At 43.4% G+C, this 576,716-nt stretch overlaps 4 protein-coding genes, 2 long non-coding RNA genes and 1 other non-coding gene across 38 annotated transcripts; 2 read left to right on the forward strand and 5 right to left on the reverse strand.

Moving 5' to 3' along the window:
* Positions 1-36,430: 36,430 nt before the first annotated feature.
* On the reverse strand, positions 36,431-318,518 carry DOCK9 (dedicator of cytokinesis 9). 30 transcript variants are annotated; one of them, XM_047720289.1, is made up of 58 exons: positions 213,208-213,471; positions 191,525-191,641; positions 169,792-169,881; positions 165,866-165,948; positions 163,798-163,867; positions 161,856-161,951; positions 160,752-160,886; positions 154,883-155,057; positions 153,892-153,959; positions 142,234-142,308; positions 141,203-141,343; positions 140,462-140,665; positions 139,753-139,875; positions 135,895-135,977; positions 135,155-135,277; positions 127,455-127,534; positions 127,188-127,375; positions 126,987-127,052; positions 125,583-125,675; positions 124,393-124,516; positions 123,768-123,889; positions 122,602-122,688; positions 122,117-122,206; positions 120,262-120,377; positions 119,921-119,990; positions 118,955-119,080; positions 118,305-118,376; positions 110,176-110,322; positions 109,877-109,960; positions 109,093-109,204; positions 108,726-108,767; positions 105,582-105,760; positions 105,020-105,133; positions 102,978-103,092; positions 98,293-98,426; positions 95,914-96,028; positions 92,429-92,495; positions 90,871-90,918; positions 88,167-88,303; positions 80,514-80,629; positions 73,696-73,833; positions 73,400-73,582; positions 71,488-71,601; positions 71,175-71,390; positions 69,616-69,673; positions 68,616-68,693; positions 66,920-67,026; positions 55,813-55,935; positions 54,973-55,086; positions 54,732-54,737; positions 54,235-54,270; positions 53,210-53,356; positions 48,791-49,001; positions 43,481-43,671; positions 39,984-40,084; positions 39,710-39,848; positions 38,777-38,784; positions 37,634-37,721 (listed from the first exon to the last, which is right to left on the reverse strand). In XM_047720289.1, coding segments are annotated over exons 1-58 (6,324 nt in total). In that variant the 5' UTR covers positions 213,334-213,471; the 3' UTR covers positions 37,634-37,720. The 30 variants fall into 30 exon arrangements, with proteins under 30 accessions (XP_047576251.1, XP_047576248.1, XP_047576243.1 ...); XM_047720295.1 differs by lacking the exons at positions 38,777-38,784; positions 213,208-213,471 and adding an exon at positions 318,071-318,518 and having other exon boundaries at positions 36,431-37,721; XM_047720292.1 differs by lacking the exons at positions 38,777-38,784; positions 213,208-213,471 and adding an exon at positions 251,160-251,336 and having other exon boundaries at positions 36,431-37,721.
* Positions 318,519-342,235: 23,717 nt separating this feature from the next.
* LOC125094782 (uncharacterized) lies at positions 342,236-379,167 on the reverse strand. The gene is made up of 9 exons (XR_007125690.1): positions 379,114-379,167; positions 372,819-372,986; positions 369,006-369,203; positions 357,797-357,975; positions 357,151-357,153; positions 352,477-352,879; positions 346,805-346,894; positions 342,754-343,267; positions 342,236-342,580 (listed from the first exon to the last, which is right to left on the reverse strand). It is a non-coding gene; the product is annotated as an uncharacterized LOC125094782 (long non-coding RNA).
* An 11,124-nt stretch (positions 379,168-390,291) lies between these two features.
* On the reverse strand, positions 390,292-397,982 carry LOC125094783 (uncharacterized). The gene is made up of 3 exons (XR_007125691.1): positions 397,882-397,982; positions 396,385-396,480; positions 390,292-391,756 (listed from the first exon to the last, which is right to left on the reverse strand). It is a non-coding gene; the product is annotated as an uncharacterized LOC125094783 (long non-coding RNA).
* Positions 397,983-399,339: 1,357 nt separating this feature from the next.
* On the forward strand, positions 399,340-575,087 carry UBAC2 (UBA domain containing 2). 2 transcript variants are annotated; one of them, XM_047720313.1, is made up of 9 exons: positions 399,340-399,635; positions 428,974-429,101; positions 431,287-431,406; positions 431,948-432,057; positions 507,518-507,641; positions 512,805-512,852; positions 532,668-532,910; positions 560,596-560,718; positions 573,838-575,087. In XM_047720313.1, the coding sequence occupies exons 1-9, from the start codon at positions 399,605-399,607 to the stop codon at positions 573,943-573,945; spliced, it is 1,035 nt and encodes a 344-aa protein (XP_047576269.1). In that variant the 5' UTR covers positions 399,340-399,604; the 3' UTR covers positions 573,946-575,087. The 2 variants fall into 2 exon arrangements, with proteins under 2 accessions (XP_047576269.1, XP_047576268.1); XM_047720312.1 differs by lacking the exon at positions 512,805-512,852 and having other exon boundaries at positions 399,450-399,635.
* On the reverse strand, positions 436,388-442,343 carry GPR18 (G protein-coupled receptor 18). Its single transcript, XM_047720309.1, has 2 exons — positions 442,096-442,343; positions 436,388-438,455 (listed from the first exon to the last, which is right to left on the reverse strand). The coding sequence occupies exons 1-2, from the start codon at positions 442,243-442,245 to the stop codon at positions 437,427-437,429; spliced, it is 1,179 nt and encodes a 392-aa protein (XP_047576265.1). The 5' UTR covers positions 442,246-442,343; the 3' UTR covers positions 436,388-437,426.
* LOC125096639 (U6 spliceosomal RNA) lies at positions 454,861-454,964 on the forward strand. The gene has a single exon (XR_007126307.1). It is a non-coding gene; the product is annotated as a U6 spliceosomal RNA (small nuclear RNA).
* GPR183 (G protein-coupled receptor 183) lies at positions 483,314-498,353 on the reverse strand. Of its 2 annotated transcripts, XM_047720310.1 has the most exons (3): positions 498,255-498,353; positions 490,090-490,237; positions 483,314-484,981 (listed from the first exon to the last, which is right to left on the reverse strand). In XM_047720310.1, the coding sequence occupies exon 3, from the start codon at positions 484,961-484,963 to the stop codon at positions 483,881-483,883; it is 1,083 nt and encodes a 360-aa protein (XP_047576266.1). In that variant the 5' UTR covers positions 484,964-484,981; positions 490,090-490,237; positions 498,255-498,353; the 3' UTR covers positions 483,314-483,880. The 2 variants fall into 2 exon arrangements, with proteins under 2 accessions (XP_047576266.1, XP_047576267.1); XM_047720311.1 differs by lacking the exon at positions 490,090-490,237 and having other exon boundaries at positions 498,255-498,345.
* Positions 575,088-576,716: the final 1,629 nt, after the last annotated feature.

Below are 576,716 nucleotides of genomic sequence, written 5' to 3' on the forward strand. Positions count from 1 at the left end.
TAAAATTATTCAGAATCTCAAGATGGTGACAGCAGAGCATTCAATGAAACACAGGGCTCTTCTGAGCTCAGGGCCCTGGGTGACCGCACAGGTTGTGTGACCGTTAAGCCAGCTCTGGTTTCATTGGCTGTCCTGAAGCCAATGTTTAGGGCCAATGGTTCAGTTTAAGTTCTTTGAAGTCCTTTCATACTCTCCCTGTCCCAGCTCCGCTAACACCGCTGTGAGTAACACACTGAAAATCCTTCAAGCTCTGGAGTCAGACACACCTGATTTGGCATCTCACTTTTGTTGTTGTTGTTGTTTTTAAGATTTATTTATAATTTGAGAGAAATGAGAGAGAGCATGGGGAGGGTGGGGGGGTGGGGGAGCTGGCAGAGGGAGAGAGAATCCTGAAGCAGATTCCCTCCCCACTGTGGAGCCCAACCTGAGGCTCAATCCCATGACCCTGAGATCAGGACCTGAGCCGAAATCAAGAGTCAGACGCTTAACCCCTTGAGCCCTCCAAGTGCCCCAGCATCTGTTTTGGTGCTTAGTGTGTGTGTTGGTGGGCAGCCCCAAGTGAGAAGATGCAGATAATGACACTTAGGTTACAATGATGTTGTGGGCATGAAAGCATAATATAGAAAATGTCTAGTCCTCCAGGAGTCCTGCTGAACAAGGAAGGGTTCAAAAAATGGGAGCGATTTCTATTACGAAGAGAGAGAATAGTTTGCATAAGCGTGTTGATGACCTGCTCCCACAGTGTTTAAGATATGGGACAAGCAGGCCCAGAAACCAAGGTCTGGATCCAGCTTCCTCAAGCAACAGCTGCGTGAACTTGGTGAGTCAAGTATGATTCCTTATCTGTACAACTGCAATATTACCTAGCTCATCAAGTCACAGAGAAGTTTTGTTGAGATATTATATATGGAAGCATCAAGGTCATCGAATGTCAGTTGCTACTCAGTAAACTGTTCCATTTGCCAAGTGGCCGTAGGTGGGAATCATTAAAAAGAAGCTTCCTTACTCCCCACAACCTTGCCCTTGGTCCCTGATGAGTATTATCCGTTGTGTCCTTCTAGCTTCTCAAGGTTCAAAACGCATACATTCTGACCTGTCACTTTTTTCTCAAATGGATGGTAGACTTGATTTTGTCTTCCAATATATCCCGTGCTCACCACTGGTTCCTCTGCCATATCGGCCCACGTGTCTTTTGGTGAATACACGCCATTCATTTACAGTTCTCGAAAGGTTCATGGGAACCATGTTCCCCCCACCCCCAAATATTCTTCTGGAAAGAGAATTGTGTCACTTCAGTGGGAACAATATAAAACCATACAACATACTTTCCCTTCCATTCAAGAGTCTGTGACTAGACAAGAAAAACAGCTTCTGTTAACTTAATGTGTTCCTGATCTCTGAAAACAAGATTTTCCAGAACAAACATTAGAGTAGTCTATTTACGTTAGGGATTCTACTCTCTGAATATCCTACGCATAAGCCACCAGACCAACACAGTGGGCCAGAAACTCAAAGAATACATTTTACTCTTGGCTTTATTGAACTGGTATGTCCAAAGGAAAACAGCAGTTCTCTGTACGGAAGTTTTCTTATCTGTAAAACAGACCAAATAATTTCTCATCGTCTGGGAGACTGTGTCCTAAGATCGCAGTGTGTTCCTGTCAGTGAGAACGGAGTGGGTCAGCCGAGATTAGATATGCATTAACTCTCCCTGCATCAGCCTATTAGCGAGGCATGTTTGCTCTCCACATTTAAGTGCACTGGGAAATTCTCTTTTGAATCACAGCAACTGTTTCTCTAAACCTAGTAACCGAGAAGAGCTAACATCCTTCCTGGAGATAAGAAAGTCACTTCCACATTATCACCAAAATCAAGTGGGCAATTGTTTTTGATAGCTTTTTTTTTTCTGAATGTAAAAGTAATAAATTTGCACTATGAATTTTTTTTTTGGAAAATTCTCAAAAGTATATAGAAAAAAAAAACCCTAGAGATAGCTAGTGTTAATATTTTGTGGCACTTCTCAGACTTTTCCTTTACACTTAAGTTAATAAACTTACAAACACTGAACAATATCATACATATTTTATAACCTATTTTCACTCAGCCTTATGGACATTTTTCCATGTCACTAAGTCATCTTAAAGTGATTTTAACGTCTGCAAGTATTTCGCTGTGAATAGCTACCATAGTGAAGTTATTCCCTTTGGGGGTATGGGTTTTAGGTTGGTTTCTTGTCTGGGGCTATTTTAACAGCATGACAATAAACATTCTAGTACAGAAATATTTGTGTGTGTCTCCAGGGATTTCTCTAGTATAGAACTTGGACTTCTTGATCAAAGGGTATGAAGGCAATTTTAGGCTCTTTATACACATTGTCAAGTTGCCTTCTGGAAACACTTTTCTCTCCCCAGCAGTGTAAGAAAGTAACTAGCCACATGTATTGAATAAGAAAAAAGAAATCTCATAAACATAAGGAGAATACTCAATGTCATTACTATCTTAGAGGATCTGTTCCCAAGATTGCTATGAGCCCCTACTGACAAAAATGGCCCACTAAGTGTTTTATAGGCCGCTGGCTACCGTGCGCAGGCGCACATCCACTCCCCTGAGGAGGAACCGCTCTGGAGCCAGGTGGGAATCATGCTGGCATCTGCCCGCTTCCTTCTAATCCAGATCCCATCCTCTGATATCTGATCTTGCGCCAATCTACTGCTCTCCCCTTGCACTGAAGACGCAGCCCATATAGTATTTTATAAATGATTTGTGCAAAGCACGTGCCCTCAGATCCGGCTCTCGGGCTGGCAGCGGGATTGCTGGTGAACTAGTCATTGGACATTGTTTGCTGTAATGATCCGTGAGTCAGATTGAGGAAGGGAAGCCATGGAGGCGAGGGCCTCAGGAGGAATTCATGCAGACCCTTCAGGCCCCTGAGCATGTTTTTATATAAGAGAGGGGCAGATGGACCACGCACTGGGCTGGAAGGGAAGCAAGGAAGCCAGGCCTGGTTACTTCGTTACTCTAACCCTCAGTGTTTTCTGTCCATACACAGAGAAAATTATCTTTCTGGGTTATTGTACAGAGGAGAGGTAGTCTCTGTTCAGTGTGTGGCATACAGGGAGGGCTGTGTAGCTACTTTTCTCTCTGATCTATATTCATAACTATATCTATATATATTTCCAGAATATAGTTTTATAACTGGACATCTGTATACACTACAAAGCAATCACCACCACAAGTCTAGTGACCACCCATCACCATACCGTTGACCCTCTTCCTCCATTTTGCCCACCCTTCATCCCCTTCCCCTCTGGTAACCATCACTCTGTTCTCTGTATCTCTGAACTTGTTTTGTTTTATTTTGTTTGTTCACTTGTTCTGGATTTTTTTAGATTCCACATAGGAGTGAGATCATACAATATTTGTCTTCATCTGTCTGACATATTTTTCTTCACATAATACCCTCGAGGTCAATCCATGTTGTCGCAAATGGTCAAGAGTTTCTTCTTTTTTGATGGCTGAATAATATTCCATTGTATATATTGTAAATATTCTTTATCTCTTCATCTTTCAATGGGCTCTTAGGTTGTTTCCATATCTTGGTTACAGTAGGTAATGTTGCAATGAACATCAGGGTGCATACATCTTTTGGAATGTGTTTTCATTTTCTTTGGGTGAATACCCAGAAGTGGAATAGTTGGGTCAAATGGTAGTTTTATTCTGAATTTTTTGAGGATTTTCCATACTGTTTACCATGGTGGATACACCAATTTATATTCCCACCAACAATGCACGAGGGTTTCCTTTTCTTCACATCCTCTCCAAAATTTGTTTTTTCTTGTCTTTTTGATACTAGCCAATCTGAGAGTTGTGAGATAATATCTCATTGTGGTTTTGATTTGTATTTCTCTAATAATTAGTGATGCTGGCCTGTTCATGGGCCTATTGGCCATGTATATGGAATATTTGGACCATAGCTACTGTATTATTTATTTATTTATTTATGTTTTATTTTAATCACCATGTGTTTATCACAAGTGTACCCCTTAAGCCCTTCACCTATTTCACCCATCCCCCACACCTCCTCTCTGGGTTTGTTCCCTATGGTTAAGAGACTGTTTCTTGGTTTGTCTCTCTCTTTTCCCTTTGCTTGTTTGTTTTGTGTCTTAAATTCCACATGTAAGTGAAATCATGGTATTTGTCTTTGACTGACTTATTTTGTTTAGCATTATACCTTCTAGCTCTATCCAGGTTGTTGCAAATGGCAAGATTTCATTTGTTTTGATAGCTGGATAATATCTCATTGTATATACACCACATCTTCTTTATCCATTCATCTGTGGATGGACACTTGGGCTGCCTCCATATCTTGTCTATTGTAAATAATGCTGCTATGAACATAGGGGTGCATGTATCCCTTTGAATTCATGTTTTTGTATTCTTTGGGTAAATACCCAGTAATGTGAGTGCTGGATCATAAGATAGTTCTATTTTTAACTTTTTGAGGAAACTCCATACTGTTTTCCATAGTGACTGCACCATTTGGCATTCCCCACAGCAGTGCAAGAGGGCTCCTTCTTCTCTACATCCTTCCCAACACCTGTTGTTTCTTGTGTTTTTTATTTTAGCCATTCTGACAGTTTTGATTTGCATTTCTCTGCTGATAAGTGATGATAAGCATATTTTCATTTATCTGTTGGTCATCCAGATGTCTTCTTTGGAGAAATGTCTGTTCACGTCTTATGTCCAGTTTTTAACTGGATTTTGTGGGGGGGGGGGGTTGGCGTTGAGCTACATAAGTTCTTTATATATTTTGGATACTAACCCTCTATCAGATATGTCACTTGCAAATATTGTCTCCCATTCAGTAGGTTGTTTTTAGTTTTGTTGAATGTTTCCTTTGCCGTGCAGAAGTGTTTTATTTTGATGTGGTCCCAACAGTTTATTTTCTGCTTTTGTTTCCCTTGCCTTGGGAGACATACCTAGAAAAAAGTTGCTACAACTGATATCAAAGAAATTAGTGCTTGTGTTCTCTTCTAGGATTTTTATGGTTTCAGGTCTCATATTTAGATCTGTAATCCATCTTGAATTTATTTTTGTCTATGATGTAAGAAAGTGGTCCAGTTTCATTCTTTTGTATGTTTGCTGTCCAGTTTTTCCAGCTTCATTTGTTGAAGAGACTGTCTTTTTCCATTGGACATTCTTTCCTGCTTTGTCAAAGATTAATGACCATATAATTGTGGGTATATTTCTGGATTTTCTATTCTTTTCTATTGAACTATATGTCCATTTTTTTTGTTCCAGTACCATATTGCTTTGATTACTACAGCTTTGTAATATAACTTGAAGTCTGGTATTGTGAAGCCTCCTGCTTTGCTTTGCTTTTTCAAGATAGCTTTGGCTATTAGGAGTCTTTTGTGGTTCCACACAAATTTTAGGGTTGTTTGTTCTAGTTCTGTAAAAAATGCTTTGGTATTTTGATAGAGACTGCATTAAATGTGTAGACTGCTTTGGGTAGTATCGACATTTTAACAATATTTGTTCTTCCAATCCGTGAGCATGGAATTTCTTTCCATTTCTTTGTATCATCTCCTTTCTTTCATCAGTGATTTTCATACAGGTCTCAACCTCTTTGGTTAGGTTTATTCCTAGGTATCTTATTATTTTCGGTGCAATTGTAAATGAAATTATTTTCTTAATTTCTTTTCCTGCTGCTTCATTATTGGAGTATAGAAATGCAACAAATTTCTGTAGATTGCTATTGTATCCTGTGACTTTGCTGAATTCTTCTATCAGTTCTAACAGTTGTCTGGTGGAATCTTTCAGGTTTTCTATAACAGTATCATGTTATTGCAAATAGTTAAAGTTTTACTTCTTCCTTACTGATTTGGATGTCTTTTATTTCTTTCTGTTGTCTGATTGCTGTGGCTAGGACCTCCCATGCAATGTTGAATAAAAGTGGTGAGAGTGGACATCCTTGTTTTGTTCCTGACCCTATGGAAAGGGTTCTCAGTTTTCACCCATTGAGGATGATGTTAGCTGTGGGTGTTTCATATATGACCTTTATTATGTTGAGGTGTATTCCCTCTACACCTACTTTGTTGATGGTTTTTATTATGAATGGATTATTTACTTCAGCAAATGTTCTTTCTGCATCTATTGAAATGATCATATGGTTCTTATCATTTATCTTATTGCTGTGATGTATCATATTGATTGATTTGCAAATATTGAACCATTCTTCCATCCCAGGAATAAATCCCACTTGATCATGGTGAATGATTTTTAAAAATGTATTGTTGGATTCAGTTTGCTAACATTTTGTTGAGGGCTTTTGCATCTATGTTCATCAGAGATATTGTCCTGCAGTTTTCTTTTTTCAAGGGGTCTTTATCTGGTTTTGGTATCAGGGTGATACTGGCCCCATAGAATGAATTTGGAAGTTATCCTTCCTTTTTTAATTTTTGGAATAGTTTGAGAAGAGGTATTAACTCTTCTTCAAATGTTTGCTGGAATTCACCTGTGAGGCCATCTCATCCTGGACTTCTTTTGCTGGGAATTTTTTGATAACTGACTAAATTTCTTTGCTGGTAATCCATCTTTTCAAATTTTCTATTTTTTAAATTGTCATTTTATTACTTGTTTTATGGTAGTTTCTGAAGATTTTCTCTGATCCTTTCTTATTTTTCTCTCTTTCATGGTTTGCTAACTTTCTTTAATGATATATTTAGATTTCTTTGTCTTTATTCTTTGCAAATCTCTTAGTGGTTCTTGATATATGATTACCGTTAGCTTTTTATATAACCTCTCCTGCATATAGCAGTCTATATTAAGTTGATGGTCTTTTAAATTTGAACTTATTCTTTACTCCTCTATTCCCACATTTTAGGTAAATGTCATATTTTATTTTATTTTTTTTTAAGATTTTATTTATTTATTTGACAGACAGAGATCACAAGTAGGCAGAGGCAGGCAGAGAGAGAGAGGAAGGGAAGCAGGCTCCTGGCTGAGCAGAAAGCCCGATGCGGGGCTCGATCCCAGGACCCCAGGATCATGACCTGAGCCGAAGGCAGAGGCTTTAACCCACTGAGCCACTCAGGTGCCCCGGTAAATGTCATATTTTAAATCCTTTTATCTTGTGAGTTCCTTGACTTATTTTTTACAGAAATATTATTTTTACTGCTTTTGTGTTTTCTACCTTTATATTGTCACTTTTGGTCTCTATTCCATTCAAAGAGTTCCCCTTAATATTTCTTGCAGGGCTGGTTTAGTGGTGAAGAACCCCTTTAGTTTTTGTTTTCTGGGAAACTCCTTATCTCCCTTTCTATTATGAATGATAGCCTTGCTGAAAAGAGTATTCTTGGCTGCAGATTTTTGCCATTCAGGGCTTTGAAAATATCATGCCACTCCTCTCTGGCTTGGAAAGTTTCTGCTGAAAAATGCCCTGCCACCCTTATGGGTTTTCCCTTATATGTTATTGTCTTCTTTTTGTCTTGCTGCTTTTGATATTTTTTTCTTTATCACTATATTCTGCACATTTATTTATTTAGAGAGAGAGATAGTGTGAGCAGGGGGAGGGGCAATGGGGAAGAGAGAGAGAGAGAGGGAGAGAATCCCAAGCAGGCTACATGTTCAGCATGGAGCTTGAAACATGGGGCTTGATCCCAGAACTCTGAGATCATGATCTGAGCCAAAATCAAGAGTCAGACACTCAACTGACTGAGCCATATAGTTTGCCAATTTAATTACAATATGTCTTGGTGTGGATCTACTTTTGTTGATTTTGATGGGGGTTCTCTGTGTCTCCTAGATCTGGATATATTTCCTTCTCCAGATTCAGGAAGTTTTCAGCTATTATTTCTTCAAATAAATTTTTGCCCCCTTTTCTTTCTTCCTGCCTTCCTCCATCCTTTTCTCCCTCCCTCCCTCTCTTTCTTCTTCTTCTGGGACTCCTATAATGTGAATATTATTATGTTTAATGGAGTCACTGACTTCTTTAAGTTTATTGTTACTTTGCATAATTATTCTTTATTTTTTTTGGTTCAGCTTGATTACCTTCCATCACTCTGTCTTCTAGATCATTAATTCATTCCTCTGTTTCTTCCAGCCTGCTGTTCTTTCTGTCAAGTATGTTTCTCGTTTCATTTACTGAGCCCTTTTTCTCTTCTATGTTATTCCTTAGCTCTTTGTTAGTGGTCTCACTCATGTCCTCCACCCTTTTCTCAGGTCCAATGAGTATCCTTATGATCACTGCTTTAAATTTTCTATCAGGCATGTTATTTAGATCTCTTTCACTTGGAGCTCTGGCTATAGTCTTGTCTTGTTCTTTCATTTGGGACAAATTCCTCTATCTTCTTATTTTCCCTAAGTCTCTGTGCCCATTTCTCCATCTTAGGAAAGTCAGCAACATCTCCTGGTCTTGAGGGCAATGGCTTTATGAAGACAAGGTCCTGCAATGCCCTGCAGTGTAGTCTCCCATTCCCCAGGGCACATGATGCTCAGAAGTGTCTCCAGTTGTGCTGTTCGTGCTCTGCTGTTGTGTCTTGGCCACTTTACGCTTCATGACTGTCATCTGAGGAGCTTTCTTTGCCTGTTGTGGGCAGTGTTTGGTCCTTGGCCTGAAGTGGTGTGTTTTAACTAAATGTGCTCTGGTCTGCTATGAAATGAGACCATTGCTGCCACCACCAGAACCAAGGCCTCTCAAAACTCCCAGGACAGAAAATGCAGTGGCGTCAGGGATTTGGGATGGTCCTCTGGGGGAGGGGCTCAATCCACTGGAACTGAAACAACTGTAACTGGGAAGGGCAGTTCTTTTGGAGCTCAGTGGAGGATGGAGATTGGTGTTAGCAAGTCAATAATGAGTGTTGATGATGTGCTGGTTCCCACAGGTGGCTCTGTGTTTATGCTGAAGGGCAGGGGAGGGAAATGGTACTGTCCATTTCTTTTGTTCCTGGAGGGGGTCTCTCCATGAACACTACATCTCCAAGGTATGTTCCAAGATGAGCAACTAACCTCCCAACTGTGTGTCCTAGGCACTTTTCAGACTGCTGTTTCTCTGCTCTGTGTCTACAGGCCGTTTACCTTGCATTTTCTCCAAGAGAAGCTACAATGTCTTCTGAGCTCTGCCAGAGCCAAGCACACTGACCTTTAAAACTCCAGGCTGTAAGCCCCACTGGTTGAAAGAACTCTTGAAATTCAGACCCTCTCCCTTTCCAAACCAACTGCTATGAGGATTCCTCTTTCCTGAAAATATCATGATATTGAAAATATCATGATATCCCCTGTGTGTTAGCTTCTTTTTGCCTGTGTCTGTGACCACTGCTCCCTCCCCATGGCAGTGGTAATGATCCTTTTCTCTCCCAAGCTGTGTCTCTGTACCTCCAACCTTCTTCCACGTGGCCTCTTTTCTAACTTTAGTTATGGAGTTTGTTCTGCCAGTCTTCAGATCAATTTCTGGGGTATTTGGGATGAAAAGGTAGTTGTCTAGCTGTAATCACGGGATGAAGTGAGCCTAGGGTCTTCCTACTCCACTGCTATATTCCCCTCCTCAATTATAGCTACTGGGTGGTGGTTGTTGATATTGTTGTCATTGTACTTATTTAAGTAATCTCTACACCCCACATGGGGCTTGATCTCACAACCCCGAGGTCAAGAGTTGCATGCTCTTCTGTCTGAACCAGCCAGATGCCCTTATAGCTACTGTTTTTAATCATTATTATTAGTCAAGTGACTCTGGAATGTCCAGAAATCCAGTGTAGAATCTAGAATCTATATTGAATTCAGCAACAGCTCTCAGAGGAATTGAACTTCTTCCTGCCCTTTTGCCAACTGCATTTCATCAAATATTAGATACCAACTACTGCAGGAGATAGGCATGGATCAGACAAAGAAATAAACTATAGTTAAACTAAGACCTAAGGCTTTCTAATCATTGGCTATATGAGGCAGATATGTGAGCAGATGGAAATCCAACCACATCAATAGTCATATTAATGGGATTTGACTAATTAGACCAGAGATTATCAAGTTGAATAAAAAAGCAAGATCCTGCTATATGTTGTTTAGAAGAGACACATTTTTGGGGTGCGTGGGTGGTTTAGTTGGTTAACTGACTCTTGGTCTTAGCTCAGGTCTTAATCTCAGGGTCATGAGTTCAAGCCCTACATTGGCCTCCATGCTGGGCATGGAGCTCACTTAAAAAAAAAAAAAAGGTGGGTGCGGGGGAAGACACATTTCAGATTAAAATCACAAATAGGTTCAAAGGAAAAGAATGGAAAAATATATGACATGGAAAATGAAAAAATATATAAGAAAGCTGGAGTGGCTATATAAATATCAGACAAAATAAAATACTAGTAGAGATAAAAAGGGATATTTTGTTGCATAGAAGAATCAATAAATTAGAAACATATAATAAGTATAAATGTATACACACGTAATAACAGAGTTCTAAATTGTATGAAGGAAAAATAATAAAACAGAATCGGATAGGTAATTCAACAAGTATTGCTGAAAACCTCAATGTCCCACAGTCAATCATCTGTAGAAGAAAGTTAGTAAAGATGTAGAAGACTGGAACAACACTATCAACCAGCTGACCTAGTTGATATCTAAATAACACTCCACCCAACAAAATCAAAATACTCAAAAGCCCATGGAAACAATGTACTGAACTCCATGGAATGCAGCTAAACCACTTCTTTGAGAAAAATGGATAGCTGTGAATTTCTGTATTAAAAAAGTGAAAATATTTCAAATCAGTAACTTAAACTTCTCCCTTAAGAAACTAGAAATAGAAGAGCAAACTGAATCCAAAGCAAGGAAAAGGAAGGAATTAATAAAGACTAGAGTGGAGGAGGGCACCTGGGTGGCTCAGTAGGGTAAGCAATTATTTTGGCTCAGTCATGATCCTGGAGTCCCAGGATGGAGACCCGCATTTGGCTCCCTGCTCAGCAGGGAGTCTGTTTCTCTCTCTGACTGCCCCCCCCAACTCATGTTCTTTCTCATTCTCTCTCTCTCAAAAAAAAAAAAAAAAAGAAAAAAGAAAAAGAAAAAAAAAAGAAAAGGAGACTAGAGTGGGAGAAAAATGAAAGAGAATAGAAAAACAATAGAGAAAATCAATGAAACCAAAAGTTGGTTCTTTGAAAAGAGCAATAAAATGAATGAATCTTTAGCTGATGGAGGGAGAGAGGGAAAGAGGAAGAAAAAGAAATTCAAAGCACTAACATCAAGAATAAAGGAGAGAGCCACCACTACTGACCTTGCAGAAATTAATAGGATTACAAGGAAATCATATGAGAATCCAAATTAGTAATAGATAACCTAAATGAAAAGGACAAATTCCTGGAAAACACAAACTACTGAAACTGATTCAGGAAGAAATATAAAGTCTGAATAGACCTATAACAAATAAAGAGATTGAACTAGTAATCAAAAACTTCATCTGAAGGAAAGCCTATGCCCAGGGGATCTCATGGGTGAATCTGCCAAACGTTTAAAAAAAGAGGGAAAAGATCCCAAACCTTTACAAACTCTTGGGAAAACAAACAAACAAACAAAAAACAGAAGAGGAGGAAGCACTTACCAACTCATTCTATGAGGCCAGCATTTCCCAAACACCAAAACTAGATAGACATCACAGGAAAAGGCCAATATCCCTTATGGAAATGGAAATGGAAGCAATTTCTTCACAAAGTACTAACAAATGGAATCTTACAACATATGAAAAAGATTATACATCATGACTAAGTGGGATTTATCCCAAGAATGCAAGATTTAACATAACAAAAATCAATGAAATACCTCATATTCATAAAGGACAAAACCACAGTATCATTTCAAGAGACACAGAAAAAGCATTCAACAAAACCCAACACTTTCTCATGCTAAAAACACGAAACAAACCAGGAACAGAAGTGAACTTCTTCAACTTGATCAAGGCAGCTTGTCCCTAAGATCAGAAACAATGGCCACTCTTGCTACTTCTATTCAACATTGTATCCAACAATTCCACTACTAGATAAACCACAAGAGAACTGAAAACACAAAAATCTGTATACAAATATTTATAACAGCATTATTGATAATAGCCAACAAGTGAAACAACTCCAGTGTCCATCACCTGGTAAATGGAGGAACAAAATGTGGTCTATCCATGCGACAGAATATTATTCTGAATATTATTATTCAGAATATTAACATTCTGAATAATATTATCCATGTGATAGAATATTATTCTGAATATTACTTAGCCACAGAAAGGAACGAAGTACTGATCCATGCTACAACATGGATGAGACTTAAAAGCATTATGCTAAGTGAATGAAGTCAGACACAGAAGATCATGTATGTATGAATCCATTCATAGAAACGTCCAGAAGAGTCAAATCCACAGAGATAGAAAACAGATGAATGGCTGCCAGGAGCAGGGAATGGAGGAGTGGGGAGTTACCATTAAGCGCTACAGGGTTTCTTCTTGAAGTCACAGAAATGTTCTGAAATTATGCAGTGGCGATATTGTACAATGAAGAATTCCCATGGGGGCCATGTCTCTGTCCTGTTCTTGGCCTAGCAGATGGAGACCAGGACAGAAAATGTCATACCCCAAACAGACATGGTAAAGGCAGAGCAAGGTTTCTAAACGTGCACTGGTCTAAACAGTCTTTGAAAATTTCTTAGGGAGGAAATGTGTCTTCCCAACCTCTCTGTGTGCGGTCGTCAGTTTCTGACAGTCCACCATGGGGACGGGTGCTGCGGCAAGTGGTTTCATAGACAACCTCCCCCTCCCCAACGAGCTGCCCGGGGGATAGGAGTCAGCATCTCCACCCGCCAAGGGCACACAGAGGACAAAAACTGTTAAAACAGCCAGTGGAGACCCCTCTAAAGACCACACTGTCCTCTCCCACTCCACATTTATTGAGGCAAAATTTATACCAATGTGTATATGTGTGTACACACATCTGTGTATATACGTATGTGATTATGAGCACATACGACAGGCTAGCTTTGAGGGAACTCTGGCCTAGGCTTCCAGAATAACCATGCCGAAGAAACATGCACTGTATGAACATCTGTTTTAGTCATTCCTTAGCACAGAGGAGTTGAGCACTTAACTTCTTGAACAAATAGCTGATCTTGGGAGCATGAATGCAATGCTTGAAGCCTGAAGTTTTCTTGAGGTGCTCTTTATTCAGCGAGTTGAATGAGAGTCCTCTTGCTTTTAAGACAGACTCCCCTGGTCTAGGAGCCCAGTGAATACTCTGCAATATGTAGCCTTCAATTCCGTTTTGCTGACTTCCGAAACTTCTGTCCTACTACTTACAGATTTGTTCCATTTGCTGTAGCATTTTTGCTGGCTCGGTTCAAGACCTTCTAATATTTGAGCAACAAAATATTTCAAATGGAAAGAGGCTTTAGATTTCAATTTATTTTTCTTAAAGACTTTAAGCAATCTCTACAACCAATGTGGGGCTAGAACTCTCAAGCCTGAGATCAAGAGTCACGCATTCCACCAACTAAGCCAGCCAGGCACCCCTACATGTCACTTTCAAGCATGCAGGAGTATTTCTTCACTGGATATTGAGTTGACTGGGTGAGTGATCTCTAGAAACCTAAAAGGACCACAGAGGGATCAGTGAGTGTGAAACTAACACACACTCTGGAATAGAAAGTGTTTTACTTTTTGAATGACCACAGTATCTTTTGGCTATTTATTAAAACAACTAAGCTATTCCGTGAAATGACTCAGGAAAGATGATTTAAATATCACGATGAATCCAGCTTCTTCTCTAAGGTCCCACCTCTGCTTGGCGGCTTGGAGCTGGTCATGTCTCCCTCTTCCCCATGCACCACCCTAACAAAACCTTCTGGGGCTTCTCCATGGCCACAGGATAAATTCCAAACTCCAGTGTGGCCTGTAAGATCCTTCACTCTCCAGGGCCAGCTTTATGTCCTGCACTGGTCCTTGTCACCTCAGATTCTACACACAACCATGTTTTCTAGATCCTTATAAAGGCATGGGCTGCTCCCTCTGCCTGAAATACCCTCCCCTACTTGGAAATGTCTGTCTCTGTTAAGTTGGCCCGACCATCCCTGGTGCTGCGGACACAGCTCTGGTTTAGACACTGACGACATGGTATTGCCACAAGAGGGTCCCCAAAACACAGCACAGGGTGTGGCCACCTGGATGCATTAGGCTAACAAGCAAGAGGACTCGGGTTAATTTCTGATGTAACTGTGTGGTCAACCTGTGACTGCTCCCCTGTGGGTGGTTTCATCTCAGGATGACCCTGGTTGTTTGCTTCTACTAGTTTCCTCGTTTCCTTTGTGATAGGCTGATAAGAAGGAAGACATGCCAGAAGAGACTAGACTGGCTTCAGGAGCACTTCCTCTGGCCTTGATCAGAGTATCATGCTTCCCCAAATTACCCAAAACGGCGCAAACTTGTCCCGTTAGTTACCACGCACTAGCCCTAGGGCGCGCATCTCATAGTGGCCCCAGACACGGTGTCACCGGAATAGAATGACTAAAGGTAAAAAGAGCTCATATCCAGTCACAGATTCGATGTCTCTGATGCCCGTCTCCCGCCGAAGTTTGCACTGGCCTCCCAGTAAGGAGGGTGCGGTAGCCCCTGGGTAGATGTGCAGTTACGGAAGAGCTGTCCTCAGGAGTTGGGAGACTCAGACTCTTGGCCCTTAGGCCAGGAGCTGGGTGCTGGGAGGTAGGTGGCGGCTGGATCTGGGGGTGGATTCGGTGATGAGGTGTCCCCCCGCTGAAGAAGCAGCCCTGCAGGGACTGGGGCCCAACCACGGGCCGATGCTTCGGACACCAGCTCTACCCATGCACTTTCACCTGCCGCCCCTGGCCCTGACGCACATGGTCCCCAGGAAGCTTGCGGCTGAGACGCCATGGTTCAGAGGCCATAAGGAGACGCTCTCGTCCTTCTGTGGTTTCAGGACCATTTGCGTTTTCCTTCAGTAGCTGTTTGACTCAATGATTGAAAATCGAGTTTCTTTTCCACGAGCAACTAACAAGCAAAGGTGAGCAAACATCCCGGTCTTTGGTTACAGATGCTTTTGTCTGAGCCCCTCTCTTGCCCCTAGTTTATGTTCTCCCCCATCTTCCACTTTCGACCTTACGATCTCCTGAAATTATTTGCGGGACCATGTGAAACTAAAGCAGTTGGTTAAACACACTGGAGGCTTAATCTGAAGATGAGAAGTCCTGTCTCTTCCTGCCTTATCTCTCAGGCCACCCACGGGCCAGTTTGCTGCCCGGCCCAGCTCGGTGAACACTGGAGAGGACCTGGAGTTTGGTCCTGATCTGCCAGCAAATCACTGCACCCTTTGAGCCTCCCTGCCTGTCCTGCCACTCACAGGGAGGTGGGGAAGGACAAGAAGATAAGCACGAGGCCCCGAGCACCCGGGCTCGGCTTAGTCAGGCAACTATTGGCTTGCCGCAAGGCTAGCCCTGCATGTTCTGCTCGCCCAAAAGGCCGGGTGCAGTGGCATTTGCACCCTCAAAGGGATGCTGGTGGGTGACATGACTGCAGTGGGGGTGACAGGGAGGGGACGCTGGTTCTCCAGGACAAGGATGAGCGTGAGCCATCCGGGTGGGACAAGCACCAGAGCCTTCCCCAAGAGGCAAAAGGGTTAAAATTCATCTAAATCAGCAGAATGCATCCCTTTCTTTACAAGGGGACTTTGCTCCCTTTATCTGTGGTCCTGGGAGTGTGTGAGGGCTTTTAAACGGGATTGGATGAGCCGCAGATGAGTCAGTGCACATCGGGACAATGGCAGAAGTCCAATGCTAACCCAAGGCACCGGCGTTTGAGCCCCTGCCCAGGACGGGGAACCGGTGAGATGGAAAGCCACCGACAGAACAAGCAAAGAGGGCCATCTGCGAAAGGCCACTGCACAATGGGATGCCCATGGATTTGAACATGCACTATTAGCTTTTACTGCTCTGGAAGAAGAACGAGAGGCCACGTCAGCAGTTGGACAAACGACTACTGTCACAAGCGACAGAAACTCTTGGGTTTGAAAGTCACATATATAACCACTATGGGGAAACCTCCAGAGAGAGGGCTGACAGAGGGTAGCTCAATGCCATTATCTAAGGAAGTGGAAGAGAGGGAAGCGGGGGCGCACGCGCACGTGTGTGTGTGAGAGAGATACTGAGAAAACAGAAGGATAGTCCAAAACACTTAAAATTGATTTTTTTTTTTTTTTTTAAGAAATAGGAAAGAGGGGTGCCAGGGTGGTTCAGTCAGGTAAGCATCTGCCTTTGGCTCAGGTCATGACCCCAGGGTCTTGGGATCGAGACCCTCATCAGGCTTCCTGCTGAATAGGGAGCCTGTTTCTCCCTCTGCCCCTCCACCTGCTTGTGCTCTCTCTAGCTCTCTCTTTCTCAAATAAATAAATAAAATCTTAAAAAACAAAAAAGAAATAGGAAAGAGTAGAAGGTCCAAGCATAGAAGCTAAACTTCTTTAAAAGCACCTTTTTTTTTAAATATTTGATTCTGGAAACATCTGAACTGAAGAACTAAAAATAGAGTGGTTTTAGGCTCACAGCAAAATGGAGGGGAAAGTACAGAGAGTTCGCACCGCACAGACTTCCTCCCCACCCCCACGCAGGGCAGCCTCCCTGACTGTGGGCATCCTGTCCTGGAGTATGACATTTGTCATACTCTATGAACCAACAATGACATGTCATTATCATCCAAAGTCCAGAGGTGACATTGGGTTCGGTCTTGGTGATCTATGTTCTTCGGGCTCTGACCAGGTATAATGATGTGTACCCACCATGACAGTATCATCCAGAACGTCTCACCAACCCCAAAATCCTCTGTGCTCCCCCTCTTCATCCCTCTGCCTCTCAGCCCCACAGCAACCACTGATCTCTTTATTATCTGCACAGACTTGCCTTTTCCAGGAGGTCATGGAGTTGGAATGATACTGTACGCTGACTTTTCAGGCTGGCTTCTTTGCTTCTCACTACGTATTTGAATTCCTTCCATGCCTTTTTGTGCTACGTGAACCTTTTACCAAGTGGTAAACAAAATTAAATTTGAAACGAATGATCTCTACAAACTGAAAACAAAACGATACAAGAATTATTCAGTCCTTTTTTTTTTTCAATAGTGCGGGTATTGTTATTCAGAGGTTGTCAGATATATAATAATGTGGAATAAAGCAAATAGGTAATTAGTGACATTCTAATTCTACCATTTTTTAAAAAGTAAACTGTACCCCAACATGGGGCTTGAGCTCATGACCCTGAGGTCAAGAGTCCCAGGCTCTACTGACTGAGCCAGCCAGGTGTCCCTGATTCTACCATTCTTGATGATCTGAAAACCAGGACTGTCAGTGTGGAAGAAAGGGGATAGAAATGGAACAGAAGAGGGTACATGAGTACCTACAGTTCCCAATATGAGTTGAAAGCAGCATTAGGAGCTCCTGGGCTAGGAAGTATTTCATAGATGTGTACGTCCTAGCTCTTCCACTGTAAAGGACTAAAACCAATGACCAACCCAGAACAAGGATCATCTCTAGTGTCCAGACTGTGCTTTGTAGATTTCTTTTCTTTTATTGTTTGGTAAATTTCTAACCAAAACAAACAAACAAAATAAAACAAAACAAACAAACAAACAAACAAAAAACCCTGAGGGCTTCCTGGAGAATGGGCTGATCCTGGGATATCTTAGATTAATCTGGGATATCTGATGATGTCAAACAGCAAGGAAGATATTAAAGACTTGTGAGTCACGATAACAGGGCTCAGGAGCAGCCTGGAGAACCCCCCACTGGCCAAGATGGGCCCATCTGAATAGCAAAAAGAATAATTATTGCAATGTGAAACACCAAATATATTTAACACTGGGCATTCATAACGACCCTGAAAAGAAAAATACACTAGCCATTGTAGGAGGATGCAAGTGAATAAAATCATTATTTTGAAAGCCGGTAATCACAGGAAGACGGTTCAGTGTCCCGCCCTCTTTTCCTACACGAACTGTACTGAGTGCCGCCCAAATGGCAGATGAGGGGAAGTTTTTCTTAGAAGAACCCCAGTTAGTCAATGAAGACAGAACGTCACTGTTTTGCAACCTCGAACCAATGAATGGAATTGAGTATCATAACAGCCCCACCAGATGTTAATTACCTGCCTCTGGATAGAGCAATACACAACCCCGCATGAAACAGTCTAGCAAAAAAATAAAAAATTAAAAAATTCCAGATGTAAGTGTGATCCAAGCCTCTAGATGTCATGACCCATAGGCAGGCAGTACGGAGGACAGAAGAACATGTTAAGGGAGACTTTCAGGCTATATTCTGCAAAATCCAGCAGCAAACTCCATAGGACGAATGGCCCACTTTTCACCAGCAACTAGACTTTCGGGAACTAAAAGGTAGGGTGGAAACTTATTGTTGAAAAAGGCTCAAAAGGAGCATCTGCTTCTCAAAATGATGAAGGAAACCAGTTTCGTAAGGATGACATGAATGAGACAATTGGAAAGAACACTGACGGATATGACTTAGTATTGTATTTGATGATATAAAGGGACACTTCTTAATGCTAAGGTATACTAAGGGCATCTTTATCTTTCGGAGATACGTCCTGCCGTGTCCGGAGATGCGGTGAGTCAGCATCTGGGATGTGCTTCTAAATGACACAGAGGTGACAGGCCCCCGGCCGGCTCAGTCGGTAGAGCACACAACTGTCGATCGCGGGGTCCTAAGTTCAGGCCCCACGCTGGGTGTAGGGCCTACTTAATTAAAAACTAAATGACCCAGGCGGGGAAGTGGATGAGAAGGGAAGACCAGCCGTGAGCTGACCATTGCTGACGCTGGGGGGCCGGGTTCGTGGTAGGGGCGGGGCATTGTACTATTTCGTCTCCTTTGTCTATGCTTGAAATTCTCCATAATAGAAAAGTAACAAATAAACAGATGCAAGTCAAGTGTAGGAAAACCAGAGGCCCCAAAGGAGAAGGTGCCTTTGCCTTTCTGCCGAAGTCCTCTCGGCTCCCTCCCTGAAGCAGCCTCCTGACCAGCAGCGTGGGCCTGGGGCCTGGAGCACGGCTCAGGGAGGCTCTGCTTTGGCCACACAGCAGGATGGGGATGAGCGTGGACTCCGGGGCCAAGTGCAGAGCTTCAGACAGTGGCCCTGCCCTGGCCTAGCAATGTGCCCCTGCACTGCCCAGGCCTCCCCTCCTGCTCTCCGTCCCTCATCCGTGAAGAGGGGCTGGCAAGAGCCCCAGAGCGGCGGCCACATAAGCACTAGAGACCCGTTGGCTTCCCCCCTTTATGTGTCCTCTGACGGCTTCGTCGGTTCCAGCGCGGTGCTAGGCCGGTTGAATGGACGGCTGCCAACCGAGGAGCCCAGACCGCCATGTGGTGCTGCCTCTGCTTTGCAGGGCGTGGGCCACACCGGCTAACAGCACCCTCACTACGGAAGGCTGGCCCACAGAGGGGGCTGTGGCAGAGCCAGGCCATCCAAGGCCGATGTCACTTCAAAGGCAAAAGTGCAGAGCCCTGCGAGGTCACCTGAGAGCTCACCGGGCACAGTGGGGACAGAGAAGAACTCCATAGGTTTCCAGCATGTGTCAGGGCAGTGCAGGGACAGGATGGAAAGGGACCTTTCCCAAGGGCCTACTATGGGTTCAAGCATTACTGGATCCTTGCAACAGTTCCTGAGGTTGGCAGGGCAGAGAGCGGGGGTCGGTCGCCTACCCAAAGTTACGCCGTTAGGAATGGAAGAGCTGGTCTTTGAACCCACAGACCTGCATGTCTCCAAAGCCGTCTAGAGAGCTGATTAGCTTTTAAGAGACTCTCCCCAGCCCTGGGAAAGCGAAAATATAGCAATGTGTATAAAACCCCATTTTCAGACTCACACCTCGCTTTTCTATGACGGTGACATCCACTGGGCTGAGGGACACTTCTGGCTAGGAGCACTCTGACTTGGCAAGCGTTGAGTTTCAGATTCAAATCTATTTCTGGGTGGAGCTGCCAAGCAGACGGGTGAACGGAGAGCCTGGGGATGGGAGACATAAGCACGGAAGTCATCATGTCAGCGACAGAAGTCATCACGTAGCGAGCACCGAGGACACCGGTCAAGATTGCCAAGGGGACAAGTGAAGGCAAACTGAAGAAGTGATGTGCTCTGAGCAGAAGCTGGGGAGCGGCAAAGGCACCGAGGAGGAGGGAGCGTGAGGCAACAGAGGGATGTATCCTGGAAGCCCAGCGAAGGTGGTGAGTCAAGGAGTGGCCGTTGTATCCAAAGCTGCTGGTGGTCAGGCAAGGTGAGGACTGAGCTTGGCCATGGGATTAGGCAACATGAAAGGAACAGGAGGACTCAACTAGAGCAGCTTTGGTGGGGCTCTAGTAACCTGTGCCTTGAGCCCAAAGCACCCCTCAGTGGCAGCTCTGACCTTGGCAGAAGGACAGAGCGGTTAGGAGCATCTCCAGGGAGCTTTGCAAAAGGGTTCATTTCTGCTTGAGGAGAATAGACCCAAGGTCCCAGAAGCATGGTCAGAAGTGGGGTACCTCCCCGAGAGGGCCCTCACGACAAACAGGCCCAGATTCTTGGTGCTATCGCTAGGTCTAAGGGTCTGTTCCCACCACACCCATCGCTCCTTTCCTAAATGGGTACAGCCTCGGTGGTGCTGCGGAAAGTGAAGGGACCTGCATCACAGCCATCCCCACCCTCCACCAGCCAGAGGGAGAGGCCTCCTGTTGGCACCATGGTCTCGAGAGGCCCAGGCAGTGACCCCAGGGGAGTGCATGGGGCCCAGGACAGGCAACTGCATGAGAACAACTTGGGAAGAACAAGTGCCCAGTCCCTCTCTTTCCAGCAGAATCTAAAGGAAGGGGCTCTCAACAGAGACTGGGGAGGGAGGTGGACCCCTAGGCTCCATGACACCTGGCACCGCCTCCCCATACCATGTCCCAGAGACCAAGCCCTTGCAGTGGGCTAGGCAGCCGTACACAAGTGTCTCCTGGACTCAGTTCTCAAATGACTTCTCTCGCTCCCTGCCCTCAGTCCTCCTCCCTTTGAGAATCACCTGTGGGGAGCAAAATCACAGGTCACCCTGTTTCTCAGAGACTGGCTGATCAGATTGTCTTGGCGTGGGGTTTTCAAATGATGCGTGTTAGTTTGTATGCATTTGGAATTTCAACCAGTAACATAAGGGGCAAATGGGGACAGATGGTAACCTGCCTTCCTGTGGTGACCCTTTCACGATATATACAGATATCGAATCATTGTATTGTGCACCTGACACAGATACAATGTTCTATGCCAATTATACCTCAGTAATATAAATGGGAAGGGGCAAGAAAGTTCAGAATGGTGCAGTGGGGTTTTTTTGTTTGTTTTTTGTTTGTTTGTTTGTTTTAAATGGAGCTGGATAGTGATGAGAAGCCCTTTCTCAAAGTCCACTCTGCCTTTGGGGAGATTTCACCAAGGAAAAAGGAATATTGGGCAAGTAAATGTGTAGTGGCTTAGAACCAGGTTTCCTATAAGACTGGGGTTGCTGACAATTTGCAGGACAGAACGACTCTGGAGTGGGAATTGGTCACGCCATGTGCTCACGATGCGATGTCCACACTTCAGCCCTGTGGGGGCAGCTGCTGCCTTGAGGCTCCCCAGGTGGGAAGAAGCAGAGCCGGTACCAAGACCAAGCTGCTCACTTTTCCTTTAAAGGAAACAAGCTCTAAGACCGGGAGAGGTTGATAAGCTGGTAATTCCAGAGGCTCCTACACGGTGTTTATCTGGTGCGAAAATTTCTATGGTAAAGGCAAGCCAAAGTTCGAGGGTCAAGAAATAATGAGAGAGTCAAAGACACAGAGAAAATACTGGAATGAAGTCCGTTGAAATGTTGGTGACAGTTATCTGGAAGGGACGCGACAGGGAGGACAATAGAGATTTTAATTCTCATTTATGTTTTTCACTATTGTATACATTTCTACTAGGAGCTATTGGATTCATCTAGAAGATGAGATTAGGAAGACGCCACAGGGATAAAGGAATCGGCTCTAAGCTCAATGAATCTAGAAGGTGTAAAATGTTTAGAATCGCAGGGAATTCCAAGTTTAGAACCTGGGTGGTTTTTGTTCATGTTTGGAACCTGCACACTGAAACTGAACAATCATTTTAAATATTGTATAATGTTTACTTTAAAAGAGTACAATAAGTGAAATAGTAGCATCTTACACAGTTTTCTTCTTCCTATTTTTGTAAGTGTTCCACTTTTTCTCTTGGCTGCCAGGATCCTCAGAGCCAAATTTTGGGTTTAGTCCAGATGACATATTATAATACATAACCATTTCCTCCCTCCATTTCTTAGTTTCAATTACTTTACACTTGCTTAGATGATTCTGTTTTATCTGTCTTTATATCAAGCCCACTCCAGTTCTTTTGGGGAGTGGATGGGGGTATAATAATAATGAATGATCTTGGGGCGCCTGGGTCGCTCAGTCATTAAGCATCTGCCTTTGGCTCAGGTCATGATCCCGGGGTCCTGGGATTGAGTCTTGCATGGGTGGCGGGGGGCGTGCTGTGCCAGCTCAGCGGGGAGCCTGCTTCTCCCTCTGCCCCTCCCCCACGCTTGTGAATTCATGCTGTCTCTCTCTGTCTGAAATAAATAAATAAAATATTTAAAAAAAATAATGAATGTTCTTATTTGAGAGAAAGCCTCTGTGACATCATGAAGAACAGGAGTTTTTCTCATTTACAGACGATGGGGCTGATTCTCAGAGACAGTGGTGTAATTCCATGCTTGAGCCCCTTGAACTAGAACCTAACTTTTCAGACTCCATATGCAGTGCTTCCTCCACTGCCAAGTTAAGTAGTAGGGCTTGAGGATGACTCTTCATGACCACTCGTCAGGGAAGGTGACAGGAAAAGCCTATTGCCTCCCATGCTGGCTCATTCCCCATCTGGAAGGGGTGGAAGGTGGGTGGCCAGGGCTCATGGCCACGTCAATGTTGATCCGCTCCTAGGAAGCCTGTTGTTAAGAACCAGTCCCACAAGACTGCCAAAGAAAATGGGGACAATTAATATTTCTCAATCTTGGTTTCAAAGCAAGGGCTAGTTCCTCCAAAGATGGGCTGTCCTCATTTGCCCTGGTTTGGTGACATTTTTGTTCAAACTGTTGTTTTCCCATATCTCTCCACATGGCTGGGGAGGGCCTCTGCTCTCTTCCCTCATTGTTGCGCAGCTTGCTGGGTTAGTCTCCTTGGACTTGCAGAGGCTGAAGCAATAGAAACTTATTTCCTAGAGGTGGGAAGCCTGAGATCAAGAGGTCTGCCGGGGTAGATTCTTCTGAGGCCTCCCTCCTTGGCTCATAGATGGCCGTCTTCTTCCCCTACCATCTTTCCTCCATGCATGTCTGTGTTCTAACCTCTTCTTGTAAGGATGTCCCTAATATTGGATCAGGGCTCACCCTAATGACCTTGTTTTGACTTCATTACCTCTATCTCCAAATAAGGTCCTATTCTGAAGTACTGGAGGTGAGAACTTTAACATATGAATTTGGGGGGGTGGGCGCCACTTAGCCCCTGTGCTTACCCTCCCATCTCCTGGTTTGGGCGACGGCCTCTGAGGAGGGTGGCCCTGGGCATCCCCACTCTTCCTGCGCCAGCAGCTGACCCTGCTCCCGGGTCAGACCCATCTCAGCTAGGATCCCAGCGCCACCACTTGCCATGTGACTTTGACAGTTTTCCTCCATCTCTCCAAGGTTGGGATTCATCCTATGAAACCACCTCCTACCTAACTGGGTTGTTATGAAGAATAACAATGTCTGGAGAGTCTGCCCCGTGGGAGGGGCTGAATGAAAGGAGGCTGTGACTGACGACTGAGCGAACTGCCAGCTTACACAACGAGACCCAGGCCTGTCCCACCCCTGAGCTGATGGGTCAGTCTCCCCGAGAACCAAGTCTGCCTGTGACCATCTCTGGGCCTCCTCACCCAGTAATAAATCCTCCCCCACTGGGTGTCTTTCACAGCTCAGCTCTGTGTCTAAGGTCCAAAGAAAGAAAGTTTTTTCTCAACCTCTCTGGTGCCTGGTGACTTTGACGTCCTAATGGTGGGTTTAGGTCTTGATTTGGGGTGATGTGGCTCTAATTTTTAAGGTTTAACAATTGAGCCTCTTTCTCCATTTTTTGTCATGGTTCCCTTAACAAATCACAGGTGTGATGGATGATTTTATGTATTGACTGGGCCATGTGATGCCCAGATATTTGGCTAGACATTATCCTGGGTGTGTCTATGAGGGTGTTTTTGAAAGATTAACACTGAAATCAGGGCACCCAGGTGGCTCAGTTGGTTAAGGGTCTGACTCTTGGTTTCAACTCTGGTCATGATCTCAGGGTCGTAAGATGGAGCCCTGTGTCAGGCTCCCTGTTCAGTGGAGAGTCTGCTTGGGATTCTCTCTCCCTCTCCCTCTGCCCTTCCCCCCATTTATTGCTTTGTCTCTCTCTTAAATAACTAATAAAATCTTTTTTAAAAAAAATTTATTTTTTTATTTCATCTATATATTTTTTTCAATTTGAATTAATATCCTCCCAAATTCACAAAAATGAGTGAGTTTTTAAAATATAAGAAAAAAGTATTCCCCATTCGTTCATTTCTGTAATGATATGTAACTTTTTTCATGTATTCAGACCACATTAGTTTATTTAAATTCAATTAGCCAACATACAGTACATCATTAGATTCAGATGTACTGTTCAATACTTCAACAGTAGCACATAACACCCAGTGCTCATCACATCATGTGCCCTCCTTGATGCCCATCACCCAGTTACCCCATCCCCCAATACCTCCCCTTACTAAAGCATTTAAATCAATAGACTCAGTAAAGCAGGATGTTTTCCCTAATGTGGGTGGGGCTCATCTAATCAGTTGAAGGCCAACTAGTACAAAATACTGACCCTCCCCTGAATAAGAGAGAATTCTTCCTGCCTGATAGCCTTTTGAACTGGGACATCAGCCTTTTTCCTGCCTTTGGACTCAAAATGAAACATTTGCCCTTCCTGGGTCTCAAGCCTACTGACCTTTAGAGCAGGACTACACCATCAGCTCTCCCGGATCTCTTGCTTGCCAGCTCACTTTGCTGATCCTGGGACTTGCCAGCTTCCATAATTGTGCGAGCCAGTTCCTTAAAATAAATCTATATATGTATTTATATGTCTAGACCTGTATCTGTATGTATGTATATCTTTATGTACATAATACACACACACACACACACACACACTCTCTCTCTCTCTCTTACTTCTGTTTCTCCAGAGAACCCTAACACACTAGGTAAATTCCCAGTGATTACCACTAGCATTCCTGTAGGTGTCGCCAACCCATCCCAACCAGTGGGTCCACATTCCAGCAAATTCTAATTGACACTGACTTCAAGGAACTATTGTAACCATTGCTCTTACTGCCTCCAAACACGAGGGAGGTGCTTCTTTTCAGCATGGATGGTCTCCCACAATGTGCATATCACTTTCACCTGGGGCAGGGGTGAGGTGGCTTCACCTCTGGACTGTGTCCCTGCAGAAGGAGGTAGAGAGAGTGAAAAATGAATTTGCTCAAGTCACATGCAGACAAGGACAAGCCAGCTCCAGACTTTGGAGCCAAGCCTCTTGCTCAATGTCTGTGCCACATGACAAGCCGCAGACCTTTGCTGGACACGAGACCCATCTGTGGGAAGTTTCCTCATCCATCAAGAGCATGGGCTTGGCTGATCTGGAAGGAGCTCCCCTCTCTAGTCACTGTGTGTCCTGCTCTCCACATCTGGCCAAGGGTAGCAGCTGATGGCTGCCGGGTGAAGGAGGTGACCCCAAGCCTATCAGAGCTGCTCCTCTACATGGACCAGAGAGAAAGCAGGACAGAGGACAGGTCTCGTGTGGTCTAAAGGATCAGTTCCTAGAGTGCGTTCTGTGGGACATTGGTCCTGGGAGTGCCTCAATTCATTTGGGGAAATTCTCCTCAGTCAAGACCTGTCTTGGACGCAAAGTCCATAAAAGAGGCCCTGAGAAGCACTGTAATGAGAATCTGCTTAACTCTAAGAGAGACATTTCCCGAGAGCTTTGGAGGAGCCAGGGGTGGTGAGTGGCAAAGTGATGGATCCTCAGGGCCACCCAGAGTGTTGGGAACTATTATGCCCCCATTTTAAGGATGAGGAAAATTGAGGCAAACAAAAGTTAAGCCACTTTCTCAAGGCCAAAGAGCTGAATTTAGACACAATTCACCTCTAGTGGCTTTATTTCCTTGCCTTTTCCTATTTGCTCGAGTTCAAAAACACCAAAACCAAAACCAAACCAAACAAAAAAACCCATCAAGCTATACCAGACTATAAATCCAACGTGATTGTAATTGGAGCATTTGCCAGAAAACTTTCAAATGCCACCACTCACTCGAGAAAGAGGCTAGGTTGTAAGGGACACAAAATGAGATGGCCCTTCCCTGGCACTGTTTTTTGCACAGCGATCTGATGGTGCCTGAATTTAAGGTGCGTGTTGCCTTTGCCCCAGCGACTTTCCTCAGATCTCATCCTGCAGAGATAGATACACATGTGCAAAAATGAAATCACAAACGTGTCTTCTCTCTCTAAAACCTTGACGCCTTTCCCTCCTCTCTCTTAGGGGATGGCCCTGAGGAAACAGAAGCAGCCACAAAAGGACACCGAGGCTCACCTCCACCCCACCAGCCAGGGCCTCCTTCCAGTCCTGCCTCTGCCGCCAGCCCCGCCTCCATGCCTGGGACCCCTCCCTCCTCTCTCTGAGGGCGTCCCTCTTTATCGACATCCCTCCTCTCTACTGGACTATTTTCATGGCACATAAACACATTGTTCTTGTGCCCTGAAAGCCCCCCAAGCCCTCGTGGGCCCCACATCTGGTGTTCTAGCTATTACCCAATTCCTCTGCTTCCTTTCATGCAAAACATGCAGTAAGTGCTCATATTTACTCTCTCATTTCTCTCCTCTACCTTTCTCGAATCTACTCCAATCAGCTGGTCTGTACTCCTCCCTCAAGGCGCAATCACCTCCACTCTGCCGAATCCCATGGCCAGTTCTCGGGCCTCACTTGATGCTCGCGGGACCCCGCCTATCGTACCCTCCTTCCCGGAAGGGGTTGGGACCCCACTCTCTCGGTCCTCCTAGGACCCTGGCGGCCCCGTCACGGTCTGTGCCGTCAGCTCATCCTCAGTTCCGGGACTCTTCACGCTGGAGGGCCCCAAGGCTCAGTCCTTGCGCTTCTCTGTCTACACTCACTGACTGGATGGTCTTATCCAGCCTTCATGGTGTTAACTATTGTCTAGACAGTGATGTCTCCTCCGCCAGGACTCCCCCCACCCCGAATTCAAATGCCATGGCCCACTGCGTCCCTGCAAACCTCACTTATAAAAACCTCTCACAGGTGGCATGTCCTCAGCAGAACCCCTCAGTCTTCCCACTTGGCCCCTCCGGTCACCCCACAGTTGAGGCCTAACACTCTGGAGTCCCCCTTGGTCCCCCTCCTTCTCTCTTGACCCCCAGTCTGTCAGCAAGCGCCATCAGCTCTCCTCCCCTGGACCCTCAGAATCCACTTGCCTCTCATCTCCTGTCCTGCTCCCACCCAGTCATGCCCCCATGAGGGCTCCCTAGGTCGAGGCTCCAGCCTTCTAAGGGTCTGCCTGTTTTCAACCACCTCTTCTTCACAGAGCAGCTGTAGGGATCTGCAGAAAATGTCTAAGTTTGGTCATCATCGAGTCTCTATCCAAAGTTTCCCAGCGGCTTCCTATTTTAGCGTAAAATGCAGTCTTCCTGAGGCCACCTGGGCCCTGTAGCACCCAGCTCTTGTCCCTTCCTCTCCTCCTTCCCCTTGGCTCACCCTGCCACAGCCCCAGGGCCTCTATGCTGCTCCATGAATAGGCCGCACACACTCCTGTCCCTCCTGTCCCCAGCGCCCGGTGACTCTCTGTCCCCTCAATGCTGGCCTCTCGCTCAGGTCTCTCAACTAGGCCTTGGTCAGAGAGGCCTCTGCTGGCCGCCATAGACTGAAGAGTCACCCCCGGCCCCGCACTCCCTTCTCTATGTCCCCTGCTTCATTTCACACTCACGGCTCCAACAAGCCCAGTGAGTGCCTGGTCATTGTTTGTCTCCCTTCTCTAGAACACGGGCTCTGAGGTGGAACTTTGTTTCCATCATGGCTGAATCCTTAGAGCCTAAAACAGTGCCTGGCGAAGCAGGAGCCCCCCTCCCTTGTGCCCCCCCCCCACAAGCTGAGTAAATGAAGGATTTGTTCCTTTAATATTGCTTATAAACCCAGAAGTTTCAGAGGAGTGGACTGATCAAGAAAATTGTTGTAGGACCTGCTCATTGGAACATTATTTAGGTGTTTTTGTTTTTGTTTTCCTTAAGATTTAGAATTAGTTTAATTGCTTTGGAGGCTTATTTAAGACGTGGGAGATGAAAACAGGTTAGCAACGACATGAATGAGCAGGTCTCACTAACACAGAATTACATACGGCGATCCACACGGCCATGCGTAGAGAAAGACGCAGAGAGAAGGCTTCTTTCTTTGGATGAACGGCTGCAGGTTTGTCTTGGTACATTTCTGTGCCGTTTGAGTTTTCTACTGGGCGCAGCTGTTCTCCTTATACTTGGGAATAAAAAGTGTCCGGGGGTCCAGCTGGAGGTTAGAGGGGAGGTCTGCACAGGGGAAGGGCAAATGGTCCCCACCACAATGAGGTGGTTATGTTTGAACCATGGGGGGCTGCATGGATTCTGCTGTTCAGGCCTGTGCTGGAGTTTCCTAGAACAGATGTTGTCTGTCTACTGGGGTGACATCCCTGGGCAGAGGAGATGGGGTCATTTCCAAGGACTGAAATGGCAGTCTATGCAGATACCAGCAAGGCCTCCCAAAGCAAACTGGGGACCCCAGGAAGAGAAAACGTCTTTCCAGAACATCACTGTCTCTGGAGATAGGACTCATGTAATTCTCTGGTTAGTTTTGCGTGAGCACTAGTTAGAACAATACCAGGTGGACTAGTGTCCCATTGCTGCTGTAACAAGTCACTGCAAACTTAGAGACTTAGAACAACACAGATTTATTATCTCATACTTCTGGAGTTCAGACGTCCAAATCTGTTCATCGGGCTAATGTCAAGGCCTTGGCAGGTTCCTTCCAGAGTCTCCTTGTCTTTTGCAGTTTCTAGAGGCTGTCCACATTCCTTGGCCCGGGGATCTTCCTCCATCTCACAAGGCCATTAAACCCATGTCTGCAGCTGTCACCTAACACCTTCTCCCCTCTCACTCCCACTGCGCGCCTCTTGTAAGACCCGCTGACTACGTTGGCCACTGGACAAGCCAGGACAGCATCCCCATGGGGCTATTACTCCAGCCTCCCACACCAAGTAACGGAGAGGCTGTGGATTCCCATGAACAGTGAGCAGCACACAGTATTAAAGTACTAACAATCTAGCCTCTGACCCCATCGGTTGCTAAGGTGGAATGGAAGTGACAGGCACTGTGGTCGGGGGGATCGTGTGGACGACAGGGCGGGTTCTCAGGCTCTGTCCCCAGGCCGGCAATACCCAGGAACTTGCTAGGGCAGATGGCACCGACACGGCTGCAAACTGCACGAGTGCCAAGGGAATGACAAACGTGACCTCCAAATTCTGTGCCTCCAGACTTGGCGCACGGGTTATGACAGACACGTGAATCAGGACATGCATGTGGTCCCTGTGCATATAGGAAGATGACCAAAAACTGAGTCAGGAGAAGCTATCGTCATTGTTTTCCTACCACTGTGAGGCCCACTTGCTTTGCATGCGATCAAGCTTCACTGCAACATGTGATGGGCGTTTGAGGCCACAACTCTAAGCAGAGTCTGGTCCTGGAGCTCGAGTGCCACACACACACTCTGCTGATAGCCAGCTGTGCTCTTGGCTCAGACAATCCACTACAGGTAAGACGGGCTATCCTGGCAGAGGGAGCGTTTGGCCGGGTGGAGACAGGACGGCGCTTCGGGGACTCCCCACACTGCCCTTTAATTCCTGGCAACCATGAACCTGCTTGTTCTCCATTTCTCTAATTTTGTCAATTCTAGAATATCACATAAATGGAATCCTATGGCATGTAACCTTCAGAATTGGCTCTTTTCACTCGGCTTAATTCCCGAGATTCACAGGTTACCCGTCATGGGTGTCCGGGTCTCGTTCTGTGTTCCTGCTGGGGAGCCCTCCCTGCCCGGACGCACCACCACCCAGTCCCCTGCCTGCTGAGGGCATCCTGGTTGTTCCCAGTGTTGGGCTCTCATATAAAGCAGCTATAAACATTTGTGCACGGGTTTTTGTGTAAATGTAAGGTTTCATTTCTCAGGGACAAATGCCCAAGAGCACTTTAGAGCTGAAACTGAAGAGCAATTTATGAGGGATCCAGTTTCTCCATACGCACACCAGCACCTGGTGGTGTCACTGTGCCTGAGTTTAGTCATTCTGACAGGTGCGCGGTAATTTCTCATCGCGACTCTGATCAGTTACCCTAATAGCTAATTCTGCTGATCATCTTTTCATGGGCTTATTTGCCCCCTGCATGTCTTCTCCAGGGAAATATTCAAGTCTCTTCCCCATGTTTTCACTGGATTTTTTTTTTTTTTTTTTTACTTTTGAGTTTTGAGCGTTCTTTGTATGTTCTAGGTGCTGACCTTCGTTAGATACATTTTAGTTTGCAAGTATTTTCTCCCAGTCTGTATTTTCATCCTCTTAACAGAATTCTCTCAGAGCAAAAGTTTTTACTTTTGATGAGCTTCAATTTATCAGTTTGTCCTTTTATGGATCGTGGCTTTGCTATCAAGTCTAGGCTGCCCACTGGTGCCCCCGGCACTCCAGGGGTGGGACTGTCCCTAGGCCAGCCCAGAAGACAGTTCTGGCTCCTTTCAGGCCTTTGCTGACACAAACTCAGCGAAGGTGTTGAGCCTCGCTCCCTGTTCTGCCATCGCTGGTGGAGTGTGGGTGGGGCTGCAGTCTTTTCTATGGCGTTGGCTGGTGTAGGGCCGCCATTGCTTGAAAAATTTGTCTTGGTAGGAGCTTGGCTCAGTCAGTTAAGCGTCCAACTCTTGATTTTGGCTCCAGTCGTGATCTCAGGGTCCTCAGATCAAGCCCTGTGTCAGGCTCCATGCTCAGTGCAGAGTCAGCTTCAAATTCTCTCCCTCTTCCTCTGCCCCTCCCCCAACTCCTGTGTGCACACACTCTAAATAAAATCTTCAAAACAACTTGTCTTGGTAGGCTGCCCTTTCCTTCTTCCTTTGGCTAGACAGAGCAGACTTCTATTGTTCTTTTTTTCCTTTTTAAATTGTGGTTAATTATGCATAGTGTGGAAGTTACCATTTTAACCGTTTTATATCCTACGGTTCTGTGGCCACCCTCCGTCTCCGCAACATCTTTATCTTACCTGACAGAAACACAGTACCAGCAACACTAATCCCCCTCTTCCTTCCAGGCCATGGCAACTCCCAGTCTACTTTCTGTCTCCACAGATTTGACCATTCTAGACACCTCATGTTAGTGGGATCCTCCAGTATCTGTCCTTTTGTCTGGCTTATTTCACTGAACACAATGTCCTCAAGCCTCGTCCCTGCTCTTGCATGTGTCATTATTTCCTTCCTTTTTAAGGCTGAATAATGTTGTTGTACATCACATTTTTTTTTAAGATTTTATTTATTTATTTGACAGAGAGATCACAAGCAGGCAGAGAGGCAGGCAGAGAGAGAGGAGGAAGCAGGCTCCCTGCTGAGCAGAGAGCCCAATGCGGGGCTCGATCCCAGGACTCCAAGACCATGACCCGAGCCGAAGGCAGCGGCTTAACCCACTGAGCCACCCAGGCGCCCCTGTACATCACATATTGTTTATTCATCCGTCCATCTGTGGATAGTTGAGTTGCTTCCACCTGTTGTGAAGATCACTGCTCTGGCCATGGATGGACCAACATCTGTTCAAGTCCCTACTTTCGATTCTTTTGGGCATATCTCAAAAAGTGGGATTGCGGGATATATGTGGTAATTCTATGTTTAATTTTTGAGGAACCACCATACTGCTTTCCATAACAGGTGCACAATTTCACATTCCCACCAGCAATGCAAACGGGTTCCAATTTCTTCACATCTTCAACAATTTTTTTTTTTTTTTTTGGTATAATAGCTATGATGATGCGTGCAAAGTGGTGTTGGTCTTTTTTTTTTTTTTTTTTTTTGTCTCTGCCTGTAGGTGTTTCCACATTGCTGTTTTCTTTGGCTCCAAGTATGAGATGTAGGAGGCAAAACAAAACTGGAGAACTTAACACTGTATTATTCTTTGAGTCCCAAGGTCCCGAGCTGGTCTGCTGCTTTCCTCACTGTAACTTTCAGAGTCTTACGGTCTTCCTTTTTTTTTTTTTTTTAAAGATTTTATTTATTTGACAGGGAGAGATCACAAGTAGTGAGAGAGGCAGACAGAGAGAGAGAGGGGTAAGCAGGCTCCAGGCTGAGTAGAGAGCCCAATTCGGGGCTTGATCCCAGGACCCCAAGACCACAACCTGAGCCGAAGGCAGAGGCTTAACCCACTGAGCCACCCAGGTGCCTCTGTGGTCTTCTTTTAAATGTATTTAACAACTAAGATTTTTAGTTGTATTTAGAGGAAGGAATAGGAAAAGTCTATGTACTTCATATAGTAGATATACCATATCAAGAGAACCCTGAATCTTTAAATACACAGGTCTTCTCTCCATCTCTTTTTTTCTTAAAATTTACTGACGAAACCAGGTTATTTGTCCTAAAAGCTTTCCACAGAATTGGATTTTACTGCATTTCCTTTGTTATCACTTAACATGTTCCTCTGTGCCTGGTATGTCCTGGGGATACTGATGGTTAGACTAGAGACTTTATCAGATCCAGGGAGAGTTTTTGGCAAGACTCCATCATGGGGGGTGTGCACGTGATACCTTTTTTGTCTTTTTTTGGTGACATTACTCCTTCAGTAGTTACCAGTTTTCCTTTTTAATTTTTTTCTAGTATCGTGATAAGCTCATGAATTTGATATTTCCAATCCACTGCTATTAGTATTCTTGTTGATGTCCACCACAGGTCTAGCTACTAGTTTGAGGGAGCTTCTGTATATTCTTTTGACGGAGGCCCAGGTGTTTTTGTCAGTCCTTTGGATGTTTGGTATGAAAAGATGCTCCAGACTCATCTTGGGCTATTTTTGCCCTAAATCTGGAACCAGTCATCCTTTGGGGAGCTCTGCCTCCTTCTTGTAGGAAAGGTGTTTAGAGGCCACAATTTGGGCTCTGAGGGGCGCTTACCAGGTACTGGCTTGTTCATTGTTTTTAGACCTTTTCTGTAAACCAAGCTAGGAAATAAGTGTATTATAAGTGTGCATTTAAGATATATATACACACATATATGTATATATATGTGTGTGTGTATATATATGTGTATATATATATACATGTATCATGAATTCAAGTTGGCATTTTCACATCAAACACAGAATGAAAGAGTTTTAATTTAACCTCTTTGGTCTTAAAGATGCAACTTGTTTCCTCTTATGCCAAAAGCTTGGTTCCCCAGGATATCAGCAAAATTACTCACTTACTTTCTCCAGTAATAAACATACAAGAGTCTCAGAATAACAGTACAATCTCACAAAAACAATACACCACTTCCACAAACACAATAATTACTGAAAATGATTTTTAGTCATTCATTTGTTGCCACTTTTTTTTTTTACTGGTTTATTTATTTATTTATTATTTTACTATTTCTTATTATTATGTTTCATTAGCCAACATTTGGTATTATCATTAGTTTTTGATGTAGTTGCCACTATTTTTAGCCTTTGGGTATTTGCCACCAGGAATGTGCAGTGAAATTCCTGTATCGTAAAGTCATTTGAAATAATTCCTTTGTGTTTATGCCACCAATCTGATATACAGTTATGTTCATTCATTTCATTTTGCTTTTAATTTTTAAGGAATTAAAAATTATTTTAATAATTATGTAAATATTCACATGGTTCTAGAGTCCAATCCATAAAGCAAATTATACTTGGATAGGTCTATCTTCTAACCCTATCCCCTATATATCACTCTCTCTCTTCTCCTACAGGTAATAATTGCAAGCTTTTTTTTTTGGTTTGTCTTTCCATCTAAAAAAACAGAAACAAAATCTACCTATGTATATATCTTTCACTTCTTAAATAATGGGGAGCATATAATTCACTTTTCCCTGTGTTGTGGTTTTTACTTATTTTGAGAATCATTCCATAGTAGTGTACGGAGATATTCTTAATTCCTTTTTATAGCTACATAGTACTCTATTGTGTGAATGTATCATAATTTATGCAAGTGATGCCCAGTTGATGGAAATTAAATGCTTTTATCAGTGGAGTTTCTATACTGAGTAACTCTGTCACATTGTTAAGCAAGTCCTTTGCTTATTTGCTTAACTTGAAAGGAGGGACCTTTCAAGTTACGTCCCCATTCTCCACAGCCTTCTCCGTGCAAGGGGCTGGCTCTATGGATGTATAGTTCCTAGAGCTGTTAGGTCCCAGGAAGCAAATATTCCTGATAAGCTACTAACTAGAGATTTTGTGTGTGTGTGTGTGTGTGTTTTTTCAAGATTTTATTTACTCATTTGGTGGGGGCGGGGACAGAGAGAGATAAAGTGTACACAAGACAGGGGTGAGGCAGAGGAGGAGGGAGAAGTAGACTCCCCGTTGAGCAGGGAGCCCCATGACAGCAGGGCTCCATCCTCGGACCCTGAGGTCATGACCTGAACAGACCGAGCCCCCCAGAAGTCACCGAGCTAGTTTTAATTCCGAAGTTACTTCAAAAAATTTTCCTGAGGGAGAAGAAGGAGTTTACCAGGGACAGAGTTTCTATTTGGGATGAGGGAGAAGTTCTATGGACGGATGGTGGTAATGGCGACACACATTGTACATAATGATACTGTACGTAATGCCACTGAACTGTGCACTTAAAAATAATTAAAATGTTAAATTTTATGTGTATATTTCACCTCAATGAAAAAAGATCTATGGGAAACAGTAAAAAAGCCACTAAAAATAGCAATAAAGATTGTTGAATGTCAAAAAAATGTTCCCAGTACTTTACTGTGTAACTTTATACCGAAATAAAACTTTCATACATAAAGTAAATGAGATTTTTAATTGGTACAAATGTGCTTTTTTGCAGGGTCAGTTGTAGATGTCTACAGTGGGGAGATGGCTCCTTTCTCCACTGCTGTAAGACATGAGGGCCGGTCACCTTCCAAGCTGAGTCGTATCTGACATGGCATCTGTACAAATTGCTCTCCGACTTCAATGAAGAGACAGCAAGTTAGCACTTTCCAGACTTATATTTATCTTGCCACACAGTGATTTGGGAATTTTATGGTTTCTAAATGAGGCATTTACGACCAGGAAATCCAGCTCAGTGACAAAGGAGACAAACTGTTATATCCAATTCCTGCTGATGTTAGAGTCGAGGTTTATCACAGTGCGCTGGGGAGGTCAGAGACTTGGGGCAAACCTACGTAGGTAATTTTCTTAAGCCCTAAATCTGGATCCACTAATTGATGGGCTGTCGACTCTGGTGAGTTACCAACACGCCTCACCCTGTCTTCTTCATGACCTTGTATCCACCTTTAAAACACGGCCTTTCCACTGACCGAGAATGTTCAAGATGGGCATCACCTTTTTTCCCCTCGACTGGTTATGTAAAAAGCAGCCTTTAAAACCCTTCAAGTAGGAAAAGCAGCTATTTTATTTCTTGTGGAAAGACTCCTCCTCCTTCCACCACCACAAGTATATGGGGCTGGTGACCATGAACTCACCTGCCAGGCGCTGGGTACCCGAGAGGCAGGCCCAGCCCCTGCAGCGAGAGCTGCCACTTGACTTGGTTTTCTTTGGGACAATGTGGGTCACGGAGAGTGTGTGGACACTCGGCTGCCAATGCGTTGCTGGGATCGAAGACCACCTTGTTTCCAAGTTACTCATCTCAAAATAAGTGAGGAAGCTGATGGAACTCTTGATAGAGCTGAAGAGGAAAAGCCAGAGGCAAGGGGGTGTCTACGCATATTGAGCAACGACTAGAAGAATTCAGAGCCAGACTGTGGCACAACAGTGCATTTAGGCAAATCCTCTGGCAGATCTGATGCCTAGACCTGCCTCTTGAAATCTGCATCATGGAAACACACACAGGGGCAGACAAATTGGTGTAACGATTCCCCAGGTACCCAACATCAGCTTCGACAATTACCAACACTTGTCAATCTTGCTTCATCCACCCACACTCTTTCTTTCTTCTCAAGTATTTGAAAGCAAATTTCATAAACCATATTATTTCACCCCCAAGGACTCCAATATCCTGCCCCTCCTGGGACTGTCAAATAATAAATACCCAATATTCACTACCGGAAAATGAGCAATGTTATTTTTAATACAGATGTGGTACAGAGTGTTTAATTACAGCAGGGCAGAGATTCTAGTTAAATAAAATTAAAAACCTTTATTTTTCCAAATATAAAATTACTAAATTAATGTCTCAAAAGAAAATATAACATGGTGAAAGCTTTAAAATTACACTACTATTCACCACAGGATTTATGATTTACTGATGACACACTCCGACACTTTGGCAAAAGGATGAAATTTTTTTTAAACAGTTTATAAACCTAACGTAGCAAAGACTGTGTACATCTCCATATTGCACTTCTTTATGTACAAGGATAAAACAGAAAGGTCAAGTGTGTTGCATATGCGAAGAGCGGAACAAGTTTGTCACAACTGAACTTAATGCAGAAGCTGATGTGAGGAGATTAAAAATGTAGAAATGTCGTATGTGTATGTACAGAATGCGGAGACTGTATGGACAGAGTATGTACATAACTATATACTGTACTACTTTTAAATTTTTAGCATAGTTTTGTGTATTAATAGAGGCCTTTGGTTCTAAACTGCTTGACTAGTTTTAAGCTCACACAGTTTCCTAAGCTTCCATATTCTTTTAAATGCAAGTAGGTGAGTATAAAAGCACTAACCCTCCTTGGCTCACTGGTACAAAAGTTACAACGGTCCGTTCCCTTAGGTCATCAAAAACTAGTCACAAAAATAGTTCTCGTATTCAACCCGAATGTGCCACAGGAAAAAAAAAATATGTTCAAGATTTTCCAGTTTTGCCTAGAGGTGGACGTTACTCCAGCCTCCATTTCAGCGCTACTGTCCCTGCTAAGTACATTCCAGAACACTTGTTTACTCCAGGCCATTTATTTTAATACTACTTTGTAAGGAAGAATAAAATTTCACTCCAGCTTAAGAGAGTCCACCAACACCTCTGTTAAGACAGAATGAAAACTTTGAATATTGCCAGCAAGATTTAAAAAAATATGTGTACCCTCCTATGACTCCTCTAGAAAATCAGCCACGAAATAACACAGTTCTTGATTTCCTTTCTCTCCCATTCCCCTTCACGTCTCCTTGCGCTCGGTCATCCCCATGTTTTGCATGAGCCCAGTGATTAGCTTTGGAGATCATCCTGAGTTTGCAAATGACAAAGCAAATCCCCACAGGTGACCCATGAGGCAAAGTCACACAACTGAGGACGAGCTGGTCATCCCGTGAACCATGGTGCTTGTTGGAGTTCCACTGATGGCATTGAAGATGTGAAGGGAATTCGGTAAGACGCTCGTCTTCTCCTCCAGCGGGCAAATCTTGAGGCACAGAAACACAACATTACCCAGGTGTCATGCCCCTAACGACATTTCTCAATGACAACATTTATTCATTCCCTGATGGTCACTGCTCCCCTGAATGATGGCGCTTTGTGGAGGCACTGTATCAGCTCAACTAGCAAATGGCCTTTGTCAGATCAGGATCACACAGAGAAAGTCAAGCACGACAGGTTTTGTTTCCTTTACAAATCAGTGAATGGAGCCTTCTAGACTCACCTTCTTGACTTGCCAGATTATAAGGCGGTGAAGCCTGTCTTACACATACTTGGCAGGGACACAACCTAGTCCTGTCCCTTGGAAAAGTCTTTTTAAAAAATGAATCCTGAGCATCTGTTTCTCTACTGGCTCCTTTTCTCGGGGCTTTATGGACTTCCATCCGGGGAAGGAGTGAGCAGCTGCCCGTCTGACCCGGAACAAGTCTCTCTTCACATTCGGTAACGCAGGGGAGAATTCTAAGGGCAAGACTTGACCTACCGCCAGGCGGCAACTGAGAAGAACATACATATTCGGAGGCTCCCCTGGAAAAATCCCAAAGCAAGTCTACTCCAGGTCATAACCCTTTTTTGCTTGAGGGTTCAAAAGAGTATACTCTTCCTAGTTGTTGAGATAATGGAAAGTTCAAGGTGCAGTTTCTTAGAGTACAGCCCTGTGTTAAATGTCCAAATAACATGGGAGTTTACTTCAACATTATCAGTCCATATGTTTTTCCTACTTTCATCTCTTCTGGTGCCAAATGCTGACACCAACTGATCAAACTCTGTTACACAGGAATCTGCAAGCTCTGTGGAAAAGACCTCGAGCTTTCTCCAAAAACTTGCTTCCACGAGACCATCCCTTTCTGCTTAATTATTCATACATTTCTTTCTTTCATCATTTCCATTTTTTTCTACTTTCCTAAAGGTCCAGAAGAGGGTGGCTCCTTTTGCACACACACTGTCCTTATGCCAATGTCTACAGTTGTTCAAACACAGTCCTAACTTTATGTAAGGCAGTCTACTGAGGTTCAGAAAAATAGAATTGAAAAATGACATTACCATCCCATCTGATTGTGTCAGCATGGAGGAGGGAAAAAAGCACACAAGTGAGAGCTTAGACATTTACATTAGTTTCCCAAGACAGAAATGTCCTAACTAGACTATCACATGATATGTTAACTGACACAAGTGGGCCTGGCTTCCATTTGCAAGACTGAGAGACCATTATGAGGGAACAGACAAAAGTCGTTACATACGATGGAGGTGCTAACGTTGCTTATTAAGACTGGCACCATGACTCGGAGGTCATCGCTGTGGTTGATGGAAAATGGACCTCTGAGAAAGCAATGCTGTGGCAGCTGCTCTCTGAATTCAGTCGTCTGCCCAGCCAGCTGTCCCCTCTGACTACTGAGCCCACGTAAGTAATCCTACTGGAAGGAACCCCTACAGGACGGTGATAGGAGCAACGTAACTGGGAAGGATGCCCATCATGACAGGAGCAGCCGTGAAGAATCCACTGGGGCACCCAGGTCAGCTGTAAATAGCCAAAAACTGAACAACTCTATTTTTTGAAGTGGCAAAAGTCATTTAATGCACAGAATATTCCTTAAACTGGGCCGGTAAATCCTGGTCTTTCAAAGGATTGGGTCAATGAAAAAATTTCTAGGAACACTACGGGTATTTCTCGCGAGAGCTTTGTTTTGTTTTAAACGAGGTTAGTGTGGGGAGGGACAGAGCTTTGAACCATGGCCAACTCTGAGTGAGACAAAAGGGAGGTGGGCGCTGTCCTCCTCTGGTCGTATTGGCTGGTATCAGGTGGGTGAATTTTAGCTGTTCCCCCAAGTAACCTGTGTTCAGAAAGTAGCTGCAGATAGCATGCTACATTCTTCTTCAAATATCAAATTTCTAGAAGGTTTAGGCCATCACAGGGTGTATCCGAGACCCCAACTAATGTGTGCTTGCTCAAAATGAGAACCCCAGCATGGCCCCTACCTGCTCATGCATGATTTCAGAAAGCTCTTTTGCCATCTCCCTGTAGTTGGCCTTCATTTCTTCCTGGTACTCTAATTGGTCTTCTTTGATCAGACGCTCATTTATTGCTAAGGCTTGACCACAAGCTTCCACAAATTGCCTAAAATGGTGTGAGAGAGGGAAATAAAGATAAGTTGAGGACAAAGAGTGAGTCTAACTGGTAGTATCTTTTTCTTGAATGAGCACAGAAATGACTGATATTTGATGAGAGAAAGACATTTCCAGTGCGCTTTACCTGAAAACTTCTTTAAGCAGCTTTACTTTGTTGTCTGGGTATCTTTTTGTGTTTGTGTCATCTAAGAAAGCTCGGGCATATGCTAGTGGGCCTGCGTTGACCTGGATAAAGAACAAATATTTAAAATGATGTTATAATAAAAATGACCATCATCACTGATTTGGTTTCAGTCGACAGGTTCTAAAAATGCCATTTGAGTTAGTCATGATCCGTGTCCTCCAGGAACGGACAGTCCAACGAGGAAACCATGGACAAAGCTTATGTTGTTCTATGTCATTTGATTTTATCAACTCAGACATCATCAGGGCACTTGAGATGATGGCTCATTTTATGAAGGAAGAAGCCAAGTTTGGAAAACGGAACCATCTGTTCAAGGTTGAACATCCAATAAATAAAAGATCAGAGCCCAAGTCTTCCAACTGGTATTTGTGCTACTCTACATTGAACTAACGTCCATCTGGTGAGTTTAGTGAAAAGCCAAAGAATATAGTATATTTTTGGTTTTTAAAAACCAACCATTCGCCTCCTTGAACTGTGTAGACGGCCATGAGCAAACTGCCTTGCTACCTTCAAATGAAGTAACCATGTGAAATGGGCTGAATGCCAAAGATTAGGGGCCTCTAACAACAGGGGGAGTGAACCAGAACCCTGCATCTCTCAATCAGCCAAGAAAAGTTCTCTGAAGTTGGGCAGGTTAGGATACATGAGAATGTGGAGAGCAGGAAGGTTAATTAGACCCACTGAGTGGGAAGAAGAAAGTCCCAGGCCTCTGAGACAGTGTGAGAAACAACCTGACCATGTGATTACTGCATCATTTTTCCTGGGAGGTGTGGTGGGCTCAGAAGGTAAGTTAAGTAGGGCGGGCTGTCTGTCTGCTCTGTCACTGTTGACGAAGGAGCTGGGCTGCAGTTCTGATCCATGGTGGACAGGACTTGCACAGCAACGGCAGGAGAACCAGAGACAGGGAGACAGAGGGCCACAGTGGTGGGAAGTGGGCCCTCAGAGACAGGAGCAACTAGCTAACCCTTAAAGGCAACCGCAGGTGTCATCTGCAGGCAACTGCAGGTGTTGTGTGGGGAACTACATTAATGACCTGGGCAATGACCAATTATCCAAAATGACACAATCTACTCAATTTTAAGGATACGTAAAGAAGAAAGTTGATAAGACTTCCTAAGGTCTAACGAAGCAAGATCTTGGAGAATAGAGTCGCACAAGCCACTTGATAGCTCTATCTTACAGAAGAGCAACCCCAGCAAGGCTCTTGGTGAAAGAATTACAGAAATACAAAAATAAAACGGTAAAGTTAATTTCCTCCAGCTGCAACTTTGTTGTTATCTTGGTGGGTACACATGTACAAAAATCTCCTCATCATGGGGTAATCATCTTTGCTTTTTAAGATGACTGGGTGTTTATATATATTTTTAAGAATTATTTGTTTGACAGAGAGCGTGCATATGCGTATGTGCGGGGGCGGGGGAGGACAGAGAAAGGAGAGAGAAATTCACACTCCTCATGGAGTGCAGAGTCTGCAGTGGGGCTTGATCTCAAGATCCTGAGATCAGACCTGAACCAAAGCCAAGAGTCAGACGCTCAGTCAGCTGCGCCCCCCAGGCACCCTGATGATTGGGTATTTATAAAGCTCTGAGGCTACTGTCAAATGGCAGGGCACATTTTGCCCTTTAGGAAGCTCAACCTGTCCAGGCACACCCTTTACTGGCGCCCACACCCCTCTGCTGGTGTTCTGATAGAGGCTGGATGTTCCCGGGCTATGTTACTGAGTGAGCGGTTTTGTTTTTTAACTGCAGAAAATTGTGATCTCTGACCCCATTATGTAATCACTCATATTGCTGGAATATTTATCAAATTCACCTGATAACTTATTTTGGCACTTAAGTCTTTTTTTTTTTTAAAGATTTTATTTATTTATTTGACAGAGAGAAATCACAAGTAAGCAGAGAGGCAGGCAGAGAGAGAGGAGGAAGCAGGCTCCCCGCTGAGCAGAAAGCCCGATGTGGGGCTCGAACCCAGGACCCGGGATCATGACCTGAGCCGAAGGCAGCGGCTTAACCCACTGAGCCACCCAGGCGCCCCAGCACTTAAGTCTTTCAGGTCATAAGGGAAGAGATTCAAACATCTGTAATTACTTCTGTGGTGAAGGGTATTTAGAAAACGTTAGGCAACAACCCAGTGTGGATTTGATAAAAAGGTGACAAGAACTCATTCCAAAAAATGAACCAAAACCCCCCTAAAGCTTAGCTACTACAATCCAAATGCAACTTTCATAAATGTACCCCTTTTCCCCCCAAAGATTTTATTTATTTACTTGAGAGAGAGGGAGAGAGAGCATGAAGAGGGGAGAGGGTCAGAGGGAGAAGCAGACTCCCCACTGAGTAGGGAGCCCAATGTGGGACTCAATCCTGGAACTCCAGGATCATGACCTGAGCTGAAGGGAGTCGCTTAACCAACTGAGCCACCCAGGCGCCCAAATGCACCCTTTCTGAAAGAGAAAAGAATTAGCTATGAGGATATGTGTGTGTGTATATGTGTGTGTGTGTGTGTAATATATGCTAGAATTATTTATATATACTTAAAATCAATAAAGTCAAGAAGCATACTAATCACTGTAAAGAGGTGATTTAACATTTACCAATTTCCTAGGAAAACACGTAAGTAAGATACCCTTTAAAAACCAGTAATTTTGAAGTATTATATACAAACCTAAAGGTATATATGAGAGTATAGCTTGTTAAATTTTCACAGCTGAACATATGTGTATAATCAGTACTTAGAACAAAAATGATCTTTTCCATAAATGGTGCACATTGCTGGACAGCTATATGGAAAAAAATGTATCTTGCCCTTATCTGTTACCACATACAAAAATCCATTCTGGATGGATTGCAAATCAATATAGGAATGCCAAACAAAAGAAGTAAATATAGAACATTTTCGAGACAGACTTAAGAACCAAGTTCTTACAGAGGACACAAAAATGCTACCACTTAAGGAAAAAGTAATTAATTGAGTTATATTAAAATAAAGAATTTCTGTAAATCAGAAATTAAGAGAGTGAAACTTAAGGTACTTTTCCAGATTATAAATTCATAGAAACCAAAAAACAACAGTTTTATAAGGAAACCTACAGCTTCTTTATATTTAGAAGAGTCTTAATGCTTCTGGTTAGGCCACTCGAATTCCCCAAACTGAAAAAACTGAAAAAAATGGGGGGAAAAAAAAGGTTCATATGGAGAGCTGTCTCAGGGCCCTAGCAGACAGCTCAGGGGGCACTATCTCTACAAGTGGGGTTAGGTGGGGGCCCTAGCTTACCACCCCCGTCTGGTATCAGGAGAAACTGCACAGACCCTGAAGGTAAGTGGGATCACCAGGTAAGCAGAGGAGCTACACTCAACCTGGCTGGACTTGAAATTGACCAAGGTCCAGATGAGCCTTGGCACCTGCTGCCCTGGGTTTGCTGTGTCCAGCGCTCGGCTCACCTGAACGCTCACGCTGCCCTGCAGTTTGAGCTGCAATTTGATCATGTCCACCTCAGCTGAGGAGCACAGCTGCCGGAACTCGGCCACCTTCTTGCTCATCTCGTCAATGGCCACTTCGATGGGGTTCAGGTCGGTGTGGTGCTGGTACATGACGGGGATCCGCTTCTTCACGTAAGGGAAGCAGTGTATTGCTGTGGAGGAATGGGTCCCAGAATCATTCTGCAGCTCGCACCATCTTTACAGTTACTGAGGTAGAAATACTCAGTAGTCTCATGTTAGAGGTAAGGAACCCAAAGCTTGCCCAAGGCCGAGGGCAGGATTTTGTGGGACCAGAATACTATTTTCCTTTATCACCGCATATGTTTAATGATGGGCTGGATCTTGTGACATCAAAAGAGCTGGGTCCTTGTTAAGCTTTAATGTGAGAAGTGTGTGTTTGAAGAAATCACTTTATCATTCCCTGCTCAATTTTCTTAACCATAAATGCTTTCCCTTCCTTGGAAGCTGTGAGATCTGAAAGAGCTAGTATGTAAAAGATGGCTTGGAAGATATAAAGAACAGTACACCATTCTGAGATCTCACAGAACAGATTTTAAGCCCAGAAAATCGCTCCATAAACATATCCTTGAGAACATTCATTTCTCTATAGAACTTTGAATCCCATGCTTGAGTTTGCACAAATCAGAGAAATCCACAAAAAAGACCAAGTGAGACTATATTTCCCAGCAAAGAATTTTAGGAACCAGAATCTCACAAATTACTGAAGTCACACTATGATAAAGATATTCTGAAACATAAATGAATAAAAAACAGAGATAAAAACATTTACTATTTCTTATAGTTTTTTTGCTACATGAAAGCCAATCAGTATTGTTTTCATTTATCATAACAAGCTATCAGAACGTATGAACACCAAACAGTTTAAAAATGAAGAGAAAAACAGCCAGTTTCTAATTTGGGTCTGTTTCAATTTCTAACTTGTTGCTTTACGTGATGTATAAATATCTATAGTACCTTTATTTAATATATGTTTATGAATAGACATGAATATATATGCTTAAAAGCTTAGTTTAGTTTTTAATGAGCAAAGGTAAGATAGGAGCGTTATGTTTGGACCACTGCTCTTTACTAAGTGGCTGGGAGAGTTTACGTAGAAAGGACAAAATGAGAAAACAGGGCCAGCGCTGTGGAGCACAGAGTTCAGATAGACCATCTGGAGTCTAGAAAAGCCGGAGGTGTTCAGCCTGCCGTAGCCTCAACTGTCACAGTCTTACAGGCCTATTCCAGTCCCTAAATGTTTGTGTTTTTTTTAACCAATCCAAGTCCAAAGGTCTTGTCTCCTATTTCCTTTGCATTCCTTGTAGATAGTTTTGAGTGGCAGCCACTGGGATTGATAAACCCCCCTTGAACCTAACACTTCTCTGGTAGTGTGACAAGAACCGGGTGTTGCCACTTTCCGCCAGGGAGCACGGAGATGTGGACAGAAAGTGCTTTACAGATGAGCGCAACTGCAGTGAGTTTGTACCAAGTCCCATGGAAGTGTTTCAGGAGGCTAACGGCCATGTCAAATCACAGAATTTCTGAGGGCTGTGTTGTGAAAACGGCACTGCTTAAGAGAAAAAAATGAATTCCAAGGATATTTGTGAGCTGTCCGTGGACTATATGGATTTCACTCAGCGTGAAAGTCCTGAGTCTTGCGATGATAACTGGAAACGTAGAGGAGCAAAGCAGAGTATAACACAGAAAACGCAGCGCCTGTGCCTGAGCCCAGCAGGCCTGTGTAGCTAGGTCTCCCCCTGCCCTCCTTGCTGGCCCCATCTTCCCACTCTCCCTCAGAGTCATTCAGTTCCAGCCACACCGGCCTGCTGGTTGTCCCCTGAATGTGCTGCATACAAGCACCCGCGCCATTGGCCTTGGCCCTGACAGCTCCTTCTCTCTCCAGACGTTTGCATGATCTACCCCCTCACCTCCTTCAAGTCTGGACTGAGTGTCGCCTCCTCAGTTTACGCCATTTAAACTGCCACCCTCCCCAGTCAACCTTGCATGTCTGATCTCCTTTTGCGTTTGTCTAGAACACACAGTCACTTCCAGTACAGGAATGTTTACTGCTTGTTGTCTGTCTCCTCCTCCTGGAAGGTAAACTGCAGAGATCTCTGTTTTGTCACTATGGCAGGCTGGAACACTGCCAGCGCCCCATACATTTGTTGAATTAATGAGTGTGTTACTGCCCAAGTGGCTAAATGAAAGAACGAAGTGGCCTGGAAGGTGGCAAATTCGAGGACTGACTGGGTGGGAGGATGGGGAAGAGGTGGCTGAGAGGGGTGGGTGCCTGTACAGTCTGGTGAGACTGAGTAGGACATGAAGAGCCAGACAATACCTCTGCCCCTCCTGGGATTCTTGACAGGATTTGGAAGACTCCGGAATAGTGAGTGACTGGGAAGAATGTCCACAGCAGGAGTTCTGTAGGAGGGGATCAAGCTGGGAGGCAGGCTCACAAAGGTACAGCAAAGGGGCCTGCAGGGTGATCACTAGGTTTTGCAAATGATCCCGCAATTCCAGCAGATTGACCAATCCAGGGAAGTGAGCCTCTGCCGGGTTCAGAGGGCAGGGAGGGCCAGGGCTCCCCTACAACTTGGATGGTCAAAGGTTGGTTTGAAGCAAAGCAATGGAATTAAGAACCTAAAGGAATAATAACATAAGGGAAAACTCTCAAGTTCAAAGTCTTCAGAATATACTGGTGTATCTTTAACTGAAAGTTGATATAGAGCTTACGTGCTAAAGATTTTATTTTTATCTTTATTTAGAGAGAGCGAGCTTGAGCAAGCTGGGGGAAAGGCAGAGGGAGAAGGAGACTCCCAAGAAGACTCCCTGCTGGGTGTGAAGCCCGACTTAGGGCTCGATCTCATGACCCTGAGATCACAACCTGAGCCAAAATCAAGAGTTAGACACTCAACTGACTGAGCCGCCCAGGCGCCCCTAGCTTATGTGTTTTTAGTGTTTAGTACCATTTAGTACCATTTTTTCCCTAACCCATTCTTTAAATCTTTATGATGCCCGACCATGCTTGTGATATTTTGAGATCTTTCAGGATAAAAACTATACTTTTTGGGGTGTTTTGTTGTACTGTCATCCCCTGTGGCGCAGCAGCAGCCTCAAAAGGCAAGGGGCTCAAAGGCAGCTAAGATCCAGCACAATCCAGCAAAACAGAGTACATTCTTCGCCCCCCCCCCCCCCACCCGGTATAATTTACAAAGTTCTTTAACACAAGATGGATAGCGTAACCCTCATTTTACAGATGAGGGAACTGAGGCACGGGGAGCGGGTAAGTGACTTGCCCACGATCCCACGGCTGAGCACCGACCCGGATCTGCAGGCCCCCCGGCGCGGGCTCTATTCCGCCCACACGTTCTCATCCTCACAGCTGAGCCGACAACCCAGGGGGCTCCTTCACCTCTCTCTGCAGTGCTCAGACTCTGTGTCTCCTCCGTCCTGGCAGGCAGGGAGCTTGGCTCTTGTTCAGCGACTCAAAAATATTTCTGTGACCAGATGGTCAACTGTAACCCTGAAGGGAATCTGGCCAGGAAGCACCCTATGGTGATAACTGTTTATAGATCAGTAACGCTACCTGAGCGGACTCATGCGAATAAAAAAATCCTCACCCTGACTCATCAGGGAAATTGGCGTATCTGAAGCAGCAGCGCGCAGTTTGCGCCAGAATCCCCTAGCGGGGGCGGGGCTTATTCAACACGGCCCACACCCAGAGTTTCGGATTCAGTGGGGCTGGGCGGGGCCCGAGAATCTGCATGTCTCGGAAGTTCCTGGGTGATGCTGATGCTGCGGGTCCGGGGCCAGTGTGATAAGCGCTGACTTAGTCAGGACAGCTGGAGAGATAAACAGCCGAAGCCAGCAAAATGGCTCCCCCAAGAAACGGAGCTGTCCTAAGAAGAAGAAATCTCCAATTGTGTCCATTAGGAAACATTCACTTCCAGCTGGGGAGGGGTTACCCCTGTCGAGGACTGCGCTGTTTGTGTTTTACAGGTTGTCTTTACTGTAAAAGCAGGAGTAGGGGCTCTTTAAGAAAGGAGGCTTTCTGTTTTTTATTTTAACTTTTATCTCAGTTCCTTCCTAGGAAGGGTAGAAGATTCCCCAATACACTGTTCTGAGCTATTTCACGATGAGTCATCGTCTTTCTATGGTAATAGCTTTACTGAGATACAAATTCACCCACTCCAAGTGTCCAAATCAGTGGACAGAGCAGAGGCCCATGTGAAATGCGGCATCTTAACGGTGCTCTCTGCACTCGGCATCACAGGGTTCGGTCTTAGTGACCCGCCGGACCACCCTGCAACATAGACTTCAGGACAAGCGACAGGGACCTTCCTGGTTGAGCTTAATGACCGCTCTTTGAAACACTGGGTGTAGACATACCTGGCTTTCTGAGCAGGCCTCCTCACTGATTTTTTCTGTTTTTTTTTTTTTTAGAGTCAAGAAAGTATTTTCTTTTAGGTTATCCCTGTTATGCTGCTGACCCTAACCCACAAGTGGGTGGGTCAGGCTCCCCCAAAGAAGGTAAAAATGATGCCCAAGATGATTCTACACCGCCAGGAACTGGGAAATGATGCAAAACACATTTCTGAAGTTGGGTTCTCGATGGCTACACAGTGTCCAAGAATCTATGAAAACTCAGTCACAGCCCAGCGGAGAGCCTAGGAAGACAGTGAGCTTCCTGGCAGTGGAGGTATTCAAGCTGAGGTTGGCCAGCCACTCTCAGAGATGAAGTGGAAGGGCTCCAGATTCATATCCCACTTATTCACTCAGCCTACAATCCCCGAGTAGGTTCATGCTGGGACCTGTGTGATAAAGATACACAAGGGGTCCCTTCCTGTGAGGGAGACACGGAACTGTGTGCAGGGGCTCTTGGGACCCTGGGCCTAGAGAGGTCTAGAGCGGGGTCCACATGGGTTTCAAAAGGAGTCTGTAAATCACCTCAAGTCCTGTGCATATTCACTCGGAGGAGATAAGGTCCATTATTTTCACCAGATTCTTAAAAGGGTCAGTGACTTGACTCTGTATATGAACTTCTGCTCTAGTCAAAGAAGGAGGTGCTAACAGGTAAGTAGAAAAGTGTCAGGAGTCCTCCAAAGTAAGCACGAGATAAATATTAAACTGAAATGGACACGGGAAAGTTAACGAAGCTCGAAGGGCCCTTCATTCTAGAAGCTTCTGGATCCCTTGTGAAGAGCTCTTCATCTTGGTGTCCAGGCTCATGTCTGGACACGATTCTTCAAGGAAGAAGCCGGGGAACCGTACCTGTCAGGATGGTGCGCCGTTTGCACTGCTCCTCCACCCCGCCCTGCCTCTTCCCTGTCTGAGTGAAGGGCATCTCGAACATGAAGCGGCGAATGTTATGGGACCTCTCAAACTCCGTCTTCCTTTCCTGCAATTCTTTCTCATCGAAGAATGGAATCACATGAGTCACCTGGATGTATGCGTACTTGGAATCCAGATCCTTAGGGTTGACCTTTAAATGAATAAACAAAATGGGAGATTGGTACTACTTGAAAGACTCCTTCCAAGCATCCCAAAGCTTGTCTTTCCACTTTTTATTAATAGAAGATTTGGAGGGGCGCCTGGGGGGCTCAGTCGGTGAAATGTCCGACTCTTGATTTTGGCTCAGGTCATGATCTCAGGGTTGCAGGATTGAGCCCTCCCACACCACCCCCTCACCCCATCCCTTGGCTGGGCTCCACTCCACACTACTCAGCAGGAAATCTGCTTGTCCCTGTCCCTCTGCCCCTTCCTGCGCTCACACACGCACACACGTGCTCTCAAGTAAATACATAAATAAAATCTTTTAAAATAAAGAAATAAAAGATCTGGAAAAATTTAGAAAAGCTGGAATAGTACAACAAACAGCCACACACCCACCACTTAGAACAACTGCTCATGCTTTGTTCCAAACACACACACGCATACACACAGGCGGACAGATACTTACACATACACACGTAGACATTTTGTTTTAGCTGAACCATTTCAAAGTAAGTGGTATCCATGATGCCACTTCAGCCAGCATCTCCTAAACATGAGGACATTCTCCCCCATGACCATAATATATTATACCTAGTAAAATTAACTTAACCCATAATATCACTCAGTACGCACCCCGTTAAAGTTCCTCAAATGTGGCTCTTTGTGTTTGAAGCAGAATCTAGTCGATGATCGTATTTAATCTAGAATTCTCCACCTCTTTTTCATGACACTGAATTTTTTTAAGACATCATGCTAGTGAATGACTTCCCTGCATGGATTTTTCTGCTGGGTTCCTGAACTGTGGTTTTACATGTGTTTATTTTAGTAATAATGTTTAACACCTAGAGCCTCAAATTATAATTAATCTGTAGAGAGATTAGATGTAAACAGATGTGGATGAATTACTTTAACACACATACAGACTAATCTGAGACTCATCTAACTATAAGTTTAGCTCCTGTTTGACTCTGCACATAAATGCTTTTAGAACTGCATTGCTAACGTCTGGGACGCACCAGAACATGAAAGACAGGCATTTCCATACAAGCACAACAGGTAATTTATTAGGGAGACAAATCAATTTTGCACATATGAATCGTATTTAAGCTTGCAGAGCAATAAAAAGGGGTCTGGCAGAAATGACTGCAGAGAATTTGGAGACAGTTCTGGAACTGGGGCCAACAAACGAATGAGGTTTTGTGGGTCTCAAGTTACCAGGCACCACTGTCCTCTCAACGGGGATGTGTGTGAAGAAAAATGAGAAATAGGTGCAAATGTGCCTAAAACTTTGGAATTTAAGAAAATCAAAAAGTCACGAGTTATTACTTCTATTTTAGAAACAGCCATCTGGCCAATTCCTGTAACTATACTCAAACCTAGAAATGTAACTCTCCTCAGCAGAACCAATTTAAAAGCAATGGAAACCACGTGCTTGCCTATTTTTTCAGGGGTATTTCCCTAGACTTCATTTCCAAAGTTGTAGGTCCATGTCAATATCAGCAGGAAGAGCAGAGGATTGGTGTCTGGGGGCAGAAGAACACATGAGAACCCTGAGATGAGGTTACAGTGTTAAAGCCACAGTTTGACCTGGACAAAGATTTCGGTTTCAGAGGCAAAAAAGGCAATCAGATATGAGTAATTTGGTCTAAGAAAAAAGGAGGTCTTCATAAGATCGTGTTGAGGTTTCTGGTTAAAAACAGACCAACAGTGTGTGTTTATCCCTTTCCTTCGTGCAACTCTGTTCAAATGCAGTACAGAATTAACCTGTGAGGAGCAAGGAAGGAGGAGAGAAGACAGCAGTGGATGAGAGCATTTACTGAATTTCTAGAAGGCACTTGCACAGAGGTGTGCTACCTAACCTGGCGGAGTCCCTGTTTTCCCATGCAGGTGGGACAAAGAAGAGTCCTGAGGAAAACAGCACTCAGTCACGATAGAAGTTCTAGTCTAAGTTCCCACACAGAGGGGTAACCAGTGAGTCAGAGCCCCTCTCAGAAGCCTGCTGCTATGGACTAACCCTCTATCCTCCCACCAAATTCTCAGAGTGAAATCTTAACCTTCAATGCGATGGTACTGACAGGTGGGAGGTGATTAGGTCATGAGGGTGATGCCCCCAGGAGTGGGATTCATGCCTTTATATTTAGGGCCCCCAAAGAGCTTCCTCACCCCTTCTACCATGTGAGGACACAGTGAGAGGAGACGGTTGTCTGTGAACCAGGAAGAAGCAGCTCACCAGGCACAGAATCTGCTGGTGCATTTTCTTGGACTTCCCAACCACAGCAACTATGAGTAATTTTTGTTGTTTATAAGCTGCCCAGTCTCTGGTGTTTGTTACAGATGCCTGAATGGACTGATGTCTAGAAAGACCAGCAATAGGATTAGGGTGACTGGGGGAGGAGTAAGGTGGAAATCAAGACGAGTGGCCAAAGTCTATTTGGAGTGGCCAAACTCCAGGTTCCCTTCCCTCTTCCCCTCCCAAGACAGAAGAGGGCTGCCCCTTGGAGAAACTGGTCTGAGAAAAGTCTAAGTGGGTTTACCAGTCTCAGCAGAAAGCAGGGGCAAAGGTACAGAGCAGAACACAGGGCGAGCAGGTCAAAGCTTGCAGACCGAACATGGGACCTTCAACCCTTGCTCAGGTCCTGCATCCGGAATCCAGAATTACCTGTTTCCTTGTCCCTCATCTACCAGTTGGGCAGGAAACTGGAAGATGTTTCCCTGGAGAAAAAAAGGGCCTCAAGGAAACAGATTTCAGAGACTAGGATTTCCAAAGCAGGGCTCAGGATGGAAAATGAACTAGGGATTCCCCAAAGGGGTGAATTTAGAAGGATGTAGAGCTTATCACTGCTGGAAACTGAGCAGGAAGACATTTTTGTTTGCTTAATATTTAATATTTATTTATTTACATTATTTTAATTTTATTTCTTTTAAAGATTTATTTATTTTAGAGACAGGGAGTACATGTGTACATGCATGAGCTGGGGGCGGGGGGCAGAGGGAGAAAATCTTCAAGTCGACTCCCCACTGAGCACAAAGGCCCACACAGGGCTTGATCTCATGACCCATGAGATCATCATCGGAACCAAAACCAGGAGTCAGATGTCTAACCAACTGAGCTAACCAGGTGCCCCAATTTTTATTATTTTTAAACTGAAGTGTAACTGACACACAATATTACATTAGTTTCAGGTGTACAACATGGTGATTCAACATTTCTATACGTTAAGCCGTGCTCCCCACAAATGCAGCTACCATCTGTCATCACGTGACACTATTACAGTAGCACTGACCACGTTCCTAGTGCTGTGCTTCTAACCGGAAGCCCACATCTCCTACTCCCCTTCAGCCATTTTGCCCATCACTCAGCCCCCTTCCCTCCTGGCAACCACTGGTTTGTTCTCTGTATTTATAGTCGGATTCTGCTTTGTGTTTGTTTATTCATTTGTTTGGCTTTTCATTTAGCAGGAGGACATTTTTGAGGCAAAAAACAGGAGATCTATCTCGGCCTGAATTTCAGGAAACGAAGGGATACCCAACTTCCTGGAGATGTCCCGAAGACAGTGGAACACATAAAAATACAGAGAAACGTATAATTTCAGAAAAGGTCTTCCTAAGAGCAATACAGCAGAGGACACCCGCTTTAAACAGAAATCCTAGATCTCATTCCTACAAACACGCTGGCTAGTTAGTTCCTTCCTTGGTCTGTCCATCATCATGATGAAAGTGGTATATCCTTTCAGACGTCACTTTGTAAAAGGTATTTTTTGTTTTTAAATATTTTATTTATTTATTTGTCAGAGAGGGAGAGAGAGAGAGTGCGCGAGCACTAGCAGGGGGAGCGGTAGGCAGAGGGAGATGCAGACTCCCCACCGAGCAAGGAGCCTGATGTGGGATTCAATCCTAGCACCCTAGGATCATAATCAGAGCCAAAGGCAGATGCTTACCTGACTGAGACACCTAGGCATCCTATAAAAAAATAATCTTTTAAAATAATGAAATCTTTACTTAATGAAGGACATCAGAAATCACAGAAAGGTGTCAAGAAGAAAAAAATTACACATTATTCAAGGCCAACCATTCTTAATTTTTCCTGTTTCTCCCCCACTATACACATTTATGAATACATGTGACCAATCACGCATCATCAATCCATCAATAATACAGTATTATATTGCTATAAAATATTCCCAAACATGGCCATACCTTGCCAGAATCCTGTATCATTTTGACATTTTCAGAACCAAATTTATCTGAGTAAAGTTTAAGGAGTCTCTGGGAAATTTCTGACAGAGGCGTGAGTTTGGGTTCTTTGTAAATATACTCTTTTCCATCTTCATCTTCAAAGAATCCCTGTGACATAAAGCACAATTAGAGCTAGTCCCAACTATAAGCCCTAGGTTTACCACCCAGGAAGGATGCTTGTGTTATATGGGTTAAAAAAAAAAAGAAAAAAAAAAAAAAAAAGCAGGGTGGGGAGGATGAGTCTAAAACAAAATCCTACTTCAACAGGCTTTCTGAAGAGGAAAGGAAAATGATAATAATGTGAAGTCGGGCTGCAGAGATAAAGGAAAACACAGAACTGCAAACTCATTCAAGAATGCTGTCATTAAGTGTTGAGTGAAATGGAGGATCAGGGATTCAAGACTGTTTTCTTGGTATCGAATGATGGATTCAAGCCTGTTTCACATTCCCAAGAAGCAGAGCTCACTAATGAGTGGTTCAGCAGCCTGCTCCGGGCGGGCCTCGGAAACGCACATACTCTCCCCTCACTGGCCTCCCCCATTTACACAGGACTTTTCGGCATAAACAAAAACATTCCAGTCTGGAGCAGGTTCCGCAAAAGTTATCTGAAGGGTGTGTAAGTTCTGTTTTGCTTTATTTATGAGAAAAATATGAAAGGGCTGGGGAATGATAATCAGAAAACAGTTTCGCTCTCACTGGTTGGCATGTGGTTCAGCACCCATCATGTCTGAATACAAAAAGGCTTAGAATTGCATGGGAAGTGAAAAAGGTTGAAAATTTTAAAGTCCAGATTGGGGTTAATACTTGAAAGAAATGAAAAAAAAAAAAAGTTTCTCATCTAAAATAAAAGAGAAAATGGTGCAAAATACATAGTATATGAAAAAAAATGCAGGCTAAATGAGACAAATAACACCCACATCAAACTAGAAGTTTAGATGCAGTAATTTCACTACATTACTTGCTTTTTAAGCATTTACTATAATTACCTCCACATCTGTTTCACTGTCTGTGAACTGGTATTGCTATAAAGTTATAAAAGACAATAACAGGGTAAATTGAAGGTTATATAATGCTCATAGAAAACCACACACCCTAAATAAATTATAATAACTTAATGCCATTTAATCATGTTAGAGGCTTGGTGGTTAAACTTGCCGTTAAATTTAAATGAACCCTTTTCCACAGGGTTTCTGAATTATGACAAGGGTAAATAAACTTGTGGAGATATTATACTACAAAAGATAGAGATGCACAGGGAACACAGGAAACTGGAAAAGTCTTAATTTTCATTTTAAAACATGCAGTATAGATGTATAAGGAAACAGGTGATTTATTTCTGTAAATGGAATAAAATGTTATTATTTTTTTTTTTTGGAGTTTGTAATGACCGGACAGATATACATACAGACTGGAAAAGGAAACTTGCAAACCACACTGAGGTACCAAAGTTGTGCTAAAAATGTCTTATGGAGGGAGAACTTACCGCTGCCTTAAGAAAGTAATAAAGAAAAGACAGGAAGAAAAAAAAAAAAAGCAGAGAGTTTACTGCCAAGGAAGATAAGAATCATACTAAACATGACAAATTCATCAAATCAGCATTTATAGAAAATAGAAAATTTATAAAATATAACTTCATAGAATTAAAAAGCAAAAACAAAAACAAAAACAAACAAACAAAAAAAAACAAGGACTTAGGAGGGCTGCAGAACAGAGAGGAGGCTTACCTGTCCAAAGAAGGCCACTCGGAAGTATGTCCCCAGGAGCCTGCGGCCCGAATGCATGACCTCGGTCACTTTGCTGTAGGCCCGGTGTAGTGTGTCATACAGATGGGCCAGCCTCTGAAAAGGAGAACAAAACCCATTTCCTCCCACTTGCAACTAGCAGAATCAGATTTAAAACAATTAAACGAAATCACAGAGGTAAAAATTCCTTGGACTTGAGCAAAAGAAACAAAATGCAAAAAAAAAAAAAAATCAGGAGGGTCTCGAGTGCATAATTGGTAATGACCACTTTTCAGTTATAGTATTTTCCACCCAAAGAGCTATTTTGCATATTGAGGATCCATTAAATCTCCACGTTGCAGGAAGCAACCTCTGTTTTCAAGTTAACATCAAATGTCAGAGATGGTAAATTAGTCCTACAAATTACGATTTTAGTCTTTGCTTTTCCTACTTTCTTTGATAAGCTACGAGAAGCTGGACCACCTCCCCAGCCCAGGAATGGTGGCAGGGACAATAGCTTCCCGCGTGGAGGGAGCAAGGAGGAACTCTGAGGAAGAAGGAACCTGGTGATTGTAAAACTCGGTTCTTGGCAATCTTTCAAAACTGGGGTGCCACAATTGCCAATCCTTGTTTTCTGAGATTTGGGGTCTGTACGGAGGCAGGGCCCGTGTGGGCCACGTATAGTGGCTCGGCAGGTGGTGACCTCCAGCGTCACACGGAGGGTCAGAGACCACAGGTCACCTCTGACCATGGCCTGCTTGTTCTCTTTGCATGTAAGAAGGTTTGCGTGTATGTGTCACCCCATTGTCCTCTCAAACAGGAAAAAACAAACCACTCTGATACCTCGAAATCTCTTCGTTTCTCGTAAATGGGGATGATGAGTTTATAGATGTCAGCGATGAGCTCATAGCGTTCAGCCTTCCAGAGTCCATCTGCACACTGCTCTAGAAGCTCCATGAGCACATCCTGATCAAGAAAGAAGGCCACGGGCCAGAGAAGAGTGTTACAGGAAACATAACATTGTATTCTTTGCAGAATGCTTAACCAGTTAAGATGGCTAGGAGGAAAATTTCAAAATACATTACTTCTAAACACTAACTTCCACACTTGTAATAAATAGCTCATCACTACATTCTTTTTTAATGATCCACTTTCCAAACATTTATAAGTGGAAATGAAGGGTCACATTATATGCCTGTGTAGTAGTTATATACGATGGGAAAAAATGGATACTGATAGCTTCACACAGGCTCTCAATCTGTGTTTGGTTCTCTTCTTAAAATTATAATTTAGAGAATTTTTTTTTCCCCCTGGGGCACCTGGGTGATTCAGTCGGTTGGGGTCTGACTCTAAATTTTGGCTTGGATCATGATCTGCAGATTGTGGGATCGAGCCCTCCGTTGGGCTCCACGCTTGGCAGGGAGCCTGCTTGAGATTCTCTCTCTTGCTCTCCTCTCCTTTCTGCTCTCTTTCTAAAGTAAATAAATCTTTAAAAAAAAAAAAAAGAAAAAAATTTTAATTTTTTCCTTTCTGAGAAACAATGACAATGCTGAGACATGAAATTACTAAGTGTGACTTCAAGCCAAGCCAAGCATCTCGGAACAGTTTGGTGATGGCACATGGAAGGCGTGATGCCAGCCTCACCAACAACCTTTCCTTGGAAGTTTCTATCTGCTGAAGTTTGGGTAGTCACCCGCCTCTTATAAAAGTCCTTGGGAGGACTTGGGAGGACCTCTGGGAGGAGCTAACACTTCCCATAACTCAGGGGTTAGGGCATATGGCTCAGGTATAAACTAATTAGCATGAATCTACTCCCTGGCCTCAGTCATTGTTTCATCATCTGTGGAATGTGAACTGAACGGGCCCATCAGGGTGAATTTTAGGATCTTGTCCCAGAATACTGGGAAGGAAGTGTTCTCACTGGCCTAGACTCAACAGATAGCAAGGAGCCTGACTGGGGCCGACAACCATCTCAGAGCCAGCCAGGGGCCCATGTGCCTTACTAACAGAGTGGAGCTCCCCCTCCTTCCCAGAGCAGCTACATCAAGGATAACTCTGTTAAACATTCACACTTATTGCTGTCTGTCTTTCTGGGATTTCCTAATGGAAGCCAATTTACTCAACCTTTATTGTTGAAGCCCATTTATGTGGGATTTCATCAATGTCATTGAGCACATTTTAATGTGCTTCTTTGTCATCTCTATAGCTTTGGTGAAGTGTTTATTCAAATCTTTGGCTCACTTTTCCACAGGGTTGTTTATTGAGTTTTGAGAGTTCTTTACGTATTTTGCATAAAAGTCCATTTTCAGGCACATGGTTTGTAATTTTCTCCCAGTCTGTGGTTTGTGACTGAATTTTCTTAACAGGGTCTTTTGAAGAGCAGAAGTTTTTGATTCTGATGAAGTTTATCAAGTTTTTATTTTCTGGGTTGTGTTTTACATATTAAGAAAAATCTTTAATACAAGTCCATAAAGATTTTCTCCTTATGTTTTCTTCCAGGAGTTTTACATTTAAGTCTATGATCCATGGAGTAATTTCTGAATATAGTGTAAAGTATGAGTCAAATTTTTTTTAAATGAATGTCCAATTATTCCAATACCATTTGATGAATGCTATCCTTTCTCCACTGAACTGCCTTTGAATCCTTGTCAAAAATCAGCTGAACCTACAATTAATCACAGGAGGGTTCCTGCGGGTGGGGGGGGGGGAGATGGGGTAACTGGGTGATGGACATTAAGGAAGGCACGTGATGTAATGAGAACTGGGTATTATATAAGACTGATGATCACCGAATCACTGAACTCTACCTCTGAAACTAATAATACACTATGTGTTAATTAAGTGAATTTAAATTAAAAATAGAAAAAAGAAAAAAAAGACAAGAAAAGTGTTAAAAAATGATCTTCTCTAGGTATCAGATATACTATGTGTTCTGTATTATCTGAATGACTAGGGAAGAAAATCGACCGAACCATATGTGTGTGGGTCTATTTCTGGCTTCTCTATTTTGTTCCGTTGATAAGAGATGTCTAACCTGTGCCAATACCACCCTGTCTGGATTCAGCTTTGCAGAAGGGTGTCTCCACAGTGACACTAATAATATCTAGAGCCACACAACTCTTTGTCCTGTGGTCTGTCCCATGTACTATAGAATGTTTAGCAGCACCCTTATCTTCTACGACAAGACACCACTATCGGTACCTTCTCCTCTCCCCTCTTCCCCAAACTATGACATTAAAAACCATTTCCAAACATTACCAAAAGTTCCCCATGGGATGGGGGCAAAATCATCTCAATGAGAACCAACGCTTTATAATAACCTTGAAAGTCAGATAGTATGACTTTTCGAACTTTTTCAAAACTGTTTTGGCTAGTCTAGTTCCTTTGCTTTTCCATATAAATTTCAGAATTCATTTTGTCAATTTCTACCAAAACTCCAGATGGGAGTGTGATCAGAACTGCTCTGAATCTGTAAATCAGTTTTAATAATAGAATGAATTATATTAACTGGTTTTCTAATGTTGAATTTTTAAGTAGGCTAAACACCCAGGATGGAGCCCAATGCGGAGCTTGAACTCATGTCCCTGAGATCAAGACCTGAGGTGAGATCAAGAGTCAGATGCTTAACCAGCTGAGCCACCCAGGCGCCCCAACAGTAAACATTTCTAAAGCAGTTGGGAATCAATTTACCAGAAAATACTGTCTGACTTAAAAAAAAAAAAGGTCTTTAAAGTAAGGCATTTAACTCTTCTGTCATGTTTACAACATACAAATCATAAAATCATCATCAGTATGACTACACTCTGAGCCAAAGCTTATAAAGAGGTATACCAGTTGTCTTATACTTTTATTGCTGGTCTTTTAAGTGTAAACACTAAACATTACATAGTAACTACCATAACAGCTATAGACAAAGAAGAAATCAGAAAAGGTTCTAATACCATCTCTTTTCCTCATGCATGTATATTATTATAAAGATGTACATCTTTCTTAGTTTTGTCTCAAATCTTTTCCAATAAGAGAATCTGCCCAGGCTAAGCATGACGAATGTTTATGATTATTCTACCTGTCCGCTAATTATAAAAAGCTAGATAAAACCTGTATAATGTCAGTATCAATATACTTACCTTTCCATATCAGTAAAAATGGGGATATAATGAAGGTCTAATCTAATTTGGTGGTCAGGGGGATTAAATAAAATTTTACCCACCAAAATGCTCTGAAAACTATAAATATCTGTGTTAGGTTAAATTCACAGGCCAGTTAAGCAAATCTCTCCTATTTCAATCTTTGCTTTCTACTTCGCAGTGATTTTTTAAAAATGGTATCTTACTTCCACTGGGCTATGTAATATCCCACAGTGCTAACACATATTCAGTAGTTGGGAATTTCTTGGAGGAATGAATTAGTCTGCATATTCCTTGGTAATATAACAGTATTATTCATAGATGCCCTTTGCTGTTAGGAAGTGAGCTAACAGCCTTGCACTGCTTGCACACCTTAGGTCAAAGACATTGTTACTGGGTATTTTCTGAGCGTCTTCTCTCTCAGTGTTGCTGAGGGATTATGAGTAGAGGTGGAAGACTTCTGGAAGGGTCAATTCCCCATCAGGGATGAGAATATTATACACCTAAGACATTCTTCTGATAATGGAGGTCAAATGAAACTTTACCCATTTTAAAACTATCCTTAGGTTTAATTTACAGACTATTCATTTGACCCCTTTTCTTGATACTGGGCTTTGTTCAAAGAGAAATGTAAACTTTCTGTAAAAACTTATAACTGGTTCCATTAGTATAGGATAATCCACATTACAGGTGTGAATACATGATGATGATGCCCTGTTTGTGGATGGGACCACAGAGACCTACAGATTCTTAATTCCATGTTCTAGTACTTACAGCACAATAAGCATCTGGAGTCGTTTTAACGTAATCTCACAGAAAACAGAAAATTCCTCTCAAAGACTTATGAAACTAGGAGTAGTCACTACCGCATTGTTAACCTGATTCTTTCCTTCATTCACTCACACATTTTACCAAGCATCTACTATGTGCAAGGCACTGTGCTTGACAATGGGGTTATAAAGCAAATTTATATAAATAAAATTAAGTTTCTGTATTTTATAAAAATGGTTCTATAGATTTTTCTATAAACGTGGAAGGCAGATTTTAGATGGTTTATTAGGCTATGTCACATAAAGGACATTTGTTTTGAGGAGGCAGCCTTCAAAGACACACAGGTTATCCTTCAGAGCAGCTAGAACTGATGTCCTAGAGACTTAGGACCACCAACTGGAAGACGTAAGGTACATGTCAAGATACCAAGGTCGAGGAAAACAGTGATTTCAAATACATGCCCAAACTGCAAGTCACAAGGGTAGATGCTCTGAACTGAGAGCAGTAGGGGTTTATTTATTTAACAGTAGTCAGTGTGTCTCTGGGTGAATCCTGGGGAGGCCAATGATCAGTGAATAAAGCACTTCCTGCTCTCAAAGAGTCCAGTATGAAGACTGATCCATAAAAAGATTACAAAAAATGTGGTAAGTGCTGATAAAGAAACATGCAGGCAATCAGGGATACAGACAGGAATGGTATCCACCTAGTGCTGTGGGAAAGGAGAGACGCAGAGTGTTCTAGACAGTGGTGACTGAGTCTTACAAATGATTAGGAGTTAGTAAGGTGAAGGTAAAAGGTGGCCGTAGGAAGAAAGAGAGGGGAGACATTCCAGGGAGAGGGACTGACATGGGCAAAAGATACGGGCGGGGAGGGCAGCATGGTGGGTGAGAAATTTACAAGTAGACTGAGGGGTTATTCAGAGTATAAAATCTGAATTAGGGAGTGGCAAGGGATGAAGCTGCAGGGTGGTGGTGTGGAAAGGATTTAAATAGACTAACCAGCTATACTCAAGTGTTTTATGTCAAAAAGAAATTAATTAAATGTAGATAATTTTGAGATATGAAAATACATATAGGCATATGTCTACTACCACAATGATGAAGTATTCTATAAGGAAGATGTTACTTGATTTTGAAATGATCTTCTATTTATGTAAGGTATCTTTACAGCAGCCTTTCAGGTATATTTTAAGTGGCCCTAGATTTTGGGACTTAATAAATATATATTAAATAGACTTTATAGGCCAAATGCCCCAAACCGGGAGTCTAGGATTTGAATACTATTCTTACTCTTGTTCAGTCAAACCTGAAACGTGTGGAAAGTTTAATAACAATGAAACGTGAATTCAAGTAACATATCAATACCATAGGCAACTGAGTTAATTATGGAAAAATCGGTCATATGTGGTTCAGAAAGATGGGCTCTGACCAGGGAAACTCCTCCAGAATGGCTGGAAAATGAGAAAATTGATAAAGCCAATAGAGCTTAGTAAATAATTGAAATAAGTATTGCAATTTGATGGCAATCAGGAATTAGGAAATAACACATCATCAACTTTTTTATGCTACTTGACATTATTTTTACCTTTTTCTCTGATTCAGGAGGCAGACCTATAGCTTATCAGTCTGATCATCAGTTATTAATATAAAGAATGATAATATATACTACAAAAAGCAATGTCTATGTAGATTTACTAAAAAACATACTAAGGGGCGCCTGGGTGGCTTAGTCAGTTAAGTGTCAGACTCTTGGTTTTCGCTCAAGTCATGATCTTATTGATGGTGGGATGGAGCCCTGCACTGGGCTCTGTGCTCAGCAGGGAGTCTGCTTGAAGATCCTTTCCCTCTGCCCCTCCCCACCACCTCTCAAATACACAAATCTCTGGGGGAAAAAAAAAATATCCAAACTAAAAATAGCTTCTATAAGAAAACATAAGGCCTTTCATAAAAGTAGAGTATGGATTCCTGAACACCAAAGTTTAACTTAGTAAGGTAAATTATTCAGGCTAATGTCAACTCTATATACACCTAGACATTTGGAGCTGGTACATCAAGTAATAATTCTTTGAACAGAAATAACCAGTAAGAAAGAAAGAAAGAAAGAAAGAAAGAAAGAAAGAAAGAAAGAAAGAACCAATAATCAAAAAGAGTTCAGCTTGAGGGACCATGTGTGAACACAAAATTATAGAGTCATAGGAACTATGATATCATAGTAACTAAACTCTGGGGCATATATGAATGATACTCTTGGCAGAAATCCCATGTATTAATTTACTTAGAATTTCCAGCAATCACTGCACCTGAAAACCAGAGCTAATCCAGACAATGGTCAGAGAGTGATGACCTTGAACGTTTGTTATATAGAAAGCTTGATGGTTTTATCACCTTGCTTAAAATTTAAATGCCAAGATATATTTTCTAAATTGCCAATACATGCCAAGAACTGTAAGTAATTACTGGCTGGGGAAGAAAAAAAAACAAACCCTCAATGAACTAATCCACAAAGCTCACATTTTACATTACTAGATTGATCCTAAAAAGATCTCAGGTGTACCAAGCTCATGAGCCACTGAGACCACTGTTTAAAATGTCAGCAGCCAGTTTAATTTTTAAGTGTGCCCCAGCCATGCGACTGAGGTCACTAAGCACCTGTCTGTGGAAATAGCACACTAATGTTGTATGTGGGGGTGTGTGTTCACAAAAATGCCTATGTATGTGCAGGAGATTTAAACATTTTTATTTATATGCCAATTTTTCCATCTAGCATTGATTAATTTAATCTAACCTTACTTATGAAGCTAGATGTTGTCCCTATTATCTGCCATTTAGAAATAACAGAAACACAGATGCCTGGGTGGCTTAGTTGGTTAAATGTCTGCCTTTGACTCAGGTCATAATCCCAGGGTCCTAGGATCGAGTCCCACATCTGGCTCCTTGCTCAGCAGGGAGCCTGATTCTGCTTCTGCCTGCCATTCCCCCTGCTTGTGCTCACTTTAAAATAAATAAATAAGATCTTTAAAAAAAATAATAATGTAAACGTAAACGCTTGGGGAACGGTATACTTTACGGCTTAATTCACATATCCACCACATTATTATTTTTCAAGAGCGAGTAGAGAACCTTTTTGCAGCAAAATAATCATTTGAGATGCTTGTTAACATACAGATTCCCAGGCACCACACTCAACCAACCTGGGGGACTGGCAGAGCAGGAAGACTGGAAATATCTATCTGTAACAGGAATCTAAGTAATTTCTAACTAAGCATATGAAAATTTGAGGATTACTGAACCAGGTGTCACCTTCTGAGGCAGACACATCACTTATATATCCCCAAGCCAGCACACGGCACACAGCTAGCTTAGGGGATGAATCAATGTACGTAAATATAGAAATTTCCAGGTCACAAAGTCAGACAACTTCCAATTCAGACTATAAGGGACCATGGTTTTGGTGCTTCTCCTCAATGCGAAGAAAGCATTGGACGCAGTACGGTGTGCCAGGGCAGAGACCATATCGCACTCGCATTTCTATCTCCAGCACCTAGTTCAGTGCCAAGGAAGCTCAGTAAATATTTGCAACATGAAGAGGGCCAGTATGTCCTGGTATGAGCCAAGGGGAGACCATTTAGAGTAGCTCCATGGGCAAAGTTCACTAGTCACTATTGCAATGACCTGCATGACTACAAAAATGTCTACATGGATGTCGATTTTGGGGTTACAAAGAAATTTTAGCAAGTGGGCAAGTAGTGAGGATGAACTGTATTTTCTATTTCTCCTTCTAGGGTCCCTCTTGGCCCACCCTTCCTAGCTGTGTGTGCTGGGAGGTTGATGTATCAGGGCTGCTGGCCTAAAGGGTGGGCTCCCTGTCCTCTGACTCCTGGCTGAGTTCAGCCAGTGAAAGGCCCAGCAGGAGCCTGGAGGGCAGGCGGAGAGTGAGGACAGGGTGGCTATGCACATGCCCCTTCCTGCCAGGGTACGGGACTGAGCTCTCCCCTACATCTTCAGGTGGCCCCCCTGTGGAGCTGCTCTCTCTCCCCTCTCCTAGCCCAGGGTGAGAGGTAGTACCCCAGCTCTTACTAACCTCAAGGGTACTGTAGTATTACTTGTCAGTTTCCCTACACCCTGTCCAAGCTTTCAAAATAGTCCCTTTATTAGCCTTTCTTCAATGTCCCTAGTGTGCTGCCCATTTCTACACAGGATTCTAAAGGAGGGATCTCAAAACTTCCATTCTATGTTGAGTTTTGACACCACAAGGGACTCAGAATTCTTCAGTCTGCACAGGCTCCAACTTGCGTAACAGAACTGTAAACAGGGATGGGATGTTTCTTTTTATCTAATCAAAAGCAGCCAGGAGGGAGTCTGCTCTTTAGATCAGGGTCAGGGAAGACAAACCGCGATCAATGAAAACCCATCTGAGGTCTGCTGCTAGGAGAAGTGTGTGTTCTTATGCAGCTCCACGAAAATCATGTTAGGAGAGCACAAGGCATTTAAGTACATCTAATAATGCAGATTAAAAGGGCAATGATTTTTATCAGGCTATGTGTTATACACCTAGTCCCATCAGCTTCCTCCAGAACTCCTTCTGGGAGAGAGATGTTCAACTTCCCTTTCTCTTGAAACATCCTGACAGCCAAAGCAAAAATGTAGGTGGCAATTTCTGGTGCCTGGCTTCTGGAATAAGCTCCTCTTTCAACTCCCCGCTAGTTTCAATCTTGCCAGACAGGGGTTGCTTAGGATTTGATAACCCCACCATGTCACATACTAATGGTTACAGGTCATTGCATACTACGGACCTTGTTAAACATTTACCAACTTTATGCTTCAAGGACAAGGTGGAAAATCCATATTCTGGAAATCACTGATAAAGTTGCCCTCTCACATGTTTAGTTATCCCTCAGGCTGGGTGCCATTCACAAATTTCCTCAATAAAGCCTGACTTGATTTCCTAGGCTGATGCCCAGGCTGCCGTGATCACTCCAGCTTATTACTTAATCAGATGAGCAAACCTGAACTGCATCTTCTGAGGAAGGACAGGATACTGAGAACTGTTTACTTTCAAATCTTTAGTTGTTCTTGGCACCACGACTTTCCTTATCAAATTCTAAATAAAATCCTGTACTCCGGAGGTCTGTCTAGGTGCTGGGTTGGACATGAGTGGTTTCTGCAAGGAGACAATACATTCGAGCCTCTTCTCAGAGAAAAACCCAGTTATGCTTGCCTTGAAGGAAAACTTCAAGGTCAAGAGTATGCAAGCCTTATGGTCTCAGTGATGGGTTTTAAACTTCAGAGCAAAAATTAAAAATTACTATCTGCCCAGGCGTTTCAAGGTAGAGAGAGAGCTGAACTGTTAATGCCACTTCATAATTAACTGGTCGTCCCCCCATCTTTGAGACTTCAGAAATCTTCATCTATCATGGTTAAAATTACTTTAATATTTAAATGTGAAGTGCACTCAATATATTATCCTTCTTTCTCATGTTCACTTTTTAATTTAGGAGGGCATTTGAGACTAGACAATTTATGACAGTGGTTTTTAAACTAGGGCGGCTTGAGAATATATATATGCACATATATATATATATATATTTAAATGATTGAATATTCCCTAAAAACTACTGAGAACTTTCGTGTATATGGGTGTTATGTCTCAATATTTATAATATTAGGAATGGCAACTGGGAAATGCTACAGGTTTACTAATTTAATTAAGATAATAATGAACCTATTACATGTTAATGAAAAAATAACATTTTTTTGATGAAAAAACATTTTCAAAAAAAATTAGGGAAAAGAGTAGCATTGTTTTAAATTTTTGCAGCTTTCTTTAATGTCTGACATCATAGGAGAAAATGACATTCTCATATCTGCTTCTGCACTCAATCTGTTCGACATGCTGTTTTGGATGATATAAACAAAGGAAGTCCAGCCCTCCACAGACATCCGGTTGGAAAAGGAGGGACCTCAAAGACTTCCTGAAAGGGTCTCGGGGATCCCCAGGCTTCCTGGACCACACTTTGAACTGATTCAGGGACTGGTTAATGTCATGGAGGGTGTATGCTCGTGGCCCTACTTATTGGCAAGAACGTGATTAAAAGTCACAATATTAATTGTAGGACCTCCACATCATAAAAACAAGTACAACAGAGGCAGAGGTATTTACTTCTTTCTCTGTTCTTTCTCTCCACACGAAGAAACAGACAATATTATTTTTATTTAAAAGACAGGCAGGATCGACAAGCTGCCCCTTGACTGTTCCATTCTGCTCTGAGCTGAGGAGATGCAGGCACACATGGAAAGCCCCTCTGAAAGACAGTGACCAAAGAGGAAATTCAGGGAACAGAGCCAGAAAGTTGGCATTTGTTCCAACTCCTAGCTTTATTTTAAAACTTCCTCGTTCCAGATAAGTGGCTGCAAGGTGATCCTGTTTCCACAAGAAAGTAACAGGAACTGTCACCGTGATCTAACTCGGAACCTTCTGATCTCTGCTAGGGGTGGGACCGGGAGTTCTCCTTCACCGCCGGTGAGAAAAATCTGGACTAAGGCCTGCCAGTGGAGGGAGCCAGGCGGGCAGCTCTGAGGCCCTGGGCCCGGTCTGACTGCTCAGGGCTTTGCATGTCTGCCGACACAGGAGAGAAGTCAGTGTGGGGGACACCGATTTAAAAGTCTGAGGGGCCGGTCAGTTCAGCTGGTTAGAGTGTGATGCTAAAAGATTAAAACAGTAATAAAACCCATGAGCTGGAGAAATTAATGGCTGGAAGAATGAGAAACCTTATGGTCAAAATGCTGGACCTTTTCCCACACGTGTTTGAGCTCTTGGCCTCACTTCCCTCCTCACGAGCTCCTCAAACTCTCTTTCCAGAGCAAAGGAGGAATTCCTAGAAAGGGGGCTGGCGGAGCTTTTGCAGCTGTTTCGGCCGCCTGGAGCATGAGCTTAGTGAGAGCGAAGTGGGCAGCAGCTGCTGCTGAGAGAAAACCATCGTGTGAGGGTTAGGCAGAGCACAGCCACCCCCGAGACACTGGCGGACTGAAGACCCCCACAGGCAAGGCGCTCACCTCGTTGAAATGGACATCCTGCATCCCGACGTCTTCCATCATGGAGGCCTCCTCGTCTATGTTTGGGGTGATCACCCTGAACGCTGTGCATCCTTGTCTAAACATGCCTAGAACGGACACAGCAGGGGAGAGAGCCAGTCAGTAACCCGTAAGTGGGATGACCTTGAGGGTTCTTCCAGCCCGCCATGCTTCTGTGTTTGAAGGAGACAAGGGACTCTGAAGTCTCTCATGTCTCAGGCCACCGTTCTCACAGGGACCCACTGTGTGCTTTTCTTCATTTGCCTCCTCGTACCCAGCCTTCTCCTCCCTCAGTTCTTTCCTCATCCTTTTAATTTGTTACCCGCCTTTATTGAAATGTATGCAACCTTTAAATAACCTGTAAATAAACTGTAATAGGGACTGGGTCCAAATCAGTAGTTTAAAAAATAGCAATAATTTGAGTGGGTAGGTGACCCGTGCTCAGATACCAAGAAAAATAAAGCCAAAGCCAATCAAAGAGAAACACATGCCTCCAACAGAACTGTTTCCTTCAAGGCGTCACGTCCCCCACTGTGGCTGAGGGTAACCCGGAGCTCAGATGAGAACTCGCTCTTCTCCTTCACAAAGCAATCTGCTAGCAGGTCACTCAACAGCCGCAGCCATGAGCTGAGAGGCTGTTTTAGCTGGTTCCCTACCTGCTGCCTGAGGGGTGAGGATGGGTCTCCTGTCCTCCTCACCACCAGAGACCAGGAGCACGGGCAGTATGAATACTGCAGGCGTCCAAGCACTCTGATTCTCTAGGGGAAATGCTGTGAGGTTGGTGCTGGGATAAATAATCTGGATAAGGATAAACCCCTGGGGCGCCTGAGTGGCTCAGTCAGTTAAGTGTCTGCCTCTGGCTCAGGTTGTGATCCTGGGGTCCTGGGATCGAGTCCCACATCAGACTCCCTGCTCCATGGGGAGTCTGCTTCTCCCTCTACCTGGATTCCCCCTGCTTGTGCTCCCTCTCTCTTTCTGTCAAATAAATAAATAAAAATCTTTAAAAAAAAAAAAAAAGGATAACCCCCCCCCCTAAAGCAATAATGGCCCATTTGGGGCCTTCACTAATCTTGCAGTCACTGGGGGAAAAGTCCTATGTCAGTCGGACACTGTCAGCTGGGCAAAAATGGTCAAGTACAGAAGGTCTTGAAACATCTTGCTACTCTATTCTGAGACCACTGTTTACAATAAAGCAAAACGAAACTCAAAACTTGAATTGAGACCTCCCATATTTTGGGAAAAAGAAGAACACAGAGTATTTTGAAAGCATGTCTTGAAAGAGTAGATTTGTGAAGGCACAGATTTTTCTAGCTCCCCGATGGTTAACGTTTCCAAGCCTTGAGACAAAAGACTCCCCCATGATAAGTATTAATCTAGGAGCTTGAGGATACGTTAACATACAAAAAAGCAAAATTACGGAAGCCAACCACCCAGGCTTCTGGCTAGAGAGCACATTTAAAATAGACACCTCAGCTCCAGCAGGGTAACTACAAGGGCAGCCCAAGTGCTTCCCCTCCGTGCACAGGGACAGACCGCCATGGAACTGGAGAGGAAAAGAAGGAAGGGAAGGAGAGCCAAGACTATCCATGCAGAGTTGCAAGGGAAAATCCCCACACCGCTAAGTGTCAGGTCATGGGGCAGCTGGGGCTCTGGGGGCTGGGCCCACCCTCAGGCTCACCTCCCCGGCGCCTCCTCTGACTGGTGCTGTGGCTGGAGGGGAAGAGGGGCAGCTCCGGACGGAGGGCTATGTCTGCTTCTAAACACGAGGAAATGTATTACCTGACAAAAGGTCTCAACAGGAAATCATGCTAGTAGCAAGAGAATATGGAAACCCTCTTTAATTTCTTTTTCTCTGGGGTTCTGATGTAGGACAAGCCTCGGTTCCCTTCAATTTCATCCCAAATAGCCAGCTGTACTGGAAATACAGAAATTCCCCGGCTGTGGCATCTGACTTTATACCATTTCTCACTCTGTAAATGCACTTCATGGAAGCCAGATCTGGTACTGCTGTGCTCCGCGACATGAGCACACATCATGAGCAGCTTTTCTAAAAACCTCGGTGTTCTTGATTTTGAAATGGAAACGAGCAAGTGGTAATTAACCAAAAGAAACCATGAAAGGATTCGTGGTCTGCTCAATCGGGAACAAACATATAAAAGAACAGCACTCACATGCCCCTGCCCTCTCCTTCCCTGGGGAGGCAAGGTTTCTGGCCAGCGAGGCCGCCTACCCAAATAATAAAGCCAAGTGGGCTGTGGTTCTAAAATAAAAAAAAAAGTTGTCCGATAATCTCCTGTTAAAACTGTCATTTGACTGATAAAACTGTTACGGGGGAACTAAGGGAAGATAAATCTTCTGTCGGCTCAACACAAGCCATTCAAGGACACCCAGATGCAAAGCTCATTAACTAGTCTTTGCAAGATAGATCCATTAGTTAAAGGTTATACAATAATATGCCACCTAGTTTTATTTTTTATATTGGCGGCTCTGCTATGCCCACCAAGCCAAGCCAATGTCTTACCAGTGAATAAAACAATGAACACAGTGCACATACACACACACACACACAAATCCATCCCCCTCCCCCACTTCCAGATCTTTCTGAATGGCTCTCACTCGTCTTTGCTGCTCTGTATAGTTTTATATTCATTTCACAAAACACAGGACTCCTTCCTCACCTTTCCGTGTGAGATACTCTGCCACCAGCGCTGTGACGTGAACATAACACATGGCCGCCTAAAATAAAAGACACACACTTCAGAATGACCACGTACAGAGCGCGTCTGTGTGCTTCCGGACAGAGCTCCAGTGAGTGTGTGGACTTGTATTAGATCTCAAGGAAACCAGGGTTCCTGATAGCTGCTGTCTTACCTTTCAGAAAAACTGGAACAATTCATATAAACTGAAATTTTGAAGTAAATTGTAAATGGAGACAAATGGTAATAAGTTTGGTAAGTCTCATTTCTGTTTAGAATAACAAAATTTTAATGTAAGAGATAAAAAAGCATTTTTTTTCTTACTCTAGTGAAGATTTCCGTATCACTTCTCTTAAGGTACAAAGAGGACCATTTGAAGAAAAGGCATGTATCTTTCTAGATTCTGAGAGATTTGTTCAAATGTCAGTAGCTAACAGTTTTCTCTCAACTTAAAAAAAGATGTAGCAACTGCTTCCCAACACAGAACTCTAAACCAAAATTATGACTTAATGTCAATTAGATAATATTCTAAACACCTTAAAATGAAAGACAAAATAAATTCTTTTTTTCTTTTTATGAAGTTGCCACAGTTTTGTGTAAAAAACAGTTGTTGGAAATGAACCTGATTCTGATGCCTGAGCCCCTGATTCTTTGTCAGAATGATAGAAAAATTACTACTAGTAGTAAAATGGAATTCACTTTTATTATGCTAATATGTAGTTCAGATTAAATTTATGGTCAAATAGAATGGACTTCTTAAATAATCAATATGTAAAAACTGTTACCTAAAATTTTCAGATGTAGAATCTAACTGTACTAATTTAGGCAATTACAGTAGCTTAAAAGTAAAAAATTACGCTTCTTTGGTAATACTGTTGACCATACCTAAATGCTTTAGGCCCAAATTGTAAACACAATTTTCAGAGGAACACAGAGCCTTCCACATAGCCTACTGCTTTCCTTAATATCTTCCCCTTTCACAGGTGATGTCACGAAGCACAGAGAGGTGAAAAACGGGCTCAATGTCACAGACTGATTAAGTGTTGGATTTGGTCTGTGTCCGGGGCCCACATACCCGAGCCCCCGCCCACACCCTGCCTCCTTATGGAAACACGCTCTGTACACGGGCAGCGCTCTGAGGATTACACATTCGCAGATGACAACGGACTACCTCCAAAAGGAAAAAGCGATATCCTATCATTACTGTAATAACAGGAACATTAAATTCCATCATCAAAGAGCTGAATTTTAGAACTAGAGAGGAGTTTTGATGCAGAAACTAAGCGTGCTTGAATCAGCGCACATTTATGTGACTGTGGACGGTTTCTAAGGGCTTTCAGACAATCCTCTCCTGTGACAGAAACATTCCCTTACAGGTTATAAACGGTTGAGATGCTTAGAGACGTGAAGTAACCCCAAGCCTAACGCTGATGAAGTATCCCTTCTTTTGATTAGTGGGAAATTTTTCTTAAAATTGGCTTCTTTTACTAAATGAGACACAGTTTTCCCCAAAACCCAGCTGGAGAGGCTTGCTGGGCTACCTCAGACAGATCCCCATTCTTGACATGGATCCTGGCCATGCTGTCCAGCCATGTCTTCCTGAGCTCGGGAGTGCTGGCGTAGGACTTGGCCAGACTGTACTGAAGGTCCACCAGCATCTCAGGGTCATTCTCGTGCTCCTTCATCTGGGCGGTGGCCATCAGAACCGTGCGTATCCTTTTGGTCAAGTCCTTCACGTCCGAGGAGAAGGTAGTGTGCTAAAACAAGGGTGGGAGAAGGACACATGGCTTTCAGCTGTGCTCTGCCTTGTCTGCATGTGTCCTAGATGATGAGGCAGGCTTGGAGGCCACCCACCTTGATGAGCCTGTCACTGTTGGCACAGTTGTTGATGATGGACAGGGACTGCTGGAATCTGGTTCCCCCGATCCCAACAACATCTGCTATCAGCTGACTGACGGAAATAATGACCTTAGGGACACACAAATACGAGAAAATCATTTCACCTTCAAATGACTCCCCAGACTTGGCTCCTGTCTTCAGGACAGGGCAAAGTTTTGAGCACAGATCATTCCAGTGTGGGAAACATTGTCTGAGTCACCTTTTCCCCTTCCAAGAATCATTTCAGGTGATTTTGCTATCGTTGAGTATTTTGTCTGCATAGCAAAATGCTCATTGAGAGAGTGCAGAGGCATGAGAATCAGATAAAGCCTCTAGCCCTTGGATAGTCACTTACTTTCTCTAATAAACAGGGAGACCTTATCATTTAACCTCCTTGGTTACTGGTCTGAATGTGTATGCACTAAATCTTCAATAAGTGGATGGTCCTTTGCATTTTTTATTAAAACATATACACGTTAACTATGCAATGGCAGTGGGGGGAATCTGTCTTTACTGGGGTTTGGGTCGTGCTCTGTGTTTACCCAGTCACTCAAGCTAACACATGGCTTCCATCTTTCTTCCTTCCTTTTCCTTCACCAACCCCAGGAGCCATCCATCACTAAGCACTGTCAAGTCATTCTCTCCTTCTTCTAACCTCACCATACCTGGTCCAAGACACCATCCTCTCGGGCCTGGATTTGACCATGGTTTCCCCAAAGTCTCTGCAGCTAAGGCCTTGATTCCCTTGATCCATTCTCAGCACTAGTCCAGGTGATCCCTCCAGATATGCATGACATCTTCTCAGTTGTTCTCACCCACATTCTTTTACTTCACTGTAAGGACCTTCTCCAGTTCCCCGACAGGCCCTTCCCCTTGTGCATCCATCGCCTGGAACATGCTCAGCCTCTAGACCTGCTATCTCCTATTCATCTTTCACAGCTTCTAGAAGCCTCCTTGTCCCAGCCACTACACTGGACTACACTACACTCCACTCCACTGCCCTCCCCTCCTCGGGGCACTTGAGTTCCTCTATTACAGCACTGGGGACAGTGTATGGAGAAGAGCTTCGGGCTCTGTCTTCCAGCAGACTACACACCCCATGAGGGCCAGGAGAGGGTTGTGCTTTGTTCATGGTTGTACCCGTGAATCCTAGCACATAGTTTGCAAACAGCAACTATTTGTTTAAAAGAGAAATAAATACGGAGATGGAGAGGACACTCCTACATGAGTTCAAGGAAGAAGAGAGCCTACAAAAATACATAAGACTGTTCCATATCTTGCATGGCTCCCAGCGTAGAGGATTTGGGACATTTTAACTCTGGAGAGATGGCAGGTGTGTCAGTAGATGGAAGACAGAAAAGAACCACTTTAGGGACCTCTGGGTGGCTCGGTCAGTTAAACGTCTGCTTTCTGCTCAGGTCGTGATCTCTAGGTCCTGGGATTGGGCCCCGCTTTGGGCTCTCTGCTCAGTGGGGAGTCTGCTTCTCCCTCTACCTCTGTGCTCTCTCTCACACACACGCTCTCTCTCAAATAAATAAAGAGAATCTTTAAAAAAATTTAAAAAAGAATTACTTTGGACTTTCTGTGTTTTACCTAAGATATTTGCTGTGAGTCACGCTCACTCACACAGACTCTAGCAGATGATGACTCAACGGAATTTCAGTCAGTCCAATATTGAGTCAAACAGAAATGCACTTTGGGCCCAAATCTTAGCATGTGGAGAATGAAATAAACCAGACCAGTAAATGTGACTTTCCAGTCCTCCATCTCAAGGCCAGACCTTGCCTTACTTACGCTGAGGTAAACCGGTAAATATGGCGAAGCCTTGCTGCTAACACAGAATCCCACAGAACACACCACCAGCGCCGGCGAGCGAACCCGCGCGCACCTGCAAGTGTGTGCGGACGAAGGACTTCTTTCCAGTGTAGTCGAAGTTGTTCCTCATGAGGAAGTACAGCAGCTGGGAGGCTTCCGTTCTGATGGAGCTCAGCTTCGAGTTGCAGCACTTGAGGACCTCATAGCACAGAGCGGCACACATGTCGGCCCTCCCTTCGTAGAACGTCGAGGGGAACTAGGCGAACACCAAAGAGCATGGGCAGGTGGACATCAGTGCTCCCCCAACTCCAGGGGCAAAGCACACAAGGATGGTCATCAGCGAGGGCTTCCCCCGAGGAAGCCTCTTACCTTATAGATGAATGACCTTAAGGCAGTGAAGACATTTTTTAAAGCTGTTTCAGACTGATGTTTTTGAAGAAAGCACAGGTAGACGTCGAAAACCTTTTTCATGAGAGGATTATGGCCGTGATCAGCCAGGAGTTGGTTCTGAAAACACACAAGGACAGCTTGGTTAGTGAGACACGCCAGACACCCCTACGAGGCTGCATCCAGTTTTCAGACTCAAAGGTTCAATGTCCCAGGTACTAAGACAACTTGTAATTTAAACAAACTCTACCATGAATCTCCAGGAAGGCAGAGAACCCTCAGGGAGTACAAATAAGCCTATAACTAAATTCTGTGGAGACTTGGCTTTTTCTTTTTCTTTTCTAAAGAGTTTATTTATTTTATTTATTTAAGAGAGAGACGAAAGCAAGCATGAGGGAGGGGAGGGGCAGAGGGGGAGGGAGAGACAAGCTGAGCATGTGGCCCAACTTGACGCTCGATCCCACGACCCAGAGATCATGACCTGAGCCAAAAATCTAGAGTTGGATGCTTACCTGACTGAGCCACCCAGGGACCGCTTGCTTCTTCCTATCCAGGAAGGGACTAATCATAAAACGGCCTAGCAAACTGTAGCATGGCTTGAAGGGCTAGTGGTCCTCAGTACTGATTTGGCTTCTGTGTATTTACTTATTTTTACTGTATACCAGCAACCAGTACAGAGGCAGTCTTTGTGATAGCTTAATTCCAACAAAGAAGTGCCCTTACAGGCATCAGCTGATTAACAAGCTGGAAAAAATACTGAAGTGAGGTATAGGAAGTGAGATCCTCCAAAAGTAAGTTTGTGGGGCACCTGGGTGGCTCAGTCGGTCGGTTAAATGTCTGCCTTCAGTTCAGGTCATGGTCCCAGGGTCCTGGGATCGAGCTGCGCGTCAGGCTCCCGGCTCAGCAGGAAGTCTGCTTCTCCCTCTGCTCCTCCCCCTGCTCCTGCTCACGCTCTCTCTCAAATAAATGAAATGTTTAAAAAAATTAAAAAACAAAATTAAATTTGTTTTTTTTCAGGCTTCTCAGGCACCTGTTAAACCATGAGTAACCAGACAAGCTTGGTAAGGTGGGAAACCCAGAAGCTTTGATCAGGCCCCATTTATCACGTGCACGGATCTGCACAGGTAAACTGAGTCTTATTTTCTCGTCTATAAAATGGCGACCTTGGACCTGACCTTGCACAGCTACTGTGAACACGTGAGTCAAGTACAAAAAGCATCTGATGCATTCGTGGGTCTGGCTCAGTAAGTGGTGGCTAGCAGGACTTTCACGTCACGGGTTTTACTCGACAAAGCAAAAAAGACTACTTCTCACCATTCTGCAAGACTTTCTCGCAAATGCAGTAAATTCATACTAACTGAATGCCTGTGAACCTGAATGGCTAAAACTCTCACGGACTGCCTAACACACAAGTAGACAGATGTGTTGCTGAGTCAGAGGCCAGCATGTAGCCATTGTGTTTAAACACGCATTGACACTAAAGGGCTACATCATCAAGGACACACAGAGGTGTGTGTGCGAGAGCGAGGGCGCACGTCTGCATTCTGCACGAAGCAAAAATGATTATAATAAAAAAAACCATCAGGAGGCCAGTATCCCAAACCAATCTTACCATTGTGCCAAATGACCGGAGATAGCTTATGGCCAAGTAATTGTTAAACAGCAAAGTACAGCTAGAGTATTAGTTTTAAGATCTACCTCATCTTACTTTTGGAGAAAAATTTTACTCAAGGGGTAAGTTTTGTTTTCTTAGGTCCAGTGACTCACAGCTGGTAGGACACCTGTAATTCACAGGGATCTTTATAACATGAAACACTGAGGCACAGTATTGAATTCCATCATGTGAAAGAGAGCCATTTAATGAGCAGAAAATGGGACTTAATTAACGGAATATGATATAATTCTCAACCATGAGCAGCTGTTCACCAACTGGCAGGGAGAGCGGGGAAGGCTGTTTCCAGTGTTTTGGAACTGCTTGCATGTGAACATTACTTTTGTTGTCTATGAACATTACTTCTCCCAGGGGGCACTGTTCTCCCTAATTATGGCCGGATTAAGGTTTGCACAGATCTGGATGAGCTTTCCTTCTCTCAGCACTATCTGCCGGAGACATGCAGATGAGACGGTGTGTACAAAAATTCCAGGAGCCCTGTTCTTGCTGTTGGAACTGGCCTGTCTCCAAGTTCTTACCCCAAGAGTTAAATTTTTCCTGCCTCACTCTTCCTGGTCAAGGCTTCGCTTCCCATTTTCAGGATTTAGACTTCTTGGGTTCTGATCCCAAAACCCACTTGCAAGAATGCAGTTAAAAGTCACTCACACTAAGATATAAGTAACCCCTCATTTCAAGGGGTAAAGGATCTCTTACCCCAGACATACCCCATTGTACCAGCTGCCTTCTGTAATCTTCTAGTCAATTTTCTTCTCTTCCCCTCTCTGCTCTCTTTCATTTATTAAAAAGTTATATACACTAAATATAAAAAATACATAAAAAATAAAATATATTTTAAAAATTCTGAACATTCAGAAAGGTTCATGGCGGGAGAAGGAAGAAGCAAAAACAAAACCACCCTTCACTTCACTCAGAAGTCACCAAGGTAACACCAGAGTGTATCTCATTTCTACTTTTTTATCCCTGTAGACCTGTAGTGAGGATAGGAAAATTTTATTCGGGGAAGTAAATGAGACATTAGAACAATATGAAAGGCACAGCTTCTCTCTAGCAACAAGGTGGAGAATAGGTTATAAATCCATCTCAGAAGTGTCTGATGTGCAGGCAGGTTTGATTGTTGTAACACATTCTCCTGAGGGAAATGAGCCTTTCAGAGAATGAAGACACAACATCAGTAATGTTTAAACATCTAGGAATAGGATAACAATGAACTTAAATCCTGGGCACCAAAATGAGATGTCTAGAACTGTGCTATTTAAGACAGATCTACCTCTCCTGGGCAGAAGGCATTTAGTTTTACTTGGACATCGCTTCAAGAATCCACCTTAGAGAAGGACTGTTTCAGCTGCAAATGCTTACCAGTCACTAAGGTAACCTCATTTCATGTGTTTCTGCAGACCAGGCTCATGGTCTACATGAGCACAAACTCCCTAGAAGAACCCAATTATCCAAGTGCTTTTCTCTGTCACGTACGGATTCTCACCAGGCAGCTCAAATCAAGAAAAGGCACAAGGTGGGATTGCTAAAAATACATTCTCAGGTTAAACGTGTAAACACATTTAAAAAGATGATCAACTATGCAAAGGCCAGAGTTGACTTGGGATTGTGTTAATCACGGGCATTGTAAAATAGCCAGAACCGTATTTTTCTGCACATAACTACCTTGGTTTATAAAACACACCTTTTTATGCATTAAATGCGAGAACATATGCGAAAGCATCCAGCATTGGACCAGCATCTGGGAAGTGCTTGTTAATATTCTCCCCTTTTTTCTGTACGGGATCGTTCAACTACCCTGACGTCCCTCAGCTTACCTCTTCTGTCTGTCCTCTCCTCTGTCCCACCTCCCCACCACACCTGGCTTAGTGGATGGAGAACAAGGGCTTTAGCAGGCCAGGTGTGCAGTGATCCTGGGCAAATTTTCTGCCCTGTCTTGGCCTCAGTCTCCTCATCTGTAAAATGGGGTACAAGAATATCCACCAGCCCAGGCTGTTATGAAGATTAATGCTTGAGGCATGAAAGGCACTCAATAACCAGCAGGGCTGAAATCTTTTCAAACATTTTCTCTCATTAAAAATGTGTTTTCGGGCGCCTGGGTGGCTCAGTGGGTTAAGCCGCTGCCTTCGGCTCAGGTCATGATCTCAGGGTCCTGGGATCGAGTCCCGCATCGGGCTCTCTGCTCGGCGGAGAACCTGCTTCCTCCTCTCTCTCTCTCTGCCTGCCTCTCTGCCTACTTGTGATCTCTCTCTGTGAAATAAATAAATAAAATCTTTAAAAAAAAAATGTGTTTTCTTGGCTACCTTTGGCAATTTACTAGATGTGGTCAACTCAGAGACTTGATGACGATGGGGCTTTTATCCGTGGAAGATGATTTTTCTCGAATTACATCCACTAACTCAATGTAAAAATTTAATTTTTCTGATATGCTCCAAATGATGCCTCACCTGAGTAAATGATTTGCAGAGGAAGATCCCAGTGGCTGCTGTGCCAGGGCCCCTCATGAACCTGTAATCTAGGCCAGGTAAGCCTGCCTCCAGGCGTGACATCTGTTCCACTGTAACGCCCGTGCATCTTCCCACTTCTGCATGGGGGCACTGGGCTTTACATGCTTTTGCTCACAGGCATATGGACTTTGACAGAGAATCACCTCAGCATTCAAGCTCTACCTTCCCCCTGGGTCTCAGGAGTTAGACCCTTTCTTACAGGACCAGGAAGGCATGCACACAGGGTAGATATCTTTGGGTACTTCGTATCTGTCCATCACACAGCAGGCATAATCACCATGTTCTAGAAAAGGGAATCAGGGTTTCCAGATGTCAAGCAGGCTTGACACCCGAGGCTTAGAATCTGGCTCCTAGTGGAGCTGGGAGGTAAAGTCCCATCTACACCCGGAAAGTGGCAGGTCCTTTCAAAGGTCATCTTTAAACTTCCAATAGACCTGACCACAGGAGGCAGATCCTATTCTTTCTAATCTTCAAATGAGAAATCTTAGGTCCAGAGACATGAAGCAATCTCCTCAAAGACCTTCAAGACAACAAATGTCACAAATCAGGGACCATCAGGTGTTGTTTCTCAAGAGACAGAGCCTGTGGCGTGGCCAGACACTGGGAACCTAGGAACCTTGATGAACAGGTTGCTTCTTTAATACGAAGCAAGCATTTTTCAGGGGGCTAAGTGAGAACCGTAGGCTGCACAGTAAAGAGACTGTCACTATTCTCACAGACCCGACAGACTACATCTGTGGTGCACCTGTCCTCCCGCCTGGCCAGTGTGCCAGGCTCCGCCTGCCGAGTAGCAGCAGGGTCTCAGGGGCACGGGCACGGTGGAGTGAAGCAGAGGGTAGAACTTACAGTTTCTGTAAGTTTCTGTTCTGAATTGTTCTGTTCTTATAGAACTGAACAGTTCTGATCTGAACTTACAGATTCTCAGCTGGCAGTGATAAAGGTACACACGGCAGTCACATTTAAAAAGTCATTGCCGAGGCGCGCCTGGGTGGCTCAGTGGGTTAAAGCCTCTTCCTTCGGCTCAGGTCATGATCCCTGATCCCATGGAGCCCTGCATCGGGCTCTCTGCTCAGTGGGGAGCTTGCTTCCTCCTCTCTCTGCCTGCCTCTCTGCCTACTTGTGATCTCTGTCTGTCAAATAAATAAATAAAATCTTAAAAAAAAAAAAAGTTATTGCCGAGGAGCGCCTGGGTGGCTGGGTTAAGCCTCTGCCTTTGGCTCAGGTCATGATCTCAAGGTCCTGGGATCGAGCCCCGCCTTGGGCTTTCTGCCCAGCAGGGACCCTGCTTACCACCCCCACTCTCTGCCTGCCTCTCTGCCTTCTTGTGATCTCTCTCTGTCAAATAAATAAATAAAATCTTAATTTAAAAAAAACTCTCATTGCCGATTGCAACACATTTTTTAACTAAAAACGTGGAAAAGAAAATGGAAAGAGGTTCCAGACATGGTTCTGGAACATGCTGGAGAACATGGTTTGCTGTGTTCAGGGCACAGCAAACTGAGGGCACAGCAAACCATGTTCTCCAGCCATGGCATTCAGGTCACCCCCAGACTTTCTGCGTTAGCCAGTCTGGGTCAGGGCCTAAGAATATGTACTTCAAACAAGCTCTCTGGGTCTGCAGCTGCTGCCAGCCAGGGGACGTGCTCTGAGAGCCATGAGAGTGGAGGCTCCGTGGACTAGGACACGGCTATCCCCACGCTCATTCAGTTAGGGTCTGTGTTTCATTTCTTCAATGGGTTCCCAGCAATGACTTTTTGTGGGGATGTGAGTAGCATGGCTGCTGAGAAGAATAAAGGTAGAGTATACAATCAAGTGACATGATATCAGGGTAACTCATTTTTATCCAAATTAAAAAAAAATGCACCTTATGAGAATCAAAGATAAGTAAAGCAGAAAATGACTTTGGTTATCTTTTCCAAATATCCTTGGAAACACACTGTTTCAATAATCATCATGTATCAACTCTAATTCAATTTCCTTCTTCCATGCTGGAAATGGAAGCAATCAATTAGTAAGCCTGGGAAGTGTTAGGTCCCTAGAATCAAGTGAATGCCTTATGAGACCATTTCCACTTACTTGAACAGTACTTGCTGAAACCTAAAAATAAGACCAAAACAATCTTTTCTTTTCTATCCTTGAAATGCTTCTATCACTGAAGTTACTAACAGATTTTTTTAAAATTGTAAGAGGTGAATGTGTTTGTAGTTACTGCTTTTCTACATATAAGTAGCTAATTTTAACTGCTGCTACATTTGGATATTCTCAGATAGTCGAGGCAGAAATGTCTGATGAGGTTCCCATTATTAATCAGCCTTGAGGGCACAGCAAACCATGTTCTCCAGGTGGATGCTTTCCTCTGGCCGAGAGGCAACCACCTTCTGGGACTGTTTCCATCATTTGCAGCACACCTTGACCAGCTGAACTTTATTTTATTTCAAGGAATTCAAGTCATTAACCATGAAATGGTTTCACTAAGGAATTTTGAGGATGTGTGGTTTCTTTACAGGGGCAAAAACACTTGCTGAAATTAAAAAATACAACACAGGAAGTTCTTGCTGGTTCAACTAAACAAGCAGAATGAATTTAAAAGGTAAAGCTCTGACCGGGCCCAGCAATTCAGTACGAACCTTAAATGCCAGTGTAAACAGAGAGAGTGTGTCCAGGGCCGTGAGGCACACCTCGGTAGCGATGTTGGCTTCCAGCAGCGACTGGTGGAGAACATCTGCGTCAGAGTGGCCGTAGCCTGTGTGGATTACAACACAAGGTTACAGCCCAGCAACCACAGACAGAGAGGCTGGCGGCACAGTGTAGTCGCAGTCAACTTTTGATTATTTACGGAAGGCTTTTCTGGGGTCTTGTTTCCCTTTTTCAGTGGTTGGGGGGTACATAATGAATAATGTGTCCGTTCAATTAGAACAATTCTGGAAGGGTAACAAGAGCAGCAAACATTTACTGTGTGCAGGCTATGTGCCAGCCGTAATTCTATGAACTTTCAGTGTTTTCGCTCATTTAATCCCGTAGCAGCCCTATGAAGCATGTACATTCTTAAACCCTTTTTGCAGAGAAGGAAACTGAGGCATAGAAAGGTTGGACAGCTTGTCTTAGGTCCCACAGTTAGTAAACAGCAGAACCAGGAAGGCACCTAGACGGGAGCCAATCCATTGAGCCAGCGGGCTGAGCTCTTAGGATGGGAGGAGCTGGTGAAGGAAGCAGAGATTTCCCAAGCTTCCCGTGCAGACAGAAGCAGTGGCCCAGCACGGGTTTTTTAAGAAAACGAGTCAGAGTCAGGCTGCCGGGCCCTGAATCCAGCTCAGCGACTTGCTAGTTGTGTGACCTTGGGCAAGTTATTTGACCTCTTTATGCATCAGTTCCCTGATCTGTAGAATGGGGATAGTAATAGCATCTGCCTCAAAGGGTTGTGGTGAGCATGCAATTGGTTAAGATCTGGAAAGTTCTTAGAATAGCGGCTGGCACATGGTGGATGGCCGTGTAAAAAGTGAATCGATAACGTAAAGATCTAAACGATCAGCCAGAATAATGAACGATAACCAAGAGTTGACTGCACTGCTAACAGTATTCTACTTGCTTTATCAAAAAGCACGAAAGCCAGTACATGTCTGAAAGGAATGTTTAAGAAAAGGAAAGGACCTGAAGAATCATAATTTAAGTACAAGCTGATATCTTCTATATGTGGCTGTAAAAACCAATTTAGTACGGACATAAATGTAGCTTGACATACAATTTGAGATATTAAATTATGAAATGATATGCATTAGCAGAAATACATGTAGGGATGCAGAGATGTTACAGTACTGATCTAGAGGACAAAGAAAGATGGCAATATAATGAAACATCATACAATGTCCTACTCCAAGGAGCAAACACAAATCAATACTTACTATGTAGATAATTTTCTTTATACTCCAAAGAGCAGGACATTTTCTATACAGATCAGGAAAATGAAGTAGAGAAAACCTAGAGGATTTTCTTGAGGCCAGTAATGGGGGGGGGAACCCAAAGAAACCTAGAAACTACACTCCAAATTCCTTATCCAGGTCACTGTGTCACAGTACGTATTATGAGGACAAAATAACTAGCATGATGTTATTCTTACTTTGATAAACATCAGAGTTACAAAGTGATTTTTAGAAGACTATGAAAGAAGTTTTCCAAGCTGCTGCATTGCTCTTAAAATAGGCTAAAAACACCATCACGTGCTTTCACCCAGTGTTGCTCTACAAGGGCAGTTCTGAAGGTTTGTGTCTGTGAACTGCATGATTTTCACACTGCAACAGAGTCAGTGTGCCTTGAGAGGGGCTCTGTAACACCCGGCGCCATGCTAGTTCTGTGTTTGCGTCTCTAGTAAGAGGTCTCCCGAGACAGAGAGATGGATGCACTTTGGTACGAATTTCACTGCACTGCCGTCGTAAGCCAGGGCATCCCCTCGTTCGGCATGGTTTGTTTGGTAAGATCAGAGATGGTGAAAGAGGAAAACAGATTGTTAATTATGGCTAAGTGATCACAAACCCAGGGCGCGGGTGTGTGGGGGAATATAGCACCTTTTATTAGACCAACCAAAATTATCGCAGGTCAAAAAGACCCTTTGGAGGCTGCTGAAGTTTTATGGCCAGGGGAAATCACATAAGGAACTTGTTTTGGTGATGATTTTAATATTTTTCTTGGCAAAGAACTGACGTTTTCTTTTTCCGGAAAGGTAACGTATGCAGGTGTGATCATTATAGACACAATTGCCTACACCCTGAAGAATTTCCTCACCATTTAATTTCAACTGGAAGGTCTGGACCCATTCAGGACTGGAACCTGGCAATGTGTTGTTTTAAAACACAAAATCAATGGCCACGCTAATGAAGTTTTTATGTAATTATGTATATATGTATGGAAATATGACAATGACAAAATTTCTCCAAGCTCTTAGACTCTAAGTGTCGACATTGTGTATCTCATTTCCTTAAGGATCACAGTCAGATTCATAGAGAAATCTGTCTGCCTGTGTCTGAATCATCGAAGAATCAAAGAAATGATCCAGTTGAGCCACAACTGGCTATAATTTTGCTTCTCCTTAAACTCCTGTCTCAAAAAAGTCAGCAATATTCCTAAGCCAGTGTTAGTAAAGTCCCTAAAAATAAATGGCAGGGTGGAGAGGTTGTCTAAGTGGTACAGACGCATGGACAGTTCACCGAGGGATACTCCCATGGAAACTGCCTGTCTCAATGCCTGGAACTAAGTTGTGCACGAGGCAAGGCTTTAGTCCTTGGTCACCATGTTATAGGCCAACCCAGGAAAATGAAACTGACTTGGTACATCCAAAAAGGAGTCTTAAGAGAAAATGCAATTTCTTCAAGTATCTGTCAGCAACTCTTTGAAGCTGATTAAGCAGATTCTCACCAGGGCAAGTAAGGAATGCTGTGTTAACCCTACTAATTTCCCCTACGGAACCGTGGTGCCTTGAGGCACAGGGCACTGACTGACTACCTTCAGCTAGGCTGATCAGAGAGAGGAGGACTTCCTCGATGTGCCATCTTTGGCACACACATCATGGATTGCTTTAGCGTTGTTGGGATTCACTGCTCATATTGACACAATTTTCATTCTGTTATAACTCTGATAAATGATTTATTCTAAAATCCCCAAGTCTTCTAAACACACAGAGGCAAAGGATGAGACTTTTTTCCCCTCTAATGTCATCTGTTATGTTAGTCTTAATGAACCTTACTCTGTTTATAATAAACTCCTGTTACTAGAACAGCTTGACTGAGTAACGCTGACCACATCTGTAAACAGTCTCTCACTCCCCACTGCCACACCATCAGAGGGGATGTGGTGGGAGGGACAAAAACACTTGCCTTTTCCAAATGGGTTTGAAGTCAGATACATATTCTAACAGGAGGCACTTCCTTTTCAACAGATGCCTTTACCCTTATTTTTATTATTTTTTTTCCTCTGGCCCACATAATCTGAATCCAGAAAAATAATACATTTTGTGAGAAATGTGAGAAAAAAGTAAATGCTACTGAATGATATGAAATCTTCTTGCTAAAAGAAGGCCCCAAACACGGAAGACCTAGTCCCCTAGATATATTAATTCACGGTCGTCAGCCTTTACTAACTGCATATACTTTTGCAAATTATCATACTGATCAAACTCTACGTTATTATCTATTTGTTCATCTCCATCCCACTTTTATTGCTAAAAATATTTTCTTCACAAATGAGCGAAGAGTAGACCGTAGAATAAGGAATAATATTCCAAGGCAAAAATGATGTGATTTGCTTTCTGTCCTCTGACTCATACAAAAACCTTAATATGCTCAAAAATGATTTGTGGAATGAGTCTGTGATCTCAGAGTTTATACCTGAGGAAATGGTGATGCCATCTGCTTTCTCTTCTCTGAAGAAAACCTCAATCTAATGTTTAGCTGTGTCTGGAAATAGTACCTCGCATGGGATATATAGCCCAGACTGTGGAAACACTTGGTTTAAGCATGCATTGTAATTTAAAGTCATTTTTAAGGTTATTAAGAATGTAAACATGTCCTGACTTTAAAGAGGCATCGTGCCAGACTTTCTCAGTTCTAAAACCCCATCAATTGCAAGAAGTACCAATGATTGACTGTCATATTGGATGGAATATGCAAGGCACATGTGTGAGGTAGGTCAGTTATAACTCGAGTTATAGCCTGATAATTGAAATGCTAGGAAACATGCAAAAATGTATTTCTAAATCAAGGAAACCTGCTTCAGAATTTTAAAAAAAAGGGACTTCATAAACATTTCATTACTGTCTTGAGTATATACTTTTAAAGCATTGAAGTCGATTTTTTACCCATTTTAAGAGATATATTGTCATGCTTAAAACCTGCAAAACAGTAATTTTACTTCAAAGAATACATGTGTTCTCTGCATTTTTCCTGTTAATTCAGTATTATACACAGTACGGGAATTTAATGATCACTGATACTCATTGTCTTGCTTGCACTTCATAGATAGCAAAGAATTTCAGAGTTAGATGTGGTCTTATAAACCATCTCATCTAACTTCACCTCCCAATGTGACGTTTAGGAGACCTGAACAATATCCCCCGGGGGTCCTCACCCAGGCTGTTTCAACATCTCCAACTCCCAGTGCCCACACTAGCTAATGGGCAATTCAGTTAGAAAACGCTTTTCCATAATTACCTGAAATCGCATTCTCTGCAACTTAATCCAGTGACCTTGAACTCTCTCTTATACCGAATTATACAAAATGCAGGTTTTCTTTAAGTGTTTCTACCTCTTGTCTGGCTTTTCGCTCTACCGTACCAGCAGAAAATAGGAATTATCATGCAAATGAATTTAATATATTCCTAGAGCAATATATAACAGCAAAGTAAATGCAAAGTGTTATTTTATGTGTTTTGCACATGTATCGCTTACTTACAAACATGTCTGACTTAGCTTCCCTCCCAACAGCATGGTTTATGTAAAATATTCTACAGGTAGCTCTCACTTTCAATTTTCCATTTGACACAAATAGCTTCTGTTGATACACAACAGGATGCACTTTACAATAAAAAGGTCAATGTCTTAAAGTTGTAAACATTTACTTTTCACATGCCTGGGTTAATGACCCAAACATAATGAACCTCTATCTTCTGAGTGTTTTTGAATAGTGAAGGCTATTTGGACACAGTGGGACTTATCATTTTCATTATTTCCTATCAAAATCCAAGAGTAAATGTAAGACCCCGCCTTAGTCACATGTAAGGTGCACATGGTGTCTTTTTCCCTGTCCTACTAAGGGGGGCTTGAAACTTGGAAGCCACCGGATTAAATTTCTGGCAGTCCTCTGCTGCCCCCAGCAGGTCAAGCTGAGACCTGACAAAGCCTTTCCTCTGAAACTAAGACAAAACAAAAAATGCAGGTGGTATATATAGGGAGGGGGCCCTCTTCCTATTTTTTTTCTTTTCTAAAATAAATTCTCAAATAAATTTTAGATTCCGGCATCCTGCAAATCTCTCACATGCTGGATTTATGTCATATTGGTTGGTCCAACAGAAGGTACTGTATTCATTGTTCAAGAGGACTTTTTTAATAAAGACATATATGACTACAAATTTCCCATAAAATACCTCGGTACCGGTGTAAAGAAATCACGTATGTATACATACATATATATGCTCACACATATACACATGTATACATACAGTATGTCCTGCCTTCTCTGTGGCTTCTGGGCACACGGACAATCTGGAGCTCAAAAAGGCTGAAGCCATCCAGATACATCATCAGACTTAGAGACATAAATGGAGACTGAGTTCCAGGAGAAGATGCAAGGACTGTGAGACACCAGAACCAATTTGGGATGAGCAGACAGGAGGAGGCTAAAAGAAATCAGCTACACACTGTTTCTCGGGAAGGCAGAAGGAGAAACGCTGATTGAGGATGGTGTCACTGAAAACTGACTAGAGCAAAAACTCCAGGATGAAAGAGGAGAGAGGCAGGAAGGACAGGCTCTCTGTGGGTAGCCGGAAGAGAGAATGGGAGTCAACCATGTTCGCAATATGCTGCTTGGCTGCAAAACACAGCCAGCTGTCTCTCTCCTCCAGTTCAAGCCACCATCGTAAAATCTGTTTGCAGCGGGAAGAGTGGCTGTCTGTCTTGGTGGATTAAGGTTATACACTCATGTGTTGATCACTCATTTCACTTTTGTTTATTTTCTATTTCCTACATGATTATCTTTGGAGTGGGGGACTCGGTCTACTGATTTTTTTTTTAAGTGCTTTAAAGTTTAGGTATTTATTCTAACTGACAGAGAGGTAATGCCTGTGTTATAAACTGTCTGGGCAGGGGCAGTGTGTCAAGTCCTGCAGAACCATGAGAATTTAATTTCTGTTTGCTTAATAGGAAATGAAAACTAAAAACAACAAAACTTCTTTTGTTTGTGTCAACCCCTTGCCTGCAGAACTAGAAGAAGCCCTAACAGACAAGATGTGGAAAAATCCAGTATTGGAGCCCGAGATGTGTCATGAACGTACATTCGTGTGTGGCAGGCAAATGTCATACTGATCTAAATTAAGCTTAGAATTTTATAAAGAGGGTCTATACCCATTAGGTTGAACGTTGGGGTGGAAGAGTAGACAGCTGCTGTATTTTGATGCCACAGCCTTCTTACTCGGAACTACTATCATTTTAAAGCATTTGGGAATATTGTCTTTACTCCCAGCCTATATAAAGAAAGAGGTAGGAAGATCACAGTGAGTGGAATTCTTATGATTAGAAATGATGAGAAGATATTAATAGCTATACATTAAAGGCATCACTTGGCATGAGAACAAGTAATTGTATATGTAAAACAGTAACTAGCTATGTTATGCTTGGAGAAAAGATGAAACAATTCAGAAAACACAACACTAATAGAAATGGTACCTATTATAAATGACGGCATTTGTTATTAAAATGCTGCATGGCTGATATCTTTTAGGTTTCCTGTTTTGAGAAAACTTTTAAGGAGATGTAACACTTAAGTTTCTAGAAACAGTACATGATGTCATATCTCCTCTGGTGATATGAAAAAAAGTAAATTAAAAATATGCTCCCACTTTTTGGTAGAATCTCTACTGTGAAGTTAGAAAGCCCCAAAGTTAGGAAGGCAAGATGAACAAAAAGGTCTCGGTTTGCAAGTGAAGCGGCCTCATAAGCAGACTTCAACCTGATTAAATCTTACCATTGTCTACAGAAATTCCAAGCACACTTGATATCTTTCTCACACTGAAAACACAGAAAAAGTCACTTTGTTATTGGCTTTTCCACACCCTCACAAATTGAATCATGGGCTTTATGTTTTCACAGCAGTTTAAGGAGTAACATACATTCAAAGCTGGAATGTCAGAATGTGGACACTTGATCAATTACACGCATGGCGTCGGAAGAACGAAAGGAACCTGTCCCAGATGTCCCCAGGACTTGCGCACGGAAAATCCAAATATTCAATCAAAGGTATCAGAGAATGTTTGGCTGTCAAAATGTTTGCGTTAAAAATACTGAAGGGAGGGGGTTGGGACAAAGGATCCAGGCTTTTAGTCTGGTGCCGTAGCTGACCACGTTCCACATTGTGTCACTCTCCTCCAAAGAAGGGAATTTCGCCATGAGCTCTTCATCCCACTTGCTCTGAGCTGGAAGAAAAGTCAGGTTGGTGATGTGGTGTGGTGCGGCCTGGGGCTCTCCCCTCTGAGATGTCACATGAGATGGCTGGCTGTTACGATGGTATGTCATGGGACTTACTGTGGTTAAAAGTGAGAGAGTTATCCAGGCTGCCCAGCTGCTGCAATCTGGCATGCATCATTCCTGTTCTGTTACGGGAAACAGGCAATGTCTGAGATTTTCGATCATGAACTATGGGTCCCAACCCCTCCTGGTTCCTGCAACATGAGTGAAATGGGATAGAAGCAAAAGTTAGACTTGTTACACCGCAGCGAGACGAGCGGGGTTAGTGAGGCCAGGACACAGCACAAGGGGACCGGCCACACGCCGACCAGAGCAGCGTGGCCTGAGACGCACACACAGGCGGCAGCTCTTAACTGAGTTCATAGCAAAGCACCTGATGACGACAACGAAGCAAAAAGCAAGCTACAGCAGGGATCTTCCCAGTTTGGGGATGGACTTTAGAGATGCTGCTTTTTAAAAGTCAGAGCATCAGTCCGACGTGGCGCCAAAGGTTAGCGTTTGGACAACTGCCAAACACCATGAATATTTTCAGATTATACACGTTATTAAAGAGCAAAAAAAAAATTTTGTTTTTAAAGAAAACAATGCATTGGAAGAAACAGAGAACAAACATGCAATGAGAGGGATTATATGAGGCTGTTTAAACACCTTTATTCTTACCCAGGCAGGAAGGAGAGCCACACACTTTGTTAAACTTGTCAGCAGTCAAGTAAAGAAAATAGAAAAGTGATCTGGGTTAGCAATCATACAGCTAACTTCCTACTGTGTACCATCACCAGAGCAGATGAAAAATGAGACCCGTGCTGGAATGACACCTGTCCCCCGGCCCGTAGCCAACCGTCTCCCTCATTGTGTTATTGTGTGGAGGAGAACAGGAGTTCTAGAACATGCATGGACTGTCATCGGGCAACATGCTGCTGGGTGATTTCAGAGGGACACAATGAGAAGACGCGTATTCCTCAGCCGGGACTGCCACGGAGGGCACACACCGACAGCGTTCAGACTCCGCTCGGGATCTTTGTCACATGGAGCAGAAACCACAGGAATTTTCTATGAAGCAGGGCACATCTTTCCACAACACACCTAACAAGCAACACCACCTTCCACTCCTGCCCTCCTATGCCCATCCGTTTTTAGGATAGCCCAAGAAAGCACACTTTTACATGCAAATATATACAGGGTGCTTATAAAGTCGGAAGATTTTTTTTTTTAAATTAAATTTATAGCCATTAAAAAAAAATAAGTTCACAGTTAGACAAGACCCAATTCTAAAATATTTTGTTGGGCAGAAACCTTCAGCTTCCCACATGCACCATGTTCAGCTCTGTGGCACGTCACCCTAATTTGCACAACGCTCTCCAAATGCCATCTTGTGCTGTGGGTGACAGTTACGGTGAGAAGGCTGGGAAGCTTGCCGGGCACAGTGCCTTCCAGTTACAAATATACCACGTCCCCATGTCCACGGGGCAGAGTCAAAGGGAGTAAAGTCCGGCTGCGAGGTGTTACCGTATAAGGTCACCTTGTATATACTTGCATTTGGTACTCAAAAGTGCAAATGTATAATTGACAGTTACGATAAAAAATAACAGTTAAAATGAGAGCACTTCAAGTGCCACTGCGTTTCAGTTAAAAATAAATACGAATAGGATGAAAGTGTAAAATATACTCTCTAAATTTACTCTTTAAAAAAAACCCCATAAACTCTTATTGAACATGAAACACAATTCTGCAAATGTCTCAAATATCCCAAGAAAAGAACAGTTAACATAAAAAGTAAAAATCTCCACATTCAAATAATCTTAAAAATCTCTCTCCTGTTTCATTGCTGTAAAACAGAATTATAGAGGAAAAAATTCAATCACTACTAAATTTTAAAGTTGTTCTAAAATATAAATGTGTTTACTTATAAATAAACAATAACAATGGAAAAATAGGATACTTAGACCAACCCTGTAAATACATTATCACGGGACACACAACACGGACAAAACAGATACAGACGCGCTGAGCAGCCACAGAGCAGGAGTGGGAACGTGGTAAGGACAAGATGTGCTCTGAAGAAATGCCTCCAAGAAAGAGAGGCTTGGGTGCCCCTCGCAATGAGGTTCCGGCTCCCCTCGAACTCAGCATGGATCTGAGAGTATGTTGTGGGGCAGGGCCGTGAGGATGTACGAAACTCAATCAAGAGTTCCGGTCAGATAAGAGCAGGGCATGGACAGCTTATCTGGACTGAGGAGAAAAGGCTCCGTTGCAGAGACGGTTTTTAAGGAAATTTGAACAAATCTGAGATGGACTGAAAGCATTCTTTCATGAAGAAGAAAGGAAAAATGGTTATGTGAGAAATTATTATCTTTGTAGCTGGGAGAAGGAATGATAAAAAGTGACCTTTGAAAGTCAAACAGGGGAAGCAAAACCACTGGAGGAGGAGAAAAGAGTGAGAAGACACACCTGGGGGAGCTGGGAGAAGAGAAAGCGGACGGGAAGGAACAGAACACAGGGGCGTATTTGGAAGGAAGCACACCAGTGAAGCAGCAGGCCACGGAGGGAAATCCTTCCAAGAGATATGCAAGAGGCAAAATGAGACAGAAGGAGTGTGGGAATGCAGGCGAAAGATGCCATCAGATTTGACGGTAGCAGTCCAAAGACATCGCGGCTGTTTATGAGAATTCCAACTGCCAATCATCACGGATGACAATTTCCACACATTCAGAGCCAAGTAATACAGAGAATGATACACATTCAAGCCAAACCCCTACAGTACCTGGCTATATATCGCTTCCCCATGTACTGGAACTGGTGTAAGCAGACTCTGCAGACAGGATGAAATGTTATTAGGGAAACAGGAAAATAAAATGGTTTCCAATACATTGCTTTATTTCAACCCATCAGCAACAACACATTCAATAAACTCTTACATCTACCAGTAGCCTCTTACTTCTGGTATTCAGAATTCTTAGGAGGGTCTTTCTCACCCAGAGAAAATCACTAACCTAGAGGGGAGGTATCATGCTGGGCTGTCGGTACTGTGCTAGGCAGTGAAGCCACCGGGAGGCCTGGGACAAACGGGACTGCCCCTTGACTCAGTCTGCCTCAGCACAGGCACTGGGGAAAGCACAGGGCTGGGGCACTCTCCCCGCTGCTTATTTGTCCTCATTCAATCCGGAAAAGGAGCTCCCTCTTTTGGCTTTTCTAAATGGACTGGTCCCTTACAGACTTCAAATGTCTAATATTTGGGTTGGTTTTAAAGACAATTTAAAGACAATGTTGATTTTTTTAAAAAATCATGTATTTAATAAGAAGTTGTTACAATAATGTCCAGTAAGTTCTTCTGGTGAGGAATCTCATCCATCTCTCCCACTTGTAACTTAGCGGAGAGAATGATCATGACTAGGAACCAAGACCGTAATTCAAAATGCAAAAAGCTCTGATCACAGGTTTTCGCCTGAGTTTAGGAAAATATATTTGACAGCAAAATCACGACCCCAATTACCAGATATAAAGCTATTTACAGTTATAATTTATCCAGTTGTTATGAACAATCATAGTACTGTAGAAATAATAATGTGTTTGATTGTGGGGTGTCCAAGACCTTGCTGGGATGTTACAGAACATATTCTCTATGTAAATTTTCTAAAAATCTAAAAAAAAAATCTAAAAAATTTTGGATTTGGAAAATCATTTGGCCCCAGCGATTTTTTTTTTAAAGTAGGCTCCATGCCCAGGGTGGAGCCCAATGCAGGGCTTGAACTCATAACCCTGAGATCAAGACCTGAGCTGAGATCAAGAGTTGGATGCTTAACTGACTGGGCCACCCAGGTGTCCCTGGCCCTAGCAAATTTTACAGGGGATTGTGGATTCGTAGTGGGTTTGTTTGTTTGTTTAAAGCAAAGAGCTTAAAGGAATGATTGAAGAGTTACAAGGAGGTAATATAGATAAAATGTAAGATTTCACTTACATTTAAAAATTATAGCTATTTTTATCTCAGTATTTATATCTGTTTAAGCTACATTAGACTCACCTTTGAAACATAGCATTCACCCAATTCAGCTAATAAATTGTGTCATTTTATTCAGATAGTTTGTACACATAAGCAGTTAGCTCTCATCTATAACAACCACATATCTAATAATTTAGGGTTCGTCACTGGCCACTGAGTCATGTGCTCCCGAGAGCAAGTGTTGGGGTCAGGTCCAGGAGAAAGAGCTTAAAAACGGTGGATGTGAATATACTACATTCCTAGTTCAACCCCATAGCATTGTTCACACCTCTTAATTAGCCAAGAAAAATCAAGAGGCAGAGAGCAAAGCAAAACTACTCACTCAGATATTGTAAAAAAATCCATAAGTTCAGACGTTGAAGCCTTGTTCCAATACGTAAACAAAGCATCTAGAAAGTAAACATTAATTTGGTCAGAATCATGATGTGCATTATATACAGCAGGGGATGGGGAAAAGATTTTGGAGAATAAACCCTCAAAGCCTTTTATAGCTGATCAAAGAACCAACCATAGTGACCAGTCTTTATTGGTAACAGACACAATGTGCATATTCAATTTCAAGAAGCGGCATTTGAACACCTGAACTTTAATTTCATCATGCATCACCTAACACTAGATAGTACAATTTTAACTTACATATAATGTGCTCTTAAGTGGCTCAGAGATTTCAGAGAATATAAGTAGGCAAATAATCTCAAGTTAGGCTCTCTCTCTGCCTCATACAGAATCACTCTCCAGGAAGGAATCTGTTGAAAATTCTTGCATGTACCTAAGTCCTCTCTTCTTAACACACACATGCAGAAATGGATACGTACATACTGCACACACTGTTTTTCCTTTGAGTTTTATTTCAGTAATATAGCTTGCATCTCTTCCAATCTTCTCCAAGATGCCTGATACTCCTCTCCATGAATGCGGTATAACCGAGTTAGCCAGTCCCTTACTGACAGACATTTACTTGTTTTCCCCCCTAATGCTCTGCTCCATTAAATTATGCTTTGAAGACTATCCTTTTATATGGATGTTTGCACACTTGTCCAACTACATCTATAGGACAAATATTCTCAGAAGTGAAACAGCCACGTCAAATGTTATGGACAGATATTGCCAAATAGTCTTCCAAACAGGCAATGTATGCAACTTCCTGTTTCCCAGCGTGATGATGTGGTGCTATATCCAAGAGGAAGTCACCCGCACATCTGCTCTGCGTCAAGATGACCGGCCATATTTTCAGTAAAGGCAAATCCTACAAGTCCATTTACAGGAATCATTCTGTGTGTGTGACCCTTAACCTTTTAGACTTGCCCAAGAGTGCTACCACCAGATAGTTAAACATTTTTGCGTTCTTATATTTTATACTGAGGTTGAAAACCCGGTGAAGAGATTTCTCTCAGAGAGAAATTCCACTGAATTCGAGGGCCTGAGGAGAGTGAAAGCGTCTGCAGTGATGCCAATGGCTCGTGAAGGTGCTCGGCCATGGACACTTCACTGCACGCTTGTCCAGAATGGTGAGGGGCAGGGGAAGCCATGAGCTCTACATGGAGAATCTGTTATGAGTGAGCCCTGTGCTAGGTAGTCTCATGATTGCACACTTGTCATATCTTAATTGCCACCATGATCAGAGACAGTGTTCTAATTTATAGATAAGCTAATAAAGGCTCAGAGAAATCAAGCAGTTCTCCCCATCATCAGGCTAAAGAATATGGTGGAATGGGGACTTCAATCAAGTACACCTGATTTTAAAAGCCACGTTTAGTTTATTAGACCAGTAACATGGGTGGGTCAGTGGGCTTCCACCTTTCAGGAATTCTGAGTTTAGATTCCAGAGGAACAGACTCGGGTTACTTGAGACTGGCCATCCTCATGGGGTGAGCACCCAAGGAGCCGAGTGAGTATGAGAGGACCTCTCCGGGCCAACTTGCAGACATCTGTGGTCACCCTAGCACGAATCAGACAGAGCCGGCTGACCAGCCAAGGAGCACCAAGCTGCCTTTCCTTGCTCTTGGCTATTGGCTGAGGCTGAGGTTACTGACCTGGGGGGTTGGAGGGGAAGACAATTAACCTCTATGAGAGAGGGAGGGGCCCAAGCATAGAAGGTGCTCCTTGAATGTGGGAAAAGGGAAAGAGTAGCTACACAGTTACACAGTTGACTTTGGTTGTCTGTCCGCTAAACTACTCTGAAGGCATTTTCTCTCCCACCCCATACCATACACAAGAATCAAGTCCAGGTAAATACTAAGATTTAAATGTGAAAATTTGAGTAATACTATTTTAAAGAGGATAAAGAAGAGTATCTTCATTACTCTGGGGATAGGTGAAGACTTTTTAAACATGACACACACAAAAATTCAAATTATAAAAGGAAGGAAATTGATACCTTGAAGGTATTTTTTTTTTTTTTTAAGAGAGGCTCTAAAACTGTTTTGAAGAGGTCACTGCATTTTTAAATCGTGTGTATGGCCTTCCAAAGGGCTGCCTTTAAAGGATAACTTTAACTAGGATGCAAAATTTCTGGAATATTAGTCTCTAAAAAGGTAGTTATGTTCTAGTTATAGATCTTATTTATTATTTGAAACTTAAAATATTTTAAGGAAAACTTTCAGCAAAGGAAAAACAGAATTACAAAGCTGGCTAAAACTTACCACCATGATGTAAAGTTCAGAACTTTTGACATTAAGGGCAGAATTCCAACTTTATAACCCTAATACCTGAGTAAGTGCCCAGTGCTTTGCTATCTGGTCATCATTCGAGGAAAGTTATTTTCTGTTTGTTGTGTTTTTAAAAGCTACTTTAAAGTAACAAATTGACAGAATAAAAAAATAACCGAGTCCTGAAGCATTTTAGGGACAGGTACGTGGTTCCTACCATCTGGGTACTAAGGTCTGGCTATTAAGGCTGCAGAAATGGAAGCTTAATACAAAAGAAACATTCTTCTCAGGCAGATATGGAAGCTTAATATAAAAGAAACATTATTCTCACAGAAATGCCTTCCATTGGATGTTTAAGGCCTATACTGACCGCCACTACACAAAGGCAGCACGAGAGGCCTTCAGCATTTTGTTTTCAGAAGACTTTGCCTTGACTCAGTACACTTCACAGGACACTTTCTGATATGTTGCAGCAAGTCAGACAAGATTTCTGATCAAGGAAGAAACAAGACATTGTACCATGGCATGATTTCAAATGATTGCTTATATCACAAAACTGGGGTTGAAGTGTCTTATCATGGATGTTTACATGCTTTATTCTATTAAAAAATGTGATTGTTGAACCCTTTATGAGAAACTTAATCTACTAGGATATCACTAACTCCATCAGAAAACTAAAAAATCACATCTCACTTCCAGTTAAAGCCAGGAATGTCACACATACCCTAAATGGAAGAAATGCTCAGATCCCCCAACATTACATATTCCAATTCAAGAGCCTGACTAATAAAATTATGCAAGTTGCCAGTAACTTTGTTTGGACAAGTGAAATTGTTTTTTTAGAGAAAAAAAAAATCAAAGGCTACCTCATTTATCTGCTTCTGTCTTCTTGGATTATGAGGGTAGGTCCGAGTTTAATAAAAAAAAATTTTTTTTTAATGGCCTATGCACATTTTAGAACTCACTTTTTAGAACAATTAGTAAAAACCCTTTTTCCAAATTAAGACTTTTATTTCTGCTACATTTAGTAAATTAACATGTATTTCAAATGAGGAAGATAAGCTTTTTAAGCCCTTCTATCCTTTCAAGCAATTGCAAGTTTTAAAAAAGAAACCAAATACTGAAACAAAGTAAAACAGACATCTTCACTTTCACCTACCATCAGACATGCTTTTTAAGATGTAGAGGAAACACATCAGCAGGCTCTTAATCTCGGACTGGTCAAGTTTGTCACAACGAATCACAGAATTTCCCAAAGTGCCACTTTGTTGGTGCTAAAAAAAGGAAATACAGGTGATTTTTTTTTAATCCATTATTCCAGGTAAAACAAAATTAGGTTCATTTTTCTCCCTTGGAAGAAAGATTCTTAGAATTGAGTCAAATCACGCAAACTGGAAGGTGTAACTCATGGGTCGACAAACCACAGGCACACCTTCACCAAATACACACACGAGCGCCTAGTCCACAGAAGCTCTGTCGGCTTCCTTCGCTTGCTATCCTAAGAGACAAGCCAGCAGGCACAGACCTTTCAAACTGGGTAACCACAGCTGGAGCTATCAGCTCAGTTCTAAAATGCCAAGTACGATCTCATGCAAAAAAGGGATGTGGGCTAGGATCAAAGAGAAATGATGAGTCGGAAGACACTGCAGAACTGACCATATCCTCAGGAGAAGGCCAGTGTCTGAAAGAGGAAATAAAATCCACGCTCCTGTTGTGTGCCCCACAAAAGCCTGCGGTGGAGTCCCTGTCATTCAGCTGACATCGTGGGGCACCACTGGGGGGAAAACGACAGGCGGGTACCCAACAGGAACAGAAAGGGACACCTCAGCAGAGCTTGTTCAAAGACCCTAAACCGATGAGACCATTCCCTCAGCGGCTTAGTTCAACACCGCAAACCTCAGAAAGTGCAGGGCGCAGGGTGAGAGCAGTTTTGCCACTAGATAGCACGTTTACATGTTCAAGGGGTTCAAATTTAAAAAAAAAAAAAAGTACAAGAACAAGAATCTCATCTCCTGATTAAAAAAGTCACGGGAGATTTTGAAATCGTCAAAGTTGTATTGCCAATTGGAAAGCAGGATTTTTTTTATGTTTTTGGCAAATACCAAAGCAGAAAGACCAATTAAAAAAAAAATCTTTCATTCAAGGTATTGGGGGCAGCAACTGAAAAAAGTGTATGATAAACAGGTTTAATTAATAATATACATGAGTTTTTTTTTTAAAGATTTTATTTATTTGACAGACAGAGATCACAAGTAGACAGAGAGGCAGGAAGAGAGAGAGAGGGAAGCAGGCTCCCTGCTGAGCAGAGATTCCGATGTGGGACTCGATCCCAGGACCCTGAGATCATGACCTGAGCCGAAGGCAGCGGCTTAACCCACTGAGCCACCCAGGCGCCCCATGAGTGTTTTACTATAGAAGAAATACAGGTGCAGTTAGTGGCAAAACCATAGGGTGGGATGCATCATTTTGCCCACCCACTTCGCCAGGGCTGCTGGGAGAACCCAGTGCTTCTTGCTCCGGGAGGGAAGGTGCAGCATGCAAAGTCTCCTCTGGCAAAGGTGGGATTGTTAGAAGGGAAAAATCCACAGTGACCCGGTTTTTCCTGGCTGACTGGCAGCTCTCTTCCTCCTCTCCAGCACTGCGTATGACGCAAGCAGAATGCCTCCTGAGCAGCTTCTCGCTCTACACATGAAGGCAAGTCACGGTCAAGGGGAAAGTTCAACACGTCATGACACACACCCACACGGAAACGCTCCCACCTCTACCAAAACCGCACGGAAGGATAATCGTGTCACTGTCAGCCACAGAAAGGCAAGTACGATGACCAACCTGCCGCTGAAGGACATTCTGCACGTTTCGGAGAACTAGAAATACATCCCTAAGTGGTTCACCTGTTGATTGGTATGTGTGCTTGCCTTGAACTTGAAGTAACTCAGGAAAACAGTGGCCAAGGCAACACTAATCTATCATTGTTCCAGGTTTAAATTCAAGCTTTAGCCATTCCCACAAAGCTCCAAATAGTCTGACCCTTGATTATTTCAAGAAAAAAATGTTAAATATAAGGAGGATGTGTTGTGTTGGAGGTACCAGTGTGAGCTGGTTTCAAATAAAGTCTCATCCCTGAATCACCTAGATGATCAATTAATCTTTCTGGAGCAAGCTCTGGACCCAACACCCATTTGCATGGATAACTGTATACATGGTATTCTCTGGAGTACAGACGATGGGGATTCTAAATGAGAGGCATTTTGATGTCCCTACTTGTCCCACCTGCCCAAACTATTTGCTCAAGGTCCTCCACTGTAAACACTGCCCTGATGTAAAATCTTGGAAACAAGAATGGGGGAGATTTCAGGAAATGGGCCCCATCCTTAGACAATACTCTGATCATAACTCTGATAATAACTCCAGGTTAACTGAGTTATTTAAAAAAAAAAAAATAGTTACCCTTAACGAACAACAGAACACGAAGCATGGTTTACTTCAGGCTAACTCCATTAGTTGTAAGAAACACTTAAGTTGTATGAAAAGAAATTACCTTATCCAGGGAATTGCTTTTCTCGCTATTCCTTTCTGGAAGGCTATTTCCCGAATCTGTGCTTATGAGGGATCCTCTTGAATCAGCATTTCTCACACTATTGATGTTCGGAGTTGACGTTGTATATGGAGAAGCTAAACAGAAATCAAGCGAAGACCAAAGACTTGGTGAGATACGACAAAATGAAGATCCGTACGGAACTTTAAGGGAAATTGCTTCTATGGCACTTGTTTTTGTTGTTGTTAAGAAATGGGCTCAAGAGTTTCACTCAACCACCTTGCCTTTAAAGAAGGGCCATAATCCGAAACATTCAGACACAACCGTGAATTCACTTATGTGAGGCCACCTTGGATTTCTCAGACGAAAGGAACACACACCGTTTCAGAATGCGATAAAGATGTTAAAAAATTAAAAAGATAAATCCAGCTACAACTATCAAATCAAAAAATGAAACCCTGCAATGAGCCACAGTATTCAAACTGTATGCTGAGGTGCCCTAGGAAACTCACGGGGCCTCTCAGTACATTTTATATTTTCAAGAAAAACACGATGGTGCTTAACATTTGCCAAAACTGCAGTTTCAATGTGAGATCATGCTACGTTCCTCTCGATGACGTCGTATCTTTGTGAAGCTAGGTCTTTGGGGGCTGCTATGATAAAAAGCAGGTACTGGGTGAAAATCACTGTGGAACGGGAAATGAAGATGGTGGTGAGAAATCAGATTCCAAATTTGAGCCGCTGGGCAATGCCTAACAGGTGCACACATCCCATTGGTAATGGGTGTGGTTATTAAAAATAATTTTTCTTTAAATTTATGTGTATTTTTCTTGAATGCCGATGAAGTTGTTCAGATAGATGAACTTCCTAGGTTATGTGGCTCCAAGTACCTAAGAAACAGAACTGTTGGTTGTTTACTCTGGCCTGGAGACTCAATGAACAAATTACTGTGACCATAAGTGTGCTGTGAACGGAGAATGCTTGGGAATCTCTGCTACAAAGAGTTACAAGCAGAAAAGAAACTTAAAAATAAAATGTGTGACATCTGTGAAAAAGCAGCACTGTAAGTCAGGAATCAGCCCCCACCTCAGAACTACGGAAATTTTTTTTTTAAAAATAAGGTTTATTTATTTATTTATTTGACAGAGATCACAAGTAGGTGGAGAAGAAGGCAAGAGAGAGAGAGGGGGGGAAGCAGGCTCCCCACTGAGCAGAAAGCCCCATGCGGGGCTGGATCCCAGGACCCTGAGATGATGACCTGAGCTGAAGGCAGAGACTCAACCCACTGAGCCACCCAGGCACCCCAGAACTATGGAATTTTTCAAAGTAAAAGTAGTAGACTGACTTCCTGCTTTGGTAAGATTTCAGTATATTACATGATTTAAAATGACCATCAAACTTGTACCTTCCATGCTGAACCACAAGGCTTGCCTCCAGCTGAAAGGCCGGGCTGGCTGCTGCACGCTGTCTGAAGCGTCTTTGGTGCTGGGCTCCAGCAAGCTGGAAGCAGGGCCTCCCACACCCATACAGAAGACGCCGTTCCCCAACACCTCAGAACAGGCCACCATTTTCATATGTTAGGATGCAAATCAGCTGCCACGGACTGAGACATTTCTTTCTCTTTAAAAGATTATTTATTTACTTACTTACTTATTCATTTAGTGAGTTGTGGGGAGGGGCAGAGGGAGACAAAGAATCCCAAGCAGAAGCCCCCCTTGCTGAGCACAGACCCCAATGTGGGGCTTGATCTCAACACCTGGAGATCACGTCCTGACCCAAAATCAAGAGCTGGATGATCAACCCACTGAGCCACCCACGCACCCCTGAAACACTTCTAAGTTAATCCCTCCCTCTACCTAACACTCAGGTTTATCCACCACCAACATCCCAGAAACTGAATCAGCATATTAAAATTAAGAAAAGCAGCATGAGGGGAATTTGAAAATGGAAGTAATGGCTGGAACGTGTAAACCACTGGCCCCAGGATGCCTCATTCCAGAAGAGAAACTGTGTGATGGATTGTCATGGGGAACAGGTAAAAACCTATGCAAAAACTATGAGCCTCTTTCTATACTTAGAGATAAAACACACTTTATGACCAAAGTATAATTATAGTCCTCCTAATATAACCAGACTTCATATTTAATGTAAAACATAATGATCATGAAAAAGAGGTCCTCAGTGAAGTAAAATTAGACCTTAAATTGACAGGGTTTTAGGCTCAGTTCCAGAAATAGAATTCTAATCTAAGGCAAACAGATGGAAATGCAGTAAATCAAAATCAACATGTTTAGTAGAACTGGGTTCCCATTGTGTGTGTGTGTGTGTGTGTGTGTGTGTGTGTGTTTGTACTTAATGTCTCAGGCCAGTGCATTTTAAAAATCTTAAACAACATTTAAGTAAAATGAAAAGAAGTTCAGTTCACCTCTGTCTTCTTTGTATAGACAGCCCAATGCAAAATACTGAGCAGGTGGAAAAGAGAATCCTGGGCTTAAGAATGTGTGCTTTTTAAAAAAACAAACATAATCTTGGAGTAGATTTATCTAGGCAGCAAATCAGTTCTAGAAATCTTCATGCACCATGTTCCAAAAGCATTTAAAAACAATGCTGAAGGTACGTTCTGAGAAAACGAGATTTCTACTAAATAGAGATACAAGGAGAAAGTCTGCTCTTGAAGGATAAGCACCAGGACTCAAGTTAACTGGAAACTCCTCAGTGAATAAAAGAAGAGTTGCTCAAGCTACCAGAAAACTAGCAAACCCAACTCAAAGGTGGGGGCTTTTCTGGAAGGCATTCCTAAAAGGGAACAAGGATTTAAGTCTTTCAATGGGGGTAAGAGAGAAAAAGCTGGAGGATAGACAAGGTCTGTTAGGGTGAATTCCTATGGAAAGTGGATTCAGATCTTGAAATTTAAGAGAGTGAAAAGGGATTAAATCAGTCTCAAATACTTTTCATAACTTCGTCACGAACACAGAGCAACTGAAGGTCATTAATGCCATTCAAGTCTCGGTAATGATACCCAGCGGCTCATCTTTACGTTCTCAAGGCAACCCACACCCTGACAAGGTGATGCAGAATTGGAAAATAAAGTCAGAGTCAAAGTATTGCCTCATTCTAGTTTGATCATTTCCAGAGTCTTGAATCCTACAGAGTACTAGTGAGGGAGTTATGATTTCTACACATTCCTGGGCCCCAAGAGTCATGAAATTGGCTACTGAGAGTAGCATAACACTGAAATGCACAACACTGAAGAATTGTGCTTGTTATAATGGCAGTCAGATACTGTCACCATGCCGGGCACTGTGCACATCGTATGAGCTTTCTACTCCTTGCCCTGACTCTGTTTTGGAGATGTGGACACTGAGGGTGACGAGAAGAGACATGCTGCTCAGGGCAGTCAGTAACTGATGGGAGTCTGGATCCCAAACCACCCCTGTCTGACCTTAAAGCCAGTGTTGTGAGCTCTGAGCTCTGCAGACAATATCTTCCCATGAGAGTCCCTTTCCCGCCCTGGAGCAGTGGCTGGGTGTGTGGGCAGAGCAGGGCAAAGAGGACAGGACGAGGGCCCCAGGAGAAAGGCAAATACAAACACCACAAGCCAGTCTCTGCTCTGAGCATTCTGCACGCATTAACTCACTTAACCTTTACGATATCTAATGAGACTACCATGGCTTTGAAAATTATATGTAAGCATAAGTATGATTAAAGACTGGTATTGTAGGATAAATCTGGACACTGGTGTGAGGTTTCTGATTCTACATTCTGCTCACTTTCATCACCTACGTGAAACAGCACCTTGACATCAAGAAAAACAAGGAGGTAAGGACACAATCAGAATAAATAATACTCCTGCAAATTAAAAGGCTAAGAGCCCTTTATTCTGCCCCGTGACCTAAGTCCACCCACTGGGTGTCCCAAGCAACTTGGCATAGCCAGATGCTTCATTTATTCGAAATGTAGTAAAAGACAGAAATAAAGACAGAATAAATCTGTGAGTGTTTGTGACAATTCTGTGAAGACACATCTACTTTCTTTTTGTACCACTATCTTTATGAAGCAGTTGGCACAGGCGCTCAATTAGTCAGAATATTAATAAGTACATTTCTCAGGCATTTTCTTCCAAGCAATACTCAATCTGAATCTTGATTTTTGCCATCTGTTTTCTTCCCCACGGGGGTTGCTCTTACATTATGTCAGAGAGAAAAATATTCTAGGGAAGAAGATTTTAGAGAACCGATTTTAGAACTGTACTCCTGCCACAGACCACCATCTCCTCAGCAATTACTCGATCACATTTCATCAAAATCACCATCACCACAAGTAAATCCTACCCACATCCCCCCACATGCTCCTGCAAAGACATTCCTTTCCTAAAAACTCCTTTCCTGAAAATCCAATTTGGACGTTTAAAATGAAAAATTAATGTGAGCATAACAAAAAGCAAACAGCACAAACGCGTGATTATGCATATGGAATCTTCAATGCATGAGAATTTGCGGGGGGAGGTCTGTATTTCAGGGTTGAGTCGAGGGTTTCCATCATTAAATATGAAAAGCAGGAAAAGACCATGCAAGGCAGAAGCGCAGGCTCCGAGGGCCTCCTGTGAGAGTTGGCGTGGCTCCCACGCTGCAAGAGGGAGGCAGCGCAGAATCGGAGCAGAGGGAGGCGAGCGGAGCGCCGAGCCTTACCGATGCCGGAGATGGCTCCAAAGAGGTCTTTGTGCAGGCTGTTGTCCAGCACGAGGCCAGGCTTCTGCGGCGTCACCAGTGGGTTCGTGGCTGGCAGCGAGTCCTCCTTCATGGTCTGTCCAAGGGGAGAGAGAGAAGAGATAACCGAAGATGACTTTCAAAGAGTCAGCAGCTGTCCTCGGAAGGGTCGGGGACGTGTGGGCACAGGACCCAAGAGCCTGGCCGGTCAGATGTGCTGCGTGGGGGATGCGGGAGCTCAGCGAGCAGGACAGAGGGCCTGGGTCAGGGAGTGGACAGGGTGCAAGTGTGTGGGCAGAGCACTCTGGGTCCATAAAGTCACTGTCTGTTGCCCCAGAAGGTCTAGCATGTTCCCCTTCCACAGCGCAGATGTCCAATATTTCCTCAGACTGTTTTTTCCCTCAGACAAAGCCTCCCATGCTCTTTCTAAATGGAACACTGGTTTTTCTCTCACATCAGAAATCCTCCCAAATGAGCAGCAGTGACTTACAACAGCAGCACGGAAAAGCTGTCCAAGCTTGCAGCTTCGTGTGCACTCTCAGGCAGTGGAGAAATTGTTAATTTTGAAGTTCTGTCATAAAAGGGGCTTTTCTTTGGTGATTTTCTCAGGATTGAAGATGTACAAAGAGGTAGCATTATACCCTGAATTCTTTAGTCAGATCAGAAAAGCAGACAGGTTCAGAGAGCACACTTGTGAAATACAATGTTGTATGGGGTGAGATGAGTGTCCTTCAGAACTACAAAACACATTTTACACATAAGGCGCTTCTCAGTGTGACATTATTTAGGACATGTGTTCAGAGGTGGAGAGATAGCATTAAAAAACAGGACAATGCATCCCTGTGGGGCCAAAGGGACAGAAACGCAACATGAAAATTTCCCAAGCGCATGCAACAATCACGGTGTGGAAAGACTAACAACCGAGCTCATTTCTGGGTCCAGAACAAAAGGGAAAGAAGGAAATTACTACACCGGTAGCACGTGTGCAAATGAATGGCCGATGGTCTCCATCCCAAACATATTGAGATCATTTCTGGGATCATCCTTCAGGCAACTTAATTTCCAATACATCTTCCAGTGACTACATGAAGATGATATAAATTATAGTGGTCAGTTTCTGAAGGTGGGGCCGTACGTCACTCCTGTTGGCCTCCCTGACATCAAGTCTGACTTTCTAATTTTACAGACACAGAGAAACTTTAGCCCAATGATGTGGATCTTCCAAGGCTGAGTAGCATGTTACCATGAGAACGAGCTGGCATTGAGCTCTCAGAGTCCACAGGTTAAAACTATGCTCTCCTTTTTAACCTCCTCTCTCTGTAAATCTTTGCTGAATTCAGAGATGGTCCTTATGTCTTACAAGGTATGGTCCAACAGAAAAGCATGGTTTTAATAATGATTTTTATCCCAAGAGTTGAAGGTTTACTGATTGGCCCCATCTTAGCCAGAAATGATATTAATCAAGAGTACTATGGATTATTATGGTTTTAGTGGCAAAAGAAACAAATAAACAAAAAAGGATGGGTGTGTTCTGGGTTAAATAGTATCCCCCCGCCGCCAATTCATGTCCACTGAGAACCTCAAAATGTGACCTTATTTGGAAATGGGATCTTTGGAGATGTGATGAAGACAAGGCAAAATGAAGTCCTCCTGGATTAGGAGCCCTGCGTCCAATCACTGGTGATCTTCTAAGAAAAGGAGACGACTTCAGAGATGATACAGACACAGGCGAGGAAGAAGGCCGTGTAAAGACAGAGGCCAAGACTGTCATGATGCAGCCACGAGCCAAAGAATGCAAGGATCTGGGGCAAGCACCGGAAGCTAGGAGAGAGGCACGGGACAAACTTTGCACACAGAGCCTCCAGAAGGAACCAACCCTGTGGATACCTTGACTGTGGACTTCTGTCCTCCCGACTATGAGAGAATGAACATCTGTTGGTTTTGGCCACCCCATTTGTGTTGCTCGGTGACAGCAGCCGCAGGAAACACATGCAGGCTGCGGCCAGGTGTGTATGCTTACGTACACTGCCGGGGTTCACGGGGAAGGGCGACACGTCCCTCACGTTGATCCGCTGGACATTCTCAATCAGCAGACCGAACAGAGGCAGGTAGAGAGTGGCTATCCTTGCTTGATGACTCTGAAAAAACCCACATGGCCAAGTTTATCCCATGGCTCTGAGCCTTTAATGATGGACTGAGTGGGCACTGGGCCAACTCCTGTATTTGGATCCTTCCTATAAAGACGGCTATTAGCGGGCACCTGGGTGGCTATCAGTTGAGGGTGTGCTTTCAGCTCAGGTCATGATCCCAGGGTCCTGGGATCGAGCCCCGAGTCAGGCTCAGTGGGGAGCCTGCTTCTCCCTCTCCCTCTGCTGCTCCCCTGCTTTTGTCCCTCTCTTTCTGACAAAAAAATAAATAAAATCTTTAAAAATAAATAAATAAATACCGCTACTAGATTTTAGTGTGTAAACAGAGAAGATTCTCAGTGTTGCTACCACTAAATTTTCTGACGGGTTACTTTCTTTATATTACTTAAAATAAAGGACATTTATCAATCCATATTTCCTTCCATTGGAGTCCACTCACCCTTGAAGCATATCTGTCATCAAAAGAATGCTTTATCAGCAGGTTCTTGAGCACGCTGATGGCAATCAGCCGGACCTCCCTAAACTCCTGGAGGGCGGTCCCCACCTCCCTCAGTAACAGGCCCACCAAGAAGTGGTTTCTGCAGAACTCGTCCGTTAATGAATAGTCAAGCTGGAGATCTGAAATGAGGATAGAAACTGCTTTAGTTACAGAGGCCATCATGCACTTTGAATAAATCAAAAGCCAAAACCACCCTCTGCATTCAGCCCACCCTGTGCGTCAAGAGATGATTAGACTTAGCTTCAAGTGTAATTCAAAGGTCAATTATCTAAAATATTGCTCCACGTCTTACCACATCAGACTCTTAAATTTAAATACAGATAACTGCACCAGATTTTGATTTTAAAAGACACGACATCTTGCATAAATATTAAGTTAGTGAATAGTTTTAGTACCGATTTTTAGAATATACAACAACATGCTACATTACAAATGAAATTATGTTATTGACAAGAAGGTAAAAAATAAAGTTACTAAAAAAATAAAGTTACTGTCTAACTGACACTCTAGAGAAGTAATCTGTACATAACAAGCATGTAATTAACAAAGAATAGATATACATGGTCTATTAAAATTTTTTTTTACTACTTGAGTTCATTAATCCCTCTTCTGGTCATGAAAGGCTATACATTCCCATTAAAACCCAACGTGCTTAAAATGAACAAGTTAGCATATAACCTCTATTCTGCTGTCCCTGAATGAAGAACTTACTTAACACAATTTAAAAAAATATACTCAATACTTCTGCACCTCTAAAAGCAAGTTAAAAAAACGAACATAAACTAACACTGAAATACTGAAAGCACCACACTAAACCAGTAAATCATCAGCAAGCTGAACGATCAAATGGAAAGCTCTTCCAGAGAACAGCTTGAAGGAAACACAAAATCTACTGAAGGAGGGTAAGTAAAAGTGGCTACGCATCCCTCCAAAGCTGAAATATGCCTGTCAGTAAGCCGTGGCTGGGATCTGAAGTCATACTGAATCCATTACTAGAGGAAAATCTACAGAGGCCTTCTTTGACTTTGATTCCCCATTAGTTACTTCCCAACCTACCCCAAATACTGCCCCAAGTCCTATGCAGAAGCAAGGGAAAATATTCATCCTTCCAGAACAATCATGTCCACTGAATGGTTTTTTTTTTTTTTAAGATTTTATTTATTTATTTGACAGAGAGAAATCACAAGTAGGCAGAGAGGCAGGCAGAGAGAGAGGAGGAAGCAGGCTCCCTGCTGAGCAGAAAGCCCGATGTGGGGCTCAAACCCAGGACCTGGGATCATGACCTGAGCCGAAGGCAGCGGCTTAACCCACTGAGCCACCCAGGCGCCCCCACTGAATGGTTTTTTAAACTTTCTTTACCCTAAGGACAGCGCACAGCTTGAATTCACACAAAACCCTTAGGAAGATACCGTCGGCTTAACTGTGCACGCGCGTGCATGCAGAGAAGGGGTAACGGGAAGAAGGGAGAGGAGGGGAATGCTACAAACACGGACTCCTAACAGTGCCATAAGGACATTATCCGTAGGTCACCCACAGCCACCTGCCGAGGGCAGGCCCCCTTGGCACCAAATACCCTGACGGTCGACTGAGAGCGTGTATGAGTCTCCTGGGCACCTGAAGGATTTCACGTCCCTCCGTTCTGCAGGACAAACAACAGGGCCCTAGGGAGTGTAGGGCAAGGCAGGCATCAGCTCACATTCGCTGCCCAGCCACGAGGTATAAAGGACGACCCCCAGTACCCTGAGAGGAGGAAGCAAGAGGGTCACAGTCTCCAAGTACGGGTGGGTTAGTGACTGCAAGGTGAGGGGAGTGAGACAAGGTTTAGAGCGCCGCTGGGGTCCTGGAGGGGGCAGGAGGAGACGCAGCAGGCTCCATGGAAGAGGCGCTGATTCTCTGGGGAGGAAGGGGACGATTCCCCCAGAGGGGTGCTGTGTGAGGCGGAGGAGAGTCAGGGGTGGGCACGCCATGACGGAGATGCTGGGAGCCAGAAGGGATGTCTGAAGTGTGGGCAACAGCGGGGAGTAAGACGAGACAGGTGGGATTCGGGATGCCAAATACCCAGTCATTCCCTTGACCCAGGACGCTCAATCCCTAGCTTTCATCTCATTATCACCCCCAAGTTACCTTGGCAGTGAGGCTTTTCCTGGCTACCCTCCCCCACGTGCCCTGCTGCTCATATCATACCCCTACTTGCCCCACTTTAGTTTTCTCTCCTCAGACCTCATCGCTAACACTGCACAGACTTCACTCAGGGAAAACAGCCTGGGATTTTCATCCTTGTCGTCCACGACTGTCTCCCAAAGTCCCGTATGCCCAGACTCGGTTGGTGCCAGGTAAATAGGTGTTGAATGCACGAATGCCAACTCCAGGGCCCCAATCCCCCTTCTGGCTCTTTAAAAGGCAGTCCAAGTCACTCCTGGAGAAAGACATTTGTGTCTCTGAACCAATGCTTCTGTGTGTTTCTCTCTGAGTTTCAGACGCCATTGATTTAGGGTGTCATTAATAGTTTGGTGGCGTCCTTCTGCTTTTTCTATCAGTATAAATAATCAATCCCCGTGTATGCACACAGCACTAACCTCGGTAGTATTAACTGACAGACCCGACACACTAATTTGATTCGTATGACTTAGTGAAGACAAGGAAATCTCTACGCATTTGCTCTCTTCAAACTTTAAGATACAGAACAGTTAAAGACTCAACATGCAAACATAAAATGCACGTGAAAAGCCGTGTTGCTTCTGATTAGGTTACTGCCACCACTATAGACAAGGACCATGAAAATGGTGGAATAATACATTTTTGGAGTAAAGGAGGGCATTCTGTTTGTTGTGCCTTTTAAAGGGATATCCTAGAGGACATAGAGATCCCAGGAGCAAAACCCGGCTCCCTCCCAGGGGTGTTAACAGCAGTATCTTAGCTACAGTGAGAACAAATTCACTGGTTTATCGCAAATTTAAAAACGAATCCGAGTACATGGCAAATGCCTAAACGAAGAGCATATGTAAGCATTTCAGCAATGACTTGCATTCTTTTTCTTTTAAAGGAGGAAAATGCAAGAAAGCAAGCATCACACCCCACACCTACCTACAGGAGTGTCATTTGACTCCACAGTTGGTGAAAGAAAAGCTAATTCATAAGAAAAAAGGAAGAGTGAAACAAATAAAAATAAACTACAGTAAGTAAAATGGATTTCTATTTAAGCAAAGGAATTTTTCAATGAAAAAGAGTCACACTGACATGACCTGTAGTCTAGTAAGTTTGCTGACAAGTTAAGTTCCTATACCGCATTTTAGCAGTAGTTTTTTATATGAAAATTTAACAAGAAAAAAATGAATTCATCAACAAAAAAAATCAGAAAATTCTAATGTCATATCTCAATCAATTCTCTTTTATTAAAAATGAATGGCTTTTTGTGAAAAGACCCAGATTGACATATGTGAAGATAGATTACCTTGGTATCTCTGAATCCTGCCTTTCCCAAATGGCATTGGTAAATTCAAAGGTATATAATGTTCGTGATTGCACACCACACGGAGAAATTCAAACTTGTATTCAAAGAGGGTCTGCAGGAAACGACAGTTAGTGAAAGTTAAATGCCTCACTGACTATTTTATACAGCATCCTAAAAACCTATTAGAAATCATACAACCAGTTGTTAGCGTCGACCCTCCTACAACTGCATGTTCTGTACTACGTCAGATTTTCAGAATGGCTGTAGGCACTTGTTTGAAAACTGGAAACACATTTCATCAAACAATGTCCTCCACTGACTCTTAGAACATTTATTATTTATGTTCCTCCTACTTCAAAAAGAATTTCAGGCAGCTTGTAATTATAGACACAGACTTAATACAATAAAAAAAAATGAGTAAGGCAGAGCTTTAAAATAGACACGCTAGGGAGGAGATAGATAATTCTATCAGAGAAAGCCTACATGGTTACTTCTATCTCCATGTTAAACAAACCATGATTCGCAACACATTTACTTTTAATTTTGTAGTTGAGAAATCTTCTCAGTTATTTATGAGAAAATCAGTTAGTATGCTTATTTTACATTCAGAACTACTGTATCCCTAATGTCTTACACATTAACGCAAGTACTAGCAAGTATCTCCAAAAGAGGGGACAAGAATGCCTCTGGGATAGAAAGAAACCGTGACATGAGCCCGGAGAAACAGCTGGGTTTCTGGATGTCAATCAGGAAGACAAAAACCAGTGTGCAACACACACGCTACCTTCGGGTCTCCAGGAGCAAAGCAGCTGATGTAGTTGTTGATCTGCTTAAAGACAAACCCCCTGTCCATGAAGGTGAAACATCTCTGCAGAGAAACAAGCCACAAAGGGGAATATTTAGGCCCCAGTCTTTTTTTCTTTTTTTTAAGTTGGGTTGAAATCAGCATTTACTGTTCATAAATTTATCCTATAGCATAAAAATGCACCATTGGCATTGATTGGGCACCAACTGTATACTAGTCACTGCTACAATGAACATTTCGCCACTTGACTTACACCCTGCATGCCCTGAGGTCCCTACCTTGATGAACACAGCAAGGCTGTGATTTGCATTTTTAGACGCCTCCGGATTATCTCGAAATTTCTGAGTTATGTGCGGCATCAGCATATTCACAACAGTTTCCACAGCGTGATGATAGGACGCGGGAAATCTCTGGTTTCGTAATAACTAAAAAGAATTTAGAACAAACCTGTGTTATTTTTAAAGTGGTGACCCTCTGGGGGGTGGGGAGGGAAATTTCATTCCCAAAGTCCATTTTTGAAAAAACCCAGAGCTCCAATCTTATTTATCTAAAATGAGACAAGAGAAATGATTTTTTTCTTCTTTCAAAATACTGTACAGGTATTCTGATACCTGATGTAAGTGGTGTGCATTAGACCTGAGACCCCAAACTTCAGCCCGAAAAAGATGTTCTCGGAGGTACTTGTAAAAATGTGGAGATGTGGGGCGCCTGGGTGGCTCAGTGGGTTAAGCCGCTGCCTTCGGCTCAGGTCATGATCTCAGGGTCCTGGGATCGAGCCCCGCATCGGGCTCTCTGCTCGGCGGGGAGCCTGCTTCCCTCTCTCTCTCTCTCTCTCTCTCTCTGCCTGCCTCTCTGTCTACTTGTGATCTCTCTCTGTCAAATAAATAAATAAAATCTTTAAAAAAAAAATGTGGAGATGTCCCTCTTCTCCCAGAGATTCTCATCAGAGCTGCATTTTTACTGGATACTTCTGGTGGCCTCAATGCCTGTACCTCTCAGAGAACTCTTTAGAAAACAGTGGCTCAGGTTTAAGCTTCAAGAATTCAAACGGAAAGTAAACAGATCTGAGACTGTATGTCACCGGCTCAAACTGCTTAAAAACAGTCCTCTTCAGGGGTGCCCAGGTGGCTCAATCGGTTAAGCTTAGGTCCTGATCCCGGGGTCCTGGGATAGAGCCCTGCATTGGGCTCCCTGCTCCGCAGGGAGTCTGCTTGTCCCTCTCCCTCTGCTCTTCCCTCTGCTCTCTCTAAAATAAATAAATAAAATACTTAAAAAGGAAACAGTCAAATTTACTTTATATAATAATTTCTCCCCATCAGGAATGCTTACCTATGAAATTATACAGATCTCAAAGTTAGCTGTCATGGACAGTGTATCTTCCACACATCAGGCACTGCACTGGTACATGTTTTTATGTGCTTTTCCATTAAATTCTTATAAGGTTTGACCCTCATTTCACAGGTAGTTGGAGAGCTCAGGTAAATGTGTCTTTAGTCAAGAACTAACAAGTAGGGGCGCCTGGGTGGCTCAGTGGGTTAAAGCCTCTGCCTTCGGCTCAGGTCATGATCCCAGGGTCCTGGGATCGAGCCCTGCATCGGGCTCTCTGCTCAGCGGGGAGCCTGCTTCCTCCTCTCTGTCTCTGCCTGCCTCTCTGCCTACTTGTCTGTCAAGTAAGTAAATAAAATCTTAAAAAAAATAAAAAACAAAATTAAATTAAAAAACAAACAAACAAACAAACAAACAAAAACCTAACAAGTAACAAAGATTCAAACCCAGATCCACCCCGAGTCCAAGGCCTGTGTTCTTTCTGCTCTTGAGACACTTGGCTGCCCCACCCATGTGCCCAATAAATGAGAAAAATTACTGACTCCTGAAACGTGAAGGGAGCTGAATTACATGCTCCATGACATTTATCCACTCATGCATGTGATTCTAACAGACACAACAGGGGGCTATATTCGCCCACATTTTACAAATGAGAAAACTGAAGCTTAGAGAGATTCACTAAGTACTGACTTTCCTTCTCCCTTTCAGGGGTGAAACCCCTGGGTTTCACAGGTGCATGCTGCTGCCCAGCTAGAGACTACATTTCCCAGCCTAACCTGAGGCCAGAGAAAGGCCATGTGACTGAGTTCTGGCCAATGGGCTTTAAGAGGAATACCATGCTTTTCCCAGCCTTGTCCATGGGATGATTGCCTTCCAAGTCTTCACCACTGCCTGGAACGTGGCGCAGGGGGTGAGCCAGCTTTTCAACCATGTGGATGAGGGTGACACCTGGGCTGGATAACTGGAGAGGAGCTTGAGTACTCGAATGACCCTGGGGAACAAGCCCCCCACTCTCAGAGCTATCTACTGGCTTATAATTTTCCAAAAGAGAGAAATGAACCTTTTGTCTTACTTAAACCATTATTTTGATCTGTTTTACAACAGCCAAACCCATATCCCAGTATCAAGAAACAGTATTTTCTAAAACTAGAACTGAAATCTAGTGATTTCTACATGCATTATTTCATGCATCAAATACCAGAACCTATTATGAATTTTGAAATGCCAGCTTTACAATAATCTCAATTCTTAAACCAATAATAAAACAATCTTTGCAAACTTACAAAATCAAGAACCCAGTGAAGGAAGGATCAAGTAATAATAATAATAAGTGTTTGAAGTTTCCCCACTTCCAAAAACAGAACTGTAAAATTAGAAATGCCAAAGGGATTTTGTTCTATATATGCAACCCATAACTCTATATCCTGAGGGGTCAGCCTAAATAGATGATCGCTTCCTGGACCCCAGGTCAGGCCACCTCTCAGACCACCAGGCATGCCTGCCTGCTACCCAAGCTGGCTACTCCTGAAAAAAGGTCTCTCCAGAAATACCTGACGCCTCCAGAATTAGTCGATGGCTGCTTAAACCATGAAAGTGGATGGTTGGGGTTGGCACCACTTAACCTATTAGTCACTATTATCAAAACTAAAAGTGGGACAACCAGATACTTTAAGACTCCTGATGTGATGCAACAGCACCAGTTATGAAGTATTCTTGCCCCAAAGCAAACCAAACCTAAATCGAACTGAGCTTCAACATCATACAAGTTTACGGGAACCACGGGGGACAGAGGACCATGCCACGTAACACTGTGAGGTTATGATGTGGGAAATTCTGCAGGACAAATGGTCCCCCCATTTCAACAAATAAACTGCATTAAAAAACAAATAAATGGAGAAGGAACAGTTTGAAAATCCAGGAAACTTCAGAGACACATCAACCACATGCAATGTGCAGACTGTGTTTAGGTCCTGACTCGGACCAGGCGATGGTAAAAGGGCATTTCTGAAACAGCTGGGGAAACTGAATACAGACAGGGTGTCCGATGGTAACGAAGAAATGCCACTGACTTTGTTGAGAGTCATTATGGTATGGTGCTTCCATCTCTTTCAAAGGCTTTATCTGTTAGAGGGCACACTCAAGATTTTATAGATGAAATGACAAAATCTTCAGTGATTGCTTTTAAAATGCTCTAAAAACTGTGATGGTGGACATAATGAAGTCGTAAGGGCAGCATGCCAGTAACTGCAGAAGATGAGTGACAGAGCTTCAAACATAGGGTTCATTCAACTTCTCTCTTTCCTTTTATGTTTATTTAAAAAATTCTACAATAATTAGTTTTCATTAGAAAGAAAGAAAACGTCGTGAAGAACAGTGGATAATTAACACACCAACGGAGCAACGAAGCTGCTCTGTGATCAGACGTCAGCTCAGTGCCTTAAAGACTGAAATCACAAACACGTTATCAGGAGCCCTAATCTGGCAACAAAACAGTGAGGTAAGAAGCCTCTAAAGGTGATAAAGACCACAATAATTAGATGTTGTTATGGAGACTACTATCCACTGAATTGAAAGAAAATGATCCATGATAATGGGCAGCTGTCCAGGGTGGTGAGTACAGACACGCCAGCTCGAAGGAGAGGACACTGAGACTATGTTACAGCTCCCTAAGATATAATAAATAAGCCTATTAGCTAATAAACTTCATTTTCCTGGCCTTACCTGGGTTATGAGCCCTTTCTCCTGCTTCATGCTCATGTCTTCTCCCCAAATGTGGAAGCTCCCCACCAACCTCCACATTGATTTCTCACTTTGGAGCTTACACAGACCCCTTCCACTCTGTTCTCTAACTGTGCCCAGCTGAATGTCTTTTCCCCCCCGGGATGGCATCAGCTTCGGGGCTGGCGATGCACCATCTATGCCATTTGCATCACTTCTCCGTGCTCTGTGTATTGCCAGTGACTATTCCAAACAGGTGCTCGGGGATGGAAGTATGGACGCTCCCGTTCCGCCATCACGCATTTATAGTGGGGGGGGGGGGAGTCCGTTTAAACGGGCAGTCCGTTTAAAACATGAACCATACCATCCTTTCCCTACTTTTCATTTGAGCACTCTTTCCTTGCTCAATTAAGTCAGGAAATGGTTGATGGCTAACCTAACTAAGGTTATATATTCATCCCATCCTAGGCCACATTTTCCAGCTTGCGAGACGTACACCTGTGCAATGCTAGCAATTTGGCTTGACTCAAGGTGGGAGGAGAGGAAATTCCAAAAGAGTCTGCTGAAATTATAGCTGCTAAATATAAGTGATAGAAAAGGAACACTTAAAATGTGTTGAGCATAGAGGCTGAGTGGGGTTCAGAGTTGGGAACTCCTTAGTAGGCCTTGACAAGGTCAGTTTTATATTTTCCTCAAAAACTGCTTATTGTAAATTCCAAGCACATGTCACCTATGGAACACTTGGGTCTGGCACGGTCATATGTAATCAATCCAAACTTCCAGGTCCATCTGCAGTAGTAAGGAAATTGCTTATTTTAGATGCTAGTTCAAAGGGACGCTGTGATTTACAGCCTTCCTCGGCAAATGGCACAAAGTGTAGTTGGACTGGCTGGGACATGTGGCCATGTTCAAGAGTGTAGCATTAGAAACAGACCTACCAGCATGCACCTGCTTCAAGGGCATCTCCTTCTACATAAATATGCAGTAGACAGAATGACCCCATTACCAGCAAGAGTGTTCACCCAAGGCCCCAGCTCTACATAAACTGGCCTCCAAGTGTTGGTCTATGCTAAAAAAGTCTTGGAAAGGGCACTTTCATCTGCACTGAGAGCATTATATGGATCTTACATGAGCCTGTGGCCCAGGTGCCCCTACTATACAGATATGTGCCTGGCCATGGCATTTTAAGAAAGACTCACCAATGAGGAAAAAAATCAAGGTCAAGATTATAAACACATTGCATGTACTAATAATCCTCAGTCTAAAAGTATAAAAACTCTCAGGGAATTTGATCATGATTTTGGAAATCACAAATGGCACAGGAATGGTGAATATGAACTTGTTCTCTCAATTCAGGACCCTGGGATAAGGGACGAGGACATATACTTCCTAAGATGTGAATAAAGACAGACCTAAAAATAACTGACCCAAACACGTAAAACTCATTACTCCTAAGATATGAGGCAAAATGAATAAAATCTTCAAAATATGTGAGAAGATCAATAATGTGATTCGGGGAAGGCGTGGCACGGTGTCGGGTGACACGGAAGAAGTCAGAGGGTAGCCCTCTAAAAGTGAAATGTTAAATTCTCCAAAGTGGTAAGTAGGTATTTTGAATCTCTTTTTATAGTAAGTTATCTTATGGCTAAGTTTTCTCCTTTTGGATGCTAGAGTGTTTCTTTTTATGCTGGATAACAATTTCTAAATAAACCACTTCCAAAAGCTCTCTGAACATTCTTTCAGGACCAAGATGTAATTAACGTACAGAAAAGGTTGTGCTGGGTAGCATTTGAGCAGTCTGTTCTAAAAAGTTCGAAAAACTAAGTGTTAGAAGGCCCAGGAATGCTGGAGAGTTAAGTTATAAGGCTGGAAAGGGCGGATCACCTGGGAGCAGCCGGTTGTGACTCTAGCATGACCTCGAGGTTCTGCTCTGCTGTGTGACCCCGGGCAGGGCACCTCACGGGTCTGTACCCATCTCGACCTCTGCGGCACAGGGGCAGAGCTGGACCAGAAGGGAGCTTTCAGGTCCCTACCATCCCTATATTTTTATGGTTTAATTTAGCATCTTGAGAAAAAAACACAGGCAGTTAAATTGCTCTATTTAAATTTTCTATCATGGTTCCCGGAAAGAGATGTTATTGATACTTATACTTCCTTTTTTTTTTTTTTAAGATTTTATTTATTTTGGCAGAGTGAGAGAGAGAGAGAGAGAGCAAGTGCACAAGTATTGGGAGTGGCAGGCAGAGGGAGCAGCGGATTCCCAGCTGAGCAGGAAGCCTAATGAGGGACTTGATCCCAGGACCTTGAGATCATGACCGGAGCTGAAGGCAGACAGTTAGCTGACTGAGCCACTGAGGAGCCCGATACTTAGACTTCTGTGGGTGTTTTGAAAGTGTTCATTACCTCTGACCATTGCTCCTGTGGTCTAGTCATGCACTTTCCCACCTAAACTCTGTGAGGGCACAAACCATGCCTCATTTAACTTTGCAACCCTTGAGCCTGCATATAAATAAAAGGCTCTCAATGAATACTTTCTGAACAAACAGTTATATTTTTAAATATATTCAAGTCACCAATCTTTCTGGAGTGATTACATTTATTTAGAGCCAAAAACAATGAAAAACCCATTGGGGCCTTGTTACGGACTAAATTGTGTCTCCTTAAAATTCGTATGTTGAAGTCCTAACCCACAGTCTCAGAATATGAACATATTTGGAGACAAAGTCTTTAAAGAGGTAATCGGGTTAAAACAAGGCCATGAAGGTGAGCCTCAGTCCACCAAGACTGGTGTCCTTACAAGAGGAAAAGATTTGGACACAGACAATGCCGGAGGGAAGACAATGCACAGACCCGGGGAGAAGAGAGCCATCTACCAGCCAAGAAGAGAGGCCTTGAAACCAACCCTAAAGACACCTTGATCTCAGACTTCTAGCCTCCAGAATTGTGTGGAAATAAATCACAATCGTTGAGGCCAAACAGGCGGTGCTACTTGCTGTGGTAGCCCAAGCGAACCAAGGCAAGCCCACAGCCTATCTTGCGTATGACACTTGTAACATGAAAGTACTACATCCAAGTGACCTGCACGCATGCGTGTGCGTGTGTGTGTGTGTGCACCCACACACTTAGCTGCATACTGCCAAGTGGATAATCTGCTAGGTTTCTCACTTGGCAGGCTATTCGGGCATGATTTAGATGGCGTGTTACTCTGTGGAAAGCAGGGCCCACCTCCATCTGGCATCTGCCTGTGCACTAAAACCAGAATTAAAAGAAGAAAAAAAAGAAAAGAAAAAGGAAACCACCTGGTCAGGCACCCACTCGACTACAGGAAGTATGGCTTTCAGTTCTGAGCTGCCAACCTTCTAACCTTCTGCCCGACAAAACCCAGCAGCCTTTCCCAAGGCTTTCTCCCAGAGTCTGATCTGGGAGATCTGGGAGGCCCGGTGCAGGGAGCCTGGACCTTCACCCTCTCTCCCCGTGGCTCCCCTGTCCTCCCTTGATTCGTTGTGAAAGACTGCTGGGTACCATGACCTGCTCCCTGCACTCGGGCCTCCTGCTCTCCACGAGACTCAAGACCCTGCACAACACAATGCAGAGAGCATTCAGGGTTGTGATGGCAACTCCAAGAGTATACACATCTCAAAAGGGGCTTTGTCTCTTGACCGCCGTGTTTGCCTCATTAGAATCTTACAAAAATGTATCTACACTGAACCCCAGACGGCCAGCAGTAGCCAGTCACACCCAGACAGGAATAGGTCCAGAGAGGACTGAAGGGACAGGCTACAGGTATCCCTAGGATGCCTTCAGCATGGGGACCCACAGTGTCACACACACCCAGGCCCCTCAGCAAGGAGCTATTTCAGAGTCCCTTCACTGCTTCCAGAGTACGTGAAGTAACATCAGACACTCTCGTCTAAGGCCCTGAGAAAGGTCTACAATGTTCAAGACTCGGTAATTACATTTAAATTAAACGCTTAAACTGTTACTCTCATTTCAACAGACTTGAAGACTTCCAAGCTATACAAAGGAGAAGACAGAGTTTTCTTTGGACTTAGTAACACATGCTTCGGGACAGTGGGCTTTGGAGCCAGACTGTTCTCAACACCCAGCCCCCTCCATTCACTAGCAGTGCAGCCTCGGCAAGGAACTCACTCTGGGCTCAGTTTCTTCCTCTATAAAATGCGGGGTAGTACTTTATGACAGTCCTGTGGCTTTAGTACTTGGAATAAAATGCTTTCATACTTGGAAAGCACCTAGAACTGTGCTGGAACTGGCAACAGAAAGCGTTCATGAATGTGAGCGACAGAGCACCGAAAAGACTTTCCCCTAAGAGCCACCACCCCAGCCCTGATAGGAAGTGACATACCTTAACTTTGGAGTTCTCTATCAAATGCTGAGCCATGGATTTTATCAAAATGTCAAAGAAAAACCATGAATACTGAAAGAAAAAAAAAAAAAGGATCCAGGTGAGATACACAATAATCAGGAGGCGAGGTGTTTACTCTCTTAGGCTGACAATGTTACAGACACGAAAGGGGTGACCCCAAAGCAGGGCTCAACCACTGGGCAAAACATCATCGGACCAGAGGTACATGCAAGGCAGCTGTTCTCCCGCCTCCCACTTAGAAGCTCGGCGCACACGCTCGGCACGGCACAAGCCAACAAGCGGCACCGCTGGATTACATCCGGGATTTTCCTCTTGACTGAGCCTCCCCTGCCGATGCCGCCTTTATAATCGCCACCTCCATGTCCTTCACTCATTCGCATGTAATGAATGACTTCTTAAAACTTAAGAGCCCGTGATATTTTAAATACAGTAATACTCTGCAGGTCTGATAGAAGCACAAGTATAAGCAGCAAAGTTGGTCCCGAAGAACTAACTCTTTACCCCTTTGCCGGAGGTGGCGGCGGTCTGTAAACGCGCACAGAAGGGTGAGCAGATTGGGCTACGGCGTTCGGATTTTCCCTCACCGATTTCCATGCCGGAGAGCCGCACTGCTCAGCCCTACAATATACCTTGAGTAGTTTGTTGCTGGTGAGAAAGTCAGCAGAGGGCTTGAGAATTGTGGTCATGGCTTTCGTCAGCTCTTCATGCACTGTCTTGTATTCGGAGGCGATGTACGGCTCAGCCTTGTAAGCATACTTTGAAGAAAAGGGAAAGATATTTTAATGTCCCGGTTATCTAAGATGGGCTGAAAGCAGGAGAGGCTCCAAGGGATGGCGGTGAGGGACTGAGGTACAAGTGCGGGGTGGGAGAGGAAGGTCTAGAAACAGAAGGGGGTAAGGGGGACACAAAGAGGGGGCCCAGGATAATTTCAGGGAACCCATCACAATACAGGAACCACCTGGCTCAGGTCAGTGGTCCTCCAGCCCACAACTCCACCTCCCAAGGACTTCAAGGAATGTGTCACCCGACATTGGGTGACTTGATTCCATAGCTATAATTTATAGAGGTGTCTAAGACTAAACACCACATGTGTAACTTTTCAGAATGGCAACCGCCACTCTGTCTATGGAATAGTGTTACATAAATGAAGAACCCGTTGATATTCCTCCTAGTGATATCTCTTGCTGTCCCACATAGTTCTCTAATTTATCGTGGCCAGCGCTAACCTTTTCGTCTCAGGAGAAACAGTTCTACTGCAAATTTTAGTTGTGAAAAATAAAAATAAAAATAATAGGGCTGTACCAAAGGCCTACCAGGAGCGACTTAAAAGTCTTCTTTAAAATTCCATGTCATTATTATTTGCAAAACCCATTATAAGAAATACGCTGAAAAACAAAATTAAGTAAATAAATGAATGGCTGCCTCTCTTTGGATTTCCTCTCGTTCAGGTACAAGGCACTGGCTACAGGTATGGAAGAGAAAGCAGAGGTATTAAGTTTCATCCCAAAATAACTAGATTAAAAAAAAAATGAGTCCTTAGAAGGAAAATTGGAGAGCCACAGATTTACATGACTGGGACCGTTTATTTTACATACCTTAACATATGACCTCAAGTGGCTCTCCAATCCTTCCTCATGGCACTGGGCAACCACATGAATAATGACCCTACACACCACAGAAATGAACAAAGCAATGAGTAGTAATGTGGGAATGAGAACATTTCATTATTACATAGTAGCTGCAGAACAACGATGATGCTACTGGCACCACAGGCAACAAGGAAACGAGGAATTAGATGGGGGTCCCTACACATGGGATCAAAAGAAACTTCTTAAATATAATGGTCAACACATACTAGCATCCCAGATATGTATGACCGTGCTCCAGATGTGGACAGACTGAAAGGGAAGGAGGCATCCGCCTACCCGCCTCTTACCGTGTCACGTTGACGGCGACTTCCTCCTGGGTGGCTCTGGTGAGGACGCGAAACAGCTGGTTTAGGATGGTCGGCAAGAAGGCGATCATCACGTGACCTTCCATCGCATGCAGGCTCTGCGGACATGCAACGGCCCTTGTGTGACCTTAAGACAACCAACCCTGCACACACTCACTTGCTCTCTCTCTCTCTCAAATAAAGGAAAAAACTTTTTTTTTTTTTTTTTTAAAAGAGCCTAACCCCAAGCAATTTCCAATCAGTTCCAAACAAGGATGGAAGAAGTCTATCTGAACCGTGGAAGGCAGTGGTGGGCAGAATAGGGGACAAAGATGTCCACATCCTAATCTAGAACCTGTGAATATGTTACATGGCAAAAGGGAATTAAGGCTGGCCTCAAGGTAGGGGGACTGTCCTGGATTATTCAGGTGGACCCAACGTCATCACAAGGGTCCTTAAAGTCAGAAGAGGGAGGCAGAAGGGGAGAGCCAGGGGAGACGTGCCGAAGGAAAGAATGGTCAGAGATGGAACGCTGTTGGCTTTGAGATGGAGGAAGAGGTCACTAGCTATGGAATGAGGGCAACCTTCAGAAGCTGGGAAAGGACAAGGAAACAGAGTCACTCCCAGAGTTTTCAGAAAGGAACTCAGCCATGTTAATAACACCTTGATTTGGGCCCAGTGAGGCCTGTGTCAGACTTCGGACGTACGGAAGTGTAAGAAAATAAATTCGTGTTGTTTGGAGCCCCTGAGTTTATGCTAATTTGTTATAGCAGCAACAGAAAACTAATTCAAAGATTCTTCTTAAACTCCTAAGGCTCTCTGTGAGATACCTGAAAAAAAACTTGGCCAAGCAGTGATTTCAGAACTCTTCATTCCATGTTCCTTGCTGAAGTCAAACAAACTCATATTCCATTTCTCACATTTTTTTTTCTTAAAGATTTATTTATTTGAGAGAGAGCGCGAGCGTGCGGGGGGAAGGTGGAGCGAGAGGGAGCATCTCAAGTCCACTCCCCGCTGGGCATGGGGGCTGATGTAAGGCTTAATCCCAGAGCCCCAAGATCGTGACCTGACCTGAAATCAAGAGCTGACCACTTAACCGAATGAGCCACCCAGGCGCCCCCATTTCTCACATTTCTTATGTTTTGTCCTCATGCCCAGGGCGCTCTTTTAGCTGCTCTCCTTTTAAAAAAACATTCCCATGGAACCATATTCTGGATAATGCTCCCCTACATAAACCCCACCTTGCTCTCGCTGTTCCAGGATGCTGGGAGACCCCGACCCCGGCACAACACTGGGGTCGGGTATGTGCATTCTTTTGGTTCTTCCGGTTGGGTTTTTTTGGGGGGGGGTTCCCCCACTTAGCACACATTCTCCAAGGTTACATTATCACCTACAGTGAACTAGAAATTACTTAACAGTGGGACTAAAGCCACTGCTTCTTATGTGCCTGTTACTGTGCTCTGTACTGGGGAGCATTCAACTGATAGCCTGTGCTAGTGAGTGATTTTCTATGCAGAGAACAATGTGTTTTGGGTTGGGCCTAAAAACAGTATATGTGGGATGAGGATGAAGGCAGGAGTTGTCCTATTTCTTTGCTTCTTCTTCTTTTTTTTTTTTTAAATTAAGTTTTTAATTTTAATTCCAGTAGAGTTAACATACAGTGTTCTAGAGTTGTCCTATTTCTGAGTCCACTTCTTGCCACCATGTAAAACCACACAGACTATCAACGTGAGAGTATCTAGCTGAGAGCATCCTTCCAAGGTTCGCAAGTGGTTCAGAACAATATTCGCCACCAAAGTGAAAACGCAACCTACCCCAAACTCATTAAAAAGGGATTACTAAGAAAGTGACCTGATACCTTAAGGTATTTTACAAGTTCACTCCCTAAGGCTTGGGCTCCAGATTCAGTTTTCTGGCAGTACTGGAAAAAATTATGTAAATGCTGATCCTGGGGGAGGAAAAAAAAGGAGAGAAAGAAAGCAAGCCTGTTAGCATGGTGCTGTGGAAACAGGAGTATCTGCTTCTTGCCGCGTGCATGTTTTATTTAAACTATGAAACTGATCATATAAAAATGAAAATATCAAAGAAATAAAAATAAAAATAAATTTTAAAAAAGATTTCAAAGATCCTCCAACAAAAGAAGAAAACTGTTGAGAAATGTTACTTATATTATTCATTTATATCAGTACAGAAGAGCACCTTATAGTGCACTTTCTTCAATGAAGGACCTCTAGAGTAAAAATATATCCATATGACATTATCATTAGGATTTCGTTTTACCAAAAAATAGTGTAAACTCATTCATTTAGCCATCACTGCCAACACTACTGGAATAACACATACCTGAGTATACACTGTGGAAACCAGATGAGTTGAAACTTTCAGCAGTGGCTTGCTTCCATCTACCCATTTAATTTCCGGACCATAATGCTGAAAAGATAGGGAAGGGGAAAAAAACCCATCCCAACAAATCAGCGACCTTGGCTTCAAACACCATGTTCACGGACGGGTCTGAAGAGGAGTCACAGGCCCAAACAGTATCAGTGACTCAAGAGTTACGGCTGGCTAACAGCAGAGATGCAACTAGTGCTCATTTCCCCCGACTTTCTTCCCCCAAAGACACTGCCCTCCTTCCTGGATTTTCCAAGTTATCTTTTGCTTAGTTGTGGCTGTCGAATTACTGTCCATTTGAGAGGGAAAGAATCCTATTTCACCAATGACTCAGCCAACCCAGAGCTCAGGACCATGAAAGTGGTGGCAGAAGATGGCACATCCAGCATATAGGACAGCAGAAGAAGTCCTAACGTGGGTAAAGGGCCAATCGTCTATGTGTGCTTATTTTGATTTCTGAAACCTCCATTTTTTTCTTGTTCGGACTAGCAATTTTAACTGAAGTTTACATGATTTCCCCTGATTTCGGAATATTTTGATGATTTGTCCATAACATGGACCCAAATTTGGCACTACTTAAATGCGGAAAAACATTAAAAGCCATTTAAAATGAAATGAAAACTTACCTAAGCTTGTTATAAAACTGAAGTCTATAAAACTTAAGATGGCTTAAAAAATGCAAAACCAACTAACCAATTAGAGAAATCTAAGAAAATCCAGGCTTTTCTGAATCAGAAATGTATCAGAACGGGCTACCCTGACTTCCTCTAAGCTAGAGACAATTCCTAATACTTGGTGTGACTCTCAGAACACATCCCTGTTTGAGCATGGCCAGTTTGCAGTGAAAAACTCTTACGTCATCCAGCGTCTCCACATCTCCATTGCCCTGCTGAGATGCTGCTAGTTCAGGGCTTCTACAATGCCCAAACCGTAATTCTAAATTTGTGCTCTCGAGAGCACTGCCTTCCACCGGCCTATGTTTACTTGAAAATGAGTAACTAAAACCAAAATGTTGGGACCAGCAAAAACACTGTGTGCTTTTTTGTGTTACTGTTGCTTTCGTTGATTTTTCATGTTTTCTGAAAGTAGTGGGATAAATAAATCTTAAAGTCCTATACCCGGCCCATCCCAAGCTCCTGGTAGCCAAGGTAGCCAGACGGGAGATTGGCTGAGACGGGAACCTGCTGTTCACTGGTTACCACTCTTCCATCCTTCAGGAGGGGAAGCCAGGAATATCCAACTGTTGAAACAAAGCACAAAAAACTTCACTGTAGGTATTCGAAAACGTATGAAGGAAAGTCAGTGCTACTCAGCTGCCGGATCTTTAAGGCCCTGAACTAGTCTCTGCAGAACATTGTCTACAATGTACTTTGGCCTCTTTGGGATTACAATTCTAAAATGATCTTTTAAAACAATTTATATAAGCTACCTTCACAAACTTCATCAAAAACTCCGGAAAGGGGAGCCCCTGGGTGACTCAGTAAGCGTCTGACATCCGCTCCGGTCAAGATCTACAGGTCCTGGGAGGAAGTCCTGTACTGGGCTCCGTGCTCAGCGGGGAGCCTGCTTGTCCCTCCCCCTCCCCCAACTCTCTCTCTTCCCTCTGGCTCTCAAATTAATAAAATCCTAAAAAAAAAATAAAAATAAAAATTCCTCAAGAGGATGAGGGCTCAGAATCAAAATAAAACTTGAGAACCTAATACATAAGTTATGAATGATCAAGGTAATGATGAAATCCCAAACCTTGTGTTTCGACACCATCCCTCTTCTTTGTGCTGCCTTTACTTGAATTATCACAGCTGACATGGAAGAATGTGAACAGCAAGTGGTGCTTTTCGTGCAGCTGGGTAGGCAGTTCTATTTTAATCTGCAAGGAAGACAAAATAACTACCTTTTTAATATCTTAAAATGAAAATTCTTGATGAAAGCAGCCACACATGGCACCCAAAGCACAAGCGTCGGTTTGGTTTCCAAACTGATACTAACATTTGCAGTTAAAGAAGTGAGAGAACAGAAACTGTGCTAAAGAAATGGATCCACAATACACTGTTACAGGCTGAATGTGTGCCCCCCCAATTTATATGTTGAAATCCTAACCCCCCCTGCAAGGTGATGGTATTTGGAGGTGGGGTCTTTGGGGTGATTAGGCCATGAGTGGGATGAATGCTCTTACAAGAGATCCAACAGAGGACCCCCCCCAACTGTCCACCATTTGAGGGTACAGTTGAGAAGTCTGTGACCAGGAGGGAGATGGCCCTCACCCGGCCATGCTCGCATCCTGACCTACAACTTCATCCTCCAGGACCGTGAGTGCAAACATCCACTGTTTACCATGCACCCAGTCTGTGGTATTTCGTTACAGTAGCCCGAGCAGACAAAAACATTCACCAACCAGAAACGGAAGGAAGAGTTAGTATTTCAACTCTAGAAAGAACTGGAAACCATGACATCAACCACTGCACTAGCTTAACACAGCAACGGCACAATGAAAAACCAGGATAGAACATTTCAAAGAAAGATTCATAGGGTATTTTCAATGAGCTACCCTATCATTCTACCATAAAGAAACCTACCCCATCATTCTATCATAAAGAAACCCAATAATGAGAAAGAAAGATTCTCAGGTCTGACAAACATAACTACACTTAAGTATGAATCTGTAAGAAAATATGTCAGAATATTAATTGTGGTAGTAACAGCAGAGATTTTGACTTTTTCTTTTCTATTATCTGCATTTTCCAAGTTTTTAGAGTGAATGTTATGTTTGTAATTAGAAAAGATGATGTAAAATAAATGCTCCAATCTTTAGTTCTAGCACTGTAATTTCAGTATAGTATGCACTTTCTCTTGGTTTTTACTTTACTAAGCAAAGAACTTAGAGTTTTCCTTAAGACTGGTTAACTGGATTTTCCCTTGAAAACCTCCTCGCTTACCTCATCATAAAATTCGGGGTTTTGGTGATGGTGTAAAACTGCAGCAAAAGCACTTCTTGTGAACACGGGCCCGCCAGGTCTGCCATAAATGCACTAAAGTAAGAGTTAGCGAAGAAAGACACCAGTATTTAATGAACACAGTCAGAAATTAAACTCTGGTGTGTTGTAGATTTCTTCCACCTAGGAGGCTCCAGAGCCTTCAGCCCCCTTTCTCCTGGGTCCAACCCACCCTCCAGTCCAACCGCCAGTACCACCTCCCTCCCCCCAGCACACACACCTGTCCTGTGGTAACCTGTCCACAGGTCCCTTTCACAGCTCCACACCTGCACTCATACAATCCCTCTGTCTGAATGACCTTCCCTTCTGCGGGCACCGAACTCCCATGTGTCCATCAAGAAATGATTAATTCCATCCTCTGTGTCCCCTCAGCATTTTTTGTACTAATTATTCAGTTTGGACAACAAACCATTTCTATGTGCCAGGAGCTTTTTCTCCATGACTACCTTTCCCCCTAAGCCGTGAATTTCTTGAGGGCAAAAACTATTATTATATTCTTCTTTGCATCTTTGTCTCCTTCCCTTCTTGGAAAGTCATTTCCACATAGTCATAGTAAAGAACATGGAGCCAGACTACCCGGGTTTGCACAGTGCTTCCACTAATGGATCGCCGAAAGCAACTTATTTAAATTCTGTGCTTTAGTCTCATCTAAAAAATACTGTTAGGAGAATTAAAGGAGTTTAATACCTATAAGGCTCTAAGTTCAGAGACTGCACTATAATAAGCATTCAGTAAACACCACCAAAGATTTATTACTATTATTATTACTATAATAATAAATATCAATCTATTTTTATTATTATTTCTGTTACCAATCTTACTAATATAATTCTTAGCACCCACACAAAGCCGGGCTCATAGTAAGACATGATATGTTTACTGAACTGAACATACATAAGAAACCTTCATCCCTAAAGAGTGTAATTAAATAGAAACAATCAATGAGGAGCAAGAACACAATTACTCCACAGTCTATAAAGTTCAGCCAATGTGGTTAAATATTGTGAACTCACAATATTTTTATGTCTGTTGATTATAATGTGCTAAATTCCTTTAGTTGTACAATACCATGCAGGTCCATTTTTAAAATGGAAAAATGGGGGCGCCTGGGTGGCTCAGTGGGTTAAGCCTCTGCTTTCGGCTCAGGTCATGGTCTCAGGGTCCTGGGATCGAGCCCCGCATTGGGCTCTCTGCTTAGTAGGGAGCCTGTTTCCCCCTCTCTCTCTGTCTGCCTCTCTGCCTACCTGTGATCTTTCTCTCTCTCTGTCAAATAAATAAATAAAATCTTTAAAAATAAAATAAAATAAAATAAAATGGAAAAATGCAAACATACATAAAAAAACAAACCTTCAGAGGCTGAGAGTCTTCCTCATCTGAATCTTTGAATTCAACGCAAATAGCAATATTTCTGGCCTGCAGCAATATTTAAAGAAAAAAGGAAAAAGAAAATGAAACAAAAAGCCAGAATATGTATTTATAAGAGAACAGGAGAAGCCAAAACCCGAGAGAGTTTGATACCAAAACGGAAACCTCGACCTTTGCACTCACCTTGGCGAAAGACTTTTGACTGTCGTATTTCAAGTACTTTGGATAAACATAAAGGTGATTGTTGTAGATGGTGTAAGGCTGAGTGTGTTTGGGTATGCAGGGCACAAACTCTTCTACTTCAAATGTCACTGGAGTTTTACTACAGGTTTCAAATTGCTTCATGGGGATATAAGATGAATTGACATAATCTGGAAAATTAAAAACAAACAAATTGAAGTAAAAGTCAAGCAACATTTTCTCTGGTTGTTACAGAGAACTTACACTTACTAGGAAAGTCTGAGGCAACATTATCGATCGTAATGTCTAGATTGCCCAAAATCACTGGGAGCTTTGCCATCTTCTCAGGTCTAGGAGCAAAAGAAGAGAAAAACCACATGTCTGTAAGTTAGGTTAGCTCTAAAACCTAAATCCCAGGGCAGCACTTCCCAGAGAAATATAACATGAGCCACAAAAGTAATTTTAAACCTTCTAGAAGCCACATCTTAAAAGGTAAAAAGAAACAGGTAAAATTAGTTTTAAGAAAAACAATGAATTCTGGTACACTGAAAAGAAATTTTAAAAATTTTAAAATAAATAAATTTTAAAAAAAAGAAGATATTTTATTTGACCCAATTTATCCCAAGTGTTACTATTTCAATAGATAATCAGTATAAGACGTTATTCTAATTCTCTCAATCCAGAATGTTCTACACTCACAGCTCGTCTCAGTTTGGAGCTGCTGTATTTCTCATGTTCAGTAGTCCGCTGTGGCCAGTGGCTCCCATGTTAGGCTGCACAAATCTAGGTAAGAATATGGGCAAGATCTACCATCTCTGTGAACCACTCCATCCTCACCCCCATTCTTGGCTCGAGTTGTGACAATACAGAGCTGGAAGCTGTCTTAGGCTCCCGTGTCCAATGAAACGCGGGACACAAAGTAGGTGCACAGGGAAATGGCTGGTGTTTGTATCTGGTCTAATAGTCCAGTCCCAGAAAGCCCTCTGTGACACTCCTGACAAGAACTCCTACCGCATCAACCTTTCCCAGTTGGAAGGAGACTTCGACACAGCCATTGTGACACCTAGGCTGCTCTTCCTCACTTCGCCTCTCTGGAACTTCCCCTCTCCAAGGGACCTGATTACACTTCGCCATGTAACACCTTTCAACCATCTACAAACAGCAACCACACCTTGCTGACATATGCCATTTTCCAGCTCTTTTGGGCCTTCCTCCAGTGTCATTTCCCCCTAGAAGAATGTTCCATTTATATCAAGGTGCCCAAACTGCACACAGTAGGCCTAGGAAGGTCTGACCAGGTAGGGATTGAGCAGCTGTCTGGTTTTGAATAATACATGCTTCTACTCATGTAGCCAAATCCTATTATTTTGTGGTAGTCACACCACCCTGGTGATGTACATTACATTTAAATCACCTAAAATCCCTGAATCTTTTTCCATATGCTTTACTATCATGCTATCTTTCTCCATCCTGAATTCATATAATTATGTTTTTTGGGAACTCAGAACAGGATTTGATTTTTTGCCTTGAGGAAATTGCACTCTTTTACATTTGAGCCATTTCTAGTTGATCAAACCCTCCTAAGTCCAGATTCTAACATCTCAAGTATTAGGTATTCCTAATAGCTTGATGTCATGAAGGCATTTCATCAGCAAGTTACATTCTCAAAAAGTCACTGAGGATGACACGGCACAGAATACGGCCAAGAACAGGTTCCTTCTCAAGCCTCTAGAAGCTCACCACTAGCCTACTCATCACCCGTCCTGGCATCTGGTTATTCCAGCAGTGGAACTGTCCACTCATGCATGCTACACTTCTCTGACTGGTTCCCAGGACGTCAGCATAATACGTACTTGTCAGAGGCTTTGCACTCCTCTGTGGTATCAGTTCCACAACCCAATTAGAAAGAGAAGAGCAGAAATGTGGTTAGGACGACTAGTGCAACATGACATGGCTTATTCCTAGAAAACAGAATGCTGCCTCGTGGTTCTTCGTAAGCCACCTGTTTAATGATGTCTTTTTAAACGCTGCCAGAAAACATCAAAGCTCACTGGCCTACAGATTCTGCATTTCGTTTTATTCCTATTTTTGAAAAGTTCCTATCCTAGCTCCTGTTACCTGATAAGCAGCCTTGCAGGTAACATGTCTTGTCTATCCTGGGATATTGTTCACCTGCACCAGGACTTCCTAACAGTCTTAAATTCTTTCCTTTATTTTTTTTTTAATGATTTATTTATTTATTTTAGAGAGGAGAAAGCATGTGCATGAGCAGAGGGGCAGAGAGAGAGGGAGAGAGAACCCCAAGCAGACGCTTCGCCGAACGCAGAGCCTGATGCAGGGCTTGACCTCACAGCCCTGAGATCATGACCTGAGCGAAAACCAAGAGCTGAATGCTTAACTGACTGCACCACCCAGGTGCCCCCCACAGTCTTAAATTCTTATCCTTATGACCACAGACCATGCTGAGCTCATTCATCTTTGCCTACTGCCAGCTCCAACTTCCAGAATCACTTTCTCCTAGTGTTTCTCTCCTTTCCGCTTGTCTTTTGTTTGTATCTGAGTTTAAATGAGCAATTCCTTGAAATCCTGAGAGAGATCACGATCAGGAAGGGAAGTCAACAATCTTCCCACACATTCCGACTTCAGTTAAAATGAGTTCTGGCCAAAAGATGTCCAGGGATAGCCCGGCATCACCCCTACAGCTTGCCCCTGTGCCCACTGTGTGATTTGTTCAAAAACACAATATTCTTTGCTACTCGCAGGAAGACTGTGCCTTTGACAATCAACTTCCTGGGAGCTGTCGCGGGTCTCCCACCCACTGCATGCTCCCCAGATGATACACTGTCGGAGCCCCTCTCAGCTTCACACAAAGCTGCTCAAGGGACACCAACCCTGAGACCCATGGGTTTCTGTGCAGTGTTAAATTTTCCCGACATATACTGCCTTGCTCCACCTCTTCCTCCAAACAACTCAACGCTGCCCACATACCACAACACACGGCGTCCCACAAATCTCAGAGATACCGCTGAAGCTGTAACTGCGTCCGAGTCACAAGTACTCTGTTTATTACAAAGAATATTCCAAATATGAGTATTCAGGGATGTCATCTTTCTCACCCCTTCCCAGTTACTTCCGCCCATAAATGGGTCGGTACCTTCTTCACCACTCTTTCTATCCCTCTGACATCATCCTCATATGAACTTGTGAGAACTGGATTGCTAAGCAACAAATTTCAATTCAACAATCTTTGCTGGAACTCTCTGTATAATGTGTTATTTCCTTCTCTGTCTGACTATACTTATTCCTCATTTGGTTTCTTCCCTCTGCTGAGAGCTTCTGCTTCTGGCTGCTAGTTCTACAGAGGCATTATGTCCACGCATTTCCAAGAAAGCACAGATCTGAGCTTAGTTCCACACCACACGGCACATGGGCTTTGTGGAAGCTTAGTTTTTTAAATATAATGTTCAACTTACTTCAGAAGTTTAGGGGTTTTATGGAACGTGGCTTATCAGACATCAAAACCTACAAACAACAGAAATTCTACTGGCTTTTTTACATGCATTTGCAAAGTGGTGGTGGTGGGTGTGTGGGTGTTACACAAAGCGGATTCTCTTGTGACTGGGATTAGATTTTGTTTAAATCTGTAAAGTATATATATATTCCATGTAAAACTTAAAATACTTGAGCAGGAAAACCCATCCTAAAACTTCATTTAAAAAATGTATACAGTAGACACATGTAGGGTATCTGGAATTTGGGAACTTTTGTATACATATGAAGTTAGGAATGAGGCTCACTCTCGCTCTTAGGAAAAGAAAAGGTTTTTTCTCTTCCCATTGCCCATACAACTGCTCAACAATCCCCAGAGGCAGGGAGAGTATTACAAACCAGCAGTCATCCCATGCCAACAGGCTGGGTGTCCTCACCTTTGTTTCTGCTGCCTGGTTCCCCCTTCTCTACTGTCTGTCCTGACCCATTAAAGTGACTGACCGGCAATACAGGCGTGCTTGGGTCTCCTGTAGTCCCTAAAAGCTTTGGAGTCACTTAAAAAATGTATATGCCATTGAAAGAAATTTGAGATATTTTTGTTGAAAAGAAATCACTGAACTGACGTCTATGAGATAGTTCAATAACCATTCACCAAGTGCTTACGGTGGTACAACACATGCTCAACTGAGCACCATAGACAGAACACAAACACGGTATGATGATTCCCGTCCTCAACAAGACATGTTAAGAAGCACTTCCATCCAGGGTGTGCAAACCTCCATGGGAAGGCCAGTGTCTAGTGTACTGAGAAGGAAAGGGATGAGGTGAGTCTTCTCGGTGAGAGAAATCACCCTGCCATCCGTTTTCCTTTATTCCCCCCACAGCTGTAGGATTACAAGGGCTATGAGGGTTCCCCCTTAAAAAGAAGAGGAGATTCAAGCTGAGAAGGCGCATGACCTGCCCCAGGTCTCCCAACATGGACATGAGTTACAGATACAGACTGGACTCCAAAAGAGGAGTAGGGGTCCCTCGGAGAGCCAAAGTGGAAGAGAACATGATTTAGGCAGAGGGCAAAGTGTGGTGGGGTGAAAGTGCCCAGTCGCTTAAGAGAAAGGCAAGTAGCCCCACCTGGCTTGAGCACAGTGTCACCAGAGGGAAATGGAGGTCGGAACATCAAATCTGGACACAAAGCACACAAAGGTACAGATGAAGACATATATGAAGTCTCATGCACAAACCCGAATAACATTATTAACTAAACTACCCAACATGGTAGTATTGACTAAGGGTTACACTTAGGCAGCTCTTCTTGCCCACAGCCCTGTCTCTGTGCTTTAATAAAAACACCTTTTCGCACCAGAAAAAAAAAAAAAAAGTTTACATTTAAAAAGGAACATTCTATTTTTATACTTTACCTTCATGCCTTCAGATTTCCTGCAGAAGTTAGAAAAGGCACCACCATGAGCAAGTCAATTATAAAATACCAAGTGTTTCTTCTTAGACAAATATTTCTGGAAGCATATATGTCAGCAATACCATTTATCTGACAGAATCATTTTCTTACTAAATCTTGGAACACAGCCCTTGGTAATTACTGTGAGGGGAAGGGAGAAGTGGCTTATAAGATTTGACAGCTGTTTTCTAAAGACTGGGGCAGCTTGAGAAAATTTTTCCCATCCATTATTAAATGACACTTTGAGACAATCATGGGAACAGAAACAATAGCTTTGTACCCAAGCTAGTGCCCAGGCCAGTGACACAGGATTATTCTTTGTAAAAATAAATAAATAAATAGGAAAGGAAAAGAGCAATACTAGGATTTAAAAAAAAAAAAAAAAAAAAAAAGAGGAAAAAGAAAAAGGAAACCTCCGGTTCCCTAATTCCACTGTGGAAACCAGAGGGAATGGACATGGGCATTTCTCCGGATTCTTGCTGTGAAGGAAAGACAAAGCCCCCCCATGACAGCTGCACCTTCGGATGCTGATAGCATCACACCCCTATTTGCCAGTTTCTGAGTCTCTCACTGGCCATGCTCCTCCCACAAGAGCCTTCCTCGTGAGCACGCCCATGAAGGCCCGGAGTGCAGGGGAGAACACTGCCGGGCTCTGAACCAGGGAAGGCCTATGCTGTTTGCTGCCTGGCCATGGCCTCTTGGTTCAGATCATTCTTTCATTAAAGACCCCATAGGGTCCTACTCCTGGGCCTCCATTGAGGACCAGAACTGTGAGCTGGGACTACCACCAAAGCACCACCACCGGCCAGAGCCATCTCAAGCTAGTCAGTGTAAGATGTAACTTCTGATAGGGCTTCTAACCTCCATCACACATAAGAAACTCCATTGTTTGTTTGTCAGAATATGAAAATAAAAGTTAAAAAAAAAAGCCCAAGTAAAACCACGGAAAGCCATAAGGTAGAAGAGAAAAGCCACCTATAGGGCGCCTGGGTGGCTCAGTGGGTTAAAGCCTCTGCCTTCGGCTCAGGTCATGATCTCAGAGTCCTGGGATTGAGCCCCACATCGGGCTCTCTGCTCAGCAGGGAGCCTGCTTCCTCCTCTCTCTCTGCCTGCCTCTCTGCCTACTTGTAATCTCTGTCTGTCAAATAAATAAATAAAATCTTAAAAAAAAAAAAAAGCCACCTATACAGCCACCCCTCAGAGACAACCATGACTGCCATTTTGGTGTATATCCCTCTCTTTCCATCTGGCTGGCTATTTGCCTATCCATTTCTTCATTTATACACAAAAAGAAATATGTAAAATATTTTCTTCTCAAAAATGAGGTCACAGATACACTTTCACTTCCTTAACAATATAGTGTGTACACCTTCCTAAGTGATTACATTTGGACCAATGTCGTGATTATTAAGAACTGCATGATAGTCCAGTGCAAGAAAACTGTCATCTATTTAACTAAAGGTGACTAAAGTTTTCAAAAAGCGAAACAAAGTAAGATGACTTTTTGTTCTACAAGCAAGGGAGAAACGTGACAATAATTACTATTTGATGACATGTTGTATATGATAACACTCACTATTAGTAAGTAATCATTTTTAAGAAATGCTAATTATGGTTCTATTTAGAATTTTGAAAAATCAGAAGAGAAGTAAGAATAAGGCAAAAATGACTTCTAACAGCCAGTCCTGAGTTCTAAGCAAAGTGACATTTTTACTTTGACACGTGGGTTTTTTTCCCCCCAAATAAAAAACTAAGATGGTAAAGGTGCTATGGTACAGAATAACTAGAGGCTGGCTCTTGGCCATTCTTTTCATTTCATTATTTTTTAATACCCTCAGTTCTTTCTCATTCACAGAATTTTCCCAGAAAATGTCTGAAGTTTTTATGTCCCTAGCAAAGGAAATGTCCTTAGCAAAGGAAATCAGTTTTGTGAGTTTCAAAGTGAACCCATTATGATGGAACACTAAACAGCGCCGTGACAGAAGATTCTCAGCCGGGCTGCGCCAGCCACTGCTTGGCCTCTCTTCTCCACCTTGCTGTGGGCTGAACGGCATCCCCAAACACATCTGCTAAAGTCCTAATCCCTGGTACCTATGGATGCAGGGTCTTTCCAGATGTAATCAAGAGAAGATGAAGTCGCTGCGGTTGGCCCTAATCCAGCATGACACGTTCCTTTAGAAGAAGGACACACCAGAAACGCACAGGAAGGCGTCCATGGGGAGCCTGAGGCAGTCACTGGACGGATGCCGTCACAAGCCGAGGAATGCCTGGGGTCATCAGAGATGAAGGAACCAAGGAAGGATCCTCCCCCCACACAGATTTTGGAGCAAGTGCAGCCCTGCCAATGTCTTGGTTTTGGAGTTCTAGCCTCCAGAACTGCGAGGGAAGACATTTCCGTGGGTTTAAGCCACCCAGTCTGTGGCACTTTGTTTTGGCAGCTCTAGGAAACGCACACGCTCATGGGTATAGGTAAAGCACTCAAACAATGCTTGTAATCAGGAAGCACTATGTAGGGTACTGTCCTTCCCTTCCATCGCCCACTCAGGTAATGGTACCTGAGTCGCTCCATTGTGCAGGTCGGAAACCTGGGGGTTATTTATCTGAGACCGCTACCTGTCCACTGCTCTCTCCTTCCACCCTTCACCCAATCGGAAACCCCAGACAGAGGAATGGTGGGTCCCCTGATGTGACCCCAATTAGTCCCCTTCTCCCTCTGCCACTTATCCTAGCTTTGCCAAGTCCTTTCCCATCTCCTGCCAGTGGTCCCTCCACTGTCTCCTTCCTCTGAAGGCTCATCTCTATCCTCACACCACCCTCCACAGCACCACCAAAAACATCATTTGAAGAATTCAAATTAACCAGGATGCCCTTCAATTTTAAATCTCTTCTTCCTTCCCAAGAACACGAGGCAAAGTTCCATGCTCCCCCAACTGGCCCTATGACGTTCGAGCGGGGCCCACGCCCCATCCCCACCAAACACCTTCTGTCCCTCAGGTGTGCAAATAACAAGAAAGGCTTTGAGACTCACTTCCGGAAGTCTGCCAGTAACTTGAGCATGTCATCATTGGAGAGCTTATTGCTATCTTGCCTGTAAAGAGCAGAGAATCTCGCATTTTTGTCAAGGTTTCCAGATGCATCCTTAAACAATGTCCTGAAATAGCCAAACAACATTTCTAAAGTGAGTTTCCAAAAGGCCAAAATAAATCCACAACTTAACTTTGGTTTCCACATGAAGGCCAATTATTATTCCACTGGCTGTATGTAGCTAACAGAAATCTCATTATCTAAAAACACAGAAGACATTTATGAGGATGAACACAACTAACTCAATTTACATAGAAAACATTTCCAGCATATGGCTTGTGCTTAGGGAACAACATACACAGTGAAATGCTTCAGAAGCAGAGCTCACAATTAAGGATGATCTGCAGGGACCACCCCTCCCCCCCGCTGCCCCGCCACAACAGCCCACTCCCTTCCCTCTGCCCGGGCCGCTGCCCATGTGGAGGGACATGTGGAGGGACCTCGGGACATGTGGAGGGAGCCCGGGATACCGGTCCCCACACAGCTCTCCTCCAGCCAGCACCTTTCCTCTCTGCGACTCCACTAAGGGATTGTTCAGATAGGGAGGGGGCTTTTGTATTTTTCAGTTTTACACATTTAAATCCTCTTTGTCTCTTAACAATAAACAGAATAGACCTATCAATCTATATACCTCTCTTCATATATCTGTATCTATATCAAACGTATAGAAGATGTTGTCCTTACCTTGCTGCCCACGCAAATGGCATTCTGTACTGGCCTAGTCTTTGGCATGCCTGCTTGGCATTCTTCAGCACTTTCTGAGCAACCTTGAAGACATCAGAATCAAGCCATGAGACGCTGCATCCCACTGCCAGGACTGTGGTCTAAAGAGCCATCATCCCATGTTCATTAAACAAGCTCTTATCAGAGTACCAGATGCTTGGAAAAGTACAGTGACGGCTAATGAATATGGCTGGATTTATACGAGGTCCAGAGCATTCTGTTTAATGCAGTCATTAGCAGTGATTTTCAAAGAATGAGGACTGTTTCTAAAATGTTATGTCTTTTCTAAAATGTTTTTATGGGCCACAAGCATACCATTTCATAGGCTTTCGTAGTTCTTTATGAAGAATTATGGCTACTTATAAGTCCACTGGGTTATTAACAATTGCTAATACTTGGTATTCACACCAAGATATATCATGTTAATTAAAGTTGAAATGAGAACTCTGATGTGCACTGGCCTGCGCAAATTCCCACAATCTGGGGGGATAGATACTCATTATATAAGACATTACAGGTGCTAACTTAAGTGAGGCCAGAGTTTTTCATTGCTAGAGTCTCAGTTTCTAAGTATAAATTACTGCTATTTTCATTTCATAAGGATCAGTTTTCATTTGTTGTGGGCTGACTTATTAACTCTGTGGTGCACGGTGAAGCAGATTCGCTTTGGCCTAAGACGTATGCATGGCAGGCCAACGAATCAACTCCACCCCTGCTGCGCAAGCTCAAGCAGATGACCTTCCCCCACGTCTGCTCGTCTTGGACACTGCACAGCTGCCAACGCAAAGTCTGACTCGGTCACGGTGGCACGTTCGAGGGCCTTTTACAGCACTGATCCACACCACAGTCAAAGCAGTCGTGGGAGTCAAGATCTAGAGCCTGTGAACCAAGGTGTGCACTGCGGAGCTGCAGCCTTGGCATGACCAGGGAGCTTGCCAGGAATGCAGAGTCTCGGGCCCCACCGCAGATCTGCCAGGTCAGAACCTGCATTCTGAGCAGACCCCCGGGATCCATGCGCACCAGCTCTGACGAGTGCTCATCTTCTAGATGAGAAGGAGAAAGAGCGGTTTGTCTCGAAGTCAAACTGAAACCTGCTGTGGGACCCCAGGCCATTAAACCTCTCTGGGCTCCACTTTCCCCACCTCAAGACATAAGGGCATGAGCCATAATACTTTTCATTACCCCTTCCAGTTACCAGACATCATGATTCCACCACAACTGTGTGGTGGGAATCGTCGCCCTCGCGAGTGAATTAGAAACGTGTCTTGATTGAAACACGCCCGTAGCTCACCCAGCTCCTCCCCTTCTTCCAGTTGGGCATGTTCTTGTGGGGATCTGGGGTACACAGCCATAGGTAAAACGGCCTACCTTCCTGGAGGGGTAATTTCACTCAAACATTTTCGGATAGAAACTATCATTTTTAGGTTCTAATAATACAGACTATGCTGTGAGGTAAAATGTAATATTTGCATAAAATTTAAAGCTAAAACATAGGCTTCAAGTAAGTTTCACTGTTCCCTGCAGCAAACAGGGTCTGAGCTCACAGACTTACTGGGGGTGCAAATGGAACATGAGGTATGCAAAAGACTGAAAAACTCATTTCTGCCCTCTAGGGTTTTCTTCCTCCCTCCCTCCCTCCCTTTCCTACCCTCCCTCCTTTCCCTCCCTTCCTCCCTCTCTTCCTTCCTTTCTTTCTTTCTTTTTCTTCCTTCTTCTTTTTTAATCTATTCATGGCGGACACCTACGGAGACTTTCCATAAAAGTTTCCTCCTCCAAGACAAAATTTAATCTAAATGATGTTCCAGACCATCTTGGAAAACAGGAAGAAGTAATTTTGATACACATTAGAAAGCCATCCCTCAGTAATATCTCTGCCAAAACTTTTATTCTGATAAAAAATGGCTGATATAAAACAGATATAAAATGGTTGATATAAAATCTATTCTGATATAAAATGTTAATCTCTGCCTCAATACTTCGGAGGTGTGAATGTGAGCTTGGCTGAGCTTTCCGTTCCATAAGTAAAGAAGGAAGAGCAGACTCACACAGATGCTCAACGGACACTGGGAAGCGTGAGTAGAGCATAAAGTTGACCCAAAGGGAAATGTGATTTTGCAGGAACATGAGCTGCCAAATTTCAAACTGTGCACGTGGCAGGCAGAAGAGCAAAGATGGTGCACGTAGGCCCTGGAAATGAGTTACATACACAGGGGCGTAGACCTTACTTTGGCCTTCACTGGTTATTAACCAAAACACAGCATGGAGGACATTAGGGGAAGGAAGGGAAAAATGAAGCGGGGGAAGTCAAAGGGAGAGACGAACCACGAGAGACCGGGGACTCTGGGAAACAAACTGAGGGTTTCAGAAGGTATAGGGGGTGAGGGGATGGGTGAGTCCGGTCGTGGATATCAAGGAGGGCAGGGGTGGCATGGAGTTCTACGCAAACACTGAATCATGGAACAAGACATCAAAAACTAATGATGTACTGTAACATAATAAAAAAACAAACAAACAAACACAGGAGCTAAAAGAGCTTCTCATGCAAGGTTTTACAAACTTGATTTAAAAAATAAAATAGCTTCTTTCCAGGGACTAAACTTTACTCAGCTTTCATCAGCCAGAAAGGCATGCTGTGGGAAGCAGTGCGCCCGGGAAGCTGGGCTTTCCCTGGCTGAGGGTGACAAGTGATAATGGTGTCCAGCGCATGTCACTGATCCGCAGCCTCGCCAGTGATGTCTCATATGTTATCTGCACAGTCCCAGAACTGTTCCTGAGAGCGACCTGAGCGGGGAACAGTATCATCCTTCAAGTACAGATGGCTCACCAGAGCCCAGAGAGGTGACACAACTTCTCCAAAGCAGCCAGCCTTGTTAGCACTCAGGACCCAGGTCTCTGACTCCTAGAACCTGCTCTTTAACAACGCCCTCCATCCTGGGGACACCCCTGTGCTGTGTGGGGGGCTGCAGACAGGAAGAGGGGAAGCTCTGAAGCAGCTTGATCATTGTCCTTCAGAGCCAGGGGAGTGTCCCCTCCTGCTGCGGACCAGTCCTTGACAACAGAGCAGGGTCATCTCTCAGATGGACCATTTGTAAAAATTAATGTCAGACCAGCACAGATGGCACTCAAATGCTCACTCTACCAGGTAGCTCGATGTGCTAGAAGGTGAGAGGCAAATGCCTTTGGTCACAAGAGCTGTGGGACACTAAGCATGTAAGTAAACCTTGGTAAACCCCAGTTTTCTGATGCCTGAAAGGAGATCTGGGACTAGATAACCTCTGAGATTCAAGTCTGCATGTGTCCACAGTGAGGCACTCCCCAACTAAGAAGCATACACCAAAGAAAGGAAAAACACCAAAAACACATCTTGCGTGTTTCCCTTCCCTCTTCTATGGGAGTCGCACCACCTCTGCCACCATAACCTGTCCCATGGGACCATACAGGGGACTGAAGCACTGACCTTACTGGCCAGACCACCTGCGCCAGACCCTTCCCATGTGCAGCCTCCATGTACATTTCAGCATAAACGGACCCAAAGGGAATTCCAGAATCCAAGAGACACATCAACAACTTTGGCAATTATTTTAGGATGTCTGGGCAACTGAAACATTTTATATACATACGGGACTACTTTTCACTGAAAACTGGACACACCAGGTTAGGTGGAATAGTAAATCTATGTAAGTAAACCTATGTAAGTAAGTACATCTTCCAGAATATAAATACAGCCCAACTCTGATTTCTTTAAGCATTTCTGTTTTGACAGACAGACCTTTTTTCTAATTGCTCTTCATCATCACAAAGTGTAAAAGTCAGCCGTACCTTGGAAGAGTCTGAACTTTTCATGTATGGCTCGGCGCCGTGTGTGATGCTGCCCTGGAGCACTTTCTCAATTCTAGCCACGAGGAATATATCAGGGTGAGGACATGTGACTGAGAATATCCCCTAGGGAACAAATGATTTTCTTTAGTGGGTCCAAGTCACAGCCACGTTAAACAAAGCCCCTGAACGTTAAACCTGCTAAAGCAGCAAAGAGTGCGGACACAGTACAGCCCCTTAGGGACACCCGGTGCTTGTCACTAGGTCATCGTCCTACCAAAGAGGCGATTTGGCAGGACGCCTGAGGGGCTCGGTCAGTGAAGCATCTGTCTTGGGCTCAGGTCATGATCCCGGGGTCCTGGGATCGAGGACCGCATCAGGCTCCCTGCTGCGAGAGGGGGCCTGCTGCTCCCTCTCCCTCTGCCTGCTGCTCCCCTTGCTTGTGCTCTCCCCCGACCCAGTAAAAAAAAAAAAAAATTAAATTAAAAAAAGGCAATATGGCGGGGTGGGGGGAGCAACTAGCAGAAAGTTTAGAAAAAAAGAAATGACAAGTCAAATGCCATTTCTTGTCCTCTCAGCTAATCATATACGCAGTCAATAAACTCCATAGTCTCGTTCGACCCAGCTGTGCACTGCAGCGTCTTGCCACGCATTCACACAGCACGTGCGAAGGAAGTCGAAGCAGGACCACTGCTGGGCACGAGTCCCCCACCTGCTTCGGATACTGCATGGAGGCTTCATGAAGGATGTCCTGAAGGGTAGGCGAGCTCTGCCTGCCACCGTTCATCACAGCCGGGCACGTGGGGGCCAGCATCTGCCTCACGGAGAAATGGTTCAGGTCCACGTGGAAATCGGCAGAAATCTTTCGGTTGTATTTTATGTCAAACAGGGACAGAGTAACAAAGAAGGGCTCTACCTGAACGAAACAAAACCATCCAGACCATCACTATGGCTCCAACTATCGGGGGAAAAGAGCGTTGCTATCGAAGAAGAAATTATTCAACCTATTTGTAAGGATTGCTATAAATCACTGTCAAAGAGAAAGTCTCTGTCCCTATCTTTTGTCACAAACATCCCGTCTCTGAGGCTGAACAACCCCCGGCATCCTGACCTAAACACTGCATTTCTCCATCAGGAACTAGGATTTTCGGTCCAGACCACACTGCAATCGGCACATTGGTGACCTCTGAACAGTTTTGTAAATTATTTTTTAAAAGGCAAAATTACAGGGGCACCTGGGTGGCTCAGTGGGTTAAAGCCTCTGCCTTTGGCTTGGGTCATGATCCCAGGGTCCTAGGATCAAGCCCTGCATCGGGCTCTCTGCTTAGCGGGAAGCCTGCTTCCCTTCCTCTCTCTCTGCCTGCCTCTCTGCCTACTTGTGATCTCTGTCTGTCAAATAAATAAATAAAAATCTTTAAGAAATAAAAAAAATTTTTTTAAAAGGGAAAATTACATTTGTGGTGGGTCCTTCTTCATTTTCTGCAACACAGCATTGTAAATTGAAAGATAAATCATTGCACTTGACAAGAATTCTCTTCCCAAACTTCTCTTCAAATGGCTTCACTTCGGGTTCGGCTGATGTGAAGTCAAGCTTCTTTAAAAGAAAATGTACAAAAATATGCTCACATTAAAAAAAAAAAACTCCTAATAAACACATCCTAAGGAAATGCTGTAAAATATGGAAAAGATATATATATATATATATATATATATATATATATATACTCATTTAATCACAACAGTGTTACTGTTTTGTAAGTTTATATAGCTTATAATAATGATTAGATAAATGATGGTATGCCTACTCAATGGGTTATTATACAGAGCTTAGAAATTATGGTTATGAACAACTTAGGTGTCCATCAACAAATAAATAAACAAAATCTGGTATATTGCCCATACTGTGGAGTATTAGTCAGACCTAAAAAGGAAGGAAATTCTGACACACACTACAATATGGATGGACCCTGAAAAACACCACGCTCAATAATCCAGACATGAAGACTGCAAACAAAAGGGGGGAAAATACAGCAGAACCATCATGCCCTAGGGGCAGCTCTGGAGGTCCTTACCACGCCGGGTTCGGACTTTTGGGGGCACAGATGTGGCTCGTATGTGCCTTGGATGAGTCAGGAAACACCACTGCCTGCAGGGAATCTGCAATGATGCTTATTATTTTCTGACCGTAATTTTATGGGGTAAATTATATGTTCTTTGTGGACTCGAGGACATCCTGGATAGATCGCTCAGTTTTCAATAATCTACTAAATATGAAACACTCGCAGTCATTGTGGTATGGTGATGAGATTATGGTTGTTTTTTATTTTTCCTTTTCCCCTGAATTTTCTATATTGTTGTTATGTTGCTTATAAATCCAAAGTAAACAAACATGCAAACCCATAAATAAATGAAACATATCATCTGTCAAATATTTTCTTTCCCTGGCTTAGTTTTCAAATGTGAACATTAAAAAATAGTTCGTACCTGGGCATCTGGGTCCAAGTAAAAAAGTTTAACTCTGCTTTCACTTTTCAGTTTGATTTCTGCTTCTCTGGTACTCTGATAACAAGAGAAACAAAAAATTTAAAAATCACATTTAAAAAAACCCTCCTCTTACAGAGGTGTTTGAACATATCTGTCCCATCGGGAAGAGTGAGGCCACCAGACAACTCCACTCTCATTCTGGAGAGTCAACAGCACATCAAGGAACAGGGACAGACTATCAAGTGGGCAGCACACGAGAAGACCTGATCCTAGAGGGTCAAAAACAATCAAAGAAAGCGGAAGAGAATAATTAAGCATAACTATCACGAAAGGCTCCGTAAAGCAAAGGAAGAGGAGACAGTCTCTAAATAAAGGGGTGGCTCTGAAGCACAAAATTTAGGAAAACACGAGCATTTGGGGCTGAATGAAAAGGCTGCACAGCACAGACAGACAAAGAATGGAAATGAGCCCAGATGGCAGAAAGAATTTTGGGTCCAGCGAAGACTGAGATATAAGCCCAGAAGGGAGTATGTTTTGAATGGTGGGATAGAGAAACTGACAGATCTTGAATGACTGCCATCGGTGTCTATGGCAGGCAGGAGGGGGCACTGCTGATCCATTCAATAAAGACTTACTGAGAACCTCTTATGTGTCAGGCACTAGGGACACAAATATGAATGCAACACAGCACCTATACCCAAGGAATATTAGCAAAGAAGATTATAAACAGGCGATAAGAATGGCAGAGATAGCATCCGGCACAGTGAGTGCTAACCTGGCCCAGGGGATGGCAGTGAGGGAAGAGTTTCCAGAAGAAGGCCCACCTTGAAATCCAAGAACATCTGGCAGGAAAGAAGGGAGTTGTGGGAGGAGGTTCCTGCAGGTACAAAGCTACAGTCTCCCCTGAGCAATGGTTAAGTCATTTATTACGACTGAATGCTGGGGCATGACGGGAAAAGTAAAGAGAAATGAATCTGGGATTTGTAGGTTGGGGACTGTAGATCTTCTTCAGAAACCACAAAATCCAAATGCACTATTTTTAAGCAAAGGAATAAAATAACCAGATTCTGCATTTTAAAAGAACCCCTTGGGCAGGACTGAGGCAGTGGGTTATAAGGGTTAAGGCCAAGAGGCCCAAATGGGCTCTTTATCACAGCTGCCTCCCCCCACCACACAGCAGAGCCCACCTATAACAAAGCCTAGTCCTCACGTAGATCGGTAAGTCAGGAGGAAGGGGTTTGTGGAGGTGACCGAGCACGGAAATAAATGCCTGTGGACAGAGAAATGGCACATAAGCATGAGGCAGGGAGGAAGGCTGAAATTACAGACTTGGAGAACATCAGTCTAGAGGTGGGGACAGAGAAGCCTCAGAGTGGCTGAAATTCCCTGGGGGAGAATTTGAAGGGGTTTGAAGACAGAAGCCCTGGGGCCCCGACACTGAAGGGATGGTGAGAAGAGAAGCCACAGAGGAAGTGGGACAAAGGGAGGCAGAGACAGGAGCTGGAGAAGTGGAATTTGGGAACAGAAAGACATTTCGAAGACATTCACAAGATGGAAGTCATTGCCAACCACATTATTTTTCATACTCGGTGCCTCTAAATCTGTGTCCTGTTCCTATTACCCTCAATCTCCATGGTTAAGTCCACAGATTCGGAATAGGATGCCTCACTTACCTGTTCTATCCCCACAGACCGACTCACATCTCAGCATGTGATGCGGCAGTGACAGTCACTGCGGCATCAGTGGGGAGGGTGGGGAGGGTGTCCTGTCCTCTCTGCTGGTGGCTGAACTTGATCTATTAATTATATTGCTGGATCTCAGCTCATGAGAAACTGAGCAGCTTCCTAAAATTCTCAGTCATGAAGCTGTCACAAGAGGTTGGTTCTCAGCAATGACCCAAACTCTACCACGACCAGATCTGAAAACCACCTGTCTCTGTCTAGCAAAATGAAAGGACCACCAGAATACCAACTAAGAAACTGTGTCCTAGTTCTAGCTCACTTGTCACCTACCTATGTGAACATGAGCAAGCCGCTTAACCTCTCTGAACTCCACTTCCATTTCTAAGTAAAAATGTTGAATAAGATGACGGATAGAGTCTCTTCGCACAGCAAAGTTTATCTTGATCTTCTCAGTGGGAGCTTTACGGCTTCTAGAGGTGAGCATTCCTACATTCCCACAAATCGTTCGATATGAGCTGACGCAGGCTCTCTCCACACACGGGACAGGACAACTTTTTTTTTTTTTTTTTTTTAAGATTTTATTTATTTTTTGACAGAGAGAGATCACAAGTAGGGAGAGAGGCAGGCAGAGAGAGAGGAAAGGAAGCAGTCTCCCCGCTGAGCAGAGAGCCCGATGTGGGACTCGATCCCAGGACCCTGAGATCATGACCTGAGCCGAAGGCAGCGGCTTAACCCACTGAGCCACCCAGGCGCCCCCAGGACAACTTTTTGACTCCATCTTGCCAATCACTGCTCCTAACTTTTCACATCAAAAGAGCCGAACATGTGCGTGCAGAATATATTTAGCTGAACCCAAAGAATTTGCTATACTTTGTATACAACCCATGATGTTTCCTACCAAAAATGTCAGTACTAGGTGCTGCAAGCCACCACCACCAGTCACACATTCTACTTCTGAATTCCTGCTCGAGTCTTCAACAAAGACAGATCCTGTGATCTCAGACACTACAAAAGAGTGATGGATTCTTAAACGCAGACACAGTTCCTAGAGGGTTTCTCAAAGATGCTTGTTGTCAAAGCTGACTGTATCTGAGATCAGAAATGAACACAGCACAGATGACTGCTATGAGGTCCGTACAATAGAGGACAACCAGGGATGCAGACATATTAAAAGGAAAAAAAAAAAAACAAAAACTAGCCAAAATAGACTCAAAGCATCCTGATGTTGCCACTAATATCCAAGGGACAGATTCTTCACTAGAGAAGCCATTTAATGGGAAAGAAGGGACAACGTCAGAAGCAAAAATGACCTAAAAGCCTATCATCTACCTTAGATACATTGACAGCTCCACTATGTCACTGATTAAAAGTAAACTCAAAGCTCCTTAAAAGTTCCTCCCATTCCTCCCAAGGCTTACAACAAATGCATTAAACAGAGGGGACGCCTGATAAATAGTGTTTGAAGGAATCACCAAGTAAAACATAGGCAGAAAGAAAATGTGGCTCAGGAAAGGCAGGGCTTTGCCCCAGAGCCAGGGAGTAACAATTATCTGGAAGGGTCACAATGATAAAAAGCAAATATATATTCATAAGAGCCAGTATCTCCATGCTAATATCCCAAATGCACATGTAAAACTTGTACAACCTCGGGGGGCGGGTCCTAGTATGATCCTTGTTTAGAAAAGGAGACACCGATGGGGCGCCTGGGTGGTGGCTCAGTAGTTGAGCCTCTGCCTTTGGCTCCGGTCGTGGTCTCAGGGTCCTGGGATCGAGCCCCGCATTGGGCTCTCTGCTCAGTGGGGAGCCTGCTTCCCCCTCTTTCTCTGCCTGCCTCTCTGCCTACTTGTGATCTCTGTCAAATAAATAAATAAAATCTTAAAAAAAAAAAAAGAAAGAAAGACAGAAGAGGAGAAACTGAGCCACAAGGGATAAATACTTTGCTTAATAATTCAACACAATAGGGGCACCTGGGTGGCTCAGGGGGTTAAGGCCTCTGCCTTCGGCTCAGGTCATGATTCCAGGGTCCTGGGATCGAGCTCCGCATCAGACTCTCTGCTCGGCAGGGAGCCTGCTTCCCACCCCCCTCTGCCTGCCTTTCTGCCTACTTGTGATCTCTGTCTGTCAAATAAAGAAATAAAATCTTAAATTAAAAAAAAAAAGAATTCAACACAATTAGAAAAAATTTTTTTTAAAAAGATGGAGGAAGAGATCTACAAGCCAATAAAACACCCAAGATTGCCTGCAAACCACAAGATCTTTTTATCTTTGACAGATTTGATAGGGACAAATCTGAGAGGGACAAACAGCCACAACTTGATCCTGTACTTCTAGCCTCGGGAACTGTGGGACAATAAATTTTTGTTGTATAAGCAAAAAAAAAAAAAAAAAGAGTTCAACACAATAAATGGAAGCCTGACTTCTGAGTCTGTGTGGTGTCAACGCAGACTCTTCAACTATTCGACAAGGAAAAAGAATAGATAAAGTATATGAACAGGCAAGTCAGAGAGGAAGAAACACAAACATCTGAAAATTGAAAAATCTCACTCTTAAGCAGCAAAACACAATTGAAAGCAGTGAAATACCATTTTCACTCTCCTGGGGAGGACATAGAAAAAATGGGAATGTGAACTGTTATAACATTCTGGGAAGCAACCTGGCAATATTTAAAGCATTAAAAACACAATAGCCTCTGACCTAGAGTTCCCATTTCGCAGACCATCCCTATTGAAATAAGAAAACAAGTATTTAAGCTGATGATATGCCATGTTGTGGAGAGCCTGGGTGGCTCAGTCGCTTAAGTGTCTGACTTCAGCTCAGGTCATGATCTCAGGGTCCTGGGATGGAGTCCCTTGTCAGGTTCCCTGCTCAGTGGGGAATCTGCTGGTCTCTCTCCCCTAACCCTGCCCCCTGCTCATGCTCTCTCTCTCAAATAAATACATAAAATCTTTTTAAAAATGTGTCATGTTGGGCGCCTGGGTGGCTCAGTGGGTTAAGCCGCTGCCTTCGGCTCAGGTCATGATCTCAGGGTCCTGGGATCGAGTCCCACGTCGGGCTCTCTGCTCAGCAGGGAGCCTGCTTCCCTCTCTCTCTCTCTCTGTCTGCCTCTCCGTCTACTTGTGATCTCTCTCTGTCAAATAAATAAATAAAATCTTTAAAAAAAAAATGTGTCATGTTGTTTATTATGCACTGTTTATAGAGGCTTAAAAAGGAAAATAACCCAAAATGTTCATGAATATGAAGGAGGTAAATAAAGTTCAAAATATCCACATTTAGAATATTATACAGCTATGAACACCGAGTAAACTTGTCCTTTATGGCCCCCAAGGGGCATCTTTACAAGATTTTTAAGTGACAGAACAAGTTTCAGAGTAATGTATATACCATGAGCACATTTTTTTTAAAAAACTAAAACTACCATATATGTGTGTGTATTTCCATGAGCAATCAGTTTGATGCAACAGGAATTACTACAGATTAGTAACACTTGTGTTCTCCAGGATGTGGGGATGGACCATGAAGGGAAAGAGTAACCCTATACAACTTTGGATATTTTTACTTATCATAGCAAACACCTTTATTTTTACTTAAATTTTAGTAAAGATAATAAAATAAACTCCTGTAATGAGTACTTTCGCAATCTAAGGGCCCACAAAGTATAGCCGTAAAAAAACATTATCCCACAGTCTACTTGTTCAGCACTTCTTGAAGTGACAGAAACCAGCTCTGCTCTTAAAATAATCCGTGGTCAGTCCAATGTTGTGGAGGTAGGAAGAATGGGGCTGGCTTTTCCCCAGACCCTGTTGCTGCTGTCCTGCTCACAACCCATCTAATTAGTATGGGTTCAGAAGAAAGGAAAACATGAAGAAAATGGACAATGACAGAGCCGTTTTCTGTGAAAACTGGTACTTGCTCAGAAGTCAAAGAGAATGACTCATCTAAAACAAAGGCTATTCCCCTCACTCCTGTGAACCCTAAGTTTAACCACTTCAGCCCACCCTCACAATGTTTTCTTCCTTGTCTAAGAAGCAGTTATGGGGGCACCTGGGTGGCTTAGTTGGTTAAGTGTCCAACTCTTGATCTCAGCTCAGGTCATGATCTCAGGATCATGAAATCGAGCCCCTTGTCAGACTCCGTACTCAGCGTGGAGTCTGCTTGTCCCTCTCCCTCTGCTCCCTGCCCTCACTCACACCCCTCTCTCAAATAAATAAATAAATAAATAAATAAATAAATAAATAAATAAATAAATAAAATCTTTTTTAAAAAAGCAGCAGCAGCAGCAGCAGCAGCAATTATGGACCATGCATTCAAGGGGTTTCCAGAAGGACTGCTGTAGGCTTGCATACTCTGTGTCTTAAATTCATCTCTGAGCAAGCAAAACAATTAAAATCCAATGACCATGGCCAGCAGCATCTTATTTTGAAGACGAGTTATCAAAAAAACACTGGGTTAACTGTTGGTTCAGTTAAAAGAATGGGTTGGAACAAGAAGACTTAGCAAATTCCTTGGAGGCCAGAATCTATATTTAAAGAGCTGTCAGGATTTGTTTCTACTACTTCCAAGATATCTAACTCCCCACAGCCATCACCTCTTCCTCTGCCTCACAAAGCAATAATAAAGCATCTAGAATAAAGAGGCCCGGGGTGCCTAGGTGGCTCAGTCAGTTAAGCATCAGACCCTTGGTTTCAGCTCAGGTCATGGTCTCAGGGTTGTGAGATGGAGCCCCATGTCAGGCTGCACACTCAGTACAGAATCGGCTTGGAGATTCTCTTCCTCTGGCCCTCCCCTCCAATTGCACTTGCTCTCTCTCTTTCTCTCTCTCTCTCAAAATAATCTTTTTAAAAAATTAGAAAGAAAAAAAAAAAAAAAAGAATAAGGAGGCCCAAGAGAGGGAATGCCTCCCGACCTCACAAGCACAAGCCCCAGCCAATGGCTTTGTGTCATGATACAAGGACATCGCTGCCTGGATTAGGATACGGGGAAGGAAGCGTCTATTCCAGACGTGGCTTAAAAAAGTCAGAGAAGGGTGCCTGGGTGGCTCAGTGGGTTAAGCTGCTGCCTTCGGCTCAGGTCATGATCTCAGGGTCCTGAGATCGAGTCCCGCATCGGGCTCTCTGCTCAGCAGGGAGCCTGCTTCCCTTCCCCTCTCTCTGCCTGCCTCTCTGCCTACTTGTGATCTCTCTCTCTGTCAGATAAATAAATAAAACCTTTAAAAAAAAAAAAAAGTCAGAGAAGGTATCTGCGAAACTGGCTGGCTGCCTCACCCTCATGCAACCTCAGTGAGACTATGAAGTTGGAGAACTAGGACTCCATCCTGTGTTCAGCTGTGGACGACTGACCTCGAAAGAGAAGTTCACTCACTAAAAAGAAGTTACCAGCTAAGTGAACACGAGCAATTTCGCATTAACAGTAAACAGAGCTCTTCTTTCAGAGCCACGTGGGAGGCCAAGGGAAGGTGAGTTGCTGTGCTCTGAGTACCAAACAGCACAAAAAGAGAAAAGCTGTGAAGCTGGGAGCACGAGGGTTTTCTTCCGACTTTCCTTAGGAGGTGATGTATACGTGCCGAAGACAGGTATAAAGATATAAAGATAACCACAGAAAGAAATTACCAGATAAGTAGCCACTGGATTTACAACATGATTATATTACCCTTGACTATATAGGGAAGAAACCAATTAGGTAACTTTACAGTTTGTGTATTTAATAAAAATGTTGATAAGACTATGTGCTCTGAGGTGTGCCTGGGTGGCTCAGTTGGTTAAGCAGCTGCCTTCGGCCCGGGTCACAATCCCAGGGTCCCGAGCTCCTTGCTCGGTGGGCGCCTGCTTCTCCCTCTCCCTCTGCCTGCCGCTCCCCCTGCTTGTTCTCTGTCAGATGAATAAATAAAACCTTAAAAAAAAAAAAAAAGACTACATGCTCTGATACTACAAATGCTGTTACATTTACAACGAACATGTATTCGGTTCCATATTAGACAATAGGAGGAAAAGAACAAGTTTCAGGGCAGATACACTGGGTCTTCAATAAGAAAACAATAAAGATGTTCAGTACCAAATGTACAAGCCACACAAGGGCCAAGAATACACAACATATTCTGAAAACCTAAGCCCATATCGCCCTTGCCATATGTCAAGGGCCCCACCATTATATTCCAAAATGAGACCTCAGTTATTTTTGTACTAAAACAACTTCCTGTCATTCATATCCTGTTTGTTCTGTCTGGGTCACAGTGGAAGACAAAAGCCGGGGCAACAGGATGAATGAAGCAGAAAGAAGAGCTGTGCAGAGAGGAGCCCGCCATTCACTCCCACCGCCAACACGCCCTGCCCGCCGCCACGGCTCGAGTCCTTTCTCTGCTGCTTACTTCTCATCTCCCGCTGGACCCTTCCCTACCCCTCTATTCCCAGTGCTGACCTCTTTGCCTCTTCATCCCGATTAAACTGCCCTCCCTTGCATAGGTGTGCACACAGGCTCTCCTTCCCCTCCCTTCCCCCTCTACGTCAACTTCGGATTCTGCAACTATGGAACCGTTCCTCCTAAGATCAAGAGGACCCGTTATTAGTCAACTCCCTGCTTCCTTAACAGGCACAAAAGGCCCCCACCCTGAAACACTGGAGAGGGTTATAAACTAGGCTACAATTATCCTTATGCTGGGGGCACAGTCAGGCCAGGGCTCCCCCCGCTGCCCCCCAACACCACTACCACACCCACATGAGCATCACGAGCGGGATAGCAGCATGTGGACTGTGTGACGCCATGTCCTCAGTGTCTTTATTCTTTTAATTTCTCCCTTTGAAAAGTTACATGCTGCCCTTTATCTACCTTCTTAAATAGAAGTTGTTTGTTTTTTTTTTAAACACTTAAGAGCTAAGGGGAAAAATAACAGTGAAGCCCCTGATAATACTTTTTTCGGGCTTTGACCATGACCACAGTGAGAAATACGTTTATATCACAACCCAATACATACACACATACCACATTATGTACGTTTTTAAAAATATTATCTATCGCTGGGCTCCCTGGCTGGCTCAGCTGGTAGAGCATTTGACTCTTGATCTTGGGGTTGTGAATCTGAGCCCCCACTGGGCACAAAGATTACCTAATTAAAAAAATTTTTTTAATAGTACCTGTCATTATTGAGGGCAGCGTAGTTAATTTTTTTTTTTAAAGATTTTATTTATTTATTTGTTAGAGAGAGAGAGAGCATGAGCACAGGCAGACAGAGTGGTAGGCAGAGGGAGAAGCAGGCTCCCCACTGAGCAAGGAGCCCGATGTGGGACTCGATCCCAGGACGCTGGGATCATGACCTGAGCCGAAGGCAGCCCTTAACCAACTGAGCCACCCAGGTGTCCCAGCGTAGTTAATGTTTTAAATTCAGTTCTATTCCATTTGTATTTAAAATATCTGGCGCACATAATGTTGAGCTAAAGAAGCCTGACGCGTACTGTACAATCCACTAATAAGAAGAACTAGAACAGTCACAACTAATCCACAGTGACAGAGGTGAAAGCAATGGGGTAGCAGCTGGGACAGGTGGGCAAGACCGTCGGCTGAGGTGCCAGAAATGTGCTGTGTGGGCCTGGTGGTGGTTATGCAGGTGCAGAAATGTGAAATCCACTGAGCGATACAACTCGTGCTCCTTGTAAGTTCTACTTCAATAAAAAAGAAGAAGAAAACAAAATAAAAAGAGATGGGGGCTGAAACCAATTAAACGGATTTAACCAACTGATTCTGTTTTGTGGTTATGCACAGTCTGAAAATAGTCCCAAATACATATGTAGGTATGTTACCTCTATATTCTCTCATATATACTTTACAAACTTTCCTAGGTCCTAGGACTGAGAAATACTGAATTATTATGCTGACCAGGCCCAGGTAGGAAGTGAGAGAAGAAAGGAGGGCACAACTCCTGCATGTCTTCACGGGGAAAAGAAAAGTATAGATTTTTAATCAACATTAGTCTTCTCCTAGGTGTCCACTGTGTTCAACCAGTAAGTGTAGGAAGTTACTTTTCGAATTCTGGATTGCAGTACATATGTTGGCTGCTTCAAAAAACAAGTCCAAACACTTTGGAGAAATTATGAGCCCCCAAACATCCAGAAACAAAAAAGCAAATCTCCATGCAAAATATGACACACAGAAGTTCACAGCACAAAAACACATACACACAGGCCAAAACCCTTCCCAGCTGAGTAGGAGGTTACAATGGTGGCGCTAAAATTAGCTTTAATAGGCAGGTGCTAAAAAGATACTTCGGTAACAGTCAAGTCTTGAAGAAAAACAATACTCTCAAGTCCTAGCCAGGGAGGGAGATTTTACATTTTAGAATAGCCATGTTGTCTTAAAGGAAAGGTCAATGCTGAATGCGAGTCTATTTATAATCGTATATAGATAAACCATGTTTTCTATTACAGTGTTTAAGATGTGGGTGTGTAGGGTCTCTGTTACACTGTAGTCGCAAAGAAAAAGAATAGAATGGCAGTAACAGAGCAAGAATATAAATGGCCAGAGAAAACAAAGATATTTCTCTCACTTAAAAGAGAATCATTCATAGATGCATATCAGGAGACAAATACAAGGATGTTCATTGTAGCACTGTTCGTAACAGAAAAAACTGGAAGAGAACAGCTAAAATGAAATGCTTACATGGCACAATAAAAGGGATGAACTAGTCTATAACCAGTTTTGATGGATCTCAAACACAGCGCTGAATTAGAAAGCACGTGCAGAATCACATGTTAGCATTCATATGACATTTTTAAACACATGAAACACAACCATATGTATCATTATGATAGGTACATTAGTGAAGATAAAGCAATAAAACTGAAGTAATCCCAGAAAATTCATAATAGTGACTGTCAACAGTTGAGGTTGCAGGGGAGGAAGAATGGTGTTTTAAAAAAACTTCAACCACAACTGGTGTTTTATTTCTTTAAAAAATATGGAAGCTAAAAGGACAATAGAGTAACAGCATTGAATCTGGGTCGTGGGAATACAAACGGTTGTTTTGATCTTCTTTGTGCTTTTCGGTAACTTTCACATTTCTCAAAATTATTAAAAACAAATAATAACTTTTTTTTTTCATTCAGAGTGACCCAGGAGCAATTTATAAAACTCAAACTCAGGCAACCCCTCTTTGGTTTAATGGCAAGACTGCCACAGACCATCCTCTCTGGAAGTGTGTCTACTGACTTGAAAAAGGGGAGCACATGTGTGAACACAGTGAGTACCAGGTTAACATGGGAACCTTTGGGGCACCTGGGTGGCTCAGTGGGTTAAGCGTCTGACTCTTAGTTTCAGCTCAGACCATGATCTCAGAGTCTTGGGATCAAGCCCGGCATCAGGCTCCTTGCTCAGTGAGGACTCTACTTGAGATCTACAGACTCCCCCTCACACTCTGCCCCCCCACCCCTTCCTACTTTCTCTCTCTAAAATAAATAAATAGGGGCACCTGGGTGACTTAGTTGGTTAAGCGTCTGACTCTTGATTTGGTTCAGGTCATGATCTCAGTGTCATGAGATTGAGCCCGACATCAGGTTCCTTGCTCAGCACAGAGTCTGCTTGAGATCCTCTCCCTCTTCCCCTCTCCTCTCCCTACCCTCCCCACACTCTCTAAAATAAATAAATGAATAAAATCTTTAAAAAACAAAACACGGGAACCTTTATCTGTGCATTTTTGTTATTTCTTCAATACCTGTGATTTGGTATTAAATATTATGGAGGGGCAGGAACAAGGAATAATAAAAAGAGAATAATTTATAAGGCACTTTCTGGAAAACAGACTAAAATTTGACTCAGGTCAGTATTTAACCTCACTTCATATTCAGCTCAGAAAATAGAAAGCACAACATCTTTTTAATGATTTACTACAATGTAACTGTTGATCATTTCAACAGATTCTATACTGGACAGACTCAGGAAATGAGAAATATTTCAATACCAATCTATAAAGAGCAGAAGAAGCAGATGATATTACCTTGGCAAGTTCAGGCAGGTAGCTATCTAAACCAGAACCAGACCCTTCCAATTTGCTTTGTTCATCATCTGAAATTGCAAAACAAATTATTTGAGTCACTTGTAATTGAATGTATTTTATTTAAAGCAGGAAATCAAAGGCCACTTCTCCTTTGCACCCTTGAACACAAGGATATCTGGATATCAATTAAAAACACCTCAGAGCTTTTTAAAAAAATACTGATGCCCAGGATTGAGAGTCAAACATTTAATAACTGATACAGTATGGACACTGTCTAGAAAGAACAAAGCACCAGCCCACATGGCCACATCCATCAGAGCCATTAAAAGTCAGGCCTGCCCAGGTCCCACCCCAGGCCAACTGAATCAGAGTCTCTGGAGGGACAAAGGAAACAGAAATTTTTTGAAGTTTCCAGGAACTTCCAGGTACAGCCAGGGTTGAGAATCATGTGTCTAAGGGCTTGAAATAAAACACAAATTGTCAAGAACATAGCCAGGTTTTTCCCACCAAATTGCCCATATTAACTCTGTCTTTAAAATTCTAAAGGATTAAGATTAACGGTAATAGAAATAACTATACTTAGTATTTTAAGTGCTGACTCTATGCCAGCCACTCAAGATACATAATCTTATTAAATCCTCCCATCAACCAGCAAGTTCCATTTTATTCCCATTTCACAGATGGGTAAACCAAGGCTCAGAATATGGAAGTAGCTTGCCCAAAGTCTCAGAGCCAAAAAATGGTATTGCTGAGATTTGAACTCCCATCTTTCTTTCTGCCCCCAAAGCCATGGTTCTTCGCATTACATGATTTCCTGATAAAAATGTTGTCAGGGTTATAAATTCCAATGTAATAAAACCCTCACTGACAAGCTCTCTGCAGAGCTCCCATCTGTCCCACTGCTCACGTACCTGTGCAGTATGTCTACTTCTGTGCCCTATGACAAAATTAAAGACACCAACTTTGTTGGTGAGAAAGCGGATCTACGTACCTTCATGAGAGTCTCCATTTCGCTTTTCTTGCATTGCAGCTTCAAAGTTGAGCTGGAGAATCTTGTTTAGAATTGTGATCCATTCCTCCATTTCTGCTTCACTGTCTGCTGCCAAAAGGTAACTGCTTTTGTCCTGCATCTTGAGCTCAAAAGCAAACCGCCTGACTTTGTTGTTCTGGAATTGAAAAGGAGTAAAAGAGACACATTTTAAGAGAAGGGGAGTGGCCTTAAAATTTTTTCTCTGTATTATTCGCTGGCGGGGCTGCCTCATTGGCATGTGGGGCATGCCCCTTCCCTGCAGACCCCATCACCATCTTTACCTTCCCTGCTTTTACTGTCTCCGTAATTTTATTTTCCCATTTGACACATTATGCATTTTACATATTTATCTTATTTGCTGTCTGTCTCCTCAAATGGAACGAGAGCTCCTTAGGACGGAGATTTCTTTTGTTCAAGGCTACAGCTGTATTTCTGGAATACTGTCTGGCACACAACAGGCTCTTGGAAAAATATTTATTGAATGAGTGAAATTTCACTGAAAATTTTCAACTCCTCCAGCTCCCTTTTTTTTTTTTTTTTAAATTTTGATGAAATAGTGTGTGGTATATTTTTAAAAGCGAACCACAATTTTAAAAAAACAAACCATTATCTATCGATATACTTGACTTCCTTTTCTGGAACTTTCCCATCATTTTTGAGTCACCAAAGGTATTTGGATACCATGTCTACAGCCTTCCCTCTTGCCTCCAGTTTTTATATGTATAAAAGAATGCCCAGCTCCAAGTACAAAAACAGAAGCCACATGCTTTAAATGATGAGAGTGCATGTGCCTCATGTCAGGGTTTCTCAACCTTGGCACTACTGACGTTCAGGGCTGACAATTCTTTGCTGTGGGAGCTGTCCTGTGCATTGCAAGATGTTTAGCAGCACCCCTGGCCTTACCCACTACATTCCAGGAGCATAATCCCAGTTGTGAAGATCAGAACATGTCTCCAGATAGTAACAAACCTCCCCTGGTGAGCAAAATCACACACACACACACACACACACACACACACACACACACACGCGCACACACACACCCCACCAAGGGACAGCACTAGACGGCAGCTCAGCCCAGGACTGTGATTAGGTCCTTGCATGCACAAACTGAGGACAACCTGTAGGGGGCAGAGCAGCCCAGGCCCACTAGATGCTCGCAGGTTAGCTACAGTCCCCAGGGCTGTTCAGCATAGGTGGCAGGGATGGGCTGACCCTCCCCAAGGCGGGCTGTGTTCTTCGGAAGCGTACTTCTCAGACACACACAGCATAATACCACGCCAGGCAAGGTCAAATTCCCTTGCACAGCCTGCCCACTGTGGGCACCTCCCTTCATGTCAGGGCCAGAATCAGACAGGAGTCAAACGCCTGGCTGTGAAACGGGTTTTCTGTTCCACTCACAGCCATGAAAATAAGTTAAAAGTGGGGGAGATGTCAGCCTCAGCATCCTGATCTGAAAATAAGTCTAATCAACTTCAAGGTTTGAAAATGCTTTTGAGGCCTTAAGATTCTACACTGGGATTTTGTTCAGGAAAATTCCAGTTTCTGCATTTCTTTGAACCCATAGCATTCATCAGCTACTTTTTAAAAATTATGATGTCCAGGGGCGCCTGGGTGGCTCAGTGGGTTAAGCCACTGCCTTCGGCTCAGGTCATGATCCCAGGGTTTTGGGATCGAGTCCCGCATCGGGCTCTCTGCTCAGCGGGGAGCCTGCTTCCTTTCCCCTCTCTCTGCCTGCCTCTCTGCCTACTTGTGATCTCTGTCTGTCAAATAAATAAACAAAATCTTTTAAAAAAGAAAGAAAAATAAAAAAAATTAAAAAAATAAAAATTATGATGTCCAAAAACAATTTAAACACACACACACACACTGTTGGCACTTAGCTTACGAACAAATCTGGATAAAAACAAATTACTTAACATTTCTGAAGTCTTGGTTACAATTCATTAAACACTAAACACCACTGGCCACGTCTACAAAAAGCATATGAAGAAAGCGATGTCCCCTGAAGTCAGAAGCTAAAGTTACAAAGGCCACAGAGTGACGGCCCAGGGATGTGGGACGCATCGCCTAACCACTGTGACACAGGTGACCAAACTCTTAATAGATTGTTTGTTTTAAACTTCTTTTAAAAGTCAATGCCAGAAGATTTAACTGAAAAGTAACTTTAAAGGTCTCTCAACTCAAGAATACAAATGAAACTCCTACTTGAAAATCCCATGCAAATTAATTCACCGTCATTGACAATTCACTCTGGTACCGCCTACTTTACACTGTGAATAAACTATTTTGATACAATCTGGTTTCTACCAAAGCTGCTTTCAGCTGGCAGGGGGTGGGGGGGTGGGTTCTGGCCAAGAGTCACGCACGTGCCAGTGAGTGGTTGACACAAAGGTAATTTTCAGTGAACGTTGCTATCTGGTGCCATCACCTTGATCTAAGGCCCCAATACACCTTCGTGGACTCCATCATTTGGAGGGGGGTATCTCCTGAATAGTGTTTTGGGTTTTTTGTATTTAAACTGGTTTCCAATAATTAAAAATACCAAGGTTTAAGTAAAATTTTATATTTCTGGATTTCTTGGGGCAAAAAAAAAAACCCAAAAAACAGATCATGTGGCAACCTTGAGCTCGTAGTTCTGTCCAGCAGCATCAGCCACAGCTAAGAGGTACAGGCCCCACAAGACGGGGCCATTTGTGGTCCTGTTTGTCATGGTTCTCAGCATTCCCTCTTACTCTACACTCAGGCCCCTCCTTTTACTTAATTTTCCTGCTTGGCTCCTACAGACATCTGAGTCTGGACCCCTAACTTCTGTTGCTGGCCTGATGACATAACAGGATCTGGATTTATTCTCCCATCGTTAACTACTAGAAAACAGAGCAGAATCGATGAAACAACTGTCTTCAGATATCTGACGACAGGTAGGGCAGGCGGGGGATCCCTGATGGACGGGAAGTAAATGAGGTGAGCCCAAGCAGCACCTCAGCATTCCACTGGAGGCGGTATCCGTGTTGCGGCCCAGGAGGGGGAACCTGGAAGAGGCCTGCAGTCTCCCCGAGTTAATGAGACTGACCAGAGTTCAAGAAGACCAAGATACAAGACACAGTTTCCAGAATGAGAGCTCTCCCACAGTTCGTAGCACATAAGACAAAAGAAACCCCAATTTAGTAGCAAACAGAGGCACACATACATCACGTGTACATTTTCTATTTGCATGTTATGCCTTAACAAAAAAAGTTTACCAAAAAAATCAAAATGAAACAAACTAACCTAAATTTCAGGTCCTTAGCGGTAAAGAGAAGATGGAGAAGAACAGGGATTAAGAATAGCAGCAGACCCCCAAAGGAACATGAGCACCCAGAAGATAAAGGAGTGTCTTCAAATTCTAAGGTGAATTTCACCTTGGATTTCGACCTTTCAATCAAATATGAACGCAAAACCGAAAATATTTGCACGTAAGTTAACACTCAAGATATCAGCAACTCAGACGTGATTTCTCTGGAGCTACTTGGAGGATGTGTGCCTCCAAAACAAGAAAGTCAAAAAAGACTGAAGAGGACACGGGATCTCGAAAACAGGGAATCCAATGCAGGGACTGAAGGCAGAGAGTGACGGCTCTCCAGAGGCTGAGAAAGCAATCAGTCTAGATTAGAGCAGGAGGGAGGCCTGCGGGAGCTAAAATGCCACCTTCCATCACAAAATGTCCACAACTGTGGAATAAAAACCAGCAGACGTGCCTCATCCCGCATTAAGGAGGCTCAGCCCCAGGACGAAGAGCAAAAACGGTAAAGTGATCATTTCAGGGGAGTGAGGAGTGGGTGGGGCATATTGCCTTTTTGTACTGTTTGACTGTTTGACCCAGAGGAATGTATTACTGGGCTAAAAATGCAATTTAATCTTACACATGTGAGTACATACACAAGCACACACACCAGAGAGTCAAACCAGACAGCTGTGTCTCCAACCTCAATCACACTGGCCCCACAAAACCACCTTTCTTATAGAACCGAGCTTCGGGCCAATGTCATCAGCCAACATTGAGTCATTTTTAGGACGAATTCTCTGATAATGGTGACTGCTTCTATTGTGAGGAGTTGTCAAGGAGATTGTTCATTAATCGCACAGAGCCCTCTGTCTGAGGGCCCCCATGAGAAATGTCTGAATGATCTTCATTCTGGGATGGCTCGGACAGCTTCTGACTAATTGGACTGTTTGCAACCGTGTGCACTGTGCTAAGCGGGTCTCCCAGGGAGAAAACACAGAGGCCAGTTTGCCACCCAACCACAGCAGGTGTCAGTTCTCTTTAGCACCTTTGCTTTTTTTTCTTAGCTAATTCCTCTCATCTCCTCCCTACTCACCTTCCTGCTTTCAAACCCACTTCAAATTCACAGGATCCTGTGTTTCATGGATCCTTGTACATTACTGCCTTAGATCGTCCTGGAAAGTGGCCAGGGAGCAGGTGGAGGGGTGGGCAGATTGGGAAACTGGCAGCTTGCTTTCAAAGACAATTCGGTTAGGTATGGAAGGACCTACATCAAACTGGTAACAGCAACTCTGCAAGAAATGGAGAGACTGGGATGGGGGGGAACCTTCAGTTTATCTGCACAGTCTGATATTTTTTTATGAGTACATTATAATAGGAGTGCATTATGCGTGATCACAAATAATTTTAAGAATGACTCTACAATTGGAGCGCCTGAGTGGCTCAGTTGGTTAAGTGTCTGCCTTTGGCTCAGGTAGTGATCTCAGGGTCCTGGGATCCAGCCCCGCATTGGGTTCCCTGCTCATGCTCACTCTCTCTCTCTCATAAATAAATAAAATCTTAAAAAAAAAAAAAAAAAAGAGTAAGCCCGCAACTGCATTAGCGCAGTAGTAACAAAAATGTCTAATACTGGCTGAATTCTTACCATGCGCCAGCACTGTTCTAAGCTCTCTCTCTCTCTCTATATATATAGCTATATATATATATATATATATATATATATATATATGTACACATACATATATATATTTTTTAAGATTTTTATTTATTTATGTGTCAGAGAGAGAGAGAGCACAAGTGCACAAGCAGGCAGAGGCAGAGAGAGAAGCAGGCTCCCCGCCAAGCAAGGAGCCCAATGCGGGACTCGATCCCAGGACCCTGGGATCATGACCCGAGCCAAAGGCAGTGGCTTAACCGACTGATCCACCCAAGCATCCCTTTTTTTTTTAAAGCTCTTTATGTACATTAATTAATCCTCTCAGTAGCCGTATTTGACAATTATCCGTTTAACAAATGAGGAAACTGAGGCATAGAGAGGATCAATGATGTCTCTGAGATGACACAGCCAGTAAGTGGTAGAGCAGGGATCTGACCACAGTCTTATCTGAAAGCCAGTGTTTTGTGACCACCTGCTATTGGTACAATGACCATAGTGGTAAAAGTCACCACTGAGAGGCTAAGAACTGTTCTGGCTATTTCCGAATTAATTCATCCAGACCTCTCAACGTACCCTATTAAGGACACACAATCATTATGCACATTTTACATATGAAGAAACTTTTGGTAACAGCCTGTCCCAGGTCACACAGCTGCAAAGCGGCTGAGCCACGTCTGAAACATAGGAACTCGCACGCCAGGGCGCTAGGCCCACTACAACTGAACTCGGCCAGCCTTCTGTGCCAGCTTCCATTATGTTGAAAAACAAGTCTTTACTCACCTGACAGTGAGCTATTTTATTCCCACCCCAAACACTGCCACTCTTGGAAGCGTGAGCTTAACTCTGCGTATTCACAGATGGCACTCTTAACAGATAAGAAAACACCAGGACGGAACCCTAATCACAGTTACCTGAATCACGCCCATACAGGAATCCAAAAATATCGATCCTTTGGGTTCTTTGGAGATCTTTTCATCTTTATAAAAATTCAAATTGTAGGATCCGTCACCAAGTTGAAGCAGGTGGAAAAACCGTCTTTTAAATGACTGAGAGAAGAACACACACACAGCTATTGTTCCAAAATGAAAAGAATCCCAATGTCTATCGATAACTTACAGTTGTATACTTACGTAAAAACCACTTCTGTTCTCTCCAAAACCAACCCAATTCTGGCCAGCGCCCCAGGTAATGGTGAGTTAAGACTCTCCATAACATTTAATACTTTCAGTACATTTAAATTCTGAGGCGGTGGTTCACTTAACATGCATGGGTCATTTTTCTCACCCACAGAATTTGATATTTTTACATAACCACCCAAAAACAGTGCAGTGAGTTCCAATTTGGGATGCAGCACAGAAGGATGGAAACTTTCTCAACTCCCCAGGGTCTCTTGCTCACATAGAACAGGAACTTTTCTCTGCCTCGTGACACTGAATGCTTTTCCAGCCTCAGGATCACCACGGTCAGCAGTTCCCTTGAACTCTTTTTCATCTCCCTGTCCATCCTCCCTTCCATATTTCTCCCTTCTTTATTATTCATCCTGGTCTTTCTCTGGTCCTACTTCTCCCCTGAGTGGCTTTTTATACCACTTTTGCACTTCTCTTTGCAACCCCCTTCGAATCTAACGGTTTTCCCTTCCTCAAGTTTTGCCTTTCTGACTTTGTCACAGTAGACCTCTCCAAAGGGCTTAGGTTTAGCCCCTGGGTGACCGGCCTGGAGGAGCCCTGCAACACCCTTGTTGTGCACCCATGGAAAAAAGCCCATGTTGGTGACTGCGCCCTCCCACCAGCCCAATCATGGTCTCATCACGCAGGTGGGTGGAGGGGGCAGCAGAGAGGTGGGGGGAGATGGGACAGTACCAATGGAGGTTGAGCACCAGGAAGGCATCTTACTAAGCAGCCAGTGTCACTGTTGTCAGGAAGAACAGCATACCCATTTGTTTTGAGCTTTATTCCCAAGACCTAGAGCAGAAAGGGCTTAATGAACAGGGAGTGCGGGGTGACAGGCCACCTTACCCTCATGGTCACGCTTATTGCACTGTTCATGTTGCCTTTGTACAACCAGCCGTGCTTGGTGATCCCACCCTTCTGAGAGCCAAGAGAGGCAGCATCCTAGGAGAGAAGGCAAACCATAGTCAAGCTCCTCCTACTACTAATCCTACTTGCTGTGAGTTTGGTCAACAGGAAAATCATTCCATCCGTGCCAGGCTGCCCCACCCTGCCCTTTCCCTAGAGTCACCACCTGCTACAAGTCACCTTAGAGTCCACTTGGCAGTCAGAGAGAGGGAAAAGCCTAAATTCCTGAAAAAGCTGTAGCCCATTAAAAGGCAAAGCTAGCTCCAATCCAAATTTTTAAGTATTTAATGAGCCACAGAAAGTACATACCATACTTGACCACTCAGGTTGTAAGGTCTCGCCTGGTTTCAAGAAAAATGTTTTCAAATTATACTCCCCTATAATTGGAGGACAAAAGCAAATTCCTGGAAAACTTCCCAGAGGCTCAGTTCAGGGGAAGGTGAATGAAGAAAGAAAGGAAACAGGAGGCAACAGAGAGAAGGAAGGGATGAAAGAAAGGGAGGGGACAACAGCACAGAAGGAAAGACAGACAAGAGGGCAAAGAGACAACAGGAAGGAGGGGTCAGAAAAGGGACATAGCTAGAAAAACAAAGAGACTCTCTGCTACAGGTTGACTTGAGCTGTGGGCTCTGGTGTAGGGAGGTGAGCGTGGGGCCACCGGGTGCTGCTGAAAATACATGAGGCATTCACGCGTACATCAGACAGACAGACAGACGACATGTATACACACGCACAGTGTGGCCAATCTGCTGCACGCCGACTCAGGGCCCTCCACACTCTCCCTCATGAGGCTCCCTTGCGGTCTCCTCGCCCCTTGAAGGCAGAGGCCACTGGACACTTCAGTACGGTCAGTGGGAAGAGAGGGCCACACAGAGTCACGTTACCTGGCTCACACCTCCAAAGACTAGTCTCTAAGAATCATCTTTATTGCTATAATCAAGTAGACAATTGCAGAAAGACCCATCTTAGGTTTTGTTTTAGACCATCTCAATATTAATATTGGTGGTTTAATGTTCTTATTATTAGCAATAAGAGAAATAACTTACCTGTCCAGGATTTTACTGTTTCTTGTGTGCCCTTACATGCATTATTTCAATTGGTTCAAGTTTTTTTTTTTTTAAACTACTAATCAGCATCAAGTTTTGTTGTTTTTTTTTTACTATCTTTTCATTTTGGATGACTACTTACTCTTCTGAGAATTATTTTGTGAGTGGTTTCTAAAATAATTTGCTACCATGGATGTTTTAACATTCTTGAATGGCTGGTGTTATGGTTTAGCTGATAATCAATGAATCAATCAATCAATAAGGACACCCCCCCACCCAACTCACAATGAGGCATCTAATGGGGAGAATGAGAAATGGATAAACAGGTTGAATCGACTTTTTAGTAGGTCCCTTGTTCAGTCATCTTAATGCTCAGTTCTCTTTATGCACTTTTCCAAGAGCAGGGGGAGTGGGCTTGTTTAAAGACAAGACAGAAAAAGCAAAGCTTCTTGGTACCATATACTTCACTCAAAGCCATTACTGAAGAAAGAGCCATTTAAAGTCTACTGGTTTGTTTCAAGATATTCTGTTGAAAAACAAATTAAACTTAAGGTCTAAGTAATCTTGATATTTTTTAACAATGTAGCCAAATCTTATCCAGGCCTTTGAAAATGATCTCAGAACAAATAAACAAGACAAGAAGAACTTGTACCACTAAGCAGTCAAGTTGAAAGGGAGACTTTATTTCAATCAATCCAACATACATTTAAAAAAAATTCTTCCCCTGTTTCAAGAAACATTCCAACTCCTCTTTTGGCTAAATGCTGGTAATTTTCCAACCAATCTTGCAAATCTATAAACAAAATCAAATTTTAAATCTGCAAGCGATCACCTACCTCGTCTTTGTCAACCTCCTCATCAACTTCATAGACATGAACTGGAAGTTTATCCAACTTGGCCACTTTACTTTAAAGAGAAGAAATAAATTTAATAATCCATGCATTTCTTCCCCCATCAGAGGAACCACCTTTTAACAAATCCAAAGCTGGCCCACTCAGTTGAAGAACAGAAAGAACCAGCACTACTGCTTTGCAAAGTGGGTGATCCCAGAGATAAAAAAAACCCCCAAAAGCCATGGAGAAAAGCTGGCATAAATATACTGACAATGGGAAAGTGTAGGGGCATCTGGGTGTTTCCATTGGTTGAGTGTATACTCTTAATTTCAGCTCAGGTCTTAATCTTGGGGTCATGATCAAGCCCCACGTTGGGCTCTATGGAGCCTACTTAAAAAAAAAAAAAAAAAAAGTTGAAGTCTATTAATAAATAAGACTTGGTAGAATAAATTTTTTTTAAAAAGATTTATTTTATTTATTTGAGAGACCACGAGTGGGGGAAGGGGGAGAAGGAGAATCTCAAGCAGACTCCACGCTGACCTCAGGGCCCAACTTGGGGCTTGATCTCACAACCCTGAGATCATGGCCTGAGCCAAAAATCAAGAGTCAGACACTTAACTGATTGAGCCAGCCAGGCACCCCAGTAGAATTACTTTCAAAATGAGGTTTATAAGAGAAAATGGGAAATGGAGCCATGGCCTTCAGAGTGGGAGGCCCTGTCTTGATGACGACAGTGTTAACAAAAGCACAGTAATGGTGGCCAGCATTTATTAAACAGTATGATCTAAGCACTGGGCTTCACATGTACTATCTCCTTCAGTCCTTTACATGATGGGGGCTGGTGTCATGACAATTTAATAGACAAAAAGACCGAGATTCACAGAGGGCAGAGTGAGCAGAAGATGCAGAGTACAGAATCTATGTTCTTAATAACTGTTAGAATCCTCCCTCTCTTTCTCACCACACAACTGGAAAATTATTAATGCCAAAGATGAAATCGACCAGTGGTGAAAGGGTCCCTTCCAGGAAGTTCACTACATCTCATAGTCTGTTCTACGATAGCCAGGAGAATGGTGCGAACCAGACTAGCAGTGAAGATAGGTTATCCAATCAAATGGAAAGAACTTAAAAAGCCCCAAGTAAGTACTGGGTAAGTATAGAACTAAGGAGCATACCCATCTGGAGAAGATAATGCGGGAAGGGAGTGATTTGAGCTGAGGTTCAAAAACAGTCTGTCGGGAAGTTGGCTGAGCACTCTTAAGGAGTGGCTGAACCACACAAATAGGAAAAACAAACAGCAGGGTCCACTGGGAATAGTTCCAATGGTTCAAACTCATAGATGCCACAAAACAAAGAGGAGGCCTATTATAGGTAAAATTTTCATTGGCGATGGTTACTTTTGAAATACAACCCATCGTTATTTGATTTTGATTTCGGGTTTCATAATCAGCTCTACCTAAATTTACCAACTGCATCATTTCACGATTTACCATTTGGTAACATAACCTCTCAAGGCAAGACCAACCTACCCGTGGCTCACTTTAATGACGACTAATCTATACACACACCCTTGTTTTTGGTGTATTCCAAAATGCGTTAACACTTTAAAGAATACAGAAAAAATAGTCTGGGGGAAATGTTTGCTCTTTGATTTACTTTTTTTTTTAACATAAAACTTATGCACTATAAAGTGCTTATGTCTCTTCAAAATATTCTTTCAAAGATAAAACACACTGTAGCATTTACGTTTTCTTGGTCTTCTATTTCTCACTGACAGTACATTACCTGCTGTGCTTTGTGCCATATCCTGAAAAGAACCACTGGACACAAATAAACCATGTGTTTTTTTTAACCATTTACCAATCCCAGAGTGCGAGGTTTGAGTCCTACTATTGAATACCCTGAAAATCACAGCTATTCTTTATACATATAAACCATCTAGAAATATTTTCTCCAATTACTCTAATTGCATATGAAGTTGCATATTATACACCTCTCTAAGCATTTCAAGTGCAAAAAATTGTTTCCTATGTGTATAACCCCACCTTGTGTGGTGTGACCATTTACTCACTTTGGAAGCTGTCGAAACTCTCCCGAGTAATCTTCAAACTTATAGTTCACAAGATGCCAGTCAGAGTTATAGGTTTTGATGCACTATGAGGGGGCGGATTAAAAAGAAAAGCATAAGAGGAAAAGAAAAAAGATATGTGATGGCTTTTGGAGGACGTTTGGGAAGGTTTACGAATGCACACCCATGCAAACATCAAAAAGAATCCTTTCACCTCAACCCTCTTGTGCCTGAAATTCCACAGTCAGAGGATCCTGTAAAGCTTAAAAATCACTAAAACATTACCCTTTGGAACGGGGTCACTTTAAGTGACCATCGTTCATGATCAGAGAGCAGATTTTGCAAGGGGACAAACCTCACCTCAGTAGCTGCATTTACATAACAAACTATGTGCGGCTTCTGACTTCAAAGCCCTGGGTTCTTCAGAAGTCATGTGCCCTCTATGAGAACAGGAAAGTGGATGGAAAGTGTGACCCTAAAGGCCCTTTTGGGGTGTTTACTAACGTCACAGCTAGCTCTGTTATTAAGTATAATATAAATCTGCCCTCAGTTCTTCCTTCTATTTGTAAGGGCCAGAGTGAGGTTATTAGGAGAAAAGATTCAGGTTCCAGTTCACAACGGCGCCACGACATCACCATGTGTGCTCACATGCATGAACCAAGGTAGGGAGCTTTACCCCTACCTTGACATTAGCATAACACACTGGTGTGGCGCCCAGAGTGGGCTGTCCCCAAACGTACAATAGCATATGGCTTATTAGGAACTGAAGCTACTTGGGAGTCAACACGCTCAAAGGATACTGAGACCCTCCTCTGTCCCTGTGAAAACCAGAAAAAATTTCCCCTATGAAAATGACTCTCCTGTACTAAGAAGTAAAAAAAAAAAAAAAAAAATCCTTATTATCAGAGGTAGAGACCTGAAAGTTGAAAAAGCTACAGAAATAAGCCTCCTCATTGTTTTTCTCACCTACTACTTCAGCCTAAATTCTGCTTAGAATTCCTTACTAATTAAAACTCCCAAATACCTCTCTTCTTTATCCTGTCAACGCCTCACAAATTTACTCTTTTTGTCTAAAATGTGTAAAAACTGCCTGCCTTGGTCATTTCTTGGGGTTTTAGTTTCATCACTGGACTTCCATGTCCACATAATAAAATTTTGGGGTTTTTCTCCCTGTTTATGTTTCTTATATCAATTTAATTCCTATGCCAACTAGAAGAAACCCCGGGCGGGAGAAAAGTAAGTTTCTATATCCCCTACATTGCATTAAACTACCTCACTACCCAACAGACTCAACGGACCAGCATGGTGTCTTTCACTCATCTATCCAGGATGACCCACTGAGGGGTTGGGAGACTCAAGATTAGAAGTCCTGCCAGACTCTATGAGAAGCCCTCTACAGGCAAGGTCGTGAAGGGCAGGCAGTGTAAGATTTTTATGTTACACTCTGAAAGCAGAGAAGGGTTAGGAACAGAGGCAGATGGGGTTGCTGAACAACTTTTCAATCTCTTTGCCAAGTAGTGACGAATGATACTCTTTTATTCTTGTAAATGCTTCTCAGAAATACTTTCAAAGCATTTTCACGTTGAGAACATCTGACATCCACACTCCAAGTTACATTCCAAAGCAAGTGTGATTTCAGAATTACCTATAGGTTTGGGTTCTCCCACTATTCTCTCTAGGTCCATTAGCATAGCCAAGTTAGTTCTGACCAGGTGTGACACAGGCTTGCGCATGGGCTCCTATTCTCTGTTCAGATTTTTGAACAAGCACAGCAACTAAAAGCCTATCACCAAAGTCTCCAGCAGGACATTAAACCTACTCAAGTAAGACATGTATCTGCCCAGGTAAAAAATAAATAAGCACACACTTGTACATAAGCAGTGAATTTATGAATTTAACACCTAAGTGCCTAGATCTTTAGTATCGTAGGTAAACCGGGTAAGAAAGATAATTAATTGTGTTTAAATATTTGCATTATGGGGCGCCTGGGTGGCTCAGTGGATTAAGCCACTGCCTTCGGCTCAGGTCATGATCTCAGGGTCCTGGGATCGAGTCCCGCATCGGGCTCTCTGCTCAGCAGGGTGCCTGCTTCCCTCTCTCTCTCTCTCTCTCTCTCTGCCTGCCTCTCCATCTACTTGTGATCTCTCTCTGTCAAATAAATAAATAAAATCTTTAAAAATAAGTAAATAAATATTTGCATTATAAGAAACTATAAAAAACACAGCTAAGCAGTTAAATAGCCAGAGAGTCATTCATTTAATAAGCCCTCGTTGACAGTGCACACAGCAGACACGCTAAATTCAAAGGCTGAGAGCACAGAACCCCTGAAAGCAAGCAACCCCACCCCTCCGGAGATGTAGAAAGCCTAGGAGATGAGGGTTACATCAGAAATCAACATCCAGAGAACTGTAACTCCAGAAAGACAGGGATCTGACTGGCTGATTCCGTGACTGCCCTTTCAAACTCATGAAATTCAATAATACTTTGGAGTTAATACTGAAAGGTTTTTGAAGTTGTTTTAAAAAGAAAGTCATGAGGTCATTCTCAGTTGGAGCAGAGGATGGAGAGGAAGTGCTGTTTCACTCCACCCTAGTGCCAGGGTCCCCAGAGGCCTTTGTTCTGTTGGCTCCGGCAGGAGAGCTCGGAGCTGTTACTGTTCAACCTGCGGTGACTGCAGAAGTGGAGAGTCATCCCTCCAAAATCGTATTTTTTAAGCAACTGGGAGAACTGAATTAGTAATCAACAAGTGCTCCATGTCTTAAAATAGGGGGTCAACAAAACTCTTTCTGCAAAAGGCGGGATAGTATTTTCAGCTTTGAGGGTCACATGGTCGCTGATGTAAACACTCAGCTCTGAGTTCTAATGTGAGAGTGGTCCTGTTAACGGAGGGGTGTGGCTGTGTTACAATAAAACTTTATTTACAAAAACAGACTGCAGGCCAGACATTGCCTATGGGTCCGTCCCAGTTTGTCTACATCCTGCTTTAAAATAAACATTTAAGACTATATAAACATATCTGGCTCTATTTGTCTGGAATTAATCTTCCGAATATAGTAGCAAAGGAAGTAAGACAGGACGTTCTTTTCAGAAGGATGAGAGATCATTACTTTTACAATTTTAAACACATTTAATTTTTCGAAAACGTCAATGGAAACGAAATATTGTGACTATGATCTTGTTAGTTTAGTCAGTCTTCACTTTTAAAAGCCTAACTTCCTTGTGGTAGGCAAAATTATTGATGGGCCTATGTATCACTGAAATTCAATCGAAAAATAGGGATAAAAATTCATTATTTTTAAATGAATGAGCACTTTGAGAAACAAAATTAAAAGAAAAGACTTAATGAGTTCATATTACCTAAAAGCACCTGGGGGGGGGAAACACCTCAAGAGGGGGGCAAGAAAAAGCAATTCTAAATGCAGTACTTTCTCCTTCCTCTTTAACAAGATAATCATCATGTGCATGTTCAAACAAGAGTGACAATAATTGTACGCTGACCAGAGATAGTCAGGGTCTGCTCATGGCCATCTGGCACTTCATGAACACTGAACTAGTCTTGAAAATAAGTTATGAGTGTAAACATATAAATGAAGAAAATGAATACATAAACGTGTGTTGAGTCTCCCTGAAAATCATCTCAGTAACAAAGCCTCTGCCAAAGATTTCCAGTGAGTTCCTAAGAGTGACCCCTTTTTCTACACCAGTAAGTTCTGCAGAATTCATGTTTTAAACAGCCGTCAGAAATGACCCGTGCTGACATTTCTGTCTAAGCTTTGGGCTCTGAAAATCCCATATTAGTCTCCTATTTTAACTTCCACTAAACAGATGGGAGTTATGTCTCTGAGACTTTCTTGAAAATATCATTAAAATTTAAAGAACGGGGAGTGTTAGCAAAAAGTGGCTTTACGGTGACGTGTGCGGCACATTACCTCTGTAACAAACAGGCTCTGAGCTTCCTCTTGCGCGTCTGCGGGAACCGTGGAGCACATGTACCGCCCCTGTCTTCTCAGAGTGGCCGTCTGCGGGGGAAAGTGCAGGCAGAGAGTTTGGTTACTCCAAGATGGAAAGGTGCCAGCCAGCCTCAGGGTGCAGCAGGGCCCAACAGGGACACAGTCACTCCGGTCTCTGCCAGCCCTGTGCTTCCTCCTCCTTGGGTCATGTACAACAGATCCCTTTGGGTACCAGAAAGTTCAGAGTTGTGTGCAGGGCAATGGCCCCCACTTCTTTCCCGGTAGGGGACCCTGTGACCCCTCCAGGGAGCCCTTCTGCTCCTCCCCACCAGGAAGAGTAAGGGTCCCTTTCAGAATCCCTAATACTCCGCAACCCCAAGTGCTTGATCTAGTCTCACTACATTGCCTTTTGCTTGTCTTAACCTCCTTTTTCTAATGTAAAACAGACATACCATAAAATTTACAATTTTAACCTTTTTTTTAAGATTTTTTTTTTTTTTTTTAAGTAAACTCTACACCCAATATGGGCTCGAACTCATGACCTTGAGATCAAGAGTCTCAAGCTCCATGGACTGAGCCAGCCAGGCACCCTGTTTTAACCATGTTCAGTGTAGAGTTCAGGGGCATTAAGTACATTCACACTGCTGTGCAACTCTCATCACATCTACATATTCTTTTCCAGTTTTATTTAGAAACAATAGACAGACATCACTGTGTAAGTTTAAGGCATACAGTATGATGGGTTGCTTTACATCTCTCGTGAAATGAGGACCATGACAGGTTCAGCTAACATCCACTTTTCTCAAATAAATACAATAAAAAGAAAAAGGAAAGGTAAAAAGAACTTTCTCCTTGTGATCCTTGAAATCTCCTAGGATTTACTCTCGCAAGAACTTTCCCATCTATCATTCAGCCATATTCACGGTGGTCATCATGTCGTACACCACACCCCTAGTTGTTATCTTATAATTGAAAGTTTGGGACCTTCTGACCTCCTTTTTCCAATTCTTCCTCCCCCTACCCTCCACCTCTGGTAACACAAATCTGATCTCTTTTTCTATGACTTATATCTTGTTTTGTTTTATTCCACATATAAGTGAGATCACATAGTATTTGTTTTTCTCTGTCCGACTTATTTACTTAGCAAAATGCCGGCAAGGTCCATCATGTTGCTGCAAATGGCAGGATTTCCTCATTTCTTATGGTTTAATATTATTCTGTTGTAAATATACACCACAACTTCTTTATCCATTCATCTATCAATGGATACTCAAGTTGTTTCCATGTCTTGGCTACTGTAAATAATGCTGCTATAAACATTTTTGAATTAATGTTTTAATTTCCTTTGGATATATTCCCAGACGGGGGATTACTGGGGGCCATATGGTAGCTCTACTTTTAATTTTTTGAGGCTCCTCCATACGGTTTTCCATACTGACTGCACTAAATTATAATTCTACCAACAATGCACAAGGGTTCCCTTTTCTCCACATCCATACCAGCAACTATTATCTCTTTTTTCTTTCTTAACATGTTACACAATAGCTTTATTCATTTCTGTTATTGCTTATCTTTTGGATGACAGCCATCCTAGCAGACACAAGAGATATCTTTTTATTTTTTAAAGATTTTATTTATTTATTTGATACAGACAGAGAGAGATCACAAGTAGACAGAGAGGCAGGCAGAGAGAGAGGAGGAAGCAGGCTCCCCGCTGAGCAGAAAGCCCGATGTGGAGCTCCATCCCAGGACCCTGAGATCATGACCTGAGCCGAAGACATAGGCTTAACCCACTGAGCCACCCAGGTGCCCCAAGAGATATCTTATTGTGATCCTAATTTGCATTTCCCTAATGATTAGTGCTATTGAACATATTTTCATGTACTTGTTGGCTTTTTGTATACCTTCTTTGGAAAAATGTCTACTCGGGTTCTCTGTCCTTCTTAATGTGGGTTATTTGTTTTTTTGTTACTGAGATCCATAAGTTCTTCATATATTTTGGGTATTAACCCCTGGATATATGATTTGCAAATTTTTTTCCCCCATTCAATAGGCTGTCTCTTCACTATATTGATGTTTTGTTTTATTGGGCAGAAGCTTTGGAGTTTGGTGTGGTCACCTGTTTACTTTTTATTTTGTTGCTTTTTAAGATATCGGAACCCCCCAAACAGTCATTACCAAGACCCATGTTAAGGAGCTTTATTCCAGTGTTTTCGTCTAGGAGTTCTATGATTTCAGGTCTTACGTATAAGTCTTTCATCCATTTTGAATTCATCTTCATGAGTAGTATAAGACATGGGGCCAGTTTCATTTCTTTCCCATGGGAACAGCCCATTATCCCAGCACCATATACCATCTCTTCTATATTCAGTATTCTTGGCTCCTTTGTCAAGTATTAGTTGACTGCATATGCTTGGGTTTATTTTGGGCTCTAGGTTCTGTTCCATTGGCCTGTGTCTGTTTTTACCTGGTACCACACCATTTTGATGACTACAGTTTTGTAAGTAGAGCTTGAAACAGGGTATGTGATGCCTTCTGCTTTGTTCTTTCTCAGGATCTCTTCGGCTACTTGGGGTCTTTTGTGATTCCACTGAAGGCCTTCATGGGTGAATTACTAATTCATTCAGTTTCCAAAAGGGCTTTGTAGGCCCTTGCTCTTGGTTTCTTTACAAATATCACAAATGGTAACCTTTATTTTCCACCTGTTCCCATGAAATACCACAGAGATATGTGACAATAAGCACTGAAGAGCAAATCTATTCAAAAAGTATCTAAGTATCAAGTGATTCTAAGAGGTTGTCAAAACTATTAAAAATCAAGAATAATATAAGAAAAGGGGACTTGTTCAAGAAACTGTGTATGTTTCAAGGAAGGATTCACTCTACAGCTCTGCTTATCTTGATGTATTTGGGTTTATCAAGATTTTTGAAACTAATTATTATAATTTCAAAATGTTCAGGAAATGCTCAGGTCTAGAAATGGGACTATTAGAGGCATTTCCAGCCCATTTCCTATCACAGCACAGTCAAAAGAGAACATTTGTTACATTTTCCCAGTAGAATTACTAATCAAGAAACTTTAATTATGTGACACTTTTCCAAACGCCTCTAAGGTGAGAGAAACAAGATCCAGATCTTTTTGATTCTTGTAGATCAGAGTGAGTGCTGGTATGCTCTCACTTTAAGAAGAAAGCAACTTTAATCATTAAAGAGAGACATGACCCTTAACAGATAAGACAGCACTGGCATAATTAAACCAACCATCTGTGTGGTTATTTATTACCCACCAGGACCAGAGTACTAGGTTTGAGTCCATTAACTGATCAAGTCCTAGCTCCAATTTTGACAAAGCGTAGTTTTCCAACAAGAGCTCTTCGCTCCCCTGGAGATGTTATCCAAAGAAACTTAATGCATTTCTTAAAAACCATTCACTTAAATGAGACATACTTCTGTAGTACGTATCTAGCTGCAATGTTGTTTTTAGGTCTATTTCTTATTGTATATAAAATTGGATGTTTTAGATGATCTCTTTTAGCTAGATGGCTGCTATCCTTCCCTACACATGCACGCTGTTCCTCACACCAAGAGATCGAGATGATTTCCCTGTCCTTGAATCTAGGCTGGCTTGACCAGCATTCTGCCAGTTTCGAACTTAGCAAACTAGCAGCTCTGTTCTTCCTTCTTGGAAGACAAGGACACATAAAAAGTTCTACTACCGGAGACCCCTTTGCTATAAGTCCAAACTGGCCATCTGGAAAGGCCATATATAGAAAGATGCCCCACCAGCCCACAGCTGGTTCTAGCCAACCTGGTAGAGGCGCCCCAGTGTAAACGAGAAAGCATTCCAGCCCCTGCACATAGCGAGTCAAGTAGAACTACCTAGCCGAGCCTTCATCAGATTTCAGATCTGGGAGAATGATGTATTACTGCCCTAAATTACTAGGCTTTGGAGTGGTTTGTTACTCAGCAATAAATAACTGTAACAAGACTGTAAGAGATTAGGAGCATGTCCTAATTAACGTGTACTGAGGAATACTGCTGTTTTCATGAGCATGTTTTCAAGTACTAATCACAATATAGAGTTAGGACAGAAGCATCGAGGAGACACACTAAGCTGCAATCTGATTTCCATATTCACCTTTCCTAGGACATCTGTCAGTGTCCTAAAAGTGGACAAGTAAGATTGAGAAAAATGTCTGTTGCACCTTAAGAATAGCTATCAATAGCTTTTCTTCCCCCAGATCACTGTACTGATCATTTTAGGGCTCAGCATAAATATCATTTTCATTTCACACGTCTATCCAGCCATCCATTCACTGAGTCACTACTTTCCACCACCAGACACAGAAGTAGCAGCTGGAGACACCAAGTTTAATAACATGTACCTGCTATTCCTGTAAAGCTTATAGTCTGATGACAGAGGAAGAGGAGGAAATAAATTATCAGAGTGCTACAGGAACTACAGAAGAGTATGAGAGAAAGGGGCATAGAAGCACAGGCTGACATGAGAGGAAAGAATAGAGGAATCTAAATCCAACTGAGAGGGAAAAAGGACATCAAGAAGATGTGCACCAAGGCAAAGACACTTAAGCTAAATTGTACAGGTTGAGCACAAGTTGTATTCAGTACAAAGGGAGCAGAAACTCGAGTTAAAAGAGCAAAATCAAAACATGATGAATTAGATTAGCTCTTTGCACACACAAAAGAGACCCATTAAATCCTAGAACTACAAATATAATCTACGCCAAAGGAAAAACTGCCCAGAACTCTAATTACACTTGAATTAAAAAAACACCGAGGAATGAAAAACCCCACCAACCTACAGCCTTATCAATGGTTTTAACTCATCTGGGGAAAGAATGAGCCACAGAAAAAACAAGTCTTGCATAAGCAGAGCAATTTTGTCAGTGTCTTTATCCTCATTTAAAAGGAAAGGCTGGGGGCGCCTGGGTGGCTCAGTAGGTTAAGCCGCTGCCTTCGGCTCAGGTCATGATCCCAGGTCCTGGGTTCAAGCCCCACATCGGGCTTTCCGCTCAGCGGGGAGCCTGCTTCCTCCTCTCTCTCTGCTTGCCTCTCTGCCTACTTGTGATTTCTCTCTGTCAAATAAATAAATAAAATCTTTAAAAAAAAAAAAAAAAAGGAAAGGCTGGGGGGTGCCTGGGTGGCTCAGTGGGTTATGTCTCTGGCTTTGGCTCAGGTCATGATCCCAGGGTCCTGGGAAAGAGCCCCAAATCGGGCTCTCTGCTTAGCGGGGAGCCTGCTTCCCCCTTTCTCTCTCTGCCTGCCTCTCTGCCTACTTGTGATCTCTGTCTGTCAAATAAATAAAATCTTTAAAAAAAAAAAATAAAAGGAGAGGCTGGAATCTACTGGCAGGGCCACTGGGGCATCACTAACGTTGGTCTTGGCACCAGTGAGGAGTCCTCACTTGATGTCCTCAGTTCCCAAGGTCTTCCCACTCACTGCTGAGTCCAGCCTCACCAATTCACTCGTTTAAAATGTGATTCCCACTTAGACTTTCCTAATGAGAGAGAGCGGACACAGCCAATGAATGTATTCTGATCTGCTTATCAATTCTAGTTCTCAATGCCCGTTATTAAATGGCATTTGGTTTGTTCTCTCGTGGAGTTGCCTATTGCAAGTCAGTTCTCTGAGCCCAAACAACTCTGGTCACACTGAAGAAACTCAATTTCTGGACTTGCAAAGCTAAGATCTGATCCCAGACCTTGGTGACTTATAAACCACAGCCCATGAGGCCCCGTCTGATAGCAGCTGGTCACTCTGCGACTCCATTATCCAAAAAACATCCCACTTTCTCCTATCGGACTGTGGATTCCTCCGAGAGCAGGAGACATCCCTCTATCTGTATCTCTGTGCTAAGTACCCAAGAAATGTTTCAAAAATGAATGAATGAAATAGCCAAGGGACACAGAAACAGGACTCCACCAATAATCATCCATTACTTGTATATAATTTCTTCTCTGTTCTTACAAAGAGTTCTCTGGTCCATTATAAAAACTGAAGTCTTCCCTTGAAGACTACAGCATGAGTGAGTGCTCTACTTTAATTTCTCCATAGATTTTGTTTACTAAAAGTCATATTTGGGTGATAGTCTATGGTGTACGCCAAATGGATTCGCATTAAATTTCTGCAGTTTTATTGATCTGGCTTGTAACAGAGCCTCAATCAATACCTGGAGATTTATACTCAATGAACACGAAAGTGCTCCTCAAAAGCAAACTTAATTTTTTTTTCATGGCTGTGGTATTCTCTTCTACTTTTCTATCAGTTAAAATCATATTCCTGCTAAAAAATTGGTCTGTATCCACTTTATATAAATCAACATCAAGATGGACATTCAAAGAATGTCTGTCCCATTCCTGTGTTTAGAAATAAATTATTTCCATTCTACTAAGAAAGCTTAGTGGCAGAGTCTCTAAGAAGCTTTCTGCACTTGCAAGGGGGAGGGAAGAAACATTTCACACTGTGAAGTGTGATAAGATCTGCAAATTAAATATAAATGCAGCTAGCATGACAACCACTTCGGATAGAAATCTCATAGCACAAAGCACAGCTTAAAAATAAAAGCCTTGGGGCGCCTGGGTGGTTCAGTGGGTTAAGCCACTGCCTTCGGCTCAGGTCATGATCCCGGGTCCTGGGTTCGAGCCCCGCATCGGGCTCTCTGCTCTCTCGGGGAGCCTGCTTCCTCCTCTCTCTCTGCCTGCCTCTCTGCCTACTTGTGATTTCTCTCTGTCAAATAAATAAATAAAATCTTAAAAAAAATAAAAGCCTTAGGGGCACCTGTGTGGCTCAGTCAGCTGAGTCTTGATTTTGGCTCATGTCATGATCTCGGGGTTGTGAGGTTGAGCCCCACATCGGGCTCTGCACTCAGTAGAGTCTGCTTGTCCCTCTCCCTCCGTTCCTCTCCTTACCCCTCCCCCACCGTCTCTCTCGCTCTCAAATAAATAAAAAAAAATCTTAAAAAATAATAATAAATGCCCTCTTCTAGCTACTACAACAGTCTAAATTATTTTCAGTTACTGTTATTTAGGTTAAAGGCTGGTAGTCTTTGACACAAAGAGATCCTTAATTACCTTGGCCAACTATGGACAGGAGTCTTACAAGGAAGTCCAAAAAATGTCAGGAGATCCTGAAAAGAAAAATTTAGAACTGCTACAGGAAGAGAAAGGGGTGAAGTCCTCGCCCAAAGGGCTCAGAAGATGATACAAGGACACATGAGAGCCCACGTCAATCTTCAGGAGAATTTTTTTTTTTTAATGGAATGAGTTGAAGGAGTTCAGATCGCCTCAGACCTGAATAGAAACAGGAGAACTTGTAACTATCTCCAAGTCTAATCTGGAAGGACAAATTTCAAATAGATGCTCTCTTATTTTAAAAACTTTTTTCTCTCTTGGTTGAAATTATTCCCCCCAAAGACAGGGGTCACTTCAGCACCTATGAGCCATCGCTCAGGGCGGCTGGCCCAGGGAGGCAGGGCTGTGGGTCACCTGAAGGGACAGACGTACCATACAGCAGGTCTCCCCATACGGGCCAGCCCTGAAGCTTCCTGGCATTCCCTGGCCCTCCTCTTCATCGCTCACAGCTGTTCCTCTGATGGTCTTCACCTTCAACTTGGAATCTCTCTCTACGAATGGAATTCCTGACCCCATCCTGGCTCTGACTTCTCTCCATCAGCGCCGGCTAACCCGCCATCCTGACCCCACTGAAGCGGGATACCGAGAAGCTCATGTTTCAAACTGCAAGAAATGTGAGGTGAATAATTTAATTCAACTTTCTATGGAAGAATCTGAGGACTGATATTGGAAAGGGGTTTGAACGCAGAGCCAGGAAACCTGAGTTCTCATGTGAGCGTGGCCTCTAATGAGCTGTGTGATCCTGAAGGAAAGTTTTAACTTTCCACATTTTTAAAACAGAGAGTTTTCTAAGGATCTCCAGGCTTCCTGTGTAATTTAAAAATTCCACAGTTCTGTGAACATGGAATTCTAAGTCTATCTCTCTCAAATGGCTTATTATCTGAGTGCTATGAGGTGCTTTGAGAGAGACTAAAGGACATCCAAAAAAAAAAAAAGAAGAAGAATACTAAGTTGCTTTGATTGATTACCCCATTTGTTTTTTTAGGAAAGGAATCTTTGGATTTGAGAGAGGGAAGAGTCACTTTGTAGACTTAAATAAAGGTAGGGTGAGTAGTAACAGACGTGCTTTCGTGTCATTGTTTCTTTACTGTTCTAACCCTCTCAACCCATTCGGTATGGGACTTTTTATTAATCACTTTACAATGGGCATTAAAACTGTAACAAAACAACCATCTTAATTCCTAGAGGGAAGCATGCATAGCCACTGCTGTTTAAAATATCCTATTTTATAAGATTTTAATTAAAAGACTGAGACAAAAGGCCCACCCTTCCCCCCGGGGGCCATAAGAACAATGAGGGAGAGACAGGATCCCAGAGAGGTGGGTGGGCTGCCTGGGAGCCAGCTGAAAGCAGCCTTCACAGACATCTCCCCATCTCTCGGGTTCAAAGGAGCCCAGGGCTGGGAGTGTCCTCCCTGAGATGGAAAAACAAACATCACAGGCAGCCCAGAAGGGAGGGCAGGCCTTGAAAAAGGAAGAGACGGCTCCGCTGGCGTTCTACACGGAACAGCTCTGAAGAGAGGGGAGGCCACCCTACAGCGGCTGAGACACTGAGTTACAACAGGTGAAGAAGGTCTTCTGGAGGCGGTCACCGCTCAGGCACGTGGCTGCAGAATGTGGAAGAGTGAGGGAAATGTCCCCGGTGCCACCAGGCCTCTAAGATGGGCTCTGAGGCCTGTGGAGGGCCTGAGGCCAGAGAAGAGGGCCCAAGATGCCCGTGGCCGGCTGGACAGGGATGCCCACCAGGTCTCAGGGCAAGGGTCAGCTCCGATCTACCCTGAGGCAAAAGTGTGGACACCCTCTGCTTAGCAGTCAACCCCCACCCATCTGTAATTCCATACAGAGCATCCTGCACTTGTGTTCATTTTTGTGTTTGTTTTAATTCACGTAGTAGAACTGCCTTCAGACTTTTGAGGGCTCGGTGCACTTGCAGAGAAAGAGTACTTTGATCTTTCTGGAGAAGGACAACCTTGGGGTATGGTAGGAGGAGGCCAGCATTCAGTGAGGGGAGGGAAGTAGATGCCGCCAGAAATCAAAGCCCAGGCGGTTGGGGGAAGACAGCTCTTGGGGCTGGCGTCCCTCAGCCTGGCCCACCTCCGTTACTAAGCAAGCAAACCCTGGGCTGAATTTATATTGTGCTCCGCTGGGCCAGATGGACAGAGTCCACTCCAGTGTTCTAAAGTTATCTTGGATTTTCAACTATTCCCTGTTGGGCAGCTCTCAACACCTCCTTCCCTTGGTCTCTAGGCCTGAGCCAAACTGCAGGGAACCTCACGTGTCTGTGGAGCTAGGTCCCCTTATAGCATGTGCTGGACCCCGGCCTTGGTTGCCTTTGTCTGTGCCCGAAACATTACTACAAGAAACTCTGGGGACTCGACTGTGACTTCTCGAGCACAGCATAGTGGAACCTTTCCAAACGTCTGGCACTGGCATTTGTTCCAGAACAGCTGACTTGCTTTGGGAGGATTCAGTCCCAAGCCAAGCTGGAAACTGGCTGTTTCCCACATCTCCTTGCGGAGATCATGTCTTGGAGACTGACCCACGGGGTTCTATTAACATCAGAAGATCCCATTTCCGGTGTCCTGAGAGGTCTCCATGTCGAATTCAGTAATAATTACAAAAATGGACAAGGCATGGGACAGGATACAGGTTAAGAGAAGGAATCCCATTTAGGTTTCTGGAGGGGTTTTACAAAATATAACTCTCAAGGAACCTGTTAAAGCCATGCTGGCAGCCAACTGTCCCGCACAGCTCCTCTTCCTCAGCCCCTATGAGCTCCCCCAGGCTTCCATTCCCAGGCTCCCCTCCTGCACCATCCTCTTCTGTTTGCTCAGAGTGCCGCCCTGTGTGACATCACTGACTTTCCTTGCTGGGCGTCCCCATGCGCCTGCGTGCGGCCCAGAGTGGCACCCACGCTGGTATGCCCAGCTTCCCTCTTTCATCCCTCTTACCTCTTCTCTGCCAGTCATCTCTCAAAGTTTCATCTGCTAGCATCAGGCTTCAGCTTAAATCCTTTCCATGACTCCTTATTTCCACCAGAACACAGTCCAAGCTCCTTACCACAACCAAAGACCTTGGCTGAGCAGCACTCATGACTTCTCTGGACTCCCCTGGCCTTCTTCAGCCCCCCAGCACACGGGGACTTGTGACTCCCTCATGCACCAGGCCATCCACCTGACTGCCGGGCTGCTCCCACCACCCATGTCCCCAACCAGCCCCGAGACACGTCGACTCTCCTGCTCGTCTTTGCTTTTCCAACACCCAGCAAAACACATGGCACAACATAAATGTTTGTTGAGTGAATGGGCGGTTGAGATTTTAAAATGGGGATGATTTTACTCAACTGTAAGATCATTCAGCGTTCCAGATGAGACAGTGTCTCAGAGCTGGCAAGCCTTCAGGTAGCCTCTGTCACCACATCATGTCCTGCTTCCTAAAATGTCACATGCATTTATAGGTGTCAGTAGACCTTTGAGAGTCATAATGATTTCATTCTGCTAACACCCAAAATCATACATTACATAGCTTTCCAAATGCAGTAAACTATAAATAAGTTCATGTTCACAAGCCTTCATAACCAGACTCATCGATTAAGTTCAGTTTTTAGATATTTTGTTTGGTTTATGTTGGGTTTGGTGTTACAACGAAACTTGTAGTCACTCTTAAATACCACTTCACAAGAGAAAACAGAGTGGGGTAGGGGGATCCAGAAAACGAGGAGTAGCCTTTGGTCATTTGGGGGACAAGTGGCAGGTCCAGCTTCCCCACCAGTTGCTCCACATCACATGACTCTGCAAATCCTCAGAAATGAACGGATGTTCCCTCGAGAGGAAAGAGGCTGCTTCCTAGGCCCTCAGCTCCCTCCCTGCCAACTGAGGGACATCAGCCAGGGCTACAAAGAGCTTTCCTGCATGCAATGTCGCTTTGGATTCTTGCACATCTACGAGAACCCAAATTTTAGGGCAAATTGTTATCTCTGAACTATAAATTAAGAAAAGTGAGTTTTAAGAAGGCTTCTCACCTACCCCAACACCCAGATTAGTAACAGAAAGACCAGGGCCTAAACTTCTGGCCACGTGACTAAATCTTGGGTCTAGAGCGCCTATCTTCCCTCTGATTGATTTACGTTCCATTTGGTAACAAAACCTTTAAGAAGATATAAGCAAGCACAGTCTCTTTTGTTTTCTACTTATCTGCGTGTGGCTCCATATGTCTTTCTCTAGAATGTAATTTCAGTTGCCAAAAAGACCATACCTTTGCGTGAACACCTAGCATGGTAAATACGCTTCGTGTTACACCATGGCCATTATTTACATATTCCAACATCCTGCTGAGCTTTCCTCCCAGGAAGGCTCACTCCTTCAGGTTCTCCTCATCACTCAGGAGCAGTTTCAGTCACGCACCAAGGGCGACTGCCCTCAAATCCCTCCATGCATTTGCCGGCATCACCACCGCCACACTGGTCTTCCCAGACCATCGGGCCTCAGCACATCAGCTCCTGGGAGGACATCCAAAGTCTTATTTTAAACACGGCGGAGCTGAGACTCTGCTCTGCTGACAAAATGCTAAGCAGATGGGGAAGTCCTGACTCGAGGACCTCTGGCATCAGGGGACTTCACTGAACCTCCTTCCTCTGTCCTCTCTGAATCTCACGCACACACAGCACACACACTCAGGTCGCGGTCGCACACTCCGAGCTGGACACACTCTGCCAGGCGGCCCTGACAGGAAGAGGCAGAGCAATGGACACAGCAGGAACCTTTCAGGTTGCAGCAACCGCAGAGATTTTGAACTTACTAATACGTTCAACGACATCTGGTGATTCTGAGGCCAAAACCTAGATTTTCTCTTTAAGGACTCTGTGTTCTTGTTTTTGCATGCAATCCTACGGTGTCTCCTTTCTTCTACTCCCCTGGTCTCCCCCTTGAGACAGTTTTATAGTTACGAACAATTATAAAGATTGACTGGATAGTCAATGAATGTAGAGATACAGTATAAATAAATCTCCATGTGCTTACATGGTCTTAAGGTATTACCTTCACTTAGAACTTCGTCTGTTATTCATATTTAATAACCTAAGACAAATACATTAATCGCATACAAAAAACTGTCCTCCTACCCCTCAGTGCTTACAAGGATGGTCCGTGCTTATACCTTTTTACCAACTGTGGGACATTTACCCTTCTCTCCGACCTATTTAAAATGTGAGCTAAACATTATTTTTTCTAAAAAAGCAAAGAAAAAGACCTGAGGAAGGAAGGGAGGGAGGGAGGGAGTATGGCCTGAGGCGGGGAGCACATGCATACAGTGCTGGACTATGAGATTTATCCAGTATCTTTTACTCAACATAAGAGAATCAAATCTTAGATCCATCGATGCAGGTGATATTGTGTGTGTGTGTGCGTGTGTGTGTGTGTGTGTGTGTGTGTGTCCTATTTCATCTAGTTATTTATGTAGTTAATCTCAACTCCCTACTTGATCGTAAGTTTTCCTCAGTAGCGTGCAGTATTTCTTTCTTTTTTAAGATTTTATTTATCTATTTGAGACAGAGAGCAAGTCCAAGGTACAGGGGGCACAGGCAAAGGGAGAGGGAGAAGCAGACTCCCTGCTGAGCAGAGAGCCCAACATGGGGCGTGATTCCAGGACCCCAAGATCATGACCTGAACCAAAGGCAGACACTTAACTGACTGAGTGACCCACAGTCACTCAGTATTTCTAATAAAAATCATGTAATAATACAGATCTGCCTCAGTGAAAAAAGGCTACTTCCCTTCCATACCCTTCCCCGTGATCCATGCTGCCTAGCAAACGTCCCCCTGTGTGATGCAAACATGAAAACGCCCCTTTTCCAAGGGCTACTTTATATCCCTCCAACTTTATGTCCAAGTCAAGCATTTCTGCTCATTCATCCACGAGGTCCTCAGCCCAACATCCACCTCTAGGGCCTCCACACACGGCCAACAGTCCATGGGAGGCCATGTCAGGACCTCAAGCACCTCAGTCTGGGGCCTGCCGCTACTCCCCACCTCCACACACCATCTTGCCACTACAACCCACATCCCCTGTTTTCTCTTCTCAGTTCTCCAGTACTGACATTCCCAAAAAGGCTGTTTTCACCAAAATGTTAGATAGAAGGGCCCACTCTTGGTTGGTGATTCATACCTTCTCATTTCCTCTCTCCCTCTCACTCATTCATCCCACTCAGCAAGTATTAGTGAATTCCTGCCCTGTGCCATGTGTTTCCAGGTGCTTGGAAACATCAGTGCATGAGACCAAGACCGTTGCCCCCACAGAGCTCACGATTAAACCAGTAAGTATGCTGGAAGTGGATAAGCAATGTGGTGAGAGAAAAATGAAACGTAAATGGGACCAAGAAGGCCAGAGCGGGTCAGGCAGCATGGCAGTGGGCGAGGATCTCACTAAGAAGGTAAGATTTGGCAAAAGGCTTGCAGGAGGTAGGAGACAGCTGGGTAAAGAATTCACTGGCACAGGGGAAAGCCTGAGAAAGGGCCCTAAGGCAGGAGATGGCCCAGAGGGAAGGAGGCGCCCTGCAGAGGCCAGTGTGGCTGCAGCTGAGAGTAGGAAGACAGGGAGGTCGTGATAAGGTCTTCACCAAAGGGCTCTGAACACAGAGGTGATACCATCTGACCTACCTTTTAAACTTATTTTTAAAAAACTACTCTGGCTACTTGTTAGAATAAACTGAAAGGCATTCAGAATAGGATCCAGAAGACTTGACAGGAGGCTCCTGCATTAACCACAGCATGACACGAAAGAATGAGGGCTGTGGCCACGGTTACAGCTGTGGAGGAATTAATCAATCAATGATTCTTACTGTCACCCCCTCTTCATCCTATTCTCTAGGTTTCCAAACCCTTCTCACAGCACCCCACCAATGAGCCAGCCAGTGACTAGTCTCTCAGCCCAATCCACTCTAAATTTCTCAATAGCCAATCCTCTCACTGTTCAGAGATGGAACTCTCTCTCCTCCTTCTTTCCCCAAAGACTGTCAGTTCCATCCCCAAGATCCCCAAAGAGCCCTGTTTCTTTTTTCTTTTCTTTTTTTAAATTTTATTTATGGGGCACCTGCCGTGGCTCAGTGGGTTAAACGTCTGCCTTCAGTTCAGGCCATGATCTCAGGGTCTGGGGATTGAGCCCTGCATCAGGCCCCTGCTCGGCAGGGAGCCTGCTTCTCCCTCTCCCTCTGCCTGCTTGTGCTCTCTTGCTCTATCCAATAAATGAATAAAATCTATTTTTAAAAAATTATTTATTAATTTGTGAGAGAGAGCTTGGGGAGGGGGATGCAGAGGAGGAGGGAGAGGAAAAGACTCTCCAGCAGACTTCCCACTGAGCGTGGAGCCTGATGCAGGGCTTGCTCTCATGACCCTGGGATCATGACATGAGCTGAAACCAAGAATCAGACGCTTAACTGAGCCACCCAGGTGCCCCCAAGAAGAGCCTGTTTCAAACCACATCCCTATAACATTGGCATCTTTCATGTCTTCCCCATTCCTGGATTTCCCTTCTTAGCTCATTCCCTCGTTTTCCCAATCCTGTTAAAGCCTCTTGTTCTTCTTACTCTGAGCCACAATGATGCCTTCTCTCTACTACCCTGTAATACTAACCGCTATACCCACCTGCTCACGGCAGCCCTGGCCAGAAACTATCTTCACTGGTCAAGACATCCTCGGTATCAACTCCCCCACCCCATCAGGAGGAGCACAAGACTGTCTGCCCTTTCTGCCTATCCTCTTCAAAGTCCTCTCACTGTCTTCCAGGACCCTGCAGTTTCCTGGTTCTTTCCCAGCTGTCTGTCTTTGCTTCCTACCTCCCTTCTTCCTCAGTGAAGGCACACCCAAGATCCAGTCCCCATGGAGGTACCCCCATGCTCTAGGCCTCCGGGCTACTGGCTCACATTGCTATGGGTGAGCCCAGTTCAATAACCCCTGCCCCTCTCTCAGACTGAACTTCTGCATTTCCAACCACTTCAAGGATTCTCAGCACCTGGATGTCCCACTATCTCCAACTTAATAGGATAAACTCCCATAGGACTCAATCTCTCTCATGCTAAAGTCACATTCTCCTTCTTATTAGAAACCTTACGTCATTATCTCTTCTAAATTTTGAGCAATTTGAAAGCAAGAGCCGGGTCTCCTGTTCTAAGCATCTCACTAGGCTGCACTCCATTGCACAAGGATTAAAACTATCAATTACAAGCTAAACAAATATACTTTTCAATTCAACTGATTGGTTCCATCCAAAATATAAGCTTTTAAGACATATTTGATCATAAAAATATGATCTATCCCTGTTTTCCGTAAAAGTCATTACTTAAACTAGAATTAAAATTCTCATGTCCTGAAGGTCTGGCCAATTTCAATTTTGAAATATTACTTATCCAGATTTTATTAAGGTGGGTTCAGTCCTAGACATGAACTAATATCCCAGAAACCACAATGTTCACAGAAAGTTACACTGTTGGCCACTGAATTCCCTCTGATAAAATTTTCGAGGAATTTATCAAAAGAACATTTTTCAATAAAAAGCTCAAAACAAAGTACTGAGGTTATTTTTTTGGCAGCATATAATAAAAAGTGAGGACAAAACAGTGTGGAAAGAATTTTTTCTTTTCAAAAGGACAGATGGGAAATGAGATCAGGGACTTCCAGGCCCTTTGTAAGCAACAGGGCCTGGCTTCCTTTTCAGGTCACTGGTTTGTAGATCACTATCAGTCTCATGTTAAGTAGAAGAGGAAAAGAAACAGGGGGGAAATAAAAATCAGGATGTTATTTAAAGGGAAATGGATTAACCACATTTTTCTATACAATGCTGAGAACACTCTAGGATTCTCCTGTCTCTAAACACTGCCAAAAATGAAAATTTCTAGGATTGCCCATTCCTAATAATCTTTCCTTGGTATGCCTGTCTTTCCTTTTAAATTCTCTTGCTAGGGAACATGATGATACTAAACCATGAAATATGCAGGAAGAACACTGGAGAAATTACTCCTCACCCTGACTTGGAACAACTTTAAGGATACAGCCATTTCACATCCATGGAGCACAGAAATCCTGCAACCATGTGCTCTTCCCCCCCCCACAAATTGTGGTAAAATGTCCATAACATAAAGTTTACCATTTAAACCATGTTTAAGTGTACAGTCCAGGAGCCTTAAGAACACTCTCACTGTGAGCAGCCATCACGACCATCCACCCACAGAACTCTTATCATCCTGCAAAACCGAAACTCTGTACCTTTCGAACACTAACGCCCCATTCCCCCGGCGCCTGACCACCACCATTCTACTTCCTGTCTCCATAAATGTGACTAATCTAAGTACCTCTTCTAAGGGAATCATACAAAATTTGTCCTTTCCGAATGTCACATTTCACTTAGCATAATATGCTCAAGGCTCACCCACGTTGTGGTCCATGGCTGAATTTCCTTCCCTTTGAATTGTTGAAAAACATCCCATTTTATGGAAAGACCACATCTGGTTTACCCATTCATCCACTGGTGCATACTGGGGTTGTTTCTGTCTTTTGGCTGTTGTGACTAACACTGCCATGAACACGGGGGCACAAGTGTCTCTAAGTCTCTGCTTTCGACAACTTTAGGGACATCTCTGGGAGCGAAACACGATACGCTCTTTTCTGTTCTTCCATACAAATTCTATCCTTGTTAGTTTATATCACACACCAAACACTAGTTTTTGTGATATATACATGATATCCATAAACTGCCACCAGCATCGTTTCTGACTAATTACTACCTTTCCCATATTCTACCACTTTACAGAGCTGCACACACATTAGTAAGCAATGCAACAAGCCAGGGCACAAGGGTACGTGGTACACGGAGCTCCAAAGCAAGCTACAGATTCAGCGGAGTGATGGCAATAGTTAAGTACATCAAATCATGGGGCACCTGGGTGGCTCACTTGGTTAAGCATCTGCCTTCAGCTCAGGTCCTGATCCCAGAGTCCTGGGATCGAGCCCTGCCTCAGGCTCCCAAAGCAGGGAGCCTGCTTCTCCCTCAGTTCTTCCCCCTACTCTGCTCTCTATACTCTTCTTTCTCTCCTACTCCTCTCTCTCTCACACAAATAAACAAATTAAAAAAAAAAAATCTTTAAAAAAAAAATAATAATGTCAAACTACCAGCATCACCCGATAAAGGACTTCTGCCTGAAGGGGAACCGTGACTGGAAGTCAATGGCCAGACCCACATCAGGCTCTATGTGTCTGACGAGAAGGGGAGCAATCCTGGACATTATTTTCAGTCGTGCATAGATGTGTCATTTCTTCAGAAAAGTCAACTTGCATTTCTTGATCTAAAACATTCTAACAGTAAAGAGATTAGGTGGGTGTGAGGTGGGTGGGAGGACAGAGATTCACACACACACAAGGTCTGAGCCTTCATCCTGGCCACAGCGCAGGTGGTGGGTGACCCGGGATCACAAAAGGTGTAAGAAACCGTTAGGGAAAAGCCCAAGACAATGTACTTAGATGTAAATGTAAAACCTTAAATTAGCTGTAAGTTACATCTAATAACTTAATACTTACAGTGTGAACAGTAAGTATTAAAGGGATTAAGAGAATGGGGAAAAAAATCCTGTGGACTTGAACATCTTCAGAGGACATGGGATGTGAAGTGGCCTCAGAAGGGTAAGAAGATTCTAGAAGGATGGAAGAGAAAAGAAGGTATCGCCAACAAGGAGAACCATGAAGCCAACACAGAGACAGAAGAGAACAGACCCCAAAGCAGGGGGCTGATTCTGAAAAAGGAGTGCAGTCAGCCAGCGAGGGATGCATGAGCCTCACACCCCTGCCCCCCACCCAGCGCAGATAAAACTCAACTTCACAAATATTCTGAGTGCGAGAACTATCCTTCTGCCTTTTTTATTTTTTTATTATTATTTTTTTAAGGTTTTATTTATTTATTTGACAGACAGAGATCACAAGTAGGCAGAGAGGCAGGCAGAGAGAGAGGAGGAAGCAGCTCCCCACTGAGCAGAGAGCCCGATGTGGGGCTCCATCCCAGGACTCTGGGACCATGACCTGAGCCGAAGGCAGGGGCTTTAACCCACTGAGCCACCCAGGTGCCCCCCTTCTGTCTTTTTTAAAATCCACAGTGACTCCATGTCTCTCAGATTATTTTGTCTGTTTATTTTTTTTTCTATTTTATTTATTTATGTGACATGGGGAGCGTGCACTCAAGCAGGGGGAGCAGCAGACAGAGGGAGAAGTAGGCTCCCAGCTGATGCAAAACCCTATCCCAGGACCCTGGGATCATGACCTGAGCCGAAGGCAGATGCTTACCAACTGCGCCACCCAGGTACCTGTCTGTTTCTTTTAAACACTCTTCTCCCACCCCTCAGCAAATACACTTGACCAAAAAAATTTTCTGTACATAAGACTCATGTTCAGAGAACACAGGTGTCCTTGAAAGCTGATTGCTATCAGGGCGCCTAGATGGCGCAGTCAGTTAAGCACCCAACCGTGGTTTGGGCTCAGGTTGTGATCTCAGGGTTGTGAGATCGAACCAGGCATCAGGTACCACACTTGCAGGAGTCTGCTTCAGACTCTCATCCCCCTAAAATAAATGGATAAATCTTAAGGAAAAAAAAAAAAAAAACCCTGACCAAGATTAACGTATGTCTTGCTCTAAAACCGTACAATTGTTTCATCACTATCCATACTTAGATTTTAGTCAATTATCATTGCAAATGCATTTGACAGAGCTTTGCACAAAGTTCTATTACTTTAATAGTTAACTAATACTGTTTAACTTGTAAGCATGATCCTGCAAATTAACCCCCAGCATGCATTTTGCTCACAATTTGACCCACTTCCTAACCATCTTGCTGGGTTTTTTTCCATATGAAATACTTTTCCCTGATCTAATTCTTCTCTCTGCCTCTAATAACAGATGGAATTCTATTCTGCCTAAAAATAGAGAGACAGAGGGAATCTGTGACACTTCTAAGACATTTTGCTCATTCAACTAAGTAGACAGTTATTAAAATCACCAAGACAATCTAACAAGAAAGCACAGTGTAAATGGCCTTACCTAGAACATAGGAATCTCCAGGAAAACACATAACAGCCTCCAAATTTAAATGGAGTCCATCATAATTGCTGTGATGGGGATCAAAGCTGAAATTCAAGCTCCTCAATCTTTGGGAAAAACTTCCCGAAAACAGAAAATAACTTCCTTATTCAATCTTGGCCAGCAAAATGTCAGCGAGTTCTTTGCCTTTCCTAGAAAATTTATGCCTGGTATCTCCACGGAAATCGTCACAAGCAAAAGGGACAAAGGAGTTTTTCTCAGAGTTTCAATCATCTGGTTCTACAGCTGCTTAAACACCCAGGTTCCTTGTCCCTGGGGTAAAAGATGATACTAAATTAACTGTATCTTGTTTCTTTGATTTGTTTGCATCGTGAGTAATTTTATCTCGGGTTGCAAACACAACTTTGCATTCTAGGTTGCGAACACTGGGATAACTTTATTACTCATACCAAGAAGAATACATATACTTCATGCTCAGAGAAACTTGAGATAACCTTTAGTTTCCTCGGAGCACACTACAGGAAACATGTGTCAACATGAAGCCTAATTTGTAATCATCTGATTTAACTTCTCATGCTGATAAACTTATTGCCAAAATCACAGGCAAAAGAAATCATTCTGAGGCTTCCATTTATGTTTTAGGTGAGTAGTCTACTATGCAACGACGTTTTCAAAAACATCCTATTTTGAGGCATGATCTGAAACCACTTATCAGTGGAAGGTACTTGGGCAGCAGAATCACACTCAGGGCCAATGCCACTTCCACAGCATTCCTTATTTTTCAGGAAGGAATTAAAGAGTAATCATTTTCTTCACATGTACCTCTTAGAAGTTTAAAAAAAAAGTGAACATTTGTGAGAATTCCCAGATTTGTTGTAAACTGGTAGAAATTTGGTGGGGAAAAAAAACTTCAAAGAATATAACTTAACAATTGTTATCAACATGGAAGTTTCTAAAGACAATGCAGTAGGCACAGAACTGTACGTGGTAGGTTATATTTAAGGCAGTGGGATTAAAAGAAAGTGGTGGGGGAATGCTTTTAACATCAGGTATTTCCTTTTTTTTTTTTTTAAAAGATTTTTATTTATTTATTTGGCAGACAGAGATCACAAGTAGGCAGAGAGGCAGGCAGAGAGAGAGAGAGAGGGAGAAGCAGGCTTCCTGATGAGCAGAGAGCCCAATGCAGGGCTCGATCCCAGGACCCTGGGATCATGACCTGAGCCAAAGGCAGAGGCTTTAACCCACTGAGCCACCCAGGCGCCCAACATCAGGTATTTCAACAGCATCTATTCTGTTTTGTTTTACAAGTAGGTAGTGCTTTTTATTTTACTTTTTAATTTACTTTCATTTTTAAGTAGGTTCCACAGCCAGTGTGGAGCCCAAACCAGGGCTTGAACTCATGACCCTGAGATCAGGGTCAGGGTCAGATCAGGACCTGAGCTAGATCAACAGTTGGAGGCTCAACCGACTGTACCACCCTGGAGCTCCCATAGCACTTTTCAAATTATCCCACAAAGAATTAAGTTTTAAGAAAAAAAAAAAAAAAGAGACAGCTCAATTCATAGAAAACAGGGCATTGGATGATAACAGCACCAGGTAAAGAAGCTTCGAGGCAGATAAGAAGCACACAATGAGGCAGGTCCCAGAGAGCAAGGAGAGTAACCCGAACCTGCACACAGCCCGCAGTGACCGCAGGCGGCCAGGCCTCTAACACCACTGGGGTCCCACTATCACTCCTCACTGCCCTCACAGCTCTTTGTGGGTGGCTCGGCCACAGGCTCTGGAGACCTGAGACCGGAAGCAACAATCTTCAGAGCAGCTCCCAGCAGGAGGCGGGCCAAGCGGTCTGCTGGCAGCCCCCACCCCGAGATCCAAGGAACAGCATGTGTCGCTCACCAGAGAGGCAGACGTCAGAACATTCCTGGTTACCCCAAGCCCTTCCCTGGGAGCCCACACGCGGTTCAGGGGTTCTCTCATGGTGGCTTCCTAAAATGTGACCCTGAAAGGACACACGACAAATTCTTCCAGTGCTCCCCAGCAAATGCTCTCCTTAGCACCGAGTCACCGGCACAAACCGTAAATCTCTCTTCAAATGAAGCTCGTAAGACACAGGAGGTGCTTGTGTCCATTAAATCCACCCAGAGTATAGCACTTTTATTAAAAGTATAACACACACAAAAAATACTTATGTCCTACGTGTAATAAATACATGCATGTGTGTATGTATGCATAGGCATGCATATGCCTATATGCATATATAAACATATATAACACATATTCATACCTGTATGTATTTATATGCAAAAATAATACATTTTAAAAAATCAACCCATAAAGGAATGCATGGAAAAATGCAACGATGTAACTTCTCTCTCTTAAATAACATCTTCATCTTTTAAAAATCCTAAAATTAAATAATCAAATAATAAATCAGTAGATTAAAAATAATTATTTGTAAAGACCAACCACATGGCTCTATTTGAAAGTTAACTACCTGAAAGTCATCATAAGGGAAGAGCAGCATCTCCCTTAAACAATCATTCAGGATCTGTGTCTTCTTCTGGACGATGACATTTTCATAGTCGAGTGGTTCAATCAGCTTTGGCTTCGCCTAAAAGGTAAAAAAAAAAAAAGTAACTGAAACACTCTTATAGATAAATGATTAAAGAACTTTGTACTATTTTTGCATTTTCCAACTTTTCTTCAGTGACATTATGTCAATTTTACTATAAAGAGAATCAGAAACAAGACAGAAAAGTTATTTTCAAAGTAAGAGAAGACACTTCCTGGTACTCTGTCTACGATTCTGCTTTTTTAGTTACGAAAGCGCAAAGGAGGCTACGAAGTCTGGCAGAATGTCCAGTCGTGTCCTGGGTCACCCCTGGATAGGTCAGTCCCCATCTAAGCCTCGGGCTCTTCCAGAACTGCCCTGTGTAGACGTCCAACTGTGGGCTGGTGGTGAGGGCTGGATGCCAACAGTGGCACTCTTCCTGGCCCAGGATTAAAGCATCCACAGGGCTCACTATTTCATATAAGACTCCACAGAACTCTTCTCAGAGTATCAAAATATCTCCGTCTCCTGAAATGTCTATATACTCATTATATAATACTGAAACACACGAAAATGTGAGCTATGAGGAGTGAGAGAATGGTATCACCTAAACCAGGGCTTGTGCGTGAACCTCAGCAAGTAGGAACGACCATCCCTACCACGCACTGAGCAGAAGTAAGAGGCAATAAGCTAAGCAGGAAAAGAAATGAGAGAATATGCTTTGTTTGACTATTTCCAAATTTAGCCTTCTCAGTAAAAATCTCTTTCTCGGTAAAAATCTCTTCTATCTATTGCCAGGCATTGCCATGGTGTTTACTAATCACTACCCACACGGAAGGCACTACGTGGGCTAGGTCAAGGAGAAAGACACCTATATCGCAGTATGCCAAGTAATAAAACAGGCACGCGTGCACGTGAGTGTCACACGCACGCGCGCACACACACACGTTCTCAGAGGTAGCTAAGTCCATAATATCAATAGTTCCTACAAAATTATTTTTGAAACTATTAACAAAAATCATCTGATTACATAATCTCAACATTTTATATCTATTCAAATGACAATACAAATGAAACATATTAAAGACATCCAGTTCGTCACATCACATTGGGAATTGTGGCTGAGGCTGCTACGTGTTCCCCAAACCTCTCCTCTCCTTCTAGGTACAGCGGGACCACCTCTCCCAGCCTCCCCGGGGTTAGGCGGGGCCCTGTGTCTTGAGGTCAATGGCAGGTGAGAGGAAGGAGTATGGCCACTGCCAAGCCTGCACCGTAAAAGTTCTCCGCCAGAGACTGAATGATGTATTCCTTCCAAAATTCGCACGCTGAAACCTAATCCCCAGTGTGATGGTTTTAGGAAGTGGGGGCTTTGGGAGGCAATTAAGTCATGAAGGTAGAGGCTTTATGAATTGATTAGTAATCTTATAAAACAGACCCCTGGGAACTCTCTTCTGCCGTATGAGGACACTGTGAGGAGAAAGCCATCTATGAACCAGGAAGTGGGCTCTCTCCAGACCCCAAGTTGGCTGGTGCCTTGATCTTGCCTTCCCAGCCTCTAGAACTGTGAGAAATAAATATGTTGTTTAATCACCCCCTCACCGCTTGCTTATATTCTGTGCCAGCTGCCCTGAGTGACTGAAACAGCCTCCCTCCCTTCTCCCCTCTGCCAGCATCATGTACAGGACTCAGGAGGCCTGAGGAGAGGATAAAGCCCCAAGAGAGAAGGAATCTGGACCCTGAACCACCGAACAGAAGGCTGCTTCCTGAAAACAGGTGCCAAAATATCTGTGAGCAGGAGCAAAAGCACCTACTGTGTTAACCACTGAGATTCTGGAGTTGTTTAAAGCGGTTGTCGGCTTACTCCAGCTAACATACCTACAAATGCCTATTTTAACTTCGATTGCCTGATTTAAAAGTAGACTCTACAAAGATGTTTGGACATGCTAAGAAAAGAAATGCAATGACCAAACAAGGGCACTGTTATAATTTAGCAAAATATACATTTACGGACAGAAATAAAAATATACACAAAAAATTAAAGCTATCCTAATAGGAGTGTAATTTCTTCCTACAAGATATTCATAATGTTGAACTGTTTCTACATTCAGAAGATGTTCCAAAAAAGAGAGACTGACACAGTGTTTTTAAAGAAAGAATTGCCACAGAAACCAATAAAAATACTCTCCAAAATACTTTAATTTGACTTAAATAATGTGCTCTTTACTTTAGTTTGTTACATTGCATGCAGTAATCAGTTCTTAAGTGTTTGTTGGCAGAATGGATCGATCTCATGATTAGCAACACTGTCTCTGGGAATCAGGACTATATTCCTAAGAAAACCCAAAGATGCTCATAGCTTTACACACTGACAGAGTTCTAGATAGCGACAGCTACACTTACATTAGAGAGAGGTCAGAGAGAGAGATCCACCAGGATGAGATGGACACTGCATTCTCCCCTATTCCATACGCTGTCCACCACATGACGGTGACTAGGTAAGCTCCGAGGGGGTGACCTGGTCCTCTACACCACCCCTGGGCACCTCCAAAGCTACCCCTGGGTGTGTTCCCTTCCTATACCTTCCAACAAGGGCCACCAGTGCAGTCCTTCAGGCCACAAGGCAAGGTCAGTCTACTTGTCAGAAAACAGTACTACAATGTCAGCCTTTGTCAGAAAGGGTGCTGAAGGGACCTCCTGAGAAAGGGTCTTTTCCTAGCCAATGATGTTTGGGAGTTTCTGCCTTGCTCCTACAGCACAGCTCTCTAGGTAGACTACTCTTGTATTCTTAGAGCAGGGATTGGCAAACTTTTTCCTGCAAAGAGCTGAGAGTAAGTATCTCAGGCTTCACCAGCTTACTGTTTACTAAACTCTGAGCACAAAGGCAGCCACAGACAATAAATAAACAAATGGACAGAGTGGTGTTAAAACTTTACAGAAACAGGCAACAGCCAGATTCTGCCCAAGAGACACCGCTTGCTGATTTATGCTGTAGTTTCCTTCACCCCTTAGTAATTAATCCCCTTTTACCAATTTAATAATTCTTTATATTAATTTTCCATTTCCAATTAACTGATATATTTCCTGTCTCTGGGCTGATACACACAATACATGTACACGTTCTTTCTTTTTCTTTTTTTTTTTTAAGATTTTCGTTTGTTTATTTGACAGACAAAGATCATGAGTAGGCAGAGGCAGGCAGAGAGGGGGAAGCAGGCTCCCGGCAGAGCAGAGAGCCCGATGAGAGAGAAGCTCGATCCCAGGACCCTGAGATCATGACCTGAGCTGAAGGCAGAGGCTTTAACCCACTGAGCCACCCAGGCGCCCCAACGTGTACACGTTCTTAAATGTATTTAATGATTCTCTCTCAGCATTTGACTAAACCTAGATTGTTTAAAAGATTTAATAAGTGAAAACTCTAAAAATATTCACAGGTCAGTTCTGCCTGTTTCTGATATGCTTTCGTTAACTGCATGGATTACTGTTTTCCCCTGACTGTACCTTGGAAGTAGCTAATGACTCAATGTAAGGTTTTGGCTGTCAGGATTACCTTGCTTTGGGTGCCTCTGTGTAAGCTGGAAGGCTAAACACAGATGATCACACTTCATCCACTGGAAAATTAACTAAACAAGGAGGCTGCGTCATTGAGGGGGCTCGACTGCCCTGGTGGCATCTATAAGCCAACCAAAATCCAACTGGGGAATGCCTCAATGTTATAAAATTATTCCTCCCTTTGCTTCTGCTCTTTCTCTCTGTAAGTCTCTCCAAGCTCCTAACTGTTCCTAACAACTTCCGGTTTGGTGCCACCTGATTCGAAATGGTTTTTGTTCAAACTCTACCAATGCTTTAATATACCTCAGCTTATCTTAACATCACTTAGAGCCAGTATAAGGTAGAGGAATGGAAACGTCATTCCGTGTTACTGAGGTAGATGACAAGTTGAGCAAGTAGCCGGAAGTGTCCCAGGTAACCTACAGACTGGGTCAGAACATGGCCTCTGTCACACAGAACTCCTTCTCCAGGCCACCCTTTAACCGGTCTGTGTGCACCAGCGCTCAAGCAGAGTAAACGTGGGGAGGGTTTCTAAGCCAACGTTCTGTTAAGGAATGATGATGCCTGTAAACAGGAAAGCCCACAAGGTTGATTTCAGTATCAGGGAAATCTTCACGGAAGAATGTCATGTCTTGTTTGGTCTCAAGGACTGTGAAGATCTGACACATGGACAGACCCTTAGATCACTCACTGAGCCCTGACGAGGCAGCCGTATTCAGCCGCTGCAGGGAGCGCTTTCCAGGACAGAACCACTGACCCCAAGGAAAAGGGGTCAACTGGGAGTGACTCACTTGTTACCTAAGAACAAGACAAAAAGCTCTTGCTTCAAATACAAATAACAAGTCACCCGCACCATGCCTCACGTGGCCTCAGGAGGAGAAAGGGTGAGAATGGAGACAGGTGAGGGAACAGGAAAAGCGACAAGGTGGAGGTGGGGGAGGAAGAGACCAAGGGGACAACACTCGGGGTAAGACAGGCAGGAGCCACAGAAGTGGAAGAAACACAAGGGGGAAGATAAAGACTGAAGCGGCAGCTACAAACAAAGGACAGTGGGCCCGTGGGAAGTCATACCTCTGGGCCTACTCAACTGGGGGTTAAGGGCCTAACTGCCCATTTTCTACTCTTCTTTGAAAGGATGATTCAGTGGTTACAGCTGTTCACTGTTCTTCAGCATCACTGAGCTTTTCCAAGTGGTCACATGAGTGGGGAACAGCCCACTAGGGTAGGGAACTGACTGGCTTATAGCATCACTGGTGACAGGAATGACTAACAGCAAAATGAAATTAGCTAATTACCAGACTGCCAGTACCCCCATTTCCTGTCTAGTAGAAAGAGGCTTAGGGTAGATCTGGCTCATGGCCTTGGTTTTTAAAGCCATCAACACAATGAAGTTTAATCCTTCCCAGGGTACACAGGTACAAGAGCCAAGTTCTTGATTTTCTATGGTCAAAAGCAAGATTCTGAGCCCAGAATTACCCATATCAACCCATGGTCATCGATGGAGCTAATCCAGGGCCATCAGAATCACCATGTTTTGAAAACCTGAGAATACACCGGTTTGGACTTTAGCCAAAGATGCTGTGTTTCGATAAGCACGATGGGGGTTTGTTCAGCTCTTGAGCCTGTGACATTCTGAACTTGTACAGGGTGTGATTATGTTGCTTCTGTAGCAAGGGAAAACTGTAAATCAATCTATGTGTACAACTTCTTTAGCTTTTGTCCCCAATTTGGAAGTTAAGTGTCCTCATTTATGAACATTTGCTTCTTAGGTTATTGTGAAATCAGACAGGGAGAGGACCATGGTACTCTCAGTTTACAAAAGTCTACGGGTTCTCAAAGTGGGGTCCCAGTAACAAACGGCAGCAGCTGAGAAGCTGACACAAAAGTAAACTGGATCAGAAACTCTACGGGTAGGACTTAGGTATCCGCGTTGGCACAAGCTCCCCCAGGGATTCTGATGTCCCAGGAACTGGGCTGGAATTTAAATATTCAGAGAGGGAAAGGAACAAGCCCAGGGCTGAGCTTTTTAACCTCTTTAGGGCTATAGACCCTTCTGAGAACTTGGGCCAACTCTCCCCAAAATGGGTATACATATTATTTTCCAAAATTTTATACACAGTTCTTGGGAAAGGCTGTCATTCCTTGGAGAGTAGCCATGGAACAGAGCTGAGGACATTCTGGACAGTGGGAGAGGGTGGTTTGTAAACATAATTCAATATAGCAGGAGGTGCTGGCAGAAGTTAAATGCAGAGCTAAGGGAGGAGGCTGAGCCGACTGCCACCCATGGGCAGGAACGTTTCCTCACTTCAGCACCGAAGTGATGCCTCAAGGTGCTGGAGAAGAGTAGGAATTCTTCAGGTAGGCAAAGTTCTGAACTCCTTAACCCACGTGCAGCTGTCATGTGGAGGCTGCCATGCGGGTTCTCGCTGTGTCTCTAACCCCCAGGCCCAGCACAGAAGCAATGGGGCTCCACTTGTGACACGAGCCTGCTCCTGTCACTCGCTCACATCTCTGCACCTGTCACAGGCCTACAGCCCTGTGGGCTGCCGTTGACAAATGTCCTATTTTAGCAGAATCCTTCCTCTAAGCACCGATCTCCCACAGGCCAATACGCCAACAGAGTGAATGCAGAGTTGCTCCAGCCCCAGGGCACACAAAAAGTACTTGGAGCTGTACCTGGGGCACACCTCCCGACAGGGACACCCCTGTTAGTAGCAGTCCTAGAGTGCAGTTCATTCTGCCTTGGGTTGAAACGACAAGCGAACGGCTTACCTTCTTGACTCTCAGTGGCCTGAGGCAGGGCTGAGTCTCCTCTCTGCCCCCCACACCCCAGCGTCTAGCCCAGGACCCAGGGACATAGTGACTGCGGGAAAAGCTGGGTGTCCCTCACTTGCCTCGACCCCTGTCCAGGGCCTGAGTCTGTGCAGAGTTCAGTTTCTGCTCTGCATCTTGGCCTTCCATGGCCACGATGTCAGTCCACCCAAGGTCATGACTCAACGTCACATAAGGGGCGCCATGAGGGGCTATGTTGCAATACAAGCATATCTCCAAGGGTTTGGCCCCAGGACTGCTCGGGGGTTATTTGAGGTAAGTCATTGCACAATCTAAGAATACCCCCAAATTATTCAGTTCATATATGAAGGAAACCTACTAGAGGTTTTTTTCAATCCTAAAAATTTATGTGATGTTATCATATGTTATTACACTAGAGGGAACTTTGCTAAACAGTGATTAATAAAATACAGATGTTGACTAATGCTACAGGTAAATTTAAATGATCTATCCTTGCAATAAGAGTGATAAAACCATGATCAGATGAAGAGGTGATAACAGCATGAAACCAAACAAAATGTAGGGAAGAAAGTATTACTGAGGTATACCACAAGATCTATTCATAAAAATGTGTTGTTCTGGGGCGCCTGGGTGGCTCAGTGGGTTAAGCCGCTGCCTTCGGCTCAGGTCATGATCTCAGAGTCCTGGGATCGAGCCCCGCATCGGGCTCTCTGCTCAGCAGGGAGCCTGCTTCCTCCTCTCTCTCTGCCTGCCTCTCTGCCTGCTTGTGATCTCTCTGTCAAATAAATAAATAAAATCTTTAAAAAAAAAAAAATGTGTTGTTCTGGGTGCCTGGGTGGCTCAGTGGGTTAAGACTCTGCCTTTGGCTCACGTCATGATCTCAGGGTCCTGGGATCGAGCCCCGCATCAGGCTCTCTGCTCAGCGGGGAGCCTGCTTCCTCCTCTCTCTCTCTCTGTCTGCCTCTCTGCCTACTGTGATCTCTATCAAATAAATAAATAAAATCTTTTAAAAAAAAGTGTTGCCTGCATGACAATGATTGTTTTTTTGGTGGGGGAGGGGAGTGGTGAAGGCTGCACAGACATTCAGTTTTACCAATCTGTTCACAAAAACTTTCCTGCACGCTCCAAGGACATGTAATTCAACAGACAACAATGGTAGGGGCGTGCACAAAGAAGGAAACACAAAAGGCCAAACAGAGGAAACTGTGTGCTAACAGCGATGACACTGGGATTCAGGGACTGAGCCCAAAATAAATATCAATGGACGCTTCCATCAAACACTGAATGGAGTATTGATGAGGCCTGTGTCAGGCAAGACCGAGAAGAACAACAGTTGGGGGGTTTGGGTGTAGACAGAAGCACTTCAGACCCACTCCCCTAGGGCAGGGCCATGAGAGCATCAGGACTGAAGATTCTAGAGGCAGCGAGAGGAGCAGGTGGTGAGCCCCATGCTGCGCTGCTCACAGCTGGCTAAGTGGCCCTTCAGGGGACAGGGAGCAGAGGCAGACTCTGCTAGAGAGTCTGGGAGGCCCGGCGCCCACAGACATGCTCATAACAATGAATAGAAATCTTGGCTTCCTTGCTGAAGATCTATGGGCAAGGTCTGAAGCCAAAGCCATGTGATCAGGACAGTGGGAAGAAGGAGCTGCATCTCAAGGAACAACATGGGTACAGGTTAGCCCCTGATACCACGGCCCCACCAGTCCCCATCCACTGGTGGAAGCAGGGGCAGCATGGTGAGCCCCTGATGGGATCCTGTGGCTGTCATAGGTGCCAAAAGGCATGCTCCACAGTGTCCTCCCCATTAACCTCCCTTTGAAGCTCTCCGACCTCACTCCTTCCTCCAGCATTTGTTGCTGTGGGTCTGGCTGCCGAACATCCATGCAAATTGAAATTCCAGATTCACAGGCAAACAGAAGCTAGGGACTCCTCTGGGTGCCAGGAAAATGAGATTCCTCTGGAATCCACGATAGCTAGAGAGTACAGGCGCACAGATAAGCTCAATTTTGGCCAATCATGTATGAAGCCTCGAAAACCACAGGAAGAGCTCAGCAGACAGGCTTACTGATTTCACTGCTTCTCCCTCTGACAGGATAGCTTCCTGGGAACTTTCTAGTCATTTCTGGACTTTGTGTCTCTGGTAATTAAATGTTAACACAAGCTCAATCCTGAATACCACTTCTTGAAATAGCAAACTGAGGAAACAGAAACTCTTGGAGCTTTCTATTTTAAGAAAAGAGAAATTTATTGTTTCTGCTTATAAAGAATTTAAAACTTCCTTGATTTATCTGCATGACTGTAAAAGCTACTTGATTGGCTGAGATAAAAATTCCTCATGGAACTTAGTCCATTTTCAAAATGGTGCACTTCTTGACGCTGCCAACAGGACCCCAACACTGTCACTGGGGAGGGGAGCACGCTGCAACGAGAAGGCTCCTTCCGAAGCCGAAGTCAGTCAGGGCTGCCCAGTGAGACTTCCCGTTGCTCCTTTCTTACACATGACTCACTGCATCCGCCCACCAGGAACTTCATGAAGTGGTTAAATCTGAAGAGAGGGGTGCCTGACTGGTTCAGTAGATTAAGCCTCTGCCTTCGGCTCAGGTCATGATCTCAGAGTCCTGGGATCGAGCCCCGCATCGGGCTCTCTGCTCAGAATGGAGCCTGCTTACCCCTCTCCCCCACCTGCTACTCCACCTACTTGTGATCTCTCTCTCTCTGTCAAATGAATAAATAAAATCTTTTTTTTAAAAATCTGAAGGGAAAATCCTCATTTTCCTATAATTAGTAGTTGCATCCCTTCCTCACATGCAAATGCTATTAGCAGCTATGTGCTCCCTCTCTCCACAGACTTTTACTGAGCCTGTCCCTATCCATACGCATTGTGCCAGGTCTTTGGGACACCAAGATAATAAGGACACAGACCCCACTCTAGGGAGCTCACAGTCCAGAGGGGAGACAGACAGACGTGGCATTTGACCCCATTTAGAATGAACTGGCTTCCCCCTACACCCGCCCCCCCCCCCCATTTAGATTACAAGCTCCACAGAGGCAAAGATTTCCATTTTATTTACTGTTCCCTCAACACCTAGAACAAGGCTTGGCCGAGTGTGGGCACCCGATGAATATGTGTCAGATGAGGGACGGAACCTGACAATGTGGGGGGCTTCAGAGCAGAGTCTAAAAGAGGAGTGGGCCAGCCAGGATTCGGAGTGGACTAGGGAGTCCTTGCAGAGAAAACGGGAGACACCAAGGAGCACGTTCCTGGATGGAACGAGATTTTGGGCGGCCTGAAATTTGCATATTTGAAAGGGGAATGGGTTAAAAAAAAAAAAATACAAAATTTTGAATGTAAAGTTGCTGGAGGCCCTCCCAGGGCCCTGGCAGGAATCTGGAAACTGAAGAATCCTTAGCTTCCAGATAAATCCTCCTCTCAGCACTGTGAGTTCAGAAACAGCGATCTGTTCAGGACAGCTCGGGCAGAGGTGCATAAAGGGGACGGAGGTGCCAAGAAGCCAAGGGCTTGGGAAGCCAGTCTCCAGGGATGCCGCAGCATCTCTGGAAACCCAACGTGAGACAGGAAATGACATTTATGAGAACTCCTTTCTGAAAGGGCACCCTATGTGGCTCCAAGAACACGGAGTAAGCGACCCGAGGTGAGCAAGGGGCTCTGCAACGGACATGCGGGGGAAACAGAATGCTTAACTGTAGGACCCTGCTTTCCCTGGTCCGGCGGGCAGCGCTGGAGCCGGAGAGGACTAGCTGTGCCCCAAGCAACCCTCTACACAAGCTCAGTTAACTTGTCCATCATCTAAAATAGTAAACAACTGGGGCGCCTGGGTGGCTCAGTCGGTTGAGTGTCTGACTCATGAACTCAGCTCAGGGCTTGATCTTGGGGTTGTGAGTTCAAGCCCCGAGCTGGGCTCTGTGCTGGGCACAGAGCCTACAGACAGACAAACAAACAAACAAGACATAAATAAACAGTAAGCAATTTGAATGGCATCTGTCTGAGGAGGTACCAATGACTGGCTGGCTTGGGGTGCCCACACGTCTCTGAGCCACCCCTGGACTACTGCCTCCACTGGAAGAGGAGGCCAGAGTGGCAAGTGTGCCAGACGCGATGGGCCCCGAGGAAGGAAAGTGGTGCAGGAGGAAAGGGGCTAAGCGGCACAGAACCAGGTCCCGTGCCATGATCACCCAGGAAAGCGCCCTCCCACTGCCTTGTCACACACATGCTCTTCCTTCCTTCCTTCCTTCATGACTCGGGACTCGAAAACTTAAAGAGATCATATAATCAAAATATGATCACGTCCCCTCCAATAACACATGTTCTTCTCCAGACTGTTCCTCAGTATGTGCAGGAACAATGGCCTTGGCAGCTTTGAGAAGCATGCTTGTTTAAAAGGAGCAGGAGGTCTGGTAACACTAGAACTACGATGTGCAGACATTGGAACCTGAGATTCCTTCTTGTTTTACAGATAGGAAAACCCAGGAGCATGGGAGTTTTATGACTGTCCCCAGGCCTACGGGGAGTTGCTGGCAAGCATGGGCCTGGATCCCAGGTCTCCTGACCCCTGCTCCATGCTCTTCCCCGCGGCTTCTACATTTTGACTTTTGCACTTTCAATAAACCGTGTGCACAAGCACATAATACAAAGAACTGGAGGAAAAAGAGACCTTATCTAAGCTTGGACTGCGAAGCAAGCTCAAACCTGAGCATTCCCACACCGTTAATTAACTGGTGAATGTTTAGAAGACTGCATAGCGGACACCAAAGCCTCAGACATTAAATGAACTTCTCACATGGAAGTGCAGTGCTGTCCTCAGAGCAGGCTAAAAGAATGACGCGCTTGTGAATACCATTCTTTATATTATAAACACTGATAAGATGTTGAATTCCCTTTTTATACAGAACTTTAAAAAAAAGCTCTCAAATGAGAGGACTTGTCACTAAATGAAGATTTTCTTTAATGAGGCATGTCAGCATTAGCAAAACTAGGGACACGCAACATCAGTTTGATGGAAGGAAGGAAAAGAGTCTGGGTTTTGTATTTGTCAGTTTTATAAATAACTGTGGTTTTCCAAAAATTATTATCCTATTACGAAAATAAACAGAATTAAAGACTCTGTGAAAACCACCAAATCAATAACATCTAGAAAATGGTCTAAGAGACACATAAGGATGCAAACTGAGGTAGTAAAGATAAGACCAATTAATGAAAACCCACAGAGCTCCTTGCATTTAGTCAGCTGTGCTCAACAGGGATGTGCAGAGAATGGTAATCAGAGAAGCCCAGACAGGGATGGAGGGGGACTCCTCCACACCTGGTGCCCAGGAGGCACACGAGAAGAGAGCTGAGTGGCATGGTGATGTCCTCCTTGCAAAGACCGCACCTGAAGGTCTTCTCCCTTCACACGGGGCATGCGCTAAGAGAGGGAAAAGGAGGATGTACAGAGGAGAGAGAGAGAGAACAGACCGAGAGCCTGGGGGGGGGGGGGGCGGGCTCAGCGTGTGCCTCTCACGCATCCATCTCAGCTTCCAATTCTGCCTGCCATTTTTGCACAAGCATAAAGGAATAATGAAAGCAAAAAATAAAAAGATGCACCAAGATAATTGTATAAATAATTCTGTCTTAAATCTGTATGACAGATCCTTTTCCAGCCAACAATTTTTCTTTCTAGCATTTGCTTGAAATTCTTAATTCCTCCTATGTCAATAAAAACTATTTTTGGAAATCTGAACTGAAGAGGTCAAGTAATTAAGCTAAAAGGCTTTAAAAGGTCCAATACAGTCAGATTTCAAAACAGGGCAGATAGGAGTACATTTACACTGGTCCAAGGGTTCTCAAGGTGCAACCCCAGACCAGCAGCTCCAGCATTATCTGGAACTTGTGAGAAAAGCAAACTCATCCCAGGCCTACTGAATAGGATATTCTGGGGGTGGAGCCTAGCAGTCTGGGTTTTTAACAAAGCCAGGTGATTCTGAGGCTCAACCAAGTTTGAGAAGCCCTCTGCTAGTTTACTTTTATGCATGTTTGAGAATTTCATATTTAAAAAGTATTTTTAGGAAATCCTAGCTCCAACTGCTTATTGGCTATGTGGCCTTGGGACAGGTTACTAAATCCCTGTATCTACATCAGAAAATGGGAAAAGTAACAAGTTCTCTGTCATCATCTCATGGTTATTGAAAAGGTTCAATATACAGCACCTGTTCAGGGCAGGAATGAAATGGTGGTCATGAGGATCATACAAAGTTGAGTCACCTGGACACAAGAAAACTTTGGTGCCTACAAAACACATATGCCTTTGCAGGACCACACACACATTATCTCAGGAAACCTCCTCCCAAATCAGTATGTATCACCAGCATTTCACAGATGAGGAAACCAAATCTCAGAGGGGTTACATAAATGAGTGAAGGTCACACAGATGGTGACCGTTGGATCTCCTGGCTGCAAGCCCAGGACCCGTCCCATAACCCACCTGCGATAAGCACGATGGAACGTCAGTGTTCTAGAATAGGAAATGCTTCCCCAATGTCTCCACTTCCCTTTGTTTGACAACTGCACAGCACCACTGCACACTATGATGCCTCAGCCACCACATCTCCAGGGAGGACAGAAGTCTGAGGCTTTCCGCCCAGTCCTAGGCACTGAACATCCCGCCCACACACATACTCCCTCCCTGCTCCATGATTTCACCAAGGGAAAGAGAAAAGGCAGAGTCCTTTCATGAAAAAAAAAAAAAAAACACCTCATTTTCAGTCTCAAGAATATTAAAAATCATACCCCAAGATACTAAGTCTTCCTGAAGAACCAGGTTTGAATGCTGAGACATATATTAATGTCATCGGGTAGTATTTAATCTACTTAACCAATAAATAGTTCAAGGGTCATCTTTATGAGGCAAGCCCAACTATACACTTAAATCGTGCCTTTTCCCTCCACGGGGTCACAAATACAGTAACCCATCCAATGACTCACCCCCCGCCTCAAACAACAACTTTCTGGTTGGAGGTACGTAAGCTATAGAATACATAAGTCTACAGACCTACACTGTTCAACACAGTAGCCCCCAGCCATATGTGGCTATTCTGAATTCAGAAAAACTAGAGGCATAAAATTTCAAAGATTTAGCAGGAATAAAAGAACATAAAATGCCTTGATATTTCTGTAAGGATTAAATGCTGAAATAGTATTTTGGCAATAATGGGTTAAAATTACATTATTAAAATTAATTACACCTATTTTTAAATTTTAATTTGGCTACCAATAATTTTTAAATTACATATGTAGCCCATGCTGTATTTCTATTAAACAGTACTACTCTAGACTGCATGAAACTTTAACATACAGGTAATTTTTTAAAATTCGAGGCAAAACAAAGGACAAACCACTTCTTGAAACTGTTACTTGTGGGGGCAAGAAAGATTTTGGAAAAATACCATCCCACATTACAGACAAGACAGGTCTCATCTTTGTCAAGTAAAGGAGGCAACCTGCACTGTTAATGCTAAGATGCCCCACCTTTCCTGTCTTTCCTATCTTTCTCCCGCAGGAAGAGGTATCCTCCTTGCCCCATATCTTACGGGTCTCCATTACCTTTTCCACATATAGTCATGGGATGCTGGTACTGAGGTCACACAATGATTTTTTCCAAATGTACTATAACCATAGAAGGTGAACGGGTGACAGGAAGTGGTACAGATAACAACAAAAGGGTACTGGCTAAGAGGAAGACAGAAAAGAGTTGTGACTTTGTTCACATAAATGTGCACTTCTGTACTCAAGTAAGCACTCACATAAAATGCTGGTTGGCATTTTAAATCAAAAATAACAGAAGCACAGGAGAGTTTCAGGGCATAATACCCACAGCCTACTTAGTCAAGTAGCTTCCTCTAGATGCAGCCCTTTTTACTTCTGGCAGTTCAACCCCTGTGGATATTGGTGGCTAAACCTTTGAAGGGGGAGAGGGAAGGCTGAAGAAGATCCAGTCTCTCCTGGAGGGTCCTTTCTGTAACCCATTCTTCGCCAATACAGTCCTCAAAGAGTGACCAGGACCACGCCAAAAAGAACAGAAGAAGTGCCGGGGGAGCACTGATATTATGTCAGAGATGGAATACAAAGAAAACAAAACACTCATGGTTCCCACTGGGGCCTAAGCTCCCCCCTGCAACCCCGGCCATTAGTGGGGAAAACTGGGGTATAAGCCTTAGTTACAATGCGGCAGAGCTGTATAATAACTGAACGTTCTAGAAGAGTGATGCCACCATGGAGCACATGGAGCACAAGGAGCACACAGTCTGTGGGAAAATGTGGGGCGAGGGTTAGGGAAGGCTTCCTGGAGGAGCAGGCATGTGAGCTGCGACTTGAAGGGCAGACAGGGACGGTCTGGTAGTGAGGCGTGCTAAGCACAGGAGGAGCTGTGGGGCCCGGTCAGGTGTGAGAGAGGAGGCCAGCAAGCCAGTTCAGGGCTGGCCTCCAAGGATCAAGTAAGTCATGCTTTGCCTTCTCTGCAAAGGAAAGTTAGAAAAGGAGTTTATCTGGGTTTGGGAAAGAGCAGTCTGGCAGCATGTCCGAGCACAGCTCAGAGCAAAGAAAGATTCTCTGCGGTAAGTTGACCGGGGCAGTCTAGATAACCTTTGGAGACGAGCTCACTGGAGGGCAGTCATTACTACTATCTCCATCTGATAGAAGCCCAGACTTAGCTCAGAAATGTCAAGTAGGTTTAAAAGACACAGGACCCAGGTCTTACGCCTGAGCACCGGGCTCCTTGCATCAGTCACTTCTGCTTCACCCTTGCTCCACAGCAAGGAGATCCCGAAACAGAACTTCAGCCTGGTCCTCCCCGAGAACCTGGTTAAAACCCTCAGAGTTCCACTGGGAGGTGGTACATACTTTTGAATGCAAAGTGAGCACTAGAAACTTCTAAAGCCTCAAAATGTCACTCTAAGAGAACCTTAGGACTAGCTATATCTCATTACAGGGATATTTCAAACTTCTGGAAGGTGGAAGATAAACTATAATTTCCAAGCCTTCTTGCTTCTAAAATTATACTCACAGTGATACGTCATCTGCAGGCTTGTCAGGCCTTTGTGACTGTCCTGCATGGTTCTCCCTGCTAACCCTAAATTCTGCTGCCACTTCTATCTATTTCCAGGCTGGCCAACCCATTTCACTCGTCTTACCCACTACACTGGGGGACAATCCAATATCCCCTATTTTGCAGCTCCTACAACTCAAAACCCACAAAATTTTGAGTAAACTGAACACAGAACCTGAAACTAAAACTGCAGGCTCTTGGCCTTACTCCATCCCAGGTTATTCTGGGAGCAAAGCTAATAACCCCGAACCGTGGAGCTTTAGCCCCAGAAGAGAACTCAGATTATTTACTACGTGCTTCTCATTTCACAGATGAGAAAACTGCTGAAGCCGGGGCTAGGGCAGGGGAGGAGAAGGAAGGGGGATGATCAGCAGGGGCTGCAAGGCAGATCTGGGACCAAAAATATGTCTCCGGTCTCCAAAGGGCTTTCTGTGAGGCCACCCACACCACCGCGCCTGTGACATAGCTCAGCTGCCCCGTACCCAGCCACGACCCATCAAAGAGCCCTTGGAGCAAACAGCAGCCTTCTCCAAACTCAACAGGGACCAAGGTGCCCATGTTACTGGTAGGGAATAAGCATTTCAGGGTTATCCTGGGTCTGTAAATTCATTAAAAAATACTTCTAGGGAAGAGAGTAAGATATCTCTTTCATCTTTGTAATGCCAACGCTAACCCTAAGCAAATATGTTCGTATTTGTTCATGAATTGTATGTTAAGTGTCCAGGTACACATTTTGGAAAATCGTCTTGCTAGAAGACAAAAATCCCCAACTCTGGCACTTACTAAAGATGTAACTTCTACCAAGTTACCTAACCTCTCTGTGCTGTGTTCTCATTTGTAAAAAAGAGAAACAATAATAGCACTTGTCTCCTAGAACTGTGAGAATTGAAATGATCTGTTTTACAGGCTTTAAAACAGTGTCTGGCACAGAGCAAGGCACTATATATTTTTGTTAGTACTCCAAAAAAAAAAAAAAAAACAAAAAAAAAAAAACAAAAGAAAGCAACTGGTATTACCTTGCCATAAAAAAAAACAAAAAACAGCGATCAGCCCTCCCGCCTCCCCACTGATGAACGACAGGAGAAAGCAGCACACAGGAGCTGGATGCGTTTCCCTGTTCTATGTGAGAAAGAATCCCAGAAAGTAGAGAGTGGCTCTGGGTTGTAATGGGTAGTGACACAGTTGTGGAAGTCCCTTCTCTGGGACAGTTTCCCATGTCTGCAGGCTTAGTCAATTCACCCCAACCCATCTAAGCATGCAGTCCCCAAAGATTCCTTCCAGTGACAGCATCACAAAATACGTGTGCTCCTTCAGGGGCCTCATTCATGCAAACTGTTTATATGAACGGTCGGGGGTCCTTGTGCCTTCTGTAACGCAGGGCTGGGCCTGCTTCGGACGCTAAAAATTCAAGAAAACATGTCCTTGCTGGAACTATGATTTAAGCGTTGTCTGCCTAAGTGGAAAAGGATGGGTGAGATTAGCACTCCTTGTTCCTAATAAACACCGTATGAGAGCCCTTCATTAGCCAGACCTGGCTGCTTGCAGAGAGGAAGGGTATTAGTAAGTGTAAGTCTGGTAAGTCTCAGTGCTTATAAATGTGGGTTGAATAAGAAAACAAATAAACAAGTCAAGGGGAAACCAACAAGCACAGTGAAGATTTATGGACCCGAATAAATGAATTTTCCTGGTTTTATCACCTGGGAATATGTCTCCTTAGAAAGCTTAGAGGAAATTTCCTGCACCACTCAGTATTTTGAAAACACAAAGAAACTACTTATTAAATATCACCAATGTCATTAATATCATTAATTACTTCTAAAGATGCCTATAGGGATGCCGGAAAATCTGCAAGGCCAAAGGGCTTTATAAGCATAATTTAATTAACTCAATCACAGTCATCTAAAGTTTTATAGGATTTACACAACACCATGATCATTGCCCATAACCTTACACTTCGGGGTTTGTGTCTTAATTCACTTCTTTCTCTATTTCTAGAGTAAATAGAACTTCAGAGAGAGAAATGTTTTTCCCAGGCAGTGCACCTCCTTGTCCGGCCAGAAGACAGGTCTCCTACCCATTACTATGTCGCCACAGGTACTGCCTCCCATGTAGCCATTTAGCTAAACATGTGTTCATTGAAAATATCAAACTAAGAATTCAGACTCAATTTTTACCACTTAAAGATCCCAGAAAAATAGCAAAGAGAAAAGGTGTCTCGAAAAATAAGCTTTTGGGGACCCCTGGGTGGCTCAGGGGGCGCTAAGTGTCCAACTCTTGATTTCAGCTCGGGCCATGATCTCAGGGTTGTGAGATCGAGCCCTGCATCTAGGTCCGAGCTCAGCAGGGAGTCTGCTTGAGGTTCTCTCTCCCTCTCCCCTGCCCCTGCTCACACTCACTCACGCGTGTGCTCACTCTCTCAAATCTTTATATAAAGAAACTCTTCAAAAAACATCTAATGAGTATATCTAACACATGAAAATTCAACTCTTTTTTATCTTCACATCTTTCAACCTTCCAAAGTCCCAAAATAAGACCTGTACTACAGTTCTCTGATGCCTGTTGAAAATAACCCAACAAAAGGGCAACACGAACGGTATATACCCCAGCCACTCCTGACTCTTTGAGGCCACACCCTGTTCCTCTAAATTGCTGAGAAATAACAATTAGAATAAATTATTTCCAGGAATTTAGAGTTTGGGGGGGCAAAAATAGGTATTCAAATGTAAACAGGGTAACTAACCTGCAGACGACAGGAATATCCTGACTGTTCCCCTGTTAGTCATTCACAGCCCACAAAGTCATTTTTCAGTGGGGCTGGCAATGAGCCTGAATGGGCATGGAGAAGTTTCACCGGGCACAGCGTCCCCTGCTTACCGTAAAAATGAGGGGACAAGACCCATCTATGAAGGTAAGTGGAAGTGGAACCCAGCAGCCCCTGAAACTTCAGGACGTCCACCCACTTACTTTTCTAAGACACACTAGCTTTACCTGGCACAGAACTAGCAGCCGCTGCTCAGGGAGACCTCAACCGCTGTCCTGGCAGAGGAGAAAGAAACATAAATGCCCAAGAAAAGCAGCAAGAGGAGACTTCTGATCGACGTTTTACAGAACAAATACTGGCTTACATTAAGTGCTTTAAGATATATTTATAGATGCTAGTAAGTGCACTGTTAGTCATCCACAGCCCACAAAGGCATTTCTCAATGACCGTCCATTGTACTAATTGCAAAGAATTGGAAACAGATTAAATAACCATCAAATTATGATACTGCCATAAAACTGAGAATCACACAACCATTAAGAACAATGACATAAGTCTATGGTGATAAAGAAAGATGTTTTTGATATGTTCTAGGAGTAATTTAATGCAGAAATCTATAGTACAGGACATTTTCCAAACACACACGCCACAAGAACTTATATTTTTATATGCACAGGACAAAGTCTGAAAGTGTATACTATACACCAAGGGCGCCTGGATGGCTCAGTCAGAAAAGCATGCAATGCCTGATCTCAGGGTTGTGAGTTCAAGCCCCATGTGGGGTGTAGAGATTACTTTAAAAAAATAAAAACAAAACAAAAAAGAAAGTGTATCCACCAAATAACTAATTATGGGCACTTGGAGTAAAAATAAGGGCACTTTATGTTTCCCTATTTCTACACTATATTTACACACATTTATTATTTTTATGCTTTCTAAACTATGTGACATTTCCCCCAAGGACTGTGCACGTAACTAAAACCAGCAAAACTTAACTTTAAAATGTTACCTGTTGAATAAAGTAAGTTCCTTACCTTTAAATGTTACACACATACTCTCACCAAGTACCTGGGCTACTGGAGATAGTAAGGAACGGCACTAACAAACAGATCTCATGACTGTGCTGGCATACTTTTTAAAAATCATCTTGGAAAAAAAGGCTGTCTTCCCCGCAGTTTATTGGATTCTCATTTGCTGTAAGGAGCAATAATCACAAGTAAGAAGATCTGCCCTGGACAGAGGCCCTGTTACAATATCCTCGCTTCTCTTACCCGTTTCTAGCTCTGTATTCTCTTGCTTCCGCCTGGGGAAGAAGAGAAACAGTATCAGATAAAAAAAAGCATCTCAGGGGGCGCCTGGGTGGCTCCATGGGTTAGGGCCTCTGCCTTCGGCTAGGGTCTTGGTCCTGGGACCCTGGGATCGAGCCCCGAGTTGGGCTCTCTGCTCGGCAGGGAGCCTGCTTCCCTTCCTCTCTCTCTGCCTGCCTCTCTGCCTACTTGTGATCTCTGTCAAATAAGTAAATAAATAAATAAAACTTTAAAAAAATAAAAAAAGAAAGAAAGAAAGAAAAGAAAAAGAGAAAGCTTCTCAGGTGTGTCCCCGCTGCCTTCACCCTTCTCTCACACCTGTCCCTGCAGATGCTCAGGGCCTGAGCTCCCCACGCAGCTTCTGGACCAGCGGGTACAGCGGCCGCCAGCACAGCCTCAACCAGGACAGCAGAAAAAGGAACTCCCCGTGGACCGGCCCGGGGTGAGACTGACAGAAACAAGTAACTGGGATGCGAGCAGCTGATGTTTTGAGCAGTAGAAAGAGAAGGAAGTTTTGTTTTGTTTTGTTTTTTTAACTAATCTCTACGCCCAACGTGGGGCTCAAATTCATGACCCTGAGAACAAGAGTCACATGCACTACACTACCAACTGAGCAACCAGGTACCCTGAGAAGGAAATATTTTAAAAGTCACTTGTGTGATTTAAAAAAAAAAAAAAATCACGCAGCATCTTTCTATAGTGTATTTAAGCCTCTGGATAAATATTTCTACACATCTGGAGAAACACTGACAAAGACTTTTAAGAATATTCACAAGGGAACGCAAACCACACAACTTCCTCCAAGAAATCCTAAGTTACATCAGCGAGGAGCTTAAACCAGTTAAATCTACACGGCATGCAAGGGGCTCTAGCTACTCAATGGATAAATGCACTATTGTGCTAGCAGAAAGGAATCCAAGATAATGAATAACATCTCTACACAATATACCAGGGGGAAGAAAATTAAATCACTCAGATAAAAATCTGCAGTGAAAAAGCCCATCATATTTAAAGACTTTCTCAGTTCACAGTTAGCAATATCATTTTGAAGGCAAAACAATGTGAGGCAGCCTCACATGTCGCTGAGCAAAACAATTTAGTTCAAATCCAATCCATTATAGGGAAGTTTCAGTTCAGATTATTAAAGACACTAATTAAAAATTAAGTTAGTTAACCACTTTATAATAGCAACTGAACCTCTATGTTTTAAAGAAATCACTATATAAAAAGATCACTACTAGTTTACCAGTCCCTCTAACAGATCATTTGAAAGGCTCAATTGTCCCCTCTGTAGTGCATGTTGGTGGTTTTTTTGTTTGGGGTTTTTTTTTTGTTTTTTGTTTTTTGTTTTTTTTTGCAGTTTGCTTAAAAAATTATGTGCCTTTATTGTAGTAAAGAAATTCCAAGAGAGAAGCACAACCTACTCATCAATGATAACAACACAACCATTTTTCACATTCCTCCCTTTCAAAGTCTATCAGAGCTCTTTGAATTCATCCCAACTGCTATGAGCTCAGCTAATGACAAGAAGGAAAACATTTCCATCAGTTGGTTCAAAGTTTAGGTTATTTCTTACTTTGTTCAAGGCTAACTTATTAAAATGAGTGAGTGAGAACACACGGAACTTCAACAGTCATGTTCCTTAAAACCCCCCAGTGTCATCCTACTTTTCACAATAACAGAAGTACATCATGCAGAAATGTTTTCGTCTTGCAAAGGACTTCTTTGCCAGCTCCAGAGAAGGCGACTGCAACGTGCCTCCCTGGGTTCATGTCCGGCCAACACCACAGCTAGGTGGGACAGAATTTTGAACAATACAAAGTTGTTGCTAGACAAAGCAGCCTCCTGGAAACCACAGTCATCCACAGAATGTCAACATTTCTTTCCTCCCAAAGAAAAACCAAAGTGGAACCAAAGTGAATCTACAGGAGATAGAATCTACAGCAGATCTCGTGAGATCTGCTCACGAGAGACAGGCAGAGCAAGTTTTAAAGCCGGAGTGCCAGAAGGCGCTCAGCACACACACACATGCACACGCGCGCGCACACACACACACACACATGCAATAAAAGCACTTGGTGGAGAAGACCACAAAACACTGTGGGTGACCGCTCTCACCAGCACTGGCCCCGCGCCCTCTGCTTCCTCTTCGCCCTGGGCTGCATCCTTGCGTTGCAGGGGGGGTTCAATCACCAGCTCCTTCTTGACACTTCTACTACTTGTCCTGCATTTATCAGCCTGCATTCTTGGCAGAAAACGCAAGTCAGAAAGTCTGCAACCCAGACAGCTGCGAGTTCCTGGCCGTGCAAAGCACAAGCATGCCCCTGGCCGGAGCACGGAAAGGAAGCCGGCTTCCCGAGCACAAGTGGTCAGCCCGAAGGCTGGGTCGGTGGAGCCAGCGGGGTGGGAGGGCATGCAGGCCAGGGCCAGCCCCCAGGGGTGTTACTACTGCTCCGAGAATGGGAGGCTCCCACACGCCGGCCAAAGGCAAACAAACCCGAACTGTACAATACACAGTGTGCTGTCTCTCTGATAGAGACCGGCCTCATTGTGTCTGTTCCACAAGGCGTGGGCCAAATGGAGCCGAGTCCAAATAGTGCAGTGTTTAAAGGAAATCAGTCACAGTTAGACTCTTTCATGGTTATTTCAAGTCTGAAGCTCCTGGAGTTGAAGGGACAGCGAGGTTGTCCGGGTGTTCTAAAATTCCTGTAGTTTCTGGGTGCTCCCTTCATGTGACGGCCGAACACCAAATGCTTGACTAATGGGCCAAGCAGGGAAGGGCAAAGAGTGAGGGGTCCCACCTCACGGGTGCGGGTATAAGGAAAGTGCCCCTCCCTGGATGACAGACCTCAGCACAACGAACTTGACTTAGCAACTATTTTATGCCAGGAAGACAAGGTCATTGACAGTCTCATGGGATGCTACCTATCATAGTAAACGCGTTTATTCAACAGAATATTACTGTGAATGCATCAATAGGTGTGTCGGTAATGAGCCCAGGACGAGATACTGAGAGGGTCGCAGTAAACATGTAAGGCAGTGTCTCTTCCTTCTGTCACTCAAGCACCAGGAATCCGGGGTATGAATACTAACTGTGTAATAAGTCACAAGGGTCCAGCTAGGCCATTAAAAAAATTAATAGTTGGGACGCCTGGGTGGCTCAGTTGGTTAAGCAGCTGCCTTCGACTCAGGTCATGATCCCAGCGTCCTGGGATCGAGTCCCACATCGGGCTCCTTGCTTGGCAGCGAGCCTGCTTCTCCCTCTGCCTCTGCCTGCCACTCTGTCCGCCTGTGCTCACTCTCGCTTCTCTCTCTATGACAAATAAATAAATAAAATCTTTAAAAAAAAATTAATAGTTTCTACAATAATTTTTTTAAACTAGCCCATTTCTGAACCTTGGGTAATCTTTCAGGGTAAATATAAACTCACTTGCCAAATCTAGGTTCTAAAACAGTATGATATATCGATTATAAAAACCTATCTTCATAAAATTACAAGCGGACCAGAAAAAAAAAAAAAACGAAAAAAAAAGAGCCTCAGTTACATAAATACAGAATTGAAGTAGCAGTTACATCAAAACTTAAGAATTATCCTATAAATCAGAGGAGGCAAGAAAGTCTGAAGCCACACACTAAACAGACTGAGCCTCAGTAAAGTACAGCATAACCAACAATTTGAACAACTTCTTGAAATAGCTTGAGAAGTTCTAAATATCCCAATTCTTCCTCAATTCCTCATTTTCATTAAGTCGCCAGCAGGTCAGGACTTTGAGAGAAATGCTATCCTGTTTATTTGGTCAAAATAACTTCCATTCTGTAAGTAAATAATTTAAAAGTTTATTTGTTGTATGAAGACTGCAAGTGCCCAGCAAGGACAATTTACATAATCTTTGTAGCATCCAAGGAGGTAACATGGTTCTCCCCGATTTACAGATGCAGAAACTGATGCACAGAAGGGTTACACATGTGCAAAAGGTAACACAGCAGGCAGCGGCAATATGGATCCAGTGTATACACTCTTTACCATGATTCGATGAACCAGTCATCTGCTCCAATTATGCCAACTGCTAAAAAAAACAAAATATGTAAAAGCTACTGATCAGCAGCTAAAGGTGAAGGCAGTGTCTGGGTTTAATCAAGGTAATTTGGTGAAGAGGTAAAAAGGTAAAAATGGCATAGCACAGTGCTAGGTCCATAGTAAGGTATTCATTTAAAAGGTAACTACTGTTACTGTTGTTGTTATTCCCAGCTGAAGAAATTGGCCCTTATCTTAAATTCCAGACTTTGCCTGTGTGAACTACAATGACAATTCCACCAACCATGGGACAGGACACCACAAAATGCTTCGGCAATTTCAAAACAACTGGTCTTTCCAGTTCGCGGCGTGATTATGATAGCTGCCTTTGAACAGTGACCTTGAACCCCTGCATTCATGCCACAAACCAGGCATCTTCTTAAGGTTTTCCTATATTTTTCAAAATCTTAGCAATGAATTGATATTTCTTTTGTGAATAAGGGAAAAACTTGAAGTTGGCTCTGAGCTTCCAGGTAGCCAGGACAGAGGTTAGGTTCCCTAATTCCTATCACCAAAAGGAGAAAACACTCCAAGGTAAAAAGAAAGAAAAACAAATTTTTTTTAATTTCTCACACAGAGATTTGCATAAAAAGGGAGTGATTCATGTACTAGTTCTCAACGTGTTTACAGGATATGCAACAGCCAAGTTCACACTGCTCTCTCGCCACCATCTGAGAACATTATACTTAAATCCTGGATAAAGGAAAGCAATTCTGAGAGCAAGATGATCATGTAATCTACAAACTTCAAATGGTCCAACTTATGAGAGAAGGAAATTCTCAGGATGGAGAAGAATGGAGATATTACTGCCAGCTTTCCTGCTACGTAACTTCTCAGGCAATGTCAAATGCTCTGGACAACCAACACTTCAGAAGTCTGCCAGTCTAGGGGAGTCACATGTATAGTATTTAACTCTCTAAAGGGTTTGTGAGACCGATGTCTGAGAACATGAGAGGGACATCTGGCCAGAGCAATCACAAGAGGAAATGCCATCTTAGAAGGATGGGAAGTAGGTGACCAAGGGTTCCTTTGCAGCATTTCAAAGAACAAGGTATTTCCTGGACCTCTGGGTTCAAGTCCACCAACATTTACTGAGCTCCTACTGTCTAGCAACCTCAAGTTCTTTCACACATTAACTTGTACAACTCTTACAATAACAAAAACACCTATTAACATGTATTAAAGGTATGCAGAATTTTACTGTTTAAACAGAATAGAGTAAACCCTTTGGGGGGAGAAGGATGAAATGAATGCTTCTGTATATGAGTTTCAATTTTCAAGTTTTAATATTCACACGAATTATTTATACAGGTTGGGTACCCAAAACCATGAAATCTGTATAGAAAAATACGGAATTTCCAAGAGCAATTTTTTACTGTAAGGAAGGCTAACTGTAGACTCTACGGCCCCCATCATGAAGTTCCATCACATTCTGAAAAACAAGGAGCTTAAGACCCTCTGACCCAGGACTCCTACACGTGGCTTAAGACCCAGTTTAAATGCTATCTTGATCCTCCTAGCCAGGATTGACTAGCTCCTCTTCTGCTAACCATCTGGGTATTCCTTTTATTCACGTCTATTCTAGAGCTTTTCACAGTCCTCCTTTTATTAAGTTTGTACGTGTCACACTCTTCGATGAGACCATAAATTCATGAGGGCAGGAACTATATCTTAACCACCTTTGCACCTCCAGCATCTTAAGTGCTGCAAGCCCTCAAAACACATTTGCTGAATTGAATGCTTATGTCAGTTTTGTGTCTCTGGTTATCTTTATCTCTAAAATACAATTTGGTAGTTGCAGAAATATGCCAACATTTTCATTTGCTAATGGCCCAGATTAAGGCAGAAGCATTCAACTGTTCATCAACTGAAACACAATGGACCATTTACTAATAATTAAAATGTTCCTTTCTCCCAGCTAAGAAAATGTTATCCTGCAAAACTTGCTAGACATTTTTCAGACAAAGGTATACTTGAAAACAGTACAAGTGAACCTTGAAGAAGTAGAAATAAAATTGTTTTTAGCAAGGAATTATATAAAATTTAAAACTGCATTTTGCTGCAGCTAAAACCCATACAAGGAATAAAGATCAATTACCTCAAAAAAATTTTCACTCTTCTAATTAGGGACTCCCACCATATCAGAAGGATATTTAAAACTTAACAATTAACTTTATAGATAGATAGATAAATATGATCAGAGACTTTAAATTTTATATATAATATATATATACACACACACATATGCCTTTATAGTATATGTAAAGTATATTGAAATAAAGTTCTACATATAGAGACATACACCCGTCTGAGGTAGAGACTTCACTATATATTAAATATATGTATCTAAATATTAAATAACTGTATACACACACACGTATCTACTACAAAGTGATCATCTCTTTTCTCTTGGTCTGGGAAAATGTGAAACAGTTAAGTACAAATTATTAAGAAAAATCACAAAAAGGAGCAAATGACTAATGATTTTCCACAGTGTATTGTTACTAGTCAGCTTGCTAGCCAAAGAAAAGAAAAGGTGTCAGGAAAATGATCTGGCCTTCTGAGAAAAACATACATAGAGAAACAGAAGGCACAAGCAGCAGCAAAACAGAACAGAACAGGATTAGAGGCCACAGATGCAGAGGGCGAAGTGATAAACAGTTACAGGAGAGGAGAGAGATTGTGACAAAAAGAGAAATAGGTGTGGGGGCAGGCAGAAGTGAGAGACGAAGGGGTTTTCTGCATTAGACCCTTGAGGCCTCATTGAATAGTTAATATTAAAAAAAAAAAAACTGAAAGTCTGATGTTCACCCCTATTTCTCTTGTCATCAGAGAAATAATCAAATGATCACAGAAATGAAAAATGCATTATCATCTAGCCCGGTGGTTCAGAGCCTAGAATCCAAGGCTGAACTTGGGAGGAAAGTGGTCTGTGAACCCTCTGAAATTACATTCAAAATGTTGTGTGTGTTTATGATTTTTTGGGGGGGAAGAGGCCGGTGGAGTTTGGCACTCAGAGAAGGAGCCAAGGGAAGATCACCCACTCATAGAATAAGGAAACGGGTCCAGAGAAATGACCTAGAGAGCCAAGCAAAGCTTGGGGATACGAAGCTCTTCCCTTCAGCAGGTTCAAATTCTATTTGAGTTGAGGCAACAACAGCAATTTAAACACCAGGCACCAGTTAAATAAACAAGCCGACTGATGGGGATCAGCCGAGTCAACACCTGCAGCTACTCCTTTGTTCAGTGAAGGCCAAGTCAGCGACAGGCCATCACAGAAAACGTAATGCCAGATGGACAACCCAAGGCCAAGAAAGTCTACCTCCAAAACAGGGAAATACGATAACCAATACAAATTGTGTTTTTTGAGAACTTTTAATGACATTAAGAAAATGCCCACAATAACATGCACATACAAGACTGAAAAAAAAAAAATGTGACTGCTGATTAACTCTGGTATGTGACACTACTAGGAATTACTTTTCTCTAAAATCTTACATTCTAAATTTTCTTCAAAAGCACTTATTACTTCTATATTCAGAAAAAAATCACCCAAATATGCTGTATTGCAAAATAATGGTATAGAAAAAGCTCACATCAAGGTTTTGGCCCCCACTATAACTCAACAGCTGTGTGCTAACACTTGACCTCTCTGGGTCCCACAAACTTCACGTATAAAGCGAAGGACGTATACTAAAAATCTTTCCAGCTCTACATGTCTACATGAACTACTAAAACTGTCCTTACTGATGAGATGTAGGGGAAAACAAACCACCCCAACAGAATGATAAACATTTTAAAATCACATTTCCCCACTACACACAAAAAACCACAAAGACCAAACAGTGGCTCTATTTCTAAACGTGTCCGATGCTCAACGGAAGATGTCTGAAATGTGGAGGACCCTCCTCCGGGGGAGCAGGGGCCGAGCTGAGAGGCTGACAGATGACAAGGACTATGGGATGTTCTATGGGCGAGGAGTGGGAGCAAGGGGAGCCCGGCTGCCCTCTCTACACAGCTCTGGGGTAAGCAAGCTCACAGCGCTGGGACAGCAGGGCACAGGCCCTAAAGAACGCTCTGTTTCCAGGTGAAGCAATTAAAACAGGATAGTGCTTCCATTCCTAGAGACTGCTCCCTGGTACTGGCTTTGTGAATTCAGCACAACGACTTCACCACCCGGGGGCCCCAGGTCCCTCCTCTGGAAAACAGGGACCAGATGTCCACCATTACCATTCTAACTAGATTCTGTGCATTCCGAAGACCCAAGTGGATCATGGATATGTCCCATGCAGGAACACAGACTGCATGCAGCCACAATGTTCCAGAAGCTTCTCCGCTGAAGACAGCCCCACCCCAACCGGAGACATTCCCTCTCCCTGCTTCCCTTTCTCCACAGCCTCCATCACCATCTGGCATTCTGCATTCTACTTTCCTTATTTGTCTAATCCCAATTAAAAAAGAGAGAGAGAGAAAGAGAAGATGCTCTGTGAGGGCAGAGATTTTTGTCTATTTTGTTCACTGCTCTATTCTTAGGTCCTAAAACAGGGTAGTTGCTTAAAAAATATTTCTTGGATGAATTTACTTAAGAGTTAGGATCCTGGCAGTCTGGATAAAGAGCTTTTACACTCTGCCACCAATATTTTTTCTGTAAACTGTCAATTTATTTTAAACACAATAATGATAATTCAGCCAACAATGTCAATGATTTGTGTTAGAGATGGAAACTTACAAAGGCAAAGGAAAACATCATGTGCCCGATTTTTCTCAGGAAACGAAACTCCCAGTCTGAGTTACCAACACCCCGCCCGCCACACAGCGTCAACCCTGAGCAAGGCGTCACCCTGATGGGGCCATCCCAGCACATTTGATCTCCCCCTGTCAGCTTTAAGCACTGCAGCATGGGCAGGGGTATGTGGTGTGTACAGAGAAAGCAGTCCATAAATGCTTGCTTAGAAAATAAATGATAAATTACCTCACTCTGGTTTGATTTGTCATAGACCCACGCCTCACAGGAGTTGAAATGAAGGATTTTCTAACTTTCCTCACTACATGAAACGGTTGAGGTTAAGGGCTAGGAAACATATGCATAGTGAGAAAAACAACCAAAAGATTTTTTTTTTAGCACTGAAGTTTTTCTTTCTAAATTAAATGCCTCATTCCATTATCAACAGAAGACAAATATCCACTCCTTCACTTCTCCCCATATGTGCACCTCCCAAAGCAACCTAATGAAAACCACAAATAACCACCCTCCAAGTTTATGGGTTCCGTAAAATCTCTGTATATGTTAACATTACTTAACACATGTTCCATCGGTGTTGGTATGGTACAAAACTGGTGGACCCCCGTGACTGACGGATGATGGAGATGGGGCAAGCTGGCAGGGGGCACAGGGTTGTCACTCCCAGGTGTCACAGTTCATGGCCATCAGCTACCTACCCCAGGGGCAGGAGAGACGACAGGCCTCCAGGCAAAAGCTGGACACTTACTTTGGCAAAATTGAAAACACCCCCAGGCTTCAAGGGGAAAGTCCACCAGGAGGAAATCTGGTAAAGAGAGTTGCGGACTACCCCCTAGGACTTCTGGCTTAATTAAACTGGCATTTAAAAGACAATGACCATTTACAATCATCCCGGTTCCCCAACAATGATTGGAAAGTCCCTGCTTTTAAAAAGCGGTAGATTATGTCCCTTCCATAAGATAAACTCATCAGCAGCGAAGATGATGTGTCCCTTCTCATCCTGCCGCCTAAAGCTGGTCTTCCACTTCTTCCAAGCTCATTGTGATGGATTTCCTATGTAAAAGTAAGAGATTGCCAAGGAATAGGAAACAAAGCCAGTTGTGGGGGGGCTCAAACGTTATTCCTGGACAACACATCCTGACAAGTCAAACTTTCCCCCATGAGAGCTTGTAAAAATATGGAACTCATCTTAATGAATTTCTTCGTAGATATGCTACAAATAAAGGGACCAGAGCGGGAGATACAAACACAGTGCGTGGGGAGGGCCAATGACAAAACGCCCACCTCTGCACTGCCAAATCAAAACACACACAACCACCTTAGAGACCAGTGGTGGCGGTGGTGGTGACGGTGACGGTCATGGAGCTGTGGCCACCTTTGTTCCTTTACTGAGGTTGCTGAATAGTCCTGTTACTTCTGTTATATTCCTCAAGTTTTATATATGCAGCACAATGGGCTTCAGCTGTCCCCTCTCAAACAAGGGGGAAAAAAACGCTTCCAGGAAAAGTTATGGTTAAAAGGGAGAAGGTGATAGTTCATCAAGCTCTGAAAACTTGAACACCAGTGGTTGTGAATATTCCACTGCCCCTCCACAATGAGGGGCCAGATCTTAGAGTCCCTCTGTTCATTCAAAACTAGAAAGTAAAATAAACACAAAGCAAACAAGGTTTCCAATAAGCACTTAGGAGCCCTCTAGGCACACACGTCCATTTATGTTTTGCCAAGACCTAAATCTATAAGTCAATAGTCACTTATTATTATTAGTTTGTAACTGTCACACAAGAATTTCAACACAGAAGAGAGGAGGAAAAGGAAGAGCATGAGTGGCTTGGGGAGATGGCAGAGGTGGGCAAGGAAAACATTGCCTGAGTCCCTACTATGTGCTCGGCCCTTGACATATATCTTCATTTAATTCAGTTCAGTTTAACCTTTACAATAGTAACACTACATTAGGTGTTTTTCTTTGTAGAAACTGGTGTTCTTTTGAGGTAAATAACTTACCTTAAGTTTGAATTGTTACTATGCTCCAAAATTAATCTTAAACCTGATAACAAATAGATAACTTCATTTCCCTTTTGAACACACATCTCCTTAGGGGAGCCACCGAAATTTAATGTTAATAGCGGTTGTGTCTGAAATACAGAACAAAAGCTTTTATTTACCCTTCTTTCTACTTACCTGTATTTTTAAAACTTTCCTCATAATAAGCATGATTACTTTAAACTAAATACATCTTCAAACTTTTTAAAATTTTAAATTTATATTTTAAAACTTTTTTATTAGTATTTGGGAAATCTTTAAAAATCATGTAATGCATACAACTGCTCCTCCAGGGGCAGGACGGGGGGAGGTTAGTGAGGCATACAATTCCAGAGCAGAATTTAAGAAAGCACTAAAAACTCAGCAATCAAGATTGATGATACTCAATGAAATTCTCAGGTAAAAATCAAAAGTAATGCTAAAAAAAGCACGATAAACAAAACTTGAAATGCAGATGGGATCAGAATGTGATCGCGTCAGGCTCCAATATGGCCCCACTTAGCAAGCGCTACTCTGTGCCGGGCACAGCGATACACAGTATATTTATTCCTTGGTCAACCCTGAGACAGTTACTCTTATTTTACATATGAGGAAACTGAGGCACAAAAGTTAAGGAATTAGTCCAAGGTCAGAGAACTGGTCCAAGGTCACAGAACTGATACATGGAAAAGTAACTTTAAACAACTTCAAACAGATTAATAAAAGGTAGTTTTTACTTTTCTTCACTGTAAAAATAAGTCAACGTCTATGTTTAAAACAGGGGTGCCTGGGTGGCTCAGCTGGTTAATCATTTGACTTCTGCTCACGTCATGATCACACAGTTCTGGGATCGAGCCCCTCTCCCACTGCCTCTCCTCCTGCTTGTGCTCTCTCGTTCCCTCTCTGTCAAATTTAATTTTAAAAATATATATTTAAAACAGGTCTACAAGTGACCGGCTTGTCAGATAAACATTTAAACTCAAGCTCAACATACATTCTTCTTCCTAAAATGATTAAGGAATACTGAGGCTATTTGGGCAAAGGACCAAAACCTCACTCTACTGAAACCTCTTTTATTTTACTTAATTGTTCATACAGAAGTGAAACCTCCTAATGGTTCAAAGTATGGAACAGAGTGAGGGCAAAGGCTTTCCTCTCATTTTAATTCCCCACAGGAAGGAAGTTAGAAACAGTATGACCTGGAGATCAGCTCCCAGAGCAAAGCAGGTTCTCCAGGGCTAAACTGGGATGACTCCCCAGTGACACCCCTTCCCCATGTGGCCTCCACGGTCTCCCCTGCCCTCCTCACCACTGTCTGCCCCAACCTTAAGCACAAAGACCACTGAGTGTCTGTACTGCCTCCTCACACCTCCAGAAATGCTGCCTGTTAATCTGGAATGTTCCCTTAACACCTCCTAATCTTAACCTGTCAAATGTCTGCTGACTTCTGTATTATACAGATTCCAGAAACCACCTAAAACTTCGGCATTTGGAATCTTGCGCTGTATTTTTCACAGCACCCAGAGGATACCAACGCTAGAGGCTTTCATCCCTCTATGTCTGAGAATCACTGATCCTAATTTATTAACTTTAAAGAGACAAGAATACCCACAATGTTTAAACACAGATGCAATGGAAGGAGACCTGACTTTTGTCAAGCTAATGTTGTTTTTGCCTCTAGCAAAGCACTAACATTAAGACAGTTGGGAGTTTTCCTGGAGGAATGTTATACTCTGCCTGCCTTGAGTTTTTGTCAATGGGCTGCAGGTTATAAGGAAATTTAATTTTATCGACATTTCTCTCTGCTTCTGTTCCCCACATCACCTACGCCAAAGGCTTTCTCATCCATCTATGTCTGAGAATCACTGATCCTAATTTATTAACTTAAAAGAGACAAGAACACCCATGATGTTTAAATGCAGATCCAATACAAGAAAACATGGATGGCTTCCCAGACAGGTTTCTGCAAAGGTAAGACGCGGACAACCACACTTGGCTCCAAGTAAGGGGAGGTGTGAGGATAAGGCCAAAAAACTTTCATATTCTCTGCAGAACGGAACACACACTCTAGGCTCATCAAAACACTGTGGCAGGTTTTGACTCATTAATGACTGCTGGACTTTAGGAGAAAATACAACTTTGTGGGTAGAGTCTTCCACCAGTATTAACCATCACCCACCTTCCTCTCTCCTTTTCCCCCCATCCCTGCCAAAATGGCATGCCTTTCCATTCCGAGCCAGTAAGAAAGGCCCTACAGAGCAGTACAAGCTTCATACATCTCTCCAATACTTTCAGGATGTGATCAAATACTCAAACACTTGCTTAGCACAATACCTCCCTGAAGAGAACACAGAACAAAACCCACCCTAGGACTTTGTGGCCTCGAAGCCTTTCACAAACACCTTGTTTGCTAGCTCAGTTACAAGCTCTCATTCAAGTTCAAATGTGTGACCTTTATGGTTGAGAACTAAAAGCAATAAAGCAATCTATTTAGAGAAAGGCAACCTGCATTTCTAAGGATTTCCTCCTCCCTACCCCATAAGAGGAATAAGATGCCAAAGTGACATCCTCCATATGTATCCTCCACAACTCACTGCAATTAGGCCAGTAATGCAAAACAAAAATACTCCTAACCCAGTTACAGGCTTAATGTACTATTATTTTCCTTTTAAAGAGAATCTCTCACTCAGATATGTACATGAGATTGATGACAACTTTCATGAGCCTTCTCAATCCCTGATTTAAGACTTGAAGGCAGTAAAATAAACAAAAAATCTTAAAGAAGTTTTGTTTCACAACAGTTTTAAATTGAGACCGCGTTAACACTTTCCCCAACATCTCGTTTTGAAACAACTACAGCATATTAATTTGGGGGAAACACAGAACTTCTAGATGTACTGCAATATATTTAAGTCGACCAAAAGTGTCAGCAGACGAAGCTCCCGAGACCTGATAGGCCACCTCCAAGTCCCCACTGGTTCCGGGGACAGGTGCTCATCAAATGAGGACACCAAACTATCGATGGTCAAGTTCTTTTTGGCTCCAACTTTCTGTAACTCAGTGATGCATGTTACCACTGCAGCTAAGTGGGCTTACTTTGTCCTTCTGTGTGATACCACATTTGTCATATTCTTTTTTTTTTTTTTTAAGATTTTATTTATTTATTTGACAGAGAGAAATCACAAGCAGGCAGAGAGGCAGGCAGAGAGAGAGGAGGAAGCAGGCTCCCTGCCGAGCAGAAAGCCTGATGCGGGGCTTGAATCCAGGACCTGGGATCATGACCTGAGCCGAAGGCAGCGGCTTAACCCACTGAGCCACCCAGGCGCCCCCACATTTGTCATATTCTGTGTGACCCAGCAGTCACCACATACGAGAACTTCCGAGGAGCATTCACTAAAGTAGTTAATGGAATGCTCTCCGTATTTACTCATTAATCCATTTGTGAGCGAGCTGATTCATGCGTTAAGTCTCCTGCCTGCTCCATCAATGCTCCACAGGCATTTTTCAAAACCGGGGCGCTCAGGGCAGGACTGAGAGGTGAGGAACAGATAATCCAGTGAGGGACCAAGATGAAAGGTTGTAAACAAGTAACTTCAATACCATGAGTGGCAGAAGAAACAGGTTACCCTCGTGTTGTCCAACATGCTTGCCCCTAGTCCCATGCAACCACTGAGTATCTGACATGTGACCGGTCAAACAGATAAGCTCTACGTATAAAATAAACACTGCATTTCAGAGGCTTTGTATGAAAAGACAGAATGTAAAATATCCTTTTTTCACTGATTGCATGTTGGAAAATACTTTGAATAGACTGGGTTAAATAAAACATTATTAAAATTCATTTCACCTGTTTCTTTTTACTATTTTTTTGAATGTAAAGCTACACATGTGACTGGCACTGTATTTTAATTGGACACTGCTGGGCTAGATGCGCCCCAGTCCGGGGTTGTCTTGCTGGGCAGACACAAAGACCACAGTTCCCCATCTCAGCAGTTGGGGGAAACTATGTGACTGGGTTCTGGCCAAAAGAATGTAAGAAATATGAGGGAGCAGAGTCTAGGTGCCACCACGAAACAAGGTGCACAGTCGTCCCAGCTCATTCTCCTCGTGGGCCCACTGAAAGCAGACTCTGCAGGAGGCCCCACGCCACGGGGAAGCCACGGATGCGGAGCCACAGATTCCTGAATCGTCACTGAGAAGACCGCCCAACGTACACCCAACGGGATCTTGTCACAAGTGACAAGTACAAATACTTAGAGCATTATGCTACTGCCATCCGGTTACAGGAAAAGTTGAGGGATGACTACGTGCTCCAGAATTCTCAGGATAGGGGCTCCTGGGTGGCTCAGTCGGTTAAGCGTCTGTCTTCAGCACAGGTCGCGATCCCAGGGTCCTGGGATTGAAGCCCACATCAGTCTCCCTGCTTGGCAGGAAGCCTGCTTCTCCCTCTCCCACTCCCCCTGCTTGTGTTCCCTCTCTCGCTGTGTATCTGTCAAGTAAATTTTTTAAAATCTTAAAAAAAAAAAAAAAAGAATTCTCAGGATAAGCTTGGGAAGTTAGGTGCATGCGAAAGGGGCAGAAACCTCAGGTTCTCCCACTCTATGGGGTCAGAACCACTCAAAGAGAGCTGGTTACAGTATAGACTGCCAGGCCTTTTTAATCCTCTCTAGGAGGATAGAGTTAAGGAAGGTGGGGGGGGGGGGGTCAGCATCAGCCCCTTCCTGCCCCGCAGCAGGTAGGGAGGGCGTCTGAGCACTCGCCCCTCTGGCTGCTCCAGGCACTGCTGATGCTGCTTGTCTGGGGACACACCTTGAAACCCAGGGTCCTAAAGAAAGCACCTGGGGAACAAGTGAGGGGTGGGGGGTTAGAAAAGTAGAGACTTACATCCCGCAGTCAGGAGTTTGAATACTCCCTCCACAATAACTATAAAGCAGAACTTCCCTTTCCACAGCATATGCAGCAATAAAAATAACTGAAGTAAATATGAGTATCTGCTAATACTTCAATTTCCTACAAAATTCCCGAGGAAATGACAGGGGCACAGTAGAGTAAGTTGACCACTGTGGGCCAAGTGTGAGACTCCAAAACCCTAATGCTTGGGTCAACCACCTAGTTATTATAAACTTGCTATGTGACCTACGAAATGAGATAACCACGGGATAGCTGCCGCGGTTGTGCTATTAGCAGAGGAACATCTGCCTTCAATCTACTTCACAGAAGCCTTTGCGAGATTAGATGTGGGAATTTAAAAAAAAAAACCAAAAACAAAAAAAAACATGTTCTAGGAAAAGGTATATAATTTACCTGCAAAGATGTCTATTATTTTAACCAGGCACTACTCAACCTAGTAAGATGCAAATGACTGTCTTGGAGAGAAGCAACCGGAGCTGACCAACAGCACGGAGGAAGACAGCGACCATGAGGAACAACATTAACTTCACTGGGAATCCTTCCCAGTAGCACGGTTCTTTCCCCCCCTCTTAAGATTTTTATTTATTTATTTATTCATTTGAGAGAGAGAGAGAAAGAGCACAAACAGGGAGAGCGGCAGAGGGAGAGGGAGAAGCAGGCTCGCTGGTGAGTAGGGATCCCGATATGGGGCTCGATCCCAGGACCCTGAAATCATGATCTGAGCCAAAGGCAGATGTTTAACCATCTGAGCGCCCCAGGCGCCCTCCAGTAGTACAATTCTGAGTGCCCTCCTTTCCATATTCAAGACAGACAACAACAAAACAAAACAGTTCCTAACTCACTCAACTGGATTAAAAGCCAGATGTTGGCACCCTCTGAGTAGCTATAAAATATGGCGGAGGAAGAGAACCTCTTAAATCACTGTTTGTACTGCATCCAAATGAATGCTGGGGAATAGATTTTAGTAAGTGTTTTTCTTTCTAACAGTGCAAGGAGTTCTGTTTGAGCTAAATATATTCTTTACTCAACATAGAAATCTAATGGTCCCTTTGCGATCATTCAGAGGGGGAATGTGATTAAAACAGTTTGTTAAAAAAAAACAGTTTATTAAATGTTTTCTCACTGTAGTTAGAATTAGATGAATAATACATGGAATTTGCTTATGTCAAAACTGCAGGGGAGTCAACTGCTTTTACCTCAAAGAGAAAAAAAGTGTGGTATTACTTTCAGCAATATTCCTTAATACCATCAAGCTGCAAAATGAGAAGATACCTTTTTTGCCACCCTTAATTCACAACTTTGTCAAAGAAGTTTCACATATATTGTCAATTTTATTTTTATCAGGGCACTGTCATAGGTTTCCAGCATCTGTTGTGCCAGGTAACAAATACTAAAATACAAAACCCAAATAACATTGATCACTACCAATGCTTCCTAAAGAAGAACTGTTTAAAATACACACACAAACATACTTGAAACTAGAAATGGCAATCTTAGATTTTTTTTTTTAAAGATTTTATCTACTTATTTGAGAAAGAGAGAGACAGAGACAGTGACAGCAAGAGAGAGCACAAGCCGGGAGGAGAGGGAGAAGCAGGCTTTCCACCGAGCAGGGGGCCCAGTGCAGGGCCTAATCCCAGGACCCTGAAACCATGACCTGAGCCAAAGGCAGCGGCTTAACTGACTGAGCCACCCAGATGCCCCACAATCTTAGAATTTTTTTAAAAGCTTTTATATCTTGGGGTACCTGGGTGTCTCAGTTGCTTGAGTGTCCGACTCTTGGTTTCAGCTGAGGTCATGATCTCAGGGTCCTGAGACAGAGCCCCACATGGGGCTCCACACTCGGTGGGGAGTCTGCTTGAGATACTCCTTCTCCCTCTCTCTGCCTTCCCCTTTGCCCCTTCCCACACTTATACACTCTCTCTCTCTCTCCCTCTCTCTCTAAAATAAAAAAAAATACATGTTTAAAGAAATTTTTTTTAATCTTTAGGAGCTCACTACATTTTCCTCATTTCTGCACAGATCTGAAACAGCTTTATCATGATCTGAGTACCAGGCACTTGGGAACCTAGGAGGGAAGCAAACAAATGCTCATAGGACTGCATGGGTGATCGCCTAGCTCCTTGCGAAGACGGGTTTGTGTTGGCTCTGAAAGTAAAATTAAGCTTTCGGGCTGGTGAACATGTGAAGAAGTGTAGAGAATGGCAGGCTGGAAAACAGCATGGAAGCTCCGTGGCCCTTTCCCCGTAGCTTGTCCTTCCCCATAATCTCACCCTGTACATCTTTTCCATCTGGCCGTTCTTGAGTTCAGATGCTGGAAAGGGGGAAGCCATATATTGCTGACACCACTCCTGCTTTTGGAACGTAACAAGAATAAAGGCTTGCAAACCTGAGTGGCCTCATCCTGGGAGACATTTCATATGACATGCTGATGGACTAGATAGTTATTGATGACTGAACGAGATTCTAGTAATGTGCCAGGATCCTTTGACCTTTACGAATGTTTTCTTACAAGGGTTCCTTGTTTGAAGCCCAGGGAGTCAACTGTGATACTGTTATTTTTAATAAGAAATATGTATTTGGTCTTTGTCCCTTTTCTGACACAGAGCTCCTATAAACATAAAACTAAAAAAAAAAAAAAAAAAAAATTAAAAATTGGATTGGTGCTGGGGCTCCTGGCTGGCTCTGTCAATTAATCATCCAACTCTTGATTGTGTCTCAAGTCATGATCTCAGAGTTGTGGGACTGAGCCCCACGATGGGCTCCATGCTCAGCGTGGAGTCTGATTAAGATTCTTTCTCTCCCTCTCCCTCAGCCCCTCCCCACCCACTCTCATACCCTCTCTCTCGCCTCTCTAAAAAAATAAAAATTCAGGGTCACCTGGGTGGATCAGTGGATTAAAGCCTCTGCCTTCAGCTCAGGTCATGATCTCAGGGTCCTGGGATGGAGCCCCGCATCGAGCTCTCTGCTCAGCAGGGAGCCTGCCTCCCCCCACTCTGCCTGCCTCTCTGCCTCCTTGTGATCTGTCAAATAAATTTAAAAATCTTTAAAAAATAATAATTTAAAAATTAAAATTTAAATTAAAAAAAAATTGGATTGGTGCTTCAAACTTAAGTTAAAAAGAAAAATCAATGAGCCAGACTTCATTTACTTCAGAGACATCCAAAATGAGATGCCCAAGGCAGGTGAAGGGCTGTTGGCATGAGTCTCGAGAGCAGCTGGGGCGCCCACACCATCTCCTCGATAGGAACTCTGATATAGACAGGCACCTGCTTCTGCTGATCCCGGGCATGTTTGGAGCACTTACCCTTCGAACTACAGACTGAACCCAAAGCATCAGGTATTCTAATCTAGTGGGTCTCAAATGTGGGCAATTTCACCCTCCTGTGGAGGCCATGCAACAGAATCCAGAGGCATTTTTGGTTCTCACGCCTTGTGGAAAAGGGGTTTGATACTGGAATCCAGTCGGTACAGGCCAGGGATTCTCCTAATACCCTACAATGCCCAAGTCAGCCCCTACAGCAATGACTTATCCAGCCCCAAATGTTGGAAGTGCTGAGACTAAGAAACCTGTACCAATTCTCTCAGAGGAATTACTTCTCAAATGGACAGACCTCCTTCTGCAACAAGAAGACCTGTTTCCCAAGAGTTCAGTATATTCATACAATCATAATTAGGTTACTTATAATCATATATGCATGTGTATATTTTATACATACACGCACACACACATACACACTCACATAAATACTGACTACTGACAACTCTGTCCCTTATCAAGGTCAATTAATGATCTTTGTTCCTTCCTCTCAACTGTGTGCCTAATTTCTATATATCAAGTGGTAGTTCCTGTTCCCTGTTCTCTTCATACCTTCTTTTGCAGGACTTCTGGGAAAAAACTAGGAACATGCTTAGCAAAAACCCAGACCTTATACACGGTAACTGAGTCTTCTTAAGTGTCAAAAATATATCATTATTATGTTTTAGAATAGCATATTCTAGAAGCCCAACAATATTAAACATTGTTTCATGTTTCTGTTCACTTTAAATCATAAGCAAGTATAAAATGGTAAGAAGTTAGTAAGGTATGGTTGCTACCACTATACCAAGAGGAAACTGTGTAAATGACCTAAGGTGTTCTAAAGAAATGTATGCATAGAAAAAAAAAAGTCACTAGAATCTGAATCATGCTGTTAGAAGTCTATCTGCTAGATGGGCAATGGTCATCTACCATGGGGGGACAATGTGCAGGTCACCATCAAGGACACCAAGTCCAACCATGACAAAACATCTTTTCCCGGGGGGACCTTTATCTGTGGACATTATACTAACATCATTCATTCATATAAAGCTAATGCCAGGGTACTGTTTCAACTGAGAACATTACAGGGGTTCATCATATATGCCATATATGCCATCACGTAGGCTAAGAGAAAGGAGATCAGGGGAACCTGTTGACTGTCCAGCATACACAAAGCTCACAATGGAATCAATCCAGAAAGCAACTGGCAACAGAATTACACTAGAAGGAAAGGAGAAGATGGTTAACCAATCTGGGATCAATAAAGCCTTCTCTAAGGAAGATACTCTTAAGCTGTGGCTAGAAGGAAGAAAGAATTCGAACAAAGAACAGCTGAATTAGTATGAATTGGGGGTAAGAGTATATGCAAAGGCTCTGGGGCACTAAAGCGCTTGCCCCTTTTGGGGAGCTGAAAAACCACTCAGTTTTACTGCAGACATGCAGGGGAGAACAGCACATGCTGAACCTGGTAGGATAAGCAGAGTGCACATACACTGATAGATGTATCAAGGATTTTGTGTTTTAGCCTGAGCTAAATGGGAAACCACTAAAGGGTTTTAAGCAGAAAATGTCACATGGCCATAGGAGCATGGAGATGAGAACTGAGTTTCAGATGCAGGTATGATAGGAGACCATGAAACGGCAGATGGTAGTTAAAACAATCAAAGTGAACGACACCACCTAAGAAGATGCTCGCCCAGGACCCCAGGACCGAGCCTCGAGCAACACAGGAGATAGTAACAATCACCACACCCCCTTCTCACCCACACTGTGTCCATGGTGCAAACCAACACTACACAGTAGTCTCATATCTTCTTCCGGATCGTGAGTACTGAAAGCAATTTGCCAACAGCTGACTTCTACCTTCTAAAGTAATCCTGAGCTATGACCAAGACTAATATTACCTATTTATTTAACTTTACATCTAGTTCTACCCCATACTCCAACTGGACTGTGCTTTATAGTTCCTTAATGATCTATGTATATTCCAACAATCTATTTCAAAACCAAAGAATTTCTGACTTGGAAGAAATCATCTAATGCAAATCTTCCTTTCCACAAGAGGAAAAGGGAGCTCATTCATCTGGTCAAGGTCTGTCCACACTGGTCACAGGCTGTTTTGTTACAGACGGATGACTATGACCATACTCCCTAATTTCCAATGTAAATGTTTTTTTTATGTTTTATCATAATAATAACTTGGAAATAAACTGCGCTGCCAATGGTAAAGCTAACAGCACAAATATTCCACAAAAAAATGTTTGAGTGTTCTGAAACCCAGCAAAACTCCATCTGTGCTAAGCCCAATCTGTACCCATTTCTCAGATGGCTTAACAGAAAGCAAATAAGGAAAGACATGTGCTCCCGCATGGGGCACTTACTCTAGAATACACCTGCTTCAGGCAGGGAAGTGGGGTTCTGTGCATGCTGAGATGCCACATGTCTGGGTAACTTAGGGAACAGAGAGCAACACTTGGCTAAAGCCCCCCAGAGATGATTCCACACTCCTGACTTGTTACACAGGCAGCTTCCTCTCCTCTGACACCCTCCGTCACCCTCTCAGCCCTCCACCCACCCGGCCCACCGCTCTGCCCTTACACTGTTTTCCACCGTTGGCCACACTCAGCCTCCAGGGAATGCGCTCTCCCTGTCCCTGTGCTTTGCGGACCTATAGCTCAGCGGGACACAGTGTCAAGTCCTGAGCTGTCTGGAATACTTTCCGTGCATCTTCGTTACATCACAGAAAAGACGTCCATTTGAGAAGCACACTACTTTCCAACCTCACAGTTAGACGGGGCTTCGCTCCGCCTGGGTGTGGTGGCTGCCCAGCCTACCCTCTGCTAACACCACAAAGCCCTGCTAAATCCCCACAATCCTCTTTGCAAAAGGCTGGGAGTAGTTTCTCAGGCTGGGAGGCGATACCGGTTTGCTTTTCCAAGGTGTGCTGCACACCAGAAACACCCGGGATGTGCCCACCCTGACAAACTCTGCTTTTCCTTCACACACGGTTGGCCTCCTGGGAGTGAGTCACAGATGAGAACAGCTAACACGGGACTTGGGTGGATGGTGGAGCCACGGGGCAGGGGTGAGGGGACGTGTCACACAGGATGAAGAGAAAAGCCACCCAGGGTGTGGCGAGGCCGGGGCACGCACACACCTTGGCATACAAGTCTCGCCTCACTAAATGAAGCAGAAGCCCGTGAAGGCAGGAACCGCCCCACCTTCATGGTTGCAGTGTGCTCCCCCTCAGGGTATCAACTAAGAGCTGATCACTTGTCCTGGCAGACAGACAGATGGAAAAAGCCTGTCACCAATTATGTGATGAGAGCTTGAAGGCCCTTTCTAACCTCGAATGCACTTACAGCTCTCCTGGCCTCGGTTTCCATCTGAATCACGCAGGCAGAGTCCCAAGCCCAGCTGCCAAAATACTTCAGAGTTTCCAACCCAAGAGACTTGGTAAAATCCATAAAGGAGGGAGATGTGTGATTCAGAGAACACGGTCTTGGTCAGCACTGCCTCCTTCTAGACTGACCTCCTTAACCCCCTTCCAAATGGGCTCTTCCCAGTCTCTCTCTTACCCAATACAGTAACACCACCCTCAGAAGGGAAGTTCCAGGGCTGCTAATAATCCAGGTGAAACTCAGGGCACACAACTCCTTTAGATCATTCAGACTACTCTCTGTTACTTACAAAAGAGTACATGGGGAGAGGTGATGGGGCCGGCTGTCCATCATGTTGGGCAACCCAAAACCATCTGTATTTGCTCATGAACCTAAGCAGCCAGATTAATGTTCAGGGCTCTTAGTAAAATTAGTTTATAATCTCAAACACGCAGTGAGTGGGTGGTAGAGAAAGACGGCCACCAAGTCCCTGGAGAGTGAAAAGGGAGGGAGAGGGAAGCAGGAAGAGAGAGGGAAAGGGGAAGCAGTCCTGGAATCACAGTTTTTTTATATAAATCATCTAACCACAGATAACAAACAGGGTAGATAGGAAGTCAAAGAAAGACATGCATCAACTCCCCCTTTCACTTTTGTGATAAGAAGACCTACCTCAAACTCAGAGTTTGGCATTAGAAGCTCTTATATTGTATATTTTGGAAATAAATGGCCTAAGTACTCTCTGAAAACCTAATGTGGCAATTCCCTGAGTTCCTTCAACAATCTTTCCAACTCATTACTCTTGTTGTTCACAGACTCAGAGGGTGGGTATGCGGCCTGGAACAAGGTTTGCAGGAGCAGCTTATGAACACACACACATAAACACACACATGTGCTAGAAGGTGGCCAAAGAGAAGATGACAAAACAACACTTTTTAATAAGAAAAGCAAAAAGAGCTTTAAGGGTTTTTAAAAATTCATTTCCTAATAGGAGGAATTCTTACGTGATGAACTCTGTTGCTTGTTCCAAGACTGTGTGGCTTTCCTAATTGCCTGGGCCCAGCCAAGTACGTGTCTGGGACTGCACTTCAGACGACATAAGCAGTCTTAAAGCTTACCTTCAATGTGTTTCTTTACATTTCTTCCTTCCTTCCTTCCTTCCTTCCTTTCTTAACAGAGGTTGATTAGAAATTATAAAAAATGAAAAAATGAAAAATTATAAAAAATGATGCAGCTAGAGGTTGTTTTCAAAATTAATAGCACTACTGCCTGTTCGGCCTCTGGACAGTGCCCAGCATGTTTGATAAACACGCATCTGCAGAAACCATCTGAGTTTCTGCTTCTCCTACAACACCGGTCACAAGCAGCCTGCGTCCTTCTGTTCCACAACAGCCATTCTAAAAGGTGGCTGAATTCTAAGGGTGAAAAGTGAAAAGGCGTTTATCAATTTGGCAGAGAAGCGCTGGTGAAATCCTGCTGTGGTTGGTGGAAAAGAGAAGCCAAAAATCAGACAATGATGACCGCTCTCCAGGTCTGGCTAAAATGTTCAGGGCTCTGCCCGTCTTTGATCCCCATTCCACCCAATTCCCCACACCCGTATCAGATTTATAAAAGCAGGATGACCCGGTCTGACGGAAGGCTCTGGGAGGGAACACACATAGAAGAGGCTACCCACCAACTTTGTTATAAATATGTACTGGTCCTTTTAATAATCCCTCTCTGGATTTTCTCCTGCACTGATATGTCCTCCTTAAGATGTAGCACTCAGTTCTAAACACAGACCCAGAGCAGGAGCAGGTCATGGACTCGAATGAGAAAGTAACGTCTCAGTGCTGTTTCTTTACAAGGCCCGTGATGAAATCTGCAGATACTCTCAGTGCCCAAGAACAGGAGCCAATCTTTCCAAAGTGAGATGCTCGGTGCCTAAGCTGATTTTTCTGGGAGCTTGGGAGAGGAACTGGAGGGTTTGCCAGTGGCAACACACAGCAAAATAGGCCCCCACTAAAAATCTCATGCCCTCCCCAATTAAACATTTAAAAACAATCTGAGGGTTTTGAAGGGGCGGGAGGTGGGAGGTTGGGGGAACCAGGTGGTGGGTATTAGAGAGGGCACGGATTGCATGGAGCACTGGGTGCGGTGCAAAAACAATGAATACTGTTACGCTGAAAAGAAATTTAAAAATTTAAATAAATAAATACAATCTGCTCTTAGATAACTATACACAAAAACCTCGCCTACTTGGGAAAGAAAGAAAAATGAGGTGAAAATACCCTCCTTCTATAATCAAAACAAAAGCCCAAACTCTGAGACTCACTGGCATCCAAATCCCATTCACTTCATTTATTTTCAAATGAAAATAGTTTGAAAATAAAATGACAAGCTGCTCCCGAATCTTCCATCATCACCTCCAGTGCCACCTCAGTTAGCAAACTCCCCTCCGAAATGCAAATACCTCTGGCAGATATAATTGTTAGCTATTTATACCACGTGTGAATGTTTTAATCAGATAAGAGCCCAACATCTAGCTGAGATCATTCACACACACAGACTGACAGAAAAAGGAAGTAGGGTGGATTCTGGAACACTGACTTAGGGTGGGCAAGGGGCCACCACAAGGATGAGGGCTTTCACGGGGGTTCCACAGGCTATGCGCAGCAGGACGAGGGCGGACAATATTTTGCCCAAATATAACCTTGTCCTTGGCAGTGTCAGCAACCACCTCCCTGCAAGGAAAAGCTTTTTTCAGCTGGAGTTTTATCAAAGACGTAGACTAAACAAAGAATCTAGGGTTCTGCTCTCCATGGCCATCTTACTGCTACCAAACTCATTTTGTAAGTATTATGGGGAGAATTGTCTAAATGTGCTGTCTTATGCCTCACATTTACCCGCTATTATGAAACCACTTTCAATCCCTATTAGGAAACCACATAAACTTGTTTGAAAGGTTTTATTCTAAGTAAGAGACTACAGGTAAAACAGCTCCCCAAAACTCTTTCTTTGCAGGAAAAGCTGGAAGTGTTAACAGGTCATTGTCTCCGCAGCTTCCAAACTCCTGTCGATAATCCAAGTAGAATATATTTTCATACTGTTATCCTCTTTTGGTCATGGATAGGGATAATAAATCCAACCCTTCGTCTAATAAAAGCACTTCATGGCTTTTTCTTTCTGTCTCTTTGTGATAGGAAGACAGGAGAAGCAGGTACATTTTCTGCAGAAAAGTCAGAAGGCACAGCACGGATTTTCCTAAACACCACATTAAGGTAAACCCTGGATTAACTTTAATGGGACGACCAGCCTACAGCTTAGAGAGAAGAACTGGGGACTTCCTGACATCCAGGAAGACAGGGACAGGGAAGGAGACCTCAGGGAGCCTCAGATATCCGCCATGAAGCAGGAGCAGGCTCTGCAGAAGTTAACAAGGCTTAAGCTTCAGGACCCTCCCCGGCAGGCAGGGGTCCCACCCAGGGTCCTGCACCTAACTTGTTATTTGTAATTTTCTATTCATTTTCTTAGAGAGGGGCTCTACCCTGCAGGAACTTCGGGGCCCTCCGAAAGTTGGATCTGTCTCTCACCTGAAGGTTCCACAGGCACTGGAAACTCAACAAGACCCAAAGTGAACTCCTGATCTCTCCTGTCTCGGCTCGCACACCAGCCGCACCAAAACCTGGCCCGGCCCCTGCGGGGCCTGAGTCTGATTAATGGCATCACCACCATCCAAGTCAGGAGACCGGGTGTTATTCCCGCTCCCTCACCCACTTCCAGCACTCAACGGCCGAGCGAATTCTAGCTCCATAAAATACCGCTCCAGTCTAACCCTCTCCCCCATCCCCTTCAATCACAGGGTTTGCCTGAGGCCTCAGAACTTTCACTCCTGGCCCCCGACTTCCCTCCTCTTCCTTTCTGACTCTGACCCCACTCTGACATGAGGATGGTCTAAAATACCCAGCAACGGCTCCACGGGCTTCCAGACGGAACGCAGCGGGGCTGGGCACATGAGGCAGCTCTTCAGGAACTGGCCACCTCATCGCACACCCAGCTCAGAGCTTCTCTCCCTTCCCTGCACACCTCTGAACGCGCTCTTCCCTTCAGACCAATACAGATCCACCCCAGCCCTGCCTAGACCCTGACCCCGTTGGGGTTGTGTTCATCCTTCACGCTAAGCTCAGAACCCTTCACCCTTCCTGATGGACCCTGGTCACTGGTTCACATCACCCTTTGACTCTGGTGGAATCTAGCCCTTTTTTCCACTAATGTTTACTTCTGTGTCCCAAGCTAGCCCGGGCTCCCGGTTCATCTTTGCCTCGTCTTCTTCTCACTCCCCTCCCGCCGAGAGGTTCTTTCATCTCTGAGAACTTTCCCAAATCCCATCATGGCTTCGCCTTAACAGTTATGTTTGTTACACTGAAAGGCAAGACGCTCTGGTTCACGGTGAGGAACACAGGGCTCTGGAACTAAGTGACTGGTCTGAATCCTGGCTGTGCTACTCGCTATGTGACTTTAGACAATATTTACCCTTCTCTTGGTTCCATTTCCCCAACCATAAAATAAAGGTAACAAGAGTATCTACCTCTTGGGTTGTCCTCGGGAGTAAGTAAGTCAACAGACATAAAGAGCTTAGAAGCGTGGCTGATAAGCAGGGAATACTCAGTGTCAGCTCTTCCAGCCGGGGTGGGGAGGTGGCTTTAGTCAGTGACCCACTGTCTTCCCACTCCACTGTATAAGCCCCTTCCGAAGAGCTGAGGGGATACTTACTTGAAACCCTGCTGTGCAGAGAAGGACACTGCACATGTCTCCTACGTGTCTCTGTGAATAATAAAGATGATGCTGTCGGGGCATGGGAAGCAACAGGCATACGCAGGTCCACCTACAGGCCAAGTTCTTCAATCTAGGGCTATACCTCTGTTTCCAAATGCAAACCAGGCTATCGTCCACCACCCCACCCCAGACCACTCAACTCAGGAGAGCTATTCCAGCTCCTTGTCCTTTGCATTTCCCAGGGCCCTCTCACCAGGGGACCTCACCCATTCCCATGCCATCCTTCCCTTGCTGGAATCCACAATGCTACCTCCAGCCTCAAGAGTCATGGCTCACTGATCTACAGATGTCTCCATTCTGACGTGTCTAACCTCACACTAGGGACGCCCCAAACTGAAATCCTCCTCTCCATCCCAAAACCCTCAGACTCATTCCCTCAAAATGGTTCTCCCCTCAGTAGATGGCCCAGAGGTGCCCAAGGCAAACATCTGAATACTCCTGACCCCACCCCAACTCCCCCTCTTGTCTAGATTTAACTATCTCTTAAATCCAGATACTTTTCTCCATCTCTACTACCATCTACCTTAACGAGGCCAACATCACTTGTCACTCTGCTGCAAGGACCCGCCTCATCAGTGTTCCCATCTTCAGACCCTGCCTCCTTTCTCCAACCCATCATTCACTCCGTAGTCTGAGTGATCTTGCTAAAACATTGATCTGCCCATGTCTTTCCTTGTCTAAAACTTTCAGTAAACGGCTCCCCTCCAATTTGGAATAGAGTTCCCAAAGACCCGTCAGGATCTGGTCCCTGCTTACCTCTCTAGCCCACTGGTCACCAACATACCCCCACAGTTGTCCTCTCGCTCCATAAGGCCCCTCCAGCCTTGTGGAATTACTAGCAGCTCTAGGGAGGTCTCGGCTCTCCCTCCCCAGATTTGGCTTCCTTGGTCGGTATGTCCCTCTCCTACCCCTCCACCTAGTACATTCTTCTCTTCCTTCAAGATTCAGTTTAGACATCACCTCCAGCAGGAGCATTCCCTGACTCTGTCCTAGGCGTGCCTCAGAGATCTTCGTGTGGTAGGGATGCTTCCGCCCATCACTGCTTAGGAGCTCCTACCGCATCCCACCCATCACAGCCTGCATCCTGCTTAGGAGCTCCTACCGGCTCTCTCAGAGCAGAGACTGTATTCCCAGACATCCACTGAATGTTTGAAAATTAAAGAAAAGAAGAGGAGGCATAACAAATTAAGAAATACATATTTGGGGGCACCTGGGTGGCTCAGTGGGTTAGGCCTCTGCCTTTGGCTCGGGTCATGATTTCTGGGTCCTGGGATCGAGCCCCACATCGGGCTCTCTGCTCAGCGGGGAGCCTGCTTCTCCCTCTCTCTGCCTGCCTCTCTGCCTACTTGTGATCTCTCTCTCTGTCAAATAAATAAATAAAATCTTAAAAAAAAAAAAAAAAGAAATACATATTTGGTCTCTGCTCCTGTTCCTGGTACAAAGCTTCCAAACTCTTGGAATTTCAAGAGTGACAAAGGAATATCTTTTGTTACTCATAATAAGCCCCATTCAACCTAATCTGACTTTATGCTAATGAGGTGAAGGCTGGTTGCCAGAGGATCCAACCAAGTGATGAAAGGGTTGGATCTTCCAGCCCAGCCCTCTGACCCAGAGGGAGAGAAGGGCAGGAGGTGGAGTTCAATAACCAATGACCAATTATTTAATCAATCATGCCCACATAATGGAGCCTCCATTAATACCCTAAATGGAGAGGTTCCGAGAGCGTCTGGGTCAGTGAACACACGGCAGGGCCGGGAGTGTGATAGGCCTAGAGAAGGAATGGGAGCCCGTCACCCCTCTCACCTACGTTGCTCTATGCATCACTTCCATCTGACTGTTCCTCAATTATACCTTTTTAGTTAACTGGTGATAACCAGTATTTCCCTGAGTTCTATAAGCATTTCTAGCAAATTATCTAACCTAAGGAAGGGGTCCTGAGAAGCCCAGATTTACAGCCGGCCAGCTGGATGCAGAGGTGACAAACTGGAACTTCAGACCAGCCACTGAGAGGGGGGCAGTCTTCTGGGACTCGGCCCTCAAACACCGAGTCTGTACTCACTCTAGGTAGTTAGTGTCCAAACTGTTTAATGTGGGGGGCCGGGGGGAGCACACATTTGTTGTCAGAGGTGTTGTGGAGAGGAAATAGTTCTTTCCAGGGGAAGGAAGAAACAAGGAAAGGTTTCCGGGTTCTCTCTGACTGCTCTTCCACCATCAAGGACGCCGAGAGAAGTAAGAGCAGTGTGTAACACTGAGGCTTCGACGATGCCGTCGCCTACTTCATCCGTCTAGAAAACACACAAGGAACATCAGAAGTGCACAAGGCAAACTACATGCTATACAGGACTGTCACCAACTCTATATCTTACCATTCTGTACGCAAACTCTCATCATAGAGACTCTGCACAGACCAAACCTACTCCAGAGAGAAGAGGAAAGCCATCAGCCTGTGACTAGCTCACATCCTCCCTCCGCTTCAGCTCACAGGTCACATCTACCTCAGTCCCTAGGATACGGGTGTTTCCTTGGCAGAGAAACCAATGTTTATTGAAATGTGCCCTCAGATAAAGCCTCTGATTGTTCATTGACATTTGAAAAAAAGTAAAGTATTCCTTTATCCAGTATCCCAGGATCGTGATAACAAAAAAATACACACAGGCGGGGCGCTTGGGTGGCTCAGTGGGTTAAGCCTCTACCTTCAGCTCAAGACATGATCTCAGGGCCCTGGGATCGAGCCCCGCATCGGGCTCTCTGCTCAGCAGGGAGCCCGCTTCCCCCTTTCTCTCCGCCTGCCTCTGTGCCTACTTGTGATCTCTCTGTCAAATAAATAAATAAAATCTTTAAAAAAAAAATACACACAGGCATATACAAATACACAAGCACACATACATCACACACAGCCATATACATACCCAAACCTTTGCACACACGTAACATGGAGTAAGGAGGAAAACTATCTTCAGAATTCACGTAACATGTAACGGGAAAGCTAGAATCTATTCTCCATCTATTCAGACACAGATGTATTTCCTGTAGACACGAATACACTTGCTTTGGAAACTCCAGTAGTATCTCTGCTTATGTTTTGCTGGGACTCATTTTGTTAGCAAAGACCGGAAATAGAAAATATGTAGATTCAAATCAAGGTTACTTGAGGATGCAGCTGCTACACTGGAATCTTTCTTTCATCAAAATGCACCAGAGAGTCCCTACAAAGACAAGTCTGATCTGCTTTATGAACAGGCTGGTTCACAAGGAAACAGATTTACAAATACACTTAACTCTACATTCAAACCTTAACCCTTCGCTCCTGAAGCTTTGCTAATACATGCTTTATAAGACTATTTAATTCAGCAACTTAGAGAGGACAGTCTATTTATTCTACCTTAAAAATGTAGAATCTATGTTTCTCCCTCTAAATCCGTTTCTATTGTTATTAAATTATAACTGAACTGCAGCTGGATAAGAACTTTCCCTCTGTAATGGACACAGGGTGGTACCAAAATAAACGCTAATATATAAAAGAACATAAAATATAATAAAGGCAGTATCACAAATCAGTGAGTAAGGAATAAATGAACTCAACGAACAGGACTGGGAAAAATGAGAGTTGGAGGTAAGGAGGGAATCAAATGAAGGCCTCAACTAAACCATGTATCCAGGAGTCAGCAAACTATAAAGGGGCCAGCTAATAAGCATTTTAAGCCAGCTACTGACTATTACAGATTTCTGTCACAACTGCTCAGCCATGACACTATGAAAGGAGTCATCGACAACAATGAAAAAGTATGTGTGGTTATGCCAATAAAACTTTATTTACAAAAACAGGTGACAGGATCCTTGGACCAAAAAAGCCAAATAGTAAACAAACAAATAATTCCAAAAGAAAATACCAGTGAATATCTGATTTGAGATAAGCAAGAATTTCTGAGCACAAAAGCAATGGGTATGAGATGAGTATAAGATGAGTATATTGAGTATAAGACGATTATGCTTACCATATACATTTAAATTTGTGTTAGTAAAACAAGTAGTATAAAGAAAGTAATCAAAAGGAAATGACAAAATGGAGAAATACTTGAAATAAATATGACAAAGGATTTGGAGCTTTCAAGTTCTATCTTTACCTCTCAAACTGGTAGAGAATGACGCTGGCAATCATTTATAAAACAAGTCTAGGGGCACCTGGGTGGCTCAGTTGATTAAGCAGCCAACTCTTGATTTCCGCTGGGTCATGATCTCAAGGTTGTGAGATCAAGCGCTGAGCCAGGCTCCACACTCCACGTGGAATCTGCTTGTCCCTCTCTCTCTGCTCCTTACCGCACGTAGCACACACTCTCCCTCTCTTTCAAATAAATAAAATCTTAAAAAAAAACAAAAACAAAAACAAAAATAACAAGACAAATATTCACTACTGCTAGAACGTTAAATGCGATCAATCATTAAGCAGTAAAAAATATGCCTTAAAGGGACTTCTAAAAATTCATTCTTGCCTTAGTAAGTTCACATTTATGAATCTAGCCTCTGAAAATATTAGATTTTTGGGTAAAGATGTCCTCTGTAATTTTAATGTATAATAACCTAAGTGACTAATAACAAAGAAGCATTTAAATAAATTCTAGAATATACACTACAATGGAATATTAAGCACATACTAGTATTTTAGTGGAACATTACGGGCATAAGAAAATGGTCATAAGAAAATCAGTGGAATAAGCATCAGAAAGGGCACCTGGCTGGCTCAGTTGATGCAGTTGGTGCGTGCTTTCAGCATGTGACTCTTGGGCTCAGGGTTTAAATTTGAGCCCCATGCTGGGTATAGAGATTACTTTAAAAAAAATTCTTAAAAAAAAAAAAAAGGCATCAGGAATTATTTATGAAATGTCATACCATTTTTATAACTGCATAAGCAGAGAAAAATACTAGGACACACACAGTACATGTTAAACAGTAATTATTTCTAGGTTGTGGGATTATAGTTGATTTTTCTTTTCCTCTTTACTCTTTCCTCTCTGTAGTCTCTAAATTTTCTCTAATAATTATATATTCTAACTATGAAAGACAATGTTACTTTTAAAAAGCAAAAGAGTTGTTGCTTTTCACTAAATGTATGAAGGAAATGTAAATCAGCTACTTTGAATATCTAAAAAGACTTGTGCAAAGCAACAACAGCTTTACTCATCTGTTTCTACTCAGTATTTCTGCTGCTTTCCTCTTTTAATATCTAAGAAATAGCTACCAACTCTGAAAGGGTGAAGACCTCCCAGAACAATACATTCCAGCCCCCACAAAGGAACATTTCAGAATTCCCCTGGGGTATGTAAGAACGCCAGTTTCCAGCAGTTGAGACAAAATTAGTGCTAATTTGAACCCCTGTATAACCATGTTATTGGCCTAACTATACAGCAATCGAAGGCGATGTTATTTTGTTCATAGATAACGCCATCAGCAGCTTAATAAAGAGCAGTAAGAAAGGCAGACTGCTTGAAATCCCAAGGAGAGAAAATAAATTTTCTTGTCTTCCAAGTTTTAAAAATCTCAAAATAACCTTTCTAGAGTCCAATTTGGCTAAACATTTATCAAAACCCTTTAAAAAAACAAATATACTGTGACCTAGCTATTCCAGGTCTAGAAATCTGTGGTAAGAAAACAATTTGACCAATGTTTAAAGTACATATGCAAGGATAGAAAAAACATAAGACAATGGAAAAAAAAAAAAAAAAAAAAAACCAGGGAAGTAAAACAGTGGGTACTGGTTAAACAAAATGTCACATCCTACACTATAAATGTCTGTGTCCCCTCAAACCGAGTATGGTGAAACCTAATTCCACATGGGATGGTATGTGGAGGTGAGGCCTTTCGGAAGTGATTAGGTCATGAGGGTGGAGCCCTCATAAAGCTGTTTTATGGGGTGCCTGGGTGGCTCAGTGGGTTAAGCCTCTGCCTTGGGCTCAGGTCATGATCCCAGGGTCCTGGGATGGAGCCCCACATTGGGCTCTCTGCTCAGTGGGGAGCCTGCTTCCCTCTCTCTCTGTCTGCCTCTCTACCTACTTGTGATCTCTGTCTGTCAAATAAATAAATAAATAAATCTTAAAAAAATAAAATAAGGCTGTTTTATAATCTCTAAGAAATTATAGTGCTCTTATAAAAGAAACCTCACAGATATCCACGGTCCTCCTCCTCTCCTTGAGAGCCTCTTCTCACTGAGCCAGGAAGCGGGCCCTTACCAGAAACCAAATCTGTGGATGCCTGACTCTTGGACTTCCCAGTCTCCAGAACTGGAGAAATAAATGTTTTTATTTATAAGACACCCAGTCTATGGTATATTATTACAGCAGTCCAAAATGAACTAAGATGCATTCACACAATGAAATGACGCCATTAGGACTGAGACATAAATGTATACTTATTAACATGGAAAGACATCGGGATATATTGCTGATTATCTAAAGCTAGTTATAGACTATGGGACAAAACAACATCCTTATTATACCCATGTATTGGATTGGGTTGCCCTAACAAAATAGCATAGACCAGGTGGCTTCAACAACAGGAATTTATTTTCTCACAGTTCTGGAAGCTGAAGTCCAAGCTTAGGATACCAGCAAGGTCAGCACCTGGAGAAGACCCTTGTCTGGGCTTGCAGCAGACAGCTTGCCTTCATGCTGTGTGCTCACATGGCAGTGAGTTAGGAATCTCTGACTCTTCTTATAAGGTCACAGCCCTGTTGGATGGAGGCCCCACCTTTACGACTCTGTTTAACTTAATTACTTCCTAAAGACCCTATCTCCAGATGCGGTCACACTGAGGATTGGGGCTTCGACATTTGAATTTTGGAAGGGGCACAATTTAGTCCACAGCAACTCTAAACAGTTATGTATTTTTTATGAACGATGCTGTACATGGATGAAATTCTAGAAGGCTTTGCCTCAAAATGTTTAAATCGGTGGTTACCTCTATGTACTGAACATCAGCATGCTTAGTTTCTACAATGAATGTTAATTACCTGTTTAAAATTTAATAAATATTAATAAGATAGTAAATTTTAATAAGCCATCAGGGAAAGGTGCAATACGCTTTCGCGCTAGTCACGCACGCTGGCTTCACTCACAAAAAGCAGCATCAACAGAGCAGTGCAATCGCGGATGCAGGAAATGGATCCAGGAACCAGAGCAGACTGACTGTTCCTTGAAAACATCTCCAATTTACTGCTATGATCCAAACAGGCAACAAAAACAAAATCACTGCACATCATTAGAAAGGGTATTAGAAATAAGATGGCAAACACATCCTATCCAAAGCCATAGTCCAGTGATCGGACTGAGAACTGAAGGAATGTTCTGGAAGGCCACCAAGCAGGTTTCTGCTTTCTTATACCTCAAGACTGCTCTCACAGTGCAAGAAAAAGTTATGAGGGCACATCTAAAATCATCAAGATCCAGCCTATACTTTCCCCACTGCCTCAAGCTGACAGGTACTATACAATTTTTCTTTTATCACTTGTCACAGATTCACAACTTATGTCCCCCCTTCTCCCCCCACCTCCAGACACACAAACATGCACTAGCAGGACTGCAGGCTCTTCGGAGCGAGACAACCTATCACCCTCAACTCCGTTCTCTCTGCACAGTGCACATGTGATGAATCAGAGGATTTTCAGAGCCAAGAGGTATTTTCTGTTAGGGAGGACTCTTTAGCCTGGGGAGACTGCAGTGTGTCTGATAAAATTCTGTACTGTAATAAAGGCTGAAAACAAACTGAAGATGTAGAGCAGATCTTATAATTAAAAAAAATGAAAAACTTCACAGCTTTAAGGAGATAAAAAAAAGAGTAAACATTAATTTATAATGGGTAAAATTATCCCTTATATCCCATCGTGTCACCAAAGAAATGGAAGACAGAAAGTGTGTTTTCTCCCCTTGTGACTTTCAGCAGTTTGCCTTCACGAGCACTCTCTATGGGGCTGCTGACAGGGTCCCAGTGGCCGTCAGGGCTACGACTGAGCAACATCTTCCACTTTAGTTCTAATGGGCAAAAAGACAGCAGGGTACGCGATAACCCCACAGCTCCTCGGGTCTTCCACCGACATGTTAAAAAGGGGAGTCCTAGATGACCGGCTTGAGTAAAACAGGTCAAGTCCTAGTCAATAAGGCTGGACCCATCACAGACCCTCACAGACTAGGAAAAAGGGGATTTAGTGTCCACTCCTGCTGCCCCTCCTCACGGAAGGTGACTGGGCTGAGCTGTGCTTTCCTACCCCCTTTCCTGCCCAACAGGCCCTGTGAGTTCTGTGGGCCCTTCCCAGATAGGGACGTGAGCTTCCTGGTACGCCAGTGCTCAGCACACAGAAGCATTCAAGGTTGTGTCTGGAATGATCTGAACTAATACATTCAATTACTTAGAAAAAGAAGATGTTAGGAAAAATCTATACTTGGGAAACAGAGACTATCCTAACTCAGCCTTGCCCCCCGTTGTGGTAGGATTACTAGTCAATATTTAAGTGTGGTACAGCTGAAATTCAGTCAGTCCCAAGAAGCCAGATAAGCCCATTTCCCAGTATCCTACCCACCATGGGGCTGATTCATGCTGTTCAGATATAAAAAGAACCTCCTGTACAAGATCCCACAGTTGCAGTCTTACAAAGCTAAAGTCTACATTACAGACATCTGATTTTGGCTTCAGAGCCAACCTTAGTGATCCTAAAAATACTTTTTCTTCACTATAAAGGTCTCTATTAACTTCTTAATTCATACTCTGCCTTGTTGCAAAAGGATTTAAAATGACATAATAATATAAAAAATAAATTGAAAACTAATAAGCAGATGAGAAAAAGCAGATGCTGATAAAATAGTAATACAGGAAAGTAAGAAGCAAAGTTTAAGGGCAATAAAAAAAAAAATCACCATGGCACCTGGGTGGCTCAGTCTGTTAAGCGTCGGACTCTTGGATTCTGCTCAGGTCATGATCTCAGGGTCGTGAGGTCAAGACCCTCTCCCTCAATAGGGCTCTGGGCTCAATAGAGAGTCTGCTTGAGATTCTCTCCCTCTGGCCCTCCCCCCAACTTTCTCACTCTTTCTCCCCAATAAACTTTAAAAAAAAAATAATTTTGAAAGAGCCTATATATCTGTTAGGATTGGGTCACATGTTTGGATCGAAGCTTTCTCTAACAGTCAACTGAAGAGGGAGCTGGGATCAGTTACATGAATCTTGAGGTATATAAAATACATAAAAGCAGTTCCTCAAAAAAAGCACAACCATTCAGAGTATAGAGAGAAGAAATTTACTTCTGGGCCCCTCATAGAGAGAACACCAAAAAAATAGAAATAATTATGATAATAGCTAATAATTAGCACTAACTTCTATACAAAACACTATCCTAAAGTCTTTAGATGTATTCACTCATTCAGTAACCCTATGAGGAAAATATTGCTGTTATCTGCTTTTCATTAAGTGCAGATCCATTTCATTACTCATTAATAATGAAACTTAGGAACAGAGCAGTCAAGTAAATTGCCCAAAGCCACACAGCTAGCAAGTCATGGATCTGGGATTTAAGCCTGGCAGGATGGCTCCAGGGAAGGCCCCCTTTCTTTGTTTTTAAGGCCTTATTTCTAAGTAATCCCTACACTCAACACGAGGCTCAAGCTCACAACCCTCCAGCGCGGCATGCTCCACCGACTGGGCCAGCCGGGCGCCCCAGACTCAGCACACTTAACCGCTACCCCCCTACACCGTGCAGCTGTGATCCAAAAGCAAATGAGCAAGGCCCTCAGCAAAACTCTCACGGCAGACATCACTTTCATGAGGATGTTCCTATGAGGCCCTTCCATGAGGCCAAGAGGAAAGCACAAAGCTTAGTTGAGGAGCAGCAATTCCACTGATGCCAAAATGAGGCAGTCTGCCCACGTGGGCTTCTGACACATGGACAGACATGTGGGCTATTTAAGTGTCTCTCGAAGACTGGGTGGCCTCAAGTCCTAATGTTCATGATACCACTCCTCTTCCTCAACAAGACTTAGCACGCACTGAGGCGCCAGGCTGGGGGTTATGCCCTCGGAGCAGGTGAAGCAGCGCTCTGACCTGGGGACAGGTAAAGCAGAGCCACAGGTTGGGAGCCACCTGAGCTGGAGGAAGGACAATTAGCAGCCACCCTACTAACCAACCAAGGTCGGCAGGCTCACATCTGCCTGAAGAGCAGGCCAGCCTACCTTTGGGTGGAGGGGGCTCATGGGAGTACCATCAGGCAGGGCTCCCGTAAGAAGTGTTGGGCTCGCTCAAACCAAAGGATGAGAAGGCCCTGAAATGCCTGTGCCCTGGGATAGGTCTCAACAGAACTAGTCTGGACACTGTCCAAAGATCATAGCATCAACTGTCAGTCATGACCACAGCAAACCCATGGGATGTCTGGCCTTGGACCACATAACTTCTTGGTATAGGTACAGGACAGAGGGTTGAAAAGTATAACTCTAGTGGACATTACTGAAAATGAGCCAGTCATTGGTTGGGGGGAATGACAAAAATGTCTGAAAAAAGACTTTTGGTTTTAGGATAAGTGATTGTAACCTAAATTCTCAACACCTTCTCGAAGCTCAAGTTCAGGACCATAAAACCATTTCATCGGAATTCACCCATTAACTGAGCACGTAATACAAATCAGACACTGTTCTAGCTGTTGGGGCAGAACAGCAAACAAAACAGACAAAAATCCTAGCCATCAGAAAGCTTATTCTTTATGGTTCTGTCATTTCTTAAAATTAGGGAAAGCTCTGTGAAGGAAATATGCAATCACTGTTCTATTTTTGCTATTTTATTGTCTAAAATTATTTTAAAATAAAGTTTAAAATTTTAACAAAAAGAAAGCTTATTCTTACTGTAAGTATGATAACTACTAACTACTATTACTATACTTGACTAACTGTACATCAGGTGGAGATAAATGTTAGGAAGAAACTATGGCAGGGAACCAGAGAAGGGTGTGCCAGGGGTGTTACAAGATTATACCGGGGGTCAAAGAAGCCTCACTGGTTAGGGAAATTGGAGCTAGCCCTGGAGTAGGCCAGAGGTGTACCAGGTAATGCCTGGCTGGAGGGTCCAGCAGGAGAGAACAGCAAGGGAAATGAGGAATGAGGAGAGGGTGAGAAGCAAATGGGGGTGGCCAGCAGAGGCAGGGATGGCAGGTTTAAGGATGGACCTGGAGGCCACACGAAGGATTCTGGATCTGATTCTGAGTACAGGAGTGACCATTAGACTTTCCTTTTCAAAGGGCCACTGTCTGCTGAGTGAGGGGAGGGTCAAGGGTCAAGGACAGAAGCAGTGAGAGCAGTGGGAGGGAAAGGGTGCAACCTTCCACGCACAGCGCCTCGGCCACATACATGCGTGCAGGCAAGGGCAGCGGGCACCTGACCCAACCAGAGGAGCACCTTCAAACTCCAGTCCCGGCGTGCCAACGAAGCCCCTGGCAGGTTATTACTCCCTCGTGCAACAAAATAAAAAGAAAAACAAGCAGAGTCTCTCAAAGATGGGTTAACCCAAGACAAGTCAGTGTGACCTGAGGGAGCAGAAGTGGGCGGCCTGGGAGAGATGTTGCCATTACTGGCCCAGCAGTCCTGAGGCTGTCAGGATTATGGATTACACCTAATGGGGCAGACTCCGTAATGAGCTAGTCCTTCTAATCTGACACCAGTTGTTCTCAAAAGCCTATTCCAAAATACATTAGAGTCTAAAATATTTAATAGTTAATACAGCCCCACTTAAGTTCCAAACCCACACATATAACTGCCTTCCAAAATGCATCTGGTGCTCAAATGATGCTCTTTTCCCTTCTTCCCAAGTGTTCGGAAAGCTAATCTCACAGAAGACCCTCTATGAAACGCATCCTCTCTTGGGTTCCTGCAAGGCCGGGGTGACCTGATCTGATCCCGGCGTGCTTGTGGCCCACTAGTACCCCCTTGCCCTGTCGGAGGGCAGCCTAACGACCAGGAACGGATTCGGGGTTTCCACACACCTCGCCCTCACCATACCGAGTGGCTGCTGGCCAGACTCACACACAGAAACTCCCACGTGTGTTATTCTCACTCGATTTGACAAAAAGCTGTGATAAGAACAGAAGGAAAAATGGCAAAGCATCCTGAGGGAAGAGGAGACCCATATGCAGCTTCCTCACCAGCCCGGTATTTGTGAGAAGGCCACGGACGGGCACACCCAGCTGCGACCTGACACCTCTTTGAGCATCATAAGGGGAGCAAAGAACACACAAGTGTTAGCTAAGCTTCCTTGCGGTCTCACCCAAAAACGTTATAAATAGCCAGACTTAAAACAATAAAACTATAAATATTTTTCTCACGCCCATTACAGTTTTCTTTCAGGCTCCCTTTAAATTTCTCCCTCTGATGGGAGGACTGACCACAAGCCATTAGCAAGAAAATTTCGCCAAGGAAAAGATGAAGACGTAAAAGAGCTGAATAATTCACTATCACTGGTAGAGGGTTCAGTATAGAAAACCCTAAATACACACTTTGCCACACATTATTTCTGAGACTATATACCAAGAACATAGACGCTCATCAAGCTAACTTAGAAAACTAATCTGTAATCAATTAGCTTACTCCGGCTCCTCTCTCTGTACATACTGAAGCTTTGGTGAATGCATGGCATTCTCCCATATACAAACAGGCACCTCATAATTAAACTTAAAGCCACTTAATTACCCATTCAGGCACCCAGGCTAGAAATATGTAAGCATGCTGCAATAAATAAATACATTGCTTTATAAGTAAAGACAAGTTTATTCTAACACCATCAAAGTACTTGTTAATTAAGCAAGACATCATTTACCAGACAGGAGGAGATCAATAGTTCTGAATCTTCTTTTGTCCAATGGTATGCTGCATAGTCAAGGGCATTATTCTCTCCTTGCTGTTTGCACATATAAGCACAGTTTCTTTCAAAAACGGTGCGGATGCCTTTAAACAGAATGACACTAGTAGTGCAACCCATCCCCAAAGGTGTGGATGTTCCGATTTCTAGCAATCTCTACTCCATCTCCACCTCATCTTCCTTGGCTCTTCTGAGCAGGCTCCCACTGAACCATCTTCATGACAGGCAGTTGCCGGCACCAGAACAGAAGGGAAGCTCTGAGCCGTTGCACTAGAATCTGCTCCTGCCCAACTGCCTGACAAAAAAAAAAAAAAAAAAAAAATCCCGGCTCCGAGTGTCAAAAAGGAGGGGTGGTGGGAAAGCCAGATGGATGACACACCTCGGATGCACCAAAATCTTTAAAGAGTCGTTTTTCCAGTAGATCGCTTCCCGGCTAATACCGAAGAACAAACAAGCCGACGATTTACATGTGGTTACTGGAAAACTGCCGGCTCCCGTGATTTGCTCAGGATTGTTCTGAATCTCAGAACCTGCCCAAAATGGAAAAATGGTGCCAGACAGCCACCCTGCTGCAGATGCTGCTGGAAGGCACAAAGAATGTTCATCTGCTGCAAGAAATCACTCTCCCAGAATGCTCAGCCCAGCCTCTATATTAGCAAACACCTCTTTCCTTGACCTAAATATGCTGTTTGTTTAATCCTGCATCCGTGAGGAACAGAGAAGCAAAAGGGAAAAAAAGCCCCAAAATGAGAGAAATCACTAAGATGACTGCTGCTATGGAAACATGTATAAGCCCACTTCAAACAACCTTCTGCATGTGTGGGTAACAGCTTGCTGACAGCAAATCCCAGGGGAACACAAAATTGCTGTGTCAATCTTGACTTCTGCCCACTTCCACTCTGCCAGAGAGAGGGCTAGCAAGTTTGCACTGCTTAATAGGATTCTCCCATCTCTGGTACCCAAAGATGCAAATGAGAACATGCATAAAGGGTGACCTGATTGGGCGGGACATACACCTTCTGAAGCAGGGCTCTAGGACATGATGCAAAACATGCACTGAAGTCCCACAGTCAACAGGGTTATTATTTGGGATGCAGAAGGAATCCAGGTCCCTCCACTGCAGAATGAACGCAGTAACTCTCTACTACCTCTTGTGTCTTTGGTGAGGGCTAATAGGGAAGCATGTCACTGACAGAACACTAAGTTGACTCTTGCATTTTCCTTCTAAAAAATGAAAAGTAAATTACATAAAATCACTATGATGAACATAGGAAAACCCCTCCTCTCCATAAAATGTATCTAGAAAAAAGTTACTGCTCTTTTAAGATCTGTTTTGAATTCTTTCTTATTTCACAAGGCAGCAGATGGTTTTCATTTTCTATCTACAGATTTCGAAGTTAGAGTGAATTATAATGATTGAGTACCTCTGAGTTGCTTACTAGAGACCTGTATAATGTAATAAAAGCAGATCTTTAGAGAACACCATGTAGTCACCTAACCCCAAAATTTCTGGTTCTTATGGTGAGTTTACGTATTAGGTCCCATAGATAAGCAAAAACCTAGGCTTCTCCTTTCTTCAGCATTTTTAATGCAAGGTTTATCTAACAGCCACAGAGATCAAAGGAGTAGAGATCCTGGCCACAGGGGAAAAAACAAACAAACAAACAAAAAAACAGAGTAACTACCTGTGGTCTACAGCGTTCAGCTTTCAGAATAGCAATTCTGTTACAACAGAGCTACAGTGTTAAGACTACACCCAAGTCCTGACATCAGAAGAGCCAAGCCTTCATGTGACATCATCACGATACTGGCAGATAAATAACATGGAAACACAACACTGTAGACTACAAAACACCCAACACATGGGTCAAATTATCTATCTTGAGAATTCCGAAAGGTCATCATCTAAACTTCTGCACTGCAAGGAAAACAACTTAAAAAATAATAGTTTAGGGGCGCCTGGGTGGCTCAGTGGGTTAAGCCGCTGCCTTCGGCTCAGGTCATGATCTCAGGGTCCTGGGATCGAGTCCCACATTGGGCTCTCTGCTCAGCAGGAAGCCTGCTTCCCTCTCTCTCTCTCTCTGCCTGCCTCTCCGTCTACTTGTGATCTCTCTCTGTCAAATAAATAAATAAAATCTTTAAAAAAAATAATAATAATAATAGTTTACTGAATATAAAGATGGTACCTAGAAATCGAAGCTTAATTTACTATTGTTACTACCTATTTCAGACATCCTGGGTGCAGAAGCCAGGAAATATCATTTGAAATACAAAAGATCATGTTTGGACTTTACAAAGGATTATAAATGATAACCAAGCAAAATCTGAAGCTGCTAGTATATTCTATTTGATTTATGTTAAAAACTCCCGAGTTAATATTTAAAACAGTGGGACAGCATGGAACAACTTCCTAACAATAATTCAGAGGAAAAAAGAAACATTTCCTAGGGACTTACTAACAAGCATTTAAGCAACTTGTATCAATTTTAAATGTTAATCATTAGTGGGCAAAAAAATTAGTGGGCAAGAAAAACAACAGAAAATATTTGGAGCAAAGGAGTCAACAAGGCCAGAAACGGGTTTCATGCTAATAGAAGCATGACAAAATGAATCATTCAAATGTGTCTTTGGTTTCACTGATTTTTCTGCATCAGAATGATCTTGGATTAGTCTACAAGGATAATTACCGTGAATTCCATTAGAAGACATGGAGATGGGTGGTATCTATTGGCAACCAGTTCAGCCACCTACTGCGTATGTATTTCAATTTGGAAATCACACTTACTCTTATTAAATGTGACCTCTCATTTTCACAATTCCCAAGACTGGATTTCTGCCCTTGACTCCGTCTGGAGCCCCAAACCATGTCTTCCTCCCCTGCTAATAAGGGTACCTGACTCTCCTATCACCGCCTCACCCTCAGATGTTCCAAATCAATCATCTTTTAATACAACAAACTGGGATGGTATGTCCACACAATGTCATACTTTTAAGCCATAAAAAGGAATGAAGTAGTGACACATGCTACAATATGGATGGACCTCAAAATGTTAACAGAGAATGAAAGAAGCCAGTCACAAAAGACCTCATCTTACATGATTCGATTTAAATGAAATGTCCAAAAAATCCACCGAGATAGAAAGTAGATCAGTAGTTGCCAGGGAATGGGAAGTGATTGCCAACGGGCACAAAACTTCTTTTAGGAGTAATAAAAATGTTCAGTGTTTCTCACATATATGCTATCCACACACAGTGTATTGTCTGCAAATACACTAAAAACCACTGGATTGACATTTTAAATAGGTGATTTGTGAATAAAGAGCCTGACTCCACTATTGATGTTTTACTGCCAACAGTTTTAAGCATTCCCCCACTTCCTTCCCCTCCTGTCCCGTATCTGACCAAACTGAAAGGACATTCCAGGTGGTTCCCTCCCTGGGTCCCCGGAGGAAATTCAGACCACTCAGGAACCCTCACCCTGGCTCCACCTGCTAACCACCATAGAAATCCCAAACCAGGCTCAGGTCCTGTTTGGGAGCTGCCCTGCTCTCCTCAGAGAGACTCATTACATGAGTAACTAACCTCTCCACACCCTTCTCATGAGTACGGTGTCATCAGCCTCAACATCCAAAGCAAATTTGAGGTGTGAGGGGGCAGGAGGAGGGGCCATCCTGTTTCTGTGGAGTGGCCCCAACAGTGAATTATATCTCAATAACACTGTTTTCAAAAACGGGAGAGGGGAAGAAGACAGCCTTTTACTCTGCCCATTTGTCAAGTTCAAATAAAGTAATAGGGGAGAACTCAATCAAGAAATTGTGATAAACATGTCAGTAACTATTGTTTTATACTTCACAAAGGACTTACTGAGTAGCTCCGAAACAGCTACCTTGCTTAATGAATTTACAATTTGGACTGCTGCTCTGGCCCACTTCATGGGAATACACAAACCACAGAGCCTGGGAGAACCTGTGGCTGCCCTTGGGGTGTGCATTTTAACCTAGGAAAGGGGGCCCTCGCTGTACAAACCACCAGAAAACCTGTACAAACAGTACGTTTACAGTAAGACTTGCTGCCCCACTCAGGGGTCATGACAAACTTCAGCCATTGGGCCACAGAGACCACAGCAAATAGGTCTCAAGCTTTGATTCCACCTCCCAAAGCATATCTATCCAGAGCTGCCACTCCCATTTGCAGCTTTCTCCTTGCCAACTGTTCTTCTGTTTTAAGTATGTTCTAAGGACCAAATTAGTTTGACTAGCAGATTTACTTCATACTCTCTCAGAAAAGTATGCATAAATTAGAATCTGAAGTAACACCTAAAAAAATCTAGAACTACAATCTGCAAGTAATATTCTATCTCAGATACATACAAGTCTTCTACCTAGGTTAGAACTTGGTCCTCCCTTAGGAGGCCAGGAAATAAGAGGAATTACGTCCCTTCTGCAGTGGCTGAAATGAAGATCTCACACAATAATAATAATAATAATAATAATAATACATCACATTCTATGTAAGTGCCATTAGGGTGTCTTATTTCCATGCCTGACAGTCCATACTACGTTTCTCAATGCAATGAATTCTGCTGAACAAAGAAACCTTATCTAAGTTGGCTTGTCAACTCCTTATTCATTATATATTCCATCAGTATAATCAAAGGGAAGTAGAGTGCCTAGCATGGGCATAACACATGTCCAATAAATGTTGGTCTCCTCCATCTTTCCCCAAATTAAATTTTTATCTTTCCTACTATAAAGTGAGGTAGTTCTTCTAAAAATATAAGCAGTTCTTACACAAAACCCAAGCGTATGAGAATTTAAGATCTAATAAATATAAACTCCAAATTATTTATATTGGTTAAAAAAATGATTCAAAGAGAGAAATGGGAGTGTTACGGAACAAGAAAAGGGAGTTAAGATAGCTGGTGTGGAATGGAGTGGAGGTTTTGGCAATGACCATTAGAAAAAGTTTGTTTGTTTTAAGTAAGGAAAATTAAGTTAATGTTATTATATACGGGGCGCCGGGGTGGCTCAGTAGGTTAAGCCGCTGCCTTCGGCTCAGGTCATGATCCCAGGTCCTGGGTTCGAGCCCCACATCGGGCTCTCTGCTCAGCAGGGAGCCTGCTTCCTCCTCTCTCTCTGCCTGCCTCTCTGCCTACTTGTGATTTCTCTCTGTCAAATAAATAAATAAAATCTTAAAAAAATGTTATTATATACATAAGGATCTTTTTATTTTTTTTTATTTTTATTTTTTTTTAAAGATTTTATTTATTTATTTGACAGAGAGAGATCACAAGTAGACGGAGAGGCAGGCAGAGAGAGAGAGGGAAGCAGGCTTCCCGCTGAGCAGAGAGCCCGATGCGGGACTCGATCCCAGGACCCTGAGATCATGACCTGAGCCGAAGGCAGCGGCTTAACCCACTGAGCCACCCAGGCGCCCCCATAAGGATCTTTTTAAAAATAAGGACAAGATAAACTCTCCTACCATTGTGTATTTCAGGAACACAAACCTCAAAATTTGTGGGAGAGAAGGCAGACTTATAGCATATCTAAATTTATCCATCATTTAGAGATGTAGAGAAATGGCAGGTGAACCTAGGGGACCAGGGCACAGGCAGGAGTTTTAGACACACACACACACACACACACACACACACACACACACGCTCAGAGAGCTTGGTGAAACTAATTTTGCTAAAAATGTATCTCTAAAGTCGTAACTACATAAAATATTTGAGCCAAGTCTGCTGCTAACAGTGGTATTTAAATGTTCTCCAAAGCAGAGACACAGAGCAGAGACAGGTGTCTCCATGTTGGTGCTAGAATATCAGGGAGGCAAGCAGTCCCCATGAGGCGCTCTGAACACCCAGCACGCACACAGAGGTCTTCCCAAGATGACCAGAGTCTCTCAAAAGAAACTAGAGAATCTTCCTTTTATAGGCAGAAGACTGGGTTAAAAAGCCTTTATTTATTTATTTATTTATTTATTTATTTATTTTTTAAAGATTTTATTTATTTATTTGACAGAGAGAGATCACAAGTAGATGGAGAGGCAGGCAGAGAGAGAGAGGGAAACAGGCTTCTTGCTGAGCAGAGAGCCCGATGTGGGACTCGATCCCAGGACCCTGAGATCATGACCTGAGCCGAAGGCAGCGGCTTAACCCACTGAGCCACCCAGGCGCCCCAAAAAGCCTTTAAAATAAAACGGAACTCCTAAAGGAAGAAGAGTTGGGGTTAAGAATATGAACTTAACTCGCTAGTAGGAATATAAAATGGTGCAGCCACTGTGAAAGAGTATGGTGATTCCTCCCAAAATTAAAGGAAGAATTATTATATGATCCACTTCTGAGTAGATACCCAAAAGAATTGAAAGCAGAGTTTTGAAGAGATATTTGCATACCCATGTTCATAGCAGCATTATTCAAATTATCCAGAGGTGGAAGGAACCTAAGTGTCCACCAACAAACAGACAGAATGTGCTATGTACTTACCATGGGATATTATTTAGCATTAAAAAGGAAGGGCATCCTGTCACCTGCTACAACATGGATGATAAACGTTGAGGACATTATGCTCAGTGAAATAAGCCAGACACAAAAGGACAAATACTGTATGATTCTACTTAAATGACATAGCTAGAATAGATACATTCATGAAGCTGGAGAACAAAATGGTGGCTACCAGGGGCTTGGGGGGAAGGGGAACGAGGAATTATTATTCAGTAGGTACAGTTTCAGTTTGGGATGATGAAAATAGTCCGGAGATGGATGACGGACATGGATGGTGAACCAGGTGCTGAATGTGCTTAATATCACTAAACTGAATATTTAAAAATAGTTAAAATGGTTAATTTTATGTTATATATATCTTATCACTATTTTTTTTAAAAGGGGGGTGACGACACAGTTACTAGACTACTTTCCTATGACTTCCAGGAACAAGTGAAATAACAGAAAGCCAAGAGGGTACTTGTCTCCCTTGTCTGACCCTGGCCCGCACAAAGGGCAGAAAAGCCCAGGAACAGGCTTTATATTTATATTCATTTCCTCTTTCCACTTGGGAATGGAAAACCCCTGCAGAAAAACCCTTCCAGCTACATATTGTCACAGAAACAAGGGAGGGGAAATCAAATTCTTGACTCATAGACCTCCCACTTCTTTCATAAAGAACTCCGAAAGGACAGAACCGACAGCGCTTACAGGGTCTCATTTATCCCTCCGCTCAGGAAGCTGCAGACTAAGTCAGAATTCCAATTATCATCATGGGAGGTTAAAGAACAAAACTGTAAAAGTTTCTGAGGGTGCTCGGGTCTTCGACGAAAAACCAATAAATCCATAAGCACTGATCCTGTTTAACTCTTCACTGAAAACACAGGCTGGGGCCAGGTGCTCAGCGGAGGGGGGCTGATGATGGGGCAGATCGCCCCGAAGGCACTAAGCACCAACAACCAACTGTAGACGAGACACTGAGTGAGAAACAAGGAAGGCGAGCAAACACACAGGCACGAGGAAATCAGAACTCAGAGTGACGTCCTCTTGGACCCCACCAGCCTCTTCCAGGCAAATTCTACTTTAGGCCAACATCTGAGAAGATCACTCAGAAGCAAGGTATACCGAATTTAAACAACTGAAAAGACACCACACAGTGTAAGTGGTGTACAAATGCACTCATGAAACAGTTTATGTGCTTCAAATACGGGGGTAGAGCTGTTGGAAAGTTGTTCTTGCATGTGAAGAGAAAGACTAAAATTCAGACCCTACACACCTCAATTACTCGCATCTCACATCTCAGCAGCTGAATACTTTTAATCTTTCACTGTCATTGTGTCAAGACAGAAAAACTGCCTCTGACATGAATAAAAACTTCTGGAGGGTAAAAAGGAAAAATTAAACATGAAATCTGAGTTTGCCATTTTAAAAACTATCTCAATATAGTTGAACTTTCAGTTAGATTAATCAAAAGGCAAATAAGAAATGAAGATACTGCAATGGTTAGCTCCCCCAAATTATAGGAAGGAAAACACAACTTTTCAAAATATTCCTATGGCTTTGAAAAACCAGAGTAAACAGACTCAAAATAAAATATGTACTCCTTTGTCCAGACTTCTTGTCAAGTCAGAAGAGACTGGGTCTGTGCCCCTGCTTATAAGACAGAAAAACTCCACTCTTTGAGCCCTTACGAGTTTTCTTTTTTTTTTTTTTTAAGGGACAAAAAATCAGGGCTTCCTAAGATTCACTTTTATATACAGTCTCTAGTTGGATTATGACTTAACTGTAACTGTGTTTTAAAAGAATGTTACTTTGAATAGAACACTTCCTGGTGTGTAAATGAATTTCACTTAGAGAAGCAAGAAACTTTTCAGGGAAACTACTTTCCACCTAAGAATTGGACAGAACGAAGATATCGCCATGCCTCCATGCCACCTAAAAACAGGACCCAAAGAAGATGTATCAATGGCCAATAAGCAAATGAAAACTCATCAGAAAAAAAGTCATCAGAAAAGCGTAAAATCAAAATCAGCAGAGAGCACTTCATACCTATGAAGACGGCTAAAATAAAGACATAAGGACGTAGAGAAGCTGGATTGTTCCTACACTGTTGCAGGAATGTAAAATAGGGAGGCTGCTTGGGAAACCAAGCTGAGAATTCCTCAAATAGTTAAATACAGAGTTACCGCATAATCCAACAATTCCACTCCTAGCTATATATCCAAAAGAGCTGAAAATACCATGCCCATACAAAAACAAGAACATGAATGTTCTTAACAGTATTATTCATAATAGCCCCAAAGTGGACACAACCCAAATGTCCACCAACTAACAAATGGATAAACAAGATGTGGTCTATCCATACAATGGAATATTATTCCGTAATAGAAAGAAATGAAGCACTGATACATGCTACAATGTGGATGAACCTTAGTGAAAGAAGCCAGTCATGGGGATTATGTATTACATGATTCTGTTGGTAGGAAATGTCCAGGACAGGCAAACCAACAGAGACAGAAAGCAATCAGTGCTTGCCTGGGGGTGGGGAGTGAGTTAAGTAGAATGGGAGGGTCACAGGATTTCATGGGGGGGGGGGGGCGGGTAATAACAGCCTTCTAAAATTAATTACGGTGATGGATACACAACACTGTGAATATACTGAAAAACACTGGATGGTATACTTTACATGGGTGAATTGTATGGTAAGTGAATTGTATCTCAATAAAGCTGTTTTAAAAAAAACATAGGACATATCAGGGGCACACCTATAAAAAGCTGAATTTCTCTTGAAAGCACTCTATCCTTAACACAGTTATCTTTCCAAAACGTATCACTACTCCCAACACAACGAATTCCCAAAAGTACAGAAGATAATGGCAAGATGATTTCTTCAGCAAGCAAGCTAGTCTGCTTTAAATTTACTGAGCACTTAAGGGAAACCTTTTGTCTGCTCTCTAACTCTGGCTCATTCATTGTGTTGCAAGGTCTGGGTCTGAGGGCTGGGCCACCTCTCCCAATTCATTTATTCCAAAAATAAAGAAATTTATTTTATAGATATTTTCCCAAAAATTTTCATCTCTGCTTTAACCACAGGCTCTCAAAATCCAAGAAAAAATAGCATGTAGAGAAAAAGTCAGAAAAGGGATGAAAATTGACAGTCAGAAAAGGGATGAAAATTGACAGAACATTAACAGGAGATTCTGAAATTTTATTCAGACCATGGAGTTGGCTCTATTTAGGTCATTCTAGTCACTCGAACTATATAGACTAACATTTTAAATGTAAATTTTAATGTAAAATTTAAAGGAAAACATTGTATAAAGAGTATTGGGCACATCCTTAACAGGGTATGTTACACGGACGGACATCTAACAACATGCCAGACACGGAGACAGAATTCAGTCATGATGTCTCAATTAACCTTCTGATCAGCTCTAAAAGTTAAGTTTTATAAGTGATCTCACTCACGATTGCTACCCCTTGACCTTGTTACAAGAAGATTTCCACAGAAACCCATCCTCACAGGATCCCTGAAGGATTGCAACCAACACTGACATCATGTGGAGTAGGGCTGAAAAACCATGGGGGGTTAGAGATAAGTACCCCACAAGTTCAAATGTCTCCTTAGACCAAGAGCTTTCCAAGCTTTCCCAAAAATACAGGTACCCATACAATATGTATTGTGCTATATTATTTTCTATTCCAGCCTCTCTAGTCTATCCTAGCTCATTGGAGGGAAAGGAAGAAGGGAGGGAGGGAGGGAGGAAACCAGACACAGCCCACATATGTTTTCAGGACCACTATGGCTCATGGCCTGCAGTTTGGGGGGAAAAAACCACATGTACCAGTTATTACGTACGGTCTATCAGCACTTAGAATTCACCAGCTTTACCACATACTCTCCTTACCTACAAGCAGCCGGCCCATGAGAAGAACGAAATGGCCTACTGAAGAGGGCACTGGTAAAACAGCACTCTGAAAGGATGCTGTTCTCCCTCACATACACAGCATACACTCTCAATCAGCTATCTCTCCCCAGGTCAGAAGACACTGGTCTAGGAATCAAGGGATTGAATTCGAAGGGAGCCCACTCTACTGCCCTAGGAACACACTCCATCCCTGCTGGTATGGAGATCCTGGTTCTAAAGGGAAGAAAGCTTCCATAAAGGGAGACCACCGTGTACAATGAACCCGAAGGCCAGACTGCCACCCGGCCATTTGGGGCCTCCTTAAGCCACTGAACCAGGAAGCAAAAGAGGAGACTCCACCGGACAGGGTAAGAGGAAACTAGGTTGCTGCCTCCAAAGAGTCAGAAATCCAGGGCGGTTCTTCAGGGCATCTCCTAGCAATTCTATCTCTAATAGTTCAAGCTCACGGTAAACCACAGCAATCAAAAGAAAGGTGGGACGGCCGAGAATTCAGACAGTCAGGTGAAGAATTCTAATCAGTTGAGATCCTGGCTGGGGACAAAGGAAATGTGGAAGCAGTAAAAGGAGAAAGAGAAGAATGAAGATATAAATATCAACTATAGCTAACCGGCTAGTCAGAGAAGTAAACCCTACAACAGCACTGCGTATCTCCCTCTTGCCTCCTGCTTGGGGGTTGGGAGAGGGGCTGACAAATTCTTCTCCTTCTATTTTACACAAGTACTGTTGCTGAAACTTGACACTACAATTTAGACTTCAGGTAGCATATATTCCTGCAAGACTGCAAAAGAATTTAAGAATTAATGAACAAAGTCCAGAAATGGAAATGTGACCCCCCCCCCCCAAAGACAGATACGATGACTAATGAGATGTGACTTCTTGTTTTAAGGACCTGGTGAGAACACCTTCCTCTGACTGAAGGTATCTGTGTTCTGGTAGGCTGAAACATAGTCCTTTTTGCTGTATGGCAGTTCAGATATCCGGGGGGGGGGGGGGGGGGGGGGGTCTGCTTGCAGAGCAGTCAAAGGGGTGGGTGGTGCCAGTTATTAAGCTACAGTGTCCAGGCTCCGGCGAAAGCCTTCCACACTCAGCTCCCTGGGGCTAGCTGGGAACAGCACATTCTGAAAGCTTTACCAGTTGGCTCCCTGTGGGGCTCACCTCTAGGGGGCACCAGAGGGAGACTGCAAAGCTTGGGGAGGAAAGGGAGCTTGCTCCTTGGTTCCTGCTTCCTGGGGCTTTGGTTCCTCAAGTCACCCTGCAATGCTCCTGCACCCTGGTAGGAACAGCGCCTTCCCAGGCAGCACCTGAAACGGGCCTGCCACTTATATTTAACACTTACAGACCCATCTTCATCACACCCACCCTCAGAAACCATGGCCAGCTGCCCAGCCCCCACTCCTCAGAGGTCTTGGCTTCAGCTCTGTGGGCACCCCCTCCAAGTTTCTAAGATTTTGTAACACAGTCTCATCTCCTGATCCCCCCAGTCCCAGGGCACACGGCTGCTTCCTGCAGCCACTACCTCTATGATACGGTAATGTTCTCTTTTTACCTTTTTAATTACCAACTTGACATTTGTTTTTTTTAAGATTTTATTTGTTTATTTGTCAGACAGAGAAAGAGAGAGACAGCACAAGCAGCGGGGAGCAGCAGGCAGGAGAAGCAGGCTCCCTGCTGAGCAAGGTGCTGGATTCAGGACTCGATCTCAGAACCCTGGGATCATGACCTGAGCCAAAGGCAGAGGCTTAACCGACTGAGTCACACAGGCTTCCCCCAGCTTAACAACTTTATACTTAACAGCAATTCTTTATATTTAATTCTCTCTGTTAAAATAACTGATACGATTTCTGTTTCCTTGCTGGAACCTAACTATTATACTATGCTAGGCTCTGAACAGTTTTAAAAGACTAGGATCTGGGGCGCCTGGGTGGCTGAGTGGGTTAAGCCGCTGCCTTCGGCTCAGGTCATGATCTCAGGGTCCTGGGATCGAGTCCCACATCGGGCTCTCTGCTCAGCAAGAAGCCTGCTTCCTCCTCTCTCTGCCTGCCTCTCTGCCTACTTGTGATTTCTCTCTGTCAAATAAATAAAATCTTAAAAAAAAAAAAAAAAAAGAAGCCTGCTTCCCTCTCTCTCTCTCTCTGCCTGCCTCTCCGTCTACTTGTGATCTCTGTCAAATAAATAAATAAAATCTTTAAAAAAATAAATAAATAAAAATAAAAGACTAGGATCACCAAAGAATGAGAAGAGCCAATAAGCACATAAAAAGATGCTCAACATTATTAGGGAAATGCAAATTAAAACTCAGTGAGATCCCACTACACATCTAACAGGATGGCTAAAATCTTTAGACCGGCCATACTGTCAACAAGGCTGTGGAATAATTGGAACCCTAATCCATGGCTGGTAGAACCACCGCAGCAAGCACTTTAACAGCGCTTAAAAATGTGAAACAAAGAGTTACCACCTCACCTAGCAGTTCCACTCCTAAGTAGCCACCCAAGAAAAACGAAAGCACATGGTCACACAGAAATGCATCCAAATGTTCCCAGCAACAATATTCACAATACCCAGGAAGTGCAAACAACTCAAATGTCCATCAACTGGTAACTGGAGAAACAAAATTTTATCCACACAAAATTGTTGTTTTATGTTGTTTTATCCAGACAACAGAATGGAATACTATTTGGCAATAAAAAGGAAGGAATTACTCACACACTCCACAGCACGGTTGAACCTCAAAAATAATTAGCTGAGTAAAAGGAGCCAGACGCAAAAGCATATATTGTATGATTCTACTTCTAACTACTGAGAAACAGTAAATCTATAGAAACAGAAAGTAGATCAGTAGTTGCCTGGAGCTAGGGGTGGGAACTGGAAATAGGCATGAAGATTTCTTTTGGGGGTGACAGAAATGTTCTATAATTAGACCACAGTGATGATTGCACAAATGTCCAAATTTACTGAAACTTGTTGAACATTTACAATTTATTTTTTATTCAAATTCAATTAACATATAGTATATTATCAGCTTCAGAGGTAGAGCTCAGTGATTCATCAGTCTTCTACAATACCCAGTGCTCAATACATCACGTGCCCTCCTTAAGGTCCATCACCCAGTCACCTCCTCCCCTCCAGCAACCCTCAGTCTGAACATTTAAAATTTAGACTGAAGTTTATGGCATGTAAATTATACCTCAGTGAAGCTGTGAAACAAAAGACTAGGGAAAATATCAGAAGAAAACCTAGTGTCACAGGCAAATGATATAAATCATGATAAGAAACCACAATGCACTGATAAGTAAAATGAAACCTTTGTGTCTAGACACAGATATAATGGCATGTGATAAAGACAGCGTGCCTAAGGACCAAACCATTTCAGCAAACAGAATTAGCTTTCTTTCAAATGCTTACGAAAAAGGTCTGGTATACAGCATTAAAGGCATGCCCAGCTTGAGTGAAGGATGGTTTGTTCAAAACTGAACCAACCGGGGGTGCCTGGGTGGTTCAGTGGGTTAAAGCCTCTGCCTTCGCTCAGGTCATGATCTCAGGGTCCTGGGATCAAGCCCCGCAATTGGGCTCTCTGCTCAGCAGGGAGCCTGCTTCCCTTCCTCTCTCTCTGCCTGCCTCTCTGCCTACTTGTGATCTCTGTCAAATAAATAAATAAACAAACAAACAAACTGAACCAATGGGACAGCACCAGCATTCACATTTAGCTAATGCCATTAAAGAGGAAGATATTGTTCTGAAGCTGAGCACATTCTTGCATGTGATTTTTTTTTTTTAAAGGAATGCTTCTTAATAGTGATGGTGCCATTGCTAAGGAAGACAGGCTTATGATGCCTCATTACAAAACAGCAGACTGACCATAGGCAACCAATACGAACAAATACTTTAGGTATGTCCCTGAAATTGTGCTTGAAATCAGATATCATTACAGTGTAAAAGTAAGGGATTTCTAAAGATAGAAACACTCCCTCCACTAGACCAGGCATTTGGACAAATAATTCTTCTTAAAGTGAATGGCTTAGATTTTGGAACACATCTGTTTATTTCTGGATGTTGTCTATGCTTGCTACAAAGAACTACTCTTTAGCCCAAAGTTCAGGTTATTTATAGTTTAAGAAGGCTCTTTCCCCTAAAATCCATCTAGAATATCTCAAAAGGGAATATAATGATAACATAGATTTTTAAATAAATATATTTTTTCATAATTGATGTTTTTAAAAGTACCTATTACTATAACTTAAAAGTATAATATTTGATGCTTTCATTAATTTTTAATAAAAATATTCTCTTCAATACACTCCCAATTTGCAAGATCCTGCTTAAGGGAAATACAAGCAGAATTTAACAGACATTGTTTCAAATGTTATCTAGGAACCGATTAAGCCAGAAGAGTGAGTTGCCTCTGTGACTCTCCCATTACAGATGGTAAGACCAAGGATCAGAGAAGTAAACTAACTTGACCAAAGTCACACAGCCAGTATGTAGAATACAAACCAAAACTCCCTGACTTCTAAGTCCCTGCTCTTCCCAGCATGTCACAAACTCCGTTAAGAGTAATGTTGATGGGGTGCCTGGATGGCACGGCTGGTTAAGTATCCGACTCTTGATTTCAGCTCAGGTCATGATCTCAGGTCTGAGACTGAGCCCTGCATCGGACTCTGCACAAAGTGTAGAGTCTGCTTGAGACTGTCTCTCTCCCTCTCCTTCTACCCCTTCCCCACCCCACTCCCACACATTCTCTCTGTAAAAAATAATAATAAAAAATTAATAATAACATTGATTACACAGAGGAATTTAAAATTATAAGGTATTTACAAATGTAATACTCTGAAAAAAGCACATATCTTCTAGTGCTTTATTTGGTTACATTCGTTACTTAAAATAGATCTGGTCCTCTATTTGGGAAAAGCAGATGCTGGGTTTGGTCCTTTTCATCAGCTGAAAGGGGAGGTACATACTCTAGACCCAAAGAGCATCCAAGAAGATACTCAGGAAGCTCCAGATATCATTTTTATTATTCCAGGACCCAAACAAAACTTCTAAAATAGCAAAGGTGCTTCATGCACAGCTAATGGAACATCTCCATTTGAAGGGTCTGCTTCATGTTCTACTCACAACATAAATCCCTCACTTGTATGGAAGGTGATTCCTTCCTTCCTACTGTTCCTGACAAGAACCAGAGGATTCAAGAGCTGGTGTCATAGCTACCTGCTTAGGACACACTCCTGATGGGTAGCAGAGATTAGTAGCCTCTGACTTCCACAATAAACAAACTCAAGGCCACTTCTGGGAAGACATGCTTCTTAACTTCATAATAACCAACAGCGCGATTATATCTATAATGTAACAAAAGAAATGTCCTGATGACTTAATATTTCCTGGGAAAAACTAATGATGCATTTCCTTCTTTTAACCCATCAGAGTCACCAATGTAGGTCACTGGCTGGAGGTCACCTAGAGATCAAGGTATATCCTTATGCTAAGTGGTCTCAGTCCAAGGAAGTTTCTTACCCAGTAAATGAGAAGATGGCCATATATAGTTAATGTGTTATTGGTGCCAATGAAGATACAATGGATACACTAATGTTAAAACCGATTCCAAAACCCATCTAAATACATGAGCCCTGAAAACTCCTCTATTTGGGAGAATGAAGACTGCAGCCATGCCCTTTTTATCAACCAAAAGGGGAGATACTATAAAAATATATTCACTTGGGCGCTATAAATTAAAGTGAGCTTGGTGTTTTGTTGCTTTTCCATTGAGGATATCAAACCTGTATTTTAAAGGAATTCTGAACAGTTGGCTTCAAAAGATCACAACACAAACTTTTGTACTTGGCAACCAAGACTGTCAACCCATGTGAAAGTCTGTATTCAGCAGAATTTAAAATTAACAGAAATTATGAATGGTGAAATTGCACACTCCCACAGAAACTTCAAAGCTGCCTAAAAGCAAAAATTTTCATTTTACTTCATTAAACATTACAGCAGATTCCAGTAGTCTAAGATATCATTGGCTTTTAGGAAAAAATGTGTCAACAACTCTTAAAGAATAGTTCCTCCCTATAAAAGCTAAAAATTTTAGGACATGTGATATTTTAAAACATCTGGGCACAGATGACAAATTGAAATATGTATGGCAGCTTTTCTATCCAACAGGTAAGAGCTAAGGACTAGGAAACACTTTGATGATATTTTTTATTTCTTATAGATAGATCATTTAATTCAGCCAGGCCCAGCAGTAGAGAAGGCAAAGACAAATGTTCCATCTTGGCTCTAGCAGAAAATCTGAATATGGAAAGCAGATTAGATTACAAGATCCAGGCTGCTCTGGAAGGGACACCAGGACTGATAGTAAAACATTCTCTCATCTCCAATACTGCCCTGAGATAGAACAGGCTGTCAGGGAGGAAATGAAACTCTAGCCCCAGGGTACTCTCACACAGGAGCAGGAATGCCAGTGACAGAAGCATTGTGATGGCAACTGAACTCAAATGACATCAAAGGTCGCTTTGGGTCCTGCACTACGATGGGCTCTGCACTTTACAGACACTGGCTGTGACTGCAAGTTGAGTCAGGCAGGATGGGGGCTGGTGTGTCTTTGGTCACACCAGTGACCTAAAGGGATGGCAGGGAAGACACCATATACCCAACATCTGTAAGGTACATCTTCCGTATTATCACCTAGTGCAACAACATTACAAGTGACGATGCTGAAGCTCAAAGATGATTAAAGATGACCAAAGTCACAGAGTACTGGCTATCTGTCCCTCATTTGCAGACTTGCAGGTTAGACCTCTTCCTACTCTACCACGACACCTCTCTGCCCCCAAAGAACCTCATACATTCCTGACCCACAGAAGTACTAAGTAAAAGAAACGTTTATACTTATACAGGAAATAAAACAAAAAACAAATCCATAGATCAAAATGTGTGGCCAACTTCAGGGGTCTACTGCATCACTCCAAAGTGAAGACCACATCTTTTCTTCCAACGTCAAATCATGAAATATATACAAACCATGTGCTCCATCTAGTGGATTCATGGAAGATCCTCAGGATGAGGGAAATGCACATTTTTAATACTGCTCAATTCACATAACCCTGCAGCATTCATTTGCAGGAATCAAGGCTGAATTCATTCCAACTCATTAGAACTGTACTCCAAATCTTCTCCCTCCTCCCTCCTCCAGTTTTTCCCAATATAAGTCAGTGAGGAGGTAGGTCATTTCACTGGTAATCAAGGTAAAAGCTCTCAGTGGGCACATCCCCAGCAGGTGTAACTCAGACCTGACTCTGAAGCTCATGGACATTCCACAGCCTCTTGGTATTACTGCAGTTACTAACCCTCATCCTAAGCCCAAGAGCAGACCTTCCTCTCAAAGAACAGAACAAGATGTGGCAGGAAAAACCCAGACTCAGATGTCAGCCGACATCCCTGGTCCTGCCAAGTTTCTGAATGTTGCAACCTGAAGTAAGTCACTTAAGCTCTGGCTCAGTTCCTCGTCTATAAAATAGGGATAATATACCCCTAGCCAGGTGCAGTGAGGACGAGGAGAGGTGACCAGCGAGAAGCGCCTCAGCTACCTGCCGGAGGACCGAGCACTAATAAATGCCAGAGACCGACAGGTGGACCTACGTAGGCTCACTCCTCCAATCTATGGGCCCTTTCTCTCCTTTTCTTCACCTCCAAAGTTCTTTTTTAAAAAGGTATTTCTATTTTAAAAGCAGAGGTGCTAGAAGATACACAACACATAACAATAATAAGGAACAGTCAAGGAGCTGGACACCTAGAAGCCAGGTGACATAGGCAGATGCCAGGAGCTGAGGGACAACAAGAAGGCAGGTCCTTGCAAACCATATTAATGTGTTTGGATTTCAATGGGGAGTCAATGGGGAGCCACCAGACTATCCTTTCTTGACCCCAATCTGTCACTTTCCCACACTGCAAAACCTGAAGTCACCCCATTTCCTGAAGAATGAAGTAGAGTGCTCTAGCGATACGGGTTTCTGTCTTCTGCCTCAACTTCACAGTCTGTATATCAAATTTCAGGTATGTGCTCACCACAGCGTGTTTCAGTGCTGAAGAAAGATCAAGTCCAATGACATCAATTATGAACCTCTGTTGTGTTATACATTCTCAATCTCCCAGTTTTCAGTGAACATATTTAATATTAGCAGTAAACACCCTCGATTCCAATTAAACTATTAACTAGAACCTTACACAAAATAGGAATGAGCACTGTCAGACTGCTGATTGCCTCCCTCACTCTGGTATCTATCCTCCCCTGTCAATATAATATTAGCAATATTTGCAAGGTTATGACCACTCGGCCAAAGACTACCTTTCTCAGCCTCTGTTGTAGGGAGCTATGGCTACCTGACCAGGTTCTGGCTAATGGGATCTAGGCAGAAGTGATGCATACAACTTTTTTAAAACGATTTTATTTATTTATTTGAGAGAGAAAGAAGGAGAGAGAGAGAAGCAGAGAAAGATGAAGAGAAAGAATCTCAAGCAGACTCCCTGCAGAGCGCAGAGCCCAACTGGGGCTAGATTTCACGACCCTGAGATCATGACCTGAGCTGAAATCAAGTGCTGGACGCCTAACCAACTGAGCCACCCAGGCACCCTGTGATGTGAGCAAGTTGAAAGTCATGCACTTAAATGGGAAGGAATGTATACCATCCCTCAGCATCACCTCTTCCTGGTAACCGGAATACAGACAAGTTAGCAGAAGCCAGAGTTCCTATCTAAAGCTGCAATAAGAAAGATCATGTGGGAGACAGCACAACAACCAGACAGAAGGAGCCTGGGGTCCCAAAATGATAGAGTCATCAATCAAGACTGGACCGTTTCTATTTGCACTATTATGTAAAAGAGAACTTAATTTCTAAACTTTACAAGCCACTGCTTTTTGGTCTTTGTTAAAGTTAAATCTTTTTTTTTTTTTTAAAGATTTTATTTATTTATTTGACAGAGAGAGATCACAAGTAGACGGAGAGGAAGGCAGAGAGAGAGAGAGAGAGGGAAGCAGGCTTCCTGCTGAGCAGAGAGCCCGATGTGGGACTCGATCCCAGGACCTGAGATCATGACCTGAGCCGAAGGCAGCGGCTTAACCCACTGAGCCACCCAGGCACCCTGTTAAAGTTAAATCTTAATACTTAAAACAACTACAAACCTGAAAACATTTTGTCCATTCATTGAATATTTATTGGGGACCTACTATGTGCCAAGCATATTACAGACTCTAGAAATACAACTGATAATAAGATACAGTTCCTGCCCTCTAAGAGCTCACACTCGAATGGGCTTTTTAAGACTTTGAACTATAAAATTAAAAGAAGACAATGTGAATGAACTTAGTGTCACCAAACTATACAATTAAACAATTTTTTTTCACTTCTATTTAAAATAAGAAATCTCTGCACCCAATGTGGGACTCAAACTCATGATCCCAAAAGCTCATGCTCTAACAACTGAGCCACCAAGGCACCCCACTTTAACACTGTTTAAACAGTAAACTTTACAAATACAAAATAAAATAAAATAAAATAAAAATATATATAGTATAAAGTTAAAATATAAATTTAAAAAGTTTACAAAAAAGAAAACTGCAAAAGAAACAAATTTTAACTCAGTGATTTAAGGTTTTCAAGTCATATATCTGATAAAAAAAATTTTATCCAGATATACAACTTTCAAAACTCAATAATAAGAAAAAAATTGGGACGCCTGGGTGGCTCAGTGGGTTAAGCCGCTGCCTTCGGCTCAGGTCATGATCTCAGGGTCCTGGGATCGAGTCCCGCATCGGGCTCTCTGCTCAGCAGGGAGCCTGCTTCCTCCTCTCTCTCTCTGCCTGCCTCTCTGTCTACTTGTAATCTCTCTCTGTCAAATAAATAAATAAAAATCTTTAATAAAAAAAAATAAGAAGAAGAAGAAGAAGAAAAAAATTAAAAACAGACAAAAGGTACAAATACTTCCCCAAAAAAGATATACAGGGGTATCTGGGTGGCTCAGTGAGTTAAGGTCTGCCTTCAGCAGAGGTCATAATCCCAGGGTCCTGGAATCAAACCCCACATTGGGCTCCCTGCTCAGCAGGGAGACTGTGTCTCCCTCTCCCTCCCCGCATTCATGCTCCCTCTCTCACTCACTCTTTCTCTCTCAAATAAATAAGTAAAAATCTTAAAATAATAGAAATACAAAAGGCAGTACATGAAAAGATGCTGGACTTTGTTAGCAATAAGCAAAAATTATTTTAAAGCTCAATGAGCTACCTACCCACGCTTACTAGAATGGCTAAGATCAAAGACAGACCCACAGCAAGTGTTGATACAGATGTGGAGGAAAGGAACTCTAATACAAAAATAGGCTGTTGGGGTTAAATAAAATGGTACAACCACCTTAGAAAATATTCTGGCAGTTTTTTAAAAGTAAACATTCACCAGCCATATGACCCAACCATTCTACAGCTAGGATATTAACCCAAGAGAAATTAAAACATGCATCTGTATGAAAGCTTATACACTAAATTCATGGCAATTTTACTGTAATAATCAAAGACTGGAAACAACCCAAATGTCCAGGGAACTGATAGATGAATGAATAAATCAGAGCATATCCACATAATCAAGTGTTACTCAATAAAAAGGCATGAATTATTGATATATACAACATGTATAAATTACAAAATAATTATGTGACTCAAAGATGCTAGAGCAAAAAGGTTTGTAACTAATGACTGCATTTTTATAAAACCTAATTTATAGAAACAGAAAGCACATCTCAGATTATGTAGGACCAAGGAAAGAACGAGAGAGACGGGTCACAAAAGGACACAAGGAGAATTTTGGGGGTGATGGGTATGTTCATTATCTTGAATACAGTGATAATTTGACAGATGTCAAAACTTAGCCACTTTTACATTTTAAGTATGTGTAGTTTAATGTCACACATCAATTATCCTCAATAAAGCTATTTAAGGCAAAAAGTCTTCATGGTAACATTTTCACTCAAAGACTCAAATGTATGCTCTCTTGTTAGCTTCAATCAATCCAATTCAGACTCTGCTCTAAAGTTAATACCCTGGTATTACTAATTATGAAGCTGAAGAGCTGATGTTATGCCACTTTTAACTCAAAACAAAACTGACTTCTGAGAAAAGGGAAGAAGAAAATGCATGTCACACTCTCTGTCCTTTGAAAACTAAGAGGATTTCAGTTTTCCCAGGTGCCATTTTTGGCTTCTCCCATGGGAAAGCACATTTACACTCAAGCCTGTGCATGTGTCTATTCTTCAAAGGCGGATTAAAAAAGGAAAGCATAAGTAGTGCCTAGAAATTACTGAGCATTAATAGATGAACCAAAGTTCTCCTAATTCCACCATGAGAACTGTTCAAACACAGTGAAAGGCTCACAAACACAGTACCTATTGGAGACCTTGGAAGCTATACACATCTGGTACATGACAATTATTATTTCACATCACCCTCTGGATGACTTAAAACACAAAAATAATTTAACTTTTTAATCCACTCGATTTATATCTACTTACTTTCTTAGATTATTACTAAATAAAAATCTGTGCTATTGCATTTGCTTTATCTAGCATGAAGTACTAAAACCTTTCAGGAAATATCTTCTATAAATTAATTTTAATGCATTATTTTTTTAAAAGATTTTATTTATTTATTTGACAGAGAGAGATCACAAGTAGGCAGAGAGACAGGCAGAGAGAGAGGAGGAAGCCGGCTCCCCGCCAAGCAGAGAGCCTGATGCGGGGCTCGATCCCAGGACCCTGAGATCATGACCTGAGCTGAAGGCAGAGGCTTAACCCACTGGGCCACCCAGGCGCCCCTAATGCATATTTTAAAAACAACATCTGTTTGGACCATAGATCCAGTAAATAATGTACTATTTAAAAAACAACATGTTTGAGCAGATCTAGTGAATAAAAGATTTTACTTTTTGAAGTTAAAAAATTTATTGTTTTGTATACATGATAATTATGTTAACAAACTCTCCAATACATAAGACAGGATCTTAAACATCTCCAGCTCACAAAATAAGCCCTGTAATTTATGGGTGTTAAAATGCCTGTACAATCTAACTTTTAAATGACATTATTGTCAGCCATGACTCATGGGAAGAAAAAAAAATGGTTTTCATTTCTTAACACTTGGGAATTGCTTTATTTTTAACTACTAAAATAAAATAAAACCCCACTCTAAATGAAACTGTGGGAAAATGTTACAAAGAAGAAACCTTAATAGAAAGTAATACATGTAATACTTTAATTGAATCCTGATAATAGTAATAACAAAGCATAGCAGCTAGTCTGCCAAATGATGCCATTGGGTCAGTGTTCATTCAACAACCACTATGCTTGGTGGAGGAAATTTAGTGGAGAAGTAATTCAATCCCACAAGAGTTTCTGTCTAGCACAGAAGTTTTCTACGAGAGGGAAGACCAGCCTATTCCCAGAAACATACTCTAAGGGTTTCCTCCTCCATATTCACTCAATTATCAGCACAGCAACACTGTTAAGGAGTCATACTTCGACTGCAAACTCCTGCTTGGATTGCCTCATGGGAGTGAGAGTTTTCAGACAGTCCTGAAAGGGTGCTCAAGTTCCGAGGTGCCCTGGCATGAGGAGTTCCAGCCACACGTCTCACTGGCATGTAACCCTGAGCAAGTTGCTTAGCCTCTCCAAGGCTTGGTTTTCCCATTGTTAATGGGGGACGATAATACGACCTCCCTTTGGCATAGTGAGTACTTCATGAACACTCGTTATTACTACAGAGTACTTTCTAGAGCACAATCAGCAGGAGGGATCTCTCAAGTATTCTGAGTCCTGAAGGAGAAATTGTTTTTCAGATGGCACTTTCTGGGAAGCCAAAGATATCATAGTCAGAAATACATACATTTCAGGAAAAGGTACACATGGTGATTGTGTAAAATAAAGTGTTCTGCTTCAAAATTCAACCAAAATACTGCACCATAAACTCAGTGACAACAGGAAGCATTCATGGATCCTCAGAATTCAAGTAGTCATTCTCCAAACATTTACAGAGAGCTCCTTCTCCGCTCCAGACTCCGCTCCGGAGAGGATATATGGAAGGAAAACCTGCTCCAGCCCTAAAGGAGCCCATAATGACATGGGGTGAGAAGAAAGAGAAGAAGGGCCCAATCAGAAGAGACCAACCCCTTCCTGCCCCACTACTCCTCCCAGGTCCCCCCTCACCCCTAGCCAAGCCATCACTGCAGGAGACAACCTTCCCCAAGCCAGCAGTGTTAACAATAGATGGCTTTACTCCTCTAAGGCTAACTAGAATGGAAACTGGTTTGGGAACCCACACAGACATCCATCCAGAGGTGGTTTTCCTATTCCCAGGCATTCAACTCACACCCAACGTGGGCCCTGCAGAACCCTCTGCCCACAGGCATCTAACTGCCATCAGGTAAGAGTGTGGGGCTGCTGGATGGCAGTGGGTGAGGGGTGGGATTAGCCCCCTAGTGCTGCTGTAACAAAGGACCATGGACAGGATGCCCAACACAACAGAAATTACTGTCTCCCAATCCTGAAAGCTGTAAGTCCAAGATCAAGGTGTTAGCAGGGCTGGTTTCTTCCAAGGCCTCTCTCATCAGCATGTACATGGCCGTCTTCTTGAATCGTCACACGGTCTTCCTTCTGTGTGTGTCTATGTCCTGATCTCTTCTTGTAAAAACACCAATCGTATTAGATTACGGCCCATTACAATACCCTCATTTTGACTTCATGACTTACTTAAAGACCTTATCTCCAAATACAGTCACATTCTGAGGTTCTGGAGCTTAGGACTTCAAAATATGGATTTGGGGTGGTGGAGACATATCTTAGCTTATGACAGAGAGGACTGAGCATCTGCACCCAGGGAATCTTTGAAGGAAGTACAGGGAGGCATGAAGGTTTTTAAGCAGGATATCAGGCAAAAATAAGCCACTTTCTCCCACTATGATGGAGAGAATATTTTCTGGTAAGCAGATGCATTTTACCCCGGGTTTCTTTATATTCTTCTGTAAGTTTCAAATGTTCTATAATAAGCTAAGAATGAACTTTTTTGATGTCTAAAAAGCATCATCTCCCCAAGATGGACACCTAGTGCAGGCCATGAGGTGCCCCAGTACACTTTCTAATCATCAGGGTACGGATGGAGAGTGTAACAGGTTGAAAGGTATCCCCCAAAACCTATGAAAAAGGGTCCCCGCTGATGTAATGAAGAATACTGAGATGAGATCAACCTGGGTTACCCAGGAAGAGCCTAAATCCAATAACAAGTGTCCTGATAAGACAGAAGACAAGAGACATAGACCCAGAGGGGAAGGCCACATGAAGACAGAGGCAGAGACTGTTGTTTTAAGCTACCAAACTTGTGGTAATTGGTTATGGCAGCCCTAGAAACAAATACAGAGACCAATATGATTAATACAGGAAAACCTGTGGTTTAAAAAATTTCCTGGTAACCTTTTAGTGGCCTTCTACAATCAGGCACCTTTATTTCTGTTGTAGCCAATAATTCTTTTTTTTTTTTTTTCCCAGCTAAGACAGCAGAAGAGAAGATTTATTGTACACATGTTACATTTAGCTGCAAATGAAAACAGAATGAGCACCGAAAAGTCACAGGTCCAGGGCAAAGGACCCAGGGGGACTGCATGAGCAAGGTGGGTCTCTCAAAGGTGGTCACTGCCATCAGGTGGTGATAGATGTTCTAGATCCCCTGAATCAAGCTCTAGAAAGTAGGCGTGCAGTCCAACAATTGGTACCAGCATCTCCGGCCTCTGACTTTTCTTATTCCTGCTCCTGTGGCTCCACGGGTGCACAAGCTAGTTGTCTGCTTGGACCTTGGCCCCATCTTTCTTCTTTTACGCTTCAGCCTATGCCTTCGCCGCTTCCTCCACTTGGCTTTCATGGCGCAGAGGTTTCCAAGAAGGTGGCGCACAGTCCATCATTCTAACAAACTGCCAAGGTAAGTGTTCTCTCCATTCTACAAATACGCCAGGATGCACCAAAAGCAAACTTGCTTGAGATCACACAGCAAGATACCGTGGAGAAGCAGTTTGTTTCCCGGACTCCACTGAATGTGGTCTTTCTCCTGGATCGCCATGGCTTCCATCCAAAACATGTGGAGTGCTGCACACTGCCCAGCCTCCTCCTGCTGCCCATCGGTTACCCACCCCCTCAGCCCTGCCGGGCAGTGATGTTTCCCAGACTTCTAGATCCCCTGTCAAATGAGGAAGGAATCTGGAGGTATTTTTAAACTTTGACTGAAATATGTTAACACCAATGAGTTACTACTCCCCAAGCGCTTACATTTTTAGACACTTTACTTTCAACCGTGGAACAGAAAACTCTGTCACTGTTATATAAATGGTCCGAAGATGGCCTCCAAACACTGACCCCTAGGTAGGCTATTTCTTCACTGCAGACTGAGACCAGTTAACTCAAAAGCCCACAGGCACAAAATTCAAATTTTTACACATCCAATTAAATAACACAAATTAAATTTTAAAAAAATTAAATAACACAAGCAAGCAGATTTTTAGCCATTTAGCCTAATTTTACATATCTCATGAACTTCACCTGATACTGAAAAGATAAGGTCTTAGAATTCTAAGGCTCTATGCTAAGAGGCCCCTGGGAGCTCTCTGTAGCTGAGCAACGTCACCTAGACACCTGAGCTGTCTCCAGGCCTCCTCTCCCTCTGAATAGCGCCCCTTTTCTGTAAGCCTCTGGCTAGTTTTTTACAATCCCTTCCAAGAGCCATCCAATAAAGTCTGTGTGTTACTACTGCTCCTCTTTGTTGCACCCTTCCCTAATTCCTTTAAACCTCCTACAGTCACCTCAACAGGACTTCGAGGCAAAAGGAAGAACCTGGGGAGGAAATCAGCCTGTCTTTGTCTTGCCTTGGAAATCAAACGTCCCTTAGAGCTGGCCTGAGGACAACCCACCCTCAGTTACAGGTGCCTGGGGTGTGCGGCCTTGGCGGGGGCTTACACACATCACTCTGTGGTCTATAGACCTCTCCGGACCTCCCTCCAGGCCCCCCTGCCCCTGCCCCAGCAATCCTGGACAGGTTCTCTTCTCCCCAAGTGTAGAAAGGTCATCTGTCCTGTTTCTCTACAGTCTCATGTCCTGAGATGTCAGCCCCTCTGGCTTTCCATCGCTTATGACAAACAACGTGGGCACAAGGGATCCAGAGACCCCACCAGGTACATGGGGAAGAGAGGGAGGCTGCCACACAGGTACACAAACAGGACCCAAGAACAAGATGAGGCAGACAAGCATAACTCCCAGGGGCTATCTCTATCCCTTACCCACCAGGAGCGAGGAAGGGGAGCACAGGGTACCGCAGAGGGAACTGGGGGTTTCAGGTAGGCAGTGGTAATAATGGAGAACTGAATTATCAGAATCACCTTGTCCATATGCCCCCTGACACTCAGCTCAAGCCCACTCTGAAGCCCTCCAAGACCACACACAGCAAATTTCAGTGTTTGCTCACCTCTGCCCCACCAGCCCCAGTACCTGCCACTACGACACCCTGCATAGCACTGCAGGGGTGTCACCACCCCTCTACCCCATGCACAGCACTGGTGTACCATCCCTCTACAGAGCAGGGGAGAGTGCACAGGACACTGCCTGGCACCAGAGGCCACTAGTAAATGTTTGCTGAATGCATAAATGTGAGCACTTACTTATGATTTATGTTTAATTATAGTAAACTCAATTGTGATTCTTATTTATATGACAAATCAACTCTGCTATAAAGTTATCTATGAACAATAGCTCAGGAGCACTCACTTAGGGTTTGCCGGTCACAAAGCAAGTTCAACACTCCTGCAACATTGCTGAACATTCACAAGTAGAAAGCCAGCGCCAACCCTGATTGTTCACTGCCTGGAGTTTTATTAAACAAATTGACCTTAAACACAGACACTGAAAGCAACTGGACGGCCTTCCTGCAAATGTCATGCTGCAATCACTGACTCAAGAAAAAAGAACCCTGCAGGCAACTCAGCTCATGTCCCCTCCACAGCCAGCAGGATGCCTCGTATACAGCAGGACATCAATAAATGCTTATTGTGAGGTTTCCTGCAGCAGCAGATGCTTCCTATAGCTGTGATGTTTCCAGCTCTAGAGAAGACAAACGTCCCCTCACCTGGCTGAGGGGCCCAGAGGACTCACATCACTCAGGACCACCATGCGGTGCCAACTGGAAAGGAACAACAGAGCATTATTTACAAAAACCAGAATTACTTCCTACTTCCTTATTTAAAAGTAATTCACAATTACTACTCACTGATCCTTTATGAAAGGGTAAATTTCACTGAAGAAGAAGATGGAGAAGGAGGATAAGGAAGAGGAGGAATTATTTGGAAATCTAAAAGCTTAGGACAAACCCAACTGGATTAACTTGAAAGACACCCACTTTGGGCTGCCTTAGAAATCGTTTCCATATTGACTATGGGCTGAAGACAAGAGCCATCATTTCCCTCAAACTATAACACGGTTTTTAAAACCATGGGTATAAGTAAAACTAAAAGAACTCTCACCTGATTATAAACACAGCTGCTTACACCACACATGCTACTTTATTTCTTCTTGCGTTTTCCAGGGACAGGATTCCAGCCATGAAAATATCCACCCACCAGCCACTTAGTGGAACCCAGGTAGACAGACATTCCGTAAGACACCTCACTACATTTATCGGCATTTTTAAAAACATGTCAAGTGTCTGTCACTAAAACAACCAGAAAATATCTAAAGCAGACAGAAAAGACAGGAACTCCTGCTCTGACACAGTCCACCCCCAGACTCACAGAGCCAGGCAGGAGACTGGAGCGCACAAGTCTTGCAGGCCCTGTATTCTGAGCAGGAGGATCCTGACCTCTAGGGCCACACACATTAATTACATAACGAAAGTCTCAGCCTCCTCACTCACCCCATCAGAGATTAAGAGAGGAAGTAGTCTGTTGGTTTTGAGGTTTTCAAAAGGAGGAAGGACTTTACACCCAGGGTGCTAAACTCCTCTGCTCTACACGCTGGAAAACAGCAATTAAAAGGTTGCTCAACTTTCCGGTCTGGTTCTGGCAGCAAACATTCCATAGGACTTGCCCAGTTATTAAGAGACGTACCTGACAGGCGAGCTGAGGGCCCATGATGGCGGGCGGGGGGTTTGGGGGGGGCTGTTAGAGAGCCATTCTGTGTCCCTGCTGTGGTAAATACCTTGACTGTATTTCATATGCACCCTTGAAACCTGCTTTATTCAGACTTAGATACAGGCATCTGTCTCTGCCTGTAAATAAAACTTAATTTTGTTTTATTCTTATATCCAGCTCCTGACCCCTAGCTCTCCTAAAGATATGCCCAGAAATATCTCACGCATTCAGTGGTGCTACAAAATGTAACTCTGGATGTTTCTTAAAGGCCCCTCCCTAAGGTTAGGCTTCAAGTGAAAATCCACCTTGAAATTTCCTCTTCCGTAGGGCGAATATGAAGACAGAGCTAACGTCAGATGAGTCAAAGTTTAATCTCTTATATCCCCAGTCATTAACAAACAAAATGTTTGTTTAAAAAAATATCAAAGAGTCACTCATCTGTGCCATTCTTGATGGCTGTTTTGGACTCACATGTAGGGGGCAAATAAATAACACAAACCAGGCCCGTTAGTACACTTTCCTCAACGGCAAAATTTCCCAAGATGATGTGCCAATTCAGGCACTTTCTAGTTGACCTTGGAAGTAAACCCCCCAAAAAGTATATGTCCTTGAACTCCACTCAAGTCAGTGATTGCACCAGGGCTCCCTGGAAGGGGCCGAGAGCCGCCAGGCTGAGAAATACGGGGCTGGATGAACACCCCTGCCAGCCAAACACTCAGGTTTCAGATGAGCATTTCTGTTTCTGGCAAGGCTCTTGAATTAGACAACAAGAATTAGGGAATTATTTTTCTACTTCTAAACTTTTTCGGTTTGGTTCTTTTGTTGCATTTGCACTCTTGAAGTACTGCCTGAATGTATTCAAACCAAAAATTAAATATGAACTCCACAGTCACACGTATTCTCAGAGTTAGTGGCTCTAAGAAGCGCCAGCCTTAAGCAACGGCCTTTCCTGCAAAGTCTTCCTGGACACAAGCTCAATTAACATTTTGCTCTCCCTTCCTCTTCCTCACCTATTTGGAACTCAGTTCCTGCTTTTCTGTATAGTTTCCTCAACAGCAGAGCTCCTACTCGGCAAATGATTGGCTCTGACACAGATTTCCAGCCTGGCAAGGGCCCCGGTCCTGGGGCAGCGCGAGGGACCACAAAAGCAGCAGAGGCATTAACACAACGCTGATGCTCACGGATAATTTGCTCCACTGCACTTCAAGGCTGGAAAGAGCTGTGTATGGTGTTAAAAATGATTCATCATTGTCCGTTTCTTAGTTTACTGTTTTGTTTTGTTTTTTTCACTGTTCAAAGCTCTGGCACGATTTTTACCAAACTGAGTTTTGGAGAAAGAAGCAAATGTGGAGTGAGCCTGTGCGCTTCTCCAAATTCATCCCTCACTCCCACTGCATCATGTCCACCACTCTGCTCCTACTATCTTGGTCCCTACTACGGGGAGGGGGGGTTAAGATGGATTTTTTTAATAATTTGTGTTTATTAAAGTACCATATGCACATAACTAAATATACAAGTATAACCAAAGAGCTTAAAATGAAGAACAAGCGTAGCCTGGCTCACCTACTCCACTCCCAGCCTTGCTCCTCAGAGGCAAACCCTTCCAGTGATTTCTGTGCTCCTCCTGGTTGTTCCCTCCACATCTCTATACATAGAGTTCCTAAATTTCCTAAACATTTTGAATCACCTTTATGCCATGAGAGATGAGGACAGCACATAAACACTCCCAACCTTACAATGTAACTACTTTTAGGTCTCCTTAGTTACTTGTGTAAGTAATACACTTCATTCTGTCAGTCCATCACTGACAGCTTCTCATGACTTCCCACTTTGTAAGGTACAGATGTCAGTACCAACAAGCAAAATTCCCGTCACTGAAATTCAGCTCTGCCACTGGTATCAGCTGATGAATGAATGAAAGACAGGGAAGAGTTAAAAATATGTCTTGGCATTATATGGGCTTCAATCAATCACTCTCTCCTCTGGTTCTGACTGGCAGTGTGATCAATAGCTATTCTTACTCAATTCTCCCATTACTTAAGGATTTTGGAGGTGAAGCCCACATGAGAAGCAAAAATTCATCAATAACACTGAGTTCACCTGAATATGTTGACTATACCTCCAAACTTACATACCCTACCCACCCTCTCATTTTCCAACCCCAGAGCATACAAGGGGAGATAACACATGATAAAGGTTCAGAGCAGAGATTGCCTTGGCCAGCCCAGAGCCGCAGGAAGCTTAATGTAGCCACGGAATAATGACATACTAGGAAAAGGCAAATTTGATTTGAGGGGGCTGCTTAAAGGCTACTGATGGAACGATAAATTTCTGAAGGCATGACATGTACTACATAGTCAGGTAATCATCCCTAACACATAAAATTGAATTCATTAGGAACTTACTGATCTTTCAAGACAATCAATGCTGCAGACACTCTACTAGGTGAACATCACACCTAAAAATACAACCAACAGTTATGGTGTAGATGGGAAAAAAAAATTGTGACCCAATATATGAATATATTTTAAATGATCTATGAAGCTTTTAAAGTTTATAGAAGATGGGGCGCCTGGGTGGCTCAGTGGGTTAGGCCGCTGCCTTCGGCTCGGGTCGTGATCTCAGGGTCCTAGGATCGAGCCCCATGTCGGGCTCTCTGCTCAGCGGGGAGCCTGCTTCCTCCTCTCTCTCTCTGCCTGCCTCTCTGTCTACTTGTGATCTCTCTCTCTGTCAAATAAATAAATAAAAAAATCTTTAAAAAAAAATAAAAAATAAAGTTTATAGAAGATATTTACATTTCCAAATGTAAGATGACACCCGATTACGTGTTGGATCCTGTCTAAAATTTCAAATACTAGACAGCAAGTAAAAACCAAAAACCAAAACACACATGGAATGTGTAGCTTATATATGTCACAAAGCAGAAGATAAAACCTCAGTAATGCTTTAATTATAATCTAGTACCTCCAGTTCATCCCACATTTCAAGGGCTATAGGAGAAAAAGAAACATAACAGCTTCATTTGGGGTGATACGCCAACAGAATTATCAGAGAGCAGAAACCTGAATCACTGAGAAATAGTATGATCTAGAATGACTCCCTTCTTCTCCCGTCCCCTTCAATCAACAATTCCTAAGCACCCTGTGTTCAAAGAAAACAGAAAAGGGAATGAGGAAGGCAGTCCGACAGAGGGCCCAGCTACAGAAGACAGTCTTTCGCCGTCACCATACTCATCCTTTTTCCCTGCAATTACCACCCTACTCAAACAAAAACAATCCCAAGCTGCTAAGGATGATCTTGTAGATTCTTAGTACCTAAGAATTCTCTCAAAAAACAACAAATGAAAACTATGCTTCCAGTTTAGAGATAAAGAACATGTTTCAGTGCTCTAGGGGCTTTAAAAAAAAAAAAAAAAGGAGGAACTCACAATCTACTTACTGACTTCCCTCATCATACATTTGCCCACAAAAACACAAGAACCACAGGAAATACCTCATAGGAAAGAGAAACGAGCTGGCTTTTTGAAAATGGAGAAGAAATTCAAGGAGCAACAGAAGCCAAATTGATATTCAGCCAAGGTACCATTCCTGTTTAAAGATTCAAAACATCCTTAATAACCATCAGGCTCTTGGCATCTCAGCATGGCTGTTTTCTCACTGGAAATGCTTGAACACCAGAACCAGGACTAACACAGGGAGTGATGGGCACAAACCCACCGGACCACAGCCCGTGTGGAAACTGCAAGGGCCCTGCAGGCCGGGCAGAGACGAAGCCAAGGAAGGCATGCACACCATCTAGCGCCAGCATCCTCTCCTCCACAGGGACCCCCACCTGTGCCTACCACCCATGTGCACACAAAGCAGGAGGGAGGAATCTCATATTCAACACACGCCAGCACTCAGCTTACTTGACCCCTTGAAGGAGTCATAATCAAAATGCAAAACAGTCTGTCCTAAGACATTTCCAAGTACCAGTTTCTCATTCACCCTCTTGCCACAATCTCCAAGAAAGAAAAAGTATAGGTTTTATTGTACTTTTTTTTTTTAACTCAAAGGCCTTGGCTTTTCATTCTGAAGGCTGTTAAAGAAACGATATCACTATACCATACTGACAAGCACCTATAATATACTATGTGTAAAAGGCTTCCTAAATTCAGTGCCTAGCACGTGTCCAAGCTTAAGCCAGGTCTTGGATACACATCATCTTTCACGTCCCCCCAGGCTGAAGTATAAAATCAGTGACAGATAAAAGGTGCCCTGGATCATTGCTGATCCATTCTTGCCAGAAACAACCACCCCGCTTATGAACTTCCCAGGCTTCCTGCTAACTCAGCTGTCAACCTGAGCCACACGGTGAAGCTCACAGAGCTGCTCTCCTGTTCTGTGCTCTTTCCCTCTTTTATTCCCCACCTGGTTTGGAGGAGGGTTATCTCATAGCAAATTTAGCTAGAAAAATCTCACAGAAAAACTAATCCACACTAAGATACTAATGAATTAAAACACAACTGCTCCAAGAGACTCAATATAAGATGACCACAGGAACGCAGGTACTTAACACAAACAAATGAATCAGGAATGGTAGATTTTTCAGGTCTTGGTAAGGATTATCTGGTGGGGTGAGGTCTTTCCCATTACTCCTTCAATCCAACCCCTTCCACAACCCTGTTTCTTGGCTGTCTCCAGAAGCCCGTTCCTAACTAGCCTGAAAATGCCACAACTGAGCAGCCCCTCTCTGCCCTCCCCCTCCATGGATTCCTACTCTTGCCATCACCACCACTCCCTTGCCCTGCCTCTACTGTGTTCACTTTCCTACTATCCTTCCTTATAAAATCATGGAAGCATTACATTGATAATAACTTAACCCACACAGATTAAAGGACTTTGTTAAGTGAAAAAAGTAAAAAAAATTCCCACACCCATAAAACGTGCAGGAAGAATTAAGAAGAAAAATTCTGTCACTCATATGTTGCTCAAAACTGAAGCAATGGGTTCTTTAATTTCCCATAAGTCAAAAAGAGAGGGGGAAAAAACCCTAGCGACCTCGGTACATATTTCCAAAATAACACATTATGCTTTTAAGAAAAAATTTAGACTATAAATTTAATTATCCAAATTCAACTGAATTGAATGTAATTGCATGAATTTATTTAAATTGTTTTCAAAGGTATTCTTTCTATAAGCCACTTGAACCAAGAAAGTCACCTGGTTTTATTTAAGGCCAATGGTAAGAATTTTTCTGAAAAACAGAAACCTCTGTAACTCAGATACATGTACAAAAGAATAAAGAAATAAAAACAGGGTCCCGGTTTCAGTAACTGCTAGAGGATTCTGCTTCCTGCCAGGGCCCAGGGTTGGGATCAGTTACTGAATGAAGAAACCTCCGACCGTTACCTGGTCCCTGGTGATAGATGCACAAGCTGCAGCCCTTGCCCATCAGATAGCACAGACCCAAAGAGTTATCCAACAAGGACAGCCGAGCACAGGCCCTCCACATGCACACCCCCACCCCCGCCACCTTCCCACTCCCAAGAAAACACCAGGTGGTTTGGAGAAGAACAAGGTTAATTCTGCGCTGAAAAAACACACAACGGGAGGGGACTCTGAGAGTTTAAACACCACATCCCAATGACTATCTGCCCCACACATTAAGTAAGAAAGGGGGAATCACGAAGAAGCCAAAGTAAAAATCTGGGGTGAATTTCTATATAGATCAACATCACCTTTTTCCTTCTCTGCCATAAAAGATGTTGCAATGCTTTGCCACATGTGGAAGGATTTTACTCTTCTGGTGGGTTGGTCAGAAATCTAGTTCATTGGGATTATCCAGGTCTATTTATAACCCAATGGCTGCAAACTTACAAATTTAAGTGCTCTCACCTAGAAAAAAGAAGCCTCAGTTCTAGGGTAATTATAATGTAGAAATGTCACTCTGCATTTTCTGAGACCGTTAACCTTCCTCTGGGTTACCTTCCAGCCTAGCTGAAAATTTGAGACACAGTGGACTCACATGGCCCACTACCACCTAGAGCTCTAGGCCAAGATAGCTGAACCCAGAATCTTACTATATCCTAAAAACCAGACACAGACACTGAGCTCATAATAGCAGAAATGATACAAATCATGATGAAGCAGACTTTACAGAACAAATGGAGACACAACACAAACCCAAACAAAACTGTTACATTCTTAACTGTGACAAACCTAAAAACTGAGCTTTTTTCGTTTACTGGGTTTGTTGAGCGGGGTCTGAGGGCACCTAAGGGAGAAGTCACAGGCATGGGATAACACCAAATTACTTTTGTTGCTATTATTTTGCCCCAGGCGTTAAGCACTGTCGTTTGATAAGACCCGCTCCTCTTTTTATCTTTGTGACTTACGTTCTCTCTCCTTTGCTGGGAAAGTGGTACACTGATACCACTCACAGAACAAGCACATCAAAGACGCCACCGTCTTGAAGTTAAGGGATGAGGCTGAAGGAGAGAGGAGGGAGAGAGCAAACCATCTTGCATCTGAGCCTTTACTATGACCCCTTTCTAAAACCAGTATCCCACAGAGAAGACAAAAAGGACAGTCTCAGAATTATATAAACCCTTCTCCATTTATGGTCCCGGCTGAGTAGAGAAGTTTCCATTCACCCATTTTACAGATTGAGAAACTAAATCACAGTTATGAGTTGCTATTACAAAGTAGGGAGAGAACATTTCTAATCATTTTTTTAAAAAGCCTCTGCTATGAAAATTTCTCTCTTTTTTTTAATAGGGAAAGAGGAGGGGCAGAGGGAGAGAGAATCTTTTTTTTAAAGATTTTAATTATTTGAGAGAGAGAAAGAGAGAGAGCACAAGCTGGGGGAGGGGTAGAGGAAGAAGCAGACTCCCAACTGAGCAGGGAGCCTGACATGGGACCCGATCCCAGGACCCCAGAATCATGATCTGAGCCAGAGGCAGACACTCAACTGACTGAACCACCCAGGCACCCCAAAGAGAGAGAGTCTTAAGCAGGCGCCATACTCAGCACTGTGCCCGATGTGAGGCTCCATCCCACAATCCTAAAATCATGACCTGAGCTGAAATCAGGAGTCTCATGCTCAAACAACTGAGCCACCCAGGTGACCCTTTGCTATAAAAATTTCTTGGAAGAATGAATGAATGAATGAATGGCCCATTACTCTGTACTTGAGAGTTCAGTGAGTTACCTGGTTCTGTTTAACTTACACAGAAAACATGTCAAGAGTTAAAAGAGGAGCTGCCACGTCTAGGCATACGTGAAGGAACAGAAAGCCAGGACCGGAATGGATACTTAGACACCCTTGTGCACCGCAGCAGTATTCACAAGAGCCAAAAGGTGAAACGATCCAAGAGACCACTGACAAGTGAATGGGGGAAAGTGTGGTATGGCAGCCGTTCAAAAGAATGAAATCTGGATACATGCTACAACATGAATGGACCTCAAAAACATTGTGCGTAAATGCCAGAAGTCAGAAACAAAAGGACAGATATGTATGATTCTACTTATTAGGAACTACCTAGAATGGGTAGATTCATAAATACAGAAAGCAGAACAGGGGTTACTGGGGGCAGGGAAGGAGGAAGGGGAGCTTACTATTTAATGGGTATAGAGTTTCTGTCTGGCGTAATGAAAAATTGTAAAAATGGGTAATAATAATGGTTGCAGAATATAATGGATATAATTAATACCACTGAAGTGTACACTTAAAAACTGTTTAAATATCCTCGAAAATTTAAAAACAGAACTACCACATGAGCCAGCAAGTCTACTTCTGTGTGTATATACCCAGAAGCACTGAAAGCAGGGACTTGAAAATATATTTGTACATCCAATGTCCACAACAGCACTATTCACAAGAGCTGATCGCCGGAAGGAGCAACCCAAGTGTCTGACAGGTGAATGAAGAAACAAAAGGTAGTATATACATATAATGGAAGATTATTCAGCCTGAAAAAGGCAGGAAGGAAATCCTGGCACCTGCAACAACATGGATGGACCCTGAAGACGTTCTGCTGAACAGGCCAAGACACAAAGGGACAAATACTGTATGATTTCACCTGTGTGAGGGACCTACAAAAGCCAAATTTGTGGAGACAGTGGTTGCCCTGGGGGTTGGGAACAATGGGGAGTTATTGTTTAACAGGTACAGAGGTTCAGTTTTGCAGGAGGAAAGAGTTCTGCGGATGGATGGTGGTGACAGTGTCCAATAATGTGAACGTACTTGATGTCGCTGAACTATATACTTCAACATGGCTAAGACAGTAAAGGTTATAGTTTGTGTATCTTACCACAATTTTTAAAAAAATCTTAAAAATGGCCAAAATAGCAAAATTTGTGTTATACATATTTTAGCACAATTTTTAAAAATTAATGTCAGAAACTATTGAATTGTATACTTTAAATAGGTGAACTGCATGGCACGTGAATTCTACCTCGATAAAGCTGTGGAAGGAAAAACAAATGGAGGAGAGAGAGCCAGCACCCTCTGGCTACCTGCAAGCTGTCACCCTTGCTGCAAAGCCAGCTGTCTCCCTCACCCACTTGCAGATGCCTCAGCTTTCTCCCTATTCCTGACCCCAGGCCACACAGAGCAAGGGAGAGAAGCAGCACCAGGACACTCCCTCCACAATCTCTCCACCTGTTCTTACAGCCTGGCACAGACGAAGCACAGAAATGACTTATGGAATGACTGAGTTGGCAAAACCAAACTTGGTGAAGATGATAATCGCATTCAATGAGTTATTAGGTTCTCACCAGGACTGCCCTGGGCGTTTCAAAGGACACACCTTTAAATACTGCTCGATATAAGTACACAAACACGAGACAGAATAAAAGAAGGCCTCAAAGTACATAGAATTTCAGAATAGGAAAGAAATCATATCTAGTTCCTGCTTTTTCCATGTGCTCTTAGGAAGATGATAAGTAATAATTTGCCCTATCATCAACGACTAGATTATCTGGGTAAAAGTATGGAACTTTCTGATTCTACTCTTGCCTCTGTGTGTAAGCTTGAAACTCAATAAAAGCTCCAGAAACAGACTCGGAAAAAATTATTAATTTGCCCTCTCTGTAGGGGTAGGAGTCCTTCCACTGAAGACCATCATTAAAGAGTCTTTCTAGGGGTGCCTGGGTGGCTCCGTGGGTTAAAGCCTCTGCCTTCGGCTCAGGTCATGATCCCAGGGTCCTGGGATCGAGCCCCACATTGGACTCTGCTCAGTGGGGAGCCTGCTTCCTCCTCTCTCTCTGCCTGCCTCTCTGCCTACTTGTGATCTCTATCTGTCATATAAATAAATAGAATCTTTTTTAAAAAGCGGGGGGACTTTCTAGAAACTTCCAACAGCAAAATCTGTGTCCCCATGTAGAAAGAAGCAGGAAAACTGGACTCTGTGAGGAATCCAAAAGAGGAAACTCGGTGTGGCTAGGAGATGGAATGTTTGTTTGGGCTAAGGATGCTCCCGTGATGGAGGAAGGCGGCTGCAGGCCATCCTGCCCTGGTGGAGAGAGCTAGCTGGGGCTTCTCGGCGCAGTTAGATAAACGCCAAGGATACAAAGAAGCCTGGAAAGCCTCTGTCAGCTGTGGCCAGTAGAAACAGAGTAGAGCAGAAAAAGAAGCACAAGGAATTTGGATTTGGGTTTTATGGGAAGACTACATGCAATTATAGGTGACATAAATAATGTGATTAATTATAGTAATTACCACTATGCACAGAGTCCTTAGCTTTTCTCCAGGCTTCCAACAGGACCGCCTAGTAAAAAGCCTGTACGGCCTCTGTCCAGCATTAAATTAAAACAGATAGCACATACAGCTCGTAACAGACGCGAGCAGTCTGCAGAGACTAGACCCAGGATCTGAGGCCTATTGTAAATTCCTAGCCCAAGGCATCTGGGCTTTTTCTGAAATAAGCCAAACTTTCCAAAAGCACTGTCAGAAGCAAATATCAGCTATGCTAGCGTCACAGGGACATGGAATTTTAGCAAAGTGCCTTTGTAGCTACATGGAACAGAACCTAGTCTGGTTACTGTAGTCTGTACCAAACGTTTTGAAGATGACAAATTCAAATTCCAGAAGGTCTTCTTCCCTTTAGTGGACACAGTATCTCCCTGGAAATCATTTTTTGGTTTGCTCAGTTTTTTTCCCTGATAAAGTTAATGCTAAACATATTTGGGGGTAATTTTTAGAATATACACATAAAAAATACTTCTGAAAATGCAACTGTGAGACCTGTTTTTCCACACACAACAAGCAGTCCAGCTTCCCTGGGTAGCCAATAACTGTATTTTTGGCATTGTTTTGGCGCAAAACTGATGCCAATGAAGTTGTTTCTGAGCGTGTCTTTTAAAATGATAAATCTTAAGGGAAAACATCAAGGTGAGATTTAGATACTAAATATTCAGAAGTATTCTAAAGATATATTAATATCCTTATAAAAGATAATGAATATTATTTTGTACATTATTAACTCTGGGGGAAAAAAAGATGTTCTGTCAATAATGATTCAACGAGGTGTGGCTCGGGCTTTGAATGAATAAAACCAGCTCCTAGTGGCCCAGAACAAAGAAATGAGCAATCCAAATGTTATTTCTGAATGGATCTGTGTTTGGGAGCAACAAACTCGCCTCCCTGATTCTGTTTTCCTAAGTTAAAATAAATTTCACTTAGTAAAGGCTGAAAGGCGGCCCAGGCCCATTCCTCTCTGGGGCCCAGAAGCAGTCCCTTGCTCTGACAAAAGAGGGTGGCCCTGTGGAGCCACAGGTACAGCGTGGGGCTCCCAAAAGCCACATTCCTATAACAACCTGCAGCGCTGGCCACACAGGAGGATTCTAAGGTAAACCTCAGACCCAATCCGGATCCCCACCCCGGGGGTTTTAGAGCAGGCCTAAGAGGACGACCAGTCTCGTCAGGCAGCTGTACACCCAGAGTGCTATTTCCCACCATGGAGACTGGGAGCAGCCAGCAAGCAAGAGTGCATACATACCTACATACATGTGTAAGTAATAAAATTTTTTTTTTAGATTTTTTTTTTTTTAATTTATTTGACAGACAGAAATCACAAGTAGGCAGAGAGGCAGGCAGAGAGAGAGGAGGAAGCAGTCTCCCCGCTGAGCAGAGAGTCCAATGCGGGGCTCGATCCCGGGACCCTGGGATCATGACCTGAGCCGAAGGCAGAGGCTTTAACCCACTGAGCCACCCAGGTGCCCCTAAGTAATAAAAATTTTAAAAAACTCTTTCTCCAGGTAGAGGAAGACCCAAAAACTCAAGGAGAGCAGAGGTAAGGGAGAGATTCTTGAAGGCTGGAAAACCTGTGAGTATGCCCAACCGCACCCTGCCCTTGAGCTCTGGGGGGCAGCCTGCACCCTTACAGTACATCCCCGCTTTTTACCTAAACTACTTGAATTCAGTCTCTGTTACTTGCAACCCACATTCCAAATTAATACATGGAATTTCTAGCATTCACAGCAAAAAAGTGGTCTCAAAATAGGAGGAGGTGATGGGGAACCTCGGTGGCTCAGCTAGTTCAGCGTTGGGCTCCTGACTTCCGCTCAGGGCAGGACTTCAGGAGTCCATGAGATCGAACCCCGCATCCCAGGCTTCCTGCTCAGAGGGTAGTCGGCTTGGAATTCTCTCCCTCCCTGTCTCTCTGCCCCTCCCCATTGCTTAAAAATGTGTGTGTGTGTGTGTGTGTGTGTGTGTGTATACACACACATATCGGAGAAGTTAACACACTGGCTCTGAAATCCTGCAGCACAAAATAGGTAACAAGGAATAGAAAAAAAAAAAAAAAAAAAAAAACATGATATTTTTAAATCCTAACTTTTAAACACACAGATAGAGGAAAGTCCTGGCTGAGCGGGATAATAGCTTTCATTTCACCTCAGATTTCCCTACTAGGCTACTGACTCGCAGTCAGTTTTGCATTTAGGGGACTTCCACATCTTGCTGGTTGCACAATATTCTCTCAAATAAAACAATACTAGTGATTCCAACACTTAAATGTGTCCCTAACACTAACACGCTGCCTTTAGTAAAGAAAAAGCAACCACACTTCTAAAGGTTAAAAATGCACGTTGTAACTTTGTAAGTGGAACAGCCTCAGAGTTCTTTGAAACAATGACTAAGCCTTCCTTCAAGTGCAGAAGTTTCAAAAGCACAGATAAGCAGGCGGGGAGTGGCAGGCTGGCTGACCACACAGTCACAGGTCGGCAGGCACTCCACTCCGACAGCAGACTGGCACACATTGAACAGAGTTTAAAGATATTATCATTCACGCTGATCGTTCTTACACTGATAGCACACAGTAATTCATTATACTGAAAACTGCTGAGACCACATTTACAACTCTATGAGAACTGCGTAACTTTTAATAGACGATATTTCAAAAGAAAAAGGATGTGCCAAAATCCGGGCTGGGGTGGCGATCACTTCCAAGTATTTACACATCCTCCCACTCAAAACTGTACGATGACCCACAAACCAAGAAAAGGATGGAAGGCCCCAATTTCAAAAATCTGCCCACACCGATTCAGACCTACAGAGATATCTGGTATATTTACAGGGGCGCAGTGCAGGCCATAGAGCAGAGCACTGGGCTCTGCTAAGCCAAGTGAAGAACCAGGTAAGATATCTGCTCATGTCAACAGTGCCAGGACCCCCAGCCCTGAGCCCACATCACTTCTCCCCCATCCCCAGCTCCACCTGTCCTGCAGGCCAAGGCCATTCAAAGAGGGTGCCCCGCATGCCACCCAGCTCTCCCCAGCGGAGGCTCTGGAAGCACTAAGTGTGCTTCAGCGGGACTGCGGAATGGGGCAGAGCCAAGGGAAGGATGCAGGGTGGCAGCTCAAGGGACTCCACCTCTGGGAGGACCCATGGGCCCCATGTTGCAGCCCCAAACCAGCCGTGCTCTGAAGACATGACTCCACCATCCACAGCCTTTACCAAAGGCCACTTTGTTGGCAAACCCAAAGCACACTTTGCATCTCTTACCTTACCTCTCAGAAGCTTAGGACACCACAGGACACCTCCCCACTTTGAAACACTCTTCCCATGGCTTCCCTGATACCCCCCGGCCTCCTGGATGCCTCTTACCCCTCTGGTTGGAAGAGGAAGGTCTCCTCTTCCACTACTGGGCCTGTAAATAAAGATGGGGGTCACTTCTCATCTCTGCCATACCGTCTCCCTAGGGAATCCCAGTCACTCTCCCAGTTTCCAAGCACGTCCCAAGCAGCCTCAAATCTTGGTAGGTCACCATGATCAGAGATTCCGACTCAATCTGTCTGAAGTGAAGCCCAAGAATTTGCACTTTTAACAAGAACCCTGAATATGTGGATTTCTGAGCGCTGTGTCAGCTATCTACTTGACACCTCCATGGGCCTGGTCCCAGGACATCTCAGCAGGTCAGGCTGTAAGCACACTGAGGTCAACCTTCTTGCCCACCCCCTCCACACACAGCTTCAGTTGGGCATACAGGTATCGTCCTCAATCCCTCATCTCACCAATCACCAAACCCCACTGTGCTTTGTACATTGAAGTTTCTACCTCCTGTGATTCCCACTGCCATTTCCATAGTTTAAACCACCAGCCTCACAATGGGATCCCTGCTCTGGTCTTGCCCTGTTTGGGCCACTTTCCCTACCATCCCCAAATCTTCCAAAAATATCTTCTTCCAGAATCATGTTCCAAAAACAGAGATCCAACCATGTCCACCACCTTGTTCAAAATCCTTTAGGGACTCCCAACCCACCTCAGGATAACATTCACATTTTTTTAATGTTACACTGAGATGTAATTCACATACCACAAAATTCCTTTAACAAGTACAATTCAGTGATGCTAATATATCCAAAGTTGTGCAACCACTGTAATAATCTGATCTTCATTCTAAAAAGCTAACCCGTAGCCATTAGCAGTCACTCTCCTTTCCCCCTCTCCCCCCAGTCCCTGGTAACCACTATTTTCTGTCCCTGTGGATTCTGGATATTTCCCAAGAATGGAATCAAACAATATGCAGCCTTCTGTGTCTGGCTTCTTCCACTCAGCATGTTTCTCAAAGTTCATCCACATTGAGGGGATGTATCAGTACTTCACTTCTTCTTATGGCAAAAGAACATTCCATTGAGACAGGTGTTGGCAAGCATGTGGAGAAAGGGGAACCCTCCTACACTGTTGGTGGGAATGCAAGCTGATGCAGCCACTCTGGAAAACAGCATGAATTTTCCTCAAAAAGTTGAAAACAGAGCTACCCTACGACCCAGCAATTGCACTACTGGGTATTTACGCCAAAGATACAAATGTAGTAATCCGAAGGGGCATGTGCAACCGAATGTTTATAGCAGCAACGTCCACAATAGCCAAACTATTGAAAAGGCCCAGATGTCCATCAACAGATGAATGGATAAAGAAGATGTGGTATATATATACAATGGAATACTATGCAGCCTTCAAAAAATGAAATCTTGGCATTTGCAGTGATATGGATGGAACTAGAGGGTATTATGCTGAGCAAAATAAGTTAATAAGAGAAAGACAATTATCATATGACCTCTCTGATATGAGGAATTTGAGAGGCAGGGCAGGGGCTATGGGGGGTAGGGAAGGAATAAATGAAACAAGATGGGATCAGGAGGGAGACAAACCATTAGAGACTCTTAATCTTACTAAACAAACTGAGGGTTGCTGGGGGTAGAGGGGTAGGGATAGATAGGGTGGCTGGGTTATGGACATTGGGGAGGGTAGGTGCTATGCTGAGTGCTGTGAAATGTGTAAGCCTGACAATTCGCAGACCTGTACCCCTGGGGCAAATAATACATTATATGTTAATAAAAATAAAATAAAATAAAAGCAGTATCTTAACTGGTTTAAAAAAAAAAAAAGAACATTCCATGGAATGAGTATACTACATTTTCTTTTTTTTTTTTTTTTTTAAATATACTACATTTTCTGTATCTATTCATCAGTTATGGACATTTGGGTTCTCTATTTTGGGTCCATTATCCATCACACCACTATGAACATCCACTGTGATATCTAATTTTATGTGTCATATTGACTAGATCACTGGATGCCCAGATATTTGGCTAAATACTAAGCCTGGGTGTGTCTGTGAGAGTGTTTCTGGATAAAATTAGCAGCTCAATCAGTGGACTCAATAAAGCAGTTTACCCTCCCCAACGTGGGTGGTCATCTTCCAATTCGCTAAAGGCCTGAGTAAGACAAAAAGGCAAAGGAAGAATTTGCTCTTTCCTGCCTGATTTCTTTTTTTTTTTTTTTAGATTTTTATTTATTTATTTATTTGACAGAGAGAGATCACAAGCAGACGGAGAGGCAGGCAGAGAGAGAGAGAGAGGGAAGCAGGCTTCTTGCTGAGCAGAGAGCCCGATGTGGGACTCGATCCCAGGACCCTGAGATCATGACCTGAGCCGAAGGCAGCGGCTTAACCCACTGAGCCACCCAGGCGCCCTCCTGCCTGATTTCTTAAACTGGGACATCAATCTTGCTCTACCCTTAGTGCTCTTAGTTCTCAGGTCTTCAGACGAAGACTGGAATCTACAGTGTTGGCTCCCCTGGTTCTCAGGCCTTCGGACTTAGACTGAATTACACCATTGAATTCCCTGGGTCTCCAGCCTACAAATGGCTGAATGTGAGACCCTTCAGCCTCCATAATTGTGAGACAGTTCCTTATAATAAATCTTCTTTGGGGGCACCAAAAGAAGATTGAGCACCTGGGTGGCTCAGTCAGCTAAGCATCTGCCATTGGCTCAGCTCATGACCTCAAGGTCCTGGAATCGAGTACCACATCGGGCTCCCTGCTCCAGAATGAGCCTGCTTCTCCCTCTCCCTCTGCTGCTCCCCTGCCTGTGCTTGCTCTCTCTCTGTCAAATAAATACATAAAGTCTTAAAAAAAAAAAAAAAAAAAGAAAGAAAGAAAGAAAGAAAGAAAGAAAGAAAGAAAGAAAGAAAAGAAAAAAGAAAAACTCCTCTGGTTCTGCTTCTCTGGAGAATTCTGAGTAATACATCCATGTAAAAATTTTTGTGTGGGGGCGCCTGGGTGGCTCAGTGGGTTAAGCCGCTGCCTTCGGCTCAGGTCATGATCTCAGGGTCCTGGGATCGAGTCCCGCATCGGGCTCTCTGCTCAGCAGGGAGCCTGCTTCCCTTCCTCTCTCTCTCTGCCTGCCTCTCTGCCTACTTGTGATCTCTGTCTGTCAAATAAATAAATAAAATCTTTAAAAAAAAAAAAAAATTTTGTGTGGACATATGTTCTCAATTCTCCTAGCTATATACCTAGAAGTAGAATGGCTGGGTCACAGAGTATCTCTATATTTAGCATTTTGAAGACCTGCCAAAAAGATCTTCAAAAAAAAAAAAAAAAAAACTTTTCCAAAATGACTGCACCGTTTTACATTCCCACCAGCAATGTATACGGGCTCAAATCTCTGCACATCCTCATCATCATGACAACAACAGAGAAGTCTTATTGCCTGTCTTCATGTTTTAGCCATCCTAGTGTGTGTAAAGTGGTATTTTACTGTGGCTTTGAATTATATTTCCTTGAGCAGATTTCTAGTGTTGATCAGATCCATTTGTATATTTCCTTTAAGGAAATGTTTGATTCTTTGCTCATTTTGTAACTGAGTTGTCTTTTGAGTTGTAAGAGTTCTTTATACTTTCTAGATGCCAGTCCCTTATCAGATATAGGACTTAAAAATCTTTTCTCTCATTCTGTGTGTTATCTTTTCACTTTATTCATTGCGTCCTCTGAAACACAAAAGTTTTCATTTTTATAATATCTAATTTATCTATTTTTCTTTTGTTGCTTGTGCTTTTCATGTCATATACAAGAAATTAATACCTAATCCAAGGTCATGAAGATTTATAACCTATGTTCTTTTTCAAAGAGTTTTGTAGTTTGGGGTCTTACATTTAAGTCTACAATCAATTATGTTAGTTTTTGCATATGGCATGATCTAAAGACCCAACTCCATTCTTTTGCATTCAGATATCCAGTTGTCCCAACACTGTATGTTGAAAAGACTATTCTACTTTGAATGGGCTTGGCACTCTTGTTGAAAATCAATGGGCTATAAATGTATGAATCTATTTCTGGACTCTCAATTCTAGCCCATTGATATATATATGTCTATCCTATGCCAGTATCATACTATTTTGATTACTATAGCTCTATGAGAAGTTTTAAGCAGCAAATATAAGTCCTCCAACTTTGTGTTTCTTCTTTCAAGATTATTTTCACTATTCTGGGCTCCTTGCATTTCCATATGAACTTTAGGATCAGCCTGTCAATACCTGAAAAAAGAATGCTAGGATTTTGGCCAAAATTGTGTCAAATCTGTAGACAGATTTGGGGACTATGGCCATCTCAACAATATTAAGTTTCCCAACCCGTGAACATTGGATGCCTTTCCATTAACCTAGTATTGTTTCTTTTAACAATTTTTTGGTAGACAAATCTTATAATTTTTTGTTAAATTTGTTTCATGCTATTATTAAATGGAAATGTTTTCTTAATTTCATTTTTGGTATGTTCACTGCTAGTACAGACAAACACAACTGATTTTTTTTTTAATGTTGATTTTATGTCCTGAATCTTTGCTGAACTCATGCAAACTAAGTTCACACATGCCCTAGAAAGGCTCTGTGTGTTGGGCCCCAGACTATCTTTTTGGAGCTTTCTCTCATCACCCTTATCTGAAACTATAAGGCTTTGGTCATTTTGATCAGCTTTTAGTTCCTGAATGATTCCATGCTTTTTCTTGTCTCCAGACCTTTGCACACACAATTCCCTAAAGATAGAATGAAATACCTCCCTTTAATTGGCTCATTTCTTCTTATCATTCAGATGTCACTCCGTCTGGTCCAGAACACATGCCTCTCCCACATCATCACAGAACATCCTACATGCCTCTTTTCAGAGTTCTTATCCCACTACTTTGGAACTGTCTAATTACCTATTCATGTCCTGATCAGATTGGAAGGTCTGTGAGATCAAGGGCTGTGTCTGTCCAATTTATAAATCTTTCCAAGTTCTAGCCCAGTGGCTACTGTGTAACAATACTCAATGAGTATCTGTTCTACAATTTACCAAAATCAACTTATCTAGTTCAAGCCTCTACACCTTCCATTTTATCTATAACCGGTAATAATACTAACTCATAATAAAATGGCCAGTAGATTTCATGGTAAATATGTTTTCACAAATTAAAAAAAAAAAAAAAAAAAAAAAAAAGCCCAGGACAACTTAATCCCATGCCTTATAAGGATTTCTGGCACTATCTTTATAAGCTAAAATGGACTAAAAGTATGACCTACTGACAGCTGCTCTATAAATGTTTACTGAGATGAAGGAAGAAGCTTCATTCCACAGAACACCTAAGCATTTGCCAACATGACAGGACATGGAGGGAATCAGAAGGTCAAGAAGACAATAAAAAACACTGTACATTTCCTCTCCCTTACCCCCTCAAAAATTTATTGTATTCTTCTACACCTTTATCTCTCTTACAACCAGGTTTCTCAAAGATATTCTCCCCCCCCCACCCGCCACCACTCACTCACTGATACAAATCTCTCTTCAGAGATCTTACTTGCCCAGCACACCTTCTCCTTGACTGACAAAATATAAATGCACTGAGTTGACCAGCTTCTCAACTGGTCATTACAGTTTTCTAGCTCCAAAAAAACTTGGAATGATCAGTTCTAAACCCATGGCAGAGGAGCAGGCCAGCCCCAAAGGTAAAAAGTCACTGTAGAATGTGTGGCAGGCACGCAAGACAGCTACCATGGAGGGTTTCCTGGAAGACCTTCCCTGACCACGTCCCCACTCCCCCACAGCTCCCAGAAAACCCTGCTCTTCTGTCCTTCACCACACTGCCCTAATTTTCCATTTCCAAGTCTTTCCAGCCCATTCCTGTACCATTCAGTCACCCATAAGTGTTCTCTAATTTTCCTGTAATAAACATGTACTGCTCTTAGAGTAAGAGACAAGTTAGTTCTTTTTAAAAAGAACCAACGAATGATTCCCTAACACCTTCTTATAAATCTAATTCATCAAGAATCTGACACTTTTAAGTGATTTTTAAATCTAAAAATAAATAAAACTTGGGTAGAGTTTACATTTACTTTTATAGTTCATTGTTCCCTTCCAGGGAAACTTCAAATGACCTTATGAGAAACCAAAAAAAAAAAAAAAAACCTGTTTCATTTTTCTAATCTGTCATGTGCTATATAGATCTCTGTATCTGACAAGTTTTTAAATCACGAAGCATACACTTATAGCCTTCTTATTAAGCACCATAAATAAAAAGAAAACCATTTGACTTGGCATGCAGAGTGACTTATTTCCTTCCCATCTCCTCATATTCCTTAAAGACACGGAAAGTATGAGGTGCATTTGTCTGCATTCACTCCCCCAAGCCTTCTCCGACAGGATATCTCCATCCGCTACTTGCTTTTTGTTCACTGCTAGTAACAGGAAAACTCGCTTTCCTGCTTTCTCAATACCAAATGGGTTAGTTCTGCGGGGGGGAACATCCCCTCAGTATCCACCCCAAGGCTACACAGAAGGCAAGAGAAACAAAAGCTGGTCCATTCTTTCCCCAAATATTCCATTGGCAGGCAGCCGAGGACCACTCCAGTTCAGTGGTTTAATATCCTGTCCCTTCCAGCAGACGGAAAAGATAGGAAGAATTATAAAGTTGCCAGCCCAGGATCCCCAAAATCTGCTTTGCTGGTGTTAATATGTTCTGGGCATCCACCATGACACCACCTTTCACAGAAAGAGAAAACAATGCCACTATCAGATAAGCCACCGCACTAGGCAAAGGCCTATGGAAAAGTATATGGTTTAGGATACAACGGGTCCAGAGATAACTACCAACAGAAGGAATTATTCTTCATGTTAGAAGAATTTTAAAGGTTCCGCAACATCAGAGAAGAATCAACATTAAGGCTTGTGCAGTATGTCTATCTAGGCAGAGTCAAGGTAGGAGAGAACAGAGCAAACGGTGAAAATCAAGCTTAGAGCACATCAAAGATGACATCGCCCTAATTATGTCCTATGAGCCAAAGACGACACTACTGGTGATGGTCCAACAGCCCCTACTCATGCTGCAGGAAACCCCTGCCCAGCCTAGAAGGCCCAGCCAGCAGGGCAACATGTACATTCCTACCAAACGCTGGGGCTGGACCTCACTAGAGTGTGGGCACCCATGCCCAAACACCACCCTCTACCCCGCAACTCCCCAAAGTCACAAGACTCTGTCTCACTTGGCCCTATTTTCTTCAGGTGCTAAGATGAGCACCCATCTGCTCCCAGCCTGTGCACCCTCGTTCCCGCTGCCCAAACCAAGCACTTCGAATAAAACATCCCCAACTACCATCTCCACAAACCTACAACAGACCTTCTCAAACTACTTGTGGTGAATGTTCACTTTCTCCCCCAACCCATTTGGGACTAGTACTTCTGTAAAATACAAAATTATAAAAACAACTGTTAAATGAAATAAAAAAACAAAGACACGAAAATATAAGTGCCAAATATTTATTAGATTGAACAGACTTAAAGTCGGCCTATCAAACTGTAAAAGGTTTCTAAACCCTTATTTTCATTTTCTGTATGTATCTCCTTATAGGTCAGTTATAAACAGCTCACAGACAAACCCCTGTCTATGGATCTCACATCAAGTCACACCACCTTACCATAAGAAACTGAGGTCCAACACCTTCACATCTTTCCTTCCTCCTATGCTTCTCTATTCTGAAGCCTCCCACTGAGACCTGAAGATCTTCTTCCAAGGCGGCAGGGGGGGTGGGGGGGATATACTCATTTACCCTGCTCCTTTTTCTTTTATCATATCCCTTCACCAACGGGCTTCCTCTTGACCCTCACAAATCTCTTGGTCAAGGCTAGAAATAAAGACATGGGAATGAGTCACTGAAATACAGCAGATAAACTCTGTGGCAAGTGGACAGAAGAAAACATCAGCTACTCATTCTCCTAGGGGATGACTGCAGGGGGAAGCTGAATGGGAAAACGGTTAAAAGAGAGAAAAAATACAGTTGTTATTATTGCCAGTCACCATGTGATTAATAACCAGGTAACAATAACAGTATTTGGATATCAAAGGAAGATGGAATTTCAAAGAAGAGAGACCTAGGGTCATAGGAAGTAAAGAAATCCAAGAAGAGGAAAACTGAGAACTCTTTTCCATCTATAATTTATCAATCCATGCAGTGACTTTGTATTTGGAAATGCTAGAGAAACTCACATCCAAAACTGAACTGGGGTTCTGTTTTACAAAAAAGTCATGTTTATTTTCTCTAACCTAAAACAACTATAGAAATGTGCACAAAAAGTTAATAAAATTAACTACCTATTTTGACTCAAAGTAATTGTTTATGAGTCTACCATTTTTAAAGCCTTCTTTAATTTTTCCCTTAAAAGGGGAGAGAGGGAAGGTCATTCCAGAAAACGGATACAAAGTCTGAATGTCAGCCTTACAGACAGTGGCAGAGAAGACAGCTGGCTGGGGCCTCGCGGTTAAGCACGCACTGATCATGACTGAGTCTTTTAAAGAAGACTAGGTAGATAGATGGTTTTTAAAGCTGTCTGCTCTATCCTAAACACTCTCTAAAAAATGAAGGCCACTAACACTGCTAATCCTTTTCTCTGGTGGTGGCTTATAATGGGAGAGGAGATTCTCATCTGTCTGCAATGATTTATCTGAAAGCAGGAGACCAGATAAATGTACGCTCCACTCAAGGCCTGTGAAACAGGGGTGTGTTCTCAGATTTCGGCATCACCACCTTCTTGGTCTCCCAAGGGCTGAAACCTAAGGCTACAGTTAATACCTTCAGCTTCACAATCTCACCAAGCCAGGGAATATGAAGCTCACTGTGGTGTGGTGCAAAAGATTACTGGTAAATATTTACTAAATAAATAAGTAAACTAATCTACTCAGGTTCAAATACCCATCCACTTTATCCTAAAATACTTTTTACATATCACCTCTTTATTTTATGCCCTCCTCATTACTTCTTGTCTAAATTATGGCAGAAGTCTCCTAAGTTGTATCTAAACCCCCAGTTCTCTGCACCCATCCATGTCCCAGCCCCACAAGGCTCCAACCACAGTCACCATATTCCTGTAGCAGAACTCTAATCTTGGCATCTTCTAGCTCTGAAAAAAGTCAACACTCTACAACCTGGCCCTTGCCCATCATCCCCAACCATCCCACATGACCCAAATCTGCATACCCCTAACTGTCTACACTTCACCAGTTTTAACTATTCACTGCGCCCCAGGTACACCCCACAATTTCCTCTCCAGGGGCCTTCACTCATGCAGACCCCTCTAACTACAATAATTCAAGTCTACTTTCAGCTCAAAATGCCATCTCCTTCATTATGCTTTTTCTGATTCCCTGGACTGTAAGTACTCTAACTCCTGAGGACTCTTTAAGGCTTTACTTATAACTCTCCAGTGATACAATCTTCTATTTCAATGTGCATAAAGCTTATTTTGCAATCTTCTCTCCCCTATCAGGCTGTCGACACCACAGGATACAACCTGATTTACTCACCCTGGTTTCCCAGAGCACCTAGCACAGTGTTCGGCACATATGGGGACTCAACAAACGATTTCAACTAATTTGGTGCATGTGTGAAATTAAAAATCTATTCAGATACACGTGGAAATACAGATGTGGAAGCATCTACAATATACATGTGCATGCATATTTACCTGTCAAATACTTGCTCATTTCTTTTCCTGGGGATTATTAACATGATCCACACATGTCCTTAATAGCAGGAAGCAAAAAAATCAATTAAGATAAAATGAAACCAAAATCAAGCCTAAACCAAGGCATGCACCTTAATGTAAGAACTAATTTTAGTATTTTATGAACAGATACTTCTTTGCACTTGAAACAGGGACTAGTGCCATATCAGTTATGCTATCATTAGCCTAACTGCAATCAGCAGGATGTCACCTTGCTTCCGGAAAACCCCCCTGTTAAGCATTCAGTACCTTTACCAATCAGTAAAAACCCAGATAACAGTGCCATGCAAATCTGTGTTCCATGGAGCCTAAAGTCCCTGATGATTTTGCATAAAAAACTGAATTTTCTTTTCATGCATGCTTCCCACAATCAATTCAGATTATTTTAAATCTGGAACTCCACAAAAATTGGTTTCATTTTCAGTTCTGAAGAAAGAAGGGGTTTTATAGTTCCTGTACCCTCAACTATATAGCTGAAAACAAAGTACAATAATATACTATCCTATTATTTAATGTGAGTTTGAAGGGCTAATATGATAGTGTTATTAAATCTCACATTACTTGTTAGATCAGAACATAAACAAGACCCAAATCCCTGCATATCTGGGGTCTTTGCACCTAGGAGATACATTCTAGATGCCAAAAGAAATGAATCTCTTAAATGCCCTGTTTTTCCTAGTTGGTTTCAAAGTAAATCACAGGTATATAGCTAAAAATCTTAATTTTAGGGCTGTGCAAAATGTTAACAGCTACATTACCATAAAAACAAAAGGCCTTCCCTCCCAGCTCTGTGGCCTGCTCCTCTGAGCCCTGACCCACAATTCTCACTGTACACTTATCATTGATATGAGCTTCCTCCGTCCCTCCTCAACAGCTTCATGAGAGAAACATCCTGTCCCCACGCCTGCCACGCACACGTGCAACAAGCTTCAAGTTTCCTGGGTCTCGTGAAAGCATGGCAGTAGATGTGGAAGTCCGGGCTATGTTTCTATTTCCCACACAGCTGGCTTCAGTTTCAGCACCTTCCCACCAACTTGATCTGCGCTGATCACAACCTCCCTCTTTCCTTTCAGGGCGCCAAAGAGCCAAGGGACTCCCAAAGGGGAACACCAGCCAAAAGGTGCCTGGTCTCATCTGCGGTCCTCTTTCCCTTTAGATTATACCCTCCTTGAAGACAAAGTCGATGTCTTTTCTTTTTTTGGTAAGGTTTTATTTATCTCTATGTCAGAGAGAGAGAGAGCTCAAGCAGGGGGAGAGGCAGAGGGAGAGAGAGAGAGAAGCAGACCCCTGCTGAGCAGAGAGCCTGATTCGGGGCTCCATCCCAGGACCCTGGGATCATGACCTGAGCTGAAGGCAGACACTTAACCCACGGAGCCCCCCAGGCGTCCCGAAGTCTGTGTTTTAATCAAAGGTTTTTCCTTTAGCATTTACTGCATCAATGAACCGATAATAACTGGGGACCTACTGAACAGAAGCATAAGCTTTAAAAATGTGTAGTTTAACACTGCATTTTTGTCTGCTAATGTCATCATTACGAACTCAAAAAATGCCTTAAGATCTGCTAAGATCCTGAGTAAAAGATAAACAAGAGGACAGTGAATTCTCAGGAGGTTTTAGGGCAAGATCTCCTAGCCTGATAATGTGGAAGATCAGAGGGAAGCCTGGCGCAAGAAAGATGGGCTCCATCAGGCCCCTGCCCCTCCCTTCTCAAAGGTCGCTGCTGATGGAAATGAGCTCCACGGCTGCACCAGGCCAGGCTCCAAACCTAAGGATTTGGTCAGAAACCATCAGCTTAAATCCACTGTGGGCCCGTTAGTGCTTCCCCTGCTATAGAGGTGACACAAGGCAGGCCCTAGGCCAGGACACAAAGGAGTAAGTGTCACAGGGAGAGGACTTAGTCCCCCAGACAAGAAGTATAACACTCACTGGAACAGACTGGGAAGTTACTTGGAGTAAGGCTGGCTTGGAGCTTCCTTCTGAGTGGAGGCTCTCCAAGACACTAAAACTCCGCACTGTAACGACAGAAGCCAAGCTTCTTTTTGACAATTTCTAACAACTGAAGCTATGGAAAAAGACATCTGTGATTCTCTCAAATTCTAGAGGCTATTCTGAAATTCCCTTCCTCAGAGGGAGCGCCCCATAAGTCTATCAAAGGAGCCTTCCTCACCACCCAACTTGGGGGGTATCCAGAGCCCATAATCTTCATTCCTCCTCTCCAGCTTGGAAACTCCAGACCATGATACGTGATTTATAAAATAAGACTGTCCCCAGTTCCCAAAACCATTATCTGCTACTACTGGTCATCCCTCTTCTCCACACTATCTCTTACACGTTATGGAAATCTCAATACCAATGTGTTTATTAAAATCAGCCTGATGTAGTAACTAACACTGTGTCACTAATCTTTGCCCCACTCGGTTTGAAGTGCTTTTAAGTTTTATGTTCCGGGGCACCTGGGTGGCTCAGTGGGTTGAGCCGCTGCCTTCCGCTTGGGTCATGATCTCGGAGTCCTGGGATCGAGCCCCGCATCGGGCTCTCTGCTCGGCGGGGAGCCTGCTTCCTCCTCTCTCTCTGCCTGCCTCTCTGCCTGCTTGTGATCTCTGTCAAATAAATAAATAAAATCTTTAAAAAAAAAAAAAAAGTTTTATGTTCCTTTAAATACTTGATACATTAATTGGTTTTTCACAAAATCACCTCCAAAGAAGCCAGTAAAGCACGCACATCCTTCAGTTTAAAAAAAAAAAAAAAAAGAAAAATCATATAGCAGGAGTTTTAACTGATCTTCTCGGACAAAAAATAACATTCAGAAGTTTTTCTTGAAAGAATAAAGAAAATTAAAATGGCTAAATGAACATATTATAAGAAGAAAAAAAGTTAACCTAAAAGATTAAATATCCTGCAAATTCTATCTAGTGTAATAGTTTATAAATGAGTCTAATATACTATAAATATTATGGCATCTCTGCTATCACCACAGGAACTGTGCTTTCTACTTAATAAAACAGCAATATATTAGAATGACAGAGTAAATAAATTCACTAAACAATTTTAGAAACGCACCTTTTTCTGTAATAATACAATGTGAACCAAACTGCCATTTATAGCTTAAATATTTATTTTAGCTAAGGCAATGCAGCCTGGAAGGTAAAATGACCTAGATTAACAGAGCTTATTCTACAGTAAAGAATTTTAGGTTAATAGGCCCAGGAAAGGTTTTTCTCAAGCCACATAATTATTTTAACCAAAATACACATAAAATCATGATTTTCATGATTTTTCCATCCCTTAAATAACATTATTTTACTAAGTTAATTCTTAATTCCTCAATAAGTTTCTACTGAGATCTTTTTTAGATTAATCTTATAATTCTTGCTTTTTAATTCCTTCTCTCTTTTCTCCTAACTCCTTAAACAGAAATGTAGAACTCTATTCTTGGCTTGTAGAAAAACGAATGTCAATTCCTACCAACTGGTCCGGGACTGATGAAATATACAAGCAGGAGATCCATGGTGCAAATGGATGTATCATATTCTGATATTATCTGATTACCATGGTCTGTGAAGATACTCAATGAAATGTAAGTGTAAACAGAATAAACTCAATTATTTCCTGTGGTCAGTGGAAAGTACATTGGACCAGGAGTCAGTAAACTCAATTTTTTTCTTGTCTATAATACTAACGAGCTATATGATGACATACAAATAGCTTAACCATGGTAGATCTTAATCTTCTTCATCTATAAAATTAGGAAGCTGCTACCAGATAACCTCTCAGGATAACTTTCACCTCCCAAACAGTATGATTTCATTTCCATATCACAAACTTCTATCAACCAAGAGAATTTATGGTACTTTCCATAAAGGAGATTAATCATTCAAGTTAATAAATTAAAAGTTTCCAAGAAACTCTGGGTACCTGGCTAGCTCAGTCAGTGGAACATGCCACCCATCATCCTGGGGTCGTGAGTTCAAGACCCATGTTGGGCACAGAGGGTACTTAAAAAAAAAAAAAAAACTTTAATTTTTTTTAAAGTTGACAAGAAACTCAAATTTTAAAATTACACCATTTAGACAATCCCTGCCATCCTTTCAGGAAAAACTGCTAAATATTAGCCAGATGACCCTGAGTGAGTCATTTGATTTTCCAGTCTTCAGTTTCCTCATCAAAAAAAACAAATAAAAATATATTCCTGTCTGACTAGATTTTCCAAAGGCTCAAGCAAGGCAGTTTTTTGAAAGAATTTTATAAAGCTGTCAAATGCAAGTTTCACTATTTCACATGGGCCTCCTCCCTCTTCTATGAGCATTTAATGCAGGGATCTCACATCGACAATATTCCTGCTACCAAGATGCACATGTACGCCTCACCAGGAGCACAGCGCACGCTTGCAGAAGCACTAAGATACACAGGCACAATTTTCAGAGTCCTCATTTGAATGTCTTCTTTGCAGCACCAAAATTTTCTTCCTATATTCACTGTTTTCCTTTTTCTTGATTATTACTATCCACTTACAAAAGTACAACAGTTAGGAAACAGAATATATAAAGAACAAATCATACACGCCTACCTTTTCATCTATTTCCTTCCAACACGTTTCTTACAGGCTATTTCTTCTACAGTTGTGATCATACACATTTCCGTATTTTACTTTTCACCCAACTGTAATTTTTCCATGTTACAAATTCTCCCTCAGCGGCACTTTTTTAAGAGTTATTTGATATTCTTTTAGATTGCTCTCACAAATAACAAAAGCTTGTACTTACTGGGTTTTTACTACGTGCCAAGCCTATTCTAAGTGCTTTATATGCATGTGCTCACTTAATCATCACAGAGATCTACAAGATAAGTGCTATTATAATGTCCATTCTCGGGGTGAAAACTTCTCAGGGGAGTTCCAGACCAAGAACGTCCAGAACCCAAGTTCGTATCCATTATATCCCACTGCCATCCCTAGAAAGAACAATCCCCCTACCACCAGAAACTTGGTTATACCACCATCTTTTCTATGTTCTAGAATTCTGGAACTAAAGATTTGATATTTAACATATTTCTGAAACAAGAGAGAAGGACTTATTATAGCATCTGTAAGATCATAAAACTTTTTCATGAACAAAATACTGCTTATACTTTTTTCAAAAAGTGAGTAATTCTGTATATACTGTTTATAATCGCTTTTTTAACTTAACACAGTAAATATCTTTCCATAGAACATTACAATATCCACACAATAGAACATGTATTTTCTTTTTTTTTTTTTTTAAAGATTTTTTTTTTATTTATTATTTATTTGACAGAGAGAAATCACAAGTAAGCAGAGAGGCAGGCAGAGAGAGAGGAGGAAGCAGGCTCCCTGCTGAGCAGAAAGCCCGACGCGGGGCTCGAACCCAGGACCTGGGATCATGACCTGAGCCGAAGGCAGCGGCTTAACCCACTGAGCCACCCAGGCGCCCCTAGAACATGTATTTTCTGTCAAGACAAAATGTATGGAGGGGCGACTGGGTAGCACAGTCAGTTAAGTGTCTGACTCTTGGCTTCAGCTCGGGTCACGATCTTGGGGTCCTCAGATGGGGCCCTACATAGGGCTCCGTGCTCAGCAGGGAGATTGCTGGAGATTCACTCCCTCTAGCCCTCCTCCCCCACCCCACCCCACCCCCGACATCCTTTCTTTCTCTCTCTCAAATAAAGAAATCTTTAAAAAAAGACAAAATGTATGAAAACAGAGCATGTGAATCTCAAACTAAGAACAGAAAAGTTTCAGAATAAACTTGAGAATAAAGAGGTCAGTGGAGACCCTAGGCAGTTCATAGATATCTGCTTCTAGATTTACTCTCAGCAAATCCAGTTAACATCCAATAAATGTTAATCTCTAATAAATAAATGGGCAAGTCTCCAACATAAGCTCGGAACCCAGCCAGCCTCCAGAAGTAGACACACCCAAGTACTATCTTAATTTTATTTATCCCTGCCAAATTCAAAAAAGGGGGCGGGGAGATTCAAACACACCATTTGGCATTATAGAGTTCTGATCAGATAGTAGTCTCCTTGCTACCTATTCACTGATAAGGACTCCGGGAATCCTAGAGGGGGAAAAAAAAAAAGTGACAGAGACGTATAATAGAAACAACTTCCAAAAAAAGGAAAAGCATAAGAAACAATTTCACCATCCACATACTTCTTGATGGTTTGCAAAACTCACAATTCAACTGAATGGTGTTTGTATTTTTGTTTTATTTCATTTTGTTTTCAGATGAGTTAGTTACCAAACACCTAACACAAGAACTAGACCAGTGTATTATTTTATTATTTTACACACTGAAGCTCTAGAGAGTTGATAAAAACAAATAGTCCTAAAAAAAAAAAAAAAACAAAAAACAAAAAAACAAATGGTCCTAAAAAAGGAAATGAATCTTACCTATACCAAAATGTGTGGTTGCCTTGAAAAACTATGCAAAGATCATACAGATTTACTGACAACCTGACGAGCTTTTTCTAAATGAAAGCAAAACACGGCCAGCCCGGAGGTGATACACTCTTCCCTGTGGGAATATCACCAAATTACCAGGTGGCAATGAGAAATTAATGACAAAACGGAATTGAGGGTTAGGAAATCTAATCGGAGAGAGGGACCTGGGCTAGAATGAAGTAAACAGAACCAGGTACAGAGGAGAGAAATTCAGGGCAATGGGGAATCAAAAAAGGATGAACAACCGGAACTGTAAGATTCCATGTTCAGTAGTCATTCATTCACCCATAAACTAACTATTCACCAGACCCCGCTATATGCCAGGCACTGGAGAAACGGCGGTGAACAAACAGTTCGGTGAGGGAAACAGACATTAAACAAAGGTACACACAAATAAAGACATAAACTGTGCTAAGCGTAACAGAGGAAGAGAACAGGCAGGGCCTGTTTCAGTTTGGGTGGATAGGTAAGGCCTCTGTGAGGCAAGGGCATGTAAATACAGTTCCAAAGACCTAGGGGAGTGGCCTGGCAGATGAGGAAGGAGGCAGGAGGTGATTATTATCCCAGGCACAGGTAAGAGCTTCTGCCAAGGTCCTGGGGTACAGGACAGCCCGGCATCCAGAGACCGTTAAAGCCAGGCCAGGGAGCAACAGCCGAGAAGTGTGTGACAAGGAGAGTCCTTTACAGGCCAAGGGAAGAAGTTCCTATTACAAGGGCAATGGGAAGCAATGGTGGGTTAAGTTTTCAGAATTAAAGCCTTAAGGATAGGCTTTGATTCTATTAAAGAAAGGCAGCAAAGAGACAAAGACAGGAGGGACTGATAAGGACAAGAGACAGAGGAAAAGGGATAAGAGGTTTGTAGTCATGAGTGCGGCTCGAGGCTCACCAAAGATTTTAGCTTCCTTGCAGACAACACAGATAAGCCTGTACTTCTCTGCCCTTGGAGCTAGGTGTGCCTTTTGTCAATGGAACGGAAGCAAAAGTGACTGTGTGGAAGCCTAAGTCTCCACACTGTTGCCCTCCACAAGGACACACCACAATTAAGATGGTGGCTGTCCCATCAACCCAGGTGCTAGGATATGAAATAACATGTCCCTGCTATGCTTGACAGAGAGGTAGCGCTGGGAGGACATAAACCTTTCTGAGCCTCTGAGGTTCTGGGAGTCATCAGCCCACAATGACTGAAGCAGAAACAGAACATAGGGGATGCAGTGATGAGAGGAAGAGAGGAAGGAGGAAGAGGGGAAGGAGGAACGAGCGATTTCAAAGACAGTGGCCATGACAGTGATGCCTATTGGTAAAGAAAAGAACACAAAAAGGATGGCTGGTTTGGGATGAAAAGTGGCAATTTAAGTTTCATAGATGTTGAACGTAAGGGACTGACTGGACAGCCAAGTGCACATGTGAGGCAAGTTAGTGGACAAGCAAGTCTAGGCTAGGGAAACTGAGGTAAAGATTCAGAAATCACAGAGAAGGTGTGGCACTCCCTTTTGGTGAAGGGGGGAGATTAAATTCCACAAGCCAGTGGTGGAGAAGGGACCCTTCAGGAATGCCCCTGGGTGGTGAGGGCAGCAAGGGGACAGAGGACTGGAGCATGGAGGAGAAGCAGAGAAAAGGAAGATGGGCGGCTGAACGGCCTGAAATGCTGCAGATCAACAAGTTGACAGGGTGAGGACTGACAGGACACCCCTGACCAAGGACAGAAGTCGGGCTGCAAGAGCACAATCCAAGGTCACACAGCGGTTACTAGCAAAGAGGTACCAGAACCCAAACAGCCAGGCCCAGGCCCCTGAACTTAACCACAAGCCCCCTGCCTTCCAGAAAAGCAATGGAAGAATTTTCTCATCATTACTCTTCGAAAACAAAACATAATGGCATCATAAATACTCCACATTCCACAATTTATTTAGACTACTGTCAAGACCTTTGGATAGTTTGCAGTTGGTCAGTATTTTACATTTTCTGCCCTGAACAGTCAGCAGTATGATTTCAGAAACTGAACTTAATGCACATTTCAGATTAATCCTCAGGAAAAACTCCCACAGTTACAAGCACTGGACCAAAGAATGGGAGAATGTTAAAGTTTCTAATATGTAGCCCAACTGCAAAAAGATTGTACCATTCATCATGTCATAAAATCCAGGAGACACAATTCTCATGAAATGCCATGCAAATGGGAGTCCCTGGAGTTGTGGATGTGGGCAGTCCTGCAAACAGGAGTGCCCGGTTCACCCATCCTTGCAAAGACCTTTTCTACCTTTGCAAATTTACCAGGCAAAGATGGAAGCTTGTTTTAATTAATGTTTCTCTACTTTTTAGCAAGGTTAAACATTCTGGTCTGCTGTCTATTGGCTAATTATACTCCTTTCTTTGAGAAATTGCCTATTAATGTCCTTTCCCATTATTCTATGGGAGTGTTTTTCTTTTTGTAATTGATTTGTAAGAACTCTCAATAGATTTTTTAAAAATATTGTGACTGAGATATGGATATAGACAAATAGAGTGCTTAGTGTTTCTAAATTTATTGAATTTCAAATTTATTGTACTACTTGTTACACATAGAACAGAGGTTTGAGGGTTTACATGGGAAGGCAATCGGCAGAACGGTGAGGAACATGTGGTCTGAGACCGAGACCCTCCATTTACAGCTCTGTCACCTTGTGGTGACTTACCGTCCCATGCATGAAGCCCTAACACAGGTCCTAGGATACAGTAAGTGCTCAATGAATCCTGGATCCAGATATACTGAGTCAAGATAACCAATCTTTTCCTTTATTAACATAATCAAGACCTGAAATTTATTAAAAACTACTAAGTGATTTAAATACATGACCCTATTTAATCTTTATTTTAAAAACTCTAAGATAATAATGTTTAATAATCCCAACTCTCAGATGAGCAAACCGAGGCTTCAGTGAAGTAACCTGCTCCGAGGCCTCAGCTCACCAGCGGCAAAGCCACAGCTTGCTTCCTAAGCCCCGGACCAAACTGGTTTCTCCCTTTACTTTAACACTTTAAAAATCCCACTCCACCCTTACATGATTATTCATCCCCGCTTCTTTTATTTATTTCACATGTAACTCTTACATTTAGTTATAATTTATTTTAGTATAAAAGCTGGGTTTTAGCATAAACACTGGTTTTTTGCAGCAGCATTTCCTGAATGGTGTGCACCCAACATGTTTGACTACTCCTCCCATGATACCCTAAATGTTTACACACTGAGGCCTATTTCGGGGTTTTCTTTTCATGCCAGAGACCTTTCTCTCCCTGTCACTGCGCCTGCATGACACAAACTCATTACATTATTTACCCCCAAGATTACACTTAGGAGAAGATGTCTCTAAGAAGTATATATTCACAGACTGCTATGAACCTCTTTCCTAAAATAGGTCTCAAAGAGACAAGGAAGGGGCGCCTGGGTGGCTCAGTTGGTTAAGCATCTGACTCTCGAATTTGGCTCAGGTCATGATCTCAAGGTCATGGGACTAAACCCTGTGTCAGGCTCTACACTAAGTGTGGAGCCTTCTTAAGATTCTCTCCCTCTGTCCCTCTGTCCCTCCTCCCTCTTTCTCTCCCCCTCTCAAAAAAAATTTTAAAAGAGAAGAAAAAGAATTATTTTGTGGTGTCCTCGCAGCCACTCACTGAAACTGTTCCCCAAATTAGGAAATGTACCTCTCAAAATGTCTTTCCCTTCCTCCTAAAACTTATCCCTCTTTGCCCAAGCTGCTGTGTTCCTTCTTGGCTTACCCAGGCATTCTAAGCATTAGTTCAACCTCATTCTTTTCTGGAACAAAAAAGTCCCCCTTATCTCCACATCTTCCAGGTCCAATTCAGTTCTTCAGAACACTTTCCCATGGACACTAGTTCTCTGTCATGTCCTCTTCCTCTATTCACAGGGCCAGCCATTTGACCCTTTAAATGTGCTCTTTATACTGTGACCCAACTTTTTGTAAACTACAGACCTGTCCACCTGTTTAGATCATAAACCCTCAAGGCGAGGAAGGACTTTCCTCATCCTCAGCACCCAGCAAAGAGTCCTAGCACAGAGAAGGCCCTCAATCCACAGGATTTCACAATTCCTTCCCTCCCTTTTCAAATTCAAGACATTACTAATGCCCTCCCATCTCCTAATATTCAAATGGACCAGAAACCCAAGAAACAGAACCTGTTGTTGATTATCTACTTGGAGATGGGCCTCCACCCGGCTTCCTGTGTTTTGGGACATTTCTGTTTGTTCGGACTCCACCAGAGGGTGGAGAAAGACAGTGAGGTGATGCTCAGGCCAGTTCAGTTGTCGATTTACTAACATATCTGATTTTAAAATTACAGCCAAAATGAGGTTGTACCTTCCTGAGGATTTCAAAGACCACCACCACTTAGGTCTCACATTACCTCAGATAACACTGGAACCTTGAACGGACTGACCTAGGAGGGTGACGAAAGCCCCAAGCACGTAGTCCAGGAGAATATCATCCCACACCTTCTGTTCCTTCCCCTCCAGTAACACAAAAGGAAACTGAGTGACCCAACTTGGTTTCGTTTCATTTCACACCACTGGATCTTCAAGGAGCATGGAAGGAGAGTTAGAACCTGAACATACTAAGATCATCAAGGAAGTCGGAAGCCAGGTGATTTAGGCATCAACATCCAAAAGCATATGGCTGGTAAACCCATGCAAAGGCCTTTGTTATAATATTCACACAAATTTTTTAGAGAAAGGATATTTTTAGGCCTTGGGTGACATACTGTTAGATCTAGGCCATTATGATGCTATCTTTAATGAATCTGAAAGACCCAAGGTAAAATGCTTTGGGAGCTCCAAAAGCAATCATAATTCAACCCTGCTCAGGGAAGTTTTTCTTCTGAGCTTGCGTATTATTTTGAATGTGCTGCCCTCCTGACTATTCTAAATCATGGAAAGCTAATTCTGGAATTGTGGGGATACTTCTTTCATTACCCAAAATCATAAATTACTAGGGCACCTGGGTGGCTCAGTGGGTTAAGCCTCTGCCTTCGGCTCGGGTCATGATCTCAGGGTCCTGGGATCAAGCCCCGCATCCGGCTCTCTGCTCAGTGGGGAGCCTGCTTCCCCCCTCTCTCTGCCTGCCTCTCTGCCTTGTGATCTCCGTCAAATAAATAAATAAAATCTAAAAAAAAAAAAAAATCATAAATTACTTTTCCTACAGTCAAGAACATTAGTAGCAGTAACTTTACTTCTCATAAAAGCATCTTAGAATTCAAGCATGCTGATAAGGAAAGGGACTCTAGGGACAATCTAGTATAGCCCCTCATTTAATATAATAGAGCCTGGAGCACCAGAATGGCTCAGTTGGTTAAGCATCTGACTCTTGATTTTGGCTCAGGTCATGATCTCAGGGTCGTGAGATCAAGACCCATGTTAGGCTCCTCCGTGCTCAGTGGGAAATCTGCCTCTCTCTCTCTCTCTTTCCCTCTGCCCTCCCCCTGCTCACACACTCTCTAAAATAAATAAATAAATCTTTAAAATACATAGAACTTTGAAGTTCAGAGAAGTTAAGCGACAGCCCAGTATAACTTAAGTAGCTCGCAGAATATGTGCCAGGCACTGTCAAAGAGCTTTATCTATATCACTCATTTAATCTTCCCAACCAACCCTAAAAAAAAAATAAGTACAGAATTATCTCCACTCCACAGATGAGGAAACTGAGGCACAGCAAGGATAAGTTATGTGCCTAAGACTGCCCATGGGACTCCAGAGCCCATGGTCTAAACTACTAAACCTCTAGGATTAAAACCCAGGACTCCTGACCCCAGAGAGTGTCCTCTCTATTACAAATAATTCTAAGCCTCACCAAAGTGAGAACCACATTCAAAAGGGTCGGCAAACCTTATTTAAATTCTGATTAGCACAAACTACCTATCAAAGATTTTTTTAAGCAATCTGGGAAACCTGAAGAGTATATCAACAGATTATTTATTCATTTTATCATAATGGCATGATATTTCTGTACAAAATATCCCTATTTTTAACAACACATACTAGGTATATGGGGTAAAAGAACAAAAGGCCTGGAATTCCCAATGTCACACGTACACACACACACACAGGACACTTAAAGTTGGGTAAAATTTCGATAATTACTGAATCTGTGTGATGGATTATAAGGGTTCATTATACTATTCTCTCCATTTTTTTTTGTATGTTTACTTTCAAGCTCTTCAGATTAGTACAAAATCATTTTTAAAGTCCAACAAACCTGAGCCTATGAAAATGAAGCTATCAAACAATAAAATATTTATGAGCACATCTCACTTTTAAAGTTTAAGTGGCACCCTTTATTACCCACTGAACTATTTAATTTTGTTGTTTCTGATCTCACTACCAGCCACTCACCAAAGCTAGAAGCATGTCAAGAGCCAGTTAAATTCAAACCCTATTCATTTTTAATTTTAGTCCACCTGCAAAATTGCTTTATTGGTCAGCTAGTTAAGAATATTCATTGAGTTTTTACTATAATGTAGGCATTGTATTAGCATTGACTCAAGTCGTCAAAGACAGAGCAGAGCAATACTTCCATCCAAACATGGAAGAACAGACCATGGAATTCCAAACCCTGGCTTGGTTGCTGTTCGGCCTCCCGCAAGGATCAGGGGGACCTCCTTATATCCTCCTAGATTAAAAGCCAAACCAGAACTTCTGTGGCAGGTGCACCTGCTGTGGCTTCCTGACGGACACTGGGAAGCAGCAAGAGGAAGCAGGTGGTGGCAGAGTACCTGTCTTAGGGGTAATTTTTAGTATCTGTATGCTATCTCAAATTCCTCCTTCTGCAATGCAGAACCATTGCCACGCACATCCCACTCTGCCAGGGAGCCCCTCAAATGCCCCAGGGATGACACCTGCTTTCCTACAATTTTTTTTTTTTGTTTCATCACCAGTTTCATCAGAGAAGTGACCACTGACAGACAACACTAAGAGCTGAGACACCAGCCAGGCATCTGACTGTTCATTGGGAAGGTGCCTAAGGAAAACAGATGTGCTATTAAAGTGTCATAAGGTAACACAAAAGTGTGTCATACATGGGAATGGACATTACCAGGTCACTATCAGCAGGCCGCCTCCAGTAGGAAGGGCAGGTACTCAAGGAATGCTGCACGTCTACAGCTGTTGCAGTGTGTGCCTATTTTGGAACTTCTGTGCTCAGCCTAATGGTTATTAAACCAGTACCTCCTCTTGAGGTCAGGCCTGCCAGAACTTTGGAAATCATGGCAGAGTCATGTCTTACTTACTCTTCTTTTTGCCTCAAATCCCTGATGAAGACATTAGCCCCCCGGTGAAAAGAACCGAATTTCAGGTAACAACAGAAAAGACATCACAGATGTTGCAGGCCTTATCCTTAACATACACCCAATGGCAAAAGTCAAGAAGATGTACGGAGTCCTCCTTGTACCAAAGGAAGAGAAGTCAGTTTGAGTTTTGGAGGAGAAGCCAGGTTCTGGTCTATTCCCAACTCTGCTCTACTCTTTCCATCAACTGATTAAGTTCAATAAAAAAGAAAAAATAAAATCCCTGTTTATTACTGGCAGACTGGCAGACTGTGAGTTTAAGGAATCTGGGGTGAGTTGGCAGAGCTATCAATTGAGAGAAAAATCAAACTAAGCAAGCTGGATATGGAAACCAGCAAAGCCTCATCTCCAATCTCCACAAACATCATTCATGTCACCCTGTGACTGCTCAGGAAGGCATCTATCTGCCACCAGATAACACCCTGTGTTAAGGGCCCCTGCACTCAACAGGACAATATCCCACACACAGCACCCCAAAGCACAGAGAATCACTTCCAAGGTCCATCTTCTTGCATCATTCCAACAAACACCACAAATCTCCCGCCCACAAACAAGCCCCTTTCCAGAAAACAAATGCCAACAACAATGCAAGGAGCAACTAAAACTTTCCAGCTGCCCCAGAGAACATGCTGCCGTCAGAAGTCGCTCCTCTCCTGCACCTTCCAAGTGATCTGGGTGTACTGTGTTTCCAAGTATAGCAGGGCCAGCCCTGGCTACAGAAAAGTCGATTTAAAACTTCATCTTCCGGGGTGCCTGGGTGGCTCAGTGGGTTAAGCCGCTGCCTTCGGCTCGGGTCATGATCTCAGGGTCCTGGGATCGAGTCCCACGTCGGGCTCTCTGCTCGGCAGGGAGCCGGCTTCCCCGCCCCCCCTCTCTCTGCCTGCCTCTCTGTCTACTTGTGATCTCTCTCTGTCAAATAAATAAATAAAATCTTTTAAAAAATAAATAAATAAAATAAATAAATAAAACTTCATCTTCCTACACCCAGGGGCCCATTCTTTAAAGATGTTCTGTTACGACCAGATTACTCTTGGGGCTGTTTGTTTCACTTGCTTCAAATCCCCAAACTTTTTGGTAATCTGCACCAACGCTGAAATTACCAAGGGTTTCTATCACGCCCCCTAACCCTTGTTAAGAGGAGGCCAAACCTCAGGAAGCCGGTTTAAGGGGAGGGGGCAGAACCGCTTCCCTTCTGGAGTTCAGCCCACCCTAAGGGTGCGCAGGGCCACCTCTCAACCGGGTTACCGACTGGAAAAAGAAGCCCTCACCTCCACTCCCCTGCAGCCCTCCAGGCCACAGGTGCCAAGACCCTCCAGAATACCGGAAGAGCCGGGGACTGCGGGAGGAATGGGGGCAAGGAAGTGTAAAGCCCCAACTAGCAGAGGAAGGTAAACCTGCGGGGGGGGGGGGGGGACGGAGTTGAGGGAGATGACCCCCTCACTTCCAGGAAATTTCCCAGGAGAGAAGGGGCAACAGTGGGGAAAAGACCCCAGACTCGGGGTGGGGATATGGAAGTTGTTGCCCTCCAGGATCTTCCCCTCTCTCTTGTCCAGCATCCACCACCTCTTAATCCTGCAGACCCAGCAGAGCCGTGCAGCTCGGCCTGGGCCCGACCAACTTAGAGGAGCGTGGAGGAGGTGGCCGCCCGCCCGCCTCCCACCGTCCGTGGTCCCGCACTCACCAGAAGCACCGAGCCACGCACCACCTCCGACACGCTCTGCCGCAGCTCGGCCGCCGTGCCGGGCTTACTCAGCGCCCGGGTGAACTTCCGAGTCTCCGCCGAGGCAGGGAGCAGCGGCGGCTGCGACATCCTCGCCGTCACGGCCGCCGCTGCGCCAGCTCCCGCGGTCCGGCCCGGCCGCGCCGCCGCCAGGTGCGCCCTGAGCGCCCGGCCTGGCCCGCCCGCAGCTCCCGGCGCCGCCGCCCGCCCGCTCCCCCTGCCGCTCGCCGCGCGTCCTGGCGACGCAACCCGAGTCGCGCCCTCCGCACCGTGTCACGCCCCGAGGCGCCCCCGGAGACGTCCGCGGTCCCCCGCACTCAGAGCAGCGCCCGGGCTCGCTAGGGGCGACCGTGAGTGTGGCGGTGGCGGCACCCCCATGCCACCGGTCTCCCTCGGCGGCCGCTTGCCGGGCCGCCTCCTCGGGGCGGGGTGTCCGGCGCGGGGCGGGGCGGGGCGGGGCGGGAGGAGGGGGAGGGGCTGCACGGCCGGACCCCTGGCCCGGCAGGTCTGCCAAGCAGGCGCCTCTCGGCGCGGGAGCGAGGTGGCGGGACGCGGGCTACGGGACGGGTGGGGCGCCCCCCTCCGACCCCTCTCCTTCCCGGGCCTCTAGTCCGAAGACCCGAGGTGAAGGCCGCGCACGCCGCTGACAGGGCGCACGGTCTGGCGCTGGAGCGGGACCAAGTCCCCGAAACCGGCGCCTGTATAGTGGGACCCCACGCTCCGCGGCAGGGAGCGGGCTCGGTGGCACCACGCCCCCCGTGCGGCCGGGGCTCTGGGGTTTCGGGAAGGTGGACTTGATGCGGCACGGAGAGAGCACGGAGCCGGATGGAGCGCCCGGTCCGGGACCCGGCGGGGAGCGCCACAAGCTCTCGCAGCGGCGCTTCTCGGCCTAAAAGCCCTCAGGGGCGTAGCGCGAACGGCGGGGAGCCTCCGGATCGCCCCCGCGCGAGGAGCGGCGCGGGCCGGGACAGTCGCTGCGAGTCACGCAGACCCCCGGCCCGCAACGACGACCTGCTGCGTCACCTTGGGCGGGATCGAAACTTCTGAGCCTCGCCTATTTCTACTATAAACTGAGGAAAAATAATAACCTGCGCGAGGCTGAAGCGACACCTCATGCCTTCCTGCCGCCCGTCCGCGGCCGGGCGGGACCGCAAGGCTCGGAGCCCGGGAAACCCAGAAGCGCCGGCCTGCGAGCCCAACGCAACCCAGGAGCTGGCGGCTGCTAGCGACAGCCACCCATCTCGGAAACTTCCTCACACAGGCTTTGCCGCTTTCCCATCCCTACGGGGTCCCACCACCTTGTCCCCTGTTCCCCTCTTTTCTGAGGAAACCCTGAGCAGCCTAAGTCTGACCCGGGCGGGGAGAGGGCGGACAGGGAGGGCGGGGGAGGAATTTGAGCTGGGTCGCGAGCGCATGCTCAGTCATCTGGGTTTGGGCGGGTTCCCGGGGCGGGGATAGGCGACTCCGCTGATTGGCCGGTCTGTGCAGGCCACGCCTACTGCCTGCTGATGGACAGCTCCTCACCTGCCAGGTCGGATTCCGCAGCTCGCGGTGGTATCTTGAAGCAGGTCTTGGGGGAATCGCCGCCACCGCTCCCAAGTTCCCTGAGGCATCGAAGCCTTTTTCCCCGCAAGGAAGGAGGCCGCCCATTTCTTGCCACCCCACCAGAAAGCCAAACATTGGCCTAGCTCGGAATCTTAAAGGGGTAGGGGAAACCCAGTCTCATGTAGGAAGCAGAACACCGCGGTTCAGGCCTTCACGGGCAGGTCTGGCGCATAATACGACTGGAGGTTAGGCATGCAGTTAGCGCTCAATAGAAGCTCGCTGGATTGGATTGTTTTCTTAGTAGGTTGGAATGCAGGATGTGGCTCTGAGTGAGCTTGACAGGCTGGATGATACACGAAACAAGTCATGAATGATAATAAAAACAATTCACACTAACCCATTTCCTCCTCAGCGATTTAAGGGAATAGCCTAGACATTTCCCAGCCCTCTCGTGTTCCTAGCGTAGAACCGGATGACCTCCACACGGTGAGGCGGGCGCAGGCCCCTATCTCCCTGCCCTTCGAGGGGCGCTTGCGCTGTTTTGTGTGACCGGGCACGTTCCGCATTTACACCTCTGGGCCGCCCAGGGGTACGTCAGCTCCCTTCTTAGCTAAACTGTTAGATCCTGGTCTGAGAATCCTAAATTAAGATTTCCCTTCGGGCTTCAACTCCTGAAGTAGTCCCAGGCAGCACAAACCTTTACCCCACTGTGTTACCTTGGCTCTCTAAACCGTATATACTGACATATAAGGCAAACCGATCATGATTTTTTTTTTTAATTAAAAACAATAGCAGGGAGGGGGTTGGGAGAGGGGGTGGGGTTATGGATATCGGGGAGGGTATGTGCTATGGTGAGTGCTGTGAAGTGTGTAAACCTGGCGATTCGCAGACCTGTACCCCTGGGGATAAAAATATATGTTTATAAAGCTGTAAAAAAAAAAAAAAAAAAGAAAAAAGAAAGGATGAATACCCAAGTTTTGTAGCAACATGGACGGGACTGGAAGAGATTATGCTGAGTGAAATAAGTCAAGCAGAGAGAGTCAATTATCATATGGTTTCACTTATTTGTGGAGCAGAACAAATAGCATGGAGGACAAGGGGAGATGGAGAGGAGAAGGGAGTTGAGGGAAATTGGAAGGGGAGGTGAACCATGAGAGACTATGGACTCTGAAAAACGATCTGAGAATTTTGAAGGGCTGGGGGGTGGGAGGTTGGGGGCACCAGGTGGTGGGTATTGTAGAGGGCACGGATTGCATGGAGCACTGGGTGTGGTGCAAAAATAATGAATACTGTTATGCTGAAAAAATAAAAAAATTAAAAAAAAAACACAATAGCAAAAGCATACCGGTTGTGAGGTTTTCTTTTTTTTTCCTTTCCCTTTTTGTTTTAAGAAACATGTAAGTTAAAGAAAAGAGAGAGTATGTATGTCCGGAAAGTGAAAGGTTTCCCCAAACCTTCTCCTAATTTCACCCATGTCTCTACCAATTCTAAATTCCATGCTTGCTTACTAACTGGTTAGCTTCTAGATTGGGCAGATTTTCATTTAGGAAGCAGAGTGTAAGGTGCTGGCAGTAGTTACTGACAATGCCTTTTTTATTTTTATTTTTTAACTTTATTTATTTGAGAGAGAGAGCACAAACATGGGGGAGCAGCAGAGGGAGAAGGAGAAGCAGGGTCCCCACTGAGCAGGGAGCTGAACATGGGGCTTGATCCCTGGGATCATGACCTGAGCTGAAGGCAGATGCTTAACTGACTGAGCCACCCAGGTGCCCCAATGTCTAATCAAGTACAAGTTCTTTTTTTTTTTTTTTTTTAGGATTTTATTTTTAAGTAATCTGTATACCCAACATGGGGCTCGAAACTACAACCCTGAGATTGAGAGTCACATGCTCAGGGTGTCTGGATGGCTCAGTCAGTTAAGTGTCTGCCTTCTGTTCAGGTCACCTGGGATCAGCCCTGCCTGGGGCTCTCTGCTAAGCAGGGAGCCTGCTTCTCCCTCTCCGAGTCCCTCTCCCTCTGCCACTTGTGATCTCTTGCTTGCTCACTTGCACATTCGCTCTCAAATGAATAAGTAAAATCTTTTTAAAAAGAAAAAAAAAGGGACGCCTGGGTGGCTCAGTTGGTTAAGCGGCTGCCTTCGGCTCAGGTCATGATCCCAGCGTCCTGGGATCGAGTCCCACATCGGGCTCCTTGCTCAGCGGGGAGCCTGCTTCTCCCTCTGCCTCTGCCTGCCACTCTGTCTGCCTGTGCTCATGCTCTCTCTCTCTAACAAATAAATAAATAAAATCTTTTAAAAAAAAGAAAAAAAAAAAAAAAGCAAGCAGTCACATGCTCTACTGACAGAGGCAGCCAGGTGCCCCTCAAACGCAAGTTCTTGCAGTCAAAGGAGGAGGCGTGGACTATGTGAACTAAGCCCAGGAATGCGGCTTTTCCCAGCAACCCAAAGGTGAGCCTTTTATTTTCCCCCGGTGAAGTGTGCTGTTAATAAACGGGACATTTCTCATGTTTAAGTTTGAGCAGAAACTTGTTCCTTACTGTTCTGGGTTGAATTGCATCTCCTAAAAAGACATATGGAATCCTAACCCTGATACCTGTGATGTGGTCTCATTTTGCAAATAGGGTCTTTGCGCATGTCATCAAGTTAAAATGAGGTCATACTGGGGGCACCTAGCTGGCTTGGTCAGTGGCACACATGATTCCTGACCTCAGGGTTGTGAGTTTAAGCCCCACGCTGGGTATAGAGATTACTAAAAAAAAAAAAATTGAATAAATAACTAAAATGAGGTCATACTGGACCAAAGTGACTGATGTCCTTCTGAGGAGAGACACAGACACACAAGGAGAAAGCTCTGTGACAACAGAGGCAGAGATTGGAATGATGCGTCTACAACCCAAGGAATGCCAAGGATTGTTGGCCACCACCAGAAGCTGGAGGGGACAAAGAAGGATTCTTTTCTTGAGCCTTTGGACAGAGCACGGTCCTGCTGACACCTTGATTTTAGAGTTCTAGCCTCCAGGTCTAGAGAATACATTCTGTTGTTCTAAGCTACCCAGTTTGTGGTTCTTTATTACGGCCGTCCTTGGATATAAATACACTGACCAAAAAATAAATAAGTAAATAAATAAATACACTTACCAAAGGCTCCTTTTTTTTAAATCCCCACCAGAGCAGACCTAGAATTGTTTAAGTTTTTACTACTGCATTAACTCTCATGAGAGAGGAGTCACCCCTTATAGAAAGGTGAGTGCCTCCTCCAGGCCAGGGCACTGCGTGGAATGGAGACGCCTGGTATTGGTTTCGTGGAAGAGACATCCATCTATTTTAGCTTCAGGAAGTGACCCATCTTTGTTGTTCTGAAGCCATAGGAAGAAAGGTTTCCTTTCTGTTGAGGATGATACTAGGAGGTAGTAGGAATGAAATGTAATTGCAGCCGGTTTGGAAAATTTGCATCTGAATAACTACCACACCCAAATCCTTATAATTCAAGCATTTTCCGTGCTTTGATCATAACCTCTTACTGCATCATTTCCTTGTTAGGTTTGCTTTTAGGGTTTCTAGGTACCTTAATTGATACATAATTAGTTCAAACTCTTTTCCTGCTTACATCTTGAAGAAGCATGTCTGTTTTGGGTATAGATAAAAAGCAACTGTAAAGACTAGGGAGTCCTGTGGATTGTAGCATCTAGAGCATCATTTTTTATTTTATCCTTGCATTGATTGAGTTTTTTAAAATAAGTATCTATTATTGTTGTACTTTTTTCCGTACAAAAGTCGAGTCCTTTATTTTACAAAAAAATATGTTGGCCTCTGTTGTATACAAGGCACTACTTGAGATCAATATTTATAATAATAAAATTCTGAAGCTTCTTACAATCTGATGGAGAATAGACTTTTTTTTATTGTGGCAGAATGTACATAATGTACCCTTAGAAGAATATCATTCAACATCCTTTCACATATGAAGTTATTATGACCATATCCAGTTGTCTCCTATATTTCTCATAATCATTAGTATTTATAATTCAACTGTTTTAGACTATAGCATGGAACATTGTTTCATGTTTGAACTACTCTTTTTATAGTAAATAGTTGCTTTGCTACAAAACTAATAATAAAGTAAGAGGGGGCTATTAAATTAGCTAGAAAAAAGGAAAAAAACCCTTTTTTTTAAATGGAATTTGTCACTAGCCAGATTCATTCTATTTACCTCTCTTTAAAGGACAGCATCAAGGGGCGCCTGGGTGGCTCAGTCAGTTAAGCATCTGTCTTGTGACTTCCACTCAGGTCGTGATCTCATGGATTACGATCTCCTGGGTCATGATCTCATGGGTCATGCTCTCATGGGTGGTGAGATGGGGCTCCAGGCAGAGCCCTGCACCGACCCTCCTCGGGCCCCATCTCGGGCTTCACACACAACCGACAGTCTGAGATTCACCTCCTCCCTCTCCCCTCACTCATGCATGTGTGTCTGCGTGTGTGTGTGCATGTGTGTGTGTGTGTGTGTGTGTGTGTTCTCTCTCTAAAATAAATAAATCTTTAAAAATAAAATGAGGGACGCCTGGGTGGCTCAGTTGGTTAAGCAGCTGCCTTCGGCTCAGGTCATGATCCCAGCGTCCTGGGATCGAGTCCCGCATCGGGCTCCTTGCTCGTCAGGGAACCTGCTTCTCCCTCTGCCTCTGCCTGCCATTCTGTCTGCCTGTGCTCGCTCTCTCTCCCTCGCTCTCTCTGACAAATAAATAAATAAAAATCTTAAAAAAAAAAATTTAAAAAAAATAAAATAAAATAAAATGAAAGACAGCATCAATAGTTTCCTATTATTTTTCTAGGACAAGGAATCCATATTGCATTTTTTTTAAAGGCTGTAGGAATTGTTTCAAGAAATATTATCTGACTTCCTTCTAAATCCCTAAAATACTCTATAGCACTCTTTACAGAATAGTGTATCAAACTATGTGTTTTCCTAAGTTTAACCCTCTATTACCCTGAGATCGTGAGAAAAGTCCCACATCCTGCCCTCCACCTTCATAATAAACCATCAGAAATTAATCCAGTCTGAGTTCAGGGCTCTTGGGGGTTATCCTGGTGACCCCAGGGAAGCGGAGACCTTGTTCTGGAGTGCTTAGAGTTTCCTCTTCTTTCCTGACGCAAAAATCGTTCTGGCCTCGGGTAGGCAAATGAACTCAGAAGAAGTCAGAGTTCATTATCAGCTCCTCCAAATTTACTGTACCTCAGGTTTCTGGGGGTGATGGATAGTAAAGAAGAATTCCACTGGAGTGAACTTATCTGATTTCTGAAACTCCGGGGCTGGTCTGACTGGCGAGGAAGCCTTGCCGTGCTGGGGGACCTGGATGTGGGCCCTGGTCTGTGTTCATTATTCCAGGGTGGGAGCCCTTCACAGACTACGAGCACGACTACGTATCAAAGCTGCAGCTTTTTCCCGGAGTTCATTGAAACATGGGGCTTCCTAGCTCTTCAAAGACAATCAGGAGTGTGGGCTTGGGTTAGTTTTGTCCACGAGTGCAAACTGTGAAAAACACTACAGACGATGGAAGAAAGAAAGTGTGGAAAGAAATTTCCATCTATCAAATGAGAAAATACAAATATTTTACATAAAGGATGGGAAAAAGAACCTTGCAGAGAACAGTCTGACTGCTAGAGTTGTATTTGTCAAACTGCCCAGACTGTGTCCATTTGCAACCAAATATTTGTATAGAGCTGGTTGCTGAGTGACCTCAGTAACCATGCGAAGTACAGGGGTGTTACCTTGAAAGAAAATATGACCAAATATTTTTATCTTACCGCTTGTATTTTTCTAAGATTTATTTTAGTTTATTTTTAAATATTTATTTATTTTAGGGAGAGAGTGAGCACAAGCAGGAGGGGCACAGGGAGAAGGAGAGAGAATCTGAAGCAGACTCCACACTGAGCTTGGAGCCCAATGCAGGGCTCCATCTGATGACCCTTGAGATCATGACCTGAGCCAAAACCAAGAGTCTGATGTTTAACTGACTGCACCACCTAGGTGCCCCTAAGATTTTATATTTAAGTCATCTCTACACCCAACATGGGGCTCAAAATTACAACCCCGAGATCAAGAGTCACATGCTCTACAGACGGAGCCAGCCAGGCGCCCCACCAGTTGTATTTTGTAATGTTTAAAACACATTTATTATGAAGTACTTGCATTCAACACAGCGGTTTACCCAATGGTAGACCCAGTGACACATCTGGCACCTCCTGTAGTTTCTCTCTTTATAAAATTTTAAACCCACAAATTCTTCCCCACTATGTTGCATTGTGAGGGTATGGAGGAAGCAAAACACTTACCAAGATATCAGTGTCATAAACAAACTTCTTGTCCTAACCTATTCTCTCCACAAAACTACAGGTTTCTGGAAGTGTTAACCAACACCTTCTCTTCACTTATCTTGACACCCCAATCCCAATTTCTGCCACCCAACAGAGAAAAAAATTCCATCTGCATCAACATTCCTTTTGAACAAACAAAAATTTATCATGAAAGGTGAAGGATAGTTGAGCTATAACACAAAAACAAAATGTAAGGAATTTTTAGTAAAATGATTCTTCTAGCAACTTCTACAAATTGTAAAGAGGCAACCTGTAGGATTTCTTCCTTCAGATTTTTTGCTTTCATCCTATTTTGATTTTTTACTCTTTTCTGAGTTACTGAAATATTGCTTAGTTCATCTAGAATGATTTGTCATTTTCTAAATCAAAATATAAATTGTTTACTCTTTTCATTGTCATGTGTATGAAATAATCTTAAAATGATAATTAGGGATAGCATTAGGAAGTAACTATTTCTGTAGAATGTTACCTTTACCCTCATCTGTTTTTAACTGACACAAATGTATTCAGTCAACATTTATTACGCATCTACTATGTGCTATGTGTAATTCTAAGCACCGGATACATAGCATTATTTTTTTTTAAGATTTTATTTATTTATTTGACACAAAGAGAGAGATCACAAGTAGGCAGAGCAGCAGGCTGAGACAGAGGGGAAGCAGGCTCCCTGCTGAGCAGAGAGCTGAGATCATGACCTGAGCCAAAGGGAGAGGCTTACCCCACTGAGCCACCCAGGTGCCCGATAGCATGATTTTTGAAAGATCAAAATTTCTGTCCTGTGGAGCCTTTATTCTAGTGCAGGAGACAGTCAATATGGAAGTCCAGTAAGTCAAAAAGGAAGACTATTTGGCAAAGGCAAGTATTGAGGTAATTAAAAAAAAAAAAAAAGCAAAGGAGGGGCTAAATGATCAACAGTTATTAGCTGTTAAATATTTAGGAAGTGTTCAAAGAAATTGTCACCAGAGCTATCTGCTATACACACAGAGAGGGTCTAGATTGTGCAGAAACTACCCACCCAAGGCTCAGGAGATATTCCATCAGTAACTTGTCCCTCTTTTTTCTTTGAATTAGCCTCAGATTTTCATCCTCTTTTAACTGCTCATCACCAGCAGTTTTGCTTTTATTTGTGAACATTGTTGATAATCTTAAAAGACTGAGCGACGCCAAAGGAACACATTGTTTATTTCATCCTGGGTCTGGAACGTGTCATCCAGGATACCATTAACACTCTGTAGGGCTCATACTGCACCTAAGCTCGTCGTGTCATCACTTAATGAAAGAGAGTCAGTGGCTGACGTTGAATGAAAATCTTTACTATCATTGACTATCAACAACCTATTAGTGGTATAGTAGATAGAATCACGTAATGATCATATACAATAAGGGTGAATGCTTAGTTTGGTTTAAAAAGGCTGTTGCTGAAGCCCAGTCTGACCTTATCAAATGAATTCCCACGATATTCCTGCAAGATAAGTAAGTTAAAGTTCATGTCACAGATGAAGTATATAGACACAAATAAGGATGTGTTCCGAGGTGACTTATTATCTCTGCAAACAGGTAAGATGGGACTGGTGTCTCTAGGCCATATCTGAGGAAGTAACTAGAGCTTTGTCCTCAATGATTTCCATTATAGAAAAGGCTCTTGAATGAGCTAAAACAGGAGAAATCAAGGAAGGAATTCTGCTTAATCTTTAAATGTCTACCTGAATTAATGAATGGAGATAGGATCTAAAACCAGTTTCCCTCAAAAAAAGATTAATTTAGCACAATTTGCACAATTCTTTAAAAAAGTAAGAATAAAAATACAGAGTTTAAACAGATGGGAGGGCATCTTCAACAACAAAATAAGTGAGAATCGGAGGAAAATTGGGGTTAGGAAAGGATTATGTCTCTTAAAAATACACCTCTTCTCACAGCAGAAAAATGTTGATCTCTAAATGCCTTTTTCAGGCTTGGGCTCTGGACAAATGTTGGCCGGGATAAATAGTGGAAGAGCAGAGCCAAAGGGAATCTTGTGTGGCATCCCTGAATTAGACCCAGAGGAAATCTTAAGGCAAAATTCCTTTTTCACTTGGGAAAAAAACCTCAGTGTCTAAAAGGGCAATGACTCTGTTGAGGACTAGCTGCCCAATTTGCCATCATCCATGTACTCTGTTCAGGACTGGCTCCAGTTTACAGAGCCCAGGGGAAAATAAAAATAGGGAGCCTCTTGTTCCAAAAGAATTTCAAGAGCCCAGGGGTCCATCCAAGCACAGTCCTGGAGGGCCCCTTTCCCTTTAGAAGACCCAAGGCGTAGGCTCAGAGTTAGTGGGCGGCGGCTGTTCATCAGCCAGCAAAGGCGAAGTTCCATGTTTTAGCACCAGGTCCTTTAATACCAGCTGTACCAGCTTTCATGTCAGCGAGACACTAGACAGACTGACTTTAAAGTCTTCTGGCACATGGTAGAATGAATAAGTACACAGAATAGATCCTCTTGACTCGGAGAAAGGGGAACACTCCTACACTGTTGGTGGGAATGCCAGCTGGTGCAGTCACTCTGGAAAACAGTATGGAGGTTCCTCAAAAAGTTGAAAACAGAGCTACCCTACGACCCAGCAATTGCAGTACTGGGTATTTACCCCAAAGATACAAGTGTAGTGATTTGAACGGGCATGTGCACCACAATGTTTATGGCAGCAATGTCCACAATGGCCAAACTATGGAAGGAGCTCAGATGTCCATCGACAGATGAATGGATAAAGAAGGGCTTTTATATATATACAATGAACTATTACACAGCCATCAAAAAATCAAAATCTTGGGGCACTTGGGTGGCTCAGTGGGTTAAGCCTCTGCCTTCAGCTCAGGTCATGATCTCAGGGTCCTGGGATCGAGCTCCACATTGGACTCTCTGCTCAGTGGAGAGCTCGCTTCCTCCTCTCTCTCTGCCTGTCTCTCTGCCTACTTGTGATCGCTCTGTCAAATAAATAAATAAGAATCTTTTTAAAAAAATCAAAATCTTGCAGTGACATGGATGGAACTAGAGGGTATTATGCTGAGCAAAATAAGTCAATCAGAGAAAGACAATCATCATATGATCTTTCTGATATGAGGAATTTGAGAAACAAGGCAGAGGATCACAGGGGAAGAGAGGAAAAAATGAAACAAGACGAAACCAGAGAGGGAGACAAACCAAAGGAGACTCTTAATCTCAGGAAACAAACTGAGGGTTGCTGGAGGGGAGGAGGGTGGCAGGGAGGGGGTGGCTGGGTGGTGGGCACTGGGCAGGGTATATGTTGTGGTGAACGCTGAGTATTGTGCAAAACTGATGAATCACACACCTGCACCCCTGAAACAAATAATACATTATATGTTAATAAAAAAGAAAGAATAGATCCTCTTGACTCATGGGATAGATAAATGCATGTGTATACAGTAAATTCTAAAAGCAGAAATAAACAATAAACCTACAACGCTGGGATCTATGACATCACCCAAAGGCAGGTTTGAATAAACGGATGCTGAGGACTTCAAGAGGGAGAAAAGGAGAAACCAAGATTATTCAGAAGCACCGAGCAGCCATCCTGAGAGGCTTGGCCAAGCCGTGTTCCACCCATGACCGTGGCAGTGGCAATAAAAAGAACTGAAACAATAATGCTATAGAAATGTTGGCCCCTGGGACGCCTGGGTGGCTCAGTTGGTTAAGCGGCTGCCTTCGGCTCGGGTCATGATCCCAGCGTCCTGGGATCGAGTCCCACATAGGGCTCCTTGCTCGGCGGGGAGCCTGCTTCTCCCTCTGCCTCTGCCTACCACTCTGTCTGCCTGTGCTCATGCTCTCTCTCTCTCTCTAACAAATAAATAAATAAATAATCTTAAAAAAAAAAAAAAAAAGAAATGTTGGCCCAGCAAAACCAAATCCCAGCCAGAACTTAAAAGTATATTGAGGACTTCATACCTATTAGGATGGCTACCAAATCACAGAAATAACAGGTGTTGGCAAGGATGTGGGAAACCGGAACCCTCATTGTACTGGTGGTGGGAGTAGGACAGCTGTGTGGAAAACAGTCCAGTAGTTCCTTGAAAAATTAATAAAATAACTACCCTAGGATCCAGCGATTCCACATCTGGGTATATATACAAAAACATGGAAAACAGGGTTTCCAACAGGTATTTGTACCGCCGTGGGTACAAAGCAGTATTATCCACAATAGCCAAAAGGGAAAACAACTCAGGTGTCCAATGATAGATGAATGGGTTAATAGAATGTGCTGTATCCATACAATTCAGCCTTAAAAAGGGAAGACATTCTGATACAGGTAACAACGGGACGAGCCTTGAGGACATCATGTTAAGTGAAATAAACCAGTCCCCAAAAAGGCCAATATTGCATAATTCCACTTTGTAAGATGTGTAGTCAAATCCACACAGACAGAGAAAGTAGAAGGGTAGTGGCCAAGGGCTGGGTGAAGGGAGGAATGAGGAGTTAGTGTTTAATGGTACAGAGTTTCAGTTCACAGGGATGAAAAGGCTTTTGGAGATGGATGGTGATGGTTATACAACAGTGTGAACGCACTTAATGCCGCTGAATGGTGTGTTTAAGAATGTTGAAGATGGTACATTTTATGTTATGTATATCTTACCACAATTAAAATATATATATATATATATGGGAAGCTTATAGAGGTACTTTTTTAGAAAAAGAATACAAAATTATAAATTTCATATGGGTGGGGTAGGGGAGCCACCTGCGTGGCTCAGTGGGTTAAGCGGCTGACTCTTGGTTTCGGCTTGAGTTGTGATCACGGGGTCCTAGGATTGAGGCCCCTGTCAGGCTCTGTGCTCAGTGGGGAATCTGCTTGATGATTTTCTCTCTCTCTCCCTCCACTCCTCCCTTCCCAGCTTATGCATGTTCTCTCTCTCTCTCCCTTTCTCTAAACGGGTAAATAAATCTTGAAAAAATTGGGGAGGTTATGTGTTGTGGTGAGAGCTGTGTGTTGTGTAAGACTGATGAATCACAGACTTGTACACCTGAAACAAATAATACATTATATGTTAATTACCAAAAAAAACTATGCTAAAGAATAAAGAATACAATGTAACAAAAAAATTAAAAAATATATATTATATAATAGATAAACATAAAAATTATATTTATGTACCTTGTATTATACAATTAAATATAAATATTATATTTATATTTATATCATGTCAACCAAAGAGTGAATATTTAGTATAAGGAAGGATCACACAAAGGACTATTTTTTTTTTTTAAAGATTTTTTATTTATTTATTTGACAGAGAGAGATCACAAGCAGGCAGAGAGGCAGGCAGAGAGAGAGGAGGAAGCAGGTTGTCCGCTGAGCAGAGAGCCCGATGCGGGGCTCGATCCCAGGACCCTGAGATCATGACCCGAGCCGAAGGCAGCGGCCCAACCCGCTGAGCCACCCAGGCGCCCCATAAAGGACTATTTTTAAAAGCTACCAAATGCCACACAAACATCACAAATTTCAGAAAAATAGCAATGTTATCACTTAATGAAATTCCTCCTGCATCTCTAAAATACTTTTTTTCCCCTATAGTTTTTGTCTTCATACACTCCGATAGTCTCTTCAAAAGGCAATGATTTTGTGATATATTTTATAGCAAGAATAGAAAGAAAATTCAGTATTTTCTTAACTATCCTTCATTGAAATTCTTTTATAATTGATAATTTAGAGAAGTCTTTCTGAACTTTGCAATTAGTTACTAGTCATGCCTTAGAACTCTCTGGGATTTCATCAGATTTGGAGGAAGCACCGAGTTTCATACATGCACTGTAAGATTTCAGAGGATTTTAAGGTTCCTTTGTGTCAAGGTCTTTGAACTGATTGTCTTCAATAGTCAGTCGGTCATCAGTGTCCTTATTGTATTGGAGTATTAAGAGTTTAATGTTCTCCTTATCTACCTCAATATTTCATGTTTAATACATAAGAATTTAAAATTATTTTCCAGGGGCGCCTGGGTGGCTCAGTGGGTTAAGCCGCTGCCTTCGGCTCAGGTCATGATCTCAGGGTCCTGGGATCGAGTCCCACATCGGGCTCTCTGCTCACCAAGAAGCCTGCTTCCATCTCTCTCTCTCTCTCTCTCTGCCTTCCTCTCCATCTACTTGTGATCTCTCTCTGTCAAATAAATAAATAAAATCCTTAAAAAAAAATCGTTGTAAAATTATTTTCCAATGAGTTCATATAATTCACAGCTCTTCATTAATCAGATTCTCAATCCAAATGCCATTTATTTCTCTCAGAAGAATATCCCTTCCTCATAGCAAGTGACTGGATTCAGTATGAACTGAAAGTTTTGTGTCATGCTTTCCTTTTTGATGTCAGAGTAACTTCTATTGACTTAATCACTCCTTTTAATTATTTGGTTCCATATCCCATTAATGTTTAACTGAATTTTCTCTCCTTTTTTATTTTTATTTTTTTAAATATTTTATTTATTTATTTGAGAGAGAAAGTGTAAGAGAGAGCATGAGGGGGGAGGGGAAGGACAGAGGGAGAGGGAGAAGCAGATTCCCGGCTGAGCAGGGAGCCCAACCGTGGGCTGGATCCCAGGATCCTGGGATCATGACCTGAGCACAAGGCAGACACTCAACCGACTGAGCCACCCAGACGCCCTCTCCTTTTTTTTTTTTTTTTAATTTTTTTTTTAAATTTTTTTATTTGACAGAGAGATCACAAGCAGGCAGAGAGGCAGGCAGAGAGAGAGGAGGAAGCAGGCTCCCCGAGAGAGCAGAGAGCCCGATGCGGGGCTCGATCCCAGGACTCCGAGATCATGACCTGAGCCGAAGGCAGCGGCTTAACCCACTGAGCCACCCAGGCGCCCCAACGCCCTCTCCTTTTTTAAATAAATGAATTTAAAGAATGTAGAATAAGCTACCCTTTATAGACATCTAAATAAGAGTTTATAGTTTCTTGTGTGTGTGTGTGTGTGTGTGTGTGTGTGTGTTTAAATGTTCCAAAACAACTGTCTAAATTGCAGTTAATATGATGTATTCCTAACTCAACCTTCCCTTAGCAAATCCCAAAACTGTCCATGAAGGAAGCCAAGGTGGAAAGACCCAGTGGGTTTAATGGACTGTGTACAGGGATCCTCCTTCCACGAGTTTCAAAAACCTTCAGGCCCCACGAACACCTTGCTAGGGTCTTCCCAAGGCACTGGAAAGGGCCGGGCACAGAGGGGTCCTGAAACATAGGCAAACCCACTTCTGCCACCCCTCTCTGTAAAAGGGGCACCCTAGAAGCAAGGACCAGACAACAAAGTTGGCAGCTGGCCAATGGTTGTGCCATAGCTCGATCTTCTCTGGTTTCCTGACAGCCAGCGCAGACTCCCGCTCCTCCTGCTAGAGCCGGGTGTGATGAATGCTTTGCCTCTTCCCGAGCCTCCCCCTCCTTCCTCCAGCTGGCGGCTCTTGCGCGCCTCGTGCATTCTGGGACAGCACGATCTGGGTCCCTGCCGTCGCTGACAGGTTTCATTAGCCTGATGGAAAGGTTGCTCATGCTCGGACCCTCCTTTGGCAGCTGCCGAATCTCTGTCATCCTCTCGGGGTGCTGAGTCTTCGCTCAGGACCACAGGGACCCCGAGCTGCCGCGGTGACGTCTGTGGGATGCGGGGCAGCGGGGAGCAGTCAGCGGAAAGCCAACGGGGGGGGCCGCGCCTTTGGGTTCACACAAAGAAAGAATATATTTTGACCCATGAGAGTAACAATCCAACTTCAAACGCCCCAGATCGAAACTCTGTTCTCTTGACCTCTCGTTGCTGCTCACCGGAGCAATCGGGAGAGTAAACCGGGAGATTCGGCAGCCCGCAGGCTTTAAAATGAGGCGACAGCCGAACTGTCAGGTGCATTATCAATGCCTCATAATTACAGTTTTCAGCGCGTGTAAAATAGACCTGCACCCGCAATGCCAGGAATGATAGTTTCAAAAGGCAGTCCGCTCATGGAAGGTCGTTATTCTCTCCTTAAGCTTCCACATGTCCCCCCGGGGCCGCTCGGAACATTTTCTGGAGAAAAATGATCATACTGTCTTTTGCAGCAATCAGACGCTGTGTAATTTGGGGGAAGACTTCCTGAATCACACTGTCCTCACCTGTAAAAATGAGAGAATCACTACGGTCCCTCCAGCTCCAAATTTGAATTCTATACAGCTCTATCAATGCCCAGAATGTTCGTCTTTCATCTTTCTCTTTCCTTCCCTTCCTTTCCTTTCCCTGGCCTCTCCTCTCCTTTCCACTTCTTTCTTTCTTTCTTTCTTTCTTTCTTTCTTTCTTTCTTTCTTTCTTTCTTTCTTTCTTTCTTTCTTTCCTTCCTTCCTTCCTTCCTTTCTTTTTCTTTCTTTCTTTTCTCTTTCTTTCCTTTCTTTCTTTCTTCCTGCCTATGGGCTTGGCCTTTCACTTTCCGTATTTACATAGCCCATTAGGAAAAAAAAAGTTTAAGACCCAGTTCTATCAGGTGTAGACATGTTTCAACAAAAACCCTTGGAAATGGGAAATCCCAGCCCCTGGCCATAGTCCTAGGCCTCAATTTTTGGGGAACCTTCAGGCAATATTTACTATTTAGTCTTTGCTGTAGTCTAAAGCAGTGGGTTGAGCTTCTGACTCTTGATTTCTGCTGGGGTCATGATCACAGGGTTGTGGGATTGATCCCCATGGCGGGCTCTTGCTGAACCAGGAGCCTGCTTGGAATTCTTTCTCTTTGTCTGCCCCTCCTGCCATTGTCTATCTCAAAATAAACAAATAAAGAAATAAAGCAGGAGTCCCCCAGTTTTTTGTGTTTTTTTTTTGTTTTTTTTTTTTTTGGTAAAGGACTGTGCAGTAAGTGATTTAGGTTTTGTAGGTCACAGGGACTCTGTTGTAACTTTGCTATTATATTGCCAAAGCATCCATTGACAATATGTAAATTAATGAGCATGACTGTGTTCCAATAAAACTTTATTTATGTACCTGGATACTTGAATTTTATATAATTTTCACTTGACATGAAGTACTATTCTTTTTAAAAATTTCAAAACAGGGTTGCCTGGGTAGCTCAGTCAGTTAAGCATCTGCCTCCAGCTCAGGTCATGATCTCATGGTCCCAGGATCAAGCCCCCCATCCAGCTCCCTGCTTGGTGGGGAGCCTGCTTCTCCCTCTCCTCCCTGCTCCTGCTATCTCTCTCTCTCTCTCTCTCTCTCTCTCTCAAATAAACAAATAACATTTTTTTAAACTTTCAAAGTGTATAATCCATTCCAAGTTTATGGGCCATATAAAAACAGGCGGCAGTACAGATTTCAACACAATACTTATCTAAATTACAGCTACTGCTTTTGCAGAAATTGACAAGCTAATCCTAAACTCTTGTGGAAACTCAGAGACTCCAGGATAACAAAAATAATCTTGAAAATAACAAAGCTAGAGTAAACAAGACTGTGTGGTATTGGCATAAGGATGGATAAACACACTACAAAAAATAATTTACAGAATACTATCTCTCATTGATATAGATATAAGAAACCTTTAAAAATATTAGCAAAATATTTTAGAAATATTAGCCTGGGTGGCTCAGTCATTAGGCCTCTGCCTTCGGCTCAAGTCATGATCTCAGGATCCTGGGATCAAGTAACACATTGGGCTCCCTGCTCAGCGGGAAGCCTGCTTCTCTTTTTCCCACTCCCCCTGCTTGTGTTCCCTCTCTCGCTATGTCTCTCTCAAATAAATAAATAAATAAAATCTTTAGGAAAAAAAATATTAGCAAAGGGATCCAGAGACATCATGACCAAATGAAGGCTATTCCAGGGATGGTTCAATATAATCCGTCACGTTAACAGAATGCAAAAGAAAAAAAATCGCAGGATAGTACCACTTGATGCAAAAAAAAAGTGACAGAAGTCAACACTCCTTCATGATAAAAACTCTCAGAAGAGTAGGAATATAAGGGAACTTCCTCAACTTGGTAAAGAACATTGACAAAAAAGCTACAGCTAGCATTATACTTTGTGACAGAAGACTGAATGTTTTCCTTACAAAACTGGGAACCAAGCAAAGATGCCTACTTTTAGCGCTCTCATTCAGCATGGTGCTGGTTGCTCTAGCCAGGACAATAAAGCAAGAAAAGGAAATAAAAGCCATACAGATAAGAAAGGAAGAAACAAAACTCTCCCTGCTTCATAGTCCATAATTTTCTTCTTAGAAAATTACAAGGGGGGGGGGCGCCTGGGTGGCTCAGTGGGTTAAAGCCTCTGCCTTCGGCTCAGATCATGATTCCAGGGTCCTGGGATCGAGCCCTGCATCCGGCTCTCTGCTCAGCAGGGAGCCTGCTTCCTTCTCTCTCTCTCTCTGCTTCTTTGCCTACTTGTGATCTCTGTCTGTCAAAATAAATAAATAAAATCTTAAAAAAAAAAAGAAAGAAAATTACAAGGAATTTACAAATATATCCTTAGAATAAATGATTCTGGTAAGGTCTCAGAATACAAAATAAATATACCAAGTCATTTGTATTGCTTCCTTAGTGCAATGAAAACATAGATACCAAAATTAAAATATAAAACTATTTATAATTGCTCAAAAAAGATATAACACTTAGGTCTAAGTCTAACAACACATGTGCAGGGCCTCAAGCTGAAAATTGCACACTGCCAGTGAAAGAAATGAACTATCTAAATAAATGTGTTCAGGGACTAGAAGACCAAATATAGTGAAGATATCAATTCTTCTCAAATCAATATACATAGTCAATAAAATTCCTATTTTAAAAAAACAGCAAAAGTTTTTGTACAGGCAGATGAGATCATTTTAGGATTTCTTTTTAAGATTTTATTTATTTATATGAGAGAGAGAGACAATGTACATGCATGAGCGGGGGGGAGGGGCCGAGGGAGAGGGAGAAGCAGACTCCCCGCTGAGCAGGGAACCCAACGCAGGACTCGACCCCAGGACTCCAGGACCATGACCTGAGCAGAAGGCAGACGTGCTTAACCAACTGAGCCTCTCAGGTGCTCCTATATTAGATAGAAATGCAAGGGAACCAGAATAACTAAAACAAATTTTTATTTTTATTTTTTTTTTAAGATTTTATTTATTTATTTGGCAGACAGAGATCACAAGTAGGCAGAGAGGCAGGCAGAGAGAGAGAGGAAGGGAAGCAGGCTCCCCGCTGAGCAGAGAGCCCGATGCGGGGCTCGATCCCAGGACCCTGGGATCATGACCTGAGCTGAAGGCAGAGGCTTTAACCCACTGAGCCACCCAGGCACCCCTAAAACAAATTTTTAAAAAGAGGAATAAAATGGGAGAAATCAGTCTACCCAATTTTTAGACTTATTATATAGCTAGAGTAATGAAGGCTTTGTGGAATTGGGGGAAGATAGACAAAAAGATCAATGAAATATAGTCAACCCAGAATCAGACCCAGGCAAATATGCCAAATTGACTTTTAACAGAAGAGCAAAAGCACTTCAGCGGAAAGATGGTATTTCCAACAAATAGGGTTAGAACAGGCAACTGGACATTGTCAAAAACGAACTTCATCCTCAGTCTCATACCTTGTATAAAACGAACTCAATATGAACCAAAGATTTAAATGTAAAACATAACACCATCAAAAGTTTAGAAATCACATGAGAGAAAATCTTTGGGATCTAGGACTAGGCACCGAGTTTTTATACTTGACATCAAAAGCATGATACATAAAAGGAAAATTTCATAACCCGCACTCCATGCAGACATTGCTGACACTTTCTTGATAAGGTATGGTATCAATGGAAAGTTTTCTGGTCACACCAGGATTCATATTCCCTGTGCAGACGAACCTTAAATGGCTTATTGACTCAATATCATGGATTGCAGATGTCCAGTTATTTAACTAGAAATAAGCAAGGTCACGTATTTGAAGACAATGACCATCACTACGAACGCTTTGCCAATAATTTTAAGACAGGTTTGCATTTCAGATTTGTGAAAATGTTGAGGTGGGGGAATGTGCAATTCAGTAGTTTCTATGGCTATTTGGGTCTAGTGTGCCTTTTTTTAAGGCACCATGAATGATGTGGATGAGTTGAACATCCTTTAAGGCATCCTGGAGCAGGACCTTCTCACACACTCACACGCAGCCATTCAGGGAGCGTTCCCTCTTGTAAAGAGAGAAGGTATGTAGTCTTTCATAAAACGCTTACAGCTTAACTAATAAAAGTGTTGCTGGGTCCAAGATATAATTATGAATAATTGCACGTAACAAACATAATTATAAATAAATGTGTATTTTACACGACACGTACGTTATCATTATTCATTTACAGGGCTGAGATTTCTTCATTTGGGGTTGCTATTATAGTGAACTTACTAAGAGAGAAATATTTTAATGTTATCTCTTTAAACGCACTTGATTAAAATCAACCCTGGGGCCCAGTACATCCAATATTCAATTATCTGCAGTTTGTCAAAGATGAGTTGACCTTTGAAGCTGGTGTATAATAGATTCTAGCCACTTCTGAAATTGAGGAGAGGAAAAGAAGTACAACCAACCCGACAGGAAGTGGTGATGGAATTTACAGAGAGGTGGGACGGTCCTTCCCCTGCTCCTCCTCGCCTCTTTAAAATTAGCTCCTACTGGCCTGAAATGCTCTTTACTTCTTCAGGCAATGCCATTTGCCTGTAGGACATCTCAGTGTCCTAGTGCTATAGTTACAACCTCTATTTATTGAAAGTGCACTGGGTACCAGGCCCTGGGCTGGGTATTTTACAGGTAAAGTGCAAGTAACCCAAAGAAAGGCTTATCATGATTCAGTTCAAGCAATAGCTTTCTGACTTAGTGATTATTTATGCAGAAGGTCCCAGGGGACTAGGATAGTTGTTCTGGTTTTTGTTGTTTTTTTTTTTTTTAAGATTTTATTTACTTATTTGACAGAGATCACAGGTAGGCAAAGAGAGGTGGAAGCAGGTTCCCCACTGAGCAGAGAATCCGACGCGGGGCTCCATCCCAGGACCCTGAGATCATGACCTGAGCCGAAGGTGGAGGCCTTACCCACTGAGCCACCCAGGTGCCCCTAAGATAGTTGTTCTTAAGGGGAGCCACTGCAGCTCTTGAAGACCTTTTTGGGAAATTATGGAGTATCGAATTTGTTTGTCTGTTTGGCATGAGGAACGGGGCTGCATTTTGAAGTTCGGAGCCAGGGATGCTAGAGTCAAAGCTGCCCCGTGTTCATGTTAATTTTCGTACGGCACAAAGGCACTAGGCAAAGTTTGTAATTATCTAAGCCCAGACTCTAACTCTGTTTTCCACCAAAACACCAAAGTATTTTTTAATTGTATTTTTTAAATTAACATTAACTTAATTTGGGGGATGCATAATTTTAACACATATATAGGTTTTCATCTACTCATTTGCCATCTGCATATATTCTCTGGGTTTTTTTTAAAGATTTTATTTATTTATTTGACAGACAGATCACAAGTAGGCAGAGAAGCAGGCAGAGAGAGAGGAGGAAGCAGGCTCCCCAGTGAGCAGAGAGCCCAGTGAGGGGTTTGATCCCAGGACCCTGGGATCATGACCTGAGCCAAAGGCAGAGGCTTTAACCCACGGAGCCACCCAGGCGCCCCTGCATATATTCTCTTTCGTGAAGTATTCGAGTCTTTGGCACATGTGTAAGTTGGGCTGTTCATTTTTTTTATAGATTCTGGATACAGGTCCATTATAAGATGTGCCATTTGAAAATACTTGCTCCAAGCCTACAGTTCATGTTTTCCTTCTCCTAATAGGGCCTTTTGAAGAATTTTGATGAAGTCTAATCTACTAATTTTTTAAAGGATTATGGTTTTGACATCATGTCAAAGAATTCTGCCTAACTCCAGATCACAAAGGTTATGTTGACTTCTAAGATTTTCATAGGTTTGTGTTTTACATTTAGATTTGTAATCCATTTTGAGCTACTTTTTGTCTGAGTTGGGAAGGTTAGGTTATTTTTATTTATTTCTATTTTTTGGTGCATACAGCTGACCAACTGTCCCAATACCACTTACTATCTTTTCTCCATTGACTTGCCTTTGCTTCTTTGCCGAAAATGACCATACTTATGGAAGTCTACTCATTAGCTCTCTTTTTGTTCCATTGTTTTTTCTGCTTCCATTGTTTTTCCAATGTCAGTTTCCGTTTTCAAAATCTTTGCTGTGCTATTTGGATCTGTCTTATGTATACATCACCTAGTGGCTGGTCTGCAACCTAGGTGGTTTCTAACCCATAGTTCAGTTCTCAAAGTTTTTAGTACAATGTTTAGGGTCAGATCCATGCCTGTGTAGCTCAGAGGGGAGCCCAGCAGTTCACACACTTTCCCCCCCGAGATGTTCCCTTCCCACCATGACGCTGGTACTTCCTAGTTCCCTACAGTTCCCATCTGTGGTCCTCCATTTTGAAAGCTGAGGCAAATGTAACCCCCCATACCGCACACTTCTCAGAATTGTGCCTAACTCCGTGACCAAGAGATGGGAGGAAAAGGGGAGAAAAAGCACTGGAAGTTTGCTCCCCATCTTGGGATCACAATTTCTCTGATTACAGAGGAAGCTCCCCCACCTAGATGTTAGATACTTGACGGGAGGCTCACACCGCCGCTGTGTGACTGGGCTTGCCTGAGGCCTGGGGCCCAAGAGAATGGAGAAAGAAGGAAAACAGGGTGTTTCCCCCTAAAATTCTGACTGTTCGGAATTCCCCTTCCAGTTGCTTCAGCCAGAGCTAGAGAGGTTTTCCTGGAGCTCTTTCTGACTGAGGCCCACGTCCACATTTCAGACTACCTTGAGTCCAGGTAGGGGGACTGGAAGGGACAAAAATAGGAAACTCCCTGGCAGTTTGGTGGAAGTTCCAATTCTGGCCTTTCGCAATCCCATTTACCCGAAACCAGAACTCCTAAACCCAAGGCAAGTTTAATACTGTTTTAAATACATACCGAATTTTCCAGGGATTCACCTAACATGTAAAAATCAAGGAATATTGCATTTGACTTTGTTTAGAACTGTACACAACTGTATTTATTCTTTCCAAAAGCCACGGAAGGTGATCGATCTTACCTGTGGCATTTCGGTTGCCAACGCCACACACCTGTGAGAGCCTGAATTTGCAGCTTTGTATTCTTCCGTGATTTTATACCCACATGCACTCTTCCTTCTGCCTATGGTTTTGTGCTTTACCAGAGGCATTCAACACTGAAATACATATTATTTTATTGTAAAGAAGTTTTATTTTTCTTTATATTATAGATAAGGCGTCATAGTGACATTTCTGAAATGCATTTTGGCAAATTAAAGAGGGCTTTGAATCTTTCGACCTTCTTCTTGTCTAGAGATGCGTTGGGGGCTGGCCAGATGTCTCTTGTTATTTCAGGAACTCTCCCTGCGTTCTCCTGAGCACGGTGGTCTCACAGTGGTCAGGCTCCATGAATGGTCCCAGAGCTCCAGAAGCCAGCGTCAAGAATTCTCAAGACCTAGCACTAGAAGGCCCCAGATGCCACATTCCACGGACCAAACAACCACCAAGGGCCAGCCTGGACTCAGGGGAAGCCAAGGCAGACGCTGTTCGAAAAGACCCACAAGCCATTCCTGGCACTGGCCAAGACAATGACCTGGAGGGCCAAAGCTCCCTGGACAGCAGGCAGAGGACAAACTGCTAAGCATTGACTCTTGTTGATTCGTAAAACGAAAAGAGAAGTGAGTCCCCTTCAGGTGAATTTGTAGTGTCCATGATATATATATATATATATATATATATATATATATATATATATTTTGTCCTTGAACAGAATTGCCAAGGATATCCTTTGAATATCTACATGCATAGAGCAAATACATGTTTATTCAATATCATAGTACCAAGTATGTGGGTGATAAAGTTAATAAGTGTCTGCCCTTCAAGGCTACAATGCAATGTCATTGTCAAAACAGATATGCAAATATTTACAAATCAAGTAGCATGAAAAAAACTGCTTTAAAAGAGTTTCGTTGATGAGCTTTATGAATCCAGGAAAGGGAAATATCTTTTTTTTTTTTTTTTTTTTTTTGACAGACAGAGATCACAAGTAGGCAGAGAGGCAGGCAGGAGAGAGAGAGGAGGAAGCAGGCTCCCTGTGGAGCAGAGAGCCCGATGTGGGGCTTGATCCCAGGACCCCGGGATCATGACCTGAGCCGGAGGCAGAGGCTTTAACCCACTGAGCCACCCAAGCACCCCCGGAAATATCTATTTTCATCTCTAACCATGTATCTGTGATTGCAACCCTGACTTCTTTTTTTTAAAAGTTTTATCTATTTAAATAATCTTTACACCCAACATGAGGCTTGAATGCACCACCCCAAAATCAAGAGTCGCACACTGTTCCGACTGAGCCAGCCAGAACCCCTACGCTGACTTCCCACGGGAATCACCTGGGGGAACTTTTTAAGCCTAATAATCCACACTCCTATACCCTACTCTTGTCCCAGATTATAATTTAATTGAGGAGTGGGGCCCAGGCATTAGTATTTACAAAGAGCTCTTCATAGGATTTTCTTTCTTTTTTAAAAAAAATATGATTTTTTTTTAAAGATTCTTATTAATTTATTTGACAGAGAGAGATCACAAGTAGGCAGAGAGGCAGCAGAGAGAGAGGAAGGGAAGCAGGCTCCCTGAGCAGAGAGCCCAATGCGGGGTTTGATCCCAGGACGCCGGGACCATGATCTGAGCCGAAGGCAGAGGCTTAACCCACTGAGCCACCCAGGCACCCAAGATTTTATTTTTAAGTAATCTCTACTCCCAACATGGAGACTGAACTCACCACCTGGAGATCAAGAGTTGTTGCACACTCTACCCACCAAACCAGCCAGGTGCCTCTCTCCATGCAGTTCTAATGGGAAGCCAGAATTGTGACCCGCGTCCAGCGTTTCTGTTTCTCTGATCATCAGACTCCTCTAGGTTCCTCTGTGAGGAGACAGGGATTCAGCAGACCTGAGAAGCACCAGGTATTTCCAACAATTGCCCAGGTGAGTCTCATCATCAAGGAAGTTTAAGGAATAATGCCATGTTCCAATCTCTTCCCAGTGCTGAATGTAGATTTCACTCTGAAGGCACCATTTTCAGCCTTGTCTTCTCATCAGGTTCTCTACCTTTCTAGTAGATTGTTCAACCCCACCTCGGAGTCATTTGGTACTTAGCTTTAGACACATGGGAACCTCTGTTTGAACACCAGTTCCGCTTTCAGCAGGTTACTGAATCTCTTGTAGGCTCACTTTTCCTTCTCTGTAAAATGGGGAGAAAAATAATACATGCTTTATAGGATTGTTCAGAAGAATTAAGAAAGAATTATCTGGGAGACATTTAGAGTTAATTGATGCAATTAACATTCCTACAAGCTCCCCGATGCTTCCATTCTGGGCCTCCGTCCCTGCTAAACTCCTACTTTAGAAAATCTAGGTAAGATTTATTTGACAGTGTTGTGAAAGTCAATGAAAAATCTTACCTTAAAAAAAAAAAATCTTACCTTACCCAAAAAGAATGAGGAAAAATATTAGGCAGGAATGGTTTGCTGGGATTTCTGATCTCGTTCCCTTCTATCAATGAAAGTTCAGAAAGCAAGTTTTTAAAATTCAGACTTCCTTAATTTGGAAACGTTTACTAGGTGCATTAAAGGAATATTGACAACAGGCATCTCTCTTTTGACCTCATTTATAAAGCTACATAGTTCACTCTGCTTGTGCTTTGAAAAAATGTTTTTCCTTTTAAATCGTCATTATCTTTCCTCCAGTTGTTAGGTTTCACCATAAATCCATATTTCTTTACTCTGGAAGAAGCAAAATCGTGTGTGGGCAACAATTTTTAATATTTTCAATACTTTAAAAAATAGAGAATGACGAAGGACTTTTTAAAAAAATCAACTCCATTCTCTGTATTTCTCAGAGTGCACAGGCCGTTTTCTGGAAGTAGGACGTAACCTACTTGAATGTCAGTTATTAAGAGGATCAAAAGTAAAGAAAAAATATGTTTAGCCTGACTTTAAAAAGGGTTTCTTTTTTGGTAGAATGGGAATTAATGGAAATGGAGTTCCCAGTTCAAATGTTAAAGGAAGAAAGGTGGTTTGTAAAAGAAATACATTCGTATAAAATGAACATATAGTCAGAGCATCAATAACATCAAAGAAAAAAGTATTTGTCAAATATATATATTTCTGTTAATATATTTACAATATATAATATAAAAATATTATATAATATATATATACTTAAACTTGGAGTAAGTGTATGTATAGAAATTCTCCACGTAGAAATTTTTAAACTATACTGTTAATGATAATTCACTGCTGAGATTTTTTTTTTAAGATTTTATATATTTGAGAAAGAGCATGACCGGGGCAGGAGGGTGGTGTGGGTGGGATGGGGCAGGGAAAGAGAGAAGCAGGCTCCCCGCTGAGCAGGGAACCCAAAGCAGGGCTCCATCGAAGGACCTTAGGATCATGACCTGAGCTGAAGGCAGATGCTTAACCAGCTGAGCCACCCAGGTGCCCCACTGCTGAGATATTTAATGTGATTAGAAATTCTAGTAAAATGAAGAGAATTGGGGATAACCAGCTGTGAACTAAAAAAAAAAAAAATTATTCTCTAGATTGAGAAAACCCCATTTCCCCATTTCTTCTGATCATTTTTAGTTGGGCAGAAAAAGCAATCCTACCCCTCCTTCTGAGTTCCTTTTTGTGCAATTTTCACACTTGTTCTTTTTCTCTTTGGTGTGGCTTGTCCTTTCTCTTTGGTGTCAGTGCCTGCTGTAATAATGGCACATTATTTTTAATTTCTCAGAAATCCATAAACAGGCAACTGCAATGACATAGGAAATGTTTGGCTCAAAAGACATAAGCCCTTTTAGCCAAACTTTCCAATTTCCTTCTATAACTTCTAGATTATTCCAACTGTTTGCTGTCTGTAGCTGAGCGTTACTATAAAGCAGGGTGAACAATAAAAGTCTTGTGTCCGTTTTAAAAGGAGCCATGTTTCAAATCCCAGTTAGGACTTAAGAGTATCATTTATACAAATTCGCTAAAGTGACCACAGGCAGACTTGCCAATATGTGCGCTTCATTGTTATTCATTCTTTTTTTTTTTTAAAGATTTTATTTATTTATTTGACAGAGAGAGATCACAAGCAGGCAGAGAGGCAGGCAGAGAGAGAGGAGGAAGCAGGCTCCCTGCTGAGCAGAGAGCCCGACGCGGGGCTCGATCCCAGGACCCTGAGATCATGACCTGAGCCGAAGGCAGCGGCTTAACCCACTGAGCCACCCAGGCGCCCCCATTGTTATTCATTCTTAAAGATGCTGCTCTGCCCAGAACAATGATAGTTATTTTTTTGTTTTTCTTTTGGTTTGGATTGAATGAGATGGCTCCCTTATTTATTGTTACCCTGCTTTGGCACCTAGCACAGAAAACATTTCCATCTCCAAGTTCCTTGTGCTTTAAGTTTCTGTTCACATAAAGTAAATTAATGCCCTTCTGATCCACATGGCAGGTTCATAGAGAAGCAAGATATATTTCTTTCAATGAGAGACAACCCAAACACATGTTCAGTATGTTTAAAATTCTGCAAGAGGATGAACACCACAATGGAGAGAAATCCCAGCGATGGGTTTATAAGGCCAGACCAAAGGAAAGGAGAAGGACATTGCTGTTTGAGATAGTGCCTTGAATTGCGAGCTTGAGAAGGGACATAGAAGGTTGGGGATGAGGAGCTTGGTGGTAAAGTACTACAGACCCTACCTGCATCCCCGGCAGGGTTGCTTTCCATGGAAATATCTGATTTAGAACAGGCTAGCTGAAACCAGGGGAAGCATTATTAGGCACGTTTTTGCCATAACCTTCCTGATATCTCACAAAGCATAAGCACCTGCCCAAAGGGGGCTTATTATTGGCTGCCATGCGCCCAGAATGGTGTTGACACAAACTTCCTTGGGACTGATCAAGGAATTCCAAAAGGGGGCATGAGGACCAGGGAAAAGCTCAAAGAAGGCAAATTTCAGTCCAACCCAGAGGAAAACATCCTAAAAATTAGAGTGCTTCACTCCAAGCTGCCTTACCTTGGAAAATCAACCCCACTTGGCCCAGCATCCAGGAGCTCCCCTCCCATGTCACACAGCCAAAACAGCTTATAGCCCTGCTGGATTTTCTTTAGTCCTCCCAGCAAGCCGGTGGGCTTGGGCCAGTCTTGGCATTCCCTGCATTGCCCAGGTGACTGGCAGGAAATGGCGCAGGTCCAGTGAGAGCACGGACATCCAGTTTTGCACCTTCCATGCCCCTGGTGAGCCTGCCCCGCCCGCTAGAGCTAGAGGTCTTGTACAGCTCGCTGCTTCCTTCCAACCCCTCTGCCTAAGATCTCCCTCTGTATCAGGTTTTTCTCCCCCAGGGGCACCACCTGACGCTTGTGAGAAAGCTAGTATTTCCGTGTCATTCCAGACAGTCTCATCCTTTGCACAACTGGCAACCAGTCATGGCCTGATGTCATCTCAAGCTGTGGCTCTTTTCACTGCCCATCTTCACCACAATTTGAATCAGGTTGGGCATATGTTCCCTCAGACTTATTACGCCCATCACTCTGGTGTTCCCCCCTATTTCCTTCTAGCCCTCCCTATCCTGGGCTACTGGGTTCAAGGAGCCCATGTCATGTTCCCTCCTTCAGGTCAAAAGGAGGGAGGTAAAGAGGGGATCTGAATTCTGTCTGCCCGTACTTAGCAGAAGCTTTGGGTGTCCCCCCACGCCAACCTCCTTGGTGTTCACTTCTGAAGTCAAAGGCTACTTACCACTGACTCCTGAAAATACCCACTTGAAGGTTTTTTCTGGCCTTGGGACGTGCACCCAGGGAAGTCAGATGTGTTGGACAATTAATTCCCCTGAAAGCATGATGACAAACAGAGACCTGGTGAATAAACATCCCAGCTCCCTTGCCCCTCAGATGGGTGAATTCTGGAGCCACAGTTTTCAGGTTCCTTGGTAGGACTGCGCTCTATTTGCCCACAGTGGTAACTTACTCAGTAATGGATGCTCTGTCACCTTCCTCCCCTTCCTTATCACACAGTCACCACATCCTGTATGTCCTAGGACCCTCTCTCAAATAAACTACTCGCACGTGAATGAACGTTCATCTCAGTCTTTGCCGATGCTGGGCGGGGGATGGGTGGGTGGGGGGTCCTAGCTCCATGTCTAGCAATGCAGGAAGCACTCGAGGCATGAATGAATGAATGAATTGACCTTGGCAGGTCATCTGTGAATCTTGTAGATGGGATTTCTGCATTAGGAGAGAGGCTACCGCGTAGGACTATGGAATATTCTTCCTCCAGGAGCGATAATATGTCTACAGGGAAATAAATGTCTTTTTAACTACAAGACTCGGGCAAGGAGCTAGGAGCTGGAAGCATGTGAAAAAACAAGACTTTTCTCCATTCTCTGCCAGTGTGCTTTCGGATGTGAAGGGGGCAGCGGGGACCACAGGTTAGTTATGAAATCGTGCGATTTCTCGAGCCAGCACATTGCCTTTTATGGACACCGCGGTCCGGGGTGCTGGGCAGAGAGTGATTTTCCATCCCGGGCTCTAGAGTTCACAGTTTCTAGTCACAACAAGCAGAGCCAGAAATAATGTCAGATAGTCAAACCCTGGAGTATTGTATTATAAAGGCATAACGTCAAAATCATATATGAAACGACGTTTTAATTACTCCATGACTGGAATTTTCATAACAGCATTTTATGGCTGGTTAGCACTGCCTCAGGATTTCTGTGTTACAAGTGAGGAAATGAGTCACCAAAGTGTAAAAAAAAAAAACGTGCTGAAGGCTCCTCGGCTGCTGTCTGAGAAGAGCTGGAAGAAAATGTTCCTGACCATTCTCTTCCTGTGCTCAGGCTAACACAGGGTTTTCAACACGGCTGCACACTCTCACATCTTCCCCATCCAGTTTTATAAGAGAACCAAACCTTGTAGTTCGTGAGCTATAGGAGAGCTGTTGGTGAAGGGCAATTTAATATATTATATTATATATTTGGGGAGGTACAATGAGAATGTGAAAATCACATTTTGTCCTTAACAATCAAGAGTCTAATAGGATTAAGCAAAATCAATTTTTTTTATAACAATTCAGAGCTTAATACAGTTGAGCACGGACAAAATGAGGTCCCACCCCGCCCCACCCCAGCCACACCTGCTCCCATCTCCAAGGAGCAGCTGCCCTGCTGGGGAGTCTCCAAATTCCATATCTTTTCTACCAGAATGGGAGCTTGGGGTTGGGGTGGGTGGGTGGGTGGGCCAGGACGGCAGGAGGGGTCTGCGTCGGAAGTCTAGGCTCGGTCATGAGGCAAAGACAGATGCTGGGAGGAAGGGGATCCACCATCAGGCAGGGCATCCCCTGCCAAGAGGACTGCGGCTGGCAACGGCCTGGGTGGGGATTAGCACCGCAGCAGTCCAGAGAAGAAGGCAGACCCGGGTGCTGTGCAGACCCCTGAGACCAGGTGGTGGGGAGAGGGTAGCACCTGATGATCCAAAGGGACAAGCAGTAACGTCCCACAAGCCTGGCAGCTGCAGGACCCACTGAAGGGATTGCTGGTTGTCAGGCTACAAACTAAGAAGTGATGAGCCACTGGAGGGACACCTGGGTGGTGCCGTGGGTTCACATGGGACTCGATTTTGCCTGGTGATCTCAGGATCCTAGGATCGAGCCTGCCAGGCTCACTGCTCTGTATGGGGTCTGCATAAATTTCTGTCTCTCTCTCCCTCTCCCTCTGCGCCTCCCCCTCCCCACACTCGCTCTAGCTCTCTCCAAAATTAATAAATAAATCTTTTTAAAAAGACAGAGAGACAGAGACACTGGAACTGAGTTCTAGGTGGCAGCAATGAACTTGGCTTCTAGAACCAGGGCCAGTTCAAGAACACCCAGCAACGTATTAGACTTCATCAGGACTCACTTGATCTATTGACTTTGACTTTTGAAATGCCCCACAGCTAGAGGCAGGGTTGGCTTCAGAGCTGAGAGTGGAAGGTTTGAAGTTGTTTACTGAGCTTAGCAAGGGATTGTTAGTCCATTAGGAGGTAGGGTTGAGGGGGGCAGGAGCCAAGGCAGGGGATCTGGGAGGCCACACTGCAAGTAATCCTCAGGAAGGAAAATATTGATTCCTAAGAGGGAATCAACTTGGGATTTTAACAACAATTAAACTTGGGACCTCTGATACAAGGCTACCAAGTTCCCCACACAAAAATGAGAACAAAAGTAAACTTAATTCCTAAAAACAGAGCCTGAGAAAAATGAGGGATTAAATGAAAAAATAATTGGATCCTAAATTATTTTAGGATGGTATTATTTTATTATTTTATTATTAAAATTATTTTCGGATGGGTATCTTTGGTTCTCCTCTGTTTTATGTTTTTATCAGTGTCTTAGATCAAGACATAAGATACATAGTTATCCAATAAGAGAATGATAAAATTCTGGAAAGCTAACATAAGTCTGGGTATAAAATGAGGCTAAAAAAGAATCCTGACAAAATTTTGGGAAAATGTTGTCTTAAATGTCCCCATGGTCTGCTCCTCTCCCAACTCCAAACAATTCTGGGGGAACCTGGAAGGTGGAAGGAGACCTCTGGGCTCTCTCTCAGAGAGAGTTGGCCCACGCGAGCCTCCCACATCGGATAAGAGAGGGGCTGTGGGACACACAACCAATCCTACAATAAGGTTGGAGAAGTCTTCTTGGAGAGCGCTTGGCCTGTGGAGATCTATGGACCTGGAGTAGTCAGAGTTCTTCAGAGAAAATGAACTGATAAGGTGTGTGTGTGTGTGTGTGTGTATGAATATACAGAAAGAGATTGATTAATTGACTGACTGATTTTAAGGAATTGACTCACACCATCGTGGGGTCTGGTAAATCTAAAATCTGCGGGGCAGGCCAGCAAGCTGAAGACCCCGGAAAGACGTGATGCTGCAGCTTGAGTCTGAAGGCAGCCTAGAGGCAGAATTTCCTCTTTTTTGAGTGACCTCAGTCTTTTGCTCTTAAGGCCTTCAATGGATTAGATGAGATCCACCCACACTATGGAAGGTACTTTGCTTCACTCAAAGTCTACTGTTTTAAATGTAATTTCACCTGAAAAATACCTTCAGATCAACGTGTAGACTGGAGTTTAATCAAATGTGAGGGTTCCGTGGCCTAGTCAGGTTGGTACATAAGATTAACTATCATAGAACCCCAGGGGGAGGGTAATTCTGGTCCCTTATGGTACTTTGGTAGGAACCTACTGGTCTTCCTGAGTTCCAAGAAGCTGCAGAGGAGGAAGGGAGGTAAATGTGTCTTTTTTTTTTTTTTTTTTTAAGATTTTATTTATTTGTCAGAGAGAGAGAGGGAGAGAGAGCAAGCACAGGCAGACAGAATGGCAGGCAGAGGCAGAGGGAGAAGCAGGCTCCCCGATGAGCAAGGAGCCCGATGTGGGACTCGATCCCAGGACGCTGGGACCATGACCTGAGCCGAAGGCAGCTGCTTAACCAACTGAGCCACCCAGGCGTCCCTAAATGTGTCTTTTATGCAAAGGCCAGAACATATAAGTCCGAGTAGCTGAGAAGAGGAGGGGTCAGGGAGCCTTCCTCCCAGTGTTATAACAGAGAACTGATGACATGTCGGCTGCCAACCTTGCAGGCCCACGGGGGCAGGCGCCATTTTGTTTCCCTCATTCACAGAGTGGCTTCATTTAAGTAAGGTGGTAGACAGAATAATATCCCTTCAAAGACATGTACGTCCTAGTCCCTGGAACCTGGAGATATATATGACCTTACATAGCAAAAGGGACTTTGCAGACATGATTAAGGACCTTGAGAGGGGGATGATCTTGGATTATCCACTGGGCCCAATATAATCAGAAAAACCCTTATAAGAGGGGGCAGGGGGCCAGAGCCAGAGAAGGTAACATGATCACAGAAGATGGAGGATGGAGCCACAAGTCAGGGAATACTAAGCAGCTCTAGAAGCAGGAAACACAGAAATGAATTTTTCCCTAGAGCCTCCAGAAGGCATGAAATTCACTGATATCTTGATTTCAGACCTCTGACCTCCAGAACTGTAAGACAATATATCTGGGTTCTGTCAAGCCACATGGTAATGGGCTAATTTGCTATAGCAGCAGTAAGAAGCTAATACAGTACCTTAAAGGGACCAGGTGGTCACAGAGAAACAGTTATCAGAACATTCACGATAGGGGGGCACCTGGCTGGCTCAGTCAGTAAAGTGTCTGACTCTGGATTTCAGCTCAGGTCATGATCGTAGGGTTGTGAGATCGAGTCCAGTGTCAAGCTCCACACTCAGCCACAAGTCTGTTTAAGATTCTCTCTCTCCCTTTCCTTCTGCCCCTCCCCCTGCTCATGCACTTGCATTCTCTCAAATAAATAAGCAACTCTTAAAAAAAAAAATAGAATACTAGTAATAGAGAAAGAAATAGAGAAAAAAATTGTTGGAGGAGTCAGACAAAAGCTGAATTAAAATAAGAAGATTCCAGGCATCACAGCACATGCACACATGAACATAAACTTTTTGGAACTAAAAACATTTTTAATGAAAATATTAAAAGATTAAATAGTCACTGTTGGGCGCCTGGTTGGCAGAGCTGCTTGAGTGCTGACCCTTGGTTTCAGGTCGGGTTGTGATCTCGGGGTCATGGGATGGAGCCCCGTGTCAGACTCTGTGCTCAGCGGGGAGTCTGCCTGAGATTCTGTCTGTCTGTCTGTCTGTCTCTCCCTCTGTGCCTTCCACTTATGCTCTCTCTCTCCCTCTCTCTCTCGAGTAAATAAATAAATCTTTAATAAATAAATAAATGATAGAATAGTCACTGTTAAGGCCCAACTTGGTGATAGGGAAGGCAAAAAAAAAAAAAAAAAAAAAAAAGAAAGAAAGAAAGAAAGCTTGGGGGGCACCTGGGTGGCTCAGTGGGTTAAAGCGTCTGTATTCCGCTCAGGTCATGGTCTCAGGGTCCTGGGATCTCTGCTCAGCAGGGGGCCTGCTTCCTCCTTGTCTCTCTGCCTGCCTCTCTGCCTGCTTGTGATCTGTCTGTTAAATAAATAAATAAAATCTTAAAAAAAAAAAAAAAAGCTTAGGGACACCTGGGTGGCTCAGTCAGTTAAGTATCTGACTCTTGGTTTAGGCTCAGGTCACCATCTCATCTCACGATCTGAGACTGAGCCCCCCGGGTTGGATTCTGGGCTGGGCATGGAGCCTATTTAAGATTCTCTTCCCTCCTCCCTACCCTCCCCCAACATGCACACTCGCTCTCTCTTTCTTTCTAAAAAAAAGAAAGAAAAAAGATTAAAAGACAGAGTAAATCTACAAAGAAATGGAAATCGCGCGAGAGAGAAATTAAAAACTTGGAAGACATAGCTAGGAGAAATAACATAGAAATAACAGGATTCCAGAAGGATAAAAAGATAGGGGTTTGCTAGAAAATAGAATCAAACCTGTGCTAACGTGCTGATGAGATGCGTGCTCCGGGAAGGCACCGGGAGGGAATCAGGAGCGAGGCAGGACGGAGGGAGAGCGGTCACAAAGGGGCGGATGCAGCTCGGGCTCAGCTTCATGAACAGCACAAGCGGAAAGACTAGCCTTGCAGAATGTGTTCAGGCAGGATATAAACTATTGCATTTCAGAAAGGCTTCTGGAAGGAGTGGAATTTCCTCTCCAGTTCCCCTTGGTGTCCTGTCTCTCCCTAGCCAAAGGCTGGGGACTCCAGGGACACGAATGTTAGACGGTCATTGTCCCACGGGTCCCAGAAGCTCTGCACACTTTTATTTTCAGTCCACTTTTCCCCTTTCTTGCTGCCAGATCTCTGAACGCCTCCTTCATTGCCGATGCCCATTGTGCCTGTTATCAAAGCATCACTTGATTACATAACTATCCTTCTTTGTGCTTTCAGCATTTTACGAGAAATCAGCCTCAGAGAAATGAGTCACAGACCAAATATACAAACAATCCAACAGCCAATGTCTAAATAAATAAACCAGTAGATTAAAAATTAAAGCTGACCACACTAGGAGACCGGAGATAAAATATCCATCATTAAAAATGTAGCCCTTACTGATCTGATCAACACAAACTCATTCAAGTAGTAACAAGAAGAGTAGGAAGCGAACTTACAAGTAACAGATTGATGTCTCCAAAAGCAGTTTGGAAAAAAATCAATTGTTACTGTTGTTTTATTTTCTCCAGCATTTTCAGAGGAAGAAAATTGATTTGGTAAACTGTAACATATAAGAAGTCCCCAAGAAACTGTTGCTGTACTTTTTGCCAGGTTTATAATTATATGTATATATACATATATGTGTGTGTGTGTATACACACATATGTATATATAATTATATTTAGATATATGTACATACAATTATAAATATATAATATATAATTATACAATATAATTTATATAAGTATATAAATCATATATAAACATATGATTATAAAAAGTTCAGTTCCCCTAGCTCTCAAAACAAAGGAGACTCAGAGTGTATGTGTGATACATTGGTCAGGGGAGAATTGACCTGAGGCCACCAGCACCTTATTTCCCCTAATTCCCTGGAAAACTCGGAATGAGAGCAACTCTGAATAAAGCTGCGAAGTCAAAGCCTTGGAGCCAAAAAGCAGGGAAGCTCTTCTGGCCAATAGAAACTGGTGGGTGGAGGAAGGGGGGAAATGAAGACATGCCATGGAGTGTAATAAGGAAGAGATATTTAATGTCAGTCTTTCATTTTTAAAATTGTTGTGTGACCCTCTGGTCTCATAGCCAAAGCAGGAAAGTGGAATTCTGTGAAAGATAAAGGTCAGCACTGTGAAGAATATGGAATTGAGTCAGGTAGATTTTAAGGAATTTAGAAATTCATTGGAAAGGTCCTATGGGGAGGAGATACAGAGGACCAGGTGAGAAGGAATGAATTTTGTTTGTTTTCCAGAAAACTGTCAACTCCGATTCTCATCAAGGAGTTGGAGCTGGCGCATAATTTTCAAACCTTAGAATGTGTGGGACACCAGTGGCACCTGAGTGTGGAGCGTGGGGTGGGGAGGAGCAGGGAAGTGGCAACAACTAGACCAGCCCAATGAGTAGGAGAAATTAGATACATCAGGGAGGATAAGGATGTGTGCAAAATGGCGCACACCTGTGTGTGTGTGTGTGTGTGAGTGTGTGTAGAAGTATGTACATAAGAGTTTTCGTGCAAAGGTAGAAAACAGGATGCAGCATGGTTCCCTGGAGATCATGGACGATTACAAATCATTCTCGAGCATCAGGCTAAGAGTTTAAAAAATGAGAGTGGAGAAGAGGCCAGCCAATGGGATATGAGCTCCAAAATAAAGTAGAACACAGGTCTCACCCTTCCGGCTAAAATTCAAGGGATGGCTCCCCTCAAGGTTCCACACACTGGGGAACACGTCTTCAAAGCCTGTATTTGAGACAATGCTGTGATACGAATGTCTGAAAATGGATTAACCCCAGAAAATCCGGACACCGGAGCTGCGGTATCTGCAGGGATTTCCCCCTCTGCACTGTCAATATTTGGGGTAAAGCAAGTCTTTGTCGCAGGAAGGGCTGTCCCATGCATTGCAGGATGTTCAGAAGCAACCCTGTGTGCCCCCCCCCCCAAAGATGCCGGGACCACCATCCTCCCAGGTGTGAGGGACAGACGCTGCTGTCTTGGTAACATGTGGGGGCCCAGTCTCAGGGCTCTTGCTAGTTAGTTAACCTGTACAGCATCTAACGTCATCTGACCACCCCTCCCTTTTGTAAACCCTTCCTTTTCTCAGCTTCACTGAGGCTTTATTCTGATTCTCCTCCTTCTCCACTGTCTACTCTTTGTCAATCATCCCTCAGGTAGGTAGAATCCTAGACTCTCTCGGTTTGGTGCTGATCTCCTCTGACTCCGAGCCTGCTGCCCCTGAGCTCCTCCCTCTTGGGCCCGCAGGTGATGTTGTGACGCCAACAGTCCCCACCTGCTCCCCGTGCCTTGTGAGCTCGAGCTGGGGACCCGGAGCAGTGACATCAGCTACACAGCCATTGTGCAAATCGACTTCTTTGTCCCCGAACTTGCTTCTGAAGTTCATACACACACTTCTGAATTCCTGCTTGGACTCTCCCTCTGGGGATCCCTCTGGTGCCTGAAGATACAAATGTTCAGAGATGACTTCTCTCTTCTCCCAGAATGTGTTTTCTATTTTCACTGCTGGGATCTTCAAGTTTACTGTCCCTGGGGTTAGAAAATTCTAAAACAGCTTGGCCTTCTCTCTCTAAACAGGCACTTGGTCACTGATTCTGGATCATTCTATTGGCCCTAAGTCCATTTGATTCTACCTCTGCAGTGTCTCTAATATCAGGGTTCCCCTTTCATGCAACCAACATTGGTCAGACCCTCTTTGTCCTCAACTGGATGCCTTCTCTCCACCTGCCTCCATTTTCCCATCTACTTACATATTTTCATAGTGCTTACATTTTAAAACAAAGAAAATATGGAGGCACCGGGTGGCTCAGTCAGTTAAGCATCTGCCTTGGGCTCAGGTCATGTCCCAGGGAACTTGCATCAAGCCCCACATCAGGCTCCCTGCTCAGCGGGTAGCCTGCTTCTCCCTCTCCCTCTGCCCCTGCTTGTGTACTCTCTCTCTCTCTCACTCAGTCTCTCTAAATAAATAAATAAAACCTTTAAAAATAAAGAGGATTATATGCATGAAGCAGATGCTAAAGGTAGCGTTAATTCTCGCAAGAGTTAATATTCCCTGGAGACGTGAAGGGGAAGAGATGGGTAAAGATATTACACCCAGCTCAGTAAGAGGTGCATTTTCAATTAATTTTTTCCATTATTTTGCTACAAAAATTTTCAAACATATAAAAAAGTTGAAAGAATTTTGCAGTAAATGTACATATATCCATTGCCTAGGTTCTAGAATTATTTTGCTCAGCTTGCTAAATCACGAATCTCTCCATCCGTCCTTCCCTCCACCCATTTATTAATCCAGATGTGTTTCAAAGTAAATTGCAGGCACCACCAAATTCTCATCTGAAATTCTTCGGCATACATGTCATTGGTTAGAATTCAATACTTGTTGGCAGTTGTTTCCTTTTCTTTTGAGGCAAAATAAACATACAATGAGATGCTCAGATCTTTAGGAAACCATGTTCAGGGTTTCATCAAATGCATACACATGTATCACTCAAATCCTGTCAAGACACAGAGCCTTATCATCACCCAGAAAGTTCCCTGACATCATCTCCTTGCCGGTCCCTGCCCCAAATCTGCCCCGGAGGCAACCAGTGTTCTGATGCTCTTCGATAGTAGATTAGTTTTGCCCGTTTCAGAACTTCCTATAAATGCCGATCATATAACCCGTCCTCTCGTGTGTCTAGACTCTCTTAAAATAAGGCTTTCAAGATTCATCTGTGTTGTTTCATGAATAAGTAGTTTGTCCTTTTCTATTCCCAAGTAAGATTCCATTGCACAAATATACTACAGTTGGTTGGTCGATCTGTTCTTCTATCGATGGTCATCTAGGCTGTTTCTAGTTTTGAGCAACATTTTCAATAAAACTGTACTTTAATTATCATTTGTCAAAGTTTATGATATATTTTTGTTCTATTAATCAATTGTGGGCTAAGTAATTATAATATCAACTCAATACAAAAGGAATTCTTATCACTTTCAATTTTATGGCTCAGCTGGTTAAGCATCTGACTCTTGATTTAGGCTTAGGTCACGATCTCAGGGTCATGAAGCTGAGCCCTGCGGTGGGCTCTGCACTGAGTGTGGCGCCTGCTTAATATTTTCTCTCTCCCTCTTTCTCTGCCCCTGCCCTCCCCTCCCCACCCCTGTGCAGTTCAATCTCTCTCTCTCTCTCTCTCTCTCAAAATAAATACATAAATAAATAAATTTACATACATATTTTTATTGCAAAGCACCATGAAAGAGTGAGCAACAGAAAAACTTTCAAGTGTAAAAAATTACACTAAGGGGTGCCTGGGTGGCTTAGTCAGTTAAGCATCTGACTCTTGGGTTTTCACTCAGGTTGTGATCTCCTTGGGTCCTGGGATCGAGCTCCACATCAGGCTCCACACTCAGTGCAGAATCTGCTTCAGATTCTCTCTCCCTCTCCTTCTCCCTCACCTTCTCCATCCCCCTCTGCCTCTCCCCCAACTCCCCATGTCATGCTCTCTCTCTAAAATATATGAATGAATGAATAAAATCTTTTAAAAAATTACATTAAGGTAAACTACTAAGGAAGAGGTAGAAAAGAAAGAGGTTTGAAGGGCAACCAGAAGTAATGAGAATTGTTCAGCTGTAAAGACGATCTGTGTTTTTAAATGAATGATGTGATTATGAGATTGCTATGGCACTTAGATTCCATTGTGTTTATTCAAGTGAGTGATGTGATGATTTGAGAATATTTTAATATTTTTAAAAATCTAATATTCAGTATTTATAATGTTCCGGAAATGTCAGATTTATGATGAAACAATTAGACCTCAACATGAAATTATGTGAAGAGGCTCATAGTCTTCTCAAATTATTTTCCAAATCCTATTCAAAATACCAAGAAGGAGAACAGAAGGGTCCTGGACTCTAACTCATCACTCTCTGGCTCTAACTGCCATCTTTGGTTCTCACTAGGCCTTGAGAACTCTACCAGTCAGGCAATGTTCATGGGAGGGTTCGGGTCATATTTTGTATCTCAGAAAACCAAAACTGAGGTGAGGACTTGGACCAAACACAGCCCAGATGGTCAGTCACTGTGGTGTCATCAGACACTCACCTTGGTCTGTGGTCAAGTGGAAACGAATTTGCATTTCAAAGCCGTGCCCTGGGAAGATGGTGGATCTTCTGTCATCTTCTTTCCCCTTTTGCACCCGTGTGGCTCGGAATATGCTGAGAGAAATCACAGGTGTCTTTGCACTGCCTATTTTAGATTCCCTCTGAGAAAGCTTCTCTCTGCTGGAAAGTAACATGCCACAGATCCTGTTACAGAAAACATTGGTTACAGGATTTTACAGGTTCCTTGTGTATTCAGTCTGGCTGTGTCAGTATACACACGGTGAGAAGAGCTCATTAGTTTGTGAAAAATGTAATAAAAGTGATGGAAACTGCATTAACAAAACCACTGACTGATGAAATTTTAATCTGAGTATCCTGGAATCTTACTGAAAGCTGAGGGTCATGGCTAGACTCAACCAGTTGGGAAAGTTGGAGAGGAATACTGTGCCCTTGCATTGTGTTTTGACAATTTTTTTTCTTCCAGAAAATGTTCACTTTTTTATGTCAGAATTGCAAAATACTGTGGACTGAATACATCTCTCCAAAATTCACCTGTTTATGTTCAGATGCTCAGTGTGATGGCATTAAGATGTGAGGCCCTGGGGACGTGAAGGTTCTGCCCTCATGACCAGGATTCGTGCCCCTATAAAAGGGACCCCCCCCAACCCACGCAGGGCAACCCCACCCCTTCCACTGTGCGGGGACATGGTGAGAAGATAACCTTCTATTAACCTGGAAGCAGGTTCTCACCAGTCTCTGGATCTGCTGAGGTCTTGACCTTGAACTTTCCAGTCTCTAGAATTATGAGAAATAATTGTTTAAGCCACCCAGTCAATTGTGTTTTCATTATAGGAGCCCACATGGACAAAAACACAGAGCTTGGCATGTACTTATTCCTAATTATTTAAACTGTGTTTGTCCCCAATTCAATTAAGTGTACCCTTTTTTTAAGGTTTTATTTTTATTTTTATTTATTTTTTTAAAGACTTTATTTATTCTTATTTATTTGACAGAGAGAAGGATCACCAGTAGGCAGAGAGGCAGGCAGAGAGAATGGGGAAAGCAGGTTCCCCGCTGAGCAGAGAGCCTGATGTGGGGCTCGATCCCAGGACCCTGGGATCATGACCTGAGCCAAAGGCAGAGGCTTTAACCTACTGAGCCATCCAGGTGCCCCTTAAGGTTTTATTTTTAAATACTCTCTAAGATCAATAGTCGCATGCTCTTCCAATCAAGCACCCCAAGTTTAAACTTTTTGAAGGCAGAGATGGTCTAATTATTTTCTGTCCCCCACAGTTGCGATCACTGGATTAGATACACAGCAAGTGTTTGATCTGGGGATAACAGTCAAAATCTTTAACAGCCAACTAATTAGAAAGAACGCTAACCATAATGTTGGGGAGATGGCCAGCTGCGCCCTGCATTTTCATTGCTGGGTTGTAGGGAAATCCAAGAGGTTCCAGGGAGGGGACCAAAGTAGTAAGGAGAGTGGCTATCCCCCAATACAGAACCATTCATATTTTAGCAACCAAAATGTAGCTACACCATCTGAATATCAGCCCCAAAGAGTAAACATTTTATGAAAAAATAATTGTAAAGTCGACTAAGATCCAAGATGCCAATGTATGCGTCAAAGTTACCCAAGTGACTAGCAGGACTGGACGTCAGCAGCCAGCCTTCTGGACTCCAGAGAACATGGGCAGATCATTCAACAGTTTGGATGACGTTGTTGCTCTTCCTGGATCCCCTGGAATTCCTGTTTACTGCATTTTTTCTTCCCCTTTTTGGGGGTGCTTCTGATCTCAACAAGCAACACGTGCCATGCTTTTATTGAGAATTCCTTCATTGTTCCTGGATCCCAAGTGCCTGCAGGTGAAGTCCCTTGGGGGTGGTCTGAAACCTGTGCCTGGTAGAGTGCTGGACAGGAACTCAAGACCCCCTTGTCTAGGGTGAGCTCACCCTAAGGCACTGGTTACAATCCAGAGTCCCCCCGGGGCAGGGGGACATCATACGATGGAAGTGAATTCTCTCACAATTTTGGAGCCCAGAGGTCTGCACCAAGGAGCTGGGCAGGAGGAGGCTCCCTCGGAAGGGTCTAGGAGACCATCTGCTCCACACCTTTCTCGTTGCTTCTGGGATTGCCAGAAATCCTCATCAGTCTTTGATTTGCAAACACATAGCTCCAGTCTCCACCTCTGACTTCACGAGGGCTTCTCCTATGTCTGTGTCATCTCTTGTTCCTAAGAGGACACCAGTCATAGGATCGGGAGCCTAATTAACATGGCCTTATTTTAACTTGACTGTATCTGCAAAGGTCCTGTTTCCAAATTTGGTCCCATTCATGGGTCGGGGAGGCTAGTGTCTGCTTAGGGCCATGAAGGAAGAATGAGTTTCAGGCTTTCCTGAGCTTGTAGATGGCCGTCTTCTCCTCGTGTCTTTTCATAGCATCCTCCCTCTGTGCATATCTGTCTCTGTGTCCTATTTCCTCTTTTTATAAGGGTATTAGTCATATTGGATTAACACCCGCCCTAAGTCGATTACTTCTATAAAGATCCTTTCCCTATATGCTGTCACATTCTGAAGTAATAGGAATTAGGACTTCAATATAAGAATTTTGAGGGAACATAATTCAACCTATAATAGGACGTTAGGACTTCAACATATCTTGCATGGGAGGTGGGGGGGGAGCACAAGTCAATCCTTAACACTGACCGAAAACATTTTCTTTGTTACTTTCAGATTTCATGAGAAACAAAACAAATAAGCAAAGGGGGGAAAAGAGAGAAGGAGAGAGAAACCAAGAAACAGACTCTTAACTGTAGAGAACAAGCTGATGGTTACCGGAGCGCGGGGGTGTGGGGGGTGGGTGAGACAGATGGCGGGGATGAGGGAGTGAGCTTGGGATGAGCACTGGATGATGCATGAATTGTTGAATCACTATACTGCACACCTGAAACTAATATTACATTGATACAAATTAATAGTAACTCAAACTAAAATAAAAACAAAAGGTTTCATGAAGGTCAAGAATATAAACACGGGGACATCTGGGTGGCTGAGTCAGTTAAGCATCTGCCTTCTGCTCAGGTCGTGATCCCTGGGTCCTGGGATCCCTGCTCAGCTGGGAGTCTGCTTCTCCCTCTCCCTCTGCCCCTCTCCCTCGGCTCATGCTCTGACTCCTGCTTTCTCTGTCTCAAATAAAATCTTAAAAACAAAAAAAGAATATAAACTCAAAAATCATGTGTACTGTTAGGTACAACCCAGCTGTCATATTTCCCCCTTGTTATTCAAGCATCCTAAAATATGAAATTTTTATTTTTCTGAATCATTGACCATAAAATCAGAAACAATATTATGGCTTTACTTATGGGACTTATGAATTTACAACATTTGTGTTTTTAGTTCCTGGTCAAGTTTAGATGCTTTTTTTTTTTTTTAAGGTTGTGTTTGTTTACTTGACAGAGAGAGAGAGAGAGCACAAGTAGGCAGAGTGGCAGGCAGTGGGAGAGGGAGAAGCAGGCTTCCCACTGAGCAGGCAGCCCAATATAGGGCTCGATCCCAGGATCCTGGGATCATGACATGAGCTGAAGGCAGACGCTTAACCCACTGAGCCACCCAGGCACCCCTAGATTCTTTTTTCAGATAAGTATTTGTTTTGAATTGGAAATTATGTACCCTTAAGTGTTGTTTTGTGTGAAGCAAATGAGTCATTAATAACACAATAAATAAACTGTACAGTGATTAAGAATGTGGGCTCTGGTGTCAGACTGTGTAGGTTTGCATCAGCTCTGTAACTTCCTAGCGCTGTGACCTTAGGCTAGTTATTTCATTTCTCTGAGCTTTCAGTCCTTCATCTGTAACAGGGAGATGAAACCAGTACTGTAATTTTGAAGCACTTCCCACAGCATTTGCTCACAGTAAACAGTATTAATATTAGCTATTATTTTGTCTGAAGTATTAGTTTATACATAGTAATTCTGAGAACAGAAAGACATAATAGAAGTGAAATTTCATATTATTTCTCTAGGTAAAATCTCACACTTTTCCAGAAAATATTGCTAATATTTTTTAAATGACAGAATAAAACCTGTCCTTTTCTCTTTATCTTTCAGAATATAATTTTATATTACCAAAATAAAATTATTATTTAAACTTCTATGGGAACAATTTTAAATGATATATGTGGTTTTTTGAAAAATAGGTAATCTAATGTAGTAAAAATTCAAATGTCGTAAAGGAAATAAGAGTAAAAAGCAAGTCTCCTCTCCCTTACCCCTAATTCTCTGATTATATTTCCAGAGGGAGCCACTGTTACCACTGTCTTATATATCCTTCCAGAAACAGTCTATGCATATGCAAGAAAAATATGTGTGTTTATTTTCCCACCCATATTTGAAGACATGATAGCATATTATGTATGCTTTTCTGTACATTGCTTTTTTTTTGCACATTGCTTTTTATAATTTAATATTTCTAGGAAATTTTCTCTTATCAATACCAAGTCATTTTGTTTTATTCTTTTTCACAATTGCATAGTATTCCACTCCATGGATAGGCCACAACTTATTCAACCAGCTTCCTACCAGTGGGCATTTGGCTGGGTTTTTTTGTTTCTTCAATGTGTATTTGCATTTTTAAGCTCATGTGCAAACATATCTGTAAAACAAATTTTTTTATTATTATTTTTTAAGATGAAGAACCTGAAGCCCAGAGAGATTAGGTTCACCTGGTGGTTCAGGTCCCTGGCATTTTTAAAAAAGATTTTTATTTATTTATTTGACAGAGATACAGAGAGAGTACAAGTAGACAGAGCATCAGGCAGAGGGAGAGGGAGAAGCAGGCTTTCCACTAAGCAGGGAGCCCGATGTGGGGTTTGATCCCAGGACCCCCAGATCATGACCTGAAAGGCAGTCGCTTAACCAACTAAGCCACCCAGGTACCCCTAAAATAAATTTCTAGGTGTAGCATTGCCAGGTCAAAAAAAAGTAAATGCATGTGAAAATTTGCTATCATTTTTAGATTGTCCTCCAAAGAGAATGGACCAATTTACTCTCCTACCACCGTCAGTTCCTCCATCAGCATCAGGGCATTAATAAATTTTTTGAATTTTTCTGATCTTATAAGTGTCAACAGGATCTCATCAAACTGAATTTCATTTCACTTGTTAGGATATGACTGAGCATCTTATTTATTTATGAATTATTTATATTTCCTTTATTACAAAGTACTCAAATAATTTGCCCATTTTTCTATTTAAATAATTACTTTTAAGTAATGAACTATGTTTTAAAATAATAATAATAAGCTGTATTAACTCGTTATATACTAAGGAATCTAAAGTTGGTTTTGGTGGGGGAGAGGGGTTTTTCCTTGTTAGTCATTTGTGATCGATTTTGATACGGTATTTTTTTTGTCTTGCAGAAATTTAAGAAGTATTTTTTCGTTGAATCTATGAATAAGGTAGAAACCTATTGCAGTTGTTCAAGTAGGAGGGCCTGCTGGCTTGGGCTGGAGTGACGATGTTAGTGGATGTGGTGATGAGTGGTAGGTTTGCGAGTACAGGAATTGTGAAGATAGAGCTTGGCAGATACAGCAAATATGGCGGCGGGGCTGGGGTGGGGTGGGTATGGTGAGGGGAAGAGATGTTGACTCTGAGGCTTTGGCCTGAGGAACTGGATGGACAGTGATGCCGCATACTGAGACGGACAAGATTGTAGGGGGAGCAAGTCTCTAACCAGTTTTGGAAACATGCTTTCACATGCCTCATTTCGTAACATGATACACATTCAAGTCTTGTCCGTTCATCGTCCTCTGTGGTTTTTCCCATCAAAGTGAAATGCTGAGTCAAACTATATACTTGACGAGTCTGAAACAGTCATCACCGCACTGCATATTTTCACAGGTACTGACTTAGAGACCCAGAGCACTAACATAATACCTGTGATGTCATTGCCTCACCCAGCGTCTGCTTGTCCTCTCCGCTGGGGACCTCAGCACACACTATGCAATACATACATACATACATATATAGACATACTCTGTGTCTTGGGTTGATTTAAATGTGTTTGACTGGTTTTCCCTGAATTCACAGGCATTTAACCAACAAGTCGAGTCAGTTTAGCAACTTGGCTGGTAACCCAATAGCAAAACAAAACAAAACAAAACAAAAATCAAAATCAGACTGGTTTGGGCATGTCCAGAGGGCCATGGCTGTGAGCTCAGTTGATGGGGGCAGGGTAGAGGGTTGGTTTTTTTCAGAGACTTTGAAAACATAAAAATTCCACATGGATGATTAACACTTCTATGCCACATGATGGGTGTCGGCGTACAATGGGAAGAAAATGTCACTGAAAGGAAGAAAACAGAACAATCTCCTCTGGGAATTTAAGCCGATCTCAAGGAAATCTCTGAGAGTCTTTTAATTTGTCTTTTTCATGTATCCCTCTGACAGTAAAATTAGTGCATGGCATTATCAGACACAAGAAAGAGCAGCAGCCAACTAAGAACCGGATTCAAGGACTACAGTGAATTGCCAGCTCTGCCTGGTTCCCGGTTGTTCTCATGAAGCCCATTTCACTTCCTGACATGCTGATCAAATGTGCTGGCCTCTGAAATGAGACTGCGTAGAAGAGTAGCCATGTGACTCGCAGGGGTGACCACGAGCAGCAAGCCCTACCGCAGGCAGACCAGGCAAGGGATCCCCTGAAGGCTGCAATTCAGGGGAGATGGGGACTGGGGACCTCAGGTGGCCCAGACCTCAGCTGATTATCTGATTGCACCACCAGGAGAAACCTTACGTGAGAACTTCCTGTGAGCTCAAACCTCGGAACTGTGGATGGCTCACTGTGCGGCAATAATGACGGACACATCTGTCACGAGGGTGATGCAGGAAGTCAGACAAAGTGACAAACTCGTAGTGATCCTAAGTCTCTCGGGAAGACAGGCGTATGCATGCAGTTGAGATGGGGAGAAAGTTCATTTACATGAAAGAGTAACACAGAGTTCAAGGTTGCCTGACTCCTAAGTATAGGTGTTCAGGGCCCAAAGGAAGAAGTGAAACCGGGAACCTTCACAGAGGGCAGGGGACTAGACGTGGGGAGGAAAAGATGAGCGAGTGCAGCCAGGCAGAGAAGCAGCCTGGGGAGGAGCGCAGGATTTAGGTAAAGTTTTAGAAATGTGCCTAATGCTCAAAGATCAAAGAGATGGGCTTGGCTGGAACACAGAATGCACGTGCGTGTGCCACAGGTGATGACGTTGGAGATGGACCTTGATTAACAGGCCAACTGCCTATTGAGAAAGATTAGAGCGAGAGTTTTAGATTGAAGAGCTTCAAAGGTTAGGGCAAGAGATAGATTTATTTATTTATTTATTTATGGGACGGGGGAAGGGCAGAAGGAGAGAGAGAATTTGAAGCGACTCCTTGCTGAGTCCAGTGCCCAACATGGGGTTCGATCTCACATTCCTGAGATCATGACCTGAGCCAAAATCAAGAGTCAGACGCTTAACCAACTAAGCTACCCAGGTAACCCAGGGCAAGAGTTTTAGAATGAAGAGCTTCTGTGTTTAGGTGAGAGGGAAACCAAGGAAGAGAAGGTCTCCAAGGAAAACAGCTCCCCAAAAACTTTTGTTTGTGGGGAGACTATAACCCTTTAAATTGATCATTTAAAAACAAACAAACAAAAAGAACCCAGTTTCCTCAAAAGCAACTCCGCATTGGGTAGGAAAAGAAAGGAGAGCCATTCAAAGGAAGGAAAACCATTCAAGATTATCCTGGTTATAGAGAATGGCAATGATCTCGAGTGGTTTCATCCTAACCAAGGAGAACATCGGGGGTCAACAGTAATGTAATTGGACCTGAGATCACCAACTCCAGATGGTGAGGACAGAGCCATTCCGGTTATTTCAATCACTTTGAAACCAGTGCCGGGAAGGATGCACTAGTACACCAAGTTTAGGGTCTACAAAGGTGTCATAGGGTTGGTCCTCCAGAAGGAGATGCTGAGATGGAGTCTGGGGGATAAGCTATGTCTGACACCTCTTCCAAGGAGAAAAAAATCGGGTCAGGTGGAAGGGAAGGAAGAAGTTGAAATGCAGTGTAGACCCATCAAAACCTTGGCATTGGCCAACCTGACAAGTGGCTCTAGAGTGAATGCCGCCCATTAGAGTTGTCTTACATTGAGCCAAAATGACGGGGACTTTATTGTCACCTTACTCATCACTGGCTGGGAGCTGCCCAGGAAGGGTGTGATGCCGAGTGAGGTGAGGTGACCCTCTGTGCTGGAGACAGACGCTAACAGAAGCTGCTTGCTGACTCTGCTTCCCACATCTGGGCATCAAGTCCTTCCTTGAAGTGGTAGAAGGAGGCTTTGACTCTCCCTGTTTAGCACAAAGGGGTGACCAAGCTCAAACTCACATTAATGAGAATATACTTCTCTTTTGTGCACGTAATAAAATCAGTAATGCCTGGGATCATTGAGTGCAACAGTCAATAAAGAATCCTTGAGCCGTTCCATGGTGCAACTTAGTAAGTTTAAGTAGCACGGAGACAGGAACCAGGGGGTGGAAAGAGTGGTACTTCCCCTGTACAAAGCTGGTGGACACCTGCTTAGTGATCAAGGACGAGGAGACATGCACGGAGTATTAGATCGTAAATGTTTCTGCCAATTTCTACGCATAAAACCACTGCTGCGAGACTTCTCTGGGACTTGTCATTCAGTTTGACATTAACTATGGAGAAGACATACAGGATGTCATGAGATCCTTTAAGAATGTAGCAACCAGCATCTACTTCACCCTTATGGAAAATTACACGGGTTATAGGTCAGCCTTTTGGGCTAAAAGTGAACATCTTTCTGCTTCTAAGACTAATGCTTACTTTGATGAGTGTGTCTGCCTATTCACCTTAAGAAAGGAAATCATTACATTGATCACTGGTCGAAAACGGAGGTCCCAATACAAGAGTCAGCACTCACCAGCCCCCTCCCTCTGCAGCCAGAATCTTCCTCCAGATGGTAAGTGGTGGGCCCCTAGGCAGGCAGTCCTGACGGAAGAGTGTGGTATCATGAAACTAAAACTTGGTCTTTGTCCCTGGTTTCTGGCACAGAGCTTCAGAAACCTTTGGAATTTCCTGAGAGTTCGGTGTGCCCTTGCTATGCTCATGACATGACTGGGGTGGGTGTGGGAGCTAGACAGCTCCAGAATGGGGGCTGCCACTGGAAAACCCAAGCAGAGGATTAGACAGTTAGAACTTGGAGCTGGGGAGGGGAGAAGGGCTCATTGACTATCACCAATAGTCAATGATGTAATCGATTGTGCCTACAGAGGAAAACCTTGATTTAAAAAACTCTGAACACAAAGGTGTAGAGGAGCTTCCTGGATGGTGAGCAATTTACATAACAGCTGGGAGGCATCTCCCAACTCTACAGGGACAGAAGCTCCTGCACTCTGGACCCCTCCAGACTTCACCCTGTGTACCCCCTTCACCTGGTTGCTTACTGGAATCCTTTATACTAAAATGGTAATTACAAGTCTAGTACTTCCCTGAGCTCTGTGAGTCGTTCTAGTACATTAGCAAACATGAGGGGGGATTATGAGAACCCCTGAATTTGTAGCTGAGTTGGACATAAATTCAAGTGGGCTCCCCAAGACCTCAAGCTGGTGTCTGAAGTGGGAGTAGTCTTGTAGGATCAAGCCCTTCTTAACGTGTGGGGTCTGTGCTAACTCTAGGTAGTTGGTGTCAGAAATGACTTGTAGGACACTCAGTTGGTGTTGGGAAACACAAAGGGTCACAGGAAGAGCGGGGTGATGTAGAAGACAAGGGAGGGGGAACTGAGTGGGCCACCATCGTTCTGAAATCCTATGCTTGTAATGCAATGGAGGGGAAGGAGCCGTTTTGATGAAGTTCTACACTTACTACTTAGGTAAGAGAGCTGCCCACATCCGGTGTACACTGGCCCCTGGTGCTAAGTCAGGAGGTGATCAGGAGAGAAAGAGGATGCTTCCTGGCTGTTTTGAGGGGAAGAGGGAATGAATTTAGGTAGAGAGGAGGCTGAAGGGAACAAAATGTCCACAGTCCGTGGATTTGCTTTCCAGTATGGACCCCCTTAGGTGGGCATATCTCTCCTGCTCTCAGTGTCCATGGGTTGGGAGGGGCTGATCTCATCACAGGGCTCCTGAAGCCAGCGACTGGTTCAGAGGAGGGCCACTACTTATGCTCAGCGAATCAGAATCAGGAAGCCTCAAGCCAGAAATGTTGCTCACACTACTGGGGGTGACACGCTCACCTTGACTTGGGGCTTGCTAAGTTAGGAAGACACAAGCCTAAAATTGTGGGTGTCTTGACTCCAGCAGAGGTGAGCTTAAGCTACCGAAGAGTAAAACCAGCAGAGAGGAAAGAGGAGCGGAGAGGTGTGCTTGTGTGTGAGAGAGAGACAGGGAGGGAGAGACAGAGACAGAGAGACGAAGAAGTACAGAGAGACACACCGAGAGACACAGATGGCCCCTCTGCAAGGGTTTATGTGAGGGTGGTTTGTCCTGGGAAGTGACCCCCAGGCAAGAGCAAGCAACTAAGAAGACTGAAATCAGGGAGAAGGCAGAACCAACTGGAAGCTGTTCTACTGGTCACATTCGTGACCAACCGAGGCTAGATCCCGCTGCGAGCTTCTAAGCACCCACACTGACCACCTCGGAGTCATTTATAAGGGGGGAGCATTTATCCAGGCTCCAGTTTCCCGCTGGATCAAGGGATGGCCCATGAGGGGCTAACTTCTCTTCCCCACCTTTCTTCGGACTCTGGAGAAGCAGAAGCAGGAGCTAGCTAGCTGGCTGGTCAACAGACGGACAGATTTGTTTTAAGAAGCTGGCTCACGACACTGTGGAGACTTAGCGGATCTGAAAGCTGGCGAGGTAGGCTGGCGTGGAGACTTAGGAAGAGAGGCCCCTACAGGACCACCAGCTGGCGGAACTCCCTCTTACACGGAGCAGAGTCCGCCTTTTTTCCTTGAAGCTTTCAGTGGACTGGAGGAGCGTCACCCACATTAGGGAGAACGATGTGCTTTCCTCAAAGTCCACTGCTTCCCATGTTCGTTGCATCAGACACCACCTTCATGGAAACATTCGGAATAACGTTTGATCAAGTATCAGGGACAATGGTGTCCTACCAAACTGACAGAAAATGACCCCTGGCACCCCCCATGCTTTCAGGTTGCACATACCTGAGTTTCAAGGAGACATTTTCAGAGCAGAAAATGAGAAGCACTGGGGGGGAGCTGAAGCAGGGGCTGCCAGTTCTCAGCTGCGGGAAGCCAGCTGGTTTCTGGGGCAATGGCTGCGGAGGTCAAGGACAGCTGAGGTGTCGGGCCAAGTTCATGAGGCCTCCCAGATAACCGCACAGGATGCTTTCTTTTTCAACACTGAAGAAAAAAAAAAGGTGTTCGGACTGAAATAAATAGCTCCCTTTGTCTAACTTTACATTTAGAAACTAAAAGCCTGTATACCAACGGTTGTTCCATAAGATAAGGGAAATAACTGCACATTTTCTAATGACATTTTTGAGAAAAACCAATCATTTATTTTTAGTAAAACTGAGTTACCCCTTTAAAAAAAAAAAACACTGAAATTTTAACCAGTTAGTTTTACTCATTTGATTTGATGTGAGGGAAAAAAAATATGTTCCCCTCAGCAAATATTCTCCCAAATTGGATGGATGGGAAAAAAACAAAACCAAAACTTCTTACTCTCACAATTAAAAAGCATCAACTTCTTTCCTAGAGATTGGGGAAATCCCAGAATTCTTGAGATTATCTCCCCTAGGACGGGGAAGCGAACCCTCTCTAGAAACTCCAAGCGGCTCTAGCCTACGTTGATGAAGCTTTGGTACACATATAGGTTCACTAATCCCTCATCCGAAATCCTATTTTGAGGGATGGAGGAGTTTTTTTTTTTTTTTTTTTAAGATTTTATTTATTTGAGAGAGAGAGAGCGCACGTGTGGGAGAGGGGGCAGAGGGAGAGAATATCCAAGCAGACTCCTGCTGAGGGCGGAGCCCAACATGGGGCTTGATCCTGGGACCCACCGGACCTGAGCTGAAACCAAGAGTTGGATGCTTAAAGGACTGAGCCACCCACAAGCCCCAGGACAGAGGGGATTTATTTAGGCTTTTCAATAAACTCAGCCAGTCTGTATAATCAAAGTCTGTATAATCAAAGATGCTTAAGATTTATGTAACACGTGCAGCTTTTCATTTGGGGGGAGGGTTTTTTATTTTGTTTTTAAGGAAGGAGATCGTTTAAAAATATTTAGTGCTTGATTCTACTGATGTGAGGTACCTAGAATAGTCAAATTCACAGAGACACACAGTTGAATGGTGGGTGCCAGGTTGCTTCCTAGTGGGAGGGAGAAATGCAGAGTTATTGGTTAATGGGTATACAGGATCTGGGCTGATGAAAATGTCGTGGGGGTTGATGGCGGTGATGGTTGGAGAACCATCCACCAATGTACTTACTGCCACTAAACTGTACACCTAGAAATGATTAATATGTAAATTTTATGTCATCTATATTTTTCCACAATAAAAGAAATATTTACTGCAGAAATTTAGCCATAATGAGTGAGCAAGGGGGTTACACCACCTCCTTGGCGATGACCAGACAGTGAACTTGGTGATTAGGCCTGACTGACTATAAAAATCAACAGTTTCAAGGAGTATTGCCGTGGCTTGCATGATAAAATAGAAATCCATTTTCTGACTTGCAGACAGAATAACTAAGAATGTGATTAAGAGAATGCTTTCAAGGGCAAGAGGTCAAAAATTTGGCCTGTGCCCTATGTTAGCAATGGGAAGCATAGGGCAGGAAAAGAATTCTTCTCACGAGCAGGAATTCACTACAATTTTTCTTTAAAAGCCACTTTTAAAAAAATAGTGGACAGTCATGATCTAATGAAAAAAAAAATACTGGGTTTTGTTGTTGTTATGGGTACAATCCACAAAAAATCCATTCCTTGATTTTATTAATTGTCACCCCTCCCCTATGTGTTATCATTTGATTAATATACACTGATTCTTTTAACAACCAATGTATTCTTTTTCAAGTAAACTCTATACCCAACGTGGGGCTCGTACTCTGACCCTGAGATCAAGTGTCGTGTGTCTACCCACTGAGCCAGCCAGGCGCCCCACTACCAATGTACTTTTTAATGAAAGCCTTCTTAAATCAGGGGCTCCTGGGTGGCTCAGTTAGTTAAGCATCCAACTCTTGATTTCATCTCAAGTCATAATCTCAAGGTTGTGGGATCGGCCCCCATGTTGGCCCTGCACTCAGCGTAAAATCTGCTTGGGATTCTCTCTCTCCCTACTTGCCTGCTCTCTCTCACTCTCTCTCTCTCAAAATAAATAAAATCTTTTTTTTTAAAAAAAGCCTTTTTTAACCAAAAAAATATGAAATTCCTAAACTTGGGCCTACCTAAATGGGAAAGTTTATATTGTACTTGCTCTGATAATTGATTTTATTTTATTTTTTTAAAAAATATTTTATTTATTTATTTGAGAGAGAGAGATCTAGCAAGCATGAGCAGTGGGGAGGGGCAAAGGGAGAGGGAGAAGCAGGCTCCATGCAGAGCAGGGAGCCCGACATGGGGCTTGAACCCAGGACCCAGGATCATGACCTGAGCCAAAGGCAGATGCTTAACTGACTGAGCCACCCGTGTGCCCCTGATAATTTATTTTAATTTGGCAACTTCTACATGACAAGTTAATGAGTTATTAATTTATACCTGCAGTAGTCAAATATAAAAGTTATAAAATAGTCAAGCAAACTGAAAATAAATGTTATTTATATAGAAATATCTACATGACAATTACATGACATAATACATGAAAAATTCTTAACACAGAGTCTAAAGTGTTATAAGAGTTATAAGTGAAAGTTGTTTTCTGTTCACAAATATTGGTATCATTAACTTGCTTCATTTTAAGTCCATGGAAATCCTTAGTGTCTTTTCCCTAGGTAAAAGTCATCTTCCTAGGTGCATGGGGAACAGAAAGTTGAAGGAGATACATACAGCATTAAAAGAAACATCACTTCTTCTAGGGTTACAGAGAAAACAAAGAAGGTAAGTAAGGAAGTACGTGGCAGAAGGGAGGGTCCCCAAGTGTTAGGGAGATTCAGACAGATCAGGGGAATTTTCACAGAGGAAGAGGCCTTTTCCTGGACCTTGAGGGATCCATAGGACTTCGACTGGTAAATGTGAGAGAGGGTGGTGAGGTTCTTTCTCGGAGGAGGGAGGAGGGAGAACACAGAGGCAGACGGTGAGGAGTGAGCACAGAAAGAGAGTATCAGGTATATTTGAACACAGGACGTGGCAGGAGAGTTCCTGGAGCTCAGCCTGGAAAGGCTGATGAGGAACAGAGCATAGAGATCTCCGATTCTGAGGGAAAGGGACCCCTTGAAGGAGCCTGTACGTGAAAGAACATGGCTTGAAGAAGTTTGGGGATGACTGAACTGCAAGCATTCTGTTTGTGCTGTGTTGAAATAAAGGAAATGGTTAGCTCTCATTTCACAGGTGTGGGTCTTGGCGTCCCTTAGGACTGAGCTAACCCTTGGTTTTCGGACTTGAAGTCCGGTGCTTTTTGTACACCAGCTGTACTTGAAACGATCTTGGCCTTGCTGCCGTATCTGTACGGATCTGCAGGGGAGGTGTCCCCAGTGGCTCCTGGGTGAGCTTCCTGATGGACTTCTAGAAGCAGTTAGTAGGCTTAGTAGGATCCCTGTCCCTCTGCTGCACTCTGAGAGCCCAGGCTGCTGTTCTCCCAGCCTCTCCCAGTCGTGCAGCTCACCTCAGCGTTCTGGGTGGAGGGAGACAGAAGCGGGTCTCTCCACACAGCTGGGGAAGCCAGGCGTTCACCCACATAGTTCTTCACTTTCCCCCCTGGGAGAAATTGCCAGCCAGCTGGCAGGGTCTCTCTTGTCACTGAGCTGTGCCCCTTTGGAAGAGGAGCAATGTGGGTAAAAGAAAACTGTTCCTCTTACCATTTTCATGTGCCCAGTCCTGATTTTTTTTCTTCAATGATGTGCTAGAGCCTCTCTGCTGAACTCCTAGACTTCCCCAAAAGCACTCTCATCCGTGGGCAACTGTCAAAATCGGAGTTCCTTCCAAAGAAGACAGCAGAAGACTACTTCACCATGTTGTTGACATCGCTGCAAAGAATACAGATTAATTCTGGGAAGATTAATCTATCTTTATTCATTCGTACCTTGCAGAGAATTATTTTATTTATACTTTCTGGCTATGTAAAATCTGAGCAATTGAAGGCATTTTCATTAGACGCAAATATTAAATTGATGGATATCAGTGAGGGGTATCATTCATAGGATGGATAAATTCAAGTCTTTTGAGGATTGGCCTAAACCAGGATGACAATGTGAAATTGAGCTTCTGTGCTGTTTCTGGAGGCAATTCCAAAAGTGGGGGCCCAAAGAACATTTTTGAAAAGAGATAGCACTACTTGAATTGAATACATGACCTCTTAAAGAATCTGCTTTGAAGTTCAGTCCTTTTTGGCTTTTCTCAAAAAAGACTTGGGAGGTACAGTCTAGCTGTGTGACCAGAAAGGCATTTAACAAGTCTGTTTTCTTTTTTCTTTTCTTTTCTCTTCTTCCTTCCTTCCTTCCTTCCTTCCTTCTTTCCTTCCTTCCTTCTTCCTTCCTTCCTCTTTCTTTCTCTTTTTGATTTCATTTATTTATTTATTTGAGAGAGAATGGGGGAAAAGAGCAGAGGGAGAGGGACAAGCAGACTCTGTGCTGAGTGCAGAGCCCTCCATCTCATGACCCTGAAATCATGATCTGAGCTGAAATCAAGAGTCAGACACTTACTTGACCGAGCCACCAAGGCACCGCTAACAAGTTTGTTTTCAAAACTGAGTTTCAGGGGCACCTGGATGACTCAGTGGGTTAAAGCCTCTGCCTTCAGCTCAGGTCATGATCTCAGGGTCCTGAGATTGAGCCCCGCATCGGGCTCTCGGCTCATCAAGGAGCCTGCTTCCTCCTCTCTCTCTCTCTGCCTGCCTCTCTGCCTACTCGTGATCTCTGTCTGTCAAATAAATAAATAAAATCTTAAAAAAAAAATAAAAGGAAAACTGAGTTTCATTCTTTGCATTCGTCGAACGCTGCTGGTGCTCACTGGTAACCAGCTACACAGCTAGACTGCACCTCCCAAGTCCCCACTGTGTAGAGGTGGTCATGTAACTAGTCTTGGCCAGTAGAATGTGGTCCCTAATCTCTCCAAGAGCCCTTCTCCCTTGTCTGTTGGTTGGATGCAGACAATCTTCTGCGTAGTCTAGGGCTCCAGAAGATGGAAGGACCCACGTAAGTGAAGCCTGAGTTGCTGAATGACCATGTGGAGCAGAGCTCTTTGCCCCATACCCGCCATCTTGGATTGTGACTCATCCTTGGCTAAGCCAGTTAGATTTGCCTACTGCATGTTATGGCAGTGAGACTCTCCTGACTAATGTACATCATACCTCTGAGAATCTGGTAAAGTTCCTGGGACTTTCTAGGTGACAGGTATCTCGAGTCTAAACCCTGAATATCCAGAGCACTAGATACAGCTACTGTTTTCGAATTTATTTAAGATTAGTGTTGTGCTTTTGTAGCCCCCAGGGCAAAGAACTCCTCTTGATCCAGTTTCTGTTTCCTTATCAGTGTCATTAAGTCTAACCACCTCTGCAGGAGATTTCTGTGAGGACAGTTAGCTGTGTCGCTGATAAGAAGCTTTGACTGTTCTGGGCTCCCTGCTTTACAGTTTGCCACCCGCCTTCAACAGCTCTGTCAACAGGCCTTAGAGCCTCGCTGCCTCTCTGCAAAGTGCCAGAATCTTTCTCACATTGTCTTGAATGTGTGCTTTGAAGATTGTCCGCTGTCAGCACCCAGGAGAGCCTGACCCATGGGGCCAGAACTTTCGATAACACAAACAGCCCACTGAGTTCTAAGAGAATGAGAAATCTATTTTAATGTCAGCCTCAAGTTCCCTGTTTATGTCCTCAGGGAGAGATATGCACAAATTCATTCTGTTTGTGTTGTGGAATGAGCCAGAGCGCTAGTAATTTGACTGAAGTGACCAAATTCATGTGTATTAGGTTCAAAAACTCTCAGTAGGCATAGTAAGCGAGTACATTTCTCTGGTTGCTCAAACTCACCAAATGTGTATTTTTATGGTTGAGCTACATAGATTCACTGGCTTAGCAGTAACGTAAGGCGGGTAGAGGTCTGGATAATGTCTGTACATCTCCTAGAGGGGTTCTGAAGCAAAGACCATGTCTGTTAGATAACCCTATGTCAATGGGGAATGGGACTCTGGCAGTTACGGTGAATAAAAATGTGTTCTAGTATTATCCCAATACTCTAGTATTTTGCTTCCAACAAAAAATGTTTATGGTTGTATAAAAGAGTAGCCCGTGGGTTTGTATTCTGACTGCAAAGAAATGTTTGAGAACCACTCATCTAATAGCCCTGGAATTTTTGAGATTTAACATTCAAATACCTTCAAAGGTACACTCATTTGAATTGCTTGTTGCATTCTTATAACTGTATCCCTTTTATATGGACAACTGGATGACAGAGGTCGTGGCCTGAAGTCATCTAAGAGGTGTTACAGTTTAATCTCCTCAAGGGACAGTCACATGCTTAATACTGCATAGAACTGGGAATAACGTGTGTTCTGAGTAAAACATTTTAAGAGCCCTCCATAGGAAGAGATATTATTGTGGATATTCACAAATATGGGCAAAATCATGCCTCTGAGGGATTACCTGGGTGGTTCAGTTGGTTAAGGGTCTACTTTCTGCTCAGGTCATGATCCCAGGGTCCTGGGATCGAGCCCTGCATCATGCTCCCTGCTCAGTGGGGAGCCTGCTTCTCCCTCTCTCTCTCCACCCCCCACCTTATGCTTGCGTGCACGTGCACACGCAAATGTACGCACATGTGCTTTCTCTCTCTTTCTCTCAAATAAATAAAATCTTTTAAAAAATCATGCCTCTGAGGATTAAATTGATGCTAGGAGAAACATAATGCATATAAAGGATTTTTAGAGGCTATCGAGTGTTACATTAAATGATGGTTATCATTGCTTCTTTTACTACAAATGTTTATTATGCATCTAGGATACATCGGCCACTGTACTTAGTCATTTAGATGCATCAGCAAACAATTCAAAGTCCATGCCATATATGTTTGAGTGTTGGACAAACAATATAGAAGAGATTTCTAATATAAGGTCAGGAGACTACTGGTGACTGATGATGTTTCGATATAAAATAAAGCAAGGTAAATGTATAGAGAGTTACAGGTACTGATATTTTGCATCAGATGGTCTCTATGGAGGTGACATTGATGGGGACCCCGAGAGATGAGAAGGAGTGAGCCATGTGGAGATATGAAGGGGGTAAAGATAAGAAGTTGGTGGTGTTCGACATCCAGATGTTATTTATAGCCACGGACTTGGATGAGATTATCTAGAAAGGGAATGTTGAGAGAAATCTAGATAGATAAGAGAAGAAGGACACTCCTGTATGTGTGTGTGTATGTGTGTGTGTGTGTGTGTGTGTGTATACACACACATGCTCCTACAGATTAGTAAGAGAAAGACACATAACCAGTAGAAAAATGACCAGGTGAAATAAATAGACATTTCTCATTAGAGGAAGCCTGAATGAGCAATAAACATATGAAAAGATGTTCAACTTCATCAGTAATTTAGACAAATGTAAATTTTAATCTGCAAAAGATATCATTTTATACACACCAGACTGGCATAAATCTAAAAATCTGACAATGCCAACTATTGACAAGTATATCATGGGCAATATCACTTACTGCTCGGGGGTGTATAAATTGGTAAACTGCTGTGGGGCAATTTGGGAGCAAGTTGGTGTTTCCTAATAGACTTGCAGATGCACATACCCGTCCACCTCGATTGCCACCCTCTAAAGTCTTGCTAGGGCTAGTCTGTTTCTGCAATAATGGAATCTAACTGTACTGAGCACAGATCCAAACTACGTGACGGACATTGCATAAAGTCACCTGACAAAAGGAGCGACCTCTCTGTGGGTCGGACCTAGATGAGCCACAGCAATGTACCAGCCTCTAAGTCTAGGACTCAGTTTTGGGGGTATTGGTACTTCCTTCCACAGGGGATGTGAGGTTCAAATAGGAGATGATATAGAATCTGGAAGCTGAGAGAAGCAAATGAGGTCTGAACAAGGAAAAACTGGTGGGAGCAGAAGAAAATGTAGTCAAAGGAAATGCTGCTGAAAACAGCAGTTACAGGGAACAAAGAATACAGGATATTCTGGAAAGGAGGGTGTTGCACATCCAAGGAGAACATACAGTCTGCTAGTGGTATTGAGTGTCTGAAAGTATATACTGGTTGCCTCAATCTTTCATGGTTTTTTTTTTTTTAAGTTTATTTGTATTGATTTATTTAGGGAATCTCTACACCCAACATGGGGCTCAAACTCAGGACCCAGAGACCAAGAGTCACGTGCTCTTCCAACCAAGCCAGCCAGGCGCCCGTGAGTCTTTTATTTTTAATATCTAACCCACTGTGCTTAAATCTAGATCAGAAGTAAGTAGCTCCTTCCCTTATGTCAAGAACCACTACCTTAAACAAACCATTCTACATTTTCCAAACCACTTTTGGGGGCACTAGAACTATTTGCTGGCTTCATGGTCTTTCAAAAGGATTGTTTTATGAAGCTAATTCTTTTTTTTTTTTTTTTTTTGAGAATTGGCTCTTGGGTTTTTTTTTTTTGGTTTTTTTTTTTTTTTAAGATTTTTTTTATTTATTTGATAGAGAGAAACCACAAGTAAGCAGAGAGGCAGGCAGAGAGAGAGGAGGAAGCAGGCTCCCTGCTGAGCAGAAAGCCCGATGTGGGGCTCGAACCCAGGACCTGGGATCATGACCTGAGCCGAAGGCAGTGGCTTAACCCACTGAGCCACCCAGGCGCCCCAATGAAGCTAATTCTTGCAACTGTATCTTTTATCACTGCTGCTGCTTTCAATTCATCTGACTGGAATCGCCCCGGTGTCCTCCAGTGAAACAAGGTCAGTCCGTGTGAAAATTTTTGTTCTAAACATTTCAAAGTGTCTATTCTTGCTCTGTCCATGGGGGGATTAAAGTGTGGGGACCTGTGGGCTGGGTTTCATTTCTTTTCTTTCTTTTTTTTTTTTTCCTTTTTCCTGTCATAGGTCAGAAACTGTAGTATTTTTTGCCTCTGAGCCAAAGAGAAGAAAGAAAAATGTGACATGACTTTGGCCCCACCTGCCTCCAATGAGTGGCAGGTCGCTTCTGGGTCCCAAAGTCTATCTGGTCATGTTCCTTTAAAGTGTCCTCCATGGGCGCCTGGGTGGCTCAGTGGGTTAAGCCGCTGCCTTCGGCTCAGGTCATGATCTCAGGGTCCTGGGATCGAGGCCCGCATCGGGCTCTCTGCTCAGCAGGGAGCCTGCTTCCCTCTCTCTCTCTGCCTGCCTCTCCATCTACTTGTGATCTCTCTCTGTCAAATAAATAAATAAAAATCTTTAAAAAAAAAAATAATAAAGTGTCCTCCAGCCATGACTTTTTTTTTCTTCTTTGAAATAGAGAAGAAATAACTGTGGGTAGGGGTGACGGTGGTAACAATGTTCTCAGGGCAAAGAAGGGTGTGGGGGCAGGATTCCCAACAGAAAACTTGGGCTGGACACCTTTGCAGCAGAGACGGCTTACGGAGGAGCAGAAGCACTCCTACGCGAATTCAGGTTAATTGCTGCTAAAATTATAATGGGTTTTCTTTCTCTCTCTCTCTCTTTTTTGTACTCTTTATTGTCACAAGAAAAAAAAAAACCTAGGAAATGCTACAAAAATACATTCTGTCAGAAAGGAAGTCCTTTGCGCTTGTCCTCAGCAAGCCCTATGGTGGTGAGGTTTCTCTGTCAGCAGACTCAGACCTACCCAGTTTCTGAGCCAATATTTATGAAGGCAAGAGCATATCAGTCTATTTCCTCACTTCCAACACCATCACTACCAGGTTGCGTTAAGAATTTGTTGGTCTTTGAAAGGCCTGGTACCTCCCAGGTGGAGTGTGGGCTGTTACAGGCTGAATTGTGTTCCCTCGAAATTTTCGTGTTGAAGCTGTAACCTCCATCCAGCGGCTCAGAATGTTACTATATTTGGAGACAGGGCTCTCAGAGATGTAGTTAAGGCTGAATAAGGTCATTCTGGTGGGCCGTAATCCCACCTTAATGGGATGATTGTGTCCTTGTAAGAACAGGAGATTAAGACACGGGAACTCACAGGGAAGACCATGTGAAGATACAGGGAGCAAACAGTCATCTACAAACCAAGGAGGGAGAGGTCCCTGAAGAAACCAAACCTGCTGACCCCTTGATCTCGGACTTCCAGCCTCCAGAACCGTGAAGACATACATTTTTGTTGTTTCACACCAGCCGGTACATTGTTAGGGCAGTCCTAACAAAAAAAATGCAAGCCCCACACATTCATTCTCAGTAAATACCAACTCTTCCTTCCTCCTCATTCAACAAGCCACTATGAATGGACTTCTGCCAGGATCACTCTCTGTCCTGAAGCCCTCCCTTAAACTGGGGTGGGCAAGCTTCTCCTGCTGAGTGCCAGATAGTAGCTATGTTAGACTTGAACTGCCAAGAGACAAGCAAGAGGGAGTATTATGTAGTTGCTAATATAAATTTAAAACATAACACCTCTGCCGTGGACCAGTGTTCCTGGCGGCATTATTCACAGTAGCCAAAAGGTGAAAACAACCCGTGTTCCCCAATAAGACAAACGGATAAACAAAGTGTGGTATATCCATACAACGGAATATTATGCAGCCTTAAGAGGAAGGAAAGTCTGACACGTGCTACAACATGGATAAATCTTGAAATATTATTATAGGCCAAGTGTCTCAAGCCAGACACAAAGAGGCAAATATTGTGTTATTCTGCTTATACGAGTTACTTAGAACAGGCAAGTCTGCAGAGACAGAAAGTAGAATAGTAGTTACCACGGGCTGGAGGGAGGGAGGAATGGAGAGTTGTTGTTTAATGGGGACAGAGTTCTGTAGACGATGATGAAAAAGTCCTGGAAGTGGATCGTGGTGATTGTCACACGGCACTGCTAATGGACTTAATGCCACTGAGCTGCACACATGAACACTGTCTAAACGGTAAATTTTATGTTAGGTGTCATTTGCTACCCTAACCACCACATCAAAAAGGCTATTCCCCTTCCCCAAATGTAACCATTAAAAAATATTAAATACACGGCTGGCGCTGGGGTGCGGGTAGGGAGGAGGGGAGGTCAACTGGTGCATAGACCCTAGTGTTCCTACTCCTGCTCTAAACTTTTGAGTTAGTGTCCTGCTTCCATCCTCTATTTCCTAATAGTAAGCGAGAGGTGTGCTGTAAACAGATCACCTGTAACTGTCAACCATCTGGATGGTTCCCCTATACCAGGTGCTCTGGGTCTTTGTTTTGCCTTTCTCCGTCATCCCGTGCAGCTGGATGTTTGCAGACGTGTCTGCTGGCTTTGGAGCCCTGTCCACTGAGGCTATGGATGGAGATGTTTAAAGGCTCTGCTTGGGGAATGTGTCCTCCATGGAGGACACAGACAAATTTAAAAATACGATTCTGGTTTTATTATAACAGGACCACACTTGAAACGTGAAATAAGAAAACAAAGCCGAGCACATTGCTTATATAACGGGGAAGTGCTATGCTAGCTAGACTCAGTCTCTCTGTGCGGAGCGCATGTTGACTTACATAGGGTTCTGGGAACGTGAGCTCTGGGTTGGGAGCCTTTCCGAGGCAAGAGTGGGTTACCATCATCTGGAGAAGTGTGGTTGCTGGCTGAGCTCTTGTCGATCTGTTGGGAATCAGGTATGTTTATTAAAGTGAGCCAATCTCTGATTGGCTTGTTTTCATAAGATAGGGGTTGAACTAATTGGTTAACTTGTAAAAGCAGGTTCACTGGGACAAGATGTCATTGATCAATTGAATGGATATAAAACCGGTTCTAGTGGTTACTTGTTATCATGGCTACAGAACCATCAGGTTTTCCCTAATTGGTGGGAACTTTTCAATTTTCATGTTTAATCTGTGTAGCTATCTCTCCAGCCATTAAAACTCTTTGTTATCCTCCATGACAAAGACTGCCGATTGCCTACCTAATATCTATCCTCTTTTTCTTCCTTACTAATAGAGCCCTGTTTTTGTTTTTTGGTTTTTTTAAAAAGATTTTATTATTTGTTTATTTGAGGGAGAGAGAGATTGAGAGAGAGAGGGAGAGTGCGCCTGCGCACACGGGGCAAGGGCAGAGGGAGAAGCAGATTCCCCCTACTGAGCAGGGAGCCCCATCCCAGACTCGATCTGTGGACCCTGGGATCCTGATCTGAGCCCAAGACAGACTCTTAACCACTGAGCCACCAGGGGCAGGAGTCCTGTTTTTGTGAAGGGTGGCCCTGTTCCCGGTTCACCATGCGACACAGTCCTAACCAATGAGATGTGGGCAGAATTACCGGGTCCTGCTTTTGGAAAAACTACTTCAAAGCTGAGCAGGCAGTAGGCATGCCCCTTTTCTCCTTCCTCCCTGGAAGATCAAATGTCCGGGGTGGCCGGTCAGAAGCCATGGATCCGTGGGAACTAAAGCAATTCCCTAATGATGGCTGATTAGAAAGAGAGAAAGAGAATACGGTGAAGCTATTGTATCAGTGCCGGACCTGTCGTTGCTAGGATACAAAATACAAAATTAAAACCAAAAACAAAACCCAAACCTGTTTGGTTTACCTACTCTGAGTTTAGTTTTCTGTTCTGTGTAGCCAAGCTGATTCCCAATTGGTAAGCCTGCCCCTGTGGGGTTTTGTTTTGCTTTGTTTTGTTATCTCTTCCCTCATAATCCTATCAGCAGCACCCAGGCATCCTCATTGCCCCTCAGAGTTCTCGACCCCCATGCAACACGCCATCAATATATACTTGTTGAGTGTGTCATTCCCAAATGAGGGTTTTTTTTTTTTTGTGCCTCGCAATATAAGACAATAAGTATAAAAGACAGTAAGTATAAAACATCATCTACAAAATATTCTTGCCAGAAATATTTAACCTGAATCCAACCATGAAGAAACTATTAGACAAATGCGGAGACCATCTACTCTACAACTCACCAGGACTCTCCCAAAAAGTTCCATGAGACAAAACAATCATCTATCAGGTGGGAGGGAGGATTATTCTAGGTTAAAAGAGACTAAAGATACAGAACCACCAAATGCGATGTGTGAATCCTGGATCAAACAACAAATGGTATCGGTGTCGCCCACTGGACCAGGACTTCCTGGCCGGAAATCCCGAAGACACCCCCAAGGGCTTGTGTGCAGCGGAAAAGGCGCTTCTCCAAGGGTAGATCCCCCTCTCACAACCCCACACATGCCACTCAGATCAGGAGAGACACTGGGAGAGTTGTCGACTTTAGAAAATACTTTGTATAGCTGGGATCTAGAAATCCAGGAGTTTCTTCATGGTTGCAAGGATCAACACAACCAAAGAGACTTAGGGAAACCTTAACATCAGAGAGGCTCCTACAGGAAGGGATGAAACATTGTAACCAACTCATCACAACCGCCCCACCCAAGGCTGCTTCTTGGTGGTGAGTGCCTGAGGCCAGGGCTCAGGGCTACCCCTGGCCATACACAACCAGCGCGGTGCCAGGGCTGAAAGGAGGGACTGCAAAATGCCTTCTTACCCAGTGGGGAGGGACACCGGGTTGGGGGGGTGCCGGGGGGTGGGGGCGCTCCTACCTGAGTGCTGTGTTGCGGTAACACCGCGAGACCAGGGCCCACTAGGGGGCGGTAGAGTACAGTGGTTGCGGTGCAGGCTCTGCCTGGGCAGCGGGATCAGTCCTGGCTTTTCCACTTAACAGTTGGTGACCTGAGGCGAGTCACAACCTCTCAGAACTTTGGTTTCCTCATCCATCTGTAATATGGAGATGAGAACACTGTCTACAACGGAAGTTTGTTCTGGTTAGTACACGACTGGCATACTGTAAATACTCAGTTAATATTAGCTACTAGGGGCAGCCTGCCTGCCTCAGTTGGTGGAGTGCGCAGCTCCTGATCTTGGGGTTGTGAGTTCGAGCCCCAGTTGGGTGCAGAGATTCCTGCAAAACAAAATCTTAGAAAAAAATTCTAAGAAAAAAAAGACAATTTGGGTTAAAAATATATGTATTAGCTTGTAGTATCAGCCACTGGGACAAGGGGAGAGGCCTGCTTCTGTGCTTGCACATCCGGGGGTATGTGTGCAGCAGAGCAAAGCAGGACACAAGCTCATTGGAACTTATGAAGCAAGGCCTGGAAAAAGCCACTCATGAAGCTGAGTTGAGGAATGAATCACCAAATAGAGACATGTGACCCACCAGGCCAGGGGCCACCCACCCATTCCCTCCAGCTGTAACCTTGTTTTTGGTCCTTCTTAAAAAAAATTTTTTTTCATTGTAGTAAAATACATATAATACAAAATTCACCATCTTAATCTATTTCTCAGTATACAGTCATGGCATCAGGTACTTTCATACTGTTGAGTAAGCCTCCCCCCCCACCACCTAGAGATCGTTCTTCATCTTGCAAAACTGAAACTCGGTACCCATTCAACATGAACTCCCCATTTCCCCTCCCCACCGTGCCCTGCCAACCACATTCTATTTTTTGTCTTTATAAATGTGACTACTCTAGCTGCCCCCATAGAAGCAGAAGCATACAGTCTTTCTCTTTTTATGACTGGCTTCTCTAATGACCTCCTCATGGTTCATTCACGTTGTAGCACGTGTTGGAATTTCCTTCATTTTTATGGCTGAATTATAATAACACTTCACATGTATATACCACATTTTGTTTTTCCATTTGTTGGGTTGATGAGGGGAACCCTTTGGTTCCTTTTCAACCAGATGGTCCATCAAGACTTTCTGGAAGGGATTAAGCAACCAAGGGAATCAGTGGTTGACCCTGGAAATGAAATCTCCAATATGGCAGAGGTGCAGGAGAACAAGAAATGATTTGCCAACAAGGGAGGAAAGAAATTCAGCCAGTATACAGACCTGCAAGTGTATTTAGTCCCTAAATGTCACTCACATGGTTGAGAGGTGGCCCATGACCGTCATCGTCTCTCCATCCCAAACCTATGCTTCTCTACTTAGTTTTGTGGTGCTAGGCTGAGACCTGGCAAACCACACATCGGGCTTTACCAGTTTGGGTGCTGCAGGAAGGCTACAAGCCTGGAGGAAGAACAAGGGCCCTGGGACCTCCTTTCTGCTTGTGATTCCTCTGAGCAACACCCCAGCAGTGCCTCTCCCCCCAGGAGAGGCAGGGCCTTCCTGCAGTAGGAGCTGAACCCTGTGTCCAGGTGGTCCCGCACTTGCAGATCTGCAACATCTCGCTCCTGACCTTCACCAACCGGCCAACACTCCCTCCCCTGATGACTGGGTCCCAGTCCCAGGGGAACACTCTTCTAAGTTGTAATATTTTAACTATTCCAGACATTTTCCTTTGTTTGCCTATCCCAAGAGGTGGTAAGTAGCTGCCTCTCTGTGGTGTCTGGGGTTGTCCTGGAGTAGATTAACAATTCTTTATGTTTAATTCTCTCTTTTCAAGTTATTACTGTAGTTATTACTGTAGTTTTGTCTCCTGGCTTGATTCTAACTGATGCAGCCTCAATCGCTATTTCAAAACTTTAATGCCTTCCAGCCTCTGTGTTTCCAGGCCCTATCCTCTAGTAAGGATGACCTGGCCTCCTGTTTCACTCAGAAAATTAAAACTGTGCCTGGGTGGCTCATTCAGTTAAGAGTCTGACTTTGGCTCAGGTCATGACCTCGGGGTCCTGGGATCCAGTCCAGCATCTGGCTCCTTGCTCAGCAGGGAGTCTGCTTCTCCCTCTGCTTGTGCGCATGCTCTGTCTCTCTAAAACAAACAAATCATTCTTTAAGAAGAAAGAAAATTAAAGTCATTTAGGTGACCTCAAACATGTCTCCCCCAACACCAGCCAATCTATAAAAATTTCTAAAGCCAACTGCCTTTTCTCAGTCTCAGAGGATAAAACATTTCTTTCTCTTCTTCCATGGGTGTTTTTGAGCCCAACCCCTCCAACGTCCCCTGTTCTGCTCTATCCCTTGTACTTTCTCTCAGTTTTTCTCTCAATTCTTAATACGTTCTTTTCTCTAGAAAAGCTGTCTGGGAAGCTAAGGATGGGTCAAAGCGTTGGCAGGAACCCTTTTCCTCTTTTGTTAACCACATCCATATTTCCCTCATAGAATGTCCACCCAAGTCTGAATTCACGGACAAGCTCTGCATTCCCAGAATCCAGCACAGTGCCTGGCAGGGAGGAGGCAGGGGATAATAGCCTGTATTCGCTGAATGGGTCAGTAGAGAGTTGCTGAAGGTATCAATGGATGGGTGGGATTCTGTGGTTAGCAGAGCTCACAGCACACCCTCAAGTCACATTTCTCGGTGCGCAGTCCTTGGACCACCAGCACCAGAATCACTTGGGACCTTTTTGAAAATGCTGACTCAAGCATGAGTGGGTGGCTTAGTTGGTTAAGCATCTGCTTTCAGCTCAGCTCATGATTCTGGGGTCCTGGGATCAAGTCCTGCTTTGGGCTTCCTGCTCAGCGGGCAGTCTGCTTCTCTCTCTACCTTCCCCTCTACTTGTGATCTCTCTCTATTTCATGCTGTCTCTCAAATAAATGAATAGATAAAATCTTTTTTTTTAAAAAGAGAGAGAGAGAAAAAAAAGAAAATGCTGGGTTAAAACCCACATTGATTGGGGTATGTCAGTGCGAAACAGGAGCTAACTGAAAGAGCTCCCAGAGGCCAAACTTGAAATAACTTGAGCAACAAAACGAATGAAGGGATAACCCAAATTATAAAATTTATAATTTATAAAATAAATTTCCATGAGTCTATACTGAAATAAATAAATGGTTGAATAAATAATGGGGGAGGAGAGACAAATCTCCTGTACAGAAAAATTTCAAATAATTTATATACATACCACATCCTCAAAGAAGTGGAACGTAACTGCCTGCCCAAGGGTGGGCTGCCCGTAGTGACTTCCTTCTAGACAGGACGGTATGAAAGGGGTGGCAGGTAATTTTCCAGTGGAGAAACGTGACTGACACGGTTTCAACCAGGTGATCAGGGTCAACATAAGCACTGATGAGTCAGGTTCATCGTACGTATACTTGACATTGTGTGATGGAAATAGCATTTTACCTTTGGGGGTATTTTCCCCAACAATCTATAGCTTCAGTCTTCTCATGAGGAGAACATCAGGCAAGTTCCGATAAAGGGATACCCTGCACATTTCCTGACCAGTACTCCTCAAAACTGTCAAGGGCATGGAAAACAAGAAAAGTCATAAAACCGTCACAGCCAAAAAGAGCCTAAGGAGACTTGATGCTCAATGTAATGGGGCATCCTGGATGGGATCCTGGAACAGAAAAGGGACAGTAGAAACTAAAAACTAAAGCTATCTAAATAAAGTACGGACTTTAGTTCATCATGATGGAACTGGCTTCCTAATTGTGACCAGTAGACCACAGCAATGTAGGACGTTATAACAGGAAGGCAGATGTAGGGTTTATGGGACTCCTTCGTGCTATCTTCCCAATTTTCCTGTAAAGCCAAAGCTTTTCTAAAAAATGAAGATGACTAAAAAAAATTTTCTTAATTCAAATTCCTGGGCCTCCCCTCGAAAGCTCAGGGAATGAGCCTCAGGGCTCCGCATTGGAGACACACATCTCACTGGTTTCATGCATGCTCAAGTCTAGACACCAGGGTCTTAGAGACTCTACTCAGAGACAGAGAGGTCCCTTGCTAACTGTGGTTTGGATCCATGCCACCGTGTTGCACAGCTGCAGGGTCACCCTTGATACCGTGTCCAATTCATAATGTTAGTGGCACCCCAAGGCACCGTGGAGCAGACACCCTGCACCCGTCACCTCTCCACACCATTGTTTTGATCCGTCTACATGTGTTACTGCGAGCCAGTGTTTAACAGCTGGGAAATTCTTTATGAAAGTCCAAAGCTCTGGGCTGCATTTCTGTTTCCCCCAGTCCCTCACGGCATCCCAAGCAGAGCTTAGGAGTGGCTCAACTCCTTAGATGGGACGCATGTTGGTCAGCTCTACGTGACTCTATCACTCCCTGTTGTTCCGAACTCTTTTCAGGGGCTGTTATTAACATGCTCGTATTGTCAACTTCTTTATGAAAACAAAACAAAACAAAACAAACCCCCCAAAACAGTTCTCCGTATCTGGGTCACTATCAAAAGAGGGAATATGAAAGATAAATCGAGTGAGCCTATGTCTTTAAAAACAGGCAGAATGGGGGCGCCTGGGTGGCTCAGTGGGTTAAGCCGCTGCCTTTGGCTCAGGTCATGATCTCAGGGTCCTGGGATCGAGTCCCGCATCGGGCTCTCTGCTCAGCAGGCAGCCTGCCTCCCTCTCTCTCTCTCTCTCTGCCTGCCTTTGTGTCTACTTGTGATCTCTCACAAGATAAATTAAAAAAAAAATAAATAAATAAATAAATAAAATCTTTAAAAAAAAAAAAAAACAGGCAGAATGGTCTTGTTCCTGTCAGTGGGAGAATGGTCCTCGTGTGATTAATGCACCTGCAAAGTGTGTCTGTTGATTGCCCAGCTGCCTCTCTCCGTGAGGGCCCCTGTGGACATTTGAGGCCTCATCTCAGGCCAGCGAGAGATGCCACAGTGATAAATGGGCCAAAGGTGGGTCCTGGAGGAAGGAGGAAGGGGAGAACGGTCTCCTCTCCCTCTGTGTGCTATTCGCACACCCTGGGAACACCATGGGGAGAGCAGCTAAGCGAAGCCAGAACCTGAATTCCTGGGGCCTTTGTCAAATGGCGTGAGTACACTGTTCTCATCCTCCATTTCTAATTACTACTTGAAGAACGAACTGTCTCCTAAGAGTTCTGGCACAAACAGACGGGCTCGATTTGGACAACTGTTTTAGCCTCCTTGCCCGTGTTCAGAGTATAATTATGGAAATTATAATGATAATCACTGCAGGAACTTACTATGGGCAAGACCTGTTCTATAAACATATATTTTTATCCCCAGGGGTACAGGTCTGCGAATCGCCAGGTTTACACACTTCACAGCACTCACCATAGCACATACCCTCCCCAATGTCCATAATCCCACCCCCCCTCTCCCAACCCCCCTCCCCCCATCAACCCTCAGTTTGTTTTGTGAGATTAAGAGTCACTTATGGTTTGTCTCCCTCCCAATCCCATCTTGTTACATTTATTCTTCTCCTTCCCCCTTAACCCCCCATGTTGCATCTCCTCTCCCTCATATCAGGGAGATCATATGATAGTTGTCTTTCTCCGATTGACTTATTTCGCTAAGCATGATACCTTCTAGTTCCATCCACGTCGTCGCAAATGGCAAGATTTCATTTCTTTTGATGGCTGCATAGTATTCCATTGTGAATATATACCACATCTTCTTTATCCATTCGTCTGTTGATGGACATCTAGGTTCTTTCCATAGTTTGGCTATTGTAGACATTGCTGCTATAAACATTCGGGTGCACATGCCCCTTCGGATCACTACGTTTGTATCTTTAGGTTAAATACCCAGCAGTGCAATTGCTGGGTCATAGGGTAGTTCTATTTTCAACATTTTGAGGAACCTCCATGCTGTTTTCCAGAGTGGTTGCACCAGCTTGCATTCCCACCAACAGTGTAGGAGGGTTCCCCTTTCTCCGCATCCTCGCCAGCATCTGTCATTTCCTGACTTGTTAATTTTAGCCATTCTGACTGGTGTGAGGTGATATCTCATGGTGGTTTTGATTTGTATTTCCCTGATGCCGAGTGATATGGAGCACTTTTTCATGTGTCTGTTGGCCATCTGGATGTCTTCTTTGCAGAAATGTCTGTTCATGTCCTCTGCCCATTTCTTGATTGGATTATTTGTTCTTTGGGTGTTGAGTTTGCTAAGTTCTTTATAGATTTTGGACACTAGCCGTTTATCTGATATGTCATTTGCAAATATCTTCTCCCATTCTGTCAGTTGTCTTTTGGTTTTGTTCACTGTTTCCTTTGCTGTGCAAAAGCTTTTGATCTTGATAAAATCCCAATAGTTCATTTTTGGGCAAGACCTGTTCTAAGAGAGTTTTCTTTTTAATGTATTAAGTTATTCAATGCCCAGAAGCCCCCTAGAGGCAGGTGTTATTATTACCATCTTTCCCTCTTCGCAGACGAGGAAAGGGAGTGAAGGGGGCCTGTCCGGGCATCTACAGGTAGTTGAGAATGGAACTGGGATTTGAAGCCAGGCTCGGGCTCTCACGTAATTCCAGCTCTCCCAAGAGTCTTACTTTTAAGTATGGCAAGGTGCCATAAAAAACATAGGAAACATAACTACCTCTATTTTATGTACATACTTGTGTTCACATTTCACAACAGTTCCACGTGACGTCTGGTAACAGTATACAGAGCATTTCTTTTAAATAGAATTGTTGCTAAGAGGCCCCGATCTTTTCATATTTGGTATGATGGACTGTTAGCTGGCATTTATATGAACTACCAGGAATAAAAGTCATTCTGTTCTTAATGAGCATGGAATAATTTTTTAAATGATGACACTTTATCTTAAGAAATCAGGTGGATTGTTTCCCTTATCCGTGCAGCTCAATGGTTTATCAGCCGATTGTGTTAGAAGCTCTTTTCCTTTCCTTTAGGAAGTCTGGAATAAGAGATTAGACCTCGTCAGTTTTCATCACAAATATGTCACGATCGTTATTGGATGTCTCTATTTTGTATGTGGATTCTCATACACCATTTAAACTTCATGGTGTAAGAACACATGGAAAATTGGAGAGAATTTAAAAAAAAATAATCAAAGGGTTGAAAAGTTACTGGAAATATTTAGTCTGGAGAAAAGAAGGCTAAAGGTGTTTGAAAAACTCACTTCTGGGATGAATAACACATCAGGAAGATCCTGAACAGATGTTCGAGTCATCTGGTGGCTGGTGGAGCAGGTTTGGTTGCGGATACTACACAAATCAACTGTAATGGAGTAAAGGAGAGGTATCAGCACCAGAGATCAGGATTCTAACCTACAATAGGCATGTTTTCATGGGAAGAACAGAAGAGCACCAAGTCAGGGTCTATTAAAGGACACTCAGCGAGACGAACATAGGGTTCTAAGGATTATCCAAAGTTAGTGTCAGGATCCCACCACTTCTACGAGTGTTCCTTCCTCCTTGGAGTCAGGCTTGCTCACTCAGGGTCCATCTGAGTCCAAGTTGGTTGGCGTGTTTGCAGAGGTAGAACCTCCTTGGCCTGCACATGAGGACAGACTACTATTTGCTGGCTCAGAAAACTCAGGTTTTTATTCTTTCATATCTTTTTGGCCCCTGGTGGGGTGCTCACTGCTGATCAATCCCTTATAAATAAATATTCCAATCCCATAGTTATGTCCACAAGGACATAAATAATTGCCAATTCAGAACAATCACCTCACTTTAACCTTTGAACCAACCCCAGTTCCTACACATACATAATTGCACTGAAACAACGTAAAGAGGAATGTTAAATCCCCTTGTTCATGTGGTTCTACCAGCAGAGTTTCTGAAACTTCCCTAGAACCTAACTTATCTTTTTTTTTTTAAGTTTACTGATTTATTTTTAGTCATGTCTACACCCAGTGTGGGGTTTGAACTCACGACCTCAAGTTCAAGCATAGCATGCTTTTCCGACTGAGCCAGCCAGGTGTCCTAGAACATAATTTATCTTGTAGTGGTTTTGGAAATCCTTTGTCTATACTTACATGTAGATGCTGGATAGCTGGACAATCTGAAGCCATCCAATTAAAAGAGGGGGAAGCAGCAAGGATGGCTTGATGCTGCCTTTCCCTCATTCCTCTCATTCAATTGGATATATATATCTAGGAGGCCTACTGTGTGCCAATCACTGTGCTAAGCCTCGGGGAAACAAAGATGAAAGACAGGTCCTGCTTGCAGTTGTGTGGAGGAGACAGGCAATTAGACAATGACCTACAAGTAGAGCAGATTCACTTTGATAAAGGAATGCAATGTACAACGTGCAAAATGAGCCCAAGGGTGTGGAATTCAGCCGCCATCACAGAGCAATAGACCTGAACTTCTCAGGTTTCTTTCAGAATTGGTCTGAGTGACTGGACCACAGATTCATCTACAGAGGGAGTACAAAGTGAGTCATGACTATGAAAGAGATTGGTACAAGGAGAAGTAGGAGATTGGAGCCAGGTGAGTGAGCGAGTGATAGTTTCTCCTTGATGCTGGGTGGACCAAAACCCACAGCCTTAACAGAGCAATTTTAAATTTGGTGGACACAATGGGTGGGAAGATTTTACCGGTGCAGTTTTTGGTTCCTATCTTATCATCAAGTACATGACATAGGAGATCAATTGTCACCTTTGGGACCAATTTTCACCTTTGGGACAGTGGGGTTCCTAAAAACAACACCATTAATCGAGTCCCTATGGTTGCTGGGCAGAAGTAAAATCTCAACATAGCTTTGACCTAGGTAGAAATTAAGAAAATGCAAAAAGAAACAGGTGAATGGCAGATAGAGAGGAAATTTTAAAATATGAATTAAAGAGGAAAGCCGAGGGTCACCTAGGATTGCCATAAAAAGTACACAAACTGGGGGGCTTAAAACAATAGAACTTCCCTGCCTCACAGTCCCAGAAGCTGTCAGTCCCAAATCCAGGGGTCAGCAGGGCCATGCTCCCACGAAAACCTGGAGGGCAGGACTGTTTCTTGCCTTTTCCAGCTTCTGGTATTTGCTGGCCATCCTTGGTGTTCCTTGGCTGGTAGGGACAGCACTGCGATTTCTGCTTCCGTTGTCACAGTGTGATGTCCCTGGGTCTGTAAGAGTCTAAGGAGAGCAGTCATATGGAATTAGCTCCTACCCTACTCCATAATGACCTCATCATAACCAGTTACATCTGCAATGACCCTATTTGCAATGAAGGCCACATTCAGAGGCACTAGGGGTACAACCTCAATATATTTTTTTTGGTTACACAATTCAGCTAACAACACTGAGGAGGATAAAAGAGAGCCCCGGGCTTCTTTCTCCATAAAAAATAGGCTAAAATCAGGGGTGCCTGGGTGGCTCAGTTGGTTGTGTGTCTGCCTTTGGCTCAGGTCATGATCTTGGAGCTTTGGGACTGAACCCCATTTTGGGGCTCCCTGCTGAGCAGGTAATCTGCTTCTCCCTCTCTCTGTTCATGCTATCTCTCTCATCAATAAAAAAAATTAAGTGGCATAGAATTGTCACATCAGTTTTCAATATTTCACTTTGTATTTCTAGCTTATATTCTGAAATTCTGAAATATTTTCATGTGTTCTTTTTTCACTGGCTGCTGTGGTAGTGACACTCTTCCTGCATATGCACAGTTCAGTTGCATTTCTATAGATTTACAATAATAAATACTGCCAATAATGGAAATAAGAATGATAAAAAATTTCCTACATAATATTCTCGTGATTATCTCACCTTGGAAAAAGGAGAAATAAAAGATCAAATGGATGCCTTTTGCTTTGGAACATTATGTTGAATACATGAGTTTGAATCACTTTGAATCAAGGTGCTACTGGTCAGCATGAACCGGCCATAAAGATGGACAAGCAAGCAAGATGAAACATTGAAGCTGATAATCTCTCACATCTCTGAGTAGGTCTTAAAAGTGAGCAAGTGAGATATAGGCTCCCACTTTTGTTGAAACAACCCTGGGGGAAGGAGATCTGTGGGTTTTGGCCTTGCTTTGATGGGCAGGAGACGTCTGGGCGGTTTGGGAAGAGGACACAGCCTGGTCAGGGGATGGAATTATGATGTTTTGCATATCTTTCCTGTTTTGATGATGTCCTAAAATCCAGCTCGCACTTTGGCAAGGATCTAGGGCAGCTTCCCCGAGAGGAGTCACTTATATAGTACCAATCAGTAGCCATATCCATTAAAAGGAGGAAAATGTTGGCCCTATGAAAATGACCTATGCTGAGATCAGAGGTGATAAGGTAAAGGGAATTGGCGATTTGGTCTCACTTCCTTTCCCCCACTTTTAGTGGATGCTGCTGGTGTCCCAAATATATCCTCTCTGTCCATTCAGAGGCACAGTGATTGCATCCACCTATAAATATGTTAGTTTGTGTGGTATATGGAAGTAAGGAGGTCAGAAGTGATGCCAGGCAGGGTGCAGAGAAGAATGAGAGGGCAGAAGGACGCTGCAGAGCAGAGTAAAAACTAGAGCAGGACAAGCAAGTGCCTGTCTGGTATGAACAGATGGGACATGTTTGCATGGACACAAGAGAAGTAACCTTAACTTAGCCTCCGAGAAAGAGCAGATGGTCTGGGTGGAGAAGATGAGGAAGTGACAGTCTCACAAATGTGACAGGTTCTATATGAATGATTTAAAAATACTTCCTTATGGGTAGTGATGAAGCAACAGAAAACTGATCTCCTATTCTGAAATCCCACCACACGTTGGGGCCTGCGCTCCAGGCCCCTCAGATCCAGAGGGCCCCATGCTTTGATATGTGATGGGAAACAGAGCTGAATCAGAAAAAGAAAAAGCTCTATAGAAATAAGGTAGTAGACTAGGGTGGGTACTGGAGGAAGACCAGAAGAAAAAGGCAAACCAACCCTATCACTTCTTAACCTCTCCCACCATAATTTCCATATGAAAATTTCTCAGCCCAGCTTTCTTAGGAGTGTGCCACGAAAACATGAAGCCTACGGGCAGAAAGGTATCAGCTCTATGGCCCAAGACTTACTCCCCCACCGCCCCCCGTGGAGTCTTACTTCCCAAATGCAGCCTTTTAAAAAAAAGATTTTAATTATTTATTTGAGAGATTGGGAGCATGAATAAGGGGAAGGGGTAGAGGGGAGAGGGAGAGGGAGAGGTAGGCTCCCCACTGAGCAAGGATCCAGATGCAGGCTCCATCCCAGCACCCTGGGATCTTGACCTGAGCCAAAGGCAGATGCTCCACCCACTGAGCCACCCAGGCACTCCCCTGCTCTCCAGATGCAGCTCTTAGCATGTAGTCTTGCCCTGCTCACTCACAGGGGTGGGCTACAAGTGTGGACAAATCGCACTGCTCACGGGTGGCCCTCTGGGACCGATGGGAGTCATGGAGAAAGACACCGCCCCCCCCCCCCCCCCCCCCCCGTCTGCCTGCCCCTCCAGTGGGATGACTTGGGGGCACAGGTTCCATTTGCCCACAGTGCTAATCTGTTTGATAACTCACCTCTGTTGGCTTCTGCCCCTCCTTTCCCTGTCTCATTCCCCATTCTCTCACTGGTCTTTCCTAGGACAGCTTCCAGACAACTTGAAACTTTGTCCCAAAGTCTGTTTGGGTGAGACCCAAGCTAAAACAGATGGGGATCATCTGAAATATTTTTTTAATTAATTGATGAAATTTACTGAGGTTCTAATTCTATTAAAAGAAATCTCAAATGTTGTTACATTTTGTTGTTTCTGCAGGAATTGTTCCACTGCACTGAAACCCTTTGCATCTAAATATGCAGTTGGGAACACTCTGATATTATAATGTTAAAGAAGGATGTTCCCCCTAAATCACGTTTTAGTTCAATTAACATTTCCTGCAAATTGGCTAATATGTGGCATCATTTTCAAGTGGATTAATCACCTAATTTGATATTAAAAATCCACACTGATCTCTAGACTTAACCATTGTATGTTTTTAAATAGCATGAACATTAGCAGTACAGTCCCAAACCAGCTTTTAGACCTACCTGGTCTTATCTGCTACAGATACGGGAACTGTGAAAATTCTGGGCAAGACAGCATCTCTTAAAATGACCTACGTTTGTTGAAAAATGATACTTCCTTCTTCTTTAGTAATCTTAATCATATTGACTTATAGTTTAAAGGCTTCATTTAAACATTTCTGGTACATATGATATCTATGTCAAATCACTTTGTAATATTCCAATATCAGTATTTCTCATTGATTGAAACAAAAATTGCATGTTAGTATCAAGAACAAAGTATTTTAAAACAATTTTCTCTCTGAAGTTTCTACCTTTGCCAACTCTGTGTCCTTATATAATATTCACTTAATCTTGGTGGATTGGATTGGATTGGTCCTTGCTCATTCATCTAAATGAATTGGAAAAAAAAACTATGTTGCGCATATGGATACTTTCAAATATTCAATGGAGTATTCTCAACACCTTTTCTTTTTTCTTTTCTTTTCTTTCTTTCTTTCTTTTTTTTTTAGATTTTATTTATTTATTTGACACAGAGAGATCACAAGTAGCCAGAGAGGCAGGCAGAGAGAGAGGGAAGCAGGCTCCCCACTGAGCAGAGAGCCAGAGGCAGGGTCTCAACACCTTTTCTTAATATTTACATTATATATAGTATTTTTTATAATAAGGGCTAGGTTTATACATCTTTTTTAAAGATACAGAATCACTAAGTGCATCGTTCTCACGTGTAAATTGGGACTGGTGACTTCAAAGAGACAAGCAGAGTTGTTGCATGTGGAATGGTGTTTTGAACTGGTGAACAACTCTTGATTAAGTTCCAAATAACAACTGAAACAGTAACTAGTTGCATTCCTGGCAAATTCAGCATGAATTAAAACTCTGCCAGGCACATGTTTACATGTAAAATGAAATTGGTTCTAGATTCAGAAAAATACAAATAGACTTTTACCTACATAAGAAACATGAGGTTGGAGAGTAAAACACAAGTTAGAAAAGAGAACGATTAAATTTTTTTGGTAAAAGGATTGCGTCTGGCATTTACTGGACACCACGCAGGCTCCTCCAATTCATTGTGATAACCCAAAATACACTTAACAGGTTTCCAAAATGCTCCCTGCTCGGTAGACATCTATAAATAGTATTACTGAATCAGTAAAAAGATGCCAGTACTCTAAAAAAAACTCTCCAGACCTATTTCCTCATAACTATTAGTTTCGTAGATATTATGTGCTAAAAATGCATTTGATGCAGTGTAAAGGCTACTTTACCCAAGGACTGACCATCAGCCCTAGTCATTATCTACTGATTCCTCCAAAAGCTTGCTGACTACAATTCCTGCTAATTTGGAAAGGGGGTCCTCAGCCAGAATATGGAAACAGGATGTGGTTTACAAGGTAAAGGTACTATAGCTGTCATATGATCAGAACTTGGTACTTTGGAAGTCTGCGGTTCTTAATTTGGTTGTGGTTGGCCCCCCCTACTGTTAGTAATCTTTAGGAAAAATTCTTTCTAGCTTTGCTCTATGAAAGAAACATGGTGCTCAAGGCAAGCTGAAATCTACCGGAAAAGCTGTGTCAGGGATGCTTGGTCAGCAACCTTCCCCCAGGACTCCTCTGTAGATCTGCTTTCTAATGCTAAAACCTTAGAGATGCTATGTTTTATTTTAGGAAAGGAAGACAATGTCTTCACACCAGTAGACTCAAAATGGGTAGGATACAACATCTGGTAAGACACATTCCCTGCCCGCTACGGGCTTACTCTTTCAAACTTACCACTACTACCCCAATGTAGAAAGCAGATTCAGTAAGACATGGCAAGGCAAATGATGATTCCTAGTAACTGACAGAATTAGTTCTCCAAAATACAATCTAGAGAAGAGACAAGGTGGAAACACAGGCAAGGACTTTAGAAATGATAAACACTGAGCATTCTGGGATTGTGTGATAATCGTTGGCTAAATCACACAAGTACAGGAGTTCTCAACCTTACGCTATTGATATTTTGGGCAGTTTTTTTTTTTTTTTAAAGTAGGCTCTACACTGGGCTTGAATGTGGGACTTGAACTCACAACCCTGAGATCAAGACCTGAGCTGAGATCGATCAAGCGTCAGATATGTAACCCACTGGGCCACTCAGATGCACAGGAGAAGTCTTCATTGTGGGAGGCGGCCCTGTGTATTTGTATGATGTTTACCAGCATCCCATCTGCCCATTAGATGCCATTAGTGGGCCCCTCTCATAACTGTAACACCAAAAATGTCTCCAAATATTGGCAAGTGTCCTCTGGCGTCCCCAAACTGCCCCCTGTTGAGAATCACTGCACTAGTGCTTCTCAGACTTTTGCATACAAATCACCTGAGGGTCTTGCTAAATGCTGCTTTAATAAGTCTGGGAATAGGGCCTGGCACTTTCTAGTCCAAACAAGATCCCAGATGAAGCCGAGGCTGCTCATGCAAGGACAATACTTGCTTCTTAAAAGACAAACCTACAGCTTTCTACCAGTTGATATGTCCAGGTTCCGAGTGCAGAGTACACTCAAGGTACAGATTCCTGAAAATACTCTCAAGCAAGGTCTGCATACCGTATTAAGTTACTGTGCAATTAGTTAAGAATGAATATAAATAAGTGAATGGGGTTTTTTTGTCTTTGTTTTTCTAAACTTCAAAGTGCTTTATCTCCTATTTCAGCAGTTCTCCAACATTTTATCTTGGGATTTCTTATAGCATTCTTAAAGATAATCGAGAACTACGAGAGCTTTTGCTAACATGAGTAATATCTATTAGAAACATGAGAAATTAATTGAGACAGAAAAATTTTAAAACTGTTTGGAATTCATTTAAACATAACAGACCTACTGCACATTAATATAACTAATATATTTTTGTGAAAAATTGCAGCACATTCCCAAGCAAAAAATTATGGAGGAAAATAGCATTATTGCACATTTTTTTGCAAATGTCTAAGATCTGGCTTTATAAAAGACAGCTGGATCCTCCTATTGGCTTCTGCTTTCCGTCTGTTATGATACATTGTTTCGATTGAAATACATGAAGAAAATCTGGCCTCACAGGATTTTGTTGTTGGAAAAGGAAGCATTTTAATAGTCATTTCAGATAATATGGACTTTTTCCTGATACTACAGCATAACTTAACAAGCAGTAGTTTCTTAAAGATTAGTTGGAATGAGAAATCTGAAGCCCTATCAATGAGCTTTTAGTACTGTTACACTAAAAGGTATTGGTTTATCTTGCAGTTTGCATTGATCTTACCCACCCATGATTTTGTAACACCATGCACTGATCAAGTGGAGAATGTTGGTTCACTAAGTTATACAGCCCTTCCAAATGCACAGAGGGAAACTCCATTATATTTTCCTGAGTGAATAAGAGTAAAGAAAAATGTCTTAGGGGTGCCTGGGTGGCTCAGTGGGTTAAGCCTCTGCCTTAGGCTCAGGTCATGATCTCAGGGTCCTGGGATTGAGTCCCACATCCGGCTCTCTGCTCAGCAGGGAGCCTGCTTCCCCCTCCTCTCTGCCTACTTGTGATCTCTCTCTGTCAAATAAATAAATAAAATCTTTTTTAAAAAAATAAAAGGAGAGGCTGGAATCTACTGGCTGGGCCACTGGGGCATCATTAACGTTGGTCTTGGCCCCAGTGAGGAGTCCTCATTTGTGATCTGTGTCAAATAAATTAATAAAATATTTTTTTTTTAAAAGCAAAATATCTTACTACAATTATGAAAATAGTTCTGGCCTTCTGGAATCCCTAAACTGGGGTGGGGTAGCCACATCTACTTTGAGAACCAGTGACCAATGTCGGCTAAGGGTTTTGTTGCCAACCAATAGCTTCTATAAAACAAACAAAAGCCTAAGGAAAATAAGTCACTTATGCTTTTGCCTTCTAGCAATATAGCAGTGATAAAATTTTGGGTCACTCTCACCTCTCCTTCAAGGCAGTAACTGTGTTTTATTGATCCACAAATTCCAGATTTAGCTCACTCAGTGCCTGGCCCTTACAAACATTCCAGAAGTATTTTCTTTCCAAAGTATGCCATACAGCTGTGTAACCTGTCCTTTTCATTTAGCCTTGTAGTTGGTTGATTTCCCTACAATACGTATTCTTTAATAACTACATAATATAAAATTAAAGTTCTCGGGCTCAAACTCATTTAAAAAAAAACATGACTTTGCCTTAGTAAAGATTAATCTCATTTTGCGAGGGGGAAAAAAATGAAATGCCTAGGTTTGGAAGGCCGCTAAGGCAGAAGTTTGGGGAGCAAGGTCGCTCAGCCATAGACTCGCCACCCCTGGGATCTGACCACCTGCCGGCGCGGTGCGGAAGGGTGGGGTCCCGTGAACACGATTTATGCCGCCTCAGGGGATTCCGCGCGGGATCGACGCAGGAAAGGGCTGGACAGCGTAGCTCTCGGCGACTGAGCGGCCTCTCGCACCGGGGGGGCACCAGAACCCCATATAGTTACTGTCAACAGTCCTCGGGGGAGCGAGCTTCGGGGGCTGCCCAGAAAGACTGAGCATGCGTGGAACGCGCCGGGCGTCCCGTCCGCGGAGAGGTTAGAGGTCACGAGGAATGCCCCCACGCCGGCACTCCCGAGGAATCAGCTGTCACGCCGACTCCACAGGTCGAGGAGTGGCGCTGAGCACCCACGTGCTGCTTCCAGGAGTTATACTCCCGCTCCTCCCACGAAGTTCCCATGTTGCTTTTCTAAAGGGGACCCGCAGCAGTCGGGAAAATCCGGACAGACGGAACCCTCCGACTGAGGACCGACTTCCCTTCCCAGGCAGGAAGGGAGGGGGCGGACGGAGCGGCGCGTCCCACGGGCTGCGCATGCGCCGCTTGCAAGCAGCCCCAGGAGTGGAATCCAGTTGCCGGATTCGCCGCCACGCCGGGAGTGCGCCGGCGCGGTCGCAGGGTCCCTCCATCTCCACTTCCCCTCCCCCTGTCCCCCCGCGGGGGCTCCGGGTCCGGCGGGACCATGTTCACCAGCACCGGCTCCAGTGGGCTTTGTGAGTACCGGCTGCCGCCATCCTGGCTGTTCCCTACGCGCGACCCTGGGCACCTCTTTGAGAAGCCTGGGGGCAGCGGGGACCTTCGGGGTTGCAGGAGGTTTGGGGACCGACCCTCCATGCCCGCGCCCGAATCTTAGGGGTTCCTTCCCGTGAGGGGCAGCGGACACTCCCCCACCTCAGCCTGTAGGGGCAAATGAGACTGAGTCCCTCCGTCAGCCCCGGCCCCCACCTATGAACTCCAGGTGCGATGCTCACGTGTTCCAGGGGCTGCTGCAGGCGGGCTGGACAGTTAGGGTCGGGCTGGGTGTCCCGGTGTTCTCCGGGCTCGACCCCTTGTGCTCAGCGGCGCGTGTGCCAGGCTGAAAGAAGGGGCTGTCCTGGTGGAGCAGATGCTGGAAGCCTGCCCCCTTCCCAGTCACCTTGCTCCATTTAGGCTACAGAGGGACCGAACTGGCTCTCCCCCAGATGCAAATTTCCCACCTCTGTCTCGGAAACTGACCCCTCAGGTTTCCTTAGATTTCTTTCTTCCTCCGTCTCCCTTAAGAGTTTTTAGACAAATACAAACTGATGAAGGTACATTAAAGTGGAAGGAAGTTAAGTCGTTTGGCAGGAAAGTGCGGACATTGCTGCTGGATGTTGCCGTCATCTTTCACTCGAATGTCAGTGGTGGTCAGCAGGTAGAGGGAAAAGAAGTATATCTAGCCTTTTAGACAATTTTATTTTTTTCCCTGAAATTTTTCAGTTGACTCTTGGTAAGGTGGCCTGTGTGTTAAGTAAACAGCAGTGAGATTCGGCACTGGGACAGCAACAGTGAACTGTTTTGAACAGGCATAATTTACAGTTGCTTGTCACTGTTAGTACTTCCTGTCTCTCCACATGAGAACTTAATCATGCAGGTATGGAAGCAGTTGACATTTCCAAATACTAAAGATCTACTGTTATTGTTAGAAGCCTTTTCCGAGAATACAGGTCTTAGGCTGAGCGTGAGTATCAGAGACACAGGCATAATTTTAAATCTTCCTCACTCTCAGGTTTTGGAGTGGGTTGAATATTTATGATTTCCCTTGTTTCATAATTAATTCGATTCACTCATTGGCCTTAGAGTAGGTTACATCTACTGGCTAGTTAATCTTCCCCAGACTACCCTTTGCATAAAGAACATAGGACTGTTGGCACTGCTGGTCAAGAAGGTGGTGTGATTTTCTTGGGATCACGCAGTGACCCCTACACTGGTGGATATAAAATTAATGGTTGAATCTTCCATTTTAGTTATTTCAGCCATTTGAACTATCCTTCCCTCTGACCAAAATACATGAAAACATTTAAAAGGTTATTCTACTGCATTACTAGGTTACTGGTTACTGTAGTAGTCATTGTGTTGGCAAAGTTTATTCTGCTTTGATACATGGTGATGCTGGGGAAGGTCATACTTGATCACCTAAGGCACAGGGTTGATGTGTACTGAGTTCGAGGAACAGAACTCCTGCCCAGGGAGAGGCGTAGGCCAAGGCTTCTCCTCAGCCGTCTTGACCTGTTTCTGAAATGAGTGTATCCTCAGGGTAAGACTTGATGGGATGGCCATTCCTCAGAAGGCCATGTCTCATGCGCTCATTTAACAAACATTTTGAGCATCTGTTATGGGCTAGATACTGCTAGTTGGTGGGATTTCAGTGTTGAACAAGTCTCGGTCCCTTGTGTTCCTTTAGTGGACGTTGGGCAGTTTTTCCAGGACTGGTCTTTGGCAAGACTGGGTGTGAGCAATCATCTGCTTTAAAATTTTTCCTGGCAAGGCTGTCCACCGAGAGGGAAGTGATTTTATTTAGCAAGTCAAAGTTCTGATTTTGAGTAAGTATCCCGGGAAGGATAATCCGCCTGCCCACGACCCTGTGGATGATGAGCGAACATTGTCTTTTCAAGGGAAAGAGTCCCTGCCATTTCCTACCACCTGCATATGTCCCTCATTATGTGACTGGTAGATAATGGTGTTTTAGTGTTATATTTGCCTTCCTCTCAGTTATTTATTCAACAGGTGTCTATTGGGTACCCATGTAGGCCCCACACTGTGTACAGAGGATGAGGAGGTAAACTGGGTAAAGGAAACCAGCGTCAAGTAATTAACAAACAAAGTGATTTCCCATAGTGATGAGAGTCCTGAAGACAATATGAGCATAATGGTATGGAGATTGAGGTTATGGGGGTGCCTGCTTCAGCAAGTGTGGTCAGGGAAGATATCTGGGAACATGACACTTGAGCTGAGACCCAGGTGGTGTGAAGGACCCAGCCACATCAGAGTTTGTTGAAAAATGTACATTTTGCAGAAAGGGAACAGCAAACACAAAGACTGAAACAGGCATAGCAGTGCATTTTCAAGGCACTGAAGAAAGCTGGGGTTGCCAGGGCGTTAAATCACAGATAGGGTGTTTGTGACTATGTCTTTGAAACTGTATTGCTGTCTATCTAGTCATGTAATTATAGCTTGATAAAAGTGTATGGGAAACATATTCAGGACTTATTTTAGATTGCTTATAGACTAGTGCATCATTTAATTATGTGTTAAGTAATAGATGTATCATTTATTATACTTACTATAAGTTTTTCCCATTACTTAGTCACTTCACAGTATATTCACTCTGTAACAATAGACTTAACCAACATTAATTGTGTGTCTAATGTATTCCAGGTTTAGTTCCCACCCTCAAGGAGTTCATTGTCTAGTGGGGAAATATTGTAAAAAAGAAGTGAAATAACTTGTCTGCCTGGTGCTGTGGGTTTATTGATGGGGTGTGGGCTGGTTAAGGGAGAGGCACAGTTGTTGGTGCAGGTGATATTTTAGCTGATTTTTGAGGGATAAGTAAGAGTTTGTCAGGCATGCAAGTGGGGAGAGGGCCTCAAAGAGCAACAGAGCCTGGGTAGGCCTGGAAAAGAGGCAGGAGGTGGTGAATTAGAGTATTGTTGGTAATGGCTGGACTGAGCAGTTTAAGAGGTGTGTGGTGAAATCATCTACTTAAAGAGGGAGAAGAGGAGGAGCTAGGGGAGAAGGTAGAGGAATGGCTGAGGTTCCTCCTCTTCAGGAACACAGATAGGAATGAATGATAGACCAAAGTCCAGAGAAGCAGGAGGAGGTAATGATCTAGAGCACTAAGGAATGCTTTACGTTGCTGGGGGAAGGAAGCCGGGGGTGGGGGGGGTGGGGGGGTGGGTGTGCTGTTATTGGTGGTGGTGACAGCAGTGTTTCCAAATGCTGCCTGAGTCCTAGCTAGAGAAAAAAAAATCAACTATGGAGCTTTCTGAATGTCCATATTCCAAGATCCCGTCCCCAGACAGACAGATTGAGAAGGGCTAATGTGGGCATTAGAAATCTGAATTTTTAAAGCATCCCCAGGAGATTCTAAGGGACAGAGAGATTTACATCAAAACAAGAGGGTGGCCAGCAGAAGGGGCAGAGTGAATAGAGTCCAGTGGGAGATGCTGAAGGCTCCAGCTAAGGTAGTAGCAGTGAGAATGAACAGGATAGAGAAGAAAGATTCTAAAGATGTTTGAGTAGGTAGGTTGTGTCCATAAAACTTGTTGAGGGATGTCTGGGTGGCTCAGGAGGTAGAGCGCCTGCCTTCAGCTCAGGTCATGATCCCAGGCTCCTGGGATCGAGTCCCTTAGCAAGGGACCTGCTTCTCCCCCTCCCTCTGCTGTTCCCCCTGCTTATACTCTGCCAAATAAAAAAATAAATAAAAGCTTAGAAAAATAACCATAAATAAAACTTGTTGGATTTGAGGGATGAAGAAGGGTTGAAGGTGGCTCTGGATGGACAGATGGTGTTACCATTCATTAAGGTAGGGGAAATGCAGAAAAGGGGGAGCTCGTTGTGGGGGAAAGACGAGTTCAGCAGTGGCCGCATTTAATGTGGAGGGCTGTGTAGTGTGCAGTTAGAGATACCAGGGGGGCATTTGGAGAGAGGGCGCTGAACTGGATGTGGGTGGTTAGGTAGGAGCTCTGCCCTGGATATGAGTGAGGGTGCTGGAAGCAGTGAGTGGAGTTAGGAGGCTGAGGACAGGCGCTCAGGCAAGTCTAGTAGCTGAGGGGTGGTAGGGAAGGAGGAGACCACAGAGTAGGCAGAGATGGGTATTTCCTTGGGAGAAACCTGTCTTATTCTCCCAGTTCAATTAGATTTGCCCTCTTTTGTTGTAAATCAACTTTTGAGCTTCTCACCACGGTGGCTCTGGTCGCCACAGTGTCCATTCCCCCTGTCTCCAGTTTATAGCCCATTTCTGGCATCTTCCATGTCAAGTCGGGAGCCCATAGCTAATTACTGGAGTTACAGTCTCATCTAGACTCTCAGAACCTGGTTCTGCTGTCCTGCTACAGTCATCTGACGAAGCCCCAAGCTGGTGTTCATGTGTGACACCTGATCTGAGTCCTTGGATTCCGTCATCTCCCGGAGCTCCTCCCCTGCCATCCCCATCCTCAAGACTGTTCCTGGTCTCTACCCATCTCACTCTTCCTGCACACCCCCAGTAAGGGCTGTCACTTGTTTATAGCCACATTTTTACCGTTGTCAGTGACTTCCCATTATAGGTGATAGTTGAGCTGAGTTTTGAAGGATGATAAGAGACTCGGTTCCTTTCTCTTTCCCCAAGCGAAAAGAGTGAGGCACTCTTCTAGCTGAAGCCCACCCTCCATCTCTTCTTAACTTACTCTCTGCTGCCTTTTGTGACACCACTCTCTTCTTCATCCTCTCCTCCGAGAGGGTGAGCCTGGCACGTGGTTAAGTCTGGAGCTTTCTCCGGTTGATGCCGTAGTGGGCCTTTCAGAGACTCCCAGAGTACTTCAGATCCCTCACCTGTGGAAAGGAGAGAATATGATGTATTTTGTTGAGTTCTTGTGAAGATTAAGATTTAGCGCGTGTAGAGCTTCTAGACTGGGGTTAGCTATTTTCAGCTGGGTCCTTCTTCTGTGTTCTCAAGAATATGAAAGCATAGCTCCTCTGCTGACCCTAGCCTGCACTTTCCCAGCTGCTGACTTTCTTCCTAGCCTCAGCCCTTGGAAGATGAGCTTTATGTTCCTTCCTCTCCCCACTCCCTGCACTCTTTAGCCCTCCGCAGCTCATCCGCTCTTTGATGGTTGCCCACGGGCCCGGCTCTGTACTCTACCCACCGCAGCCTCAATCTGCCCCACCAGCCACGAAACCACAAAAACTGCTCCGGACCAGGTGACCTGGGACTTCCACACCAGCAAATCTACCGGATGCTTCTCAGTCCTTGTCTTAGTGGAATGTTCTCTTGCATTGGCCTTGATGAACATTTTCTTCTGAAATTCATTACTTGACTTTTATTTTTAAATTTCATGCTCACCTGCTTCTCTTCATACCTCCTGACCACATTTATTTAGTTTCTTCGAGTTTACTGGATTTGGTATTAGTGGGCTCTGGTCACAGATAGGAGAGCAGTTTCAGGGGTGCATTAAGGCCCAAACCTGCTTTGTTGAGGTACAGAATGAACTAGAGATAGACTGTACAAGTAATGAGAGTGGACCATAGGGACACGCAGTGGGGAGGGAATCTGGGGAAGACAGAGCTGAGTTAGGCCCTTTGCAGACTCAGGTGCTTGGGTGTTTTGCTAACTGAAAGTCACCCAGCACTGAGATGGAAACCGGTGCAAATTTATTAGTGTGAGAACTAAAATTTTGAGCTGAACTGGAACCAGCGAAACTGGTTTTGATTCAAAACCAGTTAGGGAGCCTGGAGTCAGATGTAGTTAGGGAAGTTAGGTGCATCCAAGGGCCAGTGAGTGGTGTCAGGCCACAGTGAGGACATTCATCTCACTCCAGAGGTGGGTGAGCTGTAAGGACTGGTGGGGCCATTCACGGTCTGCATACTCTGGCCCCTGCGTGATGCTTAAGTGGACATCTTGAAAATTGACCTCTCCAGCTGTTTTTGTGCTCTTAAGAAGTACCAGGCTAGGGCGCCTCGGTGGCTCAGTGGGTTAAGCCTCTGCCTTCAGCTCAGGTCATGATCTCAGAGTTCTGGGATCGAGTCCCGCATCGGGCTATCTGCTCGGCAGGGAGCCTGTTTCCTCCTCTCTCTCTCTTTCTCTACTCTCTCTCTCTCTCTGTGCCTACTTGTGATCTCTCTCTGTCAAATAAATAAAATCTTAAAAAAAAAAGAAGTACTAGGCTATGTTGTCACTAACGTATTCTTTCTTTAGTTGTGTATTCAGTATGTCAAATACAAAACTTACAGGAGATGAGAAAATGTTTTTGTCTCTCACCATCTCTTTGAAATGTACTCAGCTTGGAAAGCTTTTTGACTTTGTGAAAAGGAATCAGACTTATGACTTTTTATTCACTCTTCAAGTTATTGATTCAACAGCAGTTTAATGAGCACTCCGGTGAGCCAGCCCCTCTTCTAAGTGCTCGGAATTCAGTGGTAAATAAAAGATGAAAAGTACATTCAAGTGGCAATAACCTTAGAGAATAGAAGTCACAAAATAGGGGCTCAATTTAAAAATCAAAATATGTATTTAGGGGCACCTGGCTGGTTCAGTTGGTAGAGCATGCAACTCTTGATCTGAGGGTCATGAGTTCAAGGCCCATGTTGCACATGGAGCCTACTTTAAAAAAAATAAAAATACGTTGTTGAGTGTTTGAATCAACACTTCAGTCTTCATTCAAGGGTAAAACTTTTTCTTCCTTTTCCTCCCAGTTAAGACTCGTACTTGACAACCACTTGCTGTGAGAGAAAGGGGCATGATTGCCTTCTGCTCTTTTTGTGTTCCCCTGTGTCTCTCCCATTTTGTTTCTGACCTTATTAGGTTCTAGATTAGGTGGAGTGGGAGGAGGCAGGAATGGTGAACTAGGATCGTTCTTATGTGGCTCTTAGCCTGGTACATGGTTCAAGCTGCCTCTTCTCTGGGTTCTTTAGATTCGTGTGTGACTCCCTTGCCTGCTACTCCCCGGCTTTGGGGAAATGCATCTTCATGTTGGTGGGCCATATTTAGTGACTCTTCTTTAGTTCCTAGGAACTTAGGTCCACCTATGGTTTCCTCCTTCTGGAGTCCTTTTGGCTTGCTTAAGGGCGCCATCGGACTGAGCCCAGGATGTCTCCCGCTGCTGGCTCTTCCCTGTGGCCCACCTCTGCTCTGCTCTGCTGGAATTGTGGATTCTTTGCCTTGGTGGTGCGTTTTGAGCTCTGGCATCAACATGGCTTCTCTTTCTCCCACTCTTTAAGTGTCCCAAGGTGGAAATCCGCTGTACCCCCACTCCAGGAGTCACATATTTGGCTCACTGAATGAGGCCCGTTGAGCCCCTGATGCAGCTGGATGTGAGGGTGTGGTTGTACTCAGAGCATGTGGATGCCCACTCCACGGATCCTTTTCCTACTTTTCTCTGTTCAGTAGAGAACTCTTGCTGTTCCACTTACTCTTCTTAGAGTCATAATCAGGCTGAAAGGCTAAGAGTTGTGGGACTGCAACTAGATTAATTGTCTTCGTAAATTCTGCATTTTGGTGTAGGACCTCCCTTTGGAGCAGCCCTTGTATTTGGTACCTTAGTGGGAATTCCAAATTGTTATCTTGTTTTGGTTGAGTTTCTATTTTAGGGGGCAAGATTCATCTGACTGGCCTCTTTAAAGGTGACTTGAGAATTTATATATATCTGCTCTAATTTCATTGTTTGTTGCAGTAAGGATTAACGCATCAGGCCTGGGTTGCCCAAACCCGGCACAGTTGCCTTTAATGCCCGACTCTCAGGGATAAGCTATTTCCTACATTTCTTAACTTTCAGAGGAGTATATCCTTGAAACTTTCAAGGAATATACTATTTATTTAAAACTTTTAGCTGATGGGTGCCTAGGTGGCTCAGGGTTCTGGGATCATGATCTCAGGGTTCTGGGATAGAGCCTCACATTGGGCTCCCTGCTCAGTGGCGAGTCTGCTTGTCCCTCTTGCTCTGCACCGCCTCCCCCCATGCTTTGTTCTCTCTCTCTCTTCTCTCAGAAAAAAAAAACCCAACCCTTTAAAAAAAGAATTTTAGCTGAGGAGGAAAGATAGGTATTAATTAAGGAAGAAGAAGCTTGAGGGGGGGATGCTATTATTTTTTATTTTTAAAAAATATTGAGTAATTTCAACACCCAGTATGGGGCTTGAACTAGGGACCCTGAGATCAAGAGTTGTGTGCCCCACCAACTGAGCCAGCCAGGCATCCCAAGGGAGAATGCTTTTATTTTTATTTATTTATTTATTTAATTTAAATTCAAGTTAGTTAACGTATAGTGTAGCTTTAGTTTCAAAGTAGAATTCAGTCATTCATCTCTTACATGTAACACCCAGTGCTTATCCCGACAAGTGCCCTCCTTACTGCAAGTCGTCCATTTAGCCCACCCCCCCACCTCCCCTCCAGCAGCCCTCACTTTGTCCTCTATATTTGAGTCTCTGTGGTTTGCCTTCCTTTCTGTTTTTATCTTATTTTATTTTTCTTTCCCTTCCCCTGTGTTCATCTGTTCTGTTTCTTAAATTCCACATATGAGTGAAATCATATTTGTCTTTCTTTTGACTTACTTCACTTAGCATAATAGCCTCTAGTTCCATCCACATAGTTGCAGATGGCTAGATTTCACTCTTTGATGGCTGAGTAATATTCCACTTTATATATATATACCACATCTTCTTTATCCACTCATCAGTCAATGGACATTTGGGCTCTTTCCATAACTTGGCTATTGTTCATAATGCTGCCATAAACATTGGGGTGCACGTGCCCCTTTGAATCAGCATTTTTGTATCCTTTGGATAAACACCTAATAGTGTAGTTGCTGGGTTGTAGGATAGTTCTATTTTTAACTTTTTAAGGAACCTTCATACTGTTTTCCAGGAGGAAAGCTTTTAAAAATAGTCTTTCTTGGGGTGCCTGGGTGGCTTAGTTGTTAAGCTTCTGCCTTTGTCTCAGGTTGAGCCCCACGTTGGGCTCCCCGCTCAGTGGGAAGCCTGGTTCTCCCTCTCCCTCTGCTGCTCCCCTCCTGTGTTCCCTCTCTCACTGTGTCTCTCTCTGTCAAATAAATAAATAAAATCTTTAAAAAGAAATAGTCTTTTTTTTTCTCCAGTCTAAAAATAATCACATTATAGAAAATTGGAAAGATAGGAAAAAACACTTAGTATTTCAGTTAATTTTCTTCATCTTTTCCCTGAAAACATTTATGTTCTTGTTTTAAATGAACTGATTTTATTATGATAAAATTAATAGAATTCATTAAAGAAAATTCAAAAATATGGAAAAGTAGTAGAAAGAAATAAAAATAGCATTTATGACCTCTTGTTTATATTCATATTTTTTCTAGTGCAAAAGTGAAAATACAAATAATAGATTTATCAGACTCAAACACTATTTTGTAATTTGCTTTTATTTCACACAAAAGACTTTTAAAAAGCAGTCACAATGACTATGTGTTTATCCTGCTTTTCTCTCCTTTGTCGTAAGAATTTCCCAAGTATGCTATTCTTACAGAATTACGTTGGTGTTTTCTCCTTTTTTTTTCCCCTATTACAGTTATGCTTAGTGCATCTTAATTTTCAGATGTTTTTAGAAGTGAAAGAAGAGTAAATAAAGAGTATTATCTTATAACTTTTGATACATACTGCAAAATTCCAGTCCCAAAGGATGGTATGTGTAACTTCAATTTAAGGGAGAAAAGATTGCTTTACTTAAGTTACTATGTTTAATTTTCAGGGTAATGCTAGGTATTGTTATTCTGTTTCTGCCACAAATGAATATTTTGAAGCTCAGATGATAACTTGTCCGAAATCATGTAGCTACAATGTGGAAGAGCTAGGATTTGAGTCCAGGTTTGCCTCCGTCCAAAGTTAATGTAAATGTATTCCCCTCTCCCTTTAAGGAAAATGGCTAGGATCAATGGCAATGTAACTTCTAAGCCTTAAGAAAAATATCTGGAAGAAAGAATCATAATCTAAATGAGGATTCTATGTACCTATATGATTTCTTAAAAATTTTTAATCAATAAGTGTGAGTTATTGTTAGTTTTACTTCGGTCACACTGTAACTGTAAGTTTTACTTATGTAACACATTGCTTATATAACAGTTACTTCTAGGCTCAGTTCTAAGCAGTTTCTACATATTAACTCATTTAATTCTCAGAACAAGGAGGTATTAGGATTATGCTCCCCAGTTTGCAGGTGAGAAAACTTAGGCACAGACAATTTAAGTAGTAGCTTCAGCAAGATCACATAGCTGGTAAGAAGTACAATTACAATTTGAACCGAGACAATCTGGGTCCATTGTATTCCGAATGAATGAATGCACACTACTGCTTCTCAGACTTAAGGAAGTTTATTTCCAGTATCTCTCCTGACCACTGAGATGGTCACAGTCTAGTGATGAATGTAATAGCTCAGCCTAGCAGTGGCACTGGTATCCTGGTCCTTGGAAACTGCATTCTTGTTGCTTTTCCTTCCTCCCCTTGCAACTGCTTCAGGCGCTTATTCCCATGTTCCGCCATGTTCTTTGCAACCCGAGTCTCCCTCGGGGTGTTCTAAGTCGGAAACAAGATCCAGTTTTGCTTTCAGTAGGGATATTTTATGTCCTAATTGGGATATTTTTGTCACTATAGTTACTTGCATTTTCTTCTTTTCCCTTTTCTTCCCTTAGAAGTCAAATTATTATCTTCTTCTATTCTCAAGTTGTCTCAGTGTCAGTTATATTAATGAAGATGAAACCTACCTTAAGTCAAGCTATGTTAAAAATGCATTTCTGTGGAATTTTAATAAGTACAACCTGATAAAGTATATTGTGTTGGGGTGCCTGGGCACCTCAGTCAGGTAAGTGGCAGACTCTTGATTTTGGGTCAGGTCATGATCTCAGGGTTGTAAGGTCAAGCCCCATGTTGGGATTTGCACTGGGCATGGAGCCCGATTGAGACTCTCTTCCAGCATTTCTGAAGTGTGCTTTTTGGAACTCTGGTAAAGTGAGGGGCTGCTTTAGTTTTTGTTTTTTGTTTTTGTTGTGTGTTTTTTTTTTTTATTAAAAAATTGCTTTAAATTTATTTTTAAGTCGACTATTATAGGATTTATTTTTATTTTTATTTTTTTTATTTTATTTATTTATTTTTTAAAGATTTTATTTATTTGTCAGAGAGAGAGAGAATGAGCACAGGCAGACAGAATGGCAGGCAGAGGCTGAGGGAGAAGTAGGCTCCCCGCTGAGCAAGGAGCCCAATGTGGGACTCGATCCCAGGGCACCAGGATCATGACCTGAGCCGAAGGCAGTTGCTTAACCAACTGAGCCACCCAGGCGTCCCTTATTTTTATTTTTTAAAGTTTACTTTTTTTTTTAGTAATCCCTACATCTGATGTTTAAGTTTAAACTTAAACTCACAACCCTGAGTTTAAGCCTTACAACCCTGAGATCAAGAGTTGCATACTCTTCTGACTGAACCAGCCAGATACCCCTTATTTAGTTTATTTTTACTAGCTTTATTGAGATATAATTGACAAAAGCTTTATATATTTAGGTTGTATGTGATGTTTTGTTACATGTACATGTTGTGAAATGATTACTGAAATCAAGTGAATTAACCTATCCATCACCTCACATAGTTACCTTTGTGTTTATGTGTGTGTTTGGTGAAAACATTTAAGATCCACAAATTTCAGGTATACAATACAATGTTAATCACCTATAGTCATCGTTCTGTACAATGATTAAGATTTAACCCTCATTTAAATTATGATTATAAATGAGAATTTGTAATTTAACCTTCATTTAAATCATTACTCTCTTTCCCAGATACTTTTCTTAAGATTTTTAAGTTATAGTGCCATTGTTCTCAGACATTTCCTAGTGTTATGGCATCTTAGTCCCTCGCATGTAACACAGAGTGGAAAAAGCTCAGTACTCTTCGGAAGGTGTTCTGAAGCTAAGTGTGGTCCTAATGTTGTCAGCCATACTGTTTCTTAAGGACTGAGGAGGCCAGTGAGCACTTCTGAGACCCTTAGTGGTCCTGTAACAAAGAGATTTAACTTTACTAACTCTTTGATTCTAAGACTTACTGGGAATGGCTTTCATTGTGTAAAATTTGGAAACTGTGAGGAAGAAACATAAAATTCCATGTCATTGTACTGCCCAGACTTCATCCCTGTTTACATATTGGTACTATGTAAATTTTTTCACCTGTATGTATATGTGCAAACATTTTTTTAATTAACATATAATATATTATTTGTTTCAGGGGTACAGGTCTGTGATTCATCAGTCTTACACAATACTCAGCACTCACATAGCACATACCCTCCCTAATGTCCATCACCCAGCCACCCCCTCCTTCCCACCTGCCTGCACTCTAGCAGTCCTCAGTTTATTCCTTGAGATTAAGAGTCCCTTATGGTTTGTCTCCCTCTCTGGTTTTGTCTTATTTCACTTTTCCCTCCCTTCCACTATGATCCTGTCTCTTGTTTCTCAGCTTCCTCATATAAGTGAGATCATATGATAATTGTCTTTCTCTGATTGACTTATTTCACTTAGCATATTACACTCTAGTTCCATCCATGTCATTGAAAATGATAAGATTTCATTTTTGATGTCTGCATAATATTCCGTTGTATATATGTGTGCGTGTGTGTGTGTGTATCACATCTTCTTTATCCATTCATCAGTTGATGGACATCTAGGCTCTTTCCATAGTCTGGCTGTTGTGGACATTGCTGCTATAAACATTGGGGTGCACCTGCCCCTTCAGATCACTACATTTGTGTCTTTGGGGTAAATACCCAGTAGTGTGATTGCTGGGTCATATTTGCATCTTTTTAAGGAACTTTCATACTGTTTTCCAGAGTGACTGCACCAGCTTGCGTTCCCACCAACAGTGTAGGAAGGTTCTTCTTTCTCCACATCCTCGCCAACATCTGTCATTTCCTGACTTGTTAATTTTTGAAAGCAAAATTGGACCTGTATATAGTTTCATATTTTGCTTTCTTCATTTACTCTCTTTAAATGAATTTGCCTCATATCATTAATAATGTTCAAAGCTGACTTCTAATACTGTTTTGTTTTGCCTTATTACCAAACTGAAACATCCTTGCTGCTAAAAAATTTAAAAAACTATGTAAATCAATGTAGAAAGGAATAGTCCCATATAGTTATTCCTCCACTTAAATAACCATCATTATAGTTCAGTGCTCAAACTTTTAGACTTTTTCCAGGCAAGTGTCTTCCTGTGTATTCTTTTCTCTCTCACACGTGTACACGTGTGTATGTGTGGTTTTACACAGACATGGCATTCAAATATGCATTTTGTTGGGTCCCCCCAAATTAGTTACAGAATCATGATTTTGAAAGATTATAACATGTTATATTAAAGCATTTTCCCATTTAAACAATGTTGTGGTGAACATCTTTACAGTTATTTTTTTTTTTTTTTAAAGATTTTATTTATTTATTTGACAGAGAGAAATCACAAGTAGGCAGAGAGGCAGGCAGAGAGAGAGGAGGAAGCAGGCTCCCTGCCGAGCAGAAAGCCCGATGCGGGGCTTGAACCCAGGACCTGGGATCATGACCTGAGCCGAAGGCAGTGGCTTAACCCACTGAGCCACCCAGGCGCCCCCATCTTTACAGTTATTGATCATATCTTTGACTTCATCCTGAAGAGATCATCACAGAGACAGCTGGGTGGCTCACTCAGTTCAGGGTCCAACTCTTGATTTTGGCTCAGGTCATGATCAGGGTCCTGGGATCAACCCTCCATATCAGGCTGCTTGCTCGGTGGGGCGTCTGCTTGAGATTCTCTCCCTCACCCTCTCCTTCCATCCCTGTGCACTCTCTTTCTCTCTAAAATTAATAACTTAAAAATGATCACAAGTGTGGAATTACAGGATTAGAGGAAAGGAACATTTTAAAGCTGATCTGTATTGCTGATCCTTCCAGAAAGGATGTATCACTTAACGCTTTTTAGGAGCATATCTTTCTCACCAAACTAGTAACAGTGGAACATGATAAGTTGAAATAATTTTTGCCACTTGAGAGATGAAAAAAATGGCGTTTTATTATTGCCCTAATCTGCATTTCTTTGGATGTCTGGGAAAGTGAACTTTTTTCCTCTTTCATTTTTACTGGCCATTTTAATAATATTTTTTGGAACAGATTTGACTATGTACTTTGCCCATTTTTTTTTCCTACTGGAATATTAGTATTTTATTAAGTTGATTTATAAAAGCCTTTAAGGGCATTATCATTTGTCTTGGTGTATATTACAAATATTTTAACCACTTGTCAGTTGCTTTTCAATTTTTTTCATGAAGTTTTTTTCATATAAAGTTTTTCATTTGTAAATAAGTCATTAAAATAAAGGAATTTAGCTCATAAATTTTATTAGGCCAAATTCTTTATCAGGTTCTAGGCCTCTGAGACCTGTTGAATATTCATCTAACATTTTTTGTATCTTTTTACCTAATTATGAAGATACTATACACTACTGGTATAAATTTGAATAGCCCAGGAGAGGAAAAAATGAAATGTGAAATTCTCTCTCAGTGCCAGCAATGGTATGGAATATATTCTTATAGATTGTTTTCCCGTATGAATTATGTGTGTTTGTATTTAATATGAATAACGTAAGCATGGGTAACAAAAAAATTAAGGGCATAATTTGAATTCTCCTTACTAGGAGCAACCACTTTTAAGTTCCTTTTTCTTTGCTACTTCTATTTATAACTACTGTTACATCTTTAAATGATATATTTATGCTTCTACTAATTTGTTAACTACTGGTTCTGTTTACAGATTCCCCATAAAGAAAGATGAGGAATTTCCATACCTCCAACATCTCCTTCATCTTTTAGTTTTCTTTTGGTTACTCCTTGAGGTGGTTACTCATTGAGGTGGTTACCTTTATGATATTAAATAATGTGATTTATCAATTTTTGGCACGATCAGTAGACTCTACCATGATGATGAGAAACTAGACCACGGGCATGTGTACCTCTTCTCTCCTCTGATTCCTGGTTTGTGTTCTGGATATGCTGGTGAGTCTACAGTCTGTTCTTTAATGGTAATGTAGCCTTCCGTGCATTGTCAGTTAGTTGATTTTTATGTAGAAAACCAAAACCAGTAGCCCTATTTATGTTATTATGGTTGTATATTTGTGGTAGAACCGAGATGTGTGATTGGAGTCAGAAGGAAAGAGAGCCCAGGTCAGAAAACCTGTGCTGTTTCAAGGAGTCTCTTAATGCCTTCTGGTAGTTCTTCACTACTTTAAGTTCATCTCAACTACTGCTGTTTCTTGAACCTTCCATCATTTTCTTCTTGGCTTCCTCTGTTTTATTCCCTGATGCTGGGGACACTCTCCTGGAGTTAACTTTCAGGCAGAGGACACAGGTAGTGAACTTTCTGGATACTTGCTTGGCCATCCTTGTACGTAGTGAAAGAGAATTCGTAAGTAGCTGGCGTGGGTTTCCTCTTTATATGTGGGTAGGTCTTTGTCCCCATGAGGCCCGTACCTTAAATGTCAGGGCTCACTGTAGGTTCTGTTCAAGCATGTGAGGCATGTGGATCGGCTGGTTTCTGTACAGGAGGCATTGGGGCAAGGGATGGTGAGAAGCCGGTGCAGTCAGTGGAATTAGGCGGGCTTGGCACTTTCCATGAATTTTACTCCTGAGTAAACCCTCCTGCCACCCGCTGTCCCAACTGCCTGTCACCCAGGCTGCCATCTGCTTTGGGAGTTTGACGTTGCCCCAAGCTCTTCTCTACTTTTTCTTTACTTTTCAGGGTCTTCCTGAAGTAGTTAGCTCCCTTTCTCTGGAGAGCATTTCTTAGATTTTATTTTGAAAGCCTTTCTTTCAGCTGGGGTGGCTGAGTGAATGGCGATGTGTGGGAAGAAATGTGAGAGAGAGTGTCTGGGGGTGAGGTTTGGCGGAAGGGCCTGCCGGCCCAGCTGGCCCCTGTGCACATGTGGTGCACACTACTGGGGATGGTTGAAACAGGATGTGGGCCCAACATTAGGTGTCATTGAAACAAAGGTAGGGTAAGGACTCCCTTTCAGAAAGTTCTTTTTTGTCTTGTTTGTATCAAAGAACAAGTCTCGGGCGCTAGTCTGAAATACCTCTCTGATCTTCTTAGTTTCCTACCGTAGCAGAGAACAGGAGGCAGGCCCAGGTCTTTCTATCAGCAATAAAATTAGCTAGAATTTTAAAAAAGTGTGTTTATTTTTGTAGTTACCACCTACTGATGACAAGTGACACCCATTTGCCACTTACTGTGATAATACTAAGTTTCAATTAAAATATGTTTATTTAACTAAATCATAGTAAGGTGATTTAAAGAAAATATTGAATAATAGGATAGGTGATACTGGGATATAGCAAAAATCGTGGTACTGTAATGGGAATGATTGAAGTTTGAGAAATACTCTATTCTAATGAGTATTTTATATTATTCTGATTCTTGGTACTCGTGCTTCTCCCCAGGTCTTGGTATTTATTGATTAGTTCCTTGGACTCATTTGGAAGGAGACGTTTTTTCTGGTGTTTTGAAGGTTGTTTTATTTCAGTATAACTTTAGAAGGGAGGAAAAGTGGACAGGTATATGAATTTGTCATCTTGAACTGAAATTTTATCTAGCTGTCTTTTTGGTTTCATTGCTTTTATTTGATTTTTTTTTTTTTTTAGTCCCTTTAGAACCAGTTTTAGTGCCTAGAGTTTAAGTGAGGCTTTCTGTCCTCATCAGCTAGGCAACCTCGGCAAGGGGGTTAGAAATGTTGGGCTCATGTCTGCTCACTCACAGAGTAGGTGCCCAAAGGCCATATACAAGTCCAAATGAATGGATTTTAAATCTGGTTCTCTTGTGCTTTTCCACCAGACACGAGTGGAAGAGGTTCATTGGAGATTTAAAGTCAGACTTGGGTTTCTCCACCTTGTGAATGTATGTTCTGTTTGTATCTTTTCCCAAAATAGACCCATTTAGCCTGTGTTAAACATCTGCGGAGTCGATCACTCCCTTTTCCATTTGTCTTCTCAGATGTTCTAGTGTGTATCTTTGTAGCTGTGGTAGCCTTCCTTGTCACCCTGCTTTGGCTCATTGGGTCTTTGAACATGTAGAACCGTCTGGCTTGTCAAGAAGCTGTTACTGGCCACACTTGCCTCGTACTTGGCCTTTACAGCTCAGGCCTCTATCAGATTAGCATCTCTCAGACAGACGTCTGCCTCTCCGGTGATCGTCTCTGCCAGGCTTTGAGAGCTGGCAGGCCACACAGCTGTGTCTTGCTGGATTCGTGTGTTGGTGGTCAGGGTACAGGGGCAGGGAGGAGAGTTTCTTTCCCACCACTTTAAAGTTGGAGTATTAAAGACAGAAATCCAGATTTTGCTTTTATCAGGCAACATGGAGACTGAATTGTCACGTGACAGAAATCTACTTGTCATGCACTTTCTGCCATTTGCCTCCCCCGCTTCCCTGATCCCTGCCTGGCCTCTTTAGGCACTTGAACAGATTTCCTTGCCAATAACCACACATTTCCCCCTTTTTTAAATTATTTTTTTTCCCTTATGGTTTATTGCAGGGTTCAGAACTATCCACAGATTCACCTTTTCAGAGTCGTTCGTATTGTTGAATAATATCCCCTGTGCATAACATTCATAGTTTTCTTCTTTTGGCTTTTAAAATTATTATTTCATTGTAATTGTATTCTCTAATTAGCACTTTTAACAATTACCACATTTTATGCTTAATGAAAGGCTTAATGTTGTTATTGTTGTTGTTTTTGAAAAGCTTAATGTTTGTATAAAGTCTTCCTAAGGAGGAGTGTCCAGCATAGGGGCTGGGCCGAAGTAAAAGTGTAGGTGACTGATGCCATCGTTGGTGAACTGCAGATTTGGCACGCTTTCCCCTGGCATGCAGGCCTTTGTGTTAGGCTCTGTTTTAGAACTTGTTTTTAAATTTTATTGCTCTTTCCCCCCCCCCAACTCTTGCTGTCTAAATATTTTAGATATAGAATACGTTTTTGTATCTGGAGGGGAAGTTCTTTTACTTGTGTTTTTGTCGTCGTTTTCTGGAAACTCTTCATCTTTTCTCCTTTTCATTTCCTGGTGAATTTTACGAGCACTGGTCCAGTAATGAGTGCTTCTGGGTTGTCCTCATGAGCCAGGCAGTCTGCCCGACTGTTGGGTGACCTCTGTGAGGAGCAGTCAGTGCGACACGTGCCCAGTCCCTTGAATTCTCCTCTGTACAGGAGGGTGAATGCGGATGGCTTACAGCGTTTCACTTTTGAACATTATAAGGAAATGAATGTGACAGAAATAAAGTTGGAATCTTTTGATTCCCAGGCAGTTTTATGGAAGTCTTTGTTGAGATGTCACCAGAAGGCACTTGTTCCTCCCTAACTTGGACACTGAGCATAAGTTCCGCTGAGTTTTCTTCTAGGAGGCTCGTAGGTCCAAAGGATCAACCATGATGGAAGCAGAAGTCCTCCATTGCCGTGCATGGGTTATTGTGCTTTTCCTGGACTTCATGCTTACTTTTGCTCTAGCCCCTTTTTGATGAAAAACTTTAAGTCACTTCATGAGACACCATTCTTGTGGAACCCTGAGAAGTTTACCAAATAGTCAAGTGGTCAGAAATAGGAAAACCAGTATGATAGGCTATGGTGGCCTCTCCGCTCTGTGGTGTGAACCACAGTGGGGTTTTTGACGAGTGTATTTTTACATGGCTGACTTGTGGGGCCGGCACAGTTGCTGGGCTGCTGCCTTTCTCTCCCCCCAGTCCCACCCCTGCTCTCTTCAGCTATGATGCTTCTGTAACAGCCCACATGGCTAAGCTTTGCAAGACCTGTGGTTAGTGTCTTCAGTGCAGAAAAGATGCTTTTTTTTATTCAGGTCAGGTTCACATGACACAAAATTCACCATTTCATGGTGTTCAGTTACTGACGTCTGGTGCCTTCGTGGTGTTGTGCAATCATTACCACTCACTGTCTAATTACAGAACAATTTTTATTGTTCTGACCCAAAAGAAACCCAGTGCCCACTTTAAGCGATCACTCTCCATTCCCTTCTCCCTTCCTCTGACAACCGCTAATGGGCTTTCTGTCTCTATGGATGTTTCAGTGCTGAGCATTATTTGTAAATGAAATCGTGCCTCATGTTGCTTTCATGGCTGCCTTCTTTTGCTTAGCATGATGTCCTCAGGGTCCATCCGTACTGTAGCGCATATCAGGGCTTCACGCCTTTGCTGACTAATATTCTGCTGGAAGGATAGACCAACATTTTGTTTATCCATTCATCTGTTGATGAACATTTGGGGGTTGTTTCCAGTCTTTAGCTATTACAACAATGCTCTGTGCGTATTTAGATTTTTTTTTATAAAGATTTTATTTATTTATTTGACAGAGATCACAAGTAGGCAAAGAGGCAGGCAGAGAGAAAGTGGTGGGGGGTAGCAGGCTCCCCACTGAGCAGAGAGCCCCATGTGGGGCTCAATCCCAGAACCCTGAGATCATGACCTGAGCCGAAGGCAGAGGCTTAACCCACTCAGCCACCCAGGCGCCCCCATATTTAGATTTTTGCTTAAACATCTGTTTTCAGTTCTCTTGGGTATGTAACGAGGAGTAGATTTGTTGGGTTATATGGTAATTCTGTGTTTAGCTTTTTGAGGAACCAAAAAGATAATATGTAAAGTACTAAAAATAGTAATAATGAAAATCTCTTTGGACCATGGACCATGATGTCAAGATACCATATTTCCTTATTCTATGTTAGAAAACCCTCCCCCCCCCCCTTTAGAGTCAGGTAGAACAAGGTTTAAATCTCAATCCCTCAACTAACTTGCTGTAACCTTGAGCAAGTTATTTAACCTTTCTCAGCCCGTTTTTCACGTAGAGTATAAAGAGAGCTAGTTGCTGCCTCACGGTTATGAGCAGTCCCCGAGGTGCTGTTAACGCAGAAAGTGCTTTTTATCTTTTATTTTTTTAGATTTTATTTATTTATTTGCCAGGGAGAGAGAGAGAGAGAGCACAGGCAGGCCGAGTAGCAGCAGAGGCAGAGGGAGAAGCAGGCTCCCCGCCAAGCAAGGAGCCCGATGTGGGACTCGATCCCAGGACGCTGGGATCATGACCTGAGCTGAAGGCAGCTGCTTAACCAACTGAGCCACCCAGGCGTCCCCAGAAAGTGCTTTTTAAAACACTGCGCCTGGCCTAAGAAATCCCTATATACTGTAATAATTATTTTAGGATAATACGTGGTCACCAAAGCCTGAGTGCTATTCATTGCTGCAAGGAGATACCTGTGTACTTTGGTCATACCAGAGGTGAATGACCTAAAAAGAAATACCTTAAACTTTGTTGTTTTACCTTGGCCACAGGTGTTTTGCTTCTTTACTTTTAGATTAATATATTGTCTGTTATGTTATTCTCAAAATTTGTAGCATCTCTGTTTTCAGACGTAAGAGGATCTGTTGCAGAAAAGTGACTTTATTTTTTTTTTTAAACTTTCATTTGATCATTTCATACGTGAACCACTTCCTGGCTCTACTCACAGAGAAGTCAGAAGATTGCTAATGACTTGCCTTATCTCGGTGCGTAGGGATTTAATGAAACTTTCTACTGAATTAGTAGGTAGTTAAACAAAAATCATTTTTTCTAAGTCTTAAAATAGATTTTTATTTTAAAAAATTTGAATCTCCTATGAAGAGATCATTCCGAGATTGCCACTGGTAATATTTTGATAGATGCTTTTAAAAACCCATGTGCTATTTACATACTATTTTTTAAAAGTATTATATAATAATATTGCTAGAGATATTTCGCACTTGCTATTTAGGAACAGTTTTCCAAGGCGTGAAATAGTTTTCTGCTACTTAACATTGAATATTATTACATTTTATGGATAGAACATAATTTTACCCATTTTCCTAGTGGACAGTCATGTTGTTTCTGGTCTTTTTACTGTTATAAACATTGCTGTGATGAGCATCTTTGTAGCAAAACCTTTGTACACATCCATGATAAAGTTTGGGCTAAATTCTTAGGTAAACATAAACTTTTTTAGATCAGAGGGTTTATATATATTTTAAAACTTTTGATCAGTTCAGCATTCAGTTCAGCATGAGTAAGTACCCATTGCTCTGTGTTGTACCCTCCCCCACCTGCAGTCTTTTTATCTCCATTCTCAGTGGCATTTGCTTTAGCTACACAGGGCACCACTTTAATTTCTGTTAGTGATGTGTATGACTCTATATGTCTTTCCCTTAAAACCATCCAGGGTGAAAATCCCCATAGCCCTGGAGCTCTGCGGGGTACAGTGTAGGAGCAGTTTTGTCCAGGTGTGGACCTGGCTCTGCCTCTCCCTCGCCAGTACAGCAGACGTCTTACCTTGCACAGCATTTCAGGCACGCAGCCTCCGCCCTGAGTCCATATGTTTCTACATTCTTGCTGGGTTAGCCAGACTGGTTTGGTACAGCTTGTTTGTCTGGTCCTCCCATGGAGCTTCTTTTCTCGGGCCGCGCTAGACTATTGAGGGATGATGGATAAAAATGCTTTTCTGTTTCTTCTCTGGGTGATGGTACTGAGATGCATTTACAAGGCTTCTTGGAAAATCCTGAGGGAGCAAGCCCTTGTCAGGAACATCTGTCACTCGTAGTGGTGGCCAACTCAATGATGCATCCTTACACTCACTCTCCCTCCCTGTTTGACTACCCGTGTCCTTCATTCCTGCTCCCTGCGATCACATTCCAAGTGAACTGTCTGCCTATAAACCTTAGTCTCTCCCTTCATTTTCACTGGAACCCAGGCTAAGACATTTTGTGAACACAGACGGGTAGCTTCTCTTTGAGTCACAGTTTTCTCGTGTTTGAGTTTGGAGAGGGTAGTTTCTACCTCACATCATTCGTTCACCAAATACGCTGAAACACTATGATGTGCCAGGTGATATTCTGGGTATGGGGATAGGGCAAGACGAACAAGAGCCCAGCCTTCATAGAGTTCATATTCTGGTAAAGGAGACAGACAAATAAGCAAACAAGAATTTCAAATAGTGAAAAAAATGCTATAAAGTAAATAAAACAGCATGATGTGCTCCAGAGCACTAATGTCATGAGAGAAAGCTAGTCTGAGGAGATGCTGTTTGAAATGGGGACTGAATGATGAGGATCAGCTGGACTTGGGAAGAACATCTGGGGTAGAGGGAGTAGCAGGTGTTAAGGTCCTGAGGTGTGAGTGTCTGGAGCAAGGTAGTACGCATAAAATATTATATGTAGTACCTTGCACTTGGTAAGTGCTCAGTACATGTTGGATAGGATTAGTAGTAAGATTTGATCGAGGAGGTAGCTTGTCATTAACTGCACAGCAGTAAGTGACCAGTTTTGCCTTATGAGTTGACAAAAATTGCTTTGTAGAATAAGCAGATAATTGTACAGAGTGTGAGTAGAGTTATGTGGTATATTTTTCTTTATTGATATGATGAAGTACATTGATTTTCTTTGCATTCCTGGTATAAACTTCACTTGGTTGTGATATTTTATCCTTTCTCTGTGTAGCTGGATTCGGTTTGCTAACTTTTTTTTTTTTTTTTAAGAATTTTGCATTCCTGTTCCTAAGAAATATTGGTTTGTTATTTTAATGCCTTTGTCTAGTTTTGGTATCAGTGTAACGTTGGCTTCATAAAATGAATTAGAAGTGTTCTCTTCTTTGTGTTGGAAGAGTTTTTGTGGGATTGGTACTCTTTACCCTTTAAATACTGGGTAGAATTCTTCAGTGAAGCCATTAGGCCTAGAGTTTTCTTTGTTGAAAGACTTTTAACTAAGAAATTCAGTTTCTTCATTTCTGTAGAACTATTCAAGATATCCATTTCCTTTTGAGTGAGCTTTGGTAGATTGTATCTTTCAAGGAATTTGTTTTGTCTAAGTTGTCAAATTAAGGGATTAAATGTTATTTTTAATATTCCCTTATCCTTTCAAAAATTATTTGTGATTAAAAAGTGCATACATAAAATTTACCATTTTAACCACTTTTAAGCATACAGTCCTCTGGCATTAAGTACATTGTACAATGTTGTGCAACCCCTTCTTACCCTATGATGTCTGTGGGATCTATTCCGATGCCCCCTCCTTTATTCCTGATATTGGTACTTATGTCTTCTTTTCTGATCAGTCCTCCTAGAGGTGTATCAATTTCATTGATCTTCTCAAAGAATCAGCTTTCGGTTTTATTGGTTTTTCTCTATTATATTTTGATTTTTCTTTTTCATTGGTTTTTGCCCATATGTTATTTCTTTTGATCTGCTTGTTTAGGGTTTAATTCCTTTTCTATTTTTTTAAAAAGCTTGTCGCCTGCAACATCATTTGAGACCCTTCCTTTCCTATAAAGCATTTAATGCTATAAATTTTCCTCTAAGCACTGCTTTATTTTTAGGCCACAAATTTTACTTAGTTGTACTTTCACTTTTCATTGTCTTTAACACATATCGTAATTTCCCTTGTCATTCCCTGTTTGACCTAAATATTATTTTAGAACTATGTTGTTTAGGGACGCCTGGGTGGCTCAGTTGGTTAAGCATCTGACTTCTGCCCAGGTCTCATGATCTCAGGGCCCTGGAATCCAGCCCTGTGTTGGGCCCTGTGCTCAGCGGGGAGTCTACTTCTCCCTCTGCCCCTCCCCCCACTCATTTTTTCTCTCTCTCTCTTTTTCTCTGTCTCGCAAATAAATAAATACAATCATAAGAAAAAAGTGTGTTGTTTAATTTTCAAAATTTGGGGGGATTTTTCATCCATCTTTCTGATTTCTAGTTTAATACTTGTATAGTCAGGGGCATACTTTGTATGATTTTAATTTCTTTATATTTATTGAGATGCATTTTATGCCCCCAAATATGATCTTTCTTGGGGAATGTTCTATGTACACTTGAAAAAAAAAATGTAATTTGCTGATTTTGGGTGGAGTGTTCTATGAAAGTCCATCATGTCAAAGTGATGGATGTTTTTTTTAAGTCTTATGTATTTTCATTGATTTCCATAACAGCATATCACAGACTGCCTGGCTTAAACAACAGAGATTTATATTCTCACAGGTCAGAAGACTAGAAGTCCAAAATCAAGGTGTTGGCAAGTTTTTCCTGAGGCTTCCTTCCTTGACATGTGGGTGGCTGTCTCCATGTGTTCATATGGTCTTTTCTATGTGCATCGCTGGTGTCTCTTCTTCTTATATGAACAGATTGGGTTAGGTCCCTACCTTTATGACTTCACTTAGCTTTACCTGTTTAAAGCCTCCATTTCCACATATAGTCACATTGAGGGTTGGGTGCATGAATTTGGGGGGAACACAGTTCAGTCCATAACACTGATTTTCTGTCTACTTATATTATTGATTACTTACAGGAGTGCTGAAGTATCCAACTGTATTTGTGGATTTATTGGTTTCTCTTTTTAGTTCTGTCAGTTTTTGCTTCGTGTATTTTGAAGTTCTTTCTCAGCTTTCAAATACTGTGATTCACTGTGTACCCCCTCCCCATTTTATTATGAACATTTTCAAACATGCTTAAACTTGAAAGAATGGTATAGTGAATATCATATACCTACCACTGAGATTCTACAGTTAACATTTTCTTATATTTTCTGAATCACATAGCCATCCTTCTATTTATTTCATCAATCCTTTTTTCTGTTTTTTTAAGTAGGCTCCACGCCCAGTGTGGAGGCTGACACAGGGCCTTATTAACTCATGACCCTGATATCAAGACCTGAGCTGAGATCAGGAGTTGGATGCTCAACTCACTGAGCCAGCCAAGGGTCCCAATATATCTTCCTTTTTGATGCATTTCAAAAAAATTTGTAGCCACTTTATCTCTAAACACACAAGTATACATATTATTAATGAGAATTTAATAATTATAATTGTTTAAGTTCCTTTTTTTTCGGTAAAATTTTCATTTAGTGACCTTTACAGATCATGAGTTGATCAGTAAGTCTTGCTGTCCATAGTAATACTGTGTCCTTAGCCTGTGGTGTGGGACTTCTTGGACATTTGTATATTGTCACTTTCTGCATAGACTTTGGAGATCTGATTTTTGCTCATCCTAAGAAGAGGACTTAAAAAAAAAAGAGGACTTAATGGTAGAGTAATCCGATTTAAGTTATCAGATCTGTATTTTTAGGGGTTTGTTTAGGCCTGGATGGAATTAAAATGGTTGTATAAATAGGATCAGTTATTCATTCAGTAATTATTTTATTTCTTTTTAGTCTTGATTTTTAATCGTGGTAAAATATACATAACCTAAAATTGACATTTCAACCATTCTTAAGTGTCCAGGTCTGTGGCATTATGTACATTCACACTGTTGTGCATCTCTAGAACTCTTTTCATCTTGCAAAACTGAAACCCTGTACCCATTGAACAGCACCCTATTCCTTCCTCCCCCATCCCCTGACCACCACCATTCTACTTCCTGTCTCTATGAGTGTGACTACTTAGGTACTTCATGTAGTGGAGTCATATGGCATTTATCTTTTTGTGTCTGGCTTGTTTCACTCAGGATAATGTCTGAAACGTGTATCTGAAATACAATCCATAGTGTAGCATGTGCCAGAATTTCCTTCCTTTTTAAGACAGAATACTATTCCACTAAATGTGTATTTCACATTTTGTTTATCTGGCCATCCATGGATGGACACTGCGGTGGCTTCCACTGGTGTTCATACCTCAGTCGCCTTCCATTACACACTTACTGAGTGCCATATGGGCCGGATTCTGTTCTCAGCATGGGAGACTCTGTGGCTGTGAGTATCCCAGACAGAGTTGCTGCCATCAAGAAGCGATCCACGAAGAAACACATTTCTTGATTCTGAATTGTATTTTTCACATTTTAGTGTTTCTAAAATTGGGTGTCCTTTATAATTAACATCATCTTCGGATTTTATAAGGCAGTGTTTCTTTTTTAGTGACACCTAAAATAATGGTGTATCTTACAGTCATTTTGAATCATAGATTTGATGAGTCACTATTTAATAAGTCAGTTGCTGATAAGTGCTATGAAAAAAGGTAATCCAAAGTTAGTTACATGGGGTGGTCACAAATAAGGTGACATTTGAGCAAAGCACATGTTCAGTTTGGTTGATTCTTTTTTTTTTTTTTTTTTTTTTTTTTTTTTTTTTTAGAGCAGGACTTCCTCCCTGAAAGATGCAGTGTGCTGGTTCACGTTCTGGTGCAAACTCTGTACCTCAGTGTGGGCTGCTAGCAGTCTGCGGAGAGGGTAGAGCCCTAACAGTGGGGATAGGGAAGGGGGTTGGGAGTATTTTGCAAGATGGGCCCGGATCTTGTATGCATGGGAAGGGCAAGGGTGATGGATTTTCCATCTTAGTCACTGGCAGCAGTGTTTCCAGTTTTGCTCAGAACAAAAAATTTGGAGTCATCTTTGACTTTTCCCTTTCCCCATGATAGCCTCCTAACGGGTCCCCTTTCTTCTATACGTGCCTTCCCGTAATCTCGTCTCCATGTAGCAGGCGAAGTGGTTCTTGAAAACATGTCTGATCGTGTTTTCCTCTCCTTAGATCCCCCCAAAGCATCCTGTCACTTTTATAGGGAAGGGTAATGTCCGTGTTTGCCTACAGGGCTCGGCTCCGTCCGCGCCCCCGCTTCTCTGACCTTCTGTCGCACCTGTCCACCTCATGCTGCTTTTGCTCCTCACTGCCTCTGGCAGTCTGGCTGCTTCCTGATCATATCGAGCACGTTCCTGTCTCAGAGCATTTGTGCTCGCTCTTTCCTCTGCCGGAAGGACAGTTCCCAGCTGTCTGCAGGTCCCATTTCTCAGGTCCCTTCGCAAGGCTTACGTATCAGAAGGGCCTTCCAGTCACCCTGTGTAAAATGGCACCCCTCTTTCCCACCAGCACTGTGTTTTCCCGTATGTCAGGGTGGGTTAGGTCATGCTGCAGTAGCACACAGCTGCAAAGTATTGGGGCTAAAAGCACAAGGTCTGTTTCTCACTGAGGGGAGCCCTCTGTTGCCAGTCCCCTGGGCACTCTACTCCACATCGTCTTCACCTCTGGGATCCGCTCGCCCAGCTCCCACCGTGAGCACCGGCAGAGGGAAACGCTATCCACTGCTTTTCAGCTATCTCCCTGGAAGTGACATCTGTCACACTGACTTGGCCAAAGCAAGTCATGCTGTCATACCGAACGTCAGCTAGGGGCGGTATGGATGGCTCAGCAATCTTATCACGGGTCTGGAAAGAGAACAGGGACTCCCTGGTGGCTAGCACAGCCACGCGTTTTATCCTGCTTAATTTTTCTCTAGCATTTATTTCCTCTGACGCAATACATATTTAACCTAGTCTTGTGTATTTTCTTTTCTCTCCTTTCTAGACCACAAAGGAGGGGGGCTTTGTCCATCATTAATGCTGTACCCCAGGGGCATGGGATAATGTGTGGTCTATCAGAAGTGCTTATTCATTTTCGGGAATGATGGGGAATGACCCCAGCCAAGCATTCGCTTCTTCGCTTGGCGACGTGTAAGCCAAGCTGGGAGTGTGGAGCAGGGACGATGGAGGAGAGAGGAGGAGATGGTGTGAAATGAGAAGTGGGAGAAAAGCAGTAGAATTGCTGGTCGGTGGGGAGCGTCCGCTGAGATTTGAGACCATGAACCTGCAGGAGATCTAGCAGCTCAGCTCTGTGACTTCTTCCAGTAACATCCATTTGCCCCAGAGCTGGCAGGGCAGAGGCAGGAATGAACGTCGGGGCCCATTTCACAAGATGAGGTGGAAACCCAGGTTGAAGAAGGAAATGGGATCCTCACTGCCCCTTCAGGGCGCAGCTGCGTCACCCCCGCTCCAACTTCCACCCTGTCGGAAAGATCCAGGAGCTCGCCTGTCCCGAAGGAAGCCCTTCCTCCTGGCTGGTGTGAGCGGTGGCAGGAGCTGACTGCCCTGTAGGCATTCTTTCTTTTGCTTCTCGCACACTTTTGAGGTAGCCTCTCTTCCCTTTGTTTTACAGGTGAGCAGAACAGAAGCTTCAGGATAGAATTTAGGTTGGTCAAGCTCACAGCCCCGGTGCTCTCCTGTACTTCTGAGGGGCTAGGCCACGAGGAGCCCTCTTAGTTTTTAAGGAGAAGAGTTTTTGTTTTTTTTTTTTTTTTTTTTTTTAGATTTTATTTATTTATTTGACAGAGAGAGAGATCACAGGTAGGCAGAGAGGCAGGCAGAGAGAGAGGAAGGGAAGCAGGCTCTCTGTTGATCAGATAGCCCGATGTGGGGCTCGATCCCAGGACTCTGGGATCATGACCTGAGCTGAAGGCAGAGGCTTTAACCCACTGAGCCACCCAGGCGCCCCGTAGCCCTCTTAGTTTTTAGATTCCCTGGAGCCTTGGTTGCATCTGAGTCATGAAGACGGTATGCAGCTACCTTACTAGTGGTTCCATGTAGATGTTTGCAAGACCTTACCAGAGAGGAAACAGTTGGTCTATTTTTATATACTTAAAACGGGTGCAATAACCACATTACCAACTGTAACTAGTGAATTCACTCCCAGGGAATTTCTTGTGAATACGATTAAAGTGTACTTCACACGATCTGAGAATGTTGCCATTGGTGATTCTTTCCTGTGGTCTTACCTGTTGATGACCTGAACATTTCATATGTGTGGGGATCTGCGCTGGGCTCTATGGCCACTGTAGAGAAGAGAAGGAAGGTGATCTCCTCTCAGGCATTTTCAGTGTGGTCAGGAAGACAAACGTAGTATGAAACCCTGACTATTCAAATGGTATGGAAACAAGGGTGCGGAGTGGGAGCAAAGCCCGTGGGGCGAAAATGCTTCACTGAGATTGATGGAGGGAAGCGGAAACTAAGCTGGAGCTTGGAGGCTGCATGAGACTTAGACAAGGTTCTCCAGTGGAAAGCCGACTTGGGCCCCAGCGGTGGCCCTCGCACAAAATCTCGGAATGCCACTGCAGGCAGCACAGCTGGCACTTCTAACTGCTTTTTAAATTTTTTTGAAAAAATGTTTATGTGTGCGAATCTCATGCGTGCTCAGGAACTAACTCAGTTTGGTAGGAAACCTAGTCCTCTATTTCTCCAACTTTGGTGACCATTTCTGAAAAGTATTCTGTGAAAGTTTCTGGCTGTAAACTTGGTTTGGTCTCATGAGAGCCAAATGAACGTGAACCCCTGCCAGCAAGTTCCACTTGTTTTCCAGTGCTCTTGATCACTCCCCTCTGCAGGTGGAGGTTTTGGAGATAGACACTAATACGAATTAAACTCTGTAGTTTGTGAACGTTGTCTTCATTCTAATCCAAAGGAAGTGAATTCTCTTGCTTTTCACCCAAGTGGTTTTTTTAAATCTTAGAATCAGTCATTCTGAAAGACGTTTTCTTTTTCCCTCTAGATAAGGCACCTCTGTCCAAGGGTCTTCTGCTGGTGCCCAGTGCCCTGTCCCTTTTGCTAGCTCTCCTCCTGCCTCACTGCCAGAGGTTCTTCGTGTATGACCTCCAAGCTGTCAAGGACGACTTCCAGGTGAGCTCTGCTAATGGGCCTTGTGAGAAGAAAGACAGAATCTTTTCTTGGTGGGTTATTTTTTTCTTCTACTGTTCTTCTTTCTTTCCTGATCTTCTTCGTCCCTCAAAACCTCTAAATTTTTAAGAAATATTATTTATTTTTAATACTCCATCAGCAAGTGAATTTTCTAGTTGTATTTATTAATATTTGCAGGAAAGCCAGTTGTAATGAAGCAGTTGCAGTGTTTCCTTTTACTGGTAGGCACATCTCACATTCACTTCTTACTCACAGAAATGCAGTTTACAGCTTCAAAAGGAAAGCAGTGTTAAATCTGTTTTAATTATGATTAGTGTGCATCTTAACGTTTTTAAAAGCAATTTTGTGCTTTGCATTTTTAAACTTTATATTCCCAATCTGAGTATTGATTAGATGATCTAAGCTCTTCCATCACTAACAGACTGTGACTCCATGAGTTACTTTGTAGTGGCGGTTATATCAAGTAGGAAATTTCCCTTGGGTTTTTATTTCTGGGAAGAGCAGAACTCTGTGGCTTTTGAGCTTATGGCTAATCTCTTTGAAGATGCTGGTGCTGGGTTTTGGCTGTGAGTGGAGTTTAAAGGGATGTTCTGGCACCAGCTCTAGCATGGGGCTGTCCCCACACCACCAGGCAATTCCTGGGGACCAGGTGGGTGCTCTACAGTTCAACTAAGTCCTGACGCCGTCCACCTGGCGGCAGCATCGGATCCCACAGGTGAAGGCTTCAGTCCCACAAGGCTGCCTGCCCCGCCCACATGCTAGTTGCAAAGCCAAGGTCACTACCTGTGCTTCCGACCTGCTAGCCCCAGATTAGAGATTACCATGCTCTCCCCCTCAGATATGAGACACCAGTTGCAGGTCCAGGTTGTTCTGGTACTTAGGACTGATTGGCTTTAAATCTGAGCTTCCCATGACCCCCTCCTTAGGTTTGATGAATTTGCTAGGGTGACTTTCAGAACTCAGAGAAACATTTTACCTGCTGGATTACCTGTTTATCGTCAAAGGGTGGGATAAAGGACACAGATGAATGTCCAGATGGAAGAGGAGGACACAGAGCTTCCATGGTCTCTCTGAGGTGCCTTGGGCTCACCAGCCTGGGAGCTCCCTGAACCCTGGCCTTCTGGATGTTAATGGAGGCTTCAGGAAATCATTGGCCATTGGCAGCTGATCCAGCCTCCAGCCCCTCCCTGTTCCCTCGTAGGTAGGTCAGAGGGAGAGACTGAAAGTTCCAACCCTCTAATCCCAAGGTTGGTTCCCCTGGCAACCAGCCCCCGCTCTTAGGTGTATCTAAAAGTCACATATCGACACACACAAAAGACACCTTCCTGGCTTTCATCAGTTAGGGAATTCAAAGGATTTTAAGAGCTCTGTACCAGAAATGAGTGAAAACCAAATCTGTATTTCTTATTATAAGTCACAATATCACAGGGTGTTAGTGCAAATTATGGTATATAACCTGCTACCTTTCCTTTGCTAAATACTCAATTAGCCATTTTAAGCATAATATTCTACTTCTGGAACACTGACATCTTTTCTTCATGGTGATGTAATTAATGCCTTTGCTCATATTGGCTTTATCAAGTTCCTCTGAAAGGCTTTCAGTTATTTATCCAAATTACTGCTTTCTGTCAGAATAGAATATTGCTTCCCTCTCATTTCAGTTGCTATAATGCACTTCTGGACCCTGGCTGCACATTAGAATCACCTTAATAAACTAAATATATATATATATACACACACACACACACACACGCACGCACGCACGCGCGCGCCAAGACCTCACCCTAGACCAGTCGAATTGAAAAATCTCATGGTAGGCCTAAACACTGGTGTACTTTAAAACAAAGAAACCCAGGGGATTCTAGTCTGCAGCCAACCCTGAGAACTACTGCTGTGAGGGAACAGAAGGCCCTTTGGCCCCAAGTTGGTACCTGTCTGATTTGGGGGATTGATTTGGTTTAGCTCGCCACATAGGCGGGGTCCGCTTCTAATGTGCTGCTGTATGGGCACCTGTGCTGTAAGGTGGGGACCTGCCTACATGGTGCATGTCATTAATTTATCAAATTAGGGTATTAAAATTAAGCAGTATGACATAAATGTAATAAATTTGCTAAGGCAGAAATCTGAACAAATCCTACTCATTATTCTTTTTTAAATCCCCATTTAGATTTGGAGGTTGATATGTGGAAGAATAATTTGCCTTGATTTGAAAGATACTTTCTGCAGTAGTCTGCTTATTTATAATTTTAGGATATTTGAAAGAAGATATGGAAGCAGAAAATTTGCAGTAAGTTTTTATGTATTTTCCTTTTGCTGCTTAGGTTATGGAAAAAAGTATTTTTGTTTTCTTATTTTTAAATAGTTTTATTTTGCTAAGCTTAGTGTTATTATTAACAGTTATCTTCTAATTACATGATCCTCTGTCTGATTTGAAGCATGCATATTAGCCAAAGAAAAATTTTCAGTTTGAGCCACTTGCATAATAAAATGATAATGATAATAGAAAATATCAGGTGTGAGTGGCTAATAAAAATTTTTATTAGGATTTTTACTTCAATAAAATTTTAATTGCTTATTGTGCTTAATGATTTGTGTGTTACTTGTTAAAAATAAATCATGCTATAAATGTCTTTTGTTTTTACCATACTTAGAAATTATGAAAATATTAATGCATTTGACCAATATGGCTTTACTCCCCTATTTTGAAAACCCTGTGCTACTAATAAAAACAAATTTAAAAAATGTACCTGAGTTCCTTTTAATTAAATAAATGTTAGTTTATTTTTTGAAGATTCCTTTCAGTAATGTTCTTCCTGTTTTATTTTTAGTCCTTTTTGCTGGGTTCCTGGGTTTTGTCGGTTTTGGTTGACTTCATTCTTGTTGAGGCCGTGTGGTATTTCTTTGGTATTGCTGCAGCTGGGAATCTGCCTTCTGGATTGTAAGTAGCTCTCAAAGATTAGCTTAATAATTAGTTAAATCTGATTTAAGTTTTCGTACATGAAAGTCGGTAAAAGAATATCTTAAACTCTAAATGTAGTAAAATTGACTTTTTGGGTAGAAAAATCCAATGTTTACTTAATTACATTTTCATTATGTTCTTGAAAGAGAATCCATATTATACTCACTCCTTTTTTCAGCTTTGAAATATTTTAGAGAATTTTTTAGTGAATGTCCTCTTTTGGTCCAGAAGGTAGAATTAATTTTGTATTTTTATGATGAAATTTTATCTGTAGTTTTATGAACTAACTAAACAAAATTTAGATTAGATTTGGAAACAATTTGTCTGAAGTTAAGCCTCTGAAGAATGATGTTTTTAAAATTGGCATTTTATAGCCAGCTTGCAATAGCCAGCCCGTGTGTGTGTGTGTGTGTGTGTGTGTGTGTGTGTTTGTGTGTGTGTGATTTTGTATTGTGTTGATCTTTAAAAACAAAACAAAACATGTATTAGTTTATGAAATAACTAGTATTTGAAAGTAGTGAGCACATATAAATGACCTTAAAGCGTCTTGGAATTAAGTTCTGAGAGATAAGATACTATGAAATACAGATATCAGATATTTAAAATTCTGTGTATAATAACTTCTGCCTTATTTTAATTTAGCAATGTGTTTTTAGAGAACTGTTTGGGACTGAAAGTATCTTAATTCAGAGTCACTTATATAGTTAGTGATCTAATAGCCTTCACACTTATGTTGTTCATATTTACAGTGTAGCCTTTGTGGGATTTACTTAATTGTAGTTGCACTCATTAATTGAGGGTTGACCATGAGCTTTTTAAAAAATGTGTGATTCTGAATGATATCTGAATGGAGACAGATAAATTTCTGTGTCATAATTGTTACGCTGTTTTTGTTGAGTTCCATTGGTTATGATTATAATTAGATGGAGAAGTTTAAGTTGACCCTTCTGCCATTGTGGAAAATAGTGTAGTCATCCAGAATGACTCATGTTAATTCAGAAGAGAAGTAGCATTACCGAATCATTAGTTTTCCCCAAACATTTCTCATCCAGGCTCATTCTTTTTGGTTTTCGATATGGCCTCCTGAGTTATGGAAGTGTATTGAAAGACAGTATGAATGTTAATTCAGCCATCACCTGAATGAGAACATATTTCTCTTTCCTTTTTAAGTTATAAAGTATTACCAATGGCTTTTTAGAGTCCTGAAGCTTTCTCAAACATAGACTTCTTGGAACATCAATCTTTATTTCAGTAAACTCTGCATTTTGTAAATATGTCTTTCATTAGACGGTAGCAGAGCTTCAGAAATTCAAGAGGAAACGACTCTTTTAGTCATTGTGCTTTATAAATTGCAATATTCTTCACATAACATCTTGTTACCCTTTTTCTTTTGCCACCAATGCCAAATTTATTTGCACTCTCTACAATTCATTTCTGTTTAGTTCTTTCTCTTTTCTTTTTTTACCTCACTATTGTTAAAACTTGTCTTATAAATGTCACCTGCAGCCAACTAATTTTTAAAGCCAGTGGCTTATTTTCAGTTGTTTTATTTGACCTTTCAGTGGCTCATAAATGCTTTGGGCTCCCATTATTTCACGAACTGACCCGCTCCCTGGAGCCCCAGCACACTGCTCTCCCCTTGTGCTTTTTAATCTTGTTTACTGTGCGCAGCTCAGCCTTCCTCAGGCTCCCTCTGGGCTTCCTTGTCCTCCCATGGCTTCAGCTACAGTTAACATCTTTTGTTTCCCTGCTCTCTATTTGCAGCCCATATTACTCTCCTGATCTTGCTAGAGCCACGTCTCCGAGTGACTTCTAAGACTCAGAGAAAATGGATCGTGTTCTGAGCTCTCATCTCTTCTGGTCTCCTCCTTTGCTGGGCTCCCATCTCCATTAATGGCATTTCCATCCACCTGGTCATCCAGTCTTCCTCTTTTCTCATCCTTCCTCTTATCTCATCCTTTCTTCATCCTCAACACCAGGTCCTGTTAGTTCGAAGTCCTGTGTAAATCATTCATTCACCCCATCTTCTCTACTTCTGCTGTCAGGTCAGTCTAAACTCTAAGATGTTATTTATTTATTTATTTATTTGAGAGAGAGAGAGAGTGCGCTAGAGCACAAATGGGGGGAAGGACAAAGAGAGAGGGAAAAGCAGACTCACCGCTGAGCAGGGAGCCTGACACCAGGCTCAATCCCGGGACCCCGATATCATGCTTGAGCCGAAGGCAGACGCTTGCCCGACTGAGCCCCCCAGGCGCCCCTAAACTCCGATCTTTCCCTACCTAGGTTGTTCCAGTATTTCTCTAACTAGCCTTCCTGTCCACTTCAAAGCATCCCATGCAATGTGGTAGAAGTTATTCTTCCAAAACGCAAGTTCAACCGTGCCAGGCTTCCTTTTAAAATCTTTTAAATCCTCACTTCCTTCAAAGTAAAATCAGCCTCATTCAAGATTGCAGCAGAGACGTCTGGAATAGTGGGAACGCAGAGGCTTTGCCGTCAGATGTGCCGGATTGGACATCGCAGCTCTCCCACTTACTCCTTGTGTAAAATCTTGAGCAAGTTACTTCTCTCAAGTTCCTTTGCTGAGCTCAGTTTATCTGATATGTGAATTGAGAGTCAGTACTCTATACTTCCCAGGCAGTGGGAAGAATTAATTGAGCTCTTTCATGCAAACATCCTAGCCGTGACAACCCCGACCCCTCATACTGGTTTTCTTCTTTCCCATCAGAGCCCTCATAATCTGGCCCTAGTCCAGTGTTTCAAGTCACTCCATCGGACATTCAGCTCTCTTAACATGCTATATATTTGTATTCTCATGCCTCCTTGGTTTTCTTTCTGCACCCTGTCGCCCTTGGGAGGAGTGATTGCCCTTTTATGTGCATTCCAGCAAATTTATCAAGATCCCTAGCATTTATTACATTGTCATTGTAATTATTACCTGGGCTTTCCATGCCATCTTTCTGGCTGTTTGAGGGAGAACTAGTTTCACTTTATGTGCTCATTGCCTTACATTCTGTAATGTTGATGGGATAGCCTTGATTGCAAGTGTAGCCGCATAAGACCAAGGTAAGGTCTTTGACCCATAGGCCTGTTCATTTTGTTTATAGTGTCCTGCATAGAAATTTTACATAGCATCTGATAGATTCTCAAGACTGTTATTTGAAATTCAGAAAATGTGACCATTATGTTTTGAAAGTAGAGATAACACCATTAAAAGCAATGTATATTAGGTGCTTTAAGACACCCATTCCAATCACACAACTGTCCTTAAATACCTATTATTTTTTAGTTGTTAGTATTTACATATGGATGTTATATTGTTTTTCAGAATCAGAACTCTCCAGAATAAGTGGAATTTTGAATTTTCACACATCATATTAAAATGCATCTGATTATAGTTTAATAAAATTATTTTTTAATTGTGCTTTAGATTATCTATAGTTTTACTGTGAGAACTGTAACATATATTTTCACTTGTGTCAGTAAAGTTTTTTTTGGATTTTGTGCTCCCAAATTAAGTACTTCTCACCAAGAAAAACCATTACAGAGAACTTGCCATTTAATAGATTACCTAGGGGGCTCCTGGCTGGCTCAGTCAGTGGTGCATGCAGCTCTGGATCTCAGGGTTGTGAGTTCGAGCCCCATACTGGCTGAATTTAAAAATAAAATCTTTTAAAATTTGAAAAATTTTAAAAATAAAAATAATGAAATAATAAAGTACATAAGAGTAGACTAAACCATGTAGTTGAGAGCAGGCTATGACTGTATATACATACCATAAATCTGTATCAAATATAAGAGTTATTTCCCATGTTTCAGAAATAATTATTTGTTTAAAAGATATTTGCTAAAGTATCTTGCTCACTTGACTATTCAAACTAAAAACTTCAAGTAGTTTTCTTTTTGTGGAGAAACTGCGTCTCAGTACCACCTTGACGCCTTTATCTTCTGTAGGTCTGAGAATGTTTATGTTCTGTGAACTTGTTTGCTTTTTATTATTGAGAATTGGTGGTTGACATAACAGGAACTTGGTTTCTACTCCTGGTTCTTCAACTGAGCAAGTTACATAACCTCATTGGATTTTAGTTCCTTTATATATAAAACAGATAAGTTAGACTAGAAGGTCATCTAAGGGATCTTCTAGTATTAAAACACTATTTTATGATTAGGCTCCTTCCTTTTTTTTTTCCCTAAGAATATGAATTTACCCATGTTAATTATAGAAATCCATTTCTAACTAATGCATTTATTTGATTCTTAGTCCCATTAGGAGGTGATCATGTTAAGAGTAATGAAAGTGATTTAGCAGAGAGGAAGTTATGGTAGACTAATTTCCATAATATTTAGAATACTATGTCCTTTACAGATTATAGTTTACTTTCTTTTCTTTTTAAATAGGGAAGTTACTTGGTTTGTTACTTCATTAGGGGAAATTAAATGGCAAGGCTGGGGGAAGAATCCAAGGTCCCTGACTAGTGCTGTTACACTGCGATATATGGCCTGGGAAAAAAATCGTCTTCTTGTAATGTAATGTTTAGTCAGTATGAAGAGCAATCAGTTTATACTGGAGGAATATATTTTACCTAACAGCAGAAACTTTGTGTAGGAGAAATGAACTTGGGTTATTGGGCAGAAATAGGGTCTGGGATTAGGTCTCTTGCATTGGTTGTAAGTAGAGTCTGGTGCACGGTAGGCTCTCAGTGTTTATTGAATGACTATAGTCTGTCCCCCCCCCCAAAAAAATGAATTCAGAATAGGGGAGGGCTAATGGAGATTGCCTTTGCAGGCCCCTTGAGGTGATGGCTCCTGCTAATTTTGGTTGGTGGCAAGTAACAGTGATGGGTTGAATATAGTTGTTTGTGTAGGAATCTTGGAAGACAAACTATTGTAAGATTTAGACTGTCAATCCTGAGTGTAAGTTAAACCAAAGGGAGCTTTGGTTTTGGTTTAATCAAATTATAATTTAATAATTTAAACTATTTGGAACAGTAAGTGGATTTTTTTTTTTGGCCTACTGACTTGATTGACGTCGACTCACTTGCACATAGAATTAAATCCAAAAAGTTGTCAACTATGTATTTAGATAAGACTTGATTGTGAAATACAAATGCATATTTTTCTCTCAATAACTCCCAAATATGTTTCATACAAGTTTTGAAAATAAAAATAATGAATTCATACTTAAGAATATTTAATTATGTTGTCACACAATAGATCCCACAAAAGTGTTTTTAAGTTTGTTTTTTTCAGGCGAGAAGGGACTTACTTGGTAATATACAGAATATCCACTGACCTTAGGGTAGTTAGTAAAGTGAATATAAAGAAGCTAAAGACAAAACCCTACTTATCGTTCAAAGCATTTCACTGTTTATGTTGCTTAGTGACCGTAAACTACCTGAGCGGAAGCTTTTTCTGCGCACGCTCCGAAGGTAATTGCGGTAGAGCATGACGCTGATGACGCGAGCCTGAAATTGTTTTGAAACAATGTAGTAGAGGATCACATCCAGACAGGTGCTGAGGTTCATGAGGAAGGTGGTAAAGGCTCCCCAGGGACTGTAACTGTTCTCCTCCCCTTCCAGCATCAGGAAAGCAAAACAGATGTGGAAAGGCATGAAGCAGACGATCACTTGTACCATGAGTGTGATGATGATTCTTATAGACTTCTCCTTGACTTTTGGTTTCAGCTTAGATGTCTTCCCGTGAAGGAGACTATGAATGATGACTGAGTAGCACCCAATCATGATGAACAGGGGAATCAAGAAAAAAAATATCAGTCGAGTGAAGTTTAACATGTTAATAGCTTTTAAGTGGATGATGTCAGAAATCTTCAGGCAGGTCGGGGGAGCGGAGGCTTTATCTGGGTCTTCGTAGAGCAGCAGAAGTGGGACGGTGGTTGTCAGGGTCATTATCCAGACTCCCACGCACGCTAGCACTGCTTTGCCTGTGTTTTTAAGTTCTTTGGCATATTTTGGCTGCACAATGGCCATGTATCTGTCGGCACTAATTAAAGCAAGAAGCCATAGAGCAATGCTTGGGTAAAACACCGTGAGAGCCCCAAGAATCTGGCAGAAGTACTCTCCGAATGGCCATTCACCTTTTGCATAATAAAACATCCGAAAGGGTAAGCTTATTATAAATATTAAGTCCAACAATGCTACGTTCATCATATAGATGGTCACAGTGGTTCTCTTCTTGGTGGTACAGCTAAAAACCCATAAGGCAGTGGCATTAACAAATAATCCGATTGTGAAGATACAGCTGTAGAAGACAAGGGCTGCGATCTTGTATTCTTCTGGGTGTGAGTCGTTCGGAGGGCTAGGTTGAACTGGATTGTGAGGAGTGGTCATCTTATAATTTGTTGGGGGAACGGCACTTAGAAACTGCAAAATAGTAAACAAAAATAGGAATAAAGCCCTTTGTTGAAAAATAAATGCTGAACACTATAGTTGACTTGGCATGTCAATGGATTTTAAATGTAAGAGTATTTTATGTTGTGGAGTCAACATATGTGTCTTACTGTTTATTAAGAAATACATTTCCTAGGTATTGTTACTGACGTGCACTAACCTATTAAAATGCTCTGGTGAGTTATAAAGCACTGGCACATTTATTCTTTTTTTTTTTTCTCTTTGCTCTCTCCCTTTTCCCCTAAAGAATAACCTTTTTTTAAATTATTTTTCTTGTAGTGTGGAATTGGGTAGCAATTATTCTTATAGTAAACGTCTTTTTATTAGGACTAATTGGGAGAAGGCCATTCTGAATTTTGAATCTTACAAAATAGTTTGCTACTTTTTTTCATCTTTATTCTGTTGAAATGTTTTATAACCTGTTAGTAATATCTGAAAAATGAATTTTTACTCATTAAATATAGTTTTAGTATATAAAATGTATATTAGAAAACTAATAAAGGAACCACATAACTGGTTAATTCGCAGTAATCCTCGTTTGAAAATAAGAACTTTTCCTTTTGCCTACTATATCGCCATTGCTTCTTGCATCCATAGGAATTCTCCTTAAGTAAGTGTTTGCCAAGTTGATGGATGAGCGAAGGAGGGACCTACAGCAACTACTTTCTGCTTTGTCAGTGAATATTTGCTTGGTTAGTTATTAAACCTATTTATTTTTAAGTGGAAACACTTTCTCATGGTATTATGTTCTTTCTCAATTACCATAGGTCTAGAAACAGCAGTGTGTTGTGCCATGGTCCACAGATTAAGAACTTGACTCTTAGAACAATAGATGAGTTTTTAATGCACAGTTGAAGTGCCTAACGCTGTCTTCCAGATGGTGTTTACCAGTATCGTAGAAATGGATGTCAGTGTGTGCACAGAAAGCAACACCTTGAGAAGAGGACATTGCTAGTATAGTAACTCTAATGCCCTCACTCTACCTAGATAGAGAAACTTAAGTATTACGCGTCAAATTAAATTTCAAGGAGGAATATCAAAGATAAGTAGTTATTAATTAGAAATCACTCAGTAACTTTAGGTATATGCAGAAACTAATGCCCATCACCAAAAAGACAATGTTCATTTCTAATGGAAAGGAGTTTAGCTGTGATTATAAACATCATGGACCTTCCTCAGAGTGAAACTTCCATCACCCATGATGCAATGTCAACAACAGTGATTTTAAAAATAACCTCACTTACAAAGAGATGGAATCTTGTGGTATCCCCTTGAAACATGGAGGTGTAAGAAAAGTTTCCTTCAGAAATGTCACTTGGCAGAGTGGGCTGTCTCTAATTCAGCCCTGAGTCTCTCTTTAGTGAGAACTGTGGGGGTGATTAGCAGCAGTCTGGTTAGTGGCGTCATGGGCTATTGATAAGTTAAAATTAATTTGAGCAAAAATAAATAAAATGAATCTGAGCAATTGCTGTGAACAAACACAAGATAAGAGTTTCTTTTACCATTTCCTCCCCTTCTCCCTTTTTTCCTTCCTTCTTGACTACAGCTGATTTGCCAAGTATCTAGGTTAGATATGATTTTGGATTAGAATTCTATATATTAATAACCTTTATTAATTAAAATTTCCAAATATTGGTGTGACTAGAATTTTAATTCCTATCAAATGAGTAAAGTACTACATAGAAAAATTAAATCACCTGTGTTACACATAGAATAGTTTTGGAGACTTGACTCAAATTTTCATTGAATTTTTAATTAGTAGCAGTTCTAATAAAAATGAAATTTTGTATCTTTCTTCTCTTGATATTGTTTCTGGACTCCCTTCCCCCAAACTTATCCCTGAATTCGGCATGTAAATTTCATAGTTACAAACACTTTTTTTTTTAAAGATTTTATTTATTTGACAGAGATCACAAGTAGGCAGAGAGGCAGGCAGAGAGAGGGGGAGGCAGGCTCCCTGTTAAGCAGAGAGCCCGATGTGGGGCGAGAGCCCGATGCGGGGCTCTATCCCAGGACTCAAAGATCATGACCTGAGCCTAAGGCAGAGGCTTTAACCCACTGAGCCACCCAGGTGCCCCACAAACACTTTCTGAGTAAATCTTTTAACCTCCATTGGGCTCAAGCTGCTTTTTAAAATTTTTTTTTTTTTTAAGATTTTATTTATTTATTTGTCAGAGAGAGAGAGACAGCACGAGCGAGCACAGGCAGACAGAGCGGCAAGCAGAGGCAGAGGGAGAAGCAGGCTTCCTGCTAAGCCAGGAGCCCGATGTGGGACTCGATCCCAGGACACTGGGATCATGACCTGAGCCAAAGGCAGCTGCTTAACCAACTGAGCCACCCAGGCGTCCCTCAAGCTGCTTTTATGTCACCAACACTTGTATTCATTTGCTAAATGTTGACAAAATATATGTGATGCATGTTTTTTGTTGTTGTTGTTGTTTTTAAATTAATTAATTTATTTGACAGAGATCACAAGTAGGCAGAGAGGCAAGCAGAGAGAGAGGGGGAAGCAGGCTCCCCGCTGAGCAGAGAGCCTGATGCGGGGATTGATCCCAGGACCCTGGGATCATGACCTGAGCTGAAGGCAGAGGCTTTAACCCACTGAGCCACCCGGGCACCCCTGTGATGCATGTTTTAAAGGCATTTCCAGACAGGTTGTGCTGTTGTACATACAAATACATTCTTGGATAATTATTAAAGAGTGATTGGCTTTCAAGTCAGAGTTCTAAAAACTTTAGATTCAGTAACTATAGTCCTTTTTTTTTTTTTAAGATTTATTTACTGGGGGGAGTGGGGAAGGGCAGAGGGAAAAAGAGAAAGAACCTCCAGCAGACTACGCATGCTACAAGGCTTGATCTCAAGACCCTGAGATTATGACCTGAGCTGCAATCAAGAGTCACATGCTTAACTGACTGAGCCAACCAGGCTCCCCATAGTCTTTTTGGGGGGGGGGGGTGGAAGCATTTAAGTACATCTTGTGAAACAGTGTAATTGAAACCAAGTGACAAAGACTCCTAAATATGCTTATGATTTATCATAGCATTTTCCTTAAGTTGAAAAAAATTACAGTTACTCTTAATGTAGAACAATGTTGAAAATAAATTTAAAATCACATTAATAGTGCAGGAAGATGGGGCACCTGGGTGGCTCAGTGGGTTAAAGCCTCTGCCTTCGGCTCAGGTCATGATCCCAGGGTTCTGGGATCAAGCCCCATGTCTCTCTGCTCAGCAGGGAGCCTGTTTCCCTTCCTCTCTCTCTGCCTGCCTCTCTGCCTACCTGTGATCTCTGTCTGTCAAATAAATAAATAAAAAATCTTAAAAAAAAAAAGTTTCTTATTAAAAAAAATAGTGCAGGAAGATGACAGCATAACCCATTTCAAGGTCCTTTGCTAGCATAATGTCAGTAATATATTATTAAAACAAATTATTTTGAAACTTAGTAAGTATAGCACTACTTTTTTTTCTTACATACAAAGTTATCACAATATTATTGACCACTTTTCCCATGCTGTGCTTTTCATCCCCATGCCTTACTTACAACTGGAAGTTTGTACCTCTTAAGTATAGCATTACTTGGTGATAATCTGTGATGAAATTAACTAAATGCTACTTACCTCCTGTCCATCAAATGGCTGTGTTAGAGAGGAACATATTTCTTCATATCCAGGTATATAAAAAAGATATCTTGCGTTAAAATAGCTCTTTCTAAAAAACGGTATATTTAAGAAATGTAGTATTTCTTTCGTCTGAGGTCTTCTTTTCATTTACAAAATTGTTTCAAATATAACACTTGGCAGAGGAGTTGGTATTCACTCGTTGTCGGTTTGTCTCTTTCAGGAAGTACTCTCTGAAATAAGGCTTTTTCAACTTCTGACTTTACCCTGGATGTGGTTTCTCTCACAAATGATTTATGAAGTCATGATTAGCATAAACCCCTCCTGAAATGAGGGCATATAGTTAAGAGAATCAGACAAAAAGAGGAAAATGTATTCAGGTCGTTTACTTTGATGCTGAAAGGGAGAATGAGATTTGATGTTGACTAGGATGGGATTCATAGTATAGCTTCTTCACTTTTTAAGCTGTGTTACTTTGTCTAGTTACTTAACCCCACTGAGTCTCTGTTCCTACTTAGTCTCTATACAGTTGAGGTAGAACTAATACTCATCTGGTAGGATTGTGACCCTAAATCAGAAAAATTCCATGTTCTTAACATAGGCACTTTGTTAACTTTGTTAACTCTGAAACAGAGTTAACCCTTCACCACAAAGTTCCTAAAATCCTAAAATACCCACTTTTATTGTTAAGATATTTCTGAGTGGTTAAAATTGGGATCCTCGGTTATTTGCTTCTGTCTTGCATATGCATTTATGCACTTTGGTTTGCTTTTTTTTTTTTTCTCCCCCAAGAGTAGTGAGTGCGAGGTGGGTGGGGGGTAGGAGGGGCAGAAGGAGAAAGAATCTCTAGCAGATTCCCCCCTAAGCACAGGGCTCCATCTTGCGACCCTGAGATCATGACCCGAGTGGAAATCAAGAGTCAGATGCTTAACCGCCTTGAGCCACCCAGGTACCCCCTACTTTATTTTTTAATCCCCCAATGCATTCTATCCTTTTCTGTCACATGGAAGTCTAAAATAATCCCTTTTGTGTAAACATCTCTGCAGATTGCTATGAAAGGACTGGAATTCTTCAGTGGGATAGTTTGCATGTTGGGAGTATTTTAACCTTGAAAGGGAAATGAAACCAATGGGAAGGGAAGTGAGCAACCCCAGTCATCGCCTGCCTCATTACATTAAATTTTTTACTTTCTGTTTTCTTAAAAAAAAAATTATCTCATTTGCTTGTATTAAAATTTTACTTATCTTTATTTTTGGTGATGCATGATTTGTCAACTTTTTAAGGGTACATGAACTTCACTATTTGCTTTTTGAATTTAAGACAGCTTGAGGGCTCATGTTCTTTTTGTCCATGTTCTTTTTTTATGGATAAAACCATAGTAAGCCTGTGACTTATAAAGTTATTTAAATTCTTGCCTTTGGGGAGTAAGTACTTTTTTTTTTTAATATTTTATTTATTTATTTGACAGAGATCACAAGTAGGCAGAGAGGCAGGTAGAGAGAGTGGGGGAAGCAGGCTCCCTACTGAGCAGAGAGCCTAGTGTGGGGCTCGATCCCAGGACCCTAGGATCATGACCTGAGCTGAAGGCAGAGGGTTTAACCCACTGAGCCACCCAGGTGCCCAAGTACTTTTTTTTTTTTTTTTTTTAAAGATTTATTTGACACAGAGAGAGATCACAGGTAGGCAGAGAGGCAGGCAGAAAGAGAAGGGGAAGCAGGCTTCCCACTGAGCAGGAAGCCCGCTGTGGGGCTCGATCCAGGACCCTGAGACCATGACCTGAGCTGAAGGCAGAGGCTTTAACCCACCGAGCCACCCAGGCACCCCGGGGATTAAGTACTTTTGACTGTGATAAGCTGTCATCATCGTAGTAATGGGTTTTAGAAGCATTGACAGCAACCTAAGCAACTCTTTCATGTGTCGACAGGGATGCAAAGCCCAGGAGGGCCAGTCCCTTGCTGAGGAACTCAGACCCACCCCCACTCCTTCCCCAGGTTCCCCCTTTCCCCCCCCCGCCCCCGGGCTGCTGGAGTCAGCTTGTTACAAAGTGACCGCTTTGGCGGATTCACCAGACAGGACTCATTCCTCACTCCCTTACGTTCATCGGGTTTTACGCATGGGTTTGTGCTTCATGTGCGGTTCAGGAGTTTGCTATTTCAGCTGGAGTAGGAACCTCTTACCTGCAGATCCAGTCTTTCCATTGCCTTAATTTCATATACCCTGTCACAAGTTGTTTTTTTTTTTTTTTTCATTAAGTGTTGATTAATGCTCTCTTTGCTGCTAAAATCAACCAGTGCAGTGATGGCGTGTAGCTCATTAAGATCGGAGTCCTTTATGGAAAACAGGGAAATTGGTTTCTTCTGACTTGCCAGTCTTGCAGAGAGAAGCAGACGCGCAGCTTGAGGGTAGATCAGCTCTCATTTGTCACGTCCTCTCCGTTTTACCCCCGTGGGACCTTCTGCATTGGCTCTTCCCTGCCTTCCGTGTGCTGTCCCACCAATGGTAACATCTCTTGGCTTGGCCAGTGGCTGTGTGTCCTGGGGTCTTATTTCCGGTGCTGCCCTTTCCAGGAAACCTTCCCTGGCCTCTGGAGCTGGGTTGGTTATTCTCCCTGTAAGATTCCTTGGCACTTGGTTCTTGTCCCCGTGGCGGCCTGTGTATTATTGTGGACTATGTCCTGCCCTGTTCTCCTCCACAGATTGGCCTGTGTTGTGTGTGTGTGTGTGTGTAGCAAGCATTTAATAAATATTGGTGGGATGCGTGACTGAAAATGCAGGTGAAGAAGTGGAGGGTTGAGGGAGTCGCGGCTGGACCGTCGAGCCAGGTGACAGCATCAGGGATGCTCTGACCCTCCTAAGGGAGGGGACCTGCCAATCACCAGGCCAGTGTAGACACTCAGGCTCAGAGCAGTGACCGTCCTCTCCTCTCCATGAGCCATGTGGTGCTTCTCACCGTTCCCTGTATCCCTCCTCCTCCACAGCACCTTGATGTTGGTTGTAAAAAAGAATGACAGTGAGAAGAATTCCCCGGAACCATTTGGCAGCGAGTAAACAACTGATCAAGAAGTAAAAACTCTTACAGTGTCCAGTTCGCTTTTTTTTTTTTAAAGATTTTATTTATTTATTTGACAGGCAGAGATCACAAGTAGGCAGAGAGGCAGGCAGATGGAGAGAGAGGGGGAAGCAGGCTCCCTGCTGAGCAGAGAGCCGGATGTGGGGCTCCATCCCAGGACCCTGGGATCATGACCTGAGCCGAAGGCAAAGGCTTTAACCCGCTGAGCCACCCAGGTGCCCCTCCAGTCTGCTTTTTTAATACTTTAGCTTAATGACGTTTTTTATTAGAGTAGGCCTTCCCTCATTCTGGTACTGTTCATGCCGCTGTACTTTCCTCACTTACTGGAATATGGGGGAAAGAGACATTTGTTACCTTGCAGAGGAAGGACTTCACATATCCCAAGGGCTTCACTTCCCTTTGCTTTGTGAAATGATTTGCTTTCGTTCCATTCTTGAATCCTGGTTTAGAGGTAAGTGAATTTTTATTTTAGCACTTGAGCCCAGTTTTTGAGTGAATATAGTTTAGTTAGGCCAATTTCATAATTCTTTGGAAGGATGTAGTTAATAGATTTATACAGTAAGTCCCAGTATATTTGTCCAAACCACAGATAGATTCTGTTTCCTGTTGTTAACATATTCTCTTTATCATCGCACGTGCAAGGGGCAGGGATCTTGCTAATTCTTTACCCAAGCGTTTTGGGGAAGGGATCACTGTTCTTAATGTTTGCTTCTTCCAGTGAGGATGGCCATCAACCCAGAAGGCTGGAGTGGTTGGTAGACAGCCCGCCTGTCCCCAAGAAGAGGGTTGTGAGGGAAGTGAGGAGTGCCGTGAACCAGGGTGGGGGTAGGGCTGGACTCTTACTGTTCGGTGACCCAAACGGTTTCCCACTTTGAGGTTATAGAATCTTTGTTGCCCTGCCCCTCTCTCTGTCAAACTTGTATCTCCACGGACTGTTCTGTTTTGTGTGTATGCATGTGTGTGTTTGTGTTTTGTTTACTTTTAATGAGGGAGCTATGTTTAGTGTTTTCTGGATAAAGAAGATGGAGGTACTATTTGTCTAAATCTGTTTTTACAAAAAGTGTCAGCACCTTATAGCTACAGTCCTTTGGCCAAGTTGATACGAACCTCCTTTTTACTTGCTTTCCTTAATTGCATTACAAATTTAGCAATTTCCAAATTCCTCTTCTTTGGCAATTTTTGTACAGTTGAAAAACCTTACAAGCATATAGAGAATCAAGCAGTTACTTCACTCACAGCAAACAAATTGAGCCGGCATAACCAAAGCGATCTATAATTCTAGTTAAAATAGACCTAAATCAGCAATGAAAGTAGAATTCCTTAAAGATAGTAAAGATTCTCTCCCTTAGAGGATTTTAGCAGAAGGCTGCGACCTAACAGTGAAATGAGTCCTGGACCCACTGAAATCCTGCAGGACCCCATGCCAGGAGTTAGCACTGTGACATTGCACTAGCCGGCTAGAGACCCAGAGTCCCGAGGACAGAACTAAACTCTCTGGCTCCTGTGAGGTACGTGGTGGCCTTCTACGGACTCTGGTCTCACAGTTAAAGGAAATCGTATCTTCCAGAATGCAACTGGAAACTCTTTTGCATTGCTGGTGGGAGTCTCAGTTTGGAGAATAGTTGGTTACTAAGTAGTGAAATGAAAATACAGCTACCTGCTGACTCAGATTGCATTCCTAGGTAGACGTGGGTGCTCCTGGGCCTCAGGAAACATAGATAAGAATGTTCACAGTAACATTGTTTCTAGTAGCTCTGGAACAACCACATGTTCAGCTGTAGAATGGATGAACCGGTGGTTGTGTAGATATAGATATACAGGTCAATGCTTTTCACAATTGAAATGAATCCCATAGCAGGCACGTGCCACAACATGGGTGAATCTTGGGTATATAGAGTTGAGTGAAAAAAGCCAGATGTGAAGGAATTTATATTGTATGATTTCATTTATATGAATTCCAAAAAGCAGAACAAACTGACATCAGATTTTGCGGGTCTCATGCTTAGGTGCTGAAACTCCTTGGAGGTTTGTGGGCGCATACAATGAAAAGGAGGGCATATCGGAGAGCTTCTGGGATGCTGGCAATTCTAGTTATTGACTTAAGTGCTCATAACTCTAGTGTTTATTTTGTGATAATTCATTTAACTGTTTATTTTCATTCTGTCTTTGTATCTGTAAGGGTGTCAGTGGAAAGAGATTTTAAGATGAGTCAAGGAGGGCTCATTCATAAGAGCCTCATGACACAGGACTGGCGCCTCGTTAGGAAAGGGGAAACCGGCAGGACTGTGGCCTTGTGGTGACCTCCCCCCCTATGGGACGAAGAGATCCAGGGCAGGAGAGGTTACTAGAAGGTGGAGGGAGGGAAACCTGCTTGGAGAAGAGTGGTGACTTTCTGTTGAGGAAAGCTTGCAAGAGGGAACTACAGGAATAAGTCCCCCAGCTTGGGCTTCTCTCCACTTAAGTCTGCTCAGAGGCCCCCACCAGCAGAACACAGTGGAAGCTGGAGACCCGGAGCCTTCCGATGCCATCTGTACCCTTCTTGGACAGAGCAGGGTGGAGAAGGGAAAAGGAGCAAATGGATTTCCCAACACGCTGCACTTTTTAGTATGCGTGTTACATTTCATATTCAAGAAAGGTTTTTTTGTTTTGTTTTGTTTTGTTTTTTCCCAACTTGTACTTTGAGTTGGCAGAGACTGGTTGGGTGTTTCTGCCTCTTGGAAACTGTTTCTACGAGTAATTTTTTTTAAACACCTTCTCTTGGTTCTTACCTGTGAATCATCTCATTCCTTAGAGCTTATGTAAATAAAGTGCATGTTTTAGACACCAAAATACTAGTTGTCTTTCTCCTGCCTGAAATGTCCCCTTTTTTCCTTTGTGACACATTTTAATTTTTCCTGGGAATTTTCAGACTGGGAATGGTTAGTGTGGGAGCTTTACCTCTGCCACTAATTAATTGGCCCAGTTAGCTTAAAAAAAAAAGTTCATTTCTCTGATCATCACTCTTCACAAGTGAAGAAAGGGGAAGTTGGATAAGGCTTTCTGGAAAGGCCTCCCACCTTTGGCACCACACAACTCTAAGGTGCTCTTCCCACTGCGGTATTTTCTCTTTGTCTACCTCTGAATTTTTGTAGGGCACCAGGTGAGAGACATGGGCCAGAACCTGGGGCTCTGTGCCCTCATGTCGCTGCACATAAGCCTCCCTGTGTCCAAGATCCATTTGGGGAAGCCTCAACGTGTGTGTAGGTGTCTGGGGTCTCTTCCGAAGCGGTTCTGGCCTTTGCCCTCCGTCCCCGTTTCCTATTGTGGTGGTGGTCTTTAGTGTGTGTGTGTTTTTACCTCATTTTCCATTTATCTTTAAGTCAACTTGGCTCCTCTTAACAGATTGGATTTTACTCATTCTTTATATGGTAATCCGTTTCTGCAAGCTTGTTGGGCCCCGGCCATTTGCCTGTCTGCTTTGACCTTTGGCCTGTAACCCGTCCTTTTCCACAGGGCAGGCAGCAGGTGCGGCTGTGAGAACACGCCAGGTCCAGGCTGCCCTCTGTCGGTCACTTGGCCCCCACCCTCTCCCAGGAGATCTGTCATTCTTGGTGGCGGAGGAGCTCATGGAGACACTGTACTCAACCTGCAGAGGAGGACACAGAGATGTGCGGGCTGTTTGTTTCCTTGGTAATAAAGCTCTGCTGATTTCTCGGTTACTCAGAAGGGCTTTTTGCCAGCACTCTCCCTCTTATGCTCGAAGAATTAATGTGGTCCCAGTGATGAGTCAGTTGAGTTTTTGCAGCAATGCTGTCATCTTAATGCTTATACTTGTGGATATATTTTTTTTAATTTTTAATAGGCTCCACATGCAGTGCGGGGCTCAAACTCACAACCCCGAGATCAGGAGTCACATGCTCGGCCAGGTGAGCCAGCCTGGTTCCCCTTGTGTGGATATTCTTGATGAGAAGTGTAAGACCTTCGGTTCAAACGGCCTCTTGCCACCTGCAAGCTGCACGGTCTGAAAGAATCTTAACAGGCAGAGGAAGGGAGCCGGTGGGTAGTGCCGTCCTCGGCCGTCGGCAGCCTGCGGGGCTGTGTGTTTGGACCGAGGGATGCAGACCTTTGGGCGGCTTCATCCTGCCTCTAGTGTGGGCTTCACTCTCCTAACAGGAATCAGAGGTTTTAGAACTGGGAGCTAGAGGTGCCTGGGATGTCTGTCCCTCCCTCAACGGCACTCCCTCGTCTCATGTTGTACGTCTGTCTTGTTAACGAGCCCCCGGCACCCCCGTCCGCCGGGGCTTCAGAGCACCCAACAGAAGCCTCCCCAGTTAGTAGGCCCTTGGGAAATAGGCCATGGATTTGACTAGTGTTTGTTTCTTTTTCTGTAAGAAAGTAAACGATGGATGCCGTGTCCCCAGAATCAAATACCTCATGTTTCTAGGTAGAGAGGATCACAAAGACGTATCAAGCCAAAGAAAGAGCCAAAAACAGAGATCGGGGTTGGTGGAGTACCAGCCCTGGGCGGGGACGTGTTTGGGCAGGAGAAACACTTGTTGTGTGGGAGAAGTTCAGACCATTTATTTCCGTAGGAGAACCTGCGGAAGCAGTGTAGATTGCTCGAGTGTGGCCGCATCCCTGCAGTGACGTGAACACTGTGCTTTTACTGCCGCCTACAGGTGATCACATGTTTTTGGAGCCCTTGAGCTTCACCTTTACCTGATCTGAAGTCTTACTGAGACTGAAATAAAATTTTTATTTATTTTCGAAATAAAAAATTTAGAAAGCTATTAATTGGTAGAAGGTAATAAAATATTTTAATGTTAATTTCTAAGTGTTTCTATATTCAGTCGTATTCGGTAACTGACATGTCCTCATTCCTCTAATAAAATATTTTGGCTTATAGACCGTATCTTCCCGCAATGCATGTTGTCTTTTTTAGGAACCATTTTCCTCTGTAGGACCTGTATCCCTGGGCTAGGGCCATGAGAAGATTCCATTTTAAATGTTATTTCTGCCTGATATTCTGTTAAGAGTTAAATGTAAAGGTGGCCTTGGAACAAATTTGATACGGTTTTTAAAATGTTTTGGGGCATGTGGGTGGCTCAGTAGTTGAGTGTCTGCCTTTGGTCCTGGGCTCCTGGGATCGCAGGAAGCCTGCTTCTCCCTCTCCCTCTCCCGCTCCCCCTGCTTGCTCTCTCTGTCAAATAAATAAATAATCTTTAAAAAAAATAAAATAGGGGCACCTGGGTGGCTCAGTGGGTTGAAGCCTCTGCCTTCAGCTCGGGTCATGATCTCAGGGTCCTGGGATCGAGCCCCACATTGGGCTCTCTGCTCAGCGGGGAGCCTGCTTCCTGCTCTCTCTCTGCCTGCCTCTACCTACTTGTGATCTCTGTCTTTCAAATGAATAAATCTTTAAAATAAAATAAAATAAAATAAAATTTTTTAATTATGGGAAAATAAAACAACATGGAAATTTACTAACTTAACCATTTTTTTTTAAAGATTTATTTATTTATTTGAGAGAGAGACAGAGATAGCAAGAGAGAGAGCATGAGTGAGGAGGAGAGGGAGAAGCAAGCTCAATACGGGGCTCGATCCCAGGACCCCAGGATCATGGCCTGAGCCGGAGGCAGACTTGTAACCCACTGAGCCACCCGGGCGCCCTGTCTTAACCACTTTGGAGTGTATAGTTCAGTAGTGTTAAGTACATTCACACCGTTGAGCAACCAGTCTCCAGAGCTTCTATCCTCTTCTGGAACTGAAACTCTGTCCTCATTAAACAGCCAACTCCCATCTCTCCCTTTAGCCCCTGGCAGCCACCTTTCTACCTTCTAGATTCCTCCTTACTTAAGTGGAATCATATAGTATTTGTCCTTTGTGACTGGCTTACTTCACTGAGCATAATGTCCTCACTGTCATCCCTGCTGTAGCAGGTGTCTGAGTTTCCTTCCTCTTTAGGGCTCACTGTCCAGTTGTGTGAATCTGCCACATTTTGTTCATCCATTCTCCTGTTGATGGACACTTGGGTTGCTTCCAGCTTTTGGCCCTTAGGACTAATGCTGCTATTAACATGGGTATTCGAGAACTTTTGGGTGTATATCCAGAAGTAGAATTGCTGGATCATGTAATTCTGTTTTTAGTTTTTGTGGAACTGCCACACTGTTTTCTCTAATGCCTGCACCACTTGACATTTCCACCAGTAATGCACAAGGGTACAAATTTCTTTCTTTTTTTTTTAAGATTTTATTTATTTGACAGAGAGACATCACAAGTAGGCAGAGAGGCAGGCAGAGAGAGAGGGGGAAGCAGGCTTCCTGCTGAGCAGAGAGCCCAATGCTGGGCTCAATCCTAGGACTCTGAGATCATGACCTGAGCCAAAGGCAGAGGCTTAACCCACTGAGCCACCAAGGCGCCCCCATGGGTACAAAGTTCTCCACACTTGCCAACGCTTGTTATTTTGTTTTGTTTTGACAGTAGCAGTTCTAATGGGTGTGAGGTGGTATCTCATTGTGCTTTTGATTTTTGTTTCCCTGATGATGAGCAATGTTGAACATCTTTTCATGTGCTCGTTGGCCATTCGCATATCTTTGGAGAAATGTCTATTCATGTCCTTTGTCCATTTTTAGAGATTTAAAAAAAAATTTATTTGATAGAGATCAGAAGTAGGCAGAGAGGCAGGCAGAGAGGGGGGGAAGCAGGCTCCCCATTGAGCAGAGAGCCCGATGCGGGGCTTGATCCCAGGACCCTGGGATCATGACCCCAGCCAAAGGCGGAGGCTTTAACCATTGAGCCACCCAGGCACCCCCTTTGTCCATTTTTTAATCAGGTTTTTCTTTGTTGAATTGTAGGAGTTCTTTATATTTTCTAAATAATAATCCCTTGTCAGATAGGTGTATGATTTGCAAATATTTCCTCTTATTCCATAGGTTGCTTTTTACTGAGTGTGCCCTGTAGTGTACAGAAATTTTTTTTTGGCTTCGTTTTATCCTGTATCATGTTCTCATGATAAGGATAAATTGAAAAGCTTTAAATTTTTTAATGTTAGGGTAGAGTTTCCTAAGTAAAATCCACGTGTTTTTAAAGGACCTTTCCCAGTGATTTAATCTGAAGAGTACCTGTAGTGCCCAGCAGCTTTCTTCCATCCAGGAGGGTGTAAAATAGGGTAGACAGAAGCAAGCTCTGTTGTAGAATTGGCTGACTTCAGAGCCTTCCACTTGCAGGTGCTTTTTTCTTATGCTCTGAAAATCATTTGTCTCTATTATTACAGTAATATGAAAGTGAAGAATGGCATTTACCTTCCTATGGTTTTTTTTTCTTTTTTTAAAGATTTTGTTTATTTATTTGACAGAGATCACAAGTAGGCAGAGAGAGAGAGGAGGAAACAGGCTCCCGGCTGAGCAGGGAGCCCCATGCGGGGCTTGATCCCAAGACCCCGGGATCATGACCTGAGCCAAAGGCAAAGACTTTAACCCACTGAGCCACCCAGGCGCCCCATTCCTATAGTGTTTTTGTTCTCTGCTCATCCTGATTGATATTTATCAATGATTTCTTTAAAAATGTAGCACGTCTGCTCATCAAATTTTCAAATTACAAAAGCTGGGAAGATCTTTTAGTAGTGGTAGAAGCTAAGCTCGTGTCTGTGTGTGTGTGTGTATGTTTAAAGATTTATTTATTTGAGAGGAAGGGCACACTTCAACGAATGGGGGGAGGGGCCGAGGGAGAGAGACTCTTAGGCACACCCTCTACTGAGTGTGGGGCCTTACAGGGGGCTCGATCCCACAACCCTGAGATCCTGACCTGAGCGTGAGGTCATGCAGGACCTGAGCTGAAACCAGGTGTCCGTCTCAGCGGACTGAGCCACCAGGTGTCCCTGAGCTGTCTTGGGACAGCGAAGCCTTGAGGGCAGTGGCTGGAGACACAGAGGTCTGTCCCTCTCCCGTGCTGGGTAAGCGAGCTCTGTTCAGGAAAGTCGTGAAGGGGCAGAGCTGGTAGGATCCGTCGTTTCCATTCCCAGCGCGCATGGAGGAGTTAGGAGGGAGGTCCAGGATGAGGGATTGCTTTTCCACCAGGTGCTTTGGAGATTGTAAATGTCACGCTGCTCGCACACCTTTGGTAAGAACTTGGTTATGTGGCCTCACCTAATCATGGGGGGCGGGCTGGGAAACAATCCTTAGCAAGACAGCCAAATCCCTAGAGAGAAGGGAGAAATCGATTTGGGGGCAACTGCTAACCGTGTCTTCAAAGAGCAGCAGCTCTGCCACGTGAGCCCGTTCAGGCGCCCCGAGGCGTGGGGCAGTCGGCATGTGACACGCCGGAGAGGGAGCGTTGTTAGGTCCTTCGCTTCAGCCTGCAGACAGCAGCCGGGGGCCCCTGGATAGCCGAGCTGGGGCTTCGGCAGTCCCATGTGGAAGAGCCGCAGGAGGCCTGCGGGGTGGCGTCGCGACGTCATGACCTCACGACGTCACGACCTCACGACGTCACGACGCGCCTGCCGGTTACCACTGACGTGCTCGGGGACGCCGCACGCCGCCTTCCGGGGCAGCGGGCGCCGCTCGGGTGGTCCGGGGCGGCATCGGGGCGGCATCGGGGCGGGGCGGCATCGGGGTGGGGCGGGGCCACGGACCTGCACGTGAGGAGCAGGTGAGAGCGGTAGTGTATCCCGCCAGGGCAGATGGGGCAGGAGAACAGTCTTCCGTCGCTGGAGGAGGCCGCAGGAATGTGGCGTTGAAAACGGGGTGGAGCGGGGCCAAGGGCGAATTAAGACCAGGGAGATGCTACAGAAGTTACTGGACTGGGTCAGGAGTAACTCTGGCACTTGGGGTCTCGAGGCAAAGTGATCCCCTTGGGAGATGCTGAAGTGGGGACACTGAAGACGCCCGAGCTGTGCCTGGGGGAGCAGGGGGCGGGCTGTCGTCCAGAACTCCGGCGCGGAGCAGGTGGCAGGAGCCGGGCCCCCGTGAAAGCCCTTCACACCCTGAGCATCTCTGATTCTGGGTTCTTCTGTACCGTGAGACTCACGACACACATACACTGGAATAGTCATTTAAGAAGAAAGAAATCCTGCCATTTGTGACCATATGGATGGACACTGAGGGCATGATGCTAAGTGAGATCAGAGAGACAGATACTGTATGATCTTACTCAGTAACGTGGTTTTATTTTACTCTATTTTTTTTTTAAAGATTTTATTTGAGAGAGAGAGCCCACAAGAAGAGGGAATGGCAAGCAGAGGGAGAGGGAGAAGCAGGCTCCGCACTGAGCAGGGAGCCCTACTCGGGATCATGACCCGAGTCAAAAGCAGATGCTTAACTGTTGGGCCACCCAGGCACCCCAGTAATACGAAATTTTTTTTTTATTTGACAGAGAGAGATCACAAGTAGACAGAGAAGCAGGCAGAGAGAGAGAGAGAAGCAGGCTCCCCGCTGAGCAGAGAGCCCCATGCGGGACTCGATCCCAGGACCCTGAGATCATGACCTGAGCTGAAGGCAGCGGCCCAACCCACTGAGCCACCCAGGCGCCCCCCAGTAATACGAAATTTTAAACCAAACTGAGCTTATATAAGATACACTGAATAGATTGGTGATTGCCAGAAGCAGGGATTGATGGGGTGGGAGAAATAGGTGAAGGGGGTCAAAAGGTACAAACTTTCAGTTACTTAAAAAACTCCTGGTTGTGTAATGTACACTGTAGTGAACAGCTAATAATAACATTGTAGTACTCGCTTTGGCGGCACATGTGTAAAAACTGGAAGGATACAGAGATTAGCATGACTTCTGTTCCAGGACAACATGCAAATTCGTGAAGCATTTAAAAAATACTGTATCTCATATTTGAAAATTGCTAAGAAAGTAGATCTTAAAATTCTCATAATAAAATTCTCATATGAAAGAAAATTTTGGGGGCACCTGGGTGGCTCAATCAGTTGAGCATCCGACTCTTGATTTTAGCTGTAGTCATGATCTCAGGGTTGTGAGACCGAGTGCCACATCTGACTCCACGCTCATTGGGAATCTGCTTAAGATTCTCTCCCGCTCCCTCTGCCTATCCTGCTGTCTCTCTCTCTCTCTTTCCAAAAATAAATAAATAACTCCTTAAAAAGGAGGGAAAGAAAATTTTGTAACTAAATGTGGTGATGGATAATAACTAGACTTAACCAAGGTGGTCATTTTGTAATACATATGAATATCAAATCATTATGTTGTATACCTGAAACTACTATATTTTTTATATCAATTCTACCTCAATAAAAAATAACAAGGATGTAATTCAATGCAGTATGGAGTTATTACACTATTGAGGTAACACTATTTGTAAAATGAAGAGGTTCTGTTATTTTTCTATATAATCTAAATGATTGACTTTGCTTTCTTATGAGCAGAGTATTTAAAATTTTTTCAAGAATATTCTTCCAGAAAATACTTTATAGATAGTTAAAGAGGGACAGAAGGAAATAAATCTTGACACCATTAAAATAAGGGTAAAATGACAAGACCTAGATAAAGAGCTGGTAGGATGACCTCTTTGAAGCATTTGTAAAGTAAAATGTACAAAATATATATTTTTAATATATTACAGTTTTTACAGAACTTTGATATGGATTATTTAAGCTTCTTTGTTAAAGCTATTTTTCAGAAAGAGCACAGTCCACAATTTTTTCTTTAAAAATTAAGATTTTTAGTTTATTCATTTGAGAGAGACAGAGACAGAGAGAGCACAAGCAGGGGGAGTGACAAAGGGAGAGTGAGAAGCAGACTCCCCACTGAGCTGGAAGCCCAACCTGGTGCTGATCCCAGGCCCTGGAGATCATGACCTGAGCCAAAGGCAGACACTTTACCCTCTGAGCCACCCAGGCGCCCCACGCCTACAGTTTAATAGGCTTTGCCTGCAGTCACACTATAAACCACTAGATGGCAGCGTGAGGCAGAACTTGGTCATAGAAGCTATAAGCCTGTTCTGAAAGTTATTAAATGTGGACCATACAGTGAAATCAGATAAATGAAAGAGACATATTGTAATTGTACAAACAGCACAGCTTGGATACCCAGTGAATATTTTTTGGAGAGGATATACCATAGAATTTAAAACCGATATTGTGTATGTGTGTTTAAAGATTTTTATTTATTTATTTGACAGAGAGAGATCACAAGTAGACAGAGAGGCAGGCAGAGAGAGAGAGAGAGGGAAGCAGGCTCCCTGCTGAGCAGAGAGCCCGATGCGGGACTCGATCCCAGGACCCTGAGATCATGACCTGAGCCGAAGGCAGCGGCTTAACCCACTGAGCCACCCAGGTGCCCCTATGTGTGTTTATCTTTTCCTAAACTACGTGACATAGTATTTCAGATACCATAGGTTTAGCAATTGTGAAACTCCTATGATACAAATCTAATAAGTTTAGGTTCTGATTATGAGTGGGCTTAATACAGCACAACTCCAGACTTATAACTAAGCAAGGTGAGGCACTGTCCTGCTTGGCCCCAATAGTAACCTTAAGGAAAAAAAAATATTCCGTGTCGTCTGAAAATTATTGGGCTGATCAAAGGGAATTATGAGCAGAGATTTTCTTCAAAGGAGTATAGTAATATTGTTTAGTGTTTTGTGTCTCTGAAGACTTGAATGAGGCACAGGCTGCATTTTTACCAGAATGCACGTGCCTGTAGCTATTTGTAAGAAAACAATCGGAACTTAGCAGAGCTGGATATTATAATCCCATGGTACAGTCAGCAGCTTTTGTCCTCCTAAATCACGTACCTTAGCTAATTCTTAGGCACAGATGGGGTAGTAGATTTTAATACCTTCTTCTAGCATTTCTGTAACAAAAACCGCGTATAGATAATAGGTATCAACAATTAGTAGAATATTCTCAAAGCCCCAAAACTGAGTAAGTAGGAGACAAGAAGTTGTCCTTAGCGATAGTCATATAGAAATTGGTGTTGTTGATATGGACACACACATGAGTTCATTCTAAGGAAAGATAAAAATAAGGAACAGGAAGCTGAACCGTGAAAGTTGATTTTTATTATACTGTCTGTGTACTTTTAATAACCTACAAAATATACTGGTATTTTGTGGTAAATTTTTTGGGGGGAAAAGTCAGTTTTCATCTTTTTGGCACAGGGGGAGAGGGAAGAATTTTCACAGTAAGGAAAGGAATACCTTGATACTCCTTGTATAAAGTAACTACTTAGTAAATGTTTGAGTGTGCACATATCCATGCATGAGTGAATGAGAGAATTCTACCACATAGTTTACGAGAATAATCATCTCTCTCTAATTTCCCCGATTCTGCATTCCACAAGTATGTATTCAGCACCAAGTTTATGGTAGACACTGTTCTGGGCTCTAAGCATCTTGAACTGATCAAAACAGAGACTATTTCTCATTGAATTTGCATTTTAATTGGAGGTAGAAGGCAGTAAACAAGATAATACATAGTATGTCTGATAGTGATCTACACTGGGTGAAAAATAAATAAACCAACTAACCAGTCAGCCAGGACAGAGAATGCCAGGATGTGAGTGGGGTTGGTCAGGAATGGCCTCAGGGAGCGTGGGATGTTTGAACAGCCCTGGCGGAGTTGGGGAGTGAGCTATGTGGCGATCTGGGGGAAGTATGTTTCAGGCACAAGGAAGCGAGGCCAGCAGAGAGGCCCTCCGGTGGATGGCCAGCAAACCGATGGCTGGAGCAGAGTTGGGGGCGGGGGAAAGTTAGTAGGAGATGGAGTCACGGAGGTAAGAGAGGTCAACGGTCCTGACAGGCGGCTGGCAGACTGGGTGTTGACTCAGAGGACAGTGCGGATCCATTTCTGATTTTTCTGGAGATGAAGGCATACTGATCTGTTCTGTTGTTTCCATTTTTGTTCCTGTTCCCTTAAGATCGTGTGTAATCATTTTACACTTTTATACATTGTTCTGTTACTTCTCGTTCTCCAGTGGTCAAATTCTCCTTCAAGGCAGGCTTCTGCCTCCTGTGGTTTGTGATTTTTGATTGTCAGCTCATTTCCAGAGCTTTGTATTAGCCCTAGTTGGAGCCCTCATGAACTATCCCTACAGAGGAACTTTGTTTTTCTTGCTGCTGAGTCCCCAGGGGTCTTTGTTGTCCTGGACAGGCTTTTATATTGTTTTCTTACTTTCGAGTTTCTATACCATTCCACGCCATTAAATCTAGGACCACAAATTTAGGTATGTAGGCCATGGATTTTAACTGTTTGTTGGAGCGGTTTATTCTTTTCTTTTTCAAGGCCCTTGATGTGAGCTTAATGTCTTTGCTGCTTCAGCGGGCTGAGTGGAGTACTTCTAGCCTTTTCGGTACAGTGTACAGGTCTTCGGGCACCTGGGCTCAGTCCCAGGTTTTGCTCCTTAAGCAGCTTGAGGCCATGTCTTCCAGCTCTGGGAATCTAGCTCCCAATGCAAGGGCCTTCTATCTAAGTACTGTAGGGGTCACTGAAGCAGCATATGCTTTGGTTTTGGTCTTTGCTTTGGTATTTGGGTTTATTACAGAAATTTTTCAACAGATACAGAAGTGGAGAGAAGACTATAATGAATCCACACTTCAGCTTCCCCCACCTTCAGCAGTGGACGACTCATCTTGTTTTATCTGTATCCTCACGTACACTTATATGATTCTGACGGACCTATGGTTGACTGTCTTTGATGAATAAAGCCAGGAGCAGAAACGAAGGGTCAGAGGGTGTGTGTGTGTGCAGGCGTGTGTGCGGGCTTGCATATGTCTGCTTGTTTGGTCCCTATTTTGTGCCATTGGTCTGTTTATCTGTTCATGTGCCCCATACTCTAATATTTTTAAGTTATTTTGCTTTTTAGTGTATGCTAATGTCTAGTAGAACAAACCACTTTTTGTTCATCTTTTTAAAAAAAAAACCTAACTATTGATGTACTTTTATTCTTCCTTGTAAGTTTTAGAGTAAGTAATCGGTTATCTTAAAATTTTAGCTGGAAAAAAATTTTTTGCTGGAATTTGAGGTGACATTTATTTTTATTTATTTATTTATTTTAAAAAGTTTATTTATTTATTTGACAGACAGAGATCACAAGTAGGCAGAGAGGCAGGCAGAGAGAGAGGAAGGGAAGCAGGCTCCCTGCGGAGCAGACAGCCTGATGCGGGGCTCGATCCCAGGACCCTGGGATCATGACCCGAGCCAAAGGCTTTAACCCACTGAGCCACCCAGGCGCCCCTAGGTGACATTTATTTTATAGTTTCATTTGGGAGAGGACTGATACCTTTGTTAAGTGTTCTCATTCAAGAACATGAAATATCTCTGTTTATAACATCTGTGTTTATTAGATTTAAACATTTGTATTCTTAGCTACCATGTAGTTTTTGTTATGGTAAATGCTCTTATATTTATTTATTTTGTTTCCTAAGTGTAGTTGTTTTATTATTGGAGAAACATTACTGATTTCAATAATCAGTTGATCAATTGCAGTGATCAATTTCAAACGATCTTGCATTTGACAGCCATATTGAACTTTCCTGGTACTGATTCTGTTCATTTTTCTATGTGCCATGATAGTATATGTTTTACTTTATAAGAAACTGACAAACTGTTTTCCAGCATCAATAACATTTTGCACTCTGATCAGCAGTGTGTGAGGATCTCATTTATTCTACATCCTTAGGTCATTTGGCAGTATCAATTAAAAAAAAATAACCAATCCAATGGATATACAGTGGTATCTACTGTTTACTATTATTTTATTTTGCGTTTCCCTAATGACTAAATTAGCATTTTTCCATATGCTTCTTTGCTATCGTAATATCTTTGCCATCTCTTCCTCCTTCCTGTTTAAATTTTTTTTTTTCTTATTACTGAACTATGAGAGTTCCTTAAATTTTGGACACAAGTTCTTTATCAAATATGTATTCTGCAAATACTTCCAGTTTGCCTTGTCTTTTCATTTTCTGAATCCTGATCTTTGAAAGACCATAGGTCTATATATATATATATTTTTTTTTTAAAGATTTTATTTATTTATTTGAGAGAGAGACAGAGAGAGCATGAGCGAGGAGAAGGCCAGAGGGAGAAGCAGACTCCCATGGAGCTGGGAGCCCGATGTGGGACTCGATCCCGGGACTCCGGGATCATGACCTGAGCCGAAGGCAGTCGTCCAACCAACTGAGCCACCCAGGTGTCCCTAGGTCTATATTTTGATGAAGTCTTGTCTATCAGGTGTTTTTTTTTTAAACAGTTTATGTTCATTGTATTCACTCTAAGAAGATCTTTCCTAACTCATGGTTACAGAGATTTTATAGTTTTAGGTTTTTTATTTAGGTGTATGACCCATTTTGCATTAATTTTTATATATGATATGAATTATAAGTTGAAGGTCATTTGTTTATATACGAATGTCCAATTGTTATAGCCTCTGTTATTGAAGAGAGTATCTTTTTAAATAGAATTACCTTAGAACCTTTGTTAAAAATTGACCAGGGGCGCCTGGATGGCTTGGTGGGTTAAAGCCTCTGCCTTCAGCTCAGGTCTGATCCCAGGGTCCTGGGATCGGGCCCTGTGTCGGGCTTTCTGCTCAGCGGGGAGCCTGCTTTTCCTTCTCACTCCCTGCCTCTCTCTGCCTACTTGTGATCTCTCTGTCAAATAAATAAATAAAATCTTTGAAAAAAAAATTACTTGACCAGGTACTAATGGGTGTATTTCTAGACTCTGTAGTCAGTCTCACTGACACATATGTTTCTCCTTCTCTCAGTAATACACTGTCTTGATTATTACAGCTTTCTAAATCTTGAGGTCAGATATTATGAACCTTCGAACTTTTTTTTCCCCAAAAATTGCTTCTGCTATTCTAATTCTTTTGCTTTTTATTATGAACTTTGGAATTTCACTGGGATTACACTGACTTTATATATCAGTTTGAGGATGATTGGCATTTAAACAATATTGAGTCATCTAATCCATGCACATGGTATATCTCCATATATTTAGGTTTTTTTTAAAAACTTCTCTCCAGGAATTATAGTTTTCAGTTTAAAAATTTTGCACATATTTTGCTAGATCCATATCTGGTATTTCATGTTGTTTGGCATTATGGCAATAGACATTTGCATTTTGGGAAAAAATTTTAGTGATTTGCTAGTATATAGAAATACAGTTGATTTTTTTCCAGTGGGGTTTATTCCAGGAATGCTGATATAATTTAATATAAAGAGAACTGTTAGCATGTATCATGTATTTAGTAGGCCAAAGGCAGCAAAAGTGGTCATATGACAATTCAGATATAATCAAGTCATGCCCATACTTAAAACCAAAGCTTTCGATTGCTTTTTTTTCTTTAATTTTATTTATTTATTTATCTATTTAGAGAGCATGAATGGGGTGGGGTACAGGTGCAGAAGGAGAGGGACAAGCAGGCTCCCTGCTGAGCAGGGAGCCCAACCTGGGACACTCTATCCCAGGGACCCCAGGACTGTGACCTGAGCTGAAGGCAGACATTTCACTGACTGGGCCACCCAGGTGCCCCACTTTCTATTGCTTTTTAATTGTATTTTTTTTAAAGTGTGGTGAAAAAAAATCCCACGTAATATTATCATCTTAACTGTTTTCAGGGGGTGCAGTTAAGTAATGTTAACTATATTCACACTGTTGTGCAGCAGCTCTCCAGAACTTTTTCATCTTGCAAAACTGACACTGTACTGGGGCTCCTGGGTGGCTCAGTGGGTTAAGCCACTGCCTTCGGCTCAGGTCGTGATCTCAGGGTCCTGGGATCGAGTCCCGCATCGGGCTCTCTGCTCAGCAGGGAGCCTGCTTCCCTCTCTCTCTCTCTCTCTCTCTCTCTCTCTGCCTGCCTCTCTGTCTACTTGTGATCTCTCTCTGTCAAATAAAGAAATAAAATCTTAAAAAAAAAAAAACTGACACTGTACTCATTAAACAGTAATTCCCAGGAGCACCTGGTGGCTCAGTTAGTAGAGCATGTGACTTGATCTCAAGGTCGTGAGTTCAAGCCCCACATTGAACATGGAGCCTGCTTAAAAACAAAAAATAAAAAATCACAACAGTAACTCCCCATTTCCCATTCTTCCTAGCGCTTTGTACCCACTATTCTACTTTCTCACGGAGCTGCTCTCCTAGCTTTTTGTTGCTGTTATTGGTCCTTTTAGATTTTCTACTTAGATATCCATGTTGTCTGAGAAGAGAGACATTTTTGTGCCTTGCCAATTAATATGCCTTTTATTCATTTTTTTGCCTGTTGCACTGGCAAGGATACCTGGTGTGACGCTGCATAAGTGGAGAGAGTTGACATAACGTTATTCCAGATCGATCTTTGGGGGGAGACATTCACTCTTTCTTCATTAAGTATGTTAGTTCATATTTATTAGATTCCCTTTTTCAGATTGAGGAAGTCTCTTAATTTATAGTTTGCCTAGAGTTTTTATCATGAATAAACTGAATTCTGTCAATTTTTTTCATCTACTGGTGTGATCTACTTAGACTGCTTTTATATGGTGCATTATTATATTGATAACTGAATGACAAACATCCCTGTCATTCCTGTGATAAACTCTACTTGATGTATTCTCCCTTTTATGTATTTCTAGATTCGATTTGGTGATATTTTGTTGAGAATTTTTATGTCTGTATATATATGTGATATTGGTCCATAGTTTTCTTGTAATATTTTTGTGTGCTTTAGGTATTAAGGTAATGGTGGTCTGATAAAATTAGCTGGGACACGTTAACTTCTCTTCTACTTTCTTAGAGTATTTCTGTAGAATTAGTATCATTTCTTCCTTAACTATTTGGCAGTTTTGGCCGGTGAAACTATCTGGACCTAGAGTTTTCTTTTTTGGGTAGATGTTTTTATTTTTTTCTCCATGACTTAGTTTCTTTTACATAGTAACAACTATAAGAAATTACTCAGATGGTTATATGCCTGTGAATGTTTATACACACATGGATGTTTGCTTATAATTGCCCCAGTTTGGAAGCATCCAAGATGTCCTTCTGTAGGTGAATGGATAAACAAACTTGACACATCCAGACAATGAAATATTACTCAGTGCTAAAAAGAAATGAGATTATAGGGGTGCCTGGCTAGCTCAGTCAGTTAAACATCTGACTCTTGATCTCAGCTCGGTTCTATCTCAGGGTCATGAGTTTGAGCCCTGCGTTGGGCTCAATGCCGGATATGGAGCCTACTTTAAAAAAAAAAAAAAGTAATTTAAGAAATGAGATTATCAAGCCATGAAAAGACGTGGAGGAACCTTACAAGCATATTCCAAAGTAAAGGAGGGCAATTTGAAAAGGCTACCTATTGTATGATTTCCAACTATATAATATTCTGGAAACTGGAAACAGTGAAAAGATCAATGGTCACCAAGGGGGAGGCTGTGAGGAATAGGTAGACCGCTGAGTGTTTTTAAGTTGGTGAAATGATTATGTATGGTGCCATAATGGTGGGTATCTGTCATCATACGTTGGTCCAAGTTCATTGACAGTACAACAGGAGTGACCCATGCTGTGAACTACATACTGAATGATAATATGTCAGTGTAAGTCCATCAGTTGTAACAAGTGTAGCAAGTGTAGCAAGTGGGGGATTTGGTAGTAGTGGAGACTATGCCTGTGTGGGTAACATCTCCGTACCTGATTTGTATGATTCCAGTTCATTTCAGTTTTTTAACATTTGTTTTTTTGGTCTCTCTTGGTAACTACTCCATATCCACTTAAAAATGGTATGTGTTCTTACATGGCTGGGTGGTGTGTCCCACGAATGTCAGTTGGGTCAAGTTGGTTGATGTGGCTTTTATGTCTTCTGCATCCCTATTCTTTTTCTGTCCACTTGTTGTCTTAGTTACAGAGCAAAGAATGTTGAATACTTGAAGTCTAATTGTGGATTTATCTACTTCTCCTTTTTAATCACCCTTAATTTCAGTTTTCTGTACCTTCTTAATTCTTAATGGGGTACTTCCTTCCCAGGTATTTTCAAAGCTAGTCTTTGTGCATGGCAAAGCTCTTGAGTCCTTGTATAAATGAAGATATTTTTTCATTTGCTGTCACTTTTAAGTAATAATGATTTGTATGGATGAAAATTTTAGTTTAATGTTCTTTTTTTCATTATTTTCATGGTATTTCTCCACAGTCTTATTGAATCTCTTGTGTCTTGAGAAATCTGAGGTTGATCTTGTTCTTTTGTTTTGTCTTTGCCTTTGAAAGTTATTGAATTTACCCTTGGCTTTCTGAAATATCACTTAATTGGTAATCTGTATACGTACAGATTATTCTTAAATTGTATGGCTAACCCGTAATTGAAATATTTTTGTGTTCTTTAAATATATTCTCTCCAACCCCACCCCTTCCCCTCGGTCTTTTATGCTGACTTCTGGGAGAGGTCCTTAATTTTTTTTTTCCTGGCATAGTAATTCATTCATCAGCTGTGTGTCTGTCTCGTCTGTTATGTTTTTCATACTTAATGTGTCCATATAATTTGATTCCGTATTTTTAATATGTTCTCTTTTTTCTTATATTGGTATAGATATTAATACAGATGATAACTTGGGGTTCTTCAAAAAATTCTGTTTCATTGGTAATACCATGCAGTTTGTTATTTCTCTTCTTTTTTTTTTTTTTTTTTTTTTTTTTTAAAGATTTTATTTATTCATTTGACAGAGAGATCACAAGCAGGCAGAGAGGCAGGCAGAGAGAGAGGAGGAAGCAGGCTCCCCGCTGAGCAGAGAGCCCGATGCGGGGCTCGATCCCAAGACTCTGAGATCATGACCTGAGCCGAAGGCAGCGGCTTAACCCACTGAGCCACCCAGGCGCCCCTGTTATTTCTCTTCTGTTGTGATTATATTCTAAGAATGTGTAGCTATTTGCGCCTTACAGCTTACGTTCCCTCAAGGCATAGTAAGCTATTTTGGCGATGTCAGATCAGATGAGGGGGGAATGAGCCTCCCAGGGTAGAGACCCCGTAGTCACCACAGCACCCCATCTGTTGCCCACTCTCGTTGGCTGACGTTCCCTCGGGCATGTGGGCTGTGTGGGATTCACCTTCAGACTCTTGGAAGTAAACAATATTGAGAAGAAACATTTTTCTTTATATGGTGATTTTCCTGGGGTCGGGGGGGGGGAGGCAGGGCATAGAGGAAGAAGTCGGTCAGGGAATGTTGTGCCTAATACCAGCCTTGCAGTGTGGTTGTTGACAGATGTACTGGAGTTCTTACTGTTGAGGTGCTTTGGGCTCGTTCTGGTTTTCATCTCTTTTGATTGTACACTTGGTGGGTGCTGCTGTCAACCAGGGAACTTGTACCTTTCTCTTGAATTTTTTCCCAAGTTATTTTGATCATCTCCTCTTCCATTTTCTTGATTCTCTCTTAACAGAGATCCTGTTATCTGGTTGAACAGGTCTAATTTTAATCCTTTTTTTTTTTTTTCTCCTCTTCATTTTTGTATTTTTGCTATCCTTGCTGGGAAACTACTTGAGTTCTATCTTCTAACTTTTCTAATTAATATTTAAAAATAAACTTTAATTGGGTGCCTGGGTGGCTCAGCGGGTTAAGCCTCTGCCTTTGGCTTAGGTCATGATCTCAGGGTCCTGGGATTGAGCCCCGCATCAGGCTCTCTGCTCATTGGGGAGCCTGCTTCCCCCTCTCTCTCTGCCTGCCTGCTTGTGATCTCTCTCTGTGTGTCAAATAAATAAATAAAATCTTAAAAAAAAACTTTTATTAAAGGACAGCATGTGCATGGAAAGTATACATATTTCAGAGCCCACTGAATTTTTACAAAGTGACATCCCTTTATTTATTTTTTTTACAAATTTTATTTACTTCAGAGAGAGAGAGGAGAGAGAGAGCACACAAGCAAGCATGAGCATGGGGAGTAGAAGGGGCAGAGGGAGAAGCAGGCTCCCCACTGAGCAGGGAGCCTGACACGGACTCCATCCCAAGATCCTGAGATCATGACCTCAGCCGAAGACAGACATGTAACAGACTGAGCCGCCCGGCGCCCCAGTGACATCCCTTTAACACCATCCAGATGGAGAAGTAGAGCATCGTCTGCACCTTTGCTGCCTCACAATCACAGCTTCCTCCCAAAAGTCTGTACTGACTTTTTTTTTTTTTAAGATTATTTATTTATTTATTTATTTGTCAGAGAGAGAGAGGGAGAGAGAGCGAGCACAGGCAGACAGAATGGCAGGCAGAGGCAGAGGGAGAAGCAAGCTCCCTGCTGAGCAAGGAGCCCGATGTGGGACTCGATCCCAGGACGCTGGGATCATGACCTGAGCCGGAGGCAGCTGCTTAACCAACTGAACCACCCAGGCGTCCCTGTACTGACTTTTAACACCTCATTTAATTTTGTCTGCTTTTGAACTTGGTGTAAATGGAAGTGTAGACTCCACGTCTGGTGTCTTTCTCTTAGTATCCTTCGGTTTCATCCATGTTGCCGCACCTCTGGTAGTTCCCACTTTATCATTACCATCTAGTGTTCTGGCACGCAAGTCCCTGCTGTTTATCTGTTCTGCTGTTGATGGACTTGGGGGTTGGCTCTGATTGGGGACCATCATGAATTCTTTTGCTGTGAACATCCTTGAACGTGTCATCGGTGGTGTGTGTGTACACACCTCTGTTGGGTATATTTCTGGGAGTTGGAAGCCGAATCAGGGCATGCCTGTGTTTACCTTTAGAATGGGTTGCCAGTTCTCCGGCCGGTCAGGACTTTGGGAGCAGCCCCGCTGAGTGATCCTGGCCCAAGGTCTTTCACAGGGTAGTGGTGAGAATGCCAGCAGGGAGCACAGTCATCTGAAGGCCCTCTTCCAAGATGATTCACTCACATGGCTATTGGCAGGAAGCCTCAGTTCCTCATCATGAAACTGCCTAGAGAGCTACATCTCATGGCACAGACATGGCCCCCCCAGAGCAAGTGATCCAGGAGAATTAGCAGTTGTTTTCATTTTAGTCATTCTGGTGGATATATAGTGATATTAATACTGTGGTTTTAGTTTGCATTTCCTTAGAGACTGATGAGATGAAGTACCTTTTCATGTATTGAGTAGCTTTTAAATATTTTTGCTCGCCTAGTTTTAATTTCCGGTATTCCCTTTTTATTTTCGGAATACTCATTTCTTTTGGCATCCTGGTCCCCCCCACCATTCCCCATGGACGTAATATTTTTTTCTTACATCTCTCATGGTATTAAGGATAATCCCTCCCCCACTGCCAGGGTTTTTCATTTCCCTGCACAGTTTCTGTTTCTTCTAAGTTCCTTCTTTTCCTCCTTGTTGTCTGCTTTTGATGTTAGGGGTTTTCCTTAGATTTCTCTGAGCCTTGGGCTATCTGTTTATATTTAAGAGCCAGCTTCTAAAAAGGGACTGATTGAAGAAATGAGCTTGTGTGCAAGGTGCTGAATGACCATACACTTCATTGTAGGGCCTCCTGCTTGGGATGTTTCCCTATGAACTCTCAGTATCAGGATCTGTACATTTACGTCTGTTTTTCCCCCTCATGAATTATCACATTGCCCAGGGCATACTCTCTTGTCTTCTACCTGTAGGGTATAAGTCTAGGAGTCTCAGCGTTTAGTATATAAACTTTGATTTTTAGTATTATATCTGCACTCTCAAATATGTTTGAATGGGAGCCCCCTCTTCCCCCCAAGTCACAAGACACTCCTTGTTACCATTTCTAGATAATACAGCCCAGTCCACCACTGGGATGGGCAGGAGTAGTCAGAGGGTGGGCAGACTATTGGGAGATGATCAGTGTTCAGACTGTCTCTTAGCAGCTCCAGAAAAATCTGGCACTGCTAATCCTGTAGACCCTTGGCAAGTGGAATGTTCATGGGTTTGCTTCTCAGTTTTCATCATTGCTGGTTTCATCTTTTGTTTTCTCCGATATGCCAAGTTTAGTTAGCGCTTGATTCCTGTTTTCCACCTCAGAGACTTTTACAGTCATCAGGTCTTCCTTATCGTTGTGGGTTTATGCCTTTGAAAAAGTTTCTTGGAGGCGCCTGGGTGGCTCAGTGGGTTAAGCCTCTGCCTTTGGCTCAGGTCATGATCCCAGGTCCTGGGTTCAAGCCCCGTGTCGGGCTTTCTGCTCAGCGGGGAGCCTGCTTCCTCCTCTCTCTCTGCCTGCCTCTCTGCCTACTTGTGATTTCTCTCTGTCAGATAGATAAATAAAATCTTTAAAAAAAATTTAAAAAAAAAAGAGTTGAAAAAGTTTCTTAATGCCATTCTTACAAGGTTTTACAAGGTGAGAACAGAGAAGCTAAGTATACGTGCTCCATCTACCATCCTTGACTGGCAATATTGTTTAAAAGTGTGTGCGTTTTAAGAACACTTAAAATTGTGGATTCAAATTTTTTCTCCATTGATTATATCAGGTTACCTCTACAAGCATTCAGAAATTTTACTTAAAGTCATTGTACCTTATGTTATCCTCAAACAGTATTCTTTTACTCAAAACAAAATAGACTTTGTAACCAACTGCTATATTGTTTCATGAGCCTTTGTCCTATTGCGTATTTTGGTCCGTTTTGTCTCATCCCAATTCTCACCCAATCCTAACAACCACTAGCATCTCTTCGAGGCTCATTCTTTGTTTCCTCACAAATTATGTTTCAGTCATCGACTCGCTGTACTCTGTGATCCACTGGGGCAGTGGTGGTAAAGGAAGCAAGGAGGAACATGCTTGGTCTCGGGGTCTGTCTACAGGAGTTTAGCGTTCTGCTAATTTCTGTATGTACCATATTTCTAGCAGGATAAATTTCCTACAAATCTCATCACAGAAGGACCTTTCCTGTCTTTGATGATTAGATTATATGTTTGACATAGATCTTGTTTTATTCAGATTTTCTAATTATGCTTCTTGGCATTTCAAAGGATAAAACTTTCCAGGAATGGGCCCAGATGATTCAGAAGGCTAAGAAACAAATCATATCAGGCCAATGTATTATTTGATAGACTAATTTGGTTATTTGGACCTGTTTAAAATAATCAGTTATAGATATTTAAATGTGATTCTTAATTTTGTAGTCTTATGTTAGACTTTCAGTTGAGCCATGGTGTTACTGTGGTTAAAGAGTTGGCACCAAGAGGTAGTGTTAACTTTAAATCTTGAAAGTGCTAAGGGATTGGGTTCTCTATAGCCAAGAACCAATTGGAGAGTTAGCAGCACACCTATAATCATCTGTGGTCATCTTGAATATCAGCCGTTGGGATATTTTAAGGGAAGTGGGTATTGTGGGCAGAGTTAACAAGTGACAGTTAGCTTTCTGAATTATTTGTCCCTCTGGTGTGAACTTGGGCTAAATATTTAATATATAAATAATCACCACAGCTTGAATGATGATCAGTGCCTTTATTTTAGAAGAAAGATATTCCTCAAGATAAAGATAGAGCTACTGGGGCCTCCAAATTTGAAGTCATTGCATTAATCTGTTTAGAATGAATGCTAGCTTAACTGAATTGGATGAGTAGGTATTTTAAATCCCTTCTCTCCTTTGATTCCTGTTCAAAAATGCCTTGTGAAATTGGTATGGTTATATTTATTTTACTGGTAGGAAAACAGATTCTCAGACTAAGAAATCTGTCCAGGAGTATGTAACTCAGTGACAGAGCTGGAATTTTGACCTACGTCTCCCCTAGATCTAAAACACAGAGTGCCTCCTGGTCAAAATAAATTAGGAGAAGTTGACAGGTTGGTGGTTCATCCCATGTATCAGTTTGCAGAGGATCATGTTTCTGAGTATAGATGACAAGAAATACTTAGGCATTCTCTCCTAATGAGTTTCTCTTTATAAACTCTACTGTTGTATAGCTAAAGCCTTTGGAATTAAGTCATGCTTTCTTCCATTCTCTCGCCCTCTTCTCCTGTTCCCCTTTCCTCCCCCTTTAACTTCTTCCCACCCTTGTGCTCACCCCTCTTCCTTCTCCCCGCTTGCAGCAATACCTACTAGTTTGGCTGGCTAGACTTACCAGAGTAAGTGGGTACTTAAATGTGATTGCACCAAGCAAAGTTGACTAAATGAAAGAGAAGCTTCTCAAAGCTTATTTAAAGTGAGAGATGTGAGATAATAAGTAGCTTCAGCTCATGGACTGCGGGAAAAGCTTAAAGGTGACTTCTTGCAGCTTTCTTTGAATATCCTTGTCCTCGGACGAGGTCAGTCTCTTGAGAGATGCTTTCTGAAGATATTTCTTTGTTTTAAAAGATTTTATTTATTTATTTGACACAGAGAGATCACAAGTAGGCAGAGAGGCAGGCCGGGGGTGGGGGAGAGCAGGCTCCCCGCCTGATGCAGGGCTCGATCCCAGGACCCTGAGATCATGACCTGAGCTGAAGGCAGAGGTGTAACCCACTGAGCCAGCCAGGCGCCCCCGAGGACATTTCTCATAGCGCTCACCACCATAAAATCTGAATAATCCATTGTATGATGAGTGATTTAGTATCTGTCTCCTCCACCGGAACTGAAGCTTGACATGAGGTGACCACGTTGGTCTCGCCCTCTGATGGAGCCTTGGTGAGCTTCATGGCTCCACCTAGTGGGCACCTGTGTCGGGTGGATGGGCGAACAGAGGGCGGACGGCGTGAATAAATGAATGAAAAGGGCACTCATCTTTTCACTGCTTTTCTTCTGCTTCTGTTTGGACTATTGCAGGAGCCTCCTCCCTGTCACCGTCTCAAAGTTGTCATCTGCACTGTTCCACCCCCCTAAGTTTATCTCCAAAGGAGATCTTATCTTATTCCTTTACACCTTCAGAAACCTGTGGCTTCCCACTGCCGTTTGTTAGTGAGGCACCTCACGGTTGAGTTCCAGCCAACCTTTCTAGGCTCATTTTCTCTCATTCCCCCCTTGTACTCCACACACCAGCTACAGCGCATTATTCACCAGTACTTGTCGCTCCTGTGTCATCTCACATCTCTCCGAATTTACGTGGCCAGAGGCTTCTCCTTGCAGCATCCTTTCTCCCATGCCTGGCAGACGTCTGCTTAGCCTTCAGGACTCGCCTGGGATATCGAGTCTGTGAAACCCACCCCAGCCAGAACGGATCCCTCCTTCCTTTGTGTTCATGAATGGGTTTGTGCTTACAAGTTACACAGAACACTTATTACTTGGTTTTGTAACTACCTGATTGGCCACTTGCGCAGCTTAAGAGTCGGGTCTTCTCTTTTGTGGCCCCTTCAGTATGCAGCATCTAGGAGACAGCATGGAGTCGTGAAAAGAGTGTTCTTTAATTCCAGAGAGATCTGGCTGTGATTGAAATTTTGGCCTGCCACGTGCTGAGTTACTTGAATTATTCTTTTGTGCTAATGCTCTTTCTTTTCTTTTCCTTCTTTCTCTCTCTTTCAGTAAGTCACCTCAAGTCTGTTACTCAGAAAAATATAAACATTGAATTTCAAATTTGATTTCAGTAGTATTTTTAAAGGATTGAAATGTGGACTTATAAAATCATTTCCAACATTTTTCCTAGAGAGAAATGTATAATTCATTCATTCTTACTTTCTCAGAATATCTCTTTTCCCAGCCAAGGTCTCAGTCTTCCCATCAGTCCATTGTTTGGGCGTGTAAGGCCATGTGTGTGACACCATCTTCTAGGAGTCAGTGAGCACACACTGTTCACATCCCAGGCACGGCATGCCACCCTGATCTTACCTTAATCCTCAGAATAATCCTGTATAGTGGGAACTGTCCTCTCCATGGAGGACACAGGCTCAGAAACCTTGAGCACCATTTTCGGTAACGTGATGAAAGAAAAATCTTGATGTTAGAAGATAAGGGCGAAGAGGAAGTGGCTTCTCTTTCCTCACTTATGTGTTTGATACTGTCCCAGGAGCAATTAGGAAATGAAAACGCTACTCACCGTAATCAAGACATTAGTAATGTTTGAAGCTCAGTGTGTTTGGAATCAAATAAAATGGGATACAGAGTTTCTTACCTTGGGGACTGTGGGTTTGTGTGAGAGGAGACTCGGCTTTTCACACTACAGGGATCACACTGGCCATTTCAGTGGGCAGAGCATCTTTCCAGGGGAGGGATTGGATGGATCCTGTTTGAAAGGGTCTGTAGACTATCATCAGAGGGTTATGGAAACCTTTGTGATTAGTGATTTTCTGTGTGAACATGAGGACAAGTGATATAGTTAACCTAACCCACTTTCCTCAGTCTTGGTCAGCACTTTCAGCAGCACACTTCTTTGCTGTGGGCGGGGGAGGGGGTGCTCTGCCGTGCACTGCAAGGTGTTAGGCAACATCCCTGATCTCAACCCACAAGATGACAGTGGTGACCCCACCCCCAGTCACAACAGCTGTTGCCTGATGACACATGGGGGGAGGGGGCAAAATTGCCCCACGATGGAGGGCCACTAACCTAAACCGAGCTTTTACAGTACTGATCACCTCTGTTTTGAGATCCCGTAATGTGCATGGTGCTGGGTTGTTAAGTAGCACCTTGAAAGGAGCCCACGCCCTTGAGTTGCTGTTGGCCTATGAAGTTTGTTGAGATCTTTTGGCTAGGTGCGATGTTTCTAGTAGTGGACTGAAATAGCTTTGGTCGAGGCTATTAGTAAAAATTTGTTTCAAAGAAGTTTAGCATCTGTTTTCATTTCTGCTTTTATAAGTTGCTGTGCTACTCAATTCCTTTATTTTAGTTGTTTCCTCTTAGAACTTAAAACATTTGAGTATGTGTTGAAATTTCCAGTTTAATGGGATATATGTTTTATTTGAGCAGAAATAAAACTATTAATAACTTTAACTCAAGATAGGACAGTGTAAAGTTTAATCATGTTAAGTGAGGCTGAGATGACAGCAGTGTAGATAATAGTGAAGGGAACTAGAAGTCTGGTATATTCAAGATTCACTTCCTGTTCTTGTTTATCATTGGAAAGTTGCACCTTATGAAAGATTTGAGATTCAGATCATTGCATTATTCTAAGAAATAAAGTTCAAAATGCTAACCACGTCTTGGTAACCATAGCAAAATATATAGCACACAAAAATAATCTCATGCCTATCTTAGGGTTGGATTTTTGGGGGTATGATCTATGTTGAGTTCTGAAGTATATAATGTGCTTTTGTTACCTGAGGCAGAGGGATAAAGGCTTTCTCAGTAATAAGAACACAGGCATGCCTATTCGCTGAAGCAATAGAACCAACTCCGGCTTACCTAGCAGAGAGGGAGTTTACTAAAGCAGTTGCTAGACTATTTGAGTGGCAGAAAACCACTTAAGGATGCAATGAAGTCAGAATAACAAAGTTATCCCTCCCCTAAACTGATACTATTTGTTTCCTTAATGTTTGTTGTTGGCTCATAGAACCTCAGGTTGGTGAGAACAGCTTGGTCTCTATTATTTTCAACTCTCGTTCTGGTGCCTGGAACAGTGCTTCCTTCATAGTAAGCCCTTAATAAATATTTGTTGTGTAAATAAATTACTACATCAAGGATATGTTTGTTAATATTAGCAACAACATGGAGAAAAAATACAGAGTAACATTGTGAAATGTATTATTAGTGTTACACATTCTATTTGGAGATTTTTTCCATAGCAGAATTTACTCTTTCTGCTAAGGAATCTTTGTAAACACATACTGAGTAACTGTTTTGTACCAAAGAACCCTGTTTTTGGTATGTTCCTGGTTTAGATGAATATCCACAGCGGTCAGCCTTACTCCGTCTGTGAAAGCGGAGGATCTTAGAACTGATCGAGTCACTCGGGTCATGTCTGCGTATTTAACAGTCAGAGCCTAGATTGACATTCATGCCTGTCTGAGTCTTAGCTCAGATAATTCCTTCTGTGTAACACAGACTTAATGCTGCTTTTTTTTTTTTTAGGGCAAAAACTGTAGTGAATGGTCCTCTGTTTATTGTACAAAAAGTAATTTGAGTGTATAAACTCACCAAACTGGGGCTTCCTATTTACATTTTCTTTTTTTTTTTTTAACTCTCTGAATTTTTTAAAAGATTTTATTTATTTATTTGATAGACATCACAAGTAGGCAGAGAAGCACACAGAGAGAGAGGAAGGGAAGCAGGCTCCCTGCCGAGCAGAGAGCCCAATGCGGGGCTTGATCCCAGGATCCTGGGATCATGACCTGAGCCAAAGGCAGAGGCTTTAACCACTGAGCCACCCGGGCGCCCCTCTACATTTTCAACGGCCGTGTTGCAGATGTTTATAAAAGTAGATGTTAGTGTCTAAAGACAGCTTTTCGATTGTATTCAAATTTTGCTGCTAAAATGAGAAGTACAAAATAAGCACAGGCTGCACAAGGAAAACGCCCCGTGAAGCAGTATCTGAAAAAGCATCAACCATATGCCACTCTAGTTACTTGGCTGTTCATTTTTATTTTAACTTAATGGAAAAAACTGTACTTTTCCTCTTCAGAGCTCCCAAATGCTTCCACTATGTTTTAGACATTAAGAATTTTTTGTGAAGTAATTCAGGCTTATAGAAAAGTTATAGGAAGAGGACAAAGAAACTTCCATAGACTCTAAACCCAAGTGCCCTAATTATTAACATTTTTCACATTTGCCTTGTTGTTTTCTCTCTATATACGTACAGTATTTTTTCCGAATCATTTGAGAGCAAGTGTAGGTATAATGCCCCTTTACCCCTAAAAACATCAGAATATATTAGTTTATACAAATTTGGCAATTATCCCAATAATGTCCTATTTTATAGCAAAAAGGGGAAAAAAGTCTGGTCTGTGGTCCAATCCATTATTATATCATGCATTTGGTTGTTATGTCCCTTAACTCTTTAATCTGGAATAGTTCTCATTCTGTCCTTGTCTTTTATGAACTTGACATTTTTTAAAAAGATTTTATTATTATTATTTTTTTATTTGAGAGAGAGAGTAAGAGAGCAGAAGCGGGGTGAGGGGCAGAGAAAGAAGCAGCCTCCCCACTGAGCAGGGAGCCCGACGCGGGGCTCGATCCCAAGCCCTGGGATCATGACCTGAGCCGAAGGCAGACACTTAACTGACTGAGCCAGCCAGGCGCCCCAAGATGATTTATTTTAGAGAAAGAGAGAGCATGCATGTGTGGGCATGCATGAGTGGGAGGAAGGGCAGAGTAAGAGGGACAGAATTTCAAGCAGACTCCCCCTGAGTGTGGAATCTGCTATGGGGCTCAATCTCAGGACCCTGAGATCATGACCCTGAGATTATGGCCTGAGCCAAAAATCAAGAGTCTGATGCTTAATCAACTGAGCCACTCAGGTGCCCCTCTTGTTCTTCTTTTTTAAATTAAATGCTCCTTCCTCCCTTTTGGTAGAGTATTTTGGCATTTTCTGTGGCATGATGGATACACTTAGATTGGCTTGCTCACTGTCTTTCCCATGGTCCTCGCAGTGTGCCTCTACATAAAGCAGAGGGTGGAAAGCTGAATACTTTATTTCTTAAGCACCATCCCATCCAGCGTTCCTGATAGGATGTAGGCTCCTCCAGTCAGAAGAACTTGCATGGTGTGGAGTTCAGTGTGAGCCAAGGCAGTAGTCGCATATGAAATACCAGTTTTGTGGTCTAGTTCTACAGACCCAACAGGGTTCTGGAGGTGATAGTTCACATAACTCCCTGATTCCCAGATTATATTGAAATGATGTGATGACTTCCTGATTTCCCAGTGTCCTGAATATGGCGGAGCAAGCAGTCTTGCAGGGAGACCAGTTCTGTGTTGCTCCTGGAGGCATAGCCTGAATCTGCCCTTCTAGCCTTTTCGGCTGTTTTGTAAGTACTTAATTCTGTGTACTAAGTCTTTTTCTGCCCCAGATAGCTTGAGAGCTATTCTGTTATCTGTAAGGGAATCTTTGCTCACAGGACTGGTAATCCAGAGAATTCGACTTTTTTACATTGGACTTCACATGTGTTTATACGGAGCGGTATACCTGACCTGAAGTACTTACGTTCGGATGGGAACGTGGTGTAAAAGAAAAGGAAAGTAGCTCTTTGTGTTGGGAGGTCAGTGGAGCATTATGTATGTGCATGTGCGCATGTTTATGAAACCCTGACGATCTTTCCATGCGGATTTCTGTATAACCTGTTCTTTGCTGGTGACTTTGTCACCAAAAGCCGTCTTTTACTAGGACTTCTTGAAGGTCGGTTGAGACTTTTCTCCCATGTGATCTTGAAATATGGGTGTGGCCACACGTCTCATTTCTGTGCTCTCATGTGATCTACGTCGTGCAGCTAACTAATGAGAGGCGGACTTGGAGCCATGTGATAGCCACTGTTGTCTCTCAGTCCTCTGTGAGTCTGCACCTGAATTTCTGCTTCCACCCCTCATGTAACAGAAGTATGGGAATGTGTTGGAGACTACACTTAACCATTTTTAAAATGTGTTACAGAAATAATTCAGACATAACACAAACGCAGGGAGACTACTACAATGACTACCATGTACTCATCCCCTTATCAGCATTTTACCTGACACACAAACTCAAATAATTTGACAACTGGATCCCTAATGGGATACTCTTTTTACTTTCCATCCACCACTTTTCTCTTTGCTTCCTCAGTCCTGCATGGCCAAGACCTACAGCATCTTTCAACCCTGCCCCTGCCTCCAATTGACTGGTTTCTCTCTTGGTCTCTCCAGACACCCAAGTGTGTGGGGACAGGCACACTCAGGCCATGTCCCAGGTTGAGCACTTAGCAGGTCATGGGACTAAAAACTGTCATGCTTTGATTTCTTGTTGTGGGAGTGTTGTGTCTATGGGTCCGTTTTGGTGATGCCTTCTTCTTAATGGCTATTCTTCAGGTAAAGCTACCAACACTCAAATTCATGACCTTTCCTTGCTCTTGATCCCTTAATAGGGCAGAGTCAGCACTACACAGGATGGCGCTTGTGGTCCTTTCATTACTCTCTTGAACTGCAGTATGTATGTGGTAAACCAGTGCATAATCCAGTTGGCATTTATTTACTTTATTTTTAAAAGATTTTATTTATTTATTTGACAGAGAGAGAGATCACATAGGCTGAGAGGCAGGCAGAGAGAGAGAGAGAGGAGGAAGCAGGCTCTCTGTTGAGCAGAGAGCCTGATGTGGGGCTCCTGGGACCACAACCTGAGCCGAAGGAAGAGGCTTTAACCCACTGAGCCACCCAGGCGCCCCTTGGCATTTATTTTTTAAACCTAACTGCAGGCAGTATATGAGCAACAACCCCATATATTTTCACTGTATATATTAAAATGAAAAGCCCATGTTTCGCTGAAGGACATGAGGGGAAACTTGCAGAGCTGCCACCCTCTGGCAGGAAGAGCACATGGCGATTTACCATTTTTAGAGCACTATTAAAGCTTTTTGTAGCCTCCTTGTAGTTTCATTCTGACACACTCTTTTCTCCTCAAAACCTGCATGGGAAAAGTCATTCTTACAAGTATAGAAATCAGAAATAAATGTTCTCACACTCTGAGAACACTGATAAAAGCCAGTCAAACGCTATTTGAATTCTTGGTTTGGATCACTTGTGGTAGGTACCGTGTGGGACCGAAGAGTCATGGGCCCATGAGTGGCTTGCTGTTCAGTTGAGTAGGCAAGACATCTAAAAAACATTGTTGGGAGTGAGAAGCCACATAGTAGGTATGCAAATAAAGAGAGAAAAGTTCTTTAAAACTTTTGAGGAAGATAAACTATTGAAAAATAAGGTCGTGTATTTTCCCACATGCGCTCCCCTCCCGTAGGTCCCTTCCTTCTAACGGCTGCACAATGGCGGAGATTTCTGTAAGGCAGAGCGGTCTGGGCATGCATTATCAGGGAGACATTAAATGACTGTATCTACCGTGTGTTTCTTCGTTGTATGGGGAAGGAAGAGGAAAAGCTGGGGCACTCCTTCTACTCACAGCAGAAAGCTGTTTTTATTTTGTTCTTAAGAAATCTTGACTTGATTTCATTGTCATTCCAGGTTCCAATTTAGTATATTTTTCATGATTAATATTCCAGTACAAAGCACAGATTATCTGTTGCTGCCTAACAAGTTAGGACCAGCAATGATAAAACCCCTTCCCCATTGCGCTTTAATAGTGCAAATCCTACAGTAACCACAGCTAGTATTTGATGCCCTGTGGTTGGGATATATCTTACGAGAGTTACTGATGTGCAAGGTGCTGTGCTTGGAGTTACTCAGAATAGAAAGAAGTAAAAGTCAGGCTCCTCCCCAGAGGAGCTCGTGTTTCGGATGAGGGATGTAAGAGGGAATGCACGTGAAATAATCAACCATGGGCCGTGTGATGTTGCAGAGAGTTTGCACGTTATTTCATGCTCTTGTTTCATTGACAAGAGAACAAATCTAGAAAGGCTAAAAGACTGGGCAGAGGTGGCGTAGCTGATTGGCAGGCGGACCAGAACAGGGCCACAGGCTCCCAGGCCAGTGTGTTTTCTCTTTTCTTTAATTCTAATATACATCTAAAGTTAGAACTATGTGGCATTGAGTATATAAGATTCAAATAAGTTGAGGAAAGGAAGACGGGTGGCTGTGAGTAGTCAAAGAAGACTTTAAGGAGGAGGTATGATTGGGATGTGAGTGTAAAGAACAAATGGGGAAGCAGAATAATCCAATTATTGGGAACCAAATATTCGTTATATTTGTGGTGTAGAAATAAAACCATCTAGACCAACTTGAAAGGTACATGTTGGGCAATAGAGGGAAATTGGGTTGCAGGGGCTTGAAAGTGTGGGAGAGGAACTTGGACTTTGTGTGGTAGATCATGGGGAACTGTTCTCAGTCCTGGAGTATGAAATGACACAGTGCAAGTGGGATTAAGGAAGATTATATTTGTTTGCCAGGAGAACTGGATAGTGTGTGCATTTTTCTTTTCTTACGTTCTGTTTACTGGTCTGTTTCCTTCTAAGTAGATTGAATACTGCATTAGTCAGAAGGCTGGCCTATGTAGTAGCCACAATTTAACCCTGAAATCTCAGTGGCTAAGTACACAATTGTATTTCATGTTTGTGCTACTTGACCAGCATGAGTGGTTGGGGTGAGAGGTGGGGAGTTCTCCACTTACTCATTCAAGGATCCAGGCTAACAAAGGTTCCCACCATCTAGAACATCTCTGGTCACTGTGACAGGAGACAAGAGGGGGATGGAGTATCTCTCACTGCTAACACTTCAGCCCACAAGAGACATGTGACCTTTGGCTCCAACCCATTGGCCAGAAGCGGTCATATATGCCCCTAAGGGATTGGAGGGGATTGGTAAACAGTTGAGGACCTGGACCATAATTCTACTTATGACAAGTAGGATAGTGATTAAGATTAGTGTGCAGACTCTGGAATTGGACTGCCAGTATTTAGGACATGGCTCCCCCACTTAGAGCTGTGTGACCTTGGGCAGTTTACTCAGTTTGTCTGGGATATCATTTCCTTGTCTGTAAAACAAGGATGGTAGTAGGTTGAACCTCACAGAAGTATTATGAGGCTTGAATGAGATTTTATACACACACAGCCTCTGTAGAGAGGTTGTGTCTATGTGTGTGGGTGTGTATATTGCTCCAAGCATCATGCCATGTTACTGTTAGCAAGTATTTGTGTCGTTGTCATTGTTGTTACTCTGCGGGGTTCCAGTATAACATCTGGAAGGATGTTTCTTTCTTTCTTTTTTTTTTAAGATTTTTTTAAATTTATTTGACAGACAGAGATCACAAGTAGGTAGAGAGGCTGACAGAGAGAGAGGGAGAGGGAAGCAGGTTCCCTGCTGAGCTGAGAGCCCGATGCGGGACTGGATCCCAGGACCCTGAGATCATGACCCGAGCCGAAGGCAGCGGCTTAACCCACTGAGCCACCCAGGAGCCCCTGGAAGGATGTGTCTGACTGTAGTTGAGGGACTGGGGGAAAGACATCCTTGCACTCCGGGTCAGTTTCCAGGCACTGGGCTCTGAGGGTGTGGATTTCATGCCCACTTCCACCTTTGCATGTGACCCGGTACTCGAGGTCCCTCATCAGCAAAACTGACATAATGATTGTCCCCGTCTCTTAAGGCAAGGAGGAGTAAGCGAAATAATGCCTGCCAAGTGCTTGGGAACAGCGTGTAGGAAGCAGTCAGTGAATGTCCTTCTGAGCTAATTGACCTTTGATTTTAAAAGAAATTCAAGGATTATCTTTTAACTGATCATTGTTTCTCAGAGTTTGGTGTAAAAAACACCTGCCTTGGCAGTAGTTCTCACGAGTGCCTGTAGTCTGTCCTGGATTCAGAAGAAGAGGCCGTGTTGTCAGTGATCAGCTTTTCATTTTTCATTCTGACCTGAGTAGTCAATAAGAACATGTTTTTAGCTTTGCAAAGAATAGCAAATTACAATGGGCTAAGGAGATACCAAAATAGACTATTTTGAGGGCTAATTTAAGGTCAGTGCTTCCCCTTTTAAAATTGCCCGGTATTTTTTTACTGATTGGTAGGAGTCACTGCCCTTGCCTCTTGAAATATCAAGTTATTTCGAAGCAGAACTCTGTATCTAGATTTAAACTGACTTTTGGGGTAACTAGCTCTCTTTTAATGTACCTGAATTGCAGGATCCCAGAGGGTTGCGGTCTTCAATTGCACACATGCTCTAACATATATGCTTTAGTTTAGGTAATGAAGCGTTTAAGGTGTCTCTTTCCACTGAGAAATATTTCAACAGGGCTTTTGGAATTTTGTTAGTTATAGTCCAGAACAAGTATTAGGTGGATACTCGAGAATGTCTTGTGTGCCGGGCTCTGTACCAGCTGCTGCGCACAGAGCAGATGACAACTGCTTGTGTTCTTCATGGAACACACAGCCCGGCCAAGTTTATAGTCTGCCTGCTGCTGGCTTTTGGTCCTGTTTAAGGATTAGATGGTCTGCCGGCATATAATGGACCAGGCTAAACCTTCTAATACCTTTTCAGGGCCTGTGTGATACAGTTCTGTCTGCTTTACGGCCAGGACAGAGAGAGGTTTACATTCCTGATGTTGCCTCTGATTTACCAGGGCTCTCTTCGGAACTCTGGTGTCTTTTTTTTTTTTTTTTAAGATTTTATTTTTTTATTAGACAGAGATCACAAGTAGGCAGAGAGGCCGGCAGAGAGAGAGGAGGAAGCAGGCTCCTCGCTGAGCAGAGAGCCCCATGCGGGTCTTGATCCCAGGACGCTGAGATCATGACCTGATCTGAAGGCAGAGGCTTTAACCCTCTGAGCCACCCAGGTGCCCTGGAACTCCGGTGTCTTGATAAAACGTGGGCAATGCTGTGTGCTCATCCTGTTTCACAGGACGAAAGAGGAAGACATTACCTAAAGTATGGACTGTTGCGTAAATTCAGTTTGTCACATATACTAATATCATTTCTGACATCTGACATTTACTGTTCTGTACTCTCTGGGCTGTTCTGTACGATCATTGAAGAGTTGGTGCATTTATACTGATTCAGACTAAATAGCTTTGAGGTTTTTTTTAAATTAACCAAATATCCTTTTAGAAAAAAATAAAATTATCGAGAGGTAGATACAATTCGCTATTATATAACCGTCAGCTTTCCTACATAAGTTTTTCTAGCTCATGATTATTATTTAAAATTGTTAATAATGTGTCACCTTGTTCATATGGAAAATACTTAGAGGGTTGTGATTTTCAAACAAGGTGTTGTATATAAGGCCACTCCTTTGTCCCGTAACAGAATACAAAGATTATACGACACTGTCCCTGTGCTCCAAGTTTACCTGTTCGGTGAGAGAGATAAATGTAAAGCCAATTAATAGTCCAAGACACTGTAAGTGGGCATGAAGGCCACGTGTAAACCATGGTTTCATGAATGAAATAGGTAGTAAGGGCCTTTTGAAGGAGAGTGAATAGCTGAGTTTGATGGGAGTACAGACTGACTTTCTTTTCTTTCTTTCCTTCTTTCTGGATTCGTTGGAGATAGGATTGACGTTTACCTTTTTGGCAATATGACTACTGATTGGGGCAAATTATGTAGATTGTGGTACAGTGGAGGGAGGAGGCAGGAAACTAAACAGATAAAAGAATGTGTTATTCCTTTGCCAAGTGACATAGATACTCTCTGGTTTGAATGATCTTAAGTTCTTAGCACAGAGAGGACTTTCTCACCTGCTGTGCAGCAGGCCCGTTGGCTCATACATAAGCTGGTCTGTGCTCCAGTGTCGTCGGCAAACTCAGGCACCATAGACATGCTCTGACATTACGGTGGCCTCTGTTTCTGATTTTCCTTCAGTAGCTTTCATCACAGTTTTTCCTTTGGGATCTAATTCAAATGACTCTGTAAGTGGCACCCGCCATGACATGTAGTCTTTTGCCCTTTCTTCTCCTTCACGTGGAGGGTTTGTGTGTGGAGTGAATGGAAAGGCCCTGAGATCCTGACTTCCATCCAGGTGGTCTCACCTGTCTCAGCAAAGATCTGTTACAGAGATCGGTGCCTTTTTTTGGTCATTGGCTTCAAGGTCAGGTAGCTCTTTGTGAAAGTCACATAAGACAAACCTGAAAGTACTCAGTAAATGGTGCTGACTCAACCATAAAGATTAGTTTTCTTACAGGGTACTAGTTGGAAATGAGTAGGGTAGGAATTCGAAAGAAAAGATTTCCAGGTTGTAAAACCTAATAAAAATTTAAAGTATGCCTCATGGCATAGTGCTTCATCTCTTTCTGTTCCATTATACAAATTGGTTTTATTGCTAACCTAGATACTGTATTGAGGCAGTTTGGGGATTTAGTAAAACAGATTTGAGCTGACAGCGTGACTGTGCTTGCAAAGATGGTACTATTCATGCTAAGGTATTTATGTGAGCAAAGTTATAATGTTGCAGGGAATCTTGGGAACTCTTGAAGTTTATACTTTTACATTTTTCCCGCTATCTTATTTAGCCAAGCAGCAACCTGCCTCCTGCCGCTTTCCCTCTTTGCTCTTTCTGGTAACCCAGACCACTGAAATGCAGACCAGGCTACTACCAACCTATGAATAAAAAAGAAATGATCCCCTAGACACCCAAGAAAAGCCAAGCATGTTTGCAAAGCTTTTTGTGTTTTTTTTATTCCCAAGCAGAATTCAGCAAGTGGACCCCCTCCCAGTGGGTACCCCCACAGAAAGTCCTTTTCATATGCCGGGCTGATGGGTCCTGCACTATTCTGCTGGCTGCTTGGACAAGAGCTCTGTGTTTTCATTGCCTCTTTCACCATCATTGCTTATAACGTTACCATCCAAATCTAGCTATTGCTAATTCTAGTCTCATGTAAGTAGACACTGAAAGACATACTCTTAATTTTGTAGCATCCTGCTGTTTATTCCAAAAGACTTCCTTGATACAAAATATTATGACTCAGAACAGAACAAAACAAAACGCTTGATGGTATGGAGAAGATAAAAGTCTAAGATTGAAAGAGGTAGGGATTAAAGAAATATGTTACCAAAAAGAAAAATAACATGTTACCATATCGAAATTTTTACACGAGCAATGTACAATCTTACAGCCTTTTCTTTTGCCAAATTATAGGCAGGAAATACTGATGCTGTAATTTTTAATTTTTTATAAAAATTTCTTAAAGTTTTTTATAAAACTTTTTACACTGAGAGTTATTAAAATAGCCTCCCTTTTGGTATAGTATTTCATTTACAGACTAGAACTTTGCGTCATGTTATTTTCTTGAGTGCAAAAAATAATATATATCCGTTTTTCTTCCAAGTTGGAGGTGGGAGCTCGCGCCCAATGAAAGGAATTTACAGGCATCCTAATTGGAAGTTGAACGGTCATTTTGCTTTGTAAGAAAAGTCCAGCAAAGTTTGTCATGCAGTCTACTTTGCTGTAAACCCAATATTAATTCCTTTTTATTTTCCGTTCAAAGACTTGGAATGTATCATTGTTTGCGTTTCTGTCATCTCTCGCGAGTTCTCTTCCGGGGCCGACCTCACGGCGCTGGAAATTGATACACTGACCTGACGCTTCAGCATCTTCATGACCTTCCTCTTATACCCTTTACACGCAAAGAAGTATATAAAAGGGTCCATGCAGCAATTGAAGTTCATCAGACATACTGTAAAGTGCAGCGAGATCTGGAACGAATGTCTTTGGCTGCATTCCAGGAGATCAGGGACACGAAGCTTCTTAATCATGTGTTGAATAATTGCAACATGGTAAGGTGTGAAACAGAGAACAAACACAACAATTATTAAGATAATTGTGTTGAGAGCCTTTTTGTTGACGCCGGATTTCTCGGTTAGTGGGTTTTGTTTGGCAGTTTTAAAGAGTTTGCAACAGATTTGAGAGTAGCAGAAGAGAATGATCAGGAGAGGAAGCACATATCCTATGAAACACGCGCCGAGCAGAATCCAGGGAAGAGACTGTGTTTCTTCAAAGTTTGGATATTCCATGCATGTAGTCCTTTCCTCCTCCTGCTTTGACATAGGTTTTATGAGTAGTGGGAGCGTTTGAGCAAATACTAGAATCCAGACACATATGCAGACGCATTTCGCGTGCTCAATTCTCTTTATCTTGTTGTACCTCAGAGGATGCACCACGGCAAAGAACCGGTCCACGCTCAAGCATGTCATGAAGTTCACACCTGCGTAGGTGTTGATGTAAAACACCAGGGCAGTTATCCTGCACAAGGCCTCGCCGACCCTCCAGTCAAAGCCCAGTGCGTAGTAGGCTATCCGTGTAGGCAGAGCAGTGGTAAAAAGTATATCAGAAATCACCAAATTTGTTGAATACAGGGTGGTAGAGTTGATTTTTTTCCTATTTTGAATGATGACAACCAAGGCTAGCACGTTTCCCACCAGCCCGATGACGAAGACAGAGCCGTAATGCAGTGGCATGAGTATCCCGGCGGTGCGGTGGTGTGCGTAGAGGTCACAGTCATTGCCCTGAGGAGCTGCGGAGGCTGTCGTGAAATTGTCCATTTTTGTATCCATCAATGGTGTTCACAGTCTCTAGGAAGAACCAAGGAGAGTACTTTCAATTAGAAGCGTATTCAACTAAAAGCAATATTAACTGCCTTTTATAGATCTAAGTTTTAAAGATTTGTATAATTTTTAAGAATCTATGATGTGTTGCACAGTAAAGGAAACCATCCACAAAGCCACAGAAAGGCTCCCTAGTGAATGGGAGGAGAAATTGCACATGACATATCCAATAAGGAATTAGTATCCAAAATATATAAGGAACTTACATGGCTCAAAACAAAAATAATCTGATTAAAAATGAGCAGAGGACCTGAAAAAAAAAAAACAACATTTTTTCCAAAGAAGACATAAAAATGGCCAACAGGCACATGAAGAGATGCTCAGCCTCACTAATCATCAGGGAAATGCAAATCAAAACCACGGTGAGGTGTCAGCTCGCAGCGGTCGGAAGGGCTGGTGTCAGAAGGACAAGAAATAACAAGTGTTGATATGAGGATGCAGAGGAAAGGGAGCCCTTGCGCACTGTTGGTGGGAATCCAGACTGGTGCAGCCGCTGTGGAAAATAATACAGTGGTTCCTCAAAAAGTTAAAAATAGAATTAGCATATGATCCAGTAATTCCACTAATGGGTATCTACCCAGAGAAGATGACAACGTGAATTCGGAAAGATAGGAGTACCCCTGTGTTTGTTTTAGCATTATTTACAACAGCCAAGATACGGAAGCAACCCAAGTGTACTTTAGATGAGTAGATGCCCCCCCGCACACACAGAGGAATATTAGCCATAAAAGAGAAGGAGATCTTGCCATTCACAATAACATGGGTGGATCTAGAGGGCATTATGCTAAGTGAAGGAAGTTGGAGAAAGAGAAATACCATATGCTTTCTCTTGTATGTGGAGTATGAGAAGCAAGAGAAACATAAAAATCAGGAACAGAACTATAAATACAGAGAACAAACTGGTAGCTACCAGAGGAGAAGTAGATGGGGAGGATTATTAAGAAGTACCCTTCCAAAAAAGAAGAAAAATCTGCAATGTGTAATATGTTTACATTTATAGTATCAAGAACAAAGAATCAGATTTATGTTTTTACTCACAATTTGGTGATTTTGGCAAAGCCTTGGCAAAAGAAACAAAACCATCTAAGTAGAGCAAATGTATTTTTGTGACAGGAGGGGATGCCATCATTTTTTAGGCAGAAATTTCCCCCTTTTTTCCCTGAATCATTGTCTGGGTAAGAATAAAATTGTGTGCAGCACCCCACATTTCAGACAGGAGTAAAGCTTTTCTTTTAAATTGCATTTCAGTTGGACTTTTTTTTTTTTTTTTTTGGCCAAATGCGTATCACTGCCAGGAAATGAAATCAGTCACACATTTATTTAGTGAAATACGAATTTACCACAGTGATCTGATTTGTGTTAACCTAAAAAGTATGAGAAACAAGCTAAGGCCTTGTTAGGAACTGAAAGTTAGGTTTTCTTTTTAAAAAAGAAGAAGATGGTAACCACGACAACCACGGCAAAAACGACAAAAAAGAAAAAAAACTTAAGGTGTTTGAGGGGGGGAGGTTAAGATTAATTCTGAACTAGATCATTCCCCAGATACTCCGTCGATAGGTGCAGTGTACATTCCTGCACCCCACGTGCCAGCAAGCATCACACGTGTAGTGTCCTGTGCTCTGCTCTGTCCTCTGAACCTGCTCATGGATCGGGGTCATCTGGGTTTGTCACACATGGACCTCGTAGACACTGGACACTTCTACAGCATCCCAGGGTGTTCATGCATGATTTGCTAAGCTACTCCCCTGATGACTCTTTGGATTATTTCCAGTTCTTTTCTTAGGATAAATAATGTTAAGATGAAAGAAATTTCAGGTCCTATGTTGAAAAGTGGAAAACTACAATGAAATGCCTTATGTGGGGCTGAGCTTTGATAAAACTTAGGAAGAGCAGAACAGTAACTTCTGTGAAGTTATTTTTAGAAGAAAAATGATACTCCAATAGGACCATCTCTGCCTACAGATCTCATCTGAAAGTCACCAAAATTAAGGGAAGATTTCAACATATCTAGTGATGATGGTTTACATTAAAAGGAAAAGACTCTATCCCTAGCCATCTCAAAGCACCGACTACTCCTCTGACTGCTAACTTAGTTCTAACAGTCTTAAACGGTGAACCCAACAGACAGTGGGGGTCATTACGGGGTGATGTTGTAATATTCTAGGTGTACACTACTTCCAGTGTTGATAGGGTAGTTGTTAACATGTGGAAATATGACCTAAAGCAAAAGGGAACAAAAATGGAAGTGGTACTTTCTGTTAAACAAGAAAAGGTAGGAAAGAAGATTATGAGAAAGAAATTTAAATGGATTGAACTCACCTATTAAAGGAGACTATCAGTTTGTTAAAAAAAAAAAAAAGTCCAGCTGCATAGGGCTTAGAAGACATAGCTCAAAAAGTGACTGAAAAAGGTTGAAAATAAAGGCATGGGAGAACACATAGCAATCAAATCCCAACCAGTGGAAAGCCAGAGTAGCAATCAAAGAACATAAAAATCTTGAATTATGCATATTTAAAGGAAAAATTGGCAAATCCACAGCCATAATGGGAGATTTTAGCACATCTTTATTAGAATAAGCCGGATAAAAAAAGAGATTAGAGACTTAGAAGATTACCCAGTGTGACTTTGCAGAATTTGTGCTGAAGGGACATGATCATTTTTGCCAATTTGACTGTGTGCGAGGTCATCAGAGGGCCCCAGAACTTTCAGAAAACTGTTAACCTATCAGCCAACATGCCAGTGCCTACAGGGCAGCTAACTTAGAAATCAGCAATAAATAGATAAAGGATACATTTGGAATCTAAAAAAATATGCTTCTGAGAGACTCATTTAAGAAATCCACAGTGGGAATTTTGAAGTATTTAGAACCAAATGACAAAAATACTCTATGCTTTGGGGTACCTTGGTGGCTCAGTGGGTTAAGCCTCTGCCTTCAGCTCAGGTCATGATCTCAGGGTCCTGGGATCGAGCCCTGAATCGGGCTCTCTGCTCAGCAGGGAGCCTGCTTCCTCCTCTTTCTCTGCCTACTTGTGATCTCTCTCTCTCAAATAAATAAATAAAATCTTGAAAAAAAAAAAACAACACTCTATGCCAAACGATGGGGTGCAGCTGAAGTATTAATCTCAGAAGCAGAGCCTTGAATGTGTTTATTGTCTTCGCACATTTTTATTTGAGGATAGTTAGCACACGCTACAAGTTTCAAGTGCCCAGCATAGTGACTCAACAACTCTATATGCTTGTGAAAGCATTTATTTTTTTTAAAGATCGAAAATAGATAAAAATACAGTTCAGGAAGCTAGAAGAGAATTGTTTACCCAAGGAAAGTAGAAGAAAATTGATAAAGATAATCACAGAAATTAACAAGATTGAAAGCAAAACAACAAATATTGACTTTCTCTTTGTGCAGGGAAAAAACCAAACCAGAGCGATTCTTGAAATCATGGGAATTGCGGTTGTGGGATGAAAGTAGAAAAACCTTTATCCTCTTAGTTGAGAAAGGCTCCATGTGAGAAGTAACTTTTCAAGAACTGCGACTAGACACGGAGAGGTGAAAATCCCAGACAGGGGTTATAACTTAGGAACAGGTAGCAAGAACTTTGATTTTTGTACTTTTCTGTGGAAATTTTTTTTTTTCCCTGAAAATCTCAGCAAGTTTATTTTATTTTGAGGAGTGTTTCTCCACAGATTTGGGAAATGCTTTTAAAATACATACTGGGGTAGAAATTTTCCATATAAGTAAATATTGTTGTAGAGATCAGAGAAAGTTACATTAATGCAAGACTCAAAGAGAATGTGCCATTGCTTGTCCTGTTGTAAATGTGCATCCAGCTTCTTCCTGAATGCAGTGCGCCTTCCAGGAGAGCCGGACATGGCAGGGGTTGCAGAATGTTTGGTGTTTAAGAATATTTGGCACATGGGGACACCTGGGTGGCTCAGTGGGTTAAAGCCTCTGCCTTTTGCTCAGGTCGTGATCCCGGGGACCTGGGATCGAGCCCCACATCGGGCTCTCTGCTCAGTGGGGAACCTGCTTCCCCTGCTCTCTCTGCCTGCCTCTCTGCCTACTTGTGATCTCTGTCTGTCAAATAAATAAATAAAATCTTCAAAAAAAAAATTTGTCATTGGGGAGGGTATGTGCTATGGTGAGTGCTGTGAAGTGTGTAAACCTGGCAATTCACAGACCTGTACCCCTGGGGATAAAAATATATGTTTATAAAAAATAAAATTAAAAAAAAACAACAACACAGGATTCATCCTATGATTTATCATAGGTTGGCATCAACTTGTAATAATCATACTGGTAATAAAGGTAATGGATAACATAAAAAAAAATTTGTCACAGTGTTAATTATGAAGGTGAAAATTTGCAAACAAACCAAATGTCCCTCATCAAGGGATTGGTTACGTATCTCCCGGTATTAGCCATACAGGGGAATTCTCTGCAGTCCGTGGAAATGGCAGCATGGAAGCCTATTTCTTGACAGGGAATAATCTTAAATAAGGAAAACAGATTATGCAACATGCCACTTTGGGGGGAAGGAAAAGCGATTATACATCCGCACACTTTGCACGGATATGTATGCCGAAGCATAATTTTGTACAAGTCATTTTTGAGTTTTATCCATACACTTTAAAATTTTTCATACTGAACGTGAATTGACTATGAAATGAGGAAACTGGTTAGTAAATTTATCTGAGAAAAATATTCTTCAGTTCATCTTGCAAAAACCTATCTTCTACACATTTCAAAAGTAGTCCTTCAGTGCTCTTTACTCAGATTGAGGCGTTCATGTTTATTAAGTGCCTCCCTTTAAGTCCTATCTGGAAGAACACTCACAGCCACCCTGTGAGGCTAAGTACTAAGTACTAAGGCTAAGTACTGCTGTCACCTACCTACTTGCCATGTGAGGAGACTGAGTGTCATAGAGGTTAAAAGGTCAGTCTGGAGGCTTCTCCCTGATGGTCTGGTTTCAGGTCTCCTACTCTCTCTAGTCCTTGTCAGGGGCAGCTCATACTGCCCTTGAAGTACTGAGAGTTTGAGGTTTTAAAGTGGTCTAAGCTTTAAGAACCATCCTTACCGGCAAAGAGCCCGGGAACAGTGTGGCCCAGCCACGCCGGAGCAGGGAATGCTTCTTCCTAAAGACAGTGGAGTTCCCACTTCCGGGACAGCATCGAGCCCCGCGGAGAGGACTTCTGAGGGTCCTGCATCAGTCAGAGAAAAGACACCTGCAGGATGTGGACATGTAAATGGGACGGCTCCGAAACGATCTTTGATAAAGGCAAATGAAAGCTGTCCTGACGTCTGGTCATTGGGGTGTTGAAAGTTGATGTTGTTTGTCAGCCACACTAGCCTATTTCCTTTGTCCTTAATTATACCTATCGTGTGCTATCAGTGCCATAGCTTTAGTCAGTCTTATCTCTTCTAAATTGAGAGAAAAACCCTTTCATGTACTTGACCATTGTTATCCCATTCATATATGAATCCGTCCCCGTTTCTTATTATCTAAATATCTAAATAATATCTAAAATAATATCTTCCCTTGGAGATATTATTTTATACCTTCTTTAAATATTTGATGTTTCAAGATTACGTTCCTGAACCTGACTTACTCCATTCTTTTATTCAGCAGAAATTGTTTTTAGTGTTTTCACGTGCTAGGTCCTGGAAATACTGAGACTGTATCTTTCCGTTTGGGAGGGCCTGAAACTGAAGGATGACTGTGTGATGTTGGGAATCCGCTGTCGTCTGATGAGGCATCGTCTCACGGTTGGTTCTTCACAGGGCTCCTTCTCACACATGCCTGGCTTCTGGTTATGCTTTTTGGATTATAGTACTCCTTATCAACCTTTGGACTGCAAATTGCTCTTTTAATCTTTTTTTTTTCAGGTATAACTAACTTCCTTCCACCTTCCCTTCCTCCTTTTCTTCCTTTATCTATTTACTTTTGGAATACATTTCAAGTAGCTTATTTAAAAAAAAAAAAAGTTCATCTTTTTTAAGTAAACTCTACGCCCGACGTGGAGCCTAAACTCATGACCCCGAAATCAAGAGTCACATGCTTCACTGCCTGAGCCAGCCAGGTGTCCCCTGAAGTGCCTTACATTTTTATTGTCATTGTCATTAGACCACACCTTCTTACATGTTACTGGTGTAGATACACTGCGACGTACTTGGAAGTACTATGTCTCGTCAGTTTACTGCCTAGAGAAAAGCACAAAGGAGTGTTTGTTGTGAATCTTTTTCCTTAGAATACTTTTATCTGTAATAATTATAATTTCCTCATAACGCTCTCTAGTGGAAAGGTATGTGTGGCGGCTAAATGGTCCTTAATGCCCCACACTCCGGTGTGAATGGGACTGAAACCTTTGCCCCGAGGGCACAGCTGGTAACTGGGCCGGGTGAAGTCTGGGGCTGTGATCAGGTTCCCAGTGAGGAACCCCCTTCCCTCCTGAAAGGGATGTCACCGCGGCCCCCCCCGGGAGCCATCTGTGTCAGTTCTTGGGCGGTGCTCATGGTGAAGCAGCGGGGTCTGTCCCACTTCTGTCTCTGTCACGCAGTTTTGATGGCTCTACTGCTGCTCTCGCATATGTAAAACAGCCAGCTCTCCCACAGCAACATAGCCTCCCCTGGATTTGTACGTGTTTTTGGAAGTGGGTCTGTGTGTGTCTAGAGTTGATTTCACTGCTGCTAGAGTAGCTAATGTTTTTTAAAGACATTATCATCTCATTTTTGCATAACCGGACATGTTGACATGAACTGACAAGATCTCTCTAGCTACAGAAAGGAAGAAAATAACAGGCTCCCCCCCAAAATTCATCTACTAGTATTTAAGAAAATTGTCTGAGCTCTAATGTAATTTGTCCTCTCGAAATATTTACCCTGGTACCAACTTGCCTGGATAATTATTTTCTTAGCTTTTATTTGTGGCAGGAACAGAATTAAACCACTGTTTTCAGAGATTTACTGTGAACTAGAGTACCAGCTTTTAGTTTTTGCTTTAAGATTCCTGAAATGTCACCTTTACCCCTAATAATGTATTCACTTAATGACCCATCAACAGTCTTAAATGAAAAAGAGCTGATTTTTTAGTAATTTTTGCTTAAATTCAGACCTTAGCCATGAATTGAATGGTTCAGGTCATGTGAAATGATAAGCAACAGGAGGTGACTGACCTCCCTATAAGGCCGCATCTGCTCGAGACCATGTCGACACATCGAGATGATGGGACTCCGTGCCTACCATGGCCTGCACCCGAGAGGAGGTTCCCGGCCCGTGCTTTCAAAAGGACCAGGAAAGGCTCAAGGATGTGGACCCATAGATAGGAATTTTATTTGTATATTGTTAAATGATGAGTGTTGATTGATCTGATTTCTGATTTCTCTGGATACACCATCCTTGGGCTATTTTGTTGAGGAGAGGTAAGGTTGAGGGAAGTTTTTGGGAGCAGGGAGAAATGAAATCTTTGAGAAAGGAGAATACAGGCGAAAGCTCGGGTTCCGTGGAACAGCAAGGATTCGGTCCGCCGAGCAACTAGACAAGCACAGATGGACCAGGGTCGCAGGCCGAGCTGTTAAACAGTTCGCTGTTAAACAGTTCGCAGACTACACAGAAGAAAGAAATCTTTGCTTCTTCCTCTGGTTACCTGGTTTGATGAGCACTTGTCAGTTACTTGCAAAAGCCTCCTTGCTCTTGACTGAGCAAACGGGGACATCTGAGTTTGGTCCCTTGTCACACACATCGTGGCCTTGCAGTCAACCAGTGATTTTTTTTTTCCCACTTTCTTATTTTGACTAAACAGCCATCACCTGAGCAGTTGTGTGGGCCATCTGCCTGTCAGGTAGGCAGGTGGGAAACATTAATTCCCGCTCGTGGGGCAGAAACCCAAGGCACAGACAAGCTGCAACCAGCCTCTTGTCCCTTCACTGGCAAGGTCAGATGGTGTGTTCCAATGGGCTGTTGCTCAACTCCTCTTATAGTCGGTCCACGCCCCAGTTAGCTTAGTGAAATAAATCTTTCTATGCTACCAGGTGATGCTTTTTTTCCAGCCCACTTTGAGTCCTATTTTGATAGCTGTGACTATGGGCAAGATCTGTTTTCGGAAGGCTCTAAGGAACATTTTCGCAGAAGGTGACGCACGCACCAGCAGCCACTGGCCCTTTCTCAGGATAAAGCCTCACCCATCCTGAGTGTCTGTGTTCACAGTTGAGTTGTCTGTGGTCGGTCTGTATGAGGGGACCTCCGTGGCCTGCCTCCTGGGGAGCTCGCTTGTTCTGGCTTGTGGAAGTGTGACCCTGCTGCTGACCCCACAGCCTAGGCTGGTTCTGACCACGTCTCAGGAGGTCTGCACAGGGTCATGTACAGGACAGGGCGCAGAGAGCTTCTTGAAGATAGGAAATAGCAACAGTGTTCGCCAGTCTATAGTTGGCTTTTTTGTGTGTCTCCAGTGTTGGACCTGATGGGCACTGAAGAAGACCGCTTCACCAGCTGGAAGCGTGTCTGTTGGCGTCGATGGGAAAGGGGCCTGACGTTTGAATTACTGGATTCGACACCCACCAGCCTGTTTGGGGTTTCACTCATCCCAGCTTTTTTTCTTTCACCTTTCACTGATTTTCTTTGTGTGGCTTTCGGCAACTTTAGTACTGACTAGGATGATGTGAAAGTTCTCAAAAGGGAAGACAGAGGAGGGGGTCATACAAAGGAATAGGGTTACAGGATGTAATGTTTGGAAACTGTAAGAAAAAAGAATCCCACTGTGACACTCATTTCAGTGTGAGGAAGACAAATACTGTGCTTCTGTGTGGCTTCACTTGACGTCTAAGCAGGATGGGTGGGTGATACAAAAAGATTTTATAGCGAAGATCTGAGTCTCTAGAACCTTCATCCTCTGAGTTCAAAATGTTTCTAGAAGTCATATGTGCCTTTTCTCCTTAAAGTTCAAGGGAGTTTGAGGTTTTGTTGTTTGTCTCTTATCTCATGGAAATTAGTCAGAAACATTAAATATCCTTATTTCGTGGATAAGCAGAATTCCACACATTAGGTCATTTGCTCAGGGTCCTCCGTCGGTCTGGCCACTAAGTTAGGAGTCGCAGAGATGTCGGGAACTCTATGCCCTCCCTCACCTGCCACCTCCCATCAGTGGATCCTGTGCCTTCAGCCTCCTGACTCTCCTGCACTTGACATCTCCTCTGCACCGTGTGTCTGTCTGTCCATCCGCCTGTCCTGCCACCCCCCGCTACTCCTGCCGGCCTTCAGGCCACACTTGCTACCCCCTGGAGCTGCGCCTTCAGCTTTCACGGTGTCTTTCAAGTGCGGCCTGTTGAACCCAGGGAGAGCTCTCCATCAGGACCCATGATCTCCCTTTGACTGGCCTGTGCCTCCCTCTTCGGCTGGCTCCCTGGCATTTTCTCCCTCTGATGCCCTGGCTCTAGTCTTCCTGAACTCTTTGCAGATTTTTGATGCCCTGTGTTCTTCCACAGCTCTGTGCCTTTCTGGCACTCTTCCTTCTCTGTGCTAGGTGCTCAGTTCCTACTTTCCTTCAAGACTTCGTTCAGACTCCGCTGTTCTGGAAGCTTCCCTGACTTTATCCTCTCCTCCTTTTGCAACCACCCTAAGGCAGCGTGCAGTGGTGAGGGCGCTGTGCTCAGTACTAGCGTCAGTACTGTCGAGTTTCTTTTTCTGTTTCCTGCGACTGGTGCAGTCCCGTGAGTGGAAACTGTGTTAACTCGTATCTCTCCAGCTGACCTATGACTGAGGCACCATAGCTACCCCTTAAGGGACAGCAGAGTCCCAGCTCCCTTGACCCTCAGTCCGAGGTTCTGTACCAGAGTTCTTGATGAGCAATAGTAGCCAATCTCATTAAGCACAGGCTGTCTTCCAGACACCGTTCAGGGCGCTCTACCTATATTCACTCCCTGAATCATCACAGAACCTTCACAAACCCGTAGCCAGCGGTAAACTGAGGCCCAAAGCACTTACACGATGTGCCTAAAGCCGCAGCTGTTAAGTGTCAGGATTCAAGCCCTGGCCGTCTGGCTCCAGAAATCACAACCAGTGCCATGTGTTTTATCCCTAGCTCCCGTTTCCAACATGATCTGATGTCACTGGTAGAAAACAGTAACAATAGGAAGACTCTAACATGGACCAACTCACCCTGTTCGAACAGAGAAGAGAGCTGGGGAGATGGAAGAAGGGGGCCGGCGGGGAGGGAAATATGTTGATTTAAATGAAGCATTCATTAATTTACTTGTGACATTTTTAAGGCAAATAAAGATTTTACAAGTGAATTTAGATTTTACCACTTTTAAGAATATCTCCATGACACAATTTGGCCTGAAAGAAGATGGTGAATACCTAGAATAGCTTTAATCTGTTACCTTTTTTTTTTTTTAATAAGATCTTTTTTTTTTTAAAGATTTTATTTATTTATTTGACAGAGAGAGATCACAAGTAGAGAGAGAGGCAGGCAGAGAGAGAGGAGGGAGCAGGCTCCCTGCTGAGCAGAGAGCCTGATGCGGGGCTCGATCCCAGGACCCTGAGATCATGACCTGAGCCGAAGGCAGCGGCTTAACCCACTGAGCCACCCAGGCGCCCTAATCTGTTACCTTTTTAAAAAATGTTGGAATTACTTATTTAAAGAGAGAGTGCAAGCACGAGCCAGGGGGAAGGGCAGAGGAAGAAGCAGACTCCCGCTCTGAGCGGAGAGCCTGATGCAGCCCAATCCCAGGAGCCCAGGATGATGACCTGAGCCGAAGGCAGACTCTTAACTGACTGAGCCACCCAGGCGCCCCCTAGGATAGCTTTTATGCTACTAACTTATTTCTATATTGCTTTTTAGGTATTTGTAGACTTTTTTTTTTTTTTTTTAAGATTTTATTTATTTGAGAAAGAGACCAAGAAAGAGTGTAAGAGAGCACACAAGCCAGAGGGAGGAACAGGCTCCCCGCTGAGCCCGGAGCCCAACAACACGGGGTTTGACAACATAGGGCTCGGCTCCATCCCAGGAACCCAGGATCATGACCTGAGCCGAAGGCAGATGCTTAACAAACTGAGCCAGCCAAGTGCCTGTATTTGTAGACATTTAACAAAATATTTTTATTTTTCCGTTTGAACTTTCAAAACACCACAAGGATCTTTGTTAACTCTACCATTTTCAAATGGTTTTCACTTGCATTATCTCATCTGACATTGAAGCCCTGCTCTTTACAGAGTTCTTGGAAAGCTGAGGAATTCTACAGGCCGGAGGGGCTTCCGGCCCCTCAGCACACTCCATACTCTGTGGCCTTGGACACTGCAGCAGGCCGTCACCCGTGGCAGGGGAGAAGTAGCATTTGTAAATTGCTCTGCAGGACGGCAAGCTCTTTCTTTTAAATGCACACTTTCTAAGGGTGCTGGCCTTCTCTTATCCCGTGGAGTGTTTCCCAGCCGTCCTACAGGAGACGTCTAGGAAATGCCCGTGGATCACTGAAGCGAAGGGAAGTCATAGAGTTATCCGAGGTAGTATTTATTCCAATAAATGACTGGCCATCTTACCAACAAGCTCTTCGAAGCCAGTTGAAAGTATTTTATGAGAGGCATTACTACCACTGCTACCCCCAACCCCCCACATGGTAGCTGGTGAGCCAGGGGTGAGGAGGCTTTGTGCGGAACAGACTTTCACAGTGTTGTGTCCCAAAGAGGAAAGCATGCCCTGAAGTATTAGCAGATGCAGAGCCCAGACGGTAAGCCCATGAGATGTTTGCCCTCCATAGACTCAGTCTTTGTGTAAAATATTCGGTAAGGGTCTGCAAATAAGTTTAAGAAAAGTAATTCTCACAAGATGATAGGGCAAGGAAACTTTGCCTACTGGACTCTTCCTTTGGTAGTTTAATGGGTAGAGGGAGGGGAGAATTTCTAGCACTTACTACATGACGGCCAACATGACAGGGATTTGGCTGTATTATTACTCCCCGTTTTACAAATGAAGCAGCTCAAGTCAGAGACTGCCCAAGGCCACACAGCTTAGAAATAATCGAGCCGGGGTTCAAGCCTGACTCTGAACCGTTGCACTGTACTGTACTTGGAGCGGTAGCCCCAGAACCCCCAGACACACCTTCCTTCAGAGGAAGTCAGCTCCCAGCTTGTGTCTTACCAAGAATTTCTATTACTTCCATTTCCAACCTCGACATAAATATTGCAGTGCAAATCACTGTATGTACTATGTACTTCATTGTTTTGTGACATTTTTTTAGGCATATGGAAATTCTAGAAAAAACAGATATGTTTAGCTTTAGTGATCATTAAATAAATATAAAGGAAGAAACAGATTCATTTTTCACTTATCAAATTAACAGTTTATATTGACAATTAAAATACTCAGATTGGCTGAGAAGCAGTGAAGCCCAGAGTATCATCAGTGGGAGGGCTAATTGCTAAAATGTTTTAGTAAACCAAAAAACATCAACTTATATATAAAGCTTTAAAAACATTTATACCCTTTGCCCGAGGAATTCTTTTTTTTTTTTTTTTCAAAGATTTTATTTATTTATTTGACAGAAAGAGATCACAAGTAGACGAGAGGCAGGCAGAGAGAGAGAGAGAGAGAGGGAGGGAAGCAGGCTTCCTGCCGAGCAGAGAGCCCGATGTGGGACTCGATCCCAGGACCCCGAGATCATGACCTGAGCTGAAGGCAGCGGCCCAACCCACTGAGCCACCCAGGCGCCCCTGCCCGAGGAATTCTAGTACTAGGATTCTATCCGGAGAAATACCAGAAAGTATAGAAGTAATGGCAGTAAAGAAAAGACCTTTATGTTACATAGACACGTAGTCAAATAGTAGACTGTAATGACCCTTTTATTTTAAATTGTGCTGAATAATTTGTATATCCATGCATTTAAGTGTAGGAATACTCCATTTTAAAATAACTTTGTTCCTTTCCCTTCGTTCCAAAGTATCCTGAAATATTGGCATTATTTACTGATTTTTACTGGATGCTCTTTTTTGCAATAGTGAGTTCACACAGAAGTACAAAGTAAACCCTACTTTTTGGCATAGATTTCTGGCATGATCCATTGTTTTCACCTACCTCAACATGAGCTAATTAGAACTGCCAGTCATCAGAGTCTAAACTATGTTAATGATACAATTCTTGTTACAAATATTTATAGTTGCTGTTGAATGAGTTCTGTTCCTTTACCTTATACCTTAATTAGGCTTCTAAAGTTTTACAAAAGACTTTGTTAGAAGAATAAAACATGTGGTGCTTACCTCCCAGGGACTTGCTGGGGCCTCCGGGCAGTAGCAGTTAGTATTTGCCCAACTGAAGTAGATTACTTTGGCGTGTTGAGAGTTTGTGCACTGTCCTTTTATGGGCTGGCTTTTTTTTTTTTTTTTTCCTGTCACCCTGTGACTGAGCCTAGTAATCATCGGTTAACCTCCTGTATGCGTGTGCACTTTTTTTTTTTTTTTAAGTGGGAAGTGAAATTTTTCTGTTAGTGATTTTTTTTTTTTTAATAATTATCCAAAAACCCCTTGGTAATATCTCTGGAACTTCACGAGTTTTATAATAAAGCTTTAAGTATTTAAAAAATTCTTTGAGAGGAAGACTAAAGCAATAAACCTTACCCAGAAAAAAAAAAAAAAGAATGACAATTACTAATGATTTGGTATCCATATTCTATGTAAGAATATGAGTTTCTAAATGTTTTAAAGAAAAAAAAGTCAACTGGTGATTCTGTCTATCTGGAAACTTGATGAAGAGAGTAGTTTACTCATTCTGTGTCTTACCAACTTATGAGCAAGAAGCAAAGGTTTCTGGGGTGAGTGGGAGAATGATGTTCTTTCACATTGTATGGGGACTAGTCGACATAGGCAGGAGGCCAGCTGACAGTCTCTGTGACTGCAGGGACGTGAATGACGGGGGAAGAGTTGGAGGGGACATCTCACCGCTGAAAACCCAGCGTCTGTGCATGGGATGGAGACCTGGGCTCTTCACCTTACAGTTCTGGTTGGCTCAGTTCAGACCAGCTGTGTAACACGGCTATCAAAATGCACATGCAGGCCAAGTGAGTAGAAATATACCGGTCAGAGCCAGAGGGGTGATATTGACACTTGCCCAGGACTCATGTGGCCATTCCCAGTCAGCTCTGGGGGCTGCCTTTCACGAAGGGGATAGAGGACCAGGGTGACCAGGCTGGTAAGGGGTCTGGACCCCAGGCCTTAGGACAAATGGTTGAATAAACTGAGAATGTTTGGCTTGGCAGGGAGGTAGGTGATCATCACCCTCGTGCTTTTGAAAGCTGTCTCACAGAAAAGGCTTTAGGTTGCAAATGTCGACCTTCCAGAGAACAGAAGGAAGGCCAGTATGAGGAAGTTAACCAGAGACAGCTTTCAAATCAAAATATGAAGGTAGTTCCCAAAAATTAGAATCATTAAAAAAAAATGGAATAGGCTGTTTCTTATTTAAGTACTTACATAAACTGGTTGACTATTTTGAGGGATGATAGAGAGAGAATTAAATCATTTTGGTAGGAATTTGTAACTCTGACTTCAGACCTTCCACTCCAAGATCTGTCAGAATGACCGAGGGGCTTCAGCCTGTCGGTGGTATCAGTCCATCTAGAAGTGGACTCGGTTCTTCCAAGCTCTAAAAGGCTGAAGATCTATAAAGGAGCACTGTCAGAAGAGCAGCGACACCCAATTCTTTGGGCCTCCATCTCACTGTCTGTAAAATAAAGGCATTGAAGTAAATGATCGCCAAGCTACTTCCTAGTGCAAAAATTCCGGGGGTGAAATAAAAAGATTTTATGATTTGCTGGATGAATATGATAAAATATTCTAGAACTAGTTCATTTAAAACTTAGATTGAAGAAACCTTGAAGAAGATGTTGTTGAGAAGCTTCTCAGTTTGTGGAAATGACATCCTCGTGGAGTGTTTCGGTTTTTAATTTTTGAAATAGATTTTATTAAGTTAAACGTTGTTGTGTAATGAAGAACTCACCTAGTTAAATGTTGTAGCAAACTGGATCCACCCCCTGCTGGGTTATCAGAGCGGTCAAGTGTGTAAAGGAAATGCCGTGGGGTGGTTGTCCTGTGAGATGCTGTGGGGCATAGTGTGCAAGCATGGCCTGAGCCCACAAACCTTGTTTGTCTTGTCTTTGAAAGTTACTGGGATTTCTGTCGTTGGACTGTGGAAGTGCAGTCTGCGTCCTTTTCTGTAGAAAACACAAGATGGACATTGGTGACCTGAACTGAGTGTTTTCTAGTATTTTATCCTATCAAGTACAGTTGTGAGTATATAGGAGGTACTCAATAAACACTAGTGACATTAGTTGAAGGAAGGAAGGAAAGAGTGAATTACAACCTGTTTTCCTCTTTTCTGTACTTCACCTTCATATGCTTAAACCAGATAGGGCGTCCAAGGGTTAGCTAGTCGCGGTATGAATTACTGTTGACAGTGTACAGAACAGATGTTGTATCACAAAATAAGGAAAAGAGAAAAACTGGTCAGTGACTAATAACATGATATTTTGTGAAGTCTGTGTGTATAGAAATAGCAGTGGAAATTTCTACAAAACAACCTGTATGTTCACGGTCTGAAATGTGTGCTTTTGTGTTAGGGGTACATGTGGTCTAGTACTTAGTCATCGTTTAAAACTATATAGTGATTAATAACTTCTAAGGAATTTTTAAACTTCTCTTATTGGTTTATAAGACATGAACTGTGGTCATTAAAATTCCTATCAGTATTTTCTTGGTTAGTTTACATTGAAGCAGAGCCTCAGACGGGATGGTGGCCTCAGATTCTCCATTGTAATGTCACCCTTTACACTGTGTAAACAGAAGAACTTCTATAAATTAAGTACCTCAAAGAACATGTTCTGTGGTAAGATCCCTCAAGTGCAACTAAAATAGAACTTTCTTATTATTACCAAGAGCCCAGCAGGCCATATTTTGAGTATGTATATGAAACTATATGTTTTAATCCCGTTAAAGATAATAAAGCAAGATGCATTTGTAAAACAGAAGACAAACTCTGTGTAGTTTGCCATTTTAAAGAGAAATTCATTTATTCAGCAAATATTTTTTGAGCAACTCTTCTGTGCCAGGCACAGTTTTAGAGAGCAGTGATAGAGCAGCAGACAAAACCAACAGAAATCCCAGGCACCATGGAGTTTCCCTCCAGTCAGACAAACAGATGATAAGTAAGTCACGTAGTAGATTAGGAGGTTATAGGTGCTGTGGGGAGATGACCTAGAGAACTGTCTTCTCTGAGAAGGAGCTGTGTGAGTAAAGACCAGAAGGGTGGGAGGGAGTGAATGGCGTCTCTGAGAAGACACCATCAGGAGATGCATGTACCCTGGGGCATGCCTGCGAGTGAGTGAGACACAGGCTGGGCCAGGGTGGATGGAGCAGCCAGAGGGAGTGGCGGGGAGGCCATGTAGTAGAAGACCAAGTTCAAGGGCCCGGATGCAGGGGCCTTTTAGGTCTTTGTAAAGACTTTGGCTTTTGGGGAGCCTGGGTGGCTCCGTCATTAAGCGTCTGCGTTCGGCTCAGGCCATGAGCCCAGGGTCCTTGGATTGTGTCCCTTGTCAGGCTCCCTGCTCTGTGGGGAGCCTGCTTCTCCCTCTCCCCTCCCCCTGCTTGTGTTCCCTCTCTCACTGAGTCTCTCTCTGTCAAATAAAGAAATAAAATCTTAAAAAAAAAAAAAAAAAAAAGACTGGGTTTTACTCTAGTGTGGGGACTCAATGGAGGATTTTAAGCCGAGGAGTGACCAGCTTGTACTTTTTAATGGAACGAATGAATACACAGTGCTTAATCAACTTCGTTTGAGTTTTGACAAGTTGAAATGGAATTAAACAGTTCTTTTGTGTAGTATTTAGAATGGCAGTTTATTTTTTAATTTAAATTCAATTAATTAACACAGAGTGTATTATTAGTTTCAGAGGTAGAGTTCAGTGACTCATCAGTTGTATATAACACCCCGTGCTCATTACCTCACGTGCCCACTTTAATGACCGTCACCCAGTTACCCTGTCCCCCCACTCCCCTCCCCTCCAGCAGCCCTCAGTTTGTTTCCTGTGATTAAGAGTCTCTTAGCTTTGTCTCCCTCTCTAATTTCATCTTGTTTTATTTTTCCCTCCCTTCCCCTATGCTCCTCTGTTTTGTTTCTCAAATCCTACCTATGAATTAAATCACATGAATCTTTCTGTGATTCACATTTTGTTTAGCATAATACCCTCTAGTACCATCCACGTTGTTGCAAATGGCAGGATTTCATTTTTGATGGCTGAGTAATACTCCTGTGTGTATGTGTGTGTGTGTGTGTGTGTGTACACATACCACATCTTCTCTATCCATTGAATGGCAGTTTAAATAACTCTGTTCATGAACATTGCTTTGTCAGTTTTCACAATCAAATATTGAAAGTAAATTATGTGTAAGGATTTACAGAGTTATCAGAGGATGCAATGCTAAGTAAAATATTGTGCTTTCTAATAGAGTAATCTATTGGGAGACCTTATTTTTAAAAGATTTATTTATGGGGCACGTGGGTGGCTCAGTTGATTAAGTGTCTGTCTTTGGCTCAGGGTCATGATCCCAGAGTCCTGGGATCCAGCCCCACATCAGGCTCCCTGTTCAGCAGAGAGCCTGCTTCTCCCTCTCCCTCTGCTGCTCCCCCTGCTTGTGTTCTCTCTCTCTGTGTCTATCAAATAAATAAATAACACCTTAAAAAAAAATAAAGATTTGGGGCACCTGGGTGGCTCAGTGGGTTAAAGCCTCTGCCTTCGCCTCAGGTCATGATCCCAGGGTCCTGGGATCGAGCCCTGCATCGGGCTCTCTGCTCAACAGGGAGCCAGCTTCCTCCTCTCTCTCTGCCTGCCTCTCTGCCTACTTGTGATCTCTGTCTGTCAAATAAATAAATAAAATCTTAAAAAAAAATAAAGATTTATTTATTTGAGAAAGAGGTGGGGGAGGGGCACAGGGAAAGAATCTCAAGCAGACTCCCTACTGAGCACGGAGCCTTGTGTAGGGCTCCTCTATCTCACAACCCATGAGATCACAACCCGTGAGATCACAGCCTGAGCCGAAATAACAAGTTGGAGGCTCAACTGACTAAGCCACGCAGATGCTCCTCTCATGAGAGACTTTTTAAAACCTTATAGTTGGTTAAAATGTGATCATAAAAATAAGCTCAAAATGGATTAGACCTATATGTAAGACCTGAAACTATCAGCCTCCTCGAAGAAGACATAGGCAGTAATCTCTTTGACATTGGCTAGAGAAACATTTTTTAGATATGTCTCCACAGGCAAGGAAAACAAAAGCAAAAATAAACTATTGGGACTACATCAAAATAAAGAATTTTTGCACAGTGAAGGAAACCATCAACAAAGCAACAAGGCAGCCTACTGAATGGGAGAAGATGCTGCAAATGATTTATCTGATAAGGGGTTAACATCCAAAAAATACAAAGAACATCTGTATCACAACACCAAAAAACCCACAAATAGTTTGATTAAAAAAAGGACAGAGGATCTGAACAGACATTTTTCCAAAGAAGACATACAGACAGCCAATAGACACATGAAAAAGTGCTCGGTCGTTAGGAACATGCAAATCAAAACCTCAGTGAGATATCATCTTAACATCTGTGAGAATAACTACAATCAAAAAGATAAGAAATAACAAGTGTTGGCAAGTGGGTGGAAAAAAAAAGAATCCCTGTGCACTGTTGGCGGGAATGCAAATTGGTGCAGCTACTGTGGAAAACAGTATGGAAGTTCCCTAAAAAACTAAAAATAGAATTACTATGATCCATTAATTCCACTGCTGGGTACTTACCCAGAGAAAATGAAAACACTAATTCAAAAAGATAAATGCACCCCTTATGTTTATTCCAACAGTATTTGTAATAGCCAAGATATGGAAGCAACACAAGCGTCCATTGATAGATGAATGGATAAAGATGTTGCATGCGTGCATGTGCACGCACACACGCGCACGCACACACACACACAGGAATATTAGCCATGAAAAAAGAATGAGCTCTTACCCTTTGCAATGTCATGGATAGACCTATAGAGTAAAATGCTAAGTGAAATAAGAGGAAGACAAATACCATATGATTTTACTCATATGCAGAATTAAACAAAATGAACAAAGAAAACAAAGACCAATGAAAAAAGAGATTAATTTTTTTACTTCTAAAAGCAAAGTTAATCAACTACTGTTATGACATAGATAATGCTTGCAACCTGTACATGATATTTTCCAACATCTAACTGAACATAATAAAAAACTTAAAAATTAAATTACCAAAATCATCATTCAAAAATGAAGATTAAATAAAGATATTTTAAGTGGGAAAAATGATTTTCAGATGACTGATGGACAGATGTTGGAAAAAGAGACTCTTAAATTCAGAGAACAGGCAGGTGGTTGCTGTAGGGATGGTGGGTCTGGGGTTGGGTGAAACAGATTAAGAGCACCTTTATTGGGTGTGAAGGTAGAGATAAAAACGGAAGGACCAATCAAATAGCCATTCAAAGAGTATTTAGAGTACCAGATTGCCTCCTTGCCTCAGATCAGTAGATGGCTGCCGTGTCTGTTCCTACCCCAGTAAAAGTCTGGGGTTTTAATCTCTGGAGAGGTCTCTGAACTGTAGGATGCTAGGCACAATCTTGGCATCTAACGCCTGACCCTAAGGCTAATACTGAACTAACCATAAGCCTCTGGAGAGGTCTCCAAAATGCAGGATACCAGGCACACACCCTAACCACTAATCCTAACCCCAAACCACCTCTCCCAAGAGCTAAGAAAGTGACTTCTGGAACAAACCATAAGAAAAACTGAGAAGCAACCTAGTTATCCTGGAGAAGCACTGAAACAGTTAACAATTGGTAGTATATCTGAAAAATGGGTGTGAAGGTAGACATGAAAACAGAAGGACCAACTGAGTATCTATTTAACCCTCCTTTTCTCAGCTGGGTGGATGGATGCTACAGACTGTTCTCACCTCAGCAGAAGTCTGGGATTTTATTCTCTGGAGAGGTATCTGAACTGCGGGACACAAGGCGCATACCCTAACCCCTAACCCCTGTCCCTAACCCTACCCCTAAGACTAACTCTAACCCTAACCCTAGGAAGAACGATAGTACATTTATTGTGACGAGCACAGAGTAATGTACAGGAGCGTTGAATCCCTATATTGTACACCTGAAACTAACATAATACTGTATGTTAATTTTGCTTCAATTAAAAATAAATAACAAAAAAGATTAGACTTACAGCCACTAGGCTCTGCTCATAAGTACTATCCCATTTTGGGGGAAAAAAAAATCTGACCATACACCTCTTCAAGAATAAGGATTATTTTATTGCCCCACATTAAATGAGCACCCCCATGCCAGAGGGCCCAAGAGAATGCATTTCCTTCCCTGCTCGGCTCGCTACTCGGCCTCAGAGGAGGGTCAGCCGAGTGAGGCATGTGAGGCCGAACCGGCGTGCTGGGTACATACCTCGGCTGCCCTGTCCCTGTCATCTCTCGTGCAAAACTGAGAAAGATTGCATCTCACACATCTGGGTCTCCAGTCCTTACCCAGTGTCTGGCACTTCGGTGTTTGCCGGTTGGGGTTTTCCCTATTCTGGTATTTGCTGCATTCTTACAGATGCTACTGACACTGCTGCCATTTTTCACCTTTGTAGTGTATGTTTGCTCTCGTTTTGTTTTTAGAAGCAGAATTGAGAGGACAGGGAGTGATTTTTTAATAACACATTCCTTATCAAAGGAGGGAACATTTTGCACAAGAGGGTCTTGTGTTTCCACAAAAATGGGAGTAAGAACCTTTCTTGCATTTTTCTTATGATGAAGATGTACTGGTGCCCCTTACCAAAAATAAACAAATAAACAAATAAACAAACAAACAAGGGAAAATGAAAGATAGATTGAGTCATGAAGCCGAGTGTCAAATGAAGAGTTGGTGCAAGTGTGTGTCCAGACCGATCTCCTCATTCCTGCTGCCTGCCTGGTCGTGGCAGGAACGTGAGTGTGTGGTCCTGGAGCTGGTTTCTTAAGATCAGAGACTGCTCCTGCGCATGGATGTAGATGAGCTCCTGAACTTGGGCTGCCACCTTGCACACAGTGCCCAGGGACTCACTGATTTGCTCTGACAGTGACACTGTGGTGGCTTTAGGGCAAAGAAGGGAGCTTCTGGCCACCCAGAGGAGTTGGCGTGATGCCTGTGGGACAGAATTGAGCTGTCATACACCGTAGGTATTTCCTAGACAGAAAAGTGGGAAGGACATTTAGGTTGGAAGAATAACTTGTGTCCGTGAATAGTTAAAAGAGCCTAATGTGCCCAGGGAGAGGCTTAGGCAGTAAAGGTGGGGGGAGGGGCCAAATTGGGGGAAGGGAGCGGAGGACAGGTGTGGGAGACTACACTAATAAGAAAGGACTGGAGGGCTTTGCTATTTCATGCTTATATTTACATTTCCTCTTTGGATCCTGGGAGCCTGTGGAAGGATGGGTTTTAAACAGGCATGTGACATGATCAGAGTAGTGTTTTGTGTGTCAGCGGGGTTTAGAGATGGATTAAAAAGAAATAAGACTTTAATTAGAAAGACACTTGTGACTTTTGGATCAGTCAAGTTGAAGGTATCAAATTGAGTTTCATAATGAGGGGAGAGACAGGCAGACAGTTTGGGAACTCACTTCCATCTCACAGTCAACGCCAGAGAAGGGCTTGGGGTGATGCAGGGAGACACTAGAACAAGGAGAGCCCTAGTGGGGCCCTGGAGAGGGTAGAAGAAGAGTGGCAGGAGAAGTCTAGGGGACCAGCAAGAACATATTTTTTTTTAAAGATTTTGTTTATTTGTTTGAGACAGAGCGAGTAAGAGAGAGCATGAGTGGGGTGTGGGGGTCAGGGAGAAGCAGACTCACTGCGGAGCTGGGAGCCCGATTTGGGACTCTATCCCAGGACTCCGGGATTATGACCTGAGCTGAAGGCAGTCGCTTAACCGACTGAGCCACCCAGGTGCCCAAGAACAGGTTTTAAGGCAGGGGGAAGAAGGGGTTTGAGGAAGGGAAGGCAAGGGTGGTAAGCGTGTCAGATGCTACGGTGATCAAGTTGGACAGCGTGGGATGAGCCTTGGGATGTGACCGTGGTGAATGATGTTTGTTGCTTTTGTTACAGACTCTTTCATTAGATTTAAGTCATTCGTGGAAAGAAAACATAGCAGCAACTTTAAATTTTCTCACAATGCCTGACAGTTAATTAGTAGATGCTGAGCCACTTTGCAGTAGTTTTGGGAAAGTCAATAAGTATTAGATAATTAGAGTTTTCATAAAAATGTTATCTATAAGTACAAATTATTTTCAATGTGATGCACGTGTAGAAACCTTCTATATCTGAGACCATGCTTTCAGACAGAAATAAAATTATAACCAGTATTACTTCAAGTATCTATTTGCTCTTGGTATTTTAAATTGAGTATGACTAGAGTGATTTTTTTTTTATTTGTTTGCGTAGCCTGGCACCTGTCTTTGCTCTGTTTGTACCGTTTTACTGCTCCATACCAAGAATCCAAGTCGCACAAATTTTGGGCCCGTTGTCCATCACAAACAAGACATTGATTTACATATTGGGACTACAGGTACAGTATGCATTTTTATGTTCACATCTCTTTAACCAGATCTTTTTTGGGGGGAGGGATCTGTTTCTCATTTGATGTCCTTAAAAACAGTGTTTTTTTTTTTTTCCCATAAGTTTGGCTTTATGATCTATATCAGATGTTCAAAGGAAGTGTTACAGAACAAGAACATCAAGGTATATAAAGTACTAGAATACTTTCACAGTCTTTAGAAATCTGATAAGAGCTTTCACTGTAATTTGTATCAGTGGAAAATATTTTAATGGCATTGTGTAATTCCGTGTAAGTACTTTTCAAAATCACAGTATGAAGTGGAAACAAATGAGAACAGTTGAAAGGTAGAAAGTGGAAAATCACTGTCAAAATTACTTTATTGAGTACAGCGTCACAATGAAAGCTCTGAAGAAGAAACCAGGTATGCCCTCCCCGCTTTATGACTCCCGCGCCGCATGGACACGATGGCGCTCTGACCATCTGCTAGGTGGTTTGATATGAAGACCATGAAGAGTTCTTACTGTTTGATTTAAATTGAAAAAGGTTCTGTTCACCAGTACCCAGTGCCATCGACCTATCCCTGCCAAGTTCCAGGCCAAGTGACAGAAGATACGTGATTTTCATTTTCTACCTGTGATACTTGTCACTTTCCTTTCACTCTCAGAGCTTTTGATGTGAACTTTTATTCTGCTGTTTCCTGTGGTACCATGTGTAGCTTGGCCTTTTGATCCACTGTGAATACTCATAACATTCCTTATCCCACACATATCAAACCGGATACTAACGTCTCTGTCAAATGCCCTCCTCCCTCCCCTTTTAACCTTTGGTATTTCCTCCAACTCGTCTAGTGCGCTGTCAGGTGTTATCAATGGCTCATCTGGGGTGGGTGTTTCCTCACCACTTTTACAACTGTTTCTCATGAAATGTTTATTTTTCATCTCTCAACCTGCATGCCGTTAACTCTCCCTTATCCTTCCGAGTGCTCATGTCACCTAATAGCCTCTTTCTGCAGTTCATTCTTATTACTAGGATTTGCTGTGGCTTGGTTACTTTCTGAGAAGATGTTACAGCAGAAGGCAGAAGGCAGCGGTACAGAGTCCTCTGGACGAGGGGCAGGACACCCAAGTTCTAGTTCTAGCATGGCACCCAGTAGTCTGGGCCTTAGGTCAAGTTGAGCCTCATGTTGACCCTCTAGTTCCCGCCAACTCTGAAGTTACAGAGCTTTAGAGAATGAAAAATGTTGTTTTATTTGTTATGACATGGGAATTGAGTGGTACTGTGGAAAGTCTTTGGTGCCAAGTGCATTTTGGTTTGATTGCTCGCTCTGGTAGTGGTTTGCTTGATTACTTTTCTGTGCTCCCATGTGCCCATCTGTAAAGGGCTAATAACCCTGTGTGTCTTACTAGGTCACTGGAAGGATTAGTGATAGTTAGGGTAATCCAAACAGTAAGAACTAAGTCAGTAGGTTCCTGTTATTAACTAATTCATGACTCTCTAGCTGCCACTGTTGGTTTTTCTGAGATTGTGAATTTTATTTATTTATTTATTTATTGGTGAGGTAGAAGCTGGTATCAGAAAGTGGGGGTGGAGATGCCTCTTTGGCATCTTGATAACATCTGAAATTCTTAGCATGAGTGGCCTCCAGGGTTCTTTCTGCCTGTCTAGTACCTACTCTCACCCCCTCCCCACCTTGAAATGAATGTGAACCCCATATTCTCAAAGTCTCTATTCTTTCCCTACCTCTGTCCTCCCCGGACCTTCACACATGTTCCTGTTCCTTTCTTTCTCCTACAGAACAGCTTTTTGATGCCAGGGACATTGGATGAATGAAGGAGGGAATGAGTGAATGATTGAGTGATTTTAATTATTATCAGAAGAACAGAAATGTTTGGGAAGGTATCTAATGGCTTGAGAAACCAGGGGCTGTGGAGCATGAAATGAGTTGTAGCACCTGACCTCAAGGAACCCGGCAATGAGAAAAAGACATACACACTGTTAAAAACACGAACAGACACAATTGGGGCCAAACATGCAATAAGATGAGGGACTTAAGAGTCCAATGGAAATAACTTTTTTTTTTAAAAGATTTTATTTATTTGACAGAAAGAGATCACAAGTAGGCAGAGAGGGAGGGAGAGAGATTGAGAGAGGAGGAAGCAGGCTCTCTGCCCAGCAGAGAGCCCGATGCGGGACTCGATCCCAGGACCCTGAGATCATGACCTGAGCTGAAGGCAGAGGCTTAACTCACTGAGCCACCCAGGCAGCCCTGGAAATAACTTTTTATGGATGAAATTAATGATGTGCTCTTCCTGCTTGTGTAGGAAACATGGAGGTCACGAGCACTGGGTGCAGAGGCTGACCGCATGGGTACAGTCCCAGTGCCATCACCCACCAGCTCTCTGATCTTGAGCAAATCGCTTAACCTCAGTTTGCATGATTAAAATAGAGTTCATAATAGAACTTACTTTGTAGGGGGTTTAGGAGGATTCTGTTCAATATACGAAAAGCGTTAAGATCACTGCTTGGCACATAGTAAGTGTCATGGAAGTGTTAGCTGAAAACAAAAATGAAACAAAACAACAAAAAGAAAGTGTTAGCTATTTTATTATTCCTTATACTTTTAGAATACGGCTACAGAAAACTGTCCATATTATTCTCATCCTTGTTATTTTCAGAGTCGTATATACTCAGCAAGCATCCATGTTAGGTAAAAGGGTTGATTTTTTAAAATTTAAATTAAATTAACATAGAGTGTATTATTAGTTTTAAAGGTAGAGTTCAGTGATTCATCAGTTGTATATAACACCCAGTGCTCATTACATCACGTGCCCTCCTTAATGCCCATCACCCAGTTATCCCATCCCCCCACCCACCTCCTCTCCAGCAGCCCTCAGTTTGTTACCTGTGGTTAATAGTCTTTTATGGTTTGTCTTCCTCTCCAATTATGTCTTGGTTTTTTTTTTTCCTCCTTTCCTTTATGTTCCTCTGTTTTGTTTCTTAAATTCCACATATGAACGAAATCATATAATTGTCTTTCCATGATTTGATTTATTTTGCTTAGTATAATACCCTCTAGTTCCATTCACGTCATTGCAGATAGCAAGATTTCATTTTTTTTTTTTTTGCAAATGACATATCAGATAAAGGGCTAGTATCTAAAAATCTATAGAGAATTTATCAAACTGAACACCCAAGGAACAAATAATCCAATCAAGAAATGGGCAGAAGATATGAACAGATATTTCTGCAAAGAAGACATCCACATGACCAACAGACACATGAAAAAGTACTCCACATCACTTAGCATCAGGGAAATACAAATCAAAACCACAATGAGATATCACCTCACACCAGTCAGAATGGCTAAAATTAACAAGTCAGGAAATGACAGATGCTGGCGAAGATGCAGAGAAAGGGGAACCCTCCTACACTGTTGGTGGGAATGCAAGCTGATGCAGCCACTCTGGAAAACTCTAGAGGTTCCTCAGAAAGCTGAAAATAGAGCTACCCTACGACCAGCAATTACACTACTGGGTACTTACCCCAAAGATACAAATGTAGTGATCCGAAGGGGCACGTGCACCCGAATGTTTATAGCGGCAATGTCCACAATAGCCAAACTATGGAAAGAGCCCAGATGTCCATCAACAGATAAATGGATAAAGAAGGTGAGGTATATACTATACAATGGACTGTTACACAGCCATCAACAAAATGAAATCTTGTCATTTGCAACAACATGGATGGAACTAGAGGGTATTATGCTGAGTGAAATAAGTCAATGAGAGAAGGACAGTTATGATCTCACTCATATGTAGAATTTGAGAAACAAGGCAGAGGATCACAGGGGAAGAGAGGAAAAAATGAAACAAGTGGAAACCAGAGATGGAGACAAGCTATAAGAGACTCTTAATTTCAGGAAACAAACTGAGGATTGCTGGAGGGGAGGGAGATGGGAGGGATGATGTGGCTGGGTGATGGACACTGGGGAGGGTATGTGCTACTGGGAGCACTGTGAATTGTGTAAGACTGGTGAATCACAGACCTGTTCCCCAGAAACAAATAATATATTATATGTTAATAATAATGATAGATTTCATTTTTGACAGCTGAGTAATATTCCATTATATATCTATACACCACCTTTTCTTTAAAAATGATTAAATTTTAGGTCAAGGATTAAATTTGTATTTGCAGCCAGTGCTCCTTTCTGCGTGAGGTAGCACTAAGAACAAAATTTGTCAGCCTCTTTCTTCTCATGCTTTGTCATCTCTTGCCTTTGTATCTGCCTTCTTTTCATGGTTCTTTTTATACATATCCTTGATAAATGTGCAGAACTCCGAGGTTTTCGTCTAGTGCAGTATCTGCAGTTAACCTCTGGGCCTGCTTTTTTCTCTAGGAGCAGAAGTCCTTATACTCCCGACTAAAGATCTAAATATGAGCAAACAGTAGGCTCCAGATCTTTTTCTTTCAGGAACACTTTGAATGTCTTACGATTTTTTTTTTCTTTACCCCAAGCACAACTCTCATGTGTAAATGATTTAGAAAACAAAGCGAGAGATTTTATGAAACCTAATCTAATTACTTCTGTATTAATTAACTTTGATACCATTATTTAGTTTGCTAAGTAACAGTTGGTGAACCTCTCTGAATTAGCTAGAATGAGAGCGTCAGCAGAGCACCACTGGGCATGGCCCTGCCTCCGTGCAGAAGTCTGCTTGGCTCACTTTAGGGTCGCAGGAATGAGAAATTAACATGAGAGAATGATGTAAACTACAATTACTTGTCATGACTTAACACCAAGCATGGGACGCTTGACTGCATATTTTGTGATAATTTCTTTGTATGTGCTATTTTACTCTAAGTCAATTAATGTCCATTTGTAAAGAAGAATCTGCTTGAATTTCACTTATTTTTCTTTGCATGGGAGTGGACCAGATTCAGCCAGTCTATTTTTGGCTATGGGAAGGCTGAGAGCTTGGTTAAAAGAAGAAAAAAATAATGTATTATTTTCTTTTGGGCGAGAAAATGGATATTTATTAATTTTCTTGTTTATATTAAGAGATACATGATTCATATGTCAGTGGTTATCACTGTAGTTCTATAAAGCAAAAATATGCTGTGACTGGCGGTTGAATTTCATTTTTAGTTGCTTTTTTTTTTCTTTTATAGCTTTTCACCTCTGGTTCCTACATCTGGATTGTAGCCATAAGTGGACTTGTAAGTGTGATTTCCCCTCCCCCTACTGCTCTCACTTTTCTGAAGCAACTTTTTAGGAAAAAAGTCATGTTTGGATTTGGGTCACATTCAGTTGTCTCCAAATTTCATTTAACTATGTCAGTTCTGTCTCGTGCTGCTCCCTTATTAATGCAAAGGGGCCAGTTTGTCTCCATTTTCAAGGTAATTTTGGTGAAAGTTGTAGCTGAGTTTCTTGTTAGTGTTTTTAAAAATCACCTAAATAGTCAAACTCATAGTAGGAAAAAAACAACCAAAAAAATGAAGTTGGGCTTACTAAAAATAACGAGAGATATTCTCCTTGTTTTGTAAAGAGACACTATCATGCAAGGGGGAAAATAAGACGAAATGGAAAGTCAAGTGGCCTGGAAGTGGCAGGAGAATTGTCGGGTGTGTGGCCGGGGAGGGCAGGGGGCTGAGCAGGCGGGCTGGACGGCAGCCTCACCTGTGCGCTAGAATCTCTTCCCCCCACCCATCCCCCATGCCGCTCTTTTAAATTACACTATATTATTTTATTATTTTTTTTTAAAGATTTTATTTATTTATTTGACAGAGAGAGATCACAAGCAGGCAGAGAGGCAGGCAGAGAGAGAGGAGGAAGCAGGCTCCCTGCTGAGCAGAGAGCCCGATGCGGGGCTGGATCCCAGGACCCTGAGATCATGACCTGAGCCGAAGGCAGCGGCTTAACCCACTGAGCCACCCAGGCACCCCACACTATATTATTTTATTAAGCATTTGTGGTAACCTCTAATGAGTGTATGAGATATTTAAAAAGAAATCTAAGACATGAAGTTGAGCTTTATTTTACATTTATGACTTAAATTTGCACTCCCAAACTTATATAAAAATAAGTTTATAAATCGTGTGTATGGAATATCGTTTTAATTTCTTCCTTGGGAAAGACTAAGAAAACTGCAGAAGGGATTCATGGTGGTGTGTATAACGTCGCAGGGGAAGGATTTGGAAATAACCGTGCCCTCCCCTGCAGACACTGAGTGAGTAACCACAACTTACTCTTGTTTCCTGGTTAGAGGGATTGGGGCCCCGTGTTGGTAGTTCGGGCCTGCTCACTTCTCTCCTTCCTTTACGTGCTCTGTATAATTTCTTTTCTGTGTTCATTCTTTCATGTACAACTTAGTCCATTCCCCAAGCTGCCAGCCCCCATTCTGATGAGATATCTGATTGACCTTCAGGACCACAGAGGTGTCCTCCGTTATGTGCTCTTCAAACCATCCAAGCCACTTAGTGTTCCTAAGACTCAAAGTGACTTGGTGACAGTGGGGGGGTCAGGCCGAGGCTGTAGGGCACTGTCGCCAGGCTCTCCCCAGCCTAATCTTCTTCCACTTGGGCACCACCTTGATAAACGGCTACTTCCCCAGCCTGCAAATAATAAATAGATAGCTCATTGCTTTCATAGTGAGAGCAGCATGACAGTCTACTATTTCTTTCGTGATACATTTTGTTTCCCTTAGCAATGAATGGTCTTTTGAGCTCTGTTTTGGGTATTTTCCTAAAGCATTCAAGAATTTGAGAAATGGGGCATCTGGGTGACTCGGATGGTTAGGCGTCTGCCTTGGGCTCAGGTCATGATCTCACGGTCCTGGGATCAAGCCCCACTTCGGTCTCCCTGCTCAGCGGGGAGTCTGTTTCTCCCTCCCTTTCTGCTGCTCCCCCTGCTTGTGCTCTCTCACTCTCTGTCAAATAAATAAAAATTTTTTTAAAATTTGAGCAAACCCGTCTTTAATAATTCATTATGTGACATTTGTTTTAAGACATTTCATTTTAGGAACGCCTGGGTGGCTCAGTTGGTTAAGTGGTTGCCTTCGGCTCAGGTCATGATCCCAGGGTCCTGGGATCGAGTCCTGCATCAGGGCTTCCTGCTCAGTGGGGAGTCTGCTTCTCCCTCTGCTTGCTCTGCCTTACGGTTATCCTGCTTGTGTTCATTCTCTCTCTCTGACAAATAAATAAAATCTTAAAAAAAGAGAGACATTTCATTTTATTTCTCTATTGTTTTCGGACTCCTGGTTGTAAATGAAGTAATAGCTATCACCTTAGAAAGTTTCATTTTGTGGCATTCAGTGCTGTAGAGTTGGAAGTTGCATTTTTTTCATCTCTCTGTAGTCTTTTTAAAATCTAAAACATGTGTGTTGTGGTCCCAGTTATTGTCCAGTACACATGCTTAACAGGTAGGTGCTTGGTTTTTTTTTTTTGCTTTTTTTTTAAATTAAACTTTTATTTTAATTACGATATAGTTAACATACAGTGTTATATTAGTTTCAGGTTTCTTGTGATGAGCACTGCGTGATATATATGGAATTGCTGAAATTTTTTTTAAGAATTAGAAGTGTAACAATTTTTTTTTTTTTTTAGATGGGGTGGAGGTAGGGCAGAGGGAGGGAGAGAGATCTTAAGCAGGCTCCATGCTCAGCATGGAGCCCACAGAGGACCTAATCTCACAATCCTGAGATCATAACCTAAGAAGAAATCAAGAGTCAGATGCTCAACTGACTGAGCCAACCAAGTACCCCAATCACAAATTTTTTTTTTTAAAGATTTTATTTATTTATTTGACAGAGAGAGACACAGCAAGAGAGAGAACACAAGCAAGGGGAGTGGGAGAGGGAGAAGCAGGCTTCCCGCTGAGCAGGGAGCCCGACGCGGGGCTCGATCCCAGGACTCTGGGATCCTGACCTGAGCCAAAGGCAGACACTTAACGACTGAGCCACCCAGGCGCCCCCCCCAATCACAAATTTTTAATCTAAAAATCTCTTGTTTGAGAAGAGTAAGTAGAATTGCACAGTATTTGGAATATAATTCCCAGAGTTTAGCATTTAAATAATCCCATTAATGAATTCCTCTGAGCCAATTGAAATTTCACTTTTACAGTGAGTAATTCAGCCAGTGTTGACCTACCATGAACACAAATCTGATAAATCTTATCAATTTGGTAATTCATTATTATTCTACCATAATTAGATGATACTATATTTGCTTACAATGATTAGTATCAGTGATACTCATGGCCAGTTTTCCTTTATGTTATACAATAATGGTGGTGCTTATTTTGAATTTAATGAATATTTTCTTTCTGACTTTTTCCAGAAAACTATGTTTTTTAAATGAAATATTTAATATAGTACACTTTAGATAAGGATAATTATAAAGGAGGATATTAAAATTATTTGTGAATGTTGGGTTTACGCATATAGAATCAGTCTGAGATTCACAAAGCCACAACTTGTCCCAGATGTCTGTTGCTCAACGTGACTTCTCCTCTCCCTATATATATCAAGTGACTTCCCTTTTTTTTTCCAATGCTAAATAAAATACTAAAAAGAAAATAAGAATTCTTATTATCAAAAAGAAGTGCACAGATGGTATGCAGAGTTCTCGGAGAATGTTAGGAAACTTGCTAAGGAAATTTCACCTTCCAGCATTGAAACCAGTAGTTCTCCTGACATACTGTGTGTGTTAAGGAAGTGATTTTATTTCAATCTGGCAATTACATTTTTTTTTAAGAGAAAGAGCTTTTTTAAAAAAAAAGACATTTGTGTAAAACATAAGTCATGTGTATCTGCTGTCATAGAAACCACAAACTTTACTCATGCATTTCTGAAAAGCTGACAACTTTGGATTTATTCCATTTAGTTATTGGTGCATTTATTTTGGTTAAGCTAGTTTTTAATCTCTCCTTGTGTCACTTGTTCTTCCATGATTATAAATGTTTCTGAATATATAACTTTAAAATACATCACCGATTAGGGCACCAGGGCGGCTCAGTCAGTGAAGCATCTGCCTTCAGCTCAGGTCATGATCCCAGGGTGCTGGGATCGAGCTGGGCATCTGGCTCCCTGCTCAGCAAGGATCCTGCTTGTCCCTCTGCTCCCCGTGCCCCTCCCCCCACTTACACTCTCTTACTCTCTCAAATAAATTCTTTTAAAAATAATAACATACCTCACCGATTGAAAGGAGAGAGGTTGAGAGATTATAGTCAGGACAGCACTTACTAGATAGGAGCCCACTTTCTGTGTTTAGTGATGTCATGGAAGAATGAGGACTCAACTTTTTTCCTGGAGTGAGAGGGAGAAGGTGTTTAGCTTAGCAGGGGCGATGCTCAGTTAGCCGCCTAGGACCGCTGTCCCTCTTCAGTTCCGTTTTGTGATCCGTGAGAGATTCCAGTAAAGGTAAAGGGCGTTCAAGTTTACTTAAACATTCCTTTGAGATTATTCCCATGTATCACCGATACGTGTTTTGTGTCATTCCTCCTTTGGCAATTCTGGTTTTTAATACCACCATTTAATATTTAAAATACCACTAGTTCCAGGAAAGATCGCAAAATTGTAATTGGAAAGCTTGGCAACAGCAGCCGAGGGAAATGTCTCAATTTAAGCATGAACTTGGGAAACGTTCCTGTCTGCCTGCTTCTGCTATCCTTTCATGATTGTTGACCGTTCTTCTCGGTGTCTTTGGTAAGAGACCTGTGAAAATTGGGGGCACTCTTCACATAGTCACAAGTTCTCTCGTCTTGTTACGCATTAATACTTCTTTTCCGTAAAGAATATGTTGCTTGCTTACTGAACTTCATTTAAGTTCTTGTTGTGGTTCCGCAGAGAGCCCTCGGGCTGGACATATCCTTGCACTTCTTCATTTTCTGCCATTTTATGAATCACAGTAGTGAATCATTACCGCTGGGATGTACCCTAATTCTCGAAAGTTGAAGTCTTGGGCCTGAGTTGATTGTGGAATGATTAAAACAGAAAAATCCTGCTTTTGCCAGTTTTCTCTTTACAATTCATATATTTATCTTCAGTCAGCCTTCTTTCAAGCTGCTTGGGGGCAAGTTAGCAGGCCTGCACTTGTCAAACTCCAGGCTGCTTTCTCCCTTTGAACCCCCCTTCACAGCCTACCCATTTCCTGCATTCATTCCCTGTTCTGTACAGTATATCAGACTTTGATTATCTCATGATCAAGCAACCTTAATATGAAAAAAAAAAATCTGTCCTACCCAATAACAAGATCAGAAACATAGATTGACACAGATTATTTTGGACTCTGATTATGGTTTGAGTTTATGTTTTTTTCTGTAGGCAGTGGGGATCTTTAAAGCTTTTCAAACAAAAAACTTCACGACGGTGGGAGATTATAGAAGTTTTATTAGGGTTTGTAAATCATGAAAAAAGAGGAAGGGAAGAGTGAGCAGTCTTGTAGGAGTCCAGATACCTCATTTGTGGGCTGTGATTGCTTTTTCCTCTTCCATCCACAGTAGTTTTAAGGGAAAAAACTTACAGTAACCATCTTATGGTAACTGTAAAAGAAAAAGCATCAGACAGAACCTTATGCTGGTTGGCTTTCCAAGTCATGATGTAACATTAAGGGGAAGGCCTGTGGAACTGGCATAATCTGTGGAAATCCGGACTTCTGTGAGGTATTAGAGCGCAGACTGCTCCTTGGTACGTGAGAATGGTGGGTTGGGTCCTCATCCTTCCTCTGCTTTTCATGTCTTTTTCTTCTCTCTATGCTTCCTCTTCCTTTCCCTTTCTTCCCTTATATTTCTTCTCTGGATTGACCAAAGAACAGTGCAGTAGAGTGGGTCAGATAACTCATCTGATGCCCGAAGTTTTCAGCTGAACTTGAGGAACTAAGATTAGTTGATTGAAATGACAGATGTTGTAGAAGGAAGTCCAGGCTGGTTGGAGCTGTGAGGTTGGCTGGGCTTGTGGAAGGCCACTTGCAGTAGTGAGAAGACAACAGTGACTCCCAGGAAACCTCCTCATGTGGAGGATGCTTTCACCTTCTTGGTGAAAGTCAACTTGGCATCAATCATTCTGACACCCAACGGAGTGCTGATTGGCCCATCACACATCACACACACATACTTTCTCTCTCGTATGGATCCCTTTGCTCCTTCTCTCTCACCCCCCTTTCCTTCTCGCCCTCTCTCTGTCCCCATCTCGACTACAGGTAGCCAGTACCTATGGAAAGACACCTGTTCTCTGCCGTGGCACGACAGCTGTAACTCAGTCCAGGGCTGACAGTACAAATGTCCTGTTAGACAGGTATCCACAGGGAAGAAGTGACCAGTAGACTGATTTTTACATGTTCCATGCAGAAAAAATGAAGTCATTATTTCATTATTGCCAGTATCTTTTTTTTTTTAAGATTTTATTTATTTATCTGACAGACAGAGATCACAAGTAGGCAGAGAGGCAGGCAGAGAGAGAGGAGGAAGCAGGCTCCCCGCTGAGCAGAGAGCCCGATGCGGGGCTCGATCCCAGGACCCTGGGATCATGACCTGAGCTGAAGGCAGAGGCTTAACCCACTGAGCCACCCAGGCGCCCTGCCAGTGTCTTGATAAAGCTGTCAGAGACGTGCCTTAAAGATGCAGGTGTAAAATTTTATGGCTGCCCTTCATCTTTTACCTATAAGTAAAAACCTAGCCTTTTTGCCTTTTTTCCAAGATTTCATTTATTTATTTGTGAGAGTGAGAGAGAAAGAAACAAGCGGGGGGAAGGGCAGAGGCAGAGGGAGAAGCCGACTCCTACCGAACAGGGAGCCTGACATGGGGCTCAATCCCTGAATGCCGCAGGCAGACACTTAACGGACTGAGCCACCCAGGTGCCTCCCCACCCAGCTTCTTTTCAGAGCCTTTCAAAATTTGGCCTCTTCATGTACCAATCTAACTTACCCTTTGTACCATATACTTCAGAGACATCGACTAAGTTTGACTCTTTCTGAACATCTTGTCCTGTCTCGGGATTCTGTGCCATTGTCCCGTCACTAATCTTTCTTCAACAAACACGTGGCACTATGTACCATGCACTTGCAGTAGATGCTGTTACCTGTTCAAATATTTTTGTTTGTGCAGAGTATTTGCTGCCTCTCTCTATTGGGGACCACCCTGTAGGGCTTCTGCATGATCTGTTGTCATCAGGCTTTACTCTGTGACTTACGGTAGCCACTAAAACATGAGCAGAAGCTATGAATGCTTCTCAGGCAGAAGTTCTAGGAGCTGCTGCCCCATCCCACCTTTCCTCTGTTACCTTTGCTCTGAGAAAAGCACATGCCAGATAGAAGCTGCTCCTTCAGCCCAGACCTCAGAATGAAGGAGACACATGGAGCGTGGCTGTGGCCACCACGTAATATGAGTGAGAAGTCAGCGTTTGCTGTAAGCTGCTGAAAGTTAGGATCATTTGTTACCGCAGAATAGCCTGGAGGAAGACAAGTACAGCCCTTTTCTAAGCCCTTTATACATATGATCTTAAGTAGCACTTACAAAAGCCTGATGAAGTAGGGACTAATATCCCCATTTTATAGATGAAACTAAGGCACAGAGAATTTAATTTGCTAAGAACAAGCTAATAAGTAACGAAGACCATTCAAATGCAGGTCTTCTAGCATAAACACATAGTGTTTATGTTCTTAAGAGGTGGATTTGAATAACCACATGCAGTGTCTTCCAACTATATCCCTTCTTTCACCGTTAGTTCTCTTTTTTTCCTAGCGAAATCTTACACTTACTTAAGTTCTAACTTTGAAGCTTTCTCTGAGTCAGCCCTGCCTTTCAATTGAGAACATGTTTTCGTCCCAGCCCATGGGTCCGGTGCCTCCCACGGGACCTTTCAGGGTGCTCATCCATGTCTATTTCAACTGCAAGACACATAAAAAGCTATTCTTAGATCTTCCCTCAGCTACCCCACTAAGATGAGCCCTGTTCCTCATCAGTGTAGGCAGGATTCTGGAGGGAGATCGTGGACATGAAGAAATTTTAAAAGTACCCAGGGGTGCCAAAAGACACATCTCAACTTTCTGTAGCCTTTCTTATGAATTGTGTGGGCTAATATCCAAGAAGCCGTTAACCCATTGACAGCCTCTCCTGCCCTCCTGATGTGAAGAATCCAGCAGATGGCTGTGCTTGCCCTTCTAGGAACAAGATATTTCACTGGTCCTCCATGAATGGATTAAAAATGCAGCCCAGTCCCCACCTTTCAACAAACAGTTCACCTGCCTTGTGTTTCTGGCATGATCCATGTACCAAAAAATGAGATAAAAAATGGCCTTGAAAAAGTTCAAAGGATAATTTAAAATCTATTAACCTGGTTCAGTAGTGCTGCTGGTCAAAGAAAGAAAGATAAGGACAAGGTTACCAAGAAAACACCCATAGTTTCAAATTTTAGATGATCACTAAAAGATTATCATGACTGTTGCAGCACAGAGCATTTTCCCACGGGGTATTCACATTGTTTTTCTATCAAGAGAAGGAAGGTCTTCAATCAGTTTGGTTATCTCTCTAAACTATTTTTGGTGTTTTTTTTTTTTTTTTTTTTTTTTTAAATAGAAGCATCCAGTGTTCCTTCCTCTTTGGGACTGATGGTGTTGATATCTCTCTTCTCTCTTGATGATAATAACCTGTTGGGAAAGGACTTTGGTAAATCAATGCCTTTGATTTTGAGGTTATTAATTATAAACAATGGCACAGCTTATTATCAAAAAGTTCTCATGTTAGCAGGGAACATTTTCAAGATATTAGAAGTTTTTTTGCTGAAGATTGTTATCCCACCACTTTTATAAAATAGAAAAGATTTCTGTATCTAGAGATGTCTAGATCTTTCTAGATCTTCATGTTCACTTTCTTAGGAAAATTTTTTTTTCCTTTTATTTAGTACAGTGTTATTTATAGACAGTAAACTTCAACAGTAATCATAGTGGCCATACGTTTCTACTTTTCTCTAGTGAATACCTAGGAGGAGAATTGCTGGGTGATATGTATGTTTAACATTATAAAGTAGTATGGTATGATTCTACCAAATGGCTGTACCATTTTCCATTTCCATCACCAATACATGAGTTCCCCTTGGTCCACATCCTTCCTTACACTTGGCCTTGTCAGTTGTTTTAACCTTAGTCATTCTAGTTGTCACGTAATGATACCTTGTGGCTTTAATTTGCATTTCTCTAATGCCTAGTGGCTCGAACATCTTTTCTTGTACCAGCTGGCCATTTGTATAGCTTCCTTTGTGAAGTATTTATTCAGATATTTTACATTTTCATTGTCTTATAATTGAGGTAGAAGAATTCTTTTTATATTCTGGACATAAGCCCTTTGTTGGATGTATTTTTTAAAAATTTTAGCTCAGTCTGTGGCTTGCCTCCTTCTTTTCTTAACTATGTCTTCCAGTGAACAAAAGTTTTTAATCTTGATTAATTCAGTTTTCAATATTTAAAATAGTTCCTGCTTTTGACGTCTTATTTAAGAAATCTTTGCTAATCCAGTGCCACAAAGATTTTTTTCCGTATTTTCTTCTAGAATGTAATAGCTTATGCTATTACATTTAAGTCTTAGATCCCATCTGAATAATTCTTAGGAGGTAAGGGTTGAGATTTATTTTCGTTCATATAGGTAGATACCTAACATCATTCTGTCATCATTTGTTGAAGAGATTCATTGCTCCTTTCGTACCTTAGCACCTTTGTTGAAAATCATCTGACTAGTGTGAGTCTATTTTGTGACTTTCTTTTATATCCCAGTGATTTGGGCGCCTGGGTGGCTCAGTGGGTTAAAGCCTCTGCCTTCAGCTAAGGTCATGATCCCAGGGTCCTGGGATCAAGCCCCGAATCGGGCTCTCTGCTCAGCGGGGAGCCTGCTTCCTCCTCTCTCTCTCTGCCTGCCTCTCTGCCTAATTGTGATCTCTATCAAATAAATAAATAAAAATCTTAAAAAAAAAAAGGTTATATCCCAGTGATTTGTATGTCTGTCCTTATGCAAATATCACTATCTTGAGTACTTTTGCTTTATGTTAAGTTGAAATCAGGTAATGTAAGTTTTACAGCATTTTTTTTTTTTTTTTTTTTTTTTTCAAAACAGGCTTAACTGGGGCGCCTGGGTGGCTCAGTGGGTTAATCCTCTGCCTTCGGCTCAGGTCATGGTCCCAGGGTTCTGGGATCGAGCTCCGCATCAGGCTCCCTGCTCAGCGGGGAGCCTGCTTCCCTTCCTCTCTCTCTGTCTGCCTCTCTGCCTACTTGTGATCTCTGTCAAATAAATAAACAAAATCTTTAAAAAAAAAAAACAGGCTTAACTATTTTTGGCACATTGACTTCCCATATGCATTTTTAAATCAGCTTATAATTTCTTTACCAAAAAAAAAAAAAAAAACCAAACAGTTAAGATTTTATTTGGGATTGCATTGAAACTATAGACCAATTGGGAAGAATTGCCATTGTGATGACTTTTTAAAATATGCCCACAAATCCTTTTATAATTCAGGAAATGGGAGTTTAATTTCCCTTCCTGGAGTGTAGGCTATACATAGCATTTCACTATGGCAGAAATGATGGTGTGTGACCCCAAACTTGAGATGAGTGAAAGTAGGCTGACATCTTGACTACAGCCTGATGAGAGACCTTGAACCACAGCCACCCAGTGAAGCTACCCTCAAATTTCTGACCTTTTCTGTAAACTGTGTGTATAACTAGTGCTTATTGTTTTAAGCCACTGAGTTTTGAGTAGTTTGTTATTCAGTAATAGAGAACTAATATAAGCATTTTAATAATATTGAGTCTTCCAATCCATGAACATGGTATATTTTCACATTTATTTAGCAAATCTTTAATTCCCATTTATAGGTTTTTAATTTTCAGTGTATAGGCCTTGCATTTCTTTTATTAAATATATTCCTCAATATTTGTGGGTTTTGATAGTATTTTAAATGGAGTTGTTTTTACAATTTTTATCCCAGTTGTTTGTTGCTGGTATATAGAAATGCAGTTAATTTTATGTATCTTGTTACTGTGTCCTGCAATTTTGCTATCTTTGTTTATAATTCTTGGTAGCTTCTTTTGTGGATTTCTTAGGGTTTTCTACATACATGATCATGTTCTCAGGGAATATGTTTTGTTTATATGTTTTATACTCTTTTATTCTGTGCCTATTTTTTTCCTTATGGCACTAGCTAAGACCTCTAAATACAGTGTTAAATACAAGTGGATATCCTTGTCTTGTTCTAGCCTTAGAAAGCACTGAGTTTTTCACCTTTGAGTCTATAAATGCATTAATCATTCTACATTTTCATATTCATTTGTAGTTTATTATTTTTATACCAATGTAAGAAACTAGTTTCAACATAAGCCTGTTTTTAATTTTGGTTTCTTGACTCAGTTTATGAAAATGAGTATCATTTTAAAGGAGGATGGTCTCCTCATTAAAAGGAACACTAAAAAGTATTTAGATTTACAGACCTGATTGAGGCTTTTTCCATGTGCTAAAGACTCTAGCTGTCTCCTCATGTATCTTTTCCTTAGTAGCAGAAGTTTCATCTTATTTGGGGCAGGAGTACCTCCAGCTGGAAGATCACACTTCCTTTGCATCTGGGTATAGCCATCACACTAAATCCTGGCATCCTGTCCAGTGAGCTGTAAACCCACATATTGGTGGGACTTCTGGGAAGCCTCCTTAAAGTAGCCTTTTTGTCCTTCTGTCCTTCTGCATTTTCTTCCCTTTGCTGCCTGGAATGCAGCTAAGATGGTTAGAGCTTTTATAACATGAGGGAGAATAAACTTCTGTTGTACTTAAGCCGTTGTTATTTGCGGTTTTCTGCTTTGAACATTTAACCTGATAATCCTGATACATGATTTTCCAAAAGGAAGAATTTAGAGCAGCCTCCTAACAAATAGTCTGTGATCAGTCTAATTAATTCTGTCCTTATTCCAGTGTAACCTCCCAAGAATCAAGATATCCAGTGCTTTAATTAGATACTTCAAGATGATAGTAAAAGATGAGAGCTATAGGAAGTTCATCTGAATCATTTTTGTACTTGACAAAGAACAAGATTGTAAGACTCTTTTGATGAGTGCTAAAGCCACATGATTCTGTCTGTTATGGGAAGAATAATCATTTTGTAATTAATCACCAATGGCAGAAATAACTTTAGGCATCTCTAATTTGCATACATATTCTCTGGGTGAAAAAAGAAAAATAATTCCAAAGTTTCTTCTTTCCTTCTTTAGCATTTTTAGTGAAGAAAAGGAATATGTAAATGTAAGGTCCGTTTAGAGCAACAGTTTTCTTTGTTTTGCTCCCTGTTGTATCCCAGCGTTTACAACACAGCCTGGCACATAATAAATGTTAAGCAAGTATGTATTGGAAGAATAAAGGTTGGATGAAAAGCCTCAGTCTGGTTTCATCAGGACTTGAGTACAAATGGAGTCTGTCTAATGAGGTCTGGGTGCGAAGGGATGTTTGCTCCCTCCGCTCATTCCCATCTTGCAGAGGCTGCACTTTGTCCCCAGGAGAGAAGCTCCTTTGTGTTTACCCTGCTGTCCTGTCAGGCAATAGGTTTCGGGATGTTGAGACCGTGGTTGCCAGGACCCCGGCAGTGCAGTGTGCCATGGGGGTTTTGTTCAGCCACACTTGCCTGCAGAAGGAGATCGTCAAACACCTGGGTGTCATTGCCCGGTCATGGTTTCTCATCTTCCTGAAGATGTGAACCTTGCTGTGCTTACATGCTTATACTAAGCTTGAGGTTTACTCTCTGTAAGCAAGAGGGTTTCGCCTCTTTTCTACGTAGCCAGTTAAATTCTTTATTTGCCCTATGAGTGTTATTTCTTGATTCCCTTTCTAAAAGGACTAATAATCTGAAAAATCATAATAAGTGTATAATTGACATCCATGTTTGTTAATGGCCTAAAGAAACAATTTCCTGTTGTTTTACATTCTCACATTTATGAGCTAACAGCTTCTTTGGTTTAGGGGGAGCTCCTAGCACTTACCCAGGGCTGTGGCCTGGCTCTTTGGGGTGGGCTTGCCACTGCAGGTGGCCTAGAGTGCTCTCTGCTCTCTTGATCTCTGGGTTTCCTTTCCTGGGTCAGGGTTCTTGATTCCTGCTGCTTGAATGCTCTCATTCTGGCTCTAGCTGGCCTTCCCACACACAGTGGCATGTGTATCTGGTCATCCTGGATCTTGTGCCTGGCCTTCCCAAGACCACTGCTGCTGCTTTGTCCCCTGTCATTGGCCTATCAGCTTGACCTTGGGCTTCCTGCTCTGAAGGCCACAAGAAATCCCTCCCTTAGTGTTTCCCCCGGCCTCTTGACATGCAAATCTGAACATATGGTTTATTTTTAAAGCCTGTTTTTTCACAAACTGGGGATTTCGAGAAAACTCTCATTCAGAAGTCCCAGTACATGAAAGGTTTCTAAGATAATGAAAATTAAAGTTAAAAGTAATGTGTAAATTAAGGTAGCATAATAATAAGTAATACTCTCTCAAAACTCATGGTAGTAATGAGGTGTATAATTCAGGGAGAATTTAATGCAGTCATTGTTATCCCATCTTGTCATAGGATAAGGTGATGATTATCAAATACTTATAGGAAACTAAACTGTTTAAGCTCTTCATATTTTAATCCATTATGAGTACCTAACATTTATGAAGAGCACTTTAATTAGTTGACAACTTGAGGTCATGCTGGTGCACCAGAGGCATACACAGGTGAACTCTACCTTTGTGTCATATGGGAAAGTATAAACTTAGCACCAAAAATGTGTCTGTTGGCAACTTCCCAGTTTCCCTTGAAAGAATCTAAAATAATGTATTTTTTTAGAACATTTATTGATTTTCCATTTTCCCAGGAAACACTTAATGAGCTCTTACTGTGTGCCAGATGCTGTTGTAGATGCAGAAGCCAAACCAGATCAAACCAGCCACAGTTCTTCCTTGTCCAAAGCACACATTCAAATAGGAGGCAAACCCATGGAATGACATTCAAGCAGATGAGCATAAAAGCCCTATTTTACCCCTGCCAGAATTTGCAGTAATATATTCGTTTACACCAGAGTTATAAATTATCCTAATTGTTCACTGAATACATGATTTTGGTGAGTGTATACATGATGGTGGGGGCAGTGGTAAACGTGGCAGGAGGCTGGAAATCTTTAGCTTTCGTCAATTCTTGAAAGAACCTATGAACTCGCTAAGTAGAGGCAACAACTATGCATTTTCATTATATTTTCCTCATTTCTTTAAAAGGCATATGATTATGTAAAACAAAAATAACACCAAAGTGCTAGGTTTATAAGTATATAGGTATAATATATAAAGTAGCATTGGTTTGCAGTGGTGGTTAAGTGGGACTATATTCTTGCAAGTTTCCTATATTTTACTTGAAATGATTCAGTATTAACTCTAAGCATATGTGGTGAGTTAAAGATAGATATTGTAATCCCTAGAGCAAACACAAGAAAAATATTCTGTGAGGTATTGCTAGAAACAAAACAAAACCCAATAAATAAATTGAAATACTAAAACTATTGGCTTAACGCAAAAGAAAATAGGAAAGGAGGAACAAAGAACACCACCACCAAAAAAAACCAAATGAGACCAATAGAAACCAAATAGCAAAATCCACCTATACCAAAGTAAGCGCATTAAGTCTGTCTGAAGAGCTAAACAAACAAAAGGTGGAGATCATCAGTCTGGAATTAAAAGCCAGAAACTGCTGTATGCAATCTATAAGACACACTTTAAACGCAGACACACAAAGTTGAAAGTCAAAAGGTAAAGAAATACATCAAGGAAACAGAAAGCTGACATGGCCACATTAATATCAGACAAAATAGATTTCTATATGAGTAATCCTAAAACAAAGAGGGATACTTTGTTATGATAAAAGGGTCAGTTATAAGTATATGCATGCCTACTAACAGTTTTTGACCGCGTACAAGAAGTTAAAAGGGAACTAAAGGGAGAAGTGGACAAATTCACAATCATGGTTGAGGCTTTGAAATTAAAGACCAAAAATTTTAATTTTTATACTTAATTCAGATCTCGCAGTTCTGTTTTAATCAGTTGTTTTCATCAGTTGGTTATGTGTATAACAACATTCTGCTGTCTTAAGCAAAACCAGTACAATTTTCTGTTTTCCTTCCTACTCAGATCTTCAGAAAAGGAATTTCCAATTCCTTGCTTCCAGTCTGTTATATGTTTTTGCCATAATTACTCCCTCTTTCTTTGTTTAAAAAAATTATACACACACACGCACAAACGCACAGATATTACTACCCCCAGCACCTCCTGTTTCCTTCATCCTGCTGTAGGGGGAAAAAAAAGCTCCGTGGTTCTGTACTTACTACATAAGTTTGTGCCCATAAATAGTATATACTATTGTCTTGTGTTTGTGAATCTTGTAAAAAGATGGCCTTGGTATATGATAAATTTAAAAATACCGTAACACATGTACACCGAATTTATTTGAACTGCAGCTTAGTGTTGTCTTGGATGAATGAGCCAGCCCTCAGCCATTCCTGTCTGGGGACACTTTGTTTCCGTTTCCTAGCTGTTACAGTCAGCTCTGCAGTTGAAGATTCCGGAAGGCTGGGCTTCAGCCCTGCACGGGCGTTGTCGGAGGGCTGGATGGCTCTCCGCGGAGCTCTGAGCACTCTGCACTTGGACTTTTCCCTCAGCACTGGGAGGGTTCTCTGTTCTTGTCCTCACCCAAACTGGATCGCAGATTTTCCCATTTTTTTTCCTATTCCTATATTTAACATTGCATTTCCCTAAAAACAAGTGAGTATAAAAATCTTTTCGTGTGTTTGTTGGCCTTTTGAATTTCCTCTTCTTTTCACCTGCTTTTTAAGTTGGGTTGATTGTCTCGCTCTGATAAATGTATAGTTTCCTTATGTATTTGAACATTGCCTTTGTTGTCTGCAAGGATTCTAAGGACCTTCTCTAGGCTCTTACTTGTCCTTTGACTTCACTTAGGGTAATTTGTGGCATACCTGTAGATTTTAAATTGTAAAGTAAGTAAATGTATATTTTCTTTTATAGTTTGTACTTTCTGGTCCTTGTTTAAAAATCCTGGAGCTCCTGGGTGGCTCAATGGATTAAGCCTCTGCCTTCAGCTCAGGTCACGATCTCAGGGTCTTGGGATCGAGCCCCGCATGGGGCTCTCTGTTCGGCGGGGAGCCTGCTGCCCCCTCTCTCTCTGCCTTCCTCTCTGCCTGCTTATGATCTCTCTCTCTATCAAATAAATAAATAAAATCTTAAAAAAAAAAATCCTGGGCGCCTGGGTGGCTCAGTGGTTTAAGCCGCTGCCTTCGGCTCAGGTCATGATCCCAGGTCCTGGGTTCGAGCCCCACATCGGGCTTTCTGCTCAGCTGGGAGCCTGCTTCCTCCTCTCTCTCTGCCTGCCTCTCTGCTTACTTGTGATTTCTCTCTGTCAAATAAATAAATAAAATCTTTAAAAAAAAAAAAAAATCCTTCCCATCCCAGTGTCAAAAAGATGTGCCTTCTGTATTTTGTGCAGAAAGATTTAAAGTTCGGTGAGTTATTTCCTTAATCCGTTGGGAGTTTACACATGATGGGAAGGTGGGTCTGTTCTGCAGCCTTATGTAGAGCTCCCTCTGACTTACCACGTGCCCTTGTCCCCCGCAGCCTCTTTCTATGCTCTTGGTCTTTAGGTCACTTTGAGTAGCTCTACATAGAAACTCACTGTTTTAATTATTCAAACTTTATATCATATCCTGAAATCTGATAAGCCTTAATATCATTACATTGGCCATTATGGATCCTTTTTTTTTTTTTTTAAAGGATTTTATTTATTTATTTGACAGAGAGAGATCACAAGCAGGCAGAGCGGCAGGCAGAGAGAGAGGAGGAAGCAGGCTCCCTGCCGAGCAGAGAGCCCGACGTGGGGCTCTATCCCAGGACCCTGAGATCATGACCGGAGCCGAAGGCAGAGGCTTAACCCACTGAGCCACCCAGGCGCCCCCTTTAGTTTTTTTTTAAGTCTTTTTATTGTATATATAACACACCCAGGTGTTTGTAAACTAGAAATGTCATGAAACCAAACACTGGAAAGTGGACACACCCATAAAACACCACACAGGGCAGAGTGCTGCCAGCCTCGGAGTGCCCCTCCCTCCCGGGTCTCGCAGGATGGACGGTCGGTCACCCTCATGCTTCGCTCCATGGTTTTCCCACTGGAGATAGACAGATCGTTCAGATCAATCCACTTACAAAAATGGAATCATATAATATATTTTTTGTCTGGTGGCTTTCTCCCAACATTATGTTTTTAAAACTTAAACTTTAAATATTCCAAATGCAGTACATTTTAGAGGTGGCATTTAAGTTCTGACAACAACAAAAAGCTGTTAAGCTTTTATTTTGAATTACATTGACTTTGTATCTTGATTTGGTGGAAATTTGTATATTAATAGTTTTACATCTTCCCATTCATGGATGTGATGCCTTTATTTATTACTAGGATTTTCTTTAGTGTGCCTTTTTTTTTATAGTTTCAAAATTTTCTTTTTCACAGTTTGCTATTCTGCAGATAGTTAATGCTTTTTCCTTTCTAGGCAGTCTCTTTTATCTCTGGTAACTTTTAAGGGCTTCTTTGTTTCACAACAGTGCATCTAGATATAAATTCCATTTTGTTATCCTTCTTGGGACTCTTGTATTATTGATCTGGGATTTATATTTTTTATTAATTCTGGAGAAATCTTAACTATTATCTCTTGAAGTAGAGTTCTGCTCTGTCCGTGCTCCCTCCGTTGTTTTCTTCTGGAAGTCATATGAGACCTCACTCTGTGAGACCTTTGTCTGGGCGGAATCTTGGGGACAGAGCCCCGGGCCTCCCCTCAGAGCCGGCTCTGCCCACTTCAGGAACCTCCTTGGTTCATGCCCTGAAGAACTTTTACCTTCTTCCTGGAGGAGAGAGGGTGGGTATGGGCGACGCTGGGTTGGACAGGAATAGGGGTTGCTTCCTCTGGAGACAGGCCCTCGCATCGCTCCGGCCTTCTGCATTCCTGGTGCCTCTAATCGCTGAGCCTGTCTGAGCCCTCAGGGACCTTGCCAGCACTTAGATTTCTCTTTCTTCCCCTGCGCCAAGTGATTTCTAAATACTCAGTATTTCCCATTTTGTTAGTGTGGTTCAGGATTACAGATGCTTTCTAGTTTCATTGAATGTGGAATTTGTTTCTATTTTCATTTTCTTTGTTCTTCTGTACTGGTTTTGAGAGAAGTGACATAGAAATTATTTGAAACCAAAACTCCTCTGCCTCACTCTTCTCTCTGTACCAGTCTGTGTCTCGCTCCTACCACAGCACCGAAACTGTACTTATAAGATCATCAAAGGCTTCCGTTTTTGCCAGATCGGGGGGTCATTTTACTCCCTGGCCTGGTTGACCACAGAGCTGTGTGGTACATAGTGGCCGTCCCCAGCCTGAGATGTTTTCTGTGCTTTGCCCACGCTAAGGCTTTTCCACCTGTCCCCTGGTGGGCTGCCAGATGGCTCCACTGGCTTCTACCCCATCCACACACAGAATGTTGCTGGGTTGAGTCCGAAGTTCTCCCTTCTGTTGTTTGTCCCGCACCCTTGCTCTTAACCTATTCCCATTGCTTGAACTGCTGTCAATGTCGCAGACCCCCAGATCCTTACCTCTGCTGAACTTTCCCTGGAGGTCCAGGTCCTCGCCCGGATCTCTCCTAGATGCTCCCGGGCCCACTGCTGCGTCGCATTTCTGTTTGCCCTGCCTGAGATGTTCTTCCCACGTCTTCAGATCGCTGGCACCCCATTATCCTGAAGAGCTTTGCTCAAATGTCACTTCCTCCAAAGCTTCCCTGGCACTGACCTACAGACAGTCCTTGCTCCAGGCCACTTTATTTTGTTTCCTTCACAGAACTTATCTGGAATTGTTTTATGTGTTTGCTGCCTCACTCTGTATTCGCCATTCTGACCGCTGTTACCCGTACAAGAACAGGGCCTTGTCGATCTTGTCCTCCACTGTCCACCGAGTGCCTCGAACAGTGCTCAACAAAGTCTTGCCTCATTAATTGATTTAAGTTTTATTAAAGCATTAAAGTGTACTTTTCTCCTATTAGCACATTGTCAAATATGTTCTAATTTGCTATGAATAATTTATCCTAAGAATCAGATTCACAAAAGTAAAGATTTTTTTTACGAAAGAATAGCCAAACTCATTTTAACCTAGAAAACCAGTCTTTAGATGTCTCATACCATATAAATTACCTTAAAGATGAAAAAAAAAATAGGCTTGTTTGTAAATAGAATTGTGAATTACTATTGGCAAGGATTTTAAAACTAGAAAAATCAGTACTTGAAAAATGTATCAGAACACTATGTAAATTGTAAACTGTCTTTATTTTCTGATAAATTTATTATATGTCTGGATTGCATCATTGGCCATTAAAGGTTTTTGTTGTTTTTTTTTTAAAGATTTTATTTATTTGTCAGCAAGAAAAAGAGAGAGCACAAGCAGGGGGATTGACAGGGAGAGGGAGAAGCAGGGAGCCCAATGTAGGACTCGATCCCAGGACCCTGGGATCATGACCTGAGCCAAAGGCAGACGCTCAACCCTCTGAGCCACCCAGACATCCCTTAAAGTTGTTTTCTGCCAGTATCTCTCTGATGGCCATCTGCCAGTAAGAGTAACCACAGAGGTAGTACAGTGTGAAAGTGTTTCAGTAATCAGATCTTGTATGGCTTTTTTTGTTAAAGAAAACATTGTTTTTTAAATACTTGGCCAGTTCTTTGAGTGTAAAGTGGTTAGGATTTCGCTGTCTCTTCTAGCTTTATAAAAACAGATTTGTTCAGTGAGTAAATTAAGTTCTTGTTTACTTGTCCTGCTTACTGCTCTGCACCTGACAGGACTGTTGTTTACCGCCCAGCACTGCTAGAATGAAGGAGCATAGCCTGGGAAGTATTTTGTGGTCTTCCTGATTTCTGTGTTAGTATGTTCTCGAACGCGGTTATGGTGAAACCATCCCATTGGACCTCCTTCTTTCAGGCATCGGGCCTCTGCTACCACAGCAAAGTATTCCGGCTCCACCAGGCGCTCTGCATTCCCATATGGATGGCAAAGTTCTTTTCTTGGATGCTGGAGCCCATCTTCTCATCTCCAGAACCCGCCACCGAAGCCCGGATTGGGATGGGGGCCACCGTCGACATCCAGAGACAGCAGAGGATGGAGCGGCTTGACCGGCAGCTGACGCTTTCTCAGTTTGCACAAGTGAGACGACAGAGACAGCAGGTAAGCAGTGGCAGACAGATTGGAAAGGCCCAAGTGCTCGGCACACTTCACCTCTGCGGCTTACCGTGCAGCCGAGAGGACGCATCACTCCTGTGCATGGCAGCCTGGAGAACTTGACGTTTCCACATAGGATGTAGGTCTCTGTTAGTGGTTTTCTTAGCGCTTTGGGTTTTTTTGGTTTTTTAAGTAAAAAAATTTGCAGCTGAAAGGACTGGTCAAACTGGGCATTCTTATTCCACTTCTATTAGATAAACATAATTTCTTAGAGAAACACCAACTTAGTTAACAAGACATGATATTTATCTGTCCTTATAATCTTGTAAAAGCCACAGTGTGTTCCTGTTAAAAATGCTGGTTATCATATGCGCAGCAGTGAAGGGCAGATGTGAAGCTTCTCGATTTTCCTTGGTTGAAAGGAAGAGACTATGAAAATGAGAAAGTTTCAGGGGAATAACCAGTGAATCAAAGGCTGTGTTTTTTTAACTTCATCATCAGTATCAGGAAATACTGCACATTTATCTACAAAAACTGCTGTATGTAAACACTCTAATGGTACCCCTGTCTTTCAAGGGTTACTATATGTCAGCCTGACCCTCCTACTGATCTTGCTCTGGCACTCTGCCATCCAGCACACCAAGCTCTTTATCTCTATGTCCGTCTCCTTTACCCTCTGGGGTATGAGAGAGGATACTGTTCTCTCACGCCATCTCCCTGTTTCCTTCCTGCCTTCACCAGGTGTGAGAACTAGGTCTGCAGGTGTCACGGTGGTCTGGAAAAGTGAGATCAAGTGTGGCATCCCAGGTGTCCCATTGGAGATAGGGGTCCTAGAGTTTATATACCCTTATTAATGGGCTGAGCCTATAGATGAAAAAGAAAACCCAGGCTGTTCCCTACAGAGATATTTGACCTTGAGATGACTCTGGAATATACAACAAAGACACCTATGATGTATTTAAATGTGGAGGACAGACCTCTCACCTCAGAGCTGGAGGTGTAGATCATGGAGTCAGCTTCAGAGGGTTGAGTAGGTGCTAAGTGAGTCCTTTAAGAGAATTATATCCAAGATGAACATAAGCCATGGAAGGAGCCTTGTGTGTAGCAAGAGGGGGAGCTGGATCCTACAAGGAGAGAGAAGGAAGAATGAAGAGTATGAGAACTCAGAAAGACCAGGTCCAAAAACTGAAGTCATGGTGAGTATAAATATTTTCCAGGTAGAATGGGCAGAGCTGTGAAGGAGAGAAAGAGACAGGGTATGATTCTGAGGTTTCTGGCTTAGATAGTGGGATGGATTGATGACAGCACCGTTTCCCCAATACCAAAAGAGCAGATCTGGGGGAAATACATTGACTGAGGTACTTTCGGAATACCTAGGACTCCCCATTAGATAGCTTGTGGAGCCCATGCTTGTGAGCAAACCAGAGAGGTCGTATTGCTTAGCTTCGCATCCCCAGGGACATCTTCATGCAACAAGTTTCTTAGGGAACACTGTCGGAATCCGCATCTTTTGGGGGGAGTGGTGGTGAAGGACACGGGGAGACTAACCAAGAATTACGAAGAGGGTCTGAGCCAGCCTCACAGAGAGCCATGGAGAGCCCTTCCAGATTGCACTGGAATTGGCCAAAGAGCTGACACTTGAAACCTCCACCAGCCAGTCACTGGGTGCAAACTGCAGGTCTGGGGCTGACTGGCTGTCCTGTGTTGCATGCTGTCCGCAGGGGGTGTCCCTGGAGAGCTTTCCGCTGCCAGCAGTCCCCCTCGGCAGGGAAGTGGAGCACTTCTTTCCTGGGGAGGCAGGGGATCCGGGCGGTGGGCCAAAGCACCCACCGCTTGTGCTGCTGCCATCTTCCTGGTTGACAGAAGTTCTTGGAGCAGCTCCGGCAGGACTCCAGTGATGCTCTTACCCCAGGAGAAACCTTCAAGAGGAAGATTAGGACACACTTCATCCCTTTCTGGGGAAGATGCTCTCCAGGCCACCCTGGCCACCCCGTCCCTCTTCTACTTTCCATTTGACCATTGGCAGGAAGACAGTCTTGGTGAAGTGACACAGAGCATCATCCCCGTGAAGTCTCAGTCCCCGGTCGCCTTGCCTCTCTCAGGCTGCATCTGCTGCCCTTGTCCTTTTACTGTAAAAACCAAGGCATGGGCATCCTAGGAGACACCCTCATGCCACACATGTTTTTTCCTCCTACTTTTGTCCCCCTAGTTGTGCCTTTTCTGGAGGATTACAGTTACTTAATCCTGCCATGAAAATGACTTCTTTCCTGGCCTGCTGCTCTCGGCACGAGAGCCCAAAATGACTGGGCAGCAGCTGTCGCTTCACATGTAATGGCCTTATCTTGTCCCCAGGGGAAGTGTTACCCTCCTGGGAGGCGAGCTCGCTGAGCCCATGGAATCTAGTTTCAGGGACAGGAAGCCCAGATTCCCAAGCAGGTCACTGGTTGAGAGTGTACTTAGGGCCACTGCCCCTCCTCCGTCTTCTTCCCAGAACCCACATGTTCTCCCTGCTGGGCACACAGCGCCTGGATGGTGGTTGTTGATGTAGGGTTTGTACCGCGTGCTGGAACCCCCAGAGTCGTCCTTGCAGAGCTCCCCCTCCGGACTGGGGAGCCATGTGATGTGTGAGGGGGTCCGTGCCGCCCGTGCACCCCTTATAAGCGACCTTGCGATGTGACACGACGTTAGCTGGAAGCCTGGTGGGTGGAGCAAGCTTCTGTAACCCCCAGGTGGGGGCTCTGGCTGACAGAAGAGGCAGCGGAACTAGAACCAGAGTGCGTGTCCGCTCCGGTGATGCCGCGTCGCTGCCTTCGTTAGCGTCCACTCAGGCTTCCACAGCAGAATACCACAGCACCAGGTCTGACCAGCAGAACATTCTTTCCTTCCTATTGTGGGGGCTAGAAGTCCAAGATCAGCGTGCAGGCAGGGTCGGTTTTGGAGAGGACTCTCCCGGTCCTGCCGATGACCACCTTTCCCACTCCGGCCTCACACGGCCCCTTCCCAGAGTGCGCATGTCTTGGTGTCTTGTCTTAGGAGGACAGCAGTCCTGTTGGATTTAGGTCCCACCCTTATGATCTCATTTAACCTTAATTACCTCCTGAAAGGCCCTGTCCCCAGCTCTGGTCACAGGGGGGGTTAGGAACTTCAACCTGTGAATTTGGGGTGGGCAGCTTTCGGTACATAACACTGTCCCTTCCAGAGTGAAAAGGGCCCAGCATAGCCTGTCTTGCACTGGCTGCTGCTTCTCCTTGAGCAGGGGTGGTGTGCGAGGGCTCAGCACTGGCCTCTGTTGCTGTTGCTAGCCAGTCCAGCCCGAGAGTGGGGCCGTCCCTGCTGTCCTGGCCACTCCTCCTGTGCCAGCACTGGGTGGCTGGTGACAGGGGCTGGCTCATGTCAGTTGCCTGAGTCATTCCTTCTCTTCGGCAGGAGATGTTTCTGGTAGATAAGCATGCCAGTATAATGCTCAAGCGTTGTCTCAGTGTGTGCCTTCACAGATCATTCGCCTTGTGCTGGCGTAGTTCATCTCTCCGCCTGGCGGCTGCTCCATGCCCTCCATCACCCACCTGTGCCCCTCACTGGGCTCCGGGGTTACGGTCGGTCGGTCATTACTTCGACTCTCTGAGCAAGGCTGGTGGGTACTCCGTGGGCAGGAGAGAAGTGCAAAACATGTCCTTTCCCCAGCAACTCTGTGATCAAGCTCAGGGAGCCTCGGCGGATATACTTGAATTAGAGAACATCCGAGAACAAGGAATCATTGGCCTGAGCACCCAGAGCGTAAGGAAGCCGAGAAGAGCGCCGTCCCTGCTGCCCGCTACTGTGTCGTTTCAGTGGGAGGACAGACAGGATTGGGTGGGCTGAGATGAGGCAGCTGATACCCAAGCCAAGGACCAGCAGGAGTGGGGCAGGCATGGAGGTGATTAGAGGCCCTGGAAAGGAAAACCCCAAGGAGGCCCCCTGGCTGAAACAGGGCCAGGTACGAGTGAGAGACAGGAAATTATTGTGCACCTGTAATAGAGGGTGCTTTAACCTGACGGCAGATTTGGGTTTCGACACAGGAGGCTGTGAAATGTGGTTTAACTGGTAGTAAAGGCAGGACAGTGTTCTAGAAAAATCTGTCTTATTGCAATGTGTACTGTGGACGGGAGAAAGGAGAGAGCAAGGAGGAGGAGCAGATAGAAGACGATCTTTAAATCCAGCTGTGTGAGTGCCGTGGCCAAAATCAGGGCATTCTCCTAATTGAGCACCTCTCTGCTCACTCCCTGTTGTTTCTCAAGGTTCTGTCATCCCAGCAGGTGACCCCCAGTCCCTCCCGTTCACCCCGCTGTCAGCTCCAGCAACCAGATCTGGGTTACGGACGGTACTCCCTCTCTCCTGGGCTCTAGCCCCAAACATCCCACGCCCACTGGACATTTCCACCCTCGCACTCCATGGGCACGTGAAGTCTTCCATTTCTTGGCTAAAGTAGCTTCTCCTCACTCCCTCCCCGAATGAAAACCACAATCACCTGCCCGGAGACCCAAGCCAGAACATCCTGACTTCACCTGCGGTAGAAAGCTGTCATTCCCCGTCTCCCTCCCACTGCCATAGCTCATCAGCACTTAGCTTGCCTCTGAGTCTGGCCACAACTCCCAGTCCTGTCCCGGCCCCATGAGTCATCCCCCAGGGTGATCTCTTTGACACACAAATCTGACTGTTCCACACCAGACTCCTTCAGAAGCCCTTCGTGGCTTTCAAGGTAGTTAACACTCATTACCCGGAGCCCTTCCTGCGTTTTAGCCACGTGTGCTCACCTGGCCCCACGCGCACCCTTCGGCTAACCCCGCTCAGCTCAGGGGTGTGTCAGAGCCCCAGTGTCTCTCACCACGTGCCCTCGCTTCCGCCCTGTGCTCTGCCTGAAACAATCTACCCCCCGCTCGCCCAGCACATGCACAGGGTCTGCTTGCCCAACTCCTGTTCATTCAGGGCTCCATTCAAACATCGCCTCCTCCAGGAAGCCTGCTGCAGCCTCCCGTTCGGCTCTGATCCTCTCTCTAGCCCGCCAGCCCCTGGGGTCTCGTTCATGGCCCTCACCGTGATCAGGCGCCTTACTCCGACTGACTTCCCTCTCTCTGCCAGTAGTGTGTCTTGGGGTGGGTGGAGACTTTTTTCTCTGTCGCACCAGTGTGTAGTAATGCTTGGCACACGCCAGAAACTCATGTATTGGGGGAATTCATGACAAATACTTGTACAATATTTACAGAACAACTCAGTGGACCAAGGCCAGCTGAATACAGGGGAATAGTGGGGTCTGGAAGTGTCCAGATACCCTCTGTGAGAGGACACATGGGAACAGACCATTAAAGACCCCCTGGGACCCATGTTTCCAGAGCCCAGAGGAGGAAGGAAGCGGTTCCAGGGAAGGAAGCAGAAACCCACGAAGTTCCGCAACCGGGGAGAACAGAATGTTTGAGGGGGAGTGGGAGGGTGGGTGTTCGGACTCCGGTACCCCCCCCCACCGCAAGTAAGAGTGAAGCAGAGATGGTAAGGAGGAGAAAGAAGATTGCTGGACTCAGCAAGACCCGGTTCGAGTTTTGGGAGTGCCGCTTGGAGAGGCCACCCGCGGACTGGAAGCAGAGGGACGTTCGTCACTTCCAGTGAGGCCATTCAGCCTCATTCCGGGGCCGCCTGTGGTCTTTCAAGTTAGCTGTGATGTTGTACGACCGCAGACGTTCTTAGAACGCTCCCCGGTGTGTACAGCTTCCATGGCTTAAAGGATGGGGAGCGCCAGGATGACTCTGTCCCCGTGCTTCCCCTAGAGCTTGAGGCCAGAGCACCAGTAGGGTCGGAGTATAGTGTCCTTAATTAAGTTCATGAGGCCCAGCGATGTGATCTTTCTGGACCTGCTTGTGGTACTTACTGCCGACAGGCCCCTGAACAGTTGTCTCGAGGACTTATAGTGATGGTCACTGCGTTTACTGCATGGTAGGGCCCCAGTCCTTCCTTCTGGTTCTCCTTGCCATCCACACCCGAGGTTCTCCCACTCCTCTGTGCATCCTGGGGCAGCATGTCAGGCCGTGGCTGCTGTCCTCTCCCTGGCAGCCGCTGGCCGCGTGGCTGGGCCCGGCCCGGAGTCACTGTGGTACTCAGCAGCTGCGGGTCATTTTTCCACCTTGGCCGTTACGTAACCTCCACAGGTCTGTGCTGCATTTCCTGATCAAGGGGCAGGTGAGCTCTGGACAGCCAGGAGCTGTGCGTTTTGCTTGTTTTTGTCTCTCTTGGTCCTGCTGGAGTGTGTAGCACTGGGCGCGTGAAGGACACTGCTCGGGCCCTCGAGAGATCGGCACCTGCGCGGGGAGGAGACACGGGCAGGGCAGGCGCCGGGCCCGGCTGGAGCTCGTGTGCAGCAGAACCAGAGTCCCGGTCCCCCTCCGTGCCTGAGAGCAACCTTGAAGACGCCAGCATTCATGTAGGTGTTTCAGGCCCAGGGAACCCAGGGAGAAGAAGCAGAGGGCCTCGACACAGCCGTGGGAGCGACGAGTAACTGCCTTCGCCGCGGAGCAAGAGGCCGGGGAGAGCGCAGAGGCCCGGACAGAGCGGCTCTTAGGCCGCGTGAAGAGTTGCTTTTCCTTTGTTCTGCAAGAAGTCATGAGTCACCGAGGCCTTACGAGGAAGGGAGCAGGTTAGGTTTGTTTTTCAGAAGGATTATTTTGGCCATCATCTGAGTGATGAGTGGAAAAGGTGACCCGGGGGGAAGAAGGCCAGTGGGGAGGTGACGAGGGCTGCGTGTTCTCAGGGTCTGTGGGGAGGCGGGGCTTCCTGATGGAGTGAGAGCAAAGGGCCACAGTCAGGCCTCGCAGGGTGTCTGCGTGGTCGCACCCCCGGGGCAGCCCTGAAACCCCCACAGGCGTGAGCATTTGAACGTTGACTTGCTGCGCGTCTCCACGGCTTCTTGGCTTGTGGGGCCCTCTCTGCCGGTCGTGAGGGAAGACGCCCCCGCACTTCACTGTAGAAAAGCAGCAGAACGGAAGTGAAGGAGCAAGGAATTTGCAGTGAAGGGATCAACCCTGTGTTGACAGGGAGATCTGTACACAGTCTACCTAATAGCAATGTCATGAGGATAAAAGAATTCATACGGAATTACTTTATATTCCAGAAAGATCTATAAACATTAGTTGTTATGATTTCACTGGATGTCTGTTTTCTGGCCCTCGGGGTGTTTGAGAAGAGTTCTGATTTAGGAGCTAACCTGATAGTCACTCCTCTTAAAAACTTGTAACCCCTAGAACAAGGGTCAGTAGGCTGTGGCCACAAAGATAAGACTGGGTTGTGCATTGTCAGTGGTTCTCTGAGTACCTGCAGAGGATCTTCAGTTTTGCCTCTTGGTCTCCAAAGCCTAAAACACTCACTACCTGATCTTTGGTAAAAAAAGAACTTTGCCGGCCTGCTGCTCTAGAAGATTCTGTAGCCAGCAGCTTTCAAAGTGAAGTTTTACCAAGAAGTCTTAATTCTCTCTAGGTTCTGATCATCTGTTAGTTGCGTGCCCGCCATTTTCTCTGTTGTTTCATCTTCAACGCCATGATGAAAACTTGGTATTTGAACTTTCCAGAAGGTGCTTCTGTAAGAATCTCCATTTCCCTTGGAAGCAGAGGTCTGGTGAAGCCCTCTCTGGGTGCACCGTGCGTGGTGTGAGCCAAGTGGGGGTTTTGCCACGAAAGCGATGGAGTCTGTTGGTGCTGATTTCTTCATTGCCTCTTTACTTCTTTGGGCTTCCCACTGTTTCCTAGATGACAGTCAGCTCTGTGTTCAGGAGTAAGCGGCCTGTTTGACCCACAAGGAAAGAAGATGTTGCTGCCTACAGCCGCTCACCGTTATTTACTGATGCATCTCAGTTATTTTTGCAGTGTTCAGTTGAACCAAGTGGGCTGGATCCTCTCACCCTCTCTTAGTTACATTTTGTGGCTGTGAAAATTGTTTCTCTTATCCACCCCAGCGACCGTTGTTAGGTAACACCTAACATATACATTATTATGAGTCATATCTGGCCTTCAAATCATGAGTGTTCCTATCATTAATCAAGAATTTTAAAAGTTTAATAAAATACTTATAGTGTATTAAAAATGCTCACAGGGGGGCACCTGGGTGGCTCAGTGGGTTAGCCTCTGCCTTCGGCTCAGGTCATGATCCCAGGGTCCTGGGATTGAGCCCCGCATCAGGCTCTCTGCTCAGCAGGGAGCCTGCTTCCTCCTCTCTCTCTGCCTGCCTCTCTGCCTACTTGTGATCTCTGTCAAATAAATAGATAAAATCTTTAAAAAAGAAAAGATGCTCACAGGTTTACAATGTGTGTGGTAAGTGTACAACTCAGTGATTTTTAATATATGGACAGAGTTGTGTAACCATCAGCACGTTCAATTTATTACCCCAAAAAGAAACCGTGCCCAGTGGCACTCACTACTCAGTCTCCCCAGACCTCTAGCCCTAGGCAGTCACAAATGTGTTCTTTCTCGATTTGCCTGCTCTGGACTCTTCATGTAATGGAGCTGTCTGCAGTCTGGTCCCCTGTGGGCCGCTCACCCATGTTGCATTGTGTGCTTATTCTCGATTTGTGTAAACAGCAAGACACACTAGAGGCCTTTGTGCCAGCGTGTGCTGTCCCACCGAGTGACTTTCTGGCATTGCCCCTTCCCCTGGCTAGGCCTCTGATTGGCTTCTTACTCACCTCTTGGCCTCAGCAGCACTACAACTTCCACTAACAGTTACTTTCCACAAGATGTATTTAGGGTCCCGCCAGGCTCTGGGGAGCAGCACAGTGAACAAGACAGCACAGCAGGATCCTTCCTCTCCCCGAGCTGAGAGGAGAACAAGACAATTAGAGTAGCATGTCAGGCGTGCTCTTCCAGGAGAGGCGCCCAGCCTGTCCACTGGGGGCTGAGGAGTACTTTGTGCAGGAAGGGCATTCCGAGTAGAGCCTTGCAAACGGTATCCCTGTACCTTCACGTGTGTGTGTGTGTGTGCACGTGTGTGCGCGTGCATGTGTGTGTGTGCGTGTGTGTAGCAAAGGAGTCCACCTTGAATGCAGAGGGGCAGGTGCTCAGCCTGGACGAGCCCAGGCAGCCTTGATGGCACGTGGCACGCGGCACGCGTCTCAGCACTTTTCCTTTTTAGCTTTGCTCTTTCACTTTTTGGCGCAATTTGATTTAAAAATCATTCTCGCCAAGTTGCTGTACTGCCTTGTCAACAAAGCAATCTCTAACCAGTTAGCGCTGGTTCTTTTATGACTTTTTCTTTTATGAGTGTGAAGTGTATAGTCTCAGGTGCGGAATAAGTTACTAGTGCTTAGTTGATAAAAATCTGCAAATTAAATGAAAATTAGGTGCAAGAGCTCTGTTTTCAAGTGAAATTAAAGCCAAGCTGTTTATCTTGATCTGTACCTCCTTGCAGAAGCTCTTACGGTTTGGGTGCTTTGCTAATTGATCATACTGACCTTTTTGACAAAAATTCAGAAGAGAAAGATAGGATCAATCTAAATTCTAATCCATCTCCAAGACTGACTCATTAAGTGACCTCAAGAAAATCATTTCTATTTTTCCATTCTGCCTTGGTGCCTTCATGAGAAAGAAGAGTGTGGGACAGTCTCATGAGGGCATAGTCAGTATTTGGAGAGATAGAAGTTATAAGCAGTCCTAGTCCTTTTAATAATTTATCACTTTTTTAAAAAAGATTTTATTTATTTATTTGACAGAGATCACAAGTAAGCAGAGAGGTAGGCAGAGAGAGAGGAGGAACCAGGCTCCCCGCCGAGCAGAGAGCCCAATGTGGGACTCGATCCCAGGACCCTGAGATCATGACCTGAGCCGAAGGCAGAGGCTTAACCCACTGAGCCACCCAGGCGCCACTACTAATCACTTTTTAAAACCACAAATGAATTTAGAGATGTGCCCTCAAAGTAGACCTAATGTTAAACGGGTATTTTAGAAAAATCATCCTCATAATCCTTTTACAAATTTTTCCTGCCCCTCTAAAAAGCCATTCCTGTGGGTTTTCAAAACCAGAAAATGATTCTAGCTCAGGAAGGATGATTGGACTACCCAGGAGTTTCTCAGGAAAAATCCTTCTGATCGTCTTGTGAAGGCTTGAATTTCATGGAACCCACTCCGGGCTCAGACCCTGCAGCCTGGTTCTGTGGTTGACAGATGTGGTTTCGTGAATAACGCAGGAGGAGCCCTGGAATTTCCAGAGCGGTGAGTAATGACTCTTGTCCGAGATGATAATACAGATTAGTGATACTGTGATTTTTAAAAGACCATACTTTTTAAAGTGATAGAGACCGATGCATGCAGCTGAGCCTGGATTCCAGGGTGGGGGTTGGGGAGGCACTGAGAGAGGCAGGCACAGTTCATGGCTCCGAGCTTGGGCTTGGGGCTGAGAGTGGCCACCGCACAGCCCTTCCCTTGTCTGCATCCGCCTTCCCTACTGGGAGACGGTCCACTCTGCAGTTCCAGGAGGCCTGCTTGCCCGAGATGCTCACAGAGCTCCCTGCCCAGTGCGGCGGCACCAAGGAGCAGTCAGGACAGGATGAAGTGGAGGTCCCCTAGCGCGCCTCCCACAGTGGCTCTCGCAGGTGGCCTCTGGGCTCATTTTGAGAGAGAACTGCTTGGGTCAAGATACTCTTCAGTGTACTGACTAGGAAGGGGAAGCTGACAGCTGGTGTTTCAGGGTCATCCAGCCCAGCTTCGCGCTGACACCCGGGAAGGCTGGGCTCGCTGTCCGTGTGCTCTGACGTCAGCAGCTCGACCGAGTTCTCTAGAAGTTCAGCAGAGAGAGAGAGAGAGAGCACAGTAAGGATGGATTGTCAAAAGGAAACCAATTACAGGTCCAAAACAAGAGCTGGGTCCTGTGCAAACAGTGAGGACAGTCAGAGGAAATAGGGAAGGCTAAAATTTTAGGGACAGGCACACTTCGGGTGGACACAGTGAGTGGAAGGAACATGCACGGGAGAGGAAGAAATAACTTAGAATGGGTCTGGTAACGGGACAATACGTTCTCCCTGGGGGCAGGGGCTTCGTGAAAGGACTTACGAGGAAGTTTCACCTGGTATATGGATCAGAGAGGGGCAGCGTTGGTGGCAGTGATGTCACTCGCCCGTAGGGCTGCACATATTGGACAGGGACGGTGTTGGTGGCACTGATGTCACTCACCTGCAAGGCTGCGCATACTGGACAGGGACGGCGTTGGTGGCAGTGACGTCACTCACCTGCAGGGCTGTGCATATTGAACAGGGATGGTGTTGGTGGCAGCAATGTCACTCACCCACTGGGCTGTGCATATTGGACAGGGACAGTATTGGTGGCACTAATGTCCCTCGCCCGCATAGCTGTGCATATTGAACAGGGATAGTGTTGGTGGCACCAAAGTCACTTGCTTGCAGGGCTGAGCGTATTGGACAGGGACGGCATTGGTGGCAGTGACGTCACTAGCCCGCAGGGCTGCGCATATTGGACAGGGACGGCGTTGGTGGCAGTGATGTCACTCGCCCGCGGGGCTGCGCGTATTGGACAGGGACGGTGTTGGTGGCAGTGATGTCACTTGCCTGCAGGGCTGTGCATGTTGGACAGGGACGGCGTTGGTAGCACTGATGTCATCCAAGAGGCTGTTGGCTTAATCTCAGAGTAGAACAACAAGGATTTAGAAAGTGCACACCCCCTTTGGAGGGAAGCTCAGTGTACTTGAGACTTGGCTGGGTTTGATGTACAAAGGAGAGACTGAGTCCAGGAGTCACCAGGCTCTCTGGATGCCAACCAAACATCAGAAGGGAAGGTCGTGCCCACCCAAGCACTCTCAGCTGCTTGAAGGACAGTAAGGGAGCGAGATGTGATCACTGAAGACCTGAAAATGGTTGGCCTCTTTGTGGGGGGAGAGGTAAAAAGAGGGGAAATCTTGAGTAATACCCAATCTCATTTTTTATTTATGTTTTTTAGAGAGGGAGGAGGGAGAGGGAGACAGAATCCTAAGCAGGCTCCACACCCACCACGAACCCTGATGCAGAGCTCAATCTCACAACCCCAAGATCATGACCTGAGCCCAAATCAAGAGTCCGATGCTAAACTAAGCCAGCAGGCCCCCCCAATCTCATTTTTGTTGACAAGTTTCTCTTGTTCTATCAAAACACTTACGGTAACAAGCACCAGAACTAATTTTAATGTTGGCTTTTAATAATTTTTGTGGAGAGCTCAAGTTAAGGAGGAAAAAAATGACCAGAACTTTGGCAGGCCAAGAAGGGGGAAAATGAAAGATAGAATGCAGAAGTCAGTCATTTCCATACCGAAAGTGCTTTTATTCCTGTTTTCAAGGAAGGTGCGCTGAGGTCCTTACCCTGTGCCATCCCTACCATAACTTGGGTTCCGTGGTCACGAGCATGTAAATAAAACTAAGAAAAAAAGCTTTCAAACAAGAGATAGGTGTCCTCTTCCTTCACCAAATGTCCCCAGCCCGAGGCTGGGTCTGGGGACATGTGTTGTCTCCCTCACACCACCCCTCACCACCAGCTCCTCCTCACAGAAGAGATGGAGGGTTCCCCTGCTCTACCAGAAGCCAAACCACCCCACCCCAGAAAGCTGGGGACATCTTTGATGCTGACTTCCCCATTCAGAGAGAGAGGGGTCGGTCAGCCAGCCTTTGCAAAAAACAGTGACAGACACAAATGCTCTGTGTGGCTCAGCACGCACCCCCAGTACCACACTTCGTCCTCGTGCCCCGAAGGGCAGGCAGCAGAGCCTGTCACCAGGGCAAATAGCAAAGCTGAGGCTGAGCCCTGCTGCTCTTTTCCAGAGTTTCTTTCCCCTGCCGCGCTGTGGCTCCCCAGCAGGAATTTACCAGGCACCTTGCTTTGTTTGAATCCATCTCTTACGTTTGCAGCTAAAGCAGAAACTAACTTGTTAGAATTGTACCCATGTCTCAGGAGAAGTAAGAGAGGTGTGGTAGGAGCCTGGGGCCTCCCGAGAGAAATGTCACCACATAGAACACATGAAACTCAGGGAGCACGCCCGTTGGCTCACACCCCAGTCACGGTGCTCCTTGCCACAGTAGCCTAGCCACTGGGCTGTGTCCTAGGCTGTCACAAAGCCTCCTGACGGTAGCCTCTTCAGGTCCCTCTGTGCCCCTCCCCTCACTGACACCCCAGGTCAGTCCCTAGGCAGGCACCCCTGGACCTCGCCCTCCCAGCCCGAGACTAGAATGGAGCGAGGCCGCGGCCTCCGGATCTCTGCTCGCCAGAGCAAGAAAGGAAGAAGAGACAGGGCCGAGAGCAGCAGGACTGGCGGGAACCCCGGCCTTCCAAGCCAGAGGCTCTCCAAACTTAGCAAAACCATGTGTTTTGTCTCCTGATCTTACTGCTGTGGAAAGTGCTCTCAGTTTTGCCGAGAAGAAGGGTATGAAATGAAGTGTCTGAGTCCCCAGAACTGGTCAGTAGCATAAACCACAAAGAAAAAGTGAAACCGAGAGCTGAGAAAGTAGCCTGGGATTTTGTTCAAGTGCTCACTGAGTCTCCCTCTAACTTATTATTTTCTCCCAACACCTGCTGAGATGCTTGCTGCCTGGGGCCCAGAAGGACATGGTAGCAGGGGACAGGTGCAGGGGTGTAGCACTTGTGGGCTCCGGCAGCTTCCCTGCTCCTTGATTCTCGCCGTTGACCCTCCCATCTTTTCTCCAGGGGATGAGTGGATTGCTAGTTTGCCTGTTTCGGGGGGTGGGAGGTGGTTTTTCTTCTTTCCAAGTTTTGCCAGGAAGCTTTCCCCGATGGCTATGGCCTGTGGTCCATCTCCCCTCCACACGAGTAGCACGTGGCACCAGCTGTGAGTCTGCCGAGGTGGCCTCCCTGAGCCGAAGTCACAGACTTTGTCTTCACGGCCTCTCGCTTGGTTTCACATGATGCTTTGGCTTGTCATCCCCGCCGAGCCCTTTCAGGGGTATGGGAAGGAGTTGCTCCGGTGTGTGTCGCAGCCCACCTTGCCTGGCCCCGTGTCATGCGTGGCCCACAGAAGATAGACGAAGGAACAAAGCTCATTCCTACTTACACCGCGAGCTGCAGCTTCTACACTTGGAAGCCATGTGGGGAATTCCAAGTACCCGCTTATGTGTGGCTGCCCCGGCACGCCCCAGTCTCCCAGCAGTGGTTCTCTGTACCTCCTGGCCCCTGTGTCCCGGCAAGAGCGTGCCTCTTGTCCTTCAAGAGTGGATCCGTGCGAGCTATGCTCTCTGAGGTGCCTTGCTTAAGCCCCTCCCATCCCTTCCATCCAAACCTCCCTTACTAGCCTGCTGGGCTCCCCTGTAAAAGCTAACCATAAGGCCTTTGCTAATGAAAATCCCGTAGAACTTAACTCCGCAATATGCTCCGTTCGTTGATTCATTCCGCCAATATTCGTTAAGTGCGCACATGTGAGACTGATGCACAAACACAGACGAGGCTAGTCTCAGCCCTCGTGGGGCTTGCGGCCACCGTGGGAGTCCCACCAGTCAGCACGGACCCGCAGTGCAGTGCCGTCCTTGGAAAGGACGTGAGAGCCGAGCATAGGAGAGGAGCGTTGGGGGATTAGGGCAGGCTCCTGGGCAAGAGTCTAGAATGTGAAGGTGGAGAAAGACCAATGGAGTGGTGAACAGGACGCTGGCCAACCATGGCCAGAAATGCCAACCGTGCCCGAAGAGCTGTGGGGACTTGCTGAGTGGTATCAGAGAAGCGTGTCTACAATTATTTGAGAAGACTCTTCGTGTACTCGCTTTTTTTCTTCCTAACTGTATTCTATTTGAGGCCAGATTTTTTTTATATACTTTAGAGGCCAAAGTAACATACAACAGAATTGAATACAAAAGCAAATACGAGAATCCAGCCGTCTTCTGTTAAGTCAGACTGTTAACAGATTTGCAGCAGATCTTCACCTGAACGGATTCTTCTCATGAACAGATTCTTTTTCATGTCCTTAAGAAATGTACCAGCCCTCATAGAAAATATATTTTGAAAGCACCGTTATTTTTTTGTAAAAATATATTATCTTAGCAAACGATGAGTTTGTGATTATTATTAATGAGTAAATATTTTAAGATTAATAGGAAGACAGTTGGTAGGCGTTGAAGGGCTGGGAAGTAGAAGAGCGACCTGGTGAGATTTGTATCTTGGGAAACTCACTGTGGAGCCCCCGCACCCTGACACAGGCCTGAAACAGCGCAGTGAGAGTGCGATGGAGAGAGGTGGGTGGAGATTCCCAGACATGGAGAAGTTACTGTCGACAGAGCCTAGTGGTCTGGCTCATGCAAGTGGGTGGGTATTGACATCAGTCCCCAGGATTGGGGACACAGAGACATGGGATTGAAGATGAACGTTGTTTGAGACATGTTGCATCTTAGATGTCTCTGGAACATCCAAGTGGGAGTGTCCAGGAGGCAGGTGTGTAGCTCTGGGGTGCAGCACTGGGAGGTAGGGGCTTCAGAGTTTCCACCACATGTGTGGTGACTAAAGCCCTAGGAAAGCCCGAGCACCTGGGGACAGGACATGGAAAAGAAGAGGAATAACCCCATACAGAACCTAAGGGGCCCTGGAATTTCAAGGAAAGGAGTAGGAGAAGACAGCTGTGAGGGGCACTGAGAAGGCGTGACCAGAGAGCTAGAAAGACCGAGAAAGTGGGCGGCCACAAGAGGGGAGCCGGGAGGGGTGGTAGGCCTGGTGCCCCCGGGGTTTCTAGCAGAGAGCTGAGGTGGTTCCTCTGGATCAAGTAAAGGGTGTTACTGGTACCCTAGAAGCAAAAGGGAAAAACGAATGGTTCGAAGACCAAAGTGAGCTTCTAGAAGGCAGGTCACCACCTAACTTCTCCTCCTAGCTTCATTGCCTGAGGTCCTAACCGCTACATTAGTAGACACCAGATAATTATGCTGCTTTTACCTTAACTAGTGCTACTAAAACAGGCTGGTTTTTCTGTGGTAGAACTTCCCAGCCACCGTGTCATGGTCACAGATGGGCTGCAATATGGGTCCCCTCAGCCCACGAGGCCGCCGGCTGCAGGCAGCTTTGGTGGTCTGTTCCCAGAGTGTCACGCAGATACGTCCTCTCCTGTATGTGCCGTGACGTGGAGAATACTGGAAAGTCCTGGTCTGTGGAGGGTTAGTAATTCCTAGCATGGGTGCCACCTCATTTCCTCTGCTCCTCAGGCAGACATCACGCAGTCTTATCATCTCCCTACTGAACCCACAGCCTCCCTCTGACTCTCCCGGCCGGGGTCCCCGGGCAGCCACAGACTGTGCAGAGCGGAGGGCCCAGCTGCCTGCATGACGCTGGGGCCTCGCACACGGATGAGGCCTTGTAGCCGCCGCAGCTGGGGATCCAGGGTGCCTCGCCTCCAGCGACCGGCCCTTCTCAGATAAGAGGGCGGTGCTTCCAGAGACTTCTACGTGTTCTCAACCATCACCTTCACCGTGTGCACTCCGTAATTGTTCTGCATCTCGCTCTGTGACTGGGGAACGAGTGCGGGCTGCCCTAAGCCTCGAGCTGTGCTGGCCGCCTTGGGAGGCCGTGGGGAGCGCCGTTCTCGCCCCGTCACAGCCCTGCGGGCCCCACAGTCGAATTCGCAAGACAAGAAATAACACTGGAAGGCATAATGCAGACATTAGGTGGGGACATAGCTAATATATATAATAAGCTTTTAGAAGTTTTCAGGCTCTGGGGCACCTGGGTGGCTCAGTGGGTTAAAGCCTCTGCCTTCAGCTCAGGTCATGATCTCATGGTCCTGGGATCGAGCCCCGCATCAGGCTCTCTGCTCAGTGGGGAGCCCACTTCCTCTTCTCTCCCCACCTGCCTCTCTTTCTACTTGTGATCTCTGTTTGTCAAATAAATAAATAAAAAGTCTTTTAAAAAAAAGTTTTCAGGCTCTTTTTTAAATGCTTTCCCTGTATTAACTCATTTATTTCCCATAATGTCTTTATGAGCTAAGTGTGGTGTTACTCTCATAGAAGAGAAAACAGACTCAGAGAAATTTCTCTCAGACTAAGGCCCGAGGTCGCACCGGAAGTGGCAGGGCTGGGCTGGGAACCCAGGTTACCTGGCTCTAGAGACTGCTCTCGGTCCCTCAGCTGCCTCCGCCTGACTGCTCCTGTCTCCTGACTCCTTAGTGCTCCCTGCCTTGTCCCTTGAAGCAGGTATAAACCTATTCTTTGAACAGGTTGACAAGTGTCTGGTTCTCCTCTCCCATCTCCTCGTCCTTTCAAATTCAGTGAAGCCCCTGTCCTCTCTGAAGCTTTCCCCTTGTGCTTCGGCTGCTCGGTGCCCACTCTGCACCTGCTGGGCCCTTTAGCTGATGCTGCTCAGCGCCCATCTGAATTCTAATCCACCTTACCTCCTGATTTTTTCCATTTCAGATGTCTTGCCTTCCCCTGAGACAATGGGCTCCACGTGAACATTGCTTCTACCCTCCCTTGGGAGTGGCCCACAGAGAGCCACTAGGGCGCTGCTGTGACCCATCTTCCCCGTGTAGATACTTCTCAGCGTACACGCTGCCTCGTCAGCCTGCCCTGAAACCCGCCGAAGCGTTTAGCCCGTGTAGACACTTCTTAGCATACACGCTGCCTCGTCAGCCTGCCCTGAAACCCGCCAAAGCCTTTAGAGGTAGGGTTTAGTCCACGGGGCGTCCGCTTGATAAAGTGTTACGAACGTTTACAGTTCTGAACTGGAAAATCAGTCATTTTTTTAATTTTCATAACAAGTTTTATTTCATTTGAAGAATCTCTTTACCACTAATGACAGATATTTCATAAAAACGGTTGATCAAAATGCAAGCTGTTTCCTTTTTCCTCTTTTAAATATGTGGTTATTGCTTTTGAAGAAGACAAAGTAAAGGAAGTGTTTCCTGTTTGTAGAGGCTCGTAGTTAACCTGCATCGAGAGCAAGTTAGTGTCAAAACATCCTAGAGCTTAGAGCTCCTATAACTTTCTGCTTTTTAAGCACTTTTTTGCCATCACAGGAGCAGAGGGATTGGGGTTTGGTTTTGCTTTGCCTGCTCTTCCCCTCTCTCTCCCTTTAAAGAAATAAAATGTTACAGTTTCTACCAAAGGTTCATTGCCTTTCCCACTGACCTGCAGCTGGTGGGTGGGGGCCTAACCCTATGCCTGTTTGTATGTTTAGCACCTGTTTTCGTGTTAGGGTTTCTCAGCCTAGACGCTGTGGATATTTTGGGCCAGACTGTTCTGTCCTGCGCCTTGCTGGGTGCCTAGCGGCTTCCCTGCTCACTCCACACAGCAGCTCCACCATCCCGCCCCCCCACACCCTGCCAAAAGTGCCTCTAGACATTTTCAAATACCCCCCAGGGGGCAAAACCACCACCAGTATATATCCATAAAATCGTTTCAGTAGTATCCTGTTGTTCTGAGTATTTTTAAAATTTATGTAAATGGCGTTATATATTCATATTCTCCTGTGACCTTCTGTGTTCGTTCAGCTTTGTATTTTGGAGATTTATTCGGTAGATCTAGTTCCTTTATTCCAGCTGCTCATATAATAGTCCTTTATAGGACAGAACCATTTATTAATTTATGTCCCTACTTCTGAACAGTTACTTTTTTTTACATCTTCTTGCTTGCTATCCTAACCAGTGCTTCATAGAACACCCTCCGAACGGCCACCTTAGGCACCTGCAGCTGCCTGGAAGTGAAATTGCTGGGTCATAGACCAGCCTTAGTGTTCCTCAGTCTGGACTCGTTGCTGTCCACACTGTGCCAAGCTACACTCTCACTGACAATCCGAGTCTCTGTTTCCTTCACGGCTTCCCCATACTTGGTGTTGTTAGGCATTTTATTTCTGCCAGTCTTGTGGGTGAGAAATAACCCACTGCTGTTTTAATTTGCATTTCCTAATCCCAGTGAGTCGAACATCTTTCCTTACCTGTATTGACTCAGGCTTCCCTCTTGTGTGAATTACCTATTCCTATGCACTTGACCGGGAACACGTGGGGATTAGGAGCGCTAACCGCCAGCACAGTGAAAAACCCATGTATCACTTTTGACTCCCCCCAAAACTTAATTACTAATAGCCTGTTGCTGACTGGAAGCCCACCAATACCCTAAACTGTACTGTGTTCATCCGAACGTTGTGTGTAAGTGGATCTGCGCAGTTCAAGCCCATGTTAAGCGTCTGCCTTCGGCTCAGGTCATGATCCCAGAACCCCATGTTGAGCCCCTTCTCTGTGAGGAGCCTGCTTCTCCCTCTTCCTCCACCTGCCACTTCCCCTGCTTGTGCTCACACACTCGCTCTCATTCTCTCTGTCAAATAAATAAAATTAATAAAATCTTTAAAAAAAGAACATCCTCTAGCTCCATCCTTGTTGTTGCAAATGGCAAGATTTCATTCTTTTTTACAGCTGAGTGATATCCATTTATAGATAGATAGATAGATAGATAGATATAGATACAGATAGTCCCTTTATTCATACACCCACCCCACATCTCTATCCATTCATCGGTGAGTGGACACTGGGGCTGCCTGCAAATTTGGCTATTATAAATAATGCTGCTATAAACATAGGGGTTCATCTATCCCTTTGAATTAGTGGTTTTTGTATTTTGGGGTAAATACCCAGTTGTATGATTACTGGATCATAGGGTAATTCTACTCCTAACTTTTTGAGGAACCTCCATACTGTTTTCCACAATGGCTGCACCAATTTGCTTTCCTACCAGCGGTACACAAAGGTTCCTTTCTCTACACATTCTTGCCAACACTTGTTTCTTGTGTTTTTGATTCTAGCCATTCTGACAGGTATGAGGTGATACCTCATTATAGTTTTGATATGCATTTCCCTGATGATCAGTGATGTTGAGCATCTCTTCATGTGTCTGTTGGTGATCTGTATGTCTTCTTTGGAGAAATGTCTGTTCATGTCTTTGACCCTTTTTTAATTGGATTGTTTTTTGGTGTTGAGTTGTGTAAGTTCTTTATATATTTTGTATACTAATCCTTTATCAGAAATGTCATTTGCAAATATTTTCTCCTGTTCAGAAGGTTATCTTTTAGTTTTGATTATTTTCTTTACACGCAGAAGATTTTTTTTTTTTTAGTAGTCCCAGTAGTTAATTTTTTAATTTCATTTCCCTTGCCTCAGGAGACATATCTAGAAACAACTTGCTACAGCCAGTGTCAGAGAACTTACTACCTATGCTCTCTTCTAGGATTTTTATGGTTTCAGGTCACACATTTGGGTCTTTAATCCATTTTGAGTTTATTTTTGTGTTTGGCATATGCAAGTGGCCCAGTTTCATTCTTTTGCATGTAGTTGTCCAATTTTGTTGAAGAGATTGTCTTTTTTCCATTGTATGTTCTTTCTTCCTTTGTGAAGATTAATTGACCATGTAATTTTGGATTCATTTCTGGGCTTTCTATTCTGTTCCATTGATCTATGTTTCTGTCTTTGTGCCAGTACCATACTGCTTTGCTTACTACAACATTGTAGTATACCTTAAAGTCTGGAATTATGATACCACTCGTTTTGTTTGTTTGTTTGTTTGTTTGTTTCAAGATTGTTTTGGCTACTCAGGGTCTTTTGTGGTTCCATACAAATTTTAGGGTTGGCTGTGAAAAATGCTGTTGGTCGTTTGATGGAGATTGCATTAAATCTGTAGACTGCTTTGGGTATTATAGACATGTTAACAATATTTGTTCTTCCAGTCCATGAGCATGGAATATCTTTCTATTTCTTTGTGTCATCTAAATCTTTAAGTTTATTTTTAAAATAAATATATATTTTTTGCATATAGTATGAAGTAAAGGCCTAATGTTCTCTTTTTCCATAAGCCAGTTATCCCACTGCTGTTCATTAAATGGTGTGTTCTCTTCCTGCTGACCTGTAATGTCTGCTTTATTATAGACCAAGTGCTAATGTCCACTTCTGATTCCCAGACACTCTCTCCTGTTTCTTTGCATAGTTTGTCACGTACTAATGCCACTCTAATTACTACCATCTACTAGTCCATTAGGACCGGTGCTGGGAGTGGGAAATTCTCCCTTATTGTACTTCTTCAAAATATCCATGTCTAGTTAGGCCCTTAATTCAACTTCATGTTGTCTAGTTCCACCAAAAAGACAACCACACACTTTCGAATTTTGAGTCTATAGCAGTTAGGATTGGATTTAGCTCCTTATGACCGAAAACACAAAACAACAAAGTTTGTAAAGGCACAAGTTTGTTTCTCATGTGGAAGAAGTGCTGACGTGGACAGGCCTGGCCTGGTGAGGCAGGGGAGTGACGTGGCTGGGCCAGGCTCCTCTCTGGCTGCTGTTCTGTCCCAGGTACCCGGCTTCCGCCGCCCAGCCCCTGAAGGCTGCTTGAGCTCCAGGAAGAAGTAGGACCCATGAAGTAGGACCCGAGAGGAAGGGCACCACTGACATCTTCTTCCGGAAGTCCCGTTTGCCCCTCTCTTTACATAGTACTGTTGGCAGAACCGAGTCCACACGGCGGGGCTGCAAACTGTAGGAACCACATGTCACACACACACACACACACAAAACCCTACTTTTAGAGAAAAGGGAATATAGATATTCAGACCCAACCAGTGGTCTTTGCTGCAGACTGAAGTCAACAGCGTCTGAACAGACCGCCGTGTTGAGTCTTTGCAGACAGGACTGTGCAGAGTCTTTTCACTTAGGTCTTCCAATATTCTTCAGTCGAGTAGTTTTTTTTGTTTTTTTTTTTTGTTTTTTTTTTTAAGACTTTATTTGAGAGAGAGAGACAGCATGAGAGGAGAGAGGCCAATGGGAGAAGCAGACTCCCTGCCGAGCAGGGAGCCCGATGCGGGACTCCGTCCCGGGACTCCAGGACCATGACCTGAGCCAAAGGCAGGCCCCCCACCAACTGAGCCACCCAGGCCACCCCTTCATTCAAGTTTATTGATGTGAAATGTTGGGCCCTGGGGGCAAAGTGCCAAGAAAGAAATCATGAGATGTCTTTGGTGCAAAAAAGATGGTTTTGTTAAAGTTGGGGGATAGGATCCGTGGGCAGAAAGAGCTGCACTAGGGTTGTGAGGAGGGACTGGTTATATGCTTACAAGTTGGGAGGGGCTTAGGGATAGCTGAAGTGTCTGAGGGATGTGGAAGCAAGGTGGCCAGGACCCTGAGGGTCATTTCCTATTGTCTTGCAAAGCCTTGCATTGAGACCCTTCTGGGTGGATATCAGTGATGGTTGCTAATGCCTATCTGGGGGGGGGGGGGTAAGAGATAGAGGAAATTTCCAAAGGGACTTTTATTTGCTAAAGAAGACTAACAGGATACTGGAGGTGGGGCTAAGGTCAAGCTAAGGTTGCCTTTTGCTTCTAGCAAAGTACTGACATTGAGGCATTTGAGTTCCTGCAGGAAGGTCACTCACTCGGCCTATCCCAGGCACCTGTCCGTGGTCCATAAGTAGTGAGGAAGTTTAATTAAAATATCTTTTACCTTTGCTCCCCACATCATTTACTATTTTCTCCATAAAGTACTCGCAGATCTTTTGTTAGATTTAATTCCTAAGTACTTAGTAGTTTTTATTTCTATTGGTAAATAGTTACGTTTTATACTTGAATTTTCTAAGTGATCACAGTGGAAGACTGTTAACTGATACTTCTGTGTCTCTTACTCTCTTATTCTCTTTTTCTAAGAGAGTTACGCGTAAATAATGGCAGTTTTGTTTTTCTTCTCATCCTTCTGCATTTTCTTTCATAGTTCGTTAGTGTGAGCCTCCTTATCCTGTGACTTGTATTGAATGTAAGAGGTGGAACAGGCATTCAATCCGTTAATGTGTGAATTACAGTACTGTATTTTCTGAGATTTCTGAGATAAATCCTAATGTAGTACATTATTTCAGATAAGATTATTTTTTAAACGTTCTTGGGTTGAGTTTACTAATATTTTATTTAGGATTATTTTATCTGTCCATAAAGGAAAAACAAATTGTCTTAATTTTTCTTTCTGGTAATGGCCTTGTCTGGTTTGGGAAGCAGTGTTATATAGCCTCAGAAGGTAAGGTGGGGAGCTATTCCTCTTTTTTCTCTTCTTGAGAACGATGTCTGTAAGATAGCATGTCCTTAAAAGTTATGTAGACTTCTCTATAGACTTTTGGTGGGTACATTTTCTTCAGTATTATTTCAGTTACATTAATGGGTAAAATTAGTCCAGTTTTCTATTTCTTTTTGCAGCTTTTTTTGGAAGTATACATAGAAGTAAACATTTATAAAAGTAATTATATGAATGTACTTTCTTGTGTTTTATTTAACATTATATTTGAGAGGTTCATTTATATTGCTACATACAATTGTAGTTTTTTCATTTTAACTGCTGTATAATTTTTTATTATGTGATTCCACCATAATTTATCCATCTCACTTCGTGCACCTTTGGGTAGTTTCCAGTCTTTGCCTATTACAAGTGGTGGCACTGAGAACATTCTAGTCATGCCTTTCGGTGGACGTGCGTTTGCATTCTGTTGTCTGGGAGCAGAGTCGCAGAGGTAGACACATGTGTGCAGCTTTAGTAGATGCTCCTGAACAGTTTTCAAAAATGATTACCAATTTTTGTTTCTTCTTGAATAAGTTGTAGTAAATACATTTTCCTAGAAAATAATCTGTTTCATCAAAGCTATTGGTATGAATAAAGTATTGTATTTTTTTACTGTCTGCCATGATATCTCTTGTATTATTCCTAATACTATTTATGATCCTTTCTTTGTCTTCTCATCACAGTTGCCAGGCTTTCCATTTTACTTGACTTCTCAAACAACCAACTTTCGGGGCGCCTGGATGGCTCAGTTGGTTGAGGGTCTCACTCTTGATGTCCACTAAGGTCACAATCTCAGGGTCGTGGGATCGAGCCCCACGTTGGGCTCTGTGCTCAGCACAGTCTCTCCCTCTCCCTCTACTCCTCCCCATCACTCGTGCTCTCTCTCCCTTTCTCTAAACTAAAAATCTTTTTAAAGAAAAACAACATTGGATTTTATTGATTCCTTCTATTGTGTCTTTATTTTCCACTTTACTAACATCTGCCCCCGGCTTTCGCAATTAGCATCTGCTCTCATTCTTTCTAATTTCTTTAGATTATTATTACTTTCTTTAACTTACTGAATATATTTAACTCTTTGTCAGTCTTCATTTTTTTTAAGCTCAATATTTTAAAATTATATCAACTGTTTAGTTATATCTCACCACCTTTGATAAGTAGTAGTCTCAATTTTATTCACTTTTTAAAAAAGATTTTATTTATTTATTAGAGAGAGAGCGTGCACGTGCATGAACACATGAGTGGAGAGCGGGGCAGAGGGAGAAAGGGAGATGGAGAATCTCAGGCAGACTCCGTGCTAAGTGGGGAGCCTGATGTGGGCTCCCTCTCACGGCCCCAAAACTATGACCTGAGGAGGATGGTCGGATGCTTAACCAACTGCGCCACCCAGGAGCCCCTCAATTTTTTTATCCACTTTTAGCTATATTCTAATATTCATCATGATATTTTCCATTTTTTATTTCCAGTATGTGAATTTTTTGTTTGTTTTACATTATTTTTAATTTTGATATTGATTTCAAATTTAATTGCATTGCAGTCAGAAAATACAGTCTGTGAAGTATTTACATTTTGCTGTTTGTGGACATTTCATATAGCACTTAGTGTGCAGTCACTTTTATAAATATTTTATATATAATAAAAAGTATGCAGTCTGTTTCACTCTAAATACTGAGTACCACCCGTATACACCCACTTATATAACTTTTTATGTTCTGTATTATTAACTTTTGTCTCCTTGACCTATCAGTAGATGCTAAAAATTAAATACATGTCTGGGTGGTTTCTCTCCTCTATTCTTTTCATTTTTGTGTTGTGTAGTTTGGCACCACTGTGTTTATAAACATAATACTTATGTGGGGTGCTCAAGCGGCTCAGTTGGTTAGGCATCTGGCTCTTGGTTTTGGCTCAGTTGTGGTCTCGGGGTTGTGGGATTGAGCCCCAAGCTGGGCTTGGCATGGTCAGCATGGAGTCTGCTGTCCCTCTCCCTCTGCTCCTCCCCCCACCCCGCTCACTTGCTCTCTTTCCCTCTCTCTCTCTCAAATCAACAAATATATTTTTTAAAGATTTTATTTATTCATTTGACAGACAGAGATCACAAGAAGGCAGAGAGGCAGGCAGAGAGAGAGAGGAGGAAGCAGGCTCCCCGCGGAGCAGAGAGCCCGATGCAGGACTTGATCCCAGGACCCTGAGATCATGACCTGAGCTGAAGGCAGAGGCTTTAACGCACTGAGCCACCCAGGCACCCCTATACAGGAAATATTTAAAAAAAATAATAATAATAATACCGACGCATCATGGTGACTTTATCTCCGGGAATGCCTGTTTTGCCCTTGAGGCCTAATTTATTTGACAGGGATATAGTGACATGACGTCAGCTTTCTTCTGTTAGTACTTCTCTGATACTTCTTTTTTTGTCTTTTTCCATCAAGTTGTCTATGTTTTTACTGATGTTTTAGGCTTGTTGGGGGTGGGTAGGAGACATTTCAAAATAGAGAAGTTGTCCATGTATGTGTATTATTATCACTAGTGTATTTGAATTTCTTTGTACCAGCGTCTAAAACAACTTTGTATAATGTCTCTCTTTTTAATTTCCCTAATTTTTTTCAAATCTTATTTTAGTAATAGCTTACCTTTTTTTTAAAGTCTTTCTTCTATATCTTAGTCATTTTAACACTTCTGAAATTATAGTTGTTTTCAGATTGTTATAAATTTAGGTTCGGGGGATGCCTGGGTGACTCAGTCAATTAAACATCTGCCTTCGGCTGAGGTCCCAATCGCAGCGCCCTGGGACGGAGCCCCATGTCAGGCTCTCTGCTCGGCAGAGAGCCTGCTTCTCCCTCTGTTCTCTGCCATTCATGCTCGCACTTGTGCGAGTGCTCTTTCTCTCAAACAAGTAAATGGGTTCTTGGGGATCTAATCCTCCTATTTTTTTTTTTTAAAGATTTTATTTATTTATTTGACAGAGAGAGATCACAAGCAGGCAGAGAGGCAGGCAGAGAGAGAGGAGGAAGCAGGCTCCCCGCTGAGCAGAAAGCCCGATGCGGGGCTTGAACCCAGGACCTGGGATCATGACCTGAGCCGAAGGCAGCGGCTTAACCCACTGAGCCACCCAGGCGCCCCATAATCCTCCTATTTTTTGCACATACTGAATCTCAGTTGTGATGGGTTTTTTTCCTCGTGGGTTTTGAATTTTGGATTCTAAGTGACTCCCAGTCGGAGTTTTATCTGTAAGTCCCGTGTAATCCTGGGGTGAGAGAGTGGGCCTCAAGTGTAGTCTTACATCTGCTTCTGCTTGGCTCCTGGGGTGTGCACAGCACTATCCCAGAACCAGTTCTTACGTAACTTTTGATGGGCTCTGAAAACACATATTTATGTAACTTCATAAATTCATAACTGGTAATGAACTGGTAACTTCATAACTGGTACTTCATAACTGGTAACTTCGTAAACTGGTAACACATATTTATGAAACTCCAACCTCAGATTTCTCATTTCTGAATTCTCAGGCAGGCCAAGCTCCCTCCGCGCGCCTTTTGGATTTTTTTCTCATCTTCTCTCTCACTGACGGTGTTGCCATTTGAGGCTTGTGCCTTTATGTAGGTAGTGAGCTGAGAGTCAGACCTCTTTCATAAACCCGAACGGATGGCCGTATGTTAGCAGGGCATGCTCCCCCTCCCCGCACCCTTGCTCACTGTTCCGGTTTTCCAGAGTTTGTTTCTGGCACCTTGGGTTCTCCCTTTCTTCCTTTTGTGCTCAGCTATGCAAGTGAAATGTTTTTCTTATTTTGTTTACTATTTCTAGATATTCATAATAGGAAAAATTGTATGTTGTCTTAGTCTGTAATTTTCCTAAATCTAGAAATAGAGATTTATATTGATAAACTAAAATATTGGCAGATAGCTAAAAACATGAATTTTTTAAAAGCATTGTGCAGTGTGCACTTTTCTTCACATAGTGGCTTTTTTCTTCATTGATGACATAGAATAAACAAGAAATGACTTTGCCATCGATCTGAGTCACCCATAGAGCTACTCAGGAGGCTGGTTCTGATCCCTCCCTGCTCCCAAACCTTTTGTCCCTGTGTGTGGCTTTGCCTTCACATGCTCTACCCCATCCCTCCAGCTGGGTTTTATCTCCACCCGCAAACTCCCTCTAGTAGGCATGCTCAGAACTTACTTAACTAAAAGAAGAAGGAAGAAAGGGAGAAGGAGGGGTGGGAGGAGGAAAAGAAGAGGAGGAGCGTTTTAAAGAGCGGCTGTGGAGGTGCCTGGTTCCTGGTGGCCAGCAGTGACTCAGCCTTCTCTCTGTGTCGTCTTCCCTGTCCCGTCCGGCAGAGCCCCGAGCTCCTAGGGGCCAGAGGAGGTGGGAAGGGGTCGGTGGGGCTGAGGTTAGGAACATCTGTGTGTGTCCTCTGTTATCTTCCAGAGCCAAGTTGCACAAATACCTCTGGCAGTGCCATTACCTTCTTTCTCTCTGGGCTCCTCCCGCAGGCTGCCAGTGTCATCCTGTCGGCGGAGGGCAGTGTGACGCTTAAGGCTTTGGATCGCTTGCATTCAGCAGAGCAGTATGATATTGTCCCAATCTATGGATATGACTTCATTGCAAGAGAAAGATTCAGCCGGTTTTCCTTCTGTGTCTCATCACCGTGTACTGGTCTGTTTTTAGGGAGGAATGATCAACTGGAATCGTCTCTTCCCTCCCTTACGTCAGCGACGGAATATAAACTATCAGGACGGTCGGCGGTCTGAGCAGCAAGCATCTCCTCCTCTCGAGGTTTCTGAGGAACAGGTAATCAGTAACACCAGTCCTTCCCCTAAACTTCTGTTTCCCACTTGAAGCCGTTTTGCTGAACGAGACTTGAAAGAAATCAAGCATATAAATACATATAAACATGAGTATATAAAGATGACAGTTAAGCTGCTAAGGGTAACAGTGATAGACACTTGGGCCTTTTTTAGCTACTGTGGGAATTACAAGTTTGAGGAGGGTGTGATTTGAAAAAAAAAAAATTGTGATCACTTATTTTGAAATCTATAATACTTTATACATACCGGAAACTACTGACGTTTGTTCTCTCTAAGGGCTAGGAGAGAACAAGACAGGACAGGGAAGGAGTGGTGCTTCTCTGGGTATGGATTTTGTATGGTTTTGACTTAGGAATCAGGTTAATGTTTTACATATTCAAAAAGCAAATCAACAATAGGGACAACCCTAAACTAAAAAGAAACGAATAAATAACCCAACTGTGTTTTAAGTGAATAACATAATCATAGGAGAGAGGGAAAAATTAATTTCAGTGACTTTTGAACATAATATACCCTCAGTCTAAAGTTAAAAAAAAAGAATTGCAAAGAAATCTAAAGCTCTTTCTAGGTTTATGTTCACAGTAGTATGAGTACAGCAATTCTGAAATTATGTTGTATTTATTGTGGATTTGAGCAAGTGAGGAAATAGGTTGATCTTACTGTAGAAGAAGGAAAATACAAATTCAGAACAGCAGAGAGCAAGGAAGAACCCTATGGGGTTGGGTTGGAATTAGAGGTATCAGCATAAACTCATGATTTACTAAGTATGTGGCGGGGGGGCATACATGTGTCTTAGTCTGTCAACCTAAAGCGATCAGAAGCAATGCCATCCCATTAGCACTGACCGCACTTAGTGCCCAGATCTAGTTTCTAAATATGTTGGCCCATGGACAGAAGTGAGCCTCTAGAGAAATGAAATGGTGGGATGCAGGCCCAGGGTTGTGAAGGAAACAGAGGACCTGGACCACCATGCAAGGAATTAAGGAAGTGCTCCAGAACCAAGGTAACAGGCCCCAAGGACACCAGAGCCAGCTTGAGGGGGTCCCACTGACCAAATTGGGCACATAAGATTTGGGTATCAAAATACATAAGGACGGGGGCTCCTAGCTAGTACAGTCGGTTAAGCAACTTTTGGTTTTGGCTCAGGTCATGATCCTAGGGTTGTGAGATCGAGCCCCACATCAGGCTTTCCACTAAGCACAGAGTCTGCTTAAGACTGTCTCTCCCTTGGGTGCCTGAGTGACTCAGTCATTAAGTGTCTGCCCTTGTCTCAGGTCATGATCCCAGGGTCCTGGGATTAAGCTCTGCATTGGGCTCCCTGCTTGGCAGGAAGCCTGCTTCTCCCTCTCCCTCTCCCACTCCCCCTGCTTCTGTTCCCTCTCTCTCTGTCTCTCTCTGTCAAATAAAAAAATACAATCTTAAAAAAAAAGAGAGAGACTGTCTCTCCCTCTCCCTCTGCCTCTCCACTCCCCCCCGCCACATGCTGTCTTTCTCTCTCTCTAAAAAATAAATAAATCCTTTAAAAATAAATAAGGATGGTACTTAATATAATCTGCCGGACAGGGGGGAATCTATGAGTTCATCCTGATATGTGGAAATATATGGATATACACACACACACACAAAGGAAAAGGAATGTAATAAGGGATGATGGACGGTAGTAGAAAATCATAGTTTTGCATTATCAGAGCAAAAAATCAGTACAAATCATCAATACACGAAGAAGAGCGAGCTGTTTATATAATCTCAAAGTATCTCCCCACAAGTTGCTTATTACTTACCAGAGGAAAACAGTTAACTGTACAGTGGAGAAATCGGACACCAGCTTAGCCAAGTTATCAGAATCAGAAGACCAATAATGGACCGAAGACGCATTGTGGGCGTGCCCTGAAGGGACACATCAGTTATGTGTTAAAAGAGAAAATCCCAAAACTTCGATCATAAAGAAAGAGCAGATAAACCCGATTTGAAGGATATTATGTAAAATACCTGACCCGTGTTCTTCAACAGTACTGAGGTCATAGCTGTTCCGGATTAGAGCCTAAGGGGCCCATTAACGACAGGTCAGGGGTGATCCCGAGCTGAGCTCTGTCCCTGGAAACGTTTTTGGTGAATGGACATGTGAGAGTCCGTCCGTGCAGCCGCACTGTGGATTAGACCATACACGTGTATCGACGTTAAGTGTCAAGGACATGGCATTTCTGCAGACTGTGGTTAGGAAAGAGAATATTCTTACTGGAAAGTACACCTACGGGTACCAAGGGGTAAAGGGGCATGGTGTGCTCAGCCTCATCCCACCTGTTGCGGGAAGGAGTAAGGGAGCGTGTGTAGAGATGGAAAGCGGCTGCGGCAGAGTAATGGTGATCTGGACGAAGAGTAATTGGGCTCTTTCTATTGTTCTTGAAACTTCTCTGTAAATTTGAATTATTTCAAACTAGAAGGTTAAAAACATCTGTGAAAGTAGTTCAGGGCATTGCAGGAACAGCACTTCTAAATTTCTTCTGCACATGTTGCTTTTTTTTTTTTTAAGATTTTATTTATTTATTTGACAGAGATCACAAGTAGCAGAGAGGCAGGCAGAGAGAGAGGAGGAAGCAGGCTCCCTGCTGAGCAGAGAGCCTGATGTGGGGCTCGATCTCAGGACCCTGGAATCATGACCTGAGCCGAAGGCAGAGGCTTTAACCCACTGAGCCACCCAGGCACCCCCGCATGTTGCTTTCTTATCAGACAAATAAAGGGCAGCATTTTGTAGCTGGTCACAATGTCCAGGCTGTCACCTCCTCTGTCCCCAGACTATGCCAAGGTCCCTCAGACCCAGGGCACCCGGTCAGGGCGGGGCTTCCGCTGCCACCCTGGATTAGGCCACCATAAACGCCTTGGAAAGAAACAAGCTGACTGTGCCTGATGAATCGATCCAGGTTTTCCAAAACCTCACAGCTTCTCACTCAGGCTGATCATTTTAGTAGCTCCTCAGGCCTGAGAGGTGGAGGAGGGAGTCCATTCTCTTCCGCCTCCATTAGAGAATTTCTAGAAAAATGGTATTCCCATGGATAGGAAAACACCCAATAATTCAGCCTTTTGTAAGATATTGATGGTAACAGATTAAAACATAAGCTGCTACTCTCCAGTTCAGGTAAAAAGTAGAATTCTGTTCTCTTACTGTTTACTTGCCAGAAGTACAAGTCACATTCCTCACAGAGCAGCCGTTGAGGGTATGAGATATTTAAAGGTGAGACCGTTCTTCGTGTTGTACTTTGAAACAAAAATGTCAAAACACAGCAATCAGGAGAATGTGTGTGATTGAAGTCTTCAGGGTGTTCTGATGAATCATTCTCCTTGATCCTTCCGGAAGTACAACAGGGTAACACGTTGTCAGGATCTGTTTCAACAGCATTTACTTCCTTGCTCTGGTGTGAAGAGATGTAAATACATCAGAGGCTGTTGTTAACTTATGCTTCCTTATTCAGTAATTTTCTAAACCTTGTTTCTTGTGTTTCTCGATTATCCTGAACATGGCCATTACAGTCTGTCATTTCATTAGAACACAGTGTCTTCTCTGGGCGTTGTTTGTTAGGTGGACTCCTGGCGGTTCTCGTGATAGGTGTTAGCCAGTCTGTAAAAGAGGAAAAAAAATGTTCTTGCCTTCAGGATGTTTACAATAACATTTAGAAATGTATATTTAATATATATAATCTCTTGGTTAGTTTGTTGAGGCTAGACACTATCTAAAATAATATTTGTTAGTAATGTAATCAAATAGCTTGAATGAACAAGACTTCTTTATACTCCTTCAGTTGAATGTGCTGTGTCTTCTTTATTTAAGTATCAGTCATGCTGTTTATTGCATTAAGAATAATTTTGGGGATGCCTGGGTGGTTCAGTGGGTTGGGCCTCTGCCTTCGGCTCAGGTCATGATTTCGGGGTCCTGGGATCAAGTTCTGCATTGGGTTCTCTGCTCAGCAGGGAGCCTGCTTCCTTCTCTCTCTCTCTCTCTCTGCCTGCCTCTCTGCCTACTTGTGATCTCTCTGTAAAATAAATAAATAAAAGCTTTAAAAAAAAAACAATTTTTTAAACCAAGAACAATAAAAATGATTGAGGTTTTTCTGATATAAAAAAATATATATATTCCGGATTTTTAATGAGTCCTTTAAGATAGGAAAGCAAGGACTATGGTAAGAAAGAATGTGCATCTCTTATCAAATCTAGTAATAGTCAAACATACAGCCATAGAAAAATTTTGCCACTTTTTCTGCTTTTGCTGTTAAGTTTCTGGCTTCTTAATTCTTCCCAACCTACTTTTACTGTTTTTCAACAAGTGGACCCACACATTTGCCAATTCATCGTCCTTTGAAGATTCCATCCCAGTCCCTCTTAAGAATGTGTCAAAACCAAGCGCCACCCTATCACAACTCTTCTTAATAGTACAATGCGCTCAAATGTCTACTATCTTAAAAATGAGTGTAGACATTATTCCATTTCTCTTTCTTTTTTTCTTTTTAACCAGAGATTCTCATTTTACACCTCAAATAACAATGAAATTTTTGTCCTATTAGCATCCTATTTTTTTTAAATCAAAGGAAGAAAAAACTCACTAAGTTTGTCTTTCTCAAACCCTCCCAATCTTAGAAAACGATCCTTCAGTGTTTTCTTAGCGGGATACATGGGTAAAATTGGACCAGGAAGTTAAATGGGATTAAACCAGAGCTAGGACTCGACAGAGGGAAGAGAAACTGCTGCGGATCTCCATGTCCCCCTTTCCAGTCACGCCTCTTTTCCTCCTCATCAGCCAAGAATCACCACCTGTCTGCTCCTCGTCTCAGCTGCCCTCCTGTGCTGCAGAGCCCAGGGTGGGGAGCCAGGCCTGGAGCCAGGGCTAGTCAGCTCTGCCCAAGTGTCCTGGGGCCAGGGAAACTAAAGCAAGGACTGCCAGTGGCATGTGTCAGCCTGGGGTGGAAAGTGCCTTACATTTGGGGAAGTACAGGGCGGTGCGGTTGGAGCGGAGGATAACCTGAGCGGCCGGGCAGGCTCCCCAGCGTCCGCCATGCCGTGGGAACTCCCACTTCTGTGTTTCGGACATTAGGAACCGTGGGAGGATCTTACACAGGGAGTTACGTCACTGGGTTTCCCTGGAGGGTAGACTGCAGTGGAGGGAGGAGCCTGTTAGAACTGTAGTGACGTGTGTGACTTCTTCCCCGGCTGCCCAGGAACTGTGCTTTCAAGTGCTCGTGAGACTCCTGCCCCGATGAGGTCTGTAACCGCTAGTACGTTTGTAACACCCGAGGCCTGTCCTGGGGATCCCGTTCCTGTCCTCTGAAATGTTCATTGACCCAAGCAGAGAGAGAATGGCTTTCAGCACCAAAACCCTTCAGTCTTAGCTGGGAAAAAGCAAAGCACATTTAGTCTGAGAGCATCTTAGTCTTAGTGAGGTTCTCTCCTCTCTCCCCATCTCAGGAGTCTTCGCCACCGTCACCTGAAAAACCCACCTCAACTCCAAGTACTCAGACTTACGCAGACCACCCCCTCGCTGACATTTATTTGGGGTACACTTTGCACTTCTGCTCCGTGCACTTATAATTACAGAGAGTTGGGAATTGGTCCAGCAGTGACTCAAGTCTTGTCTATGTTCCCTGGTAGAGGTGAGCCCCATGAGGGCGAGCGCTATTTCTCCCTGTTTCCCCCGAGGCACAGCGCCTGACACACAGAGGGTGCGCAGCAGTGGTTAGAGCAGGGCCAAATGGGAAGGTGTGGTCAAAAAACACTTGTTTTCCCCTCACAGGTGTGTTAGAGAGTGGTAGGACGTCAGACTTTTCCATCTGAACGCCTAGATGAGAAATAGGTTTTCTAAGGGAATACCAAAGCTCAAGGTGTTGGGATGAAATATTGCATGGCACTCGAATAATTAACCAACTTTGGGGGGGGCCTCATTCTGCTGGGTATCCTAAAAGGTAAAAACAGTGGAGCTCATGCAGTCTGTCACGAGGGCCTCCTCGCTACCAAAGTCGGAGCTAAGCAGAAATGCAAAAATAAGGGGCCTCTGAGCGGGTCTGTAGCCTTCGGGGGCGTACGATAACCAGTGACCATTCAGTCAGCCAGCGGCTGTGATCAGAAGGGTTCGGCCCTTCTGAGGAGAAGGGGCGTGGTCAGGTGACCGTGGGAGAGGGGTGCACTGATCCCCAGGTGATCTGACCGTGCCCCAGAGGTCACATGATCCTTACAGCACAGGGGAGGGGAGGGCGAGCTGAGTCTCCCATGACTTCCCTGTGGCTGCTGCTCCCGAGGGCTGTGCATGGGGCCCTGGGCAGTCGCCCACACGGACGAGCCAGCCAGCATGGGGTTGGGTCGGGCTCCTCCGGGTGGGCATCACTTCCTGCAAGTGTCAGGATTTGGGAACTAAAAACCCCCAAAACCATTTGTTTTTGACACCCTTAGTTAAAGGGAAGTTAAAGAAAACCACAGTCCTACTTGAACAAAACAGCAGAGGCGCATTTCACTGGGAAGAATTGCCATGCATTTCATTGGAATGAGTGTCCTATTTCACTAGTCTGAATGGCAGGTAGAAGGCCAAGGTAGGGTTTCATTTATTAAACTTTGAGTAAGAGTCATCTATTTTTTTTTTTTTAAGATTTCACTTATTTATTTGACAGAGAGATCACAAGTAGGCAGAGAGACAGGCAGAGAGAGAGGAGGAAGCAGGCTCCCTGCTGAGCAGAGAGCCCGATGTGGGGCTCGATCCCAGGACCCTGGGATCATGACCTGAGCCGAAGGCAGAGGCTTTAACCCACTGAGCCACCCAGGCGCCCCTAGGACTTTTTTTTTTAAAGGAAAGGAAAGCCAGTATGGGTTTATCTCCATCTCTGTAGGTTTCTTTTCTGGTTTAGCAGGGTCTCTCTTTAGAAAACATATTGCGGGAAAAACACATTTGGCCTCTTTGCCTGGCAAGTGCTCTCCACCTCTGCCCGCCCGTGGTCAAGTTCCTACAACCTGCAACCCACTGGCCCACTGAGGGCCTCAGACCTTGACCGGAAGCCACCGACAGAGTCCAAGGGCACTGGGGGGACCTTCCACACGGTAAGGCTAGAATTCCAGTGCCAGCCTCTCCTTGCTGCCCCCTGTGTCGAACCACCTCTGAACCTTGCCTCTAGAAAGCCAAGCCTTCAGCTACAGAAAACCACACTGGCAGCGTTCCGTGCGGGTACCATTAGGTTTTACGAATGAGCGCTGTGGAAGACAGGAAAGCATAACACATTCTCGGGATGTTAACCCAGCTACACCAGTTTCTTTTTTTTTTTTTTTTTTAAAGAAATTAGAGAGGGGCACCTGGGTGGCTCCCGGCCATGCACAAGCAGAAGGACGGTACTTACTGTGCTCCAAAATGGAGAAGGAATGTTGAAAGAAATGCTTTCCAGAAAATTCTATGGGGCATTTTCTAAGTTTCCCGAGCAGACCAATTGCCACGAACCCAGCCGGGGCCAGGCTGACCAAGACGCAGGGTGTGTGCTGGCCTGTGTGGCCCCGTGCTCTCCCCGCTGTGACCCCGTGCTCTCCCTGCCGTGGCCCCAGTGCTTTATCCACTTTAGCGTTTCGGGCCCTGTTTGTTGGTGGTTGGTTCATTAAAGAACTCATATCACTAAACTGACCCCTTCTCTTACCACTACTGGGCACTTCCACGTGCCAGACTCTGTGGTTCTGTGTTGGGGGGGAGGGGACACATGGCAGGCGTGGTCCCAGCGCCCCCAGAGCTCACCGTCTGCCGGGAAAGATGGGCAACATCTGAGTCACCGAGTCCAGCCCACCGTGGGCACCTTGCACAGAGCCTCGGAGCCGTTGAGAGAGTCTGGGGATCTTTGCTGAATTAATGACACTTCCGTGCGGGCGCAACTTGATTTAGACTGAGCAGGGTGTATTTTCGGATTTTTATCTAGTCAAGACCTAGAAATGTTACACTGACATTTTCTCTTCCCTTGGATGCTCTAATAGCTGAACTAAAAAGACAGGAAGCAGCCCGTAGAGGAAACAAATTGTGTTTTCAGTGAGATTTAATGTGTTTTGTGGCTAATACGTATGCTGGGGATAGGGAAGGAGGTAGACTGAGTGCCTGTAAATACTGTGATTTTATAATCATCAGAATTTAGCAGTTGCTAGAATTTATACAAATGTAAATTTTTCTTAGAGTTGCACAAATAATATGGGCTTTTGTTAGAATTTTATACTTACCTTTTTAAAAAGATTTTTTTCTATCTTTTTTACTTGGCTTGGGCTCACCACATTAGTTTCATAGGCCAGTTCTTCTGCGAGCTGTTTAACCACTAGAAATGGGTAACAAAAATCATTCTTGGCTTGTGTTTAAGCGTGGCTGTATTTGTGTATGACAGGAGATGTGTGTGTGAGGGTGAACTTCACCCCAAAACAGCGTTTAACTGGGTCCCTGGCCTCGGGGCAATAGCACAGCCTTCTCCCTTGATGGCAGTGACCAGGGGGGCTGACTGTCCGGCCCCACACTCTCCTCCCAGCTGCTCGCTGCTAGCCGGGGCTCCTAGCAAACAAGCATGTGTTTGATTGCTGTGACAGACACATCAGTTCTTTGGCTGGCAGAGGGTATAAAACGAGTACAGTGAAAGCAGTTACAGTGAGTGCTGAAAACAAAACCCGAGGGTGGTTTTGTCAGGTGGTGGGAACCTCTGAACTGAGGCCCAGAGGGTCAGTGGGGAGCAGCCACGCCCCGGGCCAGCCCCTCTTGGGTGGGATGAGACTCGTCACAGTAGGCAGCGCTTCCTGGGCACCTGTCGGGGACCAGTTAGCAGGCTCCGCCCTTCCCACAAGTGTCCCATCCCCGCGTTGTGGCAACAGCACGAGCCCGCCATCTTCATTCCCTGTCTCTCTGCTTCTCATCCTTTTTGGCTGGTTATTACCCACATTCCTAAGTCCAGGCATGCAATTTGATTTTCCCTTGGGTGTTTACTGTTCGGGACACTAGGAGAAGCTTACAGATACACTTTTTTTAATGTAATGGTTCAGTTTTCAAAAAGAACTGTTAACATTATTTCTACTTTGTAAGTTTCTTCACCTGCTTAGAGTACAAGGTCATTCAGCGGGGGAAATCCTCCAGTCACACTTGTCTTCTCACCCGGAGAAAACGCAGGAAGCTCTGCAGCCAGCCTTGTCGAAAGGGGCCCTGTTGCCCGCCGTCAGGGCCAGCAGGCTCTTCAGCAAACGGCCAGTTGTCGAAACCAGCGCCAGTGCGTGTGGGGTCGTTCATTTCTGAGAACACAGACAGGCTCCACAGGAAGCCTCACTGGCAGAGAAAGCTTTTTCCTTCACAGCGACGTCGCTCCCATACCCGAGGACACAGCCGGGCCATTGCAGACCTGAGCGGTGCCCTCTGGGGTGGCCAGCGCTGGACCAGCCTGCAGGGTGGTCGCTGCTGCTCCGCCTTGGTGGCCCGGGTGGCCACCCGTCATCAGCGCCTTCCAGACTCCAAACCACATTCCGAGTCGATGCACGGAAGACTCCAGGACCAGCGGGAAGTTGCCGCCAGCAGCTCCCCCTGCTCCCAGCGTGGGTCCGGCTCACACGCCGTCAGCTCCAGATGGTGACTCGGGACCCGTCAGACGATTCCCGCTGGCAGGTGCGAGGAAGCCGCCTCTTCAGCGCCGCGTGGCGAACTGACGGCGGTGGAGTGCTGGTACGGCAGGAGCGGCCACGGGGCTGGGCGGCGGCGTGTTCGTGGGTAACAGAAGGCAGAGGACCTGCCCACCTGCTCTCCGGCTGCCTTAACGCCACTAAAGAGGGTGGTTCTTAACTGGAAGTCACTGGAATTAACATCGTTAAAGCTTACTTCAGTCCAGGGAACAACGTGGGAAGGATTGCCTGGATCGAGCGTGCGTCCAGCCCAAGTCCGGGAGCGCGTGCCCCGAGCGCGCCGGCCAGGGCTGGAGCAAGCAAGGCGAGCCACGCTCAGTCTGAAGCCCCCCAGGGAAGGAGGAGAGCGCGGATTCTGGCGATCAAATGGCAAAACTGATGTTTCATGTCTGCGGAGCCTGAAACAGATGATCCGGCAGATGCCTCGAGTGTTCAGAGTGTTGCGGTCTGTAGGCACAGCCCTGCTCCTGCTAACACAGGATGTCATCAAGACATCTGGCTACATCTTACCACTGTGAGGGGTACAGTGGTGACATGTGGAATGGACAGAGACAATATGAAGTGGGTTTTTAAATGGTTAAAAATCTCTAAAAAAAATTGTCAGCTAACAACTCGAGGACAAAGGGAGGTCTCGAGTGGGTTCTGGGCCCGTCTCCGACTTTGCCTGCTCGGCATTTTCATCAATAATAACTTGAGGGACCTTGTAGAAGTTCGCTAATCAGACTCGGGGATGACACAGTTTTGAGGGAGCTGAGTAACCTAGGAGACAACAGAATTTAAACTGAAATCCGTTTTGGTTATCTAGAAAATGACCAGAGGCCATTTAACCGAGATGCGTGCGGTCCAGACTCCAGGAGAGCAAGTACGGCTTCCAGGGTAGGCGTGCAGAAGCCTGGCTTGAGAGCCTTTCGGATGAAAATACCTGAGTGTTTTTTGCAGGCGCCGGCGTAACTGGCCACACCCGTATGATGTGGCCGCGCGCACGGGAGCACGGGCCCGCTGCAGACGCGCTCCCCGCTGCACTGAGGGCTGCGATGCCAGGCGGGTGGCGGCAGGCCTCAATGGGAGCACTGCACTTGGACGTGTCGGGTCCGGAGACGCAGGAATGAGTAAAGCAGCCGCGGCCTTTATTCCCTTGTTCTCAGAAGGCTTACAGCACGGTGGCAGCGAGCGGCCCTCCCTGCAGTTACAGGGAAAAGTCACAACCGTGGTGAACACAGGACAGAGGTCGGTGGAGCCACAGAATTCTCTGGGGTTCCTTCCAGTCTGGGAGAATGGGAAAGGGCCCGGCGCCTCCAGAGCCTGCGGGTGAAGAAGAGTGAGCCAGGCCAGAGGAGGAAGCACCAGCAGCGAAGGCAGGGCCGGGCTCCGCAGGGCCTGGGCCAGACCAGGAGTTGGGGTGCTGGCCTAGAGAAATAGGGGAGACTGGGGGGGCAGCCTTCAGAAACTCGAAGTGCTTCACGCAGAAAAGGGAATAGGGTTGTCGTCTGTTATTTCAAAGGGCAAGATGACGACCTCTGACGTCCCACGGAGGGCAACTATAGTGAGAGGCAGAGTCTTGGATTGAGGAAGAACTTTCCATCCCAGCCGGTTAGTGGGGAGTGTGTGTGACATTCTGGGGAAGGAGGTTCTTTCCTTGGGCAGGAAATGAAAGCAGAAGATTCCTCCCAGTCTGTCCACACTGTCCACCAGCCTGGGGCGTGGAGCTGGCCATCACCTGTGGGACCTCGGGTCTCCCATGTGTGAGGGCCGTGCTCGAAGATGGTCCTTTTCCCAGGCCCCGGCCGTTCCCGTAGAGAACAGCTGTCAAATGTCTCTGACCACAGCCCACAGTAGGAAACACGGCACACATGTGTGTGCCTATGGAGAACTGAAATGAGTTCTGTGGAAGAAAGACCCTCACTATGTGCATTTTTTTTTTAAAGATTTTATTTATTTATTTGACAGAGATCACAAGTAGGCAGAGAAGCAGGCAGAGAGAGATAGGAGGAAGCACTCTCTGCTGAGCAGAGAGCCCGATGCGGGGCTCGATCCCAGGACCCTAGGATCATAACCTGAGCCGAAGGCAGAGGCTTTAACCCACTGAGCCACCCAGGCGCCCCACTACGTGCATTTTTTAATGCTAACCTTAACCCACTAAGCGTTCATGACACACAAATGAGAGATCACAGCCTCGGTTGGAAAGACAGCAGCTTTGAGAAGTGCCCCTGCCTCTCCCCAGGATTAACCTCTCTCCTAAGGCTCTGTGAGGGACGAGGGCTCGGGCCATTCAGGCAGTGCGGAGAAGTGACCCCAGCCTCCTCCCCTGCCCCCTTCCTCCCTCTCCCCCTCACTTTGGCCCCTCGACGCCCTGCTCTCCCCTGCCCTGCTCACGCATGCCCCGACTCCCCGAGCCCGGGAAGGAGGACGGTATCAGGTACTTACTTTCCGCTTCGTACCGAGCGCGTTGTTTTCCGCAGGAGAGGTTAGAAACGGTGACCAAGTTCTCAGTCCACAAAGGCCTCTTTCACCCACATGTGGTGAAAATCTCAACAGTTTGTGTCACTTTTCATTACATATAATTGCAAATGTATATCTCAACAAAAGTACAAAGAAGAGCTTCCTTTGGCTCATTTGGGGTCATAAATATCTTTATGGCACATTTTTAAATGGGAAAGTAGGTTACCAGCAAACTCGAGTGGCACTGCCCGCTTCACTGGAAACTGTATGCGCGAGCACAGGAAACCTCTAGTCACAGATGCGGGATTTGTGGTCCAGAAAACGCAAGCCTCATCCTCCCTGCGCTCAGTGACGCTAGCCACCTCTTTCCCCTGGCTTCTGCCCCTGGCCTCACCCCTTTGTGCGTGGTTCTCTGCTGCTGCCCAGGGAGCCCCCCGCCCCGCCCCCCAACCAGAAACTTAGCAAATGCCGCAACTCACGTCGAAGGTTAACAAACGAGGTGTGGGCACCCAGGGGACCTTCTCTGGCTGGGTGGTTCCAGGAACCTGCACGCACTTTTGTCACCGGTGTCTCCCAGCATCAGGGATAATCTTCTGTTAAGCGACTGTTCTCGTATGCGAGGAAACATGACTTGAGGAGTTCACAGGAATCGGATTTGATACTGAGGGAGCGTGCAAAGCCGTGTGAGCGCCGGGCTGCGGGAACAGACCGGCTTTCCCAGCGGCATCCCGGGGACTCATCCCGCTGCTCATCCTGGCAGGTCGCCGGACCCTGGGGTGTACCTTCCTTGTCTCTAAGATGAGGATTAAATGAGATAATTGTACTTGTTAGCTATATGGTAAGCACTTTGAAATGTCATGCCCGTTTAACATTTTTTAAAAAATCAGATTTCACACTAAAATGAAAATTAGGGTTCTTGTTTTGTTTTGAAAACAAAACCCTTGTAAGGAACATTTCAGGGGCTGGTGGGTTAGTAGTCGAGTCGCCGGCCTCATTGGGTTTCCGGTTGTGTTTCTGTTTCCAGGTTGCCCGGCTCATGGAGATGGGATTTTCCCGGGGCGATGCTCTAGAAGCCCTGAGAGCTTCGAACAATGACCTGAATGTGGCCACCAACTTCCTGTTGCAGCACTGAGGGTCCTGGACAGCTGCACAGACACTGGCCGAGCGGCTGCCCACCCCCAGCGGGCGCAGCCCTGCCACCAAGGCAGCCCGGGCCCCCCGCGCCCTCCCTGGCTGACCTCCCATGCTCTCTCAGGCCTGTGGTGGTCCCTGTCGCTCCTCCCGTAATTCCAAGGCCATTACCGTTTTTAAAAAGTCTCGAAAATAAGTTTGCCATTAAATCAGCATGTATTTTCTATCTTTATTTTTTTATGGGGCATTTTCCTGAGTTTGGCCAATCGTCACTCATTCCTCACGTGTTTAAGATGCATTAGAACTGCAGATTTCTGTAAGCAATTGAATAGCACCCCCAATGGGAAGTCATTGCTATTATCATATTATTATTTTCACTGTACTGTGTCAGCCTACATTATAGCTGATCATAAACGCCACAACAGGGGAAAGGGGAATGTTATTCAGGAAGAAGATGGCAAAATACTCCTTACAGACTTTTCTCATCGCTGTTTTTTTCCTCAAATTTGCTTTCCAACCCCAGTGGCCGTTTGGTGTCCCCCTTTCCATGGGGGGTGAGCAGTCCGGATCTGCTGCACTCAGTCTGAGTCAGGCCTGAGTGAGGAGGGAGAAGCAAGAGAAGCAAATCCTACCCCACACCGTTCCAGCCCATTTCAGTCCAGGGAATCTTTCTAACTCCTCCTCCTCACTTCTATTACAGAAAGTAATGATGATCAGGTCCCAGTGTAAGGTTCTAGAATACTCTATGAAACTTAACTGGGGTTCCTCACCCTCAGAATATGTACAGTTAGCCTCTCAGGCTGGGGGTGGTAACAGGACGGAGAGAGCGGGGGGGTTCTCTGGAGCAGCGCAGGGCCCCGGCTCTGGCTGTTGGGCTATCAGCGGGAGGCACAGGAAGGAGCCGCAGGAAGGAGTGAGGCAGGGTGGGCCACGGCGAGAACATAGGGGACTACAGTAGGGGGACTGTTGAGATCAAAGGCAATTATGTGACTCTCGTGTTCTGTGAAAGGAGCAGAAATGTATCAAATTGATGCAAATTTGGACAAGTGTAATACTTATAATAAAGTTTTTAATGTGTTTTACTTTGTGGTATTTTTTATTAGGCTTACCTAAATAAAATTTTGTTCTAAGCTGCATAATTTACCACTAGTTTTTTGGGTGTTTTTTGTTTGTTTCTTTTTTGTGTGTGTGTGCCAATGCTGCTCTTTCTTCAGAAGATTCTGGTGCTTTTTTTTTGGAAGTGAGAAAAGTCCCTTTGTTCCTGGCCCCGTGAGGCCCCATCCTTAGGCTTGCTGGGGCCCTCAGGCTGCTCAGAATGAGGGCTGAGACGACTTTCCGGGAGCCCAGCTGGTCCCACTCACAGGCCCCGAAATCGATCTGAGTCTCCCCACATCAGGGTGCCGGGCTGGCGGTCGCCAGGCCGAGCATCCCCGGCTGCGTTCACAGGCCAGTGGCTCGTAGGAGACAGGCTGGGTGCACTGAGGCACCTTCAGGCAGGAACATCTGAGCCAACCCGCGCGCACCCTCTGGCCCTCCCAGGAGAGCATGTTGCGTGTCTGTTCCAGCAGCCTCCAGCCGCCCATCCTTCGCACACAACTGCCAGGCCTTTTGCCCCCTGCTCCGCCCCCGCCCTCGAGATCATCCCAATCCCGACCGCCCCCCAACCCCGCACGCACCCCTGACTCTTCAGCCTCGGGCACATTGTCTGGACCGCACTGCCGTTCCCGTCCCAGGCCCGCTGCTCTCCCTGCGGATTCTAACCTAGCCGCGGCCGGCGATGTCAGGAGCTTGAATACCCGAAAACAAGCTCCCTTGTTAAGACCCCCAGAAATCCCTCACGCTGACAGGACCCCTAAAGAAAAGCCTCTGTTTCATGCGTCAATGTAGAGTGACGCATGCCAGAGGGGGGCGTCAGCGAGCCATTTGCTTTGGTTTCCTAAAGTCTAGAAAAGATGATGCAGACTTGACTTGGTGTGAACAGTAATAGATCGGGCCTAGTTTCCAAGCAAGCAGATTCCAGACTGCAAAGAGAGGAGGAAGAAGGAAAAAGTGGTCTCTGGCGAACCTCCCTCCCCTTTTTCCTCTCTTCCCAAATCAAGGAAAGTCTACTTTTTTTTTTTTTTACAATATGCTAAAAATATTTTAATACATCTAGTATTTTTTTAAATAATGATAGTCTACTTCTAAAGTCCTGACCCTAAATCTAGACTGAGTTTGAGATTAGAAAGGGGGAAAAAAAAATCAGGGAAATTGAGCATAAAATTGTAAACGCACATGTTCCTGCACCACCTAGAATTTTTTCAGAGTTCAGGTTCCTGCGGCAGTGGTTCTTCAGTGGAAACGGAGGGGTCTACACCATGAACTTGAGTTTTATTTTCCTCCAGTAAGCTGAAGTGGTCTTTCATTCATGGGAATCAAAGGCTCATTTTCAGAATCGCCCAACCCCTGTAGCATGTTTGTAAAGTCAAAATTGGCTTTCTGGCTCAGACTAACATTTTAGCTCTGAAACTGCAGTCTTGCACGTGCGAAGACTAGCCAGAATCACGCGAGTTTGCTAACCTGCTGGATATGGTTGTATCTGAGAGGAGCCACAATGGCTAATGGCCTCGGCAGGACAGAGGGGGCATTTCGGGCAGAGGTTGGGGGAGGGGTGCACCTGGTTTGGGTCTAGGGGAGATGGGGTGCCAGGGAAGTGGTCACCAGAGGGCGAAATGGATCTGGAAAGAGGCAGGGGTTAGAGACCTAGGTTGGGAGTCCTGCTCTGGGGATCAC

The sequence above is a fragment of the Lutra lutra genome, chromosome 3 (genome assembly GCF_902655055.1).
Source record: "Lutra lutra chromosome 3, mLutLut1.2, whole genome shotgun sequence".
NCBI classification, from domain to species: Eukaryota; Metazoa; Chordata; class Mammalia; order Carnivora; family Mustelidae; genus Lutra; species Lutra lutra.

Coding starts and splice junctions, on each gene's coding strand:
- DOCK9 (XM_047720292.1), bottom strand. CDS start 251,321: ATGGGTTGCACTACTAGTGTCATTCTGTTTAAAGGCATCCGCACCGTT. Junction 135,978..139,752: donor AAAGTTCAGACTCTTCCAAG/GTACGGCTGACT, acceptor GATGTCTTCAAG/GTTGCTCAGAAAGTGCTGAA. Junction 68,694..69,615: donor AGAGTATCTCACACGGAAAG/GTGAGGAAGGAG, acceptor CCTCGTGTTTAG/AAGCAGACATAGCCCTCCGT.
- UBAC2 (XM_047720313.1), top strand. CDS start 399,605: ATGTTCACCAGCACCGGCTCCAGTGGGCTTT. Junction 532,911..560,595: donor TGAGACGACAGAGACAGCAG/GTAAGCAGTGGC, acceptor GTCTGTTTTTAG/GGAGGAATGATCAACTGGAA. Junction 560,719..573,837: donor TCGAGGTTTCTGAGGAACAG/GTAATCAGTAAC, acceptor TTCTGTTTCCAG/GTTGCCCGGCTCATGGAGAT.
- GPR18 (XM_047720309.1), bottom strand. CDS start 442,245: ATGAAAAGAAGACCTCAGACGAAAGAAATACTACATTTCTTAAATATA. Junction 438,456..442,095: donor AGCCATTTGATGGACAGGAG/GTAAGTAGCATT, acceptor ACTATTTTGCAG/TTTCTAAGTGCCGTTCCCCC.
- GPR183 (XM_047720310.1), bottom strand. CDS start 484,963: ATGGATACAAAAATGGACAATTTCACGACAGCCTCCGCAGCTCCTCAG.